General features: G+C 48.2%; 7 protein-coding genes, 2 long non-coding RNA genes and 1 other non-coding gene across 19 annotated transcripts; 4 read left to right on the plus strand and 6 right to left on the minus strand.

The window, feature by feature from the left end:
- Nucleotides 1–29,839: 29,839 nt before the first annotated feature.
- ALKBH5 (alkB homolog 5, RNA demethylase) lies at nt 29,840–54,394 on the minus strand. Its single transcript, XM_029058773.2, is given in 6 exon segments — nt 29,840–31,980; nt 32,494–32,649; nt 41,757–41,837; nt 53,037–53,654; nt 53,656–53,722; nt 53,797–54,394. Coding segments are annotated over 6 exon segments (1,185 nt in total). The 5' UTR covers nt 53,876–54,394; the 3' UTR covers nt 29,840–31,796.
- Nucleotides 53,669–60,879, plus strand: LOC114809255. Its single transcript, XR_003757029.2, has 3 exons — nt 53,669–53,845; nt 58,419–58,530; nt 60,711–60,879. It is a non-coding gene; the product is annotated as an uncharacterized LOC114809255 (long non-coding RNA).
- Nucleotides 60,880–69,064: 8,185 nt separating this feature from the next.
- Nucleotides 69,065–169,570, minus strand: MYO15A (myosin XVA; the record flags this gene model as incomplete). The annotated part of the gene is made up of 68 exons (XM_029058290.1): nt 69,065–69,817; nt 71,490–71,630; nt 72,628–72,761; nt 74,531–74,664; nt 76,155–76,288; nt 77,850–78,010; nt 82,901–82,997; nt 84,086–84,163; nt 84,676–84,770; nt 92,301–92,431; nt 94,775–94,857; nt 95,754–95,827; nt 96,552–96,624; nt 97,809–97,881; nt 98,416–98,540; nt 98,734–98,939; nt 99,752–99,826; nt 100,374–100,485; nt 101,310–101,451; nt 102,369–102,487; nt 103,527–103,642; nt 104,349–104,424; nt 104,780–104,839; nt 107,394–107,515; nt 107,758–107,780; nt 107,850–107,911; nt 108,112–108,123; nt 108,470–108,557; nt 109,946–110,084; nt 110,581–110,689; nt 111,512–111,670; nt 111,972–112,039; nt 112,361–112,481; nt 114,593–114,690; nt 115,267–115,379; nt 116,220–116,411; nt 120,179–120,251; nt 120,830–121,008; nt 125,080–125,315; nt 125,641–125,736; nt 126,974–127,104; nt 127,747–127,828; nt 128,073–128,126; nt 130,349–130,433; nt 131,685–131,860; nt 131,985–132,102; nt 132,732–132,856; nt 134,114–134,159; nt 135,960–136,108; nt 137,861–137,938; nt 139,655–139,780; nt 140,572–140,703; nt 140,817–140,912; nt 144,108–144,231; nt 144,341–144,399; nt 144,965–145,078; nt 145,659–145,820; nt 147,321–147,434; nt 147,538–147,601; nt 148,041–148,144; nt 149,824–149,829; nt 153,482–153,572; nt 154,560–154,634; nt 155,314–155,423; nt 157,699–157,762; nt 159,088–159,170; nt 162,907–166,662; nt 169,559–169,570. Coding segments are annotated over 68 exons (10,767 nt in total), but the record flags the coding sequence as incomplete, so codon positions are not given.
- Nucleotides 169,571–179,755: 10,185 nt separating this feature from the next.
- DRG2 (developmentally regulated GTP binding protein 2) lies at nt 179,756–197,747 on the minus strand. Its single transcript, XM_029057850.2, has 13 exons — nt 197,556–197,747; nt 193,427–193,587; nt 191,856–191,945; nt 190,892–190,952; nt 189,542–189,632; nt 187,671–187,743; nt 187,452–187,542; nt 184,989–185,086; nt 184,385–184,461; nt 182,115–182,203; nt 181,184–181,242; nt 180,169–180,222; nt 179,756–180,069 (listed from the first exon to the last, which is right to left on the minus strand). The coding sequence occupies exons 1-13, from the start codon at nt 197,617–197,619 to the stop codon at nt 179,983–179,985; spliced, it is 1,095 nt and encodes a 364-aa protein (XP_028913683.1). The 5' UTR covers nt 197,620–197,747; the 3' UTR covers nt 179,756–179,982.
- Nucleotides 197,748–207,957: 10,210 nt separating this feature from the next.
- Nucleotides 207,958–236,962, minus strand: GID4 (GID complex subunit 4 homolog). The gene is given in 7 exon segments (XM_029057965.2): nt 207,958–211,812; nt 214,441–214,571; nt 215,913–216,014; nt 220,595–220,702; nt 223,936–223,995; nt 236,719–236,860; nt 236,862–236,962. Coding segments are annotated over 7 exon segments (648 nt in total). The 5' UTR covers nt 236,903–236,962; the 3' UTR covers nt 207,958–211,748.
- Nucleotides 236,963–237,219: 257 nt separating this feature from the next.
- Nucleotides 237,220–263,743, plus strand: ATPAF2 (ATP synthase mitochondrial F1 complex assembly factor 2). Of its 3 annotated transcripts, none has more exons than XM_029056401.1 (8): nt 237,224–237,354; nt 251,517–251,561; nt 253,208–253,353; nt 254,815–254,912; nt 259,212–259,292; nt 260,581–260,693; nt 261,272–261,387; nt 263,344–263,743. In XM_029056401.1, the coding sequence occupies exons 1-8, from the start codon at nt 237,291–237,293 to the stop codon at nt 263,479–263,481; spliced, it is 801 nt and encodes a 266-aa protein (XP_028912234.1). In that variant the 5' UTR covers nt 237,224–237,290; the 3' UTR covers nt 263,482–263,743. The 3 variants fall into 3 exon arrangements, with proteins under 3 accessions (XP_028912236.1, XP_028912234.1, XP_028912235.1); XM_029056402.2 differs by lacking the exon at nt 237,224–237,354 and adding an exon at nt 244,329–244,401; XM_029056403.2 differs by lacking the exons at nt 260,581–260,693; nt 261,272–261,387 and having other exon boundaries at nt 237,220–237,354.
- DRC3 (dynein regulatory complex subunit 3) lies at nt 261,114–304,562 on the minus strand. 2 transcript variants are annotated; one of them, XM_029056400.2, is made up of 14 exons: nt 304,389–304,561; nt 299,193–299,371; nt 295,475–295,591; nt 293,140–293,306; nt 289,565–289,711; nt 286,494–286,613; nt 286,040–286,152; nt 282,234–282,408; nt 279,531–279,662; nt 274,506–274,576; nt 272,570–272,693; nt 267,100–267,231; nt 266,116–266,212; nt 261,114–261,413 (listed from the first exon to the last, which is right to left on the minus strand). In XM_029056400.2, exons 2-14 carry the CDS (start codon nt 299,350–299,352, stop codon nt 261,394–261,396), a joined length of 1,575 nt encoding a protein of 524 aa, XP_028912233.1. In that variant the 5' UTR covers nt 299,353–299,371; nt 304,389–304,561; the 3' UTR covers nt 261,114–261,393. The 2 variants fall into 2 exon arrangements, with proteins under 2 accessions (XP_028912233.1, XP_028912230.1); XM_029056397.2 differs by lacking the exon at nt 261,114–261,413 and having other exon boundaries at nt 266,049–266,212; nt 304,389–304,562.
- Nucleotides 282,603–282,740, plus strand: LOC114809289. The gene has a single exon (XR_003757076.1). It is a non-coding gene; the product is annotated as a small nucleolar RNA SNORA7 (small nucleolar RNA).
- Nucleotides 304,563–305,068: 506 nt separating the features above from the next.
- TOM1L2 (target of myb1 like 2 membrane trafficking protein) lies at nt 305,069–418,483 on the plus strand. 7 transcript variants are annotated; one of them, XM_029058064.2, is made up of 17 exons: nt 305,095–305,188; nt 341,754–341,766; nt 351,379–351,463; nt 358,063–358,141; nt 363,462–363,611; nt 370,055–370,189; nt 372,665–372,823; nt 374,984–375,100; nt 387,394–387,527; nt 392,268–392,316; nt 393,368–393,491; nt 395,530–395,647; nt 397,434–397,509; nt 399,843–399,908; nt 408,396–408,455; nt 410,020–410,056; nt 412,132–418,483. In XM_029058064.2, exons 3-17 carry the CDS (start codon nt 351,426–351,428, stop codon nt 412,278–412,280), a joined length of 1,491 nt encoding a protein of 496 aa, XP_028913897.1. In that variant the 5' UTR covers nt 305,095–305,188; nt 341,754–341,766; nt 351,379–351,425; the 3' UTR covers nt 412,281–418,483. The 7 variants fall into 7 exon arrangements, with proteins under 7 accessions (XP_028913895.1, XP_028913896.1, XP_028913899.1 ...); XM_029058062.2 differs by lacking the exon at nt 341,754–341,766 and having other exon boundaries at nt 305,069–305,188; XM_029058065.1 differs by lacking the exons at nt 305,095–305,188; nt 341,754–341,766 and adding an exon at nt 308,884–308,991.
- LOC120638183 lies at nt 369,205–370,093 on the minus strand. The gene is made up of 2 exons (XR_005659699.1): nt 370,007–370,093; nt 369,205–369,358 (listed from the first exon to the last, which is right to left on the minus strand). It is a non-coding gene; the product is annotated as an uncharacterized LOC120638183 (long non-coding RNA).
- Nucleotides 418,484–421,164: the final 2,681 nt, after the last annotated feature.

The raw sequence follows: 421,164 nt of genomic DNA on the forward strand, positions 1-421,164 counted from the left end.
CCCAGCCAGGATTCAGCCTCTAGACTGGAAGCTCACGGTGGGCAGGGAATGTGTCTACCAACTCTGATGTATTGTGCTCTCCCAAGCGCTTAGTACGGTGTTCTGCACCCAGTAAGTGCTCAGTAAATATGATTGACTGACTAATCAATCCCTGCCCAAAGCCAGGCTGGGTCTGCCCAAGGGGCTTTTGAGTTCTCCGTTAGGGGTGACTGCTTAACTGCTAGTAAAAGGCCAGTTGGGTGGACACCAAAACTGTTAGAGCAATTGAGAAGGCTGTTTTGTGGGCTGACCTGTTGGCTGTAGGTCTAGACTGTAAACTCTTGGTGGGCAGGGAAAACATCTACCAAATCTGTTTAATTGTATTCTTAATACAGTGCTCTGCACGTAGTAAGTGCTCAATAAATATGACTGATCAATTGATTGATTTAGGCCCATCCACAAGCTCCAGGCCTGAGATTTCTCACCCAGGAAATAATCTGCTAAAGAGAGAAGGAACCTAAGATCGCTTCCTTGACCTTCCTCTGGGAAAACCAAAGGCAGGACAGTGAACCCCACAAGGGATAGGAACCATGTCCAACCTGATGATCTTATATGTAGCCCAGTGTTTAGTACAGAGCTTGACATGTAACAAGTGCTTAACAAATCCCACAAATGTTGTTACCGATGCGATTATTATTGTTATTATTTTAGCTTCCAAGGACCAGTGAGATCCTCTGCTGCCCCAGTGGTTTTCCCACATCCCTGGCAGAGCTTCCTGGTTCGGCTCAGGGGAGGACTGAACCCCAACAGCAGCACTACGTAGTGGATAGAACCCGGGCCTGGGAGTCAGAAGGTCATGGGTGCTAATCCCGGCTCCACCACTTGTCTGCTGCATGACCTTGGTTAAGCCACTTCACTTCTCTCTGCCTTGGTCACCTCATCTGTAAGATGCGGATGAAGACTGTAAGCCCAGACTGTGAGCCCTATGCGGGACAGGGACTATGTCCAACTCGATTAGCTTTTATCCACCCAGCGTTTAGTACAGTGCATGGCACATTGGAAGTACTTAACAAATGCCAGAACTAATCTGGAGAAGGAAGATTCCTCATCCACAAACCTGACAAAACCCTTCCATGAAGCTCCAAGCACTGCCCAAGCATTTCCAAAGCTCCAAGCGGCCATGAGGGGAAGATTTCCCTCCTCCTTGCAGAAGGGAAATCTAATCCCGGAGCCAGGGGCAGTGACATATTTGGCCAGTGGTCATTGCCAGAAGGGATGAGAGCAGAGGGATCTGGGCTCCACCTCCTTGGAGATTCCAAACCCCCACAGGGGAAGGCCACCTGGCCTAGGTGAGGAAACTGAGGCACAGAGAAGTTAAGGAACTTGCCCAAAGTCACCCAGCAAGCAATTGGCAGAGCCAAGATTAGAACCCAGGGTCTCCAACTCTCAAGCCTGGGCTCTTTCCACTAGACCACACTGCTTCTCAGAAGTAATTAGGAAAGCTCACTGCTGTAAAAATCAGGACGGTAAAGTTTTAGTCCCAGCTCTGCCCCTGGCCTGCTGTGAACCCTTGGACAAGTCACTGTCTCTGCCTCAGTTTCCTAATATGCAAAAAGGGGATAAGATACTGTCTCTCCTTGCCCTTAGATTGTGAACCCCTTGTAGGACAAAGACTGAGTCGGTGTCGCAAGGTGACCCTGGGGTACCGACCGTCTCAAGGTCAAATACTATCACATGACCTCCTGAGCCAGCAGGAGGAACTCGGAAGTGAGGGTGGAATACCACCCCACAACCAAAACTGCCAGATTGACAGCCCAAGCTGGGAATTCCGAAGGTGCCCCTCGCTCCCGTGCCAATCAAATTAAGAATGGAGGAGGGTGGAGGGCAGAGATTGGATAAACTGAGGCTGGAAGCTGGAATGGCCCAAGGGCACAGGTGATAAATACCTGCTGCCTCTAACCTTCTGTGCAGAGGAACGGGACTCTGCAGCAGCCGGCTGCAGGTCGCCTCTGTCCAGAGCGTGGAAAGGCCGCTCTGCCTGCACCGAGTAAGGAGCCGTGGGATGGGTGAGTGTCCCGTCCTGCTGAGCACTCGTGGGGCTGGAAGCCAGACGCTTCATCATGGGTAACGTTTAAATGGATTTGATGTCTAAGTGGGTGCCGATTTGATGTCTAAGTGGGTGCCTCCCCAGGGGGACGTGAACATGGTGGGAGCTAGCCATCTCACCACGTGTGAGTAAATCATAAGTGAGTTCCACCTGGGTGGGCCCGGGTGTCCGGCCACACGCCAGTAACATACGAGCATATTCTTCCCATTAGGGAAGCTCTAATACCATATTCCTCCCGAAAGAGAAGGCCAGTTTGTTGCATCTAAATAACCAAATAATTCAATTCGCCCCGCGGAATAAATTTTATATAAAACTCTGGTTTTCCATCCCCGGCCTCTCTCTCTCACCGCACCGATTCCGAAAGAACCTGTCCCCAGGTGACAGTCGGCTCTGATTATTTAGTATCTATCTCAGCTCTCAGCACAGTGTTTGGAACATACAGAGTACTTGGTAAAATACTGGTATTATTTTCTATAAGAAAGAGTGGGGTGCCCTTGGTCTCTGGGAAGAGGGTGGAAGGCTGGGACCTAGGAACACATGACTGTCATGTTTAGTCCAACAAGCATGTTTTGCACTTAGCATTCCATCAGCTCTGCAGCAGTTTACACCTCCTCTATCCCACCTTGACCCAGGGGTAACTGGACTTGTACAGCATTTAAATACCTGTTCCCCCTCCTACTTAGCTCCATAATTTATTTATATCAAAGTCTGTCTCCCCCTCTAGAATGTAAGCTCCTCGAGGGCAGGAAATGTGTCTGCCTATTTGGTTATATTGCACTCTCCCAAGTGCTTAGTACAGTGCTCTGCATACAAGTGCTCAATAAATACCATTGATTAATTGATATGGGATACAACATCGTATGTGGTATAAGATAGGCAGTACAGTATTCCTGAATCATCATCACCATTTATGACTGTCTGGAGCGCATCCTCTGAGGGATCACTTCCTGTTCCAGTGATTTTTCTTCCAAAAAAAAAGTTCCAGACCTGTCTCGCTACCACCCCTCTTTAGTTGTTCTTTCTGCTGAATCGTTATCTCTTTCTCTCCTCCCTGGGCTCCCCTCATGCCTCACAAATCAGGTCCTGCTGTTAGCAGCCAGGTTATCTGGTTCCCCAGTGCATAGTTGGAGTCTGCCGCTTGAAAAACATCCACACTTATTGCTTGGGAATGAAATGTGTTTCACTTCACTGAATTCCCTCTCCATTCCTGCTGCAGAAACATCCATGAGCCGTCTCACCCATTTTTGTGCAAAGGGGAGACGTCCAGTGACTTTCTTCAGATGAAGAGTACAGTGCTAAGCGCTTATTACAGTGCTTGGCCCACAGTAAGCGCTCACTGAATACGCCTGTAGCCTTATCCACATCAGATTGGAAGCTTTTCTTTAGACTGAGTAATAATAATAAAGTTGGTATTTGTTAAGCGCTTACTATGTGCAGAGCACTGTTCTAAGTGCTGGGGTAGATACAGGGTAATCAGATTGTGCCACATGAGGTTCACAGTCTTCATCCCCATTTTACAGATGAGGTAACTGAGGCACAGAGAAGTTAAGTGACTTGCCCACAGTCAGCTGACAAGTGGCAGAGCCGGGATTCGAACCCATGACCTCTGACTCCCAAGCCTGGTGCTACTTGGGGGCAAGGAGCTCGTGTTTTGCTTCTGTTGTAATTTCCCAACTGCTTAGTATAGTACTAGTTCCAGGTCCTGAAGGTGCTGAATATGTACAATTGATTGATTGATTTTAATTTTGTCATGTTTCCAACCACCTAAGTCATGCTCTTCACACAGAGGCGCTCAATAAATTGCTATTGCTGCTACTAATGATGACCCACACAGTCACTTAATGATCCACACAGTCACTTCCCAAGGGTTGAGTGAGGATGAGGATGCCCCGTTGCCTTGAGCATAATACAGAGTTCAGGAAGCAGTAACAACATTTAATAAATGCTTACTGTGTCCAGAGCACTGTACTGAGTGTTGGGAGAGACTACACAGATGAGAATTAGGCATAGCCCCTGTTCCTGAGGGAGCTCAGATTGTGAGTTCAGGAGTTTTTCTGGGAGATTTTTTGCTTTTTAGAGGGGGCAGAGTTGGCCCGCTCTCCCTCCCCCTCTCCCTACAACCCTCCCCGCCCCCACAACCTTAGCAGGGCCTCTTGGAAAAGTCAATGAACTTCACCCAAAACCCTGCTGCTTCATTTTCAACTGAGAAACAGTCAACAGAATCACAGGTTCTTTCACAACACAAACCCTCTGAGTTGATATTTTGGCTCTTTTTATGGTTTTTTTTTAGTGTTGTTTGTTAAGGTCTTCCTATGTGCCAGACACTGTACTAAGCGCTGGGTCAGATACTAGCTAATCGGTTGGACACAGTCCCCTGTCCTGCATGGGGCTCACAGTCTTAATCCCCATTTCACAGATGAGGCCACTGAGGCAGAGAGGTTAAGTGATTTGTCCAAGGTCACCCAGCAGACCAGTGGCAGTGGGATTAGAACCCAGGTCCTTCTGGCTCCCAAGCCCTTGCTCATTGGGTAACGCTGCTTCTCTGGTAGATGAATGTGCCTGTTACATTGTTGTGTTGTCCTCTCCCAAGTGCTTAGTACAGTGCTCTGCACACAGTGAGAGCTCAAAATAGATATGATTGATTCTTATCTGTTAAAATGGGGATTAAGACTGTGAGCCCCATGTGGGACATGGACGGTGTCCAACCTGATTAGCTTGTATCTACCGCAGTGCTTAATTCAGTGCCTGGCACATGGTAAGCGCTTAACAAATACCTCACATGTTCTCAAATCCGTCAGATAGTGACTCTTCCCACCTTCAAAGCCTTATTAAATCCACATCTCCTCCAAGAGGCCTTCGCTGACTAAGCCCCCCTTTCCTCTCCTCCCACTCCCTTCTGCATCGCCCTGACTTGCTCCTTTTTTTCCTCCCCCTTCGGAGCCCCACAGCACTTAGGTACATATCTTTAATTTATTTGTATTAATGTTTGTCTCCCCACCTCTAGACTGTAAGCTTGATGTGGGCAGGGAATGTGTCTGCTTATTGTTATTTTGTAATCTCCCAAGAATTTAGTACAGTGCTCAGCACACAGTAAGCGCTCAATAAATGCAATTGAATGAATCCAGTGAAATATCATTTTTTAAAAAGGGGAGTTTATGGTCTAGACGTTCTTCCAGCCTATGCTCATCGCTGGACTGCAAGGCCTGAAGGACCAACCTGAGACTGGAGGCCAACCTAAGCATGGAGGACTCCCTTCCGCTTCTTCCAGGCCTCGATCATCAATTAAGATCATTTATTGAGTGCTTCCTTTTTTTAAAAAAAAAACCTTAAGTGCTTACTACGTTCCAGGCACTAATACTAAGTGCTGGGGGGGATTTGTATCTAGATTGTTCTAGATACAATCTAGATTAGATTGTTATAAACAGGTTGGACCCACTCTGTGTCCCACATGGGGCTCACAGTCTTAATCCCTATTTTACAGATGAGGTAGCTGAGGCCCAGAGAAGTAAAGAGACTTCCCCAGGGTGACACAGCAGACAAGTGGCAGAGACAGTGTTAGAACCCAGGTCCTTTTGACTCTCAGGCCTGTGCTCCTACCTTACTGTGTGCAGAGCACTGAACTAAGTGCTTTGTGGTCCTTCCGATTCCAGGCAAGGGACAGCAAACCCTCCTACGCCCCTCTGTTCAGCTGAGACCCACCCCCTGCCGTCTTCCATTCTCCAGGATTATTTTGCCTGAAGAGAGAAAGCTAAAGAGGGACTTAATAACAGCATTCAAATAGACGAGGGCTCAACGTAGAGGATCGGGAGCAGCTGTTTTCCATCTCCGGAGAGGACGGAACAAGAGGAAGTGGGTTTAAAGTGAAGCGGGAGAGATCCTGTCAGATAGTAGGAGGAACTCCCTCTCTGGCGGGGAGGGTCCGGGAGGCCCAAGAAACAGCAAACAAAAGGAGCTGGGGGAGTCTCTCTCCCCGGATGAGGGAAAGACCTACCTCTCCGACACAGAGAGGGGAGGCAGGGCGTTGGAGTACAGTCTGCGGGGGTCTTCTCAGTGTCCGGCTCCTTTGAACCCCTCGGCAGAGAGGAGGAGCCACAGTGTCCACCCTGTGCCTTATTTGAGGCTCCTCGGCGGCCTGGGCCCGGCTGCCTTCTCCTTGACACCCTCCAGATTAGATGTCGCACAAATTCTCGAGTCCCGAGCGCACGTCCTGCCCCGGTGTGTCTCTTGGAGAGGATGACTGGGGCATGGGCTGGCCTGTCACCCTTTGGGTTAGATGAATGGGGTAATTGCCCTGGGCCTTTCTTGTTAGAGCCCTACCTCCTCAACCAAGAGTAAGTCCACCCCGGGACCAATACGTTCAGGGGCTGGGGGGCCCGGCTTCGATCCCTCTGGGTTGTAAGCTCATTGTGGGCAAGGAACTCTCCCAAGTGCTTAGTACAGTAAGCTCCCTCTAGAATGTAAGCTCACTGTGGGCAGGGAATGTGTCAACGAACTCTGTTGTATTGTAGTCCCCCAAGTGATAATAATAATAATGTTGGTATTTGTTAAGCGCTTACTATGTGCCGAGCACTGTTCTAAGCGCTGGGGTAGCTACAGGGTAATCAGGTTGTCCCACGTGAGGCTCACAGTTAATCCCCATTTTACAGATGAGGTAACTGAGGCACAGAGAAGTGAAGTGACTTGCCCACAGTCACACAGCTGACAAGTGGCGTAGTGCTTAGTACAGTGCCCTGCACACAGTAAGTGCTCAATAAATATGATTTATTGATTGGTAAATTAAACTCACCCCTGGGCCAGTGCCCCCACACTAGGTGACTTGGCCCGGGCACCTCCTTCCATCTGCCCCACAGATGGCCCTGAATCCAGAACCCAGTCCTTGACCAGTATCCCATGGGTGGACAGCATTATGCTGCTCCACCCAGATCCACCCAGAAGTCCGCGAGAAGCTCAGAGCCTCCTTGGGGAAACCAGTCACAAAGTAGTTTACCGCAATGCCTTTGGGAACACTCCAATTTAAGAGTTTTCTAGGTCCCAGCCCATTCATTCATCTATTCAGTCACATTTATTGGGTGCTTATTTGTGCAAAGCAGTGTACTAAGCACTTGGGAGAGTACAGTACAACCACAAACAGATACGTTCCCTGTTTCTTGGAGAGGAAAAGATGATTTGTTCCTGAGCGGCCCACGCCCCTAAAATCTGGACACTGAGGGTGATGCCAGCCCTACTCAGCCTTCCAGGAAAGAAGTGGGGAGTCCTAACTGTATAGACTCCTTCTTAGGTCATGGGTTCTAATTTCAGCTCCGCCACCTGTATACTGTGTGGTCTTGGGCAAGTCACTTCACTTCTCTGGGCCTCAGTAACCTCATCTGTAAAATAGAGATGAAGACTGTGTGCCCTAAATATTTATTATTATAGTAATATTTATATTGTTGTAATCATAATAGTTCTATATTATGATAATAATTTTTAATTGCTGAGAATAGTGCTTTGCACACAGCAAGTGCTCAATAAATACGATCGACTGATCGATTGACAGGGACTGTGTCTAACCCGATTTGCTTTTATCGACCCCAGCACTTAGCACAGTGCCTGGCATATAGTAAGCACTTAACAGATATTGTAATTATTATTACAATATACAATAGTAATATACAATACAATAGTATTGTATTATACTATATATTATATACTATATATTATATAGTATAATATTAAATCATTGTATTATTTTATCATATGTTATATTATATATTAATATAATACATGCATTATACATTATTATATATTATATATACCATATGCTATATATTATACTGTGTTATGATATGCAATATACAATATATACAGTATACAATATATAATATACAATAATATACAATAGTATTATTACTATTACTAGGTGCATTTGTGTTCTGGAAGACAACAAGAAACCCCTCCCCATCATCAGCGGGGCACCCAAGGGATCATGATACAGGGGGCAACTTTGCAAATGAGCATGGAAGTTTAACAGTGAGTCCCATTTCAATCTTTGGTGGACTCTGGTGATTGCTGGTTTAGGGTTTGGTTATTTGAATGGATTTCAGGGCTGATCAGTCATTCAATTCGTTGTATTTTTTGAGCACTTACTGTGTGCAGAACACTGAACAGAGTGTTTGGGAGAATGCAACAGACTTATAGATATGAAGATGATGATGTTGGTATTTGTTAAGCGCTTACTATGTGCAAAACACTGTTCTAAGCGCTGGGGTAGATACGGGGTAATCAGATTGTCCCACGTGAGGCTCACAGTTAATCCCCATTTTACAGATGCGGTAACTGAGGCACAGAGAAGTTAAGTGACTTTCCCACAGTCACCCAGCTGACAAGTGGCAGAGCCGGGATTCGAACCCATGACATCTGACTCCCAAGCCTGGGCTCTTTCCACTGAGCCACGCTGCTTCTCTATGATCCCTGCCCTCAAGGAACTTTCAGTCTATCGGGAGAGACAAGACGCTACGATGAAATACAGGCAGGGGAAGCAATCAGGGCTAACAATATGCACCTAAGTGCGGTGGGGGTGGGGTGAGTATCAAAGCGCTTAGGCGTGATAGGGGTGAGCAGAGCAATTGTAGAGATGGAGTATTTGATGCTTACAAAGGTGTATATTCCCAGTCCTTCTTTCTCTTCCAGGAGACGCACACCATTCCCTCAAAACAGTGTCCATTTTCACACACTCAACTGCTAGACTATAAGCTCCTTATAAGGCAGGGATCGTATGTACCAACTCTATGTATGTATGTACATACACAGGGAGCGTATGTACCTCCCAAGGGCTCAGTTCTGTGCTCTGCACACAGTAAGCACTCAGTAAATACTCTTGATTGATTGGTGAACCAGGAGAGTGGCTCTTTGCAAGGCCGGGTACCGGGGCATGGGATAAAAAAGCCCTTGGTCTTTGTTCTCAGAAAGCTTGTGCTGAATCTCAGGCAAAGTGGAGAAGCCTGTTGCCGAGACAGTGAAACGCACCCTAAGGCAAACGCAGGGATAATAATAATAATATTAAAACTTACGTGCTTACTGTGTGTCAAGCACTGCTCTAAGCACTGGGGTAAGGTACAAGTCAATCACGTTGGAAAGAGTCCCTTTGCCACATAGGGCTCACAGTCTTAATCCTCATTTTGCAGATGAGGAAACTGAGGCACAGAGAAGGTGACTTGGCCAAGGTCACACCGCAGTTATGTGGAGAGCAGGAATTAGAACCCAGGGCCCCTGACTCCCAGACCTATGCTCTTTCCACGAGGCCATACTGCTTACCAGGGAACCTGCACTGGGAAGAGCCTGGAGCAATCAAAGGCTGGATCTGAATCTGGGGGCTCCGGGCGCTATTTACTCAGAGGTCACAAGCTGCTTTGTGCCGGGCGAGAGCCGCGTGGGGCAGGCAAGGAATCATAGCTCATTTGGAGAAATTGGTGCCAAGGCCTTCCCGGCAGCCACTGGGAGGGAACCCTCCTCATCACCGGGACCCAAAGTCATGTTTGAATCCTCCCATCTTCTCTGTTCCAAGACTGTTCTCTCCAAGCCTGGGGGCAATGTGTCTTGATCCAGTGGGGGGGGGGGGAGGGGAGGGAGAATCAATCAATCAATCAATCGCTTGTATTTATTGAGTGCTTAATGTGTGCATGGCACTGTGTCAAGTGCTGAACCAACATGGCCCGGAGGAAAGGACGTAGGCCTGGGAGTCAGGGGATCTGGGTACTAATACCGGCTTGGCCACCTGCCTGCTCCGTGACCTTCGGTAACTCACTTAACTTTTCTCCCTCTCTTTTCTCATCTGTAAAATGGGGATTAAATGCCTATTCTCCCTCCCCTTTAGACTTTGAGCCCCAAGAGAGTCAGGGATGGTATCCAACCTGATTATCTTGTATCTCCCCTTGAGCTTAAATCCAGTGGTTGGCCCAGAGCAAGCGCTTAAATGCCACAATTATTAGGGGAAAGGGCCTCCGTGATCCCCAGCCCCATCTGCTCTCCATAAACGAGCTGTTGCCAGACTCAAACCACACCTCGGTTTAAAGCCGACAGTCACCACATCCCTCTCTGTAATAATAATAGTAATGGTATTTGTTAATCACTTGCTATGTACGAAGCACTGTGCTAAGGGCAGAGGTTGATAGGCTCCAGTGCTTAGAACAGTGCTTTGCACATAGTAAGCGCTTAAGAAATGCCATCATCATTATTATTATATTACAATCAGATCAGGCACAGTCCTTGTCCCGCAGTCTGAGGGGGAGAGAGGACTTAAGCTCCATTTTACAGATAATAACAATCATAATGTTGGTGTTTGTTAAGTGCTTACTATGTGCCGAGCACTGTTCTAAGCACTGGGATAAATACAGGGTAATCAAGGTGTCCCACGTGAGGCTCACAGTCTTAATCCCCATTTTCCAGATGAGGTAACTGAGGCACAGAGAAGTTAAGTGACTTGTCCAAAGTCACACAGCTGACAAGGTGGCAGAGCCGGGATTAGAACCCATGACCCCTGACTCCTAAGCCCGTGCTCTTGCCACTGAGCCATGCTGAAGAAAACTGAGGCACAGAGAAGTCAGGGGAATTACCCAAGGTCACACAGCAGGTAAGTGGAAGAGCCAGGACTAGAAGCCAGGTCTCCTGGCTCTAGGCTTTGTGTTTTTTCCATCAGGTCACACTGCTTTGCCTGCTATTTACCCCTTCCTTCTCCTCCTTCTGGACTGCCTCACCCCCTTGGGGATTCAGCTTTTACCTCCCTTTGCCGTTTATCCACTGTCTGATATTAGGTCACTTAAAAATAGGGACGGCGTAAGGAGCCCGACTCGTATTCGAGCAGCGATGGCATTTTAACTGGGTGCATTTGGCTCTGAGTTTTTCCACCTCGATGTGGGTAAATTGTAGTGGCTTTGGCTTGCCTCCGCTCCGTTGCTTCACCACTGTCCTTCAGGGAATAATAACCGGGCTCCTTAGAGAACTCTCTTTCTCCTGCTCACTCTCTTCCTCACTGCCTTTGGGCGGTTTCTGTTTGACAGCATCCCAGAGATTCCTGGGATTTCACTGACCTGGGTCAGCGCCTGGTCCACCAGTCATCCCGCAGTGCTGGAAGATTGCCACGAGGAAACACTTCTCCAGGAACAGGTTCTCCTGGGAGACTAGGCTGCCCGTCTCTGAAAACTAGGCCAGGGGTGGAGAGGCCAGTGGTGTGGTGTGGGTACCACAGCTGGATAGGAAGAGCCCCAAAGGAGCCTGAGAAGCGCATGGCCCGAGAGTTGGAAGGTCCTGGGTTCTAATCCCCGCTCCGCCACTTGTATGCTGTGCCACCTTGGGCCAGTCACTTCACTTCTCTGTGCCTCAGTTACCTCATCTGTGAAATGGGGATTAAGACGGTGAACCTTATGTGGGGCAGGGACTGTGTCCCACCTGATTTGCTTGGATCCTCCTCCAGTGCTTAAAACAGCGACTAGCACACAGTAAGCACCTAACCAATACCGCAGTTATCATTGATAATTATTATCGATAATAATAATGAAAGCCCTGCCCCACCTCCCATTCGGACCACGGCACCGTTCTTGTGGCATCTTCATGTTCCGAGAACTCTGGGTTGGGCAGTTGGGAGGCGGGCTTGGGTTGTGGTCCCTGGTGAGACCCTCTACAAAATAGCCAGTGGCACTGTTGTCAAGTCACTTCACTTCTCTGTGCCTCAGTTACCTCATCTATAAAATGGGGATTAAGACTGTGAGCCTCACGTGGGACAGCCTGATTACCCTGTATCTACCCCAGCGCTTAGAACAGTGCTCTGCACATAGTAAGCGCTTAACAAATACCAACATTATTATTGTTTGAGAGCTGCTAACCATCTTCCCATCTGGCGGGGCTTCCTGCTTGGAGGAGGCAGGGGACTAGGTGAAATGACCCCTGACGATTGTGTTCCATGGTGAATTTCACAAAGGCCAATACCTCTTCTCCCTTGACAGGATTAGTTCATGGCATCAGACACCGATCGCCTTAAGCAAATATCGTTCAGGTGATGCCATTTCCTACTCTCCCTCCCTTCTGCTTCACTCTTGCACTTGGATCTGTACCCCATTATTCATCCCACCCTCAGCACCGCAGCACTTATGTACATCCATCATTTATGTATTTATATTAATATCTCCTCCTCTAGACTGTAAGCTCCTCGTAGGGAGCGAATGCATCTACCAACTCATATTGTATTCTCCCAAACGCTTAGTACGGTGCCTTGCACACATAAGCCCTCAAAAAATTTGATTAATTGATCACTTGGTGCTGGGGCTGTACATGAGGGCACAGATTGCTTCCTGGCTCTGACCCCTTTCGTTCTACACTGTTAGTTCTTTGTGGGCAGAAAATCTGTCTATGTTGTACAGTACTCTCCCAAGTGCTTAGTACAGTGCTCTGCACACAATAGGTACTCAATAAGTACACGACTTACTGACTGATTGACAACTCTAAAGGAACAGTTGAGAGAGAGGGCTGGGCTGAGCCAGGGCGGTTCTGGGCCACCCCCACCCAGTTGAAGAGGAAATGGCATGAAAGTGCAGGGAGAGAGGGTGTGTCCAGTTTATCATAAATTTTTTCCAGACAGTCACAAGGATTGAATGCTCTGATGGGCTCCTTAGGGAAGGTGCAAAGGAGAGAAGGATACCCAGGGAAAAGAGAGGTGTTCCTGCTTCCGGCAGCTCCCTCCTTCCAGCAACGAGTGGCGGTAAAAAGCCACACTCAGCCCTGGGCTAGTGGCCTGGTTGGCGACCAGCGTTCAGGACTCCTTTAGACTGTAAGCTCCCTGTGGGCAGAAATCGGGTCTATCAACTCTCACTTATCTTACTCTCTCCCAATCGCTTAGTACAGTGGTCTGCCCTCAGCAAGCCCTCAATAACTATCACCGATTGATTGATGGATGGATTAATTCTGTAACTGACTCTGTAACTGGCGCCGGGAGAGAAAAACCAAAGGTTTTGTCTCCATCCCCTTGTCAGTTTACCTGCCAGTAAAAAGGGGATGAAGACATCACACTTAGCAGGGTGGCGGAAGGTTCTACTAATTACTGTTTGTTGCTGGCCTGGAGATCCTCAGATAGAAAAGGTGCTTTCCTGTATAGCCTGTGATTAGAGATGAGGAGTCACTGACTGTCAGATGATGTTGAGGGGAGGGACAGCTTGAGGGGAAGCCCATGTCAAATCAGGCCTCTCTCCAGCCAGGTGGCCCCCAGGGGACCGTGTTGGTTGGATCAGGGCCCTGTCTTAGAGCTGGTGGAAGACTCTAATAGATGATCATGATTGGTAACCTCCTCTAGACTGTAAGCTTGTTGTGGGCAGGGAATTGTTGTATTGTACACTCCCCAGAACCTAGTACAGTGCTCTGCACATAGTAAGTGCTCAATAAATACGATTGACTGACTGACTCTCTGCTGCAGTGGCCTCAGATCCCCGAGGAAGCAACTTGCTTCCTCCCCAGAGGGCACGCCCAGACAGGGCCCCGGTTATGGCCACCAGGCTCCTGGGGAAAAAACATCATTCCACCCCACTCCTCACTCTGATTCCCTGAGCGGTTTTAAGGCTCTTGCACCGACCATCTTCCCACATAGATCCCTGTGATAGAGAGAGCAAGCAGGCTTCTCACCTCATTTCCAGGGAGGGAAACAGAACTGCTGAGGAAGGCATTGATCTGGCCGGTCTCCTGAGATCCAGGTCTTCTGAGCCCCAACTCCACACGTGTTGGAGTTGCCTCTCCCAAGAAGGTGCAGGCCCAGGACAGAGGGCCAAAGGCTCCCGACCCTGGCCTTCTCCAAGAACCGTTCAAACTCGTTCCCTTCTTCAGCCAACTTCGCTTCCCTGCTGATAGGATCGTTGCTGATGGCGATGGGAATTGGCAGGCAGCCTTCCTGGAGGTGGCTCCTTAGGTGTCTGCAGGCGGGGAGGTTGTGGGGGCAGGCAGGGAGCTCCTTGGCTTGCAAAGGGTCCCAGCCTGTGTGGAACCGGCCCAGTGAGTGGATTGGAAGCTGTGTGGCCTAGAGGAAAGAGCCTGGGCTTGGCCGTGGGTTCTGATCCCGGCTCCGCCACTCGTCTGCTGTGTGACCTTGAGCAAGCCACTTCACTTCTCTGTGCCTCAGTTACCTCATCTGTAAAATGGGAATGAAGACCGTGAGCCCTATGTGGGACAGGGACTGTATCCAACCAGATTACCCAAATCTACCCCAGTGCTTGGCATAGTAATCACTTAATAAATACCATTATTACTATTATCACGGCGCCGGGCTACCCCTGTGGAGGAGACCGGGTCTCCTCTCCCGTTGGAGATGGTAGGGAAGGGTGGTGGAGAGAGGCCATCCTGAGGGTTTGGATTAGGCTGCAGGGTCTTGGACTGAGGGTTGAACCAGGGAGGCGAGCTAAGGATTCAAGGGGGAGAGGGATGAGGTCTGTGTGGGTGAGGACATGCTCGGCTCTGGGAGCCATAGTGATAATTGTGGTATTTGTTAAGCGCATACTGTATGCCAGGCACTGTTCTAAGCAGCAAGGGTGGACACAAACAAATCAGGTTGGGTATACTCCCTGTACCCCATAGGACTCACAGTCTTCATCCCCATTTTGCAGAGGTGGTAACTGAGGCACAGAGCTGTGAAGCGATTTGCCCGAGGTCACACAACAGACAAGTGATGGAGCCGGGATTAGAACCCAGGTCCTTTCGACCTAGGCCCATACGCTATCCACTAGGCCATGCTGGAGGTTCTAAGCGCTGGGGTGGATACAAGCAAATTGGGTTGGAAGATGGTCGGAGACAGGATGTACCCTGGCTTCCTCTGAGGTTCGGAGGGGCCCAGCCCACTGTCACCTCCTCCCTTCTGCTCCAGGATTGGCCTAGACCCGGCGAGATCCCTGGATCGGGCCCCGGCGACCGTCAGCGCGCCGACCAGAGTGCCCCTCCCGCTCGGCTCCCGCAGCCCCATTTCAGCCAGAGGATTGACAGGAGGACGGGACTGGGAGTCAGGAGACCTGGGATCTAGTCACCGCTCTGCCACTTATCTGCTGTGGGACCGTGGGGCAGTCATTTCCCTTCTTAGTGCCTCAGTTTCCTCATCTGTAAAATGGGGATGAAATCTGTCATCCTTCCCCAGAGACTACGAGCCCCACATGGGACAGGGACTGTCTCTGATCTGATTGTAACTACCCCAGCGCTTAGTACGGTGCCCGGTACGTAGAAAGTGCTAAGCAAATACTACGTTTATTAAATACCATAATAATATTAAGAATGGTGGTATTTGTTAAGTGCTTACTATGTGTCAAGCTCTGTTCTAAGCGCTGGGGTAATACAAGGTAATCAGGTCATTCCTCATTGGGCTCATAGTCTTAATCCCCATTTTACAGATGAGGTAACTGAGGCACAGAGAAGTGAAGTGCCTTGCCCAAAGTCACATAGCTGACAAGCGGCGGAGCGGGGATTAGAACCCACGACCTCTGACCCCCAAGCCCGTGCTCTTTCCACTACGCCATGCGACTTCAGGAGTCCCTGAAGCGCATAGAGTCACTGAGTTGGAGGACTTCTATATTAGGAAATGATTCCTCTGCAGCTCTCCACTTATCTCCCCTCCTCTGCCCCTACCTCACCCCACCCCAGGAGAGGGAGAAGAGAAGGGCGAGAAGGAAAGAGGAAGGGAGGAAGGGGGTGGGCCTGAGCTGATAGTTCCAGAGATTTCATCTGATCGGTTAAAACGATGAAAACTCTAAACCCAGATCTGGGAGTCCCCTGACTGACTGCAGCTACTCTGTCAGAGAGACCCCGGGCTCCCTTCATTCATTCATTCAATCGTATTTATTGAGCACTTATTGTGTGCAACGCACTGTTCTAAGCACCTGGGAGAGTACATTACAACATAAAACAGACACAGTCCCCGCCACAGTAAGATTACAGTCTAGACCATCGGCCACAATTCTCATTAAGTACCTCATTAAGGGAAGCAGCATGGCCTAATGAGGGAACACAGGCCTGGGTTCTAATCCCAGCCCCACCACCTTTCTGCTTTCTGACCTCTGGCAAGTCACTTAAGCAGCGTGGCTCAGTGGAAAGAGCACGGGCTTGGGAGTCAGAGGTCATGAGTTCGAATCCCAGCTCCGCCACTTGGCAGCTGTGTGACTATGGGCAAGTCACTTCACTTCTCTGTGCCTCAGTTATCTCATCTGGGAAATGGGAATTAACTGTGAGCCTCACGTGGGACATCCTGATTACCCTGTATCTACCCCAGCACTTAGAACAGTGCTCTGCACATAGTAAGCGCTTAACAAATACCAACATTATTATTCTCTGCCTCTTTTCCTCATCTGTAAATTGGGGATTAAGACTGTGAGCCCTATGTAGGATGGAGACTGCGTGCCACCCGATTATCTTATATCTTCCCCCCATGTTTAGTATAGTATTTAACAAACAGTAAGTGCTTATAATAAATGCTTAACAAAAACAAACAAAAAAGGACCCATCTGGTCCAGTGACCTTTGGCAGCTGTTTGGGGGTTTCGGGGAAAACCAATACACAGTTCCTGCCTACAAAAACAGCATACGCAAACCTAGCACTGTATGCCACTTAAATCATAATCAGCCCAAAGTATGTATTGAGCACCTACTGTGTGCTGAGCACAGTATCAGATGGGCACTTGGGAGCGAATGATAGAATTAATAGACGGGATCCCTGCTCTCAAGGAGTTTACAATCTAGCATTAAAATAAATTACAGGTAGGAGGAAGTAATATAAAGCTGTGTACATAAGTGGTTGGGACCTGGGGCAGGAGGCGGAGTCAGTGCCCAGCTATTTAGGTAATACGGAAGGGTTATAGGGTGGGGAGATGAAAGATTAATCTCGGAAGGGCTTTGAAGGTGAGAGAGCAGTGGTCTGCTAGACGGGAAGGGGAAGGAACTTCAGGCAGGAAGGAGGGGGTGAGCAAGAGGTTGGCAGCAGGAGAGATTGGAGGGAGGCACAGAAATAGTCACTGTACCCAAAAGAGCCCAGACAAAATGTTTTGCAAGGAGAGACACAGGAGGTTCAAGGCCCAATGGAGTGACTAGAGACACAAGGAGCTAATCTAGGAAGGCTACCAGAAGAGGTGGGTTAATAATTATAATCATTTTGGTGTTTATTAAGGACTTTCTATGTATCAAGCACTGTACTAAGCCCTGAGGTGCATGTAGAGTCATCAGGTCCCACTCGGGGCTCACAGTCTAAGTAGGAGGAAGGACAGGTATTGAATCACATTTTTTGCAGCGGCATAAAGAAGTTAAATGACTTACCCAAGGTCATGTAAAAGACAAGTGATGGAGCTGGGATCAGAACCCAAGTCCTCTGACTCCCAGGCCCAAGCTGTTTTCACTAGGCCATGCTAAGTAGAACATCGAAGGAAACAAAGGACTTGGTTTGCCAGTGGGGGTGGGGAGGTGGGGGTGGTGAGGGTAATTCTAAACTGAGGCTTTGGCCATGTCGTGGCTCAGAGGTGGGATTAACAAAGGGTCAGCTGGGAAGCAAATTACCTAGGCAGGAACGAAGAGCACAGACTGGCTGGTGTGAAGCAACGTGCCTGGAGCCTGTAAAAATTTTAAGTGGCTTTGAGCTGTGTTTATGGGCTCTGGTCAGACTGGAATCACACACCTGGGCCTCAGCTGAATCTAGGACCCAGCCCAGAAAGGGAGCCCAAACAACCGGCTCTCACTCCCATTCCCCAGAGGGCTTCCCTCTCTCCCCCTCCCTCCTTCCTTCTCTCCTCTCCCCTATTGTCTAGTTCTTGCAGAGCCAGTGATGGTTGGGGGTGCTGGGAGTTGGGGCTGTTTACCATTGCAGTCTTCATGCTGAAAGCCAGAGGAAGCTCTGTCCTCCTCTGTCAAAAATGATCAATCCATTAAAGGTTAAAAGCCCATCAGGTCAGCGTGGGCCAGCTCAGAGCAGCTCTGGTGGTCCACAAAGCATCTTTAACCCACCCACCTGGGCTGTATCTCTCAGGCCTTGGGCTCTGAGCCTGGGATGGAAAACTTAAAGGAACAGTGGAGATGGTGATTGCATTGCCCCTAACCCTACCCCTGACTGTGCCCACCACCAAAATACCAAGAAGTCTCCCTGCAAAGGATTGGAATGGTTGGGGAAGAGGAGAGCAGTGGGGTGAGAGGGGAGAAGGAAGGGAGTTCCAGGGAGGGAGTGGGAGGTAAAGCTGGGCTAGATGGGCAAGCTGGCTGCCCCATCTCACATCTGGCCTCAATCAGTCATTTATTGAGCAGTTACTGTGTGCCAAGGGCTGTGCTAAGTGCTTGGGAGAATACAATATGACTGAGTTGGTAGACATGTTCCCTGACTACAGTGAGCTCACAGTGTAGAGGGGGAGACAGACATGAATGTAGGTAAATTAATTATGGATATATATGTAAATGCTGAAGGAGGGGTGAATAAAGGGTGCAAATCCCAGTGTGTGTGTGGGGGGGGATTTATGGTGATCGGAGCCACCTGGCATCCTGCCAAGCAGCTCCTCAGCTTCACCTGGTGGTCTTCCAAGCCCCAGTGGGCAACACCGGTTCAGAGGGAAGAAGCCTCTGAAGGGCTGGTGATGGAGTGCTGTTTCAGCTCTAAATCAGCTGCCAGGCTCTGAGGTCCCAGGCCCTGCAAGTAAGTTCTCCTCTGCCACTGGGATCTTCTGCAGGAATTAGAGCAGATTTTCTGCAGGAGTACAGGGAGACTCTACCTCCCGCAGGAAGCCCCCAGTATCCTCCCTTCCCTCCAGCTCCTGTCTCCTGTCATGATGCCGGTGCGGGGTGTGAATGGGGACAAGGAACCGGGGAGGAGGAGGAAGAGGCAGGGGCTGGGGCCGTGAGACTTGGGGGCGGCGGTGGCCAGCAGCTGCAAGGTGCTTTCCGGCTCTCCTCGGCTGCAGCAGAGAGGGCCTTGGCAGCCGGCCCGGCTCCCGAATGACTCCCCACTTCCCTCCGGCTCTGGGCGATTTGACAGCAAACGGCCTAGGCTGGGAGTCCTCGGGACCCGGATGGCAGCCGAGAGTTACCGAAGCGGGAGCCAAGCCAGTGTGCCCTCTCCTCTGCCCAGTAGCTCACCTGCTCTCTGCCGCTTGGACTGGGGCCTGGCCAAGGAAGGGTTAAACTCCCCCCTTTGGCCCCAGGCCTAGTCCCTCGTCTAAGGAGGCCTCCCCCCCTCCCCACCAGAGCAGCCTGGCCCAGGAAACACAGGGACACCTGAATGTTCGGGGGAGAACCAGCTCACCGCTCTGAGCTATTTCCAGTGTGTTGGCGTTGGTGAGCTGCCCGGGCCTGGCGGTGACTCGCTGGCCCACGTCTGACGGATCCGCGAAGGTCTTCGCCGCAGTCGCGAGAAGATGAAATCTTCCTCCGCTTTGATGCTGCGGAGGTTGTTCTCGCCGTGGTTCCAGTCAGGCCGGCTCCCACCCGCCCACGCTCCCCGGCCCGAGCAGGGAGACGAGGAAGAGAGACGAGAGCATCCACTGCCCGGCCCCGGGGGGGTCCGGTGCATAGCCCGGCCGGCCGCCGGTCCAACTGCTCAGCCCCCGGCCTGAACCACAAGAAATTCACCTCTGGCCTTCCTGAAAACATGCCGAATCACACCCAGAAGGTCCCTAGAGAGATTCTCCAAGAGACTGTCTCCATTTTGGTCCTTGGCTCCATCTTCAGCCCAGGGCCTCCCTCCCTCCAGACCAGTGCAAACCAGCAGAGTCTTCTATACAAAGTTCCTGTCAGTGGCAACTGGAGCTGCCTCTCCACATCCAGGCAGGTGAGCTGCTGGGTGACCTTGGGCAAGCCACTGAACTTCTCTGTACCTCCGTTACCTCATCTGTAAAATGGGAATTGAGACCGTGAGCCCCGTGTGGGACGGAGACTGTGTCCAATCCAGTTTGCTCGTATCCACCCCAGCGCTTAGTACAGTGCCTAGTATGTAGTAAGCGCTTAAATACCATAATTATGATTAATAATCATCATCATAATGATAATTATTGTGGTGTCTGTTCATTGCTTACTATGTGCCAAACACTATACTGAGTTCTGGGGAGGATTCAAAATAATTGGATCCGACGCAGTCTCTCTTCCACATGGGGCTCACAGTCTAGGGGCTGTTTTTCATTTCTCCTCAAATTCACATTCCTGCTTTAGCTCCACCCCCAGTCCTCTCCCTCCTGGGGTCTCGGGCCCCCTCCCTCTGTCTGGGAGCCAGGCTGATCCCCTGGAACCAACCCACCTGTTCCCCTTGGGCCCCGCTTTCTTCTCCCTCACCCTGGAGCTCCTGGCTGGGCCCTCATCTCTGCTCCGTCTCCTTCCCAAGGAGATCCCCACAGCCGGCCACGGAGGTCTGAGGATCCTCCCCGCAACAGCTGCTCGCCCCTTGCCGCCCCTGGGCTCCCTTACCTTTCATTCATTCACTCAATAGTATTTATTGAGCGCTTACTATGGGCAGAGCACTGTACTAAGGGCACGGAATGTACAATTCTGTCCTACCTGGCACGGCAGGAGCCAGGGACCCTGCTGGCTCTCGGGTGGCGGTTTGTGAGGACTGCCCTGGGCCACCGAGGACTTCTGGATAGGGAGCAAAGGCCCAGAGTTTCCCTCTGCCCCAAACCGGAAGCAGGGCGTCCAGATGGAACAGCCTCGGTCCTGGGGTGGCCACTGCCAGGAACATACAGGTCTCTGGGTTGTCCATCCACCTCTGTCTCAAGCAGAAACTCCTCACCCTCGGCTTTAAATCGCCTCGCCCCCTCCTACCTCACCTCACCACTACTCTACGCTACAACCCAGGCCGCACACTTTGCTTCTCTAACGCCAAGCTACTCACTGTATCTCACTCTCGCCTGTCTCGCCTCCAACTCTCACCCACATCCTGCCTCTGGTCTGGAATGCCCTCCCTCCATAAATCCAACAGATCATTTACTCTCCCCCTCTTCAAAGCCTTATAGAAGTAACATCTCCTCCAAGAGGCCTTCCCTGATTAAGCCCTCCTTTCCTCTTCTCCACTGTGCTGCCCTGACTTGCTCCCTTGATTTATACTCCTTTCCAGCCCCACAGCTGTAGTTTCTTTATAATAATGATAACATTATTGGTATTTAAGCACTTACTATGTGCCAGGCACTGTATTAAGCACTGGAGTGGATACAAGAAAATCGGGTTGGACCCAGCCCATGTTCCACATGGGGCTCACAGTCTCAATCCCCGTTTTACAGATGAGGTAATTGAGGCACAGAGAAGTGAAGCGACTTGCCCAAGGTCACACAGCAGACAAGTGGTGGAGTGGGGATTAGAACTCATGACCTTCTGACTCCCAGGTCCATCACTAGCCGCTAGGCCATGCTGCTTCTAATTTGGTTTCAGGACTCCAGCTGGGATGCTGTATTGCCTGTGGCTTTAAATGTTCGTGAACATTAGGGCAGAATGTGTAGCCCGGGGTGCTCCAGTGTCACTTTGGCACTCCCCCAAGGGCACAGAGTAATCGCCCAATAAATACCAATGATTCTGTTTTCCCATCCAGTGCTGTGGCCTACTGGAGAGAGCACGGGCCTGGGAGTCAGAAGGACCTGGATTCTAATCCCAGCTCTGCCACTGCTCTGCGACCTTGAGCAAGTCATTCAACTTTTCTGTGCCTGTTACCTCATTTGTGAAATGGGAATTTAATACTGTGAACCCCATGTGGGAAAACGGACTATGTCTAAGCAGCGTGGCTCAGTGGAAAGAACCCGGGCTTGGGAGTCAGAGGTCATGGGTTCTAACCCCGGCTCCGCCGCTTGTCAGCTGTGGAACTGTGGGGAAGTCACTTCACTTCTCTGGGCCTCAGTTACCTCATCTGGAAAATGGGGATGAATAATAATGTTGGTATTTGTTAAGTGCTTACTCTGTGCAGAGCACTGTTCTAAGCACTGGGGGAGATACAAGGTGATCAGGCTGTCCCACATGAGGCTCACAGTCTTCATCCCCATTTTACAGATGAGGTCACTGAGGCACAGAGAAGTGAAGTGACTTGCCCACAGTCACACAGCTGACAAGGGGCAGATCCGGAATCGAACCCATAACCTCTGACTCCCCAGCCCGGGCTCTTTCCACTGAGCCACGCATGAAGACTGAGAGCCCCATGAGGGACAACCTGATCACCTTGTATCCTCTCCAGCACTTAGATGGGTGCTTTGCACAGAGTAAGCGCTTAACAAATGCCATCGCTATTATTACTAGGAATCGAATTAGCTTCTATCTACCCCAGCACTTAGTAGAACGGTGCTCGGCACAGTGTAAGAGCTTAAATACCGTAATTATTATTAATCATTATTATTACAGTGCCTCGAACATAGTAAAGAGAAGCAGCGTGGCTCAGTGGAAAGAGCCCGGGCTTGGGAGTCAGAGGTCATGGCTTCGAATCCCCGATCTGTCACTTGGCAGCTGTGCGACTGTGGGCAAGTCACTTAATAATAATAATAATAATGTTGGTATTTGTTAAGCGCTTAGTATGTGCAGAGCACTGTTCTAAGCGCTGGGGTAGACACAGGGGAATCAGGTTGTCCCACATGGGGCTCACAGTTTTAATCCCCATTTTACAGATGAGGTCACTGAAGCACAGAGAAGTTAAGTGACTTGCCCACAGTCACACAGCTGACAAGTGGCAGACCCGGGATTCGAACTCATGACCTCTGACTCCAAAGCCCGTGCTCTTTCCACTGAGCCACACTCTGAGCCGCAGTTCCCTCATCTGGAAAATGGGGATTAACTGTGAGCCTCACGTGGGACAACCTGATTACCCTCTATCTACCCCGGCGCTTAGAACAGTGCTCTGCACATAGTAAGCGCTTAACAAATACCAACGTTATTATTAGTAGTAAGTGATTAATACCATTTAAAAAACCCCCCAAAACCCTGCTTTGAAGTTAATTATTGCTTTGCACCTGGCGCCACCTTGTGGGGCTAAGGAGTCATGCAGTCGACGCGGGCCAAGGGTCGCCGGGGGGCAAGTGAGGGGCAGCTGGGCCCAGTGGATGCCAGGAGGGCAATTGCACAGGAATCATCCCCAAATTGCAATCATCGTTACATTTCCAGGATTTGGCGTTAGAGCACGACGGGTTCCGCTCCCTAGGAGCTCCCGGCGGCTCACTGTGGGCAGGAAACGTGTCTATCAACTCTGGTACTTGCCCAAGTGCTCAGTACAGTGCTCTGCACACAGAGCTACTCAATAAATACCACCGATTGAGAAGAAATGGGATGAGGGGAAGAGAGAGGGGACAGAAAGTGCTGGCCCAAGGGCATTGCTCAGGAGTGTAGGGAGGGAGGATTCAGGGAGAAGAGAGGAACTGTGACCTGTCACCGGCAGGTAAAGTTCAGGAGCGGGCTGGGGAAGAGCCTAGAAGGTGGAGTGACATCACCCTCTCTATGAAGGTGGACAGTTGGCTTGGGCCAAAGCACAAGGAGGGATTTGGCCTCCACAGAAGCCTTAGTGCAGTTTGTTGGCCTCATTGGACAGCCCAAGAATAATAATAATAATCATGGTATTTGTTAAGCGCTTACCATGTGCAAAGCACTGTTCTAAGGGCTGGGGTTGATACAAGGTAATGAGGTTGCCCCACGAGGGGCTAACAGTCTTAATCCCCATTTTACAGATGAGGTAACAGGCACAGAGAATTTAAGTGACTTGCCCAAAGTCACACAGCTGACAAGTGGTGGAGCTGGGATTAGAACCCATGACCTCTGACTTCCAAACACTTTCTGGTCAGCACGGCTAACTGAACTTCATTCTCAACCCTCCCACCTCTGACCCAAGGGACTTGCACCTTTTCTTTCTGTCTGGAACTCCCTCCCTACTCTGGTTCCCCACAGCAGCTCCTAAAAGGACCCAGATTTTAGGTCTACTTGTCTGCTGTGTGACCTTGGGCAAGTCACTCCACTTCTCTGTGCCTCAGTTATCTCCTCAGTAAAATGGGGATTAAGATTGTGAGCCCCATGTGGGACAAGAACTGAGGTAACAGGCCCAGAGAAGTGAAGTGGAACCCAGGTCCCCCTCTCTCCCAGGCCCGTGCTCTATCCACTAGACTATGCTGCCAATGGATCAAGAGAAGCAGCGTGGCCCATTGGAAAGAGCCCAGGCTTGGGAGTCAGAGGTCATGGGCTCTAATCCCGGCTCCGCCACTTGTCAGCTGCGTGACCTTGTGCGAGTCATTTAACTTCTCTGTGCCTCAGTTACATCATCTGTAAGATGGGGATGAAGACTGTGAGCCCTGTGGGACAACCTGATTACCTTGTATCTACCCCAGTGCTTAACAGTGCTTGGCACGTAGTAAGCGCTTTAAATACCAACATTATTATTATTCCCTTACTAGTTGGCCCCTGGTAAGTGCTTAACAAATATCATTATCATTAATATTATTCCCTTAGACTACAAGGCCCTTGAGAACAGGAACAAGATTTTTTTGGTAGACTGTTGCTGGCTGACAGGGGACGCACCAATACTTTAAATACAGGACACGTCAGTTTCCCTACCTCACTCTGATTCTACGACTGCCTCTAGAGAGAGATAGGGCTGGCAGGAGCACACAACCTGCCCAGTGATAGAGTTAGCACCAGGCCCAACCCCACTCCTGAACACGCACCACAATTTCTTTTTATTGGGCAGGTCGGGGAGGAAAAATCCACATCTTCACACCAAGTGACGGTAAAGACCAAAGACCGACAAAGATCCTGGACCAGAGGCCAGAAACCAGAGGCGAAGTGTGCCTGGGAGAATGGAGCGGACTGCTGAAGGAGTCTATGTATCTGGGTTATTATTGTCATTTTTATTTTTAATAAACAATAATAAATGGTACTTATTGAGCACTTGTGCAGAACACTGTACTAAGCACTTGGGACAGTGCAATACAAAGTTGATGGACACATTCCCTGCCCACAATGAGTTTATAGTCAACTGAATTTATTAAGCGCTTACTGTGTGCAGAGCACTGTACTAAATGCTTGGGAGAGTACAATTCAATAAACAGATACATTCCCTGCCCCCTAATGAGTTTACAGTCTTGAGGACACAGTTATGGTACTGAAGGTTTGCCAAACACTGTACTAAGTGTGGATTTCACAAAATAAAGATTGGACACTGTGTCCCACACAGGGCTTACAGTCTAAATAAGGGCGAGGAGGATTTAGTCCTCATTTTACAGATAAGACAGAGAAGTTAAGTGACTTGCCCAAAGTCACACATAGACAAGTGACAGATCTGGGATTAGAAGCCAGCTGCTCTTATGCCCACATCTGAGCTCCTTCCACTAGACCTTAAGAGCCCGGGCTTGGGAGTCAGAGGTCATGGGTTCGAATCCTAACTCTGCCCCTTGTCAGCTGTGTGACTGTGGGCAAGTCACTTCACTTCTCTGTGCCTCAGTTCCCTCATCTGTAAAATAGGGGTGAAGACTGTGAGCCTCACGTGGGACAACCTCATTCCCCTGTATCTACCTTAGAACAGTGCTCTGCACATAGTAAGCGCTTAACAAATACCAACATTATTATTATTATTATTCCCTGTGTTACCTCCTGCGGTGGATAGAGTGGCAGGGAACACCCTTGGCCTCCCTGAATTCAAAGCTGAGAATTGTCCAGCATAAGAATTGTGGTATTTTTTTAAAATGGTATTTGTTATGTGCTTACTATGTGCCAGGGCCTGTTCTAACCTCTGGGGTAGATACAAGTAAATCAGGTTGGACACAGTCCTGTCCCAGGTGGGGCTCAGTTTTAATCCCAGTTTTACAACTGAGGCATAGAGGAGTGAAGCCAGTTGCCCAAGGTCACACAGCAGGCAAGTGGCAGAGTTGGGATTAGAACCCAGGTACTTCTGATACCCAGGCCCGGGCTCTTTCCATTAGGCCGTACTGCTTCAGAGCGCTGTGTTAAGCGCTCCGCAGAGTTCGCAATAATAAAGTTGGTAGGCAAATTCCCTGCCCATAGCGAGCTGAAGTTAACCCCCGAGGCCTACCGAACCCAACGTGGAGAGAGCAGCGAACTGTCCTATCTTCAATCCCCCATTTTTCCGCAGCCTCCAGGCCTCTGACAAATACACCGCACACCAAAGGATGCTTTCTGCTTTTATTCCAATAAGTGCAGCATTTCTATACAAGAAAAAAAAATAAGACCATGAATTTAAAAACAAACCCCTGACAGTGACCAACTAAAGCTCTAAGGGTTAACCAGAATTCAGAACCATACTGTACACAAAATAAGTCTCTCCCAGTCCACCCCCATTTACATCATCCCTCAGGTTTAATTTCTCAAACTGTACAACTTTGTTACAAACTATTTTATGAAGCAATTAAAGAAAATATTGCCTTTTTTTGTAACCAAGAGTAATTAGGATCGTGGAAAACCCCCACAAAATTAAAGTCGTCCAGTGTGCGCAAAGGTGGAGATGAAGAGGTCAAAGGGCGTACTTACCAAACCTCCCACGTAAAGCAGTCTCCCTACCCCCGTAGTTGGGCATTGAAACCGTTGATCGAGCCACCCCCGGGGCACAATGCCCCCTGCGAACGGCAACGGAGAACTGTTCAACGTTCGTGGTCCCTGCAGGACTTCAGGGAATCGATCAAAGGCATTTGAGTGCTTACTGTATGCAGAGCACTGTACTAAGCACTTGGGAGAATACAGAATAACAGAGTAAGTAGACATGTTCTCTGCCCACCATGAACTTAGAGTCTAGAGGAATTTCCTTCAGCTCAAATCTGCCTGGATGCAAACCACCGTTAGACTGTCGAGTCCCTGGTTCACGGGCTAAGCCTCCCGATATTGGCTTTACCTTCCCGGCCAACCCCTTTGGTCTTCGGCAAGTTATTTTCCCGGCAGCCTGGGTTCTAATTCTGGCTCCTCCACTTGTCTGCTGTGTGACCCTGGGCAAGTCATTTTTCTGTGCCTCGATTACCTCATCTGTAAAATGGGGATTGACTGTGAGTCCCATGTGGGTCATGGACTTTGTCCAACCTGATTATCTTATATTTACCCCAGAGTCTAGAATAGTGCCTGGCTCACAGGGCTTTCAAATTCCGAATAAAAAAGAGGGAAAAAAAGTTAAGATCTCTGTCTCATTTCACATGGTTTAATTGTTGCCCGGCCACAAGTTGGTGCTTAGCACTTAGACAGTGCTCCGCAGGCAGTTAAGTGCTCAATAAACCAGAACTATCAATTGATCAGGTGGAACAGTCGGCCTTCTCAGTTCAGCAGCCAGCATCGAGACCCAACAAAATGTTTCCACCAGTAAGTACGAGGAGCAGAGTGGCCTAGAAGATAGAGCACGGGCCTGGGAGTCAGAAGGTCAAGAGTTATGATTCTGGCTCTTGTCTGCTGTGTGACCTTGGGCAAGTCACTTAACTTCTCTGGACCTCAGTTCCTTCATCTATAGAATGGGGATTAAGACAGCGAACCCCATGTGGGACAGAGCTGTGTCCAACCCAAATATCGTATATCTACCCCAGCATTTAGAACAGTGCCGGGCACATAGAAACGCCTAACAAATACTATTAAAAAAAAAAAGTTTTGCAAAAAGCAGGGCCCTCAAGGAAGATTGTCCTGTGGTCGGGCTTACTTTCTGGGAAGCTTCTGCCTGAGGTCTTCAACTCCGTATCCTTCACGTGCTTTACCTGTCGTGGCCATTTTGGCTGCCAAGGGCCTTGCCCGTACCCCTCTCCTTCACAGTATCATTGTTATGAGGAGCCTTACTAGGAGTTTCTGGGACTGCTGAGCCCCTCCTGGTCCAGTCCAATCAATCAATGGTATTTATTGAGCACAGAGCGCTGTATTGAGGACTTAGGAAAAAGTACAATTGAGACATGTTCCCTGCCCACCAGGCTTACATTACTCACACAATTAAGCGGAGAGAGGCAGGTGTGAATGAATGGGGTCAGGGAGAAGAGGCGAGACCAAGGCGGCATGCCCCAGTGGAAGGGGCCTGGATTCAGTAGTTAGGCGACCAAGGTTCTAGTCCGACTCTGCTTTCGAGACGTGCCGTGGCCTAACGGAAAGAGCCCAGACCTGGGAGTCAGAGGACCTGGGTTCTGATCCTGGCTTCACCACTTGTCTGCTGTGTGACCTTGGGCAAATCACTTCATCTCAGTTTTCTCATCTGTAAAATGGGGATTAAATTCCTACTCCCTTCTATTGTGAGTTCCATGTGGACAGGGGCTATGTCCAATCTGATTTTCTTGGGTTTATCCCAGCATTTAGTATGCAATAAGCACTTAAATACCACCGCTTTTGTTAGCAGCATGGCCTTGGGCAAGTCTTTAAACCTCTGTCTCTGACCCTTTCCTCATCTGCTCTCACCTCATAGACGGAGAGCTCTTTGTTGGACAGGGATCGTGATCTGATTATCTTACACCTAACCCCAAAGTTTGGACAGTGCCCATGTGTTTCCCCAACGAGATTAAGTTCCTCCTGGGCGGGGAACAGAACTTGTGCTTCTGTCGTACCGCGAGTGCTTAGTACAGTGCATTGCATTCAATAGGCTCTAGATACCCTCAACATTACGTTCTAAGTGCTTAATATCTAACCGTACATAACTCACCGAGTGCATCTGACCCTCCCCAAGTCTTCCTGTTTTTACCAGAAACCACAGCAACATTTGAACAATTACTTCATGGCAATATGGAGGTGCAGTGATCAAGGGCAACTGGTGCATTGCTGAAAGTTGGCAAGAACCAATAACAGCTAAATGGATGAAAAATGAATTTAAGGATTTGAAATGCTCCTTCCCTTCCACACAAGGCTTACTTAATAGAACACCTTTCGCAGAAATATCAACACGGGGCCAAACTAGGTCACCTCCTTTCCCTTTGCAGACCCCACGGGTCAGACATCAAATCTTTCTCAACTTCGTTCGGTCCCAGCCCGAGAGGGGCTGCTCCTTCTCCTTTAGTAAAGCAGAGCTGCACAAATAGCCCAAGACTGAATGGAAAAATGAATGGCAGAGTTAAACAAGTCCTTCACACGAGTCATCTGTGTCGGATCGAAAGGGAACACACCCTGGATAACATCTATAATCTGGTAGCTAGCTCCTTCAGGGGAGGATTCCTATTCTAACCACTCTGCCGGGTCACCCCCAGCTTCGTTGATGCTGCTTTTGAAGCCTAAGGGGAAGAAAAGCTTTTATGTGAGCTCTCAACTGTAGTGGAACAAGAGGACATCATCTCCAGCAGATAACTTTTAGACAGAGCACATGCAACAGAGAGCTCTGGGGCACCAAGTCTCTCCGCGGGAAGGATGCAATGTGGAGACGGAGGAACGCCCACCGACGCGATGCAGTGCCATCATTCCCGCAACCCCGGAGGGATGATGGCCTAGGTGGGCTTAGGGTACCAAGTTGGCATGTCAGAGCCTGCAGCCAAAAGTTCTCTCTGACACTAAAAACACTTGAGAGCTGCGGAGTCTCCAGATTCTCCATGGGACACTCTTTAAAGATTCCACTTAGCTCACACATCTCTGGACCGGCAACCTTTGGCCTTAAAGAGCCATGTACCCTCCCTGGGCCCCACCCCAGGTTTTTATTTTGGAGCTACTAGGCCCCACCCCCCCAACTCCCACCAACTTCAACCTTGTTGAAGAGACGAGGGGCTGCTCCCTCCCATCAGGGAGACATCTGGAACAGACTGCCCACATCTCCAACTAGCCACCCAGAGGACACACCTTTGCTTCTGAAGGGGAAAGGGAGAATGGAAGGAGGGGAATTTGCAAAATAAAGTCACTCTGCATGACAGCATCAGACGATGTGTTTCAAAATATATTAGATTTTGTTTTTATTGTAAAGCACACAGATCATAGCAAAGTGCTGAACACACAAAACTACAAATAACTTTTTTTTGGAGGGGGGAAGGGGAGGAAAAAGCTGTAAAAAAAATTAAAATAAAATAAAACTGCTTTAGTACTGAAGTCCAGATTCAAGGAATCAAATTTTTTTTTTATTTTTAATTTTTTTTTGTTTGTTTAAAAGAAGGTTCTAAATTTATTACCAGACCCCAAACCTCCACAACTTTCAGGCCTCAGGCAAGTTAAGACGGAACAGAAAGATCAGGACCAAGCCTAAAAAACAAAACAAAAATCCCAAGAAAACAAGATTAACCCTTTAATGCCAGAAGGTGGGCTTTCCTTCTTGTTTATCTTTAGAGCCAACAGGCCAGTGAATATAAAGGAGTAGAAGAGAGAGTCCTGCGGGCCTGTTTGGAAAAAAAAAAATCTGTAGTATTCTTAAAGAGCCCTTCCCTTTACTTATTCTAACCTAACAAACCATCCTCAGTGACTCACACTTTCCTTCTCCGCTAGAGTCGGAAGGCTATACATCTGCTTCCCAAAGAGACAATCACCGCTCCAAACTATCTCAGCCCAAGAACGAGTCCTGTTCCCCAGACACTCAGAGAAAGTGTTCGACTGGCACAGGGCACCTCTGTGCTCAAACAGGTGGAGGGGATTTCTCTGCCGCTGTCACCGTGGTGGGAAAGGACCATCCCAGCCACTGGGGAGGAGTTGGGAGAGAATAACAGTTTCTCTTTCCCCAGCTCCATGCCCGCCCCCTCTCTAGTACAGAGATCGAGGTGCAAGAGTCCTACTAGCCAGCCAACCTGGTGAAGAATGAGGGTGAGATTCAGAGGGATGAACATGCAGTGTGGTGAGCTCTTCAGAAGAAGGGGGAGAAGCAAAACAAGCCCCACAATCCCAACAACAACCAAAAAAAACCTCCCTAGGCTTTGAGGGTGGTTTTCACCCATTAGCTTACCAAAGTTTCTGACTTGTCCAACATGTTCATACACCCACATATACGGTTGAAAGTTGGAGATAAAGACCTTCTAATTTAAGAGAAGGGGTCTGTGGAGGTAAATTTTACTTCTGTCCCTTCGGAGGATAGAAAGCCTACTCCGCATTTTAACCAGACCTTAAGCTAACTTCCTAAGTGTGACCAATGCCTATTTGGAGACAAAACAGATCTGGGAGTACAACAGGAGGGCCCAGAGGCCAAATCTTTTTTTTTTTTTTTTTTTTTAGGGGAGGGATGGGGGGAGAACAATAGGATTAAAAGACAAAAAAACATCCTAATGTTTAGGTGAGCCCAGCGCTCTGAAGCCCGCTGCTGAAGAGGATATTTGCTAACTTGAAGCTCCTATCCCTTTACTTGAGGGGAGCTTGGGACACGAGCTCCACTGATGAGCTAGGAGTTTTAGCAGCCCCTTTGAGAGGTTAAACTGTAAAGCTAAGAGGCCATGACCAAGTCTCAGCTTTTGGGGTCAAACAATATATTTAGAACATTAAAAAAAAAAAATTTACCCTTAAAGGAAAAAAAACCAAAACTTCTTGAATCCTCAGCAGTGAAACAGTTAAACATTTTTGGTGTTTAAACAAACACATAGCTGGCACAGCTTTAACGTCTGCTCTGTGGGGGGCCAGGTGACCCTCGGTCAGACCACCCCACGGTCACCGGTGGTATATGACCGGCTCCAGCAGCAAACGCCTCTAACGGTGTTTCCCTTTAGGGAAACAAAAGAAAAATTACTCTGGATCTTGTGCCAATCCTTTTCTTCAGCCCTAAAAAAACAAAAGAAAAAGCTATATGAGAAATAGCCAAAAAAAGAGTTTTCACAGAATGGAGAGGCTGGTTTCTGCAGCTCAGAAGTCTTTTGGAGAGAGAGAGAGAGAGAAGGGGAAAAAAAAAAAAAAAAAAGCTGGCCCCCTCAGTGTCGCCTCATCTTGACTTTGCGGGCCGGGCTGCTGTCCCCCTCAGCGCCGGCGGGGCCCTCGGCGTGCTCGGAAGACTTCCGCCAATAGTTCTCTGAGCTGAAGCTGCTCCGTCTCCTGTGCTTCGGTAAGAGGACGGAGCGCCGGTTCTCTTCTTTATCCATTTCTAAAATCCGCGGCCTGCAGGGCGGGGGAGGCGAAGGAAGAGTTATTGGCTGGCAGGGATCCTTGCAAAACCCTGAAGTCCCGGGGAGACATTGGTTCTGCTTGACTGAGGGAGGACGACGACCGTTACCACGGACTCTTCCCTCAGCTCCAACGGTCTGCTCTCGGGGCCTCGAAGTCCTACTTGGGAAGGTCTGACCGAGTGTTCCAGGTGGTTCCAGAGCGGACCTTGGCTGAGGGTCTCTTTCCTTGGGTTTCTGATAGCCAATTAGGTAGTCCCACTGCTTAAGTATAGAAACTTTGGCAGATTTTCACATGTTCTCCCCGATTTAGGATTGATGAACTATTCCTGGCAGGGCCTGGAAGGCACCAGAGAAAGCACCTGGACACTCAAACAAAGCCCTGAACGGAATCAGGGGTCGCCACCCGGCCGCCCATCACTCCCTGCCGGCTCCTGGTAGCATCAACCCAAGCCGGCTGAGAAACTCCCCGATCGCCCGCCTACCCTACTCTTCCCCTGGGTCGTACCTGTGAGCGGCATCGGGATCCGCTTTCCGATGGGACCGCTTTGGTTTCAGGATCTGGTCCCTGTTGCTTCCTGACAGACGATCGGAAGGGTAACCGGGTGGTAATGCAGAGCTACTCAAGGATTTGGTTTCCAATCGAGGAGCATCGAGTCTTGTCCTGGAAAGAACACAGTTGCTGGTATGGGTTTTTCTACGTACATTTCTTTTTTTCATGGTACTTGTTAAACGCTCTCTATGTTTAAAAGACAAAAAATTCGCAAATATCCTCTTCAGCAGCGCTCTGAAGCCCGCTGCTGAAGAGGACATTTGCAAACTTCAAGCTCCCATCCCTTTACTTGAGGGGACCTTGGGGCGGGAGCTCCACTGAGGTACTAAGCGCTGGGGTAGAGACAAGCTAATCAGGTTGGACACAGTCCATGTCCCATAAGGGGCTCGTAGTCTTAATCCCCAAATTACAGGTGAATTAACAGGCACACAGAAGTGAAGTGATTTGCCCACAGTCACACAGCGGGGGGGGGGATTAAAACCCAGATCTTTCTGTGCCCTATCCACTAGACCACACTGCTTCTCAATTGCCCTACTTTCCCTCCCTACACACTGTCAGTCATTTACTCCAAATGAGTGTTGCATGTTACCCTCTTAAACAGGGGAGAGCTGCTCAGGACAGAATGCCAAGACCACATACTCCTGCAACAAAATCATAATTCCAGCTTGGGAAGTTCACAAAAAGAAAAATAAAATTTGATCTGGGAACCTTGAAGGCTTAAATATCCTCAGTGCCTGTTGAATGAGTCAGGGCACAAACTACTTGGAAAATTTAGCCTCTGGGTTTCATATGTCTCCTTTAGATGAAGCCAGTTTTCGGAAGGCTGGTGACTGACCAAGCCTTACTAATACAAAGTGATGGGCTAGAAGACCAGGTAGATATAAAAGTCTTCATATATCTCTTTGGGACCTCTCAGCTACATCAGCCATTTCTATTCCACTGGGTAGGCACCACTGCATCTCTCCAGAGAACAGAGTCTTTTACCCAGAGTGACAATCGATAACCTTTGAACGATTGTATATATCGCTTAGAATTGTGCAATACAACTCTCCCCGCCCTCATGGAACTGACAGTCTTGTGGAGAAAGTGGACACTAGGATAAGCTACTAGCCTCATTTGAAACACTACAGCTCAACTTTCTGAAGATAAGCCTGGGTAAGTGGTTGAAGGAGGTTACACCAGGTGCAGGCTAAGTTATGGATTCTGCTAAAGCTATGGGACCATATGCAAGCTAGTGGCTCTATAGCTCAGCTTCCCTAGTTACTGGCCTAGGAGGGGCCGGGTATTACCTTGGTTCGAGTGAGATGTGGAGAGGATTGTCTGTGCCACTGGAGATAGTAGAGAGAGGCTGTCTTGAGGCCAGCATCGACCCTGCTCTGGATAGCTGCACCAGTGCACACACACAAATTTTGTCCTTCCAGACTTTATAGTGTAAAGGAGTGGAGAAGGGGGGGAAGTATGGGGAAAAAAATGAGTCCACATGATCTATTAAGAGCCATATCAGTGCCTGTGATTTTATGGAAGGGGAGTCAGGAAGAGAGGGTTTCAGTGTTGGGAGCGGTCAGGGACTGAGAGTTGAGTCCAGCACATGATGAAAGTCTGGGGCCCAGAGGGAGGGGTACCTGAATGTACACCAAGAACCCAGCAAGGTTCAAATTTCACCTCAAGGAAAGAGAAGAGGGTAGCAGAGACATGTGTGTGAGGCATCATGCACTGTTATCGCTATGGACTGTTAGGTTGGTAGGACAGAAAGATCATGGATTAAGTCTCTCACACACAACTAAAAAATAAAATAAAAAATAATTTAAAAAATACCATTTGAGTTCATGTATGCAGAGGACTGTACAATACAGGTAGAAGACATGATCCCCGCCCATAAATAGATTACAGGTTAAAGGGAAGGAGAGGGTAGTGTACATGAACAACACTGTTAAAAGGCCTAGGACAATAAGGACCAATAAAAGCCAATGGATTTGGCTAAGAAAAGAGCATTCATTTAGTGAATTTGGTGGGGGTAAAAGTGCTCTTTCCTGTGGGGAGGAAATTTAAGACAACCCTGCCCAAGATGAATGAGCCAATAAATGCCTGGAGCCATCCACAGGAATGGCACTCAAACACAAACATGAGCCCCAGCTCGCGCGTGCACACATACATGTCCAAAGTACTGAGAAGCAGCATGACGTAGTGAACAGAGCATGGGCCTAGAAGTCAGAAGGTCACGGGTTCTAATACAGCTTCTGCCACTTGTCTGCTGTGTGACCTTGGGCAGGTCATTTTACTTATCTGTGCCCCAGTTACCTCATCGGTAAAATGGGGATTGAGATTGTGAGCCTCACATGGGCCAGGGACTGTGTCCAACCCAATTAGCTTGTATCTACTCCAGCCCTTGGTAAAATGCTTGGGACACAGTAAGCACTTAATGCTACAATTCATTCAATCGTATTTATTGAGTGCTTAACTGTGTTTACTAAGCGCTTGGGTGAGTACATTAAAATAAACAGTCATTTTGTTATTATTACTACTACTACTACTGCCTGGAGTGCCCTGGGAAGTTCTCAATGGCCGAGTCTATGTTCCTCCCTTAGTCAGGGGCTGACCCTCTTCCAATAAAGTCAGGCAACCTCAACGAGTTGCTGACGACTCTAAAATGACAACCCAACAACGAGAGGAGCAGTGAAGTTGGGGAGATGTTGAATTGATTTAAGGTGACGTACTACAAACTTCTGATGAAGTCACAGCAACAAAAGGTCCCATAAGTAAGGCACCTGACTCGGGAATGGCAGTTAACATTGCAACATGTCACCTACTAAGTAACTGATGATGGATGGCCTCATCTGAAAATTTTAAGTCAGGAAAACCAGAACCTGTATTCTAGCTATTCCTAATTTCAAAGCCTCCCTAAAAGTTTCCTCCCCCATGGAAGATTTCCTGGATTAATTCCTAACACCCCCATTTTGTCAGCCCAACAGCTCCCTTATTCCCCTGGCCACACATGATTATTCAGCAATTTCTTCAGCTAGTTTGCAACATTTTCTCCTAGTGCCTTGTTTTCCCTCCTGCTCCCACGATTTGTAATAATTTTGTCCTGCCCAACTCCCACCCGCACAGAGGCTATAAGCTGCTGGAGGGCAGTGAACAGTGCTGTTCTCTCCTTTCCTATATGCTTTACATTCCGTAGGTACAAGGATGATGATTTTGTGTTTCAAATGCCTCGCAAGCGAACTACAAGTAACATCCTAAAACGCTCCTTAAAAAAGACTGCCAAAAATATCAGTATTGCCTTGAGGGCAGCTTTTATGTACAGGATTGAGGTTTAAGGGCATGTGGTTAGCCTGCATCTCAAGTCAGTGACAGTTTGGTAGTTTGTGGTGTTACCTCAACAACTTAAATGGCAAAGGTCTACAAATATTTTCTTAAAGGGCCAGCAGAGGGGGACGTTTTCCTTCAGGAAAAACCATGAAATGAAGATTTCTCCAGTTTAAGAGCCGATTGTTGAGGGTCTGGTGCAGTTTGGTTAGGTCTGGCTGTTTTAGACCCAAGAGAAACCAAGGAGCGTGAGGCCCTTAACTGCGCTCCAAGAACCCGCTTCACACTTCATTACATCGCTAGCAATCACTTTACTGAGCACCTACTGTGTTCAGATCACTGTACTAAGTGCTTGGGGAGAGCTGGAAGGAATTAGTAGACAGGGTTATTCAGCCCTTGAGGAGCTTATTTATCCCAGGGGAGAAAGATGCTAGAAACATTGAAAATAACACTTCAAGCAGGAGGAAGATTATAAAACTAATGTAGACATGTACTGGGGACATAGTGCTCTGCTTGGAGTAAGTGCTCAATAAATACCATTGATTGATTGATATGGGGGATGTGAATACTGAAGTATTCAAGGCCTGGAAAGCACTGTGACCTAGTGGAAAGAGCAAGGGCCTCGGAGTCATGGGATCTGGGCCCTAATCCTGGTTCTGCCACTTGCCTGCTGTTTGGCCTTGGGGAAGCCACTTTAATTTCAGTGCCTCTGTTTTCTCAACTGTAAAATGGTGATTCTATACAAGTTTTTCCTCCTTCTTAGACTGTGAGCCCCACATGGGACAGGGACTGTGTCTTACCTGATTAATCTATATCTGCCCCAGCATTTGAAGTGCTTGAAACGTACCAAGTACGCAGCACTACAATTATTAACTGTTATTATTAACTGTGAACTGTTGAGATGACAGTTGGCAGGAGCATGGGCACACACACACACACGTGTGTGTGCACGAGCATGCGGGGGGGAAGGGGAGAAGAGGGCAATTAAGGTCATCTGGCCTGGTCTAAAGTATGTTGATATATAAAGAGCTCAATTACTGAAACAGTAGACTATTAGGTAAAGGCTCCAGGAGACCAGGCCCACAAGCAGCAATGGGCAAAATTTCACGTGGTAAGATTTCAGACTTAGAACTAACCCTTGATACAGTTTCTAGGCCTTCCTTAGAGACCACTTTCCCAAAGGCTTAAACTTTACCAGAACCTCTGAGAGAGGGGAACTCCACGCACCCAAAGAAGCTGAGCTCTAAGGAATGCAACTACAGTCCACCGGCACTTTTGGGAGAATCCTTCCACTAACTCCTCAATTGTACTACCAAGTTCCGGTTGCCTGAAGAGCAGCTAAAATTTTGATTTTAATTTCACTGTTCCTGTCAACTTTCCTTCCCAACTCCCTCAAGAAAACTTCAGAGAGGAATGCTCCGCTGACATCAGCTGCCTTCCTAGGGCCGGCTCTCCTCATCAACAAATACTTGCTAATTTCTAATTTTTTTTTCCCCTAAATCTTTCTTGGCATCTGGAATATTCTCATGGAGTTGACAGGAATACCATCTTCACCTGAGCCACTGTTCAGCTTTTGCAGTAGATGGTTAGAGGCCTACTGCACTTTCAAGTTAAAGGGCTGGGGAAACAATGGAAGCCGAAGACATTAGAGGCCCCTGAGGAACCTTCAGAGGTCCAATGCTTTGCTGCCTGAGTGAGTAGAATGGCCTCCCCCTGACTTAAAAGTGTTCAATTCCACTGTTTGGTCTTCAATATGACCGTGCTGAATGAAAGCTGTGTGGAGAGGCCAAACTCGTGAAAGAGAAAGTAAAATTATCTCCTTACATTTTTCCTTATAAAACTCCCCAAAGGAGCCAAAGAGGACTGTGGTAGAGAAAAAGTGACAACAGCTTCCGTGAGGTGTCCTCCATCATCCAGTAAGTTCAGACTGAATGTACAGTGCTCTCTGTATGACAAGAACTCCTTCGGTCAGAGGGTAAATGTTTCTCAGCCCAATGGAAAGCAGTGCTGCTGGCATGAGTCTGTGCAACACCACCTGCCCCAGGGAGTGTGTCAACTAACTACCCCATGTCTCCCACAGAGGGTGGGCCGACACCCCATTTCAGGGTTTTTTCTTTGCCAACACAGGTTTTGGGTGGATGGTGTGGTGTTGGGTGTATGTGTGTGTATTGTGTGTGTGTGTGTATATATATATATATATATATATATATATATATATATATATATTCCATTTTTTCACTAACCCTTTTCATAACTTTATTTTCCCCTTTCAACTTGGCTAGGTCCTTTTCTGTTTCTCCACTTGAGTCTCAAGTAATTTCCTACTCCACTTAGAGCAAGCCTCTGAACCTGTCAAGGTTTTCCTCGCTTTATTACGCTTCAAATATAAACTGAAGGGAAAGCCTTCCTCTGTTTTCTCAACACACTGGGGCCCGCCTGCTCTCCCGAACATGTTGGCGATGCCACAGAGTTGCCAACGCTTTCCGTGGACCATTATCTTCTAGAGTGGTAGTCATGCCATGTCTACATTAATCCAAACCTCAGTGTGATTTATGGTGGTAGAATAATCGGGAGCTCTCAAGGCTGACCTAGCAGCATTCTTGAAGTCCTCAGAACAAAATCCCTTCTTCCCCAGCCCAAGAAGAAGTCACGGAAAGGTAGGCTAGAACGATGCGAAGACAGAAATTAGGGTTTCTATTGTTGATGGGGAAGAAGCCAGCCCTTTATTCTATAACAGGATACTCAATTCAAAATTAAAATCTGGACTGTCAAGCATTTCATCAGCACCTTTTAAAGTTAGAAAAACCAAGGAAGTGATTTAAAAAAAAAAAAAGAACCAAAGAAAATTCTCATTGGCAACACAGAGCTAAAAGCTGTGACAATTCTACTACCCGGAAAGCACACTGACCAATGATGCGATGTTACACAAGGAAATACAAACGAGACTCAAGCAAGTCAGCATTTCCTTTTGGAGACTATTAAATCGATTGTGGTGACAAGTTAGTATCAGGCTCCAGATCAAACTAAAAGGTCAGAAGAGCTGTACTGCTGTTTAAGCTTCTCTACGGTTAGGCGACCTGAACCATGCACAGGTGCCATATCTGGCTCCTTGAGCAGTTTCTGTCAAGTGCAGGCCATATTCTATATCCAATGGCAAGTCAATATCACAGTCAATTAAATTATAGAACAGTCTCCTAACATCAAAGCTATGCTCACCTCAAAGCTAAGCCAGTGGGTACGTGGGAGGACAAGGAGAGCAAAATACCCCAACAGCTGAGACTGGGAAACGAAGGAGGGCAGAAGAAACATTTTAAGGACATGGTAAAAACAAATCCATAGACGATGCTGCGGTGTATCCCAGCTGAGGGCTGGAAGTCAACAGCTGATGAGAGACTAGCATGGTGTACTGCCATTACGGAGGACATGGTGCGGAGGGGGCAGGGGGCAAAGAATAAGAAAAGCCAACAGCATTTATTGAGTCCTTACTGTGTGCAGAGCACTGTACTAAGTGCTTGGGAGAGTGCCATACAAGAGAATTGGTAGACCTGTTCCCTGCCCGTGAGCTTAAGCTTCATGTGGAAAGACAGACAAGGAGGCAAGTGGGAAAAAATAGCACTGGGTACTGCAAACACTAAGCAAAAGATCACAAGGGGCAACATTTGTGTGCACTTGATTTAGCCTACATCGGTCTTTTCAACCATACATGTGCTCGTAGGTGAATTTCACGGTCAGTGGTGCCTTCCTCACAGGGTGTGTATGCATTATATAATTCACCCCTTTCAGGTGACTCCTGTATAATCACCCTCTGTAGTCATCTGGATGAGTATTCCAACCTTTTGTGAGAGGGTGAGGGGATATTCCAAATGCACTCACGCATGTATTTCCCAGCTCCTTGTGTCATACCTAGCTTCAAACTGTTAGAAACCCTGCCACCCATCCATAGCGCTCCTATGCTAATACAAACGTTAGCCCCCAGACGAAGGAGCCGGTGGGGCTTGAAGACAGTGGGAGAATACCCACAGAGTGTTGTCTGCGGCATCCCCCACCTCCTCCCCGCATGGCTGTGCCCTGGGCTGCCACCTCAGGGGTGTTCAGGGAAAATGCCCAAGCATTTTCACATCGTTTCTATCCTCAATAGCTTGGGAGACTGGTGGGAGCAGACATTACTCTTCCACTTCCTAGATGGGAAAAGTGAGGCACAGAGAGGCTAGTTCTTTCTCTCTCTGTCCCTTGGAGAAACAGGAAGGTGAAACTTACAATCCCTCAGCTCTAGGCATGGGTCAGTAGCACAAGAGATGGCGGTGCCAGGAACTGAGTCTGGGTGACAGAGCCCCGGGTTTCTCAGAACCAAAAGCATGTCAGTATTTCTGCCAGCTGAGGCAGCCATCAATATGTAGGATCAGAGAAAGAACCCACCTTCTGTTTTCTAACACGCAACCCCTGTATCGAGAGGCACCCCCAAAGAATAAGCAGAGAGCACGTCGGTCCCCAAGAGAAACCAGTCACCTGGAAGTGGTCAGGTGTTTTCCCTTGGCTATACTTGACCCTGAAGAACCAGAAACTTCAAGTGATACAAGAGACAGGAGCACATATCAAGCAATTCTAAAAGAGTCAACAGACCACTCTAGACCATAGCTTTTTACAGAATGACTTGGTAGAGTACCATATCTCGTCTATCACGCCGCTGACCTCTCATCCACGTCCAGCCTCTGGCCTGGAACGTCCTCCCTTTTCATATCCGACAGAATTACTCTTCCCATCTTCAAAGCCTTATTGAAGGCACATCTTCTCCAAGAGGCCTTCCCTCGCTAAGTCCTCATTTCCTCTTTTCTACTCCCTTCTGTTCTCTGTATTCACCTCTGCTCTCCCTCCAGCCCCGCAGCACTTACGTACATACCTGTAATTTATTTATAATCAATGTCTGTCAGCTCGCTCTGGGCAGGGAATGTGTCCCTTATATCATTGGGTTGTACTCTCTCAAGTGCTTAGTTCAATGCTTTGCACAGAGTATGCACTCAAATATGACAGTGATTTACTGGGCACGTACACTGTGCAGAGCACAAAAGAGTTTGCGGATATGACCCCTTCCAATCAGGCAGGATATAAGATCCTCTTTGCCCACCTACTTTGAGAATGAGATGGTGACTTCCTCACTCAGCATGTCTACAATATGCCTAAAATAACTTGAAACCCAGAAGAGCGGCTCTCAGCAGCAGCCACAAATTGATGTCTAAACACACAAAATCACAGCTTTGCTTATTCCCAGCTGTTTCCAAACAAGTTTGGTACTGTGTACTTGCAAGAGAAAATGATTTGCAAAAGATGACTATTCCAGTAGAGAACCGAGTTTGCACTCGGAAGACTGAAATGGTTTATAAGTCAGAGAGCCTTCAGAGCGACAAAGAAAAATTACTGATGCAAGGACCACAAAAACATACACAAGGCAATAAACCTCAAAAATGGGAAGTTACAAATATTCTATAGATGAAATTTTAAGTAAATCTTTTTTAGTGTTGTAGTGCTTTTTTTTCTGACTGGAAAATTGCTAGTACCTGCTGTTAAAATTTGTTCAAATATTTTTTTAAGTTATGGAGTCAAGGGCTTCACCTGAGCCTTTTCCTAAAAGCACAGAACTCCTCAAGAAAGCCCCCAAACCTCCTTCCAGTACTGACAGGAGCCCCATGACATGGCTGAGGCTTCCCATGGCACTCCTACTTCACTTATTATGAATCGCGACTCTCAACTCCTAGATGAAGAAGTAGTCCCCTGCCGCCCTCGGGCTCCTGAATTGATGAAGACAGACACCCCTTAGCCCTCCACATAACCCATTTCCCCAGAAACAATTGAACGGGCAGGGAAACTGAACAAATGGCTGAGAAGATGGAAGTATCTAGAGGCACAGAGGCACTCACTTTCGAAGGATGATGACAGCTCGCCGCTCCCTGATGTCCTGTGGCCGTATGCAGTGGGTAATTTCATCGGCTGCATATCCACTGAAAGAAAAAAATATTACATGCTGTTAGCGGCTGGGGTTGGAGGAGAACATGGAGGTAGGAAGAATGTCACTTAACCGGACCAGGATTCTCTTTCCCGTTTCCTGTGGTTTTCTAAAAATACATTCTGTGCTGTTCAGGAAGCAAGAAGAATGGTAACTTGAATCAACTTTTGCTTTAAAAAATAGTTTTCTTGGAACACGAATAGGCTTTTTTTTCCTCCTGGAGCTGGATTTGAGAAGTCCATGTACTCTGTGGAACAGCTGGAACCATTCGGAGTGTTTAGCGTGAAACACGTATAGGAGCAGTGCGGCCTAGTGGAGAGAGCACAGGCTTGGGAGTCAGAGGACATAGCTACTTAGCTCTGCCACTTTTTAGTGGTGTGATCTTAGGTAAGTTGTTTAACTTTTCTGTAAAATGGGGATAAGTACCCTTACTCCCTCCTCTTCAGGGGGCTTCATGTGGTACAGGGGCTGTGCCTGATCCAATTAACCTGTACCCACTCCAGTGCTCTGCACAGAGTAAGCACTTTAAAAACCTTAATTGCCACCCCGCCTGCCTCTTTGTGGCCTTCATTCTGTTGCCTGAATCTTCCCCCCGACCTAAAGAGAAGTCATTTAGTCCATCTCCCTATTCCTCAAAACCTTCCAAATGATTGCCCATCCATCTCCACACCCAGTGGAAACTCCTCACCACTGGCGTTAAGGCACTACCAGGTCTCCCGCACCTCCCCCTACAAACCCAGCTTGCACATTTCGGTCCTCTAGTCCCAACCTCCTCACTGTGCCTCAATCTCATCCCCCTAGCCATCACCCCCTTGCTCACATCCTCTTCCTGCCTGAAACTCCCTCCTCATTTCGCAATCTACAAGCCGCCACTCTCCCCACCCTCCTAAAATCATATCTCCTTCGTGAAGCCTTCTAAACAACCTTTCATCTCCACATCTTAGTCGTCCTCCCGGCTGTGTTGCTCATGCCTAGGAATGGGTATTCTCAAACACTCACCCACCTCCAGCCCCAAAACACTTACACACATATCGCCTTGATTCTATTTAGTTGCCCTTGTTTTTACGAGATGTTCTTCCCCTTCGACTCTATTTATTGCCATTGTTCTTGTCTGTCCGTCTCCCCCGATTAGACTGTAAGCCCGTCAAACGGCAGGGACTGTCTCTATCTGTTGCCGACTTGTTCATCCCAAGCGCTTAGTACAGTGCTCTGCACATAGTAAGCGCTCAATAAATACTATTGAATGAATGAACATATACTGTGCCACTTCCTCTACCTGTAATTTGTTTTAATATCGGACTCCCCCACTTGATTGTAAGCTCCTACTATAAGATACTCCCAAGAGCTTACTACAGTGCACTGCACACAGCCAACACTCATACTCGACTCGGCACTTGGACTGTGAGCCCCATGTGGGACAGGAAGAGTGTCCTACATGACTGCCTCGTATCAACCCCAATTGTTAGAACAGTGCTTGGGACATAGTAAGTGCTCGATAACCACCTTACCATCAGACAGGGAATGCGTCTGTTTATTGTTCACACTGTACTCTCCCAAGCGCTTAGTACAGTGCTCTGCACCCAGCAAGCGCTCAGTAAATATAAGTGACCCATTCACAAGGTGGCAGCAAGAAGGGAGGCACAAAAACCCAAAACAGAAACCACAAATTCCCTCCCAACGCCCCCAAGACTTTTCCACTTCCCAAGGAAGCGAGCGCAGGCAAACAAGTTCTGTTGCTGAGTCATCAGGGCCAAGTAGGCGCGTGAGGTCCGGAAGGAATTTGACTAAACTGTTTTTCAGGGAAAAATCCCGTATTTAGGGGGACCTGAGCCTTGAAGAGACAGCTGCGTTTGGGCAATTTTCAAAACCATCACCATTCTGGAGAATTTATTTACTTTCAGTGCAGTGCATAATTAAAGACTGCTTGCAGGCCAGGAATCGTACTTTGTACAGCTATCGTCTTTTCGCTCAGTGAAGGAAGATGAAGCTCAACCGTCCCTGTCACCTCGCTGTGAGGGGACATTATAACACCAACCAACGTGGAGTCTCATGGGCCAGATGCTCTTTCTGAACGGTGCTCCCATAGGCAAGAAGGGGACCCCCTTCTCATGGACGCAGCTCCTGGAGGAGCTTCATAGGTGAGGGTCTTTTTTCCTCCCCCTTGACACACACACCTGTTAAGCTGATGGAACACTTCATCCTCCATCTCTCTCTCTCCTTTAAAACTTCTTCTCAGACTTTGATAGGAGCCTATCAGGATATTTCAAAATAAAATATTTTGAACTCCGGGTTTTGGCAAACAATGCATTTGTCCTATGTTCTCTCCTTGGAGGCAGCTGAAGCCCCAATTTCCTTCCTCATCTTTCAGCTATGAGGCATGTGAGAGAAATGAATTGCTGGGTTGGAAAGGATGGGGAACAATGTTTTTTGTTGTTTTTTTTAAATGGCATTTGTTAAGAGCTTACTATGTGCCAAGCGCTGTTCTAAGTGTAGGGATAAAGTACAAGCTAATCTTGTTGGCCACAGTCTATGTCCCACATGGGACTCAGTCTTAATCCCCATTTTACAGATGAGGGAGCTGAGGCACAGAGAAGTGAAGTGACTTCCCAAGGTCACACAGCAGACAAGTGGCAGAGCTGGGATAAGAACCCAGATCCTTCTGACTCCCAGGCCAATTCTCTATCCATTAGACCACAATGCATCTCTACTTCTAGGCTAAGGTGAGTCAGCGGTGGTAATAAAAAAAATAATAATAATAATGGTATTTAAGTGCTTACTATGTGCCAAGCACTGCTCTACGCACTGGGGTAGATACAAGGTAATCAGGTTGTCCCAGGTGGGGCTCACAGTCTTCACCCCCATTTTACAGATGAGGGAACTGAGGCACTGAGCAGTTAAGTCACTTGCCCAGAGTCACACAGCTAAGTGGCGAAGGAGGGATTAGAACCCATGACCTCTAACTCCCAAGCCCGTGTTCTTTCCACTAAGCCCCGCTGCTTCTGTTTCGCTGGTATTCTAATAATAATTGGCTTGGCCACAAGACAACAAAGACACTCGAAGAAGATCTGGCCTTGCTAGGTGAAGGACTAAATAAAATAAAGTAAATAAGTAAATAAATGAGAGAGAGACAAAGATGAGTTCTGGCCTTGGGGCTATACAGCCAGCTAGAGCATTCTTTTCTCAAACACGCCTCGCAGCTGGAAGACGAGGAAGAAAACTGGGGCTTCAAGCTGCCTTCAAGGACAGAACACAAGGCAATCAGGTTATCTACCAAAACACAGAGTACGGGCATATCCCCGGTTACTGTCACCACACTATATTTATGCTTCAGATCCAGCGGATAGGACTTGCTACCTGACCTCAGGTCACAGCCACCTCACGATCCAGCCCCTGTGTCTGCCAAGAGGAGAACCCAGTGCATCACTGCAAGACGCTGAGCAGAAGAAGTTTCGGTCTCTCCATCGGCTAAGATTTGAAGATGACAAAGCTGGGGGCCAATTTTAAAGAAATCATGTTTGCACGAGAACAGGAGGGAGAGAAAACTTCAGGGCAGTGAAGATGTGGTCAGAAGGAGCCTGCTTACAAGATCATTTGGTGAGGACTTGCTCCAGTTTAGGTTAAATGGTTTTCTTGTCTTCATAGAGTTAAAAACAAAAAACCACCCACTACCAGTCAGCAGAACAAGCTCCTACTTTGGCAAATTTGGCAAAGATTCACAGCCACATCGTAACTCATTTAAGTTGATGCTGTGGGGCTAAGCTTCGAATTACTTTGGGATAAAGCTTAGTGATGCTTCAGGTAACAATACTGAGTACAGAGGAATTTTATATTTTCCCAGGGGTTTTGGCACGATATAGGTCAGTGGAAAAACACACCCCACAATTCCTCCACTTCTTGGAGGAACACATTAATAGCTATCCTGAGGAGTAAACCTGGAAGCACTGAGTGCTAGCAGCGTGGGCTAGTGGGTAAAAAACAGACCTGGGAGCCAGAGGGCCTGGGTTCTAATCCCAGCCCTGCCATTTGCCTGCTGTATAACCTTGGACAAATAATAACTGAATAACTTCTCTAGGCCTCAGATTCCTCAACTGCAATAGGGGCATTCAATACCTGTTCCCCCTCCTATTTATATTGAGTGCCCCATGTGGGTCAGGGACCCTTTCCCACCTAAATTAACTTCTATCGACCCTAGCACCTAGAACAGTGCTTGACCCATAGTAAGTGCTTAACGAATTCCCTCAAAACATAAATAAATACCACTAGTTGATAGACAGCCAGCCTTTTGAATTGTACAGGTAAGCAATGAGGTTAGACTGTGAGCCCGTCATTGGGCAGGGATTGTCTATCTGTTGCCCAATTGTACATTCCAGGCGCTTAATAAAGTGCTCTGCATATAGTAAGCCCTCAATAAATACGCCTGAATGAATTCAATGAGGTCGGTACTTTTCTTTGGTCCTCACTGGGGCTAACAGACCCAGAACCTGGCAGGTTATTCATTAAGGCCTCTGCCTTCTTACCCCAGTTCCGGCCCCCTTTCCTAGAGCGGCAACCTGAGGTCAAAACGTTGCGCCGTGGGTGGTGGTTCCTGCAGCCACACTGGAGGCTGAGGGGGTTGTGCTGCTGCAGAGTGGAACGCAGCCGAGGCGGCAGTAATCAATTGACCTTGCCGGGGGAAAGCGTGTCGATTCGTCAGGACGCAAGCAGTGCCGGTCTGGGTTGGACCTTTAGTCCATCCAGCCCTGGATTCGGTCCTTAACAGTTATGACAGGAATAACAGGCCGCTCTCCTTCATTTGTTATGTTTTATGCTCAGCTGCCAAGGTTATTAGCCAAGCCCAATCTCCCCACTGCAGAGGACTCGGTTAAACCGAACAAACAAAAAAACCCTGCAAAAAATAAAAACAAAACAATCTTGACGTCTCCCTTCAGTTGCAACCTCCCAAGGGGGGGGGGGGGGGCGCGTTTCATTCAAAGGAAGTCATGCAGGCCGGCCAAGATCCCAAGCCACTCACCTCCGCCCCGTCCCTCCACCTCATTTTCCTTTCTCTCTGGGGGGCTAGCTCACTGCAGGCTACTCTCCACTTGAGTGCAGGTGGGCCATACCGATTCCTAACCCACATCCTGAATTCTCCCCCTCTAGACTATAAGCTCGTTGTGGGCAGGCAGTGTTTATTGCTTAGTACAGTGCTCTGCACATAGTAAGCGTTCCATAAATACGACTGACATCCTACCCAGTCAGCAAAGCCCAGCCCGACAAAGGAGTGAGTGGGTTGAAGGGATTTGCCAACATAGTTGAGAGCCAACCCATAGACCCCCAGCCTGCCTTGGCTTTGGGGTGGACAGGGGAGGAAAGGGGTCAGGAGATGTGCTGCCCTGGCCCGACAGACCAAAGAGCCTTACCGGGGCTCAGAACTTTTTAGCAACCCACACGCTTAACTCATCAGAGATTGTGAAGGGCTGATAGGGAGTCAGACAAATCCTATGGTCATGGTTCACCAGGAGAAGGAAAGTCAGCAACTAGTGCTGTTACTGACAAAGTCACCATGGCTAGAATACATCCTCACAAGTAGGGATACGCTATATTCTGCACTAGTGAGGTCTTCAGAGTAAACAGGCCCAGGTTTAATAACCACGCTTTTAAGGACCGAGAAAACGGCGATGTTCAGAGAAAAGTGGGGATAATGAATAAGATTAAAGGAATGGGGGCGGGGCAGAAGGTTCTTATGAGGACAGACTAAAGAAGTTGGGATAGCTGTAACCCAGAGAAGGGGGACCATGTCACTTTTTGGTTTACAGATGTACGAAGGGCTTTTTCCAGGAAGATGCTGATCAGTGGATCTGCCTGTGCTCATTCAGGGGACGGATGGAATAAGAGGAGCGAACTGGACGATCAGGGTGATACGACACTGAAACAGGCTTTCAAGATGGGGTTTGGAGTCTCCACCCTGAAGTTGATTCCTGCCAGCTAAAACCGGTCTGAATACAGGAGGGGAGCTGTCGACTACACTCGAAATCCCCTCTCCAACAACAGGGGATTTGACAGCTCCCTTGATGCGAGGAGGGAGCATTATCCCTTCCCGATAATGTTGTCAGACTCCTTCAGAGTTACTTTCCGGTGTTTGCCCATCCTTCTCAAGCCTCATGTCTGTCTCAGCCATGGGCAAATTTCCTGTTGCCTTTATCCTGGGTGACAGTAAACAAGTTTTATGAAGGGCATTAAAGCTTCTTATCAGGCTTCTCTCATGGCAGACCTTGGTTTTAAGCACCGAAGAGTCCATCAGGGCACCCATTTTTACTGGGACACGCCACCCCCTTAACTGTTTAAGGGGATGAAGCTACTTACTCCTCATCCTGAACTTTGCTTTGGAAAATGGAGCAGATCAGGGGTATTTACTGCTCGAGAGCTTGTTTGAATGATGCCCGGTGCCAATTTGAACCTAGATTAGTCCTCCAGCTAACGCTAGTCGAAAAATATAGGTGTTTCCTATTTATCTTCTGAAGCGGCGAGGAGGGAGACCTAAGGGCCGGTCCGTCCGTCAGGCCCTGGAGTGGGCTAACGGCGAGGGCACTGAAAGCCTCTTGGGTTTTTCCCAAGACATCGCTTGGCCCTACACCTCCAGCCCCTACCTCCGGGCTCAACGGTTTGGAGAACTGAGAGCCAAGAGGAGGCCGGACTCGGTGTCCTATCTGCCGTCACCGACGCACCGCTGGGTGGGAGGCAAGAAGTTTGGGTCTTCTAACGCTCCTCCGAGATTACCCTCCGGCAGAGTTTCCCTCCGGCGGGGGCGGGACCGGGACCTGCAGCTGTCTCGCCCTGCCTTCCCAACTTCTCACCCTCCTTCCTTCCCTCCCTCCGCAGCGCTAGGCCGGAGGCTGACTTCTCTTCCTTCACCCCACTAGCCTGCCAGGCACAGAGAGGACTAAGGGACATCTAGGTCCCTGGAGGAAGTGGGCTGGATTTAAATAAACTAAATGAAGGTGGTGATCTCAGGTGGAAGTCATCTGCACATTACCCCGACGCTAAAAACAAATGCACGCACATCCCTAGCCACCAAGATGGGAGGCTTTTGGGATTTTTTTTCCTCCTCTTCCAGATAAGGAGGTCAAAGGATTTTGCTCCTAACACCCCCAGCCTCACAGACAACCGCACCCGTTAAGGTCACATGCGCTCAGCTGGAGGCAAGGCAATGAAGCATCCCTATCACCTTGGGAAAAAACACCAAAACAATTTGTTACCAGACTCCTGTTGGTCTCCCTCAGTACTCTGAGTTCTAACCTGGTTACAGATCTCTCTTCTGCCCGGAGGAGGTTAAAAGTGCTACCGTCATTCGTCTTCATATGTGAGGGTTTGAGAAGGGGATCAGGCAAATACAGAGCTGGAAATCTCTCAATGACAGTTATACAACCACTCAGCCTAAAATGGATGGCCCAGAAACTTTTATATAATATTTATACTCTGCATATTCAAAGCTTCCTCAAAGGGTAGGCAATACATCTGCCGGCTTCTTTTGTCTTCCATTTATTCCTTTAGAAATCAGAAACCATTAGGTTGGGGGGGGGGGGGGGGAGGAGGGGAAAGAAAAAACAAACACCCAAAACCCAGAAATGGGTTCCGGCTGGAGGCACAGCCGAGGTTCTCTTTGGATGCTCCTGCTCTAAAGTGCTATCACTTCGTCTGTTGTTTTCAGTGGCGTCCACGCTCGAGTCTTCCAAGCACATGAGCCATCTGTCCTACTTTCTGAACTATTTTAAGACAAATGCTAAATTTTGCTTTCCGTCAGCGGTCTGTAATCAGCTCCTGGCCCTGAAGGGGTCTGCACAGGTTTAAGAAACCATCTTGCCAAAAGGCCAATATTTGTAAATATGACTTCTGCTTCTCATTCTCCAATCCCCAGTGCTGATGACCCAGCTGGGCTATTTTATGAATGGATCACTTTTTCCCTTTTAAAGAGATGCAGCCAATGCCAAAGCCTCTGGACGCACGCACAGTGACGGCAGGGGAATTTAGTTGTGATAGAGGAGAACAGCACGGGGCAATTAATTACATTAGTAAATACAGAGTATGGTTTCTTCACAATGATCTGTCACATTCAGACCAAGGGAGCTATCAATCTTAGTGGGAAGAGGATTCTAAGCTGATATGAGAGGGGAAAGTAATTCAATTCCTCAGGGAAATGGAGAGTTAAATAAGTTGACCCTCTCCTTCCTAATGGCTAACATTTGCAGAGATGAAGAAAGGAGAGAAGAGATGGAGGCAGACTTACGGGGGCTAAATGAGTAAGTGGCTGCACATTCACAGGGCCATCTCAAATTGGCTTGAGAAGTGAGCAAGGGTGCAGGTTATAAGAAACCTTTAAAAATAAAACTAAGCGACTGCCTGGTAGGGAAACGCACACTATCCTCCCCATAATATGCAGAAACCAAGAGTTGCTGATAGCTATTAACCACAAAACTCCTTGATACGTTCACTTACGCAAAATCTGGCAATGTTTACTAGAGACGCGCAACTACGAGGTTTTGCGTCCCATTTCTATCCTCGCTTTCCCTACCAGTTTCAAATGCTTAATTCCAACTGCTGACTCAGTGAGGTGGCAGGATCGAGATCTGACCCGAGGCAATATTTAAAAATATTCCACACATTTTCAGCAGCATCTAGAATTTTCGGGAGGCTTTTGGGAAACATTTAGTTTCCCCCAACTGCAACATGGGCCCAGTTCAAGTGGAGAGACTGCATCACACCAGTTAGAAAGAGGCAGGATCATACCAGTTAAGAAGAGGCCTGTGGCCTTTGGACAGAAATCTGGAAATCCACACCCGAGTTCTGGCCCAGAATGTTATCTGGGCTCCTTACTGTAGTGTATATTGACGCCTGATGATGTTGCAACTGGGGCTTTGCTACTTGTTTGCTGCGTGACCTTGGGCAAGTCACTTAACAGCTCTGTGCCTCAGTCGCCTCACCCGCAAACTGGGGATAAAATCCTTCTCCCTCCACTTTGGATTGTGAGCGCCACAGGGGAGGGGGACTGAGTGCAACCTGATAAACCTGGATCTACCCCAGTGCTTAGAATAGCGACTGACACAAAGTAAGCACTGGAAAAGTACCACAAGTTTGTTGTGGTGTCCACTATGGTTTTCCTTGAGCTCAGGGGAGGTGCCGAGCAGCATTTGCATTACAAACTCACCCGGCCCCTTAGTCCAACTGTCAGGAAAACAGGAGGCAGGTGACTTAGTGGATGGAGCATGGGCCCGACAGTCAGAGGACCTGGCTTGTAATCTCCATTCTGATACCTGCCCGCTGGCTGACCTTGGGCAAGTGACTTCACTTCTCTGTACCTCAGTCACCTCATCTGTAAAATGGGGATTAAGACTGAGCCCCAAGTGGGCCAGGGACCGTGTCCCACCTCATAAATTTGTATCTACCCCTGCACGTACTACAGTGCCCGGTGCAGAGTAAGCACTTAACAAGTACCATAAAAAAAAGCAACAACAACAACAAACTGTCATACTATAATCTAGACTGGATGACTGGGCATAGCAAGAGGGAAAGTCTTTCTGAGCTTTCCCTCCCTGGTGAAACTGTGTCAGTGACTTCTGGTGTCCGGCAGTTAGGGAGCCCTTTACTGACTCAGCTGAACCTAGTGACTCCCTCAAATAAAGGCGGTTGAACCTACCAGGCAGTTCTAACTACCTCTATTAGGTTGAGCAAACCGGATCCTAAATAAGCAACCAATTTCCCCTCTTCAGCAGAACACCTGGGGGACGTGGCCTTCAGACTAGTAATAATAATAATGATAAATGATAATAAAAAAATAAGGGTACTTTGAAGCAATTATGATGTGCCAAGTACTGTTCTAAGGACTGGGGCAAATACAAGTTAATCAGGTTGGACACAGTCCCTGTCCCACATTGGGTTCACACTTAATCCCCATTTTTAACAGATGATGTAGCTGAGGCACAGAGAGGTTAAATGACATCCCCATGTTACACAGCAGACAAGTGGTGGAGTAGGGAGTGGAACAAGCGCTTAGTACAGTGCTCTGCACATAGTAAGCGCTCAATAAATACTATTGAATGAATGAATGAACCCATGCCCTGAGTCCCAGGCTCCTGCTCTATCCCCTACACCAGGCTGCTTTTCCACCGACTCTATTTAAAGTCTGTTGTTTACTAGAAATCAATCTTAAACCTGCATTAAACAAGTAGATTCCAGTTCTGGTTATGCAGTCGTACCACATCCAAAACATGTGGATCTAAAATAGTTGAACGGAATCCCAAACCCTTGCCGGGATGCTTTTTCAGAAGAACAAGGAAAACCACTCCCACCGGAGCTGTCTTAGATGAAAACCAAGGGTAGTATCCCCTTTGGCTTTAGGACTACGTGCTTTCTGCAGTAGGAACCCAAATTCCAGCATTTGGGACCCCTCTCCCCCCGCCTCTCAGGGGGCGTAAATCATTCTTCTAATCTCAAATTATGCTAAAATTCCCAAGGCAGGTTCTTAGAACACACACGCACACATATACATATATATACACACACATACATATATGGGCCTAAGTCACTCTATCCTGACTTGCGGTATTTGAACTGTTAAGAACTGTGGAGAAGTTATTTGGTGCATTTAAAAAAAAGGCGGGGGGGGGGGAACGGACCTCAAGATATCCACAGACCTGAAGTACCGCTAGGCCACATAGATCCATCTAACAAAAAAAAGGAAGCCGAAAAGCAGCTAAATCAGCGCCGAATGTGACAGCTCTCTAAAAGGTCCCCGACAGGATGCTGAGGTGACTCCAGCAGCCCGGGAAAAGTTGGAGGGCACTGGAATCACCCACCCCGTAGTCTGGCCGGGACGGCCGGGTTAACACCTTCCTACGACGCCTCACGGGATCTCGGGGCTGAGTTCGAGAGGATTTCGGTTGGATCCTGCGGCCCCGCTACCCTCACCTCGTCCGACCGGCCGCCTCCAACGGGACGGAGGGAAGAGGAGGAGGGGAGGAGAGAAGGCCCCGTCTAAAGATGGGTGGCCTGGCTTCCGGGAGACCAGCCGGGATCCGTCCTGCTGGGGTGCGGCCGTCCGGGGTGGAAGGGAGGTGGTCGGGGGTCGGCGGGGACGCCGGCGGCCGTGGGGATGGGACGGGGAGGGGGAGATGGAAGCCATCCCCCTCCTCCCCTCCATCCCCCTCCACCCCGCATTTACCTGAGCACGGTGACGCTGCCCCTCCGCACGGGCAGGAAGAGCACCGGCTCCGACACCCTGATGGGCTTGAACTGGAACTTGCAGCCGAAGCAGAGGGCCGAGTCGCTGAAGAAGGACACGGACACGATGGGCCGCTCGAAGATGTGGATGGGGTCGACGTGCGAGACGATGCAGCCGCCGGGCTGGTAGTCGTTGATGACGGCGCTGTTGACGAAGCCCTCGGGGATGACCCGGTGCTCCACCAGCTTCTGGATGACCAGCTGGTGCACCCACGGGGGGATCTCGTCCACGTCCCCGGGCGGGTAGAGGCGCTCCTGGCCGGGGCCGCGCTTCTGCAGCTGGGCCCCGTAGGTGTAGCCCTCCCCGAAGAAGTACTTGTTGCGCAGCGGCGCCCGGTCCACCGTGTGCTCGTTGTAGAGCCCCTTCTCGGCCCGGGACACCACCTCGTCGATGCGGGCCTCGATCTTGGCGCACTCGTCCGGGCCGAAGAGGCGGAGCTGCCGGATGCCGCTCTTCACCCTGCGGGCCTCCTCCTCCTTCTGGGGCTGCGCCGGGGGCGGAGCCGGGGGCTGGGCCGCCGGGGGGGGCGGCGGCGGGACCGGCGGGACCGGCGGCGGTTGCTGCTGCTGCTGCTGCTGCGGCGGCAGGGGCGGCTGCAGGGGCGGCGGCGACGACGGCGGCGGCTCCTTGGCGTCGGCCGGCTCCTCGTCCTCCGGGTACTTGCGCTTGGGCGCGGGGGCGAAGGGCTCTCCGGCCGCGCCCGCCTTGGCGTTGTCCCGCGAAGTCATCGACTTGAGCTTCTGCCGCAGGTCCGTGTAGCCGGCGGCGGCGGCGGCCATGGCGGGGCCCCCCCGGCCCCCTGTCCTCACTGAGCGGCCGGCCGGTCCTCGCTCCTGCTCATGGCCTGCCCCTTGGCTGGGGGAGCCACGAGGGGCCCGGCGGGCTCAGCCCTCCATAGAGGCCCCTCCTTCCTTCCTGCAGCCCCCGGGTGGGGGGGGAGGGGGCTCCTTCCCCGACCCCCTGCGTCGCCCCCTCCTCCTCCTCCTCCGCCGCCGGCCGGTCCACGCCCAAGCCCGTCCTCGGCCCTCCGATGGCGCTTAAGCCCGTCCCGCCGACGCGGCGGGGCCTCCTCCTCCTCCTCCTCCCGCGACCTCCTTTAAGGTCCCCCGCGGGCCGCAGGGGCGCATCACCCGGGTCTCGTCCGCCTCCTCATCCCCCGGGGGGCGGCGGCCCGGGACGGCGGCGGAGCGGGGCCGCCCTCCGCCTCCTCGGCACTTTAAAGGACTCCTTCCTTCCTACGTCACGGGCCGCCACTCCGGAGCCCCCCGGCCGGTCCCGTCGGCGGCCGCCTCCCCACTGCGCAGGCGCCGGGAACGGCCGTTGCTCCCAGGGCGCGCATGCGCCGCGAGGCCGTTCGGGCGGTTAGGATCCCGCGCATGCGCTCCGGAACCACTCCCCCCGCCCTGAGGCCCCCCCTCCCGGCTTCGACACATAAGCCTCGGCGCCCGACCCGAGGCTCCGCCACCGTCACAGAACTAACGGCGACTTCCCCCTCACCTAACGGCCGCGGCCTACCCTCGCCCCTCGCCCCTCTCTCGATTTTTATTGGCTTCGGCCCGGCCCTGGGGGCGGGCCCCCGAGCGACTTCCGGTAGCCGCCGGGCTGTCAATCAAAGGGGGCTTCCGCTATGGCGGACGGGAGTTGAGCGCTCGGGGATGAGGGCGGAAGGACCCCGCGCCGGGCTGGCTAAGCAGGTGCCTGCAGCCTCGACTTGTCAGAGATCGAGGCGACTGATGCCGAGGCCCAGAGATGGCGTCGGAGCGCCTTCACCGAGATGCTCTGGCCCTCGGATGGACTCTCGGGGCGGCCGGGAGGGCGGCCGGGACGGAGCAGGCATCTGGCGGGGCAGCCTCTGCCGCCCGGAGCCGCGACTCGCGGAAGGCGCGCTCCCGACGGCGGCTGCGGGGGCGCGCCGGGGGCGCGCCTGGTTAGGCCTTGAAGCCTTCGGGTCTAAATGCCGGCTACGCTACCGTCTTTGAATTATTGATTTTTTAAAATAATTGTTCTGTTTTGGGCTTTTCGAGTTATTTTCTTTTACCGTCTGTCTTCCCAGCGTGGCTCAGAGGAAAGAACCAAGGCTTGGGAGTCAGAGGTCATGGGTTCGAATCCCGACTCTGCCCCTTGTCAGCTGGGTGACGGTGGGTAAGTCACTTCACTTCTCTGGGCCTCAGTTACCTCATCTGTAAAATGACATGATTAGCTTGTATCTCCCCCAGCGCTTAGAACAGGGCTTGGTACACAGTAAGCTCTAACAAATCATCATCATTACAATAATAATAATATTGGTATTTGTTAAGCGCTTACTATGTGCAGAGCACTGTTCTAAGCGCTGGGGGAGATAGAGGGTCATCAGGTTGTCCCACATGAGTCTCACAGTCTTCATCCCCATTTTACAGATGAGGGAACTGAGGCACAGAGAAGTGAAGTGACTTGCCCACAGTCACACAGCTGACAAATGGCAGAGCCGGGATTCGAACCATGACCTCTGACTCCCAAGCCCGTGCTCTTTCCACTGAGCCATGCTGCTTCAGGTTGTCCCATGTGGGGCTCACGGTCTTAATCCCCATTTTACAGATGACGTCACTGAGGCACAGGGCACAGAGAAGTTAAATAGCTTGTCCAAGGTCACCCAGCAGACAGGTGGCGGAACCAGGATTAGAACCCACGTCATCTGACTCCCAAACCTGGGCTCTTGCCTCTAAGTCACGCTGCTTCTCTTAATAATAATTGCAGTATTTGTTAAGGGCTTACTACATGTGCCAAGCGCTGAAATCGATCAGTCAATCAGTGGTATTTATTGAGCACTTACTATGCACAGAGCACTGTACTAAGCACTCGGGAGAGTACGATACAACATAATTAGCAGGCACGAACCTTACCCATAACGAGCTGACAGTCTTGAGTAATAAGCACTCTATTAAGTGCTAGGGTGCATACAGGATAATCAAGTCCCAACTGGAGCTCACCGAGTAACTAGTGTAGCTTAGTGGCAAGAACCCGGGCTTGGGAATCAGAGGACGTGGGTTCTAATCCCAGCTCCGCTACATGTCTGCGGTGTGATCTGGGGCAAGTCACTTAAGTTCTCTGTGCCTCAGTGACCTCATCTGCAAAATGGGGATTAAAACTGTGAGCCTCACGTGGGACAACCTGATTACCTTGTATCTATCTACCCTAACGCTTAGAACAGTGCCTGGCACATAGCGCTTAACAAATACCATAATGATAATTATTAATATTAAGCAGGGGGGAGAACAGTTCTCCATTATGCGGCTGAGGGAACTGAGGGACAGAGAAGTCGTGACTTGACCAAGGTCATACAGCAGGTAAAGATTAGAACCCGAGTCCTCTGACTCCCAGACCCGGGCTCTTTCTACTAGGTTACACTGCTTCCCTACTACTGTGCACCTACTGCAGGGATTGTCTCTGTTGCCAAACTGTACATTCCAAGTGCTTAGTACAGTGCTCTGCACATAGTAAGCGCTCAATAAATACTACTGAGTGAATACAGAGCATTGTACTAAGCGCTCGGAAGAGTACAATAGAATTAGTAGACACTATCTCTGCCCCCCAAGGAATTTACAATCTAGCAGGGATGACAGACACTGAAATGCATTACAGTTACGGGGAAGAAATGGGATGTGTAAGGTGAATTTGAGTCCTTTGGGAATTTGAGACTAAATGATGAAGTGGTTGTTGGGGGTGATAAAAAATGAGACTAGGAATTAATGGGGGGTGCCCTCCCAGGGGAGATGTAATTTCAGGAGGCTTTGAAGATGGGGCAGGCTGTGAACTGATCCAGGCAGGGGGAAGCAAGAAGTCAGCAGTGGGAGAGATGGAGGCAGAGTGAATAGGTTATCTTGAGAGGCACAAAGAATAGAAGCTGGGGTCTATTGGGTGAAGAGTGGATATAGGAAGTAGAGAGTTGATTAGCTAAAGCTGATGGTCAGAAGAGTCTGTTTGTGGAGAAAAATGAGCTACTGCTGGAGATATTTGAAGAATGAAAAAGCATATGCACAGCATTATTTAAGAAAATGAATCCTTGCAGCAGAGTGAGGAATAGACTGGGGAGAGAGGAGAGCCTGGAGATGGAGAGATCAGTGAGGAGGCAGAAGCATTGACTAGCCAGGATAGGACATGCGCCTGGACCAGCCTGCCACATGGATGGAGAGGAAGGGGTAAATCCTGGAAATATCGTGGAGGAAAAACAGATTGGACTTGGTGGCGAGCCATATATGGGGATGGGGTGAGAAAGTTGGGGACAATTATGAGATTGCGGGCTTGAGAAATGAGAAGGTTGGTGTGGTGGTGTCAACTGTCATGAGAGGGTGAGGATAGGGGTCACGTGGGCATGTGTGAAGAGAGGAGCCATCAGAGAAAGTGGTTAGAGATGTCTGTCAGGTAGGGAAGAGGCGTGGGTGCAAATATTTTTAGAAGGTGATGGGGTTGGAGGCACAGGTAGAGGGGGTAGATTTTGAAAGCAAATGGATGATCTCTTGAGAGATAGCGAAAAGGCTGAGAAAGTGGATGTTGAAGGTTGGGGACGAGTTAGGGATGAGGATAGCTCTTCATCCATTATCGCTACTGGAGTAACATTTCAAACATGCATGCCTGGGTAATCCTATTTAGGGAGATGCAGCTCACTCCCTTTGAGAAAGGAGCTAGAAAATATACCCTCCTACACTTTTATGAATTCACCTTGGAAGAGGCTACTGTGCTTTTTAGTGCACACACAATACAGAAATGCACGCACAGTGTCAAATCTCACCATCGATGCTATCTTTTAACCCATAAGGCAGCAAGCTCTCACTGTCTTTTGCTGTATTTATTATCTGTGACTTTGAGTTTAGGCTGCAGAAATAGCTTAGATGTATAATGCCCTCAAGAGATCCTCTAAAAAATTCTCATGGAATTCCAGAAAGCACTCGATAAGACTTATTAATTGTCATACTAAATTGAACTAAAATACAATCCAGTTCATAACAGGTAAACATCATGAACAGTCCAAGTAGATTTAACATCCTTTGAGGTTAGCATTAACTAATGAACACCTCATTTGGGGAGTAAACTCCTTGAGGACTGGGCGTCAGAGAATCTGGGTTCTAATCCCAGCTCTGCCATTTGTCTGCTTTGTGACCTCGGAAAAGTCGCTTAACTTCTCTGTGCCTCAGTTCACCTCATCTTTAAATGGGGATGAAGACTGTGAGCCCTATGTGGGACAGGGACTGTGTCCAACCTGATTATCTTGTATGTACCCAAATGCTTAATACAGTGCTCTACACACATTAGGTGCTCAATAAGTACCGTTTATTGATTGATTGATAGGAGAACCACAGTCCGGTGGGATACCCACAGTTAGAAGATAAGTAGAAGAGGAGCCAGTGAATGAGATGGAGAAGAAGACCAAAAAGACCAAAACGGAGGGCAGAAAGAAATGGTAATACTTACCTTCAGCCAGAGATGAAACTAAACAAGAAAGGACTTGTAAACATCTAGGTTTTCTCTTCTCTTTTCCCTCCCATATATTGCTTAGCCCAGCAATGGCAAACGAGAGAGAGAGCAGCTACCTGACCCTCTTCACACCTAATTGAATTTATCCTTGGGTTAGTCTGACTCAGCCCCACGGGTTTGGAATCTGAAGACCAAGAAGATCCCATAATAATAATTATTATTATTATTATGGTATTTGTAAAGCACTCAGTATGTGCCAAGCACTGTACTAAACCATGAGGTAATACTAGATAATCCGGTTGGACACAGTCCCTGTCGACGTGGGGGTTATGGTCTAAGTAGAAGCGAGGGGGATTTAATCTCCATTTTCCAGAGGAGAATACTGACACATAGAGAATATAAGTGACTTGCCAATGGTCACACAGCAGAGAAACGGTGGAGTCTGGGATTAGAACTCAGGTCCTCAGACTTCCAGGCTTGTGCTCTTTCTATGAGGCCCTTAGGAGCCTAACCCAGATTTGTGTAATCCAGAGAAGCAAATTCCACAGCAAATAGCACCTCACCCTTTTGGTTCTAATCCAGAGCAGGACTTGACTGGTCACGGAAGAGATGACCAGTCTGTAATTTCAGGTAGGATTCTCCAGGCCATCCCTTGGGTGTGGTGGAACTGGGGATAGGAATGGGAGGGAAAGGAGGTTAGTGAGGTCCTCTGAAATTAGAAAGATGCTGGCGACTTGTTCCTGGGACCAGACTGGAGGATATATTCCCTCTGCACTGCTCCTTCTGGTCTTGAAGCTGGGGTCCTGGGATCGGACCTTAGCACGTCTTGGGCTAATTAAGCCCTGGACCCAGCAACCTAATAATAACAATAATAATTATGGTACTTGTTAAGCACTTACTGTGTGCCAAGCACTATTCTAAATACTGGGGTAGATTCAAGTTAATCAGATTGGACACAGTCCCTGTCCCACATGGGCTCACACCCTTAACCCCCATTTTAAAAAGAAGGTAACTGAGGCCTAAAGAAGTTAAGTGACTCCCCCAGGGTCACACAGCAGACATGTGGCGGAGCTGGGATTAGAACTCACTCTGACTCCTAGGCCCATGCTCTATCCTCCAAGCCACGCTGCTTCTCAGCGAGGCTGCTACCTGTTTCGATCCATACAAACTCAGCCCATCTCCAGCAGAGAGGACCTCTAGAAGGTCTTTTCTTTGGAGGATGGAAGAGAACGCGAAAAGACAAAGAGAAAATAGAACGTTGAATTGTCTGGGAAATGTCAATTTTTTGTCAGGATAGCAATGTCACCCCTTGCCTCCTATCTCCGCCCCCAAAATATACAGGAGAAAAGGACCCAACATAGTGGGGACCAAAATCTTTCCAGTATATTTGTGTGGCCGTGTCAATAGCATGAGGGAAAATGGAGCAGTGGCCGCTCACAGTATTAAATTTAGCTCCTGCCCTATTCTCTCTCAGCCTTTGGGGATCCATTCTCCTTAAAGTAAGAGGCAGCAGAAATAAAGTGACCTGGTAACCTCTCTGTTGCTGCTTTGGCAGCAGGGCTGCTGAACAGCTCAGGAAGTGTTTCTCTCCCTTTTTCTTTTGCCAGTTCCATTAGCTAGCGGTCATCTCCTCAGAAATTGACTCTGACAGAGCCCCACTCCTGGTCAGAGGTCAAAGGCCGAGTGGTCAGGGATGACGGCCAAGCTGGGCTGTGGTCCTACCCCATCCATTCACTGGGTCCAAACCTCGGCCCCGTGGGGATTCTGTGGTAAAATCAGGGAATAAATAGCTATTTCCTTAAATGTAGGAAAGTAGGTTTCTCTGAAACTAGATCTTGCTGGTTTGGGTGCTGAACCTCTCTCCCAGGGCCAGGGCAGCTTTGCCTTACTTCCCCAAATTAGCCACAAAATCAGTGTGGTGATACTTCAACATTTTCTGTGGCCTTTTCCATTCCCCCACCCACCACTCACTGGTTAGACGACTTCCCAAAGCAGAATCGCTTTGATATTTTTTCCCCTGGAAACAAGTCACTGACCAACTCTTTGCTCCAAATTTGAATGGAACGATTTTGAGAGTGACACAGATAATATTGCAAGTGTTTTTGAGGTTTGTCTAGAACACAAAGCATATTGAGAAGCCTCAGGTATTTTCTTTCATCCTTTTAGGGATACACGTCTCATAATGATCTCAACTGTGATGAAGAGACTGAGGATCTTGAACATTAAGGATTCAGAGCCAAGTAAAAAAGCCACCAAGTGAAAAGCAGGATGGCCCAGTGGATGAAGAATGGGCCTATGAGCCAGAGGACCTGGGTTCTAATCCCAGCCTTGCTACTTGCCTACTAGGTGACTTTGGGCAAGTCACTTAGCTCTCTTTGCTTTAGTATTCTCAACTGCAAAATGAGGATTCAATATGCATTCTCCCTCCTGTTTTCACTGAGCCCCATGTGGAAAAAGGACTGTATCCAGCCTAATTTGCATCTACCCCAGCACTTAGCAGAGTGCTTGACTCATTGTAAGAGCTTAACAAATGCCACTAAAAAAAAAGTAAAGGACATTAAGGTTTGTCAATGTGTCAGTACAAAAAAGGATCATAATCGTTTAATTGTGGGTTCACTATGCAGACTTTTTTTGTCTTTGGTGGTGATGGTAGTGGGGATAGATTTGTAAGGCAGGGAAAGGGCATGCTCTTCCCGATGCACGATACTCCCTTTACCCATAAATGCCCCAAATCATATCACTCTGCACCTTCAAGATCCCCTTTAAAAAATCACTTCCTCCAAGAGGCATTCCCTGACAAATCTCTCACCTTTCTGATTTTGCCACCCATTAAAATGGCCTTAGTTGTTACAAATCCCATTTTTAAAAAAATTATTCTTTCCATTCTGCACTGGAGTTGTCCCTGAAAAAGCCACCTCTTCCAGGAGGCGTTCCCTGATGGATCTTCCCTCCTTCTGTCACACCATCCCATCGACCTCCTCATGCACTTATCTGGGTTTTTTTGGTTCTTCATTTATTTACTCCAATTTTCACCTCTATTGCCTTAGTCTGAATTCTGAGGTTTCAATCCTCCAGTTGAATTTGATATTACAGTACCTATTTTCCCAAATTGCCTAGTTACTTCAAGCAATTTCTATGCAGGAGAAGAAACTACATTTGAGCTCTCAGATGTGCAGATCACGGGTCTAATTTTTAATATGGAATTGGGGCCCTCTGTTCATAGATTCTCTCCTGGAATCCAATTTTTCTTGGACTTAACCCCAGACTGCCTCTCTGGAGAACAATATGATCCAGAGAATGTCAAGGTTTAGTTGATGTTTGTGCAGAGCTTTGAGATCTTTGGGTGGTTTGTGCTAAAGAAGCGTGGCTATTTTCTTAGGAATGCTTAAATAAAACCTGGCTTGGGGTTAGGCTAGTTAATACCGGAAGGGACAAATTAAGCTCTCACTTGTTCAGAATGATCAGCTGGCTCCTGACAGTTTTGTTGGCTAAGGATTAGAGGCAAGTAAAATCATTAACTCTCCTTGCAGAGTGGGCTGAATTGGGTTCTCAAACACCCCACAAAGCAACATAAGTAATTTCAGGAGAGTCAAGATTAGAAGGGACTCCAAGAAAATCCAAATATCAAATTAAAGCCCCTTTGGAGGTCCTTTGAAAATTGGATCCTAGAATTCATAGATGGCTAATGACACCATTATAGTTGTGCTCTTTCCCCGTGCAGAATGCCCTCCCACTTAGCTCAGTTTTCCCAAACCAATTCTCTTCCCTCTTCCAAAGCCCTTCTAGGAAGTCACTTTTTCCCAGTAACATTCTCTGATTACCCTTCCTAGACCTGCCATCAGCCACCTTAGCATTCTTGTGTTCTTCGGTTTTATTCATTTCCATGTGCCTCATTTATATCCATGCCTTTCCCTTCACTGTTGCATACTCATCTGTTGATATCGACTGCTTCTGGGACTGGACTGGCCTTTTGGGAAACTGGGAAAATCCCAGAGTGCCAGTGCCCAACTGGGCTCATCCCTAAACTGCTAGAGCTCCAAGTAAATGAAGAAATGCTCAGAGCCACAGCCAGTAAGGCGATGCATAAATGGCTGGTGGGCGGAGATTGAGAAACTTGCGTTCTAAATCCTATCACTCCTCACCCTCCCCTCTTCCTTTCTCTCCATCTCGTAGGCAGTTCTTTCTGATCACCCGGGTCTGTCCAACTCCCCACAGCACTTATGTACCTATCTGTAATTTATTTATTTATAGCAATGTCTGTCGCCCCGTCTAGACTGTGAGCTCGTTGTGGACAGAGAACGTGTCTACCAACTCTCTTATATTGTACTCTCCCAAGTGCTTAGTACAGTGCCCTGCACACAATAAGCACTCAATAAATGTAATTGATGGTAAATTTCTTGAGAGTTTTCCAAGTATCTGGCACACTGCTCTGACCCCAGTAGGTGAACAGAAAATACTGCTGCTACTGAAACTCAGTGAGGGCTCATTCTAGTTTTGGTTTTTTTAATTTAGAAATGTGTCATGTTTAGTGTCTTGCTATTCTCAAAGGTAGTTGGGCTGACTCAGTTTCCCCCGAATCCGTACCAGCCATTCCATCGTCAGAGCTGAGGATGGATCTCCCCACAACTTTCCATTCTGAAGATACAACAACAGGATCTTTTGAAACTTCAAAGAGAGAAAATGGATCCTGGACTCAGCCAGAAAGAACGATGTTGCCAGCCTGGTACTGGCATTGGCAACCTTTGAGAACCGGGACAAAAAAGCTAGAGAGAGAGCTGGAACCAGAAAAAAGAAAAAAGGGCTACAGGGATTCTTAGTTTCTTGGGAGACCATCTGTGAGATGTGTGTTCGGAGGAACACCGATATTCATTAATATGAATAATTGCCTCAATACATGGGACATGGGCACTACTTGGAGCCAGGACGGCGGCAAGAAAACCACGAGTGTCTGCAGAGGGACTCTCATTTTGGGGTCAGGGACCCAGGCAGAATGTTTTCCAGATACTTTTCCCCTGACTTCATGCAGTTCCCTTCCTGTTAGAGGATTCCTTCCCTTGTCTGTGGTTTGACTGCTGTCCTCTCTGCTCTGGAGGCTCATCGCCCTTCTCTCTCTCCCCATCAATCTTCTGCCTTCTACAGGGGTCCAGAGCTCTCAAGGTGCCAATACCTGTGGTCTTCTGTGATCGTTACCATCCTAGAACCCAGTCCAATGACCAGACCTTTGCTCTGGTAGTCTTAGGGAAGCCAAGTTCTTTTGTTTGGCCCAAACCTGGGCCTCCCCTGACAGCTCTCCTTGTGCCTGCCAGTGATGCTTCTGAGGTTAGCCTTGCTACTCTGTGTCTTTCAGCTGGGTTTCTTTCTTCTCTGCATTCTGCTCATGTGGCTGTGGGTCCTGGGAAATGTACAAGAGCGATTTTCTTGGCATTCAATGGGTTACCAGCCCTGTGCAGCGGGCAGGCTCCTTCCCGCTGAATGACCACAGTGCTCCGTTGACAAATCCAATCTGGCTCAGGGAACGCATTCCATTCTCAGGCTGCTTCTGATGGAGGTCTGATGCTATCGTGGTTGGACAATAGAAAGTCTTGGCATTTCCACTTGCCTCCAGAGTAAAGCAGGAGCAAGCTAAGGGCTGAATGGGGTTGAGGAAACAGCCGGATGTCAGAGTGTAGGAATGGAACAAGATGAAATATTTTTGATTTTCCAGCCAGGGTACAAAGAGGAGGCTACAGAAAGTGGAATGCAAGAGACCCACCCCTCCGTCTCCCCTGCCCTTTCCCACAAAGACCAGCTCCAGCCAGCCTGGTCCTCTCGATGGGTCAAGTGAGAAGCAGTGTGGCCTAATGGAAAGAGCAGGGGTCTGGGAGTCAGAGGATCCGAGTTCTAACCCCAGCTCCACCCTTTGTCTGCTGTGTGACCTTGGGCAAGTCACTTATGTTCTCTGTGCCTCAGTTCCTTCTTCTGTAAAATTAACACTGTGAGTCCTATGTGCGACAGGGACCGTGTCCAACCTAATTAGCTTGTATCTTCCCCAGCACTTAGTACAGTGCCTGACACGTAGTAAGCACTTAATAAATACCATTAGAAAAAAAAAGTGCAGTTACCAGGTGGCCAGGCATTCTTATTTTTAAAGGAGCCTGCGTGACCAAAAAGAACCTGTGCTAAATTTGGGGTCAGATTGGTGGGAGGAAGATTGGGTGGAAATGAAGTCTGTTTAGGAAGAAAAAAGGCACAGTCTGTAGGATATGAGCAGAGGAGAGGACTTTAGGGTAACAGCACTGAGGTGGGGGAGGGGGAGATTTTCAAAAACATTTATTGAACTTTTCTAGAGTGTGAGGCATGTAATAAGCCCTGGTTGGGGGTGTGGTGGGGAAGAGGACAAGGGGAATACCTAGGATGATAATGATTTCCTTCCTGCCCTTAAGGAGTTTACAGTTTAACACATGAATTGACACTACAAGCAGTAAGAAAAGGGGTAGAATTATATACACATATATGTACATCATAAACCCCAACCTATAAAGGTAAATGCATAAGTGGGTAGTTGATGAGGGTTGGGGTATGGAAGGAGAAGATAAAGCAAAGGTTAGGGAATGCTTGGTTCAGGCCTGTAATCTCAGATCTTGAGGAGGGATATGATGTCAGTAATAATAATACTACTAATCATAGTGGCATTTGTTAAGTGCTTCACTATGTTCCAAGCACTACACTAAAAGCCAAACTAGAGACAAGATAGTCAAACATGATTCCAGGCCCCGTGGAACTCAAAGTCTAAGGGGGAGAGAGAGCAGGTATTGCATCCCCATTTTACAGTTGAGGAAACTGAGGTACGGAGAAGTTAAATGACATTCCGAAAGAATGTCACACAGAAAGCAAGTCCAAAGGCCAGAAGTGTTGGAGTAAGGGAAGGTGTTCAAGAACCATGAGGTGACTTGGAATGTGGCAAGTTGGGGACTGGGGTTGGTAGAACCTGGTCGAGAAACTGTAGGGCTGAAATGCTGGGATAGGAGCAGTTCTTGCCTCATCTGAATGTCCTTGCCTTGATTTCTGAGATTTCAATTTCAGAAAAAGAGATTTCTGCCTCTTTTTCTTCCTCCATCACCTCCTCACCCTTCTCATCTTCCTCCTTCCCCTCCTCGTCATCTTTTTCATCCTCCTCCTTCTCCTCCAGAGGCCAGATGATTTCTGTCAGTCAAGGAGCCCTCCAGACAACCTAGAATGCAGTGCAGCTTGGGTTCTTGTGCAGCCTGTTCTGAGTGAAGTCAGTGTTGCTGCTGCAGAAGAATGTCGGAAAATGATGGGGACCAGGGTAAGAAGACTGAAACTCAAAGAGAAACAGGTCCAAGCTGTTGGATTCTTAGGTATTTCCCCAGGTGTACTTCTTCCTTATTGTCTTACTTGTGGTGGCTAGAAACAAAGTGGTGGCCCGGGGAGAGGCAGCGCCCATTGGTAGCAGGGGAATTTGCTGGGGAGGTAGCTTTGCATAGGGTGTTTGCGGAGAAGGCTGTCGTGCTTCTCCTCTTGAGAGTACATTCCCTGAACCAGCCCAGCAGCTCCAGGCAGAATTTCCATCCCCTGAAGGTATTTATTTTGTTGGGAGCCAGGGAGGAGCATGGTCCTGGCTCCATCAAGTTCCAGCAACCAAGGCGGCTCTGACCGGAGAGCCCCGTCCACATTGGCGGGTGGCTGAGGGAGAGACCTGGGAGCTATAGCTCTGCCTGACTTCACCCCAGTGTGACTCATTTTCCTTTGCTCTGTTTCCATCACAGGGAAAACACAGAAAACTGTCTCAGGCAGCAACTTGCCACAGGGAAGGGAGAGAGAGAGAGGATTCGCAGAGCCAGACTAGCGAAAGGGAAAATGTCTGACCTCAAGAAGAGCTTCGATGTTGTTGTGCTGCTTCACCCAGCCCCTGTTAAACTGTTGCCCTGGGATCCCCTAGCTTCACTTACAAGAGTCATCTTCCTCCCTCTCCCTTCATTGTTGCTTTCCTCACCCCACCCAGTTCTCCTCCCACTCTGAGACAGAGCACTGGCTTCTCCCTCACCTCTGCCGGCTCTCTGCGGCCTGCTCTCTTCATCAGGTCTTATGTTTGGGTGGGGGAGGTTGGCTTTGGTATCCCCCTTGGAACACAAGCTATGCTGCAATCCACCCTGGGGAAGATCAAGGACCAAAGGCCCGGCCTCAAGGTTGTGTCTGGAAGCCAGGCAGAGAGGCCCGCTAAACACAATCTCCTCCAAGGCTTTCCCCTCCTCTCACCCCTCAAAGCCAGGGGCCAGTCCTTCAGAGAGGAGGGGTCTGGCGAGAGAGGGGGTTTGGGGCCGGAGAGCCACTGTGATTGCGGCTGTCACTGAGGAAGGTCTGCTCGTCCCTGTGCCTGGAAAGGGCAGAAAAAGCAGGGCAGTATAGACATAATAATAATAATGATAATTGTGGTCTTCGTTAAGCTCTTCCTATGTGCCAGCCACTGTACTAAGCAATGGGGTGGATACAAACAAATCGGGTTGGACACAGTCCCTGTCCCACGGGAGGCTCATGGTCTTATTCTCCACTTTACAGATGATGTAACTGAGGCCCAGAGAAGTGAAGTGACTGGCCCAAGGTCACACAGCAGACAAGTGGTGGAGCTGGGATCAGAACCCAGCTCCTTCTGACTCCCAGGCCCGTGCTTTGTCCACTAGGCCACGCTGCTTCTCTAGGAACCAAGCTGGACAGAACCCAGCCTGGAGGTCGAGGAGACGGTCCTGCATTTGGGGAGGTCTTGAAGCGACACAAATCAAAATAAACATTCCCATTTCTGACTGCACAGCTGCTGACCAGTTCCGCTGCAGGCTGCCAGCCTCTCTCCGGCTCTCAGGCTCGACCTGGGACTGCTGTCCGTCCAGATCCCAAGTCCCTATCGATTTCTTCTCTGAACATGAGGCCGCCCACGGCGCTGGCCGCTGGTTTTACCAGGAAGGAGAGACTGGTTGGAGCGTCCCAGCTCGCGGGTGACTCACCGGGGAGGAAAATCCCAGAATTAGGTCACAGTGGCTGCCAGGATTGCAGACCTCACCAAGCTCAGCAGCTGGTAGGGGCAGGCAGTCAGTCAGTCACTCTGTCTCTCTCCCTTAGATAAACTTCTTTAGAGAGCTCAGTTTTCCCTCTCTCTACACAAACCCTTGACTAGGGATTTCCTCCCTTCAGGAAGTTTTTGCAAAGAAACCCAGGAGTTGTTGAATCCTACTTCCCGGGGGTGGGGGTAGGGGCATTCATCCTGTTCCTCAAAGTTTGGCTTTAAAGCCATACACAGTCTCAACCTCCTTTTCATGCAACCCTCTCCCTTCTCCCTACACCTCCCCAAACTCCTGGGGAGCATCACTACCTATTCATGTTAATAATAATGACAATACTAATAACGGTATTTGTTAAGCGCTTACTATGTGCCATCACTGTACTAAACAGGGACATTAATTGACACCCTCTCTCTGAAGCACCTCAGACCCAATCCAGGGAAGCTCAGGCCTCCGCTTTCAGCTCTGACTTTCACTGCCCCTTTAATCATGGCTCCAACATCCCACCCCGATTCCCAAATGCACAGGGAACCTGTGGTGTGGCAGTCCTGGGGAGAGGAACCAGGTGGTGCTTAGCCAGAGGGACGACAGCCCAGGGTCCCTACTCTGAGATGGATTAGCCAAGCCAGATAAGAAGTTCAGGGTTTCTGCTCCTCACCGGTGTTCACCTGGGAAGATGGCTGCTGCCGGCAACGCTTCCTCTATCACCCTGATCCTCCGCCATGTTCTTGCCCAGCTGAGCCACGCCACCCCAGAGGGTGGCCTCGGGATCTCTTACCCATTAATTGGCCACCATAGTGCCCCCCACAATGGGGCTGAACCCTTTCAGGAAGAGGCAAATGGGAGCCAAGAATTAAAGGGGGAGAACCTGGAACTTTAAGTTAGGACTCGGATAGTGGGCCTGCCTTGCAGGAGGGGCTTTTTTTATATAATGGTATTTGTTAAGCACTTACTACGTGCCCAGCACTGTACTAAGCACTGGGGTAAATGCAAGTTACTCAGGTTAGACATAGTCCATGTCCTACATGGGGCTCATAGTCTTAATCCACATTTTACCAAGGTGGTAACTGAGGCACAGAGAAGTGAAGTCACTTGCCCAAGGTCACACAGCAGAGAAGTGGTGGAGCTGAGATTAGAACCCAGGTCCTTCTGGCTTCCAGGCCCTGTGCTGTATCCACTAGACCATGCTGTTTCACATCCCAAAGAGCTTAAACTTCCCCAGTTTGGGACCAGGTCAGCAAGGCTGGGGTGGGGGAGGCCCTCTGGCTCTGAACCCTCCTTCAGCAAAACCAACCCAGGACAGAGACAAAACCAGAACACCAAGAGACAGTTCATCAGTCCCTAGCCCTCCCCCAACAGCATCTGCAGGAGACCGGCAGCCAAATGGATCCTCTTATTTTGCATAGGCTACTAGGAAAAATAAAATTAAGCCAAGGTCACGGGGAGAACAAATATATTATAAAACTGGGAATCATTTAGTCGGGAGCTCCTCTGGGCCCAAATAAATGGAGGATTTGGGGCCTTTAAAAAAGAGGGCCTGAGCTCAGCTTGAACCAGAAACGTGCCCCCAGGCCACAGCAGAAAACAGACTCTCAGGATAGGCAGCAGTTTGGGCCTCTTTCAGCAAGTAAGGCTGGGGTGCCCTCCTCGGGCCACGGTGCTCTCCTCTGGCCTCAGTGCCCTCCTAGGGCAGTGGCTCTCTCCTTGGGCGGCTGCTTGGGCTCCTGGACACAGAAGCAACATCATAGTTTGGGCCTGCACCTCTGCGGAAACCACTTCAACGCAAGGAAAAGAGAGAGTTGGCAGGTAGTTTGGCCCATGATGAGCTTATAATCTAGAGATGTTCCCTTCTCCTTTATTCCCAACCCCTCTCCAATCTAAATCCACTCAAATGTTTTTTCCTGACCGAGACCCAGTTGTTTGCTTTCCAGATTGTTTTGGTTCAAACTGATTTAGGCAAAGAACCATTTGCTCACCCGGACCAGATCTCTGTTACAAATGACAGCTCCTGGCAGGCAGGGCCTCTGGTGCTTTAGGGCATCTGCCTAGCACAGGCCCAACCAAGAGGCCCTAGCTTCTTGCCAGAAGACAGACTGGCCGGTTGTGAAGGAGGTAGAGGGATCAGAGCAGGGTGATTTCACTGGGGGGAAGAGTGAGTCTTTTCTCCCGGGCATCCAGCAGGCTTTCCATGTGGGTGGCAACCACGCGGCACAGCTCCAGGCCCTGCAGGGAGACAGAGGCCACGGAGATGATGAAAACACCCGGCACCGAGGTGCCCTGCCCTCTCCCGCCCGGGTAGGGCCTTGAGCCTTTCTCTCCTCAATTCCTGACTGTCTCCCTGCAGCCTGGCTCCGAGGGAGTCATTGCCCCTAGGATCCGAGGTGAGGGGAAAGGCAACTAGTTAGCAACCCCCAGAAGCCCTATTGAGAGCTCACCTCCTCCAGGAGGCCTTCCTAGACTGAGCCCTCCCTTTCCCTCTGCCCTTCCCCCCTTTCCATTCCCCCCTACTCCCTCCCTCTCCTCTACCCCCTTCCCCTCCCCACAGCACTTGTATATATTTGTATATATTATTTATTACTCTATTTTATTAATGATGTGTATCCATCTATGATTCTATTTATTTATTTTGATGGTATTGATGCCTGACTACTTGTTTTGTTTTGTTGGCTGTCTCCCCCCTTTTAGACTGTGAGCCCGTTGTTGGGCAGGGATTGTCTCTATCTATTGCTGAATTGTACATTCCAAGCACTTAGTACAGTGCTCTGCACATAGTAAGCGCTCAATAAATACAATTGAATTAACGAATGAATGAATCTTGTGATGGTGATCCCAGTGATTCAGGCTGGAGCACTCAGGATCACTCTGCACTCCAGAAGTCTCTCCTGATGGTTGAAGGGCAAAGACATGGCATAAGTTTGAGAGAGCTCCCTGGCCACACCAGGAGACAAGAGCAGTGAGGGAATAATAATAATAATAACAATAATAATAATTACTAGGGTACTTGTTAAGAACTTCTTCTGTTCTAAGCACTGGAATTGATTCAGTTTAATCAGGCTGGACAAAGTTCCTGTCCCACTTGGGGCTCACACTCTTATTCCCATTTAACAAATGAGGTAACTGAGGCATAGTGAAGTTAAGTGACTTGACCAAGGTCACACAGGAGACTTGTAGTGGAAGCAGGATTAGAACCCAGGTCCTTCTGACTCCCAGGCCCATGCTCTATCCACTAAGCCATGCTGCTTGACTACTAAGCCATGAGGGAAAGAAGGGAAGGCGGAGAGGTTGCCCAATCTCCCTAAAAACGCCTTCTGGGATGCTCTGTCGGAGAAACACAGAATCTTAAAACTGAAAGAGACTTCAAGAAGTCATCTGGTCCAGCCTCCTGCCTCCAAGCAGACAAATGCTGCCACTACCAATGCAGGTGACCGTCTATCACCTTTTATATTTCATGCCTCCACGGGCAACTTGCTAAACCACTTCTAGAGCTAAAAAGTCCTCCCTTATTCTAGCAGAAGTCACTGTCACACACACTTAGCTTTTCTGATTCGGTGTTCTGGGGTGTAATTTATTTATTTATATTAACGTCTGTCTCCCCCTCTAGTCAGTGAGCTCCTTTTGGGCAGGGAATGTGACCTCCACCTCTGTTATGTTGTACTTTTTCAAAATACTGAGTACAGTGCTCTGCACATAGTAAGCACCCACTTGACCGATCGTACCAGCAACAGCAACAGCAAAGCAGACCTGGAACTGTGAGCTCAGTAACCTTAAATTATGTGGGGAACCATTCCATGCCCTGGGAATTCTCTTGTTCAGCTTGGGGTCTTGGCTTTTTTAATGCTCATTTCCTAGAAGGAGAAAGGGCAGAGCAGATTCTTTAGTGGGTCCATCTCGGTACCTGCTCAAGCTGCAGCTGCATTATCTTCTGGGACATGAGGTCTCCCAGCATGATTTCCACGTAGGGATAGCTAGAGCCGGCTGTGGGCCGCTGGGTCCTAGTGGACTGGATCTCCTTCAGGGGAAACTTCACCATCAGGTCCTGGGATAAGGACAGAGAGGAAACCTCAGCAAAGGCAACCATCATCTGGGCTCGCCCGTGGGCTCCAGGCTGCTTGGAGATTGCATTTCGAGTCTAGGAAGGTAGAACCTAGGCTGAGATTTGCAACTTGCTCTGTAGGAGGGAATCTGGGTTTTGGGTCAGTGGACTATGGCAAAGGATTCTGGGAGGTGGCCCTGGGAAAACTGGATTGGAGTCCAGGTGAAATGAGATTTGGGGGCTAAATTTGCTTCCACATTGACCCAACAGGAGTCACTGGGGTAGAGCCTGCCTTATCCCAGGCCTACACCTCAGGCCTAGAGCAGCTAGAGATTAGGTAAGTGTGCCCTGTCATAATGCAAGACCACTTGGTCTCTCAGGATCTCAGCCTTGGGCTGTGGCAAGGAAGTGGAGGAGAGGAAGAGGACACGGAGAAGGAGAGAACAAGGGGGCCCAGAAGGAAAGAAACAGAGGATTCTCAAACCTTTCAGGGGGAGGGCTCCCACCGACAGTCTCTATTTTGCCTTAGTCCCAAAATCTGTTCAAACCTTCTCTATCTCCCCGACTCAGGGAGTGTACTTCCTGCTGTTATAGGGAGAGATATTCCACATTCTTTTAATTGGAAACTTTTATGGACTGGGCATCAACCTCTGATTCCTACCGGGAACCTGGTTTGGAAACCCTAAGATGTATCTCTTCTCTGAGCTCTGAAAAAGGTCCACGTGACCAGCCCACAAACCCTCAGGGAAGACCGGGACTTGTGGGTTGGCTGTCCCCGATCCTGTCCCCATTCAGGCTGCCATCCCTGGAGGAGAAGCCTACGGTGGAGGTCCTGTTCCTGTCTGGAGAATCTCCGGGGATCTCTGATGGCTGTTTCATAGCTCAGCCTTTCGGCCCAGGATTCCCCCGAGGTCAATGCCCTATTTTGGGAGGCGGGGAGAGCTTCCCAGAGTCCCCCCACAAGTGGAGCTGGGTGGCCTCATTGTGGGACCTCACTCACGTGGGATTCTCTGTTGAGGAAATTGAGGCCATTCTGGTTCACAGCCAGGATGCAGGGGGAGACCACGGTGTTGTTGCTGCAGCTCTGGATGAAGAAGAAAGAGGATCCAAACATCGGGAAGGCACTGAGGAGCCCTGAAGAGGGAAGGAAAGCAGTCTGGTGAGCCATCCCAAGGAATGAGAATCAGAGATGGAGAAGGAACAGATGCTCTACTTCTCCTGTCCACGGACTCCAGTTCCAAAGACAAAAAGAAAATTGGGCTGACTAGTCCGAAGACTCCTCATTGTTAGTTGCCCCGGGAGGGAGAATCAAGGGGGAGAAGGTGCCAAATGAACTGGCAGCTTGGTCAGTTTCCCACCAGACTGGTGTTGGTGCTTGCAATTCTGACCTCCGTCTTTCCACCCTGACTACTCTAAGAACCAACACTTCTCACCCAACATCTTGCCAGAACTAGCCGCTAGTCCCTGCTTCTTTACGGGACTTAACTGAAAACCCTGTGGGTCTGAATTATTCTGTTCCGCCCAGGGGGATGGAAAGGGTGAGAGGAGATGGGAGGCAGAGAAGAAGCGGGGGGAGAGAAGGATTGAATGCTCCGAATGGATAGAGCACAGGCCTGGAAGTCAGAAGGACCTGGGTTCTAATCCCAGCTCCGCCACTTGCCTGCTGTGTGGCCTTGGACAAGTCACTTAGCTTCTCTGTGCCTCAGTTACCTCATTTGTAAAATGGGGATTAAGACTGTGAGCCCCTTGTGGGACAGCGACTATGTCCAACCTGATTAGCGTGTATCTGCCCCAGCACTTAGAACAGTGCTTGAAACACAGTAAGCACTTAACAAACACCATTATTATCATTATTATTATTATGTGGGGAGAAACAAGATGGAGTCCAGAGAGCCGAGGGGAACTTCCTGGTTGCTCTTCCAGTTTCTGGGATGCTGCCTTATGGAGTCCCATGCTTCGTACCCCCATTCACCTCTCCCTTTAACCTTCCCTCTTCCAGCACTCCTGCCTCTTGGAGTACTCCACTACTGAGCCAAAGCACTGGCCTTCCTGCCCCTGGGATCAGTCCACTGGTTTTGGGCTGTGCTTTTGTTAGGCTCAAGAGTCCAGCCCACTCAGAATCTCCCCAGGTTTGCCATGGAAGGGGCGGGAATCAGAACCAACCTGGCCTCCCTGGCTTCATCCTGTAGACTGTAAGCTACTTGGGAGCAGGGACCCTGTCTATCATTAGTTATTCATATTAATGTCTATCTCCCTCTCTAGACTGTAAGTTCATTTGGGGCAGGGAACGTGCCTGCTAATTCAGTTGTACTGTACTCTCCCAATAGCTTAGTAAAGTGCTCTACACATAGTAAGCACTCAATAAATATTATTGATTACCAACTCTGTTATTTAGAACTTTCCCAAGTGCTTAGTACTGTGCTCCGTACACAGTAAGTGATCAATAGATACAATTGGCCTGATCTAGATCCTCAGGAATCACTGAGAGTGGGAAGTAACTGTCAGTATCTGAGACTGATGACCTGACCATGAAAGGCTAAAGAGGACCATCTTTTGGGGCTAACTAGGTTCCTGTTTGACTTGCCCACTTGCTTACTTAGGTGGATGGAATTCAGGTAAGGGGGAGGAGTTTAAGGGCAGAAGATCAGAAGGGAGAGGGCCTCCCTGGACACTATAAAATCTCAGAGTAGTTCTGACGTGGCAGGTCTCCCTGTGCCTAGGACAGCGGACAGTCCTCAGCCCCTTCTGAGAGACCCATGGCTTTGACCAGAGGAAGCCACTTGTAACTCCCAGCGCTTAGTACAGTGCCTGTCACATAGTAAGCACTTAACAAATACCACAATTATTATTATCTGCTTTTTGATCGGTTCTGCAGGCGCCTCCCCTCCCAGGAGGTTTCTTACCCAGGAACTGGGCCCTGGCATGGTGGGGGCTCAGGGCCTGGATCTGCTGCATATGCTGAATCACCAGGTTCAACCAGGCCTGGCCCTTCATCATCCGGTAGAACTGGGGCGGCACGTAATCCTGGACCTCGCGTCTGTGGGAGGAGGAGGAACGGGGACCCCGTTTCAGAGGCGGCCAAGGGCACCCCCCACCAAGGCCCACAGACCTGAAGGATGTGAGGGAGGGAACCAAAAGGTAGCCTGGCCTGCCCAGGCCACCACAAAACCTGGTCAACTCCCTCTCTGCTGGCTGACTTCCCCTCTTCAGGCCTCAAGAGGAAGGGGACAGAGCCCTTCCTTTCTCCCATGGATGTTGTGATCTGGAAGGGGCTTGAGCTTCTGGGAGAAAGGGACACCAGGAATGGAAAATATTCGAACTGCATCTGATTTATCCCCTGCCCACAGTGAGCACCAAAATTCTTGTCAGTTGATCGGGGCCCTGCTGAGCTCCAGGACTGTTGGGGTTGAAGCCTCTCGGATTCCCCATCAAGGGTAAGGAGGAACATGGGGATCTCTGATCTGTAGATCTCTAACATAGTCTGCTTTCTCATAGTCTGAGAATCAAATCACATCTTGTATAGCCAATACCCCAAGGTATGATGTTCTCTCCAAATGTAAGAGAATGGCATGGGATGGCATGGAGGAGAGGTTGGGGCAACATGGGAAGGGGGTGAATAGGGAGGGGCAGAAGAGAGTGGCATTCCAAGAATTCCAAGCCAATTCACCCCTTGAGATATTAGGATGAAATGTCTTTTCCTTCTGCACCATGGAGCACCCCTTCTCCTGGAAACACTAAGGAAGCAGCACAGTTGGTGAAAGCACAGGTCTGGGAGTCAGAGGACCTGGGTTCTAATCATAGCTCTGCCACTTATCTTCTGTCTCATCTCGGGCAAGTCACTTATCTTTTCTGTGCCTCAGTTACCTCATCTGTAAAATGGGAATTAAGACTATGAGCTTCATGTGGGACATGGACTGTGTCCAATCTGAATAGCTTGTATCTACCCCAGAGTTTAGTACCGTGCCTGGCATATATTGAGTGCTTAACAAATATACAAAAGCAAAGCAAAATACTATTTAATGTCTGTCTGACACAGTCCTCTCCTGCTCCTCCGCCTATCGCTCTGGAAAATCTTTCTCAGTCTCTCACTGTCTCTTCCTTTGCCTCATAGCCGACGTGGACATCTCTCAAGGCTCTGTTCTAACTTCCCTTCAGTCTCAATTTACACTCCCCCAATCATTCCCACAACTTCAACTATCACCTCCAGGAGGTCTTCCCGGCTTAATTCTGAATCTCCCCACCTTATATCACCCCTAACAGCCAGCAGCACTTCCAAGCCCTCAGAACCTGCAACAGGCATATATGTAGACCATTCTTCCCTCAGATCTGTAGCTTTATTTTCTGACTGCCTCCCTCACTAGTGTCTAACTCCATTGTATGCCCTTAACCCCATAGTGCTCTGCACACGGTGGGCACTCAATAAATACAATTGACTGATGGATCCTCTCCTTGCTGAACCCCAGCCAAGCCCAGAGGGAAAGATGAGGGAGGCAGCTAGGCAGTGCCCTCAGTCAGGGGATCGCTTACACACTGGGCAGGTAGACGCTGTCCTTGGCTCGGTGCTGGAGCGCTGCCAACTTGGCCAACTGCTGGAACTGCTGCTCGCTGGGCCTCACGGATGGCAGGATGTTGAAAAGACCCTTCAGGTAGTCAGGAAGGACCTGGGGAAGGGGAGAGCAGGACAACGCATCGGGGATCGACCTCCCTAGGCTGCAGGGAGGCCTTGTAGGGAGATGCCTGGAAGTTAGACACCCCCTGTGCTCCACTGGGGTTTAGCTTGACTTGGAGCATCTGAGAGGTGCTCAGCACGGGAGGAATGGTGGCTGGGCTTTCCTTGGTCCAAACCACGACAGGCAGGATATGGGGGAGGCTGCCGCTGACTGTAAAGGAAGATGAAGTACTTCATTCATTCATTCAACTGCATTTTTTGAGTGCTATTTTGTGCAGAGCACTGAATTAAGCACTTGGGAGAGTACAATAAAACAACAAACAGATACATTCCCTGCCCACAATGAGCTTATAGCCTAGGGGGAACAGAGAACTTGATAAACACTTTCTTCTTCAACCTTGTTCCCCTGGCTCTGGGGAACATGTTCTCCCATCCACTCTGTCCATCGGCCCAGGGCCTGTGAATGCACAGCAGTAGATGGTGAGGAGTGGGAAGGAGGGTGACCGCTAAGCCACATCTACTTGCCCAAGGAGGCAGAGATAGGTCCTCGGGCCAGGGCCGGGCCAGTGTGGGAACACCGATGTTGGCCTCCCTGAGGAGCAGCTCTGCATCCCGTCCTCTGGGGCGGGGGGCTGGTGATCTACCACCACCACCAGCCACCAGCCCGGGGCCCCTCCCCAAGGTGGAGACACAGAGGGGTCATAGGTGAATGAGTCTGCCTGGCTCTGCTTCGTCCAGAGGGAACCAAAATGGACATCATCACTAGAACTCCCCTAGAACTGTCTCCCCGGTTGGCAGGGGTTTTGGGATCAGGTCAAGTGCCCTGCCACAAGTGGAAGGAAGAACTAGAGGTGATGCTGATTTTCTCAAGGTATCAGATGTCACAGCATTCACATGCACAGATGCAAATTTGGAAAAAGACACCCCCACACAGGCCAAAGCAAACACATACACACGCATTCACAATGGTGTCTAAGAGCAGGGGCCTAAAAGCTTGTTTGTGTGCCATTCTTATGCCCCCTGAGAATCTGCAAATGCTCCTGTCCACATGTGGGACTGTGTATGGGTCTGTCTCCCATGATTCCGGCGAGACCCTCACTGGGCCCAGAAAAGCAAAGCTGGAGCCCCGGATGAGGGGGAAGTGCTACAGCCTGTTTTTCCCTGCTCCCTGCCCTGGGGACCTGCAGAGAGTGAGCAGGGCTATAGCAGGCCCAGTGGGGTCACTGGGGTGGGGGGGAGGGAGTACTGGGAGCAACGTGGCCTAGTGGAAAGAGCACGGGCCTGCGAGTTAGAGGACCTGGTTTCTAATCCCAACCCTGCTCCTTGCCTGCTGTGTGACTCTGGGCAAGTCACTTCAGTTCTCTATGCCTCAGTTACCTCATCTATAAAATGGGGATTCAATACCAGTTCTCCTTCCTACTTAGATTGTGAGCCCTCTGTTGGGACAGGGACTATATCTGACCTGATTGTCTTGTTTCTTCCCCAATCCTTAGAATGTAGTAGGCGCTTAACAGTTACCAAATTATTATTATTTTTATTATTATTATTATTACCTGGTTGTAGTGCATGGTCACATACAGATCATTCTCAAACTTAAGCGGCTGACACCAGATGATGCGCCGATACCAGAACATATAGTTACTGTCCACTTGCTCCATCTCCGTGGCCACATCCAGGATGTACTCCCGCCGGTTCAGGGGCCGGACATTCTGACCTGAGGAAAACAAAGAGGGAGGGAGGAACAGACAGACAGAAGCAGAGAGACAAAGAGATAGGAAGTGTGTTCACATGGACACAGGTGTACACGAGTGGGGATGGAGAGGGAAGGAAATACTTTCCCCCCTTCCCACTCAACCATCTGGGATCTCAAAGTCAAAGAGTCACACCAATTCAGGACAAAGCGAGGAGCTCAGGCCTCAGGTCACCTCGAGCCAGAGTGCAGAAGAAAATGCTCTGAATAGGAGTCCTTGAACATTACAAGGCAGTTGGAAGCTAGGAGCATTTCTGGGGGTCTGAGACATCTGGAAGTGTGCTGCATCTAGGAGAACGTGTGAGTATGCGTGTGGTATAAGCATGCATTTGAGAGTGTGTGCACTCTGAGATGCATAAGTCTGCAGGGCTGCTGTGAGGAGGGTTTGCCAAAGTTTAGCAGTTCAGGCCCCCAACAGCATCTGTACTTCCCAAGTGCTTTGTACTTCCCAAGCACTTAGTACAGTGCTCCACACACAGTAAGAGCTCAATAAATATGACTGAATAAATCATTTGGGAAGATAAAAATTAAATGTTTTCTTACTCTGAGACCCCTCCCTCCTGCTTTTGTCTAGACTAGTAAGCTAGCAGAAGGGCCCCTGGAGCCCCACAGACCCCAGAAGAGGCTGCCATTCAAGGCATGAGGCAGCATTGAAGAATTTTGCAAGAAAAACAGCAATTTGCCTTCTGCTCCTTCCCTCATCCCCAGGGACCAGGTCAAGCCTGGGCAAGCTAGTGCAGACCACGGTAGGCTCTGGGTGAAGGAGGACAGCTTCCCATCTGCTGCAGCCCCAGCAGCAAGGAGACCCAGCAGCAGCAGTTCCAGCAGCAGGAGCCCCAACGGGCCCTCGGCTTGAAAGATCCAGGGGAAACTAGCTTGGTTATAGGGATAACCCTGTGAGTAGGGCCTGCCCTTAGTGACCCTGGGACTTTCCTCTCTGGTCTGGCTAGAATTTCTGGTGCTGTAAGAGGACAGACCTGAATTTCCAGGTGGTCCCAGAAACCTATAGGCCTGTTAGGGTTGGGGTGTCACGAGATCCCTCTGGGTTGGGTTGGCCTCATGCTATCTTGTTCCTCCATTAGTCTCAGGGCTACACTTCCGCTCAGCTCACAGCTCCCTGGGGGAAGCCCAGCTTCAGTTGAGTTGTGTTTTTGTGTTGATTTGATTCCGACAGCTGGGGCCTGAGGTGGGTCCTGGCCTGGGTTGAGGAAGTAAAGCCATCAGAACCTCCAGGTGCAAAACACATCTGGGATGAACACAGCCAACCCAGATCCTCTCTGGGTCCCTGGCCACACCACTGGCTCCTGCAGCCAAGAACGATTTAATGGGGAGAAGGCCCCGGGCCATGACTCCCATCATCTAGCCTGTCTCTGGGAGGGCTGCAAAGGACTTTTGGGGCACCTGGGTCCTTTTCCTCACAGGAACCATGTTGGAGCTGGGCTGCCCCAGGGGACAGAGGTGACATGCTCCCGGGGATTCAGGTGAGGCCTAAAACCTTTCTCTTGACACCCAAGCAGAACCTCCCCTGCTTTTTCGCTTCACTGTGCCTCAGTTCCCTCATCTGTAAAATGGGGATTCAGACTGTAAGCCCCACATGGGACAACCTGATTAACTTGTATCTACCCCAGTGCTTAGAACAGTGCTTGGCACATAGTAAGAGCTTAACAAATATCATAATTATTATTAGTGCTATTCTCTCACTGGGGTCCTTTAGAGGATCTGCTTAAATTTTCCAACTCTGCCTTTGGAGTTTGCTCCTCAGTTTCCCTCCCCCTGTGGGCCTTAGGACCTTTGCTTAACATCCTCAGGCCCTCCATTTTTACTCCTTGCAAATCCCACCTAGTTTTGACAGAATTAGGTGCCCAGGAGATGAGAATTTCCCCCAGCTGCTACATTCATTATCAACAGGGAATGTGTCTACCAATTCTGTTGTATTGTACTCTCCCAAGGTTTTAGTACAGTGCTCTGCATATCTTAGCCATTCATTAAATATCAGTGATTGATAATCCACAAAGCAAATCCAGTTCCCACAACCAAGACTCCTTCCCTTCCCAGCTTACCACTCAATCAATTAATCAATCAAGTTTATTGAGCACTTATTGGGTGCAGAATACCATATTAAGTGCTTGGGAGATAACAATATAACAAAGTTGGCAGATACGTTCCTTACCCACTCTGAGCTTATGGGCCAGAGCGGGAGATAGACGTTAATATTTGTAAATCAATTATGGATATGTACATAAATTTTATGGGATTGAGGGAGGGGTGAATAAAGGGTGTAAAATCAAGTGCAAAGATGACGTAGAAGGGAGTGGGAGAAGAGGAAATGAGGGCTTAGCAGAGGAAGGCCTCTTGGAGATGTGTTTTTAATAAGGTTTTGAAGGAGGGTGGAATGATCGTCGGATATGACGAGGAAGGGCATTCCAGGTCAGAGGCTGGATGTGGGCAAGAGGTCAGAGGTTAGATAGATGAGATCGAGGTTCAGTGAGTAGATTGGCAATAGACAAACTAAGTGTGTGGACTGGGTTGTAGTAGAAAAGCAGTGAGGTAAGATAGAAGGGACAATGTGATTGTTTCATAGCCAATGGTAAGGACTTTCTGCTTGATGTGGAGGTGGATGGATAACCAGGGGAGGTTTTGGAGGAGTGGGGAAACGTGGACTGAATGTCTGTGTAGAAAAATGATCTTGGCAGCAGGGTGACGTACGGTTGGGAGTGGAGACAGGAGGCAGGGAGGTCAGCAAGGAGGTTGATGCAGTAATCAAGGAGGGATAGGGTAAGTGCTTGGATTAGTGTGGTAGTTTGAATGGAGAGGAAAGGTCGGATTTTAGTGATGTGGTGAAGGTTGAACTGACAGGACTTGGTGACGTTGAACATGTGGGTTGAATGAGAATTGAATCGAGGGTAGTGCCAAGGTTATGGGCTTATGAGACAGAGAGAGGGTGGTGGTGCTGTCTACCGAGATGGGAAAGTAAGAGAGAGGACTGATTTTGGGAGGAAGATAGGGAGTTCTTTTTGGAACATGTTAAGTTTGAGGTTTCTCTGGCTGGACATCTAGGTAGAGCTGCTCCCGACGGCACTTCATGTCTTTGCTTCCCTGTCATTAGACTGACTGTAAGGTCCAGACATCCCTCTAGATTGCGAGCTTGTTGTGGGCAGGGAATGTGTCTGTTACATTGTTCTATTTGTACTAAGTGTTTAGTACAGTGCTCTGCATACAGTAAGTGCTCAATAATAGAGAAACAACATAGTGTAGTGGATAGAGCACGGGCCTGGGAGTCAGAAGGACATGGGTTCTAATCCTGGATCTTCCACTTGCCTTCTGTGTGACTTTGAGCAAGTCATTTCACTTCTCTGTTCCTCAGTTACCTCATCTACAAAATGGGGATTGAATCTGTGAGCCCCACCTGGGACAGGGACTGTGTCCAACTCACTTTGTTGGTATCCACCCCAGCGCTTAGTACAGTGCCTGGCACAGAGTAAGTGCTTAACAAATACCATCATTATTATTAGCGTTAATAATATTATCCTTAATATTATATAATAATAATAATACAGTAGACTGACTGGCTGCCATCCGTTTCTCCCCTAGGAAACCCGGTCTTAGGGCTCATTGCCTCGAGCCAGCCCTCTTTCACATTTCCCCTCCTCCAAGCCAGGGGAATCCATCTCCCAAACCAAGGGGGCCTCACCCACCTTTTCCCACTCCCCTGGACTCATGGGGAAAGGGAATCGGCTTGCTCTTTCCTCTCCATGCTGCTTTGGCACTTTTCTACTCTCTCCGCCTCTCACCGTTTTTTCCTCTGAAATCCACATTTTCCACCTCTACCATCTGCCATAATTCCTAGTCGTCACCATCCACAACCCCTCTGCCCCCACCTCCAATTTTCTGAGCAATTTGGATGCCTCTCTCACCTTTCTTTTCTCTTCTTCCTTCCCTACACTGATCCTTGGGGATTTTGTCATCTAGGTGATGGTTGTTGATAATAATAATAATGACGTTATTTGTTCAGTGCTTACTATGTCCCAAGCACTGTTCTAAGCACTGGAGGGACCAGGTTGTCCTAGGTGAGACTCACAGTCTTAATCCCCATGACCAGGAACAACCAGGATTATTCCTCTAGACTATAAACTCCTTGTGGGCAGAAAATGTAGCTACCAACTCTGTTATACTGCACCCTCCCAAGTGTTTAGTATAGTACTCTGCACTGTAATAATCAATAAACAACATTGATTGTTTGATTGACCACCCCCTTGACCACTTCCTCTCACTCCTCCTAATCCCCTTCCACCGCTTGGCTACCTTTGGCTCAGTATGGGACAGACACTGGGTCCAACCTAATTATCAGTGTTTGACACATAGTAAGTGTGTGACCAATACCATTAAAAATAAAAGACAGAGGGAGAACAGGTAGTTTACTCCCATTTTACAGGTGAGGAAACTGGGCACAGAGAAGTGAAGTGAATTGTGCAAGGTCACACATAAAATAAGCTGTGGAGCTGGGATTAGAATCCAGGTCTCCTGAATCCCAGCCCTGTGTTCTTTCAACTAGGTTACAGCGGCCTTCCACTGATCTATCTATCGATGGATTAATCCCTTATCACTTCAGGGACCTTTGCTTTTCGGTGCTACCCGGAGCCCTTGGCCTGCGTGTCTGCAGGCAGTGGGGGCAGATGGCTGCCCGGAGGGGCGACGTCAAACCACCTTAGGCCACAGACCTGCAGTGGGGGAGGAGCCAGGTTGGGGTAAGATGCCGTGGGCCACAAGAGGGCTGTTCCTGTTGGGAGAATGGGAGTTTGGGGTGGCCGGGGCTGGGGGGGGTCTCCACTTCCCTCACCCCTCCTCGGGCCTCACCTCTATTGGATACGGCGAAGATCACGTACTCGTCGAAAGCCTCCGGCCGCTGCAGCGCCATCTCCCTGCAGATCTCCTCGGTCACGTCCAAAGCCACCTGGGAGGGAGCAGGAGACCGAGGGATAATAATAATAATAATTGTGGTATTTGTTAAGAGCTGTGTGCTAGGCGCTGTACTCTGCGCGGGGGTGAATACCAGGAAATCGGGTTGGACACAGTCCCTATCCTACAAGGGGCTCCCAGCCTGGATCCCCATTTTACAGATGAGGTAACTGAGGGGCAGAGAAGTGAAATGACTTGCTCCACAGCAGGCAAGTGGAGGAAGAGACAAGGCCGCTCCCTGGCCGGGCTGGCCGGAGACAGGAGCGCCCTGGGCGTCCGTCGTGGGGTGGGGAGTGAGGGGGTTGTGAGAGGAGGGACCCTGGGCGGAGGGCAATTGGTGGGCCGTTCTGGGGTGAGGGTTTGGGTGCTGGAGAAGAAGAGCCAGAGCCTGTTGTATGAAAACTAAATCTTGCCTGACAGTAATCCGTTTAAGACAGAAACCATGTCTGACCTGATAATAATAATTATTATTATGGTACTTGTTAAGGGCTCACAATGTGCCAAACACTATTCTAAGTGCTGTGGTAGTTACAAGTTAATCAGTTTGGACAGAGTCCCTGTCCCACATTGGACTCACACTCTTAATCACTATTTTTTACAGATAAGGTACCTGAGGCACAGAGAAGTTAAGTGACTTGCCCAAGGTCACACAGCAGACAAGTAGTGGAGTCAGGATTAGAACCCATGACCTTCCGACTCCCAGGCCCATGGTCTATCCACTTCTCCACACAGCTTCTCACAGCTGTTGATTTTCTACCTACCCCAGCACTTAATGCACCTCTTGATACATATTATGCACTTAAATACCACAATTTTATTACTATTATTATTATGATTACTGCTATTATTAAGTGCTTACTATGTGCCAAGCACTGTGCTAAGTGGTGAAGTAGATTCAAAATAATCAGATCGGACACAGTCTCTGTCCCACTTTGGGGCTCTCAGGTTAAGGGGGAGGAAGAACAGGTATTTCTTCCCCATTTTACAGATGAGGAAACTGAGGCATGGAAAGTCAAATGACTTGTCCAAGGTCATACAGCAAGCAAGAAATCAGGGAAGAGGAGGTGGCCTGTGTCTCCTTACTGAACATGTCTTAATCTTCAGGTGCCGCTCAATTCCTCCCGGCAAGAGAAACAGCTGCCTCTTCGCGCTCCGCCCAGCCTGCAGGAGAGGGGGACCGGGGATGGAAGAGGAGGAAGAAACATAAAATGGCGGGGGAAAGGGTGGAAATCAACATTGCTCTCCTCCGAGCCCTTGGGGGCTCTGGCATTCCTGACCAAGCACTGGGTTGCCCTCTCCCCCGCGGGCACCAGAAAGGCTTGGAGAACTGAGGTCCCCGTCAAGGCCGAAGTGACTGACTTTCATTGTGGTTAGAATAGCAGAGAAGGAGACTCAAGTTCAGCAGGCCCATCCCTGAAACCTGGGCGGACGCCTCCTCCCCCTCCCGCCTTGCCCCAGCTCTTTCTCTCGATCCCAGGGCCATAAAGACTGGCGAGAGACCCAGAGTCCCTAGGGAAGGGGAGCCCTGTACATCTGCTGGAAACAGCAGGCTGGACTGTCAGGAGGGAGGGAAGAGAAAGAAAGAGGGATGGACAACGGAGATGCGGCTGATAGGAATCCAGGAAAGAGGGGTGCTCCCAGATGTCTCCTTCCTCCCCTACCTCCCAACTCACCACCATGGCTTTGAGCTCCATGCTGCTGGGGAACTCTTTCCTTCCCCCAAACTGGAAAGTTTTCCGGAGGTTCTGCTCACAGGCCTTGGCGATCCCTGCAAACACACCCAGCCCTTGGACCATCGAGCTCCCTTTTTTTTTAAATGGTATCTGGTCATTCATTCAATCGTATTTATTGAGCATTTACTGTGTGCAGACCACTGTCCTAAGTGCTTGGGAAGTGCAATTCAGCAACATATTTAAGTGCTTACTGTGAGCAAGGTACTGTAGTAAGTGCTGGGGCTGGTACAAGATAAACAGGTTGGACACCATCCCTGTCCCACATGAGGCTCATGGTCTTAATCCCACAATCCCTTAGCACAGTGCTTGGCACATATTAAGCATTTAATGATAATAATAGTAATAATAATAATAATGATTGTGGAATTTGTTAAGCCCATAATATGTATCAAGCACTGAATAAAGTGCTGGGGTAGGTAGAAGATCAACAGCTGTGAAAAGCAGCATGGCATAGTGGTTAGACCATGGCCCTGGAAGTCAGAAGGTCATACGTTCAAATCCCGGTTCCACCGCGCGTCTGCCGTGTGACGCTGGGCAAGTCACTTCTCGGGTCCTCGGTTACCTCGTCTGTAAAATGGGGATTGAGACTGTGAGCCCCAAGTGGGACAGGGACTGTGTCCAACCTAATTTGCTTGAATCCACCCCAGCGCTTAGTACAGTGCCCTATACAGAGTAAGCGCTTAACAAATACCATAGTTATTAAATGCCATAATTATTATCCCTGCCTGTGAGGTCATGGGGGGAGAAGGTGGGGGTTGGGTAAGCTCTCGTTCCAGGGACAGGGAAAGGAGACCCTGCTGAAAGGGGACAAAGCCCAGAGGGGCAGGGTGGGCCCGGGGGGTTTTAGGGCAAAGGGGAGGGGACTCCAGATGGCTCAGCCAGAGAGGAAGGATTAAGGCTCCTTTCTCGCTGGGGGCAGGGGATGTGTCTGCTATATTGTTGTAGAGACTGCGAGCCCCATGTGGGACGGGGACCGTGTCCAACTCCATTTGCTTGAATCCACCCCAGCACTTAGTACAATGCCTGGCACTTAAATACCACAATTATTATTATTATTATTATTGTTATTATTATTCTACCAAGCCCTTAGTACAGTGCTCAGCACACAGTAAGCGCTCAATAAATACAATCGACTGACTGTTCCATATGGCCGCCATGGAGCCCGGCCCAGGCCTCAGAGTCCGGCAGAGGTCTCCTTCCTCTCCCCGTCCCGGGCGGATGGTGGCCCCGGGCCCGTTCCCTGCCCTGAGGTCCCCCTCTGGAGCAGTCCCACGCCGACCAAGGCCGGCCGCCATCATCCATCATCGCAGATGATCTCCGCCCCAAGAGCCAGTGAGACGGCTGAGAAACCTGCAGCTTTTAATGAGAAAATAATTGCTGGCGGGGAGAAATGATGATGGGCTGGGCCTCATCCGGGCGACAGATGGGCCTCAGCTGCTCTCGGCAACGACTCCGGGCCAGAGAGCTCCGGCCCTGACTCTCACTGATTCACGCCCTCTCCAGCGGGATGGCGAGGAGCGGCGGCGGGAGCCCCCCGGCCGCCCCCTTGCTCCGGACCACGGGGGGCCAGCCTGCTGCCCCACTGGGCAGCTCCACCGGGATTCCCATTGGCTTCTCCTTCTCCAGCCAGGAGGGTGGGGAGCAGCTGCAGGAAGGCAGTCCACGTTTCCCCACTCCTCAAGAATCTCCAGCGTTTGTCCATCCATCTCCATATCAAACGGAAACTCGTCACCATCAGCTTTAAAGCAGTCAACCACCTTGCCCCCTCCTATCTCACCTCACTGCTTTTCTACTACAACCCTGCCCACACACTTCGCACCTCTACTGCCAACCTACTCACTGAACCTCGATCTTGTCTATCTCACTGCCAACCCCTTGCCCATATCCTGCCTCCGGTCTTGAACTCCCTCTTCATATCCGACAGATGATCACTCTCTCAACTTTCAAAGCCTTATTAAGAACACATTTCCTCCAAGAGGCCTTCCCCGACTAATCATTTCTTCTTCTCCCACTTCCTTCTGCCTCACTCTTGCACTTGGATTAGTACCCTTTATTCACCCCTCCCTCAGCTCCATAGCACTTATGTACATATCTGTAATTTAATTTATTTATATTAGTGCCTGTGACCCCCTCTGAACTGTAAGATCCTGTGGGCAGGAAATGTGTCTACCAACTCTGTTACATTAAAAAAAAAAAATGTGAGCCCCACATGGGACAAACTGATTACCCTGTATCTACTCCAGCACTTAGAACAGTGCTCTGCACATAGTAAGCGCTTATCAAATACTATAATTATTATGATTATTACTCTCCCAAGCACTTACTACAGTGCTCTGCACACAGTAAGCACTCAATAAATATGCTTGATTGATTGATTATAGCTGCACCATTTCTTATGCAGCTGTCACTGTCCCTCATTCTCAGTTTGCAAACCCCTTTTCTGATTGTCAGCAGTGCTTTCTTCCTCAGTGCTTAGTACAGCGCTCTGTACTGTGTAAGAGCTTAATAAATATGTTTCTCTGAAGGAAGAGTTTCTTTATGGACAGCGATCCTACAATTTGGCAAACTTCTCCAAGATAATCTAATAAAATGCTGCAGAACCATGCCGACTCCACCACTAAGTCCTTTAATCCTCTTAAGCAAAAGCACACATTTCCTGTGTACCAGAAAATAAGACCATGACTACACCTGCAGGTGGTGGGTGGAGGATGGGAGGGGTGGATGGGTAAAGGGCCAGAGGGGAGGAGTGGAGGAGAGGAGTGAAGAGGTCGGGAGGCTGAGAGAGGAGCTGTCATTGATGTCTGTCTCCCCCAATCCAGACTGTAAGCCCGCTGTGGGTAGGGAATCTTACTGTTTATTGCTATATTTTGCTCTCCCAAGTGCTTAGTAAAGTGCTCTGCACACTGTAACTGCTCAATAAATACAATTGAATGAATTCATGATACAGCACTGTGGAGGTAGGACTGCCGCTAGGCTGGAAATTAGATGGAGGATCAATCAATCGATCGTATTTTTTTAAGGTATTTGTTAAGTGCTTACTACGTGCCAGGCACTGTTCTAAGCACTGGGGTAGATACAAGATAATCAGGTTGGACACAATTCCTGGCCCACATGGGGCTCACAGTCTTCATCCCCATTTTACAGATGTGGTAAATGAAGCACAGAGCAGTTGAGTGACTTGCCCAAGGTCACACAGAAGACAAGTGGCAGACTCAAATTAGAACTCAGGTCAATTAGAACTCAGGTCCTTCGGACTTCAAGGCCCATCTACTAGGCCAAACTGCTTTATTGCGTGCTTCCTGAATACAGAGCATTTTAGTAAGTGCTTGGGAGAGTACAGAATAAGAGAGTTGGTAGATACATTCCCTGCCCATGATAAACTTACAGTCTAGAGGGGAGATGGGAGAGTGACTGGCAGCTAGGATCACCCTGCTTCTCCCCAAGAAGCTTAAAGCAGGGAGCCAGCCTCCAGGCCTAGGTTCTGATTGGGGCTCTGCAGAAATGGGGCCTTCAGAGCCTTGGATCAGTCAATCAATCAATCAGTGGTATTTATTGAGCACTTACTGGGTGCAGAACTTGTATTAAGCACTTGGGGAAGTACAATACAACAGAATTGGAGGTACAGTCCCTGTCCTCAATGAGTTTACAACCTACAGGGGGAGATGGACAATAAAATAGATGTGGGGTAGATGATGGATACGGGAAATAGTAGAGTATAAGAATATTTACAACTGTGTTGTGGGGCTGGGGTGAGAATCAAGGAGCTTAGAGAATACACTGGCCAAGGGTGGAGTGGCCGCAGAAGGAAGGATGGATTGAGGAAAAAGGGGAGGCTGGAACAGTCATTTTGTATTTAATGCCTGCATAGCCGCAGGGTCAGTCAGTCGGCCATTTGTATTTATTGAGTGCTTACTGTGTGCGGAACACTGTTCTAAGCTCTTGGGAGAGTACAATATAACAGAAACGTTCTCTGTCCACAGTGAGAGGGGGAGACAGACATTGATATAAATTAATTTAAAATATATATAAGTGCTGTGGGGCTGGGGTGGGGGATGAATAAAAGGGGGCAAGTCGGGGAGACACAGAAGGGAGGTGAAGAAAAGGAAAGGAGGGCTTAGTCAGGAAAGGCTTCTTGAAGGCTTTTTCAATAAGGCTTTGAAGTGGGAGAGAGCAGGGCGTGGGAGGCAGGGTGTTTGAGGCAGCTGGTGGGCTCAGGGAGACTGCGATCCTTGCAAACCCACTCTCTGTCGGCTGCCAAATGGTGGTCAGCCGTAAGAGAGAGGTTCTGCCTGATCTGCGAAAGGCCCTAAGGATATTATTGCCCAAATCATTTTTCTACAGAACCTTACAGGCCATGCTTTCCCACTCCTCAAGAACTTCCAGTGGTAAGAAGCTCCTTACCATCGGCTTTAAAGCACTCTATCACCTTGCCCCCTCCCCCCAACCTCTCCTCAGCACTCTCCTACTACAGCCCAGCCGGCACACCTCGCTTCTCTAATGGCAACCTGCTCACTGTACCTCGATCTCGTCTATCTCACCACCGACCTCTCACCCATGTCCTGCCTCTGACTGGAATGCCCTCCCTCTTCATAGCTGACAGACTATCACTGTGGCCACCTTCAAGGCCTTACTGAAGGCACATCTCCTCCAAGAGACCTTTCCGGACTAAGCCTTCCTCTCTTCTTCACCCACTCCCTTCCATGTCACCCTTGGATTTGCACCTTGTATTCACCCCTCCCTCAGCTCCACAGCACTTATGTACATATCCATAATTTATTTGTATTAATGTCTGCCTCCCCCTCTGGACTGTAGGCTCACTGTGGGCAGGGAATGTGTCTGCTTATGTACTCTCCCACTTGCTGAGTACAGAGATCTGTACACAGTCAGTGCTCAATGAACACCATTGATCGATCGATAGATTATGAGGTCTCTGACCACTGATCCTTCAAACCACTGATCTGGAAAGGGAAGAGCCCAGAAAGTTGCCTGTGCTGAAAGTGCGACCAGGCCTTGAAAGTGAGCACATGAACAGATTGCTAGTCCTTGACCCAGCCCTTTCTTCCCAGCATTTCCCTGCACACACACACGCACACACACACGCCTCTTGGAGGACCATGGCTGTGATCTGATCCTCTCTTCTGATGCCCCCTCTGCTTTCCAAAGCCCCTTGGTACTGGGATAGGCTCCTTCCTAGGAAGAACCTTGGTTACTATAGAGACAGGGATGTGGGCGGTGGGAGAGAGAGGAGGATAGTGGGTTAGTGAAGTTCATCAGGAAGCACTCTTGTAGGAGGGGCTGGTGGGCTGGGTGGACCAGTCAGGTACCCAGCTGCCATTCTGTGCTGCAGTGCAGCCCCTAATCCTTTAGAAGTCTGGGGATAGAGGGCAGCTCGGGGGAAGAGGGAGGAACTGGCAAGGAGTCGGTGGTGTCCGTAAGAGCAGGAGGGAAGCAGGCAGGCCACCCTCAGGGAGGTGGAGGCCTCCGTACGCTGAGAGCCTGGCTTCCCCCTGCACGGCCCCTCAGCAAGCAGGGACCCTGCTGACCCCTCAACATATCATAGTGGTCCCAGCTCCGGGCCTGAGGGGAAGCCCTCATTTTTCCTGATGGAGCTTGGAGAGCTGGGCCGGCTTGGTCGGGGCGAGGCTCCCAGGGGCTGGCTTGGAGAGGGCTCTCTGTGGGAGGTCCAGGGCCAGTCAGGCCACCTGGCTGCAGGAGACCAGCCCCACAGCACTTACGCACATATCCATAATTTTTTAATTTATATTAATGTCTGTCTCCCCTTCTAGACTGTAAGCTCATTCTGGGCTGGAAATCTGTCTGTTATATTGTGGTGTTGTACTCTGCCAAGTGCTTAGTACAGTGCCCTGCACACAGTAAGCGTTCAATAAATACAGTCGATTGATTGCTTTACCAGTTCTAGAAAGACACCATGTTTCAGGCCTCCTGCTGAGGCCAAATGCGTTGTAAGATGGCTAGTAAGCTCCCAGTCCAGTGGCCTTTCTCATCACCCTGGGCCAGGTTGTCCCTAGAGCTGCCCTACAAGCAGCCGCTCACCCCTCTGCAACCTGTAGTGCACAAGATGGGAAGAAGAAAGGGCTGCAGATGCAGAGAAGCAGCGTGGCCTAGTGGATAGAACATGGGCCTGGAAGTCAGGAGGACCTGAGTTCTAATTCCGGCTCCACCATTTGTTTGCTGGGGCACCTTGGGCGAGACACTTCACTCCTCTGAATCTCAGTTACCTGATCTGTAAAATGGGGATTAATCCTGTAAGTCCCTTGTGGAACAGGGACTGTGTCCAAAATGAATACCTCAGTATTTAGTGCAGTGCCTGGCACATAGTAAGTGCTAAATACCATTTAAATACATTAAAAAAAAAAAGATGACATTCATTCACTCATTTTATATCTGCTGGAGTTGGTGGGAAAAAGCTGCTAAAAACCATGAGGGCTGGTAAATGCTTTGGAATTTGTTTTGCAAGGGGGTGCAAGACCCAGGCCCACAACGGCCCATTACAATCCTCTGGGAAGGGAATAATAATAATAATGTCGGTATTTGTTAAGTGCTTACTATGTGCAGACCACTGTTCTAAGATCTGGGGTAGATACAAGGTAATCAGGTTGTCCCACGTGAGGCTCACAGTCTTAATCCCCATTTTACAGATGAGGTAACTGAGGCACAGAGAAGTTAAATGACTTGCCCACAGTCACACAGCTGACAAGTCGCAGAGTCGGGATTCAAACCCATGACCTCTGACTCCCAAGCCCAGGCTCTTTCCACTGAGCCACACTGCTTCCCTAAGGGAAGAACAGGATCCCATAGCTCGGGTCTCTGCAGATCCCGATCTGGGTTGAAGTTCAGGGTGATTTTCTGGGCACCCCATTTCCAGGACTTCCATTTCGAAAAAGTCCCCATCAGAGAAGCCTCCTGGAGGAGCAAGTGGCTTCCAGGCGCACCTCCCCATCTCCTAACCACCCTTGAGTCCTTTCCCATTCCCTAGAGATGTGCGGTAAACTCCCTCTAGACTAAGCTCATCGCGGGCAAGGAAGGTGCCTACCAATTTTGTAATTTTGCACTCTCCCAAATGTTTCGTATAGTGCTCTGCACACAGTAAGTGCTCAATAAATGCCATTGATTGACTGAATACTGGTCAAGTCTGCATGTCCATCCCCTCTCTTTTCTTCCCTCTGTCCCTCCCCATTCCCCTCAGTTTTTCCCCTGCCTCTCTTGGACCTGGCCCAGTTGGGGTGTAGCCAGCATTGTCCGGCTGGACGGCCCCTCCCCAAGTCATGGGGCCCCTCCCCCTGCCTCCAGGCCAGACAGGTGGGCTCTGACCTCTCTAAAGGTGAACCGGCCTCTGCTGGGACCCCATCCCAGTTGAGGGTTCGAACTGATGGTTTGCCAATGTCACCAGACTGCAGACACCTGAGGGCCGGCTGCATCGGCCCAGTTGGCAGAGACCAGAAGGGCAGTACTGTATTTCTAGGCCCTGTCCCTCCGGGACCCCTCAGCCTTCAGGAGGAGAAGAGTGGCCTCCCCCTCCCCGCCTGGAAGAGCGGCCCCCTCACCTTGGAAGTGCAAGCCTGGGCTCCTGCAGACATCCAGGAGGAAGCGGCAGAGGTGTGGCTTCAGGACCTCAGAGCACTTGTAATAGGCCGTGAGGATGTAGAGCAGTCTCCAGCCACGCTGGCAGCTATCCCTACCGACACACCAGGATTCAGGAGCCTCGCCCGGAAATCCACAAGGAAATGACACCCCACACCGCCTCCCCTGTCCCTTAATCCTTCTTCTGTTGGAGGCCCTGGGCTGGAGGGATGGATGAACTAGATTGAGAAGAATGGGCTGGGGGACCTGAGGAGAGACTAGGAGATTGGGGAGGAAGGAGAGAGAGAGAGTGTGTACAGAAAGAGTGACTGAGGAAAGAGGCAAGTGAAAACAAAGAGGAAGCATAGAGGGGAGTAGTAAGGTGGAGCCTTGGATTTCTACTGAGATGGGAGGGAGGGACAAGAGGCAGTTCCATCTCTGTTCCAGAGCAACTTGTTCACCTGGTGTAAAGGGGCCGCTTGAAGTCTGAAGGGCCACGGCCCTACACATTCATTCATTCATTCATTCAATAGTATTTATTGAACGCTTACTATGTGCAGAGCACTGTACTAAGCGCTTGGGATGAACAAGTCGGCAACAGATAGAGACAGTCCCTGCCGTTTGACGGGCTTACAGTCTAATCGGGGGAGACGGACAGACGAGAACAATGGCACTAAACAGCGTCAAGGGGAAGAACATCTCGTAAAAACAATGGCAACTAAATAGAATCAAGGCGATGTACAATTCACTAACAAAATAAATAGGGTAACGAAAATATATACAGTTGAGCAGACGAGTACAGTGCTGTGGGGATGGGAAGGGAGAGGTGGAGGAGCAGAGGGAAAAGGGGAAAATGAGGCTTTAACTGCGGAGACGTAAAGGGGGGATGGCAGAGGGAGTAGAGGGGGAAGAGGAGCTCAGTCTGGGAACGCCTCTTGGAGGAGGTGATTTTTAAGTAAGGTTTTGAAGAGGGAAAGAGAATCAGTTTGGCGGAGGTGAGGAGGGAGGGCGTTCCAGGACCGTGGGAGGACGTGACCCAGGGGTCGACGGCGGGATAGGCGAGACCGAGGGACGGTGAGGAGGTGGGCGGCAGAGGAGCGGAGCGTGCGGGGTGGGCGGTAGAAAGAGAGAAGGGAGGAGAGGTAGGAAGGGGCAAGGTGATGGAGAGCCTTGAAGCCTAGAGTGAGGAGTTTTTGTTTGGAGCGGAGGTCGATAGGCAACCACTGGAGTTGTTTAAGAAGGGGAGTGACATGCCCAGATCGTTTCTGCAGGAAGATGAGCCGGGCAGCAGAGTGAAGAATAGACCGGAGCGGGGCGAGAGAGGAGGAAGGGAGGTCAGAGAGAAGGCTGACACAGTAGTCTAGCCGGGATATAACGAGAGCCCGTAATAGTAAGGTAGCCGTCTGGGTGGAGAGGAAAGGGCAGATCTTGGCGATATTGTAGAGGTGAAACCGGCAGGTCTTGGTAACGGATAGGATGTGTGGGGTGAACGAGAGGGACGAGTCAAGGATGACACCGAGATTGCGGGCCTGCGGGACGGGAAGGATGGTCGTGCCATCCACGGTGATAGAGAAGTCTGGGAGCGGACCGGGTTTGGGAGGGAAGATGAGGAGCTCAGTCTTGCTCATGTTGAGTTTTAGGTGGCGGGCCGACATCCAGGTGGAGACGTCCCGGAGGCAGGAGGAGATGCGAACCTGAAGGGAGGGGGAGAGGACAGGGGCGGAGATGTAGATCTGCGTGTCATCTGCGTAGAGATGGTAGTCAAAGCCGTGAGAGCGGATGAGTTCACCGAGGGAGTGAGTGTAAATGGAGAACAGAAGAGGGCCAAGAACTGACCCTTGAGGAACTCCAACAGTTAAAGGATGGGAGGGGGAGGAGGCTCCAGCGTAGGAGACCGAGAATGATCGGCCAGAGAGGTAAGAGGAGAACCGGGAGAGGACAGAGTCCGTGAAGCCAAGGTGAGATAAGGTATGGAGGAGGAGGGGACGGTCGACAGTGTCAAAGGCAGCAGAGAGGTCAAGGAGGATCAGAATGGAGTAGGAGCCATTGGATTTGGCAAGAAGGAGGTCACGGGTGACCTTAGAGAGAGCAGTCTCGGTAGAGTGGAGGGGACGGAAGCCAGATTGGAGGGGGTCTAGGAGAGAATGGGAGTTAAGGAATTCTAGGCATCGATTGTAGACGACTCGTTCTAGGATTTTACAAAAGGAGCTGGCTGGCCTGGGGGGTCTGGCAAGGCAGGAACCCCGGGGTTATCTCTGCTGGAACCATGGGAGGGCCTTGGGGGTGGGGGTGGAGAGTGAGACAGGGGATTGAGGGGTACACACTTGAGAGACTAGAAAGACACATGCGGGCTTAGGAAGGGGATATCTGTGAGCTGGAAGAAAGGGCCAGACTGGGAGAGCCCCCTGCTGGGAAATGGGGCTAGGAATCACAGCGTGGGCCGAGGCGCCTTGCTTACGGCTTGGGGCTGGTGTTGTCCGTGATCTGCTTGATGACTTGACAGTAGCTCTCATCTCGAATGACCTCGTGGTCCCTGCACAACTGAAAACAAGAGGGCCGGGGTGGATTCCCACCATCGCGGAGTCCCTGCAGCCCCTGTGCCAACAGGCCCCTCTCAGGGCTAACCCCCTCTCCACTGTGACCAATGAGTTCTTCCCCGTGCAAGCTCGTCCCAAACCACCGGCTTCAGGTCTCAAGCAAGCCAGAGATGCCCAAAGGGTAGAAACCGTAGCATTTCATTCTCTCCCCTCTCCTAGTTCCTCTGCTTGGAATCCCATAGCCGTGACCCTCCCCCCCTCCTCCCCACCGGCCCCACAGTCTATCACCAAACACTTAGTACAGTGCTCTGCATCACAGTAAGCGCTCAATAAATCCCATTGATTGTTTTTTCCCCACTTGAATGTTCCTGTCTGGATTTCCCAGGACTGACTCAAAGCACCAGGCCGGGTCTATCTTACCTAGGGGAAATAGAACAACTGTCTGGTGACTGGCTGGCAAAAGAGCCCCACACCTCTAACCTAGAGTAATAATTGAAACTACTACTACTACTAATAGTAGTATTTGTTAGGTATATACTATGTGCCAAGCACTGTATTAAACTGGGTAGATACAAGATAATTAGGTCCCCCAAGAGTCTCACAGTATAAGTTGAAAGGAGAACAGGTACTGAATTCCCATTTTGCAAATGAGGGAACTGAAAAGTTAAGTGACTTGCCCAAGGTCACACAGCAGAGACGTGGTGAAGCGGGGATTAGAACCCAGTTCCTCTTACTCCCAGGCCCGGGCTCTATCCACTAGCCACACTGCTTCATACCACAGAGATTCCACTTTGACAGTCTGTCCACCTGGCTTTCTCTCCCCCGTCTGTTGGAACTCACACACGGTTGGTCTGAGGTAGGTCACCCGACCCGGGTCGGAGACGTGAGAGGAAGACTAACCTTCAGCAGGGCCCAGATCACATCCAGTTCAGTCTGTGCCTTCATCGGGAAGTCTCCCATGAATTTCATGATAGCTGCAGGATAAATTCCTTGGTTCCAGCTCAGGGTCACAGCCCTCAGCTCCCTTCCTGACCTCCTGCCCGGCCCCCAGCCCCCCACCAACTCAGACTTTGGGAACGGTTCCCAATACTTTTGTCCAGAGCTTGACTGGTGGCTTCTGACAAAGCTCAGGTGGCTGGGCTAAGAAGAGATTTATGCCAGGGGTCTCTAGGAAAGCTTGGCACGAGTGGGGCCTGGGTTCCCAGGCAACGAGGTCCCTGGGTTTGGTGAGACTTTTGGCAGCCCTAGAAGGAAGGGGGATGGCAGGAGGCTGGCCTTCTTCTGCTCTATCTGGGGCCCATTGCTGGTGACACTGGAGATCATAATGCAGAATTGGCTTTTAGTCCAATCCCATCTAGGGAGGGGACAGCCAGGTGAGATTTCAGGTCTGGGGCAATACTCTTCCCACCACAGCACTGAATGTCCCTCCTGCTGTCCCTTAGGGTCACTGTGCAGTGATCCATGGGATTGGTCACCTTGGAAGGAAGTTTGGCTCCTTCTGTTTCCCCAGGAGAAACCACACTCGGCGTTTAGAATCCAAGGACCTCCTTCTTACACTGTGAACCTCATGTGCGCCAGGGATTGTGTTGGAGATGATTACCTTATACCTATCCCGGCGCTTATAACAGTGGGTGGAACATAGTAAGCGCTTAACAAGTATCATTAAAAAGGGGGGTGCACCCCTCCCTCCCTCCATACCTAGAAATGTCTCTGCGGCGATTTTGTTGAGCCCAGTGTCACTGAATTCGATGAGGGACTCCTGGATTGGTGTCTGGCCAGCAGGAGAAAGGGAGAACATTATTAGCAGGAGTAATAGCTCTCCCTTCATAAATAAAACAGCCTGACTGTTTCCCCTTCTAGACTGCAAGTTCTCTGTGGTCAGGGAACGTGTCTACCTAATCTGTCATATTGTACTCTGCCAAGGGCTTACTAGAGTGCCCTGCAGACAGAAAGTCCTCAATAAATACCATTGATCGATTGATAGATGACCAGCATCTTGGTGCAAAGGCAGATGCCAGATGGCCGAATCATCATACGGATTGGCATTTTAGGACCCCTGACACAGGGGTGGCAGGGAGACATAATGTGATGTCATGATACGTTGGGAAACTAGTCCAGAGGAACTCCTTATGGATCAAACTCTTCTCTTGGGATCCTGAAAGGGTGGGTTGGGGCTGACATGAGGCTATAAAATAATAATTAGGATATTTGTTAAGCACTTACTATATGCTAGGCACTGTACTGAGCGCTGGGCTGGATACAAGCAAATTGGGTTGGGCACAGTCCCTGTCCCGCATACGACTCACAGTCTTAATCACCCCAGTGTTTAGTACAGGGCCTGGTACATAGTAAGCACTTAACACATATAATTATTATTAACATTAATAATAATAACAACCCCATTTTACAGGTGAGGTAACTGAGGTACAGCAAAGTGAAGTGACTTGCCCAAGGCCACACAGCAGACAAGGCTATCACCATGAAAGTGTACAAGGACAAGGCGATCTCAACTTCTAGGGACCCTTACCCACACCGCTAACCCCCGTCGGTCCTGCCCTGCTCCAGTTCTGGCTCTGGGGAATCACACACCCTAGAGAGGCCAGCTGGTTCAAGTCTGCCCACCAGCCTCGGTGTCGGGGTAGAGAACAATCAGTCAACAAATCAGTGGTATTTATTGAGCACTTACTGTGGGCCTAGCACTGTACTAAGTGCTTGGGAAAGCACAATACGACAGTGTTGGTAGACGGGTTCCCTGCCCAGAAGGAGCAACGGGCTTACGCAAAGTCACGTGGGAGCAACCGATCCCTGGCATGGACACCCATCCTGCCAACCCACCACATTCCATGAAAGTGCAAACTGGGCACTGTGGGTAGAGGATCCAGCAGACGTGATTTCCTTCCCCTCCCCTCCAAGTATCCTCTCTTTCCCTCAAATTGGCCCAGTCCCCACTATTACCTTGGAGAATTTTAGCATGTCACTCGTGTCTCTGGATTCCCTCCCTTTCTTGGACTTCTGTTTAAAGGAATCCCTGGAACGGCACAGGAGAGAATTAGGGAGATTGGGAAGAAGGTTCCCAGAGGCTCAGGGAGAGGGGAGGAGAATTGGAGAAAAGTTGGAGGATTGAGAAGAGGCTAGTCCACTGACGGGTAGGATAAGAGGTCTTGTAGGCCAGACAACTTAAATTGAGGATATGAACTCCCTCCCCATGTTGACTGTGGAGCTGAGGGGCCATAGAGGACTTGCATTCCAGTCCAGCTGGAGGGGCAACGGCCACCTCCAGAGTCCTGCCAGTGGGGAGGAGAGAGTGGTCCCCAGTGGTCCCACCCAGCACCGACTGCCCCGCAGGGAGCTGTTTCTGGGGCTGACGGGGGCTGTTTGGAAGAGCTCTTCCTCTCTGTTCTCCCTGGGTGAAAGTAACAGAACCCTGGAATCCAGCTTCCCAGCCTGCCACTCCTTCCATGAAAACCCCAGGTCCCTTGGGCCCCAGGTGGCCAGAATGTTCTGCCCGGCTGTCCCAACACCCTCTCTCCCCAGCTCTCTCTCTCACCCCTCCTGGACTCACCGCACTGACTTCCTCTGAGGGTCCCGGAAATACTTCCTGGAAAACTCCTGCATGACATACTGCGGACCTGGCAGGTGGGGCTCCTCTGCCATGTTCTCGCTGTAGTCACTTCCTGCCGGCGACCCCTGGAGAGTCAAGGGGATGCTGGAGGAGGGGCGGAAGAGCCTGGACTACTGCCCCGGTGACGGATGATATCCCAGTGGTCTCAGTGTCCCCAGGACAGCATGCACCCTCTCGTGGTTCTCCTTTCACCGCCCACGGTGCCCACCGTTTCTGGAGATTTGGCTCCCGGGCCTATCCCCGAGGCCGGTCCGTTACCTCCGTCTTTCGGTCCAACTCCTGGGCCACGGCAGCCGAAGCCACGGCCACGGCCACCGCGGCGGAAGCGGCTGCCTTGGCTTGCTGACCCCGGGGCTCCTCTTTTCGCTCCCCGGGGAGGTGGATGAAGTCCGGAGCAGCCACGGGCTGCACAAAATCAGCAGGGAAATGACCGGAGTGACCCTGGATGGCCCCAAACTTCCACCCTGCAGTGAGGGGAAGGGATGGATGGATGGAAGGGGCATTAATAATAATCGTGGTATTTGTTATGCACTTACTAAGTGCCAGGCACTGGGGTAGATGCAGGATAATCAGGTTGGACACAGTCCCTGTCCCACTTAGGGCTCACAGTCTTAATCCCCATTTTACAGATGAGGAAAGTAAGGCACAGAGGAATTAAGTGACTTGCTCAAGGTCACACAGCAGACAAGTGTCAGAGCTGGGATTAGCACCCAGGTTCTCTGACTCCCTGACCTGTGCTCTTTCCACTAGGCCACGTTGCTTCCCGTTAGCACCCCAGCTGCAGAGAGCACGGAACTTGGAATCCCCTTCCACCCAGGGGGAACTGGGTTCAGTCAGCCCACTGAGAACCTCCAGGTTCCAGGTTCTGGGCTGTCCCGCATACAATCGGAAAGACCCCCATCCTTGTCTTTCATATGCTTTGAGACTGAAAGGAGCAATTACAAACATTATCTGCAAAGGACCCTGACCCTCTGGTCCCCAATCCAGTAGTCCCCGGCAACCCCTTGAGCCAGGTTTCCCCTGCCAGACTTATCCCGGGGGTCACTGAAAGAGCCGGGCTGGGCTCTACTCCCCCCAAGTGCTGGGGGTCCTACCCAGGAACACTCCAGAATAAGCAGCCGTAACAACTGGAGAACAAAATAAAGACTCTGGCCCCAGTTTGATGGCCAGAGCCTTGGCCAGGGGCTTGAGGTCCTGGGAAGGGTCCCAGCGCAGCAGTCGAGACGGCTCCCAACACCCCAACTTCAGGGACTCGCAACCTGCTGCAGTCACCCACCAAAGTCCTGAGTGCCCCTCTTCAGCTCTTCAAGGTACATCACCTTCTTTCTGACAATGCAGCCATAACTGTAACCTGCGGGAGAAGCAGAAGTCCGGGAGGTGGCAGGGAGGACGAGGGGCAGCTCATCTACCCCCGGTCACCATGCGCCCCAGATTTGGGGCATGGTGAGGGTGGGTCATATTGGGGGGCGAGAAAGCAAAGTCCAACTCAGGAGGGCAATATACCAGCAGATGGATGGGACCCAGGCATCCTGATCTGGAACTGGGCCTGGAGCTGGAGAGTGTTGGAGTGAACCCATTTGTGAATGAGATTGGAAATGCAGGCCAGCCTGGTTAAGGGAGGAAGAGACCCATACGTGGGAAACATGGGGAAACATGTGCTTATACATGTGAGGAGGCAGGAGAGTGTTTACACAAGCAGGCTAAAGTGTGCATGGCATATAGGTGTGGCTGCCCATGTATAAAAGAGCTGGCCTGTCTTCCAGACCCTGGCCACGTGGACCTCCTCCAGGGCCTGCATCTCTCTGCCTCCCCTCCCCTCTCTGTGCAGACCTCCCCCACCCAAACCCTGTCCCCTCAGATAGGCCATTTGGCCCAGGGCCCAGCCGGCAGGAGCTGACCTTCCTCAGACCTCTCCGTGGCCTGCAGGTGGATGATGTCTCCCTTGTGGAAGCTCAGGAGGCTCCGGTCATCAGTGACATAATTCCTCACTGCCACCACGTAGTCCGAGTCCTGGACCCGGGGCAGGGGGAGGGGGAGAGGGAAGCAGGGCCTCCTAAACCAGGCTTGCCTGCCTTCTCCTCCCACCTACCCCCAACCCCAGCCCACCTCCAGGCCCAAATGTCACATTCCCCTTCATTCTTCCCACCCTGAGACCCCTCTTGGCCCTACTTTTGTTGGGCCAGTTGTGCCAGGGATGCTGGGGGCAGAAAAAGGAAGAGAACCCAGGTGTCAGGATACCAAATCCTCCAATCAGACTCTGACACCCAGAATGATGTCGGACACATAAAGTCATAAATTGTGATCCTGAGCAATTCATTTTGCTGCACGTGCACACACAGACACACAGACCTCTTTTTGCTCTTTGTCTTGGTAATCTGGCCTCTTTGCAGCCATCCCAACATACAAGTACCCACAGCCATTCCATCACACTCTCAGACACCCACGTCTCGGGGTGCGTGGGGGTGCCAGAGACTCTGGCTCACATCAAGAGAAGCAGCATGGCCTATGGGAAAGAGCATGGGCCTGGGAATCAGAGGATCTATGTTCTAATACTGCCTCTGTCAGTTGCCTACTCTGGGATCTTGGGCAAGTCACTGCTCTGTGACTCATCTGTAAATTGGCCACCTATTCTCCTTCCTCCCTAGATTGTGAGCCCCATGTGGGTCAGAGACTGTATTTGATTTGATTGTACTGTGTCTACCCCAGTGCTTAGTACATAATAAGCACTTTAAAAACATCACAATTCTCCTCCTTCTCCTTCAATCCATGTCCTGATGCCTACCTTCCACCCACCATCTGTCCCCCTCCCCACCCCCAGCCAATCAGCCCCTCACCTTCTTGAGCTCCATGATGAAGTAGTCGACCATGCTCTTCACCTGGGGGGCCCGGGAGGAGAAGAGGATCAGCTTCTCGCTGGCGAGATTGACCTCTAGCATGTTCTTGGAGGGGATGGTCACAAACAGGATGTCTGAGTAGCTGGTGGGTGGGGAGAGGTCGAGTGAGAATCACGGCACCAGCCTGCCTAGCCGGGGGGGCGGTTCGGTGGCCAGGAGGTGCCCCCGCTCCTCCCTCAGCACTTTAGCTCCCAGCTCCTGCTGCCAAGACATGCTGTTTTTGCCATGTTTTGTGCCCCCTCCCTCCCCTAGGGCTACCTCCCGGGATCAGGGGCTAGTTCACAGTGGGGTGGGGAGCTGCAATCAGCTCAGAGCATCTGTCTCCCCCGCCCCCATGTGTGACTTATGGGCAGAGGATGGGCAACTTCTTTATTCTGTTCTCCATGTGTTTAGTACAGTACTCTGCAGCTCATCAAGTAGGTGCTCAATAAGCACTCCTGCTGTTACCACTATCATCTTTTGTGGGCCCCAGCACCCACACCAGCTTCTCTTGCCCAATTCCCTGGCGGGAGGTGTGCCATGTTTGCCTCCTCTGCCCTCTAGTCAGGATGGCACTTGACGGAGAAGCAGCGTGGCTCAGTGGAAAGAGCATGGGCTTTGGAGTCAGGGCTCACGAGTTCGAATCCCAGCTCTGCCACTTGTCGGCTGTGTGACTGTGGGCAAGTCACTTCACTTCTCTGTGCCTCAGTTCCCTCATCTGTAAAATGGGGATCAAGACTGTGAGCCCCACGTGGGACAACCTGATTCCCCTATGTCTACCCCAGCGCTTAGAACAGTGCTCGGCACATAGTAAGCGCTTAACAAATACCAACATTATTATTATTATTATTATAATGACCCAGTAGAGCTTCGCCTGGAGGAAGGGTGAGTTGTTGCAGAAGAGGCAGGGGGAGAAGGGGGAAGAACATAGAATGAGAGAAATTGCATCTGTGTGTGTTGTAGGGGGAGGAGAGCAGATTTCAAGTCAGACACTGGACAGACCCGAGTCTTTCCGGGTACCTATAACTCCGCAGGACTCGCAGCTGCTCTGCTGATGTTCTGCTGCCCTTGACCAGCCGCAGAAGCTTGATGCCTGAGTGGGAGACGGCCAGGATCTGCACGCCAGTGCCCACACTGCCCTGTGGAGGAGGGAGGGATGGTGATCAGGGAGGGCTGGCCAAGGTCTGTGGCCACCATCCACTGGGCAGCAGAACTGAGGGTGGGGAGCCTAGTGGTGGGGCACGGCAACAGAGAGGGACAAGAAGGGTTATAAGCATTTTTTAAAAATGTTATTTTTTAATTGTTTACTATGCTCCAGGCACTGTACTAAGACCTGGAGGAAATACAAGCTAATTAGGTTGAACACAGTCTGTAGCCGCCATAGGACTCACAGTCTCAATCCCCATTTTACATATGACGTAACTGAGGCATAGAAAAATGAAGGGACTTGCTCAGGGTCACACAGCAAACAAGTGGCAGAACCCAGATTAGAACCCAAGTCCTTCCGACACCCAGGCCTGTGTTCCATCCACTAGGCCTTGCTGTTTTTTGTGCATTTCTTTCTCTGTTAACCAGAATTTCTGGAGGAATGCCTCATTCTCTTGGGATTGCCTGGGTGCTGCTCTGCACAGAAAAATCAATCAATCGATTGATTGATGGTAGGCCAAATAGACCAGCCATCTCTTTTCCTCCAGTCCTAGTTTCCCACCAAGATCATGTTTCTCTCTTCTATGCTCATGTCCTGAAATGTGGGGATGGGGATGGCTCAGGGCTAAAGAAGGATTTGTTGGGCTGCTGCCCACGGCCACCACGGGAGTTCTTTGTCAGTGCGATGGCCGGCCGTGGTAATGGCCACAGGGGACAGTCAGCAGGCAGTGGGTTGCTATTACTGGGAGGGTGGCAGGGAGGAAGAGATACTATTAGGTGGGGAGAGGGGAGGAGGATCTACTGCTGGGCCAGGAGTGGGGAGGAGGAGCTTCTGCTAGGAGGGGAAATTTACACCTCTATCCCTGTGCAGGTATTCCTAGGCCCATCCCTACCTTACTCCAACTCAATTGCAACCCAGAGGCCTCTCTGGAAGGCCAAAGAACTCCAGAATGAGGGTCCTCGGTCTCTGGCCCCCAGCTCCTGCCTGGCATGCAGCAAGGCGGAGAAGGGGATGGAGGCTGGAATCCTCACCGTGGCCGGGAAGAGGCGGGAGAAGTAAACTTCCCAGCCCTCCAGGGCTGCGCTGATGATCATCTTCTTCATGTTCTCATCCACCACCGGGCTGAGGGAATCCACGTTGTTCTGGACTGAGTGGAGAGTAGACCCTGAGAGTCACCCGGACGGTACCCCGTGCACATGCTCCCACGACCTGCCTTCCCCTTCCCCTGAGAGGTTGGAAGGTGTTGGGACTGGGACCCAACAGAGTCTTGGCCAACCCATGCCCTGGGGGTCTGGATCAAAGCCAGAGGTCTGGGGTAGCACCCTTCTGGAGGTCCGTGCTCCAGGGAATGGGCTGCACACGGGGTGGATTGGGAAGAACGGGGGAGGATAGAGGGGAAGGAGTAGAGGAGACCACTGGGAAAGGGGCAGGATAGCAGGAGCCAGTGTCCTGCCGGGGAAAGGAGGAGGAGGAAGAGGAGGGGGCAGCAAGAATGGACAAGGGGCCTGGTGGGGAGGAGCCTGAGGTCTGGAAAGGGCTGGGATCCATCAAATTCCCAGAAGCCCATTTGTGGGAGTTGTTGCGGGGCAGGACACAGAGAGAAGCCTGGAACCGAACCCCAGGAGGTCGCAGGAGTGGAGAGGGTTTAGCAGGGTCCCCCCACAGTAGGTCTGTGGAATTGGTGGTCCCTCTGCATGGAGCTCCTCTAGGGGTGTAAGAAGTGTAAGAAGAGGACGAGGCTGAACACTGGAGAAGCAGCGTGGCCTGGCGGTTAGAGCACGGGCTTGGGAGTCGGAGACAATGGGGAGACCATGAGAGACGTCACTGTTGCAACCGTCCCCGTGACGTGTTACCAAACAGCAACTTCATCTTGAGCCTCTCTTCCTTGCTGATGCGGATGCAGGCGTCGGACAGGGTGTCGTGGAGGATCTGCGGGGAAGAGGCAGAGGCCAACGCTCAGGGGTCCACTCAGCTCCTGCTCTTCTCCTCAGGCTGTGGCTGCCACCCACCTCACTCTAGTGAAGAGGAAGAGTCTGGAGAGCTCCAGGGGTTTTGCCTAAATTAGCCTCCAGAAGGAGCTGGCAAGACTCCGCAGGCCGCTCCAGTGGCTCTCTCTCCGCCCCCGCTTCCCCTCCCTCGGTTCCCTGGAGAGGAGCTGCCTCCCCAACTTCTCAAAGACATAAATATAGGTGGCCCCCGAGCCCCCTTTGCCCAGGTCCTGGGGCTGATGCACCACCATCAGGGTAGAGGTTCTGAGGGGTGAGGGAGGTAGGCAGAGTCTCACCTGGCGGAAGAGGAGATCCAGCAGCAGTGGGTGGTTGTAGTTGTCTTTGGGGTAGAATACCTGGGGGGAGAGGGGCTTCAGCACTATAGCAGAGGGACCACCATTTCCACAGACCTTTTGTAAGGGATCCTGCTGCCAATCTCCCCTCCTGCAACCTCCTGGGGTTCAGCCCCAGGCCTCCCTCTGTGCCCCTCCAATGGACTGAGGAGAATTTGGTGGAGCCCATCCCTACCCACGGCCTCAGGCTCTGCCCCATCCGACCTCTTGCCCATTCTCACTGCCCCCTCCTCCTCTTCCTTTCCTCCCCCAGGACTCTGGCTCTAACCAAACTGCCCCATTCTCCCCAACCCTAATCAGTCTCCCATGCCCTCCAAAGCCTCCAGCTTCTGCCCTATTTTTTAAAATGGTATTTGTTAAGGGCTTACTACGTGCTAGGCACCGTACTAAACCCTGGGGTGGATACAACCTAATCGGGTTGGACAAAGTCCAAGTTCCACATGGTGCTCCATCTTAATCACTGTTTTACAGATGAGGTAGCCGAAGCTCAGAGAAGTTAAGCGACTTGCCCAAGGTGACGTAGCAGACAAGTGGAGGAGCTGGGATTAGAACCGAGGCCCTTCTGTCTCCCGGGCTAATGATCTTCCACCAGGCCACACTGCTGTTTCTCCCTAGATCCCACCCTAGACTCCTCTGGACCCACACCTCCCCTCGTCCTTGATGACCAGGCGCTTTCTCCCCACAGTTAGCTCCAACTTCCTCCTGCAGTAATCCCATTCCTGGCCACCCTAATTTGTCCCCAGCCTATGGATGGGATATTTAAGAGTCAGATAAAGTGATGCTTGTCCTCCCCCGCTCCCTCCCCTCCCATGTTGAGGAACAGATGGGGTTTCAGCCCCATTTTTCCCTTCCCTTTCTGGGGGCCGGGCAGAGGTCCCGGGCAGTGCCACCAAGTGGCGCTCCGCCCCCACCTAAAGGCCAGGATCCCAGGCAGTGGGAGGGACGTGGGCATGTGTTGGCCCATGATCTCTCCACGGAAAACCCCACTCCCCTGCCCTCCATGCCCATCCCAAGAGGTAAACGGGAGGGCCTACAGCTCGGCTCAGCAGGGAGATGCAGCAGAGAAACACAGCAAAGAGACGCAGCTTGGAGATGTAGCCCAGAGACACAGCAGGGAGTTGCAGCAGGGAGGTGTAGTCCCTCCCCTGCCCAAACCCAGTCCTTCCCGATGGACCCAGGCCTCCTTCTCCATCCCATCCCTCTCCATCTCAGTTCCTAGAGCACCCACCTCCCCCTAATTGGAATCTTGATTCTTTTTATTGCTACTGTTCTTGTCTGTCCGTCTCCCCCGATTAGACTGTAAGCCCGTCAAAGGGCAGGGACTGTCTCTATCTGGTACCGATTTGTACATTCCAAGCGCTTAGTACAGTGCTCTGCACATAGTAAGCGCTCAATAAATACTATTGAATGAATGAATCCAGGGTGCCAAGCTGAAACCCAGAGGGCCAGGCTTGGCCCTGAAACCTCAAAATTGGCCTGGGATGACTTGTTATCATTCAGAGGCCCTCTTTGGGTTGGCTGCTTGGGACAGGATGAATTGGCTCACTCTGTGCCTCAGTTTCCCCAGTGGTCAATCCTAAATCCTTAGGCCAACGCTGCTAGAGGCTTTCTGGGGAAGATGTGTGGGGCAGGGGGCAGGGAGCAGGGGGCGGGGAATTGAAGAAGCTGGAGGGGATCTATAAGGAAGAGGAAACGGATGAGATCTGCAGAAACAATGTGGCTTAGGGATAAAATACAGGCCTGGGAGGTAGACCTGGGTTCTAATCTAAGTTCTTCCATTTGCTGTGTGAACTTGGGCAAATCACTTCACTTCTCTGTTCCTCAGTTAGCTTATCTGTAAAATGGGCATTAAGACTGTGAGCTCCATATGAGTCAGGGATTGTGTCCAAGCTGATTAGCTTGTATCTTCCTCAGCATTTAGTACAGTAACTGGCACATAGTAAGTGCTTAACAAATACCATAAAAAATCCTCTGCAGAAGCAGAGCTGTTAATGGTGACGGATTGGACCCTATCCTTCCTTCTCCTCCTAATCAATATTAGTGAAGCCTACACTGAGTGGCACGCTGTATTGGGCACTTGGGGAACAGTCTATAGAAGTAAAAGGCACAATCCCTGACCTTGAGGAGCTTACACTCTAACGGACAAGCAGACACAAACCACAAACATTTAATACCTACTACTGAATGAATGAATACAATAGGTAAAAGGGTAAGAAAGAGCATAGAGACAGATTAAGAAAAAAGCAGGTAAATAAATAGAACTATGCAGGCCTGCTTTGAGTAGCTGGGGGATGTCTATCAAGGAGGTGGAGATGAATTGGGGAGGGCCTCTTGGAGGAGGTGACCTTTCAGTAGGACAGCATTGGAAGTGGAAGAGGCGTGGAGTGGGAGGGAGTTCCACACGAGGAGAAGGGCCTGATCAGTGGCTGGGGAAGGGGGCAGGAGGGTAAAGAATGTCAGGGCTGGGGCATCTTCCTGTCTGCCTTGAACTGGAGAGCAACCTCCCAACCCTAAGCTGTTCACAGCAGAAATGGTGACCCCATGACCAGGCAGGCACCTCCTTCCGGATGTAGATCCTCCAGGGCACGCCTTGGTAAGCGTAGAATACTTCATTGCATTGCCGGTGGAGCTGCGTCTGGATGGGCTCATCCTTGGGCACCAGAGCCCGTGAGACAACCACTGCGGAGAGGCCAGTCAGCGAGGGTCAGAGGGCCAGCAAGGTTCAGGATGTGGGGGGGTGCAAGCCCCAGAACCACCCAGTTCAGCCCTGTTCTACGCCTTCTGTGGCAGGCTGGTTCTCTGACAGCACTACTGGCCTTCAAGCAAGGCCTGCCCTTCCCCACCTTCCATGTCAGGCCACCGCACCCCCTCGAGGGACTAAAGTGAGGTGAGGATGGGGAATCCACTCTGCTGATGATTACCTGGAGGAGGGCCCGGTGCCGGTCTTAGCTTTGGAGGAGGGACTGGCGACCCGTCTGTGGGACCAACTGGAGCCGCCAGGCCTGGTGGTGGCCTCTTGGTTTTGGTGCTGGCTACGGGCTTCACCATGGCGATGGTCTCTTTAGGTGCCTGCGTCTCCTAGGGAGAAGAAATGAAGGCTGAGGTAGCTTGGCTTGATCACTGCCTCAAGCACTGCTCTTCCTCAACCTGGAGAGAGAAAGGGGCTCATCCCTGGCCTAGTCCAGAGGATCAGACTTCTCCAGGCTCTGGGGGCTGCAGAGCAGGGCTTAAGATTGCGGGAGGATGTCGGTGGCCTTGTGAGCTCACTCCCCGACCTTGGGAACTACCTCAGAGAGCAGCCGGTAGGGTGGTGGGGAGGAGGAGTTTCAGGATGGGAGATGGGGGGTGTGGATGTCTGAGGGAACAGGCTGCTCTTGTTGGCCCATGAGAGCATGGAGCCATTTGCTGTTCCCTTTCACTCTCCTTTGGAGCAGCTCCCCAGGAAGAGAGGCAGTAAGTAGTGGCAGAGGTATTTAGTAAGCATTTACTAGGTGCAGAGCACTGTGCTGTGTGCTTGGAAAGAATAGACAGATGGGGATTAAAGACTGTGGACCCACTGCTTTCCCTGCCGGCCAGTCCCCCCTTCTGCCCCCAGGGGAAGGGGTGGGCTGTGGGGAGGGGTTTAGCTCCTACCGAGGCAGCGGCCATCTGCCCTTTCAGGATCATCAGGGCCTCTTCGTGGGGATCCAGCTTCTTCACAAAAATTTTCCCACCTTCTCTCCTGGGGAGCGGAGGGAGGTTTAGTGGGGAGTGTGGGACCCACAAACCCTTGTCACCCCGACCCCAGGGAGCAGTAGGGAGTGGCTGATGTCACCCTCTCCTAAAGCTATGCCAACTCCCTCTTCCTCAACTGGGCAAATCTGATCACCACTTCCACCCCTATCTCTAAGTACTTCCTCGTTCCATTCCCCTGCCCTGGAATGCTTTCCCTGTCTCTCTTTGCTCGTACCAATCCCTCCCTTCTACTACAGTCCCGTCTTCCCAGATTAATCCCATGTGACTGTTCAGAACAAATACTTCAGCATCTGTTAGTAATAATGACTGTGGAATTTGCTAAGTGTTTACTTCATGCCCTGGGATAAACACAAAATAATCAGTTTGGACACAGTCCCTGTCAATCAATCAATGGTATTTACTGAGCACTTATTGTCTGCTGAGCACTGTCCTAAACACTTGGGAGAGTACCATGAAGAGCTCAAAGTCTAAATAGGAAGGAGAACAGGTAATGAGCTGTTTTACAGAGAAAGAAACTGAGGCCCATAGAAGTTAAGTGACTTGCCCAAGGTTACTCATAGGGCAAGTGGCAGAGCTGGGATTAGAACCCAGGTCCTCAGACTCCCAGATCCCCGCTCTTTCTACTAGGCCACAGTGCTTCTCACTAGGACCGCTGCTTGTGTGTTATTTCTATCTCTAAAGATATTATAGTGGTTAAGCTTCTATCATTTGAGCTTTTATGCATCTCTGATGTTCTCTCTTTTGGGTACCTTCTCTTTTCTTCCAAGGTCTGTTGTGTGTGTGTCTGTTTCATAAACTCTCTGAGGATCGTGATCTGAAGCTCTCCTTCCCCAGTATGAATCCTCAACTAATCCCAGCATACTGACTCTACTATCCTAGGTTCACTGAGCTATTACTATATTATCAATTATCATCATTATGGTATTTATCAAGTGCTTATTATGTACAAAGTGCTGCGCTAAGACTAGGGTAGATACAAGGCAATCAGAACAGATGCAGTTCCCATACTACCTGGGCCTCACAGTGTAAGGACAAGAGAATTTAATCCCCATTATATAGATGAGGAAACTGAGGCACAGGAAGGCCATAGAGCAGGCAAATGGCAGAACCAAGATCAGAATTGGGTCTCCTGACTTCCATTCCTGAGGTCTTTCAAGTTGGGATGCATGGACAAGGGTGGGTGAGGGAGGAGGAGTGGGGAGCAGGGGAGTCCCCAAGATGCAGAGGTAGATCGCAAACTTCATTTCCCCTCTCTCCTCCCCAGAAGGAGGATCCTGCCAGGGGGAGGAGGGAGGGGAAGGGAGAGGAGGTAGACCACTGGGGGGTGGCGTAGAGGGTCTTGCCCGGCTTGGAGCTGGGAAGGAGGAGTCTCACCTGATGGGCTCCGGGGCGCGAGCAGGCTGCTGGTACTGCTTGATGATGTTCTTGATGTTGTGCGTGGGCTCGGGGAAGTGTTCGGAGTTCAGAGTGCTGTGCCGGACCAGCTCTGGGCCGGGAGGACCAGAACCTGAGGCTGGTGGGGAAGGAGGCAGCCGAGGACTGGGACGGAGAGTCAGGGATGGGAGGCCCCGGGCCCCAGGGTGGCTCTAAGATCTCGGCAGCCTTCAACTCTGGGGGATGGTAGCATATCCCTCGGGGCCGGGGATGGGGCCAGAACCCCAGGGCTTCCCCACTCCATGGAGCTCAACCAGACCCAGGCTGCCCTCCGGGGAGGGGAGGAATGTGTGAGGGGGTCTGGGCCCCAGGCCTCCCCCTGGGCGTTTTGGGAATCCCAAAGACGGGAGGAGGGACCTGCAGGCCTGGGCAAGGGCAAGGAGGAATAAGGAGCCAACAGTTCTGAGGGGCACTGGACTCTCTAGGATCCTCAAGGCCTCTGCATCCCTGCCAAGGGGACTTTGAGCCCTGCAACTCCTTGCTGCTCCTTCTCCAACTTGCCAGGAGGAGGAGGGGGTGCCCGGAGCACCCCAGAGCCCAGTAGTAAAGGTTCCCAGGAGACTGATGGGGCCTACCTGCTGTGGCTGAGGAGGGTCTGCCCTGGATCAGGACAGGGGCTGCCACCGGCTTCGGGAGGTGGCTGGTCACCACCGGCTTGGGCAGGGGGCCAACCGCCAGGGGCTTCTGCGGGACAGCAAGGATGACTGGATGAAAATGGCAGTCCTGAACAGAGTCAGCCTATTCAACCGAATCGGGGTAGGGTGTGTGTTGGGGGGTGTCTGCTCTTCTTTTTGTGGCAGTTTCTAGAGATTATCTGAACTCCTTCCGTTTGAAGTGCAGAAGCCGATCTCTTGTTTCCTGTGAGAAAATGTACTCCTGGCATGGCTTTCAGCCGGCTTGGGAGTCTAACATCTGTTGGGAGCAGTCCGGGAGAAAACCTGGATTGGGGTTGGGGTTTCTTCCTAGACACACACACAATCCCTTCTCGTCATTTGATTTTAGGCAACAGAAGTCTTGGTAGTAAGACTGGAATCTATCTCTCCCGGCAACCCCGGTCAGAGATTGCCAAGGGCACAGTGGGGTAAGTCAGGGCTGGGGGTAGAGGCAGTGTCGATCAGGCAGATGAGCTGACATCATGGATCAAAGGCAGATGACTCCAAACCCATCAGGTTTAGTCTCATGTTGTTCAGTGCTCTCACTCTGCGCAATCATTGCAGCTGGGGGAGCAGTTCAGGGCTGCTTTGGTTGGGCAACACACGGGATGGGGAAGGTCCCAACCCCCATCCCTCCCTCCACCTCTCTATGTGCCCCACCCTCAGCCCCCTTTCATTTATTCATTCTATCGTACTGATTGAGCGCTTGCTGTGTGCAGAGCACTATACAGTATAATGGTAGACACGTTCCTTGCCCACCCAATCCTCCATCTTGCCCTCTGCCTCACTCTTGGTCTCCCCCTCCATCTCACCCCACACTCTAGCCCTCTGAGGCTCCGGGGGCCAGACCCACCTGTGGTGGCAGGGCAGGCTTGGCTCTGGAGAAAGGGCTAGAGGCTCTTGGGCCCTGTGGGAAGTGGCCGGCGCTGGAGGCCTCGGAGGGGCTTGGGGAGACTGTGTCCATCAGCTGCTGCTTCTGGATGGCCATAGCCTGCATGGTCATCTGGCGAGCCTGGGCAGAGCAAGGGGGAGTTGCTTTTGGAGGGTGGGAGGGAAAACAGGGATGGGGAAAGGGGCTGCCCGCTCCAAGCCCCCTCTCCTGCTGCCAGCCCAGCTACCTTCTCTCCCCTCCCACCTTTAAGCCTCCGCCTCCCTCTGAGACAATCCTATCTCCATTTTCTGCCCCAGGACCGAGGCTTAGCTGCCCTCCCGCCGGGCCTTCCCGCCTCCATTCCTCCTTCCGCTCCTTCTCCTCCTCGGTTCTTCCTGGGCAGGTTGCCGGAGGGGACAGCGAGCCACTTTTTCTCACTGACCAGGAGCATGGCTTGCTTGTTGATGAAGGCCTGCTGCAAAGCCAGAGTGGAAGGATCCAGACATGGAACTGTAGGATAATGGAGTCGGAGAGAGGGGTCGAGGGTCAGGTCAGGCTCCCCCGCCGGCCACCAAGAGGTCCATGCCCTAGACCGGCCTGCTTTTAGGGAAACTTCCTGTCCTGTGGGACCCCTCCTGAGCTGCTCCTCATCTCCAAACTGTGGCCCCAGTCACCGTCCCAAACCCAGAGCCTCTGCAGGGAGTGAGCCGCGGACCAGGCGTGCTGAAGGGGTTGGGGGCCGGCGCCAAAGGATCCTGCAGCTGTCAGAGGGACCCCAGCTCACCCACCTTTGGCTGGCAGAGAAAAGGCAATCTGGGCGATGGCACTGACCTGCCTCCCGGGGCATCTTTGGGGGCAAGGTGCTGCTGTGCCGCTGCCCTCTCTGATCACGGCCACCCGGTTGGCCTCCCCCCTTCATCCTGTATGAGATGGCAGCTGGTTTCTCCAGGTCCTGGGGAGAGTGGTAGGGTGAGCAGGGAGGAGGAGCGGGAGAGGACTGAGCCGGGGAGAGGAGCAGGAGAGGTCACCCATCGTCGCCGCTCCATCTCCTCTTCTGAGGGCAGGGAGATCGGGTGACGGCTGCCTAGGGAACACGCGTTTCCCAGGGCAGCGGGCACCTGACGTCCCACTGACCGTCTGCTGAGAGAGGCAACAGCCCCAGCGAGGGGTCAAGGCCGGAGCCTCGTAATATAGAAGGAAGGATTGCCCTCCCTTTGGCTGTCTTTCCACTGCCCGATCCCTCAGCATAGCAAGTGGGACCACCCCATCCTGAAGGACATCTATTTTTTTAATGGTATTTGTTAAGCATTTACCAGGTGCCAGGCACTGTACTAAGTGCTGGGGTAGATACAAGTTAATCAGGTTGGACAGAGTCCCTGTCCCACCTAGGGCTCAAGGACTTAATCCTCAATTTACAGATGAGGGAACTGAGGCACAGAGAAGTGAAATGACTTGCCCATAGTCACACGACAGACAAGTGGCAGAGCTGGGATTAGAACTCAGGTCCTTATGACTTCCAGGCCTGTGCTCTATCCACTGGGCCATGCTGCTTCTCTAGAATGGTCTCCACTTGACAGAGCAGGACTGTGGGGAGAGGGCCTGGGATGGAGTCCAAAGAAGGGAGGGGAGATGGTCCCTATCTAGAGGCTCAAAGATAAGCTGCTCCCTTTGCTCTTCCCCCCTCTCTGCCCCAAAGCACTTATGTACAAATCTGTCTTTTTATTTATTTGTATTGATGTCTGTGTTCCCCCGCAGACTGAAAGCTCACTGTGGGCAGAGAATGTTACCGTTTAGTGTTGTACTTTCCCAAGTGCTTAGTACAGTCCTCTGCACACAATAAGCACTCAAAAAATGTGATTGAATGACTACAGTGCAACAGTTGCATGGGCAGAGATATATTGTACTCACCCAAAAACGTTAGCAAAGTGCTCTGCACACAGTAAGTACTCAAATACCATTGATTGAGAACACATGAATTACGTACCTGAAGCAAGGTCCCCCTAAGGGCCTTTGGGGCTGGGGCACCACGGCACCCTGGTCAGTTCAGGACACTGAGGCTTGGAGATTGTCCCTAACCTGGTGGGGGATGATGGCAGTTGGCCAGCAACCAGGAGCCAGACAAGGGCGGGAACTGGTATGTACTGGGCCAGAGCTCAGACCTGAGCTTTCACTTCAAAGCAATAACACCAGACCCTGACACCGCTGGGGGAAGGAAGAATTTTTTGGCATGGGGAAGCAAAATGGCCTAGTGAATAGAGCAAGGTCCTGAGAAGCAGTATAGACATGGATAGAGCATAGGCCTGGGATTCAGAAGGACCTGGGTTCTAATCCCGGCTCTGCTACTTGTCTGCTGTGTGACCTTGGGCAGCGCTCGACAAGTAGTAAGGGTTGAACAAACACCATCATTAGCATTATTAGTATTATTCTTGGAGTCAGAAGGGCCTGGAGTCTAATCTTGGCTCCACCACCTATCTCCTGGATGACCCTGGGCAAGTCCCTTTACTGCTCTGTGCCTCAGTTACCTCATCTGTAAATTGGGGATTCAGATTGTGAGCCCCATGTGGTATAGGAACTGTGACCAACCCGATTAGCTTGTATCAACCCCAGATCTTAGAACAGTGCTTGACGCACAGTGTTTAAAAATTATTATTATATTATTGGAGTCAGAAGGACGTGGATTCTAATTCCAGCTGTGCCACTTGTCTGCTGGGTGATCTCGGGCAAGCCACTTCACTTCTCTGTGCTACAAGTTACCTCATATGTAAAATATGATTAATTCTATGAGCCCCACATGGAGCGTGGATTGTGTCCAACCTGATAAGATTGTATCTACCCCAGCACTTAGTCCTGTGTCTGGCACATAGTAAGTGCTTAACAAATACCATAAAAAAAGGGATAAGTGATGGAATATCCAAGAGTGAGTGGTTGTGTAGAAGCCTCCCTGAGTGGAAATGCTTATATTTGTGTGAGCAGCTGTGATGGAAAGGAATATGAGTGTATCTGGCAGGGAGTAATAGACCTTCCCCAAAAGATACCCTCCCCTCACCATGCCCTGGGCCTTACCGCATTTCCATAGGACAGGACGGGGTCAAAGAGGCTGTCCAGGTAGCGATCCAGACCCTTCTGGGTTGGTGGGTGATCACTGAAACTGTCCGAATCTGCTGGGGATGGAAGGGAGGCCAAGATGGCTTCAGTCACAGGGCAGCTGGTCCGAGACTGCAGCCTGGGCCTAACCAATCAATCAGTGGTATTTACGGTGTGCTTACTACGTGCAGAGCATTGTATTAAGTGCTTTGAAGGGTACAATACAAAAGAGTTAGCAGACACTTCCCTGGCCAAGTGGGTGGAGGATGGGCCCGGGATTCATATACACCTGGGTTCTAATCCCAGCTCCACCACTTGTTTGCTGTGTGACCCTGGACAAGTCATTTCACTTCCAAAGGACTCAGTTACCTCATCTGTAAAATGGGGATTAAGACTGAGGGCCCTCTGTAGGATAGGGACATATGCTGGAGCCAGGATTAGAACCCAGATCCTTCTGACTCCCAGGCCTGTGCTCTATCCACTAAGGCAGGCTGCTTCTCCGGTGTCCAACCTGATTAGCTTGTACCTACCACAGCATTTAATACAGTGCCTGGCACTTAGCAAATACCATTAAAAAAACACCCCCCAAAATGAGCTTACAGCTTGATGCCCAGGGTTGGAAGGTAATAATGGCCCAGGTGGGGATGGCTCACCATGACTGTAGTAGCCATTCGAGTCAGGCAGATGCGGGGACACCAAGATAGGGCCCTTCCTCAAGGGCAGGGCGGGAAGCTCCTCATCTGAGTCCGAGCCGTTCCCAAACACTCTGCGGGAAAGGGAAGGAGAGAGAGGGGACCCACCTGCCGAGATCAAATTCCCAAACACCACCTCATCCCTCTCCCACCCCCCGCCCCCACACTCCTTCCAGTGAGGACTGAAGGCGGAGCCTACGGCTCAGGGGTTCTTGTGCCACGGTTCCAACCCCCCCGGATCGAATGGTTGGTATCCACGTGGTCGACCGGTGGAACAAGCCCCGTGGGTGGGAGTGGCAGGGGCTGGTCCAGAGACCAGGACTCTGAGGCCTAAAGGGGCAGCCCTGAAAAGACCTGAGGTGAATGGGACGTCCATAGGTTCGAGGGGAACTGGTTGAGATGCCTCAGAACTCCTTCTTGAGGGGCAGGTATAACCACAAGTGGCCTAGACCCAGACGCTATTCGTTTGAGCAAGGAATGTGCCTACTGTTATATCGTACTCTCCCAAACGCTTAGTACAGGTGCTCTGCACACAGTAAGCTCTCAATAAATACAACTGAATGAATGAGAATGAACATTTCCTACAGGAGAAGCAACCAGGCTCTAAGCAGAAGGACACCGTCACTTTGGGCGCTCTGGACCTCTTCCCACCCCTTGGAGAAGCGGGGCTACCCCATGAGCACTCCCCTCTTGGAATGCCACCCCCATTCTCTCCCCTTCCCCCACAGCCTAGGATGGGGAGGGGAGAACTCCGTGGCCCCAGCCCCCATGCCACTGGTGGGAGTAAAGAAGCCAACATGATTGGCACGAAGGTAGGTTGGGAGGGGCAGAGCGAGGGGTGGAGAGAAGCAGTGAAGGAGAGATGCCAGGATGGGGAACGTGCCAAGGGCAGGGGACGTTGGTTAGCTACCTACAGTTTGGTGCTGTTCTGGCCCTGCTCCGCTCCCTCGGAGGCAACGATGAAATAGGATTTCTGCTTGGGAAAGTCTCTCAGCAGCTCCAGGTCAGAGATCAGGTCCAGGATGTAGTCATGGCCCGCCAGTTCCACCCACTGAGCACCGTCCTTCAGGGAGACCGTCCAGCCCCTCCAGCCTTTGGTCATCCCCCTGCCGGATGGCGGAGAGTGGGCGGGAGGGCCGGCCGACGGCCCGGGCCCCAGCAGCGAGCACCCAGCCCCGCCGCACCCTGTCCTGACCTATCTGCTGTGTAACCTTGGGCAAGTCACTCCAATTCTCTGGGTCTCAGTTACCTCATCTGTCAAATGGGGATTGAGACCCTGAGCCCCATGTGGGATGGGGACTGTGTCCTACCCAATTTGCTTGTATCCACCTCAGTGTTTAGGACAGTGCCTGGCACATAGTAAGCACTTAACATAATTATTTTTATGAAAAAAATAGCATAATAATAATGATTATTATCCCCATACTATGACATCATCAACCATCCCCTACCTTCTTCAACCCCCTGCCTGCTCTCTGCTCCCTTCCCAGCAGGACAGGGCATCTCACAGGTAGCCCAGTAGCCTCTGGGAGATCCCCCACCCCAGGAAACCCCAGAATGAAGAGGGAAAGGGGTGCGATACATTGTACTAAGCACCTGGGAAGAACAAGACAACCACGTAGCCCATTCCCTGCCTTCAAGGAGCTTAGATGCTAATGGGGGAGCAGTAGGTGGGAATTGGCCAGATGGGCCCTTTGCCTCCAGGAAGCAACATGACCAATAGAAAGAGCATAGGCCTGGGAGTCAGAGGTCCTGGGTTCTAATCCTGACTCTGCCAACTGCCTGCGATGTGACCTTGGGCAAATCACTTCACTTCCCTGTGCCTAGTTCCCTCACCTGCAAAATGGGGATTCAACACCTGTTCTCCCTCTTACTTAGGCTGCGAGCCCCATGTGGGACTTGTTGACCTAATATCTACCCCAGCACTTAGTACAGTGTTTGACATCTAGTAATCCCTTAACAAATACCACAATTATTATTATTACTACTACTGTGCTCTATCCAGGGTGTGGTTGCCTAGACTTCATTCAGAGATTTCAACACATAGAGAAGCAGCGTGGCTCAGTGGAAAGAGCCTGGGCTTGGGAGTCAGAGGTCATGGGTTCAAATCCCGGCTCTTCCACTTGTCAGCTGTGTGACTGTGGGCAAGTCACTTAACTTCTCTGTGCCTCAGTTATCTCATCTGTAAAATGAGGATTAACTGTGAGCCTCACGTGGCACAACCTGATTACCCTGTATCTACCCCAGTGCTTAGAACAGTGCTCTGCACACAGAAAGTGCTTAACAAATACCAACATTATTATTATTATTCCTCAACTTCCTTGTTGTCTACTCCATTGTTTCCTCAAGAAGTTCTTCCTACGCCTAACGCTGGTTGAAATTCAAACTCATTTCTCCTTGTTTGGTCCTCTACGGACTTGGGAAAACAACTAGATACTTCGAAGTCTTGAAGACTCACCCCTTGGACTTCTCTTTCCAGGTTAAATACTAACCCCTCCATCCTCCCACCCCCACCAAACACACACTCACGGACACACATTCCTTTACCCTTTCTACATTGGCCTTATCTTAATTGCTTTTGCCACTGTTCCCTGGGCCCTCTCCAACTTCTCCATCAGCCTCTGAAAAACTGGCTCAAAAGGACCAAACCAATGCACAGTAGAGAAGGAGTGTTTTCTGATTTCTGTAATCCCCATTCTACACTTGGCTCTGTCCCTTGCCCACTGTGTGACCTTGGGCAAGTCATTTAACTTCTCCTTGCCTCAATTTCCTCATCTGTAAAATGGGCTTTAAATTCCTCTTCTCCCTCCCTTTACACTGTGAGCCCTTGTGAGGGACCGACTGTGCCTGATCTGATTATTCCTTTCATAGTCCAGATCTTAGCACAGAATAGGCACTTAAACACCACAATTAATATTTTCATTGTTACTACCATACTACCAGAGAAGCAGCATGGCTCAGTGGAAAGAGCCCGGGCTTGGGAGTCAGAGGTCATGGGTTTGAATCCCAGCTCTGACACTTGTCAGCTGTGTGACTGTGAGCAAGTCACTTCACTTCTCTGTGCCTCAGTTACCTCATCTTTAAAATGGGGATTAGCTGTGAGCCTCACGTGGGACAACCTGATTACCCTGTATCTACCCCAGCACTTAGAACAGTGCTCTGCATATAGTAAGCGCTTAACAAATACCAACATTATTATTATTATTATTATTATTACCATGACATTTTATTTTTAATCTACCCTGCCAGGACCGTTTTGCTTTTTCAGAAACAGCACTGTATCAGCCGGTGGTTGACTCCACCCCCAGGTTTTCTGAGACGCTGTACTTTGCCCATCTCTCCCGAGCTTGTAGACGTCACTTGGTTTTTATCCCTACGTGCATGTCTCACACTGTTTCCATTGAATGTTTTCTCTCTGCAGAAGCATTCTGCTAGTTTATAGAAGCCATTTGGAACGTCATTCCTGTTTTCCAAAATGTCAGCCACCCTGCCCTATTTAGAATCCACAATACATTTAATCAGCACCCTCTGGGCTCCTCCACCTAGGTCATCAGTGAAGACACGGAAGAGAACTAGCCCTAGGACCACCCCCTACGAGACCTAGGTCCTCCCAGGAGACTTAGAGATTGCTCTTAGAGACCCCAAGCCTCTGGTTGCAGGGGAGCCTCAAGCCAGCTAAGCTCACACGTAACACGAATATGGTCCACACCATACCTTTATCCCGCTGTGGTAATCTCCAAATCCCATCCTTCCTCCATCTTCAAGGCCCCCTTCCAAAGTTCCAAGTGGCATTTTCTGATTAATCCCACCTCTCTGGTTCCACCACTGCATTAGCCGGCTGAGATAATTGAGGTGAAGCACTTGGAGACGTTAAAAGTGCAGTCCAAATTCAAGGCGCTAGCCTTCACCTGAGCAGGGCAGTAGCCCTCTAAATTGTGAGGCCCCCGAAGAACAGAGATAGTGTCTAATTCCCATCTGGCTGTTCTCTCCCAGCGCTTAATACACTGCTCTGCATATAGTAAACACTTAATAAATATTACGACTATCTCATGTGTATTATACATTAATTCTTTAACCACTCCCCCTTTTGTTTCTGCCGCTGGTCTCTAGTCTCTTATTCTTTTCCCTGTTGTGTGCTTGACAGTGCAGGCCCCCTTGTCTTTCCCACAGGCTGTTAAGTTCTTTGAGAGCAGGGACAGTGTGGAGGACTCTCAAAAAAATGCTGTGGTTGCTGCTGAGGTTGCCGCAGCTGCGGCTCAGGTTTGTCTCCCTCAGAGGTCCGTCTGCCACCCCTAATCCAGGATGTGATTAGATTGATGGGTTTAAAAATCCATTCTGTGTTGCAGGGCGTCAGGTTGGAATTCAAAAACAGGAGGTGACACTAAATTAATTGTACTGTATTTCACATACTTGGAACGAGGGCCTCTTGGGCTGAGTAAGCAAATTTTTTATGAAATAGTATGCAAATGAGCAGACCCAAGGTAATTTAGCAGATACACACACACACACACACACACACACATACACACTCTCTCTCTCTCTCTCCTTCTGGCTTTTTAACCTAACATTCCCTGGCTGAGTGGACAGACCAGGAGAGACTCAATCTCACATAATACACAGGTAGTTTTCCTGTCCTTAATAAAGAGACTCCCTGACCCGGAAGTGTCTTTCTACCCAGTTCTCCCCAAATTCCCAACAGCCCCCTTTAGGGGACCTGTTAGCGTGGTGACCAGGATCTCTTGGTCACCATTTGCATGCAGGAGGATGGAAATCAATCAAAGTGAATGGTATTCACTGAGGGCTTACAGTGTGACTGTGTGCAGTTTCACAATGAATTAAGCACTGAGGAGTGCAACCGACCGCCCCTTCCTACCTGTGCTTGAGGATGTCTCCGGCCACATCCTCTCCTGTGCTCCAGGAATGGATTGGACAAGTAAACTGGTCTCCTGGAAGACAGTGGGTGCTAGAATGAACTTTAGAAATGGTACCCACCGGGCCCCGAACCGGGAGACACAGACTCTCCCCTCTCTGTTTGTGGAGAAAAGGGGCAGAGGGCTATCACTGACCCCTTTGGGGCAAGTCCTGGCCTTGCCTCAGCCCTCTCTGCCACCCTTGGGGAACCCAGAAACTCTCCACGTGCCCTGCTATGGCTTCTCTTAATGCTCTGCTGAGCCTTTTGGAATGCTAGAAGAGGTGGGGGTGTGGCCTCTACCCTCGAGATTGCGGAGGGCAAAGGGGAAGAAGAGGATTCCCTGAACCTGTCACCCCTCCCTACTATGCACATGAAGGGCTCACTGGCTCCCCAGAGACTGCATTTTGGCCACAAAGCGAGGTGGGGCAGGTCTACTAGTCCAGGATGAGGCAGAGTCTGTCAGGGGTTGAGCCCAGCCTACAGGCTTCACATTTCATTGTCAGTCATAGCTACCCATGGACTGGCTGGGGGCAGTCCTGAGCCTAACAGCTCTTCCTCAGGGCATCTCTCCCACTCCTCGCCCCTCCAGGACCTCCTGTGCTCCCAGCTTACCATTGAAACAGTGTATGTCCAAGGCCATGTTCGCCCTCTCCCTGTTCACGGTCCACTCCAGCAGGGTCGGGGGGTAGGTGCGGGCAGCTCCGGGCCTGCTCTGACCCTTGGCCATGGCCTGCATTAGCTTATGCTGACACACCGCCTTGTAACCGTCGTGAGCGTAATCAGAGACAAACCTGGGATGGAGGGAGAGACAAGAAAGAAGGCAGACGAAAAGCTAACTAGGACTAAAAAGAGAGGGAGGGGAGGGGGCTTGGGAAGGAAGGAGCTCAAGAGCTCAGGGAAAAGAGGAGGTTGGGGAAAGGATGAGATTGGAAAAGGGAGAAGACTGGGGAAGGGAGGAGACTGGGAAAGAGAGGTGACCAGGGAAGAGCCAAGACTGGAGAAGAGAAGAAACCAGGGAAGGGAGGAGGCTGGGGAAGGAAGGAGGCCGTGGAAGGAATGAGACTGGGAAGGGAGGAGACTGTGGAAGGAAGGAGGTTGCGGAAGGGAGGAGGATGAAGAAGAGAGATGACTGGGGAAGAGAAGGGGCCAGGAAGGAGAGGGGGTCAGGAAGGGGAAAGGGTCAGAGGGGGAGGAGGAAGTATAATGACAGTGTCATCATCCCCAGAATGTACTGACTGACATGAGGGCCACTGTACCAGGAGCATGCAACAGAAACAGAAATCAAGGTCTAAACTCCCAAGGAACTTACAATCAAATGACTTAGTAATGATTAGGTCCAACAATTGCATAACAATAACAATGATATTTTAAAATAACAGTCAGTGACATCAATTTGTCTCACCTGAGAACAACCTAGGTTGCCTTTCTGAGAAAGGAGCCGGGCTACTTGGTTCCAAATAGGAGGCTCAGCTGATTCAGCTCAGACTGGGGGCAGTACTGATGTACTGAGAAGTGAACTGGTTTTCCCAGAATCACAGCAAACCCAGGTCTCCTGAATTTCAATCCCAGGACTCTGCCAACCACAGCCCATGACAGCTGGAGGAGGTTAAGTGAGACTCTTTTGTCTGTGCCCAGAAAGTCAGAGGGCATGGGATGAATAGGGAGCAGAGGAGAGATCAATGCAAATAGAGAAAACTTCCCTCAGGAGGCTTTTCCTTGGGAGTTATTTCAGAGTTTTGTGAGAAGCAGCATAGCCTTGGTGAAAGAGCACAGACCTGGGAGTCGGAGAATCTGGGTTCTAATCCTGACTCTGTCACTTTGCCACCTTAGGCAAATTACTTCTCTGCAACTTCTCTGCACCTCATCTATAAAATGTGGATTAAGATTGTGAGCCCTACAAGGGAAACAGACCCTGCCCAACCTAGTCTGCTATCAACTCCAATGCTTAGTACAATACCTGGAACATAGTAAGCACTTAAATACCATTCAAAGCAGAATAATGAAAAAGGGCCTTGTGCTAGTCAAAGGCTTGAGTCCCATGTGAAGGGACAGGGACGGTGTCCAACTTGATTATCTTCTATCTATCCTAGTGCTTAATAGAGTGCCTGGCAATTAGTAAGCCCTTAATAAGTACCATCTAGAAAATAAATAATGAATAAATGAATGAATGTTGTCCCTCAGACAGCTCTGCTTTTCAAGATAGCCTGCTGGAGGGCACTGTGCTTTGGTCAATTGGCCACTAGGTACCGCTAACAACCATGACTTCATTCAGTCATATTTATTGAGCACTTACTGTGTGCAGAGCACTGTACTAAGCGCTTGGGAGAGTACATTATATATCAATAAAGGTTCTGAGTTCCCCCTTCATCTCTGCCTTTCCTAGACTGCCGAAGACAAGATTTACAGATTTCGAGGACTGGAAAAGTCTTCTTGAGGTCAACTGTCCGTATCTCATCTCTCAGCAGAATACCTAAACCAGCGCTTCTCATTCTTATTTTCCTGACAGTGACACTCATCACTGTCTATGTATGTAGTCTCTCTTGGCCTGATGAATCTCTCATCTCCCCACCCAATAACCTCCTTCTACTGCCACTCCAGCCCTTGGCTACTCACATCTTCCCCAAAAACCTCCACATCCCTGGAGCACTAATGTCCATATCTTTAAACCTTATCATTTCTCCCTTCAATTTATTTTACTGTCTCCCACTAGACTATAAGCTCCTTGAAGTCTCCTAGAAGCTGCGTGGCCTAGTGGATAGCAGATAGGCCTGGAAGTCAGAAGGACCTGTATTCTAATCCTCCACTTGTCTGCTGGCTGAGCTTGGGCCAGTCACTTAACTTCTCTGTCTCTTTGCCTCAGTTACCTCATCTATAAAATGGGGAATTAAGCTGTGAGCCCCACGTGGGACAGGGACTGTGTCCAACCTGACTAGCTTGTATTTACACACCAGCATTTAGTACAGTGCTGTCCACATAGTAAGCGCTTAAAAAAATACCATAAAAAAGGCAGAAATTGGGTCTACTACTGTCTCATACTCTCCCAGGTGCTTAGTACAGTGCTCAGCATGGTGTAAGTGCTCAATCATACTATGGATTGATTGGTCAGACCCAATCTCTGCACAGGGGGCAGGAGGCAGGACCCAACAACTCCAGAGTAAATTTGCAGGGGAGGATTCAGAGATTTTCCGCTCCGGGAAATGCCAGAGGTTGTACAGATTTCCGCAAAGGCTCTATATGACATCCTTATGTTAAGTTGTGTAATCTGCGTAACGTACCTGTCACTTTTGGGTCCACAAAACTATTGTCAATTACCATCAATAGTAGCCACCTCCCATCCTTTAACTGTTGGAGTTCCTCAGGGGTCAGTTCTTGGCCCTCTTCTGTTCTCCATTTACACTCACTCCCTCGGTGAACTCATTCGCTCTCACGGCTCTGACTACCATCTCTACGCAGATGACACGCAGATCTACATCTCCGCCCCTGTCCTCTCCCCCTCCCTTCAGGCTCACATCTCCTCCTGCCTCCGGGATGTCTTCACCTGGATGTCGGCCCGCCACCTAAAACTCAACATGAGCAAGACTGAGCTCCTCATCTTCCCTCCCAAACCCGGTCCTCTCCCAGACTTCCCTATCACCGTGGATGGCACGACCATCCTTCCCGTCTCTCGGGCCCACAATCTCGGTGTCAACCTTGACTCGTCTCTCTCGTTCACCCCACACATCCTATCCATTACCAAGACCTGCCGGTTTCACCTTTACAATATCGCCGAGATCCGCCCTTTCCTCTCCACCCAAACGGCTACCTTACTGCTACGGGCTCTCGTTATATCCCGGCTAGACTACTGTGTCAGCCTTCTCTCTGATCTCCCTTCCTCCTCTCTCACCCCGCTCCGGTCTATTCTTCACTCCGCTACCCGGCTCATCTTCCCGCAGAAACGATCTGGGCATGTCACTCCCCTTCTTAAACACCTCCAGTGGTTGCCTATCAACCTCCGCTCCAAACAAAAACTCCTCACTCTAGGCTTCAAGGCTCTACGTCACCTTGCCCCTTCCTACCTCTCCTCCCTTCTCTCTTTCTACCGCCCACCCCGCACGCTCCGCTCCTCCGCCGCCCACCTCCTCATCGTCCCTCGGTCTCGCCTATTCCGCCGTCGACCCCTGGGCCACATCCTCCCGCGGTACTGGAATGCCCTCCCTCCTCACCTCCGCCAAACTGATTCTCTTCCCCTCTTCAAAACCCTACTTAAAATTCACCTCCTCCAAGAGGCCTTCCCAGACTGAGCTCCCCTTCTCCCTCTACTCCCTCTACCGCCCCCCCTTCACCTCTCCGCAGCTTAACCCTCTTTTCCCCCCATTTCCCTCTGCTCCTCCCCCTCTCCCTTCCCATCCCCTCAGCACTGTACTCGTCCGCTCAACTGTATATATTTCCATTACCCTATTTATTTTGTTAATGAATTGTACATCGCCTCGATTCTATTTAGTTGCCATTGTTTTTACGAGATGTTCTTCCCCTCGACTCTATTTATTGCCATTGTTCTCGTCTGTCTGTCTCCCCCGATTAGACTGTAAGCCCGTCCAACGGCAGGGACTGTCTCTATCTGTTGCCAACTTGTTCATTCCAAGCGCTTAGTACAGTGCTCTGCACATAGTAAGCGCTCAATAAATAAATACTATTGTAAGCTCATTGTAGGCAGGGAAGTGTCTCTTATATTGTACTCTCCCAAGCGCTTAGTACAGTGCTCTGCACACAGTAAGTGCTCAATAAATACGATCTACTGACAACTAGGACTCTTCAGTAAAGTCACCCCTCCCCACTCTGTGCCCCCATTCCCCACTCACTTCAGCCCCCCGTTCCCCACTCACTTCAGTAAGTATTTGTCCAGCCGAGGGGAGGGGGCGAAGCTGCTGAGGCAGGAGGCCATGAGGAGCCAGCCGCGCTCCTCATTGTTGACATTAGGGTTCCTCCACACTTGATTGGCCAGCTGGGCCAGGATCTCGTCCCTCAACTCCTCTACCGACAGGCCCTTCTGGATGATGTAATTCCCGAGCAGGTTTTCCTGGGCCCCGCGGAGGTGGGGGTCACCCATGAAGCGCAGAATCTGTTTCCATTTTAAGTTAAAGACAGTCATGGATTCCTCTCCATCACAACAGGACCGCCCAGCCCCTTCACTGGCTCAAACTCCCCTCATCCCCCAACCACAAATTCAAAACTCCAGCCTGAGCCTGCTCCCAAATCCCAAGGTGAAGTTAAAACGTCATTCTCCTTCTCATCCTTGTTCTCCTTCTCCCCCTCCTCCTCCCTCCTACTTCTCTTTTCTTCTCCCCCTCCCCAACTTCCTTCCTCCTCCTTCTCCCGCCTCCCCCTGCCTGGATGCCCTGTCCTTTCTGGCTCCCGGAAAAACAACCCAGATGGCCCCGACACACCAGCTTGAAGATGCTGAGGGCTTCTGGCCGCTTTTCTTCTTCAACCTTTGTCAGAGGGGCTTCCAGGGGCACGGTGAGCATCCCAAAGGCCCGCTCCTGTGGGCACAGTCAGGGCTTGGTCAGGGTTACCCAGGGCAAGGAGGCTGCAGGGGAATCCCCAGTGAGAAACTAGACCGAGGCCTTCTGGGGACTCATCCCTGGAGGAATCCAGGTTTCAGAGTGAGTGAATGGGAAATCAAGAACTGAAGCAACTATCAAATTCAGCAGAAAGGGCAGCCTTTCCCCACTGCCTCCACGGGCCACATGAAGGTCCCCAGGCTGGCAGTGGAAGAGCTTCAGTTCAAGGCTCTCCCAAATGGCCCACCGTCTCCATCTCCTGGAACTGAGAGGCTGGGTGGAGGGCCCTGGCTGCTCTAAATCTCTGCTTCCCAGAAAGGAGGCTGGCCAGGAGTCCCCTAGGAACCACTATCAGCAGCAGACTGAAAGCCATTTCTCCTTGGGACACCCAACAACCCAGCCCACACACTTCGTTAGAGAAGCAGCGTGGCTCAGTGGAAAGAGCATGGGCTTTGGAGTCAGAGGTCATGGGTTCAAATCCCGGCTCGGCCATTTGTCAGCTGTGTGACTTTGGGCAAGTCACTTAACTTCTCTGTGCCTCAGTTCCCTCATCTCTAAAATGGGATTAAGACTATGAGCCCCACGTGGGACATCCTGATTCCCCTGTGTCTACCCCAGCGCTTAGAACAGTGCTCGGCACATAGTAAGCGCTTAACAAATACCAACATTATTATTATTATTATTATTCGTTCCTCTGATGCTAACCTTCTCACTGTACCACTAGCTTGTCTATCTCGCCGCCGACCTCTCGCCCACATCCTACCTCTGGCCTGGAACACCCTCCCCTCCTCATATCAGACAGATGATTGCTCTCCCCCACTTCAAAGCCTTATTGAAGGCATATTTCCTCCAAAAAGGCTTTCCTGATTAAGCTCTCCTCTCCTTTTCACCTACTCCTTTCTACGTCGCCCTGAACTGCTCCCTTCATTCATCCTCCCTCCCATCCTCAGATGGGACTGCGGCTTATTTATTTATATTAATGCCTTTCTCCCCTCCTCTAGACTGTGAGCTCATTGCGGGCCGGGACTGTGTCTGTTTGTTGTTGTACCATACTCTCCCAAGCGCTTAGTACAGTGCTTTGCACAGAGTAAGAGCTCAATAAATACAGTTGAATGAATGGATGAATGAAAGGGCACTGGCAAGGAAGGAGGGGGCCACAGGCATCGTAGTGGATTCCTCTGTTTGAGCCCATTCCCTGGAAGTCCAGTTTCCTTACCTTGAAATGAGCCCGCACAAATTCCACCATGGGGTAGTTGTTGATGTCCAAGGGCAGTGCAATTTGGGTGTCGGCCTGCAGCTTGGGGACTTGGATGGGCACCACACGGTCAGTGTTGGCATGCTTGAATACTGCAAGGTAGGAAAAGGGGGAACGGGGTTGGGCAGAATGGGCATGGGGAGAGATGGCAGGAACACAAGGGAGGGGCGGGAAGGACTGTGCTCCGCCCACCCTTCTAGATCTAGCGTTCTCTGCTCTCGATAGTCCAGCCGGAGCCCATCCGGTCTTCAGCAATACAACCAGGTCACCTCCCTTGGGCCTTGGCGTGCTCCCATCCCCAGAGGCCAATCTTCCATGCTCTGACTGCCAGCTGCCAGCTCACAACTCCAGTCTTGGTCAAAGGCCTGAGCTGGCATCTCAGAGTATCCATTCTACGGGGGCAAGGGCTATGCATTTTACTTCTGAATGTATCCCAAACATCTAGTTAAGAGAGCTCTGCCCTCTGAAGAAACTCAGTAAAAGTTCCTGTTTGATGATGATGGTGATGATGAAAATGATGATAATGATGACATTCCCTGGCACCTGGATTTGTTCCAGGCACCGGTACCGCTCTGCTCTCTGCTGCCGCCCTGCTCTCCGTTTCCCAAGACTTCCTGTCTCAGTCCTTACCACCCACCTGGTTGGATCAAGAGAAATATCTCCATTTCACTAGATCCCCCAGTGTCTCCTTGGCCTGTGTCTGGGCTGACTCATGCTGGGAAGCTGGCACCCACCTGCTGCCACCTGCAAGAGGCCTGCCAGCTCTGCGGGTACCTCCAGGTGTGCCACCTTCACCACTTCCCTCTTGGTCAGCTCCTGGGGGCACAGCCATCAGGTGTCTTCTTCTCTTGATGCCGGGACCCCGGGGAGGGGGAAGATCTGATTTGGGGACTTGGGATGCTTGGGAGCAAGTGAGAAGGGTAGACTAGAAAGCCCGACGCCTGAGGGATGCTCCTGGTGCCTCCCAATCCCATAGGGTTGATCCCCTAGTTCCATCCAGATGGGGAGGAGCCCTGGGCCTCTCTTGCCCCGGCCTGCACCACTCACTGCGTCTAATTACCTGCTCCACTCTCACTCTCTCCTCCTCGGCCAGTCTTCGTGCCTCTGCCTTCATCTGAAACACACACAGTGGACAGAGTCATTGCCAAGGTGGGGAGCGCAGGGGGCTGGGCAGTGTGCCACCCAGAGGGCAAGGGGCTCAGCCAGCTCAGAGAGGTCAGAGGTCGGACCGGAGGTCAGAGAGAGTTCATCCAGCCCCTATAAAGGGAGAGAACCCCCTCAACCCAAAGAGGCAGTGGCTGGGCCAGAGAGGAATTCCACTTGCCTTACCCAATAGATCACCCGCCCTTCCTCACGGTATCCATGGAAGCCTGGCGCCCTCCAGACATTCCAGAATCAATTAATGTTGGTATTTGTTAAGCGCTTACTATGTGCCGAGCACTGTTCTAAGCGCTGGGGTAGACACAGGGGAATCAGGTTGTCCCACATGGGGTTCACAGTCTTAATCCCCATTTTACAGATGAGGTAACTGAGGTACAGAGAAGTTAAGCGACTTGCCCACAGTCACACAGCTGACAAGTGGCAGAGCTGGGATTCAAACTCATGACCTCTGACCCCAAAGCCCGTGCTCTTTCCACTGAGCCACGCTGCTTCTCATTAACCATCTTTACTGATAGCTCACTCTGTGCAGAGCACTGTAATAAGTGCTTGGGAAAATACAATAGAGTTGGTAGACATGTTCCCTGCCCAAAGTGAGCAGAAGAGAGCCAAACTGGTTTCCACCAGCTTCTGACTGCTCTCTCTAACCCAGAGCTAAGTCCCCTCTGTCACCTCCACCTCGACTAGTCCCTCAAGCAAGTGAGAAGCAATAGGGGGAGTAAAGGAGTCTCTGCATTTATCAAGCCCCTACAGTCCGCAGAGCACTGTACTAACTTTACTAGTGTGCACTAGAACATACGTGATCCCTGCCCTCAGATTCAGGTCTGTGAAATAAATCCAAGCTGGGTTAGATACAAGATAATCATATTGGACACAGTCCCTGTGCCGCAGTCTAAAGGGGAAGGAGAAGGGGTATTTTATTCCTGTTTTATAGATGAGGAAACTGAGGTACAGGGAGTTGCCCAAGGTCATCCAGCAGGCAAATAACAAAGCTGGGGTTAGAACCCAAGTCACCTGACTCCCAGGCTTAGGATCTTTCCATTAGACCACACTGCTTCACTAGGATGGCAGGAGAGTAAGTTTATGTGAATCATTAAAGGAAAGCTGCTATGTGCTCACCTACATAATAGGCTTTTTTGCTTGCCTGTTTGTTTTTTAATGGTATTTGTTGAGCACTTACTATGTGTCAAACACTGTTCTAAATGCTGGGTAGATACAAGATAATAAGGTTGGACACTGTCCCTGTCCCGCATGGGACTCACAGTCTAAGTAGAAGGGAGAACAGGAGAAGTGGGGCACTGAGAAGTGAAGTGACTTGCCCCAGGTCACACAGCAAGACATTGGCAGAGCTGGGATTAGAACCCAGGTGCTCTGACTCCCAGGCACGTGCTCTTTTCACTAAGCCATGCTTGTAACTCATGTCCAAGAAAGAAAACTGCAGCTGGTGCCACCCCCAAAGTCAATTAATTCAATCATTCAATTGTATTTATTGAACATTTACTGTGTGCTGAGCTGCTTACTAAGCACTTGGAAAAGTGCAATACAAAATAAACATGGCTTAGCCTACCCTGGCAGTCAGAATTGCTGGGAATCCCAGCTTCCGCCCTTATGCTGGTGTTGGGGAAGGGGTCTGGCTTCAAGTGGCTCCGGGCTCAGGCCCTGATTTTCTGCTTCAAGAGACAGCTCACTGAGGATGTCACCTTTTCTAGCCCTCGAGGGGCCTGGGGATGCCCTGGGGGCCACGCCTTCAGCCCACGGGGGAGGGTCCCTCGCCTTCCCCAGGGGAGCTGAGCAAGGGGTAGGGATGGGGGTGTGGAAAATTGATGGAGGCAGCTGGAGTAGTTGGAGAGGAGGGGGAAGAAGAAGAGAAGGGATCACTGGGCAAATCCTTCACTTTAATTCAGCCCAGCCTTGGCCAGGAGCACCCACTGGGCTTGAACCAATGGGCTGGTCGGGGCCAGTTCTGGACAACCCCCGGCTCCCAGGGGCCGCTTGCTTTTGTGGGACACAGAGCCCAGGGCTGACGAGGAGAGCGGCTAGTGGATGTGGAAGAGCTTCCAACCTTCCAGCCCCATTGCCTCTCCTCCCTCTGGGCTCTCCCAGCTTTCAGAGCCAGTTCGAGCGGGGACCCAGGCGCCCCTGGTTTCAGGGGCAGGCTCAAGCGGGCTCTGCGCTTACCTTGAGGTACCGCCGGCGGTTCACGTACATGTGAACCAAGGATCTGAACTTGATCAAGCTCCTCTTCATCTTCTGGAACCTCTGCCTGCAGGGAAGAGGAAGGCAAGGATAAGGGGAGGCGGGAGGCAGGATGGCCTCCAGGCACGGGTCCCGAAGACGCAAGTCAGGCCACGGCCTAGAGGAAGGGTTAGGCTTAGGTCTAGGGAGATTGCCAACACTGGGCCTAGTTTCCACCCACTCAATTCAGGCCTGTTGCTTGGCACCACTGGTTGCCCCCTCACCAGTCAGGAGGAGTGGATATAATTCTACTGAGCTTCCAGAAGAGGATGCCAGTTAGTCTAGGGCAGCTAAACCCTCCCACCACCTCCTGCCCCTGGGTATAGACAGCCATCCACCCACCCTTGGAGAAGCACTGGGCCTCACCCAACTAGTGACCATCCGAGAGCCAGCTCCCTTCTCAGGAAAGGGAACGTGGGAAGGGGAACTTGGAGAAGGAAGCCTGGGTAGAAAAGTCTGAGGAGGGGAGTTTGGGGAGGGGAGTCAGGAGTTGGGGGAACCTAGGTTAGGGAGCCTGGGGAGGAGAGTCTGGGGGGAAGAGACTGAAGAGTGAAGCACAGGGAGGAGAATCTGAGCAGGGAAGCCTGGGGAGGGGAGTCTAGGGAGGAGAGCTCGAGGAAGAAAGCCTGGAGAGGGGAGCCTAGGCAGGGAAACTTGGGAGGGGAGCCCAGGGAGGATAGCCTGGACAGGGAATCCTGGAGAGGGAAGCCTAGGGAGAGGAGCATCTGGGTCAGGAAGCCTGGGTCAGGGAGCCTAGATAGGGAAGCATGGGGAGGAAAGCTTGGGCAGAGGAGCCCGGAGAGGAAAACCTGGGGAAAGGAGTCTAGGGAGGGAAGCATATGGATGGGGAAGCCTGGGTGGGGGAGCTTGGGGAGGAGAGCCTGGAGAGGGGATTCCAGGGAGGAGAAACAGGGCAGGGGGGCCCGGGTGGGGGAGCTTGGGGAGGAGAGCCTGGAGAGGGGATCCCAAGGAGAAGAAACAGGGCAGGGGGGCCCAGAGAGGGGAGCCTAGGGAGGTAAATTTGGGGAGAGGAGGCCGGGAAGGGGAGTGTCTGGGATGGGGAAGTCTGGGTGGGAGAACTTGGGAAGGAGAGCCTGGAGAGGAGAGCCAGGCAGGGGAGTCTGGAGAGGGGAGGGAAACTCGGGGATGGGAATCTGGAGAGGGAAACTTGGGGAGGGGAGCCTAGGGAGGGGAGCAGACCCCGGGGAAGGGAGCCTGGGTTGGGGAGTCCAGAGAGGGGTGCATGGAGAGGGGAGTCCAGCACTGCAGCGGAGGTGACCTGGCCAGGTATCCCCGTGACCGTGTCTGGATCAGGACGATCTTGCGGCGCAGGGAGCGGAAGCGCTTCTTGATGAAGAAGCCACGCAGGCAGCGCTGCAGAGTGACGGCCGCCAGGTGCAGAACCCGGGCCCGCATGCTCTCCAGCAGCTGGTGCAGGTGCTCCTTCATGAAGAGCTGCAAGAGTGGAGAGGTGAGCACTGATTCAGCTGCCCCCAGCTCTCTCACCTTGCTTTCTTGGAGCTGTGGGCCTCCCCGGCCCTTTCCCCACCATCATTGGAGCCGGGGGTCCCGGGCTTACCTTGCTGACGCCAATACAGTACATGAGGTGGGTGACTGTGCACAACTTGTTCAGTACCGATACACACACATCCCCGTTGGCTGGGACATCGTATTTGAGGGACACCAGACAGCGGTACCTGGCCAGGGGTAGAGGAGAATGGCATCAGGCTGTGGCCTGGGGACTCTGGTCATCAGAATAAATGCTTAGTAATAATAACAACTGTGGTATTTAAGCACTTACTATGCGCCAGGCACTGTACTAAGTGTTGGAGCGGATACAAACAAATTGGGTTGGACACAGTCCCTGTCCCACATGGGGCTCACATTCTCAATCCTCATTTTACAGATGAGGTAATTGAGGCACGGAGAAGTGACGTGACTTGTCCAAAGTCACACAGCAGACAAGTGGCAGAGCCGGGATTAGAACCCATGACTTTCTGACTCCCAGGCCCATGCTGGAGCCACTGCACATTGGTACAGTGCCCTGCACACAGTAAATGCTCAGTATTACGATAGATTAACCGATTGAATCAATCGGCCAACCGTGAGAGAGATGGAGAGGTTCCCAAAGATGCTCAGAAGTCCCGCCCCCGGCAACCTCCGGCTCCAAAATGTTCCAGGGGATACAACAATTAAACAGACATATCCCCTGCCTCCAACAAGCTGTGCTTACCAACTCTGGTATATTGTACTCTCTCGAGCATTTAGTACAATGCTCTACATATAATAAATTACACTCAATAAATATGATTGATGGATTGATTACCTGTCAATGAAAACCTGGAAGGGGATGCGGACTGGAAATCCCTCCTTGCGGATGCGGATGGTCTCCAGGATCCCTGAGTAGCGGAGCTGACAGTTCACCACATCCAATTCAAAGAGCCCCGGCTCCTACACGAGAGAAACTTGGCTTCGCTCCCACACCCATGCTCCCTCCTCCCCTGCTAGAGGGTGAGGTGAAAAAGAGGAAAGGGATTGGAAGAATGTGCAAGAGGGAAAAGGAAACCAAGTGTGAAAGCCAAAAGGAAAGAAGATCATTGGTAAGAGGTTGGAAGTGGACATATATGGAGGAGCACAATAGAAAATTTAATAAGTAATAACTGGGGTGATGGATGGATGGTAGGAGGGATGGGGATCTTGGAAGCAGACACCTACACCCAGCACCTCTTTTTCTCCTCCTCCTCATAATAATAATAATTGTGGTATTTAAGCACTTAGTATGTGCCAGGCACTGTACTAAGCGCTGGGGTAGATACAAGGTAATTGTGTTGGACACAGTTCCTGTCCCACATGAGGTTAGCAGTCTTAATCCCCGTTTTACAAATGAGTTAAGTGAGGCACAGAGAAGTGAAGTGACTTATTCAAGGTCATGCTACTGCAGACAAGTAGACAAGTAGCAGCAACAGGATTAGAACCCAGGTCCCTTTGACTCCAAGGCCTAGATAGGAAGTCCACTAGACCACACTACTTCCCTAATGGGCTTCCTCATGGGCACAGGCATCTGGTTGATTGGCTGGTAAATGAAGAACAGTGATTCCTCACAATTCCTCTATTCCCAGAAAGTTTTCTTGGATTAATCCAGGAACATCTTCTCCATCCTACCTGACCCATCCCCACCGTAACAGTTCACTCTCTCATATTCATCTGTAGCTGCGGTTCTGGTCCAAGTCCAAGTAAACTTTGGCTCTCGATATTTTGTAACTGAGTTTGTCTGTTCTGTCTTTTAACTGGCCTGGAAATTCCACGAGGGCACATCAAATTGAGACCGCCACATGGAATCCCTGCCATGTCCTCCAAAAGGCATGCATCTTGTGGACAGTCAGTAACAGGGTTGATGCTGAAAGTGACGAAGGAGGAGAAGGAATCGGGCGGTTTTCCAAAGCCAAGATCCTTCCTGAATTGGGTGTGGAGACACCTCTCCATTAGTTGGTTTGTAGGCTAGGATATTTGTTTCTTTGACCCCTGACGCATTAGATGTACTCAGAGAACAGGCTAGTGGGGCTCTGCCCGGCCCCCCAGCTGGTGGCACAAAGCCAAGGAGCAGCAGGAGCAGCCACCCATGTCCAGCAGTCTGGCCCTGGCTTTCCAGCTCTCTGGACCAGCTCAACCTTGGGCTCCCTCCCAGCCCAGCCCCAGCTTCCCACTTACCTTCTTGTTGTTGGGCTTTAGGCAGCGTACAAACAATGGGTTGCACCTGAGAGACCCAGGACAAAGGACAGGAGCTGTCAGATCACTTTAAGTTCGCCCGAGAGCAACAGGGGCCTAGACCCAATCTTCGACCCACCTAGACCCTCAGCCCTTAAAAGCTCCCTCGGTGGTTACGGAGGATAGTTCTATTTGCATCCTATGGAGGGCCAAGAAGCTCACTGGACCTCGGGGACCGTGGAGTGTTATCCTGGAGCCCCCTCAGAAGCCCCCTCTGAATTTTGCTTCTGCAAGGACTGGCTCCCCCTCCTGTGTCTTGTTGGGGGGCATTACACCACCTGCTTCCCATTTAACAAATGGGGAAATGGAGGCATGAAAAATTAAACATGCAGGAGTCTAGCTTTTTTATAATAATAATAATGATGATGGTACTTGTTAAGCGCTTACTATGTGCCAAGCACTGTTCTAAGCTCTGGGGTAGATACAAGGTAATCAGGTTGTCCCTTGTGGGGCTCACGGTCTTAATCCCCATTTTCCAGATGAGGCAACTGGGGCACAGAGAAGCTAAGTGACTTACCCAAAGTCACACAGCTGATTAGTGGCGAAGCCGGTATTAGACCCCATGACTTCTGACTCCCAAGCCCGGGCTCTTTCCACTAAGCCATGCTGCTTCTCTTTTTATGCTCATCCCAGCCCAGGCAGAAGGCCAGCACCAGACTGCTGCAGAGGGCATCTGGGCATCTATGGTTGAGTCAGCAAGGGGAGGAGGGAGGAGCACTTTTATCACCCCAGATGTCCCCAACCCCCAGAAGCCATACACCTGTGTCTGGCAGCTCAGAAATTTGCCTGACCTTGTTGCTTCCTCCTTACCAGTAATTTAGTGTCCGTCTCCCCACTAGATTGTAAGTTCCCGGCGGGCGGTGATAATATTTTCTAACTCCATTATACCCTCCCAAGAATTTAGTCTCCCCTCTTGACTGTGAGCTTATTGTGTGCGGGGAATGTGTCTGTTGTAATTCTCCCAAGCGCTTAGTACAGAGCTGTGCACACAGTAAGTGCTCAATAAATACGACTGAATGAATGAATGAATTTAACACAGTGTTCTGCACATGGTAAGCCCTCAATCACTACCACTGACTGATTGATTGATTGATCTTCCGGATAGAGGTAGCCCAAACCTGAGCCGGCCAGTACTGAGGGCCCAGATAAGTTCTCAGCCCTGCACAATCTGGGAAACTAACCCCAACCCTCAATGTCATGTGACATTGGCAGGGATTGGGTCTGGTTATTGTTATATTGTACTCTCCCAAGTGCTAGTACAGTGCTCTGCACACAATAAGTGCTCAATTAATATGATTGAATGACATGGAAGATCCTTTATCAACCCTCATAGGAATCTCTTCCAGGCTTCACTGGAGGCACTGAGCCGTGATGGGGTTATGACAGACAGCTCCCTGCTGGATATGTTTCCATTTCCATGTTTTCCCTCCCCTCTCCCTCAAATGACATCAAGCAGGTCCAGAGCTTTGCACACAGTAAGTGCTCAAAAAATACAAATGAATACAAATACATTGGCTTCCATGCCATGGAATGAATCCACCCTCTCCCAAGATTCCAGAGGCTTTTAGAGTCCTCCACCCTAGCTTTCAGTCTAAGAATGATTGGTATCACCCACGTCCTCAATCTAATTAGCCAACCTGGGCCCCCTACGCTTCTCCCAGGGCCAGTTCAAATACACTGGAAAGATGCTGTCTTTTTCTTTCCCCCAACCCCATTATAGGCTTATTCTCCTTGTGGTGGCCCATCAGGCAGAGCCTGGCCCTCCCCTGTCCACCCCTGCCCCGCCCACCTCTCCATCTTATCCACGAGGTCCAGGAGTGACTGCTGGAACTTGGCTGCCACGGTGGGAGCCTTGTAGAATCTGGTCAGGGTGGTGTTCTTCCCCATCCTCTGGTGGCTAAACAGCTGGGCATGGCTGGAGAACAGGTTGGCCACTGCCTGGGGGAGAGAAAAGGGGTGGGCAGAGAAAGACAGAGAGAGAGAGTGTGAGTGAGAATGAGTGACAGAAAATAAGTGTGAGAGAGAATGAGGGACAGAGTGAGAGTGACAGAGTGTAAGAGTGAGAGATTGACAGTGACAGAGAGAATGAGAGTGGGAGAGAGAGAGTTGGCACCCATTTCCACAGAGGTAGTCAGCAGTTGTAAGTTGCATGTTTGGGGCAAGATGAAATAGTAGGGGCCCAGGGGAGATGGGGTGAAGAGTCCCATAACTTGGAGGCCCCCGGGGAGGTGGAAAAGGTGAACTTGGGTCCTAGAATGCCTGAAGCTTGGAAGGTCAAGGTCCAAAACAAACTAAATAAAGCAGTTTTTCCACTGAAAAAGGCAGTCCTTACATACAGTGGGTGGTAAGCCTACTGAATTTGTTTCCCCAAGAAGTTGTTCAGGTCCCAGATAGCAGGTTTAAGAATTGTTTGGGAAAACTGGGGGACAAGGGAGGTCTTTAACAGGTTACTAGAGGGAATGTTAGGGACATTAGATGTTTCATCCCTAGCTATTAGAATAGCTGTCAAGAAGGGCCACTAACCACTCTGGGATTGCCACTTCTAGAGACAGAATCCTGAGCTGAATAAAGCATTGGTCTCTCCTTGTCACGGCACTGCTCATGCACTTAGAGAGGCAAATACAAGCTAAAGATGAGAATCAGGAGGCCAAGGGCTACGTATAGGAGTACTTATGCTTTTAAGACTCTCTCTTTCTTCATGTATATTTTATATTGACACTCAGGGACTTGGCGATGAAAAGAAACCCTGTCTCACAACTCAGGACCTAAAAGAAATCAGCAAATCTGATGGAAATCATTCAGGGGGCTTAGAAGACATGCAGTACCCTCTGCCTTTTCTTTCTATTCCCTTAAAGTTTCATTTTCAAGGGAATTTGGATCGTATCCTCTTCCTCTGAGGAAACGGGGAGAGAAAGAGAGGACAGTGGCTGAGGAAGGGATCGGTGGACAGGGCGTAAGCAGCATTCCCAAGGTGGGGTGATGGGGGGAGTCAATGCAAATCTTGTGGGCTGAATAGCACTTGGGCGGCTAAATTATTTTGGAAAAGGACATAGAGTACTGAGGTACCCACATATTTTTCTTGTAGTATATGCCAGCCCAATCTTCTCCCGCTTTGAGAGTGAAGACTGTGTCTCCTCAGTTGCTATAAAACTCCTGGAGTGCTACGTACACTGCTTTGCACAAAGTGGGGACCTGGTTGTTATTTGCTGATGGCAATGAGGGTGCTGTGTATGCCGCCCTCGCCCAAGCATCTGACCAGGAAAGGAACGGATTCAGGACTCCAATTCTAGCTCCGCTCCCTCTGTGCTGTTCATCCTTTCCCAGACCATCCATCATAGACTGTCGCCCAGGTGGGTGTCAACTTCCCCTCTGAGGGGGCATTGAGAGCTCACATCTCTTCCCCAGTTTGGCCCGAGAGACCAGCCGGAGGGTCCCTATGAGTAGCACCTACTTGTGCCTCAGGGGGATCCCCAGCCCACCTCTCCCAGGGGCTGTAGCATAAGGGGCCAGGAAGTGGGGGAGGGGGAATGCCCACGGCCCTGTGAAGGATGAATGAGCTGATGAAGCTGCCTGCTGGCTATGGCAGGGCCACACCAGCTGGGAGGGGATTCTGCTTCTCTCCTCCTGGCCTACATGTGGGAGGGGGTGTGAAGGGAGCAGATGGGGAGGTGGGGGAGGAGGGATGCTCACTCTGCTTCTGCTGCTGACAAACAGGTCCAGCACATCCTGGCGCACCTGGTCGTAGTTTTTGTCTAGGAATTTGTGCACCTGAAAGAGAGGTTCTCTGCTGTCTCAGCCCCCTGGGCTCTGGAGACTACTGGGGCCTGGCCACTCCTGACCCACCCCTCAGTCCCAGGGGACCCTTCCTCCCTCCCAGCTCCACAGCACTTATGTACATATCTGTCATTTATTTATATTGTCTGTCTCGCCATTTAGACTGTAAGCTCGTTGTGGGCAGGGAATGTGTCTGTTCTATTGTACTCTCCCAAACGCTTAGTACAGTGCTCTGCACAAAGTAAGCACTTCATAAATATGACTGAATGACTGACGAGAGAACAGGGTTGCTGTTCATCACTTTCAACCATGGCCCCAAGGCTCTTAGCCCATCTGTCCTATGTTTGGTATTCGTGTCTACCTTGCTAGACTGTAATAATAATTGGGGCATTTGTTAAGCACTCACTGTATGTCAACCACTGTTCTAAGCACTGGAGAAGATACCAAATAATCAAGCCTGACAGAATTCCTGTCCCACAAAGTGCTCACAAAGAACAGGGATCATCTCTACTAATTTTATTGAATTCTTCCAAGTAAGAAACCGAGTGGCTTTGTGGATTGAGCACAGGCCTGAAAGTCAGGAAACCAGGGTTTCTATTCCCAGTTCCGTCATAGGCCTGCTAACTGACCTTGAGCAAATGGCTTAACTTCTCTGGGCCTTGGTTTCCTCGTTTGTAAAATGGGGATTCAGTGCCTTGTTCCATGTGGGATAAGGGACTGTTTCCGATCTAATTATCTAACCCAGTGCTTGGTATAGCATATCCTTACTGTAATATACTGGTATACATAGGTTAACAAATAATCACTATCATTATAAGTGCTTAGTAGAGTGCGCTGCATTAAATACAATTACTAGACTGAAGTTTTTCCCTTGACCCTCATGGATTTTCCCCTTAAACCCAGTAGGAACAAGGACAGAGTAGAGGCTGGCTGTGGTGAAGAGGATCTACTGATCAACCCAGAACATAAGGCCCAGAACTGGGGACTGGAGATCATCTCTGCTCTTAGAAGATGAAAACCATAATTCTCCTTTGGGTGGGTGGGTCGCTATAAGGATATTACTGTGACCATTTCTAGTTTACTTTGAAAGACAGATTTTCCGCTAGGGAGTAAAATTCAGTTCATTTTACCAACAGGATGGCCATTAAGGCCAAGCGGCCCAGCCAGGGTCACCCCACAAAGCTCAGGACCTTCTGCATTCCCAGGTCTGCGGGGGTGCTGAGGGCAGGGCACCCAAGTACCCAGTTGTAGGGTGGTTGAAGAGTTTCATCTGGATGGGTGGCCCTGGGATTGGAGAGGGTGTCATTATGTCTTGAGAACAGCACTCTTGAGAGAGCTGGGTTGTGCTGTTGTACTGCAGTATGGCTTAGTGGAAAGAGAGCGGGCTTGCGAGTCAGAGGTTGTGGATTCTAATCCCGGCTCTGCCATTTAACAGCTGTGTGACTTTGGGCAAATCACTTCACTTCTCTGTGCCTCAGTTACCTCATCTTTAAAATGGGGATTAAGACTGTGAGCTCCAAGTGGGACAACTTGATGACTTTGTATCTACTCCAGTGCTTAGAACAGGGGCTTTGCACATAGTAAGCACTTAACAAATATTATTATTATTATTATAATTACCCTGGGGGGCGGGACGCATTCTCTCTCTCATCAAGGGAAGGTGGAGACCTACTGGGAGCCAGGGGAAGGAGCGGCTCCTCTGCCACTCACCTGGTAGGTGACTCGGCCTGCATAGTGTTTGATGGTGAACTCCGGCAGGGGCATCTTTGGCTTGGAGTAGAGGGGGTTGGAGCCGTGGTGGTAGTGACACTTCTGCAGGAAAGTGTGGTCTGTGGCCTGGTCCAAGGCGATATCCGAGTCAAAAGAGGTCATAGGGTCATGGCAGCTTAGAGCCCACAGGGTTGCCCCTCCCATCCCTCGGGGCCTCCCCGCCATTGGACGTCGTTCTCTAACCCAGTCTTCGCCCTGATGGAGTTCTTCCCACCAACTGACCTGCTCTGCTTCAACAGATGGCTTGCACTTGTCTTGAATTCCCTATCACATGGGACCCACATCAAATTAAAGCAGGGATTTCAGATCTTTCTTTCTGCACATCACTGGATGTTTGCCCGCTCACTATCTGGGTGGGCTTAAGGTGTGTCCTAGCCCGGGTTCAGGGGGATGGACTGGTTGACTTCGAGTTGCCCCCCACGTCTAGAATTCTGGGATTCTGCTAGTCTGGGCCATGACAGCCTTAGTTAAACCTACTCCTCTTGATTGCCTGGTTTTTTATGATCAGAAATCTCCTATTTTGGATGGGTGTGTGTCCTCACCTCTCCATAAACATGAGCAACAAATTCAGGAATTGTGAGAGTAAATGGAAAAGCGAAGATGGGTCAGGAATTGTACTTCAGACTGAGGAATGGGTCAGGGCAAGTGGGGAAAGTTTTTTTGTGCAGGAGGAGGAGGAAGGCTTTGAGCACTTTCAAGAAAGGGGAAGATGTGACCTGGTGAAAGGAAGAAAGTTGTTCATTTTTCACAATGTCGCATTTGCCTTTCTCCACTGGCCACCCAAGGAGCTCCGGAGGGAAAACTGAGCTCCCTCCCTCCAAGTGAAGGGGCTGAAGAGGTGGGGATTTCTGGCCTACCTGGGGGAAGCAGCTCTGGTCGTCTAGGATCCGGAGAATGCCATAAGGCTTCAGGGAGATGAGGTCGATGCACGGCTGGTTGTCGTTGAAGGTGATTTCCCGCCAGTCTATTTGTTCCCGGATGTACTCCTCCTGTCAACCCAGCACTAGGGCTAAGGGGTGAACTCTCAGAGCCCAGAGGCTTCCAGTTTCAAACTGCAAGGAACCTGGCAACCCCCACCAAGCCCAGGGGCCCCACGGCTCACCTGCTCCTCCTTGAAGACGATCTTATTGAAGAAGAACTGGAGGTACTCGTTTGCATAGTTGATGCACAGCTGTTCAAAGCTGTTGAAGCTGAGGTCCTGCCCCACAGATAGATGGATCAGAACCTTTCCTTGGGAATGGGGCCAAGGGTCCTGTTTCTAACCCACAGGAGAGTCCTGGGAGAACGCGCTGACTTCACTTCATTACCCACCAATTGACTGAGTGATCCTAGTTCAGTCTTCTGGGAGACTTGGGGAAGAAGCCTGTGGGATTCCACGGCCCCTCACCCAACACGTCTGCTGGGGCTTAGCCCTCTGGGCTCTGAGCGGCTACCTTCTGCAGGGTTCCGGCCTTGAGGGAATGGGACGTGCTGCCAACCCGAGAAGCCCCAGGTCAGGGAAGTGAGAGAAGTGATAGCAAACCAAGGGGAACTCGGGAACAGAAAGGTGAACTAAAGGAACTCTGAAGACCCTGGGTGATGTTATGAATATTAATAATAATAATAATGGTATGTGATAAGTGCTTATTATGTGCCAAGCACTGTTCTAAGCACCAGGGTAGATACAATTTAATCAGGTTGGACACAGTCCCTGTCCCAATTGGGGCTCACACTCTTTATTCCCATTTTACAGAAGAGGTAAATGAGGCCCAGAGAAGTGAAGTGACTTGCCTAAGGTCACACAGCAGACAAGTGGTGGAGCCAGCATTAGAACCCAGGTCCTTGTGACTCTCAAGCCCGTGCTCTATCCACTAAATCGCATTGCTGGGCCTAAGCATATGTGCACATACACAAACACTCATACAAGAATACAGAAGAAGAAGAATACAACTGCACAGATACCAACTAAAATGCCTATGCAAAAATGCATATACGCATATAGTACGTTATCCATATGCACCCAGATTCTCAGACACATATACACGAAATAAGCACAGGTGCTCACATACATCACAATCACACATTCACACCAACCCACACCCACACAAACTGAAGTGTACACACACAAAAACGCTCTTGCACACAGATATACACAAATCCTCCCACACAGACGTCCACATATAGATGCTTAGCACATACTCATACACAACCTCAAACTCATGCATACCCAGAGCCACTGAAGCTTATCTAACCATTAATACAGAACCCAAGCACACACAATCCCCAAGGTTTGATAAAAAATTCATGCAGAACTCTGCTCTTTCCTGAAGACATTAAGAAATTAGAGCTGGGGGCTCCACACCTGTCCCTCAGGCTCAGCTCACCTGTCATTCATATCAGGAAGCTGGCAGCAGGATGTGGTAACAAGTCTCACATCTAAAATGCTTCATGCTCTGTCCGTGAATTAGAATCCAGAGGAAAAATGGCAACCCCTAAGAAAGCTCGTTGTGGGCAGGGAATATGCCTGTTATATTGTTGTATTGTGCTCTCCCAAGCACTCAGTACAGTGTTCTGCACATGCTAAGTGCTTAATAAATACAATTGATTGATTTATTGAGAGCAGCCAAGCTGCCAGCCAGTGCCCAGGATAATTGGCTACTTAGGCCACCAGATAGACAAGTCCATGTGGGAGCTCCCAGATCCACTCAAAATATTAGATTTGGGATTAGTTAAAATCCACTGGTCTTGTGGATAAATAGACCCAATTGTTATTGGGCTAGTCCTTTCCCCCTACATGCCTGACAGAAAGAGCCACAATCCCAGGGTGAGCAGGCAAGAGGCTAAGGTTAAGGCCTGCTCCTGTGCAGACAGGCCTGCTGGCTCCATCCCCTGGGTCTACTCTGTAAACAGACAGGGTTCTCACAGGTGTCCTCCGTGAGAAGGAGGACACTGGGACAACTGGGTAGTGAATGTTTTGAGAGAATTGGGGTCTGGGATCAAGAAGCATGGAACTAGAAGACCAAACACAGGGGAAACTGGGTTCTATCCTGAAACCTTCTCACTGCACCAAATGGCCTTAGAGTTCTCACTTCACTGCTCTGTGCCTCGGCCTCCCCCACCTGCAAAGGCCAGTCCACTTGTCCTGTTGTCCTTCACAAGGACACTGTGAAGTGCCATGGCCTAGTGGAAAGAGCGGGGGCCTGGAAACCAGGGGATCTGGGTTCTGATCCCACCTCCACCACTAGCCTGCTCTATAACCTTGGACGAGTCGCTTGTCTGTGCTTGAATTCCCTCATCTATAAAACGGGGATGCATTACTTGTTCTCCCTCTTCTAGGCTGTGAGCCCCATGTGGGACAGAGACTATGTCCAACCTGGTCATCTTGTTTCTGCCACATTGTTTATGTGCTCGGCCCATATTATGGGCTAAACAAATACCACCAGTGTGATTTTTATCATGGAATGGGTAATTAAATCAGGCCAGGAAAGGATTATGGCTGTTTGGAGAACAGCATTAGGCAGGAGGGTGTCTATGTCCTCTGATGTAAAGAGTGAGGGATTAGACAAAAAGGGAGAGACAGAGAGACCCAAGGACACATTGAGAAAGGGAGACAAATGGAGGCCATACAGTGTCACCCAAAGGGAGCAAGAACAACAGTCACATTTAGAGAAAAACACAGAGAAGAACTCACTCACACTGATGTGGTGAGAAAGAGACACATGAGAGGGATTCCTAGAGAGAGGGACTCATCTGTACAGAGACAAGCTCACACCCCAGGGGTGACAGAAGTCAGTCATTCTGTCAATAGTATTTATTGAGTGCTTACTCTGTGCAGAGCACTGTACTAAGCTCTTGGGACAGTATGCTAGAACAACAAACACATTCCCTGTCTACAATGACAGAAGCAGTGAGAGAGAGCAAACAGGGGATGAGAAGCAGTGTGGCTTAGTGGATAGAGAACGGGAGTCAGAGGACCCGGATTCTAATACCTACTCTGCCACTTGTCTGCTGTGTGACTCTGGGCAAATCACTTCACTTCTCTATGCCTCAATTCCCTCATCTGTAAAATGGGGATTAAGACTGTGAGCCCCATGTGGGACAGGGACTGTGTTCAACCTGTTTAGCAGGTATCTATCCCAGCACTTAGTAAAGTGCCTGGCTTATAGTAAGCACTTAACAAATAAACACTTAGTACAGTGCTTTACACACAGTAAGTGCTCAATAAATACAATAGAATGAAATACCATTAAAAAAAGGGAGAAAAACACAGTTAAAGTGAAACAGCCACACTACAGGGGTGAGGTGAACCCTCGCTGTTGCATCTGTTCCCGAGGCCCCCTCAAAAACCCTTAGTCCCATCCCCAAACCCAGATTCAGAGGTAACTGAGCACAACCACTGGAAACACTTGACAACCTCAAACCCGTAGATATCCAGTATGGCGATGGAGAGTGCATCCTGCTTAGGGTAGATTAGCTTGTTGATCCTGTCTGTGAGCCAGCTGAAGAGCAAGGAGTACAAGATCTTGGCAATGGCATCTCTGAAATAGAGAAAGAAAATCGCAAGGGCAATCGGCTCTCTAGAGAGACCCCATGAAGGGAGTCTCTCCACTAACAAGAGTCAGTACCTCCCCTGCCTGGGGTCTTTACCTGGCATCCACGGCACTTTCCACAGTGAGAGGGGTGAAAATCTTCTCCCTCATCGTTTCCTGAGGAACCAATCAATGATATTACTTGGTGCGGCACACCGTAATAATCAATAATCGCTTGGGAGGGGACAATAGAGGCTGTAGACACGATCCCTGTCCTCAGGGAGCTTTCATCTAGCAGTGGAGATAGATGCTAAAATAAATCATAGATTGGGGAAAGCAACCAAGTTTAAAGATCTGAACTTAAGTAAGGGGTCTTGAGGGGTGTAGGGGGAAAAGGGGGCTTCCTAAGAAGGGTTGGACTACTTCCGCTCAGCATGCAAGCTGAAGAAATTCTCATGATGCCATGCGACTTAGTGGAGCTTCCAAGAGCAGGACTTTCTGAAATCGCTAATATTCTCAGAAAACCACCACTGGAGAAGGGATTAAGGACAAAGTTAGAGGCAGAGCTAAATAGGTCCTGATAAAGGACAGGTAAACCTCTGAACTTTAGAGAATCTGGTTTACCAGGGCTTCCTGAATCACTAACCCATTTCAGGCCCCAGACCGCCTCCCTGACCCGCTTCCACCAGCCAAGGTCTACAGAGCCACAATTCCCAGGCCCAGACTGCCTTTAGAGACTCACAGTTACTTTAAAGGTGATGGCCCTCTGCAGGCCCTCTGGGGAGATCTGCAGGAGTTCAGCCACGACCTGGATCTCCCGGGCACTGACCACGGAGGCCACTTCCTGGGCATCTGTCTGGGAAACCCAAGGCAGTACTCAGGTCAAGAGGGAGGGGAGAGAGGGAAGCTCCTTGAGGGGAAGCAATCCCAGGACTCCTTTTCAGGCCCGATGTCCCAGAGAAGGATGTGAGGAAGACTTGAAGGACGTGGGAGAGACACTGAACGGGTTGAAGGAGCTTACCGAGGCATTTTGCTGAGATCCAAAGCAAACAAAAAGACCCTAATTCCACAGATTCTCCATCTCCCAAATCAATTGACAATCCCCTTTCCCAGTTTTGTCCTCACCCATCCATCCTGTCAGCCCAAAACCAGTGAAGGAGAATGCCCAGCCAAGACCAGGTAGGAAGTCTTTTCTTCTGGAAAATGAATTGACTAGGAATGAGGAAATAAATGATTCCCCACCCACCTTTGGCTTGGGGTCCCAAGAGCCTGTCGAGTAGGACCAAAGGGCCTACACACACACACACACACACACACACACACACACACACACACACACACTTTTTCTCACCCTCACGGTTCCTACCAAGCGCCCTTCCCTCTTTCCTCAGTGTCCCGCTTAATCCCCTGGAGCCCTCCCTCCTGGCCAGAATTACCTCATACTTTTCAAAGTAGACATTGCCCAGGTGCAGGATGGACGAGAGGATCCGGAAGATGTTGTTCTGATCCTCAGCGCTGAAGTTCAAGACCTCCATGGCCCCAAGCAGCCGCCGGAAATCATCTGTATCACTCTTGCCTGGAATCTCACAGTTCCCCCCCTGTACAGCAGGGCAAGGGCGAAAGAGAAAATTGGTAGGAGGCCTCACCCCCATTTCCCAGAGGCTCTCTCTCCCAGCCAGCTGAGGAGACTACCAGCGGCCATTCAGGGGGTGGCAAAAACATCGCCTCAGGACATCCATCAGTGGAAACCCACGTGCTCAGTCCGGTTGGCATAAGGCCCACTGGCACCTTTTGGTTCCTCATTTACTCTGCAGTGTTGGCATTAAGCTGGAGGCAGAAATTGTCTCAGCCCCACTGAGCCCCCTGAAGAAATGAGTGGATGCCCAGAGAAGTCGTCCAAACTTTAATTTCCATTCCCCATCTCACTGCCCTCTCAGGGAATCCCCCGGGCACTACCCAGACCTGAGGAGAATCTGCTGCATGGGGATCACCACAGCCTACCACTTACCTAGCTGCTGGCTGTGAAGGAGGCTTGCAGGGACCCTGCCCTGCCCTGCTCCCCAGCTCCTCTCTGAGAAGAGCCAAGCCTGCCCTTTGGGCTAGTCCCCATGCTCTATAGGTGGCCATCGAAGATGCAGTAATTTGTCTTGGGGATTTTACTCTCAGCAGTCCTATCACACTAAGCCCTCACTGAGAGCCCCAAATTGAGGATTGTCTCAGGGGAATAATAATAATAATAATGTTGGTATTTGTCAAGTACTTACTATGTACCGAGCACTGTTCTAAGCGCTGGGGTAGACACAGGGGAATCAGGTTGTCCCACGTGGGGCTCACGGTCTGCATCCCCATTTTACAGATGAGGTAACTGAGGCACCGAAAAGTTAAATGACTTGCCCAAAGTCACACAGCTGACAAGTGACCGATCCGGGATTCGAACCCATGACCTCTGACTCCAAAGCCCGTGCTCTTTCCACTGAGCCATGCTGCTTCTCTAATACCTGGACACCCGCCCCACAGCCTTGACCCCGCTTCTCCAAAGTTGATCCAGTTCTGGTGGACTCCTCTAACGCAAGCAGCATGGCCCAGTGGATAGAGCATGGGCCTGGGTGTTTGGGTTCGAATCCTAGCTCTCCACTTGTCAGCTGTGTGACTGTGGGCAAGTCACTTAAATTCTCTATGCCTCAGTTATCTCAACTGTAAAATGGGGATTAAGACTGTGAGCCTCAAGTGGGACAACCTGATTACTCTGTATCTCCCCCAGCTCTTAGAACAGTGCTCTGCACATAGTAAGCGCTTAACAAAAATCCAACATTATTATTATAATTTCTAGTCCCGGCTCCACTTTGTCTGGTGTGTGACCTTGGGCAAGTCACTTCACTTCTCTGTGTCTCACTTACCTCATCTGTAAAATAGGGATTAAGACTGCGAGCTCCATGTGGGACAGTGGTCCGACCCGATTAGCTTGTATGTCTTGTATCTACCCCAGGTCTCAGTACAGTGGCTGATACAGAGTAAGGGCTTAACAAATACCAATTAAAAAAAAAGAAAAGGAGAGGCCTGGAGCCTGCCGACAGGAGGTCCCTGCCTCCGATCATCACCTGGTTCAGGTAATAGTAGGTCTCTGCTTCCTGAAGGCAAAAGGTTTGCTTCTGCTGGGCTGGGAGTCCCGCTAGCATCTCGTAGAAGATGTGGTAGTTGCGTTCGTCTTTGGCCTGCGGGGTCAGAGGGAGGGAGGGAGGGTTGCTGGGCCACGGGTGGGGGCACAGGAGACCATTCACTGCTGCCTCTTCCCCTCCTCCCTCTCCAGCAGCTCACCTGGAACACGATCCGGGATTTTTCAAGAAGGTACTGCGAGGTTATGGCACCACAGATCAAGCCGCTGGCGGGAGAGGAACAAAGCACTCTGAGTGTTTGGCGATGGTCCCCGGGAGACCCACTGAGCACTTTATGGAGCCGGCAAGCCAGTCGTCAGCAAGAAGGACAAATTGGAGGTGGCGGGGACCGAGGCCCCAGCGCCTCCCTGGGGCCTAGCACTGGCTTCCACGAAGTTCCCAGTAAGGACGGAAATGGGGCTTCCTCCCTCCCCATTCTCTGGGCACTCCCCTCTGGCTCCCCTAGCCTCTTTTCTCTGGCAGCAGCCGACGGTTAGGGAGCGGGTGCCTCGGAAACCTCAGACTCACCAAATCCAATCTTCAGGCCCCAGCGACTCTGAGCTGTAGAGCCCCCACTGCCTCACCCGGTCCTCCTCCTGGCTGGGGATCCAGCCGCCCCTAATGGAGTCCGGGGTTGGGGCTCCAGAGCCGTCAGCTCACACTCACCCCTCCAGGAAGATCTCCATAAACTTCCCGAAGCGGCTGGAGTTGTCGTTCCTCACGGTTTTGGCGTTCCCAAAAGCCTCGAGAAGGGGCGTGGCTTCTAAGATCTGTCCATCCAAACACAACCGAGCCAGGGCCCTCAATGCAAGGGGACCCCGAGGAGGAGCCCTTCAAAAAGCTGGGGGTCTCCAGCAGCTCTAGTCAGCTGACTGCCTGCCTGCAGAGAGGCAAGAACCTGGAGCGCAAGACTCTCCCCTCCTGATCCCAGCACCCCTGAGTTAGTAAAGATGCACAGTCAAGCCTGGGTGGAAGCTGCCCGGGTCCCCACCTGGACGGAGCCCTTCCTACTAGAGATGGTGATGGCAGATTTCGGGAGAAGAAGGCAGCAAGATCAGTCCAGCTCACATCTGAGCCCTTCGGTGGCTCCCCTGCTCTGAGGTAGGAGCTAAGGATGGCCAGGTCTCCCAGGGACCACCCTGTCCTCCAGAGGAATTTTCCCCCAGAAACTAGGAGATACTCCACAAGATTTCCCCAGATCTCAGGGCAGAAAAATTCAGGTCAGGTCCGAGATTTCAGGTGTGGGAAAATTAGGCTGGGAAAACCAGCCCTGTAGAAATTGCACAGCGCTGGGGGTCAGGAAACCCTTGTTCTAGTCCCAGCTCTGCCACAGGCCTCCTGTGTGATCAAGGGGAGGTTACTTAACCTCTCTGGGCCTCTGTTTCCTTCCCCGTAGAATGGGGAAAATAATACCTCCCTCTCCCTGCCTCACAGGGATGTGGTCAGGAAAAGATATCATTATTATTATTATTTATTATTGTTACATTATCACTGGAAATGATCTCAGAAAAAGAGATAAGCAGTGTTGTCTAGTGGAAAGAGCACGGGAGGACCTGACTATGTGCCAGGCACTGTACCAAGCGCTGGAGTAGCTGCAAGCTAATTAGATCGGACTTAATTGGACACAAGAAACAGCGAGGCCTAGTGGAAAGAACAGGGGCCTGAGAGTCAGAGGACTTGAGTTCTAATCCGGTCTCAGCAACTTGTCTGCTGTGTGATCTTGTGCAAGTCAGTTACCTCAGTTACCTTACCTGTAAAGTGGGGACTAAAACTGGGAGCCCCACGCGGGACATGGACTGTGTCCTTTTTTCTAATGGTATTCGTTAAGTGCTTACTAAGAGTCAGGTTCTGTATTAAGCACAGGGGTAGATGTAAGCAAATCAGGTTGGATGCAGTCCATAGCCCACATGGGGCTCACAGTCTTAATCCCCATTTTACAGATGAGGCAACTGAGGCACAGGTAAGTTAAGAGACTTGCCCGAGGTCGCAGAACAGACAAGTGGCAGAGCCAGGATTTGAACCAGCTCCTCTGATTCCCAAGCCCGTGCTCTTTCCACTAGGCCACGCCGCTTCTCGTGTCCAATTGTGTCCAATCTAATTAGTTCATAGCTACCCCAACACTTAGTATAGAGTCTGGTACATGGTAAGCACTTAACAAATACCATAAAATGGTCACTGATGGGAAGGCTTTTTGTAAAAACCAAAACACTCTGCCAATTGAAGATGCTACAACCCCTTCCCGGTGCAAACACCACCCTCTGTGAAACCCCCACTGCAAACCCCCCTCACTGCCAATGCCCCACCACTGCAAATGACCCCCACTCCAAAACCCCGCCCACTGCAAAACCCCAAGCAGCAAAGGCCCCCAGGCCCATACTGTGGGCACTCTGTACACAGTCTCAGCCCAGAGGTGCCCCACCCAGACTTGCACACAGAAGACTCGTCGTACCTTTATCTATTGGGAGCGTAGGGATGGGGAGAAGAATGGAAACAGTAACAGGTTCAAAGGGCCATTAATACCACCAGCAGAAAATCCACATTCCCCTCCTTCCCTCCCTCCCTCTGCTGAACCAACCTGGAAACACATAGCTCACCCAAAGATTGCTGGAGTTTGATTTCTCCTCAAGCATTATATAGTACTCTCCCAAGCACTCCGTATAGTCCTCTAGACTCTCAGCTCATTGTGGGCCGGAAACGTGACTGTTATTTCGTGTTGAACTCTCCTGAGCGCTTAGTACAGTGCTCTGCACCTAATAAGCACTCAATAAATACCATTGATTGATTACTCTGCACACAGTAAGTGTGCAGTAAACACCCCTGATTGACTGAAGTGGGATCATATCATAGATGCCTTTTATTCAGCCCGTAACCGTTTGGCGAGCCCTCTATTCAGGACTTGGGATTTGTTTGAGGCAAATTGAACTGATAGTCTTTCTCCTCAAGGGGCTTACGGTCTAGATGCACACTGCCTTTCCCCAAATCCAGTAAGGAAAACAATGAGAAAGTAGATTATAAGTAACAGATACATGTGAATAAATACATAAATAAATGAGCACATCGATCGATAAACAAACAGATAATTACATGGGTGTTAAGTTGGCTGATGGTATATGGCCTGATCAGAAAGATGGGGGGCCAATCAGAACCAATCATCTCCTTGAAGAGGTGACATTTTATCAGAGCTTTGAAGGTGAGGGAGGGTATATTTTGGTGAAGCTGAGTGGTAAGTGTGCTCCATCAGGGGGAAAGGTGTGAGCAACAGGTTGCAGAAGAGTAGTCACAAGACAAGTAGTGTTAGATGGTGAATGTGCAAGCTAGAAGAGCAAGAGGTGGAGTGTGGTTGGAGGAGAGAGCAGCAGCTTGTCCTAGTGGATAGAACATGGGCCTGGGAGTCAGAAGGACCTGGGTTCTCATCCCAGCTCTGCCACTTGTCTGCTGTGTGACTTTGGGCAAGTCACTTTATTTCTCTGGGCCTCAGCCACTTCATCTGCAAAATGGGAATTAAGACCGTGAGGCCGATGTGGGACAGGGACTGTGCCCAACGTGATTTGCTTGTATCCACCCCAATGTTTAGTACCGTTCCTGGCACGAGGTAAGCGCTTAACCAATACCATCATTAGATAGGTAACCAGGCATCTGCTAGGGTGGCCATATTATATGGAACAATCTGCTCTGTCAAGGACTGTGAGGACATTCATTTTTCAGCGCCACAGTGGCCACTCTAGATCAGCTGGTGGAACCAGTGGACCCATAGAGCCAATTTGATTCATTTTTGTTCTTGAAGGGTTGGCTTCTCCAGCATGATCTCAAAGCATTAGAAAATGCACAGGCTCATTAACCTTTGACCTTTCAGGAAGGTCAGGGATGGATCACAGGCTCTCCCCATTCAAGGAGAAAAGAAGGCCCAGAGGAGGCCCAGACGAGAGGCCAGAGACAATCGAGTGGGCGCCGTCCCGCCTAGCTGAGTGCCCATTTTTGAGGCCACCCTGCCCAGGGGAAAGGGAGAAGGATAATGAAAGCCCTGAGGACTCCTGAGAGTTTTAGTCTAAGGGCATTTGGAGCCTGGGCATGGATAGTTCCATTGCCAACTCACGTGCCCTTAGCCTGACAGGCCAGGGAAGCCAGAAGTGGCCAACAGGTGAGAGAAGCAGCATAGAAGCTTGGAGAGAGCACAGGCCTGGGAATCAGAAGGTCATGGGTTCTAATTCTGACTCTGCCACATGTCTGCTTTGTGACCTTGGGGTAAGTCACTTTGCTTCTATGTGCCTCAGTTCCCTCATCTGTAAAATGGGGATTGAGACTGTGAGCCCCACAGGGGACAGGGACAGTGTCCAACCCAATCTGCTTGCATCCACTTCAGCTCTTAGTACATTGTCTGGCACAAAGATACAAAGGGACTCAACAGATACCACAATTATTATTAGTATTATTACCCGAGACAACAACTTCAGAGTGGGCCAGAATGAAAAGGGGATTTCCTACCACTCAGAATTGGTCCCCTAAGTGCTAGTAATCCCAAGGCCGTCTCCCCACCATTCCCTGGGGCCCCAGGGTAGTGGGGACCATCCCACCCCAGCCTGAAAAGGCAGGACGTAACACCCTTAGCTTCCAGGAACATAGGGTCCCAGGACAGAAAGCAGCCTCCAGAACTCAACTTCTCTATGCCCCTGCCTTGAAGCAAAGCTGATCCACATTGATGGGGGTTTTACGTTGTTCTTCTAGATCTTCTCCTTTCTGGGAGACCCATTACCGGGTCTGAGAGTCACAGTTCTAACTTTCAAGTTGCCCTTTCTGGAAGTTAATACAAGCGAACTTAAGAATCGAGATCCCAGCTTCCACTTAATCATCCAAAGGCCTGAAGCTGGAGACAGTCTCCTGAACTTGGGCTCTTCAAAAATCAGCGAGACTCCTAACTATATAGGTTGACTGAGAGTCCAATCCTATGCAGAGGGATGGACTAGTTGACTCTGGGGGAGGTGGAGGGGCCTCAACCAGCCTGAGGATTCCAGGATTTTCCGTTAATGAAAGAGGGAAGGCAAAGTTTATGGGATTCATAGCTAAGAAGAGATCACAGGAGAGTAAAAAATAATGATTCTCTGACTGTTTGCCAAGAGTTGACACCTGGTGACCACAGAGGGGAAGGAACACCAGGATAGCTCTGAATCGTTAAATAACTAATGAATCACCAATTAGTTGGCAGGTAGCGCAGTCTAATGGAGAGAGCAGGGGATGGGGAGTCGTGGCTGGATTGGGTAACTGGGCCCTGCTATGGGCTGGCCTTGGGCCAAAACTCTTCCCTCCCTTCTATGCTTTGTCTTCCTGGGCTGAAGTTGGCAAGAGAGGTGACAGGGGTGGCGAGGGAGGGTCAAGGCCATAAGGAAAGCCAGACCACTTCTGGTGCCACTCCACCCTCTCTATCTCGCTGTACCTGAAGACTCCCCTCCCATGCAAACTCTTGGTGGGCTGGGAATGTGTCTGTTTACTGTTATATTGTACTCTCCCAAGCACTTAGTACAGTATTCTGCATACAGTAAGTGCTCAATAAATACAAACTGACCCACTACCTCTGCTTCAGGCTGCTTCCCTGCACCAATAGACCTGGTTAGTCTGGGGAGGGAAGGGCAGGCTCTGAGATAGGGGCCTACCTTTCCAAGAAAATGACAGGGGCAAATTTTATCCTGGGAGGAGGCGGGGGTACTCTCTACCACCCATTTGCCCAAGGTCCCTCCTGGCTTTGATTCAGGACTGGCTGGAAGGAACCTCAAGTCACTCAAACCAGCCTCTTGCTTCCAGGATGATCAAGGCCCTACCACAGGGAACAGACGATTAACTATCAATGAGCTCTCTGAGCTGGAAGTGTATTCTCCTGACCCCAGGGGGACACAGCTAACCCTGCCAGCAAGCCTATTATCTAGTAAGAGAAGGGAAGTCTGCCAATTACAGACCCAAGCCGATGTAGGCGATGTAGGCTCGAGCATGGACGTAAGAAGCAATGTGACAAACTCTAGGGTGTTCAGATGCTGGCTGAGATTGGTCCAAGATAGCCAATAGCTGAGCTCCTAGATGTGCCCCTGCAGTGAAATCTCACTCTAGGCAAAAATCCTTACCTGCTGCATGACATCATGTTTCTGGTTCACTGCAGCCAGGTAACGCAGGATTAGCTTCGTAGCTTCAGTTTTTCCTGAGCCGCTTTCCCCACTAAATGAGAGAGAGAGAAAAAAAGTCACATAATATAGACAGATCTAAATTATTTTTAAAATGGTATTTTTTAAGTGTTTATTATGTGCCAGGCACTGTACTGGGGTAGATACAAGCTAATCAGGTCGGACATAGTCCACGGCCCATGTGGGGCTTACATTCTTAATCCCCATTTTCAGGTGATGTAACCGAGGCAAAGCGAAGTTAAGTGACTTGCCCAAGGTCACACAACAGACAAGAGGCAGAGTGGGGATTAGAATCCCAAGTCCCATGCTCCTTCCATTAGGCTATGAGGATTTGTATCTGTAGACACTACCTCCCTCCCAAACCACCTCATTCATACTCCCGACTCCCATTAAGGCAAGGAAGAGTTGGGAGTTTTCTGTTTGAGGAGGGAAAACTGAGTTACAAAAAGACTGACTTCTTTGACTAGGGTCACACAGCAAGTCAGTGGCAGATTTAGAATGAAAACCCAGCTCTGTTGACTTTCCAGGACAACTTCCCCTACCCTCCAATATTCTTTTTCCAAAGCACGATTCGGGGAAGATTATTCAGCGTGGAAACCTATATTTTCTAACCCAAATCTATGAGCTTCACTAATCTAAGAGCTTCATTCGGGAATGAAAGACAGTGGAAAGCTGACTCGCTGAATTTCTCAGGCCTGAGGAGACTTTAGATCTTGGCAGTTTGGCAAACCAAACAAAAGGGAGCTTAAATAGAATTGGATGTCGTCGTGTGAGACAGCCAGCGATCCGGCCTTTAGGGTTGATTATCCAAATGGAATAATAGTCTTTCGAGTGTTAGAACTAGAAAATTTTGCTCCTGTCACAGCCGTACATATCCGCAGAAAATCCTCCTCAGTCCCTCGAAGGCCGTGGCATATCCAGGCTCCAGCAGAGAAGCGGGTAGCATCAGGAGTTGTTCAGCTCCTTCCTTTGAGGGTCCAGACCCTCCCGACCCCTCCCAGCCCCTCTTGGTCTCTCTCACCTGATGATAATACACTGGTTGTGTTTGGCATCCAGCATTTTGGTATAGGCAAGATTTGCGATAGCAAAAAGGTGCCTGCAAAGCACAGATAGGTTAACTGAAACAATACAATGCACAGGTTCACACAGATTCACTTATGCCACCCCACCGCGTCCGGGCAGGGATGTACTTAAACCATCCCCATCAGATGGCAAGAGGTGGGGAATCCTTCTAATAGATTTCCACCACTTCCCACAATAGCCAGTTTTAGAATCTAACAACTATTCCATCTGGAAAGCTTTGACCTAAATCTCCTTGCTGCAAGGAAGATCCATTTCTTCTGGTTCCTAAGGATTTCCACAAGGATGTCCCACACTTTGATCAACCGGGCAGTCCGGGGAGGATGGGTGATAAAGGCCACTGCCCAGGTCAATGCCCAGCCTGCCCAGGTTATAAGGGGTTGCTAGTGCCCTGCCCCAGGGCTAGCACAGAATGTCAACTAAAGGCAATGAAGAGAGGTAGAAGGGAGAGATTGAAGAGCTAAACATCTGCTCATTAAACACAACCTTCGGCCCACCCTCCCCCAACCCCTCCAAACCAATACCATTTCTCCTCCCACCAACCTCCCCGCTGTTCCCTACTCTGAGTGCCCCAGGCCTCTGGGGCACTGTTCTGTAAGGCACTGGCCTCGTTGGCCAAAGAATAACTCAACAGGAGCAATTCCAGCAGACAGAGGCTCGTCCCGGATTTCCCCAGGGGGCTGGGAGGCTCTTACGGTGGATTTTCGCCCAGGGCCCTGCCTTTGTACTGTAACACCTGGTCCATCCCATAGATGTTGAACATTTGGTACGGATTCACGGACACCAAGATGCTGCCAATGTACGTCTGGAACAGAAACAGATTTTCTCCTGGAAGCAGAGCTGCGACTGTCTGTCCCGCTGAACCGTGGGTACCGGGACAAAGATTTGGGCCTGGGATTTCAACTCTGTCCCTGAGGGGAGAGTGACCTTGCCTTCTCTTTTATTGTCACTTTCGGCCCCTCCGGACGTCAGTCCAATTCAGTAGACCAAAGCAACTGAGTAAGGTGCTAAGGCCCCATTCATTAAGTTTCAAGGTGGAGCTCATTGTGGCCGGGAATGTGTTTGTTGTTGTATTGTCATCTCCCAAGTGCTAAGTACAGTGCTTTGCACACAGTAAACACTCAATAAATAGAACTGAATGAATTCATGAAGGAAGGTGGGGATTTTTTCTAGTGGTGGAGCATCACGGAAATAGCCCTGGGATTGGAACTGGAAAGGGTAAAGTGTAAAGCCCCGCTTTTCCTCAACTCCCACTCCCTTCTGGGTCGCCCTGATGTGCTCCCTTTGCTCTTCCCCCTTTCCTAGCCCCACAGCACTTATGTATATAGCTGTAATTTTATTTATTTGTACTGATGTCTGTTTATTTGTATTGATGTCTCTCCTCCTCGCTCGCCGCTCCCTCCCGCCCCTGCAGACTGTGAGCTCATTGTGGGCAAAGATTGTCACTCTTTATTGTTATACTTTACTTTCCCAAGCACTTAGTACAGTGCTCTGCACACAGTAAGCACTTAATAAATACGACTGACTGAGTGAGTGAGTGACTGACTGACTGAATGAATGAATGAATGTGCCCAGACAGCCTGCTGCATGAAGCAGACCACTGGGCTTCAATTTTTTGTTGGTTTGTTTTTTATGGAATTAGTTAGGTACTTACTATGTGCCAGGCACTGTACTTCGCTCTGGGATAGGTACGAGATAATCAGGTTGGACACAATCTCTGTCCCACACAGTCCCGCAGTCTATCCTCATTTTACCGATGAGGTAACTGAGGCACAGAGCAGTGAAGTAACTCGCCCAAGGTCACACAACAGACAAGAGGAGGAGCCAGAATTAGAATCCAGGTCCTCTGACTCCATGCTCTTTCCAATAGGCCATGCTGCTTTTCTACAGCATATCCAAGGGAGCCGGGAAGTAACAACAGGCCAAGACTAGGAAGGGCCAATTCCAGTTTATCCCTGATAGCCTGGGTGCCCTGGGACAAGTCCTTTCACCTCTCTGGGATTCAGTTTCCCCACCCCTTCAGCCACAGGAGATTGAGGGAATGTTGACAGTGAGGTCTCTGCAGAAAATCAGTCACTCAATCAAAGGTATTTTTTGGGTGCTTATTGTGCTCAGAGCACTTTACTAAGCACTTGGAAAGGTAAAAAAAGGGCTCAGCTAAGGCAATTATTGAACAACATGTGCAAATAAACACTGCGTGAATGAGGCATGATATAATAATAATAATAATAATGTTGGTATTTGTTAAGTGCTTACTATGTGCTGAGCACTGTTCTAAGCACTGGGGTAGACACAGGGGAATCAGGTTGTCCCACGTGGGGCTCACAGTCTTTATCCCCATTTTACAGATGAGGGAACTGAGGCACCGAGAAGTGAAGTGACTTGCCCAAAGTCACACAGCTGGCAAGTGGCAGAGCTGGGGTTTGAACCCATGACCTCTGACTCCACAGCCCGTGCTCTTTCCAGTGAGCCACGCTGCTTCTCTATGCTTCTCTACTATGTGAAGAGCACTGTTCTAAGTGCTGGGGGAAATACAGAGTAATCAGGTTGTCCCACGTGAGCCTCACAGTCTTAATCCCCATTTTACAGATGCGGGAACTGAGGCACAGAGAAGTGAAGTGACTTGCCCACAGTCACACAGCTGAGAAGTGGCAGAGGTGGGATTCGAACCCATTACCTCCGACTCCCAAGCCCGGCTCCTTCCACTGAGCCATGGGAACATGGATAATAAAGCCAAGAATGTCTTTTGGTCAGAGCTCAGCCAGACCAAAGTCACGCAGATAGAAGTCCCTTGCTCTTCTTACCTAGGGAGCTGCTCCAACTCCATTTCTGGAAGGGAAACTGTTTGGTCTCTGTCAGTCAGTCGATTGCATTTACTGAGCACTTCCCGTGTGCAGAGCACTGTAGAAAGCGCTTGGGAGAGTGCCATACAACTATGTAACAAACACAATGAGTTTACAGTATAGAGGGGGAGACAGATATTAACATAAATAAATAAATTACAGTTCTGTGGGGTTAGAAGTGGGAAGAGAGCATGCCTTCTCTCTAGGACTTCCCCGACCAGCCGAGGAGGGACTTACGTAGATGATTTCCCGGTCAAATCTGGTCTTCACGTTGTACAGCACTGAGGACTCCTGAAGGTCACTGGAAGGACAATAGAGAGAAACTGAGTTTTAGGACACTGGCATCTGTCTCAACAACTTTTTTTAAATAGTATTTTTTGAGCACTTACTATATGCCAGATATTGTATTAGGAACTGGGGAAGATGCAGTATAATCAGGTTGGACACAGTCCATGTCCCTCATTTAATCTCCATTTTACAGATGAGGTAGCTGAGTCACACAGCAGACAAGTGGCAGAGCCAGGATTAGAATACAGGTACTTATGACTTCCAGCCCCTTGCTCTACCCACTAGGCCACATTACTTCTCTACGCCTGACCCACCATCCCCATTTCTCCTCTCAAAGATGCCAAAATCCTGGCATCTGCATTCTTTGAGGCCCCCCGGTCCCATATCTTTGCAGCATGGCGTAATGGATAGAACACGGGCCTGGGAGTCAGAAGGACCTGGGTTCTAATCCCGACTCCACCACTTATCTGCTGTGTGATATTAGGAAAGTCACTTCACTTTTCTGTACCTCAGTTACTTCATCTGTAAAATGGGGATGAAGACTGTGAGCTCCATGCAGGACCGGAACTGTGTCTGACCTGATTAGCTTGTATCTACCCCAGTGTTTAGAACAGTGCTTTACACTTAGTAAATGCTTAACAAATACCAGTACTGTTATCATCGTCAATGGCTCCTTTCAGAAGTGTCTGGAGGAAGCACATTTTGCCCTGGTGTGGGAGAGCTGCTTAGATTAGAGAGAAGATCCATCATCGGAGTCATACTGGGAAAAACTGGGGAGAAGAGGGGCCCTTCTGCAGAAAGCAGAGGCCCTTCTGCAGAAAGCACCACCCCTGCCCCTCCCCTACAGATGCCCCTCCCCACCCTCCTCACTGTAACGGGGTCCCCGAGTTCAGGCTACCCTGTTTTATGGGCCAATCTAACCCTGACATCCTCTGCTTTGGGCTCACTATCTCGGCTCTCAGTGGTCCCTCAGCGTGGCCCTGCGGTGGACACTGCCCTTCTGGCCAAGGCCCCCTAATAATGATAATAATAATAATTATATTTGTTAAGCACTTACTACGTGTCAAGCACTGTTCTAAGTGCTGGGGTAGATACAGCGTAATCAGCTTATCCCACGTGGGGCTCACAGTGTTCATCCCCAATTTCCAGATGAGGTAACTGAGGCCCAGAGAAGTTAAGTGACTTGTCCAGAGTCACACAGCAGACAAGTGGCAGAAGACGGATTAGAACACACGTCCTCTGACTCCTAAGCCCATGGTCTTGCTCTTAAATCACGGTGCTTCTCCCACTAAGGCAGACCCCAGAGTCCTCCTTGCCCCACATCCACCAGGCACTCACTCCAACTGGGTCATGTCCTCCACCCCGTCCTCGTCCAGCTGCTCCCGGTGTCTCATGGACGGCAGGTTGCGGATGGAATGCATCTGTGCCCGGGATCAAGACAAGCAGAGAGAGCCAAGTAAGGTTGGGTGGGTCGGGGAGGTGGTTGGGACTGGCCAAAGCTGAGAAGGGGTAATGGGTAGCCCAGGATCGCTCTCTGTGGCTCAGAGCCCTCTCCGGGTCTATTCTCACACCACCCTGGAAGGAGGGCGAGGCCAGGACCCACCGCCCTATTTCACAGAGGGGGCAACTGAGGCCCAGAGCAGTCAGAGGAAGTAGCCAAAGTCACCAAGGTTCTATTATAATAATAATAATTATGGTACTTATTATGCGCTTACTATGCGTCAAGCACTGTTCTAAGAAGCAGCGTGGCTTAGTGGAAAGAGGACAGGCTTGGGAGTCAGAGGTCATGGGTTCGAATTCCGGGTCTGCCGCTTGTCAGCTGTGTGGCTGTGGGCAAGTCACTTAGTGTCTCGGTGCCTCAGTTACCTCATCTGTAAAATGGGGATTAACTGTGAGCCTCACGTGGGACAACCTGATTACCCTGTATCTACCCCAGTTTAGAACAGCGCTCGGCACATAGTAAGCGCTCAACAAGCACCAACATTATTATTATTATTATTCTAAGTGCAGAAGGTGGATACAAGTTAATCACAGTCTCCTTCCCACATGGGGCTCACATTCTTAATCCTCATGTTACAGATGAGGTCCCTGAGGCTCAGAGAAGTTAAGTGATTTGCCTAAGGTTGCACAGCAGACACATGGTGGAGCCAGGATTGGAACCCAGGACCTTCTGACTCCCAGGCCTGTGCTCTATCCACTAAGCCACAGTACTTCTCTGGTTTCCCAGTATCCAGGCAAACCACCTGCCCAGAGGGGACAACGAGCATGGCTTTCCCCTGGTCAGGAGGGAGACCTGGCCTGGCTGCTGGGGATAGAGAGCATGGCTCCTTCCTCCTCCCCAGCCCACAGGCACAGGTGGGTGGAAGAGGCCTCCAGGAAGGCCCAGGCTCGACCCAGCAATCATCACCCGCCTCTTTACCAAAGAATTGGTAAAAAAAAGGGGAAAGGATAAGGGGACGAGGCAAGACCAGTAGGAGCAAACCACTGAAATCTACGTCAGCAAGAGGGGGAGAGAAGCAGTTTATCAACAGTGGTATTTATTGGAGAAGCAGCATGGCTTAGTGGAAAAAGCACGGGCGTGGGTGCCAGAGGTCGTGGGTTCTAATCCCGGCTGCGCCACTTATCAGCTCTGTGACTTTGGACTAGTCACTTAAATTCTCTGTGCCTCAGTTACCTCATTTGGAAAATGGGGATTAAAACTGTGAGCCCCACGTGGGACAACCTGATTACCTTGAATCTACCTCAGCACTTAGAAAAATGCTTGGCACATAGTAAGCTCTTAACAAATCTCAAAATTATTATTACTGAGGGCCTCATGCACTCAGCATAGTAACCTTGGGAGAGTACAAAGTAAATAGCACAAACTACTTTAACAATTACTTCAACAACACCAAACAACAAAAATAATAATAATATTTAAGTGTTTACTTAATGTCAAGCACGAGGCTAAGTACTGGGGTAAGGTCAGGATAATCCTGTCAGAAATAGTTCCTGTCCCATACAGAGATCACAATATTAATGATAATAATAATAATAATGATATTTGTTAAGCACTTACTATGTGCCGAACACTGTTCTAAGCGCTGGGGGAGCTACAAGGTGAGCAGGTTGTCTCACACTGGGGCTCACAGTCTTAATCCCCATTTTACAGGGGAGAGAACTGAGGCACAGAGAAATCAAGTGACTTGCCTGAAGTCACACAGCTGATCAATGGCGGAGCCGGGAGTAGAACCCACGACCTCTGACTCCCAATCCCAGGCTCTTTCCACTAAGCCACATTGCTTCTCATCTTCTCATTCACAATCTTAGCAGGAGGGAGAATAGGTATTTAATTCCCATTTTACAGAGGAGGAAACTGAGGCAGAGAGAAATTAGGTGACTTGCTCAAGGTCACACAGTAGAGAAATGGCAGCAGATCCAGGATTAGAACCCAGGTCTCCAGATTGCCGGGCCCACCTTCTCTCCGTTAGGCCACGCTGCCTCGCAACGCCTCTCTGGGAGAAACCCGTTGCTATTTGTCCTGCGGTCAGGCAAACTCCTGGACTTTCTCAGAAATGACCTCCAGGACCTTCCCAATGCAGACACCCGACCCAGCTAGGACTCAAACATTTTCACCGTTCGCACGTGTCCCCCGACCCGGAGGACAATCCCGGGTCCCCGCCTCTAAATCGGTGCATGGGATATTAACAACTCTCAGTGACATCCCCGCCGGGCTGTCCAGTGAAACGGACCAAACTCAAACCAAAGGCAGAACGTCCCTTTTTCCAGCTGGGGATCCGGGCTGGAGGTTCATGAATCCGCCCGCTGCCAGGCCCAGAGTGGTGCCCGTCCGGACTGCATCCGGCTCCCCATTTTAAAGTGCCGGGCCCCCCCCCAAGAGGCCGACTCCTCTTAAAGTAGGACATCGAGAGGAGAAAAACAAGAAACCCAGAAGAAGGCAGAAGGCTGCCAAGGAAAAGCTTCCTGGCTGCCGCCGCATGAATAATTCAGCGACTCACGTATTCCAGGGTGATCAGAGCCCACCGCGGGCGCTGCCACGCATCCTTGGCCCGGGCCCCCGGCCGGCTGGCAGCTCGCCTCTCGAGCAAAGCCGCCGTGAACAAGGAGCGCGGGATCCCTCGTCGGGGCCGGTGGTCGGCCAACGTCGCACGGTCCCGCCCTGCCATCACCCCCAGCCGGTGCCCAGAGCTCCCCTGGGCCCACGGCCCCTAGTGCCCAGCGCCCGCCGGCAGGAAGGCTGCCGACGGGTAAGGGAATACCCTCCCCGCCCGTGGGTGAGGTGAGCGAGTCACGCTGTCCCTGGGTGGTGGCTCCAGTGGCCCGTCCCCTTGCCGCTGCCAAGAACCAACCATCTTGATTCTAATGAAAACTCTCTCCTCCCGTTCCCAGGGCGGGACCTGTCCGATGTCGGATTTGAGCATCGCCACCTTGGTGCCCGTGTCCTCCAGCGAGGCCAACGTTCAGGGCCCCGTGATGTACGGCCCATCAGCCCAGGGTGGGCCCGAGGTGGCCCCCTCCACGCCGACCTCCTCGCGTCTTCAGCCCGTGGACTGACCGCACGTGCTCCTTAGAGGAGCTAAGAGCCGGAAGGTTCCCCAGCCAGCCGGTGATTCCGGGATGTGGGCCGGTCAGCTGGGCAAGTCAGTCACTGCTTCCTGACCCTCCAGATCTGCCTTTCCATCCTCATGAGGACGTGTGGACCTGTCCCTCTCTTCCTGGGACAGCCCTGATGTCTCCAAAGTCCTGCCTGCCGGACCAGAATTCCCTCGCCCACGGAGACTGATAGAAACCTTGCTTCACACGGAAAGTGTTCAATAAAAACGACTGACTGACTTATTGACTCCCTCAGGCTACCCTCTCCCAGGTCCCTTCTCTTCAGCCCCTCCCGCTCACACCTAAGCTGTACAGGACCCTCAGTGAGCCTCTTACTGGCTAGAGGGAGGACCACATTTGGGGGGTGGGGCGAAGTAAAGGTCTTCCGAAAGGAGGACCTGGCCCACCTGGGGCCCGTCCACAGGGCCTGTGGTAGGCGGCAGCTACCTACCCGGCCCTTGAAATACCCAGGAGTTTCCAGTGGGATTTGGGCCTGTCCCAGTATCCTGGGGGGCAGGCCACCTTGAGCAAACTCCTGGGATCTCCGGAGGCCCCCGGGCTTACCTTGTTCTGCCAGGTCCCTCTAGGCTTCTCCTTCCACGGGCTACCCCGGGGCCGCTGCTGGCCGAGAGAGTCTCCGGGGGCCAGGTAGCCCGAGAGGTTCCCCTGCGTCTGGTTGGGCCATCGGTTGAAGCTCTCAGCCGGAGGCTGGTGGAGCAACTTCTCGGAGGACCAGGGGTCAGAGGTCTCCTGCACCTGCACCACGTGCTGCCGAGACCAGTGCTGGCGGGGCAGGTGGGCTGCCCGCCGGAAGGAGCTCATCCTCTGGATCTGTGGCATGACCACGGCAAAGCGGCCGGCCTCTTCCTCCCCTTCCCCCTCCTTCTCTCTCCCCTCCCGCTGCCTGGCGGGTACGTCGGAGGGCCCCGCCTGCGCCGGGGACCCTGGGAAAGCCGCCCGGCCTGGCCACATGAGGGAGGCCGACCTCTGAGGGCCAGACAGTATGGTTCCGGCGGGGATCCCAGGGTTGAGAGGCTGGGACCGGCTGCTGCTCACCACCTTGTGCCCCAGGCCCGGCAGGAAGCTGGGGAACTTTGTGGGGGGTGTAGGGGAGGCGGGAGCGGGCGACGTTCCGGGCACGGGTGCCTCCTTCTCGCCGGGCAGTGAGGGAGCGACGAAACCCGGAGCCTGCCCTGGCCCAGCCTGCCTGAGCTTGCTAAGGAAAACTCTGGCCCCTTGACTGCCCCGGTCTGGGCTAGCGAAAGCCACAGCCTGGGTCAGGTTGGCCAGAGGGCACCCCAAGCGCTGAATGAAGGGGTTAGGGATGCCGGGAGCCGGGGTCTGAGGCGGAAGCAGTTTGGAGAGGTCTTCCGGGCTGGCCCCAGGGCCCGGCCAGGGAGAGGAAGGGCACTGAGCCGGCGGAAGCTCTACATCCCAGCTCGGCAACTGAGGCGTCGGCCCGGTAGCCCCCGGGGTGGGCGGAGAGGAAGGCCGGTCCCTCCGGGCCAGGGTCGGCGGGAACCAGGGTGGCTTCCTCCCACCGACCGAGCGCCGACTGTCCTGTCGCCGCGGTGTCTCCCGCCAGGAGCTCCTGGTGGGCTGGGCGGCACCTTGGTATCCCAGGGACCTCCGAAAGGAGGGACGCAGCTGGGGCTTCACCGCCTTGGTCGGGGGCTCGCTGAGGCGGTTCCACGCATGGGGCAGCCACCGGGGCCGGGTCAGGGAGCCGTGGCTCAGGCTCCGGGTCAGCTGGGTCGAGGGCAGCTTCTGGCTGCCTCTCCGGGGTGGGAAGTAAGGAGAGCCTGGGGCTGGGGCGTGAGGTGGGGGAGGCCCGAAGCGCCTCAGAGAAGGATGAGGCGAGGGGGATTCCAGGCGTGGGGGCCAGCGGCTGGGGGCCGCCGTTCCCAGCGTGGGGCTTAAGGGTGGTCCAGGAGACCTGGGAGCGAACATCTGCCTCCGAGAAGAACTGGAGCGGATGGATGGCTGAGGAGAGGAGGCCCTTAGAGGAGAGCGGGCCCCCCCACTCTGGATGCTTCTGATGGACGGCTGTGGGGACGAGGTGGGGTTCTGGGGGCGGGCCGGCCGAGGGGACCCCTGCAGATCCCCAGGGCCGGGGGACCGGGGTCTTCTCAGCGACGGCCCTCGGAACCCCAGCTCCCCAGGCCTCCTTGGAGAGGACGGGGAGGAAGGAGATGGATTCTGGGGCCCGCCGGGGGCCCGGTTGGGGGGCTGCCCGGGACCAGCATCCCCAAATCCCAGAGAGGAGGGGTTAGACTCCAGCTTCTGATAACCAGCTCGCGGAGGCTCGGACAAACTCCTTCTGCTGGCCCCGGGCCCGAGAGGAGAGCGGACCAGGGGAGAGAAGGACCTCCGGGGCAGAGAAGGGTGAGGGGATGGGGGCCTCTGACGCCTGGAGACGTAAGGAGACGTAGGCCTCGGCCAGACCGAAGGGTCGGGGGAGAAGGGCCCCTGGCTCCTTTTCCTCAGAGGGGGTGGGGAGAGGAGCACGCTTCTCCCGGACAGGGTAGGGGACGGCAGCGCCTGAGAGTTGGTGGGGGTGGCGATGGGCCGGGTGGCTTTCCTCAGCGTCACAGGGGAGCCTGGGTTGCTCAGGTTCATGCCAGCCAGTTTGTAGCCGAACCTCTTGTAGGATGACTCCCTGACTGCAGGGAGGGGCTGCCCGCTGGAGACACTCCCCCAGGGCCTCAGTACTGGCCGGGGCTCCGAGAGGGACTTCTGCAGGAACCGTCCCAGGGACGTGACCGGGGGCTGGCCTTCAAATCCCAGAGTCCTCCGGGGCGTCATAGCAGAGAGCGCTCGTTGAATCCTCTGGGCCCGGGGAGAAGGGAAGGCGCCGGGATACGGGTCCGGCCACTCCTCCTCCTCTTCCTCCTCGTCCTCCTCCTCGTAGTTGGTGAACGAGACGCCCGGCGAGGGTGGGAGGGGCACCTCCAACTTCTCCTTGCCAAACAGCTTCACCTGGGGCCGCGGGAAGAGGCGGAACTTCCTGAGGAAGGAGCGCTTGGAAGGCGCCCTCTTCTCGATGCCCTGCTGCTCGAAGAACGAAGGCTTTGGCGGCCTGAAGGGGTACCTGCCCTGGTCGTCCCCGAACTCCTCCGGCTCCTCCAGCTCCGCGATGTCGTCCATGGGGTGGGCGTAGGGGTTGTACCGTGGGCGGGGGAGAGTGGCCCAGTCAGAGAGGAAGTAAGGATCCTCGGGCCGCGGGAAGGGGCTGTCCAGCGGGTAGGCCAGCTCGTCCACCCCGGAGTCATCCTCTTCGTCGTAGACGGCGTAGGGGTCCCCGTAGTAGTCGTACGGATACCCTTCGTCCCAGTAAAATGCCGGTGGGTACCAGCAGCCGTCGTAGTAGTAGTCGGAGGGCACGTAGCCGAAGGGAGGGGCGTACGGCGGAGCGTAGTCATTGTAGCCGTAGCTGTAGGGTGGGTAGACGCCGTCGCCTTCGTCGTCGTAGTATCCATAGAGCTCGTCCAGCGGGTCGCCGTAGTAATAGTCCCCGTAGTCAGGCCTCCCCAGCCAGTAGTAGCCCCATCTGGCTGGCGGTGAGGTTGACGACAGGTGTTCCTGCTCCTCGTACTGGTGGAGAGAATGGCGGTCAAAGTAGTCGTCTCCCTCACGATAGTAATCGTAGTACTCTCCCAAGTCCTGGAATCCCTCCAGTCCATAAAGGGAGCGCCTCGGCCCACCCTGCCCGGGCGAGCCCTCCGGCTCCCACGGCCGGAAGCCGGGCGCCTCTCCCGACTCGTAGAAGCTCTGGCTGCGGGGGAACCGCCTGGTGCTGCCCTCGTGCCGGAGGATCTCGGCGCCCGAGGGGAAGGGCAGCCGGCAGGAACCCACCCGGCCGCTAGTGCGGCCCATCCAGGCATCCACGGGGGACTGGTCGCCTCCCGACTCCCGGGCCTTCTTCATCAGGAACCTCTTGGTCAACCAGTTGACGGCCGTGGAGGCTTTGCTCACCACGCCGGCCTTGGGCTTCAACTTGCCGCGGCCCCGCCGCCCGGGGAAGCGGATCACCATGAAGGATGGCTTCTTCTCTTTGCCTTCCCGCTTCTTCCTGCCCAGCCTCATCTGCGTCATCAGCTTCGAGTAGGACTTCATGGCCAGCTTGGACTTGGTCTTCCGCTTTGTCTTCTTCGGGCCCCTCCAGAGCCCCCAGAAGAAACGAGAGGCGCTCTTGAACCGGCTCTTCTTGGAGATCTTGGGCTTCCGGTCCCGGAAGCCCATGAAGAGCCGGGACGTGCCCTTGAGGCTGCGTTTCGTCTTCACTTCCTGGACCTGGACTTTCTTTCCCTTCCCGCCCCTCTCCGGCTTCCCGCCTTTGCCCCCCGCAGGCCTCTTGCCCCTTCCTTCCTCCTCTCCCCCGCCCCCCTCCTCCTCCTCGTTCTTGCCTTTTTTCACCATGGCCGCCTCCCCCCTCCCTGCCCCGGCGACCCCGAGGGGGCAGCCGGCTGGGGATCGGAACCGGGAGCCGACCGCGTCCGGTGGGGCCGAGGGAGAGCTAGGCGTCCACGGGAGAGGAGGTGCGGCTTCGGACTGGGCAGGGAGTTAGGAGGCTGGTGCCCCCCCGGCCACCGAGGGACACCCGAGAGCGTACGCGGCGGCTGGGCAGGCGAACGTGGGCGTATCTATAATTCATTTCTTCACGGCCACTGACTGGAGGCTTCCCCCTGGGCCGTTTCTCTTTCAGAAGGAGCTGGGGTGTGAGTAACCCAACAGCGGTCGAAGCCGGGGGGAGCAGTGGGGGCCGGGAAACGGCCTTCCCTTGGCCTCTCCTTTCCTCCGGCCCTCAGGGCCCTGCGAGGGACCAGGCCGTGGGCTCCCAACCCCACCCCTGCCCTCAGCTCCTAGCTAACACCCAGGGTGGGGCAGGGGTGGCACCCTGGGTTGCCCCCTTCATAGAACAGGAGAATGAGATTCCATGTGGAAACACCCAGTGGGGACCGGGCCCTGCTCTTGTTCTTCTGCCGGGACGCCTGAGTCTGGGGAATGGGCCGGGGAGGGAGGAAGAGGCAGGGAAGATGATTTCTGTGGCTCCACCGGGGAACGGAACTCGATCTCTTCGCCTCCAGACTTCTGAATAATACACGGAGGTTGTGCGGGAGTGCCAAGGAGCGGCTCGAAGAAAGGCAGAAGATGCAGATACCGAACCCTCAGCAACCGCAGATCCCAGGCTGCTGAGATGGGGTGGTGGTCCCGCTCCTTCCCCACACTCCCTCAACCCCCAGCCGGGAGGTCTGCAGGGCTTCTGGTCTCTGGGTCCATTCCCAGTAACCCACTTCCACCCCTTCCACCAGGGTCACTTCACCACATCGGGGCCTCTGGCCAGGCTTTGACAACCCCAGAGCCTGTCTGACTGTCAGCTCCTCTCTAGACTGCAAATTCCTTGTTAGACCATAAGCTCTTCTCTGGCAAGGAATGTGTCTACTAACACTTTTTTTTTTAAGGTACTCTTTGATCGTTTATTCATTCATTCAATCGTATTTATTGAGCACTTACTATGTGCAGAGCACTGTACTAAGTGCTAGAAGTGTACAATTCGGCAACAGATATTGTGTGACAGGCACTGTTGGGCAAGTCACCGATTAGACTGTAAGCTCGTCAATTGGCAGGGGCTGTCTCTGTTGCCGATTTGTACATTCCAAGCGCTTAGTACAGTGCTCTGCACATAGTAAGCGTTCAATAAATACTATTGAATGAATGAATGAAATTCACTCTGCTTCTCTGGGCCTCAGTTGCCTCATCTGTAAAATAGGGATTAAATCCTCCTCCCTCCCTCCAATTTAGACTGTGAGCAAATGGGACAGGGACCGTGTCCAACCTGATAAACTTGTATCTACCCCAGTACTTAGAACAGTGCTTGACACATAATAGGCCCTTAACAAAGACCATTTATTAAGCACTGGGGTAGATACAGGATAATCAAGTTGGACACAGTCCGCATTCCACATGGGGCTCAGAATCTAAATCCCCATTTTACAGTTAACTGACATACAGAGAAGTGAAGTGACTTGCCCAAGGTCACGCAGCAGATGAATGGCAGAGCTGAGATTGGAACCAAGGTCCTTCTGACTCCAGGCCTGTGCTCTACCAGTAGGCCACACTACTGATACTCTTATTGTACTCTCCCAAGCCCTCAGTAAAGCAATCAGTAAATTTGATTTGGCGGATTGATTGGAGAGGAGCTGTGTCCGTTTGTTATACTGTACTCTCCTAAGGGCTTAGTACAGTGCTCTGCACACAGTAAGCGCTCAATAAATATGATTGAGGTCTTGGAGATCTAGAGCATCATAAAGCAAATGTACAAATAGGTTTACAGAAGTCACGAGGCCCGCAAAAGCCCAATTCAACATGTCACATCTTCCTGGGCTCTGCCTACGCTTCATGTCATGTTGACTTCCTCTGCTGAGGGGCAGCTCAGGCTGGGCCAGGCCAGGACCAGGCAAGCTGAAGAGTACTGACCTCATCTCCCCTTCTAGACTGTAAGCTCGTTGTGGGGAGGGAACGTGCCTGTTATATTGTTGTGCTGTCCCAAGCGCTCAGTACAGAGCCCTGCACACAGGAAGAGCTCAATAAGATTGATTGATTGAGTCATGGTTGGATACTAGGTCTCTGGAATGACCTGGCAAGTCACCTGCTCAATTGCAGTTCTGCTAGAATTGGAAGAGACCCTATCACCCCCCATTTTCCCCGCTCCCTCCAGCCCAGAGCCTGTCCAACCATCTTTACAGCTCAGCCTTCTAAGGGGCTCAAGGTCTCAGGAAAAAGTGAGTCCTGCATTGACATCGGTGCTTGTGCAGAGAGACAGTGACATCCAGTGGCTTGAACTCAGTAACTTCTGTCTTGAACTCGGGCATATCTATCCCCTGAAAAGACGTTGGGGAGGTGGCCAGAGCCCTATATGAGCCCTCTAAATCCTGGCTGGCGAGACTGGGCGCAGGCTCTTTGGGAAAGTGAATTCGGTAACCATTTCTCGGCAAAAGCACGACACCAGGAAGAGAGAGGCTGTAAGGGGTGTGGAATCAGGGAAGAGGGGCAGGTCAGCTGGATAGGGAGGTCAGTTTTTAATGACCAATGTTCAAGAGCTGCTTCAGAGAAGCAGTGTGGCTTTGTGGATAGAACACGGCCCTGGGAGTCATAAGGACCTGGGTTCTAATCCTGGCTCCACCACTTGTCTACTGTGTGACTTAGGGTGAGTCACCTTACTTCTCTGGTCCTCCGTTACCTCATCTGTAAAATGGGGATGAAGACTGTCAGCCCCTTGTGGGATATGGATAGGGTCCAACACGACTAGCCTGAATCTACCCCAGAACCTATTACAGTGCCTAGCATATAGCGAGCACTTAAATACCACAAAACAAAACCAAACAAAAAAAGCTTTCGTTCCAATTCTGCCCAGGAAGGTTGACCTGTAGAGACTCTCACAGAGAATGCAAAAGAGGAAAGAAGGGCTGAGAATTCAGGTTGGCGAAGCAGCACGGCCTAGTGGACAGAGCACAGACCTGGGAGTCAGAGGTCCTGGGTTCTAATCCCAGCTCCCGTGGCTCACTGGAAAGAGCACGGGCTTTGGAGTCAGAGGTCATGGGTTCGAACCCCAGCTCTGCCACTTGCCAGCTGTGTGACTTTGGGCAAGTCACTTCACTTCTCGGTGCCTCAGTTCCCTCATCTGTAAAATGGGGATTAAGACTGTGAGCCCCACGTGGGACAACCTGATTCCCCTGTGTCTACCCCAGCGCTTAGAACAGTGCTCGGCACATAGTAAGCACTTAACAAATACCAACATTATTATTATTATTAGCTATGGACTATGGGACATGGACTGTAGACAACCTAATTATCGTTTATCTACCCTAGTGCTTAGAACAGTGCTTGGCACAAAGTAGGTGCATAACAAATAACATAAAAAGAAAAAGAAACCAGTGCTCCAGTTTGGCTAAAGAAGCTGTTGTCATGGTGATCGCTAGCAACATCACTGTGCCTTCCCATGATAACATGGGCCTCTTTGCCCGGCCAACAGCTAAGAGATAATAATAATAATGGCATTTGTTAAGCACTTATTTTATGCCAGGCATTCTTCTAAGTACAAGATAACCGAGTTGGACACAGTCCCTTTTCCACAGAGGACTCAAAATCTTAATCCCCCCCATATTACAGATGAGGGAACTGAGGCACAGAAAAGTTAAGTGACTTGCCCAAGGTCACACAGCAAAGTGGCAGAGCCAGGATTAGAACCCGTAACCTTCTGATTCCCAGGCCCGGGCTCTATCCACTAGGCCACGCTGACAGTCAACTGGGAAGGGCATTCATCACCCTCCGTGCACTTAGTACAGTGCTTGATACATAGTAAGTGCTTAACAAATGCCATACTATTATTATTATTATGCCCCTGCCACCTCATGACTACCCTGATGTATCTTGCTGTTGCCAAGGGTCTCAGCAGAAGGCTCCCCTCATTTCTGTTGTCCTGATCTTAGACCTTCAGGAGGGCACATTCATGGCTCCTTAGCCAGCCACTCCATCTTACTCTATTTTCTGCCTAGCCCATGTCAGTATCTTGAATCCACTAATCTCTTTCATACAAGTGATTCCACCTTGCCCCCTACCTCACCGCGCCGCTCTCCTACCACAACCCAGTCCGCCCACTTTGCTCCTCTAATGCCAACCTACTCACTGCACCTCCATCTCCTCTATCTCGCCGCTCACCTCTCACCCGCGTCCTGCCTCTACCCTGGAACATCCTCCCTTTTCATATCCACCAGATGTTCACTCTCTACCTTCAAAGCCTTACTGAAGGCACATCTCCTCCCAGAGGCCTTCTCTGTCTAAGCCCTCGTTTCCTCTTCTCCCACTCCCTTCTGTCACCCTGATTTGCTTCCTTTATTCACTGTTCCCTCAGTCCCACAGCACTTACATACATATCTGCAGTTATTAAAATAAATCAACGTCTGTCTCCCCCTGATAAGCTCTTTGTAGGAAGGGAATGTGTCTACCAACGCTGTTACCCTGTACACTCCCAAGCACTTAATATAGTGCTCTGCATGGGCTAAGTACTCAATAAATGATTGATTTTATTCTTTCCAGGAGAAGGGAGAGGCCTGTGCTTTCCCTGTGGAGGTGGTGGGGGTTCCCCAACTCCAGTGCAGCCGGAGGAGATGAGGTGTTCAGGTTTCTTTTCCTGGCAGTGGTCCAGCTTGAGCCGGGACAGGGACACTCCAGGCTCCAGCAAACCCTTTCTGAGTCCTTGCCCCTCCAGTTCCTGCTCCCCCTCTAGACTCTAAGCTCATTTTGGGCAAGGAATGTTTCTGTTTTGTTATAATGTACTCTTCCAAGCATTCGGTACAGTGCTCTGCAGACAGTAAGCGTTCAATAAATATGATTGACTGACTTCTCCCCCCTCTGATTGTCCCCAACACCCACTTTTCTCCCCAGAAAGACTTTGTCTGAATTCCCTTCTCCCCAAAGCCCACCTGGGGAGGAACAGAATGGACAACCCTGCGTGGCTCAGTGGAAAGAGCATGGGCTTTGGAGTCAGGGCTCATGAGTTCGAATCCCAGCTCTGTCACTTGTCGGCTGTGTGACTGTGGGCAAGTCACTTAACTTCTCTGTGCCTCAGTTCCCTCATCTGTAAAATGGGGATTAAGACTGTGAGCCCCAGGTGGGACAACCTGATTCCCCTACGTCTACCCCAGTGCTTAGAACAGTGCTCGGCACATAGTAAGCGCTTAACAAATACCAACAACAATAATAACCCTGGGCAATAGGCGAGTAAGGGTCATTTCCCCTGATTCTCAAAGTGCCATCCCCCACCTTGGTCCCTCCCCACTACTGCTCCCATCTCTGCTCTTAACTCTCTGGGGCAGAAGTCAACATTGCTCCCCCCGACCACTGTCTGCAAAAAGCTGAGGCAGAAGCTTAGCAGACAATAAAGCAAACAGCCTCAAGCACCTTGTGTAGGCCCTGCAGGGTACAAGACAGAGGGAGGAGATGGATAGCCAGGACAGAGACGGGAAGCTCACTGAGGGCAGGGAACGTGTCTACCAACTCTTATGCTATACTCTCCCAAGTGTTTAATACAATGGAAACAATAAATACAATTAATTGATTGAGGGGAGGTCTAGGGCAGTTAACTCCACTGCTCTGTCTTGATTTAGTCTATCAAGAGCATCTACTGTGTGCAGAGCACTGTGCTAAGAGAGTACAAGAGAATTAATAGACATGATCTCTACCCCCAGTGAGACTGTAATCGACTGGGGCTGATGGACATTAAAATAAATTACCTATAAAAGGCCGTGATACAGTATATTACAGCATGGCCTAGTGGATAGGGCACAGTCCTGAGCGACAGAAAGACCTGGGTTCTAATCCTGATTCCCACACTTGTCTGCTGTGGGCAAGTCACTTCACTTCTCTGAGCCTCAGCTACCTCATCTGTAAAATAGGGATTAAGACCATGAGCCCCATGAGGGACATGGACAGTGTCCAACCTGATTAGCTTGTATCTACCTCAGTGCTTAGTACAGTGCCTGGCACAAAGTCAACGCTTGACAAATACCAGAAAAAAGTATGTACTTAAGTAGTAGTTGGAGGTCGTGCGTACTTAATAGACAGTGTGATGATGCAGGGCTGTGGGAATTGGATGGTGTAGGGGGATATGAAGTGGGGAGAGTAGAAATAGAGGATGGCTTCCCAGAGACGGGATTTCAGAAGGACTTTGATGATGGGGAGAGCACTGGTCTGATACGAAGGGAAGTTTCAGGAAGTGGGGAGGGTCTGAGCAAAGGGTTGGCGATGAGAGATGAGGTATGAAGATACTTAAACCCACTGGGGCTGCATCATGTTTTGGGGTCACCTCAACCAGGCAGGGGAATCAGGACCTCTCTGAAGCCAACTTTGCCCTGGAAAATCTATCCAGACTCATCGAGGATCTCTAGCTGTTACTATAAGGATCGCCAGGTTTCAGCTCTGGATGATGGCCAGACTAATCCTTCCATCGGAGATCTAGGACTCCCAGGGACGGTCAGGAAACACTAGTGAAGTGGCACGATGCTGGGGCATTTATCATCATCACTGTCATTTATCGAGCACTGTACTAAGCACTCGGGAGAGTACAACATTTAGACCTTAATGTGGGAGTGAGCACCCAGCAAAGGTTTGAGGACAGAGCAACCCTGAAGACAGCTTTCTTTGTTTATGATTGTTAAGCATTTACTAGGTGCCAGGCACTGTATTAAGTACTGGGGTAGATATAAGATAATCAGGTTGGACAAAGTCCACGTCCCCCAAGAGGCTTACAGCTTTGATCCCCATTTTACAGGTGAGGTAACTGAGACACAGAGAAGTTAAGTGACTCATTCAGCAGACAAGTGGCGAAGGTGGGATTAGAACCAAGGACCTCTGACTCCCAGGCCCGTGCTCTTTCCACTAGGCCACGGACCCTGTGAGATCTCTCTGTTGGCCCCAGTCACGTCAATCTGAGGGCCACAGAGTGCCCGGAGACACAGGTTTTTCAGGTCTGAGTCCTTTGGCAGGGAGGCCAATAGAGCTTTGATTGCCTTAGGCCAGATGTCCAGAGGGGAGGTGGTTTGAGGAGGGAAATTTCCCGATCATCCTCCGAACACGGGGGTGATGAACATGCTTGTGGTTTACAAGCGTGTGGCAAAGTGAGGTGCCTGGAGAGACGGAGACAGAGAGCTAAGAAATACAGTCCTTGCCTGAAGTGAGGAATACATGGAGGGCAAGTCTACCCCAGACCCCCAAGACTCTCCCTTAAGGAGTCAGTCAATCGCATTTACTGAATGCTTACTGTGTGCAGAGTACTGTACTAAGCGGTTGGGAGAATACACTATAAGAATGAAACAGACATATTCCATGCCAACAACGAGCTTACAGTCTAGAGTGGAGAGAAGGAAACCTTGGAGAGTGAGGAGGAATGAAAGTCAAGGGAGGAATTTACAGTGGCTCCCCACCTGGGCTGGGCTATTTTATTGTAGATTGTAAACTCCTGGCGGGAAGGGATCTCATCTACTGACTTTGCTGTACTTTCCCAAGTGCTTTTTAAATGGTATCTTTATGCATTTACTATGTGTAAAACACGCTTCTAAGTGCTGGGGTGGATACAAGTGAATTAGGTTGGACACAGCCCCTGACCTGCCTGGGGCTCAAAATCTAAGTAGGAGAACTGAGGCTCGGAGAAGTTAAGTGGGTTGCCCAAGGTCACACAGCAAACAGATCCATGATTAAAACCCAGGTCCTTGGACTCCCAGGCCCGTGCTCTTTCCACTAGGCCACACTGCTTCTCCATAGAGTAAGTCTCAAAGAATACCACTGATCAATTGATTGATTGAACTCTAGGAAGGGTGCCGATACCAATGTTCAGGCTCTGGACAGTTTTCACCTTCCCCAGCTTCGGAGGGGTCGGGGGTCTCTGCCACAGAACAAGTACTATACTAGTGCTCACCACACAGTCCGCACTCAAATACTATTATTACTATTTAATAAGGGAAGACATGACATCTCCCTGAGCACCAGAAACTCTCAAATCACCCCCCATTCTTTGGTCAGTCCCCTCTCCAGGGGTCAGCTTTCTAACTCTCCCTCGCTCCCAGCAGGCACTGCTCAGGGCAAACCCTGAAACTGCCCCTGGCTCCCTGCCAACCTGAATGGAAAATCTCCCTCTCACTGCCCACCGCCACCCCGAGCCAATCAGAGCAGGAACCCAACCATCCTCACCATCCAGACCAGCCACCATCTCCTCTCTGCCCTTCCCCCAGCTTCCGATCGTCCTTCAACCCCCAGACCACCGGCGGAGGGAGAGGAGTCCAGCCCACTCACCTGCATCCGTTTGGCCTCCGGCTCCCCCCTGGCATGCCGCCGGTGGCGTCGGAATCCCCTGGACGGAGCGCGGAGAAGCCCGGCCACCTGGGTGCTCCTGGGGGCCGGCCCGGAGTGCGCCCCACAGACAGGGCCACCTGGCGGGAAGCTGCTCAATATCGCAGAGTGGCAGAGCACAATTTTGCTGCCAGGCAGCTGCCTGCAGCCCAATGCATATTTGATGACAGCTTTTATTCCCCTTCTGCCTCCTGAATGGAGAGCGAGCGGCTAATCTTCCTGACAAAAGAGCAGGCATCGAGCAACGACACAGCAGGCCCAAGCTACCCCTCTCCCCGACCTCGGAAGTGGGGGTCCTGGTGTACGAAGGAGCTAAGCTGATGATAACACAATGGTAGTAAGACAAATATTGCCCACAAACTTCACTCCTCAGATGCTAACCTTCTCACTGTGTCTCCATCTCGCCACCGACTGCTGGGCCACATCCAGCCTCTGGGCCTGGAATGCCCTCTCTTCTCAAATCAGACAGACAGTGACTTCCCCCCAGCTTCAAAGTCTTATTGAAGGCACATCTCCAGGAGGCCTTCCCTGACTAAGCCTCCACTTTCCTCTTCTCCCGCTCCCTTCTGCAAGTCTCACCCTGACTTGCTCCCTTTGGTCTTCCCCCCTCCCAGCCCACCAGGACTTATGTTTATATTTGTAATTTATTTATATTAATGTCTCTCTCCCCTCCTCTAGACTGTAAGCTCGTTGTGGGCGGGGAATGTGTGTTTATTATTGTATTGTACTCTCCCAGGTGCTTAATACAGTGCTCTGCACACAGTAAGTGCTCAATAAATAACTGAGTGAATGAATGAACCACCACAGCTTGGCAATTTTGACCTTCTCACAGTCAGTGCACTTTACAGGCCAGTAAAAAACAAAAAACCACAAACCTTTAGATCTCCTGGGGCCAGGTAGGAGGAAGCAATCCACAGTATTTATTGAGCACTTACTGTGCGCAGAACATTGTACTAAGCACTTGGGAAGGTACAATGCAACAGAGTTAGTAGACATGTTCCCTGCCTACCAGGAGCTTACAGTCTAAAGGGGAGACAGACAATAAAATAAATTATGGAGATGTACATAAGTGGTGAGGGGTGAATATCAAGTGGTTAAAGGGTTCAGATCCAAATGCATAGGAGACGGGGAAGGAAGTGGGAGTAGGAGAAATGGGGGATTAGCTGGGGAAGGCCTCTTGGTGATAAAAATCGTGATATTTGTGAAGCCCTGACTCTGTGCCGAGTGCTGGAGTAAATACAAAATAATCAGGTCCCACATGGGGCTCACAGTCTAGTCTAAGAGATAAGATTTTAATATGGCTTTGAAGGTGGGGCGAGTGGTGATGTTTCATATATGAAGGCGGAAGGAGATCCAGGCCAGAGGGAGGACGTAGGCAATGTCGACAGCAAGTTAGATGAGATCGAGGTACAGAGAGTAACTTGATGTTGAAGGAGTAAAGTACGTAGACTGACTTGTAATAGGAAACCAACAAAGTGGGGCTGGGAGGAAGTGGTCAGGGGTGTGTATGTGTGACTGATTGAGTGCATTAAAGTCAACGGAAAGGAGTTTATGTTTGATGCGGAGGTGGATGGGCTAACACTGGAAGTTCTTGAGAGTGGGGAGATGTGGACTGAATTTTTTTTTTTAGAATAATCGGGCACCAGAGTGAAGTAAGGACTGGTGTGGGGAGAGATAGGAGGCAGATGAAGAGTAGTCAAGGAAGGATATGGAAAATGTTTGGATCAGAATGGCAGCAGCTTGGATGGAAAGGGTGCATTTTAGCAATGCTGTGAAGGTGCGACCGAAAGGCTGATGATAGATTGATTGCCTGTGTGGGTTGAATGAGGGAAATGAGTTGAAGTTCATTCCCAGTTTACGGACTGGAGGCAGGGCGGACAGAGCGTTGCCTAGAGTAATAGGGCAGATAGGGGGAGGTCAGGGTTTGGGCGGGAAAATTAGGAGTTCTGAGTTGGCCATGTTAAGTTGGAGTCATGGGCAGGACATCCAAGTAGAGATTCCCTGAAGGCAGGAGGAAATGAGAGATTGCAGAGAAGGAGAAAGAGGTCAGGGCTAGAGAGGTAGATTTGGAAATCATTCTTGTAGAGATGGTGGCTGAAACCATCAATCGATTGCATTTACTGAGTGCTTGCTGTGTACAGGGCACTGTACTAAGCAGTTGGGAGAGGACAACACAACAGACATTCCCTGCTCACAAAGCCACGGGAGTGAATGAGTTCTCTCTAGGGAACGAGGGTAGATGAAGAAAAGGAGACCCAGAAGAAGTAAGAAATGAGGGAATATATTGCATGGGAAGGGAGTTGTGTCAGCCATGGCTTCCAAACGCTTCCCCAAAGTACAGCAGAGTGGTGGTAGGCTTTTACATTTTACAAATGATCCCAGACTGATCTGCAGGGCAGGGATACTCAGGGAAGGGGACAGGTGTCAAGCCCCCCAACCCCCCAAAAAAAACCCAAAACACCTTTTCCATGTTTTCTGGCAACATTTCTTTTTCTCACCAACTTGAAACTCGTCTACTTTCTCACTCTGTCTGCACTGCCACAATCCCTCAAGACCACCTCCACTCTCTCCCTACTAAGCCCTTGAGCCCCTTCTGGGAGGTCAACCTGGAAACACTGCAGACTCCCTGGGGGATATTAATGAATCCCCAGCCCTTCAGAGGATGTTTTCTTCCCCTTTTCTGGTTCTGCTCACCCACCCCAGGCTATCTCTTTTTCATTTGATGGACTAACTGGTTGGGGTCCTTCACAAACACAGTGGCCTCCCCACCACGGACTTCGAACTTGGCTGGCTTGAGGTACTATCCTAAAACCCCTTCTTATAGTTGGCTCCCTCCCACTCCGCCAATTATCTTCTCAACAACGCCGATTTGGACTATTGCTGTAAGTTCAAATTGATTTCAATTGCACTTCTCGACAGTTAACTCTTCGAAACAACTCCCTAGCTGCCGTTTAAGTGGGAAACGATTCTCGAGACCACTGAAAACTGACAAAATGGTAGTAATAATTATAGCACCTGTAGGCAGGTCGGTTAGATCTGAGTAAGTGCCCTGTATGCTATTTTGGAGAGTGGCTCTTTCCCAGAAACCTCCTGTTGGGGGAGGACCGCTTTTGCTGCCTCCTCCGCCTGGTACAAAAGGACCGAGACGCAAAAGCGAAATTACCCCAGGGGATCGGGGCCTGCTACACTCCCTTCCCAGTTGGAAACTTCTTGCCATTCTCCTTCTCTGTAGTTTTCTAAAGCACTGAATCCTTTCCGTCTTTCTCAGAGGACAGTGCAAGTCTTAGGGCACGATCACACACGACCAGCTCCACACCATTCCTCTGCAAAATCTGGAGTCCTTTTCAAACTACCCGCCATCTCGTACTCTGAACCTCTCCCATTTTGGGGAGGTGGGAACGATTAGGGCCCAAGCTAGACCTTCGATCGACTTGAGAACCAGCATCTGTTGGCTTTGCGTGTGAGATAACTTTTTTTTATTTTCAGTCGGACCAAAATTTCTTCTTCCATTTGAATCCCTAAATCAAAAAAGGAGATCAGAGGGAAGAGAGCAAAACAAGGGCACTGGGAAGAAGCCCCTCAGGACATGTGCAATCAGAGCGATTAGGAAGCCACCATTCAAGGTTAAGAATTTCCCTTAGCAACTGGGCTGTGAAAGTAGCCACAGGCTTGGAGTGAGGGGAATGAGAGCCACTCAGGAGGCAGAATCTCTCAGACAAAATCTTAATGAACTCAAAATCTGAAGTGGGAACCTTCACCCCAGAACTCTCTCTCGGAGGTTGGGGAGACTCGAGACCACCTGTAGGAGGAACGAAGGGGTCTTGAAGGCGACGGCCCAGGGAAGCCTTGGTGAACTTCTCATTCTGGTGTTTCTTAAGCTTCTTTTGGAAGAAGTTGATTTATCTGTGACCCGGTTTCCCATGATGACCAACCTGGTCATCCTTCCCGCTTTCCACAACCCTGCTGTGGTCAGGCAGGGAGAAGCAATGGGAGGCACGAACTCTTTTAGCAGCCTTAGGAAACTCACGGCAGACCAGGAGGGTCGAGAGGGTGACAAGGTGCCCGACAGGTGATAGCCCAGCCGTCTCAAATATCCAATGTTGGGACCTAGTAGACACAGGACTCAGGAAGAGGATCGGGAAAGGGGGATTTAAAAAAAAAAAAAAAAAACCTACCCAGACCAGCCATGTGCCTCGTCTTCAAATCCATCAAGCGTGGAAAAGAGAGGAACAAGGGATGATCTATCTCTACCCATGGGAAAACACGCAGGTTCCAACCCAAACACTGACGGTCCAAGAAGGAAAAGGCTTTACCCTACAGATCTGGGTGGCTATTTGGTTGAACAGCCTGAATTGGGCCAGTGAGGGAGGCTGGAGGGGGAGACATATCAAAGTTGGGAAGACAGGTGGCCAGCTCCCATTTTGGGTTGTAAGGACCTACTCCAGTTCCAGGGTTTTGAGTTCAGAATTACCCTCAGGCGAGCGAGGTCAAAACAATCTCGTAGGCAAAATTCTTGGCATTATTCCCCTCTCCTCTCCCAAATCTTATTTATTCATAGTCTTCTCCTGTCCTACTGACCAAGCTTCATGGAAGCATCTGTGGCTCTAGAGCACACCAGGTTCCTCTCCTTGGGCACATCTTCCTCTTGTTTTTTTTCCCCCAATGATCACAATCAGCCAGTTTTCACTCGAAAGACTAGGACGGGGTCAGGCACCAGTGATGAGCAGTGGATAAAGGTTACTTCTTGACTATCTGGATGACATCCTCATGCTCCATCATGTGAGTCAGTCCAACTCTCTGAGGGCTGTATTTTGTGCTTGTGCCCTTGAAGAAGGAGGAAACAACAAGAAGGTGGAGTTAAATGGGTTCTGTGGGGAGGGACGAAGGGATCTTGAAGTCAGCGAGAGAGCTGAGGGTACTTACCCACACCAAAGCATATTTGAACTGGCTGGCTAGTGTTCGGTGAATCCGGTGGCACTGAAGAAGAAAGAAAAGATCCCATTTTAAATTCTTGATTTTACTGGATCCCTCATGCATAGTACCTTCTCTCCCCTCCTGGATTCAGGAGATTGCAAGCTTGTTATGGGCAGGAAATGTGTAGCAACTTTGTTGGATTGTACTCTCACAGTGAAATTTTCTTCGTCTTAGGCTGTAAGCTCGTTATGAACTGTCCCTATTTGTTGCCAAATTGTACTTCCCAAGCTCTGATTACAGTGTTCTGCACACAGTAAGCGCTCAATAAATATGAATGAATGAATGGAAAGTGTTCACCAACTCTGTGGTACTGCACTCTCTCAAGAGATTAGTAAGAGCTCTCTATCTACCACTGATTAATTGAAAGTAAAGACATTTTACTTGTTTCACTAGACTGTAAGCTCTTTATTGATGGGGACATGTCCACCAACTCTGAGTGTACTCGCCGAGGCACTTAGTAAAGTACTCTGCACCAGGTAACTGCTCAGTAAATACTAATGATGACGAGGAGGAAGAGGCAGAAGCATTTCTAATGATAGACAAACCCTGCAGCCTAGGGGAAAGGGAACCGATCTTATGATATTCCAGTTATTTTGATTCTGTGACCTGAGGCACGCCACTTTTCTCAGAGATGGGACAACAGACTCCGAAATGCTCACACTGGACCTCACTCTCTACTTCAGAGAAACGGTGTGACAGGAAATGAGAAGGGCATGTGAAGAGCTCTGCACTAACCTAAGTCAATCAGGCTACTTTTATTAAAGCATGCCCAAATCCTCCCCAGCCACCTCGAAACTCTTCCTAACCTGTTTAGCCTGGTGAAATCCCCTGGGTTCACATGGCAGACGCTGACCTATCGGTAAATTCTTCATTTCTATTAATGTCTGTTCCCCCTGCAGATTGTAAGCTGCTCTACCCACTAGGCCATGCCACTTCTCCGGATATTTCTGCTCCTTTAACTTACCACATGTTCTACGGAAGCCCCTTTTCGGAGAATAATGGCATCTGTAAAGTCTGGTCTCTCTAGATGGCAAAAGGAGAAAGAAGAAGTGCAATTGTGACTTAAAAAAAAAATCCAATTCAATTCTATGCTGTACAACTTATCCAATTATGCTGGAGATCAGGCAAAGAAACACACCTAGCCCAAGCACCAGAGATAAATTGTTAATTCTTGGTTTCATTCCAAATGCACGATCCAATATGAGCAACAGCAGGAACCCCCCTGCTTTTCACTTGCAGAGCCGTTGAAGACCGAGCTCCTGCATCTACATCTATTCCTATTCCCCAGCTCTAGCTCTTCAAAGGCCGATTTAATCTTCTCTGTGCATTGAGAAGCCTCCCTGCAAAAGTTCCTGGGGCGCCTCAGACAACCTTGACTTTCATAAAAGAAACTCAAGTCAGGGAGCCAATCTTGACCAACCCTCTCCACTCCTCCCCAACGCCCTCAACTTAACTCATCATCACATCGCCAACTGGCAGGTAAAGGAAGTTAAAACATCTGGCCCGCAATGGTAGAAAGAGAACAATTGCTCTGAGCCTAAATCCAGGAGGCCACGTCTCTTTATCTGCAGGGTCAGTTTGAACGGTTGGTGTCCTAAGGCTCGGAGACCTGATGTTCATGAGGCCTTGAAGACGGGGCTGGGACCATGTAGAATTGATTTTTGTGGATCCCACCTTCTGTAGCTTCCAGTTCAAAGCCTGACATTTCCTAACTGAACACATGGCAGGATGGTGGGCCAGAAGGCGGGTCTCAAGGTTAGGTACTTTCCAACTTAAATAGTCAGGGCTCCAGACCCATCTGTGGTCAACTAGATGTTCCCTGCTCTCCTCCAGCTTCCCATCTCCATCCAAGGGGAACTCATTCCTGATTTCTCCACAGCCACCCATCGTCTTACGTCCTCTCTTTTTGGTGTAGATACATGTCAAGGCCAGGTACTCCCACAGCATCTCCAGCAAGAAATCGAGATTGAGCTTCATCCCACAGCTGCAACGAGGCACACAGACAAAAACACACATCCCGGAGATCGGTCAGCCGCAGTTGTGTTTTCTCATCAGCTAGAAGACAAGTTTGCCCTATGTGCCCCCAGAACGTCATACACAATTGAGGGAATGAAGGTCAAGGAACAGCATGGCCTACCAGAGACAGCATGGCCCTGGGAGTCAGAGGACCTGGGCGCTAATCCCAGGCCTGCCAGATGGCTGCTGTGTGACCGTGGGCAAGTCGCTCCCCTTCCCTGGGTCTCAGTTTCTTCAGCTGTGAAATGGGGATCTCAATGCCTTCCTCCTTAGACTGTGAGCAGCCCCAGGTGGGACGGGAACTGTATCCAACCTGATTAACTTGAGAAGCAGCATGGCTCAGTAGATAGAGCACGGGTCCAGGAGCCAGAAGGACCTGGGTTCTAATCCCGGCTCTGCCACGTGTCTGCTCTGTGACCTTGGGCAAGTCACTTCACTGGGCCTCAGTTACCTCATCTGTAAAATGAGGATTAAGAGTGTGAACCACATGTGGGACAGGGACTGTATCCAACCTGATTAACTTGAATCTACCCCACTGCTTAGAACTAATGCTTGGCAGATAGTAAGCGTGTAACAAGTACCATAATTACTATTATTAATAACTTATAGCTATGCCAGTGCTTCGAACAGTTCTTGACACAAAGTAAGCACTTAACCAATACCAAAATAATATTAGTAATGATAATGAGGAGGCTCCACAACACAAAAGAAAGTCAGCTAGTTGTTTTTATGATGACATGATGCTTCCAACAGTGACATCTGAAGTTACCGTGGCATGGTAGAGAAGCAGCGTGGCTCAGCGCAAAGAGCCCGGGCTTGGGAGTCAGAGGTCATGGGTTTGAATCCAGGCTCTGCCACTTGGCAGCTGTGTAACTGTGGGCAAGTCACTTAACTTCTCTGTGCCTCAGTTACCTCATCTGTAAAATGGGGATTAAGACTGTGAGCCCCACGTGGGACAACCTGATTCCCCTGTGTCTACCCCAGCGCTTAGAACAGTGCTCGGCACATAGTAAGCGCTTAACAAATACCAACATTATTATGGTCATGCCTAACAGAACTTGTCTAATCTTCCAGCAGGCACTGTGCTTATTTCGGAATTAATCTGGGACCGATGGAAGATGTTTCAAAATGTTTAACTTTCCCCCGATAGTCAACACACCGATGACAAGCTGAGGAGTTTCCCTCAGCAGGGATGTAAAGGGGAGTCCGGATTGGTGAAGACCTGGTATTAGAAGAAAGCCAAACTTGTCTTTTGCTGCTAGGCTGAGCTTGTTAAAAAGCTGCAGGGAAATTTGGTGATGTAAGTATATTATTTAATAAGTGATCCGATGCTCACAGCAGCATCAGATTAGGTACATTGGCGGCAGGGAAGGAGGGGAGAATGGGACTTTACTGAGGAAGATGTGGATTGAGGCCTTTACATTCTAGATACTTAAGTCCATAGGATGACCCTGAGGCATGAATAACAACAATAATAATAATAATAATAGTTTTTGTTAAGCGCTATATGCCAAGCACTGTATTAGAGCTCACGTGAATACAAGCAAATCGGGCTGGACACAGTCTCTGTCCCACATGGGGCTCACACTCTCAATCCCCATTTTATAGACGAGGTAACTGAGGCACAGAGAAATGAAGTGACTTGTCCAAGGTCACACAGCAGACAAGTGGCGGAGATGGAATTAGAATCCATGACCTTCTGACTCCCAGGCCCGTGCTCTATCCACCATGCCTTGCTGCTTCTCTGATCACAAATACCAGATGGAAACTCTCCAATCCAAAGGACCGGGACTAGGATTTAAACCTCTCAGAAAGAAGAGGTGCATATGCCATTACCCAACATTCTCTCACATTATGGCACTAAATGGAACTGGAACGAATGTTGGAATTTCATTTAGCTCCCCAAAAGAAACACAGTCATTATGGGTGGCGTGGGAGTAAACAGCTGCAATGTAACTCCACTTTCCAGCACCTAAACGGTCCACATTTAACCTAATGCAATTTATGAAGGGATGGATTCTTCTAACCCTATGATATCTGTCTGCAACTGGAAGACCATTTCTGCTGCCGTTACATTTTAGTGAAGCACTTCTGCATCAAAAACATCACCAGTCAACAGCCCTTGAAGTGAGATCTTCAGCCTCCTCACCTGATCACAACACTGTTCGGCCTCCGTGCCAGACGATCAACTTCCTCCATTGAGATCTGGTCGATTTTGTTATAAACCTGAATCAGAAAAAGGGAGGGGGGAGGTGAAGGTCTTTGACGGGATGGGGAACAAAGTGTAAAGGACCAAATTTCTACATTACTGTCCATCTTTCTGCCGTCTCAGGGATGGAATAACCAACTTCAAGTGTTTGAAACCCCAAAAAGCTAATGGAATCCTATCACTCACACCCCAGAGCTGAGCTTTGGCTCCAAAAAACTGCTTTGGAAGGGAAGCTTCCCAAAAGAAAGCAGTGTTCAGATATGTGTCCTAGTTTCAAACGCAAATCTGAAATCTCTTTCAACTGCTTGTCCCAGGGATGAAGGAGAGGCCCTGTCTCTCAGTACCACAGACTCCTTGGAGTCTCTCTCCACACCCGCAATCCTCCCCCAACCCCGCTTCAGCAGCCCATTTACTAAGAGCCTTGGGGAGAAGCATGGTCGGAAGTTATCTGACAAAAAGGAGGTCCTTGTGAAAGAATGGCATCTCACAGGTAATCACACCACCCACTTACCCATCCCCAACCAGGGTGTTGGGTGTTACTCACATAAAGGCAGGGCATGTACACTCTATTTCCAACAATCACGTCAATAAACTCATCTGGGGAACAGTCTTCTCTGAAGAGGACTTCTGCATTGAAGATTTCTGAGGTGGCCAGAGTTAAGGCTACATCCGACACGGCAGGTGTTTGTTTTTGTTTTGTGTTTTTTTTTAATGGCACTTGCTCTACAAGTTAAAGAGGCTGGATGCAGTCCATGTCCCGCATGGGGCTCACGGTCTTAATTTCCATATTGCAGAAGAGGGAACCGTGGCACAGAGAAGTTAGTGACTTGTCCAAAGTCACAAAGCAGACAAGAGGCAGAGGCAGGATTAGAAACCAGGTCCTTCTGATTCCCAGGCCCGTGCTCTTTCCACCAGGCCACACAGCTTCTCAAACTTTCACCTGACTGCAGAACTGACAGGGCATGTTAAAGAACGACCATCGGAACTAAGGAAGAATAAGGGAAGCTGGGGGAGGCTAACCCAGTGTAACCTGTACTTCCTGGTGTTATACGTAGAAAATATTAGCCTCCAAAGGCTCCCCAGACCTTGGTGTCCTAAATATAGTTCACCAAGCATGTCTTACAATGCTTTTTTTTCCCCTCAAAACACCCAAATGCCATCAAGGGCTTTCTTGGCCTAGCAGTTCCCTTTTAGAAAACTCCCCCTTTAATACTATTGGGGTGCCATAGGGTTAAAAGATGGGTGACTGTGACTGGATTGAGAGACATCAAGGCCTAGACCTGAACTGTTCTTCATTTCCAAGGTCTATGTCTCCAGCAAATCACTCTACGGCCTTTGAGACAGCCCTGCTTTAAATGCTGTTAGTTTCTCTAAAATTTGTTAAAAAAAAAAAAAAAAAAAAGAATTTCATCAGGCCCATGATAAGGAAATGAGAGAAAAAGCAAGATTGGGAGAAGCCACAGGACACCTGCTACTGGGCAAAGGGGATTAGCATGGGGTCTGAGTGCCTGGTATCTCTGGTTAGACCGGAAATTCCTTCCGGGCAAGACCGTCACCTTATACTTTTATCTATTCCCAACACCATGTATGGTGCTTCTCCATACAAAGTGTATTCCACGTGGTTACTAACACCGAAATGGGCAATCTAAAGAAGGGAGAGCATTAAGAACTGATGGGTAAAGACCTAAAGAACAGATGCAAGCTCCTCGTGGATAGGGAACGGGTCTATCAGCTCTACTGTGTTGTTCTCTCCCAAGCGCCTAGTACGGTGCTCGGTACACGGGGAGTGCTCAATTAATATCGATTGCTATGGAAGCAAAAAATGATAGACAATGTGGGAAAGAATGGGTTTGGAATGCGTATTTCAAATTGAGGCATGAATTGCCTGGAAGACCAGGGCAGACATGCAAAGACTGCAGGAAAATTTCTACGCTTGGTTCAAGTCAGGCTACTTGGGGAGAAAGTGGGCCTCAGTGAAACTGTCAGATTTAATTTGGTTCATGCCCACACTAGAATTCAGTCTGCCTCACATATAAAAACCAACTCACTTGTCCAAGAAGAAGATACGGTGGAACTTCAAGGTATTTCACTAAGCGGTAATTTCACTGGGCAGTTCTGACTACCCAAGGTATGGTATCGATCAATGGTATTTACTGAGTGCTTACTGCATGAAGGGCACTGTTCTAAGAGCACAGAGTTGATAGAAACATTCCCTGACCAAAATTCATATACAGCCTAGAGGACTACTATCAGCTAAATGGCTCCTACTTTGGCCTCCGCTGCCTGTTCCGAATTCCAGATTCTGGAAATCCTTTCTAAAGGTGCCATGAGAAACCAAAGCACCAGGAGGCTTTTAGTAGCCTCTTCGGCCTTGTGGAAAAAACACTGCTCTGGGACCCAGGAGACCAAATCATGATAATCATCACCCTTATGGTATTTGTTAAGCACTTATTATGTGCTTAGCATTGTTCTAAACGCTAGTGTAGGTACATATTAATCAGCTCAGTCACATTCCTAGTTCCACATGAGGCTCACAGCTCAAGTATGAGGGAGAACTGGTATTCATTCATTCAATCGTACTGAGCGCTTACTGTGTGCAGAGCACTGTATTAAATGCTTGGTATTGAAATACCAGTGCGAATCCATCTAATCCCGGCTCTGCCACTTGTCAGCTGTGTGACTTTGGGCAAGTTGCTTAGCTTCTCTGTGCCTCAGTTACCTCATCTGTAAAATGGGGATTAAGACTGTGAGCCCCACGTGGGACATGGACTGTACCCAACCCGATTGCCCTAGTGCTTAGAACACTGCTTGGCACATAGTAAGCACTTAATATCATAATTATCATTATTATTATTCCCCTGCACAGGCTCTTGGTCCTGACATCCCAGTACCCGGCTTTTCATCCACTTTTCCCCAGGCGGCGAGCTCTGTCATCATCACGGGCTCTTGTGGCAGTGGAAAGAATTTTAGAGGTTATCATACCTGAACTCCTTGAGGGAAAGGATACTGTACTCATGAAGGATGAGCTGCACTAGTTTTTCAGAGCACTGGGTCAGTGTGACTGTGGAGTTAAAGGAGATTCCACCCCCTTTCTTTGGCTTGGAAAAAAAGCAAAACAAAAAAAGACGGATTGGTTGGAGTAGAGGGTTCACAGGGGAGCACCTATACCTTCTTTAAGTCGAGCACAAAGGAATGCAGAATGCTGAATGGCCCAGAAAATTCTCACCTTGAAGTAGATGTTAGGTTTGTATTTATTTAGTCGGATTCCTACTGATTCTAATTCCTTTTCCAACAGAGACCTGCAAAGATTGACAAACAAAATGCCCCTTTACTTAGTTCAGGGCAACGTGAGGGGCATGATTCAGGAAGTAGATTTGAGAGCATCTAAGCTACGACGCAATCCACCCCGGCAAGTGTGTCTGATGCCCCACGACCACCAACTACACTTTCCAAACACACCACCTAAGACCCTACTGCTCTTCGGGAAGAGACCAAAGAGCGCAAGCTCGTTGTGGGCAGGGAATGTGTCTACCAACTCTGTTTATATTATACTCTCCCAAGCGCTTAATACAGTGTTCTGCAAAGTCAGCGCTCAATAAATACCTCTGATTGATTCATTGGGGTTCAGCCTCTTCAGACAGAAAAACACTCCTGACATTCAAATCGATCAATGGTATTTACTGAGGGTTTAAGAGTGTCCTCAGTGCTCTATCAGGCTAATGGAAATAGCCACAGTGCAAATGCAGCGTGGATGTTGGCTATCAAACACCCCTGACCACTGCACATCTTGGAAGGGGGCGGGGGAGGGCCCGCAGTAGAAAGGATGTTCCAGGAAGGAACAGGAAAGGGGGCGAGGAAAGGAGTCGGTCACCACCAGGCCAAGTCCATAAATAACTACAGGGGAGCTGAGGAAACGATGTGACTCAGGTGGGAACCAAGTGGAGGAGGACGGTCCTCCCCTCAAGTCCGCCCCACTTTTCACCTTCACTTTTCCCTCTGGCTGTGCCCTGCACACCTGGACCTGGGCAAAAGATGGCCTCAACCTACCGCCTGCTTGAGTCTGGCCCTGGATTAAGTAACCCTAATGGTGGGAGGAGTTTAAGAAAAATCACTGCACCTCCCCAGACCTCATCCTCCAGTCGATAAATGGAGCAGCACAGCATTCCCTTGCTCGGCAGGGGGGAGGTGAAAAACCATCCACTTCCCACCTCTGACACTCCTGGCAAGCCATGCATGGTTTGGGTCCGCCCAGTTGACTCTCTCTCCTCTCCCTTTTCCCTCTTCTTTCTATCTCTCTCCACCCTGTGGGGAAGTCCAGGACTTTATCCACCTAGAGCAGATCCATCACACCGAGGGCCCCCTTTAGCTCGTCATTACCCAGCACCCCAAAATAAAGCCTTCTTCCCTACAACCACAAGCTGAAAGAGTTGCCTTCTCAGTCCCTCCCTTCAGCCCTGGCCCGAGGGATGAACGGCAAGGGACCAACGGGTTCCAAGGATGCCATTTGGGATTTGGAAGGGAAGGAAACCAAGCAAGGACAATGATTCCTGGAAGGTTGGGGTTTGCTGTGGAAGCTCAGATGCAGTCACAAGTGGGAGAAGCCCCTTGATGTGGAAAAACAGACTTCATCTAGGTTAAGATAGAGCCCCGGGTGGTGGAAATTCAATCTGGTTGTCCTTCCGTCTGAATCCCACCAAAAGCCATGCACCCGCTTGGCAGTCCGGCTGGGTCAACCCTTCAAAGGGACCGCGGTCGGCTGGGTTGTAACGTAGTCCCAAGCTCCTTAGCAAGATCTTCAGCAAGCAAAACCCAACCGATCAACCACCTTCCTGCTCCAGGGGTGATGTCCAAATACAACAGATTTGGTCCTTTCCGGGCGCATCAGAAATCCTGAACACGGGGAAACGGGAGTTCTCCCCCTTCCTCCCACTGGCCAGCACCCCGGGCGCCTGACACTTCTGCTCAAGAGGCGGCAACCTAGGACGGATCATTTGGCCGAGTCGGTGGGCCACCTCATCAGGAGGCCATGGCCGGGATCCTTGCACGCCTCTTCAGAGCCCGTCTTCAGGATCGGCGGCCTCTGCTTCACGCACTAACCTCTGAACTTCCCCCTTGGTGGCATCGAGCATCATGATGACGACGTCGGCGGTCCGAGCAACGGCGATTACTTGCCGGCCCCTGCCTTTCCCTGCAACGGGGAAGTGGAGCAGTTACACCCTCAGGGAAGGCCCGGACCTGGATCCCACAATACCTGCCCAGCTGCTCTGGGGACCCACTACCTCCATGGAAGACAGCTTTACTTTGGGGTCGAGACTTCAAAGCTGCTGACACTTCTCTCTCTCCTGACTGAAAAGAGAGGAGAGGAGGGGAAAGTCGGGGCACGGTCTTGCTCGGGTGGCTGGTCGGGCAGCCCAGGCGGTGCCTGGTCTCTTCTCAGACCCGAGAGGAGCCCGGCTCTAACACCTAGGAGCCGCACGCCTGTAGGGGAGCCTGTCCACCCCTGCGGGAGTTCAAAGACTCCAGAGCTGCCCAGCCTTTTGGCATTCACTCCATGCAATTCTGGCAGAACAGCTAACTCCTGATGAAGTTGTTCCTTGGGGATTCTGGGGACTTGAAGGGAGTGAAGGGATGCCTAGTAATGAGCTTGCCCTTCCCAGCCACCTCAAAAACAAGCTGGCCTCACTCTACAGTTAAAAAAAAATAAAACCATGCACACATGAACCATAATGCTTCAGAGTTCATTCATTTTTGAAAGTTCGTCTGGCGTTCATTAAGTGCTCATTCTGGGCACAGCACAGGGTTAAGGGCTGGGGGTTGATACAAAACACACACACACACACACACACACACACACAATCAGATACTGTCCCTGTTCTTCAAAAAGCTCATAATCAAGATGGGGGAAAGATGGTTGTAAAGAAAAGGGAAAATGAATGATAGAAAGCAAATTAAAGGCAACTGGACCATTTAAAGATACACGATTCATCAAATATTCGGAGCCAAGATAAAAGCGATCCTGTGGAATGAGCCTATCTCAATGTTCAGTTATAAGGAGGCCGAGGCAGAATGTGAGGAGATGCACTGACCAGGTCTGGATCATTTCCTGGGCAAGCAGGGTCTACGCCTGGACAGCGTCCCTTTCCAGCTTTCCCTTCCCAACCAGAGTGGCCTAGTGGAAAGACCCTGGGACTGGGAGTCAGAGGACCTGGATTCTAATCCCAGCTCTTCCAACTGCTTGATGTGTGACCTTGGGCAAGACTTGTCACTTCTCCTGTCCTCCCTCCTATCTAGACTGTGAGCTCCATGCAGGACAGGGACGGTGTCCAACCTGATTAACTTGTTTCTACCCCAATGCTTAGAACACTATTTGACTTGGTAAGTGGTTAACAAATACCATTAAAAAACAACCCCTGCCCAGTTCTGTTTAAATAGAAGTCATTTCCTCACCTTGTGCGGCACCTTCAATGATTCCAGGAAGATCTAACAGCTGGATGTTGGCTCCTTTGTACTGGAACAGAAGAAAGATGTCAGGAGTTGAGATGGGGGTACTGCTGAGCTCTCTGCTCAAAGGCCCTGGAAAGAGCCCCCCTAACACTCCACAAATCAGACACGGGACTCTGCCTTACGGTAACACTTTAGGACAAAATATTGCCATTACCCTCCCCGCTGAAGAATTACACTTGGCTTTCCAGAAACTTCTCTTCCACAGCTCTTAAAACCCGGAACAGCCGAACCGGCAGCATTTCCGCTTTAGCGGTCTAACCGTCACCCGGCTGTAGAGCCTGGCTTTCCAATCGCTCCGTCCGCTCAATCTGATGAAAGCACAGCCCGAGCACATGGTTTGGAAAACCCAATTTGTGTGCTCTTTGGCAATTCACCTTCATTGATTTCAACTTGAGCTAGGACCCTCTAATTTGGCCAGAGTCAGCACAAAGGACATCTTTTCACAAAACCCTTCTCCGGGAAGCTCAAACTACCCTGTGAAAGGCAACAGGTTGCTCTATTTGGGTTTAAAAAACAAAACAAAAAAACAAAACTCAAACTTTGTTTGGGACAAAAATCTGACACTCCAGTAATCCGGCCACTGAGACCAACCCTCGGCGAGTCGTCTTCTTGTTCCACCCAGGCCACCCTGCAGGGACCCGAGTCTCAGGAGTATAGCAGCTTGGCAAGCTCTGAGCTACCCCAACTAGACTGGAAGCTCGCTGTGGGTAGGGAATGTGTGCACCAATTCTGTTGTACTGTACTTTCCTCAGCGCTCCATATGGTAAGCGCTCAGTAAATACCTCTGACTGACTGGGCTGAGAAATACCAGCTGGGATCTGCCGAAAGGGCCTAAGTGCCGAGACCCATATGGCCACCCCGCTTCACGTTAGCTTTTGTTTCCAGTCTTCAGCCAGGCGGGGCTTACCTCAATGACCCCCGGGATACATGTCAGCGTGGTGAATTCATAGGATGCCGCTTCGCTGGCCGTGGAGGTCATCAAGCTCAGGAACGTGGACTGAAAATAAGACGGGGTCGTTTAAGAGGGCTGATGCCAAACAGTCTTGGGCTGGGAGCCCCTCGGGGGACAGGGACTGCGTCTCATTTGGTTATTCTGTATTCTGCCCCAGTGCTTGGCACAGAAAGAGCACTTAATGAATACCACTGGCACATAGTAAGCGCTTAAATACTATCTTTATTATTATTATTATTACCATTATTGTCATCATGTTTACCTGCAATCGGCCACACAGCTTTAGGGTGTCAGGAGGAAAAAGTCCTGTTTATAGTAACGGGGGTGGTGAAGATTCTGGGGATACAAGGCACATGCAGCTACCTTATGAAGGGCCAGAGATTGATGCGTGAACCCAAGAAGGAATGGATCACCAGGTGCATTAAGCACATTTTCCAAAGTGTATTAAGTGTATTTTTCCAGGCGCATTGAGGGCATTTTGCCTGCGTTTTAGAGAGAGTGCTCTCTCTTCACTTAACCTCCAACCACTTGTGGATGGACAGCATTCTTTCCTCTTACTAGGCACCTCAGACCCGCCGAGGAACGGAAATAAAGACAACAAAGGGCAGAGACTGCCCCCTTCCTCACCCCCCGCCCCTCTCAGTATGGGAATCGGAATGTTTAGGAACCCCAAGATAATCTCCCACTCTGCTCCACACTGATCAAGCCCTTCTTAGGGTGAGATAACCAGCCCAAGCCTCTCCATTTTAGCACAGTGTCAAGAGGCCTCCCTCAAATTACCTGAGCATTGACAAACAGGGCCCCGTTGAAAGAAGTCAGCGATTATTTAGGTTGGAAAAGTGGTGGGTAATATCTATAGGCATGAGACTGGGGCCCATTGGCTTATAGATTTGAGATCTGCAAAATCAAACTATGCCAACATCCCTGCCAAGTCTGGATAGTCCTTTAGTACCCCGAGCCCACCATGTTAAAACCGGGTGACTAAGTGCAGGAGCTGGGGCGCTATCATACTCAGGAAGGGGGCTGAGACTCTGAGATCGCCTACCGGGATGTACACAGCCCATGCAGATGCCACGTGTGCATAAATCCTCGCACACACAAAGTGGCTCTGAGTCCTGGACCTGGTCACTGGAGCCTCGGAGCTGAGCTCGGGCCAGGCCAGGCAGGAATCAGGACCGGGGAGGGGCCACGGCTGGGTGGACGGAGAATCTGGGGCTGATTGCCAGAGAATATAATTACGTGTTCTCCATCTCGCCTCAGAACAGAACAAGGGGAACTGGATTAAAGGACAAGAGGGCTGAATATTCAGCATAGGGAAGAATTTGGGTTAGATATTTGACCAGATTTCTGAAATTTCTTTCTAAAGCAACCGTCCTGCCTGAAGGTGGGAAGGATTAGTTTCTTGGAAACCTTACCTGTTTTTCTATTTTAAAGGGTCAAAAAAACCCAAAATGCCCAAATAAAATTGTTTCCCCCACCCCCACCCCCGACCCTCCCTCTCTCCAGAAATAAGTGCGATCACCAACCTTCCCCACAGAAGGAAAACCGATCAGTGCCACTCGGGCATCTCCAGATTTCATCACGTCGAAGCCTTCTCCTTTGGCCGAGGCAGATTTGGAGGGTTCCAGGAGCTGAGCTCGGTACTTGGCAAGTTTCGCCTTCAGCAAGCCGAGGTGGTACTCGGTAGCTAAAGATCACAAAACCGGATGTTGAAGATGAAGCGACCCCATAAAGGTCTTAACCCGAGGTCTGACCGGTCACTCTGGGCATCGCTGGAAATCCTTAAACAGACTCAAGGCAGGCAACGCGGGAAGGTTTTCGGCGGCAGACCCCGGGGGGCAGACGACCAGTTCAAACTACAGTTCTAGTCAAGCGTCTCTCGCCTGACGTAATTATATATTATAAATTACTGATTGATATTAATCTACCTTCCCCTCTAGACTAACGGCTCGTTACGGGCAGGGAACGTGTCTGCTAATTCTGTTGTGCTGTACTTGCCCAAATGCTTAGTATAGTGCTCGGCACATAATAAGCGCTCAATAAATACCATCGATTGATTATCTGGACTTCAACTGCTGCCAATTATTAACCCTAAACTTCTCATGAGATGAGAGAAAGAACTGCCTTGGGTCTCCTTGAGATTCCTGACTCAAAACCTCAAGCTGACTCCTCATTCCCTGACAATTTACAGTTCACATGGGTCAAACTTCAAATGTCAATTTTCTCTTGGCAATCTTTTACCAGTTAAGCCTCCTTGTTCCTCTCCAAACACCGCCTCCTTTAATGAGGAGACAAATAGTTATAAGACTTGATAGTGAGCAGAAATGCCAGAGCGCTCAAGAATGACAGGGTGGAGAAATGAAGGAGGCAAAACTAACCCACACCTTGTCCCATAAGCAGGGGCAGTTTCCACTTCAGCATCAACCCATTTCCATCCCGTCTAGCAACTTTAAAAGAACCAGTAATGAATTCTCGCCCCGAAACACCTTGTCAACTGGACAGCGTTCAAATCTTCATAATCCCCCCACCCTCTTGCTTGTTACTTATTGAGGACTTTTTCAATTCAGGCCAAAGTCTTTAACAGGCCTCAGCCAATTATATTTCCCGAGTGTTTACTGTACCAAGAACTTTGGGAGTGTACGACACAACAATAAACACACTCCTTGCCCACAGCGAATTCACAGTCTAGAGCGGGAGAGGGGCATTAATATAAATAAATTACAGATATGTACACAGAGCAGTGAGGCTCAGCGGAAAGAGCCCGGGCTTGGGAGTCAGAGGTTATGGGTTCAAATCCCAGCTCTGCCACTTGTGAGCCATGTGACTGTGGGCAAGTCACTTCACTTCTCTGTGCCTCAGTTACCTCATCTGTAAAATGGGGATTAACTGTGAGTCTCACGTGGGACATCCTGATGACCCTGTATCTACCCCAGTGCTTAGAACAGTGCTCTGCACATAGTAAGCCCTTAACAAATACCAACATTATTATTATTATTATTATTATTATTATTATAAGTGCTGCAGGGCTGGGGGAGGAAAGTGGTGAATAAAGGGAGCAGGTCAGGGTGACGTAGAAAGGAGTGGTAAAAGATCAAAAGAGGGCTTAGTCTGGGAAGGGACGGTGTTCCGGGCCAGAGGCAGGATGCGGGTGAGAGGTCCGCAGCGAAACAGACAAGACCGAGGCACAGCGAGTAAGTTGGCATTAGAGGAATGAAGCGTGCTGGCTGAGTTGTAGCGAGAGAAGTGAAGCAGTGTGGCTCAGTGGAAAGAGCCTGCGCTTCGGAGTCATAGGTCATGGGTTCTACTCTCAGCTCTGCCATGTGTCAGCTTAACCTAACTTCTCTGTGCCTCAGTTACCTCATCTGTAAAATGGGGATGAACTGTGAGCCTCATGTGGGACGACCTGATTAGTATCTCCCCCAGCGCTTAGAACAGTGCTCTGCACATAGGAAGCGCTTAACAAATACCAATATAATTATTATTGTAGTACTGTTCTCTCCCAAGCACTTAGTACAGTGCTCTGCACACAGTAAGCGTTCAATAAATATAATCGAATGGAAGTGAGATGGGAGGGGGGTTTGGTATTCATTCATTCAATCGTATTTACTGAGCGCTTACTGCATACAGAGCATTGTACTAAGCGATTGGAGGCCTGCTATCTGCCTGTCTCCTTTCCAGTGTGTCTGTCCCTCCCCCGCCTCTCCTCCATTTCCAAGCAGCTCTCGGGGCTTACTTAAACTGTAAGCTCACTGTGGGCAGGGAACGTGGCCACCAAATCTACCGAGTGATACTCTCCCAAGCGCTCAGGGAAGCAGCATGGCAGGGTGGCTAGAGCCCGGGCGTCGGAAGGTCATGGGTTCTAATCCCGGCTCTGCCCCTTTTCTGATGGGTGACCTCGGGCAAGCCATTTTACTTCTCTGTACCTTGACTGCGCATCTGAAAAATGGGGATTGAGACTGTGAGCCTCACAGAGCCCAAGGGGGTACACCCGACCCAATTTGCTTGTACGCAACCCAGCGCTTAGCACAGCTCCTTAGTAAGCTCCTTGTGGGCAGGGAACATGTCTGCCAAATCTACCGAGTGACACTCTCCCAAGCGCTCAGAGAAGCAGCGTGGCTCAGTGGCAAGAGCCCAGGCTTGGGAGTCAGAGGTTGTGGGTTCTAATCCCGGCTCCGCCACTTGTCAACTGTGTGACTTTGGGCAATGTCACTTCAATTCTCTGTGCTTCAATTACCTCATCTGTAAAATGGGGATTAAAACCGTGAGCCCCACATGGGACAACCTGATGATCTTGTATCCCCCCAGCGCTTAGAATAGTGCTTTGCACATACTAAGCGCTTAACAAATACCACCATTATTATGTCACTTGACTTCTCGGTGCCTCAGTTCCCTCATCTGTAAAACGGGGATTAAAACTCGTGAGCCCCACGTGGGACAACCTCATCACCTTGTATCCTCATCCAGTGCTTAGTACAGTGCTTTGCACATAGTAAACGCTTAACAAATACCATCATTATTAGTAGTAGTACGGCCTCCCCACGTTGTCAGGTAGCGCTCAATACACAGCTGGGAAGGGAAGGGAGGGGAGAAGCGTGGGCCGTGGAAGGCGCCGGGGACACCCGGGTCCCAGCTCTGCCGCTAGCCAGCTGTGTGACTTTGGGCAAATCACTTCCCTTCTCTGGGCCTCAGTTCCCTCCTCTGTAAAATGGGGATGAAGACTGTGAGCCCACCGTGGGACAGCCTGATCGCCTTGTATCTGTCCCAGCGCTTAGAACAGTGCTTTGCACATAGTAAGCGCTTAAATACCACCATTAAGTCACTTGACTTCTTGGTGTCCCAGTTCCCTCATCTGTAAAACGGGGATTAAAACCGTGAGCCCTACGTGGGAGAACCTGATCACCTTGTATCCCCCCCCAGTGCTTAGCAGAGTGCTCGGCACATAGTAAGCGCTTAACAAATACCACCATTAAGTAACTTGACTTTTCTGTGCCTCAGTTCCCTCCTCTGTAAAATGGGGATGAAGACTGTGAGCCCCACGTGGGACAACCTGATCACCTGTAACCCTCCCAGCGCTTAGCAGAGTGCTCTGCACATAGTAAACGCTTAACAAATACCACCATTACTAAGTCATTTGGCTTCTCGGTGCCTCAGTTCCCTCCTCTGTAAAATGGGGATGAAGACTGTGAGCCCCACGTGGGACAACCCGATTCCCCTGTGTCTACCCCAGCGCTTAGAACAGCGCTCTGCACATAGTAAGCGCTTAACAGATACCCACATTATCAAGTCACTTCACTGGGCCTCGGTGACCTCCTCTGTAAAATGGGGATGAAGCCTGGGAGCCCCACGTGGGACAACCTGAAGACCCTGTATGTCCCCCAACGCTTAGAACAGTGCTCTGCACATAGTAAGCGCTCAACAGATACCCACATTATCAAGTCACTTCACTGGGCCTCGGTGATCTATTGAATGACCTCATCTGTAAAATGGGGATGAAGCCTGGGAGCCCCACGTGGGACAACCTGATGACCCTGTATGTCCCCCAGCGCTTAGAACAGTGCTGCGCACATAGTAAGCGCTTAACCGATGGCACCATTAATTATATTTATTTTCTCCAGCGGCCTGCGGGGGAGAGGCCTGGGCGGCGGCGACCCTCACCCTTGTTCTTCTGGGTCCGGGCGATCTCCTTCTCGATCTCGGCGATCTTCTCCAGGATGCCCATGGCGCCGCGCCCGCCCCGAGCCCGGGGGGGGGGGGGCAGAGACACGGACAGAGACACTCGGAGAGACCCAGAGAGACAGCGAGAGACGGCGGATGGTCCTGCCGGCCGCCGCGGCCGGCACCGGAAACCGACGCCCAAACCCGTCCGCCCCCCACTTCCGTCCCCTCCCTTCCGCCCCATCCCCCGACTTCCGCCCCCGTGCTCCTGCTTCTATGTCCGGCCGGGGGACGCAGCGCGCCGCCCCCCGCGCTCCGGGTTCCGCCCGCCGCGCCGGCCCCCCCCCCCCAGGAAATTCTTTCCCGGTGCTCTCACGGATAGCATCATCATAGTGGTAGGATTTGTTAAGCGCTTACTACGTGCAGAGCACTGTTCTAAGCGCTGGGGGGGATCCAGGGTCATCAGGTTGTCCCACGGGAGGCTCACATCTAAATAGAGGTGGTAATAATAATATTTGTTAATAATGTTGGTATTGGTTAAGCGCTTACTCTGTGCAGAGCACTGTTCTAAGCGCTGGGGGAGATCCAGGGTCATCAGGTTGTCCCACGGGAGGCTCCCATCTACATAGAGGTGGTAATAATATTTGTTAATAATAATAATGTTGGTATTTGTTAAGCGCTTACTCTGTGCAGAGCACTGTTCTAAGCGCTGGGGGACATACGGGGTCATCAGGTTGTCCCACGGGAGGCTCACAGTCTTCATCCCCATTTTACAGAGGAGGGAACTGAGGCCCAGAGAAGTGAAGTGATAATAATGTTGGTATTTGTTAAGTGCTTACTCTGTGTAGAGCACGGTTCTAAGCACTGGGTAGATACAGAGTAATCAGGTTGTCCCACGTGAGGGTCACAGTCAATCCCTATTTTACAGAGGAGGGAACTGAGGCCCAGAAAAGTGAAGTGACTTGCCCACAGTCACACAGCTGACAAGGGGCAGAATCGGGATTCAAACCCATGACCTCTGACTCCCAACCCCGTGCTCTTTCTACTGAGCCACATTGCTTCCCATGTTGGTATTTGTTAATACAAATACCTGAACCCATGACCTCTGGCTCCCAACCCCTGCTCTTTCCACTGAGCTACGCTGCTTCCCATTTTGGTATTTGTTAAGTGATTACTATGTGTAGAGCACTATTCTAAGCACTGGGGTAGATACAGGATAATCAGGTTGTCCCACTTGAGGCTCACAGTCTTAATCCCCATTTTACAGAGGAGGTAACTGAGGCACAGATGCCCACAGTCACACAGCTGACAAGGGGCAGAGTTGGGATTCAAATCCATGACCTCTGACTCCCAAGCCCAGGCTCTTTCCACTGAGCCACGCTGCTTCTATGTCCGCATCTACTTTACCCTGGGCACATCTCCAGTTACAGCTCTTTAGGGTGAACCAAAACTCAGATTACCAGAAATAATCGGGTGAGAGGGAGATTTGGGGGGCTGGAAAAGTCCCAGTGGTGCCTTTCAGGGTGGTGTTTGTTGTCTTCCACTGAGTGGGTCAGGCCTGTGACTCCTGGCCCCTCCTTGTAGAAAGAATTCCCTTTCTTTCCTTCCTTCTCCCTTCCTTAATTCCACCCCTTTCTCTTTCTCTCTTTCCTTTCTTTCCCTCCCTTTCTTCCTTCCCTTTTCTCTCTCCTTCCTTTCTTCCCTTTCTCTCCTTCCTTTCTTCCTTCCCTTTTCTCTCTCCTTTCTTCCTTTTCTCTCCTTCCCTTCTTCCTTCTCTTTCTCTCCTTCCTTTCTTCCTTCCCTTTTCTCTCTCTCCCTTTCTTCCTCCCCTTTTCTTTCTCTCCATCCTTTCTTCCTTCCCTTTTCTCTCTCTCCTTCCTTTCTTCCTTCCCTTTTCTCTCTCTCCTTCCTTTCTTCCTTCCCTTTTCTCTCTCTCCTTCCTTTCTTCCTTCCCTTTCTTTCCTTTTCTTTCTCTCCTTCCTTTCCTTTCCTTTTCTTTCTCTCCTTCCTTCCTTTCTTCCTACCCTTCCTTTCTTTCCTTTTCTTTCTTTCCCTTTTTTCCTTTCTTCTTTTCTATTGAGCACCTACTGCATGCAGAGTACTGTATGAAGCGTTTGGTAGGATACAATATAACAATAAACAGACACATTCCCTGCCCACAATGAGCTCAGGGTCCAGAGGGAGAGACAGACATTAATAAAAACACATTACAGAGACGGCTCCAGTGCGAGTCACTAATAATAAAAACAATTGTATTTGTTAAGGACTTACTCACTTCACCCCCCAGCTCATGTTTCTTCCTTAGGTCAACCTAATCACTGTGACTCACTCTTGTCTCTACCACCTCCAAACCCTTCACTCACCCTTCCTCCTGCCTGGAAGTCCCTCCCTCTTAAATCCACTGATCAAGGCTTTGCCCATTTTCAAAGTCCTTCTGAAATTACATTTCCGCCATGAGGTCCTCCATCATCATTAATTTCTCCACACACCCACCCCCTTAGCACTTCGGCTCCATCTGTGCTCTAGTGTACTCACAACCACCTGTAACATTTCTGAAAATACTAATATTTCAAATCAATGGTATTTTTAAGCACTTACTCTGCATCGTGCACTGTATTAAGAGCTTGGCAAAGTACAATACAATAATAATAAAGGATGGTATTTAAGCGCTTACTATGTGCCAAGCACTGTTCTATTCATTCAATAGTATTTATTGAGCGCTTACTATGTGCAGAGCACTGTACTAAGCGCTTGGGATGAACAAGTCGGCAACAGATAGAGACAGTCCCTGCCGTTTGACGGGCTTACAGTCTAATCGGGGGAGACGGACAGACAAGAACAATGGCACTAAACAGCGTCAAGGGGAAGAACATCTCATAAAAACAATGGCAACTAAATAGAATCAAGGCGATGTACAATTCATTAACAAAATAAATAGGGTAACGAAAATATATACAGTTGAGCGGACGGGTACAGTGCTGTGGGGATGGGAAGGGAGAGGTGGAGGAGCAGAGGGAAAAGGGGAAAATGAGGCTTTAGCTGCGGAGAGGTAAAGGGGGGATGGCAGAGGGAGTAGAGGGGGAAGAGGAGCTCAGTCTGGGAAGGCCTCTTGGAGGAGGTGATTTTTAAGTAAGGTTTTGAAGAGGGAAAGAGAATCAGTTTGGCGGAGGTGAGGAGGGAGGGCGTTCCAGGACCGCGGGAGGATGTGACCCAGGGGTCGACGGCGGGATAGGCGAGACCGAGGGACGGCGAAGAGGTGGGCGGCAGAGGAGCGGAGCGTGCGGGGTGGGCGGTAGAAAGAGAGAAGGGAGGAGAGGTAGGAAGGGGCAAGGTGATGGAGAGCCTTGAAGCCTAGAGTGAGGAGTTTTTGTTTGGAGCGGAGGTCGATAGGCAACCACTGGAGTTGTTTAAGAAGGGGAGTGACATGCCCAGATCGTTTCTGCAGGAAGATGAGCCGGGCAGCGGAGTGAAGAATAGACCGGAGCGGGGCGAGAGAGGAGGAAGGGAGGTCAGAGAGAAGGCTGACACAGTAGTCTAGCCGGGATATAACGAGAGCCCGTAATAGTAAGGTAGCCGTTTGGGTGGAGAGGAAAGGGCAGATCTTGGCGATATTGTAGAGGTGAAACCGGCAGGTCTTGGTAACGGAAAGGATGTGTGGGGTGAACGAGAGGGACGAGTCAAGGATGACACCGAGATTGCGGGCCTGCGGGACGGGAAGGATGGTCGTGCCATCCACGGTGATGGAGAAGTCTGGGAGCGGACCGGGCTTGGGAGGGAAGATGAGGAGCTCAGTCTTGCTCATGTTGAGTTTTAGGTGGCGGGCCGACATCCAGGTGGAGATGTCCCGGAGGCGGGAGGAGATGCGAGCCTGAAGGGAGGGGGAGAGAACAGGGGCGGAGATGTAGATCTGCGTGTCATCTGCGTAGAGATGGTAGTCAAAGCCGTGAGAGCGGATGAGTTCACCGAGGGAGTGAGTGTAAATGGAGAACAGAAGAGGGCCAAGAACTGACCCTTGAGGAACTCCAACAGTTAAAGGATGGGAGGGGGAGGAGGCTCCAGCGTAGGAGACCGAGAATGATCGGCCAGAGAGGTAAGAGGAGAACCAGGAGAGGACAGAGTCCGTGAAGCCAAGGTGAGATAAGGTATGGAGGAGGAGGGGATGGTCGACAGTGTCAAAGGCAGCAGAGAGGTCAAGGAGGATCAGAATGGAGTAGGAGCCATTGGATTTGGCAAGAAGGAGGTCACGGGTGACCTTAGAGAGAGCAGTCTCGGTAGAGTGGAGGGGACGGAAGCCAGATTGGAGGGGGTCTAGGAGAGAATGGGAGTTAAGGAATTCTAGGCATCGATTGTACGGAAGCCAGATTGGAGGGGGTCTAGGAGAGAATGGGAGTTAAGGAATTCTAGGCATCGATTGTAGACGACTCGTTCTAAGATTTTGGAAAGGAAGGGTAGTAGGGAGATAGGACGATAACTGGAGGGGGAAGTGGGGTCAAGAGCGGGTTTTTTTAGGATGGGGGAGACGTGGGCGTGTTTGAAGGCAGAGGGGAAGGAGCCCTTGGAGATTGAGTGGTTAAAAATAGAAGTTAAGGAAGGGAGGAGGGCAGGGGTGATGGTTTTAAGAAGGTGAGAGAAGTGCTGGTGTAGATTCAAGGTTATCAGGTTGTCCCATGTGGGCTCCCAGTCCTAATCTCCATTTTATAGATGAGGGAACTGAGGCACAGAGAAGTGAAGTGACTTGCCCAGGGTCACACAGCAGACCACAGAGTTGGCAGCAGCAATTCCGGCTCACAAGGAGCTTACAGTCTACAGGGGGAGAGAGACATTAAAAAAGATTACATGTAGGGGAAATAGTATATTTAAATAATATTTACCTAATTACCGTGGGGCTGCTGCATTCTCTGTTCTTGAGCACTCACACATCCACATACCCAATTTTCTTTCTTCCCCTTCTCTGTAAATTATTTCTGTCTTCTGTCTTCCTTGCTATATTGTAGCGTGGCTCAGAGAAGCAGCATGGCTCAGTGGAAAGAGCCCGGGCTGGGGAGTCAGAGTTCATGGGTTCGAATCACAGCTCTGCCACTTGTCAGCTGTGTGACTGTGGGCAAGTCACTTAACTTCTCTGTGCCTCAGTTCCCTCATCTGTAAAATGGGGATCAACTGTGAGTCTCACGTGGGACAACCTGATTCCCCTGTCTACCCCAGCGCTTAGAACAGTGCATTGCACATAGTAAGCGCTTAACAAATACCAACATTATTATTATTATTGAGTGTCTACTACCGCACTTTACCAAGTGCGTAGTTCAGTGCTCTGCACAGAGAAGGTGCTCAAGAAATACTATTCTTTGATTTGCTGGGAGAGAGCCCCTCACTCACTCATTAGGCCTTGAACCCCTTCAAGAACTTAAGGGCTAGAAGAACAAGGAGGGGAAAGTCAAAAATCAACTACCTATACAACTACCTTTCTACTTTATTTCTGGGTGCCTAGCACATCCTCAACAACAGTAGCTGTTGGAGAAGCAGCACAGTGTAGTGGATAAAGCACGGGCTTGGGAGTCAGAAGGACCTGGGTTCTAATCTGCCGCTTGTCTGCTGTGTGACCTTGGACAAGGCACTTGACTTCTCTGGATCTCATTTACCTCATCTGTGAAATAGGGATTAAGACTGAGAGCCTCTCGTGGGACAGAGGCTGTGTAAAACCTGATTAACTTGTATCTACCCTAGTGCTTAAAACAGTGCTTGCCACTTAACTACCATTATAATTATTATTATTATTCTCTCGCTCTTCCTGTTTAATTCCTAGACAATGACCAAGCTCTTAGGGGCAGAATCAGAGAGGTGGGAGCATGCTATGGTGATGTAGGAACAGGACTCCCAATTCAGATGTTTGTTTCTATACTATTTAAGTGCTTATTCTGTGCCAGGCACTGTACTAAGCGCTGGAGTAGACACAAGTGAATCAGGTTAGACACAGTCCATGTCCCATATTTGATCCCCATTTTACAGATGAGGGAACTGAGGCACAGAAAAGTAAAATGACTTGCCCAAGGTCCCACAGCAGACAGATGGAGGAGCCAGAATTACATCCCAGATCCTTCCACCTCCCAGGCCCATGCTCTATCCACTAATAATAATTATGGTCTTTGTTAAGCGCTTACTATGTGCCAAGCACTGTTCTAAGTGCTGGGATAGATACGAGGTAGTGAGGTTGTCCCACGCGGGGCTCACATTCTTAATCCCCATTTTACAGATGAGGTAACTGAGGCCTAGATAAGTGAAGTGACTTTTCCAAGGCCACACAGCAGACAAGCGGTGGAGCGGGGATTAGAACCCCACTAGGCCACACTGCTTCTCTTCAGATGACCTGGAGCCTCTCCTCAGCTCTTAGTACGGCCTCCGGAGCTCCATGGAGGTTTAGCACAATAAAACTTAAGCAATTTAGGACAGAAGTGAAGTGATTTTCCCAAGGTCACACAGCAGACAAGCAGCGGAGCGGGGATTAGAACCCCAGGAGGCCACGCTGCATCTCTTCAGATGTCCTGGAGCCTCTCCTCGGCTCTTAGTACGGCCTCCGGAGCTCCAGGGCGGTTTGGCACAATAAAGCTTAAGCAATTTAAAGCCCATGTCCCAAACCCTAAACTTCCTCGCTCTTCCTCCTTCCCGTCACCAAGACCTGGCTCAGTCTGGCTGATGTCACTGCTGTTCTCTCCAGAGAACATCTCCTCTCCCCACAGCTCAGCTTCTCACCGTCCTCCCCCGGCTCTCTCGTTTCTTTGATCTCATCTTTCTCACCAACCTCTTGTCCACGACCTCCCTCTGGCCTGAAAATCCCTCCCTTTCAAACGACAGACAACCACTCTCCCCGTCTTCAAAACTTCATTAAAATCACATCTTCTCCAAGAGGCTTTCCCCAATTAAGCCTTCATTTCTCTTTCTCCCTCTCCCTTCCATAATAATGATGGTATTGTTTTCATTAGCACCAAAAATGCCACTGACTGGCATAATGATCCCAGAATTCATTATTCTTTCGATGTCCACTTGGGAATCCATGCCATCATATGATTGGCAAATCGCTATTTCTTTAGAATAATAATAATTGTATTTAACTGCTTACTATGTGCCAGGCACTGTTCTAAGCGCTGCGGGGGTAATACAGGATGATCAGGTTGTCCCACGTGGGGCTCACAGTCTTAATCCCCATTTTACGGATGAGGTCGCTGAGGCCCAGAGAAGTGACTTGCCCAAAGTCACACAGCTGACAAGCAGTGGAGCAGCGATTAGAACCCATGATCTCTGACTCCCAAGCCCGAGCTCTTTCCACCGAGCCATGCTGTCACCTCTGTACATGGATCTGTACCCTAAGCACTTGATAGTCACCCCATCCTCAGCCACCAGCACTTATCTTAGTTCAGCGATTTTAAAATCCATCTCCTGCTAGAGACTGTGAGCTCCTTGGGGCAGGGAAAGTGTCTACCTGCTCTGTTTAATTGAATTTTTCCCAAGTACTTAGTGCAGCGCACTGCACAAAATAGACATTCAAATACCGATGATTGATTACCCCTTCCTTAAGGAACTGACTTTACAGCAAGGGAACCATAGATTCTTCCACCAGTCCTCTTCTTTAGCCCACAAACACGGCTAAGCCATGATCTTCTGATGACAAAGGACCTGGGTTCTAATCCCACCTCTGCCATACGTTGTGTGTGACCTTGGGCAAATCACTTCACTTCTCTGTGCCTCAGTTACCTCACAATGAGGCTTAATACCATGGGACAAGGACTGTGTCCAACCTGATTAGCTTGTATCTACCCCAGTGCTTAGTACAACGCTTGGCACATAGCAAGCGCTTAACAGATACCATTAAAAAAAAAAAATCCACCAAAGGATGTACTGACCTGTTCCATTACCGATCCGCTCTCTCATCTTAGAGATGTCCCTGGACAGCAACCGGACTCTAGTCTACCCCTCCCCGCTCCAACAGCCCCATCAGAAGCCCCCTTCACATTTCAAGTGTTCAGCCAGTGCCCTCATCTCCCTTTTGCCCCCCTCATCAACAAGATCAAAGCCATCAAATGTGAGTTGGTGAAAACACAATGAAAATGAGCCAGCTGAGTCCCTGGCCTCTAGGAACCCATAACCTAAAATGAGGGGCGGGGGGGAAAGGGGAACAAGAGACACATAAATATCCAAAAAACCTCCACCTTTTAAAAACTGCACATCCACAATCGCATAAGTGAACCATTTTTAAAATTCCAAACTGCAATATTCTCACAGCCTCCCCTTCCTCTTTCAACTTTCTCTTTAGTTTCCTTCTACTGGTAAGTCTACTGTCTTTGGCTTGCATCTGATTTTCTAATCAATCAATCATTGGTATACATTGAGGCCTTATTGTGTGCAGAGCGCTCTATTAAGCATAATACTTTCAGAACTCCCCACGGTCACTGGTACTGTTGAACCTTCCTCGAAAGCTTTCCGGTCTTGACTTTGAGGGCACAATATTATTGTGTTGGTGCTTCCTCGCTGTTCACTCCACTTCTGATTCTTTTTTCTTCTCCTCACATCTTTCTCCTGCACCAACATCGCCCAATGTCTAAAGCCAGCCCTGCTTCTGGGGTGGGAAGGGTTACAGTGTGAGTGAGAGATAGGAAAGCCAGGAAGGGCAAAGTTGGGTGAGAAGATGAGAATCTGAGGTTTAGACTCATGAAGTGCTGGCGGGACATCCAAGTGGAGTTGTGCTGGAGGCGAGGGGAGATGGGAAATGGTGGATTTGGTGATAAATTGGGGTTAGACCAGGTAGAATTGGGGGAGACAGCGTAGAGGCGGTAGCTGAAACCAAGCAAGCAAATGAGCCTCTGAGTGAATGTCGAGTGAGACAAGTAGAGGACCCCAGAAAGAACCTTGCTGGTCACCCATAATCAGGGGAAGAGAGGAGGAAATTGAGCCAGAGAATGAGACAGTGAAAGAGCAGTCAGTGAAGCCTACAAACCAAACAGACTAACAGGTTGGTGAAACTGAGGTCTGAAAGTGTTAGAAGGAGGGACTGGTCCAGTGTCCAATGCAACTGAGAGATGGAAGATTAGGCCAGAACGAACCTCATCTGTCTCCTTCAAAACCTCACTTCTACCCATTTCCTCCTTGAAGCGTTCCCTACTCCCTCCCCAGGTCACTGTGAAGGTGAAATGAATTAGCCCACACGCTGGGGTTAGGCCATCAGTGGTGAGGGCTTTGGACCTTAAAACCACCTAGGTCGCCTCCCTTGGTGGAGAGGGTCGGCAGGAATCCCGCAAATATCTGGTTGGCGCTGTTGGTAAAGACCTCAGGGGCTCCCCGGCCAGTGTCAAAACAGCACGACAGAGCCGTGGGCTGTTGGGAGACAACAGCAGTGGCCGACAAACCGATCAGCGTAGTCACCGGGAGGGAGGTCACCCTGAAACAGCGGCCCACCCTGCAGCCATCAAACCCTTCCTCACAGCTAGTGTCTTCTTCTACACCTTCAAGGTGTGGCATGCTTGTCGGTGGCATGAGGTCTTTTCTACCCTACCTACTTTGAGAAGCAGTGTAACCTAGTGGGCAGAGAGGATGGGCCTGGCAGTCAGAAGGACCTGGGCTCCAATCCCTGCTCCACCACTTGTCTGCTGTGTGACCTTGGGCAGGTCACTTTACTTCTCTGAGCCTCAGCTACCTCATCTGTAAAATGGGGATTAAGAGTGGGAGCCCAATGTGGGGCACGGATTGGGTCCAACTTGAGCTCAGTATATACCTGGCATACAGGAAGCGCTTCACAAGTACGGTAATTATTATCATTATACCCAATCTACATCTCCGGCCCTGATCTCTCTCCCTCTTTGCGGTCTTGCATCTCCTCCTGTCTTCCAGACATCACTTCTTAGATGTCCTCCTGTCACCTCAAACTTACTATGTGTCTAAAATGAAAATTATCTTCCCACCCAAACCCTGTCCTCACCCTTTCTCATCACTGTAGACAGCACCACTATCCTTCCTGTCTCACAAGCCCATGTCCTTGGCGTTATCCTTGACTCCTCTCACTCAACGCACATATTCAATCCATCACTAAATTCCGTCAATTCGACCTTCACAACATCACTGCCCAGATCACTTGTCTACAAAAACGTTCAGGCCATGTTTCCCCACTGTTCAAGAAACTCCAGTAATTGCCCATCCACCTCCACCTCAAACAAAAACTCCTTGCCACTGGCTCTAAAGCACTCAACCGCCTTGCCCCCTCTCCTACCTAAACAGCTGCCCCTATTGACAAAGAAAAAGGACAAATTATGTGAACTTCAAAAAAAAAACAACTTCACAATGCTTTCTGTTTTTGCATCAAATAATCTGGTACATGTGATGGCTCAGGATGCATTATGTGGAAATTAAAACAGTAAAATAGTTTGACGAGTTCTCTCACTTTAATAGAGCCCATTCCCTTCTTTGCATCACAGGTTTTTTACAATATGAAAAACAGTAAAATCAAGTTGCTGAGAGTCAAAAAGGGGGGCTTTGCCACCAAACAGTGGTTAAAATGTTCCTGATATTTCAACCTGATTAAATTCCACTTTAAAAATCAGCCTCTTCCTCTCTCACATGTAATTTAAAATTGGCTGCCTCTGAGAAGTTAAATTTAAAGATAAACCAAATGGCATTTGACGGTGAGTGAAATACCCTGCTGAAAACAAGTACTGATGATGAGGAGAATGGTGTGGGGTGAGGGGGAGGTGGGAGCCAGGAGACAATGGGTAACCAGACTGAACTGAATTAACTCTGGTACCAAAGCCAATCCTACTTGGGAAACTGCAGAGACGGTTCCAAGTTGCTCAATTGTAACTACCCTACATGCCATGACCATCACAAATCCAATGATTACTTCCTGTAAAAAAAATTTGCTTTTGTTTACAAAATAGAACGCAATCCCATGCATGCGCACACACACACAGCCCACACACATTTATTATATGTTTTTTTATTTGGACATTGATAGCTCTGCAAAATATTTCTCCCACCTTAATCCTTTTCCACATCCATTCCAAATAACTCCCCCCACCCCCCACCAATAAAACTTTATACCCCCTTGGAGCTAATAAAAAAAACCTTCTATAAGATTCAAAGATCAACTCTTGCTTCCCCCCTCCACCCCAAAACCTCTTGTTAGTTGTTTTAAACCACAATGCGACATACTCAATGGCAATTCTTTCATATTAGCTTATCAGACTCCATTTTATGAGGAAAAAAAAAGATCAAGGCCTGAGAGGGCAAAAGTTCCATTTCTGAAACCAAAGACCATTCCCCTATGGTTTATAGTTTTGATATTAATGGTTATAACTGGCATACGGACCTTCTGATGAGAATTAAGCATAATCTGTTCATTTGGGATTTCAGCTGAAATGCTATTAAAAGAGAGGGAAGGGAAAGAACCTTTTCTTGCACACCAAGAACGACAAGGCCCAACGATCAGAACGACGGCTTCCTGGACAGCCGCGTAAAGATGACCCAGTTCCATCAGGCTCCCTCCCTTCACCGGGTACTGCGACCGTCCGGTCCTCTCGAAAGCTCTGCTTAGTGTGACAGCCCATGACGGCGGATCTGAATTTTGCACTTATTTCTTAATTTGGGATCTAAATGTCAATTCAAAATATTGCACACGTTACTAAAGGCATGTAAACAACCCTTGACGAGGGTCAAGGTTAAAAAAAAAAAAGTTACTGCCAATGGAAATCATTTCCAAAAACAGACTGGAAGAGGTAAGTAAATTCTTGGTGCGCAAGGGAGGAGTCAAGACAGACAAACCACGGTGTTTGCGACAGGAGGTAGAAATCAGCACTTCATTTTTCTCCCTGCACCCCCACTGGAGAGATTTTCGGTCACAGAATCTACGCCAGGTGCCCGAAAGGATCAAGATCCAGTACAGAGTTTCTTCCTTTCTCCTCTTCCTTCTCTCAACACCACTGGAAACTTGCCCTCGATCGGTTAATCAGATCCTTCGGGGGAATCCCGCTCCTTTCCATTCGATCCTCTGCAAGCCATTCTCTCTTCCCACCCTCGTCCCTCCCCCGAAAATCCAACCAAGGAGTCTCAGTCCAACTTCTCTGCCGACTTCAACTGCAGAAAGCTGCAACGTGGGCTCACGTAGCTAAAACTTCAGGGTCTTTGCAAAATATACGGCAGAATATTGACTAGAATGCTATGAGCCGTGAGAAAGAAGTTAAACCCAACAGCACTTGCTACATAATAAATGGGCCAAGCAAAAGGTGGGATACTGTCTCTGGTTTTTCCATCACGTTCACCTTGCCTATTTGCCAAGCTGCAGCAGGGCGCCTTTTCTCATTAGGGTGAAGTTAGCCAGGTCCACACTGTAGCAGAATGAACAAAAGCCAGAAACCTCGTGACTTCTGCCTTTTCCGAAAGCCAGTTTTCTGACTCACTTCTGAGCTCGGGTAAAAGGTAGAAAAAGAATTCCATTCGGGATCATCTCCTTTTTCTTCTCCCTGCTCCCCCCTGACCAGATCAAGCCGATACATCACTTCTGCCTTCCTCCATTTAGGGTCTATAGAACACACCTGTCAAAAACATTCCCCAATACTTCTTAAGGCTCACCCCAGCATTCAGCCTTTGCAATATACAGTACATATAACATTAAAAATAAAAGTTAGTTTGAAAAAAAGTTTGTTTTTTTTTTAAACATCATTCAATTAAGTGAAGGGCCCCGCATTTTCTTTAATTGCCCAGTCAACAATTTTACATTGTTTTGCTTCCTTGGGCTACAATTCTGCTGAGGTAAAGCTACTTCTCTTGTCTGTAAAGTAAAAGTCTATAAACCACGAGAAAATGCAAGTGTACGGGTCTTTCCCCAAAGCCCTGCACGTAGATGAGGGTCACGTATCGAATGTACAGCTGACACCAACTTTGAACTTTTTAAATTGAAAGAAAAAAAGAAAACCCAAGCACACTTTGGCACACGAGCCTTTGAGTTATCTGAACATGGTTAATGTCTTTCTCCTCAACATTTCAAAGTCATCATTACGACCGCTCCTTCCGCTTGATAAAGAGGTTCTTATCAAGCGCTGTCCTTCTGTATAGCAAAAGGAGGAGGTACAAATGCTAAACTGTTCTTTCGCTGAGCGTAAATGTATGCGCTGCTGCAAAACTTTTGTACCAGGATGAAGAGTTTCAAAACTGCTGGTTGATTAAATAGACACATTATATAAAAAACTAATAAGTTTCAACATTTGCTGTTTTCAATGTGAAAACAATAAAATGCAATTCTGAGTAATTGTGCATTTGCCGTCGGGCCCTTGTTCAAGGGACCATAAAAATAACTTTTGTAATAATAATAATAAAAAAAAACTCTTATCTCTATTGTTCAGTTTTACCCTCGAGTTGGTAAATTCAGGGAAAACCTATCGAGCAAACGAAATTTGGCTCCGCTGCTCCAGAGGGCCTGGAAGTCTTGAATGGCATTCTCCCAGCTGGCTTGCCCAAGGAGCCCAACGACCGCTTACGAGCCGTTCGGCATTCCAGAGTTCGGCGACTCTGGTCGGTCTCATTAACCAATCGGAAGTGAAGATTGATCGGGCCTTTCAAGACCGGGTTCTGCCTCAGCCGCGGGCTTCATTAGCAGACGTCGCAGTTTTGCCCATTCCCTGCACAAAACCTTGTGGGGGCACGTATGTGCCCGGGCTGGGTGACCCCTTGGGCCACCAGACAGAGTGTCAGACCCCGGGGGGGGGGCGGTGGGGAGAGGGGGAAAGGCCACGGATCTGGCCCTTTCGACCCACGCTAGGGAGGGTCAACGTGAAACACGGAGCACCGAGCAGGTGCTGGGTGTGTCACCGGAGAACAGGTCGACTCATCTCGGTGTTTGAATGGAGGGAGGGGCGGTTGAGTGATATAGAAGTTAGCTGTGCAATAAGGAAAAGTGCATTTAAAGGTAGCTTAAAAACCAGATTAAAAACAAACTGCCACTCAGAGAGAGGAAGAATGAAGTTTTGCTTCCTCCATCTGCCCCCCCGGTCAGCCATGCTTCTTGGATTCTATGGGTTATCATTCATGCTTTTCTGATGCAAGTCGCCCAATGAGAGACGGGAGCACATTTTCCCCTGGTTCCGGCAGGTACGCAATTCTCTTGGCGGCCCGGGATCTCTTCTGCCAAGTGCGGTTCAGCTTGGTTATCGTCCTCAACGGTCGTCATCGAAATTCATATATGGGAGCACTGTGTTCGGGAACATGAGTCAAATTTAGGGACTGATACCTGCGAAGTGGGGAAAGGGAAGGAAGAAGAAAAAAAAATCGTCATTACCAAACACATCCTCCGTTGAACCCGATTAGGATGCATTTCCTCAAAATTAATCCCTATCTGACCATCAGCTAAGTTGAAAGGAAAACTCGCATCCCTTCTCCCCCTTCCTCCCAGTCAAGCACAGTGGATTCACATTTCGGTTCCCCTCGGTATTCCCATTAAAGTCTTGATCTGGTTAACTGTATTTAAGGAGGCAGTCGATTTCACTAAATAAGATTTGTGGGGGTCTGAGGGAGAGTGCTCGATTGGGAAGGAAGGTAGCCGAGCCTCAGTCCTGCATCTGCCACAGATTTCAGTGGTTGGAATCGCTTACCCTCCCAGGGCCTCGGCCTCCGCGTGTAAAATGTCAGTACAATGTCTTCGCCAGGCAGCTCCCGTGGGGACGGGGCGGTCTGGCTAATGAAATTCACAGCTCACCCCAAAACCCATTTTGGCCACTAATGGTTCCGTTTCCTATCCCACCCCACTGAAATACGGTTGCTAACAAGTAACAGCTCGATTTGAGTTCCCCCTGCTCCCTTCCTGATTATGCAGGATAATGAGCAGAGTAGCTCCCTAAAAAGTCAGCCAGATAAAGAGACGGGGAATAATTCACACACCAAAGAGCCTCGCTACAAATGACCCAGAGCCAACTGGCTATTACTGTGGTTTGACTACCAAAGCCCGGGACGGGGAGTCAGAAGGACCTGGGTTTTAATCCCGGCTCCGCCACGTGTCTGTTACGTGACCTTGGGCAAATCACTTGACTTCTCCGGGCCTCAGTTACCTCATCTGTAAAATGGGGATTAAGTCTGTGAGCCCCATGTGGGAGAGGGACTGTGTCCGACTGATTCACCTGTAACTACCCCAGTGCTTGGCACACAGCAAGCGCTTTAACGAGTACCATAATTATGATTACTATTACTATTGGGTATAGAAACGGGCAGGTTTATGTTTTGATTGGCTATTCTATATCATTCCTAATACACTGTGGGGGGGGGCATTCTGATGCTTCTACATACTAGAATGCGCACGGCTCTTTGAGAGGAGGCAATTCAGGACATTCTGAAAACTTCACACCATGAGAGAAGACAGTGCGGAGTTATTTACTGAAAGTTGAAGCCAATTAAGTATTAAATGGTGCTGCAAAATTTACTCCCTCTTGTGTACTTCCACTCCCACTGACTGAGGAATCCGAGGAAGCCAATCTGTTTCTCCTTCTAGGGCGGAATCACTCATAAATTACAAGAGTGGACCAGATTAAAGGAGGTGGAGTGCCACCTGGAACCAGAGACACTTGGGGATCGTAGGGACTATATCCCCCTGAAGGTAGCACGGTGTGCTTGGAAAAGCAGCAGCAGCCGACGGGGCCATTGGAGTTCCGTACTAACACCACCTATAACACGCAGGGCTTTTCTGCCAAGAAGCACACCACGCTTCACAGGCTTGATCTTCTGACCCTTTTGAAAATGCAACTAAGGCTGCAAAGAAGTCTTGAGGATAACCCGCCAAGCCGTTGTCAGCATTTTAAATACACTTTGCAGCCCTGACTTTCCTTCCTCAGCACCTGGGAGGAACCACATAGCGGTCGATTTCCATTTTAGGGCTCCAAAGCCACCAGACTGAATCGAGGCAGGCCACAATGACAACCTGTGCGTCCTAACGTAACCACCAAGTAGTTATATGTACTGGGTGGGGAAGGGTTGATAATGTTGATGACGATGGTATTTCTTAAGCGCTTACTATGTGGCAAGTATGGTCTACGCGCTGGAGTAGATACAAGCTAATCACACTGGACCCAGTCCCCGTCTCACATGGGGTTCATCATCTCAATCCCCATTTTACAGATGAGGTTACTGAGGCCCAGAGAAGTGAAGTGACTTGCCCAAGGCCACACAGCAGACAAATGGCAGAGCTGGGATTACAGCAACAGTAATAATAATTAGAACCCAGATCCTTCCGACTCCCAGACCCGGGCTCTAACCACTACATCATGTTGCTTCCCAAGGGTTCAAGATATTTAAGATACATGATCTGACAAAAAAGGCGTAAGATCATTACCAGCTTCACCTAAAAGAGCAGACGTTTAAAAATCCAAATAGCAGGATTCCCTCGCTGCCCAGACCTGCTCATTAAGAAGCTCTCGCAAATGTGCATCTGGGAGCACCATGCAGAGCCAGAATGGCTTTGTAATGAACACTGCCAAAAAAACAACAGCAGTGCTTAAGAAGAATTTAACAGTTAGTTCCCTCGCCCGCTCCCTACCCAACTCTCTCTAGTCCCGGTGCACTGCTCTGAGTTATTTCAGAAAACTGGACGATGAACGAATCGACGTGAATGAATACTGCCCATGGAAGATAAAATGGGTCAAAATAGACACCTCCCCACTCCCAATGTCCAACACACACATCGCCTTTCTCCTCCTGCACCCAAAACTCAGCCAGTTAACATTTCAGACCTAAGACGGCTAATGCCGAGCTAGTGATGTGAGATTCTTTTAGCTGAATTCCAGAACTGCAGAATGGAAGCAAATTCCGGCCTTAAGCTTATAGTTTCCCAGGAATCCTCGAGGTCTGAGGGGAGGAAGGGGGCTTTCCTTACCATTCTGAACTCCTATGATAGTAGTAGCCTTCTATAGAGGCTGCCGATTTCTGGAAGCAGATGTAGTAAAACCCAGCGAAGGAAGCACCGCTGATGTCTTTGATCGTGTGATCTGGGACTAAGAATTGTTCCTGCACATGGATGAAGACAGTATTATTTAAACCATAATCGAACAGGAGACGCCTGTCAACGGCAAATGAGTCTGACCTCCTCGGGGTCACCAGAGGTCACCGGGCAACAGAGGAAGGTGGCAGATGGGAGCCGCTCAATTAGCTCTTTCCCCATTCCGGGTCCTCATTCCTCTCCCACTCTATCCCAGGCCACGCTCTCGGCTCCTCGAATGCCAACCTACTCACTGGGCCTCATCTTTGTCCCCACTGTCCGCTCCCTCACACCCTCTTTCCTGGCTGGAACTCCTTCCCCCTTTACACCTAGCAGAGCACTCCTCTCCCCATCTTCAAGTCCTATTTAAACTACATCTCCTCCAGGAAGCCTTCCCTGACTAATGTCTCATCTCCCCACCCTTTTCCCCCTCTACTGAGTCACCTACTCATTCGAATCCTCACCCACTAAGTAGCCAGCACTTATGTACATAGCTTTCAAAATACCTGTAATTTATTTTAGCATCAGTCTCGCCTGCTGGATTGTTAGTTCCTTGCTAACAATCCTTGAGGGTGGGGATCGGGTCTATAACTCCACTGTACTCTTCCCCGTGCTCAGTGTTTTGCAGAGAATCAGCGCTCGATAAGTACTGTCCGTGGATTGGTAGTTCCTTAGTGAAAATGTCAAACCTGAATTCTGCTTTCTAGTTGACACAAGTGGAGCAAAGAGCATTTTCTAACCCAAAAATAAAATACGTGAGGCCAGAACACACAGAGAGTTCTGAGACAGGGAATTCAAGTTGTCATTCCTTATCTCTCATTTCCTGGGTTGGCTAGTTCTACCGATAATGCAGTGTTACCCTAAATTCAGGGGATGAGATCGGGGGTAGAAGGGAAAAGGAAGGGGGATGAGTAGAGTGACTTAATAAGACTTTTTACTCAGAGGGATAATGACTTTTCCCTCAGAGGTCATCCAAAAAACTGGTTGCAAATGTGTCACTTGACAAAGAAAGGGGGTTCAGAAAGGACTGGTTCTGAAGAGGGAAAAACTGAACAGAGAAGACGCAACCGATAACTCAGCCATCACAGGAACACCGACTGCATGAGGGAATACTAGAAGGGCTTAAAATCAGTGAGAAGCCTCTGAAAGTGTCCACAATGACTATGTGTGGGCTTGCTTTTTTTATGGTTAGTCTACCGGAACTGGGCCTGAAGAAACCAGCAATATACTGCAAACACAGCGGGCAATGAACATTAAATATGAGAAACCATTAGCTGGAAGGGATCCCCTCTTTTCGGTAGCCAAAAAGTTTACGTTACAGGTATCTGGACCGGCTAACTCCTTAGGGAATACTCATACATGGCATTTACCTTCCACCTCATGAAGACATAATCGCCATTCTTCAGTTCTTCATAATCAAAATCGTCTGAGTTGAAAGTTTTTGCATACTGATAAAAAGCCTGGAACTTCCCCTGAAAGTCCAAAGCAAAACGAGACATAACCATTAACAGGAATTGGGTTTTACTTAATGACTGTGGTATTTATTAAGCACTTATTATGTGCTGCCAGGTACTAAACGCCGGGGTAGATACGAGCTAATTGGGTTGGACACAGTCCGTGCCCCACATGGGGCTCAGAGTCTTAATCCCCATTTTGCGAGTGAGGGAACTGAAGCCCAGAGAAGTTAAGTGACTTGCCCAAAGTCACACAGCAGACAAGTGGAGGAGCTGGGATTAGAACACATTCCCTCTGACTTCCAGGCCTGTGTTCTATCCACTAGGCCGTGCTGCTTCTAAGGAGTGGGAGCTCACTTATGGGAGCTCTGTACGTGCAATGTTTCGGATTCATGCTGCTTGGTGACTCGTGTCCCAACAGAAAGGGAAGACCTAGATGTAAAGTCAGGATACCAGACCTTCCTCTTTTCCAAAACATTCACCCGCACCTGGATCGGGAAACCTGAACCCCAGCCAGAACCACTCTGGGATCATGCCCAGTGATAATTCAAAAGTCAGGTATGAGATCCCCAAAAACATCCCTTGACTTTGGGGTAACAAATAAATAAAATAAATAAAAGTTTGGGAGCAACTTATTGAAAGATACTTGCTGACGGCAGGAAGAAAATCTGGAAATATTTCAAACTACATTGTACATCACTGAACTACTCGGTTTCTAAAAAGAAATAAAAATTAAATGAAACCTCAGTACTGTCAGGTTTGCTATATCATTACCCAGTTTGGATATGATAATGATAGAAGAATTGGGGGATGTTCTTCCCACAACATGAGTGTGTTGTGGTATAACTCCAGACTTTAAGTTCGTTGCAGGCAGAGAACGTGTCTGTCGACTCTATTGTATTATACTTTCCCAAGGGCTTAGTACAGTGCTCTGCACACAGTAAGCACTCAGCACTCATTAAATACCACTGACAATAACTGATTCCACGAGTTGGTGCGAGTAAATTCAGTGTTTAAAGAAAGTCGTTCAAAGCAGGATGTTACCATCTTTCCCAGCCCGTCTCAGCTATTCTGCCCAGTGCCATACAGTACTTGGTTCTTCTAGTGAGACAACTTTAGTATCAAATTCAGCAAAATAACAAGTGGCAGAGGGGCAGAGCACTCTACTAGTGGTGGACAAAATAATATAGGAATTTGTCACAAAAAATGTTATGAAACTAACTTTGATCAACCCCTTTCTCTACTGATTCCCCCCGACTCAATGGTTACACACAACACGGTTTCCTCCTATCACGAGGCCTTCTAGAACTCAATTACCATGCTACAGCAGAGACGACTGCATCAACACTCTGGTCTAATTGCAGAGTGAGAATCGCATTCTTATTTCTTCCGCCCTTTCCCCCTCACCCCCTTACGAAAGCCATTTTCTTGCTTATTTTGTGTTTTCAAATGTTTGTTGAATCACCGGCTTTCCAGTACTAGAACTGCGGTGTTAAAGGGGATTATTTTTCTGCGTATACTTTTCTCCTCGTTGCAAAATTCCAGCTTTGGAAAAGCAGTTCTCAAAGCATTCCTTGGGTAGGAACGTAGAGAAGTGACAAGGTGAAGTTTCGAGCTAGCAAGGACTACTTCGTTTTGTAGGTGAGGATTTGACCTACATCCTTTTTCTATCACAAGTAGTGGCCACTAGCCAACCAAGCAGACACATGCCCTGGTGACATTTATTCTGAGGCAGGGGATAGGAAGTTAGAAGTCTTGCAGAGAAGGAGCACGGCCAAGTGGCAAGAGCACGGGCTTGGGAGAGGTCATGGGTTCTAATCCCGCCTCCACCACTTGTCAGCTGTGTGAGCTAGGGCAAGTCACTTAACTTCTCTGTGCCTCAGTGACCTCATCTGTAATATGGGAATTAAGACTGTGAGGCCCACGTGGGACAACCTGACTACCTTATATCTGCCCCAACACTTAAAACAGTGCTTGGCACATAGTGGGCAGTTAAATACAATAATTATTATTCTAAAGAAATAGAGACCTGCCAATCATATGATGGCACAGATTCCCAAGTTCACGAGTGGTCACTGAAAGAATAAAGAATTCTGGGATCATCATGCCAGTGAGTGGCATTTTCGGTGCTAATGAAAACCTCCTCCATTGGATGCAAGCAAATTTTAAAAATTAGGCCAAAAAGAGTAGTCACTTAAATTCTTTATGCCTCAGTTACCTCATCTGTAAAATGAGGATTAACGCTGTGAGCCCCATGTGGGACAGGGACTGTGTCCCACCTGATTAACCCTAGTGCTTAGTAATGCCTGGCACAGAGTAAGCGCTTAACAAATACCATTAAAAAACTGTCCACTCCAAGAGTTGGAGAAGGGAGCCTGAAAATTTGGCTAGTGGTGAAAAGAACGAGGAAGAAATTTCAAGTTGTGTGAAAGTCAAATTCTGGAACACTCTCCATATTGTACAGACCACCAAGAAACTCTCGCTTCCAAGGTTCCTTGAAATCTTAGGGAGACAGGATTCCACTTTTTGGCTGGGGCCAGAAAGGAAGGGGAAAAACCTTTGCTTTATGAGTTCCATTTTGCTACTGAGTCAGGTTCAAGGGGAACAGGTCTCTTTCCGCATCTCATATGTCTCTCTTTGGTCTCCTCTCCTCTTTTGGACTTCGCAGTCCTGCTCATACCATTTCCACTTGGCCTACTTTCCTTGATGGCTCAGGCAGGAGCAGTATTACACTGAACAATATTACCCTAGAGTCACTGGGGGAGACAGCTGAGCCACCAACATAGCCCAAGCCCTGCAGTGGTGTGAGGTAACTGCACTGTACAGAGTAACTTCTTCCAGAGGGTTCATTTCCTGGCCACGAGGAAAAACAAAAAGAAAAATGGGCTGAGGAAAACTCCAGTGAAAGAGACAAGAGAATGGCTCCTAATACCACCGATTAAGAGCTTAAGAGGGGGCTTTCTGTTTGTATCCCAGGGGAGACTCTTTCCACAAGAGGTTCAGAAATATGACCAGGCACTGTATTTACTGAAAAGCGTCAAGCGTTGAATAAAGCATCCTCTATTTGGGCAAGTTACCAATTGGCTTTTCATCCCTGGAGAATTCCCAAGAAAGAATGATTTATGCAGGCAGAAGGCATAGCACTCCTTTACGTGAAGAGATGGCTTTTACTGATGGTGATCGCTGGCCAGGTCCTGATCACGGTTCAGGTCCCAGCTGGATTCATTCATTCAAGCATATTTACTGAGCACAGAGCACTGCACTAAGCACTTGGGAGAAAGCGTGGCTCAGTGGAAAAGAGCCTGGGCTTCAGAGTCAGAGGTCATGAGTTCGACTCCCGGCTCTGCCCCTTGTCAGCTGTGTGACTGTGGGCAAGTCACTTAACTTCTCTGTGCCTCAGTTACCTCATCTTAAAAATCACCTCCTCCAAGAGGCGTTCCCAGACTGAGCTCCTCGTCCCCCTCTACTCCCTCTGCCATCCCCCCTTTACCTCTCCGCAGCTAAAGCCTCATTTTCCCCTTTTCCCTCTGCTCCTCCACCTCTCCCTTCCCATCCCCACAGCACTGTACTCGTCGGCTCAACTGTATATATTTTCGTTACCCTATTTATTTTGTTAATGAATTGTACATCGCCTTGATTCTATTTAGTTGCCATTGTTTTTACGAGATGTTCTTCCCCTTGACGCTGTTTAGTGCCATTGTTCTTGTCTGTCCGTCTCCCCCGATTAGACTGTAAGCCCGTCAAACGGCAGGGACCGTCTCTATCTGTTGCCGACTTGTTCATCCCAAGCGCTTAGTACAGTGCTCTGCACATAGTAAGCGCTCAATAAATACTATTGAATGAATGAATGAATAAAATGGGTATTAACTGTGAGCCTCATGTGGGACAACCTGATTACCCTGTTATCTACCCCAGCGCTTAGAACAGTGCTCTGCACATAGTAAGCGCTTAACAAATACCAACATCATCATTATTATTATTATTATTATTTTTATTAAACGGACATATTCCCTGCCCACAATGAGGTTACAGTCTAGAGGGGGATTCACAGCTCCTATTTCTCTCATACTAACAAGCGTGTGTGCACACATACACACCAAGATTGTTCTGCCATTTTTAGAACTTGTTTCTGTTTTTAATTCTACCTCTTAATAGCTCGAGCTTCCCAAAGGGTCAGTTCGAAAAGAGAACAACCACAGAATACGGCTTTTTAGAAAACAGCATTTATCTTTATTCCTCAAGGCACTGACAGGCAGTTACCTAAGAGCAAAATTTCTTACAAGGTTATTAAGCGGCTCTTGAAGCAGCAGCATGGCCTAGTGGATAGAGCACAGGCCTGGGAGTCTGAAGGACCTAGGTTCTAACCTCAGCACTGCCACTTGTCTGCTGTATGACCCTGGGCAAGTCACTTCTCTGGGCCTCGGGTACTTCAACTGTCAAACGGGAATTAAGACCGTGAACCCCATGAGGGCCATGGACAGAGTTGAACCCCATCAGCTTGTATCTACTCCAGGACTTAGTACACATAGCAAGCACTTAAAATAACATAAAGGAGGGAGGGTGGGGGGGCAGGGTTCGATCTGTCAAAAAGTACTCACCCAGTGTTTACGATCCACATCTTCATCTGCGTCCCATTTTCGGGTTAAGAATGGGTGCTTCTTGCTGATTATTTCCCCTTCAAAGAAGGTAGTAAGGGTTGGGTACTCCTGAAGCCAAAATCAAAATATCAAAACAACACATTTTGCTTAAGATTATATTTTTTCTTCCCAGGACACATCGTCTCAACAATCACCCTGGCACTTCTTGCCCTCCCCCCTTTTTTCCCCCATCAACCTCCCAAAGCACTTTTGTATAAACATGCCTACCAACTCTGTTATATTGAACCTTCCAAAGCACTTAGTACAGTGCTCTGCACACGGTAAGCACTCAATAAATACCACTGATTGATACCAATTTACAGACTCTGTAAATGATTTTTTGTCTTTCCCTCCCACCCCCAGAAAAACAAGCTTCTTGAGGGCAGGGATCATGTCTTCTACCTCCATCCTACTATCCCAAGGGCTTAAAACAGTACTCTTCTTACAGAAGGTGCTCAGTAATTGCTCCTGTTTGATCTCCATCCAAACTGCAACAGCGGTAATCCAAGCATTTATCCTTTCCCACCCTGATTACTGCATCAGCTCCCCTGCTGACCTGCCTGCCTCCCATCTCTCCCCACTCCAGTCCATACATGAGTCTGCTGCTTAGATCATTTATCTACAAAAAACATTCAGGCCATGTTTTCCCACTCCTCAGGAACCCCCAGTGTTGCCCATCCACCTGAACATCAAAAAGAAACCCCTTACCATTGGCTTTAAAGCACCACCTTGCCCCTTCCTACCTCGTCATGCTGCTCTCCTACTACAACCCTCTAATGCCAACCTACTCACTGTACCTTGATCTCACCTATCTCACTGCCAACTTTTCACCCCCGTTCTGCCTCTGGCCTGGAACGCGCTCCCTCTTCATAGCCAACAGACATTTACTCTGCCCCTGTTCAAAGCCTTAGTGAAGGCACATCTCCTCTAAGATGCTTTCCCTGACTAAGCCTTCTTTTTCTTTTCTTCTGCACCCTTCTGTATCACCTTGACTTTCTCCCTTATTCATCCCCTTTCCAAGCTCCAAAGTACCTGTGTACATAGCTTTAGTTTATTTAAAGTCTGCATCCCCCTCTAGACTTGTAAGCTTGTTGTGGGCAGGGAATGTGTCTGTTATATTTTTATACTGCTCTCTCAAGCGCTTAGTACAGGGCTCTGCACACAGTACGCGCCCAATAAATACGATTGATTGATCTTACGACGAGGAGTGTTCCCAAAGGCTTTTCTAATTCTGATGGTTGGAGGAAAACAGTTAGCACACAGTAGCTAGAGAGCCACGGACACTAGCAATTAAATGTTGGTTCACCGGCAGGAAAGATTCTAGATACCAATCTGACCTGTCCATGTACGGAAGTTTCCTGTATTTTTGCCACTGATATTGAAAGAAAGGGAAACTGAGTCAGTCTCTTTTCCCTCCAAATACATATATATATAGTTGCAGGGAGTTTTAAAAGTTTCCAAAAAGAGTGTTTAGAGTATTTAGAACCGTGGATATTGTTCTCCCAAAGAACCGAAGTACCAAGAACTCAATTGGACAATTTCCATTAATTTTCCTAATAGCTCCAGTGATCCTTCAATATTCTCTTCCCACTTTTCCCCACTCGGCTCTAATGCAATTCCACCTCACCACAATGGACCAGGTTTTGATACAGAAAAGCACCTTGCTTCCAGCGGTGTCAAAGCAATATTTGATCACCTCTCATGAAAGCAGAACAGTTCCATATGGCTCCAATTCAGCAAGGAAAGCTGAGAGCCATAGCAATTACATTTGCCTTCTTGCAAAACAAAGGCGCTTCAAAATATTATCAACCTAATAATCCCCCCGCTAAAAAAAAGTCCCATCGAAGTTGAAAGCTTTTCACACTTAGATATTATTCTTATCAATAATAATAATTGTGGTATTTAAGCACTTACTGCGTACCAAGCACTGTATTAAATGCTGGGGTGGATACAAGTAAATTGGCTTGGAAACAGTTCCTGACCCACATGGGGCTCACAGTCTTAATCCCCACTTTACAGATGAGGGAACTGAGGCACAGAGAAGTGAAGTGTTTTGCCCAAGGTCCCACAGCAGACAAGTGGCGGAGCTGGGATTAGAACCTGTGACCTTCTGACTTCCAGGCCCCTGCTCTACCCACTATGCAATGCTGTGTGGCTGCCTAATAATGTAGAAATTTAAAAAGCAAAAAAGCAATCTTTCTTAAATAAAGACTTAAGGCAATTTTCATCGCTCTCACTACTCCATTTGATAAAATTCCCAAACCGAGGGGGTGAAACTCTTTGGAAAAAGCTGCCAATAATAAAGTCTAGGTACACGGCCACCACCCATCTGTGGGGAGGGGGAGACGGAGGGAAGAGTGGGAAATGTGAAAGAAAAGGGCAGCATGAGGGAGGTCATCGCAGACAAATCAATATGCATTCTGGGCCAGAAGGCCATTCCCACTTCTGATTTGCTGTCACTCCAAACTAATTGCTACGCTCCAGAAAAAAAAATAGCAGCTGCTGCTTTGCTGACCCGCTCTTTAAAAAATTCTCAATCCTCCCACTAAAAATGAAAGGAGAGAATTACATAACTGCGAGCACACCATCCGATCTGGCTGCCGCCCGAAGCCGTGCTGAGGAGAAGCGGTTATTAAGTGTCAGAAAGGTGAAAGCTCAAAAGGTCCCTGGAAAGACAACCTATTTCACCAAAGGCCTCGATTGTGAAGGTTCAAGAGTAGCACTGGTCTAATGTGCGCGAGGGCCAGAGGTCAAAATTTCTCCTCAAGAGGAAGTTGTCAGAAACAAAGCGGGGCTGCCGATGATTACCTCTCAGCAGAGCAGAAGGCGCAGAGTGGCAGCGTGCCGTTGTCTCCTTACACGCCCACAATTCCATTCTCCCTGCTGCCTCCGCCATCCCTACTCATAATAGTCGGATTCCTGTTCCCTCATGCTGTGAATGGAGGGTGAATTCTCGGTCTCTGGCAAGATGGTGACAAGGGCGGTGAGTCAGCACCAACTCCGATGAAGAACCCCTGACAGAGGTTCACTTTCTAGAGCTAACCTGAAATCTCGTGTCACTGGTGACCCCCCAGATTTCAAGCTCTGACTAGGGGAACGGCCGGGAACAGGACGCTTTTCCAAATGTTAGTTTTTATTACCCCCATCAGCAAGACTGTTCGGTTTTAGGTTAGCATTCTCATTCTAATGTGAAGACAACAGAAAACCTTCAAGAATCTAAGGATCTAATATTCCCTGGCCCTAATTATATGGGTTTGCTTAATGTTCGTCTCTTTTCTTACTATTTTGAAGCAAGAGCTTACCTCAGTTAGGCCTTTAATCTTCAAATATCCACAAAGATAAGAGTTCTCCATATCCACGTGCTAGAAAGAAGACACACACTTGTGTTATAAATGGGCCAGACCCCTGACTAAATACCCCAGATGAACAGCGTCACATTGAAATCCGGGAATATTTGGGAACCCGTTACACTCTAATAGTCAAAAATAACTTGACACTGCATGACCTGGAATTCGAGTTCTGCAATATGTGGAGCCTACATAGCTTAATCTGGCTGATGAAACCTTATTCTTCCTTATTCCCACTCTGTCTTCCAGTCAACACATTACTTTCTCTCTACTTCTTTCAGGTACATGTCTCAAGAACAAAGAGCTTTTTTTCAGCTCTTCCACTGTCCTTCTCAAAGAACTCCCATTTATTTCTACTTCTAGAGTTCTAGAAAACAAGTTTCCTACCAGCTCATTTCGCTGTTTGATTTCACTCATAACTCTTAGCTTTCCTTTCTAATGCCAATGTTTATGATCTACTTTTCACCCACACTACTCATATTGCTTCTCCCACAGCCTCCTATCCTCCTTTTGTTCCCCCATGACTCTCAGATGTCCTTTCGGCTCCAGAAGTCTAATCCTTCCACATATACCAGAGATCCTCCTTATGTCGCAAAAAACCTCGTTTCCACCCTCTTCTCCTCTCACTGATACCATTAACCTCTCCCTGTTCTCGGGTTCCTTCTCCTCTATCTTCAAATGTGCTCAAATCTTCTATTTATGGGGGGAAAAAAACCATCATCCCACTGTCTCTCCAGCCCTCTCTTTCACAAACATGCAGCTTACAATGGAAGCTCATTTTGGGCAGGAAGCACATCGTGCAACTCTGTTAAATTAATTCATTCAAACAAATTTATTGAGCTCTTACAGTGCAAAGCATTGTACTCAGCACTTGGTAGAGTACAATATATCAACCTATTCCTGCCCACAAGAAGCCACTTTCCCAAGTGCTTAGTATGGTGCTTTACATAAAGGAAGTGCTCAATAAATAGCATTGATTGATTATAGGTTGCTCATTTTCTTCCCTCCCTAATGTATCCCATGCAATCTGGATTTCACCCTCTTCCTCATTCTGTTCTATTCCTCTTCATCTCTACTATCCCCAACACCGTCAGTTACCCAACTTCAAACTCTCCCTGGCCTAGGTTTTAAAGACTTTTTTTATCCTGGATCCCCCTCCTAGCTCTCTTTCAGCACTTACTGCAGGCAGAGCTCTGTCTCAAGTCCTTGGGAGAGTACAATAGAGTTGGGAGACAGTATCCCTAACCTGGAGGAGCTCACAGCCCAGCGGGGGAGGCGGGCACGAAGCAATTTATACATGGGGTAGGAAAGAAAAAAAAGATATGAAGATCCTGCTCCTCTCTTCACCCTTTAACTGTGGACGCACCTCAAGGATGGAGCCCTTGGTTCATGTCATTTCTTACTCTTTTGGGGAATTCATTTGTTCATGTGGCTAATAATAATAATTGTGGTATTTGTTTAGCGTTTACTCTGTGCCAGGCACTGTACTAAGCACTGTACAAGCAAATCATGTTGGACACAATCCCTATTCCACGTGGGACTGACAGTCTTAATCCCCTTTTTACAATGAGGTAACAGAGGCACAGAGATAATAATAATAATAATAATAATAATAATGGTGATTTTTTAAGCACTTACGACATGCCAAGCACTGTTCTAAGCTCTGGGTGAGATACAAGGTAATCAGGTTGTACCACATGGGGCTCAGTCTTAATCCCTATTTTACAGATGAGGTAATAGAGGCACAGAGATGTTAAGTGACTTGCCCAAGGTCCCACAGCAGACAAGTGGCAGAGCCGGGATTAGAACCCAAATTTCAACTACTACTTCCATGATCCCCAAATCCTATCTCCTGCCCTGCCCTCTCATCTTTTCTGGACTCTTGTGTTTTCTTCTGGCTGGGGACATCTCTTATCGAATGCTCCCACCTTTAACAACACAAAATAATAATAATAATAATGCTGGTATTTGTTAAGCGCTTACTATGTGCAGAGAACTGTTCTAAGCACTGGGGTAGATACAGGGTAATCAGGTTGTCCCACATGAGGCTCACAGTTTATCCCCATTTTACAGATGAGGAAACTGAGGCACAAAGAAGTAAAGTGACTTGCCCACAGTCACCCAGCTGACAAGTTGCAGATCCTGGATTTGAACCCATGACCTCTGACTCCCAAGATCGGGCTCTTTCCACTGAGCCACGCTGCTTCCCTTGAAACTGAACCTATTCTTTCCTTCTAAAAGCTCCTGCCACCCTACCTATCCCCACAACCTCACAACCTTGGAGTCTTCTTTGCTGCCTCACTCTCACACCGGCCCCATGTCCTGCTGGTCACCAAATCCTGCCACATCTTCCTCAGCAACACTTCACAGAACTACTTGTGGGCAGAGAACATGTCTATACTGAGTTAGAGTGGATTCTCCCAAGCGTTCAGTACAGTGCTTTGCACACCGAAAGCGCTCAATACGGTTGATTGACTGAAATCTGTGCCTCCCTTCCTCCTTCTGGCACAGCGCTGCAACAGCCCCTATCCCTTGGCTGCTCCTCTCCATGCCTCCTTGCAGGATTTCCACCACACAGTGTACAGCGGGAATTGTGCTTCTCCAAGGTTGAGCTGATCATCTCACTGGCTTCTCTCCTTAAAAGCATACAGTGGTCTCTCGTTACCCCACTAGTCATTAAAACTTTTTGGACCATGTGTTCGAGGCTCTCCAACCACTGGATCCTTCCCTCTTAAACTGCCCTCTTCATCTCTGCCCATACTCATCCCTTCTCTTCAGGAAATCTGCTCGCCACCCTCAAAAAGGAAATTCCCTTCAACTTAAAATGCTTTTCCTCTTCACCAAAACACTCCTTTCCCCCCGCCCCCTTCGACTTCAAACTCTACAAAAACCACACCTCTTTTCCTTCCCAGATTAAACTTTTTTCACAGCCTTGTGGATAGGCGTGACACCCAGGTTTACCTTCAACTCCACCGCTTTCCTGTGTCCCCCCGAGGAAGTCACTTAAACTTGTCTGTGCCTCAGTTTCCCCATCTGTAAAATGGGGATACAATACCTGCCCTCTCCTTCTTTGGCTGTGAGCCCAGTGTGGGCCAGGCACTGTGTCTATTCCAATTCTATTGGACCTGCCCGAGGGCTTGGAACAAAGTAAGCACTTCATAATTGCCATCACTACTATTAGTTTCATTATCAGCCCATATGTACATTTTTTAAAATTATGTATTATATATAATTTATTTAAATTAATGTCTGTCTTCCTGCTAGGTTGTATGCTTGTTATGAGCAGGGAATGCGCCTGCTAATTCTGTTGCGTTGTACTGTCCCAAGCATTTAGCCCAGTGTTCTCCATGTAGTAAACACTCCCTAAATACTACTGATTATCATCTTGATCAAATTACATGGTTTAACTAACTCAGAATTTATGTGCATCTCTTTGCCCATCTTTCCCTCATATGAATGTAAGGTCTTCAAGGACGGAGGCCATGACTTCTTTTACATTTCCCTTCAACTCTACACCTGCTCGTACAAGCCATAATGGCATTTGAGTAGCTACTGGACACAATGCACTGTACTAAGCACATGAAATAATCCTCCTCAACGGAATTTATTGGAGACAACCAATCTTCTGAAATCCCTTCATACATCTTTATCTTTCAGCCTGACATAACATCAATGGTACAAAATGGTAAAAAAAATAATACTGAAAACGGTCTGAAATACAGTGCTTAGCACATAGTAAGCACTTAAATACCATAACAATAATAGCACTAACAATAATAACAATATCTCCCCATCCCAAGCATTAAAGCCTAGCAATAATCGGGGAACTCTTCTTTACTTTCTTACTTTCGGGAGATCAAACATTCCTTATTTGCCTGTGGGGAAGGTGTCTAACAACTTTGTTATACTCTACTCTCTCAAGTGCTTAGTACAGGGCTCCGCACACAGCAATCGCTCGATAAATACCACGGATTGACTGATTGCAGCTCCGTGCTCTGAGCTGGAGACAAGCCAGAAATAGCTGTCTCCAGCTCAGAGATCCTCAGGGCTGCAGGGGGAAGGAGACTCCTGGGTTCCACAAGGTGGGGACCAGAAGCAAACCATGGTTGCGGGCAGGGAACTTGTCTACCGACTCTGCCAAGTGCTTGGTACATTGCTCTGCACACAATAAATACTCAATAAATATGATTGATCCCATCCTCTAGACTGCAAGCCTGTTGTGGGCAGGAATAAAATAGATGTATTCTCCCAAGCACTTAGCAGAGTGCTCACAAAGAATAAGTGTTCAATAGATTCTATTGATTGGTTGATGAAAGGCACACGGTAAGCACTCAATAATGACTGACGGAGCCATTCTGGGGGCAGAAAATGAGACATCCCTTTTAGCCCGAGCTGCATATTACCACGGGCTAGCTAACTAGGGCTTGCTGAAGACCCCAACAATTAGTACAATGGCTAATGAGGGTCTCGCTCAAACCAGACGATATCCAAACCAGACGAGGGCACCCCGACATTTTCTGTTCAACCAACTGTCTCACAGTGCTCGCCGTCGGCTACCGGGGGACTGGGTGAGAGTCTGCGGATGGCTCAGTGCAAACCTTGGCCGCTAATGACAACTCAAGCACACAGTCTACTAACCGTGGGTGACCACATCCTTCATAACCATGGCAGAACAATAAGGGACAGTCTGTGGGGTGCCTCATCCTTTTCGGACTTGTTGGTCCTGCACTGGGCTCTTCAATCGCCCTCGCAACCCCCACTCCCGCCCCCTATTCAGTGATATCTGGTAAGCGCTTACCATGTGCCAGGCACTGTACTAAGCACTGGATAGAAGTAAGCTGATCAGGTGGGACAGTCCCTGTCGAACTTGGGGGTTACAGTCTTAATTCCCATTTTACAGTTGAGGTGGCTGAAGCGCAGAGAAGTGAAGTGACTTGCCCAAGATCCCACAGCAAACAAGCAGCAAAGCGGCATGGCCTAATGGATAGAACACGGGCCTGGGAGTCAGAAGGTAATGGGTTCTAATCCCCGTTCCGCCACTTGTCTGTTGTGTGACCTTGGGAAAGTGTTTTATTTCTCTGGGCCTCAGTTACCTCATCTGTAAAATGGGGATTAAGCCTGTGAGCGCTATGTGGGCCAGGGATTGTGTCCAACCGGATTTGGACGCATTCCCCCTCAGCACTTAGTATACAGTGCCAGACATATAGGTAGCCCTTAAATACCACAATTATTTTTATTATTATTACTATAAATGTGGGAGCCGGAATTAGAACCCAGGTCCCGTGCTCTATTCACTAGGCCCTGCCACCTCCCAAGTTCACCCTCAGGTGAACTTCGCCATCAGTAGTCTTTTTCAAGCACCCAGGATATAACAGTGAATAGAGATGCTGAGAGCCAAAGTATTTCACAGATATGACCTTATTACCGGAATTCACCAAACAAGTTATTGAGGGAGGAAAGTACGTTTAAAGACGAGGAAGAACCTGAGGCCTCAAGACTTGCCCAGGCTCACACTATGAGTCAGGATCTAGTAATGAAAACCACAACTTGATTCCTCTTCCAGAACATGGCCCACGGACCCTACTTCCTAAATGGAGGTTCATCAATCCGTGAGAATTGGTTTACTCAGGAGTCCTCAGGACCAGAAGGTGCCTCTTTACTAGGAACAGAGATGGCTGATAGTTTCCTCTTAGTCACAGTGGCTTTGCCTCAACCTCAGAGACTGTGTGATGCCACTGCTCAAAAGAAGCCAAAAACATTCTCCAGATTAATCTGAAGAGTTAGTGTTTCCCAGAAGCCCACAACTGGGTTTCGCTGTTGGGAATCGGGCCGCGGGATGCTTTAGGGGGATATTTCTTCCTTTCCAAGTTTCCCATCTCCAGCTCACCACCCAGCAGGTTCAAGGATCCTTCGGGGATGCACCTCCCGTATTTAGAAAGCCTGGTGCCGCTGTGCTGAGGTGAGCCTAGCGGAAGACGGGTCTCGTCTGAAGACACGTTGCTGGTCACTGTCTTGTCATCCGATGTTGGGGCTCACTCGTAGGTGCTTCCATTCCAGCCGATCAGGTTGCATAAGAAGTCTCCGTCATGTATAAGATCCGCTTCCCCATCATAGGTTGTACGCCTCCGCTTCCTCGCAGACTGTTAGTTTGCCTCCCGAAAGGCACTCTCGCTTTCTGGATCCCATTTTCTAGTTCTTTTTCCACCTGCCTAATTTGCCCAGATTGGAAGTGACCATTTTTCTTAAAACAACTGACCTCAGCCCTTTCATTGTTCCAAGAGCTCTGTCCTCTACTATCTGGAACAACCTTCTGGACCTAAGTCTCTCAACTTCATTATCTCCTGACGAGCCTTAGCATTCCTCCCTCCCTTTCTGCTTTCTTTTTCGCACTATCCAATTACCGGCCTAATGACTAAACACTTTATTCCCCAGAGTCTCTATTCCTTTGTCTGGCATTTATTTTAGACAGCTTCTACTTTAAGGGCAGGCAGAAGGTCTTGGGCATCATGAGGAGACACTGCCAAGGGCAGAGGAGAAATCTAGTTGCGGGGGCTGGGAAGGAGGGTTGGGGGGGGATAGGAGGCAAGGGCTTCTTCCAAACTCTCCAATAAGGTAGAACTGGGCAGTGATGGCAGAGCTGGCTCTCCATGTCCAGCTTTAAAAGATCTAATAATTGCGGGCATTATTAATAACAACTGTGGATCTACCCCAGTGCTTAATACAGTGCCTGGCACATAGTGAGTGCTTACCAAATTCTATTATTATACAAGCAATTTGGCTTGGACACAGTCCCCGTCGCACGTGGGACTCACACTCTCAATCCCTGTTTTACAGATGACGTAAGTGAGGCCCAGAGGATTGAAGAGACTTGCCCAAAGTCACACAGCAAACAAGTTGTAGAGCCGGGCTTAGAACGCCATGACCTTTTGACTCTTAGGGCCGTGCTCTAGCCATTAGGCCACGTTGCTTCTCCATCTGGTTCTCTTGGATCAATCCCTGTGCTTGGCCCAGAGTAAGTGCTTAATACATCCCTCCTCCGCTAAATTGGCTCTACCCATGACCTCTACCGCCATTCCATGGCCCCTGCTACCCAAGCTCCATCCCCTGCCGATCCATGCCAGTGTGTACCTGGTGCCAACCACCTCCTCCTCCTGTCATCACTGTTTCTAAGAGATTTATTCTGGAAGTATAGAGTAGACCTGTAAAACAAAGGACTCTAAACTGAATGTTCCTTATAATAATAATAATGTTGGTATTTGTTAAGCACTTACTATGTGCAGAGTACTATTCTAAGCGCTGGGGTAGATACAGGGTAATCAGGTTGTCCCACGTGAGGTTCACAGTCTTCATCCCCATTTTACCTATGAGGGAACTGAGGCACAGAGAAGTTAAGTGACTTGCCCACAATCACACAGCTGACAAGTGGCAGAGCCAGGATTCGAACCCACAACCTCTGACTCCCAAGCCTGTGCTCTTTCCACTGAGCCACGCTGCTTCTCTTATGGACAGGGAATGTGTCTAGTACCTGAGCGGTGCGATTTAGCGGAAAGAGCGCAGGCTTGAGAGTCAGAGGGTTCTAACCGCAGCCTCTCCACTTGTCTGCTGTGTGACCTTGGGCAGGTCGCTTCACTTCTCTGGGCCTCAGTTAACCTCATCTTTCAAATGAGGATGAAGACTGTGAGTTCCATATGGGAGATGGACTGTGTCCACCTGATCAGCTTTGATCTACCCCAGCGCTTCAGTACAGTGCCTGGCACATAGTAAGCACCTAAATGCCATTAACTGCTCCCCATCCCCCACCAGAACTCCGTCGTATTACTTTCCCAAGGACGTAGTACATTCATTCATTCATTCAATAGTATTTATTGAGCGCTTACTATGTGCAGAGCACCGTACTAAGCGCTTGGAATGAACAAGTCGGCAACAGATAGAGACAGTCCCTGCCGTTTGACGGGCTTACAGTCTAAGTACAATACTCTGCTTTCACTGAGTGATGGACCGAAAAGCTGGTCAAATTCAGTTACAGCTGTTTCCAGAGAGAATTTTCAACTAGAAGGCACTTCACCTAATTTCTCAATATTTCATGAATTAGAACAGTGTTCTGCCCTCAGTAGGTCCTCAATTATTCTCAAGTGCTCAGTACAGTGCTCTGCCCACAGTAAGGGCTTAATAAACATGACTGAATGGATGAATAAATATAGAATATTGAATCACTGGATTAATTTTCCAATCAAAGAGTGCTTTTCAGAACACACAGAGAGAAACCTCATTAAGCCTGAAAGGGGATGAAGAATCATTTGAGGAAATGGACCATTTCAGCAAGATTTCTGCAGCATTTGGCAGATTCCCGAGGTCACGGAATTCCAGGATGTACCGACAACTGAATGCTGGAGCAATCCTGAACTCAAGAATTGCAATGAAGTTGGCCTGCCAGATGATGTCAGCATCGGAGCAGACTCTCCCCCACGGACCCAAGAACTTGTCCAGAGTTTTAAGACTGTGGATGAAAGGCCTCCGTGAGAAAACCGCCCTCACCTGCTGACCCTAGGAAGCTGGCATTCTTATGCAGCTGGACGGCACTAATAGGCTGCAGTAACCTTATCATGTCTACCTCCTTCCAACAAACTTTATGCCATCTAATCTCCTTGGGGTCACAGGACTTGAGGGATAGACAACTGCTTGCGAGGCTACTCAAGATGCAGAGAAACTTGAACTCAAGACTAGAAAGCTGCCTGGCCTAGGGGTTACAGCCCGGGTCTGGGAGTCAGAAGGTAATGGTTTCTAATCCCAGCTCCGCCACTTGTCTGCTGTGTGCCCTCGGGCAGGTCGCTTAGCCTCTCCGGGCCTCAGTTACCTCCTCTGTAAAATGGGGATTAAGACTGCAAGCCCAATGTGGGACATGGACTGGATCCAACCTCATTACCTTGTATCTACCCCAGCCCTCAGAACAGTGCCTGGCTCGTAGTAAGCGGTTAACAATTACCTTAAACAAAAAAAGGGGGAACTATGATCTGCTGGAAGCTACAGAAACACACAAGATAACTGGAAATGTAGGTCGGTCTACAGTCATCTATGAATGCCGTCCCCTTGGCCTTAACTGAGCGGGTCTACAGCCGAGGAGCTGAAGTTCAAAGATAAAGTTAATCTACACTCGCACACGGTGGGCTTTAATGGAATGACATAGTGTAGTTTAAGGGAGAAAGATAAAGTGGCTTGTGTTCAAGGAGGAGTCTCACAGCCCAGATGTGTCCAGCAGCCGCTCTTCTCTGAATTGCTTTCACAGTCATCCAGGGCTTCAAAAGTACTTGGCTTTCTTGGCTGGCAAAAGGTGAGCAGTAGTAATGAAATGCCCCCCTCAAAACACCCAAAGGTTGTTTACCTCTTTCTTTCTTCGAGCTGAAATTCCAGGAAGGGATAGGGTAAGGAGGAGAGGGAGGAAGGGGGAAAAAAAAGATCTAAACCAAGCTGAGGAACAAGTCCTGGCTGAAAAACCAGATACCAAGGCAACTCGAATTCCTGGAGCTAGCTCCTATGCTGAGCAACCAACTCACTAATCCAGATGTGAGACGGGCAGCATTCACTTGACATGACTATAATCACCCCCACACCCAGTCTCCTCCTGTTCTTTTGGCTAAAGTGGCTCCTAATCACCCATTACGTTCTTATGTCTGAGTCTTGGGCCTCCCTTTCCTCATTTGGGTAATGAACAACTGGGCAGGGCCCAACACATCAAAATGAGCAGACCCTTGCTTTTGTCCAGGAGATGACAGCATTCGATAAACACTAAGAATGTCATGCCATCATACAATACTATTCGGAGGCAATATGTGTTAAAGTCCCTGACTCTACTTCCTGGTATGGTGTATGCTCATTAAATTCACTTTTACACACAGCTCTTACAGTTACCACCCCCCGTTTTGTTGGAAACCATCGAATTGGTGGATATGAAGTAGAGTTAACCAACATTTACCTCAAGAAAATACTCAGAACCTCTAATGATCTTTAAGACCATCACTTATCGTACAAAAGTCAAAGACTAAACGAAAGCTTAGACCACCGTGGGGAAAGCCTCTAAATTAAGTTTGCTACTTCAAACTCGAACCTCATATTCTAAGCAAATTTGGGGAAACGCTCATTACAAATCATCTTCAGCTTTCATGAACACGGTCTTGGGAAATCACATTTTCTCCAAAAGTAACCAAAATGGTAATAAGTAATGGCCCATGTTTATAAAGCAAAAGGTCAAATCATCAAAAAATAGGCAACACCGAGAGGAGTGAACTATGCATCTGGAAGTGAAGCGCATTCTCCTTGTCCTTTGGTGGTGGTGGTGATGGGAGCTGAGTGGAAAAGGGATGCAGAGGAAAGTTATGAGCATTACTTATTCCCAGAGAAAAGGCAGCAAGGGGCAAACTCGTCGTGGGCAGGGAACATGTCTACCAGTTCTGTTACATCGTACTCTCCCAAGCATGTAGGATAGTGCTCTGCACACGGTAAGGGCTTAATAAACACCGGTGACTGAAAAGAGTGAGTCTGCTTTATCCCCGAGAGTTAACAAGTTGAGAAGTTACTCCCACTGCCTTTCCTGGAGAAAGGAGATGTTGGTGTTACTTTCTCCGGGGCAGGAGACAGTCCTTAGCTAAGGGAGAAGAGAAACGGAGAAGAAACAGAAGACCGGAGAAGAAACAGAAGACCCCTTTGCACCGACTAACAAACAGGGCCACTAAACCCACTCCATCACCTTGGCCAATCCAGCCCTTAAAGGACCCTCTGTGGAGGAAGACAAAAAGGGGAAGATTTAAACCCCACACCACTAAGCTACCTATCCGCACTTTATATATTCCAGTGTGTCTCCCTCTCTAGACTGTAAGCTGATTGTGGACGGCAAATGTGACCATTTTTATTGTACTCTCCCAAGTTCTCCCATGGTAAGGGTACAGTGCCCTCCACCCGGTAAGCACTCGCTGAATACCATTATGATACCGGGGCAAGCGGAGGAGCTCGCGAGTGGCAGGGAAGGAAGGGGACACCAGATGGATTCGCCTTGTCCCCTCCTACCTCACCTCGCTTCTCTCTTCCAACCCTGCCTGCACACTTGGCTCCTCTGGTGCTGACCTTTTCGCTCTGCCTCCACCTCGCCTTTCTCACCGCCGACCCCCGGCCCCGGTCCTGCCTCTGGCCCGGAGCACCCTCCCTCCTCATATCCAACAAGACAGTTACTCTCCCCCTCTTCAAAGCCTTACTGAAGGCCCATCTCCTCCAAGAGGCCTTCCCAGACTAAGCCCCCCTTTTCTTCATCTCCCCCTCCCTTCTGTGTTGCCCTGACTTCACTCCCTCTGCTCTTCCATCCCCATATCACTTCTGTCCATATGTCATTTTATTTATCCCTTTGTTCCCCTTGTCATTTTATTTACCCCTTTGCTCTCCCCTCAACCCAAAGCGCTTCTGTACCTACTTCTCATTTTATTTATCCCTTTGCTCTTCCCCCTTCCAACCCAAAGCACTTCTGTACCTACCTCTCATTTTATTCATCCCTTTGCTCTCCCCTCTTCCAACCCAAAGAACTTTGGTACCTACCTCTCATTTTATTCATCCCTTTGCTCTCCCCTCTTCCAACCCAAAGCACTTCCGCACCTATCTCTCATTTTACTCATCCCTTTGCTCTTCCCCCTTCCAACCCAAAGAACTTCCGTACCTACCTCTCATTTTATTTATCCCTTTGCTCTCCCCCTTCCAATCCAAAGCACTTCTGTCCCTACCTCTCATTTTATTTACCCCTTTGCTCTCCCCCTTCCAACCCAAAGCACTCTGTCCCTACCTCTCATTTTATATATCCCTTTGCTCTCCCCTCTTCCAACCCAAAGCACTTCTGTCCCTACCTCTCATTTTATTCATCCCTTTGCTCTTCCCCCAAGCACTTCTGTCCCTATCTGTCATTTTATTTTTCCCTTTGCTCTCCCCCCTTCCAACCCAAAGCACTTCTATACCTACCTCTCATTTTATTCATCCCTTTGCTCTCCCCTTTCCAACCCAAAGCACTTCCACACCTACCTCTCATTTTATTTATCCCTTTGCTCCCCCCCCTTCCAACTCAAAGCACTTCTGTCCCTACCTCTCATTTTATTTGTCCCTTTGCTCTTCCCCCTTCCAACCCAAAGCACTTCTGTCCCTCCCTCTCATTTTATTTATCCCTTTGCTCTCCCCCTTCCAACCCAAAGCACTTCTGTCCCTCCTTCTCATTTTATTCATCCCTTGGCTCTCCCCCTTCCAACCCAAAGAACTTCTGTCCCTACCTCTCATTTTATTTATCCTTTTGCTCTCCCCCCTCCCAACCCAAAGCACTTCTGTCCCTATCTGTCATTTGATTCATCCCTTTGCTCCCCCCCTTCCAACCCAAAGCACTTCTGCACCTACCTCTCATTCGACTGATCCCTTTGCTCTCCCCCGCCCCGACCCTAAAGCACTTCCATCCCTCCCTGCAATTTCACTTATCTGTACTGATGTCCCCCCACCGGCTCCCAGCGGCGAGCTCGCTGCGGCCCGGCAGATGTCACCGGGTGGACTGTCCCGAGCGCTGTGCGCAGAGTGAGGGCTCCATCGAAACGACTCGGAAGGCGACGGGGGAGGGGAGGAGAAGGGGGAGAGGTTGGGCCCGAGAAGCAGGAACTGGAGCAAGGTGGGGGGGGGGGGGTGCAGAGGGAGCCCCTCCCTCCTCTCTGCAGGGGGGGGGGGTCCTACCTGCAGCACCACCTCCACGTCGTACGAGTTGCCCTTGCTCTTCTGGTGGCCGCGGAACTTGGAGCCGCTGTAGAGCAGGCTGGTGGCCACGCCGGGCTGCTGGGTGTTGATGGGGGGCGGCGGGATGAGGGAGGAGGAGGAAGGACCGGCCGGAGGGGGGGGGGCGCTCGGTGCGGACCGGCATCTCGGGGTCCCCCGGAGCCAGGGTGCGGAGGGGAGCGGGCCGGGGGCCGCCGACCCCGCCGCCGCCGCCAGGCAAAGGCCGAGGGGGAAAGGCCGAGGCCGCTCGGAGCCGCTCGGCCGCCGGGCCCAGCGCACACAGGCCTCCCTCCTGGCGGCCCCCGAGGGGCGGGGCGGGCCCGGGCGGCGCCTCCCCTCATTGGCCGGACACCGCCCACGTGACGACGCCGCGCGCCGCCCTCTGGGAGTTGTAGTCCCGCCGCCGGCCTCTGTGACGCCCACGGCCAAGATGGCGGCGGCCGCCTGAGGAGGACCGGCCCGGCCCGGCCCGGCTCGCCTCGCCTCGTTCCCCGCCGTTGGCGCTCCCGCTCTGAGGAGACCGGCCGCGAGGGATGTGGCGGCGCGGCCTCCGCCCGGCGGCCCTCACGCTCCGTCGGGATTACGTCCCTCCCACGGGTGAGTCGGCCGGGCCGCGCCACCCTGCTCGAAACGCCGGGGAAGGGGCCCGGCGGGCACTCTGGGGGAAGGGCACGGCCTCCTCGGCCCGCCCCAAACGCCCAGGATCAGCCTCGTAATTACAATAATAATAATGTTGCTATCTGTTAAGCGCTTACTCTGTGCCGAGCACTGTTCTAAGCGCTGGGGGAGACCCGGGGTCATCAGGTTGACCCCCGTGAGGCTCCCAGGCTTCATCCCCATTTTACACAGAGGAGGGAACTCAGGCCCAGAGAAGTGAAGTGATACTAATGTTGGTATTTGTTAAGCGCTTACTCTGTGCAGAGCACGGTTCTGAGCGCTGGGGGAGATCCAGGGTCATCAGGTTGTCCTACGTGAGGCTCCCATCTACATAGAGGTGGTAATAATAATGTTAATAATAATAATGTTGGTATTTGTTAAGCGCTTACTCTGTGCAGAGCACTGTTCTAAGCGCTGGGGGAGATCCAGGGTCATCAGGTTGTCCCACGGGAGGCTCCCATCTACATAGAGGTGGTAATAATATTTGTTAATAATAATAATGTTGGTATTGGTTAAGCGCTTACTCTGTGCAGAGCACTGTTCTAAGCGCTGGGACACATACAAGGCGATCAGGTTGTCCCACGGGAGGCGCCCAGTCTTCATCCCCATTTTACAGAGGAGGGAACTGAGGCCCAGAGAAGTGAAGTAATAATAATGTTGGTATTTGTTAAGCGCTTACTCTGTGCTGAGCACTGTTCTAAGCACTGGGGGAGATCCAGGGTCATCAGGTTGCCCCACATAGGCTCCCATCTACCTAGAGGTGGTAATAATAATATTTGTTAATAATAATGTTGGTTTTGGTTAAGCGCTTACTATGTGCCAAGGACTGTTCTAAGCACTGGGGGAGATCCAGGGTCATCAGGTTGTCCCACGGGAGGCTCACAGTTAATCCCCATTTTACAGTTGAGGTCACTGAGGCCCAGAGAAGTGAAGTGACTTGCCCACAGTCCCACAGCTGACAAGTGGCAGAGCCGGGATTTGAACTCATGACCTCTGACTCCCAAGCCTGGGCTCTTTCCCCTGAGCCACGCTGCTTCTCAATTGTAATAACAATGGGGTATTTCTTAAGCCCTCACTATGTGCCGAGCACTGTGTCATGATGCTGATAATGATGGTGGTGTTTGTTAAGCGCTTACTATGTGCCAAGCACTGTGATTAATAATGATAATGGTATTAAGCGTTTACTAGGGGCCAAGCACCATTAATAATGATAATAATGATGGTGTTTGTTAAGCAGTCAATCAATAGCTAGGTGCCACTGTTAATAATAATGATGGAGTTGGTTAAGCGCTTACTAGGGGCCAAACACTGTTAATAATAACAATAATAATGGTATTAAGTGCTTACGAGGGGCCAAGCACCGTTAATGATAATGATAATAATGATAGTATTTGTTAAGCAATCAATCAATAATTAGGTGCCACTGGTAATAATAATAATGATGGGGTTGGTTAAGCGCTTACTATGTGCCAAGCACTGTTAATAATACCAATAATAATGGTATTAAGCGCTTACGAGGGGCCAAGCACCGTTAATAATAATAATGGTATTTGTTAAGCAAGCGCTTACTAGGTGCCACTTTTAATAAATAATAGTAATGATGGTATTTGTTAAGCGCTTACTATGTGTCGAGCACTGTGTAATGGTACTAATAATGATGATGGTGTTTGTTAAGTGCTTACTAGGGGCCAAACAATAATAATAATAATGGTATTAATTGCTTACGAGGGGCCAAGCACCATTAATAATAATGATAATAATGGTATTTGTTAAGCAATCAATAATAATAATGTTGGTATTTGTTAAGCGCTTACTATGTGCACAGCGCTGTTCTAAGCGCTGGGGGAGATACAGGGTGATCAGGTTGTCCCACGTGGGGCTCACAGTTTTAATCCCCATTTTACAGATGAGGGAACTGAGGCCCAGAGAAGTGAAGTGACTTGTCCACAGTCGCACAGCTGACAAGTGGCAGAGCTGGGATTCAAACCCACGACCACGACTCCCAAGCCCAGGCTCTTTCCACTGAGCCACGCTGCTTCAATAACTCGGTGCCACTGTTAATAATAATAATTAATAATAATAATAATGATGGAGTTTAAGCGCTTACTATGCGCCAAGTGCTGTTTAATGATACTAATAATGATGATGGCATTTGTTTAAGTGCTTACTATGTACCAAGCACTGTATAATGATACTAATGATGATGATGGTATTTGTTAAGTGCTTACTAGGGGTCAAACACTGTTAATAATAATAAAAAATTCCCACTGTTAATAATAATGATGGTATTTGTTAAGCGCTTACTATGTACCAAGCGCTGTTTAATGATAATAATAATGATAATAATAATGTTTGTTAAGCGCTTACTTTGGGCCAAGCACTCTTAATAATAACAATAATGGTATTAAGCGCTTACTAGATGCCAAGCACTGTTGATAATAATGATGGTATTTGTTAAGCAAGCGCTTACTAGGTGCCGCTGTTAATAATAACGATGGTGTTTGTTAAGCGCTTACTATGTGCCAAGCACTGTTAATAATAATAACAATAATAATGGTATTCAGCACTTACTAGGGGCCAAGCACTGTTAATGATAATGATAATAATGATGGTATTTGTTAAGCAAGTGCTTACTAGGTGCCACTGTTAATAATAATAATAATAATGATGGTATTTAAGTGCTTACTATGTACCAAGCACTGTTTAATGATACTAATGATGATGGTGTTTGTTAAATGCTTACTGGGGGCCAAACACTGTCAATAATAATAATAATAATAATATTGATGGTATTTGTTAAGCGCTTACTAGGGGCCAAGCACTGTTAATAATAATAATAATAATAGTGATGGTATTTGTTAAGCCCTTCCTATGTGCCAAGCACTGTTAATAATAATAATAATAATAGTGATGGTATTTGTTAAGCCCTTCCTATGTGCCAAGCACTGTTAATAATAATAATAATAATGATGGTATTTGTTAAGCACTCACTATGCGCCAAGCACTGTTTAATGATGATAATAATGATGGTGTTGATTAAGCGCTTACTAGGGGCCAAGCACTATTAATAATAATGATAATAATGATGGTATTTGTTAACCAAGCGCTTATTAGGTGCCACTGTTCATAACAATAATAATAATAATGGTATTCGTTAAGCGCTTACTATGTACCAAGCACTGTTTAATGATAATAATAATGATGATGGTGTTTGTTAAGCGCTTACTAGGGGTCAAACACTATTAATAATAATGATAATAATGATGGTATTTGTTAAGCACTTACTATGTACCAAGCACTGTTTAATGATACTAATAATGATGATGGTATTTTTTAAGCGCTTGCTAGGGGCCAAGCACTGTTAATAATAATAATAATGATAATAATGATGGTATTTGTTAAGTGCTTACTATGTACCAAGCACTGTTTAATGATGATAATAGTGATGATTGTGTTTAAGCGCTATGTGCCAGGCATTGTTAATAATAATAATAATTGTGATGGTATTTGTTAAGCCCTTCCTGTGTGCCAAGCACTGTTAATAATAATAATATAATAGTGATGGTATTTGATAAGTGCTCACTATGTGCCAAGCACTGTTAATAATAATAATGGTATTTGTTAAGTGCTTACTGTGTGCCAAGCACTGTTAATAATAATTATAATGATGATGATGGCATTTGTTAAGCACCTACTATGTGCCAAGCACTGTTCAAAGCACTGGGGAAGGTACATCATGGCTCAGTGGGAAGAGCCCAGACCTGGGAGTCAGAGGTGGTGGGTTCAAATCCCGGCTCAGACACTTGTCAGCTGTGTGACTTTGGGCAAGTCACTTCACCTCTCTGTGCCTCAGTGACCTCATCTGTAAAATGGGGATTATTAAACCTGTGAGCCACACGGGGGACAACCCGATCACCGCATAACCTCCTCAGCACTTAGCACATAGTAAGTGCTTAACAAATGCCATTATTATTGTTATTATTATTACTACAAGGTACTAAATTTGTCCCAAGTGGGGTGCACAGTCTTAATCCCCCATTTTACAGATGAGGTAACTGAGGCCCAGAGAAGTGAAGTGACTTGCCCAAAGTCACACAGCTGACAAGTGGCAGAGTCGCGATTAGACTCCCAAGCCTGGGCTCTTTCCACTGAGCCACGCTGCTTCTCTAAGCGCTGGGGGAGATAGAAGGTCATCAGGCTGTCCCACGTGGGGCTCATAGTCTTAATCCCCATTTTACAGATGAGGTAACTGAGGCCCAGAGAAGTGAAGTGACTTGCCCAAAGTCGCACAGCTGACAAGTGGAGGAGCCGGGGATTAAGACCGGAAGCCCCATGTGGGACAGGGACTCTGTCCAACCCGATCATCTTCCATCTACCCCACTGCTTAGAACAGTGCTTCTCACGTAATAATAACAATAATGATGGTGTTTGTTACGCGCTTCCAATGTGCCAGGCACTGTTCTAAGCGCTGGGGTAGATGCAAGGTGATCAGGTGGTTCCACGTGGGGCTCACAGTCTTCATCCCCATTTTACAGATGAGGTAACTGAGGCACAGAGAAGTTAAGTATTTGCCCAAAGTCAGCGTGTAACAAATACAGTTATTATTGAGTGCCTTGGGGGCAGGGGGTGGGGTGATTATCAAGTGTTTAGAGGAGCAGTGTGGCCTACTCTGCACACAGTAAGCGCTCAATAAATATGAATGAATGAATGGAAAGAGCACAGGTCTGAAAGTCAGAGGACCGGGGTTCTAATCCCTGCTTCGCCCCTTGTCTGCTGTGTGACCTTGGGCTAATCACTTGTCAAAGCCTCAGATCCTCAGCTGTAAAAATGGGGATTAAGACGGTGAGCGCCACGTGGGACATGGATTGGGTCCATCTTGATGAACTCGTATCCGCCGCATTGCGTAGTACAGTGCCTGGCAGCGTGGCTCGGTGGAAAGAGCCCGGGCTCAAGAATCAGAGGTCATGGGTTTTAATCCCGGATCCGCCACCAGTCAGCCGTGTGACCTTGGCGGGTCACTTCACTTCTCGGTGCCTCAGTTCCCTTATCTTTAAAATGGGGATTAAGACTGTGAGCCTCCCATGGGACAACCTGATTACCCTGTATCTTGCCCCAGCGCTTAAAACAGTGCTCGGCACATAGTAAGCACTTAACAAATAGCAACATTATTATTATTATGTAAATGCTGGACAAACACCATTAAAGACAAAGTGCCCAAGTGCAGAGGCCACCCAGAAGGAAGGAAGTTGGAGGAATGAAGCCTTAATCAGGGAAGGCCTCTTGGAAGACTGAGACCGTATTTAAAAAGGCTTCGACGGGCCCCGACCTCTCTCCGTGGGCCGCCCTCTCCGTAGAGAGTAGAGGTCACGCCTTGGAGCTGGTAGCCAAGCCTTCTGTGTTTTGTCTTTCTCCCGCACCCTTTCCCTCCCCAGGGTGTGACCTTCATGGGGTAGCCTGATTAGCAACCTTCCCTCAGCGCATATGTCTGTATCTGTAATTTATTTATTTAGATTAATGGCTATCTATAGCCTCTCTAGGCTGCAGGCTGGTTGTGGGCCGGGAATGTGTCTACCAACTCTGTTTTATTGGACTCTCCCAAGTGCTTGTACGGTACAAGACAGTCCTCCAAGAAGCCTTCCTTGACTGAGTCCTCCTTTCCTCTTCCTCCATAAAAATAATGATAATAATGATGGTATTTTTTAAGCCCTTACTATTTTCCAAGCACTCTTCTAAGCACTGGGGTAATAATAATAATGTTGGCATTTAAGCGCTTACTCTATGCCAAGCACTGCTCTAGGCACTGGGGTAGATACAAGGTCAACAGGTTGTCTCACGGGGGGCTCACAGTCTTCATCCCCATTTTACAGATGAGGTCACTGAGGCACAGAGAAGTGAAATGACTTGCCCACAGTCACACAGCTGACAGGTGGCAGATTGGGATTCGAACCCATGACCTATGACTTCCAAGCCCGGGCTCTTGCCACTAAGCCACAGAGAAGTGAAGTGACTTGCCCGGAGTCCCACAGCTGGTAAGTGGCGGAGCCGGGATTAGAACCCACGACCTCTGACTCCCAAGCCTGGGCTGTTTCCACAAAGCCCTGCTGCTTCTCTGATGCCCTTCTGCATCACCCTGACTTTGCTCCCTTTATTCATCAACCTTCCCAGCCCCACAGCACTTATGTACATACCTGTAATTTATTTATTTATCTTTTCTGTCTCCCCCTCTAGACTGTAAGCTTGTTGTGGGCAAGGAATGTGTCTCCTGTTATATTGTACTCTCCCAAGTGCTTAGTACAGTGTTCTGCACGCAATAAGCTTTCAGTACGTACGGTTGACTGATCATGCATGAAAGTTGAACTTGTCATGACTTTGGGGTACGAGAGGAGAGTCCAGTCACCATTACCTGGAAAATGGCCCTGGGTGGAGTGGCGGTAATGGCCTAGCTTCAGCGATAATAATAATACTGATTATTATTATGATCTTTGTTAAGCACGTACTATGTGCCAGGCACTGTTGTAAGTGCTGGGGTAAATAGAAGATAATTGGGTTGGACACAGGACCTGTCCCACAGAGGGCCCATAGTCTTAATCCCCATTTTTCAGATAATAATAATAATGTTGGTATTTGTTAAGCGCTTACTATGTGCCGAGCACTGTTTTAAGCGCTGGGGTAGACATAGGGGAATCAGATTGTCCCACGTGGGGCTCACAGTCTTAATCCCCATTTTACAGATGAGGGAACTGAGGCACAGAGAAGTTAAGTGACTTGCCCACAGTCACACAGCCGACAAGTGGCAGAGCTGGGATTCGAACTCATGAGCCCTGACTCCAAAGCCCGTGCTCTTTCCACTGAGCCACGCTGCTTCAGATGAGTGAACCGAGGCACAGAGTTAAATGACTTGCCCAAGGTCACACCGCAGATAAGTGGTGGAACCGGGATTAGAACCCATGACCATCCACTGGACCAGGCTGTTCCTCATCACGGCGGGTAAGTGAATAGATCCTAAACGTTGGATTTAATTGATTACCTTACCACTAAAAACTGCCTAATGGAAAGAGTATTGTCCTAGGAGTCAAAAGACCTGGGTTCTAATTCTGACTCTGCCACTGGCCTGCTGTGCGACCTTCGGCAAGACAGTTAACTTCCCTGTGCCTCAGTCTCATCATCTGTAAAATGAGTTTTAGACCATGAGCTCTTTGCAGGCGTGGACTGTGTCTGTTCATTGTTATATTGTACTCTCCCAAGCGCTTAGTACAGTGCTGTGCACACAGTAATCGTTCAGCAGATACGATTGAATGAATGAGTTTTAAATATCTCGTCGCCCTTCCCTTTAGACTGTGAGACCCAAGTGGGATAGGGGTTGTGTCCCACATGATTATTTTTTGTCTACCTGAGGTTTGACTATGGCTTGGCACATAGTAAGTGCTTAAGTGCGTGGCTCAGTGGAAAGAGCCTGGGCTTCGGAATCAGAGGTCATGGGTTCGACTCCCGGCTCTGCCACTTGTCAGCTGTGTGACTGTGGGCAAGTCACTTAACTTCTCTGTGCCTGTTACCTCATCTGTAAAATGGGGATTAAGACCGTGAGCCTCACGTGGGATGACCTGATGACCCTGTATCTCCCCCAGCGCTTAGAACAGTGCTCTGCACATAGTAAGCGCTTAACAAATACCAACATTATTGAATACCACAATCAACATCATTATTATTAGTATCAGTCAAAGTATAATGCGTATGAAGCCACAGTTACCCAATAGTCTAAATTCTGAAGTTGGTAGATATGGGTGGGTTCAAAAGCGGACAGGTATAATGAAGGCAGCATATCATTATTTGAAGAGATTCTCTTAGATGGAGATACTTGGATGCTTGTTTGAAAATAAACACAACACATTTCCAGGGATTTATATAAATCCACCTGGCCTGTCCCAGAACCGCTAGTGTCTAGTTTGTACTATAGCGTTTAAATAGGAATATTCTGGGGTGGTGACACAGCAGCGTTGTTAAAATTAGGCGTTCACTCTAGCAAAATAAGGAAAAATCTTTGGGACAGACTAATTTCAAAGTGACACCAGATGGAGCTCTTTTAAAAAAGAATGGAATTTAGCAGCCCTTAAAATCGCCCACTACTCGAGATACAATTTGGAAGTTGTAGTTAATGCATTCAGAATTAATAGATGTTCAGAAGATTTTAGGAAGTTGTGTTAATCGTATTGTTCTCTTTGAGCTCTTACTGTGCATTGAGCTCTTACTGTGTGCGGCACAGCGTGGCTCAGTGGAAAGAGCCCAGGCTTGGGAGTCAGACAGAGGTCAGGGGTTCTAATCCCGGCTCTGCCACTTGTCAGCAGTGTGACTTTGGGCAAGTCACTTAACTTCTCTGTGCCTCAGTTCCCTCATCTGGAAAATGGGGATTAAGACCGTGAGCCCCACGTGGTACAACCTGATCACCTGGTATTTCCCCCAGCGCTAAGAATAGTGCTTTGCACATAGTAAGCGCTTAACAAATACCTTCATTATTATTATTATTATCACTGAGCACGTGAGAGTAAAATATATATCAGACAAGTTCCCTGTCCATGGGTTTACAGGCTAGAGGTGGAGACACAGATTAATTATAAATAAATAAATTGTGGATATGTACAAAAGTGCTGTGGGGCTAAGGGGAGGCGGGTGAATAAAAGCGACAAATCTGGGTGACAGGAGGGAGGGAGAGAAAAGGAAATGAGGGCTGTCGGGGAAGTCCTCTTGGAGGAGATTGATTCGATTACTGTGCGCAAAGCACTGTACTTAAACGCTTGGGAGAGTATAATAGAAACATTCCTGCCCACAATGAGCTCACAGTCTAGAGGGGAAGACAGACATTAATATAGGTAAATAAATTACAGATATATGCATATGTGCTGTGGGGATGGGAGGGAGAATGAACGAAGGAGCGGTGCAGAAGTGAGTGGGAGAAGAGAGGAGGGCTTGGTCAGGGAAGGCTTCTTGGAGGAGATGTCTCTTCAATAAGGCTTTAAAGTGGGGGAGAGCAATTATCTGTCCTATATGAGGAGGGAGGGGTGTTCCAGGCCAGAGGTAGGATGTGGGCAAGAGGTTGGCGGTGACATTGGTGAAATCGAGGTGCAGGGAGAAGGGTAGCATTAGAGGAACGAAGAGGACAGGCTGGGTTGTAATAGGAGATGTCCCTTCAACAAGGCTTGGAAGGCGGGGAGAGGAATTGTCTCTTGGATTTGAAGAGGGAGGGCGTTCGAACCCAGAGGAAGAACGTGGGTGGGGAGATAATAATTGTGGTGTTTGTTAAGCACTTACTCTATGCCAGGCGCTCTATGAAGCGCTGAGGTAGATACAAGGTAATCGGGTCAGTCACAGTCCCTGATCCAATTAAGGCTCCCAGTCTTAATCTCCATTTTACAGATGAGGTAATGGAGGCACGGAGAAGTGAAGTGGCACAGCAGAGAAGTGGCAGAGTTGGAATTACAACCAGGTCCTCTGACTCCCAAGTCTGTGCTCTTTCCACCGGGCCCCAACGAGTCTGAGGTGCAGTGAGAAGGTTGGCATTAGAGGAGTAAAGTGTGCGGGCTGGGTTGTAGGAGGAGAGCAGAGAGGTGAGGCAGGAGGGGGCAAAGTGGTCACTGGGATATATTATTGGGTTGTTGGTGGTCTTTTCAGACCAAAGTATCTAATCACATTGTCAATCTGAAGCTATCTGGGCCAGAATAGCTGTTTATCTTGGCAAAATTTTTAATCAATTGCATATATAGATCAGCTCTCTTTTTTTATTTGAAGTTTATTCCCACTCTAGGCTGTCAGCTCATTGTGGGCAGGAAACATGACTGCCAACTCTGTTCATTCATTCAATAGTATTTATTGAGTGCTTACTATGTGCAGAGCACTGTACTAAGTGCTTGGAATGAACAAGTCGGCAACAGATAGAGACAGTCTCTGCCGTTTGACGGGCTTACGGTCTAATCGGGGGAGACGGACAGACAAGAACAATGGCAATAAATAGAGTCGAGGAGAAGAACATCTTGTAAAAACAATGGCAACTAAATAGAATCGAGGCGATGTACATTTCATTAACAAAATAAATAGGGTAATGAAAATATATACAGTTGAGCAGACGAGTACAGTGCTGAGGGGATGGGAAGGTAGAAGGGGAGGAGCAGAGGGAAAGGGGAAAAAGAGGGTTAAGCTGCAGAGAGGTGAAGGGGTGGCGGTTGTGGTGTACTATCCCAAGTGCTTAGTACAGTGCACGGCACATAGTGCTCAATATATACTATTTTTGATGATGATTATGATGATTCGATTAATTGAATAGCTACGTATTACTGAACAGGCAATCACAGAATTAAAGGGACTTGAGGAGGTCACTTTGGCCCAGCCTCCAGCTTCCGGCAGGTCAACACCATCCCAAACAGAAGATTGTCTGTTCTGGTATTAAAACAAGCAGATATCCCTCTAAATTGCCATAAGTAATGAGAAGTAGCTTGGCCCGGTGAATAGAGCATGGGCTTGGGAGCAGACATGAGGCAGAGTCGGATTAGAGAAGCAGTGTGGCTAAGTGGAAAGAGCACGGGCTGGGGAGGCAGAGGTCATGGGTTTGAATCTCAGCTCTGTCACTTGTCAGCTGTGTGACTGTGGGCAAGTCACTTTACTTCTCTGTGCCTCAGTTACCTCATCTGTAAAATGGGGATTAAGACTATGAGCCTCACTTGGGACAACCTGATTACCCTGTATCTACCCCAGCACTTAGAACAGTGCTCTACACATAGTAAGCACTTAACAAATACCAACATTATTATTATTATTAGAACCCAGACCCTTCTGACTCCCAGGTCCATGCTGTATCTTCTAAGCCACGCTGCTTCTCTGTACTGACCAAACTTTAAGATAATTAGGATTTGGACATGCCATATCCTAAATTTAGCTTTGCCTGATAATCTTGGGCCAGATCAGAGCCAGGCAGGGGTGCACCTTATATCCCGACAGGGATCTTTTCCCAAAAAGAGTCCCTGAGCCTCAGTTTGCTGCTTTCGTTTCCTGGTAGCCAATGCCTGTTTCCTAAATTGGTACTTCCCGACATTTTTATAGCTTTTCTCCCATCCACCTTGCTTACAGCGACTCCACTGAGTGCACCCCACAACCGTAAGGAAACAGGAGTCAGTAACCTCCCCCGAGCCCCTGGGATTCAATTCTTTTAATTGCCTTCATTTGATTCCCAATGTCCAAATAAGTGGTTAATGAATCAATAAGCCTGTAACAGAATCCAGCTAATTCTCACTTTAGTGCACAAACCCTTTAGAAGCTCTCACAAACGTGCTATACTTAACCATGCCAAGCACTGTATAGAATATCTTGAATTTTATAAAGGGGCGAAGTGGTTAAATATTAGTATGTTTGTGAGAGCTTTCAAAGGGTTTGTGCACCAAAGCGAGAATTAGCTGGGTTCTCTTATAAGCTAATTGATTCATTAATCACTTATTTGGACATTGGGAATCAAATGAAGGCAGTTTGGGCAAAAATCAGTCAAATATGTTCACGGGTGGGATATCTGATTGATTGCAAAAGAAGACTAGTGTTATCTCGTTTAAGCAGGAGAATCCAAGGTTTGAGCCTCTTTAAATCCTTCTTTCAGAATATTCTTGTGGGGGTATATTATTCATAATAAGAACTTGTGCAGTATATTAGAAAATGTTAGCCCAATTAGAAAACGTGAGATTGAGATACAGTTTCCTTGGAATTTCTAGCTTCTCTAAATGCATTTGAATTTTGTCATGTCAAGATTTTATGTGTTAATAAAGGAAGGGAAGGAAACTACTTAACTTTCTTTTTTTTGTTTGCTTTAAAATTACTCTGTCAGTAACAGAAGTGGGAGCAGCATGGCCTAGTGGAAAGAGCACGGGCCTGGGAGTCAGAGGACCTGAGTTCTAATTCCGGCTCCACCACTTGTCTGCTTGTGACTTTAGGCGAGTCACTTCACTTCTGTATGCGTCAGATACCTCGTCTGTAAAATGGAGATTAAGACTGTGAGCCCTATGTGGGAAGGGAACTGTGTCCAACCTGATTATTCTGTATCTAGCCCTGCTGTTAGTACAGTTCCTGGCATATAGTAAGCACTTAAATAACATTTTTTAAAAAAAGTGCCAGAAGGTATGAGATCTAAACAAATGAACGGCTTTGCGTATTTTACAGATACTAGAGATAGTTATTGTCCGAAGCTCCCCAAATTTGATATTTTCCTTTTACTGGGAAAGCGCAAGGTTGGTAATCTAATTTACTAGAGATTTAACTCCCTCTTAAGTAACAGGGCACATAGATTCAGTTTTTCATGCTAGAGTTTTCATCAAAATGATCAAAAGACATAATTCAGAGTTTGTGCATTGAATAGCAATAATAATAATAATTTCGGTATTTGGAAAGTACTCTGTGTCAGGCAGTGTTCGAATCCCGGCTCTGACACTTGGCAGCTGTGTGACTGTTGGCAGGTCACTTCATTTCTCTGTGCCTCAGTTACCTCATCTGTAAAATGGGGATTAACTGTGAGCCTCCGTGGGACAACCTGATTACCCCAGTGCTTAGTACAGTGCTCTGCACATAGTAAGCGCTAAACAAATACCAACATTATTATTATTATTATTATTCTAAGTGCTGGAGTAGGTACAAGATAACCAGGTTGGACACCGTCCCTGGCCCACAGAGAGTTCACAGTCTTAATCCCCATTTTACAGGTGAGAGCACTGAGGCCCAGAAAAGTGAAGTGACTTGCTCACGGTGTCACAACAGACAAGTGGCAGAGCCAGGATTAGAATTTAGGTCCTTCTGACTTCCAGGCCCCTGCTGTCGCCACTGGACCGCGTGAAGGGAGGTTGGGGCTTTCTGCCGGGGACCCAAGAAAGCTGGTTAATGAGGTTAATTGAATAGAGGTGGGTTAAAAAGGCTCTTGGAACTCCAGCTGCTCGCTGCCTACAGTGACTTGCCTCATCAGAGTCAGGGGTGCTCTTGAGGGTCCCCTGATCATGCCGGAAATGTGTTAACTGTTTTTTCTACTGCCATCCAAAATCTAGGTCACTGGCACATTCAGGATCTTTATATTTGGACAAAGAGAGGGCTCTGGGGGAAGCGTAAACCCAGTCAGCTTTTAGACAAGTCACCGAAGCTAACCTGTCCTAAAAACCAATCGATCAGGGCTTAAGCGAGTAGCACCAAGCAAACTGGTAAATATCGCTCAACTGTAGGAGTTCTAAACATCTCTCAACTTTAGGAGAAGCAGTGTGGCGTAGTCGACAGGGCGTGGGCCTGGGTTAGAATCCCAGCTCCACATGTGGGACACAAACTGTGTCCCACCTGATTATCTTGTATCTACCCCAGCGCTTAGTACAGTGCCTGGCACATAGTACGTACTTTAACACCATTAAAAAGAATCCTTTTAAAAGTAATTGATTTTAATATAGTAAAAGTGAGAAGAGGCATGGTCTATTGGAAAGAATAGGAAGCAGCGTGGCTCAGTGGAAAGAGCACGGGCTTAAGAGTCAGAGGTCGTGGGTTCTAATCGTGGCTCTGCCACTTGTCAGCTATGTGACTTTGGGCAAGTCATTTAGCTTCTCGGTGCCTCAGTTACCTCATCTGTAAAATGGGGATTAAGACTGTGAGCCTCACGTGGGGCAACCTGATTACCCTGTATCTACGCCAGCACTTAGAACAGTGCTTGGCACAACATTATTATTATTATTATTATTATTAAAGAGCATGGGCCTGGGAGTCAGAGGACCTGGGTTCTAATCCTGGCTCCACCATTCATCTGCTGTGTGACTGGGCAAGACACTTCACTTCTGTGCCTCAGTTCCCTCATCTGAAATTGGGGATTCTAGACCTGTTCTCCCTTCTACTGTGAGCCCCATGTGGGACCTGATTATCCTGTATCTACCCCAGTTCTTATTACAGTGTTTGACATGTAGACACATGCTTAACAGATACCACAATTATTATTGCTAATAATAATAATAAAAAAGAGAGCAGTTTTTGAGTACAGATTTTTAGTCATGATGCAGTCTCTAATGTTTTGTAAGGCATCTTTATTCAACAGTATTTTCACTTGCTTTTTCTTTCAGAAAGAAAGAAATTTTATCAGAATGTAAGCATCACACGTGGGGAAGGTAAGTGTCAAACCACATACCACAGTAGACCCTCATGAGAACCCATCTCTAAATGTCTAATTTCTAACCGAACAATTTGCTTATTCAGTCCTGAAAAGGATTTAAATATGAACAGCAGAGGAAAAGTTAAGTAAAACGAATGCAAAAATAAAGCAATGAGAGATACTGTGGTACTCTAAACCTGGCTCTGCCACTTGTCAGGCAAGTCACCTCATTTCTCTGTGCCTCGATTTCATCATCTGTAAAATGGGGATTAAGACTGTGAGCCCCGCGCGGGTCAAGCTGATAACCCCAGTGCTCCAAACAGTGCTTGGCGCATAGTAAGCCCTTAACAAATACCGTCATTATTATTACTGTGAGCATGCTCCGTGTCCTTCAGTCAATCAATTGTATTGAGTGCTTATTATGTGCAGAGCACTGTACTAAGCTTTTAGGAGAGCACAGTACCACAGAATTAGCAGACTCGTTCCCTACCCACAGCAAACTTACAGTCTAGAGGGGGAGATGGACATTAATATGAAAAAAAAATCATTTATAATATATAATTTAAAGATTCAGTGGCAAGAGAAAGGGGTTGTGGGTGAAATGTGAGCTCAGCAGAGAACACAGGGGATGTGAATCGTGGGATGATTTTCCAGGAGAGTGGTCTTGCAGTAGAGCATTTCGGCAGACTGCACCTGAAAACAGCAGTTCTTCTATAGCACCTCTGTCAGCCGGAAATATTCATGAATACAGATGAGAGCAAGATGGTGTTAAAGGGTGTGGAAAGCATCCTTGAAGGTTCTCTTTGGAACAGTAGCTTGTAAGTGCCAATTTCACCTAGTTAGGTGTCTTAAAAATTCATCTATCAGCATTAGATGGCTATCTTTTTTTTTTAAATGAACGAGCCCGAGTTAAAACAATTTTTTCACATCAGGAAGGTTGCTAGAATAGGTGGGAGATTTTCCTTTCCATTTCAATCAATCAATCAATCATTTGTATTTTTTGAGAGTTTACTGTGTGCAGATCACTGAACTAAACAGTTGAGAGACACTACGGTATACCAATATACAGAGTTTGGAAACACATTCCCTGCCCACAGTGAGCTTATTTCATCAGATAATGTAAATTCTCTGGAGAGGAGACTCTTTCTCTTCCTGAGATTTGCATTATTCTTGGAGGCGCTAATCCCGGCTCTGCCACTTGTCTGCTGTGTGTTGGCGCTTACTGTGTGCAGAGCACTGAACTAAGCAGTTGAGAGAGAGTACGATATAGCAATATAACAGAGTTAGTAGACACGTTCCCTGCCCACAGTGAGCTTATTTCATCAGATAACATAGTCTCTGGAGAGGAGACTCTTTCTTTTCATGAGATTCGCATTATTCTTGGTGGCCCTTATCCTGGCTCTGCCACTTGCCTGCTGTGTGTTGGGCAAGTCTGTTAAATGCTGCACCTCATTTTCCTTTCTGTAAACTGTAAGATTGTGAGCCCCATGTGGGACAGGGACTGAGTCCAACCTGATGACCATGTATGTATCCCAGCAATTAAAAAAGTCCTTGGCACATAGCGCTTAACAAATACCTCAATTGTTATTTCATCTGTGATTTCTGAAAGGTTTATTTTTCTCCCCCCCTCCCCCCCCCCAACCTCCCCACCTGCCGTTCAAGGTGGCTTTGAGATAAACCTGGATCATAGGAAGCTGAGAACTCCCCAAGCCAAGCTGTTTACGGTTCCCAGTGAAGCTTTGGCCATAGCTGTGGCCACGGAATGGGATTCCCAACAGGACACCATCAAGTTTTACACCATGCATTTGGTAAGATGTTCCAAGAGATTTGAGGGGGAAGGAGAGAGATCGTTCAGATTTAACTGAGTCGAAAGGACTGAACGGAATTATTGTTGTAAAATTCCTCCCCCGATCCCAGCCAGAGATGGTTCTCCCGAAAGAGCCCGGACAATCTGGGGACCAGGGGTTTTCCCCCGACGAGTGCCAACCTGACCTGGACTTCGCCGAGCAACCGTAGGTTCACTGGGGCCACCTTGGGCCCAACCCAGTGATTCTTGGGGCCGCTCCCATTTGCCAAGATGGAGAGATCACCTAACCTTACCTTCTTCCCGCCTTCTCCCCTGAGGCGGGAAGTCATCGGCTTAGTGGTTGGAGCACAGGCCTGGGAGTCAGGAGGACCTGAGTTATAATCCTGGCTCCGCCCCTTGTCTGCTGTGTGATGTTGGGCAAGTCACTTACCGTCTCTGTGCCTCAGTTACCTCATCTGTAAAAGGCGGTTAAGAGTGTGAGCCCCATGTGGGACAGGGACCATGTCCAACCTGATTAACTCGTATCTACAATGCTTGGCACATAATAAGCGCTTAACAAGTACCATTATTATTATTAGAATCGGAGGGAGGAGTGTCCGCAGTCTGATGACGTATCACTGTGGGAGGAGTCGCTGGATCTCCGTCCTGTTCTTCGTGGATGGGGAATAGGAGACCCAGAAAGATGGAGTGATTTAGGAAAAGTCTCGGAGGATGCTGAGTTCCCTGGGCTACATAATCCAGACCTCCAAGTTTCCTGAGACAGGAATTGTTTTTCTAGTTCAGTAGCCTGTCCAGACCGTTCAGGCCCAACGCTCAATTATGTCTCTAACTTAGATGGGTCAGCACAGACATTAAGAATAAATGGAGCCATTATTAAGAGCCCTCTCTTCACACTAGTAGAGTGTATTGCCCTAAACCTTAAATTTCTGAGAGTTAATTTTGATTTTGTATTCCTTCTATACTTAGTATCCAGTCCGTGTTTTGAGGAAATATTGTGTATCTTTATGTTTTCCCCTAGAAGGCAGAGAAATCATAATATGTCCTTCTGGTTGTTGTTTTACCGTCTTCAGGTAATTAGCCAAAATGTTACCGTAGGTCGGAGGCTTTTACAAGAATCCTGACAAGATTTGAATACCTTATAGCATTAGGGGGAGCTGTGAGGGAGAGCGATAGATACGTTTGGCTCTTTGATTAATCTGGCATTTCTGTGACTCATGGGCAACTTTCTGGGCTCTTGAGTCAGGGTGGAAGAGAAGTTTTAGTCTCATCACCACATCCAGGAGGTTGAATTGGGAAACTTCGACCATCCCCTGATTCCGTGTCTTTCTGTCGGTTTAGCATTATATTAGCATGGTGAGTTATTTGCCTTCGCCAGGCCTTTTTCGGAATGAAAATTACTGTTACCTCGAAACCCTGCTCTGCTAACAGCTGGGGTTTCTTTGTTGTTTTTTATTTGATTCAGACCACACTGTGCAACACTTCTTTGGACAATCCGTCTCAGCGAAGCAAAGATCAGCTCATCAGAGCGGCTGTGAAGTTTCTGGACACAGATACCGTCTGGTAGGACATACCTGAACTGAAATTCTCGTAATGGCAGGGTGGGGGGGGAGTGAGAGAGAGAGAGACTGAAAACTGACTTTTTTGGAGTAAAGTGGTTTGTGTGTGTGATATAGTGCCTGTAAAAAGTGACTTTTTTTTTTTGGAGTAAATTTAATGTCAAGCCCCAAGGAAATCTGATGTTATCTGCTTATCTACAGAACCAGAATTTCCTGGGCAGAAGCAACAGCCTTAACTTGTTGCTCCTCACCACTCTTCAGGGTGGCTAATCCTATGTGACTCATATGGTCAATTGATGTCTTTCAAGCCCTGCAAGACTCCTAGATCAAAGTGGTCATCTTCCTCTATATAGATATAAACACACACACACACACACACACATAGATTAAGGTGGGTTTTTGTGTGGGATTAAGCACAAAGTATTTGCCAGGCATTGTACTGAGCACTGGGGAGATACAAGATCATTCGGTTGGATACAGTCCATGTCCCACATGGTGCTCACAGAAGCAGCGTGGCTTAGTGGAAAGAGCCCGGGCTTGGGAGCCAGAGGTCGTGGGTTCTAATCCCGGCTTCACCACTTGTCTGCTGTGTGACCTCAGGCAAGCCACTTCACTTCTCTGTGCCTCAGTTACCTCATCTGTAAAATGGGAATAACGACTGTGAGTCCTACGTGGGTCAACCTGCTTATCTTATATCTATCCTGGTGCTTGGAACATAGAAAGCACTTATTAGATACCGTAATTATTATTACTGTTATTAAATCCCCATTTTATTCATTCAGTTGTATTTATTGAATGCTTACTGTGTGCAAAGCACTGAGCTAAGCATTTGGGAGACTACAGTATAACAATTAACAGATACGTCCCTGCCCACGGCGAGGACACAGTCTAGCGGGAGACAGACATTAGTATACATAAATGGTATATACATGAGTGCCGTGGGGCTGGGAGGGGGGATGAATGAAGGGAATAAGGCAGGGCGATGCAGAAGGGAGAGAGAGGAGAGGAGGACTTGGTCAGGGGACACTTCTTGGAGGAGATGTGCCTTCGGTAACACTTTGAAGTGGGGGGAAGCAATTGTCTGTCTGATATGAAGAGGGAGGGCGTCAAGGCCAGAGGCAGGATGTGGGCGAGAGGTCAGTGGCGAGATAGATGAGATGGAGGAACAGTGAGGTTAGCATTAGAGGAGTGAAGTGAGCAGGGTGGGTTGTAGTAGGAGAGTAGCAGAGTGAGGTAGGAGGGACGCAAGGTGACCGAGTGCTTTCAAGCCAATGGTGAGGAGATTTTGTTTGATGTGGAGGTGGCTGGGCAACCACTGGAGGTTCTTGAGGAGCAGGAAAACATGATCTGAACGTTTTTGTAAGAAAATGATCCAGGCCACAGAGTGAAGTATGGACCGGAGTCGGGAGAGACAGGAGACAGGGATGTTCAGCAAGGAGGCTGAAATAATAAGACGGGATAGGATAAGTGGTTGTTTTAATAGGGTAGCAGTTTGGGTGGAGAGGAAGGGGTGGATTTTAGTGATGTTGTGAAGGTAGAACTGACAGGATATAGTGATGGCTTGAATATGTGGTTTGAATGACAGAGGAGTCGAGCATAACGCCAAAGTTCTGGGCTTGTGAGACAGGAAGGATGGTGGTGCCATCTACAGTGATGGCAAAGTGGATGTCCTGTCACCTTAAATTTAGTATGGCTAAAACTGAACTTCAGTTGAAGAACAAGCTTGAAGAACAAGCTCTCATAGGCAAGTGGTGGAGCCGGGATTAGAACCCAGACCCTCTGACTGCGAGGCCCAGGCTCTTTCCACCAGGCCACACTGCGCAGCTCTCCATACTGCTGTACTGTTCGAAATGAAAATGAAAGTGAAGAACAAGTATGCTGATGGTCTGGCCTGCCACCTGGCAGCCTGTGTGCTGGGTGGTCGCTATTAATAATAATGTTGGTATTTGTTAAGCGCTTATTATGGGCAGAGCACTGTTTAAGCGCCGGGGTAGATACAGGATAATCAGGTTGTCCCACGTGAGGCTCACATTCTTAATCCCCATTTTACAGATGAGGTAACTGAGGCCCAGAGAAGTGAAGTGACTTGTCCTTAGTCACACAGCTGAAAATGCAATTGAGCAGGAACTGTATTGAATCGTATTTATTCCGTGTTTACTGGGTGCAAAGCCCTGTATTAATAATAATAATATTGGTATTTGTTAAGCGCTTACTATGTACAGAGCACTGTTCTAAGCACTGGGGTAGATACAGGGTAATCAGGTTGTCCCACATGAGGCTCGCAGTTAATCCCCATTTTACAGATGAGGGAACTGAGGCCCAGAGAAGTTAAGTGACTTGCCCACAGTCACACAGCTGACAAGTGGCAGAGCCGGGATTCGAACTCATGACCTCTGACTCCCAAGCCCGGGCTCTTTCCACTGAGCCACGCTGCTTCTCTAAGCGCTTAACGATAGAGAAGTAGTGTGACCTAGTGGATGTAGACCATGGGCCTGGGAGTCAGAAGGACCTGGGTTCTAATTCTGGCTCCACCACTTATCTGCTGTGTGACCTTGGAGAAGACACTTCTCTGTGCCTCAGCTGTAAAATGGGGACTAAGACCCCAGGCCCCACATTGGACAGGGACTAAGTCTGACTTGATTAGCTTGTATCTGCCCCAGCACTTAGTACAGTGTCTGGCACATAGGAAGCACATAACAAATACCATTTAAAAAACCCAAACATATACATTAAGTGTTGTTTTATTAACGTTTAATTCAGAGGGAGAGTTAAGTGAAATAAAATGTCAGGCCAGGATTTGATTATATGAAATGTAGGGTGGCTGGCCTAAGTGAACCGTTTTTCTTGTGTGTTATATTATGGTTCATTTAAAAGTTGACATCTTTGTGATCCCTAATTAGTCAAAAAGTAAAATAAACTTTTTAATTTTATGTTAAGTATTAAATGCTTATGATATGTCAAGCATTATTCGAAGTGCTCAGGCTAGATACACTCCCTGTCCAATATGGAACTCAGAGTCCAAGTGGGAGGGCGAACAGGAAGTGAACCCCCATTTTGCAGTTGAGGAAACTGAGGCAGGGAAGTTAAGTGACTTGTCCAAGGTCACACAGGCAAATAGCAGAGCTGGAATTAGAACCCAGGTTCTCTGACTCTCGGGCCTGCCCCCTTTTTACTAAATTATGCTTTTTCTAATGGTATTTGTCAAGTGCTCACTATGCACCAACGACTCTTTTAAGTGCTGAGGTAGATATGACAGGTCAAATACAGTCCCTGTCCCACATGGGGCTCACAGCCTAACTAGAAGGAAAAGCAGGTACTGTATCCCCATTTTGTAGTTGCGGAAACTGAGGCACAGAGCAGTTGAGTGACTTTCCCAAAGTCACAAGGCAGGCAAGTGGCAGAGCCGAGGATTAGAACCCAAGTCCTGTGGCTCCTAGGCCCGTGCTCTAATCCACTAGGTCACCCGCTTTCCCATGGCCTGGTGGATTCACTAGACATTGAGTCTGACTTAAGCTAATGTTGGACACATGACTGACTAGCAGTCCTGGTAAGTGAATTCCTAAATTGCCACCCTCTGGGACAAGATATTAAGGATTGGACCTCTTTAAGAGAACTACTCCCCCGCCCCCCACCTCCATTTAGGCCTTGAGGTAGGTTGGGAGTGGAGAGAAGACTTTCTTTTAGTAAGTACCATTAGCATTCCATCACCTTGCCCCCTCCTACTTCACCTCACTTCTCTCCTTCTACAACCCACCCCGCACACTTTGCTCCTCTAGTGCTGACCTTCTCACTCTGCTTCCGTCTCGCCTGGCTCGCCGCCGACCCCTAGTCCACGTCCCGCCTCTGGCCCGAAACTCCTTCCTCAAATCTGACAGACAATTACTCTTTCCCCCACTTCAAAGCCTTATTGAAGGCCCATCTCCTCCAAGAGGCCTTCCCAGACTAAGCCCCACTTTTCCTCATCTCCCCATCCCTTCTGCGTCACCCCGACTTCCTCCCTTTGCTCTTCCCCCTGCTCCCAGCCCCACAGCACTTATAACCATATCTGTCATTTTATTTATTTGTATCGATGTCTGTCTCTCCCCCCTAGACTGCAAGCTCATTGTGGGCAGGGAATGTCACTGTTTATTGTCGTATTGTACTTTCCCAGGTACAGTGTTCTGCTCACAATAAGCACTCAATAAATATGATTGAATGAATGAATGAAATGAATACCATTAGTCTTTTTCCTTTGTATCACTAACGCTGCACAAAGAAACTATATATTTTAGTAATGAAGATTATTTTTATTATTACAAATTAGCTACCGAGTGGAGGAGCCAGAGACGTTAGTAGAACTGCAAAAGAACGAGTGGGATCCAATTGTAGAATGGGCTGAGAAAAGGTAAGCCCTCCTGTAATTGGGGTTTTGCTTTTCTTCACATCCACTATCGCCCCCGTTCGCGGGCCCCATCCAATATCCCCCCAACCCCCGTTAGTAGGCTTTTGTGCCTTCAGGCTTGCATCCTCTGATTCACCTTTTATCACAGGAAATCCGATTTTTAGAACATGAATTGTGGTATTTAAGCACTGACTAAGTGCCAAGCACTGTTCTAACCACCGGAGTAGATACAAGGTAGTCGGGTTGGACACAGTCCCGTCCCACATGGGGCTCACAGTCTTAATCCCCATTTTACAGATGAGGTAACTGAGGCACAAAGAAGTGAAGTGATTTGCCCAAGCTCACACAGCAGACAAGTGGCAGAGCCGGGATTATAACCCATGTCCTCTGACTCCCAAACCCGGGCTTTTGCTGCTAGGCCACGCTGCTTTTTTTATGATAGAGCCAGCAGGGAAAAGCTTTTCCTATTGAAGAGGCTTTTTCGGTGTGCAGCAATTATTTCTGAGTGACAGAATCTCAGTCACTGCTTTCCTTTCAGGGCAAAACCTTGGTGATGCCTTGCCTGGGTAGGATTTTGATATCAGTCTGGAGGAAAATTAAGGTAACAGAAGCTACTAACAGGAAATGTAACTGTTCCCAGAATCAATCAAATGGTATTTATTGAGCGTTTATTGTGTACGGAACATTATACTAAGCACTTGGGAGAGGACAATACAGCAGAGTGGGTAGTCATGTTCCCTTTCCACAGCAAGCTTACAGAATCTTCCTCTGCACCAAATGATGTCTCGCCACAGGCCTGGAACACCCTCCCTCCCCAAATCTTCCAGACAGTAACTCTCCCCTGCTTCAGAGCCTTTTTGAAGGTACATCTCCTCCAAGACGCCTTTCCTGACTAAGCCCTCCTTTCCTCTTCTCCCACTCCATTCTGCATCACCCTGACTCGCTCCCTTTATTCATCCCCCCTTCCAGCCCCAAGCCCTTATGTAATATATGTAATTTATGTATATTAATGTCTGTCTCTCCCTTTAGACTCTAAGCTCGTTGTGGACAGGGAATGTGTCTGCTTGTTGTTGTATTGTACTCTCCCAAGGGCTTAGTACAGTGCTCTGCACACAATAAGTGCTCAATAAACACAATTGAAGGAATGAATGAATGTCTACTTAGCGGAGTAAATTGGTGGTAATTTGGGGGCAGCTTGAAGGGATTGGGAACCTAGAGCCACTCGGCTGTTCGGTTCTTCCCCTCGCTAGGTCGTCTTTGAAAGGTAAAGTTTTAGCGCTTGCCGTTTCAGATACAATGTCCAAATTGGATCCTCCACTAGTATCCTGGGGCCCAGCATCCCAGCCAAGACCAGAGACGTTTTCATCAGCCATTTGGCCTCTTATAACATGTGGGCCTTGCAAGGTAAGGGAGCTGCAGGGAAAGGGAAAGGGAAGGGACGTGGGCTTCTGTAAATTAGTCTTTTAAAACCTCATTATCCCTTAAGGGTAATCTTTCACAGAGGAAGTCCTTCAGACAGCGGTTTGGGTCCAGGATGTACTCACTAGGTGCTTTTTAAATTATTTGCTCAACTCACCAATTGCTACCGAGTTGATCAGGAGTCCCGCGTTAGGATAGCTGCCCCCCTCGATGGGAACGACGGCCCACACAGCTTTGGGAGGCTGGATTCCCAGACTTGTTCATCCTAGGGCTCGGAAGAGATCTGAGAGTTTCCCGTTAGGATGGAACAAGGCCCAAAATAGTGATTTTTGCAAAATGTCCTCACCTCATTAAGATCCCTAACTCTTATCTACCCTTAAACTCAAAATGAAAAGTTGACCTCTCTGTTATTTAGTCACCTTTTTTTAATTATTTTTACACTTTCTCCCCTACACCCTTTCATTTTAGTTCCTTATCTTCCTATCCCGTTCCACCGTGGAGGAACTGGTATACCACGGGGGCAAAGGCAAACATTAAAAGATTTTTGCCCTTTGGTCCTCCAGGTATAGAATTTGTGATCACACAGTTGAAGTCTATGGTCCTGTCCCTGGGGTTGATCGACCGGCACCTTACGGTAGAAGAGGCTGTGCTTCTGTCTCGGCTGGAGGAGGAATATCAGGTGGGCTCAATTTGTAGAGAGGAAATCTAAGTTGAAAAATAAGACCATTATAAATAGCCTGAGCAGCCGTTTTGTCTTAAGTCAAAACAAAACATGTTTGACAAAGCCTGATCCAGGAAGAATTACATTTAGTTATTAAATTACCCTCAGTTCTCTAATAATGGAGGAGCAATGTTCTTGACACCGCTCCCATATTGTAGCTTGACCAGTTCTGCACTCAAGTACACAACCACTGCTTCCTTCGTCACATCACATTTTGTCCAGGTTGATGTACAAAGTCAGAAAATGGTTCCCTAAATTCCCAGCAGCCACCTAGCCGAAACACATATGCATTACATTATTACCATTGTTTTGTTACATTATATTAATATAATATTGGATGTACGTTATTATAATGTATTTTAATAATATATGTGATATTATATAATGGTAGTTGATAGGCACATTTCTAAGCGCAGGGGTAGACACAGGCTTATCAGGTTGGACACATGGGAATCGCAGTCTCAGTAGAAGGGAGAACAGGTATTTAATTCCCATTTTACAGGGGAGGAAATCGAGGCACAGAAAAGTTAAGTGACTTGCCCGAGATCACACGGTAGGTAAGTGGCAGAGTCAGGATTATAACCCGGGACCTCTGCTTCCCAGGCCAGGGTTCTTTCTACTTGGCCCCTTTGCTTCTCATATTTAAAAACAGGCATTATGGAAGAACTGTATATCGGTTTTGGTTTATATTATCATACATTTAAAAATGCTTTATAATAAAGTAAAATATAATAATACCACAACTAGTAGGGGAGTTTTTTTATTGTTTTTGTGTTTTGATTTTATTTTAATGGTATTAAGTGCTTACTTTGTACCAGGCACTATACTAGGAGTTGGGGAAGATACAGGGTAATCAGATTGGACAGAGTCTATGACCCATGTAGGGCTCTCTCAGCCTTAATCCCTCTTTTACAGATGAGGTAACTGAGGCACAGAGAAGTAAGGTGATTTGCCCAAGGTCACACCCCGGACAAGTGGCGGGGCAGAGATTATAACCCAGGTCCTTCTGACTCCCAGGCCCATGATCTGTTAGAGAAGCAGCGTGGCTCAGTGGAAAGAGCACGGGTTGGAGAGTCAGAGGTCATGGGTTCTAATCCCGGCTCTGCCACTTGTCAGCTGTACAAACAGTCCACTAACAACAGACTTGGTAGACACGATCCCTATTTCATTCAGGATCTGTTTTCCTCTTCGGATCCACGTTGCTAGAACAGGACTTTCCCGGGCTTAAGCCCCTGACCTCTTTTTGAATTCCTTCGGGTTTTGGTAGCTCATGGCCTGAAGTTGGAAACACTGAAAACATTGTTGGTCTTGGCGAGCAAGCATTGAGTATTCTCCCTCCCTGGACTAGGACCCTGGAGGTCCCAGGGGAAATCAGCTCAGTTTCAGGTCTGTGTCAGGCCTCCCCGAGCCTATTCCTGTTACGGAAATTAACTCTACTGGGGCCCAGGGAACCGCAGGGCATAGAAGCAACACGGCGTAGAGGCTAGAGCACGGGCCTGGGAATCAGAATCCTGGCTACACGATATGTCTGCTGTGTGACCTTGGGCAAGTCCACTTCTCTGGGGCTCAGTTACCTCATCTATAAAATGGGGATTGGGATTGTGACCCCCAACATGGGACAGGGACTGTGTCCAACCCAATTTGCTTGTATTCACTGCACCCCTTAGTACAGTACTTGGCACATCGCAAGCGCTCAACAAATTCCATTATTATAATTACTATGAGTAATAGTAATAAATCTCCTCAGATTCATTTTTGAACCCGAGTCTCTGGGTGGAATTACGAAACCTTTGCTAATGTCTCTGCTTAAAAATCCAACATTATTTTGTTGGGTGTGTTTTTTCCTTAGATTTGATCAAGGAAGCATTCAGTGTTATTTATTTGACTGTCCATGCCCGGTTGTTCTCTTGTCAGATCCAAAAATGGGGTAACGTGGAGTGGGCCCACGACTACGAGCTGCACGAGCTACGGGCCCGGACGGCCGCCGGAACCCTCTTCGTTCATCTTTGTTCAGAAAGTTCCATCACCAAACACAAGCTGCTGCAGGACTGAGCCTCCCCGACTTGCTGGGAGAACAGGGACGACCCCGGATAGGGATAGGCGGAAAAAGACAACATTTCTTCAAGCTGCCACCTAGAAACCGGACCTACACGGATTGTGGAGGGATGTCGGCCTCCGCTCGGCATTCAAAGCGGATGGCATTTTAAAGACCTTCTACCCACAGCAGGGAATAGCTTGTGGGAGAATCTACAGCTGGTTCGGGCCTGGTGGTACCGTGTCCGCTGCTTATTAAATGTTTTTCCAAGGTCAACCAGCCAGTGGTATTTGTTGAGCGCTTACTGTGCACGGGGCGTTTGGGAGAGTCCACTAATAACAGAGTCGGTAGACACAATCCCTATTTCAGACCTTGATTCATTTAGGATCTGTTTTCCTCCCCAGATCTGTGTTGCCCCAGCAGGGCTTTCCTGAGATTTATCCCCTATCGTTTTTTGAATTCTTTCGGGTTTCGGTAGCTCACGGGCTGAAGTTGGAAACACCAAAGCATTGTTGGTTCTTGGCGAGCAAGCACCGAGTATTCTCCTTCTCTGGACTAGGTTTCTTTGGTTTTTAACCCAAGAATCTCCTGCAGGGATGTCAGCTTTCATTTAAGCCAATTGTCTCTCCTTTTTAGTACTGGGGAACTTGCACTGGATGGTCTTTTCAGGAAGAAGGAAAAGATATTGCAGATGGTTGGAAACCCAGAGGGAATACGGGTTAAAGATCACCAGACTCGCAAACCATATTTAGCGTGAGTTTGCACTAATAGCCGCAGGGGATATCTCCCTCACTGCCCGGCTAGTTTCGGATGCAGAACTTAAACACGTATCGTGTTCGAGGCCTCGTTTCGTCACTGTCGTCTACAGCTTCTTTGGGAGACTTTAGAACAGTGTAAGGGGCACAATCAGATTTTCAAGACGGCCTCTCTACTGTAATAAGCTTGATGGGAAAAATGTCTTTTGCCAACTTGGATTTAAAATGGCAGAAAGAATTACAAATTAGAGGAAGCAGGGGCCATCGCAGAGTTGGAGAGCTGGCACTGTGAATTCTCTCATATACATTGAAACTCTTTTCTCATCCCCTCCAGCGAGAGTGAAAGTCTTCTACAAAATTCCCGATATTCTGCCAAAGAGCAACTTTCCGGCAGGAAAGAAAATTGCCGCAGAGCAATTAGCAATGACCGTCCCTTCTTTCCCGATTGCTCTGGCTCCCCCACCCCCTCCCCTTTAGATGAAAGAGTCAGTAACCAGCAAGGGAAGAATCGTGTCAGTCTTCAGTCTGCCCAGACAGGCCCGCCGCTCCGACGGAAATAAGATGGAAATGAAGAGACGAATCGCTTGGGGAGACATCATGGCTGGCGGGATCGACTTTCCGGTAACGCTTAACGGCGGCCTCTGAGGAGCCCCAGCCGACTGAACTGCTACAGGGATTAGCTTTGAGGCTTCACCTTTGTCAAGTTTAAATGAGTTTCAGGAAGATGTGTATTCTGGGGCTGTACACCATCATTTACATTTTGTTCATTTTGAAGCTTTTCCGATAGAATTACCCTTTCGTTCCCGTAGGAGCAGAGGGTTTAGTGAAAGATACCCCACAAAACGTCACGTGGGCATCTCTCCCACGAGAGGTGTTAAGTCTTGGTGAGAAACCGAAGTGTCACCCTTCGGGTCGGAGATGGGGTTACTGCCTGTGAGGGGAAGCGCCTTGGAGAGAATCCCCTGCACATTTTATCGGTGAAAATGCAGTCGTGCTCCTTTCCTGGCCCTCTGTCATCGAGGGTGAGCAGGACATAGATCCCAGTGGGTAAGAGGCGGAAAGCACGCTCCGTTACCACCACCGGCGGAATATGTGCTTGAATTGTTTTCCATTATTGCTGCCCGTTTCTGCTGAGCCCCACGCGTTCAATCAGTGGTATTTATTGGGTGCTTCCTGGTACAGTAACTACTTCGGAGAGTACAAAAGTGTCAGTGGACCCGCTCCCTGCCTTTGGAGAGCTTACACTCTGCCCCTCTGAGCCCAGCAGCCCCCAAACATAAGTTCTGTCAACACCAAGACGGAGAAGACACGATTCAGGGAAGCAAACCCTCCCTCTTGTCTGCAGATAACAACTATTAGAAAAAGTCAGGCCTGGGAGTAAGAGGTCCTGAGTTCTAATCCTGCCTCTGCCAAGTGCTTGCTTTGTGACCTTGAGCAAGTCACTTAACTTCTCTGTGGCTCAGTTTCCTCAGCTGTAAAATGGGGATTCGATACCGCTCTCCCTCCTACTTAATAATAATAATAATAATGATGATGGCATTTGCTTACAGTGCTTACTGTGTGCCGAGCACCATTCTAAGCACTGGGGTAGATACAAGGTAATCAGGTTGTCCCTCGTGGGGCTCACAGTCTTCATCCCTGTTTTCACTGAGGCCCAGAGAAGTCAAGTGACTTGCCCAAAGTCACACAGCTTAGTGGCGGAGCCGGGATTAGAACCCACGACCTCTGACTCCAAGTCCGTGCTCTTTCCACTAAGCCCCTCTGCTTCTTTAAGACTAAAACTGCGAGCCCCAAGTGAGACTGGGGCTGTGTCTAACGATTACCCCACTGCTTAGAACAGTGTTTTACCCATGGAAAGCGCTTAACAAATACAATAAGAATAATCCATGACCTCACCAATGTCTAGGTTGTCCAGCTCATTCTGTAGGTGGTCAATATATTGGTTGATTTCTTTCACTCGGCGGCGGTTCCTGTTCGTTTCATCGCTGTGGACCTGAAGAATGTACAGTGAGAATGATTTCCTTGTGGTTCTTTCAAATGCCCACGCAAATGAGCTGTTCCTATCAACGAGTAAGATAAGTAAGTCCAGTTTGGCGAGATCTGTTATTAAATATATATACATAAGCTATTTTAAACTTGCTTTTTCTTCTCGGTGTTCATACAAAAGGGGACAGGATGGCTGGTGGGTCTTGGAAAAATTATTCGGGCAGTCTGGCTCTAGGCAGTTGAGAAAGGAATGACAGATACTGTACCAACTGGAGTGTGAAAAATCCCTCCTCAGGGTGAAATTAAAATCACCAATATGAAATTTTAACTCTCCTTCAATAAAGGTTTTTGTTTTTTTAAAAAATAAGTAACTTGGGAAAACACAGAATTTAAGGCTCCGGTCTTCATCCTGGAAATGGAGGAAACGCTGTATGACTTGGGCAAGTCACGTAACTTCTCTGTGCCTCACTTATCTCATCTGAAAATGGGGATTAAGACTGTGAGCCCCACGTAGGACAAAGGGCTCTGTCCGATGTGATTAGCTTGAATCTACCCAGGTGCTTAGAACAGTGCTTGAATAATAATAATAATAATGTTGGTATTTGTTAAGCGCTTACTATGTGCCGAGCACTGTTCTAAGCGCTGGGGTAGACATAGGGGAATCAGGTTGTCCCATGTGGGGCTCACAGTCTTAATCCCCATTTTACAGATGAGGGAACTGAGGCACAGAGAAGTTAAGTGACTTGCCCACAGTCACACAGCCGACAAGTGGCAGAGCTGGGATTCGAACTCATGAGCCCTGACTCCAAAGAGCATGGGCACATAGTAAGCACCTAACATACCATCATTATTATTATTAAATGGGGAAACCTGACTGCCTTGCTCTTTACAGACCTTTTCGACTGTCGCGGCACACCAGTTGTTGACTTTGGTGAATAAATCATCTTCTCGATTGTCAATCTTCAGGAGGTGGATGTCATGGGATGCTCCAACTGCATTAACGATGGTGTCTTTATCAGAAAAGAGCTAGTAAAAGAAGCAGATACGATGTGAGAAGTTGCCGATTGAGCACAGGGAGAGTTGCGGAGTGCAATGCTACGTGAATGCGAGTGAACTGGTAGAGCCAGCTTGACAAGTGGTAGACGGGTGATCTGCACTGTGTGCCCTTCGGTGACATTTTGCAGCGTGTATTGTGTAAATGGAATCGTGCTTCAGACAGATGTTTAAACCTGTGGCAGACAGATTGGTAAAAGGGTTAAATAGCGAGGTTGATTTTGAAATCAGAATTGGGGTCCAAGTTGATAGCAAGTTGTTGTTTTTTTAAGACGCTTGCCCAAGATGCTAACTCAAGAAATTCTTTCAAGCAATCAAGGAATGGCATTTTCTTTTTATGGCATTTAGGCACTTACTGTGTGCCAGGCACTGTACTAAGTGCTGGGGTAGATACAAGCTGATCGGGTTGGACGCAGTCCATCTCCCACAAGAGACTCACAATCTTAATTTCCATTTAATGCATGAGGTAACTGAGGCCCGGAGAAATGAAATGACTTGCCAAAGGTCACACAGCAGGCAAGTGACGGGCCCGGGATGAGAATCCAGGTCCTTCTGACTCCCAGGCCCGGGCTCTATCCACTAGGCCATGCTCCTTTTCTATTTATTGAACACATTATAGGGAGCTCTGTGCTAAGATAATGGCTCTGGGCTCAGCTACTAGAACATAAATGCTGGAAAAATGATTACTTTTCTTGTTGCCCATTCAAAAGACCTCATTTTCATTTGCCTTTTTTGAAGATAATGCCAAAAGGAGCTCAAGCTTCAGTTTTCTCCATTCCCTCTCCCCCCGCCCTAGAAACAAAACCAAAGATTTGTCTCTAGTATTTACTGGCATTTTCTACTTTTGCAGAAGAAGGTTTGCATTTCAAAACGAACCACTCTTTTCCTCCTACCTTAATAAGTTTTGAAGAATTCTAGGTTGTGTGGAGGATAGGCTGTTTAAGATGAAAAGGAACCAATTTGAACCGTCTTTCAAAAGACTGGGGAAAGATAGCTGAAACCCTTTGAGCTCTTTGGAGGAAATCCAAAACAGTAGTAGGATTATTGCATAAGGCCTGAATTCTTTTATGTAGTTCTAGGTACTTCAGAAAAAACTTAATTCTATGTTGCTTGCACACAGAACTGGGGAAAGATTGCTGAATCCCTTTGAGCTCTTTGGAAGAAATTCAGAGCAGTAGCAGGATTATCTCATAAAGCCTGAATTCTTCTAGGTAGTTCTAGGTACTTCAGGACAGACTTAATTCTAATGTGGCTTGCACGCTTTTTTGAAGTGTTCTGCCAGACATTCGCTAAGATGAATGAACCCTTAGTGTGTTTTGTTTTTTAACCTCTGGCCACATTTGAAATTCTGCATGTTGTTAAACAGTGATGCTGCAGCTCCATTTTCAATCTGTCTTATCAACTCTTGCTACTCAGATCCTGCAAAATGCCTGGTGTTTCTGCACTGACCAACGATACCGCTTTTTACCCGAGGGGGCTTCAGTTTTCAGCCGATTTTGAAAGAATCAATCCGTGGTATTAATTGAGAGCGGGCCGCTGAAATAAGTGGAGCAGGCCACTGAAATAAGTGCTTGGGAGAGTACGATGAGGTTGGTAGACATGATCCCTGCCTCTAGGACCTTGTAATCTAGTGGCGGGGGGCAGGTATTAAAATAATTTTCAAAAAGGGGAAGCAGCGGACTAAAAGGATACGTACCTAAGCACTTTGGGGGCGGGGTGAGTATCAAAACCCTCGGGCATGTACCCAAATGCATGAGTGATAAAAGAATCATAATTATGGTATTTGTTAAGCACTTAACTATGTGCTAGGCACCGAACTAAGTGCTGGGCTGGATACATGCAAATGGGGTTGGGCACAGTGCCTATCCCAAGTGGGGCTCACAGTCTCCATCCCCGTTTTACAGATGAGGTAACTGAAGCCCAGAGAAGTGAAGCGACTTGACCCAGGTCACATAGACAAGTGGCAGAGCCGGGATTAGAACCCATGACCTTCTGACTCCCAGGCCTGTGCTCTATCCACCTAGCCATGCCGTTTCAGAAAGTGGGAGTATAGAGTATAGGGGGGATGTGAGGTTAGTCAAGTTAGGCTTCCTTGGAGAAGGTATAAAAAGACAGAATGCTTAACGAATTTGCATGGAGATAGATTGACTACTGATTTGAATGGTTTCCATTTTAAGCTAGGGAACGCTGGCTACTCACTCGACTGATCTCTGAACCATCCGTTGCCTGAGTAGACTGAGCAAAAGCAAGCTGGGACTGTTTCTGATCATTCCCCAGCCTCTAGAAATCTAATTGCTCATTAGTGCACTTATAATTGGCATTGACCCTTTGGTTAGAATTGGAAGTGGTCCTAAAGCGACTTAGGGATATATACGCGATTGCCAGCACAGGGAACAGCTTCGCTAATAAGCTAAATGTTCGCTCTGACCCATGGTGAATTCTTGCATATATTCAGTTGCTTCTGCTGAATGACTGAAGTGGATGGAAGGTCCGGGGAATGGAAAAGCTTCATCGCAAGGACAAACTGGGTTTTGGTCAGTAAACTAACATTACTGAAATCCAACTTTTAAAAGTAAAGACAGAAGCAAGAATGTTTTCACGGACAAGCCTAATCTCTTCATTGGCAATTCAATTTCCAACCATTTCTTTTGGGAGGAAACTTACCCATCACTCTTCTTTTGTTGCCTAAATAGTGGTTGATCCTGATGTGAATATATAAAGGAATAACTATCTTTCGGGTTTGTGGACAGCATTACTGATGGAGCAATTTCATCCACACGTGATCATGACTGGAAAGATGGACTTTTCAACCCAGAGCATAGGTAGAGAGGGTCTGTCACCTTTTCTAGTCCCTTGTCCAAAAGGGGTGAGCAGGGCATTCCTTTTTTTTTAATGTTATTTGTTATGCGCTTACTATGTGCCAGGCACTGTATTAAGCACCGGGGTAGATATAAGCTAATCAAGTTGGACACAGTCTGTGTCCCACTTGGTGCTCACAATCTTAATCCCCATTTTACAGATGAGGTAATAGACACAGAGAAGTGAAGCGACTTGCCTAAGTGGCGGGGCCAGGATTAGAACCCAGGTCCTTCGACTCTCAGGCCTGCGGTCTATCCACTGGACCCCGCTGCTTCTCTATTCCTTATTAGGATACAGCTGTTCAGACACCAAATATGCTGCCAAGAGATGCTACTTCCAAATATGCTGCCACTTGTCAGCTGTGTGACTTTGGGCAAGTCACTTAACTTCTCTGTGCCTCAGTTACCTCATCTGTAAAATGGGGATTAACTGTGAGCCTCACGTGGGACAACCTGATTACCCTGTATCACCCCCAGCGCTTAGAACAGTGCTCTGCACATAGTAAGCGCTTAACAAATACCAACAAATACCAACAAATACTTCCTCCCCAGCAACCAAGAGACTGATATTAAGTGCCTAGGGAAGCAGCATGGTCGGGGTCTGAGCACAAGCCTGGGAGTCAGAGGTCCTGGATTCTAATCTCAGCCCACCACTTACCTGCTGTGTGAGCTCGGGCAACTCAATTAACTTCCCTGGGCCTCAGTTCCGTCATCTGCCAAATGGGGGATTCGATACCTGTTCTCCCTCTCACTTTGACTTGGAGCCCCATTTGGGAAAGGGACCGTGAATGATCTGATTGCCTTGTATCTATCTCAGTGCTCAGCACAGTGCTTGGCACACACTTACCTGATCCACTGCTACAGAATACCCATTTGTTCCCCACCCTCATCTGCAGAGATCTATTTTGCCAACTCTACCCATCTCATGGGTTCGAATCCCGGCTCTGCCACTTGTCAGCTGTGGGACTGTGGGCAAGTCACTTGACTTCTCTGGGCCTCAGTTACCTCATCTGTAAAATGGGGATTAACTGTGAGCCTCACGTGGGACAACCTGATTACCCTATATCTACCCCAGCACTTAGACCAGTGCTCTGCACATATTAAGCGCTTAACAAATACCAACATTATTATCTCATCCCCTTGATTCTATTATCCCCTTGATTCTATTTATTGCTATTGTTTTTGTCTGTCTCCCCCAATTAGACTGTAAACCCGTCAGTGGGCAGGGACTGTCTCTATCTGTTACCGATTTGTACATTCCAAGTGCTTAGTACAGTGCTCTGCACATAGTAAGCGCTCAATAAATACTACTGAATGAATGAATCTCACATTTGCCCTTCCCCCGAAAACTGGCAGGCAATTTCTCGGCTTCATCTGAAAGCGGCACGGGAATTGCAGCGAGGCACAAGAGGCAGTAAATCCACTAAAATCTCGGCCTCTTCTACGGCACCCTGATTCTGAGCTGCTTTTGGGTGAAGCAGAGAAATCCCCTCTTCCCAAGAATGGTGGAGGAAGAGGTTGTCCGGGCTACGACCATCAGGCTAGACTCTCGGCTCCACTACCGCCTAAAATTTTTGGATTAAAAAGTATTGCATCAATTTTCAAGGACGTGGATGAACTTCTAGGGATGATTAAATAAGAAAACCCCGAGAAAAGAGATCAAAGGCGGGCAGTGACTTCGCCTGCTTACAAGGTGCTTTGAAAAAGAAAAAACAAAAGCTGCTGTTGAACCTAAATTGAACACATTTTTCTCTAAAGTGGAAAAACCACTACCACAGACAGCAGAGCAAGCTTTCGCTTGTGCAGCCTTTGGTAACATTATGCCTTTCATTATTTCACTAGATAATAAGTTTAGCGATGTTACAGAATATTGCACGTAAAGGAATTTCATATATTTCCAGAGATTGTGGATCAAAAACCACTTTACAAACGTAGGTCAGTGGGGAAAACACAGCACGGCAAACAGACATTCATGGTACAAGCATAAGTTTACCGACCACATTAGTGTGGCTTTATTGCGGGGTATTCCTGAATATCAGGAGAGGGAATTATCTGTGATTTAGTAATAATAGTAATGGTATTTAAGCGCTTACTATGTGCCAGGCACTGTACTAAGCACTGGGGTAGATACAAGAAAATTGTGTTGGACCTAGTCCCTGTCCCATGTGGGACTCAGTCACCATCCCCACTTTCCAGATGAGGTAACTGAGGCCCAAAGAAGTGAAATGACTCGCCCAAGGTCACCCAGCAAACAAGCAGAGGAGCCGGGTTTAGAACCCGTCACCTGACTTCCCCTCTGCTGGGCATCTGCTCATATAAAAGAAGAATAAAGTTGTTTAAGCCACAGATTCCTATTTTGTCACAAGCCTGACAGCTTTTCCCGCATAGGTGGACGGTGACTTTTTCCATGTTCCATGACAGCAGGAAGTTCCTTATCCAGCCAGTGCTCTTACTGCTCGGACATCGTCTGGCAGGTCATCTTCAAACTCGCTCTTGACTATTTTCTCCAGGGTGATGATTGCGATCTCCAACAGCTTCTCATGGTGGTGGTTTTCAAGATCTCGGCACTGGGCCATCGTACGACAGCCGGTTAAGAAGCAAATAAAATCAATCAGTCATACTTATTGAGCGCTTATTATGTGCAGAGCACTGTACTGAGTGCTTGGGAGATTAATAACAATTGGCCATTGTTAAGCGCTTACTATGTGCCAGGCACTGTACTAAGCGCTGAGTATTAAGTGCAGAATTAGTGGACATGTTCCCTGACCACACGAGCAGTGAAGTTCATGATAGGTCTCGGACTTAACATTTAATAGTAATAATAATAATGTTGGTATTTAAGCGCTTACTATGTGCAGAACACTGTTCTAAGTGCTGGGGTAGATTCAGGGTAATCAGGTTGTCCCACGTGAGGCTCACAGTTCTTAATCCCCATTTTACAGATGAGGTAACTGAAGCACTGATAAGTGATTTGCCCAAAGTCACATAGCTGACAGGTGGGAGAGCGGGGATTAGAACCCATGGCCTCTGACTCCTAAGACCGTGCTCTTTCCATGCTACTTCTCTACCTTAAGACTGTAAGCCCCACACATAAGTGCTCAATCGATGCCACTGATTGATAAGGGTGGTGGACTTAAGTGCTTAAAAATTACCAAAACAAAAAACAAACCCCAAAATGTCACCACTTTGGGGGTTGGAATGTAATGGCTTTCAAAAACAGCATAGTTGTAAGGCATATCTTGTGATATTACCCTATTGATTTTGTTAATGAGATGTACATCCCCTTGATGCTATTTACTGCTATTGTTTTTGTCTGCCTTCCCCGATTAGTCTGTAAACCCGTCAATGGGCAGGGATTATCTCTGTTGCTGAATTGTCCATTCCAAGCGCTTAGTACAGTGCTCTGCACATAGTAAGTGCTCAATAAATACTATTGAATGAATGAATGAATGAATGAATGGACAGTAATACTATACCATAGTAGGTGTGTAAACATCTTGCCTACTGATAAGCAATTACTACTTGTATTTAGTCTGATAGCTAATTACTCAGAATTGTATTCTAAGATGGTGAGCCACTCTCCAGCCCTCCCCTGCCTTGCCCTCTTGGGATATGGACCATGTCTAATTCCCACTTATGTATTCTCTCCCCACGCTTAGTACAGTGCTCTACACACAGAAAGCGCTTAATAAATATACTATCGTAAAATCGATAGGGTTAATGATGAATCCGTGCATCACTATGATCCGTGCAACGAGGTTGGATAGGACTGGGAGCCCGGTGTGGGCAGTGACTGTCTCTATTTGTTGCTGAATTGTATTTCCCAAGCGCTTAGTACAGTGCTCTGCACCCGGTAAGTGCTCAATAAATACGATTGAATGAATGAATAGGGCATGTACTTATGCATACCCAATAAATCGCTTTTAATGGGTTTTTTTCAGCATGAGTACAACTTAAAACAGTCTCCATGTTTCACAAGGTGATGGTTGTCCTACTGTTTAAGAAACCAAAGCCCCTCCAAATAAGTCCTCAGCCTTGTGATTAACGATCACGTATGTAATTTGTTCACCCTGGGTATGTCTCAGTGGAAAGAGCACGGGCTTGGGAGTCAGAGGTCATGAGTTTGAATCCCGGCTCTGCCACTTGTCAGCTGTGTGACTTGGGCAAGTCACTTAACTTCTCTGTGCCTCAGTTCCCTCATCTGTAAAATGGGGATTAACTGTGAGCCTCACGTGGGATGACCTGATTACCCTGTATCTACCCCAGCGCTTAGAACAGTGCTCTGCCCATAGTAAGCGCTTAACAAATACCAACATTATTATTATTACTCCAAGGTACGAAGTGTCATTTAACCTTAGACTAGAGGGTTGGATATCACCGAAAGGATATAGGCCTTGTACATTTTCAACAAAGAGTCCCACCATGTCCACAATGTTCCTTTCAAAGTTATTTATTGTTTCCTGTAAAAGATAAGACCAAAGCTTAAAACCATTTAAAAACTTGGAGCCAAGGGCAAAGGAGACACCTGAGCCGAGGGATTCTCTTTGCAGAGTCATCTTGGTGCTACGGACTGGGAAATTATGGTAATGGGTCAGCCAAGCCACGGGTGTTTGCCACATAATCAAAGATCTTCGGGGGCAACACGGTCTTCTGTGCTATCACAGAATTCTATTTGCTATTTTGGCCGATGAGAGGATAGGTCAAGGAGGCCAACATTTTGTGGGGAGACAGCGGGATGTGGCATCTGACTTCACACTAGTAAAATGAAGGGCTACGGAGCTGTAGTTCTGATCAATCGATCATCTATTGAGCGCTTCCTGTGTGCAGAGCACTGTACTAAGCACTTGGGAGAGCGCAATATACAGAATTGGTAGGTGCGTTCCCTGCCCACAGGCAGCTTACAGCCTAGAGGGGGAGACAGACAATAATATAAATAAATAAATCACGGATACGTACTTCAGTGCTGTAGGGCTGAGGGAGGGGTGCAAAAAGGGAGCGAATCCAAGCTTCTCTATGATTATGAGACCCAGACCCGTCCAAAAACACCACATCTCATGCCTTTGAACAGTTTCTCAGCATCATTTTTTTAAAAAATGGTATTTATTAAGTGCTTACTGTGTGCCAGGCACTGTTCTAAGCCCTGGGGTAGATACGAGGCCGGACACAGTCCCTATCCCACATGGGGCTCACAGTCTTAATCCTCATTTAATAGATGAGGTAACTGAGGCCCAGAGAAGTCAAGTGACACCCCCAAGGTCACACAACAGACAAGTGGCGGAGCCAGGATTAGCACCCAGGTCCTTCTGACTCCCAGCCTGTGTTTTATCCACCAGGCCACGCTGCTTCTCTTAGCATCGAGAGGCAGAGCAGGATCACAGACAGTCAGTTCCTGGAACTAAGCCTGTCTGCGTGCTCTCAAATTTTGCTCACCCCAGTACAACGTCACGCCCCGGCTTCCTAAGCGGAGAATGGATGTCACAGTGAGATATCCAAACAGCTGTTATCTGGCGAGCCGAAGTAGGGCAATCAAAACAGGGGAGCCAGATGGCTTCGCCACTTGTCTGCTGTGGGATTTTGGGCAAGTCACTTCACTTCCCTGGGCCTCAGTTACCTCATCTGTAAAATGAAGATTGAGACTGTGAGCCCCATGTGGGACAGGGACTGCGTCCAACCTGATTACTTTGTATCCCAGCGCTTAGAACAGTGCCCGGCACACAGTAAGCACTTAACAAATACCATAATTATTATTAGAAGACGTAAGAAATCAGTGAAGTGCAGCATCGGACAATAAGGCTGAAAGGTGGGAGCCAAATGCGGCAAAGAGAAGCAGCATGGCTTAGTGGAAAGAGCACAGGCTTGGGAGTCAGAGGGTATGAGTTCTAATTCCGACTCTGCCACTTGCCAGCTGTATGACTTTGGGCAAGTCACTTAACTTCTCTGTGCCTCAGTTACCTCACCTGTAAAATGGGGATTAAGACCGTGAGCCCCACGTGGGACAACCTGATAACCATGTATCTATCCCAGCGCTTAGAATAGTGCTTGGCACATAGTCGGCGCTTACCAAATGCCATCGTTATTAAAGCAGAATTCTATACTGCAGTCAAACCAGGAGAAATTCTATTCTGAGCAGGAGCTTCAAGGATCGGAAGATACACCAAGGTGAAAATGGCACTAGATGCTATAAATAGACATCATCGATGGTATTTACTGAGCACTTCCAGGAGGGAGAGCCCTGTACTATGTGCTTGGGAGAGTCCAATGCAACAGAATTGGAAGACACGTTCCCTGCCCACAGTGAGCTGACAGGAGAGAGGACAATGTGTGTTCAGTGAGGGTGGACTACTGGTACTTCATGTAAACCTCACTGTCAGTGGCTTCATCTTTCAGTCAATCAATCATTTATTGAGCGCTTACTCTATGCAGAGCACTATACTTAAGCGCTTGGGTGAGTACAATATAACATAGTCGGTCGACATCTTCCCTGCTTTGAATACAAAGGGTAATAAAAATAATGAATAATGATGGTATTTGTTAAGCGCTTACTATGTGCCGAGCACTGTTCTAAGTGCTGGGGGAGATACAAGGTAATCAGGCGGTCCCACGTGGGTCTCACAGTTGAAATCCCCTTTTTACAGATGAGGTAACTGAGGCAGAGAGAAGTAAAGTCGCTTGTTCAAGGTCACACTGCAGACAAGTTGTGGAGGTGGGATTAGAATCCACATCCTCTGACTCCCAAGTCGGTGCTCTTTCCACTAAGACTCGCTGCTTCTCAAGTCACTTCGCTTCTCTGTGCTTCAGTTACCTCACCTGTAAAATGGGGATTAAGACTGTAAACCAACCTGAATCCAACCTGTATCCGACCTGATTATCTCGTATCTACTCTAGCACTTAGTACAGTGTCTGGCAGCAAATAAGTGCATACAAATACTATTTAAAAAAAACTACATATGGCACGCTCATTTTCATAATCGTATACATGCCCTGTACAATATGTTGATACTGCTGAAAGTTTCCTATTTCTTTTTCTTTCCTTTGCATCGCAGTCCAGCATAGCTCAGTGGAAAGAGCCCGGGCTTGGGCGTCAGAGGTCATGGATTCGAATCCCCACTCTGCCACTTGTCAGCTGGGTGACTGTGGGCAAGTCACTTCACTTCTCTGGGCCTCAGTTACCCTATCTGTAAAATGGGGATTAACTGTGAGCCTCACGTGGGACGACCTGATTACCCTGTATCTACCCCAGGGCTTAGAACAGTGCTCTGCACATAGTAAGAGCTTAACAAATACCAACATTATTATTATTCTAACATACTCCCTGTACTTTTCTATGCAGTAGGGAATGATAATCTGCTAGGCAAGTGACAGGGGAAATCCATTCGCTGTCTGAGGTACAACTTTAAATGTGAAGAACTGATTAAGCGATCTCTCTTTAGAATACGAAATGAGGTTCAATCCATCAAACCACTTCAAACTAGGAACTCTTTCTTTCCCTTACAGAAACACGTGTGACATCTCTAATTTTAGAGAAGAGAAGAGGCATGGCGTAGGGGATAGAGCACGGGCCTGGGAGTCAGAAGGTGATGGATGCTACTCCCGGCTCTGGCACTTGCCTACTGGGTGACCTTGGGCAAGTCGCTTAACTTCTCTGGGCCTCAGGTACCTCATCTGTAAAATTAGGATTGAGTCTGTGAGCCCCACGAGGGACAAAGGACTGTGTTCAACCCCATCTGCTTGTAATAATAATAATAATGTTGGTATTTGTTAAGCGCTTACTATGTGCCGAGCACTGTTCTAAGCGCTGGGGTAGACATAGGGGAATCAGGTTGTCCCACGTGGGGCTCACAATCTTAATCCCCATTTTACAGATGAGGGAACTGAGGCCCAGAGAAGTTAAGTGACTTGCCCACAGTCACACAGCCGACAAGTGGCAGAGCTGGGATTCGAACTCATGAGCCCTGACTCCAAAGCCCGTGCTCTTTCCACTGAGCCACGTCACCCCAGCGCTGCCTAGCACATAGTAAGCACTTCACAAGTACCACAATTATTATTATTATTATTTCATTTGAACTGTTCATAGGGAAATTGTAGCCTTTTTGCATTTTCAAGATTCTGCAACGGCTGCCTGGGATTACAAATTGCCTTGGTTTAGATACCTGGAATAGATACAAGGTAATCAGGTGGTCTCACACGGGGCTCACAGTCATAATCCCCATTTTACAGATTAGGTAACTGAGGCTGCTGCTTCTTTTTACCCCCAAACTGGACATTGGAGAGTTTGCAGCTAGTGGACGTGAATCACAAATCCTTTCCTTTCTGTAGTTGCGATTCATTGCTGTGGTAATGCACCCATCTTTGGGCATATGACTTTCTTTTATGGTGTTAAGCACTTACCATGTGTTGAGCGCTGTTCTAAGCACTAGGGTTGATACAAGTTAATAGGGCCAGATACAGTGCCTGTCCCAAAGGGGCAAAGAATCAAAGTAGGGAGGGAGAACAGGTATTGAATCCCTATTTTGCAGTTGAGGAAACTAAGGCACTGAGAAGTGAAGTGACTTGGCCAAGGTCACATAGCAGAGTTTAGAGCCCAGGTCCTCTAGCTCCCAGGCCCGTACTTTTATCTTAAGCACTTAGTATAGTGCTTTGCACAGAGTAAGCTCTTAATAAATGTGACTGAAGGAATGAATATCCACTAAGCCAAGCTGCTTCCCAAATTCCAAAGGAATGAAAGGATCTTTTGTTTTATGAAGGATTCATTAAAGTGCAAGAGTTAAAATGTATTACAACAAACTCCCGGATGACTGTCATTCTGTGATTTGTTTAAAACTTCCCGGTCTTGCAATGATCCATTTTGAGACTTTCACATTACTCAACTAAGAATTGAGAAATACTCTCAAATGACTGCCTCAGATACTCTTCTACTATAACCCAGCCCACACGCTTTGGTCCTCTAATACTAATCTTTTCCCCTTACCTTAATCTCATCTATCTCCCCACCAACCTCTTGCCCACATCCTGCCTCTGGCTTGGAAAGCCCTTCCTCTTCCTATCTGACAATTACCCTCTCCCCACTTCAAAGCCTTATTGAAGGCACATCTCCAAGAGGGCGTCCCTAAGTCCTCATTTCCTTTTTTCCCCACTCTCTTCTGCTCGCCCAGATTTTCTTCTTTTAACCCTCCCTCATCCCACAGCACTTATGGACATAGCTGTCATTTATTTATTTTATATTAATGTCTGTCTCCCCTACTAGACGGTGAGCTTGTTGTGGGCAGGGAATAATGTGTGTACCAACCTTGCTGCATTTTACTCTCCCAAGCGCTTAGTAAAGTGTTCTGCACACAGTAAGCTCTCAATAAATATGATCGATTGATCTTTAAAGACAGAAAGAGTGGAGAATCATACCTGAAGATCTTGTCTTACCTCTATCTGTTCAACAATTTGCATTTCCAGAGTCATGAGGGTATCAAATAGCTGGTTGATCTCTTCGCTGTATTCGTTTATTTTAGTATCGGCAAGTTGCATATCACTCGTATTTTGAATATCACTCAAAACCTAATCAGAGATAGTAAGTTTGAGTTTGGTGCTAAATAGCAGATTAGTCAAAACCACCTCTCACTGAAATGGATTGGAAGAGTTCCCTTTCACCAGATTGTCCATTAAATTTTGAGAGGTAAATTGGTAGCCAGACGATCCCACAGTGTTGCAAAGAATTCTTACACTTAGCATTTCATAGTGAATAATAATAATAATAACAATTGTGTTATTTAAGTGCTTACTCTGTGCCAAGCACTGTACTAACTGCTAGAGGAGATGTAAGAAAATCAATTCAGACACAGTCCTGTCCTACATGGGTTTCACAGTCAAAATAGGGGGCCGAATGGATATTTAATCCCTGTTGTACAGATGATGGAAACTGAGGGACAGAGAAGTCAAGTGACTTTCCCAAGGTCACACCTTGCCCTTCTGTCCTCCCCGATTTTCCTGTCACTGTACACAGCACCACCTCCTTCCTGTCTCACAAGCCTGTAACCTTGGTCTTTCCTCGATTTATTCTCTCTTATTCAACCCACATATTCAATCTGTCACTAAATCCTGATGGTTCAGCCTTCACATCATCGCCGAAATCCACCCTTCCTTCTCCATCCAGACTGCTACGATGTTAATCCAAGCATTTATAATAATAATGGTAATAGTGATGGTATTTGTTAAGTGCTTACTCTGTGCCAAGCACTGTTCTAAGAACTGGGGTAGATACATGGTAATGAGGTTGTCCCACATGGGGCTCACAGTCTGAATTTTACAGATGAGGTAACTGAGGTGCAGAAAAGCAAAGTGATTTGCCCAAGGTCACACAGCAGACAAGCGGCAGAGCCGGGATTAGAACCCACATCCTCTGACTCCCAACCCCGTGCTCTTGCCGCTAGGCCACGCTGCTTCTCTATTTATCCTATCCTATTTATCTACTTCTCTATGAGCCTCCTCGCTGACCTCCCTGCCTCCTGTCTCTCCCACTCCGGTCCATAGTTCACTTTGCTGCCTGGATCATTTTTCTTCAAAAACGTTCAGGACACATCACCCCCCTCCTTCAAAAACTTCAGTGGGTGTCCATCCACATCCATAGCAAACAAAAACTCCTTACCATGGGCTTCAAAGCCCTCAAATCACTTGCTCCCACCTATCTTACCTAGCTGCTTTCCTACTACAGCCCAGCCCGCACACTTCACTCCTCTATTGCTAATTCTCTCACCGTGCCTCCATCTCGCCTGTCTCGCCATCAACCCCTAGCCCACGTCCTCCCTCTGGCCCGGAACGCCCTCCCTCCTCAAATCCTTCAGACAGCAGTGATTCTCCCCATCCTTCAAAGCCTTACTGTAGGCCCACCTCCTCCAAGAGGCCTTCCCAGACTAAGCCCCCCTTTTCCTCATCTCCCACTCCCTTCTGCATTGCCCCGACTTCCTCCCTTTGCTCTTCCCCCTGATCCCAGCCCCACAGCACTGATAACCATCTCTGCCATTTTATTTATTTTATCGATGATTGTCTCTCCCCCTCTAGACTCTAAGCTTATTGTGGGCAAGGATCGTCACTGTTTATTGTTGTATTGTACTTTTCCAAGTGCTTAGTACAGTGGTCTGCACACGGTAAGTGCTCAGTAAATAAGATCGATTGAATAAATTAATAAATGAATACAAGTTAATCAGGTCCCACAGTCTTCGTAGGAGGGAGAACAGATTCTGAATCTGCATTTTGCAGATGAGGGAATCGAAGCAGAGAAAAGTTAAGTACCCAAGGTCACACAGCAGACAAGTAGCAGAGCCGGGATTGGGTCTCAGATCTTCTGAGTCCCAGACTCCTACTCTTTCCACTAAGCCACTCTGCTTGGTCTGGGAGTCAGAAGTCATGGGTTCTAATCCCGGCTCAGCCATTTGTCTGCTGAGTGACCTTGGGTAAGTCACTATACTTCTCTGGCCTCAGTTACCTCAACTGTAAAATGGGGATTGAGAGCCCACATGGGACAGAGACTGAGTCCAACCCGATTTGCTCGTATCTACCCCAGTGCTTAGTACAGTGCCTGGCACGTAGTAAGCACTTAACAAATACCATAATTATCATTATTATTCCTCCTAAACTGATCTCTTAATCCGTGGGATAGGGACTATGTCTGTTCTAATGTCCTTCCAACTGTATCTCAATTGATTTTACTATCTTCCAAGGGTTCAGAGGACTTGGGTTCTAATCCTGGCTTTGCCACTTGACTGCCGTGCAACCTCGGGTAAGTCACTTAACTTCTCTGTGTTTTAGTTTCCTTTCTGTAAAATAGGGATTAAAACCTACCCTCTCCTACAGATTATGAACCGCGTGTGGACAGCGACTGTGTCCAACCTGATAACCTTGTATCTACACCAATGCTTAGAATAGTGCTTGGTGCAAAGTAAGTGCTTAACAAATATAATAATAATAATGATAATCATACAGCTGAGAAGAGAAAAGCTTTTCTAATTAGTTACCATATCATAAATTAACAAAGATCTTCTATTTATATAAGGAACTTCTACTTTAAAGGCTCCCCAATTTATCAATACAAATTTTTTATCCAAATCTTTTCCCTAGTAATAAGTTAAATACCATTTGGTGTGCCTTTTCAAACTCTATGATTTTTTGTGACCCCTGATTTTGATTGTCCTCTATGGCTTCCTGAAGGCAGTCGTTGAAGGTTTTAACTTCAATTTTCCTCTTCTCTTGTTGTTTCAGACCGTATTCAAATATGTTTTGGCAGATGATGACAAATTTGGCCTTGTATGTGAAACGGAGTTAAGGTACCTCACGTATTAGATTCAGGAATTGTCTTCAACGAGGCTCTAATCTCGGCTTTTGCAGAATTTCAGTTTGGGCTTTTGTTTGTTTTGGTGAACGGGGGAAAGAGGGTCGGGGAGAAACATCGATGGGTGAAGTAGTTGAGAGAGATTCAGTATGACTTTGGTTGCCCCTGATATTGCCCTCTCAGGAGGGCACCTGGAGAGTTTCCAGTCCTCTACCAGTCTCAGCTACAAGAGGGACAGTCGAGCAGAGGCATAGCCATTTCATTCCTCGCTTGGCCAGTGGCTAGCGAGTGGAAGAGAATCTGCTACAAGTCAAAATTCACCTGTGCAGTGGCGGCAAGGGAGAGAGTCGAGGGTGGAGACTCAAGTTTACCGTGCGAAAGGCGGCCCGGTAAACCACTTCCGTATTCTGACCAAGAAAACTCTCCGGATACGCTACTGGAATGATTGCAGATGGAGAGTGGGGCGCTCTGGGAGAGATGTGTCCCTGGAGTCGCCATGGGTCGGAGACGACTCGATGGCATAAGACAAGTCCCTGATATTCCAGCTACAAAGGAAAAGCGGTAGAGCACAGACCCTTAATATATCTGTGGTAATTCTGGGCTGGGCAAAGCGGTAGAGGAACACTGTAAGAAGAAATCTCATTAGTTTATGGACTTTTCGGAGTTCCCTCATAAAGGACGGCTGAGGTAGAAATGACTGAGGTAGATGGGGAGGCTGCCTGAAAAAGAAAGCCCAGGAGATTGTGGGGAGGAGAAGCAGGGAGGCTGAGGAGAGATGAGCTGTAGAAATCCTTTCCTGTACCTCCTTTCCACCTTCAGAGAGGGACATCTTTCCCTGAGTTTGCTGCGGGCAGGGATTGTCATTCTTTATTGTTGTACTTTCCCGAGCACTTAAAACTGTGTTCTGCTCACAGTAAGTGCTTAATAAATACCATGGAACGAATGAATGTAAATCTTTCCTGTGGGAGGGCCCTGCTGTCCAGGTAAACCATTCTAAGGTTGTTTCATTATTATTATTTTTAATGGTATCTGTTAAGCGCTTACCACGTGCAAAGCACTGTACTAAACTCTGGAGTAAATACAAGCCAATCAGGTCGGACACAGTCCGTGTCCCATGTGGGGCTCACATTCTTAATCCCCATTTTACAGATGAGGTTAACAGGCTCAGGGAAGTGAAGCGACTTGCTCAAGGTGCCACAGCGGACAGGTGGCGGAGCTGGGATTAGAACCCAGATCCTCCCATCTCCCAGGCCTGTTCTCAATCGACTAGGCCCCGCTGCTTCTCACTTGCCCTCCTTCCTTCCGCCCCCTCCGCCACGGCTCTCACATTGCGCGCTCAATAAATACCACTGATTGAGTCTCCCCCATCCTCTCACCGCACCCTTCTCAAACTTCTGGTCGTCCAAAATGCCTCTTCTCAGTCGAGCCGGCCCCTGGGCCCCGAAAACCCGAACCATCCCCTTTTATAAAAAAAAATGGTCAGGCTGTCAGCGCCCCTTCTCACAGTCCCTCTGTGGTCCCTGCCACCTGGGAAACCCACAGCTATTGGGTGGGGACAGTGGGTGGGAGGAACTGGGCAGCTTTTCTCCCCAGCCCTGCCAAGCAAGAAATGAAAACAACAAAAAATCAACCAAAAAAAAACTTATCTGGTCAACAGGTGGCAGCACCAAAGTGATTTGCTTTGAGAAGCAGCACAGCCGACAGAACAGGGCCCTGGGAGTCAGAAGGTCATGGGTTCAAATCCCTCCTCTGCCTCTTGTCCGCCGTGTGCCCTTGAGGCATGTCACTTCACATCTCTGGGCCTCAGTTACCTCATCGGTACAACAATGGGGATTGAAACTGTGAGCCCCGTGGGGGACAGGGACCACCCTGATTTGCTTCTATCCACCCTAGTGCTCAGTACGGTGCCTAGCACATAGTCAGCGCTTAAGAAATACAATAATAAAAATTATTATTGTTAATTATTATTTACATCGGACTTGCCGGTCTCTATAAATGAAAGATGCCCAGTTGTCATGGAACCCTCTTCAGCTTGGTCTCTCTCTCTTTTAAATGATATCTGTTAAACACTATGTGCCAGGCACCGTTCTAAGCACTGGGATAGATACAAGATCATCAGGCAATAATAATAATAATGTTGGTATTTGTAAGCGCTTACTATAGGCCAAGCACTGTTCTAAGCGCTGGGGTAGTCAATCTGTGGGGTAGCTCACAATCTTAATCCCCATTTTACAGATGAGGTAACTGAGGCACCGAGAAGTTAAGTGACTTGCCCAAAGTCACAGCTGACAGGTGGCGGAGCCAGGATTAGAACCCATTGGAAACAGTCTGTGTCCCACGTGGGGCTCACAGTCTCAATCCCCATTTTACAGGTGAGGAAACAGGCACAGAAAAGTGAAGTGACTTGCCGCACAGAAAAGTGGAGTGACTTGCCCAAGGTCACAGAGCAGACAGGTGGAAGAGTCAGGATTAGAACCCAGGTCTGGCGGGCTAAGGGAATATGGAGAAAATTGGGCAAAGGGAACTAACGGTCCCCGGTTCTTCTGCTGTTCCTTTTCAAAACTTCCTCAGATCAACTTTCCTCAGCTCTCCTGGAGCGGCAGGGCCAGGCTAACCCATTTGCAGACCATTCCAAAAAACATCCTTGTCGTACTAAGCAATGTTAATGTAGTAGATGAGTCCGCTGGCCCTGTACTTGTTCAAACATCAAGCAATATTGATTCATCGCTCCTGGGGGTTGTAAATGCAAAAACTGGATGGTGTCAGTGAAAAATGAGCTCACTGAGGACATCATTTTCTCTCCTTAGAGGAAATAGAGAACAGTTGGTCACCACTTTCTGTCTACAATATGAAGCCAGTTTTCAGGCAAATTTATAAGTGCATATTCAAGCTGTTATTGGGCAAATAGAGAGGCGGCATTATTAAGGTCACATCTCTCATTCATTCAATAGTATTTATTGAGCCCTTACTACGTGCAGAGCACCGTACTAAACGCTTGGAATGTACAATTCGGCAACAGGTAGAGACAATCCCTGCCCAGTGACGGGTTTACAGTCTAATCGGGGGAGACATCTCCTCCAAGAGGCCTTCCCAGATTAAGCCCTCTTTTCCCCGGCTCGGTCTCCCTTCCGCCTCTTCTAGGCGCTTGGATCTGGGACCTTTGGGGGTTTAATATCGGCCCCACCCCCAACCCAACGGCACTGGTTTACATATATTTAAATTATATATTATAAATTATGTGAATATCTGTCTACCCCTCTAGATTGTAAGCTTGTTATGGGCAGGGAGCTTATCTGCTAATTCTGTTGTACTCTCTCGAGTGGTTAGGACAGCACTCTACATAGTAAGTGCTCAATAAATACCACTGATTGATTGATGGAGATAAATTTAGGGGGCAAAAGTCAGACTGTAGGACATCCATGAAGTTTAAACATGATGAAGTTTAAACAAGATGTTATATTGTGCTCTCCCAAGCACTTAATACAGTGCTCTGCATACAGTGAGCGCTTAGTAAATATGATCGAATGAATCTCTCCATCCCACTGATAATGACATCCTTTGGAAATTAAGCTTTTCCTTTTTTTTGTATTTTCAAACCCCGAAAGGATATGTCTCAAGAAGCTCCCCAACTCCTGGCAGATAAGCCAGCTTTGCCGCTTCAGTATCTTCCAAATACATGCTGTCAAACAGGAAGGATCCATTCAGGTATTCGACGTAAGCTGCCTTTGAACAAAAACAAGAAAATGGAAGGGTTGTCAAGACCAAGATCATGCAGTCAACTCACTTGAAGACTCAACCTGACTTGGAATTCACAGAATCGATCTTTGTTTTCACGGGGAAAAAAAAAAAATCAGATATCACAGGCTACAGACATCTCAATGTAAGTTTCATTTTGCTCCATGTGAAGCTTACACCAAAACCACCATCCTGGTGAAAGAAGTTATTAGTGCCTTAGTTAATTTATTCCCAAATGGCGTTCTGAACAGTGCTCCGTACACTGTAAGCGCTCAATAAATACCACCTGTTGATTGATGTGTTTACTGCAAAAGCTGGTTAAGAGGTACCTTATGGAGATCCAGCTCTGCTTGCTTCTCTTCCTCCTCCTCAAGTTTGCTCAAGTATTGAGCCTCGCTCTGCTTCAGTTCATCGATGGTGTATTGGTATTTGACTTCTCCAAGTTCTCTCTAGTGAAAAAAAAAAGACCAAGAGCATCTATCATCGTTTGGGTCCGGAAAACTGAATTTAGAAACGAAATTTCTTTGCCGTCCCCCAGGGATTGCAGTCTGTGCTGTCTTCAAAATGAATGTAGAAAGGAGGGTTAATTCCCCGGCATTTACTGGATGTTTCAGGTGAGAAATCAGTTGCCACACTGATAACGCCCAAGACGTTTGGTCAGCTTGATATAATGATGGTATTTATTATACACTTACTATGTGCCGGTCGCTGTTCTATGCGCTGGGGCAGATACAAGATAATCAGGTTGGACACAGTCCCTGTCCCACAGAGGGCTCACAGTCTTAATCCCTATTTTTACAGATGAGGGAACGGAGGCCCAGAGAAGTGAAGTGACTTTGCCCAAGGTCACACAGCAGACGAGTGGCGGAACCGGGATTAGAACCCAGATCCTTCTGACTCCCAGGCCTTGCTCTTTCCATAGGTGGCGTGTTTATTAAGCCCCTCCTGTATGCCAAGTCTTGTACTATAAACACTGAGGAGAGTTCATAGACAGTACTAGACACAAACCTCAAGCCCAAGGTGGTTACCGAGTTAAACGGCTTATATTTAGGAGGAAAAACAAATCCTCTTTAAGGTAATTTTGGGCCGGGGACGTGACTGCTGATTCTCTTGTATTGTACTCTCCCGAGTGCAGTGCTCTGCACACAGTAAGCGCTCAATAAATACAATTGACCCTTGTTTTTGCACATAGAAAGCGCTGAATAAATACCATGGATTGATTGATAACCATAAGGGACACATAGATAAGTGAACTAATGGGACAGTGGATAAATCAAAACGTACCCAAGTGTTAAGGGTGGAAAGGAAGAAGCTTTATGACTCCCCTTATTGGTTTTCAGATTATTTTGGAAAGACGCCAACACATATATGCTTAGAAGGCAGATTTTCCCCAGGGTAGCCCAAATCCCTATGAGGTCAGAGGTACGCCAGTGCTCCTAGAAAGATTGATCTGCAAATCCTTCATTACTTTCATTACGATGGTGACTTTCAAATGATCGAGGCATATGGGTCCACAAACGGTAGCTTCCCAAATAAAATAAACACAGAGAATCAGAGTATCCCATTTTCCCAGGGAAGGAGTGAGTTCCGTGAGGCATTTTAGAACCAAAATGCAGCTACCGAATTATAATTGGTTCTCCCTGGTATACCTGAGATCCCTAATGATGCCATATTCCTAGAGCCAAACATTTCATATTAAAGCATTTTCCAAAATGCCTTTTTTCCAAAAAAGAAAAATCATTCCTTATTAAATTGTTAAAGCAAAAACTCCCAACAATCAGGTTAAGCAAGCAATTAATAGCATTTATCGAGCCCCACTGTACTGAGCATTTGGGAGAGTATCATAGAAGGACTGGGAAGGATTTGGGAGATCGGAAAGACTGATCTCTGCCCTCGAGAAGCTTACGATCTAACAGGGAAAACAGATACATAATCATTTAACAGATAGAAAAGTAGAGCACATGTGCCTAGGAGTCAGAAGGAGCGTGGCTCAGTGGAAAGAGTCCGGGCTTGGGAGCCAGAGGCCATGGGTTCGAATCCCGGCTCTGCCACCTGTCAGCTGTGTGACTGTGGGCAAGTCACTTCACTTCTCTGTGCCTCAGTTACCTGATCTGTAAAATGGGGATTAAGACTGTGAGCCTCATGTGGGACAACCTGATGGCCCTGTATCTCCCCCAGCGCTTAGAACAGTGCTCTGCACAGAGTAAGCGCTTTACAAATACCAACATTATTATTATTAGTATTAGAAGGACCTGGGTTCTAATTCTGACCCCTACACTTGCCTGATGTTTGACCTTGGACAAGTCCACTTAATTTCTCTGTGCCTTAGCTACCTTCCCTGAAAAATGGGGATCACTACTGTGAGCCTCAAGTGGGACATGGACTACGTCGGACCTGATTGACTCGCATCTCCCCCAGTGCTTAGAACAGTGCCTAGTACAGAGTAAGTTCTTAAATACTGAAAAAAATGGATATACAGCTAAGTAAGTGCTTAAAGAGGAAGGCACTGTAAGTCATTTTGTGCAGAAGTACTCTGGGTGGGTGTGAGTGCAAAAAAGGAGAGTCGGCGTAAAAATGTTAAGGTGGTAGTTGGAAGGAGATGAGCTGGGAAAATCCAAAATTAAGGAAGGCTTCCCTAAGGAGAGGTGACTTCATAAGTCTTCATAAGGGCTTTGAAGATGGAGAAGGAAGTCGTCTGGTGGGTTTGAAGCGGGAGAGAGTTCCAGGCAGGGGGAAGGGTGTGAGCGCAGAGGAAGTGAGAACCAGGCAAAGTGAGGAGATTACCTTGACAGGAAAGAAGAGTGTAAGCCGGGGGGTAGTGGGAGAGGAGAAATAGCCTGGCCTAGTGGATAGAGCCCGGGAGTTTTCTTTGGATGTATAGAAGAAATGGGTAACTATTGAAGGTTTTTGAGGATAATGTGCTGACTTGGATTTCAGAAAAATCATCTGGGAAGCAAAATATGGATTGGGATGGGGAGAGTCTGGAGGCTAATAATAATAATAATGGTGTATGTTAAGCGTTTACTATGTGCAAAGCACTGTTATAAGCGTTGGGGGGATACAAGGTAAGCAGGTTGTCCCACTTGGGGCTCACAGTTTTAATCCCCATTTTACAGATGAGGTAACTGAGGCACAGAGAAGTGAAGCGATTTGCCCAAAGTCACACAGCTGGCAAGCGGCAGAGCCGGGATTCAAACCCGTGACCTCTGACTCCCAAGCCCGGGCTCTTTCCACTGAGCCACGCTGCTTCTCAGTCAATCAACCCATCGTATTTATGGCACAGAGAAGTGAAGTGACTTGCCCAAAGTCGCACAGCTGACAAGTGGCAGAGCTGAGATTAGAACCCACGACCTCTGACTCCCAAGCCTAGCGCATCCAGAACAGAGAAGAAAATACTTACTGTGTGTTCATCAATGAGTCTGAAATCTAGATACACTAGATCAGGAAGATAAGCTGCAATGAACATTTTATAATCTTCATGTTCACAGATGAAGTTCCCAGAAAGGTTGAGCGAGCGTAAGCATTTAAACCTCCTCAGGTAGGTCACCTGTGACAAAAGACATTTTTAGCATTCTATAGAAACAAATAAAAAACCTGCAAAAATCAGAGTTTCAAACACATTTTGCTCCTCATTCATTTCAACCGAAGACCTTACAATCAGCCCGATCCTTGGACATGAAGCTACTTTACACTCATTTTTACAGTATTAAGACATGGTTAAATTTGTTCTTTTTTTGAGGCATTAAGCACTATGTCCCCGGCACTGTAGTAAGCGCTGGGGTACATATGAGTTAATCAGATTGGACACAGTCCATTCCCCACATGGGGCTCACAGTCTTCATTCATTCATTCAATAGTATTTATTGAGCGCTTACTATGTGCAGAGCACTGTACTAAGCGCTTGGAATGAACAAGTCAGCACCAGATAGAGACAGTCCCTGCCGTTTGATGGGCTTACAGTCTAATCGGGGGAGACGGACAGACAAGAACAATGGCAATAAAATAATGCTTCTTAATAGAGAAGCAGCATGGCTCAGTGGAAAGAGCCCGGGCTTGGGAGTCAGAAGTCATGGGTTTGAATCCCGGCTCTGCCACTTGTCAGCTGTGTGACTGTGGGCAAGTCACTTATCTTCTCTGTGCCTCAGTTATCTCATCTGTAAAATGGGGATTAAGACTGTGAGCCTCACGTGGGACAATCTGATGACCCTGTATCTCCCCCAGCGCTTAGAACAGTGGTCTGCACATAGTAAGCGCTTAACAAATACCAACATTAATTAATTAATTAATCCTCATTTTAGAGATGAGGTAAGTGAGGCATAGAAAAGTTAAGTGACTTACCCAGGGTCACACAGCAGACAAGCAACAGAGCCGGCATTAGAACCCAGGTCCTTCTGACTTCCAGGCCCTCCACGGTGCCTCTCCTCAGTATTCCTACAAATATAAATGGCATTCTACCCTCACCCAGCCTATAGGTCTGATCGGGAGGTGATTTGTCATTTTGCAGGCCGAAGGCACTAAAATTATTACTGCCTTTTTGTTTCTTGGGTGTTTTAAACTGCTTTCCATTGTGTATACGACGGAGTCTCTCCTGAGGCGAAATCACTTCTGGACTCACTTCATCAACCCCCAAACCCTGCCACGATGCTTACTGTGCTGCAGGAAGGTAAGGTTCGGTACGATTAGACAAATAAATAGGTTTAGGTTCCTGGCATTGTTAATCAAAAGCTTCCATTGCAGTTTTCCTTCTCCTGACAAATGGGCCCCCGGGGCCCTGAGCTGCGTAACCCCAGCTGCTGAGGTCTGAGATTGGCTTAGTGGAGAGAGCACAGGCCTGGGAGACAGAAGGACCTGGGTTCTAATCCTGCCTCTGCCACGTGTCTGCCGTGTGACCTTGGGCAAGTCACTTCCCTTCTCTGGACCTCAGTTACCTCAGCTGTAAAAATGGGGATTAAAAAATGTGAGCCCCATGTGGAACAATCTGATTACCCTCTATCTACCCCAGCGCTTAGAACAGTGCTCAGCACAGAGTAAGCGCTTAACCACTACCATAATTATTATTATTATTATTATGATGGGCCCGAGATCTGCCATGAGATTGCTAACGTTCACCTGAAGAAGCAGAGTCAAAGGGCTCCTAGAAGACTCATATTGTCAAAGCAACACAACTCGATAGAACCACAAATTGAGCCGATGTCAGAATTTGAATCTGTGGTGCCCAGAAGAGCTGACTGATGATTCTATTTCCTAGCCCGTCGTTTAGACTGTGAGCCCGTTATTGGGCAGGGAATGTCTCTATCTGTTCCGAATTGTACATCCCAAGCCCTTAGTACAGTGCTCTGCACATAGTAAGCGCTCAATAAATACTACTGAATGAATGACCTATTGGATAGAGCATGGGCCTGGGAATCAGAAGGACCTGGGTTCTAATTCTGGGTCCTAATCCCGGCTCCTACTCTTGTCTGATGTGTGACCTTGGGTAAGACACTTCACTTCTCTGTGCCTCAGTTAGTTCATCTGTAAAATGGGGATTAAGGTTATGAGCCCCATGTAGGACATGGACTGTGTCCAATCTGATTAGCTTTTATCTACCCCAGCGCTTAGTACAGAGCCTGGCACATAGTAAGCACTTAAATTCCATAGGGGAAAAAAAGCACTTTCCCTTCTAGGTTTCATATTTTAGTCCCTAATTGGAAATGAAAAGACTTTTCATAATTCCATCTTTCTATTCATCTCAGAAACTAATAACCCCTGGCTCTCAGCAGGCTTATTAAAATCACCCATCATACTGGTCTGAGAGAATGATTCTGCTTATGAAAGTAGGATCAACACTGTTCTGAAACTGAGGATAAAACTTTAAAAAAACAAGTGTCTATGCAGGGTTTGATGGGGTCAGAAATCATTTCTGCCGAGGCCCAGCACAGATGTTTAAAGAGGGAGTAAAGTTGGCTTGCAAAACTGAATGTCCATGAGCTGCTCCTGACTACTAGTTCCGAGCAATCGATGGGTGATATTTATCAGTGATATTATCGAATTCAGTGTTTGGGAGAAATCAATACAATAGAATTTCAGTCTCAAACAATCACTGTCAGTCAATTGTATTTTTTGAGCGTTTACTGTGAGCAGAGCACCGTTCTAAGCATTTGGGAGAAAACAATACAATTAGAGTTGCAACTTCAATCAATTTACTGAGCGCTTACTGTACTAAGCATTTGGGAGAAAAATAATGCAATATTCATTCAATAGTATTTATTGAACACTTACTATGTGCAGAGCACTGTACTAAGCGCTTGAAATGAACAAATCGGCAACAGATACAGTCCCTGCCCTCTGATGGGTTTACAGTAATAGAGTTGCAACTTCAATCAATCAACTAATCATACATATTGAGCACTTACTGTGCAGAGTACTGTATTAAGAGTTTAGGAGAGTACGATACAACAGAGTTGCAACCTGCCTGGTTTAAGCTGTGAGCAGGTAAAAGAGCAACTTGGAGCCAGATAGGCCCTTGGTCATTCCAGAATGGACCCGGAGCAACAGGAAAAATTATCCAGGTGACAGATTTCTCACACAATGGATTATAATATTTTTGGGGGGAAAATTTACCTATCTGGAGACACTGGTACAAAATTCTGAGTCTCTAACACAAAAAAAATTATTTCCCTAAATTGCAAACTGGCAAAAATCAATCGATCTACTAGTGGTATTCGATTAACAATGTTGGTATTTGTTAAGCGATTAAGCACTTCCTATGTGCAGAGCACTGTACTAAGCACTGGGGAGAGGGTAATACCAAAGAGTTGGTAGATACGTTCCCTGTCCACACTACGTCTAGAGAGGGGGACAGACATTAATATAAATAGTTGCTAGCGCACTGGTCTGGGAATCAGGAGACAGGGGTTTTAATCCCAGCCCCGCCACTTGCCTGTTTTGTGACCTTGGGCGAATCACTTTGGGCAAAAGTCATCAAGTACTTACATTTTCCAAAGCATTAATACCGTTGTTTCCTACGGAGAAGATCTGGAGTTTTACTAATGAGTCCATATTCTCGATCCTGGTGATTCTATTATTAAATAAGCTCAGATCTTCTAATTTGACTAAGGCTTGTAGACCCTCTATGACTTCAATGTTATTGAAGGACAAGTCTGGAAAAAAATTAAAATAATCAAGTAATAAAAGTCCCTGAAGGGTTGAAAGAATTTATTGGGTGCCTGTAGGGTGTAAACAATCAATCCATGGTATTTATTGAGTAAATACTGTATGCACATCACTGTATCAAGCGCTTTGGAAAGCAAAATCCAACAGAGTTGGTAGATTTAATAATAATAATAAGGTTTGTATTTGTTAAGCGCTTTCACTCTCCCACCTTCAAAACCCAAACCAGCGTGACTCAGTGAAAAGAGCCCGGGCTTGGGAGTCAGAGGTCAGGGGTTCGAATCCCGTCTCTGCCACTTGGCAGCAGTGTGACTGTGGGCAAGTCACTTCACTTCTCGCTTGCCTCAGTTCCCTCATCTGTAAAATGGGGATGAAGACTGTGAGCCTCCTGTAAGACAACCTGATTACCCTGTATCTGCCCCAGCGCTTAGAACAGTGCTCTGCACATAGTAAGTGCTTAACAAATACCAACATTATTATTATTTTGTGCAGAGCACTGTTCTAAGTGCTGGGGTAGATACAGGGTAATCAGGTTTTCCCATGTGAGGCTCACAGTTAATCCCCATTTTACAGATGAGGTAACTGAGGCACAGAGACGTGAACTGACTTGCCCACAGTCACACAGCTGACAAGTGGCAGATCCGGGATTCAAACCCATGACCGCTGACTCCCAAGCCCGGGCTCTTTCCACTGAGCCACGCTGCTTTGATTCCTGTCTACAAGGAACTTCACTCTACAGTCTGCAGACTGCAGTATAAAGCACTGTACTAAACGCAAGGGAGAATACGATAGAATTAGAAAATAATAATCGTAGTATTTGTTAAGCACTTACTGTGTACCGGCCACTGTACTAAGCGCTGGGGTGGATACAAGCAGATCGGGTTGGACACAGTCCCTGTCCCACGTGGGGCTCACAGACTCAATCCCCACGTTACAGAGGAGGTAACTGAGGCAGAGAGAATTGAAGGGACTTGTCCAAGGTCCCACAGCAGACAAGTGGCGGATCTGGGATTAGAACCCATGACCTTCTGACTCCCAGGCCCGAGCTCTACCCGGATGTGATCCTTGCCCTCCAAAAACTCCCAGGAAGTTCTTGAAGAAGTAATGGAACACAAAGAGATAATGAGTATGGTATTCGTTAAGCACCCACTATGTGTCAAGCACTGTACGAAGCGCTGGGGTAGATGCAAGATAATCAGGTCAGACAGTCTCTGTCTGTCCCACATGGGGCTCACAATCTAAGTAGGACGGAACAGGTACTGAAGTCCCATTTTACAGTTGAGGAAACTGAGGCCCAGAGAAGTGAAGCGACTTGCCAAGGTCACACAGCAGGCAAATGGCGGAGCCAGGATCAGACCCAGGTCTCCTGACTCCCAGCCCCGCGCTCTATCCACTAGGCCATGCTGCTTCTGCTCCTACAGCAGGAACGATTACCCTCAGGAGGGTCATGATAATAATGTTGGTATTTGTTAAGCGCTTACTATGTGCAGAGCACTGTTCTAAGCGCTGGGGTAGACACAGGGGAATCAGGTTGTCCCACGTGGGGCTCACAGTCTTAATCCCCATTTTCCAGATGAGGGAACTGAGGCAGAGAAGTGAAGTGACTTGCCCACAGTCACACAGCTGACAAGTGGCAGAGCCGGGATTCGAACCCATCCCCTCTGACTCCAAAGCCCAGGCTCTTTCCACTTTCCCTCTGACTTGTCTTATGCCGTCGAGTCGTTTCCGACCCGTAGCGATGCCACGGCCCCATCTCTCCCAGAACGGCCCGCTCTCCGTCTGCAGTCGTTCCGGTAGCGTATCCACACAGTTTTCTTGGGCAAAATAGAGACGTGGTTTACCGTTACCTTCTTCCACGCAGTCAACCTGCGTCTCCGCCCTCTACTCTCTCATGCCGCCGCTGCCCAGCACGGGTGAGTTTGGACTTGTAGCATTCATCCATTCATTCAATAGTACTTATTGAGCGCTTACTGTGTGCAGAGCACTGTACTAAGCGCTTGGAATGGACAAAGATGGCCTTCCGGTCGCTAGCCACTGCCCACGCTAGGAATGGAACGGACAGGCCTCTGCTCGACTCTCCCTCCCGAAACTCTCCAGGTGCGACCCTGAGAGGGGACCTCTTTGACTCGGAAAGCCAATAAACATCGGTGAAACTTACCCAGCCAGATCAGGTTAGTCAGAGTTTCTAATCCTTCTATCTTTTCGATGATATTGTTATCTAGCTGCAGTTTAGTCAGAGTCTCAAACTGCCACAGGTTGTCGATTTTAAGGATGTCTGAAAACAGAGAAGATATTACGGTTTACTTCCACCACATTTTTGTCATCGAAGTGGCATGGTGTAGGTCAATCAAGAGCATTAGAAGCAATCAATAGAATCCATCAATCGATCTATAGAAGAAGACAATCAATAGAAGCAGCGTGGGCTAGTGGAAGGGGCACGGGGTTGGAAGTCAGAGGTCGTGGATTCTAATCCCGGCTCCGCCACTCGTCAGCTGTGTGACTTTGGGCAAGTCACTTCGCTTCTCTGTGCCTCGGTGACCTCATCCGTAAAATGGGGATGAAGACTGAGAGCCCTCGTGGGACAACCTGATTACCTGAAATCTACCCCAGCACTTAGAATAGTGCTTGGCACATAATAGGCACTTAGCAAATACCATCATTATTATTAGTAGTATTAAGTGAAGCACCTACTGCCTGCAGACCACACTGTGATATGCGCTTGGGAAAGTACACAGAATTGGTAGGCAGATCCCTACCCTCAAGGAGCTTGCGATCTCAAGGAGGAGGCAACATTTAAAGAAATTACAGGTAGGAGGAAGCAAAGCGAATATTACAAAGGTATAATAATATTCATTCATTCATTCAATAGTATTTATTGAGCGCTTACTATGTGCAGAGCACTGAACTAAGCGCTTGGAATGAACAAGTCGGCAACAGATAGAGACAGTCCCTGCCGTTTGACGGGTTTACGGTCTTGGTATTTATTAAGCACTTACTATGTGCCAGGCACTGTGTTAAGCACTGTGGTGGATACAAGCAGATCAGGTTGGAGAGCGTCCCTTGTCCCATGTGGGGCTCACAGTCTCCATCCCCATTATACGGATGAGGTAACTGAGGGGCAGAGAAGAAAAGTGATTTGCCCAAGGTCACACAGCAGACAAGTGGAGGAGCCGAGATTAGTACCTAAGTGCATGACCTAGGTGTTTAGATGGCACGGAAGTACTGCAGCGTGGCTCAGTGGAAAGAGCCCGGGCTTGGGAGTCAGAGGTCATGGGTTCGAATCCCAGCTCTGTCGCTTGTCAGCCGGGTGACTGTGGGCAAGTCATTTCACTTCTCTGTGCCTCAGTTACCTCATCTGTCAAATGGGGATTAACTATGAGCCTCACGTGGGACAACCTGATTACCCTGAATCTACCCCAGCGCTTAGAACAGTGCTCTGCACATAGTAAGTGCTTAACAAATACCAACATCATTATTATTATGTTGCATTTGAAAGGCCAACTGCAATTTTTTTAATTGACCTAATTATTAAAAAAATAATTTTTTAATTATGTGTGGGCACTGGTGGGTAATAATTACAGTGATATTTCTTAAGCACTTACTATGTGCCAGGCACTGGGGTGGATACAAGTAAATCGGGTTGGACCCAGTCCCTGTCCCACATGCAGCAGCTCACAGTCTTCATCCCCATTTCCAGATGAGGTATCTGAGGCACAGAGAAGTGAGGTGACTTGTCCAAGGTCACACAGCTGTCAAGCGGCGGAGTGGGGATTAGAACCCAGATCCCGGTGACTCCCAGCCTCGTGCTCTATCCACTAGGCCACACTGCTTCTCTCTGTTAATCACCGCCACCGAGGAGTCATTGACTGGCTGCTGATTTTGAGCACCGCCAGCTGGGTTGACAGAGAGCTCGTCCTCGGACCTACAGCAAGAGGCAGCACGGCACAGAGAGATGAAAAGCGCAGCGGCTAGAACTCGGGCCTGGGACTCAGAAGGTCTTGGGTTCCAATCCCGGCTTGGCCACTTGGCTGCTGTGTGACCTTGGGCAAGCTGCTTCACTTCTCTGGGCCTCGGTGACCTCATCTGTAAAATGAGGATTGAGACTTGTGAGCCCCATGTGGGACGGGGACTGTGTCCAACCCCATTTGCTTCTATCCACCCCAGAGCTTAGTACAGTCCCTATTACCCAGTAAGCACTTAAATACCACGATTATTATTATTATTATCATTATTATTAGTGGCAGCTGGAGTGGATTCTGACTTGGGATGCTTACTTCGAGAAGTGGCTCTAATGGAAAGGTTCCCCCCATTCTCTTCGAGCTCTCCTCGTTCAATAGTATTTATTGAGCACTTACTATGTGCAGAACACTGTACTGAGCACTTGGAAGGTACAAATTGGCAACAGATAGAAACAGTCCCTGCCCATGACGGGCTTACAGTCTAATCGACAGTCAATATCCTCATGGGGATATTATGTCACTGGGGGCTTTCGTCGAAACTCAACCAACGGCTACGGTCGGCCTCACCGTCATCGATCCTCAGTGGTGTTGATGGAGCACTTCCCGTGTGCAGAGCACTGCACTAAGCGTTCGGTAGGGATATGAGAGAACAGAGTTGGTAGACACGTTCCCTCCCAAAGACGAGTTTACAGACCGCACACAGTGAGATCGGCCGGAGTTGTCCCCTTCCACTCTCTGATTCCGCCACTTCAACCCAATCGGGAGTAGCAGTGTTGCTTAGTGGAAAGAACACTGACGTGAAAGTCAGAAGACCTGGGTTCTAATCCCAGCAAGTGACCCTGGGCAAGTCATTAAACTTCTCTGCGCCTCAATTACCTCGTCGGTAAAATGGCTATTAAATCCTCTTCCCTCTGATTTAGACTGTGAGCCTTAAGCGGGGCAGGGATTGCGTCCAAACTGATTATCTCATTTCTAACCCAACGCTTGGTACGGTGCCTGGTACACGGTAAGTGCTTAATATGTACCATTAAAAAAAAAACAAACCCCCCCCCAAACCTCCCAGTCATAATAGGTGTAAATACACGAATGATTTAAACTGATTCCAAACCTGTGCTGCACGTAACGCCTTGTCTGGTGAAAAACATTTCCCTGGAACCTAATTCCTCCAGATTTACATTCATTTTTTTTGGGTAAATTTGATTCCTTTAACATTAGTTCACTTAGTCATATTTTTCTTGGATGCCACTGCAAAGTTCTGAGTAGTTGTACTGGCTCAGTTTATGAAGATCACACAATCTGATATTATAGGAATACACTCTGAGTTATACACTCAGCTTTCTTCCAGTTTTATACACTAGCGGGTATTTTTGTTGTCATTCAAGCTAAAATAGCTTTTGTTCTACATGAAATTGCATTTCTGCACTATCTTGGCTTTTTAAAACTCTCTTTACCAGAATTTTTTTTCAAGACTTTACACTCACTGTGGGCAGGGAACGTGTCTACCAACTCTGTTATACTGTACTCTCCCAAGTGGTTAGTACAGTCCTCTAGACTGTAAACTCTCCGTGGGCAGGGAATGTATCAGCTACATCGTTGTTTTCTCTCGACTGCTTAGTATAGCGCCCTGCCCGCAAGAAATGCTCAATAAATATGATTGATCCATTGATCGAGTGAATGTTTGTTGGACCGGTTGGGCGTAAATTTCTGAAATTGACACACGTCTCCCTTTCCTTTAGAGAGAAAATTCGGATTTTCACTCATCCATTCATTCCATCGTATTTACTGAGCGCTTACTGTGCGCAAAACACTGTACTCAGCGCTTGGGAAGGAACAATATAACAACCAATGGATACATTCCTGCCCACCACGAGCTCCCTGTTGCTGGAAATGCAGAGGATGTCTCCTTAAAGAACTTACTTTGAAAATCCAGTTGCAAGTGGGTCACGTCTTTGAAAGAGATGCCCTCCTGTTTGGCCAGCTGGCCTGCTTCGTCTTGTGGCCCCTGCTCCTCCACGGCCCGCCCAAGAATCTCGGCATCGATCACGTTTGGCTCTATGGAATCGTATAACCGGCTCATTGTCGGACGATGGGGTCGCCTTGAGAAAACACAGCGGTCCTTTGAAATGATCTTTATTTCACGTTGGAGGGAAATCTATTTCTTCTTCTTAATGGTACTTGTTATTCCTTCATTCAATTCATTCGATTGCATTTATCGAGTGTTTACTGGGTGCAGAGCAGATGAGTGCTTGGCACATAGTAAGCGCTTTACAAATACCAACATTATTATTATACTAAGCGCTTGAGAGAGTACAATAGGGCAATAAACAGACACATTTCCTGCCCACAGTGAGCTTACAGGCCGGGGGGAGACAGACATTAATAGAAATAAACACGTTACGAATTTGTTGTTCATTCAGTCGTGTCTATTGAGCGCGTACCGTGTGCAGAGCTCTGTACTAAGCACTTGGGAGAGTATAATACAATAATAAATGGTCACATTCCCTATCCACAGTGAGCTTACAGTCTAGAGGGGGAGACAGATGCTTACTAGGTACCAGACACTCTATTGAGCACCGGGATAGATACAAGATCATCAACTTGGACAAAGTCCACGTCCCACGTGGGGCTCACGGTCTTAATCCCCATTTTACAGATGAGGGAATCGAGGCCCAGAGATGTTAAGTGACTTGCCCAGGATCACAACAGCAGCCAAGTGGGATTAGGACCCAGGTCCTTCTGACCCTCAGGCCCGTGCTCTATCTACTAGGCCATGCTGCTTCTCATCTGTTAATAAAGCTGATTGCAACTACGTTGTTTACAAAGGAACTCTGGATCGGAATTCTATTTTGGATGGGAGGGGCAGTGGGAAGAAGAGAAAGGATCTCGGTAAGAAATAACATCCAGAAATTCTTCCCTCTAGTCTATAAAGTTCCCTTCAGACTATATGGTCACTGTGGGCACGGAACATCTCCCAACTCTCTCCTAAGCACTTAATAAAGTTCTCGGCAGAGAAACAGTGTGGCCTAGTGGATAGAGCACGGGTCTGGGAGTCAGAAGGGTTCTAATCCTGGGTTCTAATTCCAGCTCCGCCACTTGTCTGCTGTGAGACCTTGGACAAGTCACTTAACTTCTCTGTGTTCCCTCACCTGTAAAATGGATATTAAGACTGGGAGCCCCATGTGGGCCAGGGACCGTGTCCAAATTGATGAGCTTGTATCCATCCCAATGCTTAGAAGAAATAATAATAATAATAATAATGAAGAAGGCATTTGTTAAGCACTTACTATGTGCAGAGCACTATTCTAAGTTCTGGGGTAGATACAGGGTAATCAGGTTGTCCCACGTGAGGCTCACAGCTAATCCCCATTTTAAAGATGAGGTAACTGAGGCACAGAGAAGTGAAGTGACTTGCTCACAGTCACACAGCTGACAAGTGTCAGAGCTGGGAGTCAAACCCATGACCTCTGACTCCCAAGCCCGGGCTCTTTCCACTGAGCCATGCTGCTTCTGTCATAGTCTTAATCACCATTTTACAGATGAGGGAACTGAGGCCCAGAGAAGTGAAGTTACTTGCCCACAGTCACACAGCTGACAAGTGGCGGAGCTAGGATTCGAACCCATGACCTCTGTCTCCCAAGCCCGGGCTCTTTCCACTGAGCCACGTTGCTTCACTTACTGTGTGCAGAGCACTGTACTAAGCACTTGGGAGAATACAACAGAGTCGCTAGATACGTTTCCTGTCCAAGATGAACTTACAGTCTAGAGGGGGAGATGGACATTAATATAAATGAATAATTTGTAATATATAATTTATAGACTTTCCTGACTTGCTGGGAAAAGTGTTTTAGGACTTTGCAAGCTTCACCTCCCCTCCCTTTGGCCTAATCCAGGTGAATTTGGTTTGGCAGAGAAGAATCCTTGTCCAAAAGCATGGTGACATTCCACAATAACAATAAGGTATTCATTAAGCATTTACTACATGCCAGGCACTGTACTAAGCGCTGGGGTGGATACAAGCAGCGTGGCTCAGTGGAAAGAGCACGGGCTTTGGAGTCAGAGGTCATGAGTTTGAATCCCAGCTCTGCCACTTAGCTGTGTGACTGTGGGCAAGTCACTTAACTTCTCTGTGCCTCAGTTACCTCATCTGTAAAATGGGGATTAAGACTGTGAGCCCCACGTGGGACAACCTGATTCCCTTGTGTCTACCCCAGCGCTTAGAACAGTGCTCGGCACATAGTAAGCGCTTAACAAATACCAACATTATTATACAAGCAAATCGGGTTGGACACAGTCCCTGTCCCGCATAGGGCTCGTAATCTTCACCCGTATTTTACAGACGGGGTAACTGAGGCACAGAGAAGTGAAGTAACTTGCCCAAGGCCACGTAGCGGACAAGTGGCGGAGCCAGGATTAGAACCCATGATCTTCCGACTCCCAGGCCGGTGCTCTGTCCACCTTGCCCCGCTCCACAGGCTGTTCCCTGTGGGCAGGGAACGTGTCTACCTCTGTAATATTAATAATGTTGGTATTTGTTAAGCGCTTACTATGTGCAGAGCACTATTCTAAGCGCTGGGGCAGACACAAGGGAATCAGGTCGTCCCACGTGGGGCTCACAGTCTTAATCCCCATTTTACAGATGAGGTAACTGAGGCACAGAGAAGTTAAGTGACTTGCCCAAAGTCACACAGCTGACAAGTGGCAGAGCTGGGATTCGAACCCATGATCTCTGACTCCAAAGCCCATGCTCTTTCCACTGAGCCAAGCTGTCCTCTCCCAAGCATTTAGTACAGTACTCTGCACACAGTAAGCGCTCAATAAATACAATCGATTGTGTTGGGTCAGGTCAACGCTTCCTGCAAATCAACCATCCCTCAGGGTGGCTGTTCATCTAGTTTTACACCAGGTCAGGTCTGGTTTTTTATTTTTACATATCCCAAATTTTTAAAATTATATTAATGCCCATCTCCCCCTCTAGACTGTAAGTTCCTTGTGGGCAGGGAACGTGTCTTTCAGCTGTCTTCTCTTGTACTCTCCCACGCACTTACTAGGGTGCTCTGCCCACGGTAAACATTCAATCATTTAGAATTTAAAAGCATTTAGAAGCAGCGTGGCTCAGTGGCAAGAGCCCGGGCTTGGGAGTCAGAGGTCATGGGTTCCAATCCCGGCTTCGCCGCTTTTCGGCTGCGTGACTTTGGGCGACTCCCTTCACTTCTCTGGGCCTCGGTGACCCCCTCTGGAAGATGGGGATGAAGCCTGGGAGCCCCACGTGGGACAACCTGATCACCTCGTATCCCTCCCAGCGCTTAGAACATGTGCTCTGCACATAGTAAGCCTTAACGAATGTCATCATTATTATTATTGAATGCCATCATTATTATTATGAAAAAATAGGGCTGATTAATTGATCGGGCACAGAGGAACATCTGAAAAGGTCTTGTACTCAGCGTTCGCCTCAAACCTTCCTGCTCAGAGCCAAGGGTTTGGGGACGGAGTCCTGGCTCTGAGCAGTAGGAAAAGGGCAGAACAAAGAAACCCAATCAGACGCCCCTCGCAACTCCCGGGCCACCTACTTTCTAAATAGTTCTAAGTTGCCATCAACAGAGAAGCAGCGTGGCCTAGTGGCCTCGTTACCTCACCTCCCTTCTCTCTTTCCACATCCCAGCCCGCACCCTCCGCTCCTCCGGCGCTCACCTTCTCACTGTCCCTCGTACTCGCCTGTCCCGCCGTCCGGCGACCCCCGGCCCACATCCTACCTCTGGCCTGGAATGCCCTCCCTCCTCAAATCCACCAAACTAGGACACCTCCCCCCTTCAAAGCCCTACTGAGAGCTCACCCCCTCCAGGAGGCCTTCCCGGACCAAGCCCTCCTTTTCCTCTGCTCCCCCTCCCCTCCCCATCGCCCCCACTCCCTCTCTCTACTCTACCCTCCTCTTCTTCCCACAGCACTTGTGTGACCATATGTACGTATTTATAAATTCCATTTATTTTATTAATGTTGTGTATATATCTATAATTCTATTTATATTGATGCTATTGATGTCTGTCTACTCGTTTTCAAGTCTGTCTTCCCCCTTCTAGACTGTGAGCTCTCCCTCCCCCTCCCCTCAGCACTGTGCTCATTTGTCTATATTTTTATTACCCTATTTATTTTGTTAATGAGGTGTACATCCCCTTGATTCTATTTATCGTGATTAAGTTGTCTTGTTTTTGTCCGTCTGTCTTTCCCGATTAGACTGTGAGCCCGTCATTGGGCAGGGATTGTCTCTATCTGTTGCCCAGTTGTACATTCCAAGCGCTTAGTCCATTGCTCTGCACATAGTGAGCACTCAATAAATACTATTGAATGAATGAATGAAAGGGCAGGGATTGTCTCTATTCTTTGCTGAGCTGTCCTTTCCAAGCGCTTAGTACAGTGCTCTGCACACAGTAAGCGCTCAATAAATACAACTGACCGACTAAATGTATAGTGGAAAGAGGCCCTGTGAGTCAGAGGACCTGGATGCTGATTCCGGCTTCACCGCTTGCTGGCTGTGAGACCTTGGGCCAGTCACTTAATTCTCCGTGCCTCAGTTATCCCATCTGTAAAATGGGGACTAAATCCTATTCCCTCCTACTCAGATTGGGAGTCCCAGGTGGCGTCTCTTACTCGTATCAACCACGACACTTAGAACGGTGTTTTACTCATAATAAATGCTTAACAAGTAAGCTCGCCGTGGGTAGGGAATGCGTCCTTTTATTGTTAATAATAATTATGTTGATATTTGTTAAGCGCTTACTATGTGCAGAGCACTGTTCTAAGCGCTGGGGGAGATACTGGGTAATCAGGTCGTCCCAAGTGAGGCTCACAGTTAATCCCCATTTGACAGATGAGGTCACTGAGGCCCAGAGAAGTGAAGTGACTTGTCCACAGACACACAGCTGACAAGTGGCAGAGCCGGGATTTGAACTCATGACCTTGACTCCCAAGCCCGCGCTCTTTCCACTGAGCCAAGCTGCTTTGTACTCTCCCAACCACTTAGCACAGTGCACCGCACACAGTGAGCGCTCAATAAATAAGACTGAATGAAGGCAAGTACCGGCATCGTTATCATCATCATCACTTGAGGAACCGTACCTGGAAATGTAACCAAATGTAGCAAATTCTTCAGTCCCCACTAGCTGAGCTCAGCGGCGACCCCAGGGACCGGACCCGGGAAAGCTCCCCTTCCCAGTCCCGTTAATGGGAAGTTGGAGGAAACCCGGGTTGGGGGGCGGGAAATCTTTCACCGTTTGGCTCCGGAGGCGCCTTCCCGGCGGCGGCGGCGGCGGCGGCGCGGGCTGGGCCGGGGCCGGGGCCGGGGTCGCCTCCTCCCTGCTAAGCGCTCCTGAGCATCAGCATCCCTCCGTTGCTAGGGGACCACCAAGCCGCTCCACGGTTGCTAAGAGACAGACGGGTGACGCAAGCCCCCGGTGGGCGGGGGGCTGAGAGGAGGGGGCGGGCTCCAAAGCGTCACGGCAGCCGACCAATCGGAGGGAGAGAAAGCAACCTCCCCTCCAATCGGAACCTTTCCCTCTGACCCCACCCCCGCCGGGCGACCGACTCCCTTGCCATCCAATCAAATCGGCCTAGCTTTCGATTGACGGCCGAGGGGTCCAATAGGAACGCGGTCCCTCCCGACGGCGCGGGCGGGGGCCGGCGTGCGCCTCGGCCAATCGGAAGCCGAGGAAGGGCGAAGGGGGTTGGGAGGGGGCCAATCGGCGGCGGGCTGGGGCCGGGGGGGCGGGGCTTGGGCGGGCGGGGAGGGGCGGGCCGGGCGGTGCGGGCCAGTCGGTGCGGGGCGGCTGCGCTGAGCGCTGTGCTGAGCGCTGCGCTCCCTTCCAAGATGGAGTTTCTGCTGGGCAACCCGTTCACCACCCCGGTGGGGCAGTGCCTGGGTAAGACCCTCGGGAAAATCAGGATGATGCTCTTTAGTAAGCGCTCACGACGTAGCGGGCGCCGTACTGAGCGCTGCCCGGCGGGCGGGCAGGTCCTGCGGGGACCCTTCATCCAGTCCTGTGTACTGAGCGCTTAATGGGTGCGGAGCACTGCGCTAAGCGCTGGGGAGGGGACGATGCAGCAGCAATCCTAGGCCATCCCGGCCCACCACCACCTCACTGGAAGCGAGTCCCGGGGCTCGGAGCTGCGCGGCGTCGCCCCCAGCGCGTCGCACATCCTAAGCGCTTAACAAATAATAATGATGTGGGCATTCGTTAGGCGCTTACTACGTGCCAAACGATGCAGCAGCAGTAGACGACCCCGGCCCACCACCAGCTCGCTGTCTGGAAGCGAATCCCGGGGCTCGGAGATGCGCAGCGTGGCGCCCAGCGCTTAGAACAGTGCTTAGCACATCCTAAGCGCTTAACGAATAATAATAACGTTGGTATTTGTTAGGCGCCTACTATGTGCCAAACGATGCAGCAGCAGTAGACAGTCCCGGCCCACCACCAGCTCACTGTCTGGAAGCGAGATCCGGGGCTCAGAGGTGTACGGCATCGCACCCAGCGCTTAGAAGAGTGCCTGGCACATCATAATACGTGCTTAACAAATGATAATAATGTTGGTATTTGTTAGGTGCTTCTAAGCGCTGGATACAAGGTGATCAGGTGGTCCTACTTAGGACTCCCAGTCTTCATCCCCATTTTACAGATGAGGTCACTGAGGCCTAGAGAAGTGAAGTGACTTGCTCAAGGTCACACAGCTGACAAGCAGCGGAGCCCTCATCATCATCATTATTATTAACATTAACACAGGGGCCTCTGTTGGATCGTCCTCTCCTAACCTGACTGCCTTGCCACCCCTTTAATAGTAATAGTAACGTTGGTATTTGTTAAGCGCTTACTATGTGCCAAGCGCTGTCCTAAGCCCTGGGGTAGATACAAGGTAATCAGCTGTCCCACGTGGGGCGCTCAGTCTTCATCCCCATTTTACAGATGAGGGGACCGAGGCACAGAGAAGAGAAGTGACTTGTCCCGCCTGACAAGCGGCGGAGCCGGGTTTAGAACCCATGACCTCTGACTCCCAAGCCCGGGCTCTTTCCACGAAACCACTTTAGACTGTAAGCTCGTTGTGGGGAGGGAATGTGTCTGTTCGCTGTTGTACTGTACTCTCCCAAGCGCTTAGTACAGTGCTCTGCACACAGTAAGCGCTCAATAAATATGACTGACTGACTTGGGGGGTATGAGGATGTGGGAAGGAGGGGATTGTAGCCTCCGAGCTTGCGACCCCGCTCGACTACCCTCCCTTCAATCAATCAGACCCTGGCACTTATTGAGCGCTTATTATGTAACAGAGCACTGTGCTAAGAGTTTGGGCGAGCACGAGGCAGTCAGCAGATACGTCCCCTGGCCCTAATGACCTTACAGCCCTGCGGTGAGAACTCGAGCCTGGAAGCTCCTCATGGGCAGGGATTTTGTCTACCGACTCTGTATTGGCCCCCCCCCCCCCCGCCCCCTTGTACAGTGCTCTGCACACAGTGAGTGCTCAAAAAATACCATTAATTAATAATGTTGGTATTTGTTAAGCGCTTACTATGTGCAGAGCACTGTTCTAAGCGCTGGGGTAGATACAGGGTCATCAGGTGAGCCACGTGAGGCTCACAGTCTTAATCCCCATTTTCCAGATGAGGTAACTGAGGCACAGAGAAGTGAAGTGACTTGCCCACAGTGACACAGCTGACAAGTGGCCAAATTGGGATTCGAACCCGTGACCTCTGCCAAGCCCGGGCTTTTTCCACTGAGCCACGCTGCTTCTATAATTGATTGAATGAACTCTGCTGGGGGCGTTGCTTGCCCCTTGCCCCGTTTTAATAATTTTGGTATTTGTTAAGCGCTTACTATGTGCCAGGTTAGGTTTCCAGAATGGTGTTGACGCTATTTCTGAGCCAGTCAAGGGGCTTGAGTGGCAGAAGGCATTACTGCTGTGCTCTGCTCAAAGACAACAATAATAATAATAATAATGATTTGTTCAGCGCTTACTCTGTGCTAAGCACTGGAGTAAATAACAGGGTAGTCAGGTTGCCCCATGTGGGGCTCACAGTGTCAATCCTCATTTTCCACATGAGGGAACTGAGGCACAGAGAAGTGAAGTGACTTGCCCAAGGTCACACAGCAGACGAGCGGCGGAGGTGGGATTAGAACACCATTCCACCCACCGAGGGGTGTTTGGCTCTGTTGCCGAGTTGTACGTTCCAAGCGCTTAGTACAGTGCTCTGCACTTAGTAAGCGCTCAATAAATGCTATTGAATGAATGAATGTGGTGCTGCCAGTTTTGGGGTTGTAGGAAGGAGGTAGGGATGGCACCGTTGCCTCGTTGCCACCTGCCTGGTGGTCTCTGTGTCCCCGGGTGGGACTCCAAGACCCTCCACCCCAATGTCCAAATGCCAACTTTCTAACAATAATAATAATAATGATAATGATGGCATTTGTTAAGTGCTTACTGTGTGCAAATCACTCTTCCAAGCCTTGGGGAGAATACAAGGTGATCAGGTTGTCCCAGATGGGGCTCACTGTCTTAATCCTCATTTTCCAGATTAGGTAACTGAGGCACAGAGAAGTGAAGTGACTTGCCCAAAGTCACCCAGCTGACAAATGGCGGACCTGGGATTAGAACCCATGACCTCTGACTCCCAAGCCCGGGCTCTTTCCACTGAGCCACGCTGCTTCTGACCGTAGACTGTAAGCTCGTTGTAGGCAGGGAGCGTCTCTACCAACTCCGTTGTATTGTACTCCCCCATGTGCTCAGTACAGTGCTCGGCACACAGTAAAGCGCTCAGTACAGTCGATTGATTGACAGCTGGCCTCTATGATGTCTGTCTTCCCCACTCTAGACTGTGAGCACGCTGTGGCACGTCACTGGTTATTGTTGTACTTTCCCAAGCGCTCGGTACAGTGCTCTGCACACAGTAAGCGCTCAGTAAATGCGATCGAACGAATGACTGTCTCTTTGGACCAGTATTCCCGAAGCCAGCGCGGCTCACTGGAAAGAGCCCGGGCTTGGGAGTCAGGGGTCATGGGTTCCAATCCCAGCTCCGCCGCTCGTCAGCTGTGTGACCGTGGGCAAATCTCTTCAGTTCTCTGGGCCTCAGTTCCCTCATCTGTAAAACGGGGATGAAGACTGTGAGCCTCACGTGGGACAACCTGATTACCCCGTATCTCCCCCAGCGCTTAGAAGGGTGCTCTGCACATAGTAAGCGCTTAACAAATGCCAACATTATTATGCCACTCCTCAGCTGTGTGACTGTGGGCAAGTCACTTCACTTCTTTGGGCTTCAGTTCCCTCATCTGTAAAATGGGGATTAAGACTGTGAGCCTCACGTGGGACAACCTGATGACCCTGTATCTACTCCAGCGCTTAGAACAGTGCTCGGCATATAGTAAGCACTTAACAAAAACCAACATTATTATTATTATTGTTATTATTAAAGTCCAGCGACTGTGTCCGCTGAAGACTCGTAATGGCAGGGGTGTGGGAGCGGACATTTTTTTCTTTTGTTTTGGCAGTTGGCTGTTGTCTTCCCACTAGGGAGTGCCCCGAATTTACAAGGAGGTGGTGATAATTACCGATTATTAGAACAGTTCAAGCTGTTGGGGACGAATGGAGCCATTGTCCCGGTTGGCATGATAGAGTGCGGAAGTCATTTTGTTTAGAGTTGCGGTGCAAGGATTCACTCTCACTCCCCCCAGAAGGAATAATAATTTCGGTCAGTTTTTGTGTGTGTGTGTCGGGGGTGGGGTCAGGGGGGTAGGTAAATGATGCCGATATCATCGGTTTTACAACATGAGTTGAACTCCAGCTGTTAAAATGTTTTTCCATGGACTAGTAAATGTTTTAACATTGCTTTAGGAGGGTCATTTTTGTTTATCTTCCTCCCGATTGCTGCTCTCCTAACCCATCCTGAATTATTACTGCAAGGCCCAAGGAGGTGTTGGAGGAGATCCGTCCTGCCTCTTAATGAGAAAATAGTTTGGAAAGACTCTTCCTTTTAATGAAATGCCCTCCCAAGCCCCACTCTGATCCCCCTTTGTAAACGAATGAATCAGTTAAAGGTATAAATGCTATTAAAGCTTTGGGCCTGCTGAAAGAGCAAAGTGTTCCAGCGGAAAGCCCAACTGATATTTAATTTCTGTGCTCCTTTCCTACTTTCTTTTCTTGCTGCCCCCATGATAATTAAAATTTGGATATTTGGTAAGCACTGACTATGTGCCCGGCACTGCACTAAGTGCTGGGGGGGCTACAAGAAGCAGCGTGGCTCAATGGAAAGAACCCGGGCTTGGGAGTCAGAGGTCATGGGTTCTAATCCCAAGTTAGCTGGGTGACTTTGGGCAAGGCACTTCACTTCTCTGTGCCTCAGTTACCTCATCTGTAAAATGGGGATGAAGACTGTGAGCCCCACGTGGGACAACCTGATCACCTTGTATCCCCTCAGCGCTTGGAACAGTGCTTTGCACATAGTAAACGCTTAACAAATACCATCATTATTATTATTATACAAGAAAATCAGGCTGGACACTGTAGTAGACCCATTTCTCAATAGCTCTGAATCTTAACTCGCTAACTCTTCCTAAATTTGAGATGTGTTCTGCAGAAATTTCAGGGGAATTTCTTTGTTCCCCCCCTCGAATTATATAATATGCTGCGTCACTGAAATGCTTAAAAAAGAAAGTTAAAGGTGAATTTAAAAATAATTGGGTTAAGGTTGTGTTTACCCTTCTGGTAAGCATCTAGGGAACAATGACTCAGTAGTAGTGCAAACAAAAAACCCAAATAGTGGTGGAGGAGAGAATGAGGTTTTGTCTGTATCCTTGTCAGTAAATGTAGTAGGATAAAATCACCTGAGGGTTCGGTAGTATTTTAGAAATCTGGGCCAGAGATGCAGCACCGTCTTTTGACTCAAGCATGGGATGTTGGGAAACCTGAGTTCTTTTACCAGCTCCCTGACTGTCATCTGTTACCTTTTCTGGGCCTCAGTTTCCCTATTTGCAAAGTAATTCCTGACACCTGCCTCATTGCCCTTTTGAAGCTTAGTGGGGCTTAATGTGCTGCAGAAAAGATCATAGGAATTCAAAGGTTCTATTGATTTCGGTGTGATGATAATCTTACTCTGCCTCATCTTTCTCCTATCACTGACTCATCCTTTCCTGGAATTGAGCTCAGTGAATTTGAGCATCATTTCAGCACCTGTCGTCATATTGTCTATCTTGGGCAAACTGCATCCATCCCATTCCTTCATTACGGCTGGGAGACTTACACTTTTAAAACCCGGCCCAGCACATTATTGGACGGGCCTATTTGCCTCAGGAGAAAGATGAGAGCGGGGAGGGTTGAGGGAGAGAAAGGAGGTGTTGAAAGGATGAGGAAGGCATAAAGAGTTCTCCTTTCTTCCTTTTAAACAGTTTTCAAAATATTGCTTGTATAACAGTGGCCCAGCTTGGAAAACTCTCCTCAAGTGGACATCACAAAACAAGTTTCCATGATACTTCGAGAGTAGCTCTCTTCATCCTCGGTGAAATGTCTTCAGCTATACCTTTCCAAAGGAGCAGTTTGGTTGCTTTTAAAAAAAAAGCAATCTCTGAATAGGTCAAAGAACCTAAGCCGGAATGCAGTTAAAGCACGCTTTACTCACTAGGCAGTTTTACAGTTCTGCTTGAATGAGCATGTAAGAAGCAATTATTCCTTAGTGGAATCTTCAAGTATTTTGAGTCTGCGGTGGTGGTAACAATTTAAATCACTAATATTAGCATTTTGCACATTTGTTGCCTTACCCCACATTCGTTGCCTTACCCCACATTCGTTGCCTTACCCCACATTCGTTGCCTTACCCCACTAGTTAAGTTGCCTTACCTGACTAGTTAACACTTAATTCATTTAAGCGTTTATTGAGCACCTACTATGTGCAAAGCACTGTACGGAGCCCCTGGGAGAGTACTGTATAACAACAGACACATTCCTGCCCATGACGAGCTTACAGTCTAGAGGGAAAGATGGACGTTAATACAAATGAATAAATAAATTACAGATATATACTTATGTGCTGTGGGGATGGGAGGGAGGATGAATGAAGGAGCAAGTAAGAGCGGCACAAAAGGGAATGGAGGAGAGGAGGGTTTAGGGAAGTCTTCTTGGAGGAGATGTGCCTTCGTTAAGGTTTTGAAGTGGGAGAGAGCAATTATCGGTTTGATCGGGTGCCTTTCACAGTTGAGAAATGGCTGCCTGCTGTCCCAGACAAAATGTTTCCACTTCTCCAAGCAGTTCATGAGCCATCGTGGAACGGGGAAGGGAAAATTTCTCTGGAGAAACTGTCTAGGAATGAACAGAATTGTCACTGCAAGCTGGTGGGCCTGACAGCCGATGGGAGAATTCACTTTTGCAGATACCACAACCATTTTTTGATTTCCTACCCCCGCTTGGGCCCAGTGAGAAAGCTCACCTCTCTCGAAGCATATATTCGGGCTAATATTGAGCGCTTACTGTGTGCAGAGCACTGTACTAAGCACTTTGGAGAGTACAATACAATAAGACACATTCCCTGTCCACAAGGAGGTAATGAAAGACTACCGTTAGGTCACCCATTTGTGAAGCAAATTCCTCCTCCTCTTTTTGCCCCCCCCACCCCACTTTGCAGTGATTGGGGTTGTGAATTTGGGACATGGCTCCTGTTGAGAAATCAGGCAGAGAAGTAATCTTTTATTGCCTCTCCCAGATAAGACCCATTTTGTTGGGGAGGGAAATGAATGTGTTTGTGGTATTCAGTGGCTTAGCAGTCACAGGGTCACCTTTCACATAGTTCGCCAGTACAGAACATTTAGTCCCGTCCCCCCACCCCCTCAATCCTGTAGGGTCACAATTGGCATTTCTTTTCCTTGCATCAGCCTTTCAGTTAAAAATGTAAGTTAGAAACCCCTCCAGCTTAAGGTTTATTTTCGTAGAGTCTTAGTAAGGTCTTCAGTTTTTCTAATTCTAGTCGTTCAGACTGAATCTTAGAATCTTTTCTTAGATGGGCTTTTATGCTTTAGCACTTTAAAATAGAGCAAGCCAGTGACATGAGTTTCAGCCTCCCTTAAATGAGCAGGGATCTAATCACCTAAAAAAAAATCGGATGGACCTTTGGGAGAGACTTGGACAATTAATTGATTCGTAGAAGTCATGTCCTCCAGGGCGAGCCTGTCGATGTTTACATTTCTAGTTGAAATTGTCATAGTACCAGTCTGGTGCAATTCAGTGTACAGTTTCCTTCTCATATCGGGGCCATTCTAGAGAGTGTTTTTAATGAAGGAAATATCCCATTTTACAAATCGATTTGGTTTCCCCCATGTTTCTTCCCACTAGGGTACGTACGCATTTTATCCAATAGTACATGTAGTTTAGAGAGAATTATCCTCAGTGATTGATAAAAGGAAGAAAAATTAGGCTTTTTCTTATGGTATTTAATAATAATAATTGTGGTATTTGTTAAGCGTTTACTATGAGGCAGGCACTGTACTAAGCGCTGGGGGAGGGAATGCAAGCAAATTGGGTTGGACACAGTCCCTGTTCCACATGGGGCTTCACACTCTTAATCCCCATTTTACAGATGGGGGAACTGAGGCCCAGAGCAGTGAAGTGACCTCCCCAAGGTCACACAGCAGACAAATGGGCGAAGCTGGAATTAGAACCCAGGTCCTTCTGACTCTCAGGTCCATCCTCTATCACTTGACCACGCTGCTTCTCAGCTTCTTAAGTTGTCTAAACTACAAGTTACTTGAGTATCTCACCAGCTGAAATTTTAATTTTTTTGTGTGCCAGGAGGTTTTTAACGGTGATGGGTTTGAGTTTAAAATGAATTTTAATGGAGAAAGACCACTTCCAAGTGGACAGTTGGACCATAAGCCCTTGCTAGCCAGGAACAGGGATGGCGCAGAACATTGTATGGAGGTGATATATCGCTCCTCAAAGGAGAAATTGTGTAGAGTTGGAAGCTTCTTTGTCAAAAGTTGCAAATGAGGCCCCCCGGGATAGACCCCAGGGTATCCGGGAGGTGAGACGAAGGGTGAATCTCCCGCCTTAGCAGCCCTCAAGATGTTGGTTGCTCAGATGGTTTTGGGATTGGAGCAGAGTCAAGAAGGGGGAAAGAACAAAGGGTCCAGAATAACATTCGATTGGATCATTTGGGATCTACCATGGTGAGAGAGAAATGCTATTTGACTTTCTGTTGGAATTTTTGATCAATGGAAGTTTTCATTTGGGCTTGGCTGGGAATTTGAAATCAGAGAAGCAGCGTGGCCTAGTGGGAAAGGGCATGGGCCTGGGAGCGAGAGGACCTGGGTTCAATTCCCAGTTTCACCACTTGTGTGCTGAGTGACCTTGGACTAGTCACCTAACTTCTCTGTGCCTCAGTTATCTCATCTGTAAAATGGGAATGAAGACCATATTAAAAAAAAAGACCCTGATAAAATTTAGAGAAGCAGTGTGGCCTAGTGGATAGAGCACAGGCCTGGGAGTCAGAGGACCTGTGTTCTGATCCCCGCTCCCCCACTGGTCTGCTGTGTGACCTCGGGCAAGTCACTTCACTTCTGCGTGCCTCAGTTACCTCATCTGTAAAATGGGAGTGAAGACCATGAGCCCCATGTGGGACATGGACAGGGTCCAACATGATTAACTTCAATCTACCCCAGTGCTTAGTATAATACCTCGCATATAGTAAGCACTTAAGAAATACCAGAAAATGAATGAGTTCTAGTCTTATTTGCACATCATCCCCGATCCTGCCTGCACAACTTTGGTGGCAAAGGCTTTATCCTTGAGGGTGAGTTAAGAAAAGAGAGAACAGCTTGATTTTTTTCCCGATTCTGGGTTGAGTTTGTCTCTTGAGTTGTCAGTGGTGCCGCCTTTTCACTGAGAAACTGAGCCCAGTTGGCGTGCAAGGAAATGGGAGACAATTAACTCCTAAATCCTAAAATGTCACTAAAATGGCACCTTCCTGCCAAACCGTCCTTTGAGCATTCTCATGTTAATTTTTTTTTTAAGTGGGCAAGGTTTAGCGTTTGAACTGGCCGGGCGATACTCCCTCACGAGATGCGTTGTGGCGGAGAGAAGGCAGGCTGAAGAGGTGGGGGGAGTGTAAGATCTGGGCAGCCGATGTGTATGCAAGGAGGGCTCATCTATTTATTTTCGAGTGTGATTCAGCAGTAGGTTTAATAGGGAGTTGAAGTCTGTTTCTTTGTTACCCTTAGTGTAATTGGGCATTCATCAGAGCTCCTAAAAGAGTTTTCGTTATCCTTCAGAAAGTATGTAAACTATTGCTGATTCGTAAGCTCCTGTAGAGTGGAGACCAAACCTTTGTATAATTAGCTTTTATGAAGCACCTTCGTGGTGCTAAGTGCTATTCTGAGCAGGTATTTATAGTTCGTAATAATAATAATAATGTTGGTATTTGTTAAGCGCTTACTATGTGCCGAGCACTGTTCTAAGCGCTGGGGTAGATACAGGGTAATCAGGTTGTCCCACGTGAGGCTCACAGTTAATCCTCATTTTACAGATGAGGGAACTGAGGCACAGAGAAGTTAAGTGACTACATCAAGTCGTCTAGAGCAGCAATTTGTTATTAGTGTGCTTATCATACCGTAGTATTTTATCTTTTTTTGTGACGTTCTTAATCATTATTTTTGTAATATGGAGCAGGGAGGTCAAGAAGAAGAGCAGCGTTATTACCCTAATTTTAGAGATGAGGTAACTGTGGAATTGATGAAGCGTTCAGTCCTGTGCAGACTGGAGGCAGGGAAGGAATTAAAGCTCACAATCTCTGAGTTTATTAGTCAGTGACTACCCTGCCTCATTCCTCAGTAAACGGGCTTAACAGCAAGAAAATCTGACTCTGTTAGAACCAGTCAAAAGTACTATATTCAGAGAAGATAAAAATGGGTTTGGAAGAGATTTGTTAAGAATGTCTCCCTTTTCTACTGTATTGAATCTGCTAAATAGATCTCTGTTCTACTAGCACACTTGTCTTTGTAAAGGCCTCATTTTCCTCTTTTCTGAAAACCATGGATTCTTGCTAAAAGTGACTCTGCTAGTGTTCTCTGGACTGTACGGTTTCTTGTGTGAATGGAATTGGGGGCTCTCCCCTCCCACCCCCCCCGACCCCCGACTTGCTCCCTTTAATAATGATAAGAATAACTGTGGCATTTGTTAAGCGCTTACTGTGTGCCAAGCACTGTACCAAGCTCTGGGTTGGATGCAAGGAAATCGGGATGGACACAGTCATTGTAATTCATTTATTCATTCATTCAGTCGTATTTATTGAGCACTCACTGTGTGGAGAGCACTGTATGAAGCACTTGGAATGTACAATTCGGCAACAGATAGAGAGAATCCCTGCCCAACAACGGGCTCACAGTCTAAAAGGGGGAGACAAACAACAAAACAAAACAAGTAGGCATCAATAGCACCAAGATAAATAGAACCATAGATATATACAAATGGTTAATAAAATAGAGTAATATATACAAATATGCACAAGTGCTGTGGGGAAGGGAAGGGGGAAGAGCTGAGGGAGGGAGTGGGAATGGGGAGGGGAGGAGGGGCAGAGGGAAAGGGAGGGCTCAGTCTGGGAAGGCCTCCTGGAGGGGGTGAGCTCTCAGTAGGGCTTTGAAGAGGGGAAGTGTGATTGGCGGATTTGAGGAGGGAAGGCATTCCAGGCCAGAGGTAGGATGTGGTCCAGGGGTCGACAGTGGGACAGGTGAGAACGAGGCACAGTGAGAAGGTTAGCACCAGAGGAGCGGAGTGTGCGGGCCGGAATGTGGAAGGAGAGAAAGGAGGTGAGGTAAGAAGGGGCGAGGGGTTGGAGAGCTTTGAAGCCAAGAGTGAGGAGTTTTTGTTTGATAGGGAGGTTGATAGGCAACCACTGGAGATTTTTGAAGAGGGGGGTGACATGCCCAGAATGTTTCTGTAGAAAGATAATCTGGGCAGCAGAGTGAAGTATGGACTGAAGTGGGGAGAGACAGTAGGTTGGGAGGTCAGAAAGGAGGCCGATGAAGTAATCCAGTTGGGATAGGATGAATGATTTTACTACTGTGATAGCTGTTTGGATGGTGAGGAAAGGGCGGATCTTGGAGATGATGTGAAGGTGAGACCGGCAGGTTTTGGTGACAGATTGGATGTGTGGAGTGAATGAGAGAGCGGAGTCATGGATGACACCAAGGTGCGGGCTTGTGAGACAGGAAGAATGGTTGTATCGTCCACAGTGATGGGGAAAGTCAGGGAGAGGACAGGGTTTGGGAGGGAAGATAGGGAGCTTGGACATGTTGAGTTTAGGTTGCGGGAGGACATCCAAGTAGAGATGTCCTTGAAGGCAGGAGGAGATGTGAGCCTGGAGGGAGGGAGGGAGAACAGGAGAGGAGATATAGATTTGGGTGTCATCCACGTAGAGATGATTGTTGAAGCTGTGGGACCGAATGAGTTCTCCAAGGGAGTGAGTGTAGATGGAGAACAGAAGGGGATCAAGATCTGACCCTTGAGGGACCACCGACAGTTAGGGGATGGGAGGGAGAGGAGGAGCCCACGGAGGAGATTGAGAATGACCGGCAAGAGAGATAGGAGGAGAACCAGGAGAGAACAGAATCAGTGAAGCCAAGGTTGGATAACATGTTGAGGAGGAGGGGATGGTCGTCAGTGTCAAAGGCAGGTGAGAGGTCGAGGAGGATTAGGATGGAATAGGAGCCGTTGGATTTGGCAAGAAGGAGGTCATTGGTGACCTTCGAGAGGGCGGTTTCAGTGGAGTGGAGGAAGCGGAAGCCAGATTGGAGGGGATCCAGGAGAGAGTTGGAGGGGAATTTGAGGCAGCGAGAGTAGACGGCTCACTCACGGAGTTTGAAGAGGAAGGGTTAGGAGGGAGATGGAGCGTTAACTGGAGGAGGCTGGCGGGTCAAGGGAGGGATTTTTTTGGATGAGGGAGATGTGGGCATGTTGAAGGCAGAGGGGAAGAAGCCATTGGAGAGTGAGCGGTTGAAGATGGAAGTTAAAGAGGGGAGGAAGGAAGGGGTGAGAGTGTTTGTAAGGTGTGAGTGAATCGGTTTGCGCTGGGGTAGATACAAGATAATCAGGTTGGACACAGTGTCTGTTTCATGTAAGACTTACAGTCCAAGTCGGATAGAGGAGGATTTAAATCCCATTTTGCAGATGAGGTAATTGAGGCAAAAAGAAGTTGTGACTTTCCTAAGGTCTCATGGCAAGCAATTGGCAGATTTGGGATTAGATGTTTACTGTGGGTTTCTTATTCTGTAAAACTATAAACCATCCTGTAAAAATACTTATGGTACCCCCTTTACGGTTTAAGGACTGTGAGGATAGGGACCGGTTAGAATAATGCTTTTAAGTTGGCAAGAAATGTTGTTGATGATAATGATACCTCTGTTCTCATTTCATCCCATTCTCTCTCCTCACTGACCACGTTCCCATGCTTTTCTTTCTTCACACCCATACTTCTTCCCTCAAATCTAAATGTGCATTTTAAACCATTCCCACCCTGCCAAAAAAGGAAAAAAGAAGCAAATCATGGCAAACTTTTTGTCATTGCCCATTAACTTTCATTCATCCATTCAATTGTATTTACTGAGTGCTTACTGTGTGCAAAGTCCTGTACTAAGCATTTGGGAAAGTACCATATAGCAAATGAGCAGGGACATTCCCTGCCCACAACGAGCTCACAGTCTAGACTGCAGGAGACAGATACCAATATAAATAAATAAAATGACAGATATGTTCAAAAGTGCTTTGGGGCTGGGAGTGGGGAAGAACAAAGGAAACAAGTCAGGGTGATGCAGAAGGGAGTGGGAGATGAGGAAAAGTGGGGCTTGGTCTGGGAAGGCCTCTTGGAGGAGATGGGCCTTCAATAAGGCTTTGAAATGGGGGAGAGTGGTTGTCGGATTAGAGGAAGGAGGGCATTGTAGGCCAGAGGTAGGATATGGTCCAGTTGTTCAGGGGCCTGGGGGGAGAAAGGGCAGCTCTCTATCGCCTTTATATTAGTCGTCCCCTTCTCTTCCATTGGATTTTTTGTTCATATGCCTACCCCCGTATTTTTTGCCAGGATTTTGTTTTACACCTCTGGTGGGACCTTGCTGATGACAGGAAAAAGCTGGGGGAAAAGAGCATGGGGCTGGGAATCAGATGACCTGGGTTCTAATCCCCGATTCTGCCACTTAATCGTAGTCATTATTATTAGAGGTATTTTTTATGGAAGTAAGTGCTTATTATGTGCCAGACCATGTAGTAAGCTTTGAGAAAGGTACAAGCTAATCAGGTCGGGCACAATCCATGTCCCACATGGGATTCACGGTCTTAGTCTCCATTTTACAGATGAGGTAACTGAGGCATTGAGAAGTGAAGTATTTGTCCAAGGTTCGTTCAGTTCATTCCATCACTTTAATTGAGTGCTTACTGTGTGCAGAGCACTGTACTAAGTGCAAGGTTGCCCAGCTGGTGCGTAACAGAGCTGGGATTAGAACCCAGGTCCTCTGACTCTTAGACTAATGCTCTTTCCTCTAAGGCACCTGCTTCCATATCTGTTAAATAGGTACTTGGTAAGTGCTTACTATGTGCCAAGCACTGTATTAAGCACTGGGGTAGATGCCACATATCAGTTTGGACAGAGTCCCTGTCCACATGGGACTAACTTATATACATATTTGTAATTTTATTTATTTCTGTTGGTGTTTTTCTCCCCTCTCTAGGCTGTAAGGTTGTTGTGGGCAGGCAGTGTTACTGTTTATTGTTGTATTGTACTTTCCCAAGTGCTCAGTAAATATGATTGAATGAATGAATGACTCAGTCTCAGTAGGAGTGAGTAGGATTTAACCCTCATTTTACAGATGAGGAAACTGAGGCTCAGAAACTTGCCCAAGGTCACAGAGCAGGTAGGTGGCTGAATAACTGGGATTAGAACTCAGGCCCTCTGACTCCCAGACACGTGCTCTTTCCATTAGGCCATGCTGCTTCTCATGCCGCTTACTTAGAACTGATCCTATGATCTTGTATCTGTAAGGTAGTACAGTGCTCTGCACATAGTAAGCGCTCAATAAATACTATTGAATGAATGAATGAAAAGGTAGGATCTAGCTCCCGTGATAGGTGCTGCCTTTGATTCTAAAAATTTCAATGCTTGTCTAAAACTCACTGACCTAAAGGTTGGGGGGAAAAGTACATATGTAAGGCATGAAGCTGAACATACTTCCATAGGCCTTCCAGCCTTAGAAGCCTAGGAGATAGCAAATTTTGATATATGGAAAGACAAGCACTGTGCCTTATAGTAGGGCAAGGACAGTGAGGGAGATTGCAAAACTGTTTATTTTGATATATATAAATACTCTCAGAGAACAGCTCGTACCCATTTTGATTCTGCTGCCTGTGCATTGACACTGCAGATTGCTAAGCCATGTATTTTTTGAAATGGGTACTAAATAATTAAGGGACAAGTAATGTGGTGTTTTTAACTTTAATTGATGCTTTAGTTCATTTGAAGCTGTTTCTAATCAAGTTTTATCCTTACTGGTCCTCTAGATAATTGGTTTCTGGGGATGGTTCTCTTTTAACACGAAAATGATCTTCTAAGCACGTTCTGTGTGAAATCAACCCTTTGGTTTTGGACAAGGTCAAAAGAGGTATTTTAGTAGTCGTGTCCTTATTCACAGGCAACCGCAGATTTCTTTTGGCCCCAGATGAGGTAGGATGGTGGCGAGCATCCCTTGCTCCCGGCTGATTTACGGCTTTGGGAATCGCCCGCGAAGGATCCTCTAGCAGCAGCCCAGAGACCCAATTTTCCCCTGTGCAATCCTGCAGACGTCTCAGGGAGCGTTTCTTCTCAATGCATTAGGGCTTGTCACCAGGAATTTAACATGGGGAAAGAGAGAGAGGTCGTTTCCCCCGAGATCTCCCTGCTGGGTCGGTTCGGCTTCCCTTTATTCTGTCAGAAGGCTTCCTTCGTTCCCAGTTAGCCCACATGTTTCTGTGCAGGTTTTTTCCACCCTTACAGGGGATGGACATTTGCTTTAATTTATGTGGGTTTTTTTTTGTTAATGGTATTTAAGTGTTTAAACACTGTTCTAAGAGCTTGGGTAGGTCCAAGTTAATTATGTCACACCCAGTTCCTGTCCTGCATGGGGCTCCAGTCTAAGTCAGAGGGAGAACAGGTATTTAATCCCTATTTTACAGTGGAGAGGCACTGAGAAGTTAAATGATTTACCTAAGGTCACACAGCAAGCAAATGGCAGAGCTGGGGTTAGAACCCAGGCCTGTGCTTTTTCCACTAGGCCACCTGAACCCTAAATGAAAATTGGGGGTGGGGTGTGTGTGTGTAATTTTTAGCATGAGAAGCAGGTGTGTTTTCATTAGGGAGAGCAAACCTGAATCCTTCAACCCCTTTCACGCACCCACCCAAGAGCAACTGCTGGTCTGATTCAGTTCATTTCCTGACCTTTCGTGCTTTTAAAACCTCCAATTGTCTAACACCACTGATTGTAGATACTCTTGAAGTTTGTTTCACAGGAGTGAGAAAGAAGTTAGTGATTATCCAGCACAGGGACAGCTTATAGAACCTGCACAAGGCCAGATAACATTTGTAATTAATTATTGATATTATTGAGTGTTTACTGGGCACAGAGCCTTGGGAGAGTACAATAGAGTAAGTAGACATGATTCCTGCCCTCAATGAGCTTAGAGTCTATTGGGAATGACAGGCATCAAAATGAATTACAGCAGAGGAAACAACCAAGTATAAGGGTATAGGTATATAAGGGTTGCATTTCAGTGGAACGCAGAAGTCTCCAGGGGTACAGAATCTGGTAATCCATCAATCAGTCACATTTATTGCCATTAGTAATGATCATAAAATCTTGAATTGGTGCCTTTGGTGACAGGATATTGGAGGTCAGTGGGAGTGGGGCTGCAGTGGAAAGACTAGACCGTGGGCAAGTCACTTGACTTATCTGTGTCTCAGTTCTCTCATCTGCAAAATGGAGATTAAGACTGTGAGCCCTATGTGGGACAGGGTCTGTGTCCAACCTGATTAACTTGTATCTACCCCAGATCTTAGAACAGTGCTTGGCACATAGTAAGTGCTTAAATGTCATTATTAATTATTATTAAATATGTGGGGTAAGAGGGGCTTAAGCACAAGGAATTGTATCTACAGATTCCCCAGTGGAACACAGTAATTGGTTCCAGTAATTATTACAAACTGGATTTTTCTGAATGATGATGATGGTATTTATTAAGTGTTTACTATGTGCCAGGTGCTGTACTAAGCCCTGGGGTGGGTACGAGCAAATTGAGTTGGACACAGTCCTTGTTCCTCGTGAGACTCACAGTCTCAGTCCCCATTTTATAGATGAGGTAACTGAGGTACAGAGAATTTAAGGGACTTGCCTGAAGTCCCAAGGCAGACAAGCAGCGGAGCTGGGATTAGAACCCATGACCTTCTGACTCTCAGGTTCGTGCTCTATCCGCTATGTCATGCTGCTTCCAAATGTAGTTATTGCCAGATGGTCAGAAATTTTAACCAACAGTTGGGACTTTTTAAGGTATGAGTCAGAAGTCAAGAAAGCCTCCATGTTTTGAAGGGGATAAAATGGACTCTGGTGTATAATAGATGTGCTTCCAGGAGCTATGAGTTAGCACCCACTATATTACTAGACACTTTTCCAGGATGTGCTATTTTAGCCAGCCTTATTTAAAAAAAAAAAAAGCACCTGCCAGTGCATAGTGCCATTTATCTTTGTACTCCTTGTTCCTGCAACCTCTGGAAAACTTAAAGTAAAGCAGAGGCTGCACATCATCAGTGTACAAATCTTCAAAATCAAGAGATCTGTACCAGTGACCTCAGAATCACCTAAATTTTTTTTGTTTGTATTTGTTAAGCGCTTACTATGTGCAGAGCACTGTTCTAAGCATTGGGGTAGATACAGGATAATCAGGTTGTCCCACGTGAGGCTCACAGTAAATCCCCATTTTTTACAGATGAGGTAACTGAGGCACAGAGAAGTTAAGTGACTTGCCCACAGTCACACAGCTGACAAGTGGCAAAGCCTGGATTCAAACCCATGACCTTTGACTCCCAAGCTCAGGCTCTTTCCACAGAGCCATGCTGCTTCTCAAAATTTGCGTCTTTATCATGCATTTTAGATCAAACACTGTTAGAGAATTAGAGAATGCCCTTCTGATAACATGTGTCTCGATAGAATTCTACCGCAGTGTTGGGAAATGTGGCTTTTGGAATGTGCGAGGTGCCGGTCAAGATGCGGATGTAATAGCACAAGTTCCCAAGCACTTAGCCCAGTGTTCTGCACACAGCAAGCGCTCAGTAAATGCGATCGAATGAATGAATTTCTCCTTAACATGGGATCTGTCAGGAATGCACCTCCCGTAGTAGAGGAGAACGCCTTTTACCGTATCTATACCTGCTGTGTGTTTTCAAATATGCCACTGACAGTCCCAAGTTGTGCCAGTGTTGAAGGAAACTGAAGCATCAGTCAATCAGCGGTATTTATTGAGCGCTAATTGTGGGTAGAGCACTAAGCATTTGGGAGGTTACAGTACCATGACCAAGTTTCATTCTGCGTCACATGCACCGAAAGGGAGTTCCTTGCTGGGCTATTGCACAGGTCTAGCTATGTGTTCGAGCCTCACTCTTGGTTTCCTAGTCTCTGTGAAGCTTTCTGCTTAAGGAGAGAAATTCGGTTGCTACTTGCCAGGCTAATGTGTGTTTGCTGCAGTGGCCTCCCAGCAATCTCTGTTCTGTTGGAAACTTGGCTTCTTTGGGTCTTTTAAATGGTCGTCATCATCATCAGTGGCATTTATTGAGCTCTTACCATCTGCAGAACACTGTACTAAGCGCTTGGAAGAGTACAGTACGACAATATTGGTAGGCAAGAGTCCTGCCCACAGAGAACATTTGAAGATTACTAACTAGCGATGCTAAAGCTTTATGACGTACAGTCTTTGATTGGCAGGCTGAGATGAACATCTGATACGTGTCAGAAAACTCCCAAAAGGAATATGGAAGAGCAGAAAGAGAACCCGTTTTGTCTATTAGATTGTTTAGATGATTAGATTGATTAGATGGTTGTTAATAATGTTGGTATTTGCTAAGCGCTTACTATGTGCCGAGCACTGTTCTAAGCGCTGGGGTAGACACAGGGGAATCAGGTTGTCCCACGTGGGGCGCACAGTCTTAATCCCCATTTTACAGATGAGGTAACTGAGGCACCGAGAAGTTATGTGACTTGCCCAAAGTCACACAGCTGACAAGTGGCAGAGCCGGGGTTCGAACCTATGACCTCTGACTCCAAAGCCCATGCTCTTTCCAGTGAGCCACGCTGCTTCCCACATTCCCAATGGTTCCCATTGCCGAGTGGGCTTGGGGGTCATCCAGAGGAAACCGTGAAAATAATCAAACGTAAAAACAGCTGTCATATTAGAGCTCCTCTTGATAGCCTAGAGACTAAATTCTTGCAGGAGAGTAAGCTCATCCTCTAGACTGTAAACATGTTGTGGGCAACCAGTTAGTCTTATTTATTAAGCACTTACTCTATGCAGAACACTGCACTAAGCACTTGGGAGGGTATAATACAGCAAAAAACACATTCCCTGCCCTCAGTGAGCTTACAGTCTAGAAGGGAGACGGATATTAATGTAATAAAATTTCAGGCAGGGAACGTGCCTACCACCTCACTCATATTGTATTCTTTCAAGTGCTCAGTACAGTGCTCTACACACAGTAAGTCCTCAATAAGTATTACTGATTGAGAGGGAGGGCCAAAAATATTCTGTACTAGGGTATTAAATTTTAGAAAAAAGAACATGAATATTTAGGAAAAAGCTAAAAGTAGCAGCTAGGGAACTTAAAAGGAGACTCAGGTGAAACATATCTCACACAAAGTCTAGGTGGTCAAACAGCAATCTTTTTTGGTTAATTAGCAAAGTAAAATACTCTTTATACGATTTTGACTTGTGTAATCACCTCCATTGCATAATTTCCCTGCTTTCTCCCACCTGTGGCTGAGGAAAAAAAGATAATTTTTCTTATTATTAATAATAATAATGATAATTGTGGTTTTTAAATGCTCACTATGTGCCAGGCACTGTTCTAAGTGCTGGGTAGATACAAGATAATTGGGTTGGACTCAGTCTGTGTCCCCCATGAGGCTCACAGATGAGGGAACTGAGGACCAGTGGAGTGACTTACCCAAGGTCACAAAGCAGGCAAATTGTGGAGCTGGGATTAGAACCTAAATCCTTCTGACTTCCAGGCCTGAGCTCTAGGTGCTAGCTGCAGGAGCCGGGGGTAGGATGAAGGGGTCAGATTAGAACGCTGTAAATGCAAACTCAGGCTGCAGGATTTTCCTCTTTGAAGTGTGCATCTTTGCAACAGGGCAGGAGGAGTTACCACATCACATTGAATTGCGATGGTATGCAGCCCTTAACAGAGCACTATAGAAGAGGACAGTCCCAAGTAGTAATAATAATGATGGTATTTGTTAAGTGCTGACTGTGTATCAAACAGTGTTCTAAGAGCTGGGGTAGATACAAGCTAATCAGGCTGGCCACAGTCCTTTTCCCACGTGGGGCTCACAGTCTCAATCCCCATTTTGCAGATGATGTGACTGAGGCCCAGAGAAGTGAAGTGATTTGCCCAAGGTCACACAGCAGACAAGTGACGGAGCCGGGATTGGAACCTGGGTCCTTCTGACTTCCAGGCCCCTGCTGTATCCACTAGACCATGCTGCTTCCCAAGTGTCCTCCTATGTTTCTGTTTCTTCTCTCTCTCTTTTTTTTCCTCCTGCTCCCCTTTTTGGTAGATTTAATTCCCTCCTATTCATCTCACCTCTGTTCTGGGGGTACAAAAATCTGTGCAAGATGGGGCAGTTATGCAGATAACTTCAGTGTCAAAAGCAGGATATAGTGGAGGCACTTTGATCATGGGGTAAAAGATGAAATGATAGGTGAAAAGGAGATAGCCAAGAAGTCAATGAATTCTTTCTTAAAGAGGATACTCAGAGTGTTTCAAACACTCAGGTTATTTTTTGGAGCAGACAGGCCAAAGAAATCGGATCAAGTTGTGATAATCATCATTGGGCAGGGATTGTGTCTATCTGTTGCCCAATTGTCCATTCCAAGTGCTTAGCACAGTGCTCTGCACATAGTAAGCACTCAGTAAATACTATTGAATGAATGAATGAAGCGTTAGATTATTTTAGACCAAATTGATAAACTCGTTGAAAACACATCTCCAGGATCCAAAAGAAGCAGCAGGTCTAGCGGACAGAGCACGGGCCTGGGAGTCAGAAGGACCTAGATTCTAATCCCAGCTCCGCCACTTGTCTGCTATGTGACCTTGGGCAATCACTGCACTTCTCTGGGTCTCACCTACCTAATCCGTAAAATAGTGATTAAGACCGTGAGCCCAAGGTGGGACATGGACTGTGTCCAACCTGATTTCCTTGGTATCTACCTCGGCGCTTAGAACAGTGCCTGGCACGTAGTAAGTGCTTAACAGAGACCATTAAAACTACCCCCCAGAAAACCTAAGGGTACTGAAGGAATTTGGAGAAGTTGTGGAACTGCTGGCAAATGTGTGTAACTGATTGTTAGAAATTGGCAGTATAGCTCTCTTCTTTTAAAAAGGTTCCATGAGGAAACCAGGAATTCGAAAGCTGCAAATTCAGATGCTAAGAGATACTTACTTAGCACAAGGAGAGAATCAAGGAAGTCAACCGTCTCGCAAAGGCAAAGACCGTAAGCTTCTCATGGAAATGTGTCTTCTACCAACTGTGTTGAATTATAATAATAATGTTGGTATTTGTTAAGCGCTTACTATGTGCCGAGCACTGTTCTAAGCGCTGGGGTAGACACAGGGGAATCGGGTTGTCCCACGTGGGGCTCACGGTCTTCATCCCCATTTTACAGATGAGGGAACTGAGGCACCGAGAAGTTAAGTGACTTGCCCACAGTCACACAGCTGACAAGTGGCAGAGCCGGGATTTGAACCCATGACCTCTGACTCCAAAGCCCGGGCTCTTTCCACTGAGCCACGCATGTGGGCCGGGTAGTAGTTGAAAGATCAGGACTATTCGGGCTGGAACGATGAAGGCTGAGAAACATGATTAAAGTTCATAAAGCCATGAAGGGAGTGGACCGAAGGTAATTTTGGACTTGTACTTTATCACCAGAGCTGCCGGGCCCATGTTAGGGTTTGAAGCTGAAGGGCTTGAAACAAGCCAGGGGAAAAATCTTTTCACCCAGTGGATTGCAAGCAAATGGAATTTACCACAGAAAGTTGTGCCTGTAGAAAATGTCCCTCGGTTCAGGAGGGGTTTGGATAAAGTCATGATGAGAGCTCCATGGTGGAGATTATTGTTAGTCTTGGCAGCAGGAGTTTCACAAGATGGAGGTTTGGGCCATTAAGAATAGTGAATAATTATGGTATTTAAGTGCTTACTATGTACCAAGCACTGTTCTAAGACCCAGAGTCAGCTGTACAACACCAGACAAGGACTAAAGATGACCATTCAGCATTCAGAGCAGTCAGGGGAAATAGAGGATTAAAAACTCCAGCAAGGAGCCTGTGGATAGCTTGGTTAGAGGCCTTAGTAATTATGTCTGAGCCAGATTCCCCAACAGAATAATGGCCAAAGTTCAGATTCTTTCCTTCAGTTCTACTTACTGAGTGCATACTGTGCAAAGCTCTCTACTAAGCGCTTGGGAGAGTTCAGTATAACAATAAACCGACACATTCCCTGCCCGCAACGAGCCTCCAGTCAAGAGGATGAGCTTGCGGTCTCAAGGATTGAATCACTATTACCCATCGGAAAGAAATCCGAAACTTACTACAGTGCTTTGCATACAGTAAGCGCTCAGTAAATATGGTTGAGTGAGTGAATGAAATACAAAGAGGTTTACAGAATGCTATTAAAGCTGCAGATGCAGAGGGAAGCTCATAGTAGGCAGGGAACGTGTCTTTTAACTCTGTTGTGTTGTACTCCCCTAAGTGCTTAATACAGTGTTCTCCACACAATGCTCAGTAAATACCACTGATTGATTTGTTTGATTACCAAAAATTGCTCATCTGTATCACCTTGGTCATGTGGACACCCTAAGGCTTTTGCTTGGGGAAATAAATGGACAAGCTGCATGGCCTAGTGGATAGAGCCACGGGTCTGGGAGTCAGAAGGACCTAGATTCTAATCCCAGCTCCGCCACTTGTCTGCTGTGTGACTTTGGGCATATTATTTCACTTCTCTGGGCCTCAGTTCCCTCATCAGTCAAATGGGGATTAAGACTGTGAGTTCAATAGGGACTATGTCTAAACTGATTAGCCTGTAGCTACCTCGGCGCTTCGAAAAGTGCTTGACACTTAGTAAGTGTTTAACAAATACCATCATCATCATCTTACACCAAAATGACACCAATCTTACACCAATTTGCTCACCCCTGCTTCTTTTTCTCCCCAAGTAAGGATTAAACAGAGAGCAATACCTCACCATGCTTCTGGTGAGCATCAGGCAAGGAACAGAACAGCACCCAGATTAACTGAGGCATATTTTCCCCCAAAATTCCCTTTGAAGAAGGTTCTGCCCTGCACAGAAAGGGATGGAGTTGTTCCACTACCAACAGCCAAGCCAGACTCCTCCCCCAAATCCTCAGTAGCTTCAGGGATTTGGAGGTAAAACCAGCTCCTTGGAATGGTTGGTTTTTAAGTTCTGGTTCTTTCCTACCCTGCAATTTTCTCTCAAAGCCTTTCAGCCAGGTCTGTTGAAAAGGGTTTTTAAAGCACACTGCATTCGGCTGTGACCTCACCGCCTAATGGTTATTAGAGGGGAAAGTTAGAAATGCTACAATACGCGGCCTTAATATGAGGTTTGATTCAAGCAAGGAACTCAGACATACCTTTGGGTCATCTTTGGTCTGATCCAGAACGGTAGCATTGATGTTTTGTCATACGATTTTTTTTGGACCTAGAAAAGTGACCACATATGAGGATGCCAAGAAGCGCTAACCAAAATCATCAAGGAAGAGGGAGAAACTTCCATTTGAAGATAGAAATGAAAGGATTTGGATTCAGTCTAGAAAGATGAAGATTGAGAAAAGGCATGATTGGATCTTAAAGACTCATGAAGTTGTGGTTAGGGTGGGTGATAGGGTGAACATGCATTGTTCGCCAGTCCTGCAACAATAAGATTAGAAGGCATTATTTAGAACTTGGAGGTAGAGGTCAAGACAAACAAATGGAAATACTTCTTCAGATCATTGCAGTACATGCATGGGATTTGTAATTTTAGGAAAGTGCAAAGATCCAAAAGGTCAGTATGTGAAAGAGGAGTTTGAATTAGAAGCAGTGTGGCTGGTGGAAAGAACCCTGATTTGGGTGTCAGAGGACCTGAGTTCTAATTCCAGCTCCCCCCATTTGCCTGGGTGGTCTTCGGCAAATGACTGTCTGGGCCTGTTGCCTCATTTGTACAATGGGAATTTAATCAAAGAATTGTATTTGAGGGCTTATTGAGTGCAGAGCACTATACTAAGCACTTGGGAGAGTACACTATGACAGAGTTGATAGACCCCTTCCTTGCCCTTAAAGAGCTTATAGTCTAGAGTGGGGAGACGGATGGTAATATAAATACATTATGGATATATACATAAGTGCTCTGGGGTGAGGGTGGGGTGATTAAAAGGTGCAAATCCAGGAGCAAGGGTGACACACAAGGGAGTGGGAGAAGAGGAAATCAGGGCGTAGTTGGGGAAGGCCTCTTGGAGAATGTGATTTTAATAAGGCTTTGAAGTGGGGGGGAAGAGTGATCGTCTGTCGGATATGAAGGAGGAGGGAGTTCCAGGTCAGGGCAGGATATGGACGAGGGGTCGGTGGTGAGATAGATTGAGGTACAGTGAGTATAGGTTGGCAGTGGAGTAGCAAAGTTTGTGTGGGCTGAATTGTAGGAAATCAGATAGAGTAGGAGGAGGGAAGGTGATTAAGTGTTTAAAGTCGATGGTAAGAAGACTCTATTTGAAGTGTATGGGCAAACAATGGAGCTTCTTGAGTGGGGAGACATGGACTGGATGGTTTTGTAGAAAAATGATCTGGGCTGATGCAGTAATCAAGGCAGGATAAGAACAGAGCTTGTATTAACATAGTAGCAGTTTGAATGAAGAAGAAAGAGCAGTGATGAGAAGGTTGAACCGACAGGATCTGGTGACAGATTGAATACCTGGGTTGAATGAGGGAGATGAGTTGAGGATAATGCCAAGGTTACAGGCCTGTGAGACAGGGAGGATGGTGGTGCTGTCTACAGTGATGGAAAAGTCAGATTTAATTCCTGTTCATCTTCCCCACCTTAGACTGTGACCCCCATCTGGGACAGGGCCTGGGTCCAACCTGATTGTCTTCTATTCACTTCAGGGCATAGTATATTGTAAGTGCTTAACAGATTCCATTATTATTGTTATTGTTATTTTAAGGGACATTAAGGATGTCAACTGGGCTATCCTTAACCTGCAGAATGTATGTTAAGGAGGGCTAACATTGCACTTTTAGATGCATTTAACATTGCATCTCGTTACTGTGGTGGGCGACAGAATGCCCACTGGGTGGATGAGATCCAGACATGACATCTTTTGGTTCTTAATAAGTTTTGAAAGATTTGAAAATGTCTTTGCGGGTGTTTAACTCATTTTTGCAAGTAAATGCAAAACATCTCCCAGTGACCATGGAGGAGCAGGTCAAGGAGTTATACATGAATTTCACCAGCATTCGTTGCTACTTTCCTGGCATTGGTTGGCTGAGGGAGGGAGTGACTCATTCTCTTTCTGGTTAAAACACAGGTCATTGGAGCCAGAGGCTAAAGTGGGTTGGGTTATGTGGGAGGGAAGGTCGTTTATATGCACTCTGTGACGGGTGGAGCTTGTTTTTAGACCTTCTCAAATGATAGGATGACGTGGAAAATCAAGGGGAAACGGTCTGGTAAGAATGTGGTGTAATGACAATGATAGGGATGATAATATTTGTTAGGCACTTACTGTGTGTCAAACACTCTTCTAAATCCTGGAGTAGATATAAACTAATCGGGTTGGACACCATTCATGTCCCACGTGCAACTCAGTCTTAATCCCTCTTTCACAGATGAGGGAACTGAGGCCTAGAGAAGTGAAGTGACTAGCCCAAGGTCATGCAGTCAACAAGTGGCGGAGCCGGGATTAATATCCAGGTCGTATCGATAGCCAGATCCATGCTCTATCCACTAGGCCAAGCTCCTGGGTCTGAAATCTGCTTATCCACCAGCATTCCTCAAGATAAGGAATCAATCAGTCAATCAATGGTATTTATTCCCTTTATTCATCTCTCTCCCTCTGGCCCCGCAGCACTTATGTCTTATACTGTCAAGTCGTCTCTGACTCCATGGATACATCTCTCCCAGAACCTCCACCTGCAGTTGTTCTGGTAGTATATCCACAAAGTTTTCTTGGTAAAAAGAAGCAGCGTGGCTTAGTGGGAAGAGCCTGGGTTTGGGAGTCAGAGGTCGTGGGTTTAATCCCGGCTCTGCCACTTGTCTGCCGTGTGACCTTGGGCAAGTCACTTAACTTCTCTGTGCCTCAGTTACCTCATCTGTAAAAATGGGGATTAAAAAATGTGAGCCCCACGAGGGACAATCTGATTACCCTGTATCTACCCCAGCGCTTAGAACAGTGCTCTGCACATAGTAAGCGCTTAACAAATACCATAATTATTATTAAAAATCTGGAAGCGGTTTACCATTGCCGCCTTCAGCGCAGCGAACTTGAGTCTCTGCTCTCGACTCTCTCCCATGCTGCTGCTGCCCAGCCCAGGTTAGTTTTGACTTGTAGCAGATTGCCTTCCATTTGCTAGCCACTGCCCAAGCTAGGAATGAAGTGGGTATGCCTCTACTTGACTCTCCCTCCCGTAGCCAAGACTGATGGAGTTCTAGAAAGTTTCCAGGTGCAGTCCTGAGAGCGGCAGCACTTATGTACATATCTGTAATTTATTCATTTATTTACATTAATGTCTGTCTCCCCCTCTTGACTGTAAGCTCGTTGTTGAGGGCAGGCAATGTGTCTGTTTTATTGGTATATTGTACTCTCCGAAGTGCTTAGTACAGTGGTGTGCACACAGTAAGCGCTCAGATGTGGCTTAGTGGATAGAGCGTGGGCCTTGGAGTCAGAGGGCCTGGGTTCCAATCCCGGTTCTGCTACGTCTGCTGTGTGACCTTGGACAAGTTACTCAATTTCTCTGGGGCTCAGTTACCTCACCTGTAAAATGGGGATTAAAAGTGTAAGCCCCAAGTGGGACAGAGACTGTGTCCAACCCGATTAACTTGGTATATTCAAGTTGGCACATAGTAAGCTCTTAACAAGTACCATTATTGTTATTATTAGTAGTAATAATAATAATGCCTACGATGGATCGATTGATTGCCGAGCACCTGAAATTAGCACTTGGGAGAGTACAGCAGACAGGTTCCCTGCTCACAAGGAGCTTACGGTCCAGAGGAATCCACTCTATTCATTGCGAGACCTCTTACCACTCACTCCCTCAAACATTCATGCAAATCTTATTATTACAATGTTGGCGATCCTATCCCAATATCCCATCACATTACGCACAGGCCTGTGTATGTGTTGAATTATTGTGAATGTTTACCAGCAGACCAGTGGCTCCGTGAACTACAGTTAAAATTTATCAGCCTTTGATGGGTAATTCGGGATAACATGAGAATTGTGTGTTCCAATAACTCACTGGAGATTTCCCCCCAGCCTTTACAAGCTATATGTCTTCAGCACTCATATAACAGCCCTAATTACCTTTCATGGGTGAGATGTTTCAATAATTCAGAAATGACTTAACCCTAGAAAGTCTGCAAGAAGACCTCTCTTGAAGATTTTCAATGAGGGTAGGGAATGTATCTGTTGTTGTATTTTACTCTCCCAAGCGCTTAGTAGAGTGCTTTGCACTCATTAAGCACTATAAATATGAGTGAATGAAGCATTTTCTCATAGAAAATGAGGTGGACCAGAAATACTAAGTGACCAAAAAAGGAGGAAAATAGGTCAAAGGAAAACCCAATCTCTTGTGAGGGTCAACATTTTAAATAACTCATTTGGGAGCCGGTTCACCGCAGAACAAAAAACAAAGATGCAGCAGAACGAAAGGCAGTCTCATTACTCACCCAAGGAATTCAGACGGAATGATGCAAACCCCACACTGCCCAGAGCGATCAGGGGTGGGATGGAGAAACAATACGGAATGCATACAAAACCAGCCACTGTTTGGGTGGGGAGGGACCGGCTGAAGATGATCTGACACTGAAGCAAGCCGCCGGCTATTAATAGAACTTGTTTCAGTCGGGCCTACTTATGTCCTCGCTCCTGTCTGCGCACTTCCTCAGGAAGCCTCTGGTTATCAAAAAAACAAGCAAGCTCGGTAATAACTACCTCACTTTTCCAAAAGGGCAGCTGGTAACTTTTGGAAAACAGGTACATTGTGCTCTTGGTTTAATTATCACTAGCTCAGCTGACCTGGCAGTTAGGGAGCCCTGGACAAGGCGGTAATGTGCACACATGCACGTACACGCACAGGCACATAAGCATGTGTGTACATGCACACAAGCATGCATTTATGAGCACACACAAGCACGCACATGTGCGTGCACACATGGGCACACACATTTAAAAGCAAACATAAAACTAGAGGGCAATCTGAATTCTTTGTTCTCCAGATAAGACCATCTAACAACAGGACTGGAAAATTCTACAGGTTACCCCAGCCAGGCAAAATCCGGAGATGTGCTCATCGTGGGCAGAGAACGTGTCCGTTATATTGTCACACTACTCTCCCAAGCTCTTAGTACAGTGTTCTGCACACAGTAATCGCTCAATAAATAGGATTGAGTGACTGAGGTGGACCGATCATCATCTCATCTGTCCGAGACTTCAGCTTGCAGTACCACCAGTACAATCCAAAAGCGATACCCAGACCATCAAGTCGGCTAAGAGGTGAAATGTTGGTGAATTAAGATGCCTGTAGGGTGTTCTGTGATGATATCACGAAGCAAGGAAATCTGGCTAAAAAGTATAAATTTATAGGTGTAAAACACAAATTGGCCCTTCCCCAAGATGTCACGTAAGGAGCCTTCAAGTCTGATTGTGGTAAAGAGATCCCATCAAGACAGATACTGTGGAAATGGAAGACTGAAAATAAAACTTGCAACAGAGAAAAAAAATACATCAACACCTTCGTGCTCAAAAGCCAAAGGGAGACTGACAGGCACCTGGCAAATCATTAAATAGTGGGAGCCTCTTTTTGCCAGTGTCTGCCTTTTCCGTTGGATATGTTGCCGCATTTAGTAAATTTGTTTGGGAACTCTGTTCCTTTGCAGGCTCTCGAAAGCATTTTTTTTTATTAGGAAACACGTAAGAAAGCAGTGATTTATGGCCGGATGGTTTGGGAGCTAAATGGGTTTTTAGCAAAAGCAAAGGAATGCAGAAAGAAATTGCTTCTAGGAAAGCCGACCACTCTCCTGAGTACTCAGACTACAATGCAGTAGAAAGGGAGTCATTTTGCTACTAGAATAAGGTTTGATAAGGTTCAGAGTCTGGTAAGATGCACTTATATGAATGTTTGTCTTCCCCTCTAGACTGTAAGCTCTTTGTAGGCAGGGAACGTGTTGACTGACTCTGCTGTATCGTACTCTCCCAAGTACAGTGCTTTGCACACAGTAAGCGCTCATTAAATACCATTGATGCTGCTGCTGATGAATAAATACCACTGATTGACTTAGGACTTCCTCTAGGCTGTAAACTCGTTATGGACAGGGAACGCGACTGCTAATTCTATTGGATTATACTCTCCCAAGTGCTTAGTACAGTGCTCTGCACGGAGCGCTTCAGAGACCACTGATTGAGTGGAGCTTCCATTTTAAGCGCTCAAAAAAGCACATTAAATGCTATCTAATTTGGTCATATATTTCCAGCCTTCTCAAATTCAGTGAGTATTGCATTCTTTGCCCAATGCTATAGAACTGGGCATAGGAAGCCTTCCCAGAGGAATCTCTGAAATGCCAGTTCCCATCTGGAGATGACACTGCTTGCAAATGTTCAGAAAATTCATTTTTCCTACGCATTTTACTGTTTGTATTCTTAGCCTCTGCTGCAAAAGGCTGAATTTTTTTCCTCCAAGAATCTTGAGATCATACTCTGTGATTTTTTTGTTGTTGTTCTCAAGATTCTTAAATATTAGCACCAAATAAACTCCCAATAAATTGTGTGCACGAAGCCAAGTACTCAGTTGGAAGATGTCCAAAGCAGAAGGGGCCGAAAAATTAGGGTGGGGGTGTCGAGTACTTTTAGAAATGGTTTATAGATTGATGTGGCAACTCGCATTTGGATTTGAAACCCTCAGAATCGTTGCACAGCCCACAGGAAGAAAGGGTTGGCCTCACCCAATACTGAAAAATCTGATTGAATGACGTTGGAATTTATGACCTTTGACTGTTTTTTTATTTTATCTTCTGTCCAAAAGAGTGGTAATGGGGTGTGGAAGCTCTCACTCAGTTTTCCTTTAGAAGTGGAAGGAGAAAAAAGGAGGGCTTGTTTGTCAGAGCTTGCTTGGGTTATAGATTCAGGCATGTGTCCCTGGATAGAAGTGGTAAGATTGGTACAGACTTCAGAACAAAGGCTTCCCTCTTGGCTTAAAAACTCTAAGTGGGGCAGGACTCTGGACCAATAGAAATGAAATTTATTAAGCAGCTGTTGGGTACAGAGCAACCATACTGAGTGCTGAGAAAGAGTATTCACGTGATGATGATGACGTGTTTTGAAGTCCTTTCTCTGTGCCAAGCACTGTACTAAGCTCTGGGGTAAATACACGATAATCTAAGTAGTAGGGAGAATAGGTATTGAATCTCCATTTTGCAGTTGAGGAAATTGAAGCACAGAGAAGTGCCTCAGAGCCACCCAGCGGGCAGGTGCCGGAGCTGGGATGAGAACCCAGGACCTCTGACCCCCAGGCCTGTGCTCTGCCAACTAGGCCATCCCTGGGAATTTAGACATGGTCCTTGCCCCTCAGAGGGAACCAATTTGCCCAGGTGCTGAGTATATGGTAAGAAATTATAAATACCCTCATTAAATTAATAGTCAGTACCATAGTTAAATTTTTCGAGAGTTCTAGAGAAAGTAGGCATGGAGTTCATTTTGATTTTTTTTTGTGACTCTTCCCAAAGCACAAAAGAAAGTGCAGGATTTGGAGTGAACTTTTCAATCGAAGGCAAAAATGTGCCCTTTGCCGACTTGACCTTTTCTTCATGACAAGCACAAAAACTGAATTTTTAACTTAGAAATTCTGAGCATTTGATACTGCTTTTCCCATTATAGTGGAATGTTAGCCTGTGCTAGCCTGTTTTCTGTAGGGAGGCTTTTTGTTATATTTATTAAGCTCTTACTATATGTCAAACACTCTTCTAAGCACTGGTGTAGATGCAGGTTAATTAGTTTGGACACAGACCCTGTCCCTCGTGGAGCTCACCGTCTCGGAGGGAGACAGGACATCTGGGGCATAGAGAAGTTAAGTGACTTGCTCAATTGGCAGAATCAGAATTAGAACCAGGTCTTTTGACTCCCAGGCCCATGTTCTTTCCACTTGGCCATGCTGCTTCTTAGGGGAGAAATTGTGAGCCTGTAGATTAGTGGGTGACTTCTTAAAAAAGAAAAAAGTTTATAAATGTGATCCTGAATTCTGTGGATATATTTCAAAACTATCTTAGATACTTGTGCAGTGCGGGGTTGGGGAGATCCACTCAGAATGATAATAATAATATTGACGGTATTTGTTAAGGGGCATACTTTGTGCCTGGGGTACAAAGTACCCCACTCTAAGCACTGGGGTAGATACAAACCTAACGGGTTAAACACAGGTTAGGGAGGGCAAATAGGATGAGGTAATGAGGGTTTAGTGAAGAAGACCTCTTGGAGGGGATGTGGTTTTAGTAGGGCTTTGAAAATGGGGAAAATTGTGATCTGTCGGATATGAAGGGGAAAAGTTCCAGGCCCGAGGGGAGGCGTCGGCAAGGGGGTCGGTGACAGGAGAGAAGAGATTGAGGAACAGCCAATAGTTTGGTGTGCCCTCCCTCCTCATGTTCACTCATTCAGTTGCATTTATTTACATTGCACTCATTCAGTGCATTTACAGAAAACTGTACTAAGCACTGGGGAAAGTACAATACAATAAACAGTGTTATTCTCTGCCCACAATGAGCTCACAGTCTGGGGGGCAGCGGGGAGACAGGCATCAATAGAAATAAATAAAATGACATATATGTCATATCCAACAGACAATTATTCGCTCCCCCTTCAAAGCTTTATTGAAGGCACTTCTCCAAAAAGCCTTCCCTGACTAAGCCCTCCTTTCCTCTTCTCCCTCTTCCTTCTGCATCGTCCTGACTTGCTCCCTTTATTCATCCCCCCTCCCAGCCCCACAGCCCTTATGTCCATATCTGTCATTTCCTTGTTTATATTAATGTCTGTCTCCCCCTCTAGACTGTAAGCTCCACGTGGGCAGGGAATGTGTCTTTTGTTGTACTCTCCCAAGCACTTAGTACAGTGGTCGGCACACAGTAAGCACTCAGTAAATGTGGTTGACATGTCATTAACAAAAATAAAAAGGACAACCTAGGGAGGTGCCTGAGGAGGATAGGAAGCTCCCCTAATTTCACAGCCTGGGTCCTTTAATAATAATATTAATGATGGTATTTGTTAAGCGTTTACTATGAGTCCGGCGCTATACTAAGCACTGGGGTAGATACAGGCAAATTGGGCTGGACACAGTTCCTGTCCCACGTGGAACTCAGAGTCTCAATCCCCATTTTACAGATGAGAGAACTGAAGCCCTGAGAAGTGCGGTGACTTGTCCAAGGTCACTCAGCAGGCAAGTGACAGATTTGGGATTAGAATGCAGTCCCTCTGACTCCAGGGACCATGCCCTCTCTGGTAGACCACACTGTACATATCTGTAATTTTGTTTATTTGTATTGATGTCTGTCACACTCTAGGCTGTAAGCCCGTTGTGGACAGGGAATGTGACGTATTGTATGCTGTCAAGCACTTAGTACAGTGTTACGCACACAGTAAGCGCTCAATAAATATGATTGAAAGAACAAATGCTTCTCTCTAATGCCCCTGTAATCCGGTCTCAGGGGTCTTGGCACCATGGTCTGATTCTTCCTCTTCTTACCACCCAACCCTTCCCAAGTCAGAAATGCACTATTATTACTTTGTCAACTCCCTCGAATCAGGTCTCTGGTAAGAGAGAGTTAATTTAATAGTCTTGCTCCGATTGATTCTTTCGATTTCTGGAGGCAGATATATTTTTAATGTTATAAATGGTGTGATGTGATGAGGAGGCTCTTTCATTTTGACCTCGCTCAGAAGGGCGGCTATTTCTGGTGTCGGTCAGAGTGCATTAGCTTTAATGGGCATGCTAGGTGTGAGCCATAGCAAACTCTTCTTGTGTGCTTGGGGAATTATGACCAATCACCAGTCATCTATGCACTTCGATCTTTGACCTTTGGTTATCTGATATTCGCCCCGCCCCCCAACCCCACAACATTTAGGTACATATCTTTAAATTATATATCATAAAATTATTTAGTAATATTACCTTCTGTCTCCTGTAAACTGTAAGCTCGTTACGGGCAAGGAGTGTGTCTGCTGATTCTGGGCAAGCTCGTTATGGGCAGGGAATGTGTCTGTTGTTATATTGTACTCTCACAAGCGCGTAGTACAGTGTTCTGCACACAGGAAGCGCTTAATAAATATGATTGAATGAATGAGTGAACTCTCCCATGCCCTTAGTAATAATAATAATAATGTTGGTATTTGTTAAGCAGTTACTATGTGCAGAGCACTGTTCTAAGTGCTGGGGTAGATACAGCGTAATCAGGTTGTCCCATCTGAGGCTCACAGTTAATTCCCATTTTACAGATGAGGTAACTGAGGCACCGAGAAGTTAAGTGACTTGCCCACAGTCACACAGCTGACAGGTGGCAGAGCCGGGAGTCGAACCCATGACATCTGACTCCCAAGCCCAGGCTCTTTCCACTGAGCCATGCTGTACAGTGCTCTGCATACAGTAAGTGCTCAGTAAGTACATTGATTGAATCAACCAGTTATGAAATAGGACTTTACAGTTGAAAGAGGAAGACGGTTCTGTCTTTTGGCCATTTCTACACCGTGGGGCCTGCTGTCCTTCACTGTCACCTAAGGCACGGGGTGAACAACACCTCGTCCTCCAGGTTTGTGATATTTGGATGTTTCCTTTTTGGGACATTATCGAGAGGACCATTGCAATCTTATTGTCTAAGCTTGCAGAAATGAGCTTGGAGATAGAGTTGCTGCTGCAGGAGTGTGACTTAGGGAAGTGGGTGGTCTATAAATGCACTTAGTTTTTGTTTGTTTTTGTTTTTAATGGCATTTGTTAGGCACTTATTATGTGCCAGGCACTGTACTAAAGTCTGGGGTAGATAAAGTTAATCAGGTTGGACAAAGTACCTGTCCCACAAGGAGCTCACAGTCATAATCCCCATTTTACCATGAATCACTGAGGCACAGATGATAACAACATCTGATAAGATAATAATAACAGATGGTCCTGGGTTCTAATCCCGTCTCTGCCGCTGGTCAGCTGTGTGACCTTGGGCAAGTCACTTAACCTCTCTGTGCCTCAGTTCCCTCATCTGTCAAATGGGGATTAAAACTGTGAGCCCCACGTGGGACAACCTCATCACCTTGTATCCCCCAGTGCTTAGAACAGTGCTTTGCACATAGTAAGCGCTTAACAAATACCACAATTTATTTATTTAATAATAATAATGGTGGTATTTGTTAAGCAATTACTATGTGCAGAGCACTGTTCTAAGCGCTGGGGTAGATACAGGGTAATCAGGTTGTCCCACATGAGGCTCACAGTCTTAATCCCCATTTTACAGATGAGGGAACTGAGGAACAGAGAAGTTAAGTGACTTGCTCACAGTCACACAGCTGAGAAGTGGCAGAGTCAGAATTCAAATCAATAACCTCTGACTCCCAAGCCTGGGCTCTTTCCACTAAGCCACGCTGCGTCTCTGAGTCTTCGTCTGAGTCACACAGCAGACGAGTGGTAGGGCTGAGATTAGAATTCAGGTCCTTCTGACTCCAGGCCCTTGCTCTGTCCATTAGGCCACACTGCTTCCACACAGTAAGAGCTTAAATGCCATTAGTGGATTGATGTGCATATCCACTTTTGTGACTATCACAAGCCAAATTCTCATTTCAGTTTTATAATAATAATGTTGGTATTTGTTAAGCACTTACTATGTGCAGAGCACTGTTCTAAGCGCTGGGGTAGATACAGGGTCTTCAGGTTGTCCCATGTGGGGCTCACAGTTTTAATCCCCATTTTACAGATGAGGGAACTGAGGCACAGAGAAGTTACGTGACTTACCCACAGTCACACAACTGACAAGTGGCGGAGCCGGGATTTGAACCCATGACCTCTGACTCCCAAGCCCAGGCTCTTTCCACTGAGCCACGCTGCTTCTCTTTTTCCGTCTCAAACCCCTATTCTTCATGCCCCTTGCAAATATCTTAGCCAAACTCATACATCTTTCACCCTTGGTCACGTTGTCCTTCATCTTTCCCTTGCTCTGACCTCCTTTTCTCACTTTCATCTCTCACCTTTTTATCCCCTTTCCCTCAGCTTGCTCTTTCATTTGTCATGTTCCTTCTTTTAGACTCTCTTACTCTTTGGCTTTCCTCATTTTTCTCTCTCCCTTTCTCTCCCCTGTCTGTGCCTCTGTCCCTCTCTCCCTCTGTGTGTGTGTGCGTGCGGGCGTGTGTGTGTAAAATATTTCAGGAAATTCAGTGACTGCATTTTAAGGGAATTCCTGTTGGAAAAGAACTTGCATCACAAGCTGTAGCCTCGTGTGTCTCATGAAATTCTACTCTGTCTGTTGTTGGGTCGGGATGAAGTATTTCTTTATATTGAGAAGCAGCGTGGCTCACTGGAAAGAGCACGGGCTTTGGAGTCAGAGGTCATGGGTTCGAACCCCGGCTCTACCACTTGTCAGCTGTGTGACTTTGGGCAAGTCACTTAACTTCTCGGTGCCTCAGTTACCTCATCTGTAAAATGGGGATTAAGACTGTGAGCCCCACGTGGGACAACCTGATTCCCCTGTGTCTACCCCAGCGCTTAGAACAGTGCTCGGCACATAGTAAGCGCTTAACAAATACCAACATTATTATTATTATTATGTTGGTTTGAGGAGGCTGTGGTGCCCCGATTAGGCCCGGGCATGAAATTGTGTCTCCCACAGAGCCTCCCTATGGACCACGTCTCTGTCTCTGGAGTAATGGGGATCAGTTAGGCAGTTGTAGGAGGTTCTCTATGGTTAAAGAAATTTATAAATTACAAAGAGGGCCTCGGATTTGGCTTGAACTGTCATGTACCTCCTCTGCTAGGCCACTGTTCGTTGTCCTCTCCTTGGCAGCCCCCTTCCCAGTCCCACTCACTGGCCTGAGGTAGCTGCAGGGCCAGTAGCCGGGAGGAAGGCAAACACTAGCCCGGTTCTTCCGTGATAGAAGGGAAAGTGGAGAGCACAGCTGGCAAAGCGGTGTGGCCTAAAGGAAAGAACGCAGGCCTGGGGATCAGAGCACCTGGGTTCTTAATCCGGACTCTGCCCCTCGCCTGCTGGGTGAACTTGGGCAAGTCACCTCACTTCTCTGTCTCAGTTTCGTCATCTGTAAAATGGGGATTAAATACCTGTTATTCCCCCTGCTTAGACTGTGAGCTTCGCTAAAGACCACGTCCCACCTGATTATCGTATATCTTCCACTGCATTTAGCATAGAGCTTGTGTTTGTTATTATGGTATTTGTTAAGCACTTACTATATGCCAGGCACTGAACTAAGTGCTGGGTTGATACAAGTTAATAATGATGGTATTTGTTAAGCGCTTACTATGTGTCAAGCACTGTTCCAATCGCTGGGGTAGATGCAAATTAATCAGGTTGGACACAGTCCCTGGCCCTCGTGGGGCTCACCATCTTAATCCCCATTTTTACAGAGGAAGTAACTGAGACCCAGAGAAGTGAAACGATTTATCCGAGATCACCCAGCAGACAAGTGGCAGAGCTGGGATTAGCATCCAGGTCCTTCTGACTCCCAGGCTGCTTCCCTACCCTAGGGTTTACCAACTCTGTTTTGTTGTACTCTCCCAAGTGCTCAGTACAGTGCTGTGCACACCACAAGTACTCAGTAAATGCCACTGATTGATAGTGAGGGTGAGTCAGCATAGTTTGTCTCTGTGTGTGTTGGTTGGGGCCCCTTCAATACTCCATTATAATAAAATGAGAGGGAGGTGTGGGAGAGCTGAAGAATAGGTCTGTTTCTCTTTCCTCTTCCCAGGTGGTGGCTACAGGTGGGTCTTGCCGAGTGTCTGCATAGAAAAGAAGACCCAGCTCATTTCCTCCCTCTCCTTTCTCCTAAACGTCAACTGGGGCAAGAGGCTGGAGCTCCTCAGTTCGGCTCCGGGGACGGTGTCAGGAAACTGGGCCGTAAGCAGGGATCGTGCCCAGAAAACAAGGAAGCCCTAGTTGTCTCTTCCCTGGGCATTTCGTCCAAGGGCCTCGAATCGTCTGGAAAATATCCAGTGGAATTGAGCCGCCTCTCTCCCAGTTCGGGCTGGCAATCCTCTCTGCTCGTGGGGTGGGGAGGGAAGGCACGGCGCCCTGGCCGCTTGCCGAAAGCCACCCCGCAAGCACCCGGGAAGAGAGCCTGAAATCCTGCTCCCTGCTGTCCCTCCCCACCCTCCCAGTCCTCACCACTAGCCAGCCCTGCCTCTCTGGGCACGGTACAAAGTGGAAAATCAAGTTTGTCACCTCTTCGGCTTGAAATAGCTCACCTCCTGCCTCGGCATCTGGAGAGGATCTTATGCCGCGGCATTCCCGACAACCTCCCCGGCGCGGACGAGGAGGGCCGGTGACGCATAAGTTTAGCAGCTTCCCTCAGAGTCACATCCAGTAAGGCCTCTGGCAGAGCCGAGGTAGCTCGCCTTCGTGTCCTTCTGATTCTGGGCTCAGAGCCCCGCCAGGGGTTGGCAGCATTTTTATATGGTGGGCAAAGCTAGGAAATGGTGTGTGCCAGGCAGGAATATGAGCTGGAGGGATAAAGGGGTGCAGTGCCAGGCTGGGAACTATAGTTTAACACTTTGGGAGCCCCTTATGCGGCTGCTGCCCCTAAGCAGGTGGGGAAGAGTGGCAGAAACCCTGAAGAGGTGGCAGGGGACGCGAAGAGATCTTTGGCCATCTTAGGGTGGTGACAGCTGATGGCAGGGTGGGGTTGGTAGGCTGGCAGAGTGGCTCGGTGAGTCATCCTTAAGCATATGGGCTGAGACAGCAGCTCCTGTCCTAGGTGATACTGCTTCACACCATCCAGTTTCAGAGCCCATTGCCAGCCATCTCCCCACTTCCCTCATTCTTGTCTGCAGATTTGGAGTAGAGCAGGATTGGGCTACTGCAGGGTGATGTCACTTCCAGTCTAGAGCACAGGCATTTTAGTCCATTGGGAAGCACGGGCTGTGGAGTCAGGGGACCTGGATTCTAATCCTGGCGCCACCGCTTGTCGCCCCCGCTTGTCATCCTTGTGACCGGGACCTAGTCGCTTCACTTACCTCGTCTGTAAAATGGGGGTGAAGACTGTGAGTACCATGTGGGACAGGGACTGCGTCCAACTTGATTAGCGTCTATCTACCCCACCACTTAGAACAGCGCTGGACACGTAGACGCATTTTTTTTTAAAAAGAAAAAAAAGGAAGGAAGGATGTCTGCTCGGTGCTACTTTCTAATCCCAAACTGTCAAACAGGATTCTGCAAGAATAGCACGGCAGGTTGGTCCCATACCAACTTCTGGCTCGTGGCCCAGGGCAGAAGGCTGCTCATGGAAGTCAGTCAGTTGTATTTATGGAGTGCTTACTGTGTGCAGAGCACTGTATTAAGCGCTTGGGAGAGTAAACAGACACATTCCCTGCCCACAGTGAGCTTACAGCCTAGAGGACTGGCAACACAGTCAGGCCCCGGGGTAAAGAGTGGGGAAATCATCCATCAACCCATCAAGGGTATTTATTGAGCGCCTTCTTTATTGAGCGCCTTCTGTGCGCAGAGACCTGCAAACTTGAACTCTGGCTCCATGATGGCAGTGGGCTCCCTCGTACCATGGGTTTCTCCATCACGGCTTCCAGGTGAGCGGCAGTTTTCCCTCCCACCTGCTTCACATGTGTTGTTTTCTGCCCGCCCCTTTCTGTATTCTCCCTCTCAGTGCAGTCCCAGGAGCCGCTAACCGTTCTTGGAGAACGTGGCAGGAGTGCCAAGCACTCCACTTTCAGTCGCCCTAGCCTGGCTTAATGTGCAAAATACTGTCACAATTGGCCTTTTCCCCTTGACACCTTGAAGCGGAACTTGGCACCAGGGGTTTAAGATCTAGTCTTCGTGCCATGAGGAAACCAGGATTGAATTATCCCATGATGTTTCTCTGCCCAGTCAGCACTTCCCCTCCCCACCCTAAAATCCTACATCGCATCATCCGCAAAAGGCCTTCACCGATTAAACCCTCTTTTTCCCCGGCTCGCCCTCTCTTCCGCACCATCTATGCACTTGGATCAGTGACCTTTGGACATTTGATATTCACCCCACCCCCAACTGCACAGCACTCATGTACATACCTTTAAATTGTATATTGTAAATTATTCATATTGCTGTCCGTTTCCCCTTCTAGACTGTAAACTCATTATGGGCAGGGAAAGCGTCCTCTAATTCTGTTGTATGGTACCCTCCCAAGCTCTCAGTACAGTGCTGTTCATATAGTAAGCGCTCAATAAACATCATTGATTGATCATCGCAAAGACTTTTCTAAGTTAACTAATATTTGGGTAGCCAACTCTTCTGGGCTTGTGTCAAAACCAATTCTTTTGGAGGGGTAATAGTACTAATAATAATAATGTGCCAATGTGCTTAACACTTTTCTAAGCACTGGGTGGATACAACAAGCAAATCGGGTTGGACAGAATCCCGGTCCCACATGGGGCTCATAAAATCTTGAGCACTTCTTGTGTGTAGAGCACTGTACTAGGCGCTAGGAATGAATACGCGAGTGAAAATTGGATGTGGTCTCTGTCGCTCAGAGGGCGGAATAAGGTTTATCAACCTTGTTCGCTCGGGTCTAGTGTCCATTTCTCTTCTCCCTTCACCACCTTCCCTCCATAATCAGCAATTCCTGAACCTCCTAGTACCTGCAACTTTTGGATGCAAGTCTCCATGACATCTGCATTTGGATACAGCAGCCGTTTATTTTTTATTTATCGTGATATTTGTTAAGCGCTTACTATATATCAAGCACTGTACCAAACGCTGGGGTAGATGCAAGCTAATCGGGTTGGACACAGTCCATCACCCCCATGGGGTTCACAATCTAAGCAGGAGGGAGCACGGGTATGGAATTCCCGTTTTATAGTTGAGGCAATGGAGGCACAGAGAAGTCCAGTGACTTGCCTGAGGTCACACAGCAGGTAAGTGCTGGAGCTGTGATTAGAATCCAGGTCCTTTAACTCCCAGGGCTACACTCTTTCCACTAGGCCACGTTGCTTCTATTATGTTTCCCCATCAGATTTCCATGAGGATAATTCCACCAGAAAAACCCTTTGGCTTTGAATGTGGGCCACGTGGCATCCAGAAGGAACCATCCCTCCCAAATCAAGCTGATTTCCAGATCTGTCATTTTCTCACAAGTATCTGCGTACCATCGTTCCAAATGCCATTGCCAACCAAACAGATAGGTAAAAGGGGTCCTTTCAAACAAGAAACAGCGTGGCCTAGTAGAAGGAGCACGGGCCTGGGAGTCAGAGTGCCTGGAGTCTAATTCCGATTCCACCCCATGTGTGCTGTGGCACTTGGGGCAAGTCACTGTACTTCTCTGGGCCTGTTATCTCATCTGTAAAATGGGGATTAAAACTGCGAGCCCTATGTGGGACAGGGACTGTGTCCAATCTGCTTAGTTTGTATCTACCCCGGCACTTCATACAGTACCTGGGAGGGAGAGAGAGAGGAAAGGGCTGGTAGGAAGGGAGAGGTAGGGAAAAGGGAAAGTTGGGGGAGGGAGAGAGAAGATAAACCCTGCTGGCTCAGCAGCCAGCTTTTGAACTGGTTTCCCAGTCAAGGTTAATGATAACAACAACAACAATTATGATTGTGGTATTTGCTAGGCGCTTATTATGGGCCCAGCATTGTTCTAAATTCTCATGATACAAGATCATCAGGTTGGACACAGTCCTTGTCCTACATAAGACTCACAGTTTAAGGAAGAGTTTTTTTTGGCTAAGGGGACCCACCCGTGGGATCGAAATGGGGGACGCACTGAAACTGTTGCCTTTTCCCCTCTGCTACTCAGTTGAATGATGTGAGATTATCCATTGCAGTGAGGCCACCAGGGTTCTGAGAAGCAGCGTTGTGTCAACCCCAGTGCTTAGTTCAGTGCCTGGCATATAGTAAATGCTTAAAAATTCCCATAATTATCATTTTTATCTGGCCCATGACCTGGCTTGTGGAAGGAGGCTGCCATTTTATTCTTTAAAAGCACCAGATTTCTGCTGCTGTACCTAGATTGATTTTATTTTTTTAGGGATGGGTTGATATGACAAAAATAGGTGAATCCCAGCTTTGTTTGGAGGTCCAGATTGGGATTGTCTCTGTGAAAGCACCAGTTGAGCGTGACCTTCATACTAGAAGCAATTGGATCCTAATTTATTCTTATTAGCCTGGAAATCTTTTGAAGGAGAGAGAGAAAGAGAATCGGATCTGGTCTCTCTATCAACCTTGTTTCTCCTCTGTTGAAACAGGGCAAAATGCAGGCTTGAGCAGTTGAGCCAAGAGCGGAGGAATTTGTTGAGCCTTAAAAATACCTAATTAGATTTTTTTTTATTTATCGAAAAAAACACGGACTGCCAATAATTGAATAGAACCACCTGACCCTGCCGATTGTTGTGGTGGGCTGAGAAACTCCTTCTGGATTGTAAGAGGAGCGGGAGGGTGGATTTAAGGTTAATGGGTTCTGCTGCTAAACTGAAGGCGGTAATGAGGTTTCATCGATTTAATATATCCTCTATTAACCCTCTCTAGATAAGGTCTCCCCTGACCCTTGAAGGGTGCAGACGATCCTCGTGTTGTTCTCCCCCGGGGTGGGTGGTTCAGCCCCCTGGGGTGTGGAGAGCTGGACAAGATGGTTGAGGTAAACCCCTGCAAGTCTGCTAGGCCCTTGCCTGTAAGAGTCATTAGTGAAGAAAAACATGGTGCGTTAACAAGATGAGGCTGAATTTGCCCATTATTTCAGAGCCACCTGCAATCTTTTTGCTGAACTCTGTAGTTGAAGCCCTTCCCCCATTTTTAATGGTATTTTTTAAGCCCTTTCTCTGTCAGTCAATCTATCGAGTGCTTACTGTAATAATAATAATTATGTATTTGTTAAGCGCTCACTGTGTGCCAGGTACTGTACTAAGCTCTGGAGTGAATACAAGCAAATCAGGTAGGATGCAGTCCCGGTCCCATGTGGGGCTCACAGGCTCCATCCCCATTTTACAGGTGAGTTAACTGAGGCACAGAGAAGTGATGTGACTTGCTCAAGGTCACACAGCAGACAAGTGATGGAGCTGGTATTAGAACTCATGACCTTCTGACTCACAGACCGTGCTCTATCCACTACACCATGCTGCTTCTCTGGTTCGAGGCCACTTCCAATTTTTTTGGTGGACCCTGCAGTTAATGCCCCCCCCCCATTTTTAATGGGGGGCATTAACTCCCAACCCTGCAGCACTTATGTACATATTTGTAATTTATTCATATTAATGTCTGTCTCCCACTCGGCTTCCCCCTCTAGACTGTGAGCTCATTGTGGGCAGGGAATATTTCTGTTTATTGTGATGCTGTACTTTCCCAAGTGCTTAGTACTGTGCTTTGCACACAGTAAGCTCTCAGTAAATACGATTGAATGAGTAAAAGTATTTTTAAAGCACATTCTATGTGTCAAACACTGTTCTAAGCCCTGGAGTATATACAAATTAATGAGGTTGGACACATTCCCTGTCCTGCATGGGGCTCACAGTCTAAATAGGAGGGAGAACTGAGGCACAGAGAAGCAGCGTGGATGGGGCATGGGCCTGGGAGTCAGAAGGACCTGGGTTCTAATTCTGGCTCTGCCACCTGTCGGTTGTGGGACCTTGGACAAGTCATTTCACTTCTCTGTACCTCGGTTACCTCATCTGTAAAAAAAAAAAAAAAAAAAAAAAAAGGATTAAAATCTGAGACAGGGAAGGTGTCCGACCTGATTTGCTTGTATCCACCCCAGTGCTTAGTACGGTGCCTGGCACATAGTAAGCACTCGTTGTGGGCAGGGAACGTATCTCTTTATCATTATATTGTACTCTCCCAAGCTTCTATTTATCGTTATATTGTACTCTCCCAAGCATTTAGTACAGTGCTCTGCATACAGTAAGCACTTAGATACATAGCACAATTGTTATTACTATTATTATTGAGTGATTTGCAGACAAGAGGCAGAGCCAGGATTAGAACCGAGGTCCTCTGTCTCCCAGGCCTATGCTCTTTCCATTAGGCCTTGCTGCTACCAAGAACCAAACCAAAATCTCTTCTCCTTCGCTCCCAGTTCCCTTTGGCAGATCCACAGACTCCATCCCTGCTGCTCTTAGCTCATTTGTTCGTATTCAGTTGCAGGGGTCAGTGCCAATCAAGTGGAATTTTCCACAGCCAAAGGACAGCGGTCTCATTGTCCTCCCGCTACCAGTTCAGTCGTCCGTCAGGGGCTGGTGGCCGACCTCGAAGACCCTGGGGCCAAGACGGGGCAGGCGGGATTTGGAGATTGGCTCAATCGGAGCAGCTGCTCAGTCCCCTGATCACCCTCTCCTTTTTTGATTTTTCTAATGGTATTTGTTAATCACTTACTATGTGTCAAGCACAGTACTAAGTACTGGGGTAGATACAAGTTAGATTGGACACAACCCGTGTCCCACATGGGCCTCGTGGTCTAAGTAGGAGGGAGAACGTGCTTCAGTTTCCTCATCTGTAAAATGGGGATTGAGAACGTGAGCCCCAAGTGGGACGGGGACTGTGTCAAACCCGATTTGCTAGTCTCCACCCCAGTGCTTAGTAACAGTGCCTGGCGTGTAGTCAGCGCTTAACAAATACAATAATTGTTATTATTATTAAGACAGCTGAGGCACGGAGTAGTGAAGTGACTTGCCCAAGGTCACACAGCAAGCAAATGTCAGGGCTGGAATTAGAACCCAGCTCCTCTGACTCCCAGGTCCATGTTCTTTCCACCAGTCCATGCTGCTTCTCAGGGCCCAGCCTCCAGTGCCCTCTCTATGGATCTTTGGGTGAGAGAAAGTAGGTAGGAAAATGAGAGGGATAACCAGCCAGCCACATCCATACAGTTGCAGTCTACGGGGTCAGTGCCTGCTCTATAAATAACCCTACCAATGCCACCCTCTTTGATTACCAAGGGCACTGTCTACAAAGACAGCTTTCTATTTTGTTACTCAAATAGGTTATTTAAATAATTATAGAGTGGGACAGAAATATTCACCTTTTTCTCTTGCTGTCTGTCTCTGCGAAAGGCTCTTATCTCACGCGTTATTCACTTATATGAATTAACCACTGTGGCCAAATGCTAAGTCTCACTGTGTGTCTGCCACCAATCCAAGGACGGGAAATATATCTAATTTAAAAGTTGGGCCTTCTCTTGGACTGGAATACTGAAGCTTTCACCTCAGGAATTTGGGCTTGGATCATACTCATCCTTATAAAAAGATGGATGGATGTACTATCATCTAGTTCCCAGATGAGGACTCTTGGCTACCCATCTTAACAAATACCATTATTATTATTATTATATTTTGTGAAATAGTTCCCCATCCTGACATGTTGAAATGGTATTTGTTAAACACTTACTCTATGCCAGGCACTATACTAAGCGCTGGGTAGATACAAGCTAATCAGATTGGACACGGTCCATGACCCACATTGGACTCCCAATCTTAATTTTTGCAGATGAGGGAACTGAGGCCCAGGGAAGTGAAGTAACTTGCCCAAGGTGACGCAGCAGACAAGCGATGGTTCCGGAATTAGAACCCAGATCCTTTTGACTCGCAGGCCTATGTGACATTGGGCCTGTCACTTTACCTTACCTCTCTGGGCCTCAGTGCCCTCATCTGCCAAGTCAGGGGAAAGATCCCCACTCTGCCTCCCTCCCTTTTGGCCAGTGAGTCCCCCCCGCTTCAACCCAGGCACTCAGTCCAATGCTTAGCCCAGAGTCAGCACCGAATCTATGAGGTAGCAATGGTGACTGCTCTCAGGGCGCTCAGCAGAGAATGGGAGTCCCCCCACCCCACGTGAAGGGACCCCACTGAGACCCTCCAGGCCCCCAGAATCCAGATGCAATGTGCTTACTCTTTGCCCTTTTATGTGGAACGTGCGGATGATAATAATAGCGGTATTGGTTAAGCACGTAACTATGGGCCAAGCACTGTACTAAATGTAGATAGAAGATAATCAGGTTGGATGGAGTCCCTGTCCCACATGGGGCTCACAGTCTAAGTGGGAAGGACGACAGATACTGCACCCTCATTTTTCAGATGAGGAAACCCAGACAAGGGCAAGTTCAGTGACTTGCCCAGGCTCGCACAGCAAGCTAGCTACCCAGGCCCACTCTCTCCCCACGTAGGTCTTACAGCCCCTCTAACAATACTTACTTCCCAACAGTTAGTATCTGGGGAGGTTGTGGTGGTTTTGTCCAAGAGACGGCCACGCCTGGGTCCATGAGGAGCCCAAGGACTAATCCCTCCCCCAAGTCGACACAGTCCTGTTCTTTATATTGTTCTTGTTGGGTAACAGTGCGGCCTGGTGGAAAGAACACGGGCCTGGGAGTCAAAGGACCTGGGTTCTAATCCCCACTCTGCCACTTGTCTGCCGTGTGATCTCGGGCAAGTCCTTCACTTCTCCGTGCCTCAGTTCCCTCAACTGCAAAATGGGGATTCATTATGTGTTTTTCCTACTTATTCTGTGAGACTTGATTATCCTATATTGAACCCTAAACTTAGCTCAGTCCTTGGCAATTCTTGTTTGTTCTGACATCTTCCTTTTTTATGGTATTTGTTAAGCACTTCACATGTGCCAACACTGTGCTAAGCATTGGAGTAGATAGAAGCTAATCAGATTGGACACGGTTCATGTCTTTTACCTCAGTTCATGTCTCTGTGCCTCAGTTACCTCATCTGCAAAATGGAGATTAAAACGGTGGAATGCCACATGAGCTCCATTTTGCAGAAGAGGTAAGTGAGCCACAGGGCCGTGAAGTGACTTGCAGAGTCACAGAGCAGACAAACGGCAGAGCCGGTATTAGAACCCAGGTCCTTCTGATTCCCATGCCTGTGCTCCATCCATTAGGCCATGCTGCTTCACTGGCCACAAGAGAAAGCGGCAAGGCCGAGGGGTGAGGTACAGAAAAGGAAATGATGCTATTTCAAGCAATTTTGAATGTACCAATAGAAGAGCTAAATTGTACCTTTGCCCGGAACAAAGGGAAGACCAAATACAAAGCTGGATTTTCATTCCATCATTCAAAATAAGCCCTTCGAATGATTGAAGTTGACTTTTGATATCTCCCTTCACGCCTTCATCTTCTAAATCTGGGTCGGGAGAGTGAATGGGGATTGTATCCTGCGATCTTCATCCATACCGTAGGACACCTTCCCTCTGAGGCCAAAGCCTGAGAATCTCCGTACCTTTCTTAATGCAGTACATCGTGACACTAAATTCCTCGGCAACTTTGAAACCAGGAAGGGCCCTCACCTCTTTCTATATGATGCCCTGTCGGGAATATAACCACATGCCTCACTTCCCTTGGACAGTTGGACATCTCTGAAGCATTTATTTAAGGGGGGAGCTGAAAGATTTTATTTTCTATTTCACAGAAAAAGCTACCGATGGCTCCCTGCAAAGTGAGGACTGGACACTTAACATGGAAATCTGTGACATCATCAATGAGACAGAGGAAGGGTATGTATTCTTCTCCCTTTTTTTATTTAGTGGTGTTTGAGTGCTTAGTATGTGCCAGACATGGTACTAAGCCTCGGGATAGGTACAAGCTGATCAGGTTGGGCAGAGCCCATGTCTCATGTGGGGCTCACAGTCTTAATACCCATTTTACAGATGAGGGAATTGAGGCCCAGAGAAGTGAAGTAACTTGCCCAAGGTTACTTTTCCTTCTTTCTCTTCCTCCCCCTTTCTTCCTTTCCTCCATTCTCCTTCTTTTCCCTTCTTCTAATTCCTTCATGGGGATTAGAACCCATGACCTTCTGACTCCTAGGCCTGTGCTGTATCCACTACACCGTGCTGCTTCTCTCTCCCTTCCTCTCCCCTAGTCTCCCACCAAATGCCCTCTTTTTCTTCTACGTATAATATGATATTTGTCTTTCATCATCATCAGTGGTATTTATTGAGTGTTTACTGTGTGCAGAGCACAGTACTAAGCGCTTGGGAGAATACAGTACAAACAAGCTGGTAGTCACGTTTCCTGCCCACAACAAGCTTACAGTCTAGAGGGGAGACAGACATTAATGTAAATAATTTACAATATATAATTTATAGATCATTTTTCAGTGTCTATAGGGGCTTGCTTTTCTAATTTCCATCCTTCTCCATTCTGTCCCAAGTTGTAGGTTATCAGTCAGTGATATACACTGAATGCTAACTGTGTGCAGATCACTGTACTAAGCACATGGGAAAGTGATAATAATTCATTCATTCAGTAGTATTTATTGAGCGCTTACTATGTGCAGAGCACTGTACTAAGCGCTTGGGATGAACAAGTCGGCAACAGATAGAGACAGTCCCTGCCGTTTGACGGGCTTACAGTCTAATTGGGGGAGATGGACAGACAAGAACAATGGCAATAAATAGAGTCAAGGGGAAGAACATCTCGTAAAAACAATGGCAACTAAATAGAATCGAGGCGATGTACAATTCATTAACAAAATAAATAGGGTAACGAAAATATATACAGTTGAGCGGACGAGTACAGTGCTGTGGGGATGGGAAGGGAGAGGTGGAGGAGCAGAGGGAAAAGGGGAAAATGAGGGTTTAGCTGCGGAGAGGTAAAGGGGGGGTGGCAGAGGGAGTAGAGGGAGAAGAGGAGCTCAACCTGGGAAGACCTCTTGGAGGAGGTGAGTTTTAAGTAGGGTTTTGAAGAAGGAAAGAGAATCAGTTTGGCGGAGGTGAGGAGGGAGGGCGTTCCAGGACCACGGGGGGACGTGACCCAGGGGTCGATGGCGGGATAGGCGAGACCGAGGGACGGTGAGGAGGTGGGCGGCAGAGGGGCGGAGCGTGCGGGGTGGGTGGTAGAAAGAGAGAAGGGAGGAGAGGTAGGAAGGGGCAAGGTGATGGAGAGCCTTGAAGCCTAGAGTGATGACGGTATTTGTTAAGCACTTACTGTGTGTCAAGCACTGTTCTAAGTGCTCAGATAGATACAAGCTAATCAGGTTGGACAGAGACCCTGTCACACTTGGAGCTCATAGTCTTAATCCCCATTTTACAAAAAGTTGGGAGAAGTGTTCCCTGCCCACAAGGAGCTTAGAGTCTAGAGGGGGAGACAGACATTAAAATAAATGATAAGCATGGCTCTGTGGAAATAGCCCGGGCTTGGGAATCAGAGGTCGTGGGTTCTAATCCAGGCTCTGCCGCTTGCCAGCTGTGTGACTTTGGGCAAGTCACTTTACTTCTCTGGGCCTTAGTTACCTCATCTGTAAAATGGGGATTAAAGCTGTGATCCCCACATGGGACAACCTGATCACCTTGTATCTCCCCAGCTCCTAGAACAGTGCTTTGCACATAGTAACAACATTACTTAACAAATACCAACATTATTATTAAGTGATAGATCTGTACCTAAGTGGTGAGGGCGGAATATTGAATATTGAGGGATATTGAGTGCTTGAGGTGTTCAGATCCATGTGCATAGGTCACTCAAGGAAGAGGGAGGAGGGGAAATGAGGGTTTAGTCTGGGAAAGCTTCTTGGGGGAGATTTTAATCAGGGAAAAGAAGAGGAGAGAATGGTGGTCTTCTGTATATAAATGGGGAACAAAATTCCACACCAGAGACAGGATGGGGGCGAGGGATTAGTGGCGAGATAGATGAGATCAAGATGCAGGGTGGCATTATAGGAGTGCAGTGTGCGAGAGAGTAATGGGGTAAGGAAGGAGGGGTTGAGCTGATTGAGTGCTTTAAAGCCGATGGTAAGGGATCTCCGAACCAGAGGTAGATGGGCAACTACCGGAGGTTTTTGCAAGGTGGGGAGGTATCAGCCGAACGCTTTTCTAGAAATATGATCTGGGTAGCAGAGTGAAGTAAAGACCAGAGTGGGGAGAGGAAGGAGGCTAATGCAGTAGTCAAAGCAAGATACAAGTTCTTGGATCAGCACAACACAGTTTGGGTGGAGAGGGAAGGGCAGATTTTAGTGATGTTAGAAGGTAGAACTGGCTGCTGAAAGTTTGACTATGTGGGTTGAATGAGAGGGATGAATCGAGGATCATTCCAAGGTTATGGGCTTGTGAAACAGGGAGGATAGTTGTGTGGAAGACTGGGTTTGGGTGGGAAGATAAAGGGTTCTGTTTTGGAGATGTTAAATTTGAGGTTTCAGCAGGACATCCAAGTAGAGATACTCTGAAGGCAGGAGGAAAAGTGAGGCTGCAGAGAAGGAGAACCATCAGGGCTGGAGGGATATATTTGGGAAGCATCCACGTAGATACGATATTGAAGCCATGGGAGTGAATGAGTTGTCCAAGGGAGTGGGTGTAGATAGAGAATAGGAGGGGACCCAGGACTGAGTCTTGAGGGACTCCCACAGTTAGAGAGTGGGAAGCAGAGGAGGAGCCCGGAAAAGAGATTGGGAAGAAGAAAGGAGGAGAACCAGAAGAGGACAATGCCAGTCAACCCCAGATTAGATAAGGTTTCAGAGGGAACGGGTTGGTCCACAGTGTTGAAAGCATCTGAGAGGTCAAGGAGGATTAGGAAGGAGTAGAGGCCGTTGGATTTGGCAAGTCGGAGGTCATTGGTGTCCTAAGAAGGGGTAGTTTCCTTGGAATGCAGGGAGATGAAGCCTTGTGGCAGGATCAAAGAAAAAATTGAAGGAGAGAAAATAGAGGTGGGTGTAGACAAACCACTCAAGAGGTCTGGAGAGGCACGGTAAGAGGGAGTCAGGGCCAGGGGAGGATTTTTTTTGTTGTGTTTTTTTTTTTTTAAGATGGGAATATGTAAACATGTTTGAAAACAGTGGGGAAGAATCCATCTTCTCCCCCATCTGTTTTCTTGAATATACCCAGGAAAATATTCTCCTGGAGAAAGGTAACAAAATAATAAACCTCACCCCCTCCAGTTTACAATTCATCCTCAGAAGTGCCTTGAATATATTTGTTTTTCTTAGAACCTGGGCTGTTTTTTTCTACCTCTGGTTCAGCTCTATGTATGCCGGCCTTTTCAAAACCATAAAATCATTGCATTATTAGATAATAATGTAAGAAATGTCATTATGTGGGTCAGACCGGTAGACCGGTCAGACTTTGGGTGAGTCATCTATCTTCTCTGTTTCCTCATCTGTAAAATGGGAAATAAATACCTGTCGACTTACGCTTAGACCAGATGCCACATGGGACAGGGATTGTCTCTGTTCTGATCGTCTCCGCCCCAGCACTTAGTCCCAGACTTTAGTCCATAGTAAGCTCTTAGCAAGTACCACATATATTATAGGTCTGTTTGACCTGTGTTTTTGGTTTTGGGTGTTTCTGCCTCTGAAAGTGGCCACAGGATATTTGGAGGAACAGGGTGGTGGCTCCCCTCTTTGACGTTCACGTTTTCCTGTTCTACGAGTCACATAACAATAAAGAATGGGTCAGAACTGAAATAATGGGGTGAGGTGAGAGGTGAAGCCAGAAAGCAAGGAGTGTCAGTGGAACTGTGAGGATGAGGAAGCCAATCCGATGGTAGTCGGTGATTTAATGACAATCATAATAGTAATTGTGATATTTGTTAAGCGCTAACTATGTGCCAAGCACTGTACTAAGCGCAGGGGTGGATACAAGTAAGTCGGATTGGACACGGTCCCTGTCCCGCATGGGGCTCACAGTCTCCTTCCCCATTTTAGAAGCAGCGTGACTTAGTGGAAAGAGCACAGGCTTGGGAGTCAAAGGGCATGGGTTCTGATGCTGGCTCCACCACATGTCTGTTGTATGACCTTGGGCAAGTCACTTCACTTCTTTGGGCCTCAGTTCCCTCATCTGTAAAGTGGGGATTAAGAGTGTGAGCCCCATGTGGGACAGGAAATGTGTCCTACTTCATTAACTTATATTTACTCCAGCGCTTTGCACATAGTAAGCACTTAACGAGTACCATAATAATAATTATTCTCTGTCCACATTCTCGTAGACCTTATAGATTAGTGAGCCATAATTCCCCTTTCCAAAAACCATGTTGTCTTTGGGTCAACATATTGTGTTTCTTAGCTCTCACAGATCCTAAATTTAATTATTCTCCTAATTTGACAGGGAGAAAACTGAAATCGACCATCATTGTGAGCAGGGAATGTGTCTGTTTTTGTTACATTGTACTCTTAGTACAGTGCTTTGCACACCATAAACACTCAGTAAATATGATTGAATGAACAAATTAACAACTTATAGCCTCCAGCATCCTCTCTGGAACCCTTCTTAAAGAAGTGTAACTTAGTGAAAACAGCATAGGTCTGGAAGTCGGGAACCTAGGTTCAAATCCCAGCTCTGCCACCGGCCTGCTGTGTTGCCTTGGTCAAGTCACTCAGCCTTTCTGAGCCTCCGTTTCCTCATCTGTAGGGGGATAAGGTCCTTACTCTTCCTCCCTCTTTGTGTGAGACAGGGACTGGGCCTCATCTGATTTCTGATCTCCACCTCAGCACTTAGTAGCACTTAATAAATCCCATTAATAATATTATGAAGGAAGTCACACCGACCATCCAAAAACCTTTGAATATGGAGGCTGTTTGTCAGGACGACACACCCACTGAGCTTCTCGAGAAGTGTCAGATGGATTCCACCAGGTCCGGCAATCTGTTGATAACTGTGTAGTTTCCATGATCTGATTCGGCTGCTGTGACCTCTCTCTGCAACAAAAGTAATTTGGAATCTGTCTAACCTCTGCATCACAGCTGTTGCACACCCTTCTGTGCCTTCCTGTTTAAACTGGGTGTCGTTCTCAGGCAATGGTACGTTTCCCACGAGTTTTTCCACTGCCCCTTCCTCTGGCTCTCCTGATAACCCTGCTTCTCCCCCTGACACTGGCCAAGTGATTACCTTATTGAACCTGAAGCCACAGAGCTATTCTCTGATTGGGAATTTCACCATCCTGTTGTCATAGTTGTACACCCTTTGCCATTTACAAAATTATGAAGCACTGCAGAAGTGCCTAAACCTTGTAAGAAAATCTCACTTTTCATCTAGAAGATGTTTTTCCCCTATGGAATCCCTTCAAATCTATTCAACTTTTCAAGTCAAACCACAAATCGAAATGAAAAGTTGAGTACAAAGTTAAAGTTTTCTAAAAATAGAGTTAAGGGATCTGTATTTGTACTGAATGTGGGAGATAGTGCTCGGTACAATGCTTTGCACACAGTAAGCGCTCAATAAATAGGATCAAATGAATAAATGAGTATCTTGTTGCCTGTCAATAAAAGGTCCTACAGAGGAGTGCACGTTCTGTGTTAACGAGCGTGATCTGTACATGCCCAACCTTGAAAAGCACAAGAAATAACTATTATGGCATTTATTAAATGCTTATTATGTAATAATAATAATTATGGTATTTCTTAAGTGCCCACCATGTGTCAAGCACTATTCTAAATGGAAGGGTAGATGCGAGTCAGCCAGGTCAGACCCAGCCCCTGTCCCAGCCAGGCCTCACAATCAAAATGGACGGGAGAACAGGTATTGAATCCCCATTTTACAGATGAGGGAACTAAGGCACAGAGAAGTGAAATGACCTGCTCAAGGTCACAGCAGGCACGTGGCTCCAGGATTAGAACCCAGCATCCTCTGACTGCCAGGCCTGTGATCTTTCTACTAAGCCACACTGCTTCTCCTTATCTTGCCCAAGCATTATGCTAAGTTCTGGGGTAGGTAGAAGATAATCAGGTTGGACACAGTTTCTGCCTGTGGAGGACTCACAGTCCAAGTGGGAGGGAGTAGGATTTATTATCCATTTTTACAGATGAGGAAACTGAGCCAGTGAAGTGACTTGCCCAAGGTCTCGCGCAGCAGGCAAAGGGCAGAACTGGGATGAGAACCTAGGTCCTCTTATTCCCAAGCCAGTGTTCTCTCCACAAGGCTGCGACATTTCCCAATGACAAACAGTAACAAGAAACAGCAAGCCAGATTGAGGTAGTCGAGAGGGGTTCTAAATGAACCTCTAACTTTGATTCTGGTATTTCATTTTGCCCTCTGATTCTTCTCCCTTCAAGAAAAAGAGAAAATGGTATGTGTGATTATATGTATGGTTCTGGGCAGGAAGGAATATTATTTCTGAGAATATTTTTTAGGACTTTGTTGGTGTTTGTTTTAAATATGTTTTCCTTCAGTCCTAAGGATGCTATTCGGGCACTGAAGAAGAGGCTCAATGGAAACAAAAACTACAGGGAAGTGATGCTGGCGTTAACGGTGAGTGTCACTCTCCACAGATACAAGAAAGTTCCTTGGAAAGGAATAGCTGATTAGGCTTTTCCATGGCACCGATGGAATGTCATCTGTCTCTCTGGTGGTTTGAATAATTTTCCACTTCATGTCAGCGGTGGGCCAGGGGACGGTCTTACTGGTGTCTGTGACCTTGGGCAAGTCACTGGGCCTCAGTTGCCTCACCTGTAAAATGAGGATAAAGACAGTGAGCCCCCATGTGGGACATGGACTATGTCCAACCAGATTAACTTGTATCTTCCCCAGTGCTTAGTACCTCTTAGTTCTCCTCTCTCTGACTACTCCTTCTCAGTCTCTTTCCTGGGCTTCACCTCTGCCTCCCTCCCTCTGATAAGAGGGATCCTTCAAAGTTCAGTTCTGGGTCTCTTCTGTTCTCTATCTACACCCACTCCCTTAGAAAACTCCTTCTCTCCCATGGCTTCAGATACCACCTCTATGCAGATGATTCCCAGATCTACATGTCCAGCCCTGACGTCTCTCCTTCCTTGCAATCTCACATTTTCTCCAGCTTTCAAAACATGTATGCTTGTGTCCTGCGACACCTCAAATTAAACAGGTCCAAAACTGAACTCCTTATCTTCCCACCTGAACCCTGTCCTCTCCTATCTTTCCCATCACTGTAGACAGCACGACTATCCTCCCTATCTCACAAGCCCATAAACTTGCTGTCATCCTCTGCTCATCTCTCATTCCACCCACATAATCAGTCTGTCACCAAATTCTGTCAGTTCTGTCTTCACAACATTGCTAAATATGTATGTATCTATAATTCTAATGACGGTTTACTTGTTTTGATGTGTATATATAATTTTATTTATATTGTTGCTTGCTATTGATGCCTGTTTACTTCTTTTGATATCTGTCTCCCCCATTCTAGACTGTAACCCTTTTGTGGGCAGGGTTTGTCTCTATTGCTGAATTGTACGTTCCCAAGCGCTTAGTTCAGTGCTCTGCATGCAGTAAGCACTCAATAAATACGATTGACTGAATGAATACGGTGCTTGGCACAGAGTAAGTAAGTGCTTAACAGATACCACAAAACAAAACAAACAGTACCGTAATCGTCAGTGAGGTCCTAATTCATTGACACCCTTCCAGCTTGCTCTCTGCTGGAGAAATAGCCTCAAATTCCTTGGCATTGTTGGTTTCCTGCTCAGAAAGATGGGGTTGATATTTATTAGTCTAGGAAGTGTCTCTCGGCAGTGCATTTTATCATTGGGTTTCTTTTATGATATTTAAGGGCTTACTACATGCCAGACATTGGGATAGATACAAGCTAATCAAGTTGGACACTGTCCCTATCCCATATGGGGTTCACTGTCTTAATCCCCATTTCACAAGTGAGATTACTGAGGGCCAGAGCAGTGAAGTGATTTGCCCAAGGTCACACCGCAGACAAGTGGCAGAGCTGGAATTAGAACCCGAGTCTTTCTGACTCCCAGACCCGTGCTCTAAACACTAGGATCATGCTGCCGCTCAGCTGGTCAGGCAGTTTTCCAAAGTGCCAGACAACCAGATAGAGTTTGTGGGGCAGGACACTCGGGAATTGGTAGTATCGCTTGAGGTGGGCCATGGCCAGGACCTGAATCAAGATGGAGGTCCATATTGGTTGTGACTCTTTTCTCTTCTCCACCTTCAAAAAAATAAATAAATCCAAGCTCCCACTGAGCCGCCAGGCAAATGTGTGAATGCCCTTGAGGTAATAGGTCATTGTCCTTTCCCATTCTTCACCCAAGCCTCCCTCATAGAAGTCCAGGCCTTTTGGAAAAGTGCAGATCACACTTCACCTATCCATAATCTAAGAACTGCCTAGATAATAGAACAAGAGAAACCGGGGATCGGCCTAGGGCTTGAAGCACAGCAAATTGGTAGGAGTTACTGAAGCGTGAGGCTTATTGTCTTCCATGTAGGGTTGAAATTGTGCAAGATTTCCTTTGTGAACAGGATAGCATTTCCAAGTGTCCTAAGACAGAAAAAAAAGCAGATTACAGTTGGTATTTTGTCTTCTCCTTTTTGGGTGGATTCGGGTTTTAATGTCACGGATGGTGTTGGAATATCACCGACTGACAAGAAATAGAGAGCGTAATGGCTTTCCCTCAAATTCTGACCCAGCGTGTGAGAAATTGAGTTAAATAAGGATGGCACATACGATACGTCTCTCTCAGGCTGATTTTAGTTAGTGCATTATTCAGAAACCCTCCAAAGGGCCCCTTTCAGCCCACCTCTTTGCAGTTCAGTTGTGAAAGGCCTTATAGACGCTTTCACTCGTCTGTCCTGACGTCCACGAGTCTGTGCTCTATATAGGTGTCCATAGTACTTATAGCCAGTCATTCAATCGGTGGCATTTATTAGGTGCCTTCTCTGTGCAGAGCACTGTACTACGTGCTTGGGAGAATACAGTACAACAGAATTAGCAGGCCCGTTCATTGTCCATAACTAGCTTAGAGGGGGAGGTGGACAGTAATATGAATGAATAAATGATTTATAATATGTAATTTAAAGATACAAAGATTTAAAGTACTATGGGGTTGGGGGTGGGGCGAGTATCAAATGTCCAAAGGTCCCAAGTCCCAGTGCATAGGTGATGTAGAAGTGAGAGGGAAAGTGGAAAAGAGGGCTAAATCAGGGAAGGCCTCTTGGAGGAGATGTGACCGTAATAATGATTTGAAGGTGGAGAGAGTGGTCTGGCCTATAAGGAAGGGGAGGGAGATCCAGGCTAGGGGGAGTATGTGGGAAAGGGGTCGGAGGAGAGATAGTATCGGGGCATAGAGAATAAGGTGGAGCTATAGAGTCCAGCATAACCTGCCTGCATTCATTCAGTCATATTTATTAAGTGCTTACTGTGTGCAGAGCACTGTACTAAGTGCTTGGGAGAGTACAATACAACAACAGACATATTCCCTGCCCACAGCAGACTTGCAATCTAGAGGGCACCCACTGTTGGAAAAATAGTAATAATTCTTGTACTTATTAAGCGTTTACCATGTGCCAAGCACTGTTCTAAGTGATGGGGTAGATACAAATTAATCAGTTTGGACACAGCCCCTGTCCCCACTTAGGGCTCGCAGTCTCAATTCCCACTTTACAGTTGAGGGAACTGAGGCAAAGAGAGTGAAACGACTTGTCCAGAGTCACACAGCAGACAAGTGGCAGAGCCAGGATTAGAACCCATGACCTTCGACTCCCAGGGCCTTGTTCTGTCCACTGTGCCATACTGCTTTTCATCAGGCTACTTCTGAACTGTGGCTTCTGGGATCTAGGCTTACCGTCGGGACATCGGGATCCAGACCAAGAAGAAAAGACTTGTTACTCTGAAGCCAAGTCTCCGGGAGAGCAAGACGGTCGTACTAGCTCAGAGGGCCGGTTCTCACACTCCTTCCCATCGCCACACCCTTGGCTTCCCAGGTTGGGCGAGTACCTGGGTGCTAGTGGGGCAAACCCTAAAGGAAGTGGTCACACCTTAAAGGTGGAACGGAATAGAGTCGTGTGACCCAGCAGGGTGGCTGAGGAAAACAGGGTCAGAGGCTGTGGAAAATCATTTTGAAGACCGAGGAATCTGAGAAACAGCAGACTTCAGAATATAGAGGTGCTAGTGCCGAACCACTCCAGTTTGAGGAAGGCATGGATGAAGTGATCCAATTTAGAGCCACTTTGTGGTTCCTTAGACTCTCTTTTTGTTGTGGGGTTGTTTGCTTTTTCAATTATATATATATACACATAAATTGTGGCTATCCTGTATCACACCTATGCAAATTAGCATAAGCCTAAACAGTCCCGGTCTGAAGGTAACTAGGGCAGGGCAGAGCTCCAAATAAGTTAGAGTTTGGACAAGAAAGAATAAAGATGGAAACTAGGCCCCACAACAATGGCATTGGATTTTTTTTCAAGTTTCTCCTGCGCGCTGCCAGCCGATTCATTATTACTAAGGCATTCAAGGAGGGCCAGTTAAAGTTTTGCCAGCTGTTAAAAGTTTCTAAAGTCCAGTCAGTTTTCAAAAATTAAATAAATCTTTCCCTAAGATTGCTGGGATGTGATGAATGTTTCCTAGTTTGGGAAATGGAGAAATCTTGACTTTTCATCCTGAATTCAGAGAACCTCTCAGCTGCTGTGCTGAGGCCTGGCTTTTCATCTTCTCTGGTGTTCATTGCAGCCTTCTGCATTAGAGATCCCGTGTGCTTATGTCTCTTTCTCTCTCTCCCTCCCCCCACCCCCAATCCCATCCTCTCGTGAATCCCGTCTTCTCGTTCACCGAGCAAAAGGGGACTGGAGAGCGAGGGAAGTGAAAGCCGTATTAACATCGGCATTTAACTCTGTCCCAAGAATATACAGTTTGTCAAAGGAAAATACCGTGCAGTTGCCAGTTTTTTGCTACTGAGGCAATTATGCCTGTGAAAGGACTCGCACGTCGAAGAGTCAGTAACTCAGTGGTTAATGCATGCCGCTTGTGGCAGAGACAGTATCTCATCGTTAGACGTTTCAAACCCAAAGGCCCAAAGTGAGGAGTTAAAATGGCAATGGAACGTGTGCTGGTTTGTCTAGCTTTCATTAAAGCACCAGCTATCCCTTTCATGCAAACCTAGAATTTCAATTACAAACAAATTGTTTGTGTGTTGGTGTTTTTTAATGGCATGTGTTAAGCGCTTACTGTGTGCCAGGCACTGTACTAAGCGCTGAGGTAGAGACAAGCTAATCAAGTTGGATGTGGTCCATGTCCCACATGGGGCTCAGTCTTAATCCCCATTTTCCAGATGAGGACAGTGAGGCAAAGAGATGTGACTTCACTTTCCCAAGGTCACACAGCAGACAAAGCCTTATTGGCGGCACATCTCCTCCAAGAGGCCTTCCCAGACTAAGCCCTATTTTTCTCATCTCCCACTTCCTTCTGGGTTGCCTTGACTTGCTCAGTTTGCTCTTCCCCCCTCCTAGCCCCAAAGCACTTATGTACATATCTGTAATTTAATATATTTGTAAATAAATACATTTTATTTTCTTTTATTTACATCATTTTATTTGATGGCTGTCCCCCCGACTGTAGACGGTGAGCTTATTGTGGGCAGGGAATGTCACAGTTTATTGTTGAATTGTACTTTCCCAGTCACTTAGTACAGCACTCTGCACACAGTAAGTGCTCAATAAATATGATTGAACGAATGAATGAAGAAGAGAAGGGAGACGATCTAGCAAAATAGGAAGCGGGAGTTACATGGAATCCAGAAAGGCAGCGGAGATCCATATCCAGGCCCGAAGCTGGCTCCCTCGGTGACTTTCTCTTTATTCTCCACATTAGGTGTTGGAAACCTGCGTGAAGAACTGTGGCCATCGCTTTCACGTCCTTGTGGCAAATCGAGATTTCATCGATGGCGTCCTCGTGAAAATCATCTCCCCCAAGACTAACCCTCCTACCATTGTCCAGGATAAAGTTCTAGCTTTGATTCAGGTATGTCTCTGGCTGCTTGGGGTTTTTTCCCTGTTTGTGTGTCTCTTCCCACCCTCCCCCCGCACCACAAACAATGTTATATTATGCCCCCAGAATCAGGAATCTTCCCCTCTCCCCAACTAATTATCACACCGACAGAGGCAGAAACTGTGGGAGGAATTGTTTGCTTCCAAGCCTGTGGCGTGGAGGTCCAGGAAACAGACTGGGAATCTTGCTCTTTCTAATCACTCTAAGGCACAGATGATTTCAAAACCAGTTCGAGTTTAATGTGACCCAATAAAACTAAAGTGTTTAATGGACTCCCTCTGCTGGCTTTCCATCAGCAGTTAACTCCCCGTTCCTGAAACTGACTGACTTGGGCAGACCTAGCCACTTCTCTGGTGTCCGTGTTGCTCGAGAAAAAGAGAGATGAAATCTGCTGAGCTCCATTAGGGAAGTGCAGAAAGAACGAGAAGATTCTGCCAGATGAGAAGTAACACCACTAAGGAAGCAAATCTTTCTTTTCAAGTTATCGTAAAGCACTTTAAAGGCTGATCTGAGCAGCCTGGAGAAGAGCTAGCTTCCTCCTGCTTCTGCCCTGTGTTTCCCTGAGCTCCCTTTGGGATAGAAATTGTGTCCAATCAGATTGTATTGTACATACCCCAAGGCTTAGCGTAGTGTTTCGCACTTGGTAAGTGCTTAACAAATTCCACAATGTGTAATAATAATACTGATAATAATAATTGTAATAATAATTGTGCTTACTACCTAGCAGGCACTGTACTAACTACTTTCCAACTGTTTAGTACAGTGCTCTGCACACAGTTAAGCACTCAGTATATACGACTGAATGAATGAAGCATTGAGGTGGATACAAGCAACTTGAGTTTGACAAAGTCCCTGTTCCACAAGGGGCTCACAGTCTTAATCCCCATGTTACAGGCGAGGTAACTGAGTCCCAGAAAAATGAAGTGACATGCCCAAGGTTACACAGCAGACAAATGGTGGAGAGAACCCAGGTCCTTCTGTCTCCCTGGAGTGATCTCTATCCACTAGGCCACAGTGCTTATCGTTATCATCGTCGTTATCAGTAATCATTATTATTCATTCAGTCAAATTTACTGAGTGCTTACTGTGTGCAAAACACTGTACTAAGTGCTTGGGAGAGTACAGTATAACACCAGACACCTTTCCTGACCACAACAAACTCACAGTCTAAAGGGGGAGATGGATATTAGTATACATAAATTACATTAATATCAATACATTATAATAGTTATTACTATGATTAGGATGGAATTGTCATCTTTCAGTACCTTGGGTGTCCCAGGCCCCCGTTGCCTTTGACAGGGTTTTGTCTAACTGGGAGTCAGGTCCGGTGAGGGTGTCGAAAAGGACTTCTAAGGAGGAGGTAGAAAGAAGAGGTTCCAAAAAACTGTCAGAGGGTCCCGGTGGGCATTGTTACCGGATGAGATTTGAGAGCCCTTTCTTTTTAAGTGTTTGCCCTTTCAGGCTCTTGACCCGCTGTGGTATCTGGGTACATGCCCAAACCCTTTGCTTTCTATCCCACCAATTTGCGGAATATCTCAACCGGCCACTTCTGTAGTGTATTTCCCAGTTTTGGTGACTTTCCGGAATTTGTCATAGAGAAAACAGGAGGTCGCCGGATGGAGCCCCCAGAGAGCTCCCCTTCCTCAGCAGCTGAGCCGGCTTCCGCCATCCACAGACATTTTGGCTTAGTGGAAAGCACCTGGGCTTGGGAGTCAGGGGACTTGGGCTCTCATAATAATAATAATGTTGGTATTTGTTAAACGCTTACTATGTGCAGAGCACTGTTCTAAGCGCTGGGGTAGATACAGGGTAAGCAGGTTGTCCCACATGAGGCTCACAGTTAATCCCCATTTTACAGATGAGGTAACTGAGGCACCGAGAAGTTAAGTGACTTGCCCACAGTCACACAGCTGACAAGTGGCAGAGTCAGAATTCGAACCCATGACCTCTGACTTCAAAGCCCGGGCTCTTTCCACTGAGCCACGCTGCTCTCATCCCGGCTCCGCCCCTGCTGCGTGACCTTGGGCGTGTCGTGTCACTTTTCTGGGCCTTAGTTTTCTCGTCTGTGAAATGGAAATTCAATGCCTGTCCCCTTCCCCTCTTAGACTGCGAGCCCCCCCGAGACAAAACACTACGTCCGATCCGATTAGCTTGTATCCATCCCAGCTCTTAGTACAGTGCTCAGCACACAATAAGCGCTTGACAGGCAGCCCAGAACTCCTCATTAACGTGTTTTTGCCAGGGACTCTGGTAAGTCCGTGAAGCCCGCTGAGGATATTTCACCTGACCTGTCCCTGCAGTAGGATGATGTCACTATGCAGTGATGCAGCATTCTCTAGTGCTCCTGGCAATGTCCGAATGCCAAAAGTTTTTATTTTGTGACTAAGGAAAAGCGAGTGGGGAGGAAGCGTGGGAGGAGCCATGTGCAATATTTAACAGCTTCAGAGAAGATGTGACCAGATTTTAGGGGTTTGGAAAACTAGACGCGAAGCAGTCTTTTACAGGCTGAGCTGAGCCGGAGCTGGATTTTGGCAGTGGTCGGGGTTTGGAGTGGGAAAAGGGCTTATGGGGCTGAGAACGGCAAAAGGTGGGGTGCGTCTGCATCAAGCTTCATCCTTCCCCCACCACCCGCCCCCACTAGTGTTTTCCACCCCTGGTCCTCTGACGGGGGGAAGCCCCAGGCGAAGGAGACAGGGAGGGGCATGTATGCTCTCTTAACCGTGATGCAGCTCAGAGTAACTGAAGCACGAAGATCAAAAGGTGGGTATCAGTCAGTCAATTGGTGGTATTTATTGAGCGCTTACTGTGTGCAGAGCACTGTACTAAGCACTTGGGAGAGTACAATACAGCAGATTTGGTAAACGTGTTGACTGACTCCCCCTCCTTCTCCCACTCCCTTCTACGTCCCCCTGACATCCCCCGACGTCCTCCCTTCATTCACCTCTCCCCTCCCAGCTCCACGATACTTACGTATATATATTTAATTTATTTACTTATGTATATATATTAATGTCTGTCTCCCCGCCTAGACCGTGAGCTCATTGTGGGCAGGGAATGTGCCTGGTGTTATATTGTACTCTCCCAACCACTTAGTACAGTGCTTTGCACACAGTAAACACTCAATAAATACCATTGATTACTTGTCCTCCCTACCCCCCAGGTGTTCAGCCTAGACCTCCCACTTTAAAGCTGCCAATGCAACTCAGTTCCCCCGATTTGGGGGTCTCTGCCCGTCAGTTTGGCTTAGTGGAAAGAGCAGGACGCCCAGACTTAGGGGACCTGGGTTCTTGTCCCTTCTACACCACTTACCTGCCAGGTAACCTTGGCCGAGTCTCCACCTAACTTCTCCATACCGCAGTTTTCTCATCCGTAAAATGGAAATCAAGTACTTATTCTCTCTCCCTCTTAAAATGTGACCCTCGTGTGGGACCCGAGACTGTGCCCAAACTGATTATCTTAGAGCACCTCACGGGGCTTGGCACATCGCAAGCACTTAGTAAACACCATCGTCATGATTATTAAATGCACAGGGCCGCACAGGGCTCCCTTCAGCAGGAATGCGCTTTTAGAAAACTTCAGTCACTCTCCTTCACTCTGTCAAAGGGCATTGTGCATTTACACCTGATGGTAAACAGTACCTGGTCCGGTGGAAAGAGCATGGGCTCAGAAGTCCGAGGACCTGGGTTCTAATTCCGGCTCTGCCGCTTGCCTGCTGTGTGACCTTGGGCAAGTCGCTTCACTTCTCTGGGCCTCGGTTCCCTCATCTGTAAAGCGTGGATTACGACTGTGAGCCCCATGTGAGACATGGCTGCTCTGTGACCTTGGACAAGTCATTTTACTTCTGTATCACAGTTTCCTCATCTGTAAAATGGGGATAAAGTACCTATTCTCCCTCCCTCTTAGGCTGTGATGTTCATGTAGGACACAAGACTGTGTCCGAACTGATTATCGTGTAGCACGCACAAGGCTTGGCACATCGCAAGCACTTAATAAACACCACTGTCATGATTATTAAATGCACAGGGCTCCCTTCAGAAGAAATGCACTTTTGGAAAACTTGTCACTCTCATTCTTATTTGTCAAGGGCACTGTATTTACACTTGATGGTAAACAATACTTGGTCCCTCTGTCCCAGAGAACGCAGATCCTCTGACACCCAAGCCCGTGCTCTTGCCACTAGACCGTGCTGCTTCTCTAACAGTCGAAGAGGGAGAGAAGAACTGGCATTGAAACCCCACTTTTCAGATGAAGCAACGGGGGCCCAGAGAAATGAAGTGATTTGCCCAAGGTCACACCGCAAGCAGTTGGCAGAGCTGGGTTTAGAACCCTGGTCCTTCTGACTTCCAGGCCCATCTCTATCCTCTAGGCCACGTGGCTTCCCTAAGTCAAGGCTTTGCCAAGATGAGAAGCCTCAAAAAGGCAGAGTATATAAATAAATGAAGAAAATACAGGCCGATTCGTACTTCTAAGCAAGATGTTGTGGTTGGAGCTATGGAAGCTTTTCGGAAACTGACCGGTTAATCCCAGCGACTCTGCTGATGGAGGAGATATAGTTTCTGCAGTTCGGGATTGGTGGGGTTGAGCAAGGATTTTTCAAACCAGGGGCTTGAACCTTGAAGTTGTTACATTACTCTCACAACAGAATAGTTAGTGGAGCCATTAGCCTGACTTTGCTCATGAGCCCCGCCTACTCTGGGTAGCTGTTGTATGGAAGAGCTCGAAATAAGGTTTGTTTGCTTTGTTTTCCAGCTTGAGAAAAATTATTGCAGGAAATATAGGCGCTTGTGTGTGGAAAACTCTTCTAACTTTTTCGCCACTCTTTTGTCATTACTTCTGGTTAATTAAGTTAAAGGTTGTGCTTTTCTCTTTGTGGGTTTTTCCTCACTTAATAAGAAATGTATGATAATTTGCCATATGCAACCATCCAGATAATATTGCTCTCCATAAGAGCTCTTGAATGATCAGGCTGTTGAATTTTGGTGCTGGGCTCTCCCTTGGAGATAACCTTCCGTGTTTGCCTCAATTTAAGCATTTTCTTTCCTTTCCCTTTGAAATATTTTGACCGACTGGACAGAGTGATTAAAGACCATTTTGTTTTAATATTGGATAATGGGAGATCTGTTAGCCCAAGGTGCCTGTATGCCGAATAGGGTGAGAAAGGCAACCCTTTGAAAATTAAGTAATGTGTTTCCATGTGAACATTAAATCTCATTTGAACATTTTTATCATTGGAACATATTGTCTTGCTACTTGGTAATGTAACTATACTGTCACTGTAAAAATATGGAGGCTTTCCTATTATTTCCTTTAGGAAACTGTATTGAGTGCTCTTTCGTGCACCCTACCCATTAAGAGCACTCCCCTGAAATAGCAGCCTGTGTACTGAAACGAAGGACAGGCTTCATTTTGGAAACGTAGTTTCAATGCAGTCGGTTTTCCTGCAGTGTTAGGATTATGTTGTCGCAGAACCCCGTGCTAAAAAAAAAACCATGCGTTTTAATACTCACCCTGGGTCCGGTTTCACGCACGAGTGCACAATAGCCAGTCACAATAGCCACAATAGTTATCAGACAAACGTTCCTTCATTCTGCAGTCGTGTTCTGTCCAGGACACGTAGAGAAAACTTCCGTTGTGGAAAAACCGGCTGCATTTTGCAGGCTTCATGCTGCTAACCTTTTCCTCCTTTTGGTTCTGCTTTATTTTCTTACTGCTTCTGACTGAACAAAATTGACAGAGTGAGGGGAGTATAAAAATGCATGAGATCAAAGAATATGCGATGTTTGTTAAAGCAATGATTTCTCTCAGATCTAGTGATAGCAAGTTTGTTTTTTTTAAAAACAACCACCACCCACCCTAAAAACAAATTAATTTCATTGCAGTTATGATTCTGTCATTGTTTTAGAATGCACTCCTGAACTTATGGGTTATTCTGTCTCTGCTCCATAAAAGATCACTCCACTGGAGTCTAAGTTCCTCCAGGGCAGGGATCGTGTCTACCAACTCTGCTGTATAGTGCATTCCCAAGTGTTTAGTACAGCATTCTGTACACGGTAAATACCGTTGATCGATGCTGAATGGAGTTTTACAACAGGCTTGAGCTTTCACAGCTCACTGAAAAACCAAGATAACCTGGTCCTTTATACTCTAAACTCGTTGTGGACAGGGAATGTGTCTGTTTACTATTGTGTGTTACTCTCCCGAGTGTTTAGTTTAGAGCTCAGCACACAGTAAGCGCTCAGTAAGTTATTGAATCAATGAGTGAATGAATGACTGGTCTTTGGCTTTGCTGGAGGAGCAGGGCAGACACATTTCCCTGATGCTCACTGCCTAATAAAAGTGAATCTGGAGGCTTTCTAATGTCACACCTGAAACAAAATTTCTTGACAGTTGTCCGATTTGTTTTTTTTTTCCAGGCTTGGGCTGATGCTTTTCGAAGTAGCCCCGATCTCACTGGCGTGGTGCATATTTATGAGGAGCTGAAAAGAAAAGGGATCGAGTTTCCCATGGCAGACTTAGATGCCCTCTCGCCAATACACACACCACAGCGGGTAAGCTGCAGCGTGATATTCTCCGGGTGGAACTAGCTCAGAAATGGATAACTCTTCACCTCCCTTCTGCTTGTGCCTCTTGAATTATTCAACCCTGGGCCACACTTTCTCTAAGCTCTGGGGCATTTATTTTTAATAATGAAAGGCAGCGAAGAAAATGAGGCAGCTGTTCGACTGATGATTAAATGTCTAGAGTGTCTCCCACCGGTTCCAGAACCAAGCCCAAGGTGATATCTTGGTGGAATCTTTTTAAACTTCATGTTCCAGGGAAAATGGCAGCTCTGCAAAAACATTATGTGAGCTTCGTTATAACTTACCGGGGAGAAACCTGACTCGAATCGGTTGTAAAGAGTCAGCTCTCTCTCCCCAGGGTGTAGTTTTCTGTCTGGGATGATACGGGAGGATTGATTTTTACTAAGCATTTTGTAAATGGCCAGAGTTTCCTTTTTTTGTGGCAGTGTAGGTCAAATGAAGTGCATTTTTCGTTGACCAAGAATATTCCAGGTGGCTCCTGCCAAACAAATGCATTCCAGAGGCATGTGGGATAAAATGATTTGAAAATACAAAATTGGGGAAATTTAAATTGGTGATCCAATGAATTTTGGATCACATGAAAATTATATTATAAATGGATTTTCTAGCTCGTCCTACCCCCGATTTGTGTCAGAGTGCTTTGAAATCTTTTTTTTAAATAGTATCTCTTAAGCATTTACTGTGAGTCAGTCACTTTACTAAGGTCTTGGGTAGAAACAAGGTCATCAGGTTGGACAGAGTCCATGTCCCACATGGGGCTCACAACTTTAATCCCCGTTTTACAGATGAGGTAACTGAGGCACAGAGAAGTTCAGTGACTTGCCCAAAGTCACGGAACAGACAAGAGACAGAGCCGGGATTAGAACCCTGGTCCTCTAAGCCCCAGGCCTGTGCTCTTTCCACGAGGCCTCGCTGCTTCTTCACTCTCTAGCTTCTCCACCCTTATGCTGTCACAGCGTGCCGGAGGCGTAATCAAAATAGAGACCCAGAAGGGGCCGGTGTTTGGGGGAGACCCAGCTCTTCCCTAACCTGGCAATCTCTCCACTGTTCCAGAACTTCCCGATTTGTGTTATTTGGGGGAACAGCGATGTCATCATTTATGTCACTATGCATGTGTGCTGACCTCCAAGGTAGCCCTGGTGATGGGTTCCTTTTCACTATTCTGAGCATCACCGACTTGACTTCCCCTGAGCATGCTTGGACTTGCGGGATGAAATCCAAAATGGCAGGGTCCCCAGAATTTGGGGGCACAGTTGCATGTTCCTGAAGCCACATTCTGTGACTCTGAAACTCCGTACAGTCACCCACGCTCTTGGTAAGTGATCTCAGTCACAGTGTTTCTGTTCTTAAGAAAACTAAAAAGAATTCCATAAATTCCATAATTACAATTAGTAGTCTTCTTTCAAAGGCTCAAGTACGGTTTTCGTACTCCAGCGACTTCAGAAAAATGCATAATTGACAGTATTTTAGAGCAGCTCTATAAAGATCCTGCAGTTCCCCAGCATAGTAATAGTACCACCCTGGAATTCCATTACTTTTCTTCTAAAGAGTTCAGTGGGCTTTCACATTTATTTTTGTCATTTGTCCTTATAACACATACCTCTGAAATACGCAAGGGAAGCTGCTAAAACTCCCCAGTTGAAAGGTGGAAAAAAACGGAACCAGGAAAAGTGAAGGCTCACAGGCCCCAGCAGAGTCTGATTTGAAACTTCCAGTTCCATCTCCACCTCCAGGGAAGCAGTGTGGTCTAATGGATAGAGTCTGGACCTGGGAGTTAGAAGGACCTGGATTCTTATTCCGGCTCTGCCACTTGTCTGCTGTATGACCTTGGGCATGTCACTTCTCTTCTCTGGGCCTCAGTTCCCTCATCTGTAAAATGGAGATTAAGACTGTGAGCCCCATGTGGGTCACCCTGATTACCTTGAATCTGCCCCAGTGCTTAGAACAGTGCTTGACACATAGTAAGTGCTGAACAGATACCATCATGGTTATTAGTCCTTTCTCCACCAGGCCTCCCTGGCTCTTTCGAGGCACTTTTGTTTGAGGTCGTTGTCTAGGAATTCCAGTGTGTCATCCATGACTGTGTGAGTGGATTAAGTAAAAGCAGCATGGCTTAGTGGGTAGTGTCTGGGCCTAGAGGAATTAGAAGGTCATAGATTCTAATCCCAGCTCCACCACCTGCCTGCTGTGTGACTGTGGGCAAGTCACTTCACTTTTCTGTGCCTCAGTTACCTCATCTGTAAAATGGGGATTAAGACTGTGAGCCCAGTGTGGGACAGGGACTGTGTCCAATCTTATTTGCTTGTATTTTCCTCCCCTCCTCCCCACACTTCAGCACTTAATACAGTGCCTGGCATATAGTTAAGCACATTACAAATGCCACAATTATTATTTTCAAAAAGGACCTTTTTAATTTATTTTTTTGGTTTGCTTACATGGCAGAGTGTTCCCGAAGTAGACCCAGCAGCAAACATGCACCGATCCCAGTCTCAGCAGAGGATGAGCACCGGGCCCTATTCCGCCCCTTCTCCTACATCCTACACAGCTCCTCAAGCCCCGTCTTTGAATGTGACTGGACCGATCACCGCCAATTCAGAACAGGTACGTTGGCATCTCCGTCAGCCCGGCTCCTGAGGGAATCGATTCGGTTTCCTCTCTGGAAGCGTGTTTCCTCCTCCTCCTCTGAGCTGTTCCAGTTGTAGAGTGATCTTTAAAGTTGGAGGGGAGAGGGTCAAGATGAGGTGTTTGGATCATCTGTGGATTTAAATTCTTCCGCGTTGCATCATCTCCCGATACCGTGGATAATCGATACATTGCTGCACTGCGTCAGCTGTACCAAAGTCATCTAGGTTCACACTGAACTTCTCCCGCTGTCGACTGAGCATGGCTTAGTGGATAGAGCATGGGCCTGGGAGTCAGAAAGTCATGGGTTCTAATTCCGGCTCCACCACTTGTCTGTTGTGTTACCTTGGGCAAGCCACCTCACTTTTCTGGTCCTCAGTGACCTCATCTGTAAAATGGGGATTGAGACTGTGAGTCCCAAGTGGGACAGGGACTGTTTCCAACCTGATTTGTTTGTATCCATCCCTACGCTTATTACAGTTCTTGGCACAGAGTAAGCGCTTAACAGATACCATAATTATTATAATGGCTTTCAGCCTTTGTATTTAGCTGGCTATGAGAGAAAACTGAAAGCCCTTGAATTTTATCAACCACTCATCGAGAGCCAGGTCAGGTGCCATTTACGAACTTTGCAGGCTCTCCCAGCTATCTGGAACAGCATAGATCACTGTCCAGGTTATCCAGGTGATCTAGTAGAAAGACATTCCAAATCCATTCCACAAGGCAAAGGGGGAGACGGTAACAGGCAGAGTTCAACACAGCAAGTTACAGATGAAGTGTTTTTGAAGAACACGGGGTTTAGAACTTGAGGCTCAACTTTGTCACCCTCGCTGCTGTCTTGGTCTGAGAGACTTGGTAATCTGATGTGCCTTGAATGGTAGATGAAGAACCTCTGAAATGGGAGGAGAGCGGGCTCCTTTGTCCTGGTGTGCCTCCAGGCGTGGCCCATATCTGCCACACGCTGACATTGTTAAATCATTTGCTCTTATGGGGTTATCCTATTTCGGGAAGTAGCTTGTCCTGGTGGAAAAAGCAAGGACCTGGGTTCTAATCCTGCTCCACCATTGTGTGGCCTTGGAAAAGTCACTTAACATCTCTGGGTTTCAGTTTCCTCATCACTAAAATGGAGATTAACTCCTACTCCCTCCCTACTTAGACTGAAAACTCCATATGGGACAGGGACTCTGTCCAACTTAATTGTATATTTGTTAAACGTTTGCTGTGTGCCTAGTACTTTAGTAAGTGCTGGAGGGGGTACAGGTAAATCGGGTTGGACACAGTCTCTGTCCCATGCAGGCTTCACTTGTTATCCACCACAGGGCTTGGACACAGAATAAGTGCTTAACAAGTGCCATAATCATTATTCTCTAAGTGGCTCATGGCCGGCCAGGGACCTTCAACTTTCCTTCTCTGTCAGTAAATCTTTTTGAATGGGGAGTTGCTGTTCCCTAGAGAAAAGAGTGTAAGGGTGGCATTTATTGGTACTGTACTAGGTGCTTAAGGAAACTCTTACTTGGGTCATTAGTCAGGGCTTAGAGCTTAGCCCTTTTATTTACTGTTTTACCAGTGCCTCTTTCAGAGGTGGGAAGAATTTGCGGAAGGCCAGGTTCGAGAGAGGAGGGGATTCTGGAGGTGCCCCATGTCTTATTTTTTTAAAATAGTATTTAAGCACGTACTGTGTGTCAAGCCCCATTGTAAGTGCTGGGGTAGACTTAAGTTAATTAAGCCGGATACAGTTTCTGTCCCACATAGGACTTACACTCAAAGTAGGAAGGAGAACAAATATTGCATCTCCATTTTGCAGCTGAGGAAACTGAGGCATGGAGAAGTTAAGGTCCCATTGCAAGCAAATGGTGGAGTCGGAATTAGAACCCAAGTCCTCTGTCTTCTAGGCCCGTGCTTATTAGCTCCTTTTTGCTTCACGGCCCATCTCCTCTTGCATTCATGCCTACCAGATGGATGCTTCAGTTCCCCGGAACGGGGACCAGCTTCCTGGTTTGTAAAGAAGTCTCTTCTCCCTCCTTTGACCCACAGCCTACTGGTTTGCAGAACATTCTGCTTTGGATGCTTCACATAATATATTACTGAATCTTCCTTCATATCTTCCTCCCTCATGTCCCCACCTTGGACTCCAAACAGATCGCCAGACTGCGGAGTGAATTGGATGTTGTCCGTGGAAACACCAAAGTCATGTCCGAGATGCTAACAGAAATGGTCCCCGGACAAGAAGATTCGTCTGACCTTGAGTTGCTGCAGGTGAGGGAGCCTTTCTTCAACCCTGACCCGGTTTGGGATCGGGTGTTTTGCTAGATTGTTGCCTTTTAAAGTGTCCTCTGAAAAGAGACCAAATGTTTTCCATCACTCTTCAGTCCAGAGAGTTGCTTTGTTGTGGAGATATGAGAAGAAGCTGTGGTTGGGCTGAATTAGATTTAATTTATCCGCCCTGGCTCATATTTTCTTGCTTTAATCAAAGAAAGGGAGTGTTGTTGTCAGTCAATCGCTAGTATTGATTGAACAGCTACTGTGTGAATAGCACTCTACAAAGCACCTGGAAAAGTTCAAAAGAGTTATAGACGTGGTATAGAGAAGCAGCATGGCTCAGTGGAAAGAGCTCAGGCTTGGGAGTCAGAGGTCGTGGGTTTTAATCCCGGCTCCGCCACATGTCAGCTGTGTGACTTTGGGCAAGTCACTTCCCTTCTCTGAGCCTCAGTTCCCTCATCTGTAAAATGGGGATTAAGACTGTGAGCCCCAAGTGGGACAATCCGATCACCTTGTATCCCCCCGGTGCTTAGAACAGTGCTTTGCACATAGTAAGTGCTTAACAAATACCAAATCTATCTCTGCCTTCAGGAATCTTACAGTCTAACGGGAGATACACGTTAGTAATTTACGGTTATGTGGAAGGAGGAAAATGGGATGTGAGCATGAGGTGAAGAAGCAACATTCCCTAAAGGAAAGAGCTCGGGTCTGTGAGTCAGAGGACGTGGGTTCTAATCCCAACTCTGCCACTTATCCACTGTATAACCTTGGCCAAGTTACTTCACTTCTCTGTACCTCCGTTATGTCATGTGTAAAATGGGAATTAAGACCATGAGCCCCATGTGGGGCATGGACTGTGTCCAGGCTGATTGTATCAGATTGTGGGGTAGTACAGAGCCTGGCACAGATTAAGTGCTTAACAAATATCATTAAAAAAAAGTTAACACTTAAGTAGTAGGGTAAGTAAGCTGTGTACCCAACTAATCAGATGGTGCTGAAGTGGCAGTGTGGAGAGAGAACCTGGGGAAAGTAGAGATTACTTGGGGAAAGGTGCATGGTTTCAGGAGAGCTTTGAAGGTGGAGAGAGCTGGGGTCTGACTGATTTGAAAGAAGAGGGAGTCCCAGCCTGGAGGGTAGGGAAGGCTTTGGATCAAAGGTTGGTGGAGAGAAGACAGGAAAGGGGGCACGGTGATTAGAGGTTAGATTGAGAGGAGTGAAGAGTTTGAGCTGGCGTGCAGTGGGAGAAGAGAGTGCCTAAGCAGGAGGGGAAGAGCAGAGATAGAGAGCCTTAAAGACGGTAAGGTAGGCTCCAGATTGGGAGTGGGGCATCTAAATAGGTAGATGGGGGTGAAGTGGTTGGGAGCTCATGAAATTCCAGGTTCGGAGACGAACCAGGACTGGAGCTCAGTCCTCAGTCTCTGCTGAGTTCATAGCAGTAATAATAGTATTTATTAAGCACTTACTGTGTGCAGAGCACTATACAAAGAATAGGGGAAAAAATAAGTGGGAATAATAACGGTGGTATTTAAGTGCTTGCTGTGTGCCAAGCATTGTGCTAAGTGCTGGGGAGATACAAAATAATCAGGTGCCAAATGGGAGTCAGGGGCTTAAGTAGGAGGGAGAACAGGTATTGAAACCCCATTTTGCAGTTGAGGAAAGTGAGGCACAGGCAAGTTAAGTGACTTGGCCAAGGCCACAGAGCAGGAGTGTGTCAGAGCCAGGATTAGAACCTAGGTCCTCTGACTCCTCGTCCTGTGCTCTTTCCAGTAAACCACGCTGATTTTCTAACTGTAGTTTTCTAAAGCTGTTTTATTCCCAAAGCACTCACGTTAATTAGCTCGTTTTCACCCTCACAGCAACCCCGCGAGGTAGGTAGGAAAGGCAGGCCTTATCATCCCCATTTTGCAGATGAAGAAACGAAGGTACAGAGAACTTAAGTTACTTGCTCAAGGTCAGACGGGTTAGCGGCACAGCTTGGACTCAGACCCGGGTCCTCCGGTTCTAAGCCGCCACTTCGCCAACAGCCCATGGAGGATGCTGAAATAGAGGGAACGGGCCCCATGCAGTCTAACCGTACCTGGAACAGGGCCTGGCACGAGTGGTTTCTGAGAGAGATGTATCAGACTGAATCTTGTGAAAGAACTGTTGTTTGGAAGTCAGTGACTATGAGATACTGGCTTCTATTTTAACCAGAAGGTAGTGAGAAAGTGGAGGGGGAGAGAAACCCTGATCCAGTAGGGTGAGCACCTCATCATTCGTCTGCTCTTTCTCAGTTTGCCAAATATGTAGAGGTGTAGCTCCTTATCATTTTAATGCTTCACTTTGTGAATTACTGACCCAAATCTTTTTAGCTTCTAGAGGGTTACCCAATGGCCTTTCAGAGATACAGGTGAAACCTGAGTTCAGTTTATTTCCAAGTTGCCCTCTCCCAGTTGCTTTATAGGAATTCGGTTATCAGACTTCTTCCAGAGTGTTGTGGCAAGAAGAAGCAATGTGGCCTGGGAGTCAGAAGGACCTGGGTTCTAATGCTGGCTCTGCTACTTGTCTGCTGCGTGACTTTAGGCAACTCACTTCATGTCTCTCTGCCTCTTACCTCACCTGTAAAATGGGGATGATGATGATAATAGTATTGGTATTTGTTAAGCGCTTACTATGTGCCAAGCACTGTTTTAAGCACTGGGGGAGATTCATTCATTCATTCAATAGTATTTATTGCGCGCTTACTGCTTGCAGAGCACTGTACTAAATGCTTGGAATGTACAAATCGGTAACAGATAGAGACAGTTCCTGCCCTTTGACGGGCTTACAGTCTAATCGGGGGAGATGGACAGACAAGAACAATAGCAATAAATAGATACAGGGTAAGCAGGTTGTCCCACGTGGGGCTCACAGTCTTAATCCCCATTTTACAGATGAGGCAACTGAGGCACAGAGAAGTTAAGTGACTTGCCCAAAGTCACACATATGACAAGTGGAGGAGCCGGGATTAGAACCCACGAGTCAGACTCCCAAGCCCATGCTCTGTGAGCCCCATGTAGGATGGGGACTCTGTTCAACCTGACAACCTTGTATGTACCCCAGTGCTTAGTTCAGTGTCTGGCACACTGTAAGTGCCTAACAAATGCCATTAACAACAAGAAGGGAAAAATAGAATATATAATTCTGAGTATCCGGAGGAAGCACAATTCAAGTGTTGGGCCTTTTGTCACCAAAGAGCCTTTACTAAGAGTACCATGGCATAGTAGATAGAGCAAAGGCCTGGAAGTTGGAGTGTCCTGAGTTCTAATCCTGTCTCCACTTCTTGTCTGCTGTGTGGCCTTGGGCAAGTCACTTCACTTCTCTGTGCTTCAGTTACCTCATCAGTAAAATAGGGATTGAGACTGTGAGTCCCACATGGGACTAGTACTGTGTCCAACCTGATTTGCTTATCTCCAACCCAGTGCTCAATACAGTGCCTGGGCACATAGTAAGAGCGTAAAAATACCACAATTATTATCATTATTATTATTATTATTAGGAAGGTCATTCTAAGTAGCTGCCAAACTCTTGTCCCATTCCCTACAGTTTCCCTTTCAGGCATCAGGATCCAGACCCTTTCTGCCTCAGGTCAAAGAGGCTGATTCTTCCCTGCCCATCTACAGTTTAGCTGCTGCCCTCATTTCCCCCCTTCAGAGAACGTGTCCACCAATTATATCGTGCTCTCCCAAGCGTTTAGTACAGTGCTCTGCACACAGTAAGTGCTCAATTAATACCATTGATTGATTCGGTAAATAGAAATTTGGTGCAAGTTGCTGGCTGTTACCCCCTGGTAGCAGTAAGGGGGTTTTTCAGGCCTTCTGTGACCCTTTGGAATTTAACGTCAAGTTCAAAGGATCTTCTCTCAACAGGTTGTCCCATTGTGGATACAACCCAACTAGGATGGGAACAAACAAAGTCAAAGCAGCTTCCGGGCGGACGGAACTGATCTGTGCCCCGGAAACATTTGAGTTCAACAAACAAAAACCCAAGCTCCCGGACCAATCCATATACAAAGGATGTTCTTGCTATGGTATTTTTTAAGCACTTATTATGTGCCAGGCACTGAACCAAGCTCTGGGGTGGACACAAGCAAATCAAGTTGGGCACAGTCCCTGTTCCATATAGGGCTCACAGTGTCAATCCCTATTTTACAGATGAGGTAACTGAGGCACAGAGGAAAGGAAGTGACTTGCCCAAGGTCACACAGCAGATAAGTGGCGGAGTCGAGATTAGAACCCATGACCTTATGTCTGTCAGGCCCATGCTCTGTCTACTGTGCCATTGCCTCACTTGGTTTTCCCATGATGCTGCCCTTTTCAGTGTTCTGTTGTAACTCCTGATCTCTAGAAAAGCAGAGTGGCCTAGTAGATAACGCACGGGCCTGGGGGTCAGGAGGTCGTGGATTCTAATTGTGGATCTGCCACTTCTCTGCCTTGTGAACTTGGGCAAGTCACTTAACGTCTCTGGGCCACAGTTACCTCATCTGTAAGTGGGAATTAAGAGTGGGAGCCCCGTGTGGGTTGGGGACTAACTAATTGATTAACTTCAGTCATATTTATTGAGCTCTTACTGTGTTCAGAACACTGTACTGAGCACTTGAGAGAGTAAAATATAACAATAAGCAGACACATTCCCTGCCCCAAACAAACTTGTATCTACCCCAGCACTTAGAACAGTGCTTGGCACATAGTAAGCGCTTAACAAGTCCCATAATTTTTAGTAATTATTAGTTCCTTGACTGTTGCTGTACAGGTTATGCAGAGAATGGTCTACTCGTGGTGGTCTTTTGGAGCCCGGGTGCTGGCTATGCCCACGGGAAAAACACAGCTCTTCTATGAGCCTGGATGGGGTCGTCATCCTTCAGTCGTGTTTGATGCTCTCCCTTCCTTCTCTTCTATATGGAAACATAAACAAACAGTCTAGGCCTCCTTGGGAACCAAATCTGACCTGATCAGAGGAATTTCAGACCTTGTCAATGCTAAAATGTTACAATCTGGCTGAAACTCCTCTCTCTCCCAAGTTGCTAGAGAAGCTTAAGGACATGGGGCGGAATTTCTCCTGAGCTTAGAAATGTTAGTCCGGACAATAAAAGTAAACAAATTTACTGTCCACGAAAGTACGCCTGGCTAATAAAAGGCACCCGGACTTGGGAGTGAATTTCTGGAGGAGAAGGAGGAGGAGGAAATGGGAAAGGCTGGGAGAGGAAGGGAAATGCAGCACTGATACTTGTTAACTGTGAAAGGGGGAGCACTGGATCATAGTAGGTGTTCTGCTGACTGGATCCTGCTTGGAATGCTGGCTATGCCCAGACCAGGCAGGCACAAAATGCGAAATAATACTGCACCTTGAAAAGGAGGCTTTTTGTTCTTGAGGTTTTTTGTTGGTTTGTTTGGAGGGCAGGGGTGGTTTATAGTATTTAAGCTAGCCACTGTACTAAGCGCTGGAGTTAGATACAAAGTAATAAGGTCAGACACAGTCCGTATCCCACATGGGCTCACTGTCTTAGTCCCCATTTTACAAATGAGGAAACAGGTACAGAGAAATGAAGTGACCTGCCCAACGTCACTCAGAAGACATGTGGCAGAGCTGAGATTAGAACCCAGGTCCTCTGACTCCCAGGCCCATGCACTTTCCCCTAGGCCAGTTGTGCTGCTTGTTCTGCTGTGGGTGTCTTGAGGAAAGCCAGAAATCTCAGAGTGATAGATTTAAGTAGCCAGTCCTGGGCATTTGTTCTTTTTGTATCCTGTCTCTTAAAACCTGTTTTTATTCAATCCAGTGATAACAGATTTAGGGATTTTCCATCATGGCCTGGCTCTCTGAGTTTATTCAGAAAGTTGCGGAGGATGCTAGTATTCCAGCTCTTTGGCTAAATTCAGTTTTTTAGGTGGGGAATCTCCTTGGTTGAACTAAAAATCACCAGTAGTATTTTCTGAAGAGATGTGTGGGGTTATTTGGTTTAACTTTGTTGCACTGCATTCTCTCCATCCTCAAGAGAGGAGCTTTTCTCTCGTTTTGCTTAGCTTTAACTCAAGTTGGTCTCCAGGAATAGTGCTTAGCTCCCTTTTAAAACTTGGAAGAGGATCAGAGGAGGGCCAGAGACTATGAAAAGCTTGGAATATGGCATCTATGGAGAACAGCTCTTAGAAGTGGGATTATTTAGTCTAGCGAAGCCAAGTCCAGGCTTTAGTTAATAATGATGGAAATAAATGAAGATTTATATAGTTGGGCAGATGTTCGCCATCTCTGCTGAGGGAAGAGCAGAGGAGATGGGTTTGAATTTACAGCATTGAGGATTTTAGATTAAACGCTCTGAACACTAGATTAAACGTTGAAATGGTTGAGCGAAGGATGCCGTGTCGTTTCCTTTTAAAGTAGTACTTGTAAAGTAGAATCAATTCCCTGGGGAAGTCAGGTGCTGCCAGGCCTGAAGGGGAAGGTCAGCACTAGTTAAGCAATGTTGTTTAGTGGCTAGATCCCAGGCTTGGGAGTCAGAAGGACCTGGATTCTAATCCTGACTCTGCCACTTTGCTGTGTGACTTTGGGCAAATCACTTCACTTCTCTGTGCCTCAGTTACTTCATCTGTAAAATGGGGATTAAGGCAGTGAGCCCCATGTGAGACATGGACTGTGTCCAACCTGATTACTTTGTGTCCACCCTAGCACATATTGCAGTGCCTGGCACATAGTAAGCCCTTAAAAAGTACCATTTAGAAAGAAAAAAAAGAGCTCAGGCCTGGGAGTCAGTCATATTTATTGAGCGCTTACTGTGTGCAGAGTGCTGTACTAAGCACTTGGGGGACTACAATACAATAAACAGACCCATTCCCTGCCTACAAGGAGCTGAAAGTTTAGAGGGGGAGACAGACATTAATATAAATAAATAAATTATAGGAGTCAGGGAACCTCTTTTCTAATCTCGGCCCTGCCGTTTCTATGTTCCTCAGTTTCCTCATTTGTGAAATGGGGAATTAATACCTGTTCTCCCTCCCCCATAGACTATGGGATAAGGACTGTACCTGTTCTGGTTATCTTGTGTCTACCCTAGCTTTTAATGCAGTGCTTGGCACATACTAAATGCTTAACAAATACTATCATTATTATTATTGTTATTATTATCATTTATATTGTAGGATGTCTCACGTTCCTTTCTAACCTCATGATTCTGATATTGGGTGAATTACATCTGAATAGTTTGAGTCATGTGTTAGCATTGCTGCGCAACCCATGTGTAATCTGATAACCTTCTGACTCGGGATTTTTTTTTTCTTTTGGGTCTTTTTTAGGGTATTTAAGTGCTTATTATGTGTCAGGCACTCTACTAAGTGCTGGTGTAGGTACAAGTTAATCAGATTGGACACAGGCCCTGTTCCACTTGGGGTTCACAGTCAATCCCCATTTTACAGATGAAGCCCAGAGATGTAAAGTGACTTACCCAAGGACACAGAGCAGACAAGTGGTGGGGCCAGGATTGTAACCCAGGTCCTTCTGACTCCCAGGCCCATGCTCTATCCAGTAGGCCATGCTGCTTCTAACAGGATTTTAACAGAGAAGACAGAGGAAGCTGATGCCCTGGCTTATATAGCACAAAGGAATACAAGGTTAAAAGCAATTGAGTTTTTTTGAGGGGTTTTTGAGAGTTTTTTTCAAAGAGTATTTTTAGAATTCATTTTACGGTAAAGTAGATTTTTTTTTGTTTTCTTTCAAATACTGTAATTTAAGTTGGGTAGAAAAAGCAGCCTCAAAAATGTACTTTATTTTTTGCTGTAATTATGTAATGTAAACCTAATAATTTTGTCATGGCTTTTCACTTTTGCATATTTGCTTTACTTTTATGCTGCTGATCTTTTTTTACTGACTTTGTAAGATTTGTTTTATCAAAGCAATTATTATGGGTTTTTTTTATGATAGTTGTTAAACGCTTCCTATGTGCCAGGCACTGTTCTAAGTGCTGGGGTAAATACAAGCTACTCAGGTTGGACGCAGTCCCTGTCCCAAATGGAGCTCACAGTCTTAATCCCCATTTTACAGATGACAGGTAACTGAGGCCCAGTGAAGTGACTCTCTCAAGATCACATGATAGACAAGTGGTGGAACTGGTATTAGACCCCAGGTGGTGATGGTAACATGCCCCTATCATGGATTATTTAAGATTTTTGTAGGTTTTCCGGTTGCCTCAACTCTGTTTTGGGAATGTCCTTTTGGAGGGAAAATGTTTCCCAGGAAGGAGCTAAGGGAGAATGCATCATCTGTCCAGAGCCAAGTAGAAATCTCTGTGTTATACAGCCAGGACAAGTACTGTTTGTCCTCGCATGAGGTGCAGCTGTTAGAAATGACTATTCCGAGTTAAAGCAGCTGCAGATCCCAGTAGGGAATGCTTATTGATCAGTGGTATTTATTGAGTGTTTACTATGTTCAGGGCACTCTACTGAGCTCTTGGAAGAGCACAGTGCAACAGAGTTGGCACACACGTTCCCTGCTCACACGAACTTACAGTCTGGAGTAGGAGGCAAACATTAATATAAATAAATAATTTACAGATACGTATATGTGTTGTGAGGTGAATAGCAAATGCCCAAACAGTGCAAATTCAAGTGCTTTTAGATGAAAACAGAAGGGTGATGCTTCAGCTATTTCCTGCTCTGCAGGTGGATGATGGAAGCAGTAAATGAGATCTGTCAGTCAGTGGTATTTATTGAGCCCTTACGATATGGAGAACACTGTACTAAACACTTGAGGGAGTACCATCCCACAGAAGTAGCAGACACGTTCCCTGCCTGTAATGAGCTTATAAGTCTAGAGGTGGGTAGAAAATTCTCCCAGAGTCTGAAGTTGCTCTCAGTGATTAAGGGGTGGGCACTTTGAAAGAAGCATTAACGTAGAACATGTCGTAATAGTAACAATCGTCATAGCGTTTGTTAAGCACTTACTATGTGCCAGGCACTGTACTAAGCGCTGGGGTGGATGCAAGCAAATCCAGTTGGACACAGTCCCTGTCCCACATGGAACTCACAGTCGCAATCCAAATTTTACAGATGAAGTCACTGAGGCACAGAGAACTGAAGTGATTTGCCCCAGGTCACATAGCAGACAAGGAGCAGAGGTGGGATTAGAACCCATGACCTTCTGACTCCTAGACTCATGCTCCATCCACTACGCCAAGCTGCTTCATAGGGATTCATATGTAGCGGATTACTTATGTACAGGACGAATGGTCCATATCCAGTGGATTAATGAGCCTTTTGAGGGGGCACTAAAGCAGGTTCTTAAAAACCCCAGTAGTCATATGAACGTATAGTGTATGCCATATGTCTTGTTTGAATTGTATTCTGAGGACCATTTAAATCTCACACAGCGTTTGTGGGTTTTAATGTGGCCGAGCAGACTGTAAATGTGTGCTGACATCAGCGGAAAAACGTGAACATCAAGCTATGTCTTCCTCCCGCCCCTCAACCCTCAAGACAGGAGCACTATTCCCTGTAGCTACCCCTGTGCTTAGAGTGGGGCTTGACACATAGTAATGAGTCAGTCAGTCAGTGGTAACTGAGTGCTTGCCGTGTGCAGAGCGTTGTACTAAGCACTTGGGAGAACACCATATAACAGAGTTGGTAGACTCTGCCCCCAAGGAGCTTGCAGACCAAAGGGGGTGACAGACATTAATATAAATGATTAGATTATGGATATGTACCGTAAGTGCTGTGGGGCTGAGGGGACAGCGATTAGGCGTGCAAATCCAAAGGGAGTAGAGGAAATGAGGGCCCAGCTGAGGAGGTGATTTGAATAAGACTTTGATGGTGGTGATCTATCTCATATGAAGTGGGAGGGAGTTCCAGGCCAGAGACAAGTTGCGGGTGAGGGGTCGGCGGCAAATTAAATGAGATTGGGGCACGGTGAGTAGGTTGGCAGTAGCGAATGTTGTCAATATTACTGTCACTGTTATCATTCTGTCAACAACATATGCTAGCACTGTTCTAAGCACTGGGATTCAAACAGGTTAATCAGGTTGGCCACAGTCCCTGCCCCACTCGACGCTCAGAATCTAAGAAGGAGGGGGAACAGGTTAATCCCGGCTCCGCCGCTTGTCAGCTGTGTGACCTTGGGCAAGTCACTTAACTTCTCTGTGCGTCGGTTTACCTCATCTGTAAAATGAGGATGAAGACTGGGAGCCCTAAGTGGGACAACCTGTTACCTTGTATCTCCCCCAGGGTTAGAACAGTGCTTGGCACATAGTAAGCGCTTAACAAATACCAACATTATTATTATTAATCTTCATTTTACAGGTGAGGGAACTGAGGCACAGGGAAGGGATCACCCAGGAAGCGTTTGGCAGAACCGGGATGGGAACGCAGTTCCTCCGGACTCCCAGGCCCCTGGTCCTTCCACTAGGCCACGCTGCTTCTCTTATTGTGGATTCCCCGAAGGGCACAGATTTGCCCTTCCCTTTGGAAAACTTTATGGGGTGCAGTTGAATGTGGTATTAGAGGTTCAGTAGGTGGCGCTCTGAGTTACTACCTGAACGTGTACTGAGAGAATGTGGAGACCTGAAGTGTTTTGGGGTTATTTTTTCCCCCTCTGCCCAACACTGTGGTTATTGAAGACCCCGGGCAAGAGTGTGAATTGTCTTTACAATCCAAGCAGCATGTTTTCCCTAATTTGGAGATATTCCCCATCTCAAATTCGAAGCTGAAGTCCCTAAGCCCCTGCTTTGTTCAGTCCTTCCCAAGATATAGGCTCCACCGGAGGAGAGGTGCAAACCCCTGTCGAAAGATGATTTGGGGTTTGTCGGTTGATTTAGGTTTTTAAGTGAAGACTCCGGAGATGTATTTATAAACAGCCACACTTAGAGACTTGTATCTACTCAGAGAAGCAGCGTGGCTCAGAGGAAAGAGCCCGGGCTTGGGAGGCAGAGGTCATGGGTTCAAACCCTGGCTCTGCCACTTGTCAGCTGTGTGACGGTGGGCAAGTCACTTCACTTCTCTGGGCCTCAGTGACCTCATCTGTAAAATGGGGGTTAATTGTGAGCCTCACGTGGGACAACCTGATTACCCTGTATCTACCCCAGCGCTTAGAACAGTGCTCTGCACATAGTAAGCACTTAACAAGTACCAACATTATTATAATTATTATTATGGGCTCCACCGGAGGAGAGGTTCAAACCCCTGTTGAAAGATGCTTTGGGGTTTGTCGGTTGATTTAGGTTTTTAAATGAAGACTACAGAGATGTGTTTATAAACAGCCACACTTAGAGACTTGATTCTACTCAGAGAAGCAGCATGGCTCAGAGGAAAGAGCCTGGGCTTGGAAGTCAGAGGTCATGGGTTTGAATTCCTGCTCTTCCACTTGTCAGCTGTGTGACGGTGGGCAAGTCACTTAACTTCTCTGTGCCTCAGTTACCTCATCTGTAAAATGGGGATTAACTCTGAGCTTCACGTGGGACAACCTGATTACCCTGTATCTACCCCAGCACTTAGAACAGTGCTCTGCACATAGTAAACACTTAACAAATACCAACGTTATTATTACTCTAGGGCATAGCCTAGTGCTTGGCATTTATCAAGTGTGAATTAAGTTCAGTCATTACTATCAGTATTAGCATATTTTGGGTGCATGCTGTGTCAAATCAAACACCTCGAAACAAAAGACAGAGAAAATTCAAAGTTTCTCCCGTCTCTTCCTGGCCACAAAAACCCATGCAACCCTGACTCTTTGGTTTGATATAGAAGATAAATATAGCTCTCCAGACTACCAGTCGCTTACTTAAGGCTGGTAAAGTGGAGAAATAAGGTGATAGGCAAGTAAGCCTGCAAATACCGCCTTTGCTAGACAGTTGTTTTTCTACTTCAACTGCTGGGTGGTATTTCTGTTAACACCCTCCTGCCTCCCTTGTCCTTGTGACCCTAGTCCAGAGTTGTGGTTTTTTTGCCTGGGGAGAAAGCAAAAGCAAAGAGAGAGGAGAAAGTCTATGCCTTTGGTATTGGTGGCTCGTTATGGGAAAGGAACGTCTGCTAATTCTGTTGTATTCTCCCAAGTGTTTAGTACAGTGTTCTGCACGTAGTGAATGCTCAATAAATACCATTGATTCATTAATGGGGGCGCATAGACAGGGTACAGAATCTGCAGATGAGGTAAACACTTGGGTGATGAGATGACTAGGAGAAAGATTACCGATCGAATTTTTGGCAGCCTTCTCAGGACTGGTAGTGGGCTCCAGAAAGCGACAGGCGGGGCCCATATGGTTTGAAAATGTTTTTATCTGTGACCCTTGTATCATTTAGGAACTGAACCGGACCTGTAGAGCTATGCAGCAGCGAATTGTGGAACTCATCTCCCGGGTGTCCAACGAAGAAGTCACCGAAGAACTGCTGCACGTGAATGACGACTTAAATAATGTCTTCCTCAGATATGAGAGGTGGGATAAATTTTCAGAAGAGGGTGGGGACGCAATACCGCGGGATGTCACGCAGACAAAGGGGAGGAGGATTACCGACGCTCGGCAGAAATGGGAATTTGTCACCAGACGACGGGTGAAATGTCTGTTTATTCGTCTGGGAAGTGAAAACCACGAAATTGGGATGTGGAATTGGTGTTTGCCCTGAAGTGGACTATTAGGCTTCTGCCTCGCTTCCCCCTTGCCAAGAGGATTTGGTTGTTGGGATTTCTTGGAGCTTTTTACTCTGATCTGTTCTCTCTCCCTTCGGGCAGAGTCATTTGAGGGGCTTGAAACAGCAATCTTGTCTTGCCGGGTTTTTTTTTTTTTTAATTATTTCTCTTTCAAACACTGATTTGTTTAGAATGGTGGTTGTCAGATTTTTCATCCCTTGACGGCCCTGATCCACACCCACTTATGTTCTCTCACATCATGCCCCGCCAACCCAAAAGTCAGACCAAAAGTCCTTGAGCCCCACAGGAAGGATAACTCTGAATTCCACACTGAGAGGACATGTCAATGATTAGCCAAGGACCCTCTCCTCACAGAACTTAAATAACTGGGGAAGCAGGATAGACAATCATACCACTAGTTTAAATAGCATACACAGACATCAAGTAATTAAGAGTGAAATTGAGGGAGAGGATTGGGTTGTGGTTGGAAAATGAGTGGAGGTAATTGGAGAAAATATGCTGGAGGAGGTGGCCCTGAGGTGTAACTGGAAGAGGGGAGAGAAAGTGGTATGACAGCCTGGAGCCGAACAGTGGTTCCAGGCAGAGAGGACAGTTTGGGCAGTGGCTCGGAGGTGCGCCAGGGAGGGCTTTATGGGAGATGCTACAGTAAACAAAGCCAGCTGTTTGTGTCTTTGGCAGAGAGCAGACCTTAAAAGACTGAGGGAGATGAAGTGGGGGAGGGCAAGCACAGGATGCCAGTGCAGCCTATTCAAAGCCTCCATGCCAAAATGGGCGTATAAGAAGAAAAGAGCTATCAAGTGGTCCATTGGGCTCCGGGTTCTGCGTCTGTCAGTGACAGTAGGATGCATAGAAGACCAGGATGATTTTAGCCCTCCCTGACATCTCCCTTGTGGGTTTTTATTTTAATCATTTGTTTAGGGGTTTTTTTTACTGGTATTTGTTAAGCTCCTACTATATGCCAGGCACTATATTAAGAACTGCGGTAATCAAGCCGGACACAGTCCTTCGCATGGGCCTCTCAGTTTTAATCTCCATTTTACGGATGAGGTAAATGAGGCACAGAAAAGTTGTGTCGTGCCCAGGGTCACTCAGCAATCAAGTGGCGGAGCCAAGATTAGGACTCAGGTCCTTCTGACCCCTAGGTCTGTGCCTTATCCACTAGGCCATGCTGCTTTTCGGCATGGCCCTCCCGGCATGCCTGTCTTTTCCTCTTCGCATCTCTAACTTTGTAGTAATCCATTCAAGACTTCTTGGTTTTTAATATAATAATAATTGTGGCATTTAAGTGGTTACCATATGCCAGGCACTGTATTAAGCACTGGGGTGGGTGAAAGCAAATCAGGATGGACACAGTCCCTGTCCCGCATGGAACTCACAGTATTAATCCCATTTTATAGATAACTGACTCCCAGAGAAGTTAAGCAACTTGCCCAAAAGATAAGTGACAGAACCAGAATTAGAACCCATGTCCTTCTCACTTCCAGGCATGTGCTCTATTCACTGGGCCAAGCTGTGTCTTGAATTTCTGAGCGTTTCTATTGGTTTGGTCTGAAAGGCCTTGCAAAACTCATTTTATCCATATTTAAAGCACTTACCTAGAAAGAGTAAAAAAAAACAAACCCAGTTTATAATTAACGATGCACTGGCAGCTCCTGCTGCATTTTTTATAAGATCATTGACTCCAGTGTCCAGTTTCTGATTAACTGGAGGATTGAAAGAATAATCTAGCAAATGTAGCCTGGGGGACACTCAACCTGTATCTTTGCAGGGCATCTCAGCAGCTCCAAGTGGGTTACAGAGAAATTTTTGTCACCTAAAGCATCCTCCCAATGTTCTAGGAGATTGTTTCTGGGGTGGTGGACACTGACCCCATTTTACAGATAAGGAAACTGAGTCACCAAGTCATTTGTGAGGTCCTAGAACCACAGGAATTAAGAGTTCCAGTTCCTGATTTCAGGCATATTGATGGCGTGTTTGATGGTAGGTGCCCGAGATCCTTTTCACCTTCAGGATACCAGGCGATTCCTGGGCAACTCATTAATAAATGTTGTACTTGGCCCTTTTCCTCTCCTTTCATAACAGACACGGCAGCCCACACTCCAAGCCTGCTAAACTCTGAGCAAAGTGACCCAGTTCCAGTCAACATATTAAAATTCAACAGTTCTGGGAAAGTTGAAGGCCAGTCTCCATTAAGGAACTATTCCCGCTTTTATTTGGCTTGATGGCTGTATTATTATTCTTTTATGAAAGCTTTTCTGACAAGCCTTTGTATTCCCAAGTATGTTTATTTTCTCTCAGAAAGAACACAAGAGAATTCTTGAGAGAGAAAGAGCTCAGGACGTGACCTTCTTGTTATACAAAGATCAGATTTAAAAGCCATTTCACGTCTAAAATCTACAAGCACAGGACTTGAATATATCATTCATTCAGTCTTATTTATTGAGCGCTTACTGTGTGCAAAGCTCTGTACTAAGTGCTTGGGAGAGTATGATATAACAGACACATTCCTGACCACAGGGAGCGCAAAATCTAGGGGTGTCTTCCTCTCTAAGGACTGACCCCTCCGAATTAGAAGGAAAATGGTGAAAAGATATTTTTAAGATGCCTTCTAGCTTACTAAAGCGTGGTGAAAGGTCTTTTAGCTATCCCCACGCCTTTGGCCATCAATCAGTGAATGGTATTTATTGAGCCCTTTCTGTGTAGAGAACACTTTACTAAGCATTTAGAAGAGTACAGTGTAATAGAGTCTGGTAGATACAATCCTTCAGCTCAGTAATATTGCATTATGGCACTAGATTCAGTTCTACCTGTAGTAGTAATAATAATAATGGTAGCTATTAAGTGCTTCTTGGGTGCCAAGCACTGTTCTAAGTGTGGAGTAGATACACGTTAATTGGGTTGGACACAGTCCCTATCCCACATGGGGTTCACACTCTTAATCCCTATTTTATAGATGAGGGAACTGAGGCCAAGAGAAGTGAAGTGACTTGCCCAGGGTCGCACTGCAGACATGTGGTGAAGCCAGGAATAAAACCCAGGTCCTTCTGGGTGCAGTCGCGTCTTCCGTCCGAATGAAATGGAAAACTTGTCATGAGAATATTTCTGGTGTGGGGGAGGAGAGGCATATCGAAGCCAGCCAAACGCATTTGGCCGGGCTAGTCGACTAGCAAGTATTAACATCTTCTGTGGTAGGAAGTTGAAGGGCTCTCACTGGCTGCCTCGAATCACCCCATATGAGCTATGGCTACCGTTGGCCAAGTTGGGGAATTACAGGAGCTTTCTCTGTCATCTTTCTCTCTTTCTCTCTGACTTCTTCCAGACCCCACCCATTTCCTAATGCATGAAGTAACTGCTAATTACCACCCAGTAATAATGCCCCCTTTATCTGGTAGCACCTTTCTTCAGGGTGCTTGGGAATTTTATATTCATTAACTAATTACTCCTCCTGACTCTCTTCTGGAATAGGGAGGGGGCAGGAATTATTACCTTATTTTGTCGATAGGAATCTGAAGCCCAGGCAGGTGAATATTATTTTCCCCAGGTCACACAAGGAACTAGTGGTGAAATCAGTCAATCAAGTGTATTTATTGAGCACTTAGTGTCTGCAGCGCACCGTACTAAGTGTTTGGGAGAGTACACTGTAACAGAGATGGTAGACGTGTTCCCTTCCCACAGTGAGCTTAAAGCGTAAAGGGGGAAACAGACTTTAAGATAATTAAATTACAGATATGTACATAAATCCTGTGGGGCTGAGGGAAGGGTGGATAAAGTTGCAAATCCAAGTGCTAGGGTTACGCAGAAGAGAAAAGAGATCAGGGTGCCTTTGGGCTGAAATTTTGCCAAATGCCTACTTAGGTGTAAGAAATGTGTATTTTTTTTTAAATGATGTTTTTTGAGCACTTACTATGTGCCAGGCCCCTTTTTAATCCCTGGGGTAGGTACAAGGTAATCAGGTTGAACACAGTTCCTCTCCCACATGGGGCTCACAGTCTTAATCCCCATTTTACAGATGAGAGAACTGAGGCCCAAAAAAGTGAAGTGACTTGCCACTAATCACACAGTCAAATGGCAGAGCCGGGACTAGGACCCAGGTCCTTCTGATTCCCAGACCCGTGCTCTATCCACTAAGCCACACTCCTTCTCACTCCCCATTCCAGGCATCCGGATTGTATTTTTCTGCGTCGTTCTTTCCTAACTCCCTTCGTATCCAGGGCCTGGTCAACCGCCCTGAATTCCATCCATTCAGTTGTTGCATGCAAGGCGGTCCAAAGCCTCTTCTGTCAGCCGGGATGAATGCGTATGTGTGTTTATGTGAGCGATAACTGGTCTACTTGGCAGTACTTTTCCCCACGAACTAAAGATTGTTCCAGTCCACCCATCTACTTGAAAAGTGTCAGGATACGTCCGGTACCCAAGAAGGCCGAGAGTACTCTCATTTCCAGAGAGAGCTAGATGGTATTGATTCTCTGAGTAAGTTCAATCTCTCTCTCTTCCCCATTGATTTTTATATTTTGTCTTTTTACACCAGGTTTGAACGATACAGGTCAGGTCGTTCCACCCAAAACGCCAGTAATGGAGTGAGTATCTTATTTCAGAGTCTCCCGGGAACCTTTCCTGATATTATTTTTATTTTTTTCTCATTTAAATCTTCTCTCAACCCATCTGCATGTTGTTGGTGTCCACTGCCTGATGGATTCTTGTTAAAAACATGTTTGGGGTTGTGAAAGAAAGAACGATCGTTGCTAGTATACTTTAGGGGGCTCATCACTGTCGGGGCTTTCCTATAATCCCCTGTGGAAAACAGGCAGGAAAAGCAGAAACTGCCCAGCCTGTTTCTGAGGTTTTTCAAGCAGAACCATTTTAAGCAAGCTCTGTTAGGGCCACTGCTTTTTTCTTTCACAGCAACACAGTTGGGATTCGGGTTTGTAACCAACTTCTGGAGTTCTGTCTCAGTCAAGCAATGGTATTTATTGAGCATTTACTGTATGCAAAGCACTGTACTCAGCTCTGGGGAGAGAACAGTAGAGCTGATAGATACAGTCCCTGCCTTCAAGGAATTTATAATCTAGTGGGGGTGACAGATCTTAAAATAAAACGTGGGATAGGGGAAGAAAGAGCGTATAAGGGTGTTTTCGTAAATGCTGTGGGCAGGGGTGGGCATCATAGTGTTTAGGGGGTGTAAGAGAGAAGTGCAGATGAAGAAGAAAGCGTGAATAGGTGAAGTGAGGGCTTAGGAAAGACTTTTGGGGGGAGATATGACTGTAATAGGGCTGCGAAGATGGGGATAGTGATGGTATGTCAGATGTGAAGGGGGAGAGAGCACCAGGCAGGAGGAATGGCATGAGCAAGAGGGCGGTGGTGAAAGAGATGAGATCGAGGCCTAGAAAATACCTTGATGGTAGAGGACCAAAGTGTGCGGGCTGGGACGAGTGAGGTTAGTTAGGAGGAGAGCTGGTTGAATGTCTCTAAATCTGATAGTGAGGAGTTTCTGTTTGATGTGGAGATGGTTGGGCAACCGCTGGAGGCTTTTGAGAGGTGAGGAACTCCCGGTAGTTGGTTTTTCTTTCAGAAGCTGTAAGTGAAAAATTTTGAATGTTGAAACTCACCGCTATTTTCATGTCCTGACAGGTTTTGAATGAGGTGACAGAGGATAACTTAATAGATCTGGGTCCTGGGTCCCCAGCGGTAGTGAGTCCGATGGTTGGAAATGTGGTACCGCCATCTTCTCTCTCCTCACAGCTTGCGGGCCTTGGTAAGTTTTTGTTTCCTGTGAATATCTGGGTTGCTGTTAAATCCCTTATTCCTTTAGGCTCGCGGTTAGGTCAGTGGAATTAATCTCTTTTGGACTTTTACTTGCCCTGTATTTACCAGGGAGGATTGCCCGGAACTAGCATTTCCATTGATGGCGTTTCCCATCATAAAAGGCAGACGGACCTCGGTCCAGTCACTAAGACTTCAGAACCTGCATGAAGGGAATCACTGTAGTTTCTGTGGTTTTGGGCAGCACCATCTTGTCCCAGCCAGCCAACAAGCTATCAGGTCAAGTGCACTGCAGAGGATTTTAGATAAGAAATCGACCACTGCATAATGAACCTGCTGGGTCATCACACCCCAGGCCACCAGGCTGTAACTACCTCAGTAGCCATTGCAGTTTTCACTGACTATGTTAACCGGCTATTTTTAGGATTCCTGCTAAGCCTGTCTCCTCCAAGAGGCCTTCCCTAACTAAGTCCTCATTTCCTCTTCTTCCACTCCCCTCTGTGTCACGATTATATTTGGCTCTGTGCCCTTTTTTCACCCCTTCCTCAGCTGCACAACACTTATGTACTTATCCATAATTTGTTACTATTAATGTCTGTCTCCCCCTCTAGGCTGTAGGCTTGATGAGGGCAGGGAATGGGTCTATCAGCTCTGTTATATGTTGCTCTCCCAAGCACTTAGTACAGTGCTCTGCACCCAGTAAATACTCAATAAATGCGACTGATTTGATCGAGCCTGCCCACCACGTGCAATATCCCAAGTGGTTCTTAGGTCAGAAATCTTCACTGCTATTGGGAGAGTCCTGAAAAGCATTCTTCTACTTTTGGCTGTTTCCTCTTTCCCCCCTTCCCACCACCACCACAGTGAGATGGGGTTTGGAATTTGAGTGGGAGTTTATTACCATCCAAAACACCACAAAACAATCACCCTGTAAAATGGGGATTAAGACTGTGAGAGCCACGTGGAACATGGAATGTGTCCAACCTGATTAGCTTGTTTCTATCCCAGCGTTTAGTACAGGGCCTGGCCCGTAGTAAGTGCTTAACAAATACCATTTAAAAAAAAGAGTATTTAATCCCAGATTCTCCTTTGTTTTACAGTTGTTTACCAAATGACACTGTTCCTCTGTCAGAACTAGGACTGAGAAGAATTGGAAAAATGATAAAACACCCTATCCTTTCTTGGGAAAGGAGACTGAATGGCCAACTGACCTGTTTTATCTAAAGAGCTCTCCAGGATTTGCATTTTTTCTTTCTTCCAAAGTCCAAGAGAAGCAGCATGGTCAAATAGAAAGTGTACGGACCTGGGCATTAGAAGACCTGGTTTCTAATCCAGGCTCCTCCACTTTGTCTGCTCTGAGACCTTGGATACTTCTCTGGGCCTCAATTCCCTTATCTGCAAAATGGAGTTCAATACCTATTCCTCCCCCTTACTTAGACCCTGAGGCTCATGTGGAACCTGATTATCCATATCTGTCCTAGCACTGAGTATATTGCTTGGCACGTAAGTGGTCAACAAATACCACACTTACTATTATTATGAGGACGGTTCAGCTGGAAACAGGTTTTTAAAAATACCATTTGTGGTGGGATGGAATTAAACTGAGCTACTAACTCGTGAAGTTCATCAGGTTTAAAAGTGGTGGTGAAACTTACTGTACAATGCTCCTCGATTCTTCACTTAAAATGTAAGCACCTTTTGTTTCTCTCCCTCCCCCTCCCTCTCTTCCTTGCTTTTTAGATTTCCCTCTTCCTGCCTAAGTGTCTTGTCCCCTAATGTTTCCCCTAAGGGAAATTTTTTCCGGCTTGTGCAGGCTGTGCCAAGTTGAAAGAGTCTTTTTTCCACCAGCCTCCCCTCCTCGCCAACTATTCTGTCTCTCTTTGCCCTTGGGCTTCACCCTACTCCTTCAGGGTGTAGTTCAATCATTCTGAACCATTTCCTTCTAGCTCCATAGACATCTTTTGGGATGGACATAGTGAGCCCCAAGTTTCTTGGGTTTTTTGGACTTTTGGAATGTTCTGTCATCGTAGACTTGGGGACGAACAGCGTCAGTGGAACTCTCAGCTCGCTCCAGCACTGTAACCCCCGAGATGACTTTGACATGTTTGCCCAGACGAGAGGAAGTTCCCTGGCTGAGCAACGTAAAACGTACGTAGAGCCTTTTCAGTGGAATTTTGAAGTAAAGCAGAAGAAGATGAGATTGGCTCTCTGCTGGCCTAAGGCCAGCCCAAAGAGAGAACTTTTATTTATGAAAGATGGCACTCCCCAGGGGCCTCACCTTTCAAACTGCTTTTAGCCGAAGATTTGGCACCGGTCGAGGATGTCAAATGAGCTCTTACTGCACAGTATCTGTCTTCCCCTCTAGACTATAATCTCGTTGTAGACAGGGAATGTGTCTGTGTATTGTTCCATCGTACTCTCCCAAGCACTTAGTACACAGAAAGCACTCAATAAATATGACTGGCTGACCAACTTTCCTATTATGGGGTTATTCATATTGGTAGTACCTCTCTCCCAGTCAGTCACAAACGGGGCTTTAAAAAATATTCACTGGCCCAAAGACACTTAATCAGTCGGGTTTAGCACCTCAGGTCGCGTTTGGCTCAGATTGGGTTGGGCTAGATTGAAGAAAGCGTTTTAGAACCGAGTCCTGATCTTTGCTGAAGTTGGGGCCAACGTGGCAGCTCAGTTTGCAATCAATGATGATATTGATTTTTTTCCAAACCCAACAAACTAAATTGAGCCCTGATGAGCCTATTAACTTACCTTGGCAAGGACCGTACTTTTTTTTTAGTTTTCCCTCTCCATTATGACACCCTGCAGGTTTTGGAAGCTCTGCGGATAGGGAAGTACCTGGCCTTGCCAGCTAAATCAGTTTTCCAGTTTTCCCAAGTGAGAGCAGTGAGTCCAAAAACTGATCCACCTCCGCTGTCTAGGTCAGCTGGAATCCAGCAGACTGAGCTTATTGCAGGTGGTGACCCAGTCCTGAACCTTGCCCTCAGCCTGTCGAAATATCAAGGGAGAGTTAGTTGACCCTCCCTTTTTTTTTTTTAAAACAAAGGAATCATTCTATTTCTACTTTTAGAGAAGCAGTGTGCCCTAGTGGCAAGAGCCCAGGCCTGGGAGTGAGAAGGATCTGGGTTCTAATCCCAGCTTTTCTCTGTGACCTCGGGCAAGTCACTTCACTTCTCTGAGCCTCTGTAACCTCATCTGTAAAATGGGGATTAAGACTGTGAGTCGTATGTGGGACGGGGACTGTGACCGACCCAACTATCTTCTGTTTACCACAGTGCTTCATACAGTGCCTGGCACATAGTAAACCCTTAAATACCATAAATAAATAAATAATGATAGAGTAAACTTTAGGTCTCCTTGTCGCCTGCAGAGCTTCAACCGTGACTCCTGATCGACAGGAACTGGGGGACCTACTCAGCTAAAAGTTTTACTTTTCTCACAGATGGTTGCAGTAGTTCCCAGGCCTTTAACGCCCTGCATTTTCCTCCTCTTGATTGATGTTGAGATTTCTTTAGTTGTAATAGCAGTCAGTACCGTCTTCCCTTTATGCAGCTGTAAGAGAAGTTCTCTGAGAAGTTCCCAACACCTTAGAGACTATATGTTGTTGATATTTAAACACTTCCCCCATGAAGTAAGACGAAGAGGTACGGCAGAGGAAGTTGTGATGAATTTACACTGGGCAACTAAGGAAAGTTGAGACATTCTATACTCCGGGTGATATAGCAGGCAAAGCCAGAGTTTGAACTCAGTTCTCCTGACTCCCGGAGGTGACATAGTTCAGCCTCTCTTGAAACCCCAAACTAATTTGGAGCACTTTCTGGTGTCTTTGTGGATGTGTTCAGCAAAATGGATGGTGATATGTCAGTCAGCCACTGCCATTGGCTGCAGACTAACTCCGTTCTCTTTCCTTGGCTTTCAGGGTAACCTATGAGGATCCTCAGGCCGTTGGAGGAATGACTTCCGCCCTGGACATTCGAAAACAAAACCCTGGAGTGGTAGGTTCTAAACGCTCTTTACCCTGGCTGTGGAAACAAGGTAGTCAATGACCTTAAAAGCCAGGTTCTCTAGAGAAGTGGAGTTATATAAAAAATCTCCAAAATAAATCAAGCAGGGCCAAGTTGTAGCAAGTGTTTAAGGGTGACCTGGGAGAAGAAGACACAGTATGATTACAGATTCACAGATGTGTGTAGTTTCTCTCTGGTACTTGGCCTTCTGTTGAAAATATTCACACTTCTTAAGGAAAAAAAGAAACTCAAGGCTATTTGGAAATATCTCTTTAAGACAAAATGTTTGTTTGGGAGGGAACTCTGAGTAGCTTCTTGGAAAGCTTGGGATAAAAAGGAGTCAGTGTAGATGTGTGAAAGGGAAGCGGGAGAGATTTTGACCACAAGTGGTAATGAAGAGTTTCTCTGGAGATTCTTGAAAGGTTTTGGGAAGATTTGTCTTCTGAAACCTAGGCCCTTATGAATCTTGTTACAAAGAGTCAGGTAAGTTCTTTGATACTCTTTACATGTAGCTGCCCTAACCAGAAATGCTTTTTCTAGGAAAATTACAAGTTTCCCAAACATTTTTTGCACCCAAAATGAAGGCTCAGGAAAACCTTGCATTTATTAATTCATTCAGTCAGTCATTTATTTAGCACTGATTGTGTGCAAAGCACTGTACTAAGCGCTTGGGAGAGTACGATACAACAATAAATGGACACATTCCTGAGTCTTCCCTATCAATCAGTCAGTCAATCAGTGATATTTATTGGGTGGTTACTCTGTGCAGAGCACTGTACTAAGCGCATGGGGTAGTACAATACAACAGTTAGCAGATACATTCCCTGACCACAACAAGTGTACAGTCTAGAGGTCAGACTTTTCATTCCAAACTGTCCATGGGTATAAAATGCTTTCAGTTCTTGGGTTTTGCAAGTTGTGGGAACTAGAGCTTTTGAGTACCCTTGACAGCCGGAGGAGCGTTGAAGAGTCGGTCCTGCCACCTTTCATTCAATTCAGTCATATCTGTTGAGCGCTATGTGCAGAGCACTGTATTGAGCACTTGGGAGAATACAAAATAACAATAAACAGACACATACCCTGCCCACAGCGACCTTGCAGTCTAGAGGTTATAGACACCTGTTTCCTAGGGCCCTGCCCCATGTGGTAGCAAGCTGCTGGATCTCCAGAGCTGTGTTTTTTAAAATGGTATTTGTAAAGTGCTTACTATGTGCTAGTCACTGTACTAAGCGCCGAGGTAGTAACAAGATCATCAGGTTGGACTCAGCCCATGTCCCACATGAGGCTCACAGTCTTAATCCCCATTTTGCAGATGAGATAAATGAGGCACTGAGAAGTGAAGTGATTTGCCCAAAGTCACACAGCAGACAGGTGGCGGGGCCGGGATTAGAACCCCGGTCCTCTGACTCCCAGGCCCCTGCTCTTTTCTCCAGGTGACCCTGTTGCTTCATTGTATGGGGGTTGCTTTTCGGATTGTCTTGAAAGAGGATTTCCTTTCGTGTCAATGATCTGTGAAGTAAAAATCCACATCTGCACAATGACTTACTTTGAATTGAACCATGAGGAGGAGAATCCAAACTAGTTGATTCCCCCCCCCGCCCGACCCCCGCCATTTCGCAGGCCTAATAGACAGCAACTTGAATCATCACTGTGGTGACCCAGTGGTAAATGATGGAAGTTGCAGACTGCTGGGGTTACTGACCTTATTCACGTTGGAACTGTTGTTCTCCCTTGGGTCCTGGCCTGGACACCGGTACTTGCTGTTGCTCTGCTGTTGTAGCTGAAACTCCGCCTCACCTGTTATCAGTTCAGAGAGCTATATCTAACCAAAGACGACTGGACAACGTATTTTGCACCCAGTAGATGCGGTGGGCGTATTGAACCTTGCCCCGTTGAAAGTATGACTTGGAGCGTTTTCAAAGGTCTCAGGGAGCATGTTATCAAAAAGATGCTTTTTAATTGCTTAATGAGTACATTACTCGGTAGGGAGAACTGGATCCTTGCATGCATGTGAGACAGGTAAATATGAATTGGGTAAACCGCCTGCAGAGAATCGGTAAACCGCCTGCAGAGTTGCGTGAACTCCTATATCCTTACTCAGTCGTTATCACTTGTGGGTCTGTTTTGAATGTTGACTTTCCTCTTGATCACTAAAACTTTTTTCTCTTTTACAGAGGGGGAAAGGAGACGGGGGAATTTCTTTGATTAAGTTAACGTGTAAATGAATACAAACTGTACTGTCGTTGCCATCATGCTATTGATTTCTTTGTCACGGGTGTTGCTGTGGTTTCTCTTTTCCCGGGACTTTTCTGTTCTCGGCCCAGAGGAGAGGGAAAGGTGGGAATTCTGTCATGGAGCCTATAGACAAGTGGCTAATTACACAAGGAATGGTGAGATTTCACCAACGGAGAAACCCCCCTGCCATCCCCTCTAGTCCCCTGCCTCTGTAACTGCTGTCTCATTTCCCTTGTCCTCCATCTCACTAAATCCTCCTGAATATCAGACAGTAAAAGGTACTCTTCCTCCTCCCCCGCCCACAAGACCACTTGGCTATCCCATTGGGACTGGGAAACAAATTTCTCCCTTGGTTCACTCCACAACCACACGGATTTATAGTCTAGGAAAGATCTCCTGAGGTTTTCTACCATGAATGGGTATTGTCCTGAATGAGCCCCGAAATAAGGATGGGTTGGGTGAGCTGCCCAATTTGCTCCCCTTTTACTGTCTGGATAGAAATATGCAGTATCCACTTTTCCAGAATAAGCACAAGTGAACGTTTGTTTCACTCAGAGAGGGAGTGGGTTGGGGCTGGCAATCATGGAAAGGGTCTCTAAGTGGAACCAAGCCAGCGAAAGAGGCAGGGCATCCTGCTTTCTGTTGCCCATCTGTTTAGAAACTGTTAGTACTGGCCCCAAGAGAATTTGGTCATTTAACTTTACTTTTATAAGCCCTTCTTCCTGAGGGTAGGATTGATATTGGTTCATAAATCTTAGGAAAAGAGACCTGCTCCAGAACCAGAATTGTGAGGCAAAGCTCACCCAATGGAAGCTTTGAAAAGCCGCATTGGAGGGTTGCTTTGAGTGTTTATGAGCCTTGTCCTTCTTGAAGTTCTGAGCTATTAAGCCATTACTCAAGGCGGCATATTGGAATGTCTATTATATCATCAAAGCGAGGGACTGGCTATGACGGCCTCTTCAACATCCATCCTGACAGGCCATCCGGGAAGCCCCAGAGGTATTTCAGAATGTGGCAGATGAGACGGGATCTGCAGCAAGAGGGACGGGAAAGATTCAGTCCCATTTATTGAACACTTACTATGTGCAAAGCACTGTACTGAGCGCTTGGGAGAATACAGTATAACAATAAGCAGACATACCCCTGCCCACAACGAGCTTACAGTCTAGAGAGAATTGTGGTATTTGTTAAGCGCTTACTTTGTGGCTGGGGTGGATACAAGTAAAGCGAGTTGGACGCAGTCCCTGTCCCACATGGGACACTCTTGATCCCCATTTTACAGATGAGGGAACTGAGGCACAGAGAGGTGAAGTGGCTTCCCCAAGGCCTCACAGCGGACAAGTGGTGGAGCCAGGATTAGAACCCAAGACCTTCTGACTCCCGAGCCTGCCCTCTATCCATTACGCCGTGCTGCTTGCTGGGGGAAGGCGGGCAGAGCGCCCCAGGACTGGGCCTTTTGCCATTCTCTCTAGTCAACCCTCCTGCTGACCTCCACCATCGTCATTGCTGCTGCTGACTTCCCCACACTCAGCTCTCCTCCCTTTACAAGCTTCCAATCACCACATGCTTTTTAGCAGGGCCCTCAGTTTGTATAAACTAGACTACAATCAGTCAGTCAGTGGTATTTATTGAGCGCTTACTGTGTGCAGAGCACAGTACTAAGTGCTTAGGAGAGTACAGTGTAACAGATACATTTTCTGCCCACAACCAGCTTGCAGTCTAGAAGACTAGACTTCGTGGAAGAGTGAAGAATCTAGGCGAGGAGAGAGAACATGGAGTAGTATTCAAGGCTAGTCATCGTTCCAAGGGTAAACACACTGCAGTGGCAAAGAACAGCCATAAATGGCGAGCTGTCAGCAACTGAGGTTTCTCCAGCTTGTTGGAGGATCCCCCTCTCATTGTTTAGAAGGCCTCCATTCCCTTTGTGAGATGGATGAGCTCCTGGCTTCTAGTGATGAATGAACCTTTATTTTTCAACTATCCCTTCCGAGCTGGGCAAGTTTCTCCACTTGATTGTTGTCTCCCCGGGCGGGGGTTGCGAGGATGAAGAGCAGGAGCGGGAATTCCCACTTGGCTGAATTTGAAGCATCCCACACCTTTCAAATGCCCTTAACCGGCTTGTGGTTATTTAGCCTGAAAAATGGGCTACTGCAGCCTTCACCAAGAGCCCCGGATCTGGTCTGGCTTCGGGAGCCAGCATCAGTACCTTTCCTTTGGAGGCCTGCTCCCTTGCTGTATAACTGCAGATAGATTACTATTTTATAGACATCCCTTCCCTTAAAATAAGACTGGACTAATTGTTAACCTAGTATCTCTCTTGCCTGACGGTAGTTTTAACCATGCGTATTAATCCCTCGGCCATGTTTCCCATATAAATGTAACACCCCGTCCTCCTAAAACACCACAGTGCTGATTCTTTACTTGGTAACTTTTTGAACTCTTGGGTTAGAAAGGGAAGAGTCTAGATCTTGCCACTCCCGAGTCTGTGCGGTTGTAGGTGGTTTAGGGAAAAAATGGCACTTTTTCGAATGGGAGCTATTTATTTTCACATCAAATATAGCTTGTTGCTTTCTTAAAATTTGATCATTACTTGATTTAATTCTTACAGGTGTTTTCCCCTAACTAGTCATCACTTTTATTCTACTCAGTCACTCTTTCCCTCTTCCTTTCCCATCTCAACAATTTGTCCTCATTAGTCCTAGGAAGGAGTACAGAAAACAGAATCTAGACTCCTACACAAGATCTAAAAAGCACGTGTCAGTCAATCAGGGGTATTTATTTAGTGCTTACTGTGTGCAGAGCACTTGGGGGAGTACACTATAACAGAGTTGGTAGATATGTTCCCTGCCCACAATAAGCTTACAGTGTAGAGGCAGAGACAGACACTGATATAAATAAATAATTTATAATATATAACTTGAATATATGTACAAAGGGACTGCGGGTTTGAGGGTGGAGCGAATACCAAAAGCCTAGAGGTCATAGATTGAAGCACATTGATGACACAGAAAGGAGAGGGAGCTGAGGAAAAGAAGATCCCAGAAAGTAGGATTGGCCCAGGGTGTGCCCACTTTTCCTTTGCATTTCCTTCCTCTCCTCTTTTTCCCCCACACCTCGCCAAACTCAGCTTCTAAGAACAGATACCGTCCTTACTCTCAAGGAACTTCACCCACACCTGCACATAATGATAATAATTATATTTGTTAAGCACTGTACTGTAGTAAGCCCTGCAAGCAAATCAGGTTAGAGACAGTCCCTGTCCCATGTGGGCCTCACAGTCTCAATCCCCACTTTGCAGATGAGGTAACTGAGATACAGAGAGGTTAAGTGACTTGCTGAAGCTCACACAGCAGACAAGTGGTGGAGCTAGGATTAGAACCCATGACCTGCTGACTTCCAGTCCCGTGTTCTATCCACTGTGCCTTGCTGCTTCCCCTACACACACACACACACACACACACATAATACACACCCCACCCATCGCCAGAGTTTTTTGAAGGCTTTTAAAACTGCTACACTTTCAGCCCTGAAGCATTCATACTGCATTTTCAGGCACTGCTTTGTTCAGCGGCATCCTTCGGAAGTTCGTGATGTAAAATTATTATCGTAGAAGGAGCCACAAGCATGCAGTGCTTCCAAGCGCTTAGTACAGTGCTCTGCACACAGTATGCGCTCAATAAATGTGATTGAATGAATGAATGAACATGTGGCTCTGAGCCAGCGACTCTGTCAGAGCCAGCACAAAACAAAACCACACTCCTCATCCCCAAGGAGCTATTTTCAAAGAGAAAAAGTTGTCAAAATATGAAAAGCTTAAAGCATAAACCCCACACTCTTTAGTAACCTGTCCTGGGCTGTGGTAAAAATGATATTTCTCAACCAGCACATTTGGCCCAGTGAGGAAAATGGCTTGGAATAAAAAATACAAAGTATATGTATTTGTAGGTAGGCATAAACATACACACTCTCTCTCTCTGTCCCCTCTCCATCCCCCACCCCCAGCCATTACTTGATTTAGTTCTTCCAGGTGTTTTTCCCCTAACTAGTCATCACTTTTATTCCACTCAGTCACTCTTTCCCTCAACGTTTCCCATCTCAACAATTTGTCCTCATTAGCCCTACCACCTACCCCCCGATATATTTTCTGTCCTGTTTGAGACGGGTCTAGCTTTCCAGAGCAACATTTGTGGCATGTCCAGATTGTAAGAGCCCTCCCATATGCTGCCTGCTCTACTTTTTAAGCTTCAAAATATTGAAAACATTATTCTCATGAGGCTCCAAGCAACATGTGTACAGACTGTATTTATCACAAACAGAATGTGTTTGTGAAGACATTCGCCTACTCCCCATCTAGAGGCTTCATATTTTGGGGGTGCACCGCAAGTTGGTTTGCACCTTGTTGAGCTGTTTCGCCAGATATTTTTTTCCAGGTTTCACTGTACAATTTTCAGGACTGAAAACTTGGGGTGATTCAAAGAGCATCCATATAGTAGCACACACATCATTCTACATTCATAATTATGGCATTTGTTAAGCACTTACTGTGTGTTCTAAGCGCTGGGTTAGGTACATGTTAATCACGTCAGACCCAGTCCCTGTCCTTCATGGGGCTCACAGTCCGAGAAGGAGGGAGATCATTACAGGTCATGAAAATCTACCCAGTTTGGAAATGGAATATATTCATGTTTTCTCTGTTATCAAAATGAATTAGTTGGACTCCCTCTAATACGTGCATGAAGATAATCAGTCAAGTAACTGTGGAAAAGACCTCAAATCTTTCTAAGTCTCCCTTTCAGAGAAATGATGGGCATGTTAACAGCTCTATTAAAGAGCTCTTGGTTTATGAGGAACATAGAGGCATCAGCCAGAATCGTTCCATAACTTGGCTCTTAGTCTATCTTAATATGTTTGGGTAAAACAAAATCTACTGTATTAATGCCGAAAACATGTTGATTGGTTATCACCCTCCTGCACACCTATCAGACATTTTTTGGGTTGTTGTTTTTTTAATGGTATTTGTTAAATGCTTACTTTGTGCAAGCCACTGTACTAAGCACTGGGGTAGATACAAACTAAACAGGTTGGACACAGTTCTTGCCCCACATAAGGGTCCTAGTTCATTCATTCATTCATTCAATAGTATTTATTGAGCACTTACTATGTGCAGAGCACTGTACTAAGCACTTGGGATGAACAAGTCGGCAACAGATAGAGACAGTCCCTGCCGTTTGACGGGCTTACAGTCTAATCGGGGAAGACGGACAGACAAGAACAATGGCACTAAACAGCGTCAAGGGGAAGAACATCTCGTAAAAACAATGGCAACTAAATAGAATCAAGGAGATGTACAATTCATTAACAAAATAAATAGGGTAACGAAAATATATACAGTTGAGCAGACGAGTACGGTGCTGTGGGGATGGGAAGGGAGAGGTGGAGGAGCAGAGGGAAAAGGGGAAAATGAGTCTTTAGCTGCGGAGAGGTAAAGGGGGGATGGCAGAGGGAGTAGAGGGGGAAGAGGAGCTCAGTCTGGGAAGGCCTCTTGGAGGAGGTGATTTTTAAGTAAGGTTTTGAAGAGGGAAAGAGAATCAGTTTGGCGGAGGTGAGGAGGGAGGGCGTTCCAGGACCGCGGGAGGACGTGACCCGGGGGTCGACGGCGGGATAGGCGAGACCGAGGGACGGCGAGGAGGTGGGCGGCAGAGGAGCGGAGCGTGCGGGGTGGGCGGTAGAAAGAGAGAAGGGAAGAGAGGTAGGAAGGGGCAAGGTGATGGAGAGCCTTGAAGCCTAGAGTGAGGAGTTTTTGTTTGGAGCGGAGGTCGATAGGCAACCACTGGAGTTGTTTAAGAAGGGGAGTGACATGCCCAGATCGTTTCTGCAGGAAGATGAGCCGGGCAGCGGAGTGAAGAATAGACCGGAGCGGGGCGAGAGAGGAGGAAGGGAGGTCAGAGAGAAGGCTGACACAGTAGTCTAGCCGGGATATAACGAGAGCCCGTAATAGTAAGGTAGCCGTTTGGGTGGAGAGGAAAGGGCGGATCTTGGCGATATTGTAGAGGTGAAACCGGCAGGTCTTGGTAACGGATAGGATGTGTGGGGTGAACGAGAGGGACGAGTCAAGGATGACACTGAGATTGCGGGCCTGCGGGACGGGAAGGATGGTCGCGCCATCCATGGTGATGGAGAAGTCTGGGAGCGGACCGGGCTTGGGAGGGAAGATGAGGAGCTCAGTCTTGCTCATGTTGAGTTTTAGGTGGCGGGCCGACATCCAGGTGGAGACGTCCCGGAGGCAGGAGGAGATGCGAGCCTGAAGGGAGGGGGAGAGGACAGGGGCGGAGATGTAGATCTGCGTGTCATCTGCGTAGAGATGGTAGTCAAAGCCGTGAGAGCGGATGAGTTCACCGAGGGAGTGAGTGTAAATGGAGAACAGAAGAGGGCCAAGAACTGACCCTCGAGGAACTCCAACAGTTAAAGGATGGGAGGGGGAGGAGGCTCCAGCGTAGGAGACCGAGAATGATCGGCCAGAGAGGTAAGAGGAGAACCAGGAGAGGACAGAGTCCGTGAAGCCAAGGTGAGATAAGGTATGGAGGAGGAGGGGATGGTCGACAGTGTCAAAGGCAGCAGAGAGGTCAAGGAGGATCAGAATGGAGTAGGAGCCATTGGATTTGGCAAGAAGGAGGTCATGGGTGACCTTAGAGAGAGCAGTCTCGGTAGAGTGGAGGGGACGGAAGCCAGATCGGAGGGGGTCTAGGAGAGAATGGGAGTTAAGGAATTCTAGGCATCTATTGTAGACGACTCGTTCTAAGATTTTGGAAAGGAAGGGTAGTAGGGAGATAGGACGATAACTGGAGGGGGAAGTGGGGTCAAGAGCGGGTTTTTTTAGGATGGGGGAGACGTGGGCGTGTTTGAAGGCAGAGGGGAAGGAGCCCTTGGAGATTGAGTGGTTAAAAATAGAAGTTAAGGAAGGGCTACTCTCCTTTTTAAATATGATGTAACTGAGGCACAGAGAAGTGAAGTTACTTATCCAAGATCACACAGCAGACAAGTGGCGGAGCCAAGATTAGAATGCAGAATGCAGGTTCTTCTGACTCCCAAGCCCGGGCTGTATCCACTAGGCCTTGCTGCTTCTCATTTCCTACCAGTTCATATTCCCCTGCCACTCCCCTCTCAAGGAGCACCAATGTGGACCAGCTTGCAGTAGCACGAGGACCCACAGCAGGAAGGGTAGGAAAAGAATTTGCCGGAGAGAAGCCTGAGAGAAGCTGACAGAGGTCTAGCTGCGGGAAACCCAGGAGTGAAGCTTGTTTCCCCGGCATATCTCCAGCCTCGACAAGAAGGCTGACAGGGCCAGGATCCCCGTGTTCGGATCTCACGTCGGCCCTCTCGACTCTCCTTTCCCATGCTCCCTCGGACTGACTGTCTCTGACTACGTCTCCCATCACCACGATGCCACCCCTCTCTGCTGCCATCCTGTTATTTGAGGGGACACCTAAACAGCTCTAGGCTTAACCCCGAAATTGTCTCTGAAATTGTACGATCCCATCTGAACCCAAGGAGGGTGCCACAAAGAGATCTCTTTTGATATTAGAGTTCCACAGAATCCGCTAGAACCCCTCATCAGTAGTATTAGTGGAGGAATACGCAAGGGTGTCGTACTGAGCGTTCAACAGAATCCACTAGTGGTGATAGACCACAGGATCTCTGCCCTCACAGAGTGGCAATCCCAGGCTTCGATCCAGCATTTAATTAACATTGCTTTTGAGGAGGGTTATGTGTTCTTCCGCCTCATAGCACTTTCTAGGGTTAGTTCAGATGGCAGTTCCCGGAGGCATTTGGTAGGAGCTGAGGTTGGGGATATGCAAGGTCAAGTTGCACAGTGATGAGCTGCTTGGAAGCCATTTCATTTTCTGCTGTCCATGGAGATCTTTCACCCCAGTGGCTGAGGAGCACACGATCAGAGAAATCTGTTGCCCTAAAGATGTCCATTAGATATCCAGGGCCCCAATTTCCTTCCTTATTGAACCCGGGAAATTCAGACTAAAGCCTGAAGGCCAGACTTGCTAGGAGAAACCCCAGATCTTTGGCCTGCAGTGAAGTTTCCACTCGCTCCTCTCAGATGAAAAGAGTGACACACGAGTTGTCCTCCCTAGATAAGGTCCGTGACCCTTTTGACTAACATAAACGTGCTGGATAAAAGAAAGGGCATCTGAGAAAAATTTTTAATCTCCGAGGCTCGATCCTCAGCCCCCAACTCTCCGCCAGTAGGATGAGAGATCTCACCTGATGCTTCAACACGTGGTCAAAAAGTTATCCATCTTAAGAACATGTACTGTCGTTCCCCCAACATCCCTTCCTTCCCCCCGCTGCTCCATTTGGATCCCCTCCGCCCTGTGTGTGATTTAACACGTCATTGCTTTCTTAACGGGCCACTGCGTCTGCCTTCTCAGTGCGTCTTGTGTCGAAACGTGGGGGCCATAGTGGTCTTGTTTTGGTTTGGTGAATTTTGTTTTGCTTGATTTTTATTTTATTACATTTTCCCCTCTTTTAATTTTGTTCCCGGTATTTTGTTTTTTTTTTGCTCTGGCCGTGGTTATGGCTGTATATGGGGTTGTGCCTGGCTGCGTGGCTCTCTGGCTGCATTCCATAAGATCCCCGTTGCTCAGTCCTCTGTTATGGATGACATTGAGGTGTGGCTCAGTACAGACTTGGTGAGACTTTTACTTTTTACCATTTTTTGCCTTTGAAAACAGGAACTGTGTACTTTTTGTCTTAACCTTCTGTTGGGGTCAGGGTAGAGTTGTAGGGATGTCCTTGTTTCGTGGTACTTGGGGTGGGAGATGGAAAGGGTGAGTTGGGAATGAGTTTCACCACCCCCTCCCCACCCCCCCACCCTTGCAGTTTATTAGCACAGGGATCCGATCTCAGAATCTTATCAGAGGAGCGGGAGACGCATTTAGTAAACATTGTGTAATTTAAAGACTGGCCTCACCCTCCTTCCACTGCCCCGTTTTCTTGTTGTTGTTTTTTATGGTATTTCTTAAGGGCTTACTATGTGCCAGGCACTGTTCTAAGTGATGGGGTAGGTACAAGGCAATCAGGTAGGGCACAATCCATGCCCCACATGGCACTCACAGTTTTAATCTCCATTTTATAGACAAGGTAACTGTGACCCAGAGAAGTTAAATGACTTGCCCAAGGTCACACTGCAGATAAGTGGCAGAGCCAGGATTAGAACCCAGGTCCTTCTGACTCCCAGGCCCATGCTCTGTTTTCTAGGCCACGCTTCTTATTTATTGGAGGTCTTCATTGCCCTGTGGGTAGCAGACGCTGGCCAGAACCTTTTTTCCATGTGGATAAAGCTGGAGGGGTGGGGACCAGAGTCAAAAACAAAGTCCTCGTTACCCAGAGGAGAGGAAAGTATATTTATATTTAAGATATTTTATACGAAGTACATTTAGACTAGGAAATATCTGTCTATCAGATAATGACTTTTTAAGCAGTTAGGGTGGACAATATTGTAACTGGAATGACCACTTGGTCTCTTAATAAACAGTTAAATGATCTGTGTCAGTCCCAACTCTCTTTGGTTCTACTGATGGGACCAAAAAAAGACATATCTGAGATAAGGTATTTCTGTCAGTGGATCTGCCCTAAAATTCAATCCAGTCCACTCTTGGAGAAGCGTTTCAGCAACTCCAACACTTCTGATTCCACTTTTTGAAGAAGTCCAGTTAACGATGAAATCATCTATTTTTTGGTCATTTCTCTCCACGGAGGGAAGTTGTTACAGTGAGATTGAAGAGGTTTTTTCAGTTCCCCTCAATGGAATTTCTCCTCTCCTCACTGCTCTTGAAGCTGAGGCGAGATTAGGAAGGAGAAGTCGGTGCAGCAGGCCTGGACTATTGACCGGTTCTCTCCCATTGCAAGGCGAAGTCACCTCCTGACCTGAGAAAACCAGAGAGAGTCCTAGGGCTGGAAGGGACTTGGAGGGGGCACCGGGTTCATCTCGCACCGGGTTCATCTGCCGGCTTCCGGGCAGAATTTGCTCCAGCCGTTCCCAGAAAGTTACTGTCTCCTCTGCTCCCGTCCTTTTTTCTGGGTTCCTCTTGAATCTTAAGATCGAGAAACTGCTCAGCTGTCAGGGTGAAGTTCACTGACCCTAGTGTTTTCATTGACTGAGGGAACGATGGGCAACGGTACTTATGAGATGGAAGGAGAAGCACAGAAGACCTACTAGACACTAATATGTCCTTGTCTTTGTTGCAATCCCAGAAAGGTGATGAACTAGAGGAAGGAGTCACAAGCGAAGGTAAGTACGTTTTCCAGGGGTCCTCTGGGACATTTTCCAGGTAAGCCTCTCGAGCAGGTGGGGGAAGAAAAAAAAATGAATCCAGGACTTGATGATGGGAATATTTGAGGACCCTGACATTATAATTTCTGTTTGCTCAGTGTTTACTGTGCATCAAGCACTGTTCTAAGCACTGTAGTTTCAAGTTAGCCATCACTGACAACCTCCAGAGGTGTCTTTGCTGCTCTTCCCTGCAAACACCCAGTTTTCTTTCCGCCCTGCTTATCGCAGCAGAAACTCCTTGGGTGCCCTCAGTCCCACAATTACCTGTGTCGATTGTAACAGCAAACCTGTTAACCTCAGCAAAGTCTTATCTTCCAAGCTGGGGGGTGGGGGAGGTGGGGGGTGAGGGCCATTTCAAAATGCCAGGGGCTTAATTGCACACACTATCTAGGAAGAAAACTCTGGTGAAATTTGGGCACTTAGAGCAATGAAGGGATTAGGCAATTCTGTTCTAATTAAGCCTTTTGAAAATGAAACACTTCATTTCCTGAGCTCTACTCCATCTTCCTTCACCCTCTCCTACCTGAACTACTCCTCCGAAGAGAGAGGGCCGGCTTTCTCTGTGAGCACAATGGAACTTCCATGACCCCAGCTTTAGCCTTTTCGAGAATAAATCCCTTCACATTAATTGTTTGGGAGAGGGGAGACAAACACCCACTTTTTTTTTTTGTAAAATAGATCAAAGTAACTTATTTGGACCCCTAAGTTTATGTCCCTTTTTCCCGGCTGAAGAACGTAGTTTCACAATTCAGAAGTCAGAGGAGGCTGGATTTAGAGAGGAGACAACCGAGATAAAACTGGGAAATAAAAGAGCTTCATTTTCCCTTCAAAGGATGACCACCTTTTAAACGAGTCTCCAGTCCAGGTCAACTTTGGAAGCTGGCGGGATGAAGCTGCTTAGTACAGTGCCTGACACGCCGTAAACACTTAACAAATACCAGAATTATTATTATTCTGTTTTATCTTCTCTTCTCCCAATGGGAACTCATTGAAAAGAAGTTCTTAGAGTTTTGGTGTAATGGTATAATGGCCTGGTGATTAAAACAAAATGCAGGAATCCTCTTGCAGTGTTGAGGCACAGCGGGGCATATTTTGTGGGTCCTTTCCTTAACCCGGCTGCCATCATAACACACCTGGAGAATGTGTCAAGGAATCTATAAAGCATGCCATGACATGTCTTCATGTTCCAACAACTCTTCACTGAATCCCTCCCTAGGAAGCCTCTTTTAAAAAAAAAAAATATGTACACAAGATGGTTTTCCTCATTTTCTTGAAATGCTTTTCAGGGATGTGTGAGTTTTGAAAGACTGCCTCTCACTGACACACTGTGCTGCCTCCCAAGATGCTTTGATTTTTCTCCCTTATGCTTAAAGATTTTGTAAAATGTATTCATGCTCAAGCCATTCAGGGAAACCCAATACTCAGCAAAATGGCAGCTTTGCTGGTGGTTCTGCTATGCCCAGAAAAGCTTGGACCCCCACCCTCTGCCTCCAAGAGAAGAACCCTGAGCAAAAAGAGCTCCGTCCCAAAGCCATTGAATTTGATGGAATTGTTTCTTCCTTCCTCTCAGTCCTCATGTAACTTCAGATCACTGTCAATCCCATGTGCAACTTTCAAAAAGAGACCAGGGCCAGGAAGCAAATTGAAAGTGTAGCTTTTCGGCAGTGACAAGCTGGGAATGGCATCACTACTCAGGGAAGAGCTCAGAAGATGGTGCTGAGCACCTACTTTTTGGGGACCCCAGAGCGCTTTTTTAGCCAAGCAAGAAAAAACTGTCAGGTGGCAAGGGGGTGGCAGGGGTGTGAGAGTGGTGCCCCAGTGGGGAGGAATTGGGGGATGCTGTTGCCACATAAACATTGGCCTAGGGTGAGTGATGGTCCATGCTTTTCTGAGGAGAGAAAAGTTTGGGGGACAAAAATTTCTGATTACCCCAGTACTTGTGGGGGTAGAGAGCTTGCTGCTTTCTCCTCCGAAGGCCTGGCCTTTCAGCTCTCCACCATAATTCTGGCTCTCCAAATGGTTTGTCTCTGCAGAGTTTGACAAGTTTCTAGAAGAAAGGGCCAAAGCTGCTGAAATGGTTCCTAATTTACCCTCGCCACCTGCGGAGGCACCGGCCCCCCCAACGAATCCTCCTGGCAGGAAGAAGTCAGAGCGTTCTGAAGATGCCCTTTTTGCCCTGTGAGGAGACCTCTTGGTCATCATCCTCGTGCTCTGCAGAAGAATGTTGCCCTCTGGTCGTACCATCTTTTCTCCAGCCATGGCAACCAGCACCATGTCTCCTCCCGCTTCCTCCTCTGATGGAATCTCTTCTGTCTTTGAAAGGAAGCGCCACATTGGAACCCCGTTCGGTTTCCCATCAGACTCTTCAACCCTCGCTTTTAGCCACCTTTTTCCATCTGGGCTGTGTGATAGCGGGCTGCTCTGCTGAAACCCACCCGTCTCTCCTATTTTCCATCACTTCCTGAAAAGTGAAGCTGCATGAATTCCATTTACCCTATTAAAACCCAGGTCTACCCGAAAAAGTGGCTGGAGCGGAGGATCCCGAAGCCGAGGTGGTCTAGGTCCTCCGTTGCAGGCCGGTCTTGGGTGATTGGCTGGTGGTACAAGCCGTCCCTGAATGAAGCAGCAGGGAGGAGCTTTGCATCCCCAGCTCCAAATCTAAATTCGTGTACCCTGCTGAAGGTAGGAAGCCAAGAACTCAGCCGTCCCCCTCTTTCACCATTCTGTCCCCCGCTCTCCCGACACAGTGTTTCTAAAGATGAAGCCCTCTGAGTTTTTCTTGCTTCCGTTATTTTTCCCCTCTTTCAGAAACACTGACTCGGGGAGACTTGAACGGGGTGATCCGATTGGAGTTCATCTGGCTTCCCTCCTTCAGCTTTCCATCATGATAGTTGAAGTTGGCATGGTTAAAGCATAACGGTGTTTGGAGGGCCCAGCATTGTGAACATCTGTCTCTCCAGGGTTTGTTGGTCTCCGTTATAGTGCGTGTGTCACAGTGTTGACTGAGAGGTTTGGTTTCCTCATTCAGAGGATACCCCCCTTCTTGTTTTTCTTTGCAGTCATCCTCTGGGAAAGACCCTGCTGTCAGGCTGTGTACATTAAATGTTGTCCTCTTGCCTGGTGGAACTTGAAATTCCACCTAGGAATGCCTGCTGGGTTGGTGGAGGTGGGGAGGTGCCGTACTCAGACACTGGGTTGGAGGGGAAAGCTAGCGGTTAAGTCCATCTGTGGAAACTAACGTTGACCCATTCACGTGTCGACCACGGGGCCCTCTTTCTTGTTGACATCAACTGACATTGACAACACTAACCAGAGCTTTGGAAACAGAAAGGTTTCCTCGCCCGGGCCCTTTCCTCTACGGGGTTGGGGGGCACTGACCAGGTTGCTTTGACGTCTCTACCTCCTAAAAGCCATCTGATCATTAGGGATGACCAGCCACACGGTTCTGCTGGTCTGCCCAGACCGCGACAAGATCGATGGGTGAGATGACACTAAGGCACAGCTGCGCTTCTCCAGACTCTGGGCTGGGCTGGCTTCCACAGAGCAAATTGAGATTCTAAACCTTTCGTGGTGGAATGTCCTGGAACATTTATTTCCTCACTCTTCCTGCCCCCCGACAGCCTGCAGCGAGCGAGCCAGGGTTTGTTGGGAGTCCGGAGAAGCCAACTAACAAGGTTGAATGGCCCTGCAGAGAGGAGCCCAGGGATGTGTCTGAAAAGACCCTGAGCACACAAACAACCCTTCTCACAAGACTTATATTCCTTTAGTGGGGTTGGAAATACGAGAGGAGCAGGGGATTTTTGACTAGGGATCTGCCCCTACTTTCCACTGCCCGCCAACCTCCTTTCCCCAGAACCCTGAGCCTACGTGGCCCCGGGCAGAGCAGCTGGGCGGTGGGTGACCTTGCCGCTGTACTGAAACTGGAAGGAAAATGCCGCCGCAGCCAAAAGAGCTGCCCTTTTGACTTCCCTTTTCAGGCACTGATTGAAGTTGGCTAACACCAGCCTCCCCTCTGCCAGTTTTGGGAGCACTGGCTTCAACCAGCTGATGCACCGCAGTCTGACCCAAGCTTGGCCGAACCTGCTTCATTCAGGCTCGTTGGATCAAAGTCTGCTCCCATTGTGACTTGGGCAGAAATGTCTGCAGTTAGAACCTGGACCCAGGGGTAGCCCTGGGTCGGCTCTGCCTCCCGACGGTCCACCTTATCCTGTGCGGTTTCAGCCAGCTCTGGCCTCTCCGGTCGTCAGCCTCCTTGGGCAAGTGGGCTTGGAGACCCAGCCCCTGTTAGCAAAAAACTGACCTCGTTGACATATAACCTCAGGGAGGAAACGATATTTCCTAGGCAAGGGCCAGGCTCTGGAGACCCGACTAAGCAGCTTCAGGTTCCGGGCCAGCCCGAACGTGGTTCTTGTAGCCCAGACGGAGGCCAGATTTGGCACCAGCTAATTATCACGGTGAATTCTTTCAGCAGCGGTGCGAGCCCCTCAAAATCTCCAGACCCAGCTGAGCACCAACTGGCCCCCGCCTTTGGAGAAGAGCATAGTGGGTGACAGGGAAGTGTAGCGAGGCTAGCCAGAGGAGTGCTGCCCAGCAAAGCCCCGTGGCCATTCCTCCCCCAGGGAAGCTGAGAGGAGGGCAGCTAGCATATTGAAACCAGGTTGCTTCCAACTACAACTAGAAATGTGCCAGAGATCACTGGCCCAGACCCTTAAGATTGGACTGCTGGTTTCCCTCCTGCAAACCTTTCTTTCTTGGGCCTCTTCTCTCGTAACCTCTTCCTTTCTCATGTGGTGGTGGTCTCGAGCTCTCCCCACCTCCTCCCTGCACATGTTGTTCATCCTCCCTTTCTCTTTTCTCTCTTTCGTGAGCATGTCTTTCCAAAGGTTTTAGTGGGCGGCATGGCTTCTCCCTGTTGCCTTTTCTTCCTGGAAGCCATAAATGCAAAGCTGGTGCTAGAAGGGAGATGTCGGAGACAGCTCATGGTAAACCAAGGGAGCCAAGTGTCTTTCCTTGGCCTTCCGGGACCATCTTCCACCAGAAGCAGGAACAGCCTTGGAGTTTCCGGAGTGGGCCATCGTGGTCTCACCGTCTTTCTGCCCCACCTTGATTTAGTTATTTCCACTGTCCCATTGCTGCCAGGGATCTCAATTTCCCAACCCATAGTTGGGCTCCAGAGAATCTACTCAAGATCATCTGGATTGTTTTGTGAATCATCGCGGGAGGAGGTGACTATCTTAGACCACACAGACAATAGCAAGAGGATTTCTTTCATCTGCCTGGAATAAGGCATCTCCTTGAGATGAGTCCCAAATCAAACCCCCATCTTCCCTGTTGGGTGGAAGATGGCTATGCCTCTCTCTGCCATTTCTCCCTGTTTCTTGGATCCGTTTCCCTTGTCCATCACAGGCAGCTCATCTAACCCTGTTTATCCCAGTCCTGAGGAAACAACATGGCTGAAGTAGAGTGTTATATTTAGAAAATTTGGTCGCTGACTCTTGAGGGGGGATTCTCCAAAGCAGGGGAATGGGGGTACAGCGGCTTTACCTCTGCATTGTTCTAGCTAGCAGTTTAGGAGCAATGTACCATTGCTGGGCATTCACTGTTTCCGGTCACCCATGTGAACCCCTCCCCAGAACAGGGAGGTCTCTAGTCTTCCCTTCTCGGTGGAAAGAAAGAGCTGAAGCAAAGTCCCCACCGCCGAGTCTGGCTTTCCACCTCACCCACTCAGAGGCGGCTGTGTGGGCAGTGGCTTCGTGCCTGTCGTTCTAATTTGTCCTTTTAGAATCAGCTTTCTGGCTCTGAGCGCTAGTCCTCCCTCTCCGCTCTTCTCAGCAAGGTGGAGATAGCGTGGTTTTGAATAGCTGCAGTGGTTGGCAGATTTTTGCCCCCTGCCCCTGCCGCGCTGTCCATGAAGTAGGGTGAGGGCACATATCCTGGGGAAGAGAGGAGGCCCTGCGCCCAGAGGGGCTGGGTCCAGCGTACAAGATTCAGTGTCCATAAGTAGACAGATCCCATCTGTCACCACATCCTGGTAACCTCCACTAGATTCCTGTCTCTAGTGGCGCACTGCAGTCGAGAAAGCCCCGCCTTAGCTCTCGCTCACACGTGTTCTTTCTGACCGCTAGCCATTTGGATGGAGTTGTGTAATATCCTGCATCAGGATGTCTCTCAATCCCTTCTCGTGGCTCTGGTCCTCATCGTGTTAGCCGGGAGGCCCCGAGGCCCTCCAGATTCCCCGGTCTGTGCCGTCACATCGGGTGCTGGGGGAAGGCGGACACCCGCAACTCAGCGATGGGCTTTTGGCTTCCTCCCTCCCCCTCACTGTCATGTTTTCTGATGTGGGTCAGCAGAGCGAGAGAATCACTCCTATATCCCACTCCACAGAGTCAGGCTGTGAAGGAGAAAATACGATCACTTTAGGAAGAATCACTGTGTTAGAAATCGCGGATACAGTATGTACTTAATTATACTAAATTATTGTTGGGGATCCTTGTAAGCTCTAATTATATCTGATTATAGGTTAAAATATTTATTTTGTCACAATATTTTCTTCGGGGTATATTTAACTTCGGTATTCTCATTGTGTGCTGAGGTGTGAACAATTTACTCATTTCCATTTTCCTACCTTTTCCTTTTGGGGGGAATTGGGGAGGAAGGGTGTAGCTCAAAACAGTTGCATAAATTAGAAGCTGACCTTCAGCCATCGCCCAGAGAGCAATGCCCTATGGGGGGAGCCTTACGACATTGAATGTCCGTTCTGAGAGATATGGCATTGGTCAGCGGAGGCCAGACCTCTTGGAAATCTGTCTTCTGTCAGTCTCCTCTGTTCTTCTGATCCCGAGTCCCCGTCAAAACACTTTGATCCAAGCAGCGGTGCTTTTCCTCTGCCAAGCATAGCACAAAGTTGAATTTCTCTTCCAGCCCCAGAGAGGAGCCCAAGAGGGCAAGTGACTCAGGAGAGAGCATCTTCCCCGGGTTTCGATGTGCCTCTGGAGCCATCTCCTTTCTCTAACATCTAGTGATCCTATTGGCTGCAATACTCCCAGCCCAATCCTCAGGTTCTTGCTGAAGAAACACTACACTGGGCAGGTTGGGGGGCTTTATTTGCCAAAATCCCAGTTACTAGTTCACTTTGCAGCCCCCTCTTCCTCTCCCCCCCCCCCCATTTTACAAGCAGGTAGTCTGCCCAAACCCAGGCAGGGCCTGTAGAAGTGGAGCTCTAGCCTTGTCCTAACAGTCTAGTTCCTTATTTCCCTCCCACCCTCCCGGGGGGATGGCAGGCCCTGCCCCGTCCCCCTATTACCACTCTTTATATTTAACCTCTGAAGCCTCAGCTTCAGACTGACAATGAGCGCCCTGCCTAAGACACGTGGGCTGTTTTTCCTGGAAGCACTGGGACAGCCAACAGGTGCTTCTCCCCTCCCCACCCAGCCGCCCTGCCTGGCCTCTCCTCACATACAGGTCTTCCTCCGAGGACCAGAGCAGGCCCGTGGGACTTCCTGGGAAGAATCCAGAGAAAACAAACGGTTCAATTGTACCACTCTGGGTTGTTCTCCTCTGAACCTCCCTCCCTGGAAGGTTTGGGCCTAGACTGGCTCTTTGCACAGTCAACCCCCTTGGCAGTTTTTGACCTTGGCACCTGCCCTCTACCGGGCTCGGGGCGGGGAGGGGCAGTCCTGGTCGCAGTGTTCCCTTCAGTAGGCCGATTCCCCTCATCCTCGAAGGGTTATTTAAAGAGATTGTTTTTTCTCTTTTCCCCCATACACTACACACGTGGCAATAGCAGACACTTTTTACCTGTTACTTAAAAGGAAAACACATTACTCCATTGACCTGAGATTTTCCTTCTGATCCCATTTGGTTCATTGGCCGAAACCCATCTTGTCCACCTTTTGTCCCCTCTGACCCTTCACCTGATCGGCCAGTTGGCGGTGAATGGGCCGTTCTGGAATTTTTCAGGGCGTACCTCTCCTCCTCTTCCGTCAAGTGTCATTAACTCACTACTTCTCGTGTAACTCCGTGTACTAGTAGCTTCTCTCTGTATATTAAAGCTGTGGCTTTCCAGATGAAAAAGGGGACCGCTATTTATTTACCGAAGATGATATTTTTTTGATTTAGGGTTTGGAGGAGAGATGGGGATGGGGTGTGTATGTTCAAGTGGGTCAGGTTCATTCTCAAACCGCCCGAGACTGGCTTTCATGTTAGTGTTTTGTGTTCCCATGGGCAAAGCCAGGGTGGGTTGGTGTGCAAGTACTTGGGGGTCAGGGTGAAACTGGTGTATTCTCACCACTCGCTCTTGTTCCACAAACCATCTCTCTAGTTTTGGTTCTTGCATGTGAAATACTCCAATAAAAAAACACTAGTAGTGTGAACTGTACCGAGAAACATGTGACTGTTTGCCCTCTTTTTTCTCCTCACCCCGACCCCCATCATTTTTCTTTCCGCCTTTCTGTGGTAAAAACAGCAATTGAATACGGAGATGTCTTGGTGGCCTCGACAGCCCCGCTGAAGAAAAGCGCCAGCCCAAATCAAGCCAGCTCCTAATCCTGTAGTAATAATAACAATGATGGTATTTAAGTGCTTACTAAGTGCCAAATATTGTACTGAGCACTGGGGTTAATAAGCAGATTGGGCTGAACCCAGTCCCTGGCCCACTTGGGGCTCACAGTCTCAATCCCCCTTTTGGTCATAATAATAATAATAATGGTATTTTTTAAGCTCCTACTATGTGCCAGGCACTGTACTAAGTGCTGGGATAGATGCCAATCAGGTTGGACACAGTCTATGTCTCACATGGGGCTCAAAATCTTAATCCTCATTTTACATTTATTTTATTGTCTTGCCCAAGATCACACAGCAAACAAGTGACAGAGCCCAGATTAGAACCTATGACCTTTTGACTCCCAGGCTGGTGCTCTATCCACTACACCAGATAAGGTAACTGAGGCCCAGAGAAGTAAGCGACTTGCCCAAGGTCACAAAGCAGACAAGTGGCAGAGTTGGGGTTATTATTATTATTATTACTAATAATAATGGTATTTAAGCACTTACTATGTGCCAGGCACTGTACTAAGCACTGGGGTAGATATAAGCTAAATGGGTTAGACACAGTCCCTGTCCCACATGGGGCTCAGTCTCAATCCCCATTTTACAGATGAGGTAACTGAGGCAAAGAGAAGTGAAGTGATTTGTCCAAGCTCCCACAGCAGACAAGTGGCAGAGCCAGGATTAGCTGTCTGACCAATGGGTGCCCATTACCGCTCTTGCTTTTAGTAGCATAAACTGGTAATAATAATGTTGGTATTTGTTAAGCGCTTACTATGTGCAGAGCACTGTTCTAAGCACTGGGGTAGATACAGGGTAATCAGGTTGTCCCAAGTGAGGCCCACAGTCTTCATTCCCATTTTACAGATGAGGGAACTGAGGCACAGAGAAGTGAAGTGACTTGCCCACAGTCACAAAGCTGACAAGTGGCAGAGCAGGGATTCAAACCCATGATCTCTGACGCCCAAGCCCGGGCTCTTTCCACTGAGCCACGCTGCTTCTCACATCCGTTTGTTCCCTAGATTTCATCAACCTTTAAAACCCATTGGTCTGTGGATGTCGTGTTTTGTGCTCATTGAAACGAGAGTAACAGGTCCCTGAGTGGGAGATGAGGCACAGGATGCTACATCATGGGTTTTTACTGGGCTCCTCAATTCCCTTCCCACAAGCAGGAAGCGGGGGGCTGGGCTCAAGGAGCAGCAGCTCTGGCTACAGTCTGGAAGGACTGTTATTCTTGTGGTGTGGTGATGTGGCGGCTTCCAGGAACTCAGCTGCTGTCCGTGTTTCCTTTCAGTGTCCATCACAGGGCAGACACCTCTTAGAGCCTTGAGCAGGTACTGAATCTCTGCCCCAAAGCAGGGCTGGGCCTCCTTCCTTGGCTAATCCCCTAAATCATCCAGTTCTTCCATCTCCAACATCTGAAATCACTATTTTTTATGGGGCCCAAAACCTTTGCGTTTTCGTGCCAAGCTGCTCCCTAGCTCCCAGGCTAGTTTTGCAGCAGCCTTGAACAAACACTTTAGCCCTAATCCGGCCACTCCCTGCCCTCCCTCCCTCCCTCCTGAAAGCTGGTCTCTTGGAATTCCACAATCCTCTGAACAGGAGGGAGGAGCCACAGGATCCCCGTGGCAAGATGCAGGGTCTGGCCGGAGATGAAGAAAAACCCTGGGAAGCTTCCTAGCAATCACGCTGTCCAGATGTACTTAGTCTAAGGAGGTGGTTGTTGCTAAACTCTCCAGTGGCAACTCAAGAGCAGGTCCAATCTGTGAGGAGCAAAGCAACACACCCCAGCATCAAATTGCTAGAATTTACATCTGCACGGGTGAATTCCGGCTGTTGCTACCGGTTGGCTTGGAAAGTTGACTAAAAAACTGGCCGGAACTCCTTTCTCGAGTGCAGACCCCGTGATCCTGGGAAGACTGCTTAAGCTCTAGAGTCTGTGGATGTCACCCCCTGTGCCCGCCCCCACATTATTAATAGGAAGAGACCCAGGCGGCCAGCTACCTCAGCCCTCGCTGCCAACTCCAGACAAGGTTACCGCTGAAGGAACCTGGAGGCCTGGCCCACCGTCCCCAGCGGCTCCTGGTTCCCCTCGATGTAACAGCATCTTAGGAACTGAGTGACGTGCCTTCTCGTCACACTTAATGAGGCAACCAACCTCACCCTTTACACCTAGCCTGCCTCCCTCCAGATGTGCCATCTCCATCCCGCCGAGAACTCCTGCTCTTTGCCCGATCCTACAGTCCTGTCCTGAGGAGGGGGGCCTGGGACAGGAGGCAGAGACCCCTGTGCCGTTGGATTGCTGTCACTAACTCCTACATGGTGGGAAGACATTTTCAAGAGAATGGTGCCACCCAGCCTGGCTGTCTCCCAAGACACAGTCCCCAAAGCTGTGAAGGAGCCCCAAGATGCCCCTGGGACAGCTGGGGAGATGACAGGAACCAGCTCCTCATCCACATGGCGACCAACGGGCTACCTGAGACCTGACTGATCGGAGCCTTGGTTGCTCTATATCGAGGGAG

The sequence above is a fragment of the Ornithorhynchus anatinus genome, chromosome 2 (genome assembly GCF_004115215.2).
Source record: "Ornithorhynchus anatinus isolate Pmale09 chromosome 2, mOrnAna1.pri.v4, whole genome shotgun sequence".
NCBI lineage: Eukaryota > Metazoa > Chordata > Mammalia > Monotremata > Ornithorhynchidae > Ornithorhynchus > Ornithorhynchus anatinus.

What these genes read in the sequence shown, in the direction of transcription:
- DRG2 (XM_029057850.2), bottom strand. Translation starts at nt 197,619, where the DNA reads ATGGGCATCCTGGAGAAGATCGCCGAGATCGAGAAGGAGATCGCCCGG. An exon ending in CATTGAAGGTGCCGCACAAG is followed by an intron (nt 189,633 to 190,891) that starts GTGAGGAAATGA and finishes TCCCCGTTGCAG; the next exon opens with GGAAAGGCAGGGGCCGGCAA. An exon ending in GCTCATCCTTCATGAGTACA is followed by an intron (nt 185,087 to 187,451) that starts GTATCCTTTCCC and finishes TGGCCACCTCAG; the next exon opens with AAATCTTCAATGCAGAAGTC.
- ATPAF2 (XM_029056401.1), top strand. Translation starts at nt 237,291, where the DNA reads ATGTGGCGGCGCGGCCTCCGCCCGGCGGCCCTCACGCTCCGTCGGGAT. An exon ending in CTGGACACAGATACCGTCTG is followed by an intron (nt 254,913 to 259,211) that starts GTAGGACATACC and finishes ATTACAAATTAG; the next exon opens with CTACCGAGTGGAGGAGCCAG. An exon ending in GTAGAATGGGCTGAGAAAAG is followed by an intron (nt 259,293 to 260,580) that starts GTAAGCCCTCCT and finishes TTGCCGTTTCAG; the next exon opens with ATACAATGTCCAAATTGGAT.
- DRC3 (XM_029056397.2), bottom strand. Translation starts at nt 299,352, where the DNA reads ATGAGCCGGTTATACGATTCCATAGAGCCAAACGTGATCGATGCCGAG. An exon ending in CAGAGCTGGATCTCCATAAG is followed by an intron (nt 286,153 to 286,493) that starts GTACCTCTTAAC and finishes TTTTGTTCAAAG; the next exon opens with GCAGCTTACGTCGAATACCT. An exon ending in TGCCAGACGATGTCCGAGCA is followed by an intron (nt 267,232 to 272,569) that starts GTAAGAGCACTG and finishes TTCTTTTACTAG; the next exon opens with CTCTTTTCTGATAAAGACAC.
- TOM1L2 (XM_029058062.2), top strand. Translation starts at nt 305,137, where the DNA reads ATGGAGTTTCTGCTGGGCAACCCGTTCACCACCCCGGTGGGGCAGTGC. An exon ending in CTCACAGCTTGCGGGCCTTG is followed by an intron (nt 393,492 to 395,529) that starts GTAAGTTTTTGT and finishes CTGTCATCGTAG; the next exon opens with ACTTGGGGACGAACAGCGTC. An exon ending in GGCTAATTACACAAGGAATG is followed by an intron (nt 399,909 to 408,395) that starts GTGAGATTTCAC and finishes GCATTCCATAAG; the next exon opens with ATCCCCGTTGCTCAGTCCTC.